Source organism: Carcharodon carcharias, chromosome 1, assembly GCF_017639515.1.
Source record: "Carcharodon carcharias isolate sCarCar2 chromosome 1, sCarCar2.pri, whole genome shotgun sequence".
NCBI classification, from domain to species: domain Eukaryota; kingdom Metazoa; phylum Chordata; class Chondrichthyes; order Lamniformes; family Lamnidae; genus Carcharodon; species Carcharodon carcharias.
This window is the reverse complement of record NC_054467.1, coordinates 105,473,882-106,050,597: the sequence shown is the minus strand read 5'-3', so window position 1 is coordinate 106,050,597 and position 576,716 is coordinate 105,473,882. Positions and strand designations below refer to the sequence as shown.

Sequence of the window (576,716 nt, the reverse complement as noted above, 5' to 3'; positions counted from 1 at the left end):
TGCTGCAATAGCAGGTAGACCAGATGCACGCTTGATGCACCCTTCCAATGCTTACAAGGTTGGAGCATTCTGCTTTCTGGATTTCAGTAGGTTATGGGCTCAAGTCCCACTCCAGAGAGTTCAGCATGTGGGCTTGCATTCCAAGTGCTGCACTTTCTGTAGTGCCAATGTTCAAGTGAGATGTTAATCTGAGACCAAGTCGACCCTCTCAGATAGATGAGGGAGATCCAACATTGCTGCCTATGGGAGCTTGCTATGTGCAAATTGGCTGGCTGCCACATTCTCCACATTATAGCAGTGACTCCATTTCAAAAGCAGTGAGGCAGTTTGGGATGTCCTGGAGTCATGAAATGTGTATTCATTATTTTTTCTTTTTTCACTGATACAAGTAGATGAAGAGAACTTTCTCGCCAACTCTTTTATCCCCTCCCCCTAGCCACAGCTGCCACAAAGTTTAATTGGATCAGTGGCAGATGCTGGGCATGACCTGTAGATTTTCAAGGCATATTTCAGAGCTACAATATACAAATACATTGAGTCAGTGAAGGTTTTAGTCAGGATCAGTTCATAGCTGAAAAACCGCAGTATTAAAACCAAATTTGTTTCCATGTTGTGGGACCTCTCTGTTTTTCCACAGGAAGTTTAATTAAAATTACCAGAATCCTGGGAGATATCATTGGACCCTGATTTGTTCCACTCCCACTCGCACTGTCAGGCCAACCAAAAGACGCGTTTCACTCTGGATGAGCTTTAATTGGCCACCAGCGTGAAAGCACGCTGAGAACATGATCTCGCCTGGGAGCAGATTCTACACCCACTCCGGGTCCACCAACTTTGTGTGTACGCCAAGTGTGAAATTCAGGCCATTACCTTTGGTACCCCCGCAAACTCCATTTCCTAGCTACCAATTCCACCCCTCTACCTGTATCTGAGGTTGAACCAGGCTGTTCTTAGCCTTGGTGTCATATTGACCCTCAGATGAGCTTCTGACCACATACTGGCCATCACCTCCAAAACATTGCCTGACTCCACCCCCTGCCTTAGCTCATCTATTGCTGAAACTTTCACCAATGTTTTTGTTATCTCTGTGCTGGATGATTCCAATGCATACCTGGCTGCCGTCCCATGTTCTACTCTCCATAAACTTAAATTCATCCAAAACTTTGCTGCCTGTGTCCTATCTCGCACTAAATCCTCTTCAACCATCACACCTGACCTTGCTGTCCTACATTAAGTTCCGGGTTAAGTCATGCCTTGATTTTAAAATTCTCACTGTTGTTCTCAAATCCTTCCATGGCCTACTCTTTCTTATCTCTGTAATCTCCTCCAAGCCTACCATGAGATATCTATGCTCCAATTATAGCCTCGTGTGCACATTCAATTTTAGCTATTCCACAACGAATGGGCATACCTTCAGCAGGCAAGACCCTAGCTCTGGACCCTGCTCTAAACTATCCACATTGCTTCCTCTTCTCTCTCGTTTAAGATGTTCCTTAAAACATACCTCTTTAACCAACCTTTTGGTTGTCTGCCCGAATATCTCCTAAAATCAAATTTTGCGATGTTAAAGACTCTATATGAATATAACTTGTAAATTTTGAAATAATTTTGATCAGCTTGCAGTCCTCTCTCGCTGCTAGTGTTCCCTAATGAACCTGCGACCAGCCTACTGGTTTTACTGGTTTTGCAGCTTTAGCTACAGGCTGGATCATGGCCAGTGATTCATCCTTCTGGACCGAAATACATTTCTCCACCCTCGCCATTGTTTTCTGCTGCCACAACCAACTCTGCACACCTCTTGATTTTCATTCCCACAAAATACCTCCATCAGGACATCATCTGAAAGATATTCTACGCTTTAACTAGCTACTGGACATCACTCCGACTGGACATCCTGTCAACTTTATTCTTCTCCGCCGATGCTGCCAGACCTGCTGAGTTTTTCCAGGTAATTCTGTTTTTTGTACCGGACATCACTCACTTGCCACAGCTGTGTCTGAACTTGGACAACAGCTTGTTTCTTTTCTTCTTTTTTAAGAACACAGAACAGTTTATTTTAAACAGTTTTGTATTTAGTCGAAGAGACCAAAGCCCATGTCATCATCTGATTCTTCAGATTCTTCTTTTTTCTTTTCTTCAACAGCAGTGGCTGTAGCTGGAGTAACACCACCTGTAGCACCAGCAGCTGCAACACCTCCAGCAGGGACAGGAGCAAACTTGGCATTGCCTGCAGTGATGACATCATCCACATTCTTGCCTTTCAACTCACTGATGACCTTATTCAGTCGCTCATCATTAGCTTCAATACCAACGCTGTCAAGAATCTTCTTGATGTGCTTTGAAGATGGGCTTCATTGTCGCTGTAGTGATTGTTGCTTTAAGGAATGTGGTGACTCTAGCTTTAAGACTTATTGTGTTGTATAGTATCAAATGATTTTGTGAACGAATCAGCTCTAAGTGTGGGGAAACTTAGAGCGGGAGTTCTCCTTCTATTTGTAGAGCTTGATGTAAGCAAGCAAGTGCTGCTGCAGCCTGTAAATAAAGTTCGATGTTTCTAATGAGAAACCTGTCTGGAAAATCAAGTCCATAACAAACTGGTGGGGAGGATAAATCGGATCCAGCGTTGTCCCTCGCACAGCGACCGTGAGTATCATGTTTAAATAGAAGAAAAGGAAGACATACTCACCAGATATGCCACATTTTGGCAGGATTGACCCCTTAAAACCATCTACAGAGAATTGGTGTCAATATGTAGAACACCTTAGGTTCTATTTCCAGGCAAATCAAATAATGGGGGAGGAAAAGAGGAGAGCAATTTAATAATTTAATCCGAAGTTTGACAGCCCCGAATGCACCTGGTTCAAAGACCTTCGGTGAATTGGTAGACCTCATTAAGGGACACTTTCAACCCAAACCCTCAGTCACCATTGCAGAGGTTCGGTTTAATTTGAGAGTTAGGACCCCAGGGGAGACCATTGCTACATAAGTGGCAAAATTGAAACAACTGACTGAACACTCTGATTTCGGGGAGCCCCTAAACGATGTGCTCAGATTTCATTTGGTCTGCAGGTTGATGCCATGCAACAACGATTATTGGCTGAAGCAGACCTTGCTTTAAAAAGCACTGGAAATAGCGCATGCGACAGAAAGCATGCAGGCTATATGAATCACAGAATCACACAGTGCAGAAGAGGCCCTTTGGCCCATCGAGTCTGCACCGACACATGAGAAACACCTGACCTACCTACCTAATCCCATTTACCAGCACTTAGCCCATAGCCTTGAATGTTATGAGGTGCCAAGTGCTCATCCAAGTACTTTTTAAAGGATGTGAGGCAACCCGCCTCCACCAGCCTCCCAGGTAGTGCATTCCAGACCATCACCACCCTCTGGTTAAAAAAGTTTTTCCTCACATCCCCCCTAAACCTCCTACCCCTCACTTGAACTTATGTCCCCTTGTGACTGACCCTTCAACAAAGGGGAACAGCTGCTCACTATCCACCCTATCCATGCCCCTCATTATCTTGTACACCTTGATCAGGTCACCCCTCAGTCTTCTCTGCTCCAACGAAAACAACCCAAGTCTTCAGAACTTAAATGTTTCATCCCAGGCAACATTTTGGTGAATCTCCATTTGCACCCCCTCCACTGCAATCACATCCTTCCTATAATGTAGCAACCAGAACTGCACACATGAGGTGCACAAAATGGTGTCGTTTTCCAGTTGGGGCAGGAACGGACAGCTGCGTATGACACGAAAAGCCAGGACTGTGCCACGAAGCGGGAGGCAGACCCTGCTACCAGAAAATCTAAAATAAATACAGCTCAACAGCAAATCTGAAAATGAATTGTTACCAATGTGGAAGCAATCATACTCCTGAAACTTGCTGTTTTAAAGAGGTGGAGTGTTATTTTTGCCATAAAGGGGGGCATCAGCCTGAAGCATTGTAAAGCAAGATTGAAACAGACTCCCAGGCAGCAAACTAAGCTAATTGAAGTACATAATGTGGAAGAACCAGAAACCACCAATTCTGATATTTACTCCCTATCTAATATAAAAGTAGGGAAGAAAGAGCCAGTCACTGTTACTCTGCAGGTAAATGATGTTAATGACGGAAGTGGACACTGATGCTTCAACCACTGTAGTGGGAGAGCACACCTTCAGATATTTAAACAAAGATACTCAACAATTGAATTTGGAGCAGACTTCAGCCAAACTGGAAACTTATACTGGCGAAGCTATCTAAGTGAAGGGTATTACCACTGTACCTGTTTATTATAAGCACCAAACAGCCCAACTCCCAGTGATGGTAGTAGGAGGTGAAGGACCAAACCTTCTAGGTCATGACTGGATGAAAGAAATTAAACTAAATTGGTCTGACATTTTTCAGCTCAGAGTAGGAGGACTGCCAGAGCTGCTAAAAAAATATGACAAGGTTTTTTGAGATGAGCTAGAGAGAATCAAAGGCGTACAGGCTGAGATCTACGTTGATTCGGAAACAACTCCTTGTTTCTTTAAAGCAAGGCCGGTGCCATATGTTCTGAGGGAAAAGGTTGATACTGAATTGTACCATTTAGAGAGGCTGGGGGGTCATACAGCTGGTTCAGTTCTCAGAGTGGGCAGCATCTGTAGCCCCTGTCTTAAAACTGGATCAGACCATGTGGGGACTATAAGCTAACAGTCAACAAAGCTGCCAAGTTGGACAAGTACCCCATCCCCAAGATTGAGGATCTCTATGCTAAATTAGCAGGAGGGTCAACTTATACTAAACTAGATATGAGCCAGATGTATCAGCAGTTGGAACTGGGTGATACTTCCAGAGCGTTTATGACCACAAACACCCACAAAGGGTGATATCAATATACGCACCTGCCCTTCGGTATTTCCTCAGCCTGCATGATTTTCCAGAGGCCAATGGAGAGCTTGCTACATGGACGACCTCAAGTCATGGGTTACCCAGATGACGTCCTAATAACGGGGTTCACGGAAGCTGAACACTTGGCTAATTCGGAGGAAGTCCTGAAACAATTTTTGGAAGCAGGGATGCACTTATAAAGAGAAAAGTGTACCTATCAGGCAAGCAAAGTCATTTATTTGGGCCAGCAGGTGGAAGAAAAATTTAAAGCTATTAAGGAGGCACCTTCACCTAAAAATGCCTCTGAACTCAAGTCATTCTTAGGAATGGTTAATTATTATGGTCGATTTCTATCGAACTTATCAATGGTCTTAGCCCCTCTATACTCATTATTAAAGAAAAACCAGCTTTGGGTTTGGAAGGCACCCAGGAAGAAGCCTTCACGAAAGTTAAACAACTCTTGCACTCTTCAAACTTATTAGTACTCTACAACCTGACAAAGGAACTGGTACTAACCTGCAACGTGTCCCCCTGTGGTGTGGGAGTGGTACTAACACACAAGTTGGACGCAGTTCAGAAAGTCTGATAGGCTACGTGTCCAGACCCTTTTCATGGCTGAAAAAGGGTATTCGCAAACTGAGAAAGGATTACCAATTATTTTCGGATTTAAAAAATTCCTTCAAAAGTACATGGCTGACACTTTACAATTGTGTCTGGTCACAAACCATTCTTGGGTCTACTCAGTGAAGAAAAAGCTATCCCTCCCATAGCTTCTGCGTGAATTCAAAGATGGGTTCTAATTTTATCAGCATATGAATACACTTTTGTGCACTTACTAGGGATGTATATAGCCAATACTGATGCCCTAAGCCACCTTCCTTTGCAGGAAAGCAATGAACATGCCCCAATTCCCCAAGAGATCATATTAGCGATGAATTTCCTGGATTCCTCGCCAGTCTGCACAAGGCAGATAAGAAACTGGATGAATCATGATCCAGACCTGTCTAGAGTGAGAAACCAAGCGTTAAAAGGATGGTCCTAGGAACCTGTCCCTGACAAATCGAAGCCATTGTTCATTTGAAGGAATGAATTGAGCAGTCAAGTTAGTATCCTGTTATGAGTTGTGCGAGTAGTTGTTCCTTCACAAGGAAGGGAACCGCTCTTAGCAGAGTTGCACAGCACACATCCAGGAATCTCAAGAAATGAAGATGATCGCACAAAGTTACATTTAGTGGCTGGACATGGGCGGTGATATTGAGAAGGCAGTTAAACACAGTATACAATGCCAACAACTACAGAAGTTACCTGTTGCGGCCCCACTACACTCTTGAGAATGGCCTGGTAGGCCCTGGGTGACACTGCACATGGATTACGTCGGTCCTTCTCTAGCACCATGTTCCTACTAATAATTAATGCACATTCCAAATGGCTAGACGTTTACAAGGCTAGGTTACCAACATCAGGTGAGACTATAGAAAAGTTACACCAAAGCTTTTCTATACATGGGTTGTCAGAAGTAATCATCTCAGACATTGGTATTGCATTTACTAGCGTTGAATTTCAAAGATTTGTGAGCCTAAATGGTATAAAACACATAAAGACGGCACCATATCATCTGTCGTCTAACGGATTAGCTGAGAGAGCAGTACAGACCTTTAAAGCTGCGATGAAACAGGAGGATCATTGGAGACTAAACTTTCACGTTTCCTGTTTCACTATTGAATAGCCCCCCAGACTACTACAGGTTCAAAACCTTCAGAGTTAATTATGAAGTGATGCCTTTGAACGAGATTAAACCTGATACTTCCTAATTTAAAGGGGAAGGTGGAGAAAAGTCAAGGGAATCAAAAAGCAACTCAGGATTTCCATAGTTATGAGCGAGATTTACTGTTGGTGAAGCAGTATAAGTACAAAATTTCAGTGGGGAGACGAGTTGGTTACCCGGTGTAAAACTTTCTGTGACTGGACCCTTGTCATAACATGTAGAAGTGGAGGGCCAAATCACCCACAAATACCTGGATCACCTGAGAAGAAGGAAGATACCCCAACAAAATAATGTTCCACCTGTAACCATCGAAGTGCTGGTGGTCCCTCTTGAAATTGTTAGCCAAGGATAGACATACCAGATGTTTCTGTCGGAGTAGATAACACTGAACTGCCTGTGCCTAAAGTTGTGGTTCCAGATAATGTGGATCCTGTAAGAGATTCAAAAGTCGTGGAGCTATGATGTTCCACCTGGATCAGGAAACCACCTGAGAGACTGAACTTATAATTCCATGACAAAAATAAAAATACCTGGAAAAACTCAGCAGGTCTGGCAGCATCTGCAGAGAGGAACACAGTTAACGTTTCAAGTCCGTATGACTCTTCAACAGAACTTCTGACCTGCTGAGTTTTTCCAGGTATTTTTATTTTTGTTTTGGATTTCCAGCATCCGCAGTTTTTTGCTTTTATCTTATAATTCAGTGATCCGTGTATATATTTGTAATGCCATGAAAGTAGATGTTTTTGTAAATAAAAATTGTACAAAAATTTTAAAGGCAAGGGGGGGAATGTAGTAATTGTAGCTTTAAGGAATGTAGTAACTGTAGCTTTAAGACTTATTGTGCTGTATACTATCACGTGACAGTGTGAATGAATCATCTCTAAGCATGGGGAACCTTAGATTGGGGGTTCTTCTTCCGGTTGTGGAGCTTGATAAAAGCTAGTAACTGGATCACCTGAGAAGAAGGAAGATACCCCAACAAAATGATGTTCCACCTGTAACCACTGAAGTGCTGGTGGTCCCTCTTGAAATTGTTCAACTAAGGATAGACATACCAGATGTTTCTGTCGGAGTTTATAACTTTATAAATAAAGTTTGATATTTCTAATGAGCAACCAGTCTGGAAAATCAAGTCCATAACAACCACCCAACATGGCGAGGAGGTAAGCTGTGACTTAACACATTTTGGGAAGCAAGGCAAGCTTGGTTCTACCATTTCCTCATGCACTCACCCGAAGCAGAAAAAAGTAAGAAGGTGTGAAGCTTCTTTTGAGCTGAATTTGAATCAGCGACCTAAGGGTGCCAGTTTTATAGTCACCTGCTCTACCAGCTGAGCTGTTGATGCTCTATGCCAACTCCGTCCTACCTATGTCAATGTTATCTCACCATGGAATCTCTGATTTTAACTCCGGATGTCTTCTTATGTCTGCTTTCTCTTCTCTGTTTACTATCAGGATATATATCTTAATAATTGCTACATGAACAGACCAACCTGACTTGAGTTTTCCCTGTGTCCAATCGTGTGCACTTTTTGGCTGCTGCTCTGAATTCGAGCCCATCACTTCTATTTCCACAAATTTTTTTCCCCCAATTTTACTTTTCTCTTTACCTCTCCTAGATCCCTCTCTCCTGTAATCATGCCCCTTTTATTTCTCCCCTGTGGAGTACTCTACCCTCCCAAATCCATATGCCAACTCTAAAGCACACCTCAACCTTCCTTCTCTCCTGCCACCTGTCCAGGGCTTGATTGCCTCTTTGATAAGAGTGGGGTCAAAATCGTCCAGATTTGCACTAAGTGCAGTTGCGGGTGTGAAAAAAGATGTTTTACCCGCTGGTCGGAATGATGGGTTTTGATGCCATATTGTCCCCTTCCCACCTCATTAATTATGCAGCCGCAGGAAACATGCCATCTCGCTGGCAGGCGGCCTTCAATTCACCCACCATGCCATTACCTCGTCGCTTCCTCATATTTTAACTGCAGCCACACACAGAGTTCTCAATGCTTGCACCCAGAACAGCTCTGGTGAAGACAAGGCCTGAAAAGCCAAGAAGAGTGCAGCCCCCTGATTCAGTGACGCATCCCTGGGTTGCCTTCTGGACACTGTGGAGGCCCGCCTTGATGTCCTCTACCCCTGCTCTGGCTGCATGAAGTCCATCAGTCACACCACTCTGGCTTAGGAGGCAATGGCAGAGATGACCAGTGCCAACGCTGCACACAGGAGGTCGGCCATCCAGTGCAGAAAACGTGCCGCCAACCATCTCATCACTGTAAACTCGCACACTCACAAGCCCATCAGACATTCAATGGCATCTCACTCACTGCCAGCTCAAGGGACATCACCACTCACTCTCTCACACATACCCTCATATCCCCATCTGACCTCATATCCTCTGGAGACTGCGGGAGACGCGGCCAGCCATTGATGGGTGGAGCAGACGATCGGAAAATGGCTTAATGACGGCATAAAACCAATTTTTGGCCTTCTCACCTTATTATCCGCTCATGCCTGCCGCCAACGCGACTGGATGATTCCGCCCCAGGGGTAGGATTTCCCGGCATTGCTCACCACTGGGATCGTCCAGTCCCGCTGAAAATCAATGGACTTTTGACTGGGCTGCCAAATCTCCCGCGGTGGGTCCCACCATGATGGGGCCAGGAAATCCCAGCCTTCAGCTTCCCTCTCTGCCTCCCTTGGCATTCTCCATCGGGTCCATTGAAGCATTCATTGCTGCCTCCCCATCAGCAACTCAAAGTGCCCCATCTTGCTTTCTCACTGACATTCCAGCCAAGTGCACCCACTGGGGGCTAATCTTGCCAATCACCATACTGTCTAACTCACCCCTCCCAGCGATGGCCCTGTGGATTCTGCGAGCTGATCAGCTTCCATTGCACCTCTTCAGATCACCCTCCAGAATGTCTGTTCATTTGTGACCGAGGTCCTTGTCATTCATAAGTTAATTGGGCATAATTGTATTGACATCCTGGCCTTGGTGGAAGCCTGGCTGAGGGATGATCACACCTTTGCCCTAAATGAAACCCCCCTGCCTGGCGGTACCTTCCACCACATGCATTGCTCAGATTGCCACAGTGGTGACGTGGCTCTTGTCATCAAATCACACCTAGTTCTGTCCTCATATTCTTCTGGCACTTACTCCTCCTTTGAAGATCTCACCTTCCTCCATCCCCTTGCTGCCCATTTAAAATTCTCATTCTCTTATCGCCCATCCAGGTAGCATAAAGATTTTCTCATTGAAATATCTTCACTGCCTTCCTCTTTCAGCCATTGTGCCAATAACTTCTCACCCTTGGTGATTTCAACTTGAATCTCAATTCATCATGCCCTCTTTCCTCTGCGGCTTTGATGTCAAGGGCAGTCACTCTCAACTCACCTCGGGGGTTCAGCTCTTTTGTTCATTTTTGAACCAAGGCTGTAATAAGGTCAGGAGCTGAGTGGCCCTGGCGGAACCCAAACTGGTCGTCAGTGAGCAGACTATTGCAAAGGAAGTGCCACTTGATAGCACTGTTGATGAACCTTTCCATTTCTTTATTGATAATTGAGAAAAGACTGATGGGGTGGTAATTGGCCGGATTGGATTTATACTGCTTTTTGTGTACCAGACTTACCAGGGCAGTTTTCCACATAGCTGGGTAGATGCCAATGTTGTAACTGTACTGGAACAGCTTGGTTAGGGGTGTGGCAAGTTCCGAAGCACATGTCTTCAGTAGCGTTGCTGGAATATTGTCAGGGCCCATAGCCTTTGCACTCTCCAATACTTCAGCTGTTTTTTGATATCATGTGGAATGAATCAAATTAGCATCTGTGATGCTAGGGAGCTTGGGTGGAGGTTGAGATGGATCATCCACTCCGCAATTCTGGCTGAAGATTGTAGCAAATGCTTCAGCCTTATCTTTTGCACTGATGTGCTGAGCTCCCCCATCATTGAGGATGGGGATAGTTGTGGATCCTCCTCCTCCAGTGAGTTGTTTAATTGTCCACCACCATTCATGACTGGATATGGCAAGACTGCAGAGCTTAGCTTTGATCCGTTGGTTGTGGGATCGCTTAGCTCTGTCTATTGCTTGCTGCTTCTGCTATCTGGCACTCAAGTTGTCCTGTGCTCTCGTTTCATCAGTTTGACACCTAATTTTGAGGTATACCTGATGCTGCTCCTGGCATATGTTCCTGCACTCTTCATTGAACCAGGGTTGATCCCCTGGCTTGATGGTAATGGTAGAGCGGGGGATATGCCAGGCAATGAGGTTACACATTGTGTTTTAGTACAATTCCACTGCTGCTAATGGCCCACAGCACCCCATGGCTGCCCTGTCTTGAGTTGCTGTTGGAAATCTATCCCATTTAGCACAGTAGTGGTGCCACACAACATTGAGGGTATCCTCAATGTGAAGACGGGACTATGTCCCCACAACAACTCTGCGGTGGTCACTCCTATCGATACTGTCATGAAAAGATGCATCTGCAGCAGGCAGGTTGGTGAGGTCAAGTATGTTCTTCCCTGACCACTTGCCGCAGACCCAGTCTAGCAGTTAAGTCCTTTAGGACTCAGCCAGCTCAGCCAATAGCATTGCTACCAAGCCACTCTTGGTGATGGATATTGAAGTCCCCCACCCAGGGTACATCCTGCACCCTTGCCACCTCTGTGCTTCCTCCAAGTGGTGTTCAACATGGAGGAGCACTGATTCATAAGCTGAGGAAGGGTGGTACACCCATGTTTGACCTGATGCCATTAGACTTCATGGGGTCCGGAATCGATGTGGAGGCATCCCAGGGCAACTCCCTCCAGACTGTATACCACTGTAACACCACCTCTGCTGGGTCTGTCCTGCCCAGGGATGGTGATGGTGGTGTCTGGGACATTGTAAGATATGATTCCATGAGTCCGGCTGTTGCTTGAGTAGTCTGTGAGACAGCTGTTCCATTTTTGGCACTAGTCCCCAGTTGTTAGTAAGGGGGACTTTGCAGGGTCGACAGGGCTGAGTTTGCCATTGTCATTTCCAGTGCTTAGGTCGATGCCGGGTGGTCCGTCCAGCTTAATTCCTTTTTTGAGGCTTTGTAGTGTTTTGATACAACTGAGTGGCTTGCTTGACCATTTCAGAGGGCATTTAACCATTTTACCATAACACACATAACAACATTGCTGTGGGTCTGGAGTTACATATAGGCCAGACAGGTTAAGGATGGCAAATTTCCTTCCCCTCAAGGATATTAGTGAACCAGATGAGTTTTTGCAACAATTGACAATGGTTTAATGGACATCATTAGACTTTTAATTCCAGATTTTTATTGAATTCAAATTCCATCATCTGCTCTGGCAGGATTTGAACCTGTCTCCCCAGAGTATTAGCCTGGGTCTCTCGATTACTAGTCCAGCAACAATACCATAACACCATCACCTTCCCCCACGATTGACTCCTTTCCTGTCAGTCAAATGAGGTTATCTGAAGGATCATTTCCTTGTATCACTGTCCAACCACAACACCCTTCGCCCTCCCAACCCTACTTCCTCCTGTGTCCATCCCTAGAAAATTTTCTCCCCATTTACTTAAAACTGCACTTTCAAAATCCCAACTGTCCAGCTTTTGGCTCTCCACTCACCATGATGTTTCTGCAGCAACCGACTTGCTCAGCCACGCCCTCAGCTTTACTTTTGATGCTGCATTCCCCATTAAAGCCATTACTTTTTCCCACCCTAATTGTTCCTCCAGAACAGCCTTCAGCTTCGCTTCCTGACGTCCAAGGGCCACATACTTTTGGCATCCAAATAATTTGCTCTGAAGAGGCAAGTCCTGAGATTATAATATTTAAATAATACAACAACATGCCAGAGCCAGTGGAGAGCACAGCAGCTGGTGAGTGAATGAGAGCCAGGGCGTGCAGCGGTGGCCAGTCCCAGGCACAGAGGTTACAACAAAGGCAGGGCAGACCCTTCACCCCCTTTCAATCCATAGACCCCTCACTTGAAATGCAATTAGATTAATACCAATCTCACGCTATAACTGCATCCTAATATTCTAATACCTAAAAAATCAGCAAAAAGTAATGCAAGCAGAAACAATTATGCCAATTTGGTGACAAGCTTTTCACTCTTTTGATTACACAACTATTGAGTGTTTATGCCATTGTCATTGCATGACCTGCTCCTTGCAACTGCCCTGCCCCCAGATTCCTGCCATTGGTTGCCCAACTTGTCAATCATCTCAGAGCCCCACCTTCCCAAGGCTTTTTAATGTGACCTGGTCTTGACTTTAGAAAATCTAGTCACCCTAGCTTTCCTTGTCCTACCATTGGCATCCAGTCTTAATTCAATAGGCTACATGCTCTGAAACTCCATCCCTAAACCTCTCTGCATCCCCAACTTCTTCTCTTTTAAGATCCTCTTCAAAAATCACCCCTCACCCAAATTTTTGGTCACCATTCCTAAAAAATTCTTCATTTTTTTCCTTACACTTCTGTAAAGTGCCTTGGGCCATTTTGGTACAGGAAAAGCACTGTATAAATGCAAATTTATGTTATTATTTTATGAGAAGGGCAATATTAATTAACTTGCTACCATTTTCAGGAATTTCCAGGCAGGACGCCCAGAAAAGCTGCAGTCATTCTGAACTGTTGCTGATCCTTGACTATACAGTTAGGTAGGAGCTGGGAATATTCATGGAATGGGAATTCCTTGTCCTTATCTTTTCCTCTTTTGAACTTACACTCAAACCTGCCCCTGCATAAGTTGCCTGCTGCCAATCCTCTGGTGTTTCTAGGTCCAGCCTAAATTTGTGTGCTCACAGATCTACTGCACATGACTTATGGTTGTCCAGGGATATTTTGGCACCTTAACTCTTTACCAGATACTTGGTGCAAAAAAAGAGTGGAGAAGAATTCCTTTCCCCAGCACTGAAACACTTACCTATATAAGCACAAAGCAAAAATATTATAATTCATTTCTTGCTGTGCCATAGACTAGTGTGATGCCAAATTTGATTTCCTTCACTCTGCTGAGTACTTGACCTTACCTCCAATAAATTGGTGCTAATAGGAAGCAAAACATCTCATTGGAGCCGTAAGGAAGATTGGAATATTCTAGGGTCCAACGCTTACATACTCTCTGATAGGCAACGAAGAGTTACACTTGCAGGCTGCTCATTGAGCCCCTTTGATTGCTGCATATGTGTGATCAGGAGAAGAAGCTTGAGTGGTAAATAATTACATTACAACAAAGGAGTCCAAGGTTATCGGGGTGGGCAGAATGTGGAATTGAGGCCACAATCAGATCAGTCATGAGCCTGAGGGGCCGAATGGCCTTCTCCTGCTCCTAATTCGCATGTTCATATGTTCATATTAAAAGGGCTTTATGGGAAGTAACATTCCTTAAAATAATTGAAAAGAAGAGTCTAAAAGTATTGACACCTTACGCTGTATTTATAAATATTACTGCATCAGACTTAACACTGATAACTATTTTAGGAAATTGATGTATGTTGGGTGAAAGATTATATACTATTTTTTTAGAATTATAGGCTATTGAAGCCCATTAAAGGTGAAGATAGCCCTCTTTTATTGCTTGTTATTAAATAGATGTATGTTTTCTGTAGCATCCATTGCTTACAATGGATTTTCTGCCATTCATTAAGTAAGTTAAATGGCAGAGAATCAGAATCACGCACTCAGATCATCAAAATTATATTTTTCAAAGCAAAATATTTAAAAGCCGAAAAAATCTATCCTACCGCTTGTCAGGTTGTTCCTACCAGTAATGATTTTAATATAAGAAAACATGGAACAATAAAGTTAACTTGGCTCCTTCAGACCAATTCCTTCCACAAGGCACGTATATCATAACCCATGCCATTTAATCTCCCTGGGAGAGGTCTGCAAAATTTCCCTGTGGCCTCCAAAAGGTAAACTGAGCAAAACCCCAGAATTGATCTAACTTCACAGCTTCAGAGCAGCTGCTTTCTTTGGCACAATATTCTTCCGTTCTCGCAGTAGTTTTTCTCAGGGTTCTGATGCTGGGATTTCTAGAATAGTCCTGGCAGTCATGAAAATCATTACAGCAGCTGTTACAGAGACGTTTTTATTCTCAGTATTGGAGTTAAACATACAATACAAGCAATTGATCTACAGTCAGTTTTTGCTCATTCCAGGCCTATTTGTGCTCCCCAGCCCTCTTCACATATTGCTGCTGATGTCAAGTCCATGTGGGTCACAGTCATGTACCTAACCAACAGTGAAGGAACTTTCCATTAGTGGTAGATGTAAATAACAGCTTTTAACACTGGTTTGAGCAGCACCTTAACATTACAATGTTTGACAAGAGAAAACAAACTCTCATATTATGGAACAAAAACAAAAACAAAAATAGCTGGAAAAACTCAGCAGGTCTGACAGCATCTGTGGAGAGGAAGACAGAATTAACATTTCGAGTCCATATGACTCTTCATCAGAACTCAAATGGTTCTGATGAAGAGTCGTACGGACTCGAAACGTTAACTCTGTCTTCCTCTCCACAGATGCTGTCAGACCTGCTGGGTTTTCCCAGCTATTTTTGTTTTTGTTTCAGATTTCCAGCATCCACAGTGTTTTGCTTTTATCTTAGTGTTTAATTGACTGCCACTTCTCTTCCAGAAATGCCTACCTTGAAGAAGTGCTGCTCTTCTCTCCGACAGGATTTCCACTTGTCTCTTTTGCCCTGTTCACCTTCATTGCTTTCCATTTCTCTCCTGGTGTTTGACAAGGTGTTTACTAAAACTCACTTTCACAGCCATATTTCCTTCCTCAGTGACTGTCTCCGTCTCCGACTTACCCCACGTGGATTCCAACTGAAGTTCCATCCCTCATGTTTTGAACCCACCCAGGATTATAGGTATCTCTGGGACATACCACACTCCTCGGACTGCTGTTCTCATCGCATCCTGAGATCCACACTCAGTGCTATGCACCGCCATATGAACACACTCGACCTCTCCCTCCAGCAGCACCGACTCACCCTATCTCTAAGCTATCTCTAAGCTGTCGTTGCCCCCAGTTTCATTTTATTCTTCGTCTCATCCAACAGAGTTCTGATGAAGAGTCATACGGACTTGAAACATTAACTCTGTTCTCCTCTCTGCAGATGCCGTCAGACCTGCTGAGTTGTTCCAGCTATTTTTGTTTTTGTTTTAGTTTCAGATTTCCAGCATCTGCAGTGTTTTGCTTATCTCTCATATTATGGCAAGGGTTTGCTTGTGATGTTTGAAAGACCACTGAAAGGATGGGTTTTTACACTTCTGATAAATTTCACATACATCCAACTGAAAAAATCAGAAATTTACATGCAACATATTGCAGTTTGGTACACCAGGCACTGTCTATTAGTTTTCACTCACTGGGAACAATATAACATATAAAGCAAGAGTTCCCAATTCCATTTGGCTAAGATTCTCTTATCTCATTCAGTAATGCTACTAGGGTCCAGATTGAATACAACCTCAATCCTTGTTTTTATAGGGATCATTAGAAGCATCTCTCTCTGACACTCTCCCTCTTTAATGATTTTTAAATTGGGTTTAGTGGCTCACTCGTGCATGGATGTTCATGATGGCTGGCCTTAATGAATCTGAGAGATTTACTTTGAGATTTCTGTTGGCTGCATGAGACTTGGGTATCAGGGGTCAACACATTTGAACTCCACTAAATACAATATAAAAAAACTATGCTGTCTGCACGTTCTCACTCTTACCTACACCCTGGTGCTCAAATTCTAGAGTTTTATTTTGCCAATTTTAATACAAATGAGGATAAGGCAGATGAGAACTTTCAAACCATCCCAGTCTCTATTGCTCTCCTTTTCTCCCTCTGTCATTCTTAGCTTGGGGATTCTATGATTGATTTATCTCTAGGAAATTGAGTGAACATCAGTCAGGGTTCCAGTTCCTGCTCATTATCCTGTGATCTCTGTTAGAAAGTATATTTGTGTGGAGCTCTGATGCAGATGTGATTGAATTGGGTGTGATGAATGCCATAATAGAATAAATGGCAACGCTCACTGTGTTGATTCACGCAGGAAGAATACACCTCTGAGTAAAATGCTACAAAGAATCAGGTCCCCATGAAATTAAAACCCATCAGAAAGCTCCACATTTGGAAGGGGAGAAAACCAGTCAAAAATAGGGAAAAAAATCAAGACTTTATTTTCTCCTTTTTGCTGCAAAGATAATTCAGTTAATCTTTTAAAAGATATTTACATTCTGGAGCAATAACATGAGCTCATGAGAGATTGCAGCTCATTTCCAATTAGTACTGCACTGTATCTGGGACTCTTCCATGGTGTGGGTGTATGACAAATCAAACTGGTTTGACCAGGAACCTGTTTCATTCATAATGTAATTATCATCAGCCGTTCTAAAGAGAAAATGTTGCCATCCTTTTGCCTGGCCTCAATTCACACATACTTCCCAGAGGTGAAGTGATTATATTTCAAGATTTGATACCAGCTAGTCCCTATTTAACTCACATTGTGAGGCCAATGTGTTGTGAAAGGGCATTGCCACCTGAATTGCATATCTTACATGTTCAGCTTCTTGGACAATCCACTTGTAAACTCACCACCGAGAGCTCCCACCAACACACATTCTCTTCCTAATGCAGAGAAAACTTTAATTTTAGCACCAAGGATCATAAAATAGTATAATTTGTAAGCTCCTCTTTTTATAATATGCTCTGAAGGAAAGCTCACAATGGTGATCACTTCCCCAGTACTCAATGGATGCTGTTAAAATAACAAAGGAGAAAGGATAGGATATCATTTCTGATGGTGATCTCTTGTCAGAACTAGTTTCCTCAGCATCTCAAGGATAAGGAGTGAACTATCTGTCAGGGTTTTCATTCCTAATCACTGTCCAGTGACTGTATGAATGTACCCTTGTGCATGGAGATTGAATGGGATAGGATTAAGCTCAGTGTGAGGTTTCTCCAAACCCCGTACATTAAAAAGTCTGATGTCAAAGTAGGGTTCCTTTTTTTGGAGTGGAGTAGGAGTTAGGACTGATTTGATGTGCAGGATGAGTCTTCCAGCAGAATTTCTGTCCTCAGGAGGAAAGGGCGGGAAAGGTGATGAGGTGGTACTGCTACGGGGATCCCTGCTGCAGCATCTGAAGAGGAAGAACTTTCACCGGCACTGAAGCTCTTAAAGAAAGTCTACAGCTGCTGAGTTTAAGGGAGAAAAAGCCTATTTCATACTTTCTCCATTTACAAAATTTGGGGCCCTACTGCCACTATCTCAGACTACCATCACTTTAAGGGGACAGAGAGGAGATGGGCAGATGGCAAGGAATCCCACTGGGAGGTTAAGTCACACGTCTTAACAACAGGCACATGCTGTAGGTGGCCAGCAGCAGGGACACATGGGAAGGTGATAAAGAGCTTAGGGTGAGGAGGCACCAGTAGGGCTGATTTTACCCTATTGTCTGTTGCTTTTACAACCACTGCTAGGCAGGATTCCAGAGGAAAATCCAGTTTATTGTCCAGGCCAGCAGATAATGAATGGTCACTTGGATAATGAACAGGTAATGAACAGCTGGTATTACCCATGGAACCACAGCCCAGCACAATTCATTGGTGTGATGAATGGAATGGATAAAACTAAGAAGGGGAGAGAAGTCAAAAGTGTAGTGTAACATTAATTCTAAATGCGTGTCATGCTAAAGAGACATAGTATACATCCTCACAGGATGTGATGCAATGTCTCATGATCTCTCTCTCTCGTAGATTTCATGGAAAGATGTAGACACAGTAAGAGATGTTCCAATAAAGTTAGTGTTTTCCTCACCTCAGTAGATTCTGTAAGTATTCTATATTAGTACAATGATATGAAGAATATTATAATAAGTACTTTGCTTTATGTTTGAAAATTGATCTGAGATAAGAACAGAAAATGCTGGAAAACACTGAAGAGGTCAGGTGGCATCTGAACAGAGAGAAAGAGAGTTAACCTTTCATCTCAAGGACCTTTCATCATTGGGTTCTGATGAAAGGCCATTTACCTGAAACATTAACTGTATTTGTCCTTCCATAGATATTGCCAGACTTGCTGATTATTTCCAGCATTTCCTGTTTTTATTTAACATTTCCAGTGGGGGCAATATTTTGCTTTTAGATTTTTATTTGACTGCTTTTATCTATATCAATCAAGAAAACAAATTCTAAAGGATTGATGTGCCAGGCCTGTATCTCAGAGACACTGAACAGAAGCATGTAACAGGTGTGTACATCAATCTGGCCTCTAATTAAAGAAATGCCATAATGTTTCTGCTCCCCCTCCCCCACCCCATTTCCCAAAAGAAACCCTGAGCACCTCTTTCCACTTATTGATAGATCAAGTATTTTGTACACAAGAGATTTGCAGTTAAATAATTTTGGATGTGTTTTTAGGAAGAGCTGTTAGGCAAAATCATGCTTGATTTTAGAAGCTTTATATTTCCTGCTTATCATCTCCGTTGCATGCCTGTAGGCATTTAATAACATTAATAACTAATTAAGACAATGGCGTTCACTACATTATGATTCTTATTCTGTGGTAAACAAGTTAATAGGTCCTGATGGACTTAAAAGAAGTAAAGGATGGCATGAACCTTCAATAATACTTGGGTCCACTTGATATTCTTTTTTAGATGGGATAACCTACTCTTTCATTATGTTTGCTGAACTGTGAAATGTACAACATTTAGAATTATTGTGTCCTAAAAAGTTGCAATGTTCCCTGTAAAAGGTTTTGCTTTGTGCAGCCAGTTTTTTCAATGCATGGTATCTTTAATATTATTGCATGATTGCACAGGCATGGCATTTAACATGGAACAAGGATGGCACCTTCCAAGACACTGCAAAGCCATGTACACATGCAGTTTAGCAAAAACATTAGTGTAGGACATGTTTCATGTATAGAAGAAACTGGATAAAACCATATGAATATCTATTTTTGTATTTTTTTATTCATCTTCGGGATGTGGGCAAGGCCTGAATTCATTAACCATCATTAATTAGTGATCTGCCTTTTTGAATACATCTCAGTGGCTTACTAGGTCATATAAGGGGGCAATTAAGAGTCAGTTGCATTTATGCAGATTGGAAGATTTTCTTCCTTAAAGGGCATCAAAAAACCAGATGTTTTTTTGTAACAATCCAATAATTTCATGGCCTCCATTACTGTTACTAGCCTTTAATTCCAAGTTTATTTAATTAAGTTTTTAAAATTTATTCTTTCATGGGATGTGGACATTGCTAGCTAGGTCAGTATTTATTGCCCATACCTAATTGCCCTTGAGAAGGTGATGGTGAGCCATCTTCTTGAACCGCTGCAGTCCATGTGTTGTAGGTACACCCACAGTGCTATTAGGGAGGGAGTTCCAGGATATTGACCCAGTGACAGTGAAGGGATGATTATACAGTTCCAAGTCAGGATAGTTTGTGACCTGGAGGGGAATTCGTGGCGTTCCATGCACCTGCTGCCCTTCTAGGTCATGTGTTTAGAAGGTGCTGTTGAAAGAGCCTTGGTGAGTTGCTGAAGTGCAACTCATAGGTGAACACAGTGCTGCCACTGTGCTTCAGTGGTGCAGGGAGTGAATGTTTAAAGCGGTGGATGGGGTGCCAGTCAAGTGAGCTGTGTTGTCCTGGATGGTGTTGAGCTTCTTGAGTGTTATTGGAGCTGCACTCATCCAGGTAAGTGGAGAATATTCCATCACAATCCTGACTTGTGCCTTGTAGGTGGTGGACAGGCTTGGGGGAGTCAGGAGGTGAATTACTCTCTGCAGAGCTCCCAGCCTCTGATCTGCCCTTGTAGCCACAGTATTTATATGGTTATCCTGTTCAGTTCCTGGTCAATGGTAACCCCCAGGATGTTGATAGTGGGGGATTCACCAATGGCAATGTCATTGAATGTCAAGGGGAGATGTTTAGATTCTCTATTGCTTGAGATGATCATTGCCTTGTAGTTGTGTGGTATGAATGTTACTTGCCACTTAGCAGCCCAAGCCTGAATATTGTCCAGGTCTTGCTGTATATGGACATGGATTGCTTTAGTACCTGAGGAGTTGTGAATGATGCTGAACATTGTGCAATCATCAGTGAACATCCCACTTCTGACCTTATGACGGAGGGAAGGTTATTGATGGAGAAGCTGAAGATGTTTGGGCCTCGGACTATACCCTGGGGAACTCCTGCAGCAAAATACTGGGACCCAGATGATAGACCTCCAACAACCACAACCATCTTTTTTTGTGCTAGGCATGACTCCAACCAGCGGAGAGTTTTCCTCCGATTCCCATTGATTTCAGTTGTGCTAGAGCTCCTTGATACCACACTCGGTCACATGTGAAAAGTGAATTTAAATTAACAGCTGCCATGGTAGAGCTTGAGCCATTTTCCTTTAGGGTTGGGTAGTGTTTCCACATCATAATAATGTAAGAAATAAGAAATAGGAGCAGGAGTAGAATTTAGGGCCCTGCAAGCCTGCTCCACTATTCAATATGATGACTTATCTTCTGCCTCAACTCCATTTTCCCAACTGCTCCTCTTAGCCTTCGATTCCCTGAGAGGCGAAGCATTTTATTTAATTCATTGGATGTGGGCATCACTGGCTAGGCCAGCATTTATTGCCCATTCCTAATTGTCCTTGTTCAGAGGGAATTTAAGAGTCAACCACATTGATGTCGGTCTAGAGTCACATGTCGGCCAGACCAGGTAAGGACAGCAGATTTCCTTCCCTAAAGGGCATTAGCGAACCAGATGGGTTTTTACAACAATCGATATTGGTTTCATGGTCACCATTAGACTTTTAAATCCAGATTCTTATTGAATTCAAATCCCACCAATTGCCATGGCGGGATTCAAACCCGGGTCCCCAAAACATTAAGCTGGGTCTCTGGATCGCTAGCCCAGCAACAATACCACTATCCCATCACCTCCCATGAGGCTAGCTATCTGTCATCCATCCAGCCATCTATCCATCCATCTGTCTATCTATCCATCCGTCTATCTGTCAATCTACCTATCTGCCTATTTGTCGACCTATCTGTCAATTTATCTATCTGTCGATCTATCAATCGATCTATCGATCTATCACCTATCTCAGCCTTAAATATATTCAATGATGGAGCAGCCACACCTCTCCAGGGTACAGAATTCCAAAAATTCACAACCCTTTGAGTGAAGAAATTCCTCAACTCAGCCCTAACTGATCAGCCCCTTGTCTTGAGACTGTGCCCCATTGTTTCAGATCCCCCAGCCAGGGGAAACAACTTTTCAATGCCTACCCTGTTTAAGCCTCTTCAGAATCTTGTGTGTTTCGATGAGATCACCTCTCATTCCTCCAAACTCCAGAGATTTAGTCTCAATTTACTCAGCATAGGACAACCCTCTCATCACAGGAACCAATCTAGTGAATCTTTGCTACGCTGCTTCCAACGCATGTGTTTCCCTAGATATGAAGACCAAAGTTGCACTATAGTGATGGTGCGGGTTAATTACTGCTGATAAAAGACCCTTTAATGGTTTTTATAATTCAGATGGCCTGATCTGCTAATGAAGAAAGGCTCTAGAAAAAAGACTGGAATTGGTGCCCAATGGAACTAAATAACCAGAAAAAAGATGCAATATTAACTGGCATGATTAATTTCTCAGATTCACCATTGACATTTTCTCATTCATTGTTTGGATCTCAGAATCCACCAGTAATTACTTCACAACCAAGTGAATTATGGGATATATTACCTAAAACAATGGTAGCTGGTTTTTATGTCCTTGTGCAAAGCTCATCAACATGGTCATGTTCTTCAAGGCTAGCGTGTCAGCATCCTTCCATCTACATGAGATGATAAACATGCATAAAATCCATTGGCAATGGGATAGTTCCACATTTTTGCTGATGGCTAAAGAGACTAACCATGAGAGGCAGGTTTAGCTACAAGTGCCACATAGGAAATGGTTATCAGGTGTCATTTTTTCGAGGTGCTGTTTTCGAAGTTAGTGCCTGTTGTCAAGCTGCTGTACCCACTGATTATCATAGTGGTACATACCATCCAACAGGTAATGTCGCCATTGCCCTCTAGTGTTGGCTACTGTCTACCATGTGCGAAAGTCAATGTTTGGGGCCTTTAAGTCATGCCTTCAAGCATTTTTGAAGCAGAGCTTTGAATGCCTTACTGGTGTTCTGCCTCCAGCTACCTCCTCTTACAGAATATCCTTGCGTCTGCCTTCCTTCCTGCGAACCTGCCTGAGCCAATGGAATCACCCCTGCTTGATAAATGTTAACATGGGAGATTTGCCTTTAAGAAGACTGTGGTGTTTGTGATTTTGACCTTCCATGAGATGAGAATGGGCTGCAAACACTGAAGATGAAAATTGTTGAGCTTCTTTTCTTGACAGCTGTAAGTCATCCATACTTCACACAACAAGCCGTACAAGATACTGAGAACACAGGCTTCCAAAACAGAAAACTGACTCGTAGGAACAAGATGCTGTTTTATGAACTAAGTCGCCAAAGGTCGTTTCCCTCTGCGTGTGTCAAGTTTTGCATCAAGAGTCAGATTGTCTGTCACCATGAACCCAAGGTAGCAGAATTGCTAACCACGTCCACAAGAGTTTATTTAATGTGATCGAGGGCGGAGATGCAACACCCTGTCCCATAACCACAGTTTTCTTGACACTTATGGTAGGGGAGAATGGGTTACAGGCATGGGAGAGACTATGAGTGGGTGAATTTCTGCATGGGCAACTAGCACAGCATCATCAGTGTAGAGGAGTTCTCTGATCAAGGCGTACTAACAGTGCAATTGAACACAATAGTTCATGGCCAATCGGCCAGATGGCCTTTACATTTTTCATGAAGCCTCATCCAAGAGTGGGTTGCAATCTTCGTTAGGAAATAAAATTAAAATAAATATCTGGGGGCAGCGTTTCTATGAGGTATGCTTTCAGGTGCTTGATTGCGCTGCCAGGACATTTTTTTCTGCTTTTTCTGCTTTGTTTTATTATTTGCAGTTCTTCAGCTTCCTGAGGCAGCTGTCTACCTTCAGGGCGCTCTCCTGCAGCGCTTGCCCACATCCATGGTGACATTGTCACCCGCCCTCTTCCTGCCCCCACCCCAGCAGCGCTGAACTTTTCGGCGCACGTTTCACGCTGGCTGGCCATTAATTGGCCAGCCAACATATCACGGCCAGGGGCCCATTTCACGACTGCTCCTAGGTCTGCCGATCGCGGACGCCCAACGAGGGAAAATTTCAGGCCACTGTATATTTGTTTTCACTTTCAGTCTGGACAACTTGCTATTTGGTCTAGTGTGCAGATAAATTCCTTCCAAATCTGCAGGGAAGGCAAAGGTCAGGAAAATGGAGGAGAAAACACCAACAAAATGGAGGCTAGGACACAGCCCAGTTTCACCCCATTCTTTACTTTGAAATTGTTGGAAGTGATGCTATCAAACTGTACAATGCAGTGCATGTTGTCTTGGAAGGAGCAGATGAGACTAAAGAGCTTTCATGGGCAGCCAATTTTCCCCAAAATCTTGTGTAGCCCTGCTCTGCTGATGGTGTTGAATGCTGCTTTTGTGAGATCTTTGAAAGCAAGGTAGGGAAATATGTTCTGTTCCCTACAGTTCTCTTATAGCTGGTGTATGGGGAAGATCATGTCCACTGTAGATTCAGATGCCACAGTTCTGCTTCTGGCTCTCTGCTATGTCAGCTGGCTATTCAACCATAGAAGGCATCACAACCAAGCCTTATGCTGCCTTTATCCTTTATCCACATGCTCAATTTATATTAATGATTGTACTCAGGAATAAGAACCTCAGGTGACATTTCTCTTTCCAATCCAAGGGCAACAAGACCAATTTCAGAAGCTCCATGTCACTTTGGCTGAAACTAGCTGAGGTTAGACCAGGGATCAAATCAATGATCATTCAGGTCTTTATGGCTCAGCTACTAGTGGATAAACTTCCAATGTGAAACTTTTGATATGCATCACTCCTGTCTCTTGACAAACAGACAAGAGATTTCCCATTGGAAGCTTTGTAGTCACATTAAATAATTTGGTTGGTCTCTGGGGTATAGTTCAAGTACATTCCCAATGTATTTTCAGTCTTAAGTTTAAAACATTCATGGCTCCAGGAAACTACTTCCAGAACTTAATTTTGTCAATTTTATACAACTCTCAGACGATTCCTTTCTGCAGACTAAATTTACTTCTGTATTGTCTGACACTTGGCAAATGGATAGGACTGTTGTGTGGAAGCCTTTAACTAAAATTTGTCACTTTGACAAGAGCTTTAACTTGACCTTGGTTTTGTTCCACTGGATGCTGTGCTGGATTAAAAAATTTAGAGTGGTCTCACTATGTAAAATGATGGATGCACCTGCTGGTTTGAGCATTTCAAATATCTGGACCTTCAAAAAACATAAATAATTCCAGAAGGCAGCTGTTGTTCAGACAAATTACTGATTAATAGTTAGATTTTGTTGATTCATTGGGTGAAGCCTGTGTTTGCTACAATAGGAAAATGGACAGGGTGAAGTGGTTTGGGGATGTTCTGCTAAGACTATTTCTGTGCAATATTCCAATCTCATTCCAGAGCACAATGTTTCACTCCCCGTCTAATTTTCTCCCTCTGATAGGTGGTTACTCTTATCGGGTAGAATGTTATAGTTCAATTTGATCACCAAGTCAGAAATATGTAAAACTTGGAACCAGGTATCTCATTTTAAAAGGGATGAATGTAATGAAATAAGGGAACTAAAGCAAATAGATCGGGGGAGTTTGTTCAGCAACACTTCAGTAGAAAACATGCAGAATACTGTTAAAAATCTGTTGTTGAAATGACTAAATATATACTGAAAAACAGAAAGCTCAGACTAAACAAACATAACCTAAAATGGAATGCAAGCAAACTAAAAGTTATACTAAGTGGAGCAATGATCTCAACAAATCCTGCAGACAAATACCCAAACATACAAAAATGCCAGACTTAGAAAGACAATTTGCTCTAACAAGCCTGGCCCTCTGAGTTTTAATGCCTGAAGTTTCGCGATTAAACACCCCCTAACCATCAGCAGACATGTCGTCCTGGGAAAGGCTAAACACAGATAAAAACCCAAGACGAATTCAGGGGAAGAAAACCTAGAAAATCCTTCTCTGTCCTGAATTAGGCAGTCAACATGTTAGGCACAAGACCACATTGACTATGCTTATACGACCTGGTATTTCACCTGTGTGGTCTCTACCTCAGCCAGGAATTGGCCCCACTCTCTTTTGAAGGTTACCAGCAAGTCAGCACTCATACATGAACTAGTAACTTGTTCCATAGGTCTACCTGCCTCTGGGAAAAGAAGAACCACCTGACAGCAAACCTAGCCATACCCTTGTGTAACTTATATGTATGATACTGGTCTTCCCCAAACCTTGATAATCTTTCAATAGGAGGGCAAGCTTGTCTTTTAACTATTTTGTATATCTCTAACAAATTACCCTGAAATCTATACATCTCAAAAATGAATAGACCCTATAGTTTAAATCTTTGAGTAACATGTTTTAAGCTGCAAATAACTCTTGTGGGCTTCCTCTGAACTTTCCTCGTAACTTCTGTATCACCCATTATCTGAAGGGATCAAAACTGGAGGCAATATTTTAAAAGCAGTCTAACAAAGGTCTTGTACAAGGACAAAGTGGTGAACTTTGTTCTGGATTGACTAGTCCTATTATTACAACCCAAAATCCTGTTAACTTTGGCTATGAGTTATTGACATTTGCCATGAATCTTTAGAGAATTATGAACTATAACACCAAGATACTTTCCTTTCTCAACTTATTTCAGTTCTGTTCCATGTTTATAATGAGTTAATATATTTGCTGTTGCTCCTGCCCGAATGCATAACATTGCATTTGATTAAATATCATTAGTCAGAATTTGACCTCATCATTTACTGTGTCTAAATCTGCTTGCAGAAAATTGTTCTTTACCACAATCCTAACAGCTTTCCAAATGTTTGTATCATCCACAAACTTGTGGATTACTTACAAAAATAGTTAAAATCAGGAGCCCTATCAACCATACTTTCATTATACCTCTGGTAACAGGCACCCAAGCAGGATAAATTTTATGAGGTGAGGCTTCTAATCCAGATGCTCACTTGATACTAGTGTGGATCAGAAAACCAAGCATAAAAGTTAACCCACCCATTGTGTGGTGCTCTGGATTTACCAGTGACTAATATTACAACGTACCCTACTATTTAGTCCTAAGCATAATGGCTTGAGATTAGCTAAATTGTTACTATCTCCATAGAGACAAATAACTTGTAAAAATAAAATTGAACTTCCAGTTAGTAGTTAAAAGAATGACATGACAAGATGTCATAGTTTAAGACTTTTACTGTAACAAAAGACAGAAACATTGTTGACCAAACATTATCTTTATGGGCAACTTATATTGCACTTTAAACCACAAAACAGAACATTTCCCTTTTTGTTTTAGTGCAAAACTATGCTTCAAAGATATAAGTTACATTGTCCTTTACGTAAGTATTCAATTCTCCCAGAAACAGTCCAAAGTGATTCTTAGCACCCATGGCTCTACTTCTGTTCCCATTCTTTCTGTGCCTGGGAACTTTAAACTGTCTTTCACTGTGAGTTTTTACACCCCGCAACCCCCCCCCCCCCCAAGAGATTCTTCCCCTAATGCAAGCTAGAAGAAGCTTCCAGCCATGTTTTAGCTCCTCATGAGTCTTTTCAATTTGAGTGCAAACTCCCATCGCATTCCTGCAATTTTTGCTTATAGCTGCTCTTCACCTCCTGAATCCTGGAAGGCCAACCTTGTCTGTGAGTTTTCATGGATATCTTAAACCCTTCACCTCTCAAAGCCCATCCACATGACAAAATGAACCACACGGGCAGCATTTCCAGGTAGAAATGCTTTTAACTGCCCTTGAGACCCCAACTCTTTCATCTTGGAACTAAATGGACAGTTTAAGGCACAACTGTTTACAACTTGACATTCTCAACACTTTACTGGGGATTTGGAGACTCACAATATATCCACTGTTAGCATACAGGCTGCTACCATTGTCTCCAAGTGTAAACACTGTGTAACTTCTCCACATTAAAACAACCTGGGCACCTTTTAACAATCAAATAACCCAAGCTTGCTGTTAGGAAGACTTCAGAACAGACCACATGACTCCTTTCATTTTACCTTAAATTAAAAAATAGTCCCAAAACATAACAACGTTATAGATCTCATATTTGTAACAAAACTAACAGTCAGCATGGAGCTTTTTTTCATGGCATGTGAGCATCACTGGCTAACATCCCTAATTGTCCTTGAGAAGGCTTGCTAGCCACTTTAGAGAGCAGAAGAGCCAATCGCTTTGTTGTGGGTCTGGAGTCACATGTAGGGCAGGCCGGTTAAGGACCAGCAGACTTCCTTTCCTAAAGCACATCAGTGAACCAGATGGCTTTTCATTACAATCTGGTAGTTTCATTACTGATCCTAACTTTTTAAAGCTCCAGCTTTATGAATTAGGATAGTAATTAGTCATAGTCTTTGAAGGACCATAGGCATTTATCTCCATAAGAGAGGAATAATTGGTTATATATTGAGCAGCACCATTCCACATCAAGTGTGGGGCAAGGAGGCAGACCCCCATGAACCTCCACAGTTAGTACAGGAGTTGAACCAATATTGTTGGCATCATTCTGCACCACATACTAGCCATCTAAGCTAACCAATCCCCTAGATTTATGAATTAATTGAATTTAAATTCCACCAGTTTCCATGCTGAGATTTTAGCTCATATTTCCAGAGCATTAGTCCAGATCTCTGAATTAGGGGCATTACCATTATGCTACCATTCCCCATAAACCATTCCTCTTAAACTTCCTGATAGTTATGGTTCATGTTCGTACTAGACAGTGCCTTTCAACAGCTGGACCACTGGGATGATTTTGTGTAATCCTCTGAGGTGTGTGTGTGTGAGTGCGTGTTTGTGTGTGTGTGTTTGTGTTTGTGTGTGCGTGTTTGTGTGTGCGTGTTTGTGTGTGCGTGTTTGTGTGTGCGTGTTTGTGTGTGTGTGTGTGTGTGTGTGTGCTTGCTTTGTTGCGATTTGTGTTACAGGGATTGCTCAAATATTAGAATTGTTGAAGTAAGTCTTCAATAAATGTAATTCAGTACATTTCAAATGCAGTATTATGGTTCTATTTATACAAAAGCTTTCTTATCGAGGTATATATTCCTTTTGTTTAGCTGTTGGATGACATTTTGTTTCTGTAGAACACATCAGATGAGAAATGGGAAGGTGTGGTCTTACAGATGGAGGTCATAATATTCAACAATTGTGGTTGCAACATCTGTATTTGTACACATACATTTAAATTTTACAGAGGAAATTCTCTAGAGCTAAATGGAGCTATAGAATGAGAGTTATTTTGGTAAAAGGATGAAAACAGGCCAATTGGGTGCTGAGTTAATAAGACCATTTGAAAGTCCAGTTTTAGCCCACAATTTTGAGGCTTATTGATGATTATCATAATGTAAACATGCCTGGAGGCATTACAACAGAGAACTGCATGCTTGGCACTCAAACACTGTTTAGAAGCATTTTTTCTGGAGCAGCAATGTAGTTTACACTTCCAGTTACCATGGATACTCTTCCACTGAATGTGTGGAGTGCACTGCCTGACACACAATGGAGTGTTTCAGGGTAGGTACCAAGTGTAAGGGTGCACAGGTTCTCAGGCATAACACTGGACATCTTGGTGCAAGAGGTCCAGAAGAGGAGGGAGGTCATGTGTCTCCAGGGAGAGAAAGGTTAGGCTGTCCTGTCCCTGTTTCCTGCAGCAGCTGGTGCTGCTCTGCCGGGCCTCATGTCCTTCCATTCCTCCTCCACACTAAAGGGGACCCCTAGCAAAAGGCCTGTGACTGAGCTCTGCCTTTCTCCTGGTGACTCCCAGATCTTGTATTATTTAATGAGGCATAGAGTTAATTACCAATATCTGGAGAAAATGTGATCATAATACAATTTAATTCCAAGCTAAGTTGGAGAGTGACATACTCAAATCCTAACCTTAAACAAAGCAATTACATAAGTTTGAGGGGACAGCTGGTTAAGATTCATTGTGTAAATAGGCTAAGAGGTATGCCGGTAAACAAACAGTGAGAACATTTAAAGGAATGATTCAAAATATTCTACAAAAATACACTCCACAAAAAAAACTCAGCAAGAAAGTTACCTCGGGAAATTAAGGATAGTATTAAATTAAAAGAAGAGGCTTATAATATTTTAAAGAATAATTGTAAACCTGAGGATTGGGATAGTTTTGGCAAGGGGCATCTAAAAAGTTGATAAAGGGAAAAAATAGAATATGAGAGTAAATCAACTGGGAACATAAAAACGGTTGTAAGAGTTTTTACAAGTATATAAAGAGGAGGAGAGCAACTGAAGTAAACGTTGGTCCATAAAATGCAGAGAAAGGAGAAATTATTATGGGGAGTGAGGGAATGGCAAAGGCTTTGAACAGATACTGTCAGTGGGATTTTCTGGTTCTGCCCACTGGTGGGATTTACCGGTGCCACTGAAGTCAATGGACTTTTGGCTGGCTGGCTGCATCCGCCATGGTGGGGCTGGAAAATCCCGGCCTGTGTGGCTGCCTTCACAGTAAAAGACATAATAGCAGAAATAGTGGGTAACCAAAGGACTAATACAAGTGAAGAACTTAAAGTAGGTAATTCAAACCAGCAAAGAAAAAGTATTAGAAAAACTGAAGGGACTAAAAACCAACGAATCCCCAGGATCTGATGGTCTACATTCTAGAGTTCTAAAAGAGATTGCTGCAGAAATAGCATGTGCACTGGTTATGATTTTCCAAAATTCTCTCAATTCTAGAACCGTCCCAACAGATTGGAGATTAACAAACGTAACACCATTATTCAAGAAAGATGGAGGAGAGAATACAGGGAACTACAGACCAGTTAAAACTGACCATCAGTCATTGGGAAAATGCTGGAATCTATTATGAACATGCATACGAATAAGGAGTAGGAGTAGGCCATTTGGCCCCTCGAGCCTGCTCTGCCATTTAATAAGATCATGGCTGTTCTGATTGTAACCTCAAATCCGCATCCCACCTACCCCTGATAACCTATCACGCCCTTGCTTAACAAGAGTTTATCCACCTCTGCTTTAAAAATATTCAGACTCTGCTCCCACCACCTTTTCAGGAAGAGTGTTCCAAAGACTCACAAGGAAAAATTTCGCCTCATCCCTGTTTTAAATGGGCAACCCCTTATTTTCAAACAGTGACCCCTAGTTCTGGATTCTCCCACAAGAGGAAACAGCCTCCTCACCTCCACGCTTGTCAAGACCCCTTGGGATCTTATGGCCTGGATTTTTCGTATGGTGGGCGGGCGGGCTGGGCTGGAGCTGGGGGGGAAGGCATGGAGCCAATCACCACCCGCGATTGGCTGCATGCTGCCATTTTACGCGGGCGGGCCAATTAATGTTCGCCCAATGTAATACATGTTCTGTAGCACTCAGTACTACCTGTGCAGGTGGGAGGAGGAGGGAGAGTCGGGGCCAGCTCTCTTTCATGCATGTGCTTGAAAGAGCGCAGCAATCTCCCTGAGGCACGGAGACTCAGGGAGATTGAATGGATATGAAAATAATTAAAGAATCGGTTTAAAAATTTATTCAAACTTGTCCCCTTATGTGACTGTGTCACATGAGTTAGAACATATTTGTAAAGGTGGGAAAATTAATTTATTTATTCTATTAAAGCTTCAGGAAAACTCATCCCACCCGTGAATGAGGTTTCCTGAAAAACGCGAAGGCCGCTTGGGCTTTTCGTTGGCCCGCCAACCTTAAGATTGGACGGGTAATGTTCTTAACTACATTAATTAATTTCTCAATGGCCTTAATAAGCCCTTGACATTTTGGTGGGTGAGCAGCCAACTCCGGCGTGTGCCCGCCGAATTAAATATCATGGCAGCGCATGATGACGTCAAGACGCACACCCAATGTCATTGTGCATCATTTTACATGTCGGCGTGTTGGGCCCACCCCCCGCATGCCGACCGGAAGATTCTGCCCAAAACTGTTTCAATCATGTGGCCTCTTACTCTTCTAAAGTCCAGCAGATACAAGCCTAGCCTTTGTAACCTTGGCTCATAAAACAACTCGCCCATTCCTGGTATTAATCTGGTAAACCTTCTCTGAACTACTTCCAACACCTTTACATCTATTGTTAAGGAAGCCTTAACAATGCAATTAGAAAAATTAGAAAATTATACAGTGTGATCAGACAAAGTGAACAGTTTTGCAGAAAGGAAATCATGATTGACAAATTTATTTATAGTGTTTAAGATGCAGCTTGTAGGGTAGATAAAGGGGAGTTGACAGATGTAACAGGCTTAGATTTTCAAAAGACATTTGATAAGGTGCCACACAAAAGGTTAATACGCAAGGGCTCAACAAGTCAAGTATAATATATTAGCATGAATAGAGGATTGGTTCATGACAGGAAGAAAAGAGTAAGGATAAATGAGGCAGTTTCAGGTTGGCAGGCTGTAACTAGTGGAGTGCCACAAAGATCAGTGCTAGAGCCTCAGCTATTTACAATCTGTATTAATGATTTAGATGAAAGAAACCAAGAGTAATGTATCCAACTTTGCCAACATTACATAGTTAGTTGGAAATGTAATCTATGAGGAGGTCAAAAAAAGTAGAATTTAACGCCTTCCCCTGAGGTGAGTTGGGAGGTGGAGGGATTTGGTGGGGGGTTGGGGATTTAATCAGGTGGTATTGTGCCAGGTGGGGACTGTTTCTACATGCATTTACGTTTCAGGTTCTTATTAGTTTAGCTTTCTATGATGTGAAAGAAGCATAGGATCACAAGACAGTTACAGATTAATAAGGCCATTTGGTCTATTTTAATCCATAGGACAGGATTTTTATCTCGTTGGGCGGGCGTGGTGTGCGGACCCAGGAGCGGCTGTGAAACTGACGGCAGTCTGCGGTCAGGTCCCGCCCGCGATTTCACGCTGGTCAGTCAACAGCCAGACAGCATGAATCGCGCACTGAAACGCTCAGCGTTGCCTGGGTGGGGAGGCCAGGGAGGACAACGGGTGCGGAAGTCAGCGCATGCACGGGCTTGCGCTCAGTGAAAGCTCCCTGAAGGCACAGAGCTGCCTCAGGAGGCCAAAGATTTTTACATTACAAACAAAGAATGGAAAAATAAGGACAACATGTCCCCTCACTTGACTCTGTCAAACGAGCACGAACATGTTAAAAATAAATTTTATAAGTTTTTATTTTTTTAAAATCACTGGTTGAAACCTCATCCCGCCTACGGATGAGGTTTCGCAAAACATTCAAAGGCCGCTTGGCCAATTCACCTGCCCATCAACCATAAGGTTGGATGGGCAGAGAAATATTCAATTTAATTAATTACTCAATGGGCCTAACAGCCCTCTTAACTCTCGGCAGGCGTGCTGACGATTCCCGCGTGCGCCCACCGACCGAAATATCACACGAGTGCACAATCACTTCAGGATGCTTGCCCGATGTCATCGCGCACTATTTTTCTCCCATTTCGTTCCGGCACGCGCCCATCCGATGGGAGAAAAATTCTGCACATAAAGTATAAATGTGAAAATCACCACAAAGCCCAATTTTCCAGTATTATCACCTACATTTATCATAGGTATACCATTTTTCAGCAAGTTAACCCACTCCATGCCAGCCACCTATGTTTAGGAGGGGTGGTGTGCTCTACCCACTGGCACTTTGATGCACTTTGCAAGTGGAAATTTAACTGACTACCTCCCTCTAATAATTGAGGTTTATGACTGGATTTGTTTTCCTCCCTTTTCTAGTTAAGAGTGCTAAGGTTTATCCTCGAGGGGAAACCAAGACTATGGTTGTTACTCTGTTAAAACACATTTACCACGATCCTTGATTTACGTTGTCATCTCATTGTAAACTTGGTGACATCCTGGGCCTTGGGGTTATGGTGTCATGCTAAACTTGAACACAGGTCTGAGAAGATAGTGCTGGAAGTGGCAAATGTTTCCTTCATCAGTATTACTTAATGGCAAATCAACGTATTAGCCTGAATGTCGCCACTAAGTCCTGTGTTGTTGCCGAAGGAATGAGAGAAACTGGAAATTGAATTGAACCAAGCTGTCTCTGTGCATCTACTCGCTTGTGTCATAATGCAAAATAGTACAAAACTGGCTCTGTGTTGGAGCAGACAAGAAGAACAATAGTTTGAAAGCAGATCACAAGCCTCATTAAAATCTGGGCAATCTGCACTCTTGGTGTCAGACTGTTTTTCTCATCTGCGGCTGCCAGGTCCTGCTCCATATAGCCAGATTTTTCTCATTTCCATTTCAGATCAGCCTTATGCTCCACTGCCTCAGTTATTCACACATTTTCCATGTCTCTTCAGCATCTTTAATTTATTTTATAATGCATCTTTCTTCCTATCGTACCATGTTAAGTTTTCTTCAACTGTTTACCCATCTTGTTTTCCTTTTAAACACTTTGCTGGTCATTCTATTCTATTGTATGTCTATGTTTTTGAATTTATTCCTTTCACTGTTCCTTTTTAAGTGTCATTCATCTATAAATGTTTCCAGTTCTGATAAATATCTACACGCAAAAGATTGGGTTGGATCTTGTGTCTCATGCCGTACATCTAATGACTTCCTTCTGCACTCCTTAGCTTGATAAAAATCTTTACGCTGTGTCTTACTGGAAATGTAATGCTGCGGCAAGGGAAAAACATTAGTGAAATGCTGGACCAATGGGGTACCCCCTTAAGCCAACGAAATTTAAGGATTTAGAAACATACAGAGGAGTGACAGAGAAGGAGGGTGAGTTGCAATCGGTGAATTAGAGTTACATCAGATACAGAAAGAGAAATAAAGAGAGGGAAAGAAAGATTGGATTAAGACAGACAAAAAAAGAGACAAAAGGAGGTAAGAAATTTCAAAATAAAAAAACTCTAAGACTATTTCATTACTTGAGGGAATTGAGGCTGGAACCTTGTCATGACAGTTGGACAAAGTCTGTGCCATTGAGATTGAATATAATCTCATGTAGTGAAAGCTTAGTTTGCATTATTTTTTGACAAGAGCACCTGGACTGTTTCTGTTTAGGGAACAAATCGCCTTCTACAAGAGGTATGTGCCTTACGACATAAATCAGCAACAATATGGCCTCCTGGACTAGTTTTGATCACTTACTGGGGTCAGAGAGTAATTTTCCAGATTGTTCGACCCAATGAGTCTTTATCTATTTTTTCCAAGCTGATTTCATGGCTCATAGTGGATAGAGATTGTCTATATAGTGATGCATGAGGCATGGGATCAGCTACATGGGGCAGAATTGTCCTAGATTTGCACTAGGTGCAGTAGTGAGTGGATAAAACAATGTTTTACCCGCGGCCACAATGGCGGCTTTTCTCGCCATATTGTTCCAAACGTGCCGCATTAATTATGGATTCCTGGGAAACACACGGTTTCCATGGTGGGCAGGGTCTCATTCGCCAGCCACGCCATCACCTTGACGCTTCATCACGCCAGGTTCCACATTTAAAGCCCAGCCACCTGCACACCTCACAGAGCTTCCAGCCCATGACGGCTGTAAAGACGATATGGCCCTGAAAGGCAAAAAAACCGCAGCCCCACCTCCCCGCCCCGGTTCAATGATGCGTCCCTCAAGTGCTTTATGGACTCAGAGGAAGCTCGCTGTATGGTCCTCTATCCCCACTCTGGATGCAGGGTGGGCAGCAACATCACTAATCTGGCTTGGGAGGTGGTGGCAGTAGTGGTCAGTGGCAATACCCTGCAAAAGAGGACAGCCACCCAGTGCCTCAAGAGGATGAATGTCTCATCTGTTCCGCCAGGATAGGTCACTCTTTTCATCACTCGCAACTCACACAAGCCCATCACACATCCACAGGGATCTCACATCTCAAGGGACAACGCCACTAACTCGCACACACACCCTCACATCTCCATCAGGCTCATATTCCCTGGAGCTCACGTCCTTATCCCATCCATGTCTCCGCTCACCCCACAAACATTCCACACAGTGCCATGCGTCCTGCTCACACTCTCTCCATCTGCTTTCATGCAGGAAAAGCTTGCTCACAACAGTAGGGAGAGGTTCCAGACCAGGGATGGAGTGGCTGACATTAGGCTCCTCACTCATTTGGAGGAGTGTGCCATCACGCTGACTGGTGAGAACTTGGACCGAGCCTGTGGTGACAGTGACATCGGCGGTGAACGCCCTCATAAGGATCCTGGATCACATCATCCCTCTCTCAAGGCAACTATGAGTGCTCTCCCTCCTGCTTTTGACTCTGCTGCCATGTGCTAATTATCTCTACTTTGGTTCACATGGAGATCTGCCAAGCAACCGACTGACACCCTCAGCCAGCCATTCCCTTGGCTCCATCCAGGTCCTTACCTCCAGCCAAGAGGCCACCTCCTCCATTGAAGAGCTGGAAATAAGGCAGTCATGGACACATCAAGCCCCTCCTTTGCATGTTCCTGACCCCCTCCCCCCAGAACCCCTTCCCCCCTGGAACCTCCTCCCCAGCATGCTTTCCCCACCCTGGACCCCTTCCCTTTGGATCCTGTTCCCCCCTCTGGATCCCTTCCCTCTCCTTAGCCCTCTCATCCCCTGGAATGTGCCCCCCCCGCTTAGTCCCTCCCCCTTCCTGACCCCCTCAGATACCCTTACTTCTTCCGACGCCCTTAGTCCTTCCCCCCTCCCAACTCCATCCTCCAGCCTTACCTCTTCCTCCAGTCTCACTTCTTCTTCCAGCCTTACTCCTCCCCCCTTTCCGACTCCTTCCTCCACCCTTATTCCCTTCCCTCTCTGCACTCCTTCCTCCCCCTGGACTCCTTCCCTACTCTGCACTCTTTCCTCCCCCTGGACTCCTTCCCCTCTTCACGCACCTTCCCCACTCCAAATCCCTTCTCTTACACCTACCTCCCCAGTTGCCTTCTTCTCCCCATTACCCTGTCCTCCCCCTGTACTCCATCCTCCCTCCCAACTTCAACCCCCTGACACCTTCATTCCCCCCCTCCCAACCTCACCCCCGAGACCTTCATTCCCCCCTCCCAACCTCACCGTCCTGAGACCTTCAATCCCCTAAGCCCAGTCTCACTCCCCTGACACCTTTTCCTCTCCCAGTCAATCCTAGTCCACCCCCTTAACCATCTTCCATTGTGAGCATAAACGGTGACTTTCCAACTTCCACGAGCTGCTTGGCATCAAAGCCATGTCTGTGAGAATCCACCCAGGCAGTTCCTCCAAGATCCCGTTGCTATTGGGCACCAGCATCTTCTGCTCCTCGGATGTCTGCAATGTAAGCAAGGCCCTGACGGTAAATCTGAACTGCACGTCACACTTGTTCTGCACCAGTGCGTTTTTCCACTGATGTGGGCGGATGATCCATCAAGGAGGGCGGTGGGTGGAGTGAGTCTGGCGGGCTGGCCTTGTAATGATATGCTGATGTATTACAATGAGGTTCCTGATGTCTGATGGCTGGGAATGCAGCCCTCCATCATTGGGTGGAGCAGACATCACAAATTGGTTTCAAGACGTCGTGAAACTGATTTTAGGCCTTCTCGCCATATTGCCTGCTCACGCCACCAAACAGACCCGACACCAGAGGGCACGGAAAATCCCGGGCATGGTCTTTCTTTATTCACCATTTGCAGACATCATTATGTTTGCTTGTATGCTTTAAGTGAAATGAGCTTCAGAAAACTTAATTAATTTTTTTGTGGATGTGAATCTGCAGAACCTGGATTTTGACAGCCTTCCCGCCACAATAACTCTTTTGTTTCATAGTGCAAGTTATATTGTTTACCTTAGCCCTTTTGATATGCATCATAATAGGCAGATTTGTACACAAGCTTAGACTACAGAAACTAGATTTAATTTTCTGACAGAATTTGGTTATAGCAGAGACATCAAACATAGAAACATAGAAACTAGGAGCAGGAGTAGGCCATTTGGCCCTTCGAGCCCACTCCGCTATTCATTATGATCATGGCTGATCATCCAACTTAATAGCCTGCTCCCGCTTTCTCCCCATACCCTTTGATCCCTTTCGCCCCCCAGAGCTATATCCAACTCCTTCATGAAAACATACAATATTTTGGCCTCAACTACTTTCTGTGGCAGTGAATTCCACAGGCTCACCACTCTCTGGGTGAAGAAATTTCTCCTCATCTCAGTCCTAAATGGTCTACCCTGTATCCTCATTCTGTGACCCCTGGTTCTGATCTCTCCCACCATCGCAAACATCCTTCCTGCATCTACCCTGTCTAGTCCTGTTAGAATTTTATAGGTTTCTATGAGATCCCCCCTCATTCTTCTGAACTCCAGCAAATATAATCCTAACCAACTCAATCTCTCCTCATATGTCAGTCCCGCCATCCCAGGAATCAGTCTGGTAAACCTTCGCTGCACTCCCTCTATAGCAAGAACATCCTTCCTCAGATAAGGAGACCAAAACTGCACACAATATTCCAGGTCTGGTCTCACCAAGGCCCTGCATAATTGCAGCAAGACGTCCCTGCTCCTGTACTTGAATCCTCTGGCTATGAAGGCCAACATACCATTTACCTTCTTTACCGCCAGCTGCACCTGCATGCTTACCTTCAGCGACTGGTATATGAGGACACCCAGGTCTCTTAATTTCTAGCCATTCATATAATAATCTACCTTCCTGTTTTTGCTACCAAAATAGATAACCTCACATCTATCCACATTATACTGCATCTGCCATGCATTTGCCCACTCACTCAGCTTGTCCAAATCACACTGAAGCATCTCTGCATCCTCCTCACAGCTCACCCTCCCACCCAGCTTTGTGTCATCTGCAAATTTGGAGATATTACATTTAGTTCCCTCATCTAAATCATTAATATATATTGTGAATAGCTGGGGTCCCGGCACCGATCCCTGCAGTACCCCATTAGTCACTGCCTGCCATTCGGAAAAAGACCTGTTTATTCCTACTCTTTGTTTCCTGACTGCCAACCAGTTTTCTATTCATTTTAATACATTACCCTCAATCCCATGCGCTTTAATTTTACATGCTAATCTCTTATGTGGGACTTTATTGAAAGCCTTCTGAAAGTCCAAATAAGCCACATCCCCCTCATCAACTCTACTAGTTACATTCTCTAAAAAATCCTGCAGATTTGTCAAGCATGATTTCCCTTTCTTAAATCCATGCTGACTCTGTCCGATTCTGCCACTATTTTCCAAGTGCTCAGCTATTAAATCTTTTATAATGGACTCTAGAATTTTCCCCACTACTGACGTTAGACTAACTGGTCTATAATTCCCTATTTTCTCTCTGCCTTCCTTTTTAAATAGTGGTTACATTAGCTACCCTCCAATCTGTAGGAACTGTTCCAGAGTCTATAGAATCTTGGAAGATGACCACCAATGCATCCACTATTTCTAGGGCCACTTCCTTAAGTGCTCTGGAATGTAGATTATCAGGCCCTGGGGATTTATCGGCCTTCAATCCCATCAATTTCCCCAACACCATTTCCCTACTAATACTGATTTCTTTCAGTTCCTCCGTCTCACTAAACCCTATGTTCCCCAACATTTCTGATATGTTATTTGTGTCCTCCTTTGTGAAGACAGAACCAAAGTATATATTTAGTTGGTCAGCCATTTCTTTGCTCCCCATTATAAATTCCCCTGTTTCTGACTGTAAGGAACCTACATTTATCTTCACTGATCTTTTTCTCTTCACATACCTTTAGAAACTTTTACAGTCAATTTTTATGCTCCCCACAAGCTTACTCTCATACTCTATTTTCCCCTTCTTAATCAATCCCTTGGTTCTCCTTTGCTGAATTCTAAACTGCTCCTAACCCTCAAGTCTGTTGTTTTTTCTGGCCAATTTGTATGCCTCTTCCTTGGATCTAATACTATCTCTAATTTCCCTTGTAAGCCATGGTTTGGCCACCCTTCCTGCTTTACTTTTGCACCAGACAGGAATAAACAATTGTTGCAGTTCACCCATGCACTCTTTGAATGTTTGCCATTGCCTATCCACCATCATCCCTTCAGGTAACCTTTCCCAATCCATCATAGTCAACTCGCACCTCATACCATTGTAGTTTCCTTTATTAAGATTCAGGACCCTAGCCTCAGAATCAACTATGTCACTCTCCATCTTGATGAAGAATTCTATCATATTATGGTCGCTCATCCCCAAGGAGCCTTGCACAACTAGATGGAGAATTATTCCTTTCCCATTATACAATACCCAGTCTAGGATGGCCTGTTCTCCAGTTGGTTCCTCAATGTATTGGTCCAGAAAACTATCCCGTATACATTCCAGGAATTTATCCTCTATGGTATTGTTACTAATTTGATTTGCCCAATCTATATGCAGATTAAAGTCACCCATAATTACAGATGTTCCTTTATTGCATATGTCTCTAATTTCCTGTTTAATGCCATTCTCAACATTACCACTACAGTTTGGGAGTCTATATACAACCCCGACTAATTTTTTTCCCCCTTAGTGTTTCTCAGCTCTATCCATACAGATTCCACATCGTCGGAGCTAATATATTTTCTCACTATTGCTTTAATTTCCTCTTTAACCAGAATACAACTCCATAGCCTTTTCCTTTTTGTCTGTCCTTCCTAAATTCTGGATACCCCTGGATGTTCAGTTCCCACCCCTGGTCATTCTGCAGCCATGTCTCCGTAATCCCGACTATATCATGCCTGTTTACCTCTATTTGCGCGGTTAATTCATCCAATTTATTGCAAATGCTCCTCACATTAAGGCACAAAGCCTAAAGGCTTGTCTTTTTAACATTACTTGTCCCGTTCCCCTATTTTTCACTAAGGCCCTGTTTGATTCTTGCCCTTGATTTCCCTGCCTATCACTTTTCTTATTCCTGTCTCTGTCTTTTGTTCTTGCCTTTGATTCCCCTTCCTCTGATTCCTTGCATAGGTTCCCACCCCCCTGCCATTTTAGTTTAAACCTTCCCCAACTACTCTAACAAATATTCTCCCTAGGACATCAGTCTCAGTCCTGTCCAGGTGTAACCCATCCAGTTTTTACTGGTCCCACCTCCCCCAGATCCTATCCCAATGTCCCAGGAATCTGAAACCCTCCTCCTCACACCATCTCTTCAGCCACATATTCATCTGATATATCCTGCTATTTCTACTCTGACTAGCATGTGGCACTGGTAGTAATCCCGAGGTCACTACCTTTGAGGTCCTACTTTTCAACTTACTTCCTAACTCTCTATATTTTAGGACCTCATCCCTTTTTTTACCTATGTCGTTTGTACCAATGTGTACCACGACCATTGGCTGTTCACCCTCCCCCTTCAGAAAGTGCTGTAGCTGCTCTCAGATATCCTTGACCCTAGCACCAGGGAAGCAACTTACCATCCTGGAGTCTCATTTGTGGCCACAGAAATGCCTATCTATTCCCCTTACAATTGAATCCCCTATAACTATTGCATTCCCACACTTTTTACTCCTCCCTGTGCAGCAGACCCAACCGTGGTGCAATGAATTTGGCTGTTGCTGCTTTCCCCTGAGAGGCCATTCCCCTCAACAGTATCCAAAGCGGTATATCGGTTTTTGCAAAGGAATAGCCACAGGAGATTCCTGCATTGCCTGCCTAGTCCTCTTGCTCTGCCTGGTGGTCGCCCATTCCCTTCCTGCCGTTGGGCTCGTAGCCTGCGGTGTGACTACTCCTCTATATGTGCTATCCACAATACTTTCCATCTCGCGGATGCTCCACATGTCCCCAGCCAGCTCTCCAGCTCTGAAACCTGGGTTTTCAGGAGCTGTAGCTGAAGACACTTCCCACACACATGCCAGCCCCGGGCATTGGAAATGTTCCCAGCTTCCCACATAGAACAGGAGTAGCACACCAAGGCTTTGAGCTCTCCTGCCATGACTTGCCCCTTTAAATTAAATTAAACCTTTTGGAAGATACTTAATATTAAATAATATCAATTACTCTAGGGCCCTTTATCCTTGCTCCTCTTTGTTACAGAATATAGCCCTTAAAAAAGATGGACCACAAAATAAGACCTTAAAAACTATGTAATAAAAGTAGTAAATACTTACCCTACTGTACTCATGGTACTCAAAGGATCACCTTGTTCCCTCCTCACCAATCTCCCAAAGCAGCACTCCAGTGCAGACTGTGATGCTGACTGCAGGACACTCTTCCCAGGCTGCTTCACAGCGATGCTGACAGCATGACACTCTTCCCAGACTGCTTCACAGCAATGCTGACTGCAGGACACTCTTCCTAGACTCAACATTTTTATTTTTATTTTTATTATTAATAACAAAATGAAACTAGATGTAATCCCTGAAACATTTCAGAAAACTGAAGGGTTTAACCGGACATGGCAAGGATATGGGAATCCAGAGGTAAATATTAAAAAGGATAAAATTAGATGAACAGAGAATTGAGAGAGATAGATAGCTCTAGAGTAGGAAACAATAAGGTGGAGTCAGAGCAAGAGATACTATGATCAGAATGATATTTTATTTGTCATGACCAATTCTCGGATAAGGTCAACCAATTGGTTAAATTCCCGAATGGGGCCACAATTTTGTTATGATCCCAAGTGAGGATGAATGAGCTGGTTCCCCTCTTTTTTCAACCTCCTCAGTTGGTCGCAGCGAGGCTAGTTTAAAAATCCTTTCCCCATGGATATTTTTTCCCAGTCCAAATGAATTTACTTTTTAGAAGGAGCCAATTTAATCAGGATTTCCCGAGTCAAAGAATGAGTAAATTTATTAGTTACTAAAACTGGAGAAAAATAATAAAACGCGACACATATACACACAGCTCGGAAATGAGAAATTAAGAGTCCAAATAAAAGTTTAAAAATATGCAAATCAATTCCTGGCTTGTCCGTAAGGTGCAAATGGTGGTACATTGCGGCCGTTAGATTGGTTGATTCCTGTAGAGCTGACTTTGGCAGATTCACAGTCAGTTGGAGACACTTGGTCCTGAAAGGTGGCTGAAGAGGCTGTTCTTTTTCTTTTGATTGTGGCTTCTGCTGAGCCTTGCCTCCAGCAACAGGGAGAGAGAGAAAGAGATACCTTGTCTGCTTCTGCAGGGGTGACTGGTTTTTCTTCTTGTTGCTGTCACTCAAAAAGTACATCCTGTACTGCTCTGCAGCTTTTAACCCATTTTTCTCCATATATTTCTGTATGAGAAAAGAAAATGTCTTGTGCCCACAGTCTGTTTTCTTTCATCTCAGACCATTTACGCAATCTCAGATATAAATCAACAGGAGATGGATTTTAGATGACTGCTGAGATGTGATTATCAGCCTTTTGCCTCCACAACCACAGGAGATTAAAGTTCAGTCCTTTGCATCCTTCCTATCTCCGTTTCAAGTGTCTCTTACTTGAAGAAGGCCATGACACCTTTCAGGTGCAACTTCGCATATCCTCTCAGGACCAGTCGGTCAACTATAATCCACATAGGTATTTTCCAAACTGTGGTCGCTGTACATTATCAGCCGTCTTTTGCTCAGTGTCTTTGCTTGTACTTCTTTAAAAACACGCAGGTCATCCTTAAAAAGTTCAATACGTCCTTAAGTAATTCATGGCTGTAATCTGCTTTTCATGACACTTACCCCGCGCCACGAATGAAATGAGATTAATTCTCATTTCATTACAAAAGGGAAAAAAGTGAAACAAACACACTCTCACCCATTCTCTCTACAGTTCTAACAAGGCATCTTTAAATTCTGGACAGGGTGTCTGCAACCGCATTTGATTTCCCAGCCATGTGGGTGATTTTTAGGTGGTACGTTTGGAGAAACAAACTCCAATGGAATAACCTGGCATTCTGTGTTTCAAACTTGTCCACGAAGGTCACATTCATTCACAGGTTAGCTTGGTATCAAGGTTTCAAAGTTTCTCCGATCAGTAACCCTAACATACAAACAAGGAGCAGGAGTAGGCCATTCAGCCCCTTGAGCCTGCTCTGCCATTTAATAAGATAATTGCTGATCTGATAGTAACCTCAAATCTGCATCCTGCCTACCCCCGATAACCTATCACCCGCTTGCTTACCAAGAATCTATCTACCTCTGCCTTAAAAATATTCAAATACTCTGCTTTCACTGCCTTTTCAGGAAGAGAGTTCTCAGAGAAAAAAATTTGCCTCATCTTCTCAGTTTTAAATAAGTGGCCCTTTATTTTGAAATCTGGTTCTAGATTCCCCCACAAGAGGGAACATCCTCTCCACATCCACCCTGTCAAGACTCCTCAGGATCTTAAAGGTTTCGATTAAGTCACCTCTTACTCTTCTAAACTCCAGAGGATACAAGCCTAGTCTGTCCAACCTTTTCTTGTAAGACAACCCACCCATTCCTGGTATTAGTCTGGTAAACCTTCTCTGAACTGCTTCCAATGCATTTACATCCTTCCTTAAATAAAGAGACCAATACTGTGCACATTGCGTCAGCCAAATTGAGTAATTTGTTTTGTCAGTTAAAGGGCTGCAAGGTCCAACTCCAGGGTATTGGGGGAGGTGAGCTGCAGCTGCTCTGGGGCTCGGCTATATTAGGGTTCAGTTTGTGCTGGCTTCCTGCTTGACCTGGGCTGGCTGGTAGGGCTATTGATTTACTGCTGGGGGTTCTCTCACATTCATGTCATGGACTGCTAGTGGGGTACCCTCCCGCGGATCCCTCTGAATTTCTTTAAATATTCCGAGAAGGGCGGCCACATTCTCCCACTGCTCTACGGTCAGGGTTTTTGACTGAGCATTGGAGATTTCAGGCTCTGCCCACCTGACAGCCGGGGGTTCAACTGGGCGATCTTCCTGTCCCTCCTGGCTACCCTCCAAGGTATCCATCCCCTGGTAGACAATCACTGGTTGACTGGGCTCTGGGTTCAATTTGGTTCTAACTGCACTTGAACTCCCCAGTGTGATAGTCCTAAGGGTGGTGGAGTTTTGGGGTTACTTTCCTTCCCTGACCTGTTACCTTGGGGAGGAGTTGGTTCCCAAACTGCCCCATTTTGTCCACTCCTCCTTCACTGCCCTGCAGCTCATCAACTCGGTAAGGCGTTTCCCTCACCAACTGCATGTATGTTTGGGGCCTTCCCTGTTCTCCCTCTAAAGTTGGAGAAATGGTGTGGGCTAGCCAGACCCCCGGCTCGTCCGGCAGGGGTGCAGGGTTCTTTCTTTTTAAAACATTCTGCCTGGATTGGGACCTTGTTGCGTCCCTGTTCTGTCCTCTATCTTTGTGGATATTTTTGTTCACAGGGGTTGGGCTAGCTTTGGCTGCTGTGCCCTGTGGTTCTTCAGCTAAGTGAGGCATCACCCACACTCTTCCCTGGCCTACTTGGGAATTTTCCTGTTCCCAATTTAAATTTGCCATGAAGCTAAAGATCAAAAATAACATTGGTTCGTAAGCACTTTCTTGGGAATTTGCGTTCCCCTAGCCTGTTCCACGTCTCTTGCCTCCAAGTGGACATTCAGCCCTTGCCCTGCTCCCTTTTGACTCTTCAATCAGTGAGGCATCTCCCTGACAATCTGCTTTTCTGTTTGTGAACTCCCTTCATCTCCATCTAAATCTGCCATGAAGCTGTTTGACAGAAAGATCATTGGTCTATTTCTATCCTCTTTTTTAACCTTTACAGGTCAATCATGGACCTCTTCTATTACTGCTGGTCTAGGTTCGATCCTTTTAACTTGCTCAGGTTCTACAGCTAGCTCTGCAGCTAGCTTTTTAACCCATTTTTCCCTGTGTATTCTGTAAGAGGAAAAAGACCATGGCCAGAATTTTACGTTGGTGTACGAGAGCGTGCCCGATATGCCCGAGCATAATATAACGTCAGGCATGTGTCCTGTGCCGGAGTCGGCTGCGCGCCCAACGATAATTGCAAGGTCTATTAAAGCCATTAACAAGCTAATTAAAATCAAATTAACGCTGCCTGTCCAACCTTATAGTTGGTGGGCAGGTGAAAAAGCCAAGCGGCCTTTACATTTTTTAGGAAACCTCATCCACAAGTTGGATGAGGTTTCCTAAAGAAAATAAACATTAAATAAAAACTTTATTTTTTAATTAAAAACGTATCCCAGCTCATGTGACAGAGTCACATGAGGGAACGTTTATTTTTAAATTTTTACTGTCTTTAATAATTATTTTAAAAAGCGCCTCAATCTTCCTGAGGCCGCTCCATGCCTCAGGGAGATTGAAGGGCTCTTTTGCGCGCATGCACAAACTGCACACCAGGCCCGCACTCCCTTCTCCCCCCACCCACACAGGTAGCGCTGAGCACTGCTGCTCACGATCCACGTTGGGCGGGCCTTAATTGGCCCGCTCGCATGAAATCGCGGAGCGGAGTCAATTGTGGGCGGCAGTTGGCTTCCCAACTGCCCCTGCCGAGTCTGCCTGACAAGGGAAAAATTCTGGTCCATGTCTTGCGCCCAGAGTCTGTTTTCTTTCATCTCAGACCATTTCCACATTCTGAGATATAAATCAACAGGAGATGGATTTTAGATGACTTCTGAGACATAGTAAAAATTCAGTCCTTTGCACCTTTCCTATCTTTTCCTTTCTCCCTTTCAAGTGTCTCCTACTTGAAGGAGGCCATGACATCTTTCAGGTGCAACATTGCATGTTCTCTCAGAACCAGTTGGTCAACTATAATCCAGACAAGGTATTTTCCAAAACGTGATCACTTTACATTATCAGTTGTCTTTTGCTTAGTGTCTTTCCTTGTATTTATTTAAAAAACACATAGGTCTTCCTTAAAAAGTTCAGTATGCCCTAAGTAACTCGTGGCTGTAATCTGCTTTTCATGACATATTCAAGAAACACGTTCGCAGCTCAAAGGCTGAATTGCAGTGTGGCTTACATCAAAATCATATATAAGCTAAATAATCAAGTTAAAAAATGGATACTTGACAATCATGTAGTATCAAAAAAAGACAAGCAAATTCAGCAATTAAGAGCGAAGTGGTGGACAGAATTTTAAAAAGAATATTGAATTAAAATTACAAACCAATACACCATTCCTACATTACAAGCACTGAAGTACATATAGCTTTAATAATTTAAGTGCTTAACTGAGAATCTGAACCATGTAAGGATTAGGCTACATCGATAACTTTCCACCCTCCATCATACAGAGATGAATTTCGCCGAACCTCTGAGTTGCTCTGGGTGAGGTGGTGGTAAAAATTGGTTCTGAAATTGGGCAGATTGCATAAGATATTTTCTGAATGTAGTACAAATATTAGCTCTCTTTGTTTGTAGAGTTTTGAGCTTTGTGCTATGAAAGATGTTGTTGTATGACTGGTAGTGTGGGCCTGAGATCAATCCCAGCGCATGCTTCTGTTTTCTTTTGATCTGAGCAGTTTTCATGTGTGTGAGGCCACAGTGCCACTCAGGCACAGTATATGCGACCAAGGGAGGATGTAGCAGTGTCGATCAACAACAGATAGTGGTCAGGGAGTCTGAAAAGGACGAGCGATCTGGGAATGAACATCAGTTTATTTGTTTTCTTTAGATTCAAGAGTAAAATTAATTCATTGGGGCAGGGCCAACTTCAATGGGTTGAGAATGGACCTGGCCCAAGCAAATTGGAATCAACAATTCCAAACTCCAATGGGATAATGGGCTGCCTTCAAAGAGATATAGTCCCACAAGGGGGAAAGGGCAAACAAAGCCAGAGCTCTCTGGATGCCAAGAGAGATAGGGAGTAAGATGAAGCGGAAAATGTATGGATACGACAGAGGTATGGTGGATCCTATCATTGAAAACAGGCTGAATATAGAGGACCAAAACAAAAATAGCTGGAAAAACTCAGCAGGTCTGAGACCATCCGCGGAGAGGAACACAGTAAACGTTTCGAGTCCGTACGACTCTTCATCAGAACTAAAGAAATATAGAAATGAGGTGAAATATAAGCTGGTTGAGGGGGTTGGGACAGGTAGAGCTGGATAGAGGGCCAGTGATAGGTGGAGGCAAAGAAGAGATTGCCAAAGATGTCATAGACAAAAGGACAAAGGGATGGTGAAATTAGCTAAGGAATGTGCTAATGGTGACCCTAAGGGTAGAAAGCAGGATGAGCAAGTGACTGAATATTGAGGATTCAGGAGGGAAGTGAAAAAATAGACAAGAGAAGCAAACAGATAATATGAGAAGAGTTTGACATATAAAAGGGAATCCAAAATTTTTCTACAGGCATATAAATAGTAAAAGGTGGTAAAAGGAGTAGGACTGATTAGGAACCTAAAAGGGGATATGTACATAGAAGCAGGGGTAATAAAGATACTAAATGAGTACTGTTACAGACAGGAGGGGGATTAATTTGAACAGCTTTGATTTCTCCTCTCACTACCTGTCCGTAAACAGGAAAGCGTTTTTGATTTTTGATTTCCCCCTTTATAAGTGGTGGCATATTTTCCCCAACCCTTCCATTTTGGAGTTATCCAATCCTCTATTAATAACCCCACAGCAAACTTGAGATAAGGTCAAATAAGGGTTGTAGTTTATTTTACACACACAAAACACGGGAATGGGTTTCACAACATCCACCCCCTTTTGCACTCATACGATAAAAGAGGGATAATGGGAAGGAAGGGGTGCAAGGCAAGACCATGATAAAAATAAGAGTTTAGCTTTCACATGAGTCGAGAGTCCAGAATCAAAAGTTCAATGGCATCTTCCTTCAGAGGTTAGCAGACTGAAACTGTTCCAGGGCGATCTGACTTTCCAGCAGTGAGAGCTTCCATGATGGGAGAAGGCACATAGAGATGAATTAGTCTTGAAGGCAGATACAGAAGTGCCAATGTTCCAATAGTTCAAGGTGTAGATGAGGGCCAGGCACTTTACCTGGACAGAGCTTTCTGCTGCTACATGTTAGGCGATAACAAACTGCCTGGATTCAGTTCCACCTGGCAATATTACAGATTCTAGCAGCTTGGGGAAGGTCATGTGACTTACCACCCAGAGGACTAGTCACTGGATTAGTATTCCAGATACCCAGGATAATTCTCTGGGCACCCCGGTTCAAATCCCACCACAGCAGATGGTGGAATTTGAGTTCAATAAAAATCTGGAATTAAAAAGTCTAATGATGACCATGAAACAATTGTTGTAAAAACCCATCTGGTTCACTAATGCCCTTTAGGGAAGGAAATCTGCTGTCCTTACCTGGTCTAGCCTACATGTGACTCCAGACCCACAGCAATGTGGTTGACTCTTAAATGCCCTCCGAACAAGGGCTGGGCAATAAATGCTGGCTTAGCAGCAACACCCACATCCCATGAATGAATAAGGAAATTCTTCTGGTGTTAGTTAGGGTTCATTTTGGCCCAGCCTTAGTTCATTTATGAAAAAAAATCAAATAATTTAATAAAGTAGCCAAATTGATGTAGGTATATATATATTTTCCTTCCTGTCTTCTGGCTGTGACAGTACTTTGCATCTGTCTTTACCAATGAAGATGCTGTCCAAATCATAATGAAGAAGGAGGAAGTTGAGATACTGGGTGGGCTAAAGATCAATAAAGAGCTATAAGATGTACTTAAGAGTTTATAAATCACCAGGTTTGGATGAGATGTATCGAAGGTGACGGAGAGAAGTAAGGATGGGAATTGCACAGGCACTGGTCATAATCTTCCAATGCTCCATAGATGCCCGATTGGAACCAGAGGACTACAGAGTTGTGAATGTTACATCTTGTTCACAAAAGTGTGCAAGTAAGAAACCAGCAACTATAGGACAATCAATTTAAAAACAATAGTGGGAAAGCTTTTAGAAACAATAATTCAGGATAAAGTTAATAGTCAATTGGACAAATTGTGGATTAATAAATCTGTGCTGGCTTTCCTTAATTAAAGGCAAATCATGTTTGACTAACTTGATTTGAGTTTTTTGATAAGGTAACATTATCTGAAGGACATCATTGTATCGCAGCTTTCTTCGCTTTTCTTCTTGTTTACTCCTATTAATATTTATTGAAATGATCCTAGTGATACTTTTTTCAAAAAAAAGTGAAATTGCTAATGATCTGAAGAATTTTTAAGTGAGATTGATTATTAAAATACTCAAATATCGCAATCAGAAAAGCTCACATTTTGAACTTCAAATTGAGAAGTGCACTTTCAAAAAATGACCACAAGATGGAAGTATTTTCCAAATTATAGAATTTTTAAACAATTGTGGGAGTTGGCAATCTAAAATGAAAACGGAAAATATTGGACTTACACAATAGGAAAATAAAAATGACAGGCTAAACTTGAGGATCCAGAAAACTAGTCGGACCTGGAAACAAGAACATATAAATGCTCTCAAATGTGGCAGAATAAAGCTACAGGGCCATTTGGTTCCTGATGTCATTACAGCCTTGGGCCAGACATGGACAGAAGAGCTGAACTCAAGAGGTGAGGTAAGAATAACTGCATTTGACATCACAGCAGCATTTGTCCAAGTTTGGCATCAAGAAAAACTAGCAAAACTGGAGTCATTGGGAATCAGTGAGAAAACTCTCCGCTGGTCAGAGTTATACCTAGCACAAAGGAAGATGGTTGTGGTTGTTGGAGGTCAATCATCCTAGTCCCAGGATGTCACTGCAGGAGTTCATCAGGGTGTCCTAGGCCCAACCACCTTCAACTGTTTCATGAATTGACCTTCTTTCCATCATAAGGTCAGAAGTAGGGATGTTCGCTGATGATTACACGATGTTCAGCACCATTCACAACTCCTCAGATACTGAAGCAGTCCATGCCCAAATGCAGGAAGACCTGGACAACATTTAGGCTTGGGCTGACTAGTGGCAAGTAACATTCGCATCACACAAGTGTCAGGCAATGACCATCTCCAATAAGAGAGAATCTAACTATCTCCCCTTGACATTCAATGGCATTACCATCGCTGAATCACCTGCTATCAACATCCTGGGGGTTCCCATTGACCAGAAACTGAACTGGATCAGCCACATAAATACTATGGCTCCAAGAGCAGATCAGAGGCTGGGAAATGTGCAGTAAGTAACTCACTTCCTGACTCCCCCAAAGTCTGTCCACCATCTACAAGGCAAGGTCAGGGGTGTGGTGGAATACCCTCCACTTGCCTGGATGAGTGCAGCTCCAACAACACTCAAGAAGGTTGACACCATCCAGGACAAAGCAGCCCACTTAATTGGCACCCCACCCACCTTAAACATTCACTCCCTCCAAGTATGGTGACAACAGTGTGTACCATCTACAAGATGCACTGCAGCAACTCACCAAGATTCCTTTGACAGCATCTTCCGAGCCTGCGATCTGTACCACTTAGAAGGACAAAGTCAGCAGTTGCATGGGAACACAACCACCTGCAAATACACCTCCAAGCCAATGCCATCCTGATTCGGAAATTTATCAGTGTTCTTTCACTGTCACTTTGTCAAAATCGTGGCAATCCCTTCCTAACAGCACTGTGGGTTTACCTGTACCACATAGTTGCAGCAGTTCAAGATGGCGGCTCGCCAGCACCTACTAAAGGGCAATTAAGGATGGGCAGCAAATGCTGGCCTTGCCAGTGAGCCTCCATGAAAGAAAATAAGAGGTTCGGAATCCTGGGACAGGATTTGGTTTGTAGTGAAATGAAAACTAGGAGTCACAAATCAGTAAGGCAGAGCACCGTCAAGGATTTAGAGTTGAGCAAGTAGCCAGCAAACCAACAGTTTGAAAAGCTGGAGAGGGGTGAGACTAGTGATTGATATGCATGATCAGCAGTGAGTCAGGCTTTGAAAGGTATGAAAATAGCTGAATAAAGAGAACTTTATACACAAAAGTTGTTTCTAGATTAGCAACGTATCATCAAGGCCTTTAACAGCATTGGGATGGATTTTGCTGTAAATATAGTGATGAACAAATTTCACTGGAAATCAGGCAGCCACTTCCAACAACCGCGCATGATCAGTTAACTGTTGAAATCGGGAAATTGTTCAAGATGCTCTGCTCCCTTTGCCTTTGTACCATGGCATCTTTGGTATTTAATCTCCCAGCCCACTAACCTAGATCAGCAAAGCTTGCTCACTTACAGACTTCTTTTCTGCTATTCTACCTTTGCCCATGAAGCTCGTGATGTGTTTTAAAATGGATTTTGACATGAATTTTCACATAAAATCTTGAGAGCCATCTTAAAATTGGAGAAATTTAGATTCAAATTAAGAATGCAAGAAAGAGGAATGAAGCAAAACAGAACAGAGTGAACCATGGGGTTGGACCCTTCCCCCTTTTTCAACAGCATAAAACCTATCACGTTTCTGCCTCTCTTCAGTTCCGAAGAAGTCATATTGGGCTCAAAACGTTAACACTGTTTCTCTCTCCACAGATGCTGCCATACCCGCTGAGTTTTTCCAGAACTGTTTTTATTTCTGATCTCCAACATCTGCACTATGTTGCTTTTAAGAAATAACACAGATGCACTAGGTGACGAGACAAATAATTGCACTGTAAAGTGTGGTACTGAATCATACAGGCTAATGAGATTGCATCTTGTGTTGCTGTTGCTGTGTTAACTGATCTCAACTGATGGGGAACTTGGGCTAAGTATGGTGGCAAACAGCTTCACCAGTTCTGATCACTGTCCAGTGAGCTCTGATGGAAAGATGTTACTTCTTCAAAAAACTCCAATAAAATTGGTTAAACATGATTTTCCTTTCACAAAACCATGCTGACCCTTCCCTATTGCCTTGAGCTTGTCTAAGTGCCCAACTATAACCTCCTTAATGATCAATTCTGATTCCTCACAACAGATGTCAAGCTAACAGGCCTATAGTTTCCTGTTTCCCTCCCTTCTTGAATAGAGGGGTTATATTTGTTACTTTCCAATCTGATGGAACCTTTCCAGAATTAGCAAATTTTGGAAAATTAACACCAGCACGTCAACACCTTATTAGCCACCTCTTTTAAGACCCTAGGATGTAGTCCATTGGGGCCCAGAGACTTGCCAGCCTGCAGGTCAGTACCATTTCCCTAGTGATTTCAATTTCACCAAGTTCATTCTTCCCGATCGCCTCCTGATTTGCAGCTATTTCTGGAATGTTTTTTGTATCCTCTATAGTGAACACAGAAGCAAAATATATATTCATTTCTTCTGCCATTTCCTTATTATCTACTATTAACCGTCATTCTCTAGAGGACCAACACTCAGTTAACTTACTCTTTTCCTTTTTAAACACCTGTAGAAACACTTGCTATCTGTTTTTACATTTTTAGCTAGTGTCCTCTCATACTCTTAATTTCTTTCCCCTATTAATCTTTCAGTCATTCTCTGCTGTTCTTTATATTCTGTCCAATCATCTGTCCTGCCACTCATCTTTGCAGAGTTGTATGCTTTTTCCTTAAGTTTGATGCTTTTCTTAACAGCTTTAGTTAACCACGGATGGTGGGTCCTCCCCTTAGAATTTTTCTTTATAGTAGGAATGTACTTATTCTGAATACTCTGAAATATCACCTTCAATGTCTGCCACTGCTTCTCTATTGATTTATCCTCTAGCCTAGTTTCCCAGTTCACTTCAGTTAGCTTAGCTTTCATCCCCACGTAGTTGCCCTTATTTAAGTTTAAAATACTAGTCTTAGACCCTTCTCCCTTCCAAACTGGATGTAAAAATCAATCATATTATGGTCTCTGTTACCTAGGGGTGCCTTTTCTCTGAGGTAATTAATTAATCCTGTCACATTACACAATACCAAGTTTAATGTAACCTGCTCTCTGGTTGGTTCCAGGACATGCTGCTCTAAGAATCTCTCTCAAAAGCATTCTAAGAACTCCTTATCCAGGCTACTACTGCCAATCTGTCTTTTCCAGTTTACGTGTAAACTAAAATTAACCATGAATATTGCTGTCCCTTTATCACAAGCACACAATATTTTTTCTTGAATACTTTGTCCTACACTGTGGCTACTGTTAGGGAGCCTGTAGACCACTCCTACTAATGACTTATTTCCCGTACTATTCCTCATCTCCACCCAAACCGATTCTACATCCTATCTCCTGAACCAAGGTCATCTCTAACTATCGCACCAATGTCCTCTTTGATTAACAGTGCTACCCCTCCATCTTTACCTGGCTTCCTATTCTTGTTAAATGTCATGTACCCTTCAATATTAAGGACCCAATCTTTGTCGTCCTGCAGCCGCGTCTTCGTAATTGCTATCAGGTCATATTTATTTACTTCAATGTGGGCCATCAATTTATTTACTTTGTTATGAATGCTGCGTGCATTCAGATAGAGGGCCTTTATTTTTGTCTTTTTGTTGCCTTTTTAACATTTAGTTTTGACTGTTGATATATTCTTAGGTTTTTCTCTCTGTCCCTTCCTGCCATTCTCTGACCTTCATTTTTCATATTACTATTTTGCTCTCCTGTCTTGAATCTACATCTTGAATTGCTACCTCTACCCAAACTTGATCCCTTACCCTCTTGTTTAGTTTAAAGCCCTCTCTACTTCTCTTGTGATTTGTGAGGACACTCGTCCCAGCACGGTTCAGGTGTAAACCGTTCCAACGGTACAGACCCCACTTTTCCCAGCACTGATGCCAGTGCCCCACAAACCTGAACCCACTTCTCCCACACCAGTCTCTGAGCCATGCAAAGGGGAAAAGATCTGGTATGCAATACAGAATTTTAAAATTTGGTCTCCTTTTTATAGATTAGTTTTTCACTAGGTGAACTCAATGTTAAAAAGAACCATAGCGCATTTCAATCCTGTGCTAAATAAAGATAATCCAGTCTCATGATCTCAAATAAAAGGACAATGAAGTACCTCGAATAAAACAGATATACAGGATTAGCTAAGAACCATGGATACAAGCTGGGGGAAGCAATACAGGACATTGCACACATCTGCTGGCTGCAGGAATGGAAGAACTTACAGTTGACATGCAGCACTATCTGTAACCTGGCACACACCGGCACTGTCCGTATCCTGGCACACACCGGTACTGTCCATAACCTGGCACACACTGGCACTGTCCATAACATGGCACAATGCAGTGTTGTCTGTAAACTACCACAATCCAGCACTACCTTGACCTTCTCCGCTCTAACACAAGCAATCCCAGCATCCCAGTCTCTCCACATAACTGAAGTCCCTCATCCCTATTACCATTCTAGTAAATTTTCTCTTCATCCTCTCTAAGACCTTAACATTCTTTTTAAAGACAGGTGGCCCAGAATTGAACATGATACTCCAGCTGAGGCCTGAATGGCATTTTATGAACTTTTAGAATAATTTCTTTGATTTTTTATTCTATGCATCAATTTGCTTTAAAAGGCTTCTCAACTTCTCCTGCCACCTTCAAACATTGGTGTACATACACCTCCAGCTCTCTGTCCCTGCACCACCATTAAAATTGAATCATTTAGTTTATATTGCCTCTCCTCACGCTACATGAGATTCCCAATTTGGTGCCAATTAGCACCATTTTGTACTGTGGAGTCACAGAATGCTTAAGGCTCAGAAGGAGGCCATTCAGCTCAACATGTCTGTGCTGGCTCTCTACAAGAGCAACTCAAGCCAGTCCCATTCCCCTCTTTTTTCCATTTCCCTGCAAAAGTTCTCCTCAGATATTGACCCAATTTTCTTTTGAAAGCCTCGATTGAACCTGCCTCCACCACACACTCGGGCAGTGCACTCCAGATCCTAAACACTCGCTGCTTAAAGAGGTTTTTCCTCACATCACCATTGGTTCTTTTACTAACCACCTTAAATTAGCGACCTCTGGTTCTCGTTCCTTTCACCAATGAGAACAGTTTCTCCTTATCTACTTTGCCCAGACCCCTTGTGATTTTGAAAAGCTCTATCCAATTATCTGTTAATCTTCTCTTCAGGAGAACAACTGCAACTTGTCCACTCTATCCACGTAACTGAAGTCCCTGGAACCATTCTAGTAAATCTTTTCTGCACCCTCTCTAACGCCTTCACATCCTTCCTAAAGTGTGGTGCATATAACTGAGTCAGCTGTGTACTGTTTGGGACAAAAACAGAAAATGCTGGAAAAACTCAGCAGGTCTAGCAGCATCTGTGGAGAGAGAAACAGAGTTAACGTTTCGAATCCGTATGACCCTTCTTCAGAGCTGTTGGTATTATTAGTACTCTTTGGAATTTGTCCATATTTATTTTACCTGGATTTCTCACAAATACCAGGAGGGATTTTCTACCTGGTCTGCAATCAAGCTCAAGCTGCAGCTCCATTGTCTAATCGAGATAAACCCTCTCCCCACACACCTCCCAAACTTTCTCCCCCACCCCCTCTCACTTTCCCCCTTATGCGTATTAATTGTAACTGTTCAGCAAGCAGGGGGTGGGGCTCAGAGAATTTCAAGTCTCCCTGCTCATAAAAAAGGAACATTAAAGAAAGCCTATTTCTGGACAGCAAATCATGCTGGTAAATGAGTTACAAATAATGATGTTGCTATATTAGGCATGGGTTATTCATACAGGAAATAAAACATACAAACAACTGCCGACACACACCATTTTTATTGCCTGCAGCAGTTAAGTGGTTTACAAGCTTCAATGTCATGATTTCTGTCTGAGAACACAACTCACCAAAACATTTGACTGTGAGAAGTACAGCAAACTCCTTTTTATTTATTTCACATACCATACAACTGGCTGATTTGTGAGAAGCCATGCAGTGTGTTCCACATCACTGTCTGGACAAAGACTCAGAATGGCTATGGGAAACATATTGAATAAGTCCAGCTATGACCATAGCCATGTCGTGATTGATCTCTGAAAAGTCATCACCTTCTGAATAAAAAAAAGTTGGTGTTACAATCAAGAATGAGCAATTATCCAATACAGCAACATATCGTCAGATGCAGCAACAAAGCTTAAAAAACTAAAACCCAGATCTGACAAAGGCTGAGGAATGAATACTCTAAACACATCTGCTATGCCAGCAACTACGGTTCAGGAAGTTAGTATTATGTACAATGGTTTACAAGCATCCCAGTATACTGATAAATCAGAATATGAAAAATGAATATTTTAAAAGGAAAGAATAAAAGACAGCATTAGAAATCAGTTATTATTAATTGAATCAATGCATTAGCAAACCCACAAAAATAGAGCTCCATGGGTGGAGCTGTGCACATCCGCACTGTAAACTGCATTTCCAATACTACAATTAACATCACATTAAGCACACAGGAATGGGAACACTCTTGAAACAGGTGAGCTTGCATTATGTGGTGTACTTATTTTAATATCCTTCATCCACGGAGAATACTTCTGTGACAAATACGTTCTAGTTTTTCCACAGACCTCGGTCATCTCGAGTTGTATTTTCAACTGAGTCCAACTGGATTATAAATATTGGGCCCACTGAAGGACTCTTGCCTTCCTGCAATGGTCACCCATGTTAAATAGTCTTCAGTGGCCATTAAGGTCTACTAGCTGTAAGAAGGGTGATTACCCACTGACTGTGTGGGGTGTCATGTCTAACATGTAATTGCCAAATATTAGGACAAAATGCATATATATAAATTTAAGTTTATAAACATCACTTTCAGAAGAGAATAACTGACAGTTTGAACTGGATTTCATGATGTGAAAATTGAGCGTCGCCCAAAGTTACTTTGAAACAATCAGTCGATCGTCAACGTGTACCATTCTGAACTGTTCCTCCAAACTGCAACTTTTCTCAGTTTGTGGCGGTCCCAAGTCCTTCATTATTAATAAAAAAAAGAACAAAACCTCTGAAGATTGCAATCACTTTTTGTGACTATAGGGTTGCTTCCTTTCCTCCAAAAGTTATTTTCTTACAAAATTAGATTTTTTTCCCTACGCAATAAAGTAGAACCATAAACAGTTAGCATATGTACAGAAACTTACATTTCAAAATTATAAATAGTAGTAATTCTCTGATGTTATTGGGAAAGCTACAAAATGTTTTCTCTTTGTTTTTAAAATACATTACAAGCAGAGACTTTTTATTGTGCTGTTCTCCTTGGTAGGGGTTTTAAAAAGTATCTTTAACATCACTTTTGAAAAGATGCTTGAGATGCCTCACAGGCATTTTCAAGTTTTGTGCTGTTGCAGACTTGCCTGGAATAAGTTCCCATGAGAAGCATCATCTGCCTAAACAATGCTGGCCAATGTTTCTTTAAAACATAGATTTTGATAGCAATTTAAATATGCAGTCTTCTTCATCCAGAATCCCTCCTCGTTCTTGTTCGCTGAGTGATTTACTATTAAAACCTGATAAAAATCCTTAAATTTTCCTTTTAAAGTGAAGAGGTAAATTTTGTTTGCGAGGTGGCAGGCTCTGGGTGGCTGGCAGGTGAGTGAGCCGTCCTTTTTGATACAAAGTCAGCAGGTAGGCTCTCCAACAAACACTTGAGCTGCTCCTCACCCAGCTTGATCTTGTCATCCAGCTCTCGATGCTCCATCAGCAAAGCTGCCTTCATCTTCACAAAGTGCTGGTAGTCTTGAAATTGCTCCTCTGTCAAGTAGTTCTCCAGAATATCCAGAACCACACGTGATCTGCGATCCAGATTGTCTTTCAGTTCCTTTGCGTCCTCATGCTGACTAGTCAGAAGTCTTCGCTTCTCATTTAATAGATTCTGAAACATCAGATGCACAGCTTTAGTTTTAACTCCGGGATACTTAAAGTGAAAACTTTTCAGGAGAAGAAATTAGAAAGCAATTAGTTCCAAAAAGCCCATCCGCTTTTCTCCTTTTGTCCAATTTACTGCCCTCTCCCTCCCTTGTTGGGATACAGATCCTTGGCTCACTTACTTGGCCTTGAGTAGCTTATCAATGTGGCCACTGTTCTGATGCCAGTGACTAGAAGCCAATCGCAATATTATGCTCAACCAATAGTCACATACTTCTAATAGGGTGTGATACCGAATAGTCAGTTTGGTTACCTTTCTCCTTCCTAACCTAGGGACATTGAAACTGGCTCTATTATATATTACGTTGTCCCAGCTGAGATAAGCTAACTCAGGAATCTAACTTGCAACTTTTCTGGTCTGTGTGTCTCAGTTACTCTTCCTCTCACCATATTCTTTAATCCTTTTCTCTCACAAAAATTGCCCCTGATATTAACACTACTTTGACTCATTTTTGGGTTTAGAGAAGCAACATCCTCTTTTTGGTTCATTCATCCAAATGAAGATGAGTGCACTGGTTCCTTGTTTCTCACAGATTTCATAGGTTTAAGCTACTATTTCATCCATATGCAGTTGTGTATCTAGGGTTGCTAATTCCAAGCTGGACTGACAGGTGATATTTCTCAATAAACAAGAAAACTGACTGGTCCACCATCTCATCTCACCTTTTTTGTCAGCCGCATTGAAGCATCAGTATCGGAAGCTGTAGACTCCAGCTACAACTACCATGCTGGAGGTGACTGAAATGGTTTGCTTTGAGTTAACAAATATCGTATGTTCATGGGAGTAGTTTTGACATTTGCACATCACGATGTCTTTAATTGAAAAACAAAATAATTGTTGAATTTATTAATGTGCTGTGCCAGTCATTGGGATGTGTGTGCGGGGTGGGGGTGTGGGGGGTGGTGGCAGTTGTGGGTGGGGAAGGAGTGGTGGTTGGGACTGTCCTACAAACAGGCTCACCAAGGGAAGCGGGAGGAAATAAAGCTAGTCCAGGGTCCGACAGCAAGTCAAATTCTAGTGAATGATGCAGAAACAGGCTGAGAACAGGATTATATTTGGTATTGTTACATTTTCCCCCTCCATGGTTCAAAGTATGCTTTCACTTATGATTCAGTTATGGCGAAAGGTTACATCAGTAATATGGGGCTATCATTTCAGTGCTTTTGAAATGGTACCCCACAATGAGTTGTGGTAACTTGTAGTCTATATGATCCAGTGTTGCATTACATACTGCATTTATCACCAGCTCATGAGGGAGACATACCTTCCCCTTTATTAATGACTACCACAATCATTTTATCATCTACCCTGAGACAGAAATATCTATCGTTTTAGTGCTTTTACACTTTACAGTTTCTAAATGATAGGAACCAAAATCCTCCCTCTGTTGATTGTATATGGTGATAATCTTAATCAATCCAAAAGACAACACAAGTTAAAAACAACAGATTACATACACGCTCCTCAGCGCTTGCAGTTTCATCGAGAGTCTTCAAGACATTTTCCACTCGAGCCAAACGACCAGAAAGGGAAAGCAGCAAGTTTACGACCTTATCCAAATCCCCAATGAACATCTTGTACTTTTCAAACTCGTTGGACTTGCACAGGCCTTTAATCATGTCCTCTACTTCCTCACCCAGAGCACTGTTCAGTTTAATGTCAGTTACTAGGCTGTTCTTGGCTTCACGCAAGGTCTGAAGTTTGCATGTTATGCTTTCAATTAGCTCAGACTACAAAGAAAAAAAGAGAACAGAACTAAATTAGTGAAAAATATCTCAGAAGCCACAATCGAGACTTGGAAGCCTTTTGTTAAAAACGTTCAAAAATGTAACTAATTCCAACCATCTTACTCATTCACCACACGTTTTGGTTTAATGTTCACCACTCCACACAGTATATGACTACTTTAAGTTACAGTGCTATCACTGATGACTTCAGGAAGAGTGCTGCAAAGCAAATGACGGGGTGGCATTACTTGCAGAGGTACAGGGAACACTGAGGAAATGCTTTCCCTCCATTTCTCTGGCAGCAAACAATCATCCACCATTTGTTTTGGCCAAGAAAAGGCTTTACTGCAGAGCCTGTCTTGACAGGCCAGTGAACTGGTCATCCCTGACTTCAACACACTTTCCTCAGCTTTCAGAAAAATCAGACACGCAGAAACCAAGAAACAATTCACGCCTTTCAAACAGTTGTTGGTCTGTTGCTGCTGGTTCTATGGAAAAGCCCCTGCAATGTAAAGTGGGTCACATTACACAGCGCTGGCATCTCCAGTACGAGTCACTTCTACTTGACTTACTTCTGTAATGTAAAGGGGGTGGGGGATGATCAGATTACTTTCTGTGGCTGCACTGAAAATCGTACCAAAAGATTTGTAACAGTGAATGATGTTGAAAGGATGCGACAATTTGGCAGTGGTCTGTGGAAAGTCCAGGACACAAGTTCTTCAGCCACTGCAAACTAATATCGACACACGTTTGTCATATAATATTAATATACAGCAAACTGATGACGGTGATCGAAATTCAACTGAATAAAATTTATTTTTTTTTAAACAAGAAACTATCCTGCACTGTAAAGGGACAGAAAGACACTTCAAAAGGGGGAATATAATAGTTACAACGCAACTGACATATTTACTATTCTGCAAATTAGAAACACTAGTATTTGGCTATCCTTCCTGGGGGTTCTGACATTCTTCATGTTACAGCCTACATATGGAGTCATACAGACTATCCGACTGCAGGAAATGAGGCTGTGAGGCTCGATATTCTTCCCGGCAGGGACAGAGGCACTGAGGCTAACTGTAGGTTCCTACCCACCATGGTGCTGGAGATCAGCTAACCAAGGGCAAATCAGGAATCAAACTGGTCCCTGTAGTTTAATTTTATATTGGATTAGCACTTTTAGTAACCGAGGGATTAGGAGAAGTGAACCAGCCAGGTTTTGCTTTCAGTGAAGAAGGTCTAAAAAGGCAGTACTTTTTTCTCGTTGATGTCTGGTTCTTCTTCCTCCTCATCTTCAGCAGAATTTCTTTGCAGGTCCTTTACTTTATTCATCAGCTCAGCTTTGACGGCAGACGTGCTATAATAAGTGGGACAATGAGCTGAAGCTGCTCCCGTCTCTTTTTCTTCTTTCCTAAGTACAAAGAAAGAAACTCAAAGATTTAAGTTGCTATTTACAAACATGTAAGCTTTCCAAAGAATAAAAAATGGTAGTAGCTTTAAACAGGAAGGGTTAGAGGCATTCTACTTCACAAAATAAATTATGAGTTACCTGGATATCTCCATCACTGAAAAACTTATGAATTTTTTTCTTTAAAAATAGCTCTTCCCCTCCACCCCAAACACTGGTAAAGTTCCAAGCTTGTGTCAAGGTATGGGATCGCTATTGCCTTGCCCAAGTACTTGGAGCCAACACTGGCTCGATGAGCCAAATGGCCTCCTTCTGTTTGATTTTATGATTATATGAAGTTACCATCCTTTCGGAGTCTGAATGTAGAAGACAACAATCATCGGTTGGTTACTTGACCTTGGGGATTTTCATGTCTCGGCCCGATATCGACCTCATTCAATGCCCAGATATTAGTATTTTCCAGCAGGTCATCAAGGGCAGGAATTTTACCTCCTCTCTAACTCAGGGACTTCAAGCCCAATTAAAACAGCTACAGCTAAGATCAATGAACACAACACAAACTGGCAATAATCCTAGCATCAGTCTATTCTTTAAGGCTCAGAAACATGCTGGGCTTTCTGACTTTACATTTAATGATTGACATTTTTATACTTATATTTATGGATAAAGGGAGTGATGACATTGATGGTTTTGTAAAGTTTATTATGCAAGAAATAACGGATGAAAATCAGATTTTAATTGTCCATACATATTACTATTAGGAAATAAGCCAGTAGGACTTTGCTTTAATGGGGAGGTTTTGAAAAGCTCGTACTCTCCCTTCTTGAGCCGCTGACTCTTCCACATCACTCACTGGCACTCACTTGTTTTGCAACATTATAGACAACCGATTGGGTTATTTTTTGCCGTATGACTGATTGTCAGTCCAGATTCTCCACTTCCATTTTCCTGAAGTCTCAGCAGATTATAGACAGCGAGGCTAAAACAAACTAAATACTAACTAACGGCTAGGTGGAAATGCAGCGAAGCACAAATTAAATAAGAAGTAATTCTTAAAATTAGTATAATTTGTGCTTCTGAAATCTTGCACTTGGCTCCCTTTCTTACAATGCCGAATAACTCTAAACTGTGGCACTGTACATTGCAGCCACTTCTCTCGAAGAACACACTTGCCCCCAATGTCTACGTTTGTTAAATGACCTGACAATAAAACAAAGCCAGCATTCTCATCTGCAACATGAACTTGAACTGAAGCACAGGAGGGAATGATCAAACCTCACAATAATCTAGTCTCCAAGAAACACGAGAGACATTTAAGCGCTGGGGGCAGTGTAGAGAAGAACCATGAGATTAATCCTTGGTGTGGGAGTCCAGCTTGGGCTTATTATCCTGGTAAAGATGCACCCAAGAGATGACCTTATGGAGGGAGATTAGATTATGAAAGGGACAGAAGACCTTCACCTGAAATATTACTTTAAGTTAAACTCCAGGAGCAGAAGAAAAAGTCACAAATTCCAACAAGAGATGGTACTTTTACAATAGATATCGGGAAATTTTTCTTCTCACACAATGATCACTGTGTGGATAGTAGTAGTGGAGGCAAAAACCTTAGAATTGTTCAAGAAACAATTGGCTGATATAGTGCAGGATGTTAAGATATCTTCAGGTAAAGATTCAAGATAGCCTCCCACATCCGTGATTATCTTGTGAACCCACCATTCACTTCAATAATACAGGACAATGGTACCTAGCAATTTTAATGGGCACATGCAAACTTTGCATTTTTCATGAAATAATAAATCGGCCTCATCAGCCATCTTCAGACTCAATCATCCTCACTAGCGAAGGATAGTCAATAATTATAATAAGTCTATACTCACAAAAACGCAAACATATACATATATGCACACATTGTATGTACTAGGTATGTGGGGTAGTCTTTCCCCCATGATGAAACCTATTGTACTACCTGTTGTGTGTATATATATTTTTAAAAACGTGTACTTCTCTAAGAAAAGTGCAATATCCATTTTCCCCATAGCAAATAATATCAGCTACTTAACGTCAAGAACATTGCACCAGTAAAAAAACAGGACATTCACACAGTTCTCATTAATAATAGCTATCTCTCTGCTCATTCCCTAGGTTTTGAGGTGGACAGATTCTGCACTAATATTCTTTGCTGGCACTAGTGGGAGAGGGCAAAAGTACAATATATACTTTGTACAAACACCAACAACACAATCATAGTGCTAACATTATATAATGGCCGTCCTACTGTAAAGAGAATACATTTTTTCCAATATTACTGAGTGATACTCTGAAGCAGGCGTGGGGGCTGTGTGTATGTTGAGTATGTGTGACTAATATAATTAAACTGAAAACAGTCAGACTACAAGGTTTAAATCAAAGGGGTTAGGTGTAGAAGCAGGCATTTTGAAATGGAGAAGAATGAGCTAACATGAGATCCCAGTAGATACAGTATGAATGAGAATTTGCATTAGCTGTTGAATTTCAAAGAGGCATAGTAGGAAGTTTTACAACTGGCAAAGATCATAAATAAATAAGGCAAAATTATTAAGTTATTTTTCCCGAATGTGCTGGTCATAATGACAACATGAAAGATTTTTATATCCTAGGAAAGGTATCTTCCACAGAAAGTTTAGAACAATGGGTTTAGAGATAAATGGGAAGAAACTATATATAAGGGAAGGTCGAAAGCTGTAAGAGGTGTGTGGCCATGTGAGATCTTGAAAGGGATGGGCTGTGCAAAGACAGACCTGTGAAAAGCAGCTTCTAGCCACCCCAGAGATGTGCTTGTTTGTCCCAGAAAGCAAGGTTTTGTTCTGTTTGGACGGGCTCCATTTGAATCATGCTGGGACCAGTGTCCTGACAAATCGCGTAACTAGTGTTGTAGATAGGGCTTTAAACTAAATAGTGGGGGGGAGGGTTCAGTTACATGGAGATCTAAAAAAAATCAAAGTTTAAGGAGAGGGTAAGAGTGCAGGTTAGTGACAAGGTTGATTGTTACCAAAAAGTGAAAGGAAGGGACAGGGTGTGTGAACGCCATATTGCACCAAAGAATCATATAAGAGTAGGGAAAATTGACAATAGGGCAAACTTAAAGGCTTTGTATCTGAATACGCATAGCATTCAAAATAAAACAAATGAGTTAACAGCGCAAATAGAGATAAGTAGGTATGATTTGCTGGCGATTACTGAGACATGGTTACAGGGAGAACAGGTTTGGGAGTTGAATATCCAAGGGAACTCAGTGTTTTGGAAGAATAGGCAGGAAGGAAAAGGAGGTGGTGTAGCTTTATTATTAAAGGAAGAGATCAGTGCTATAGTGAGGAATGGTATAGGCACTGGAGAGCAAGATGTAGGGTCAGTCTGGGTAGAAATAAGAAATAGCAAGGGAAAGAAGTCCCTGCTGGGAGTAAGCTACATCCCCAAGCAGTAGTTCAGCAATAGGGCACAGTATAAACCAGGAAATACTGAGAGCATGTGAGAAAGGCACGGCAATAATCATGGGTGATTTTAATATGCATATAGACTGGACTAATCTAATTGGCAAGGGTAGCCTCGAGGGTAGAGTGTATTAGAGATTGTTTCTTGAAGCAGTATATTGTGGAACCAACCAGGGAGCAGGCTATTCTGGATTTGGTTTTATGCAATGAGATGGGATTTATTAAGATCTCATAGTAAAGGATCCTTCAGGGAAGAGTGATCATAGCATGCTAGAATTTCAAGTTCAGTTTGAGAGTGAGGAACCTGAATCCCACACCATTGTTCTGGAGTTAAACAAAGGTAACTACATAGTCATGAGGGCAGATTTGGTCCTAGTGGACTAGGCAGGAAGCCTACAAGGTAGGAGAGTTGATGAACAGTGGCAAATATTTAAGGAAATATTCAATTCCTTCCAAGTAAAATATATTCCAAAGAGAAAGAAAGGTGGTAAGTTGGGAAAAAAAAAGCATCTATGGCTAAGCAAGGAAGTTAAAGATAACATAGAGGCAAAAACAAAGGCATACCAAATTGCAAAGGTCAGTGGCAGGCTGGAAGATTGGGAAATTTTTAAAGATCAACAAAGGGTTGCTAAAAAAAATAATAAAAAGAGCAAAGGTAAATTATGAATGAAAACTAGCGCAAAATGTAAAAACTGATAGTAAAAGCTTCTATAAGTATATAAAAGGAAAGAGAGTAGCTAAAGTGAATTTTGGTCCCTTGGAGGATGAGACTGGGGAATTAATAGTGGGGAATGCAGAAATGACAGAGATGCTTAATCAATATTTTGCCTCAGTTTTCACGGTGGAGGACACTAGTACCACCGTAATAGTAACAGGTAGTGCAGAGGGTATAGAGAAGGAGGAACTTAGAGCAATCACCATCACTAGAGAAAAAGTACTGAGTAAACTATTGGGATTAAAGGGTGACAAGTCCCCAGGACCTGATGGCCTACATCCCAGGGTTCTTAAAGAAAGTGGCAGCAGAGATAGTGGATGCATTGGCTATAATATTCCAAAATTCCCTGGATTCTGGGAAGGTTCCAGTGGATTGGAAAAATGCTAATATAATGCCCGAAAAAAAAGGGAGGATGGGATTGGGGGGTGGGGGGTGGGGGAGGAGAGAGAGAGGGAGAGAAAGAGAGAGAGGCATAAAGTATGAAACTATGGACCAGTTAGTTTAACGTCTGTCATTGGGAAATTGTTGGGATCCATTATTAAGGAAGTAGTAATGGGGCATTTGGAAAGTCAAAATGCAATCCATCAGAGCCAGCATGGCTTTATGAAGAGTAAATCGTGCTTGACTATTTTGCTCGAGTTCTTTGAAGATGTGACAAGCAAAGTGGATAATGGGGATCCTGTAGCTGTAGTATATCTGGACTTCCAGAAGGCCTTTGATAAGGTGCCGCACAAAAGATTAATACACAAGATAAGATCACACAGAGCTAGGGGTAATATATTAGCTTGGATAGAGGATTGGCTAACCAACAGAAAGCAGAGAGTTGGGATAAATGGGTCTTTTTCTGGATGGCAAGCTGTAACTAATGGGGTGCCACAGGGTTCGGTCATTGGGCCCCAACTATTTACAATCTATGTTAATGACTTGGATTCAGGGATAGAAGGTACTATAGCTAAATTTGCAGATGACACCAAAATAGGTGGGAAAGTAAGTTTCAATGAAGAAATAAGAAATTTACAAATAGATATGGACAGGTTAGGTGAGTGGGCCAAAATTTGGCAGATGGAGTTTAACGTGGATAAGTGTGAGGTTATCCATTTTGGTCGGAAGAATAAAAAGGCGACTTAATATTTAAATGGAGAGAAACTTCAGAATGCTTCAGTGCAGAGGGATCTGGATGTCCTCGTGCATGAATTGCTGAAAGCTAGTATGCAGTACAGCAGGTAATAAGAGAGGCAAATGGAATTTTGGCATTTATTGCTAAAGGAATAGAGTATAAAAATAGGGAAGTGTTGTTGCAACTGTACAAGGAACTGGTGAGACCGCACCTGGAATACTGTGCACAGTTTTGGTCCCCTTACTTGAGGAAGGATGTAGTTGATTGGAGGTGGTTCAGAGGAGGTGCACTAGATTGATTCCAGAGATGCGGACTTGTCTTATGAGGAGAGATTGAGCAGTTTAGGCCTATACTCGCTAGAGTTTAGAAAGATGAGAGGAGATTATAAAAGATTCCAAAGGGGATAGACAAAGTAGTTGTGGAGCGGATGTTTCCCCTTGTGGGACATTCTAGAACGAGAGGCCATAGTTTTAGGCTAAGGGGTGGTAGATTTAAATCAGAGATGAGGAGGAATTACTTTTCTCAAAGGGTTGTGAATCTGTGGAATTCACTACCTCAGAGTGCAGTGGATGCTGCGACGTTGAATAAATTTAAGGAGGAGATAGACAGATTTTTGGTTGAAAGCTTATAAAGAGAGGGCGGGAAATTGGAGTGGAGGCCGAATGCCATGATCGTATCGAATGGCGGGGCAGGCTCGAGGTGCTGAATTGCCTACTCCTGCTCCTAGTTCTTATGTTCTTATGTTACAAGCCTTGGATTTGCATTGTCGAGTGAGAGGGAGAGGGAAGCCCTGTGAAATAAAACCCTTATAGCAACAGTGGGCGCCTTGCAGTAATTTTACTGGATGGTTTAACGAATAAAAATCTATTTGGACTGTTGCCTGGAAAATGGTGTTTATTTGGCTAAGTAGGAATCTTTTGGGAAATGTTGTAAAACTAAATTTAAATGTGTAACTGTAACCTTGTGTGTTTAAGTTTTCTTTTCTTTTGTTAATAATGTTTCAATTTGATATTTAGAAGCTTCAAAAGTGATAGTGGAATCTTTACTTCTGACTTCAGTGTACATGCCTTCTCATAATAAAAATACAAATTACAAATCGTTGTGATAGCTTAGCCAAGTTTTCCATTGGTGATTTGGCACTTACCACCTGCCACATCATAATGCCACTAATATAAGAACCACCCTTTACAAAGCTTTAGGACTTACTTAACTTCTTCAGAAACGGGTTTGTTGATCACCTTTTGTAACCTCGGCCTTCTGTGTTGTGCCTCCTGCCTTACCGTGCTGCTTCTGGGGAAAATACCTTCCATTAGGTCCATGGTCGTCTTCATATTTGAATCTGGATCTAAAATCTCTGCCAGAGACTTATCTTTGCCAACAATCTCCTTGGCAAGTTCTTCTGACTTGAGGTCCTCAGGAGACTTCTTATTTACTTCCAGTGGCACAGAGGAATGTTTGCAGTCTAGGTTTTCTTGGCTTGTGGCTACCTTTTGGGCTTTAACACATGATGCATCCCAGCTCTGGTTTCTGCGCTGTGCAATTTGGGTAGTGAGAGTTTGCTCTGGGGCTGTAGGAAGGTTAATTGTTGCACTTTCTGGCCCACAGTTCACTGCAGAAATGTTGCAGTTGCAGGGTGGGTTTGTTTGGCCATTTTTCTCCTTGCTGGTCACCGCAGATACATTGTCCTTTGCAGCATCATTGTCTGGAAACCTTTAAGAGCAGAAAAGTGCTGTTAAACAATAGAGCAGCCCACATTCAAACTTGATTATCACAACAGCTGGTAAACATTATTTTGATGAAAAAAAAAGTAAACCAGATTGGAGACTAAAGATGAATATGATCTCTGGTAAGTTTGTCAATAGTAACTGATAAACAAAAATTTGTCATGAACAACTGATTATCGCCACAAATTACTTACAGGCATATTGAACTTTACAAGGAAGATGTGTGTGTTTTTAAAGAAATACAAGCAAGGACACTGAGCAAAAGATGGTTGATTGTGTAAAGTGACCACTTTCTGGAAAATTTCTATGTGGATTATACTGACAGCCTGTCCTGAGAGAACATGGAATGTCGCGCCTGAAAAGCTGTCATGGCCTTCTTCAACCAGAGATACTTGAAAGAAGATAGGAAAGATGCAAAAGACTGAAATTTAATCTCCTGTGGTTGCTGTGACAAAAGACTGATTTGCATGTCTCAGCAGTCACCCAAAAAGCCATCTCCTGTTGATTTATATCTCAACGTGTAAATAATTCTGATATGAATGCAAAAATTCCTCTCCTGGAATTCACAGGGGAAAAAATAGATTAAAAAGCTAGCTGCAGAGCAGCGCAGCGTAGTGTGTGCTGTGAAAGTGACAGCACAAGACCATTAATTAGTCACCCCTGCAGTTGCAGGCAAAAGCTCTCTCTCTCTCTGTTGCTGGTGGTAAGGCTCATCAGAAACCACAATCAAAAAGGAAATAGGACAGCTTCTTCAGCTACCCTTCAGAACTAAGTATCTCCAAGCCAACTACAAAACTGCCAAAGTCAGTACCAGAATCACCCAACTTAATGGTCACAATGTTCCACCATCCACACCTCACAGGCAAGCCAAAGACTGATTCGTATTTTTAAAAGACTTTTATTTGGACTTTTAACTTCTCATTTCTGATGTGTGTGTACGTATGTTGCATTTTATTGTTTTTCTCGGGTTTTAGTAACTAATAAACTTACTCTTCCTTTGACTTAAGAAAGCCTGGTTAAATTGGTTCCTTCTAGAGACATAAATACATTTGGTCTGGGGAAAGGTGTCCATCGGGGTGGGGGGAGGATCCCTTTTAAATCAACATTGTTGTGACCAACCGAGGGGGGTTGAATAAAGAAGGTGAGCCAGCTCATTCCTCCTCACAAAATTGGGGTCCTGTTTGGGAAGTTGACAAATTGGGGGACCTTACCCGATGGCTGGTCATAAATTAAATTGCTACAATATCTGTATTTACTATGTTTCATGTTTTCATTCTCATTTTAGAGGTCAGTCTAGCTTTTGTTTGTCATTCCTCAAAGACCTGACATTTTATAGGTGCTGTATTAAAAACTATTCCATTCAATTTAATAGTGTAACTGAATGATGTGCACTGAAACTATTAACAATGTATTTAGAAATTAAAATAGAAAATCAATTAAATACAGCATCTACCTTTCATTGTATCACATCTCAGAAATACTTCAAACCATTTCACATATAATTATCTACTTCAGAATATGTCAATTACAATGAATACATTGTTGTCAAGCTCAGGGTCTGTCAGACTGATTGCAAGTATTCTAATACCTTGCGTTTTTATTTAAATTATTTTTGCCTTATTTCCTTTAAGACACTTCTGGTTTACAAATCTGCACGCAGCAAGATCGGAGGACTGAGTGTCAAACACCATGGGCAGAATTTTTCCCTTGATGGGCGGGCGGGCCTCACCGGCTTGGCGGTGGTCGGGCAGCCAATCCCTGCCACCATTTTAAGTGGGCAGGCCAATTAAGGTCCACCCAGAGGGCTGCCCGATGGGAAGCGCTATGAGCTTCCTGTGCGGGGTGGAGAGGGTTCCCCCAACTGTCAAAGTGCGCTCTTTCATACGAAAGAGCACACATCTACCTGAGAATAAGTGCTGTCTCAGGGAGATCACTGACAGTGTTATAAATATCAAAAATAGAATAAAAAAATTATTAACATGTCCCCCTCATGTGACAATGTCACATGTTAATAAATACGACTAAAACTTTATTAAACTTTTGGACAGCTGATCGCGCTGTCCGCCCGCCTTCCTGAATATTTAAATAGGGTGGGATGACGTCAGGGGTTCCTCCCGATGTCATCCCGCATCATTTTCGCGTCGGCGAGCGGGCCCCACCCCCAACTCGGGCCTGAATTTTTCTGTCGGCATGTCACGATGTAATTAGCCAGCAGGGAGTCAGCGAAAGGAGAGATTATTTTCCTCCCTATCCAGAGGTTTATTAATTTAGGACTTGACTTGCTTAAATCTTGGACATTACTGCTACTTGGAGTGGTCCTTGCTGTGAAAATTCACCTCATGAGCCACCATTACTGGCTACTGAGATTTTTGTTTGAAAACTGATTTTATTTTAAAAAACTACAAAAAAAAAATCAGTGCAGCCACTGTAATCAATGTAATTACATCCCAGCCATTACATAATTGAGTATTCAAACCTGGCCAGGAGTAATATGTAATGATAAGAACAAGAGATTTTATGCTACCTCCTCCTTAACAGAAGTTATATTGAACAAAAATATTTTCTTGCTCCTGAATGTTACTTGTGATTTAAGGAAGAAACATTCTTTTGTAATAACATAAAAGCAAAAACATTCTTGTTGTGTTTGTTTACATGTAATGTAAATTGCACCATTCTGAACTGCAGTTAAATATAAAACTTCGACACAACACTCAATACACTAGTTTGTAAAGTGTGCTGTAGCACAAAGGCTATTTTGCCTGAAGATTTGCTGGTATTGCCAGCTGACTGAAGCATGTGTGCGCTATTCTCAATAACTGGGCCAACTATCACCAGATTATCATTTACAATAATGGAGAGGCACCATAACTCATTAAATGAAAAACTTCATAGAAAAAATTCCCCATACTATTATAATTCAACACAACATGCTTTGTATGGAAGTTGACAGAATAAACAGCATTTAGCAAAATATGTGAAAAGAGATTTTAATACTGTATTTGTAAGAGTATTTTTAATATGGGCATCTTCTTACCATTTCCTCCTTCTCTCAATAACTTAATCTGTACTTTATTGAAATTTTCAGCCTAGCAAGTACAAAATATATAAAAGGCACACTTAAAGGAAATTAATTTTGTCTTTAACAGAAAAACTGCTCTGCTCTCACTTTTTCAAGATGATATGTTCTACATTCTCATAACTTGCAAATTTAATTAATTGAGGGGGGAGGGAGAAGATTCTCTTTCATGATTTTTACATGAATTTCTTCTCTTTTTATGGACCTTCTAGTGCCACTTGTCATAGAATTGCACAGAATTTACAGCAGAGAAACAGGTTAATTGGTGTAATTGGTCTATACTGTTGTTAATTCTCCACAAGAGCCTCCTCACATTCTACTTCCTCTAATCCTACCAATGCCATTACGGAGAATACACCTAGCAACCTGCTCCCAGTCCTTCCCCAATACTGCTCTCAATGACTGAAGGTAAATGTGAAAAAACAGGGATTGTGGGAAATGGTGCTTCTGCTTTTAATTCCTCCAGGTGCCTGCCTACTTTAGCACAGCTGAAATCTCAAACTGAGTATGGAAAAGGGTTATGCGAGGAAACCTGTGTACCATCATTCTGTAGAACCATGTGGAGCATTATGTCAAATGCTTCAAAGGACTATACTAATCACATTAATTACTTACATTCAATTTTGCCCCTTATCAGGTGTTCTCTGGATGAATTTGCTGAGCCAAGCATTTAATAAAGAAGCCCTTCTTTAGATTTGGAAAAAATGATTGCAATTCCTACATTGACCACCAAGTGGTGCTGAATCTCCACTCTTTGGAGTTGTGGGTGTTTTTGAGCTGCAGCAATGTCATTCATTCCATTCAGAATACGTGAGCTTTCTTAGGACTGTGGCACAAATTTGGAGCACCAATTATTGTAGGGAATACTTCCTTATTTGGGGTCTCAAACAGGATTCTATGTATACAGTTCCATCAAAAGATGTATGACCTAATGCCGAGTTCAGTTCATTTGGCTGAAAGAAGTGAAATTATTTCTGAGGCAGAAACATCTCAAAAATCTGTATATCTGATTCTGAACTCAAATTTTGTTACCGCCCAATTGTGGGTTCTCTTTTCTTACATCCCAATTTGTTCTCGTCTTGAAGGTTCTGTCTCTTACTAGGGTATGACTTTTTAAAAAATTCATTCAAGGGATTTGGCTTTCCTGGTTAGGCCAGCATTTATTGCCCATCCCTAACTGCCCTTGAGAAGGTGGTGGTGAGCTGCCTTCTTGCATAGCTGCAGTCCATGTGGTGTAGCTGTTAGGGAGGGAGGTCCAGGATTTTGGCCCAGCGACAGTGAAGGAATGGCGATATATTTCCAAATCAGGATGGTGAGTGGCTTGGAGGAGAACTTCTAGGTGGTGGTGTTCCCATGTACCTGTTGCCCTTATCCTTCTAGATGGTACTGGTCATGGGTTTGGAAGGTGCTGTCTAAGGAGGCTTGGTGAATTCCTGCAGTGCATCTTGTAGATGGTACACACTGCTGCTACTACTGTGTGTTGGTGGTGGAGGGAGTGAATGTTTGTGGATGGGGTGCCAATCAAGCGGGCTGCTTTGACCTGGATGGTGTCAAGCTTCTCGAGTGTTGTGGGAGCTGCACTCATCCAGTCAAGTGGAGAGTGCTCCATCATGCCTGTGCCCGGTGGACAGGCTTTGGGGAGTCAGGAGGTGAGTTACATGCTGCATGATTCCTAGCCTCAGCCTCCTCTTGTAGCCACAATATTTGTATGGCTGGTGTAGTTCAGTTTCTGGTCAATGGTAACCCCCAGGATGTTGATAGTGGGGGATTCAGCGATGGGAATGCCATTGAATGTCAATGGGAGATGGTTAGATTCTCTCTTGTTGGAGATGGTCATTGCCTGGTACTTGTATGGTACGAATGTTACTTGCCACTTTTCAGCCCAAGCCTGCACAATACCACACTGAAATATCTTTCCTTTATGGGTGAAAGTCTAGACAGCGAGTGACAGCAGGATAACAATGACGAAGCACCAGAATCTGTCTAAAAGTCTGACTCTATTACTGAAAACTTGGATCTTTCCTAGAGGGCAAAGTGGAGGGCAACAGAAAGAGAAGTTGACCTAGGCTTAATTGTACGATGGATGTCAAAGAGCGATTGCAGCTGAGTGAATGTGTGAGGATGGTGCAAAGCATATAAGTGTGACACACCAGGACAGCAGATGATCTGGTACGAGTAGCTCCAAGCAGCAACAGCATTTACTCTGTATAATCAGGTATAAATGTCTGATGCATACTCAGACTAACTGGGTATAAATGCTAAGATAAAAGCAAAAAATTGCAGATGCTGGAAATCCAAAACAAAAATAAAAATACCTGGAAAAACTCAGCAGGTCTGGCAGCATCTGCGGAGAGGAACACAGTTAATGTTTCGAGTCCGTATGACTCTTCAACAGAACTAAGGAAAAATAGAAAAGAGGTGAAATATAAGCTGGTTTAAGAGGGGGGGGGGGTGGTACAAGTAGAGCTAGATAGAGGGCCGGTGATAGGTGGAGATAGCCAAAAGATGTCATAGACAAAAGGACAAAGAGGTGTTGAAGGTGATGATATTATCTAAGGACTGTGCTAATTAAGGGTAGAAAGCAGGACAAGCAAGGTACAGATAGCCCTAGTGGAGGCTGGGTGAAGGGAAGGGATCGAAATAGGCTAAATATCTCCATCTTTTAGCCTATTTTGTCCTTTTGTCTATGACATCTTTTGGCAATCTCCACCTATCACTGGCCCTCTATCCAGACCCCCCCCCCACACAGCCAGCTTATATTTCGCCTCTTCTATTTTCCTTAGTTCTGTTGAAGAGTCATACGGACTTGAAACGTTAATTGTGTTCCTCTCCGGAGATGCTGCCAGACCTGCTGAGTTTTTCCAGGTATTTTTATTTTTGTTTTGGGTATAAATGCTACTCGGCTTCACTAGACATAAGTTAATGATAGGTAAGTACAAGCAGTGTAACCAAGTAGAAATGCCCCACCTCCCCCATCACACCAAATGCCTGAGTACAGAAGTTTTGTTTGGGGTCCCCATGCTGGTTAACACTGTCCTCAGATACTGTCACCCCACTCTTTCAAAATCACTATAACCTCCTTATCCCCAAAACAAGCTCTCAATCCCTTCTGTTGTTGCAAACTACTGCCCCATCCTTAACTTGCCCCCATCTCTCCACTTCCTTGATTGTGCTCCCATATCCCAGATCTAGGCATATCTTTCCTACAGCTTGCTTTTCAATCCCTATAGTCAGGTTTCTGCCTCTTCCATATAACTAAGACAGCCCTCAGCACAGTCATGAATGACCTTCTCTGTGACTTTAGCCAGGGTGTATTATCTTATCCCATCATCTATATGGCCTTGACCACATCATTCTCCTCCAATGCCTCATTGGGGCTTAGCTCCACTTCTAACTGCTGATCACAGCCAGCCTGTCTCCAGCGACGGCTTCCCTTCCCATCCCCTCACTCTCGTGAACACCCAAGGATCTAACCTTGAGTCTTTCCTCTTCACTTACATGGGAACATCCTGTGTATTTTATGGACCACTCAATGGAGTATTTCAAGTGTTTTCAAGGAATTAGATATAGCTCTTGGGGCAAAAGGGGTCAAAGGGTATGGGGAGAAAGCGGGAGCAGACTATTGAATTGGATAATCAGCCTTGATCATAATGAATGGCAGAGCAGGCTCGAAGGGCCGAATGGCCTACTCCTGCTCCTAGTTTCTATGTATTAAGGGAGTGCTGTATTTTTGAATTTCTGGTGAGACATTAAACAAAAGTTCCAAATGCCTGTTCAGCTGGATATAAAATTTGCCATGGCACTTTTCAGAACAGGCGAGTTCTCCTGGTGACCAGGCCACTATATATCTCTCAACAGATTAACTGGTCATTTATTTAATGGTTGATGGACCTTACTTTATGTAGATTGCCTGCTGCATTTACCAACTTAACAACAGTGATTGCATTTGAAAAGCATTTCAAAAATTGCTGTGAAGCACTTTTGGCACCTCAGAATGTGTAAGGGGCTATGTAAATACAAGTTATTTCTTCCTTCCATATTCTGAAGACATCCAGCTTTATCTGTCTATCCCCACTCTACTGTCAGGCTTCTTGTCCAACACAAAGTCCTGGATGAGCTGTAATTCCCTCCAACTAACCATGGGAAGGCTGAAGTTGTTTTAGTTCCTCCAGCAATGACTCCATCTCCCTCAACAGCTATAGTCTCAGATGGACTCCAGCTTCAGCATTCCATTTGACATAAGCAGAGTTTCCCAACCCATATCTTCTCTAGCACAAAGATTGAACACTTACAACTCTATATCATCATCTGCATCCACTCCAGACCCAGCTAGTTTAATGTTCTGGTCAGCCTCCAATCCTCCACTCTCTGTAAATTGCACTCTGTCCAAAGCTGGGCTATCTGCATCCTATACCATCTCAGTCTTGGCTCAGTGGTCACACACTCACCGCTGACTCAAAAGGCTTGAGCATAAATCTAGGCGGGCACTCAGCTCAGTACTGAGGGAGTGCTGCACTGTTGGAAGTGCCAACGCTTGGATGAGGCATTAAATTAAGGCCCTGTTTGCTCACTCAGGTATACATAAAAGATGCCCGTAGCAGTATTGCAAACAAAAGGATAGTTATTTCTGTGCCCTGACCAATCTTTATCACTAAAACAGGTAATTTATGACATTGCTGTTTGTGGGAGCTTGCTGTGCACAACCTGGCTCCCGCATTTCCTACATTACAACAGTGAATACAATCAAAAGTATCTCATTGGCTGTAAAACTCTTTTGGATGCCCCATGTCATGCAAGGTGCTGTATAGATGCAAGTTCTTTCTTTCTCTTTTATTCCCTGAGTTCCACTTATCCATCACCCTTGGCCCCCATCCTCAAAAGTTAAAATTCTCATCCTTATGTTTGAATCTTTTCATGGCCTTACCTCTCCACCAGCCTTGTAGCCTTCCCCCTCACACTCCCAAAATCTCATAGGAAGGGGACACCATACCCACAGCCCATCAATTATAGCACTGTGGCCATGTCATGCTCTTTCCAACCAACCAAAATAATATATAAAATAATTAAATATAAATGTGTGTTAAGAGGGTGATTGAAAGGGAAACCATTAACTAGCTTTTCACAGCACTGAGGCAACGGGGATGGAGATGGAGATTGCGGGGTTGGGGGGGGGTGGCGCATCCGGGTGGCTCCCTGACACCTTTTCTTCTCCAGGAGACTTTCCCAGGGGTGGACTGGGCACTGGGTCGCTACCTGCTCCATGGAGGTGGGCAGCCAATTAGTTCAATAAGGCCCCACTGAGGGGCCATTGTGCACCATCGCTGCGGATTGCCCCACACCAGGCATGGAAGCTGCCAGCTCAATTGAGGTGGCCTCCTGATGGCAGGCCCAAGGGCCATCGGGCCATCCTCATGACAGGGCTGCAGGCCTGAAGGCCAAAGCTCCGTCCATGGGTAGTCCTGAGGAGGGGCTTCCCCTCCAACCCAATGGCTGTACTGGCTTCAGACCCTTTAATTTATAACTTCAGTGCCTCCATGTTGAGATGCCCTTGCACTCGCCTGCCTGCCTCGGAGATGCCCATCTTTCTGGGTAGACGCCCCTGCAGGCTCTCTGATTGGGCCTCCAAGCTCGGGAACCCACTTGAGGACAGTGAGTGTGGAGTCGTGAAATTAGAAAGCTGCCTCCCAGAAGGTGGCACTGGAAGGTGTGCTGATAACATGGGCAGGCTCAGGACACCCATCTGGCTGTGACGTTGGGATCCTGACACCCGTCGTAAAATCCCATCCAGAGTTTTCAGATGCAGATGACTTCTCTCCTTTAAAAAAAAGTACTGATCTGCATGATGTACACCAGTGAATCTTGTGACAACTCTAATGGAATTTAATGTACACTTAGTTACCTGGCCAGAGCTTCCTCATCATTCCTGTTAAATAATTCCTCTGCTTGTTCATCCTCAAAACTAATTGGGGGTGGTGGTGGTGGGAAGTCTAGGTCTCTGATCCCTGAGACAGCTCTGGGGTCCTGTGGAGGTGGAGGTGGAGGTGGAAGTGGAAGTGGCTTGTATCCACTGCTAAGGGCCTGCTGATCTAGATCTTGGATAAACACATCGTCCTCCTCTGGAAAAGACGATGATGATTGGAGGCGCAATGGAGAAGAGGACAAGTGCACTGTACTCTGAGGCGAAGGGGGCCGAGCGGGTGGCATCTCAGGCTCCCAACTGATGCTACTTCCTGTGAAATAATCTGGTTCCCTTTCAGATGGATTGAGATTGAACCCAGCCGTGTTGGAAAACGGGCTCCGTTTTGCCAAATCATCATTAATTGAATTGACCCATTTCAGTTTAGGAGCTGGAGGCCTCTGAGGTGGTGTTGCCTTCTTCTTCAATGCTGCTTCAGCACCAATTCCTTCTGGGTGGGAGTTTACAAATGACTCTGGCCCTCCCACTGTAGGTTTGCGTCTCATACTTTCTTGAACATTTGAAATGGATTTGCTGTATTGTTCTGAAGTTGCTTTTCCTAGTGCTGTGTTCTCGGATGTACTGCGATGGTTGTGTTGGCCAACGTTGGTCAGCTGGCCAATGCTGGAAGTGCTTCTGGGCCTGTAGCCTTCAAGTGGTTTGTGTTTCTCATTTTGATTGGAAGATTTGTTTCCCGCCAGGAGGTTTGGTTCATTCTCATAACTGGTTGGAAGATGTGCCCCTGTAGGCTTGTTTCTGCCATCTTTTCCTTCATTGTTAAAAGACCTTTAAACACAAAAAATAATTTAGTCAAGTGACACCGATTCTGCGAGGCCAGATTTTATTGCAAATAAAAACAGGAAATGCTGGGAATACTCAGCAGGTTAGGCGGCTTTTGTGGAGAGAGAAGCAGGTGTTAATGTTTCAAGTCGATGATCTTTCGTCAGAAAAGTTAAGGATTTAACAGGTTTTATGCAAGTTCAGAGACAGGTGATGGGGAAAGGTTGGGGGTTGGTGGGGGGGGGTGGCTAACAACAAAAAGGCAGGTCCATGACAGGTAGAAGGCAGGAGATTAAATGACAAAAGATTGCTGCAGTTCATAAGTGATTTGTTTTTTTCAACCCCAGCCCTAACTTTCCATTCTTATTTTCTCATCTCCTTGACCTGTGCCAGGATACAACTCTCCAAGCTCTCAGCCTTTGGTAGCTCAATCAAACAGCACCTTCTTGTGTGACACCTGACCATGAGTGCAATAGGCTATTCCATCATGGCAGGCATCACAGGCGAACCCAATCTGGCAATCCCCACCCCAGGATGCCCCTGCCACCATTCTGGCCAAGATTAACAGGGACTAGAGACCATTGCACCAGAACAGAAGGAAGCCATTTCATTCATCACATCTGTGCTGGCTCTTTGCTAGAGGAGTCGGAAACTAATCTCACCCCTTGCTCTCTACCCAGAGCCTTACGTCTTCAAACTTCATCTGCTCTGCCCTTTCTAGCTCAATTACTCCACACTCAAACAATTTCTTCTAACTTCACCTCAACTTCACCTCACAGTCTCTTGATGAGTTTGAAATGAAAGATTGAGTCACTAATTCCCCTCCAAGCAGGGGAAACAGTCTTTCCCTGTTCACTGAACCAAACGTCTTCATCATTTTAAATTTCCTCTAAATCTCTGCTCCAGTGGAAATAGTCCCAGCATCTTGAGGCTCTTCTCACAACAGCAGTTTCCCATCCCTGAGGAAATCTATGCTGTACACTCTCTATAATTATAATACCCTTTCAATAATGTCCATAGTATGGAATTATCATAACCTCTTTCCCTCTTTGCTCTTTGTCCAGTCTATTATTTTAAAAACCTGAATATCACTGGCCCTTTTTATGACTTTTGCTACTTGTAGCCTCACCTTCAAAAAATTATGTATTTATACTCACAATTCTCTATCTTCCTCCACACCCTTCAGGACCTTTCCATTTTGTTTATACTCTTCAGTACTCATTTTTCCTCCCAAAATGTATGACTTTAATCCAATGCACATGCCCATTTCTGCGTACGTCCTTGTGAGGCTTTTATTTTTTAAAACACTCCTCCTCACTGGAAGGTCATTGACCCGTAACTTTAACTCTGTTTCTCTTTCTATGGATGCTGCCAGACACAAATATTTTCAGCATTTTCTGTTTTCACTAAAACTCAGCGTTAATGTCTGGACCGCATTCGGTTAGCCAATTTCAGGGTGATACAAGGGATGCTACAATTGATCTTTACAAGTGGATTGGACAAGAGAACAATCAGTCTAAGCTCCCACTTTGGTTTAATATCCAGTGACATTTTACTAGAAAATGCATGGCTGAGAACAGAACCAGACTGGACCGTAACATTGCCTGGGCTCCGACATGAAAAATGGTGACTTGGGTGAGGAACTGATTGACAAGTGGAATGCACGGAACTTTACTCCGATCTGAGTCAATAGATTTAGGAGAGAGTGAAGAAGAGGAGGAGAGAGAATTGGAATAAAGAGAAATAAAAAGTAAACACAACTCTGAATCATGACAAGGCGCAAAACTTAAAAATTTTGCAACGTCTGTTGCTGTTTCTCCATACCAGTCTTGTGATGCTGCCCTCACTAGCTGCCGGCTACAGTCAGAACGCTGTGCTCTGGACACTTGTATCCTTGAACCGGGTGCTGATAGTACACTGTGAATAAGACAATACACGTTTTAGCACTGCATCAATTCAGTTTGTCCTGTTTACTCAACCCTTTAGGGGAACTCCTGGAGCGGAACATTGTGAGGAAACAGCACCCAAAAGGTTGGAAGAAACGTGTGGCGTTATTTCGGCAGAACACATTCTTTAATCCAAGTCACATCAAAGTGGGTGCACTGGAGCACAGAGGAACCCTGCACCGAGCTCTAGGTAAATGGAATGCATCCCCTGCAAAGTGGATGTAAAAGAGCTTTGCGGTCTGTGAAGTGGACTGAATCACTTTGGTCCCATTTCATTAAAATTGCTCATATATTACCTGGCTGCTGGGAGCAAACCAGAAGACCTTATAAAAGCTCATAGATCTGATTGTGACAGTGAGAGTCGCAAGTTAAAACAATTTATAATTTTAAAAAGAGGGCTGGCTTTGTGTGGCAAAGCTTCTTCTAATTTTCTACAACCACACTGTGCAATGCCTTGTGTATCTGAGTAGGTCACCAGCCTTCATGTGCCGGCTCATAGGTGGGGAATGCTGTTTGGACATGTTATCAGAGGGATGCTGGCACCCACAGCACAGTAGCTTGGCCTTCACAAGAGGTGGTAGTTAAGTTGAGGGGAAACAGCACATAGCATTATACTGATTCAATACAATGCAACATCTTGGAACAGCTCCAGCAACATTTCTACCTTTCATGTACATAGTGCGATCTGTTGCCCAATTATCAACATTTAATTGGGAAAAGTACAGAATGGAAGTAAAATGGCTCCTGAGCCCTAACTGCTTGCTTGTCACAAGAAGTCAATTTCACAAATGGAAACTGGACATATGATGACCACCTTATCAATCAAATTTGATGCCATTTAACATAAATGTTACACTACAATTCTTCCTTCCTCTACACTCTCACTGTCATGAAGCTTTTAATTTATATAAAGTTTTCGAAAAATATTTTTCTTTTAAAATAGAGGTTTAGTCTGTGGGTGTGTCTTAACTGGATTAAAGCCAGCTAGTCTGGGTGTTTTGATGTGTACTAGTTTTGATATGAGAGATAGCGTGCATTTGCATTTTTTGAATAGAGCATTCAAGAAGTGGAGTGAAAACTACTGCCTAGCTAGCAGGTACTAAGCAATATGTTTATATTGCTAATAAAATTGGTACTATGAAAGGGGTTTCATTGTTAAAATGTGGAGTTCAAAGCGGCTGGTGATACAATGGCAATTTATATTCAATGAGCTGTGCTAGGTATAACTTCAGCAGTTGTATGTGTTTAGGGAGGAGGCAATGTGAGATCAAAAGCAGCTGTAAGCCTCCAGCTGATTCCACAGGAACCAAAGTGAAAAGAACCTCATTTTGAATTTGTAAGGTGAAAATGCTTTGTCTGGTGTCTGGTTAAGTCTATGGGTTGCTGTTGTCTTAATGGAGATTAGATGGGAATTTGTTAAAAGTTATGATCATACTAACTTGTAGCTGTGTGTATATATTTAACTTGTGTAAATTAATAAAATGTTTCATTTAGCTTAATATAAAACCTTTCGAGAACTGGTGGTATGATTCCTGAATTTAGAGTTACATCTCAAGCATAGCACTTAAAATGATAGGTTTTGACGGCAGTTTAAAGATTCTCTCTGGGATTTTTAAATAATTCAGCTTGACCAACTGCTCGGCCATAACAACCACCCACATCAAAATTAATTGACAAAAGACTTTTTCATTTATATAGCACATTTCGGAAACTGTGTTCAAATTGTAACATCAGAATGGGTTAAAACACATGATTGACATGAGGAGGTGAAGCAGAGTAGGATGGTAAACACAGCTCCAGTTTTACAATATCTAATACCACGCTCAGGAACGTACACAGGAAAACATAACCATCCAATGTTTCTTGAAATGGTTTGGCTCACAGGGTAAACAGATGCTTAACTAGTTTGTCAAATAAATCAGAATCCCTTCCATTATGCTTTGCTATACTGAAAAACTATTTTTAAGAATTTTTCCCCTCCATCTATGTAAGACTCACAAAATCCATAATATATCTCAGAGGCAGAAATACAGGAAGTACAGAACTGAGCATCAAAAGAACAGAATCAGAACTATGCAATGTGAAGTTATGCCAAATTTTAATTGATTGGATTTGGTAATTCACAGTGTGAAACAAACAATGGGAGGCAACATAAGCAAAGCGAGTACTGTTGAACAAAAGGCACCAGCCTCCTCCAGCCGTATCCACCCCGGGATCTCTGCATTCCTCCAATTCTGGCCGCTTGAGCATCCCCAGTTTTAATCGCTCCACCACCGACAGCTGTGCCTTCAGTTGCCTCAGTCGTGAACTCTCGAATTCCCACCCTAATTCCCTCTGCCTCTCTTCTCTCTCCTTTAAGATGCTCCTTAAAACCTCTCTGACCTGCCCCTGTCCTAACATGTAGCTAATTTGGTAATTGTTCCTCTGAAGTGCCTTGGGATGCCTAATTATGTTAAAGGCGCTATGTAATTGCAAGTTGCTATTGAAGACAGACATCACAGTCCCAAGCCCTAACTCACCATAAGGAATGAAGCAAAATAGAAAGTGCAAAATTCTTTTTGAAGGAATAGAGTTAAATAGCGCAAAGAATTTAAATTAATGTTCATCACTATGTTACATGATTTTCTGGATACAGTTCTTCTGTTGGCTGATGTTAGCAATAAGGCTGATGTTAGTATATTGCGGGTAAGCCTGCTTCATGCCCAGATTAGCTCACTAATAGTAGTGAATGAAGGAAGACTCTCTCTTTCCAGATCCACAGATTATTAGGAAGGGTTAGTATTTGTGGGTGGCATTGTGGCAGCGAGCATCAGCTTCCTAAAACCAGGATTGAACGCACCACCATTCGGCCCCTAATCTGAGCAGCACTAAGCAGAGAGGCACCAGGTGGAGGCTGAGGAATCTCCTCCTGTGCCAGCTACTAGGAATAATAATGGCGGTGTGGAGCAGGCTGCCCAAGCATCTGCAAATCCACCAGATCAGGAGGTAAAAAAATATCAGCGAGAGAGGGGAATGTCAGACCAAGAGTTAGTCACAGCACAAAAGCGAGCACAAACAGACTTGCACAAGAAAGACAAAACTGGAAGAAAAATGAGCTTTAATTAATGCCGAGTCAGTCACTCTGAACCTCTGTGAAGAATCAGCAGTGGTTTAATCTGGACGCAATTGTAATTTTCGCTGCTCAGACAGGGTATAGTTTATAGCAGATGCTTTAAATACAGTGGAATCGTTTGTTGCTTTAACCATAACACAGCACAATACAACTGGCCTACAGACATATTCAGTCCTTTATGTTGTGCAATAGAATCATCTAGGGCAGTAGATGCATTTTTCTAGGATGAATTGGAGAATTGATGGCAGGTACTAACTCTGTTGCGCAAACTCCTTGCATTTGAGTAAACTTATTTAGCAGCTGCATTTGTTTTTTATTCATTCATGGGATGTGGGCTTCACTGGCTGGGCCAGCATTTATTGCCCATCCCAAATTGCCCTTGAGCAGGTGGTGGCGAGCTGCCTTCTTGACCTGCTGCAGTCCATGTGGTGTAGGCACATCCACAGTGCTGTTAGGAAGGGAGCTCCAGGATTTTGACCCAGCGACAGTGAAGGAACGGTGATATATTTCTAAGTCAGGATGGTGAGTGGTTTGAAGGGGAACTTCCAGGTGGTGGTGTTCCCATGTGTCTGTTGCCCTTGTCCTTCTAGATGGTAGTGGTCATGGGTTTGGAAGGCGCTATCTAAGGAGACTTGGTGAGTTTTTGCAGTGCATCTTGTAGATGATACACATTGCTGCCACTGTTCGTCAGTGATGGAGGGAGTGAATGTTTGTGGATGGGGTACCAATCAAGTGGGCTGCTTTTCCTGGATAGTGTCAAGCTCTTGGAGTGTTGTTGGGGCTGCTTTTCCTGGATAGTGTCAAGCTCTTGGAGTGTTGTTGGAGCTGCACTCATCCAGGCAAGTGGAGAGTATTCCATCACACTCCTGACTCGTGCCTTATAGATGGTGGACAGGTGGATAATGGGAGGGGGTTCAGTAATGGTAATGCCATTGAATATCATGGGGCGTTGGTTAGATTCTCTCTTGTCAGAGATGGTCATGGCCTGGCACTTGTGTGGTGCAAATGTTACTTGCCACTTGTCAGCCCAAGCCTGGATATTGTCCAGGTCTTGCTGCATTTGGACATGGACTGCTCTAGAATCTGAGGAGTTGTGAATGGTGCTGAACATTGTGCAATCATCAGTGAACATCCCCATTTCTGACCTTATGCTGGAAGGAGGTCACTGACGAAGCAGCTGAAGATGGTTGGGCTGAGGACACTGAGGAACTTCTGCAGTAATGTCCTGGAACTGAGATAAATGAGCAACAACTACAACCATCTTCCTTTTTGCTGGGTATGACTCCAACCAGCTGAGAATTTCCCCGATTCCCATTGACTCCAGTTTTGCTGGGGCCCCTTGATGGCACACTCGGTCAAATGCTGTCTTGATGTCAAGGGCAGTCACTCTCACCTCATCTCTGAAATCCAGCTCTTTTGCCCATGTTTGAACCAAGGCTGTAATGAGGTCAGGAGCTGAGTGGCCCTGGAGGAACCCAAACAGAGCATCAGTGAGCAGATTATTGTTAAGCAAGTGCCACTTGATAGCACTTGGATGACCCCTTCCATTACTTTACTGATGACAGAAGTAGGCTGATGGGGTGGTAATTGAGTTGGGTTTCCTCGGCTTTTTGTAGACAGGACATCCCCAGGCAATTTTCCATGTTGCTGGGTAGATGCCAGTGTTGTAGCTGTACTGGAACAGCTTGGCTAGGGGCACAGCAAATTCTGGAGCACAAGTGCTCAGCGCTATTGCCGGAATGTTGCCAGGGCCCATAGCCTTTACAGTATCCAGTGCCTTCAGCTGTTTCTTGATATCATGGGGAGTGAATTGAATTGGCTGAAGACTGGCATCTGTGATATTGGGGACCTCCAGAGGAGACTGAGATGGATCATCCACTTGGCATTTCTGGCTGATGATTGTTGTGAATTCTTCAGCCTTTTCTTTTGCACTTATGTGCTGGACTCTTCCATCATTGAGGATGGGATTATTTGTGGAGCCTCCTCCTCCCCCAAGTTGTTTAACTGCCCACCACCATTCAAGAGTGGATGAGGCAGCACTGCAGATCTTAGATCTGACCCGTTGGTTGTGGAATCGCTTAGCTCTGTCTATCACTTCCTGCTTATGCTATTTGGCAGCTTCACCAGGCTGACACCTCATTTTCAGGTATGCCTGGTGTTGCTCCTGACATGCCCTCCTGCACTCATCATTGAACCAGGGTTGATTCCCTGGCTTGGTGGTAATTGTAGAGTGGGGGATACGCCGGGCCATGAGGTTATAGGTTGTTGCTGAATGCAATTCTGCTTCTGCTGATGGCCCACAGCACCTCATGGTTGCCCAGTCTTGGTGTGCTGGGTCTGTTCAAAATTGATCCCATTTAGCACAGCAGTAGTGCCACACAACACGATGGAGGGTATCCTCAATGTGAAGGCGGGACTTCGTCTCCATAAGGACTGAGCGGTGGTCACTCCTACCAATACTGTCATGGACAGATGCATCTGCAGCAGACAGGTTGGTGAGGATGAGGTCAAGTATGTTTTTCCCTCTTCTTGGTTCCCTCACCACCTGCCGCAGGCCCAGTCTAGCATCTGTGTCCTTTAGGATTTGGCCGGCTAGATTGGTAGTGATGCTACTGAACCACTCTTGGTGATGGACATAAAGTCCCCGGCCCAGAGTACATGCTGTGCCCTTGTCACGCTCAGTGCTCAGTGGTGTTCAACATGGAGGAGTACTGATTCATCAACTGAACGGAGAGGGGAGGGGTGCGGTATGTGGTAATCAGCAAGAGGTTTCCCTTGCTCATGTTTGACCTGATGCCTTGAGACATGGTGGGGTCTGGAGTCAATGTCAAGGATTCCAGGGCAACTTCCTCCTGACTGTATTCCACTGTACTGCCACCTCTGCCGGTGGGACAGGACATATCCAGGGATGATGATGGTGGTGTCTGAGACATGATCTGTTAGGTACGATTCTGTTAGTATGACTATTTCAGGCTGTTGCTTGACTAGTCTGTGAGACAGCTCTCCCAGATGTTATTAAGGAGGACTTTGCAGGGTCGACAAGACTGAGATTGAAGTCGTCATTTCCAGTGCCTAGATTGATGGTGACAGTCCATCCGGTTCCATTTTTAGTGGATTAGTGCAACCGGGTGGATGGCTAGGCCATTCAGAGAGCATTTACGAGGTGGATCTGGAGCAGGCAAAGTTGTCAGATTTCCTTTTCTAAAGTACATTAGTGAACCAGATGGGTTTTTATGGCAATTGACAATGGTTTCATGGTCATCATTCCACTTTTAATTGTAGATATTTACTGAATTCAAATTTCACAATCTGCCACGATGGGATTCGAACTCCAGAGCATTAAACTGGGTCTCTGGATTACGAGTCCAACGATAATACCACTACGCCACCACCTCACCCAAGAAGTCATTGGATAAAATCCATTGCAGCAATAATCACAATCTTACATACCCATGAATGCTGCCCAAACAGTCAGTGCCCATCAACTTAGATGAAAAAGAAATTGGATCCTTTCCAGAGAGGCCGAATGGTCTGTTCATGGCACAGAGAACATCCTAGAAAGAAAACAAAGGGCATTTACAATCTAACCCAGTCAACATAATGTAGGAACTGGATGTCCTGACTAAATATCAAAAAAGTGTATAAAATATATTCAGAACAATGAGCTTCTAAGATATCACTGACCTATGCAGGTGGGCCAGAAACAGTTGTTTTTTCTAAATCTTCTTCCCTCCTCTGAAGCCATAAACTCGTGCAGTGAATGTGAAGAAGATATTTGACTGTGGAAACCTTCACAAATCCCAATCCTCCCTTCCTCCCTCAGCTGATAGCCACACCACTACTTTTTCCACCAGGAGTTACTTAATAATGCATAAAACCAGGAATCCCAGCTGATTCATTCCGCCCCTAATCCAGAGACATCATCACTGGATGCAACACCTAAACTGCTGCTCCGACAGGGATCTATTGGTTTGAATGGAATCCGGAATATTCTTGGAAGCTAAATCTGCCTGACAATGCCTTTATTCACTGAGCTATTGCACAAGTTATTAATTTCTTTCTGATAGATGTATATGTGAATGTTGACTACGCTGCCTTAACATTAATGGGGTGAGGAGTGATGTATCAATTTTAGTCACTCTCCAACAAAATACACATTAGAATGCTGCATGTTAACCACATGTCTGAAGAATCTGACAGTAAGTGACTTTTACATCCTTCCAGCTCCCAATAATTGAATGTTTCCTTTGTCTCCAGCTGGCAGATGCAATACCAGTGTTTCTAATCTTAGCAAACTGAATCTGTTGGAACGCCTTAGTCCCAGTTCCTCAATGGCATGGATTTTAGTTTTCGTTATTGGGCAGAAAACTGGTGGTAGACTGGTGGCTGCTCAGCACATACCCCATCCAATTTTTCTTTCCACTCAAGGCGTTGGCCTAATTGACTATAAAATTGATATTTACAACTAACTTAATTATGATGTCACTGCCATCCACAAATGTGCTTTCCAGCTGGGATCAAGGGGAGATGGTGGTGCAGTGATAATGTCACTAGACCATTAATCCAGGACATGGGTTCACACCCCACCACAGCAGCTGGTGGAATTTAAATTCAATTGATAAATCTGGAATATGACGCTAGTCTGAGTAATGGTGATCATGGCAACTATCATCGATTGTTGAAAAAAATCCAGCTACCCTGCCTGAGATCAGATACTTTGGTGGAGACCGGTTACCAGTAACTTTCAGGTCTGTGTGGCTCAGCTCCCAATTGGGCAGTACGCAGTCCAAAATGAGTCACTGAGAGAAGCTTTGAGGAGATTACATTTGATGGATTATTTTGACAGATGTGAACCAATTATTTAGATCGATGCCTGGTAGAAGGCCACATATTATAGTAGGTCTGGAGACAGATGAATTTAGATCAATGGAGCGCAAAGAAGCACCATAGGACTTACTGGCACGAAATAATAACAAGTTGCTTTGCCTGTCGAGGCCCTGATTTTCTCTCACCACTTATTGTGAGGTTAAAAAGCTCCCACTCTAAGCTTATTCAGAAAAAATGCACAGGCCAAGACTGTACATGCCAAATGGAAAAAAAAAGCCTTCTAATCTCCAAAAAATGCACAAACTCAGCCTGCAGACTGCTGTTATAACATTAATTAAAGAATAAATTAGCTACTAAATAAAAGCACACAGGGAAAATAATGAAACAATTTGCATTTCCTGACCAAGACAAACAGCAGCAAGTGTGTATACTTAGCCCTGCTTCTGTTTAAATAAAAATAAAGCCTCCACTGCATTGTTGTTTTGATTTAATCTGATGATCCAGATAGAGACATTATCAATCGTACTTGTTGAGAGGTTATCAGAGTCTGGTTATGATTTTATGCTGTTTATACTTTATCGATTAGATATAATACATTATTTGTGTTGATGCCGACTGCGTCAACTCCCGACAGCTCAGGAGTGAGAACGGCAAGATCATAGTCCAGCAACTGTTGGGAGAGAACCTTAAAGAAATCATTTCACTCCACCTCAGCTTTCTACCGACTGAAAGGTAACTGCAATTGCTTTTAACACTTGAAAATCTCCCAGGCAGTTAATTGTATTGCCAGGGCCATTTTAAAATGTAGTTTTTAATCTTTTCAGTGCTGGAGTACTCGCCAGATTTATGCTAACATTAAACTTAACCAGCGTTTGAACCCAACTGAGCATAGTTCTGTCCAACCATGTGAACCAACAATTATTATTCTGAGGCACCGTTGTGAGCGGCCAGTAAACCGGTACCCCGAGCATAATTGTGTCATGAGAGTCACTGCAACATGATGACTGACATTAAAGACTGATAAATACCTGTGCTATTCATCAACACAGACAGATAAAACCTTTGATGAGAGGATGCAATTAATGGCTAGTGTAGGATTACAAAGGATTTCCGGAAAGCTGATAGTCTGGTATTCTAACTGTAGAAATTTAGCCAAGTCCTGGCAAATTCTCTTTTGATTATTTTAGAACTTGTCAAGCACAGGATAGTTCCCATGACCTGAAACAAAAATCATTACTTTTTTAAAAAATATCTTGAAGCAATCTTAGATGACAATTGGTGACTCTACGCACATGCCTCATTAAATTGCTCCATAGCAGATTCTGTATTAATCAATATTAATATATTTTTATCTCTGCTTTTTATCTCTACCTTTTAGCCTTTTTCGAATCCTTCACCCCACCCCACCCCCACTAGGGCTATCTGTACCTTGCTCTTCCTGCTTTCTACCCTTAATTAGCACATTCCATTAGATAATATCACCACCTTCAACACCTCTTTGTCCTTTTGTTTGTGACATCTTTTGGTTATCTCCATCTATCACTGGCCCTCTATCCAGCTCTACTTGTCCCAACCCTCCCCCCTTAAACCAACTTATATTTCACCCCTTTTCTATTTTTCCTTAGTTCTGTTGAAGAGTCATGCGGACTCGAAACGTTAACTGTGCTCCTCTCTGCAGATGCTGCCAGATCTGCTGAGTTTTTCCAGGTATTTTTGTTTTTGTTTTGGATTTCCAGCATCCGCAATTTTTTGCTTTTATCTGTAATAAACAATGTTGATTTCTCATTCTTGGAGTACAATTTTGAGGTTTGTAGATGATACAAACCTTGGCAACCTAATAAATAGTGAGCACGGTAATAGAAGGCTTTGGGAGGATATAGACAAACTGGTAAAATGGGCAGACACATGGCAGATGCAACTTAATCCAGTGTGAAGTGAAATACTTTTTAGGAGAAGCAAAATGGAGAGGCAGTATAATCTAAATGGTGTCATTTGAAGAAAATGAGAGACCTGCGGCAGAGTTTTCAGGACGGTGGGTGGCTGCGATCGGCGGGCCCGGGAGTGGCCAGGGAACGGACCGCTGACCACGATTGGTCCCCGACTGTGATTTCAACTCTGGCTGGCCAATTGACGGCCAGCCAGCGTGAAAGGCGCACTGAAAGGTTCAGTGCTGCTGGGGTGGGGGTGGGAAGAGGGCGAGTCAGCGCGGGTGCGGGGAGAGCGCGGAAGGAAAGCTCCCTGATGGCAGAGAGCTGCCTCAGGGAACTGACAAATTTAAAATCAATAAAGACAGAATTTAAAATCTAGAAAAAATATCCACGCATCAGAATGAGGCACCTTTGTGTGGTCATTACAAAAATTCTGTGCATAGAATTTATTTTTTAAATTTAATTACGGAAACCTCATCCCACCCTTGGATAAGGTTTCCTGAAAAACGCAAAGGCCACCTGGCCGATTTGCCCACCCGCCAACCGTAAGGTTGGATGGGCAGCAAAAAAATCCCTGTTAATTGAAACATTAATGGCCTTAATAGGCCTCCTCTTAATTGTCAACAGGCACATTGCCGACTCTCGCGCGCGCCCATCAAAATATCTCATGAGTGCACGATGACGTCGGGACACTTGCCTGACGTCATCACGTGCTATTTCACGCTCCAGTATGTCGGATGCGCCTGGCGATACATCTTCAAGGCTGCAGGGCAAGTTGGGAAGGTGGTTAAGTAAACATATGGATATTTGGCTTTGTAAATAAAACTAATAAAATAAAATAAATTAAATACAAAAATTGGGAAGTCATGATAAACTTTTACAAATTTCTGGTTAGGCATCAGCTTGAACAGTGTGTGGAATTTTGGGTACCCCACTTAGGAGGGATATCAAGGCCTAGGCGAGGGTACAAAGTTGCGGGGAGGGGGGGCAGGGGTGGTTACTAAGACGTTATTGTGGTGTGGGAGTTGGGTTACGTGGAGAAAATGGCGAAGTTGGGACTGTTCTCCACAGAACAGAGAAGGTTACAGGGAGACCTAAGAGATATTCAAAATTGAGCAGTTTCAGCAGAGCAAGCAGGGGAAACTGTTTTCTATGGCAACTGGGTCAGTATTCAGAAATTATAAATTTAAAATAATTGGCAGAAGATCTAGAGGGGAAATGAGGAGGAATTTCTTCACACCAAGGTTGCTAAAGATCTGGAAAACACTTCCTGAAAGGGTGATGCTATTAGATTCTATAGGAACTTTCAAAGTACAATTGGACATTACTTGAAGAGGACTAGTTTGTAAGGTTATGGGGAAAAAGCTGGGGGTTGAGACTAAATTTGTCAGCACCTTCAACGAGCCGGCACAGGCATATCAGGCAGAAAGGCCTCTTCTGCACTATAAGATTTCATGATCCAAACTGACTGAATAATTCCAATTTTGATGCCATCCGGGGATTTATAATTTCCTCTTACCTTACCAGGCATATTATTTGGAAACGACGACAAATGTAGAGCATAGAAAATATTCTACCAAGGTAAACTTTCTGTGGTGTTAACTTACACCTCAGTTCTCAGTATTTTACAAAAATATCACACCCCACTGCAAAACCATCAGTCTACCTTTTACATACAGCACACTAAACACTAATTTCTCAGCTATATGGCAGCTTTTGCTATAAGAGCTATTTATTCAATTCCCAGTTTTCTCCTCTCTTCTGAAGGTGAAGACTCATGCACAGCTATGGTTCCCATCCCTACGGTACATTGTCAATGTGTGATCTTTGACAGTGAATACTGGTGGCTTCATTGTCTGTGAAAGGCCTCATGGCTAAGCTAAACCGAAGTAGATGTTCACTCAACACCCATAGATGCACATTTCCTGCATGGTCATTGGATTATGGTCAGGTGAGGAAGACCCTGGCTAAAGTTTACATTCCTTAGCCCAGGAACTTTGAGGGCAATAATAGCACCTGCCCCAATCCCTTCAGCTGAAACAAAAGCAGAAAATGCTGGAAACACTCGGCAGGTCAGGCAGCATTTGCGGAGAGAGAAACAGTTAATTTTTAAGCACTGTGACCTTTTATCAGAGTTCTGATGAAAGGCCATCGACTTGAAACATCAATTCTGTTTCTCTCTCCACAGATGACTGGCTGAGTGCTTCCAGCATTTTCTGTTTTTATTTCGGATTTCCAACATCCGCAGAATGTTGTTTTTGTCTCTTCAGCTGAGGTCATCCAGACTCTCGGGAAGAAAGTCGGGAGCTTCCTCGTCTTTATAGTCCAGCACCACAGCAGCTGCTGCCTCTACTACTACTGGGCTGATGGAAGAGCCAAAATGATCATTTCCATCATCGGCTGGTCGGATGAATTGAATGTGAGATACTGGCATTGTAAATGCTCTTCTTCATGGCCAATGTTGCCCCTTCAACTCAATTGTCCATAAACATTGCACCTACCTCCGAGATCATCTCAGTTGACGGCGATGACCTTGACCGAACGTGGACAGCTACTGGGTTTTCCGGTCTTTCGAGTAGGTTGTCAGCAGATGCAAACTTTCCAGAATTCCTTGCAGACGAGTGCCTATCAAACACTGGCTGTTGCTGATGAGGGTATTGATTTTTACGGGGCTGATTGTAAGCTCGGACTGGATCCTGAGGAGCTATTTTATTCAGTATTAACTCTGAGCCATACGTGCGCTCCATTTTCATTCTGTGCTGGTTCAGTGAGGCGCCGCTGCCAGCCTGATGTGCATCGCCATACAAATCAAAGCTGCCCGATAGTCCAGGGGGGAGTGTCAAGGAAACATGAGCTGTTTCGGGCAATCTTTCAACAGGCTGGCGGCCATAGATGCTCTGATCAAGCAGTGAGCTCATACTCGAACAGGAGGAAAGGCTCTGATCATCAGATCTGCTTAGCTGAAGGTAAACACTTTGCGATCGTTCCTGAACAACTCCAGTTTCTTGCACGATAGGTCTTTTGCCTGTTTTCCGATGAATGTAATCAGCCAGTGCATTCTGCTGGATCTGTTTCAGTTCAGGCTTAGAAAGGTTCACTGTTGACAAGGTCCTGCCATCTCTTTCGAAAAGCCTCCGCCTGTCTGCTACGGATCTCAGTTCCGTGGGCTCTGGGAAAGTAAAAGTCCGATCTTTTTTATGCTGACCGGCAAATGAGGTTTCATTGTCAGATACTCCCAGCTCATTTATTTTCTCAGGCTCCGAGTATGATCGTTTCTTCTGCTCGGCTGTCAAGCGCTTCCTGTTTCCAATGCGTGCTACATGATGACTGCTTTGAAGCTCTTTGCTGCTGAAATCTGGTGTAGGATTCCTCACTTCTGTTGGCGTGACACAATGCCTTTCCTTTGGTATGTGTAAGAGCTTCACCTGAGACACTGACCCAACATGGGCCGAGGCTGGCCTATCAGGAGCCTTTTGTTTGTTCGCATATGGAGAGGTTAAATCCAGATCTTTACGCCGGAAAGAAGTGGCCCTCAGCACCTTGCTTTGAGCATCCTTCAGACTGTTTCTGTAAGCTCGGTTAAATGCATTATCAGGGGGAGAGCCTGAAAGATCATCTTCCCAGAGGGTGTCTTTTTCACCTTTATCCATCAGCTGGATAGAACTCTTGCTCTTGCTGAGCTGGGCTCCCTTGTTTGCAATGGGAACTGAAGCACGGTTGCACCTTTGTGCAGATTTAGCAGGAAACTGCAGCTCTCCATCCTGACGCCTCAGTTCCTCTAATTTGTTACCTGCATCTCTGCTCTCGCACGTCAAATGATGCAAGATAGGGGTCTTGTCTGCAGTTATTAAGTTGTTCATCGAAGCTGATGGCTGCCTTGCTGGTTGGCCTTCTGTGATACTGCATCTGTTCCTAAGATCATCCATGCAGTTAATTGAACTTCTCGCACTGGAAGACTGGCTTAACCTAACAGAGTCTGAACCATAGTGAAATCCTCGGGTATTTGGAACTCTCTCACTGTCGTGCTCGCGTTGTTCAATCTTATTGACAGTCTCGAGCACAGAGGAGCGTTTTGCCATTTCAGGTTTTCCAAACTGGCCACTCTGGGAGCTTTGGGTGCTACTGGTACTATACCGTGACCTGCTGAAATCAAATTTGTTTTGCTGCTCTTGACACTGGTTCTGCTCCTCATATTGTGGTTGCACAAATGGAGACTGAGCTGTGTTGATTATGTCACTGTAGCGTTTAGGACACAATTGCCTTTCATAGTTACTCCAGTGATCAGAGACCTGCTCTTTACAGTCCGGACTCCATTTTTGAGATAATCGGCTCTCATTGTAACTTTCCCACTGCTGTAATGTTTTTGCATCCAAACTTTGTTGCCTACGGTGGACCATTTTACTTTCTTGGTGGTTCTGCCACAGAGGAGAGCTTTGTTTGTTTCGGTTCTCATCCTGCATCCGAGATGGATGATTTTCTTGTTCAGTCTTCCTCTGATAGGACTCTCCATCTGCCTGACCTTTGCCTTGCCAGCTCTCAGCTCGCTGTCTGGATGGGACTTTCTCACTGCTTTTTCTTCTTTGCTGTGCTTGTGGAGGTTCGATATTTCTACAACGATACTGTGCATCACTTGTGCTGCTGCTGGCACTGGCTGGAGAACTGTGACAAGACAGTGGGCCAATATCAGGAGACACTGGAGCAGTGTCAGGAGAACATTTTGAATCAGAGAAGGCATGCACCTTGTAGTGACCATATTGTCCCTCTGGGTGATCTGACATCTTCTCATATTCATTGTTAGAATCAAGGTGTGCAGCATTGGGTTGATAAAGGGCAGACTTATTGATGATGCTTTGGTTTTTGCTTTCCTCTACATTGCACGGAGTACATTTAGTCCTTTCAGTTGAATTTTGAGTGCCATGTGTATTTTCTCTACTTAGAGCAGGGTAGAGTAACCCGTTATTAGTGTTTTGATGCAAACAGTTAGTGTTGTTGGTTGGTGCCTGGGCATACCTTGGTTCAGGCTGAGGCACTGGATAAATTCCAGTTGGTAGCATTGCTTGACCTGGTTGTGGTGCTTGAGTGTAACTGTGCCTAGGCTGAACAGCTGGGCTACTTTCCGGGCTCTTCTCCAACACCGTGTTGAGTTGTCCTTCTATAAATACAGGCTTCAGTAGATGGGTTTGCCCACAAGAACCCGTGTTGATATGGTGAGGCCACGCTCCCTTTGGCTGAGGTCGAACAGGCTTGGCCTGTCCATCCAAACTTGACCAGGAGGTAGGTTTCTCATGACTTCTGATTGCCATGAAACTGTCACTGCGAGTTGGAGGAAGAGGTGGTGCTTTATTATCTGTCTCAAAAGAGCTTCTACTTGGGTTATTCCACACTGGTCCAATACTGTGTCTGTTGCCACTGTAGGGCTTGTAATAGCTCCTGGGATCAGTTTGGGCTCGGCTACTAGAGCTCTTAATCGTCGAAGGGCAGCTAACTTCATGCTCCTCAGATATTCCTCTCTGGGAGTCATAGACCGTTTTTACATACTTTATGTCAGCTTGTCTGATTCCTTCATGTAGACTATTCCTGGAAGGCATGTTTTCCATGGAATAAGAACGTTCAGTGCGGAAAGTTGGAGCTGGGTATTCAGGGATGCTGGAGCTTGTAGAGAAGGAGCTGTAGGCAGAGTCCCTTTTGCTATGATGGTGGGAAAGCTGATCTATGCTGTTAGTGGATTTGGCAGACGAGAGGTTGCAGGAGTGGTAAGGAGGGTTGGTATGGTCCAGGCTTTCCATGCTGCCCCTCGAGCTGTACTGATCAGGACTCCTTCTTAGATACCCGTGATCATAGCCAGAGAGGTCACTGGTCGAAGAACTGGTGAGGTAAAAGAAAAGTATTGTATCAAAGATTCGCACTGATAAATAGGTAAATTCAAACAAGAAGGAAAACTTGTTAAGATCCAGAATCGATCCTGTTCTGTGCAGTAATTCAATACATAAAATAAAAACTTAAATTAGACAGAAATAAAACAAATTCATTGCAAGAGGACTTTAGTACAAGAGCAAGGATGTCTTACTGCAGCTGTACAGGGCCTTGGTGAGATCACACTTGGAGTATTGTGCGCAGTTTTGGTCTCCTTGCCTAAGAAAGGATATACTTACCATAGAGGGAGGGCAGCAAAGATTCACCAGATGGATTCATGGGATGGCAGAATTGTTGTATGAGGAGAGATTCAGTCGACTAGGCCTGTATTCACTGGAATTTAGAAGAATGGGAGGGGATCTCATTGAAACGTACAAAATTCTGAATAAGGCTGGACAGACTAGATGCAGGGATTATGCTTCCTCTGGCTGGGGGGGGGTCTGGAACAAGGGGTCACAATCTCAGGATACTGGGTAGGCCATTTAGCACTGAGAAGAGGAGAAACTTCTTCACTCAGAGGGTGGTGAACCTGTGGAATTCTCTACCACAGAAGGCTGTGGAGGCCAAGTCACTGAATATATTTAAGAAGGAAATAGATAGATTTCTACACTCTAAAGGCATCAAGGGGTATAGGGAGAGAGCTGGAGGTATGGTGTTGAGATAGAGGATCAGCCATGATCCTATTGAATGGCAGAGCAGGCTCGAAGGGCTGAAAGACCTTCTCCTGCTTCTGTTTTCTGTTTCTATATTTACTATGTTGCCAAATGGATGCTACAATATTTATGTCACATCAACTACAAACATCAATGTTATAGTGATTAGTTAGATCAGGGTTTTAAACACCAATATTAACTTTCAGGGGACTATAAAAAAAAGTGTTCCTTATTTATGTGTTAACTTCAAATTACCGTTTGGTTTGCTGTTAACAAGTTGTCACAGTTGTAAGTTCAGTAATCAGATTATACCAGCTGATTGGCTGGGCTATGTGGCAGAATGATTTTGGGGATCTCATATTCCAGTAATGGGGGGGTGGGGGAGGAGAGATGTGAGGGGGGCACCAAAACCCACCATATCCTCCTTGATATCAAACAGAATTTGGAGCTAGGTTCCAGCCTCCATTAGCCAGGATTGGCTAGGACAAAGCTTAAACCTTACACATATTGACCCAGGGGCAAGGATGGAACCTAGAGCATATTAAAAGTTTTGGTAATAACGCACACTTCCTATAAATGCCAGACCAAATTCCTTGGAGACCTTCCCTGTCACACTCGATAGTCTTATGAAAAAGCACATTCTTCATTCATGGTAAGTAATGACCAGATGGATCTGCTTGTCTTTAAAGATAAGTTAAAAAGAAATGAAGGATTATGAAAAGTGAAAAAGAAATGAAAGAGATCCCTGTAGTTCTTTAGGTACCAGAGACCATTGTTATCATAGCTGCTAAGACGACAGTGTCACATACTAAAGAAACTGATGCAACATCAAACAGACCGCTTTCATTGTTGAAAGCATTTGAATACTGAGGTTTCTGTGTTCAGAAACCAGAGATTCCCACCAGTAGATGCCATCTCAACAGAGCACCATATTAAGACAAAATATGTACTGACCTTTTATTCGTTGTCATTTAAATAAATGGAGTTTTTGGTTTAAAGAATTTTTTTTAAGCCAGCGATGGGTGTCCCTAATTGCAAATGGCTCCGACAATCAAAACACAGAGTGACACTCATATCTGCTTTTTAAATTTATGTACGTGTATCATATCTTGGATGCCGCATACTTCATTCCAACTTCTTCCAGTATAAATTCTTATGATGATATTTATAGTGGGCACTGCCAAATAAAACCTGTCAGGTTGTCATTACACCCTCCAACCAGTGGAGGTGCTGCAGTATCATAACTACATGCTCTGCCAGTGACAATGTGACAAATTTACATCAGCAGCTTACATTATAAGTGTGTGCCTAAAAATTTATAATGGAAATAAAAATCTATGACTTTAAAGTGAGGATTGAATTGCACTTGTGCCTCCCGGTCCATTATTCCTGCCCTCTAGCTTTCCTTTACCTGTGACAATATTTCGTCTTGTACAATATCAACATATATAGCAAATCTGCTACCATCCTTGATTCCCTTCATTCACCTTCTTCCCTCTTCAAACAATTAGCATTCAATTCGGCTTCCCCTTCCCCATTCAGTGCCAACTTGCATTTGTTTCTCATTTCCAAAGCATTTGATTTAAAATCCCTCCACTACCTCAATCCATTCTACCCTTGTAACCTCTCTAGCTTTATAACGCCTCCTATAACATTCAATCCTTTGACTTTTGTGCTCCTCTCTCTCGGTAATGACAAAGTCTTTTGTTGCCCCAGTCTGACTCTCTGGAATTCACTCCGGAAATCTCTTCCGCACCTCCAACCATTATAAAAAACCTACCCATCTTTTTGATCATGCTTTTGGTCATCTGTTCTTTTTTTTTAATTTCCCACCCCAGCAAAGTACCACAGGCCATCTTCTATATTGTTGTCATTCTGAACAGATGTTGTTTCTTTCATTACCATTTCTGCAGTTTCATCTTCACGTGACTTGCAAGACATAATGGAACATATATAGCAAACTTAAATCAACTTAAACCTGGAATAGATTCAACAGACACTGAACATGGTCCTATCTACACACTTCAGAAAAGGACGTCAATGACAAGAGCAAATTACTAGGACTAAATTGCCTCTTGTTGTTCCTACACAAACTACAAAGGTCTACATAAATACTCCAATGTTACAAAGTCTCCATGCAGTGTGGAATAAAAAGCTCACTTCTTTTAACTCCACAGTGAATGAAGAGGTGGAAGGATTCCAGGCATAGCACTGTGCAATTAGAAACCTAATGTTACCCAGGATCACTTTTCTGTGTAGGCTGGATGTGCCCAGGCAACAAAAGATGTCCCTGTGGTTACTCAACGTAATGTCAACTCATAACCTCCTTGGCTGTGTTACAAAACATTGTACTTTTGGGATCCGACATTGGAGCAAGACCCCAGGTGAAGCAACTGAAATTTAACCTTGAATTTCATGTTATTCGGTGATAGATAAATTAGATAACTGAGGGCATTTGCAAGGAATTGATAATTTTAGGAAAGTGCATTAAAATCAGGTTTTGGTTCAACAACAACTATTTGCATTGATGTAGCACCTTTAGCACCTCCCTATCCTTTGATACTCTTACCTAGCAAAACTCAACCTATCCTGGTGGTAATAGCTTTAATTGACCCAGGCTCCACAGCTTTTTTGTGGGGGGTTGAGGGGGGTGGGGAGAAAGAGTTCCAGATTTCTACTGCTCTCCTGAATGGGATGGAATCTAATTTCCCTGGTTCTTGATACTCGTGACAGAGAAAAAAAGTTTCTCCACATCTACTCTCTCTGACCCTTTTAACATTTTAAAATTGCAGATAATGACAGCAGTGCAGCTCTATAAAACGATTCGGCCATGATTCAATGACTGCAGTGCACGGACGCTTATTACTACTCCCACACTTCCCACTTCCAAAGCAATGATTCAAGTCACAGCCTCACAGGCTGCATTAACCACCTGCTACCTTGCCCAAAGGGTAATGTGTGAGCCCCAACCATTTATTGACCCATGTGAAACATTCCAACAAAACCCAACCATGTCTTCACTGAAAACTCAGGCAAGCTTTCAAAAAAAAAGCCATTGGAGAGTGATCAGGGGCAGGACCCAGGAATGATTTCTGTTCTGCCTAACCCAGAGAAGCTCAGGGCAAAAGGATGCCAGCAGCTAATGCAGAGAGGTATCCTATACTTTCCAAAACAGGATTTAATTTTGCTTCAATAAAATATTAAACTGAAAGTCAACAGAGAGTAGTGTCATTTAAGAACGAACTTGCATATAAATTTCACAAGAAAAGGGCTTTGTTTTTAAAATGCTTGTTTGCTCATTGTTTTCGTTTTCGAGTGTTCATTTGCCACTCAGAAAATGAAAGAGATCCTAACACCTCCCTTTATTTCTTGGTCTTCCACCCAGGTATCCAGGTAATATTTGATTGTTCCCATTATTATGCAATTACGTTGCACCTGTGATTGCCATGAATTAAACAAACTCACCAGGACAACAAGGCAACATTATAACACAACGCAAATAGGAACTTGGCAAGTACATACGGGTGTAAATGTTAGTCAAAATATGCCATAGAACAATAGTGACAATGTTAAGTATTTATCTAATCTATTAAAAATATGTGGAGCCAAACCCAAGGGAATGTTTGGCAGGAATCTCAGGCGGAATTTTACTGCCCTGTCACGGCAAGGACAAGGCTATAAAATGTGGCGAGCCATTCAAAAGCCAGTGGTAGTGGGACCATAAAATTCCACCCCTCTTTTCAACATAACAGCAAAGACATTTATTTTCTGTACGAAAAGTCAAACAGAAATGCAACCCTCATGGCAGTGACACCTCACTAACCCGAAGGCAAGGGTCATCTATCACATCCTCACTTAGTTCCCAAACAACATTTCTCAACTGTAAGTGCAAGATAGCAATGTCACCAATCACTGTCTACTGCATGGTTCCCGATTATGTCAAATAGAGGTTTATTACCAAATTGACAAGAAATCTCCCATTTCAATGCCGTCTCTAAGATGTATTTCTGTCTATTCTGAATATAAAGTATGTAATAACATAACTCAGTTGAAGAAGAATCATACAGACTCAAAATGTTAACTCTGTTTCTCTCTCCAAAGATGCTGCCAGGCCTGCTGAGTTTTTCCAGCATTTTCTGTTTTTATTCCAGATTTCCAGCATCCGCAGTATTTTGCTTTTAACTCAAATTGAACTCACTTGTAAAGATTAAGAATATTTCAGACACTTAAAACACAACTTGTCTCTCTGCAATGTACCAACTTAACAAAAAATAAAATAGATTTGCAGCATGTGCATCCAACAAGAGTCCAAAATTCAGTTAGTTCCCCCATTTAAAATAAGCATACTTAATTTCCTATTATGGCTGCTACAATAAGTTAACCTTAAGGCTAATGATGAAAAACTTACAGGAAGGAGGAAATTAGGAGGTGGCGTGAAAATCAGAGGGAGACATCTGATTGAAAAACAAAATGGTTCTTTCAAAAACTTCGGGGAAAGGAGTTCACATTGTTCATAATACTTTTTTTTCAATTTTACTGGCAAAAAAGAAATTAAGACATACATGTACAAATTAGACGCATTAGTGCAATTAGATTTAGCAAATCAGTGTAACTGAACAAATTCCACTGCAACGATTTAGCAGCAAGGGTAGGCTGTGCTGCCCAACTGACTTAACCCTAGTTATGTGAAGCCAAGGCAGTATCTATACCAATTAAAGTATATGTACCTAATTTATAGATAAGGAGTTTTAAATCTCTTTGCTGATTATTAACAGTTATTTTTATGATCCAACCCAAGAATAAGCATATCTGGGGTAGAGAGAAGATGAAAGTGATGCATCTAAATAGAAAACATGTTGCTTGCACAACACTTGCACAAAAAGGGTGCAATTACATCACTCGGCGTAGTCTATAGACCGCCAAATAGTGAAAAGGGCATACAAGAACATATCTGCAGGGAAATCACAGAAAGATGCATGCATTATAGACTTGTTATAATGGGGGGCTTTAATTACCCAAATATAGACTGGGACAGTGGTAGTTTAAAGGGTGGAGGGGGGCAAAAGTTTCTAGATTGTATTCAGGAGAATTTTCTACAGCAGTCCAATCCACAAGAAAAGACGTACTGTTGGACTTGGTTCTTGGAAATGAGGCATGCCAAGTAGATTGAGTGTCAGTGATGCAACATTTAGGAGACAGTGATCATTGTATTGTATTTTTGAGGATGATGATAGAAAAAGGATGATAGGCAATCCAGAGTAAGAATGATTAACTGGACAAGAGCCGACTTCAGTGGGGCAAGAACAGAGCTGGGCCAGATAGTCTGGAACGAAAGATTGGAAGGAGAAACTGTATCTGAACAATGGGCTACCTTCCAAAAAGAATTGGTTTGGACACAGTCAAGGTATATTCCATCGAAAGGGAAAGGTAGGGCAAACAAATCAAGAGATCCCTGGACGGAAAAGGAGATTGAAATTAAGATAAGGAAGAAAAAATGCACTTATGACAGGTGCCAGGTAGAAAATATAACTGAGAGCCAAGAGGAATACAGAAAGTTCAGAGGGGAGGTAAAAGAGCATATTAGAGAAGCGAAGAGGGATTATGAGAAAAGACTGGTAGCCAACAAAAAGGGTTCCCAAGGAATCCCAAGTCTTCTATAGACATATAAATAGTAAAAGGGTGGTAAAAGGAGGAGTAGGACCAATTAGGGACCTAAAAGGGAATTTACACATGGACGAAGGGGCCATGGCCGAGGTATTAAATGATTAATTTGTATCTGTCTTTACCAAGGAGGTAGATGCTACCCAGGCCATAGTGACAGACAAATAAACTCTGCCACTAGAAGGGTTCAAAATTGACAAGAAGGAAGTGTTGAATAAACTGTCGGTACTTAAAGTTGACAAGGCACCGGGAGCAGATGAGATACACCCAACGATATTGAAGGAAGTGAAAGTAGAAATTGCAGGGGCACTGGCAATAATCTTTCAGTCTTCCATAGACTCAGGGGTGGTGCCAGAGGATTGGAGAATTGCAAATGTTACACCCTTGTTCAAAAAAGGTTGTAAGGGTAAGCCCAGCAATTACAGGCCAGTCATTTTAACTTCAGTGGTGGGCAAGATTCTAGAAACAATTATTCAGGATAGAATTAATAGTCACATGAAGAATATGGGTTGATAAGGAAGAGCCAGCATGGATTTCTAAAGGGGAAACCCTGTTTAACTAATTTGCTGGAGTATGTTTGAAGAGATAACAGAACAAGGTCGATCAGGGTAATGCTGTTGATGTGGTGTACATGGACTTTCAAAAGGCATTTGATACAGTGCCACACAACCAACTTGTGAGAAAAGTTATAGCTCATAGAATAAAAGAGACAGTAGCAAAGCAGAAACAAAATTGGCAAAAAAATAGGGAGCAGAGGGTAACGGTCAATGGATATTTTTCGGGCTGGAGGAAGGTGGAGTTCCCCAGGGGTCGGTATTGGGACCCTTGCTTTCCCTGATATATATTAATGATCTAGATCTTGTTGTGCAGAAGACAATTTCAAAGTTTGTGGGCGATACGAAGCTTGGGAGTGTTGGGAACTGTGAGGAGGCCAGTGTGGAACTTCAAAAGGACACAGAGAAATTGGTGGAGTGGGCATATAGGTGGCAGATGAAGTTCAATGCGGAGAAATGTGAGGTGATGCATTTTGGTAGGAAGAACATGGACAGACAATATAAAATAAGGAGTGAAATTCTGAAGGGGATGAGGGAGCAGAAAGGCTTAGGTGTATATGTACATAGATGACTGAAAGTGGCAGGACAGGTGGAAAGAGCAGTTAATAAAGCATAAAGTATCCTGGGCTTTATCAATAGCGGCATAGAGTACAAGAGCAGGGAGGTATTGCTGAATTTATATAAGGCACTTATTAGGCCTCAGCTGGAGTATTGTGTACAGTTCTGGGCATCACATTATAGGAAGGATGTGAACACATTGGAGAGTGTGCAGAAGAGGTTTACAAGAATGGTTCCAGGGATGAGAAACTTCAGCTATGAGGATAGATTGGAGAGGTTGGGACTGTACTCCTTTGAGGGAAGAAGGCTGACAGGAGATTTGATGTTCAAAATCATGAGGGGGCTGGACAGAGTAGATAGGGAGAAGCTGCTCCCACTCGTAAAAGGATCAAGAATGAGAGGGCACAGATTTAAGGTGATTTGCAAAAGAAGAAAATGGGACGTGAGAAAAACTTTTTCACACGAGTGGTTTGGATCTGGAATGCACTGGCTGGAAGTGTGATAGAGGCAGCTTCAATTGAGGCATTCAAGAGGGCATTAGGTGATTATTTGAATAGAAACAATATGCAACAGTACAGGGAAATAGCACAAGGTCATAATGCTCCTTTGGAGAACCAGTGCAGACTCAATGGGCCGAATGGCCTTCTTCTGTGCCACTAAAATTCTGAGATTCTGTAAGATCCACTTTTATGCTAACAATGGGGACTAGGCATTAAATGTAATATATATTTATTTGTTTTTACATAGATTTTACATTGAGGATTCTCTAAATCTTCAACTTGAAAACATTAACGAAAATTAACAGTGGATATCTGTAAGTGGCTGAAGCAACAGCAATAACTAACAATATTTTTAGCCAGTGGTGGAAGCAAAGGTTGTAAAACATCTGCTGTTAAATCTGCCATTCCATTACTGCATGTGAAACAGGATTAAATCCCCTGCTTTGAAGGCAATTCTTTTTTTGGTTCAAATGGTTTCACAGTACAGAAGAAAATAGCAGATTCCTTTGTTGCCATAGCAATAAACTAGACCCCTACTAACCTAGAATGGTAGGTTTGGTGCCAAGGAGTGCTGATCGTGCCCTGAGATATTTGCATCATGCTTGAATCTGGTTGGTTTTCCACTAATTTTGTAGAATGCCAGGAGTGAGGTCGGGCTGTGTGTTCAGTCCGCCTGTGGACAGAGTCAAAACAAAATATAGATTTAGCAACAGAGTAGGCAATAGTAATAAATAAAGGGCAACACAGTTTTATTTGTTTCTTTATTCTGCCCAGTGAATAATTTCCATGTTCACTTTCATTCTATATCTGTTGACACACAAAATAAAATGAGCTCTTCTCATTTTCCTGTATTTTTTGCTCTTCTGAAAAATAAGCATCATTTTCAGTGCACAGAGACATTGAAAACAGTCTGTGGAGAAATACAAGAAATAAAGATTGCAGGATTTTGAAATAATCATTTAGATCGCCAAGGGGAATCAATGTTTTACAATAGACCCGGTCACTTCCTCTCAGATTCTATACTTCCTTTCAGCTAAGTTAGAGTAAGAAGCCCATCTCCAGTGTGCGCTTTTAAAAAAAATCTGTTCGCTTCCATTAAAAAGGGTGCTTGATTTTATGTTCTCTTCCACTTCCAGTCATCGTCTACTCTCATGACAAGAACAGGATAGAAAACAGCACTGAGAAAAGCAACAATTCAGAGACGGGATATGATGCCTGATCCTGCAAGCGAAATGTGTTTGAAACTATCCTGGCACTTTACAGCCACGTTAAATATGTTGGAACCACCTCTTTGATAACTTCTAACCGTCAAAATAATGACAACTCCGAAGATAGTGTTGCTAAAATGGCCAGATCTATCAGCAAAAACCACTAGGTTACAAGAAGTTCTGCCAAACAAGGGGTAGAGTTACTGTCAGGCAGTTAAAAGTGGAAACCAGTCTATAATTCCCCAGGTGTGTGTGTGTTTCTAATCTTGGTTTTGTTACCAGATGGTGATACAAAGCAAAGGCCAATCAACTGAGGGAAATATTGCAGTTATATCAACTGTTCCTGCAGCATATGCTTGCATGTCTTTAAAACAAGAATGTTGATTATGGTGAACACCACTTGTAATGCAAGTAAAACCCAAGGGGATTGAAACATTCTCAGGACGGTCCCTTGCTTGATCAATCACATCGAAGTGCACTTTGGGGCTTCAAAGGGTACCTAATGGTTAGTAAACTAGTGCAATAAATACCACATCAGCAACCAGGTTTCTCTCCCAATAGATTATTTTTGGAAGAACAGCAGCAGTCTGGATTAAACCAATACAGAAAATGAAAAAGCTAATACACAAACAATATCAAAGTAAAATAAATCCTCATTTACAGCTTTCGCCTTAAGAGTTTCTAAAGAAAATTTAATTTGGCAATGACAGCTTCTTGATTCTTCCTTCAAATGTGTTAAAAGCGAAAAATAGAATGATTGAACTTTGAGGTTCAGTTGCTAGGCTGAGCAAAGTATTCTGAAGCAATAATTTAAATTTATTGCTTGATAATTCAGATAGGCAATTGTGATAAAGTGGAAATCCTTTTGATCTCCTACAGAATTTAACTTTTAGGTGAGATGGAAGCCAGGAGCACTGAGTTACAGCCATATTTAAAAGCTGGAATTGGTTTCCCTTTTCCCTGATTTCCCCCCAATTTTCTTTGCCTTTTTATTTTCAAAGTGCTGATTCATTCTGAGCCAAATTTCAGTAGTGCCAGCGTAACTTCAGTGCCTCAACAAAGTGGCCATCCAAGACACAGGAATAGAAAACAGACAGTATTGCTTTGGTCACCTGTTACGAGGCTAATGGAGCCGAATATCGGGCTGCTGATGAGCTAATGCCCGATTTGCACTGACATCCAAGGTGGATTTCTACCCCAGAATGACTGAAGGTTATTTGTTAGTCATGGGCATTGTAGCCACATTTGATCTTCTCTCCATCCAATCTCAGCATAGATACATCTTTCTAGCAAGTGTCACCGGACAACAATCAGCAGGAGGAGGCCTGACTGATTTCTCCTCTCCCTAACCCAGTACTCTGAACATTAATAACTAAAAACAAATCACTTAAAGAAAAACACCAAGAAGAGTTAAAACATGGCCTGGTTTCCAAAGAGGGTGTTGCTGCTGTAGTACAATTTGTGCTTCATTGCATTTGCACCAAAGCAAAATCTACCTACCTCAAAGAAGGCTTCAGTTTAGAGATTTGCTAAATGATTCTTAAAATAGTTTTCATACAATTTGCACCAAAACGCTGGACCTCCAAGAATAAAAGATGGTAGAGGCCTTTGGGAAATAGAACTTCAAAAAGCATGCAACATAAATCTTTCTCCTCTTTGTAATTCCTTTGTGTGCCAGTATTTATATTTTATGCCCGTGATGGACATATTTTGAAGTTGTACTGCTGAGGCAATCGCGGATTCTTGAGGCATACATTTGCCACTTACTTCTGAATTTGATGTGGGTTTTGGGCTGTTGGAAACAGGTACCTCCATGCGAACGAGTCGTCGAAACAGCAGTTGGGGTACAAATAATTGTAGCAGTGAAACACTCCAGTTCTAGGGTAAACATGCAAAGCTCTGCTTGTGACTATTAAACTGCTTCCTCCATGTATTTTAATAAGCTCTTTACATTTAGGTAGCTCATGCAACCCCTTGGCAAACTTAGCTTGATACCACACTGGAATAGTCTATGCATTGTTAAACCCAAGCAGTCCGAAACTGCTTCCTTTGCACAATCGCTCAATTCTCCTACAAAGACAGAACCAGACTTGAGAGCTACACTGTCATTGTTGCATTGCTGTGAAATGGAAACTCTTTCCAGAAATTTCATTAATTGGGCATTTAAACTTTCCTCATACATCTGTTACACAGGCTATACAAATGCAAGTTGATGCTGAAATTTTAAAATATTTTGCAAAATGTCTCACATCTTTAGATTAAAAATATGAAGCTTTACAAACTTTGCAGGGAATAAGTAGTTCCTTAAGGTACAATTTATCTATCTTCTTTCACAGAATCAAAAGCAGAAAGGAAGAACACAAAAACACATTGCTGAAATTCTATTAATTTCAGAAAGATCCATTACACCATCTCCTAGTATTTCTCAAAATAGTGGAACTTCTACAATATGCTGTTTTTCAAAAAGGCAATCTTGGTGTCATTAAACCACGACTTCTTTATTTACATCCTCTTCCAACAATGTTTATATAACATTTCATGCAAATAAAATGTGCCTTGGTACTTCATAAATAGGTATAAGGGATATTGTTACTGAGCCAAGGAGGGAGATGTTTCAAGTTGGGACTAAAAGCATCGTCAAAGAAACTGGTTTTGAAGGTAGTAAGATAGTTGAAGAAGTGGAAAGCTTTACACAGTGAAATCCAGAGAGTCCCAGCTCCTCATTTTGCCCTTCACCCAGGTGAATAAATAATCAAGTAATTTCCAAACTCCTGTTATTGTTTGACACTCAAATGCAAATATAATTCGACCTTTCAGGAGATCTATTTATGTCACTGGCACAATTAATAGAACTTTATTGGAAATACAGACAGGAAATAATTACATTAAAAAAGCTTTATAGACATATTGTCTTTGATAGGTTAAATTGCTAGAACCAGGTATCAACAACCAGTTGGGGAAATACCCTTTAAAACTGACATGTTGACCTGTGGACAATGAGTGCAAATAGTAACTGACATTATTTGTAAATGCAGTTATAGAACTGTGCATGGACCTCCATTCACCAAAATAATGAAGGGTTCCTCAGGGAACTTTCCCATTTCATCCCTTTATCCATCCCAGGTTTTATTAACCCATCACCACCAGGTAAAGTAACCCATCATATTCATAATGGATGAAATTCAGCTATTATAATACCTTAATTACAATTATAGTTCTTTCTGTAGTGAGTACAGCATTATAACAATAGAAGTTCTCCTCATAATCAACATCCTGTATTGGGTCAGTTATGGTACAAAGAAATGGAGGAACATCCTGAAGGAGTATTTTCCATTAAATCACCATTTTGCATACATAGTTTTCTAGGAAACTAGTAAAAGCTGAACACTAGTTAAAAGAAAGCTGACACAATCCCCCCCTCCCCCCACCCCCCCAAAGAACTGACATGTAAAATGAAAGTAGTGAGGTGGGTTTAGCACGTTAAGCCCTGCATGTATCCAACATTCTTTTACTTGTATTGGAGAGGAAAAAACACAAAAGATTGAAGGAAAAATCCAAATGGTGAAGCCAAAAAATTGGTGGATGTCTGGGGATATAGTCCCTCATGAAATGTTCAATTTACACATTGGCGTGTTACATTCTGGTTTATTATAAGCATACAAACCTTCACAATCAATTGATTAATCTAAAAACAAAGGAAGACAAAATAATACTTGGATTTTCAACAGACCAACCAGACCACTATTTACGGATTGTTACTTCGATAGTCAATTCTATATCCAATTGCCATTGCTCCAGGAATCCATTTACTGACTTTGACCTAGTTTATTCTGACACTTCCTCCCCAATTCAAGTTGTTGGTGTTGTCACAAAACTATCATATTTTTCTCAATATTATTGGGGAATGTTGTAAAGTAGGCTTATGTTTGTGTGTGTGTGGATGGTTCTGTGTGGCTGATTTAGTTAAATTAGAGATGGATAGACTGCAAGGCTGAAATTATCAAAAGAATCAGTTGTAAAAGGAGCATTTGAAATACTAATAAGTGAGCTAGGGTAAAGTCAGCAGATAGAGTGTGAATGAAATTTGCATTTTAAGATAAGTGGAGAGGGGCTTGTTTTTCAAAGCAATGGTAGGATGTTTACAACTAAAAAGATAAATAAGGCAGGTTATTACATTGATTTTCCCAAATGTGCTGACCATAATGACAACATAAACAATTTTTACATTATGGGAAAAGTAAATTCCAAAGGCATGTGAGAACAATGGGATTTATAAATGAAATGAGGAAAAATATGTTTAAAGAAGGATGGAAGACTGTATGAGGTGTGGCCATGTAATATCTGAAAGGTACACTGTGTGAAACAGACTTGGGGGGGAAACCTCTAGTCACCTTGAAGAAGTTTCCTGTTCCAGTAACTAAAGTTGTGTTAAAAGCCTTTGGAATTCCACTTTCAAGTGGGTGCTTGTGATGATCTTGCTGGATTGTTGCTATACATTTAAAACCTATTTTGGACTGTTGCATTAAAAGCAGGTGTGTAGTTGGGAGATTGATTAATTAGGAATTTTGGGAATTTTTATATTATTAAGTAACTGTGTAATTGTAATCTTATATGTTTTATTCATTTTTGTTAAAAAGTGTTTTAGTTTAATTTGTAAAATCTCTAAAGGTGTTAGTGGACTCATTATTTCTGAATTCAGTGCACAAATCTTCTCATAATAAATACAAATTGCAAAACTGTTGTAATAGCATGGCCAAGTTTCCCTTCTGGATTTGGTCAGCCTGGCAAATGCCACCTGCCATATCATAACAGCATTCCTGTCCAGTTCACTCACCAATCTCTTCAACCATCCCATTAATTTCACCGATCCTTAGATTCTGCTTCTTGGTCATCTCCGTGTTTCTCTGTAGAACATCTGTTCACGTAAAAACAAGGCCCTAGCCTTCATAACCTTGATCATACTGATGTTCTGTCTTTGATTGCAACTTGGCTTAAAACAGGCATCACTGACCCTTAGCGAAGCTTTCTCACTTGGATATACTTACCATCACCTGCTCCACCCAAACTGCTGTGGTGATGCTGTGGCCCTCATCAACAAATCTCACCTTGGTCTCTCTGGCATCCTTTCCTCCTTGAAGAATGTCAACCTGGTCCGATCCTCTCACCTCTCCTTTAAAATCCTGGTAATCTACCATTGCCAAGGCCTCCCTAAGAAACCCCTTGTAGTTTGAGACCATGTGATCCTCCCAAGAGCATGTGATTGTAGATTTACATGTTGTACCTATAGTTAATTTGACATCACTTAAAACATTGCTGAACATGTGACTATGATAGCTGCAGCGACAGAAGTCATCCTGTTTAGTTGCAGTACCAGTTTTGAGATGCCCTCATCTGTGAAGATGTAATGTTTAAGAAAGTGGGAAATTGGACAGTCAGCAAAGTATAGCAACTGTGCATCCCTGATTGCTCAGTTGATAATGATTATGTAATGCTGATTCAATGTGCGGCCCATGCAATACGATTCTTCAAGAAATAACCTAAAATCAGAACTTACTACAAAAAATTAGAATTACAGAATGTTTTCCAATAGACAGTTAAATATAGGCTGAAGCTTGCATGATGCCTAAAATAGCAGTATGCACAAACAGTACCAAAAAGATAGAAAGTGACATGAACTACACCTATGAACTAAAGGCTTTTGGAATTCAACATGTCATAGCAGTGATAATTTGTCTGGGGAGTAGGGTGAAAAGATCACATAGAGATTAACTCAGAGTCTGAGTGTATTCAATTACAAGCAGAATGTGACAAGTCAAAGGCAAGCCTAAACAAGGATTTTATGAAAGAAAAGGAATAAAAAAAAGGGTACATATATGCAGTAACAAATGTCAATGCTCTGCAACTAAGGTCAAATAATTTTGGCCAGAGTGGTTTTCAAACTTCTTAGCACCACATTTGACAGCGTACTTGTTGAAAAGACAGGATAATTTTGACTTTTTACTTCCATTGACTCTAATAGAAAGAAAAATTCTGCCAATTTGTTATCACTGTTCTATATTATCTCACAAAGCCAAATATTGCCACAAAACTGACTGACAATGCATTTCCTTATTTAGCCAGTAGGTTTAGTAAAACTAAATTACATCATCAAAAGTGAACAGGCACTGTGAGCTAAGTGTTTCCAAGGGCTGCAATAATAACAAATCACTTGGGGATCAGTTTGCAAAACAAAACAGCACCTTAATATTTGAAATTATGTCATTGACTCTGCTCCATATTAGGAGATTGAGTTCATCAATGGTAAAATGAATTGGCCATCGTCTATATTTTTTAGTATCCTCTTGTAGACAGTTGGAGGTACATTTCTCTGCTTTGATAGAATCATCTTCAGACTTCCTTTTATGCCACAGTTCAAAAACAGATTATCTTCACTTGTTTTTATAATCATGAATAGTCATTAATTTACTCCATTGAGAGAGGGTAGTTTGCTTTTACATTTAAGCAATAAATTAATATTTCAGTTTTCATTAAACAGCAGTTATTAGTGAGGTTAAATCTTGGCTATCATCCATAATTAATTCCATGCTTTTTGCATTGAGATTCACATTGCCCCACACACGTCTTAATTACATCGACTGTATGCAGCTTTCAATCAATTCCAACTCCCTAGCCAACCAAGTACTTCATATTTGCATAACATTCCACAACCAATTTAAGGTGGATCATTTGGCCAAGGTAAATTTATTAGCAGTAGGTACAATCTGCTTTGCAAAAATGCATGACACGATTTTGAACAATCTTCTGTGGCATTACTCTTAAGGAGACTGGAGCACCATTGTAATGTTTAGCTGCTAGTCTGGCCTGTCCTTTTAAGTCTAAGCAGGCAAATATTGGAAATGCATTTAGAAGGGTTAATTACCATTACCTCTGCCCATCTTCAGTGGCAATGTTTTTGTCTCTGGCTGGGATTTTCCGGCCCTGTCGCGGACAGGACCTGCCGCAGGTGAGGCGGCGCCCCAGCCAGAGGTCTACTGACTTGCAGCGGGACTGAAAGATCATGGCAAATGGGCGGGTGCAGAAAATCCCACCCTCTGTTAATCTATTTGGCTGTTTGAAACAATATATCTCAAAAACAAATGGGCGAATTTCAACAAAACTTTGTGCACTGGTATGTTATGACCCAAGGAAGAACTGAATAGTTTTGGCCAAGATGCAGATCTGGATCCTGGAATTTTTAAAGGATCTATTAACATTGAGAGATAGGGCAGATTGACTGTGTATTTTTTAAGAATGCTGCTGCTTGTTTTAGGATGTTGTGGACTGTCTCAGCTGCTGTGGAGGAATTTGTCACAGCTGTCAAAATGTGAGCAGAGTTTTCACAGCAGTTTATTGGATATAGCTTGGCCTGAAGCCTCCTCAGTGAAATGGAAGCTCTTAATAAAAAATTTTCTTTTTCAGCTTTGTAGTTACAGAGCATCAACCAAGCAGGTTAAAGCCTCAAGGGAAAGCTGCGTATTTGTAGCAACATTGAGTTAACATAGTGTGGCGGAGGTATATGCTCTACTGAGTGCCCCCTTCACTTGTTCAAATCTGTGCTCATACCGGGGAGCCAAACTCAAGAGTACAGGCCCAAGGAAGGGGTGCAGTGGAAAACCCTTAACCCCTCTCTCCTTGGAGCATGGGTGTGAAATTGGTGAATTCGCTGAAAAAGTTGGTAAGTCAACAATTTGTAACTGCTTATAAATTTGAGGCTCCAGGTCAATAACTGGCTCTCCTTCCATTTTTTTTGCATCAGTAACAAAGTATGACAGCTGCACAGTAGATATCGACTTTGAGTCCTGGGAGAAGCACACCCTGGTTCACAGCACCTGGTACAACCAAATAAAAATGGAGTGTCCTCCTTTGAAAGCAAGCGCATATCAGAGGCAAAGGCAGAGAGAAAATGGAAGGAGAGGAAATCCCGAGCCAGTAACTCATCCAAAACTCAATCGACTGCGGTATCCTTTCCTATTTGCAGCAGAATCTTCCGTGTGCCTTAGCAGTCACCTATGCACCCACCAGAGCCCAATGCAACACCCCAGATGAAGAACATGATCATTTTCACCTCAAAAGATGAACAAGAAAAAAAAGCAAGAGATGCTAAATAAAATTATGTCTTGCATCTATAGATTTGCCCAATGACTTGGCATCTTTAGCAAATATAATTTATTCCTTTAGAAATTTGTTATCTTCTTTTGTTGAAAATGCCTCTTCTCCTGAAAGGATAGTTTTGAAGACTGGTGATAAAATGTGCAGCAATGCTAACATTTGAGAAGGTAAGCCACTGGCAATCATTAATGATTTTATACGCACATAGGTATAGGGGCCACTTATTTGTCAGGAATGGGAACATGACATAAATAAAATATTTGAAAAAAAATTCCTAATTAATGACTTGCTGCAATAACTAATGGTCCAGAAAACAAATAGACTGCACAATCCTAACAAGAAGGACAAAAAGAGACAAATAGTGGGTCATTTTCCCTGATTAATGACCTGCATTTCAGTCCATATGGTTGCGTTCAAGAAGATTCATAGCTTTGACCTTTATGTCTGATGAAGCAGAGCTCCTTGTTTTTTTTAAATCTCACTTTTTGAGATGGACACTGGCAGTTAAATGACAGGTGTGTAGTAACACTCATGTGACAACTGATGGTTTCTCAAAAATTTTATTCAGGCTGTATTTATATGGCACACTTGGGAATTCAAACAAATGCAATATACCTTCTAGAGCAGGTTTTGCACCACAAGGTTTAGCTTCAGGTTATATCACTTTTGCATTGAAAATCCATTTTGTCTCAAAGCTGAAGTGGCAATATAAATGCAGTCTTAGGCAGTCTGATCTTTGATTGCTTATCCAACTGATCATCTTAGATTGTATGCAGGACATGGTATGTGCAAAGCTGGCAAAAAAAAGGGATTTTTATTTAACACAAATTTTAATTGGCTAATTATATTCAAAATAAAATGTCCTGAGTTTGTGTTCTTAAAATAATGATTTAATATATTTTGTCATGCTAAACTGACAGGAACTCCTGCTGGGTAAGTGCCATGTTGGGAATGAGAAAGCATCGTGATCCATTACTACAGTCAGGAGTTGGAAGGGAAATAGAAAAATGCAACTTTGGCTGGAAACATCTCTTCTGAAGCCTAGTCACCCTCAAAATACTGCATGAGGTATCCTAGCTACTGTCTTGTGGATTTAAATTTTAAAGGTCCACCATATTCTCTAATGCAGAAAACATCCATTCAACACAAATACTTAGCAAACTAATGTTAAACTGGGAAACAGTGTAATAACAATAACAATGAAGGCATAACAAAAGGATGGAATCACAACAAATCCAAAATCCATGCATTGGCTAGAGCCTCACTGAACATAAACAGTAAGGATGCTGAAGACAATAAGGTGATTATTAAAGTTAGGCTTAACCAAGGTTTAGGCTAGTGTATTATACAGGAAAGGATAAAATCATTTTTGTCTCCTGGGGGAAAGCTCCCCAGTTTAAAAACCTTTCAACAATATTCCCCAATTGGGTAATGCAGACAAATATTGATATTTGGTTAAGTGTTTTGGCACGAAACTGAGAGTCCCAATAGAAAACTTTGTTTTTACAAGACACGTTAGTGCCATGCAAAAGTTGTGGAAAACCATCAAGTTCCTAAGTGTGGCTGATGTAACAGGATAGGCACTGATCAGAGGCCAAATAGTTCCTTACAAGATAGCTGTTCAATGCAAAAATAAAAACAAAAAACTGCGGATGCTGGAAATCCAAAACAAAAACAGAATTACCTGGAAAAACTCAGCAGGTCTGGCAGCATCGGCGGAGAAGAAGAGTTGACGTTTCGAGTCCTCATGACCCTTCAACAGAACTAGGTGAATCCATTGTTGATGTGACGTAAGGTGTCAGAGGAATCACGGATGTAGGTGGGAAGGGACTGGACAAGGGGAGAGAGAAGGGAGTCAAGATAACGAGAAATGAGTTCTGTGGGGCAGGAGCAAGCTGAGACGGTCAGAGTATTGTCTCACAGAGACCACCCGTAGAGATGTCACAAGACCCAAGACGGAGGACGGAGAGGCAGCACGAGATGGGTATTGTATATCTCCAGGGTGGGAGGCCTAACGCCTGATCCCCGGTGGGCGGGTAAGGTGGAGTATTTGTGACACTAGCATCTAGCCAACAATGTACAAAATGCCCATATATATGTCATCCACTGAGAACAGGAACCTTAACATAATTGTAACCAACATTAAGTAACACTACCAAATAGTTAAACAGAGTAGAATAACTAATCAAAATGCCAGACAACTTAGGTTCACTTAACCCCTATTTACAAATACTCCACCTTACCCGCCCACCGGGGATCAGGCGTTAGGCCTCCCACCCTGGAGATATACAATACCCATCTCGTGCTGCCTCTCCGTCCTCCGTCTTGGGTCTTGTGACATCTCTACGGGTGGTCTCTGTGAGACAATACTCTGACCGTCTCAGCTTGCTCCTGCCCCACAGAACTCATTTCTCGTTATCTTGACTCCCTTCTCTCTCCCCTTGTCCAGTCCCTTCCCACCTACATCCGTGATTCCTCTGACACCTTACGTCACATCAACAATTACCAGTTCCCTGGCCCCAACCGCTTCCTCTTCACCATGGACGTCCAATCCCTCTACACCTCCATCCCCCACCAGGATGGTCTGAGGGCCCTTAGCTTCTTCCTCGAACAGAGGCCCGAACAATCCCCATCCACCACTACTCTCCTCCGTCTGGGTGAACTTGTTCTCACGCTGAACAATTTCTCCTTCAACTCCTCTCACTTCCTCCAAATAAAATGTGTGGCTATGGGTACCCGCATGGGCCCCAGCTATGCCTGTCTCTTTATGGGGTATGTGGAACATTTCTTGTTGCAGTCCTACTCCGGACCCCTTCCACAACTCTTTCTCCGGTACATCGATGATTACTTCGGTGCTGCTTCATGCTCTCGTCGGGACTTGGAAAAATTTATTAATTTTGCTTCCAATCTCCACCCCTCCATCATTTTCACGTGGTTCATCTCTGACACTTCCCTTCCCTTCCTTGACCTCTCTGTCTCAATTTCTGGTGATAGACTGTCCACCAATATCCATTACAAACCCACCGACTCCCACAGCTATCTCGACTACAGCTCCTCACACCCCGCTTCCTGTAAGGACTCCATCCCATTCTCTCAGTTCCTTCGCCTCCGTTGCATCTGTTCCGATGATGCTACCTTCAAAAACAGTTCCTCTGACATGTCCTCCTTCTTCCTTAACCGAGGTTTTCCACCCACGGTCGTTGACAGGGCCCTCAACCGTGTCCGGCCCATCTCCCGTGCATCCGCCCTCACGCCTTCTCCTCCCTCCCAGAAACATGATAGGGTCCCCCTTGTCCTCACTTATCACCCCACCAGCCTCCGCATTCAAAGGATCATCCTCCGCCATTTCCGCCAACTCCAGCATGATGCCACCACCAAACACATCTTCCCTTCACCCCCCTTATCGGCATTCCGTAGGGATCGCTCCCTCCGGGACACCCTGGTCCACTCCTCCATCACCCCCTACTCCTCAACCCCCTCCTATGGCACCACCCCATGCCCACGCAAAAGATGCAACACCTGCCCCTTCACTTCCTCTCTCCTCACCGTCCAAGGACCCAAACACTCCTTTCAAGTGAAGCAGCATTTCACTTGCATTTCCCCCAACTTAATCTACTGCATTCGTTGCTCCCAATGTGGTCTTCTCTACATTGGAGAGACCAAACGTAAACTGGGCGACCGCTTTGCAGAACACCTGCGGTCTGTCCGCAAGAATGACCCAAACCTCCCTGTCGCTTGCCATTTTAACACTCCACCCTGCTCTCTTGCCCACATGTCTGTCCTTGGCTTGCTGCATTGTTCCAGTGAAGCCCAACGCAAACTGGAGGAACAACACCTCACCTTCCGACTAGGGACTTTACAGCCTTCCGGACTGAATATTGAATTCAACAACTTTAGGTCATGAGCTCCCTCCCCCATCCCCACCCCCTTTCTGTTTCCCCCTTCCTTTTTTTTCCAATAAATTATAAAGATTTTCCTTTTCCCACCTATTTCCATTATATAAAAAAAAACCCCACTAGAGCTATACCTTGAGTGCCCTACCATCCATTCTTAATTAGCACATTCGTTTAGATAATATCACCAACTTTAAATTTAACACCTATGTGTTCTATTGTACTATTGTCGTTGACATCTTTTGATGATCTGCTTCTATCACTGCTTGTTTGTCCCTACAACCACACCAACCCCCTCCACCTCTTTGTCTCTCTATCTCTCCGCCCCCCACACACACACCTTAAACCAGCTTATATTTCAACTCTTTCTTGGACTCGAACTCAAGTTCTGTCGAAGGGCCATGAGGACTCGAAACGTCAACTCTTTTCTTCTCCGCCGATGCTGCCAGACCTGCTGAGTTTTTCCAGGTAATTCTGTTTTTGTTTTGGATTTCCAGCATCCGCAGTTTTTTTGTTTTTGTTTTTAAATCTAGCATAGCCAATTTCCTGCCCTATAATCAGCATAATTATGGGAGAGGTTATCAATATCGTCCGAAAGAGACACTAACTCACCAATTCATCAATGCTCTTTTTGGAAGGACCACTCAGCCACAGACCTCAGAGTCTACCTTCAGCCATGGACACAAGGATTGATTGCCAAAGGAGAGGGGAGAGTAACTATCCTCAACATCAAAGTAGTTTTCCACCAGTATGGCACCAAGAGGCAGGTAACGTTCACACCATGTAAATGCCAGGCAATGATTACCTCTAACAATACGCCCAAGACCATTTTCCCTCTTGACCTTCAATGGCACCACCACCGGCAACAACTTGGGTGATCTGCATGGTCCTTTCTATAGGTTTGTTTCCTTCAATTCCTAATGTGCATCATATGTAGATTGCACTTAACGTGGGTTTTGTCATTAAGTCTATCCCAGCCAAAATGTCTTCTTCAAAATGATTACTGACTGATCTTCCAGTCATATAGTCATATACACTGAATTACCATGAGTTGGAAACTAGGGGGAGAATTTTCTCCCTGTTGGGCGGGCTGGGCACGCAGCTGATCGCCACCTGCAATCAGCTGCACACTGCCATTTTGTGTGGGTGGGCCAATTAAGGCCTGCCCAACGTGATACGCACCCAGAGCGCTGAGCACTCCCTGTGCGGGGGTGGGCGGGGGAGAAGGGGGGAGACTCGGGGCCAGCATTTTTTCACCTATGGGCGCGAAAGAACGCAGAAATCTCCTTGAGGCATGAAGCTGCCTCAGGGAGATTACTTCAATTTTTCATAAGCAATGTAAAGGAAAAAAAAAATATTCAGACATGTCCTCTCATGTGACAGTGTCAGATGAGCTGGGACATGTCAATGAATTTAAAAAATTTTGATAACATTTATAAAGCCTTCAGGAAACCTCATCCCGCTCGTGGATGAGGTTCCATGATAAAATCGAAGGCCGCCTGGGCTCTTTGCCTGCCCACCAACCTTAAGGTTGGACAGGCAGCCCTGTTAATTATTTCAATTGTTACTTGAATGACCTTAATTGGCCTCTGACAGTTCGGGAGGCGCGCAGCCAACTCAAGTGTGCACCCACCGAACTGAAGATTGGAATGACGGGCAGTGATGTCGGGACACACGCCCGATGTCACCACATGATATCTTACATGTCGGTGAGGTGGGCCCACCCCTGCACGCCGACCAAAAGATTCAGGCCTAGGGATTGTATGTTAGACCACCAATATGGATATGATCAATATGTGATGTACCCAACAAAATATATCTTAATGACTAAACAACATGATCAGAACAGTGCTGAGAGCTTTACTCTGCATCTAAACTATGTTATAGCTAATTTGAGAGTGAATGGGGCACACAGTAGATACATAAAACCAGGAACTACCCAAGTAAAAGAAAGAATGAATTAATGTGCATTTACATGCAACCATACACATTCTCAGGACGCCCACGGCAAGTGCTTCACAGCCAATTAATTACTTCTGAAGTATAATCACTGTTATGTCGGCAAACACAGAAGCCAACTTGCACATGGCAAGGTTTGCTAAACTGACCTGAGATAAGTGATCCGGTAGATTGTTTTTGATGGTGTAGGTCAGAAGGATAAATGTTGATCAAGACTTTAGAAAAGCTCGCTTGCTAATCCTTGAATAGAGCCATAGAATTGTTAGGTCCATCCAAGTAGGCAGAAAGGGCCTCGGTTTAAAGTCTCACCTGAAATGCATCATTTTCGACAACGAAGCACCCTCAGCAATGTACTAAAGTACCATCCTGAAACCCATGACCTTCTGTCTCGGACAGGAGACTCCCCAACCACCCACCCCCCCACCGCCACCACTCCCAACAGAATCGGAGAGGCTCCCCCGACTGACAGAATCAGACCCTTACAAACAGAATCAAGTCTGCCATTCACCTTGATGAACAAATAAAATTGAAGTACAACTTCATCATAACACAAACTGAAAGCAATACAATGTCGATAGGACATGATAAGATCAGAGTCTATTGGGACTCCACACTCCATGATGCCTATAATAGATGTCGATAAACGAGTGGTGAGAAAGCTGCTGGGTGTTTGCTTAAACTTGTAAGCAAATGTCACAATTACTAATGTAAGGTCAACTCCCTTAGTTTTTCTTTCTTCTTTAGTTTTAAAGGTTGACATATTTAAAGCTTGACGACACCTCACTCGGGTGATGCCCTGCACTATTGGACACATTCCTTTTATTAGTGCAGTACACCACATAACAAGCTATTATCAGAAACAGAATGACTGAGCGCTAAGACAAGCATCAGCTGATCAAAGTGAGTCAGCATGGATTTGTCAAGGGTGGGTTATGTCTGTCAAACCTAGATGAATCTTTTGAGAAGATGGTCACTTTCATGGTGGAGAGGGGAGTGTTTATGGATTTTGTCTATGTGGACTTTCAGAAGAATCAACACAAGAGATTTTTTGGCAAATTACCTAAAAGTGCATGAAACTCGAGCTAACAGCATGGTGGGTTGGTAATTGATTCCGAGGTAGGAGATAGAGAACTAAATTTTTATCCCCACGCTGATTGTCAGGATGTGACAAGTGGCGTTCCCCAAAGATCTGAACTGGGGCCCCAGCTTTTCACTACGTATTAATGACTTGAAGGGATAGAGTTGTATATCCAGTTTTGCATCTTACACCAAGTTAACTAACAGCAAATTGTGAGAATTGGAGTAGGAAACTGTAAAGATATATGGACAGCCGATGTGAATGGGCAAATCTATAGCAGATGGTGTTCAATGTGGGGAACTGTGAGGTTTGGATCAAAGTCAAAACGATATATTTTCTTAATGGTGAGAGACTAAGAGCTGTGGAGGAGCAAAGGGACAAGTATGTCCAGGTGCACACACATTAAAAAGTAATAACAAGGCCAATGGAATGCCCTTAATTTCAAAGGCGTTGAAATACAAAGTGAGTAACTTATGCTTTAGTTGCATGGAGTTTTGGACAGAGTATTAGATCCGTTTTTGGGCATGAGTCTCAGGAAAAACATATTGGCAGGATGAATCTTGGGTTTAAAGGATTAAGTTATGAAGGCAGATGACATACACTTGGTTTGTGTCCTCTATATTTAAAATAATAATTAAGGAATTCAACAGGAGAGATATGGGGCAGAATTTTCTGCCCGTCAGGGGGCTTGTGTGGGCGCATTTGCAGGCGGGTTCCTGATCAGCACCCCCATTTTACGTGGGTGGGCCAATTAACGCCTGCCCAGCGTGACGTCCACCCTGAAGCGCTGTGCTGAACGAAGAGGAAAAAAATTATTGACATGTCCCAGCTCATGTGACACTGTCACGAGCTGTGACATGTCAATTACTTGAATGTTAAAACTTAATAAATATTTTAAAACGCTCATGAAATCTCATCCCGCCTGTGGATGAGGTTACACGTTTTCTCGGAAGCCTGACTGGGCTCCCGGCCTGCCCGCCAACCTTAAGTTTGGACAGGCAGCCCTGACAACAACCTCAATTAGTTAATTAACAGGCCTTTGACAATTCAGTGGGTGCGCAGCTGCGTCCGCCGAAATGAAAATCTAAATGACTCGGGGTGTCGTCGGGCCTGGGGTGACGTTGGGACGCAGGCCCGACGACACCCACATCATTTTACATGTTGGCGTGCGGGTCCCACCCCCGCACGCTGACTGGGAAATTCTGCCCTTGGATAAACTATTTCCTGTGGTAAGGGAATCCAGAAAAAAGGGGCATAATCTTAAAATTGTGCAAGGTCATTTTTTTCCAAAGAAAGGCTAGTGGAAATCTAGAACTCACTCTCATAAGGCTGTGCACATGTTGGATCAACCAAAATTTTCAAGAATTAGATTTAATGGTCTTTGTTAGGATGGGGTTTGATGGGAATGTGGAGAAAATGGAATTCATGTCCAGAATAGTCATTATCTAATTGAATGGTGGAATAGGCTTGAGGAGCTGAATGGTCTACTCCTGTTCCCATCCTCCTACAAGTGGAATTTTCCAAGCAGCTTGCTCCAGTAACTTGAACTCAACAGTAAAGTGACAATATCACTTCTAATTTAGAAAAATCCAATCTGGCAGGTATAAAATAATATATGCATCAACTATAGAACTGTGAACAAATTGAACTGAAAATGGATCACAAAAAACTGCTAAGCAATCTGCATATTATGCTGCAACAGGTTGCATGAAAATGCAGATATTGGCAGAGGCAAATTTATTTGTACAGGTACAAGCTAAAATGTCCTTCAGATTTTGGCAAAACAAAGAACTGGGGACATTTACCAATAAATGCAGACTGACGGTATGATAATGGGTTCATGAAGCTAGACAGGTCTGTAGCATAGCTTTCATAGTTCACATGCCTCGACCTCCAGCATGGTAATAAAGTGCACTTTGAATCTTAGCTGAAGGGCTAAAGTGACAAAACTAAAGATACTGGTTAGTGTGGAATTGAAATGGAATGCAGGAATGAAAAGGCTGTGTGAAATCAATGCTTGTAATTCTTAACCATTTCATGGTCCTGTTGCATCTGCCTCAAAAGCTCTCTTCTGGCACCAAGTCCTGACTTCAGCAGATTTTTTTTTTGAAACTTGCTTTTATTTATTATACTATTTGAATCTTTTTAATGTTGAAAAGAGCTGTATTAAACTGAACACATTGCCTTTTCGTGTTCTGCTCATAGATCATCCTATGGAGCAAAATTAGGAAGAATAAAGAAGGTCCCTACAGCAGGTTTACTTTGTCTTAGAAACATTTTGTTCAAATCAACACAATGATTCTATAAATAGTGGCTAGTCTTTCCAGAAGAAAACACAGGGGGGGGGGCGAAAACAGTAACACGAATCCCAGGCCAGGTTTAGAGAGTTCCGCTCTAAAATCTGCCAGGATGGGTACTTCTCCCAGTAAAAAGACTGGAACTACTTGCACCCAACCCCACCTCATTTACAAAACAAATGGGTTTTGATATTTCACAAACATGACTCCTCCTCTTCAGCAGTCTAGGTCTCAACCCCGGTGGGCTTCATTTGCCCTGGAGTCAAGGCTGTTGATGCTACACCAGGCTCAGCCAGTGTTTTGAATGTTGATCGCCTTGTAGAGATGACTCCTATTAAGCTAACACAGAATCGCCAGCTCAAGTCTGAGCCTCTGTCAAATTTGTAGCCATTCTGACAGACTCCTGTCACACCTATGGCTGGAGTCCACCAATGACTTCAGGTTTTCAAAACCTTCCATGACTTGAAAAGCCAAAATGGTTTATACTCCTGGAAGTCCATTCTCCTAGCTACTGACTCCATCCCTCTCCCTGACAACAGTCTGGGATTAAGCCAGACTGTTTACAACCTTGGTGTCACATTTGACCCCGAGATGAACTTCTGACTTCATTTCCATGTCATCAGTAAAACTGTCTATTTCCACCTCCATAACTTCACCCAACTTTGTTCTTGCCTCAGCTCATCTGCTGATGAAACCCTCATTCAAGCCTTTGTTACATCTAGACTTTACTGTTCTAATATATCCTGGCTGGTCTCCCACAATCTATCCTCTGTAACCTTGAGGTCATCCATTGTTCGTGTCTTAACTCACAACAAGTCCCCTTCCCCTATCACTCCTGTGCTCGCTGACCTACTATGGTTCCCGGTCAGAGAGACTGTCTTGATTTTAAAATTCTCATATATGTTTTCAAATCCCTCCATGGCTGCAATCCTCCCTATCTCTGTAATCTCCTCCAGCCCCATAGCCCTCAGAAATCTGCTCAGCTATAATTCTGATATCTAGAACATCCCTGATTTTAATTGCTCCACCATCTGGTGGCCGTGCCTTCAGCTGCCTGTTTCCCAAGCTCTAGAATATCCTCCCTACACCTCTCCCCCTTTCTACCTCGCTTTCCTCCCTCAAAACCTATTTTTTTGACCAGCTCTTGGTCATCTGACCCAATATCTTCTTCTGTGGCTCATAGTCATATTTTGTTTTATAATGCTCCTGTGAGGCACCCAGTGACATTTTATTATATTTATACAGTGCCTTTGATGTAAATTGTTGTTGTTTTAAAATAGGAACATTTTAAGTCATTAATGTAATGGAGTAGTCCATATGAATTTCTGAGCATTGCAGTGGTGATATTGTCGTCACTGTGAAGTGAATGAAAAGGAAGCCTTCAATTTTTTTTGACTCCTCTCTCCTAGAATTCACTGCTCGTGAAAATGTCAAAGGTTCCCCTGCTTCAGCTTGAGCTAGGTGAATGGAGATGGATATATCCCCTTGAATACAAACAGATTAAATGGTGACACAATTTTGCATAGTATTCTTATATTTTGTTACTTCACTTGATTACAATAGTTTGCGCTCCATCCATGTATATCTCTCCATGCTGTACAAAGCTCCAGAAATGGGGTTAGGGTGGGGAACAAGGGTAGCAATAACTTTTTGTTAGGCCTCTATTAATGCCACCCCAAAATAGCCTTTTAGGAGGTGTTCGTCACAGTGGCATTAATGGACACACACTTTAATTTTTGGTCTTTCATTCAATAGAAGGTGACTCTCCTTCAGCTGATTATACCAACCAAGGAACTCATGCTTTGAAGGAAGTGGCAAGGAAGAAATCCAAATCTGACTCTGTGGTGCATTAACTCAGAGTCACAAGACTGTTATAGCTAAACTACTATGAACAAACTATAACCGCAATTTAACAAAACATACAGAGCATAAAACAATAGACAGCAGAAATCTTTGATAAAAGTTCTATTATCTACCTAATGACTGATTTCAGAGGGAGAAAGGGTGCATCTCAAAACAAAATACAAAATTAATAAAAAATAAACCTGGATATATTACCTGTGATATATTTTTAACTTGCAATTACATTTTTGTACAGATTGTCAGGGATATCCCTGTATATAGAAAAAGTGATTATTTCTCCACATATTTATTTCACCCGAACAGAATACATGATAAAAATTTGAATTAGATTCTGTACTTCAGATTTTGCACTGCGTTTTTAAACCAGCTATCCAAGACCTACAGTAAATTTAATGTCTTTTAAACTCACATTCTGTCATGGGGTGCTGCATTTTCAATCATTTAACTCAACTTTCTGATCTTCCTGCATAATTCGGTGTTTCTAAGAACTACGTGTCTTAGGAGAGTCAAAGTAGACAATAGAGACAAATAAACAAATGGATATACATCATCAAACTTACAGCCTGCTTCCTTTCAGCTAAAGCCAGGTTACTTATTACTTGTGCCAACCAACAACCTTCTCTTTGTCCTGTTTTTCTTTTAGTCGTAGTCTAGCTCTTCCCTGGCATGCTGCTCTCCTCTTCAGAGGCACTGAAAACTGAACTGGGAAAGGGAGAAGCTGTGAGCTCAGCCTTGCCCTTGTCTGGGCATGCGTCCCTGTCAAAACAAATAGGATGCAAAGATTTGCAGAGAAGCAGCATTCCACAGCATTGTTAAGGTTGAATATATTAGAAACAGAAAATTGCAAGAGAAAAAGATTCAAGTTCAAAGGTCAGGTATCAAAGTGCATTGTTGAACTGCCATTGTTTGACAAGCAGCAACTGATCAAACAGGAGGCTGTGATCATGCATTCAGTGAGTAAAGAAATTAAGCAAAATGATGACACCACAGAAAACAGAGCCAGGAACTAAGATACTCCCTCACCATGTAAAGTGAGAGACATTTTCAACAGAGTTGGCAATAAAAAAGCAATATGATGTAAACTATGTGGCACAGAACCTTGTATAGTATTGTACAATACAGGCATGCACATTTCCCCCCAAAACCCCTCCCCCACCCAATTCACAGAATTCCCTTCTCTAGAAAGGCAATGGTGGCCTCTGCTCAGTGGTGGTGGGGGAGAAAGAATCTTCTGCTGGCTGCTTTCACACAGCTCAGGATGGCCAACTAGAGAATGATCTAGCTTTCAAGTTCTTCTATAATATTGATTCACCCCATTTGCAGAATCTTCCAGTCACATGTCTCTGCCTACATCCCTTGCGACTCCTTTACTCTGGATTACTGCTGGTTCTCCAATCCCTCTCTTCCATCATTGGAGGCTGACCTCTGAATCACTGCCCTCCAGCATTTCTTCTAAAAACATCTTACTGTGCTCATGCTTCTCCTGTTTTCAGATGCCATTTGGAAACTTACCCCTATCTAAATTCCTTCATTTTCTTTTTGGTGAGGAGTGTGAAATATTAGATACAATAAGCATAATGAGAGAGGAGGTACTGGAGGAACTGACATCCTTGAAGGTGGATAAATCACCAGGGCTGGATGGATTGTATCCCAGGCTATTAAAGGAAGCCAGGGAGTAATAGTGGATGCTCGGAGGATCATTTTCCAATGCTCACTAGATACTGGTAAAGTAACAGAGGATTGGAGGTCTGCAAATGTTGTACCATTATTTAAAAAGGGTGCAAGGGATAGACCAAATAATTATAGGCTGGTCAGTTTGACTTCTGTGGTGGGCAGGTTATTAGAATCTATTCTCATAAACAGAATAAACTGTCACTTAGAAAGGAATGAATTAATCAGGGATAGTCAGCATGGTTTTGATAGGGGAAGGTCGCGTCTTGCTAATTTAATCAAATTTTTTGAGGAAGTAAGAGGGAGGATTGATGAGGGTAGTGCAATGGATGTTGTCTACATGGATTTTAGTAAGGCATTTGACAAGGTCCCACAAGGCAAGCTGGTAAAAAAGTGAAAGCCCATGGGAAACAGGAGAATATGACAAGTTGGATTCAAAATTGGCTCAGCAACAGGAAACAAAGGGTAATGGTTGATGGATGTTTCTGAAATGGAAAATGGTTTCCAGTGGCATTCCACAGGGCTGAGTATTAGGTCCCTTGCTGTTTGTTATATATATTAATGATTTGGACTTAAACGTGGGAGGCATGATTGGGAAATTAGCAGATGACAAAAAATTGGCCGTGTAGGTGATGGTGAGGAGGATAGCTGTTGTCTCCAGAATTATATCAATGATTTGGTTGAGTGGGCGGAAAAGTGGCAAATGGAATTCATTCCAGAGAAGGGTGAGTTAATGCATTTTGGGGGGGGTGGGGGGCAAACAAAGCAAGGGAATATTCAATAAATGGGAGGATATTGGAGGGGTACAGGAAGTGAGACACCTTGGTGTGCACGTCCACAGGTCCCTGAGGGTGGCAGGGCAGGTGAATAAGGGAATAAGGTGGTAAAGAAAGCATATGGAATGTTTTCCTTTATTGGAAAAGGTATAGAATAAAAAAGCAGGGATGTGATTTTAGAACTGTATAAAACGCTGGTTAGGCCACAGCTGGAATTTTATGCACAGTTCTGGTCGCCACATTACAGGAAGGACATAATTGCTCTGGAGACAGTAGAGGAGATTTACAACGATGTTGCCAGGGCTTGCAAAATTGCAGTTATGAGGAAAAATTGGATAGGCTGGGGTTGTTTTCCTCAGAACGGAGGAGGCTGAGGGGGTAATCTGATTGAGGCGTAAAAGATTATGAGGGGCCTAGATAGAGTAGACAGGAATGTCCTGTTGTCCAAGCAAAGGTCAATTACCAGGAGGCATAGATTTAAGGTGATTGGTAGGAGGATCAGAGGGGACATGAGGAAAAACTTCTTCACCCAGAGGATGGTGGGTATTTGGAATTCACTGCCTGGTTTGGTGGTGGACACAGAAGCACCTGGATCTGCACCTAAAGTGCTGTAACCTGCAAGGCTACAGATCAGGTGCTGGAAGGTGGGATTAAAATTGGCAGCTATTTTTGTTTATTTTTCAGACATACAGTCACGATGGGCTGAATGGCATATTTCTATGCTGTAACTGTTCTATGGTGTCCATCTTTCTCAAAGACATGGCTCTTTGTGAAGATCACTATATAAATACAAGTTGATATTACTGTTGGATCCACCCTAAACTTGATCACAGGGGCAAAAAGGAAAAATAGGAACAATTTCAAAACAAACAAACAAACATTCTGTCCTGAAGACGAAGGCAATCGTTTTGTAACCTTGAGCTTATTTTGTTAAATATTGAATTATTAATTATCTATTTAATTTTTGTCACATCTAAGTGCCTAAAGAAAACTTGTCTCAATTTTCAAACTATTTGAAAATGACAGGATTTTGCAGCAATACGAATTATAAAATTACACTTTAGCTGAAGCTTTAAAAGTTCAGCTGGCTGAGCTTGTGCATTTAGGGAAACATCAAAGTGTGTATTGATATAGCAGAAAGTTACATTCTTGCTTCTTGTAAATACCTCCAAGATTGATACAGTTTTAAAGAACTTGTCACCAAAATGCTGAAAAGGCTGAATAATTAGTAACAGAGAGCTACCGTAGTAACTGATAATTAGCAGCACTTTACAGTGCACGTATTTTTATTGTAAGATTATTTATTGTTTTAACCAGCCCTCAAGAAACCAATCACTTAAGGCAGCAATATTTCAAATAACTGAGATTCCATTAATGTTGAAGAATGTATGTGGAGATGAATCTGCTCCCCAAAATGCCAGCCTGTGGTAATCTATTCTAATGCAAATAGTCAATCACTTTATTTGTGCATGTGGGGAGATGAATATTTGTTAAGTTCTCAGCACTGACACCTTGTACTAAAACCTCGTATCAGAAGCGAGCACTCCGAAACCCTTGCTGCAAGGATGTATGACCTTTTGGTACTGGCGGTCAGATACACATTTGTAGCTAAAGCAGAAAGTGGGCTGCATATGATTACACAATAATATGAGTTGACCCCATCCCCCTCCACACACACACACACACACACACACACACACACACACACACACACACACACACAAAATGCAAGACTCCTGTGCCCACTAAAAGCAAGACAACAATGATGACGACAGCAGTTTGCACTTAATTGGTGAAAATTGGTGCAAAAACGTCCCAAGGCACTTCACAGAGGTGTAGGAAAAAGAAATGTCAAGGCAAAGAAGCAGAGATTAGACTGGTTAACCTTGGCTGAAAAGGTGGGACTTAAGGGATGACAGTGAGGCAGCGAGATGGAGGGCTTTCAAGGGACACTTTCAGTTAGTCCAGTCTCTAAACTACTTTGCCTCAAGACTGCATTTCGTCTTGCCTCAGAATGTGCTAACATAGAAGCCTAACCAGTAATATATTAAAAAGCTATAAAAACAAAAACAAAACTGCGGATGCTGGAAAACCAAAATAAAAAATAAAAAAATGCCTGGAAAAACTCAGCAGGTCTGGCAGCATCGGCGGAGGAGAAGAGTACAGTTGACGTTTCGAGTCTCATGACCCTTCAACAGAACTAAGTAAAATTCGGAAAGGGGTGAAATTTTACTTAGTTCTGTTGAAGGGTCATGAGGACTCGAAATGTCAACTGTACTCTTCTCCGCCGATGCTGCCAGATCTGCTGAGTTTTTCCAGGTATTTTTTATTTTTTATATATTAAAAAGCTTACATCTGTGAGCACTTCATGTCAACTTTCATGACATCCAAAATTAGAATCAAAAATGCAAATTTAACAAATTGTAACTACAATTCTTATCAGTAGGATGCAATGCAGTGTTAATTTAAAAGGATGCAGTGAACGGTTATAAAGGAATGTAATATAACCCCATTTTAAATAACAGATCCTATATATTAATTGTGCAATTAATATCTCCAAAACATACTGAAGCAGCTGTTTTAATGTAGTTTTAATGATTTTTTTTGCAAAACATCCTTCAGTGTCATTTGGTTTTCGTGTTGCATTCTCCAGAAAGAAGACAGTTTTTTAAAATAGGATTGACTGATTGATTGAAAGGAGAACAGCTTTATTAAATTGAATGATTAATTTGTCCCAATTAATTGATTGTTTTTCTTTGTCATCCAATTTCGACTCTTTATGGCAGACGCCTTTTATTCCCCCTGATAAAAATCACAATGGGCAACATTCTGCCCCCCCCCACCCCCCCCCAGGTTGGGGCAGGGGGGATGTGCGGGAGTGGGCACGGGGGACAGGTTCCCGATCGGCAGCCCTGGTTGGGTACGTGCCATTTGATGTGGGCGGGTCAATTAAGGCCCACCCAGCGTGATGTCCGCCAGAAAGTGCTACGCACTCCCTGTGCGGGTGGTGAGGGGGAATTCTCTGAGCTGGGAGTGTGCTCCTCCCCTCAGAGAGATCAGCTCAAATGTGAAAAGCAGTTTAAACAATAGAAAAAATTTCACTGTCATGTTCCCTCATGGGACACTGTCACATGAGCTGGGACATGTCCATAACTTTTATTTCAAAATATTCTGAAATTTTTAAATCCCTCATGAAGCCTCATCCCGCCGGTGGATGAGGTTTCATGTTTTTTCAGAAGCCCACCAGGGCTCCTGGCCTGCCTGCCAACTTTAAGGTTGGATGGGCAGGTCCATTAATGATTTTTTTATGGCCTTAATCTGCCATTGACAGGTCAGGGGGCCGTGCAGCTGACTCGGCTGTGTGCCCGCCGTCCTGAAACTATAAATGACACGGGGTGATGTCGGGATGCCCGCCTGATGTCACCCCGTGTCGGCCCCCCCACCCCCGCTCGCCAACCAGAAGATGCAACCCACTGTAACTGCAAACAATAAATAATCCTTCATCTTTTAAAGAGCATTTATTCAACAAAAACAAAGCCCAGGTCCTATAGGAAGGAATGAATGACTGGCAGAGAAAGGTGTTGAACACAAGATTGGGAAGAGAGAGTTCTCTCATGTGTAAAGACACTGTGCAGAGCAAGATGGGTGTCAGTGGCACAGAAAGCAGAAATGGGTATTTTTATTCATTTTGGGACATCGGTGTAAAATTGTACACATCGTGCAGGAAAATTGTGAGATAACAGATAAAGCCAAAAGATTATCACAGGATGTTATTTTGTAACAAACAATTTTCTCTAATGATAGAGTAAACTGTATACAATCTGTGTAGCGAACAGGCTTGATGAGCAGATTTTTTATGCCCTTAAATGTGCCACATTCAGGCACTTCATAGTGGTAACAGACTCATGGGGCCAGGTGTCAGGACAATTTTTGCTTCCATATGGCATGCAACCATGGATCAATTTTATTTTAATATTGATATATTATTACTATTACCATTGCTTTCACTCAACAGTATTCTAAAAGATTTAGGGGCCCGGATGATGTGATGATAATGATGGTGAAAATGTCAGCATTTGCCATTCTGGAGTCCACACACATGGAGAATAACTTGGAAATTCACATGTTGCTGATGAGCACTGATTCTTTGCTGCTGAAGCACCACCAGAATGCAATCAATGGAAATCAATGGAAAACTGAATTAATGAGAACATGCACTCATAGGGCTGAATTTTGATGTTGGCGAGCAGGGTGCAGCCGACGGGTAAGATGACACGGGATGCCGTTGGAGGGAACCCCCGACGTCATCCTGCCCCATTTAAATCTTCAGGAAGGTGGGGCCACAGCAAAATCAGCTGTGGGCCCGCCAACCTGTCAATGGCCAATTGAGGCCATTGACAGGATCATTAAAACAATTAAAGGACCTGCCCGTCCAACCTTAAGGTTGGCGGTCAGGCCAGGAGCCCCGGTGGAGAGTAGAAAAAACATGAGACCTCATCCACCGGCGACATGAGATTTCATGCAGGGTTTTAAAAAGTTCAATAAAGTTTTAGTGAAATTTATCAACATGTTCCATCTCATGAGGGGGACATGTTAAGGATTTTTTTTTCTATTTTTAATGTTTTCACAACTGTCAGCGATCTCCCTGAGGCAGCACTTAGCCTCAGGGAGATGTGAGCTCTTTCATGCGCATGCGCAAAAGAGCGCACTCTCGCATTTGGGGAATCCACCCCTGCCTGCATAGGAAGCGCATAGCGTTTCCCAGCAGACATCACGCTGAGCGGGCCTTAATTGGCCCGCCCATTTAAAATGGCGGCAGGGCCAGCTTCTCTGGCTGGGATTGGTTCCCCGTCTGCCGGAGATTGGGTAGGGCCTGCCCACCCGGTAGGCAGAAAATTCTGCCCATAGGCTATTAATCTTGCTGTAAAAAAAACCTTGGCAAACTTGCATCTTGTTGGAAGAGGCATAACTGGGTTTTTAAAATGGTAAGTAACTTCCCAATTACTTCTGAACAGCCTCTCTGGCTGTGAAAAGCTGATTTTACATTTGGGGAATGTCAATTTTCTCCATTAAATTAAAAGTAATGGGATTCAGTGCTTTTATCTACCTGGTTTCCTGTCTGAGAATTCTTCTCTATGACTGGTTGCTTATCCCGCTTGCTGATATCACTGCAGCTGGATGCCTGGAGAGCACCTCAACTTGGCACCAACTTTGAACTGATCTCGAGAACGGGGGAAATAACACCACAGTGATCACTCGATTTTAGTGGGCAGCTTTCTTCAAGGTCTGCAGCGAGCACTTTGTCACTGACTACAAAACCCAGGCCATTATTTAATCCATGTTTAGGTGCTTATTAAGGTACTGAGCAGTTATTCCTCAAGACGAGTTCAAGTGATGTAACAGAAAGCACTGAGGTACATTCTTTATTCTCCTAATAATCTTCATTTTATGTGGGAGGGAAGTGGGTTCACTCAGTTTATGGCATTCTTGAGAAAGGTGATTTCAGGAGTTTGGAAGCTCTTTCTCATGAGTTTCAAGCCCTTTAAGTTGGTCAAGAAGTTGCAGGCTCCAAAGGCCCCCACTGGGTATTTATGCTGCATTACTGTGGAAAATGTTGGAGCAAGTGATTTACACAGGAATAATTTAACAGACGAGCTCATACAAGTCACAAACTTGGCAGCATTCAGTGGTTTGGTTCTCTATAATCCACCCTTCCAATCTGTTTATTTTATCTGCATTTATTGCAGGGCTTTGAACTTTGTGGTTATAAAATAAAATTAATTTGGTTCAAAGTAATTAGTTGCTCTGGATCAAAAAAAGGTTAGTGTAGAGAAGGAAAGGAGTGATCCCATGTAGGGTTAAGTGCTTGTAAAACAGTGCTCATCTCATTAGGCCTCAAAAAGGTTTGAGAGTTTGAGCTCCACCCTGAGTGCATAATTTGGCATATTAGTGGAATATCGAGAGAGTGCTACAAGATGGGAGCTGCCATTTTTCACTTGGGACATTAAACTGAAGTCTCATCTGCTGGTTCAGATATATATTAAAGATCTTGTTCCAGTGGAAAAGCAGCCAGTACTTCGGACTTTCTAGTCAGCATTCCTGCCTCAACCAACAGCACCAAAAACAAAACAAAAACAGAATTACCTGGAAAAACTCAGCAGGTCTGGCAGCATCGGCGGAGAAGAAGAGTTGACATTTCAAGACCAAAAACAAACCTAGGTAAAATGCTTATTCGTCTTGTGATTTGTTTGGTGTTGTTGAAGCAGAATGTGCAAGAAATAATTTATTGTTGAAATGCTTTGAGACATCGACATGTTAAAGTGCATTTAAATTGAAGTATTACTTTCAATTGTTGGCGCATATTAGGAACCAAGTAGAACAATTGGGACAGAAGGATAGGGTAAAAGCTCGAGGGAAATGGTGACATGGAGATCAGTCTGATACGCTAGGAAAATGAAAGGGTTGGTTTCAGGACGAGAGAAGGAGGAGGAATTTATGGACAGGCTGTTAGCAAAAGCAATAAGAGGGAGAAGAATGTCAAGTTGCTCAGGTGAGTTAGGGGTGTCAAGTGGAAATATGTCAATAGTGTGGGAAAGGAAGCAGGAATTGCTGGATACACAAAGACAGAGGTTGGTGTTCTAGGAGGTGATTAGAGACTGCACTGCTAATTGTGGGAGCCTCACACCAGAACATTCAAAACAATCCATCCAACAATGGGAACAGTCTCCCAAATATATCTTGTGTGGAATTTTGTGGCCCCGTCCTGGCAGGGGCTGGGCTGGAAAATGTGGCGAGTCGTTCAAAAGTCCACTAGCTTCAGTGGCACTGGAAAATCCTGCTGGTGAGAGGGGCCCTTGTTCACAAAAAGCAGGACAAATCTAACCAGGCCAATTACTGCCCCATTAGCCTATTCCCAATCATCAAAGAATGAATGGAAGGGGCCAGGAACAGTATTATCAAATGGAACTTACTCACCAATGATCTGTTCGCTTATGCTCACTTTGAATTCTGCCAGGACCACTCAGCTGCAGACTTCTTTACAGCCTTGGTCAAAACATGGGCACAGGAGCTGAATTCTAGAGGTGAGGTGAGAGTGACTGCCCTTGACAGCAAGTGATAGATTGATCTGCCTGACTGGCACCAATGGCTTAAAAATCAAGGCAACATTTGACAGTATGGCATCAAGGAGGCCCATTAAAGCTGAAATCAATGGGGATTGGGGGGAAATTTCTCATGGCTGATGTTATACCTGGCACAATGGATGGGGCTGAATTTAATGTGGCACTATGATCCCACCCATCCCCCAAACCTGGCTAAAAAGTCAGTGGGCAGCCCACCCAGAGGAAGAATGGCTGCCTTATTGTCATTTAACAGTCAACTGGCCGTTGATAGGCTGAGGGATTTCCGCCCCTCAGGGACAGGAGGTTCTGCCTTAGAGAGCTGTCGGCCAATTGGATGTCTAGCAGCTTTGTGGTCCTAGCAGCGACAGGCAGGAGCAGTGGCCACTGCTGGGACTAAGGCAGTTCCCAACGGAGACTGTCACTGGATGCCAAGGTAAGTGAGGGGGATTTCGCTCGGGTCACACTGGCGGGTCCCAGCAAGGGGACTGGGGGGGGGGGGGGGGGGGGGGGGGGGGGGGGGGGGGTGGGGGGGTGCGGTGTGGGTGCGCTGGGTTTGAGGGCCTGGGGTGGAGAGGGTAGAGGGGCTTTGGGGGGGGGGGGTGTAATTTTTTGGGGGTGGGGGGATGGGGCACCTCCGATGGACACAAGGGGCCCACAAAAGAGGACCCCCCCCCACCCATAAGACATAGGAGCAGAAATTAGGCCATTCGGCCCATCGAGTCTGCTCTGCCATTCAATCATGGCTGATAAGTTTCTCAACTCCATTCTCAACCCTCCACTTACCTGACACCAGACCGCGTAGCTAAAGCTGCCAGGCTTCCCACATTGTATGGGCCTCTCCCTGTCCATTTAAGGACCTCAACAGGCCCAAGGGTGGGTGGGCTACGCAATACCTCCACTGCTCCCCCTAAACCTTCATACAGGTTGGGGAGAGGGGGGCAGGAGTTAGACAGGAGGAAGGCTGTGCTGGATTTTACAAGCCCCCTTGCCTACAAACTGGCTGGCAGGGGAGCGCAAGAAAGCTACATATATTCACACAGGACTCTGTCCTTTGCAAATAAAACAAACATGTCCTCACATTGCGCCTCTTTCAGCAAAACAAAAAGCTTGGGGGACAGCCATTCCCTGGGTTATTCCCCATGGCAATGCCTTGACCAATCAAAGGCGAACTGTTTAGCCTGAATTTAAAACAAAAGCTTGGCTGTTAACTATTCCCTGGTGCATTCTCCATGGCAATGCCTCTACCAATCAAAGTCCACTTGCCAACCAATGCAGCATAAATTGTTGTTCTCTTTGAGATTTGGTATTCTTGCGTCTGTCCTGATGAGTGCAAGATGAAATGCTTTGACAGCACATCCATTTTTCAACAATGCTCAAGTTCTGTACTGCCAAATGACTAAATCCAAGGTCATCAATAAAACAAAAGGAAAGGTTTGAAGATTTTTTAGTAGAATTGTTAGTACCCAAGACAACCCATTAAAAGTCTTCAAAAGAGAGATGGATAAATGTTTGAAAAATAAAAATTTAGATGTATATGGGAATGGGACCAAGTCGAAGGCTCATTCAGAGAGCTGACAGTCATGATGAGCAGAATGGCGTCCTTCAACACCACGATTCAGTGATTCATGAAGTGATTCAGAAGAATGGTGTAATGGTGATGTTATTGCACTAATAATCCAGGAAATGCAAGCTCTTCAGTTTGAGAATTTGAAATCGGCTTTAAAAATCTGGAACTAAAAAGCTCGTAAGGCAGAGTGGTCATGAAGCTGTTGGACTTGTAAAAAGCCAAATGGTTCACTTTCTTACGGAAGGAAACTAGTTGTACTTATTTGGTCAGACTTAAATGTGACTACTATCCAACACCCATGTGTTTCACTTTTAACTACCCTCTGAAGTGATCTAGCTACTCAGTTGTATCAAACGGTGCCATCAGTTGTGAAGGGAAAATAGAGATGGGCAATAAATGTCAGCAACATCCACAAAAAACGTCCAGCTGCCAAAAACACCTCTTTCTATATTTGATGTTCCTAGTGACTGGGCTTAATGAATTTTACAAAGAATTACAGTAACATATACAGCATTCTGCCCCCAAGTAGTCTATGCCAGCATTAGTGTTCTGTGCAAACCTCCTCCCACCTCTCTTCATCTAACCCTATAAGCATATCTTTCTCCTATAAGTTTCTCCTGTTGGATTTATTAGTGATTATCTTATACATTGAGTCCTTGCCCCACTTAACTTTGTTTCGTTTTATTCTTTAAGGCCTATTTTTCCAAGTTGCGTCACCATTTTCGTTTTTACATGCGTCATTGGCAGCTGACTTGCGTGTTGTCATCACCATCGACACAGCAATGAAACAGTGCCATCAGGAAGTTTGCCTGAAACGTCAGGGGTTGGTTTGGGCGATTTCCAGATCAGCCCTGCTCACCGCCTCGCTTCTGATCCACTTGTTGCACCACTCACTGGCTTGCTAGCCGCCTCACTCCAAATGGCCAGAAATATGATCAATTCGCTCTTTCCACATCCAGGTAAGAAATTGGGGAGAAACTCGCTGGGGAACTTAACTCCAGTTCATACATGAATTCTTATGGGAAATCTGATTTGCTTAACGTTGTTTTGTTTAAAGTTGCACTTTTAAAGAAAGCAACTAGGACATTAAGTGAGGAATTACTGTATTTATGGATCCTCGTTTTGGCCTCACCCACAGTGGAAGCATCTTATTCACCTCTAACCTATTAAACCCCTCTATAATTTTAAAATCTTTCACTCCTCAGCTGTTCCAGCATGTTCAGCCTTTCCTGATAAGTATAGCTCTTAAGTTCTGGCATTATCCTCCTGAATTTATTTTGCACCATCTTCAGTGTTCAGCAAACTGGCAGTGGAATTTGCTGCAGCTGCGAGATTCCTGCTTTGGCAGCTGGTGGGGCTAACATATCCCTAAGGCCAGTATGAAAGTAGCTCCAACTTAACATTGTCACAACAGCATTCATGTAACCCGATTTTAAGTCGAGACGATTGAAGGCCAATTGTTTTTATTGAACATCACGGAACAAAAATGCAGATGGTTTAAAGGTTGCACAAAAGCTTTTGTGCTGCAGAATACACATTGCTGCTTTTCCACCTTTAAACCATGATTCATGTTGTGTATACATGGCAGACCTGTGGAGGTCGCATTCCATGCACGGAGTTGTCATTCCCCACAGGAAAACAACAGGGGATTCACATCAGGTGTTTATATATCCATGTAACATGACCGTCCTGTTTCTCAGGTCAGTGCGTGCACAATCACACAGTAACTAACCTCCAATGGTTCATATGCAAATATTTACTTGATATCACTTGCAAACATAACACAAACATAAGTTGGTAGCCACGGTGTATATTGGCTTTTGTGACGAGCAGGGTGGCACACTGAGTTAGCATATTGCCCTTCACCTCTGGGACTGACACCTGGCTTGAATCCAACACTGATGGATGGGATGAATCTCTTTTAAGGGCTAGCTGCAAGGTCTGCCATGAAATTTATTCAGTTTCTCAAATCTGTCTGTACTGGGTTAAAAGCCCACAGGGCTAAACTGGTCCTAGTGTTACATTACTTCTGACACGTTTGAGGGAAATCTTACGCGAGGAAGCCTGCAGGATGGTTTGGAAAAGACAAAGAAAAATATTGGTCAGTACAGGGTTTTGTGGGCGAGTAGTTTTTTTGGGACAGATTACTCGGCAGTTGTAGGGTGTGCCATAACTGCTATGGGAATGCCCATACTGAGTGACAAGAGTGAAAGAAATATTCCACGACCCAGCCATACATTCTTCACTTTGACAAGGATGAAATTCACTCTTCTCCCCAAAAGGAGTTCTCCCTCAGGTACACAAAACACTTTTGAAAATGCATCTTTCATCCAGTAACAACTTGTATTTAGATTGAGCCTTTTAACATAGTAGAATATCTCAGGGTGTGTTTCCTATTCAGTGTGCATGTGGTGAGGAGAATTGCCTTGGGCGCTAAGTGAACTGACACCATGAATATATTCAAAAGAAGAATATCAATTGTGGCCAAAGAATTGATAGCTGGACCGTGCTGGGCAATGATGCTCAGAAGTTTAATAGCTCGCCAGCACTCATTCAGTAGCTCACACAGTGGTAATGGTGAACTGGGAAAAAGAAATGCAATCATTTTCAGAGTAAAACCCAAGCTGACTGTGCTTTGTCTGAATTGTCTCTGTGAAGTCTGGAAATTATCTAACACATCCTGTTGCCTCTGGGAAGAAAAGAGACACCTTGTTGTTACCCACCTGCAGAGACCCTCCTTACCCTGTCACACCAATTAGGGCAATTTCCTTTACAAAAGACTCTCACTGAATCCCCATTTCCACATCCAGCACTAAATCACATATAGACAGAAGATATGGGAAGCAGGGTGGAAAGTGGAGTTGAAGCCAAAGTTCAGCCATGATTGTATTAAATGGTGCTGTATGGTCTACTCCTGTTCTTATATTCTTTTGTAGATATTACAATTCTCCTGGAGAGAAGTGTGGATGAGAAATGAACGCTATGCACAAGGCAGAGAATCAACATCAGCTTGACCTGTTTCAGAAGTACGTGGGTTCAAGTCTCACTCCAGGATGAAGCGTATCATTTAGGTTAATGGCAGTGCAGTATGAAGGAGTGCTACAATGCCGGAGGTGCTGTTTTTCAGATGAGACATTAATTCAGGTGGATGTAAAAGATCACATGGTACTATTCAAGGATGAATTTGGGGACTTTGCCTGGTGTCCTAGCCATTATTTATCTCTTAAGTAACACCACTAAAAATGATTACTTGATTTAAAAAAAAATCTCATTACTGATTTGTGGGACCTTTTGTGCACAGACTGGTGACTGCAATTCGCTACATAACATGGCTCACTACTTCAAAAGCTGTGAAGGGCTTTGGGACACAGGTTGTGAAAGGCACCATATAAATAATTTCTCTTTTTCTCATGGTGCCTAGCTATGAGGAGGGGTGGGGGGTTGGGGGAGGGGGGGTGGTTGAGGGTGAAAAAGTAGGGAAGGAAGAGGGGGAGCCATTGGCAATAATCAGGGAACGGTTTCTCCTTACAACAGCGTGGTTGCAAAGGCCAAATGAATCCAAAGGATTGAGGGGTGACGTACCAAGTAAATATTGAGCAACCAAAATGAAAACTGTGCCGCTTTCAGGTGCCCAATTTTATAAAGGATTAATTGGAGGATAATTTTCTGATTATCTCCTTAGTCTGCCCTTTGCTAAATAGAGTGTGGCACGAGGATTGTTTTAATTAGAAAGGGGAAAAATAAGTTTAAAATCAGTCTGCTGAATGAAGGACAACATTAAGAAGTAAGGTTACACTACAGTCTCACCTTCTCTCCTCTACCTGCATTTGACTGTGACTGCTTAAGGAATGAAACAAATCAGCCCAGATATATTACAAAAAGCAAAAAAAAAATCTGCAAGCACACATGAAAAGCTGCCCTTCTCATGAGAGCCAAATCCTATTAGGGCAGGCATCAACATCCAGATCAACTCCTAACAAATCAGTTACAAGTGCCTCAATAAAGCCCGTCAGACAAAGCAGGGACATGGTGTGCTGTGGCCAAGCTGATCTGGAAAAAATCTCGACACATTAATCACTACCCTGTCCAACAAATGCTGGAAGAGAATCCAAAGCAGGCACACTAACCCTTAAGATGCAGAAGAAGCTAAATCTCCGTGCAGGTATCACATGGAATACTCCCAACAGAGCATTCATGGTTAATTCAAAATCACCACAGCTCTCATTTTAGCTAATGTCTGAGAGCACATTCTAAACTACTTTAAGTATGTCACACACAACAAACTGTAAAGAAACACAGCTTCAGACAATATGATCCATTTGGTTTGAGAAAACACAAAAAACTCTTGATAGGGCACACAAAATTACACACAAATCCTGCATGCATTTTCAATCACACATCTCCACCCCACAGTGCCTCACTGATCAGCAACAAAGACACACGTACCTCATTTAATAAATTCTACATATCTGCTGTAATATCAGTGTGAAACTATGCATTCTAACAATATGAAATGCTGCTGCTGCTGTCATTTTGACTGCTGCTTATGTTACTTTAATTCCGAATGGGAAGGAGTCTACAAGCTCACTTATTGTGACTGAGTTCTCATGTCATCTACACATTTTGTAACCATGATGATGTTTTCACAACGTGACTGATATTATTACGAGCTATAATCAAGGGGGGGAAAAGGTTGTGCCCACTGTTCAGAGGTTCACAATGGCCCCCTTTCCTCACAAATTTCTGCCATCCAGTCACCCTTGCTGTAACAGCTCCATAATCATTGTCAGCTCCAAAGTATGTCCCTTTAGCTTTACTCCTTACATCAAGTGTTCAAAATAAAATCACAGGTACCAAATTTTAGGGTGTATTACTGATGCAAACAGAAGTATCCAAATAAAATATTTCACCAAATTTTTTTGATAGTATTACAGACAAAATCAAGTGACAGGTAAAGGTGGAGGCCGTTTGGTGCGCCTCCCACTCAACCTTCACAACAAAGTTACACACAAGACAAAAAAGAACATTTCACTTTTGCAAACTGCTGTATTCTTCATTTGTAGAAATACCAGGAGAGCTTGCAATTCATGGTTGTACAGTGCTGTGATTCAGCACTCAAACCTATGATTCAGATGACATCATGAACCTCTAAGACTAAATACCTCCTTTTTGGTAACAGCGGAAGCTGAAGTGACATATGAGTGAATTCCACTTGTTGATGTAAACAACATGTTTTCAAAACAACTCCATTTAAACAGAACCTGCTTTGTGCCCACCCGGTACACTACTGAACAATACAACGTCCCAGGTTCAATTCCTGGTCTGTGGTGAGTTAACTGATCTTAGAGTGGTGAAGCAACACTGCAATTGGCCTCAACGTCTTTCAACTAGGGAAAGGAAAATCCTCCAGTATTCTTGCCCTCTTTCCAGGGAGCCATGTTGGAAATTGTTTGTGTGCAGACACAAGGTGAGGACAGGATAGAGTTTGCCAGTGATGCCTGTGCAGATCAAATAAAAATCTGACACTCTGTGTCAACACTCATAAGGGTGAGGTAGATGAGAGAAGCTGGCACCCACACTCCAGCATGAAACAACATGTGAAGAGGAAATAAATGGGGCAGAAAGTAGGGAACTACCAGCATCTCTCTTCTAAATGACTTTGCAGAGACTGATGTATAGAGAAGAAAGCTTGACCATTCTTTCTCATCACTGATTGTGGAAGCAAAGGCAAAGAACATGGGGCTTGATATTTACAGGATTGCCTGAGGGGTGGGGAGAGGCTGAAAAGGGATGAGGGGACCAGGCAAAGCTGGACTTACCAGCAGGACCTAACTATCATTTTCTTTTGGTTCCGTTTCCTACCCGACAGTTGACCAAATTGACAGGCTGTCTGGCAACTGGGAGGCCCCAAACAGGGTCCTTGGGGATGATCTTCTACAACTGTTTGGCAAGGGTGGGGTTTTGGCCATCGCAGCTTGCAAGGTTGGGAAGGGTTAATATTGACAATGCCTAAAAGTATGGCCAGTACTGCCAGCTCACCTACTTCTGATCTACCTCAGGACCTCATTACGCTTTCTCCATAGGTATCGAAAGGGATTTTGAGCCTCTGCACCTGTATTTTAGCATGAAACTGGCCAAGTAGAAACCAGCATCTGCAAACGTTCTGCAAAATTGAATTCTTTTAAACCGTATTTTGCCCAATTTAGACTAAAATTGGTAATATAAACTGATACTAGACTGAAGTGGGGATTTTATTAACTGCTTCTTTAAAAAAGCCAGCAGCATTAAGAATAAACTAACAGTTTGACAATTGCATGCTGTGATTAAAATTACAGAAATGTTCTAATGAAGAGTCATATGGACTTGAAATGTTAACCTTGTCTTCCTCTCCACAGATGCTGTCAGACCTGCTGAGTTTTTCCAGCTATTTTTGTTTTTGTTTCAGATTTCCAGCATCCGCAGTTTTTTGCTTTTATTACAGAAATGTTATTGGGTTTTGACAATGACTCTCAATTCCACACAACTCAAACTAAGTTATAAACATAGGTGGTTGGTGGTGGCTAGAGTAGCCATGTTAAGACCGGGGTATAAGTTGGGGATGAGGGGATATGAGAAGAGGCTCTAACTGAATGCTGGAGTGCTTCTATGTTCAAATCACAGAATCATGACAATCATCCTGATCTGCAGCCATGTTATCAAATCAATGAAAGGAAGAGAAGGGAAGGTAACAAGTAAGTTTGGACCACATATCCTTGTCTCATTCTTAATATGTAGCATAGCTGGAGTGGGAGGCAGAATGCCCGATAACAGCCAGGCTTTTCTCCCTGCTATTGGTGAAACTGCCCAGCCCTGCCATAGAAACAGATCAATAACATGAGCAGGAAGGAGAAACGGTGAATAAATTTTAGTGGTAGCTTAAGAGCAGGTTGTTGTTAGGGTTTTTTGATCATCATAAATTCAGCGGAAACGAAAACTGATGCTTCAAATCTTTGGCTATTATTTGGAATCAGGATAGTGGCTCACAGGAGAAGGGGACTGCATTTAGAAAGAACAACATTGGGTACAGGAGGGACTGAGTAAGAGCCGAGCCAGGAAAGTGGGAATGGGGCCAGTACAACAAACTCAAAAAGTGAGTCCTCAGCGGTGAACCCCAGCAGAGGCAACAGAGACTCCAGCTCCTCAAGTTTTTAAAACTTTGCTATATGTATACACACTTTATATAACATTCAAAAATTGTCTGATATTTCCACACTCAATATTCTGTCCAACTCAAAAATAGTTCATTTTTAAGTTCAGTTTTAAATTAAGTCCTTCTTAGAACCAAAATTTTAAACCTCAATGATATTTTAACTCAGGCAAAGGATTTACTAATTTCCGTCTGCCTGAAATTCAAACTCTTAAATGAGCTCCAGGGGTGTTCATCTACCGTGTACTGTTTTACACTGCAGTTTTGGTAATAAAACATTTTCCAGTCACTTGACAGCAACAGCCTGAAGCGTATGCATACCCAAACCTTTCATGTGCTTACGTGACAGACCAGCACATGAAAGACACTATTTAAAAAATATATATATATATAAATATACAATGTGTTTGATGATTAATGTCACCATTTTCTAAACTTACCTTTCTATTGTAGAAAAGCGAACAGATTTTAGACCCCAGGCTAGGCCATAATATTAAAAGAGATGCATTCCAGATGTGCGTCCAGCAGACCAAGGTACAGCTTTACAAGAACTTCAGTGCTGGAGGCTGCTCATCTGAGTGACAGGAGCAACCTGCTGGTGGGCACCTCAAAGAATATCTCCAACAATTGATCACTCCAACCTTCAACTTAAGGCCCAGAAGGCAGCACTAGAAGCCACAGCAAGCAGATATGTCTCATTCAAATGCCTTTCAAAAAAAGGGGGGGGGGGTGTGGGGGGAGGGGGGAAACCCCTATCATTTACCTGAGAAAGCTGTAGGGGGAAAAAAATCTTCTTAATTAAAACGAACAGCTTCGGAGAATGTTTGACCTGCAACATGAGACTTCTCTTCAGCCGACTGACTAACAGCTCCTTCCTCCTGTGTCAGGTAATCATAAAGTCAAATGTATCTGATTGGCTGTGAATTCCCTGGCTATATTTGCATTACAATTAACTTCATGCTCTCTGAAGCCTGAAAAACACGTTCAAGTATCCAGCAGTGAGGGACTGTATTCCTGAAATAAAGCACCATGGATACGCTGTTTACTTAATAACTTATCAAAATGCTTCTTGAAGTCGATTAGGACTCGTTAGATTTTAAGGGCTGCAGTGAAGATATTTATCAGACAAATAATCACAAAATTAATAATCTCTCATACTGCAAAGGATAAAGACAAATTAGACTGATTTTTGTCAGCCCTACTCCTGAAGAATGGCTGGAATTCAGAGGGATTTTTCCCCTGAACAGCACTGAACCCAAACTTCCTCTATCGCCTTTGTGGTATCAACACCTGACCAGGGAGCAGCAGTGCTAATTTAATACAAATCAATTATCAGGGATCTTTGCAACATACTTCCTCCAATAATCAGCTGCAATACAAGGGAAACTTTCCCCCACAAATTCCTGGAATTACGAAAGCATGGTAGAAACTACAATAGGACATTCAGCATTTCTAGCCTGTTCTGCCATTCACTTAGTTCCATCTGCATTTTAGTTCCATCTAGCCGCCTTGGCTCCATGCACTTCATGCCAAACAAAATCAATCTCAGTCTTGACATTTCCAATTGACCCAAGGCTCAACAGCATTTAGGATTGAAGAAGTTTTTCATTTCCTGAGAGATAAATCTGCTCCCAATCCCCTATTTGAGCATAACATTTTTACAACATGGAAACAAGCTACTGGGTCCAATAGTCCACATCATCATTTACCCTCCACACAAGCAAATAGCAGCCAGTCAGAGCAGCAGCGGAAGCACAGTGGAGTGAACCTAGGGGGTGAATGGCACCAGCAGAGCTGCTCAATAAAAGCCTGAGGGTCAAAGCCCAGATCGAGCCAGTCAGAGCAGCAGCTAACCCCAACAGGAACACTGCCAGAATTCGAAAAGGCTGACGAAAGTGACATCAGCGCAAAACAGAGAGCTGATTGGTAAGTAGTGGGAAAGTTGTTTTTCTCCACTTTAAAGCTACATTAAGGAAAAATAAGAGTTCTAGCTTTTTTTAAAAAATAAAAAGAAACTTAAATAATTTTCTACTTGGCTTAAATTTAGGGCAAGGATATTTTAACTAAAGGTATGGCAAAGGAGCTCAGCCCCATGTGTTGCACAGCCTGCAGACGTGGGAAGTCTTAGACACTCCCTAGCAGCCTGAATGACCACACCTGCAGGAAGTGCCACTGGTTTGACCAGCTTGTGTGCTGGGTTTTGGAGCTTGAGCATTGGCTGGAGGCACAGCAGCGCATCTGCAAGGCTGAGAGTTACGTGGATAGCACACCCCACAGCTTAGCGAAGTGCAATCAAGGAAGGAATGGGTGACCACCAGTCAGAAGAAGGGAGGCAGGCAGGGAGGCAGGAAAGCCCCAGAGCGCATCTCACTCAAGAACAGTTTTTCTGTGTTGGAAAAGGGCGAGAGTGACAGTTCCTTTGGGGAGTGCAGCCACAGGCCAGTTACATAAGAGGGGAGGAGAAAGAGAGGAAGAGCAATAGTGGTAGGAGATTCAATACTGAGAGGTACAGACAGGCGTTTCTGCGGCCGCAGACGTGACTCCAGGATGGTATGTTGCCTCCCTGGGGCCAGGATCAAGGATGTCACTGAACAGCTGCAGAGCATTCTGAAGGGGGAGAGTGAACAGTCAGACATTGTGGTTCACATTGGTACCAAGGACACAGGTAGAAAGAGGGATGAGGTCCTGCAACAAGAATTTAGGGAGCTAGGTAGCAGATTGAAAAGCAGGACCTCAAAGATAATAATCTCTGGATTATTCCCGGTGCCACATGCTAGTGAGTGTAGGAATGAGTGGATAGAGCAGATGAATGCGTGGCTGAACAGTTGATGCAGGAGGGAGGGCTTTAGAATCCTAGATCACTGGGCCCATTTCTGGGTAAGGTGGGACCTGTACAAGTCCGACGGGTTGCACCTGAACCAGAATGGGACCGACATCCTTGTAGGGGGGTTTCCAGGGGATGGGATACGGAGCGGAGGTATAGTAGGGGGTGATATACAGACAAGTATAGAAGAAAATCCAAATCAGTCTGGAAGGCACAAGGGAGCATGGCAAGGCTGGATGGCATTTATTTCAATGCAAGGAATCTTGCGAGTAAGGCAGATGAGTTGAGGGTGTTTATTAACACATGGGGATATGATGTCATTGCTATTATGGAGACATGGTTGCGGGAGGGGCAGGTTGGTAGCTCAATATTCTATGGTACTGAATCTTCAGGCGAGATGGTTGGGGGGGGGGGTGGGGGGGTTGGCGGTGTAAAATGGGAGGTGCTGTCGCAATATTGATCAAGGAATCAATTACTGCCGTAAGAGGGACGGTACCTTAGAAGGTTCCTCAAATGAGGCCAAATCGGTATAACTTAAAAACAAAAAGGGGGCAATCACATTGCTGGGAGTGTACTATAGGCCAACAAACAAACAAAAAGAGATAGATGGGCAGATATGTAGGCAAATCTCAGAGAAGTGTAAAAATAATAGGGTAATAATAGTAGGGATTTCAACTTCCCCAATATTAATTGGGATAGACAACATGTGAAAGGCTTTTTTGGGGAGGCAGGGGGGGTGCTGGATCTAGTTTTAGGTAATGAAGCCAGGCAATTGTCGGGGAGGGTGCACTTTGGGAATAGTGACCCATTACTCAGTAAGATTTAAGGTAGTTATAGCAAAGGACAAAGAGGGACTGGAAATAAAAGGTTCTGAATTGGGGGAAGGCCAATTTTAGTATGATAATGCAAGACCTGGCCAAAGTGGACTGGGAGCAGCTACCTGTAGGAAAATCTACATCAGAGCAGTGGGAGTCATTGAAAACATTAATAGTGAGAGTACAGGGCCAACATGTTCCCATAAAGTTGAAGGGTGGGACCAAGAAGTCCAGAGAACCCTGGATGTGGAGGAATGTACAAGGTTGGATAAGGAAAAAAAAAGGAAAGCTTATGGTAGATACCAAGGGCTTAAAACAGCGAAAGCCCAAGTGGAATATGGATAGTATAGGGGGTTACTTAAAAAAGAAATTAGGAGAGCGTAGAGGGGGCAAGAAGAAACACTGGCGGATAAAATAAAAGAAAATCCAAAGGCGTTTTACAAGTATATTAGGGGCAAGAGGATAACCAGGGAAAAAGAGTAGGGCCCATTAAGGATCAAAGTGGCAATGTGTGTGAAGAGCCGGAAGACGGAGGTGAGGTTTTAAATGAGTACTTTGTATCTGTATTCACTATAGAGAAGGACAATGTAGGTATAGAAATCAGGGAGGGGGACTGTGATATACTTGAACAATTTAGCATTGAGAGGGAGGAGGTATTAGCGGTTTCAGCAGGCTTAGAAGTGGATAAATCCCCAGGACCAGATGTATCTCAGGCTGCTGTGGGAGGCAAGGGAGGAGATTGCAGGGGCCCTAACATAAATTTTCAAATCCTCTCTGGCCACAGGGGAGGTGGCAGAGGACTGGGGGACACTAATGTGGTACCATTATTCAAGAAGGGTGGTAGGAATAAACTAAGGAACTACAGGCCAGTGAGTCTAACATCAGTGATAGGGAAACTTTTGGAAAAAATTCTGAGGAACAGAATTAATCTCCACCTGGAGAGGCAAGGATTAATCAAGGACAGTCAGCATGGCTTTGTCAGGGGAAGAGCATGTCTAGCAAATTTTATTGAATTTTTCGAGGAGCAGACTAGGTGTGTAAATGAGGGTAGTGCAGTTAATGTAATCTACATGGACTACATGGACAAAGTCTCGCATGGGAGACTGGTCAGGAGGTAGCAGCCCATGGGATCCAGGGCAATTTGGCAAATTGGATCCAAAATTGGCTTAGTGGAAGAGGGAGAGGGTGAGGGTTGAAGATTGTTTTTGTGACTGGAAGCCTGTGTCCAATGGCATACCGCAGGGTTCAGTGCTGGATCCATTGCTGTTTGTAGTGTACATTAATGGTCTAGACATGAATGTAGGAGGTATGGTCAGTAAGTTTGCAGATGACACGAAAATTGGTGGTGTGGTAAATAGCATGGACGAAAGCCTTAGACTACAGGACAACATAGAATGGCTGATCAGATAGGCAGAACAGTGGCAAATGGAATTTAATGCTGAAAAGTGAGGTGATGAATTTTGGGAGGGCGAACAAGACAAGGCAGCGCACGATGAATGGTAGGACCCTCGGAAGTACAAAGGATGAGAGGGGCCTTGGTGTGCATGTCCACAGATCCTTGAAAGTAGGACAGATAGTTAAGGTGGTTAAGAAGGCATGTGGGATACTTGCCTTTATTAGTCGAGGCACTGAATACAGGAGCAGGGAGGCTTTGATGGAGCTGTACAAAATGTTAGTTAGGCCAAATCTGGTGTACTGTGTACAGTTCTGGTTGCCACACTATAGGAAGGATGTGATTGCACTGGAGACTGTGCAGAGGAGATTCACCAGGATACTGCCTAGGATGGAGCGTTTCAGCTATGAAGAGAGACTAGATAGCCTGGGTTGTTTTCCTTAGAGCAGAGAAGGCTGAGGGAGGACCTGGTTGAGGTGTACAAAACTATGAGAGGCATAGATAGGATAGATAGGAAGGAACTTGTTGAAGGGGTCAATAACCAGGGGGCAGAGATTTAAGGTAAGGAGCAGGTTTAGAGGGGATTTGAGGAAAGATTTTTCACCCAGAGGATGGGGGATATCTAGAACTCACTGCCTGAAAGGGTGGTAGAGGCGGGAACCCTCACAACATTTAAGGAGTATTTAGATAAACGCTTGAAACACCATAGCACACAAGGCTACGGGCCAAGTGCTGGAAAATGGGATTAGAGTAGATAGGAGCTTGGCGACTGGCACGGACACGATGGGCCAAAGGGCCTCTTTCCAGGCTGTAAAGCTCTATGATTCTATGATTTAGAGACAAGAGTTCCAGATTTCCATTATCTTTTGTGTAAAGAAGTGCTTCCTGACATCACCTCTGAACAGCCTGGGCTCAAATTTTAAAAGTTGGGTCTATATCCGATGGTGCAAATCCATCTGGATGGAGTAAATCCATCTGGATGGAGTTGACCATTGGTTCAATATTCCCACCTTTGGGACAGAAGGGTTGGGTTTGGGCCCCACTCCAGAGAGCCCTGGGGAATGGAGAATGGAGCCCCAACTCCAAAACCTAGTCTGGGTTCTTGACCCTGATGGATGCAGGTGACCCAGTCCGTTGGAAAGGATATGTGAGGTTGATTAGCCTATGCTGCAGACCACTGTGGAGAAGATACTCCAAAGATATAAAACTTGAGGAAGACAACCAAAAACCACCTTGAGTGACTTTTCCCTATTAAGAGTTTCAAGAATCTCATGTGTGAAGCTTGAGTTGGGGTCTATCCAAGAGCAGAACAAACAGATGAACACTGATGAACAATGGTAGCAGGTGGAACATCAGTTTGTTGGGGTATCTCCCTTCTCCTTAAATGATCTACGTGTTTTCGTGTGGTTTGGTCCTCCACTTCTACCTGGTACGACAGTGGTCTGGTCACAGAAACTGTTACACCAGGTAACCAACATGATCCACCGCCGAAGTTTTGTACAAATACTGTTTCACCAACAGTAAATTCTTGCTCTCAACTAAGCAAATCATGAGTCACTTTTTAATTCCCTTGATGTTCTTTACCTTCCCCACAAAATTAAGTACCAAGCTTAAACTCATATGAAGGTGTCGCTTCATAAGTAACTCCGAAGGTGTTGAGCCTGTAGTAGTGTGGGGGGTCGATCGTTGTCTTTTCTGAACCATCTTGTCGTCTTCTGTCTGCCAGAGTTTAGTCTCGCCTTCATTTTGACTTTACAATCAGCCAGACTTCTCAGGCAAAATCTCAACTTGGTTCAATTGAGGGGTTGAGCTACCCATGGCTTCTTCACCCACTTGCATTTTGGAAAATTCCGCGACTTTTCCTTCTAATGCTTCTTTTGTTTCACTCAGCTGAATCTTCAGCTCTTCTGTCTCCTTCTTGTATCTTTTGGCTCTCTCCTGGAACCTTGAACATTGCTGCATCTTCTCTGCCAACTGATTCTTCAGTTTGTTCAGAGGGACATTAAATTCATTCTGCTTCTCTTTGTATTTTTCCAGAGGTGCAAATTTTGACCTGAGGGATCCTTGGAATGTGTGAAAGTCTTTCAACAGGTTTTTTCCTTTTCTTTGCAAAGCTCACCCCCTTCATCTTGAATTCTGTCATTCAGCTGTTTCTTCTGCTGCTCAAGACAGTCTTCATTTCTTTAGGTTGTTGAATTTCTGAAGTACCTTGCCTCGTTCCTTTTCCAACTCTGGAACTCTTCCAGCTTCCTTTTGAATTCTCACTGGCCAATCAAGGCTAGTTTCCCTCAACCAGTTACAACCTAGAAGGCTTGGTCCTTCACCTTCTACTACAATCACAGGGAGCTGTGCTGTCTGATACTTGTAATAGACAGGTACAGTGCTAATACTTTTCACTTGTTTGACTTCACCAGTATACGTTTTCAATTTGGCTAAAGTCTGCTCCATAGTCAATTGTTGAGTACCCTTGTTTAAATATTTGAATGTGTGCTCCCCCACTACAGTGGCTGATGTACCGGTCTCCACTTCCATAATCAAAGGTTTTCATTGACCTGCAGAGATTGGCTCTATTTTCCCTACCTACGCATTAAATGGATAATAAACATTGGAATTTGTGGTTTCTGGTTCTAACACATTATGCACTTCAATCAGTTTAGTTTGCTGCCAGGAAGTCTGTCTCAATCTTGCTTTACATTGCTTCAGTATGTGCCCTCTTTTATGACAATAATGGCACTCCACCTCTTTAATACAAGTTTCAGGGATATGGTTACTTCCACATCGGTAACAATTCATTTTCAGATTTGCTGCTAAGCTGTCTCCAGTATATTGTTTTTAATTTTTGGATAGCAAGGACCATCTCCTGCTTTGCGGCTGACTCCTTGGTTTTTGCGCCATGCCTGGCAGTTTGCTGCTGCTCCAACTAGAAAATGGCAGCATTTTGTACACCCTGTAAGGCCTATGAATCCCGTTCGGTGCTTTCCATTGCAAGCACTATTTCCAATGCTTTTAAAATCAATATTCTCTTCTGCTAATAACTGTCATTGAATGGCATCATCATGCATACCGCAGCCCAAATGACCCCTTAACATATCACTTAGTTTCTCCCCGAGGTCACAATGTTCAGTTAGCTGTTTCAGCCTCGCTAGGTATGTTGCTATGGTCTGCCACCTCTGCATGATTACAGAAAAATGACCCTTTACGAGGTCTATCAATTTGCTGAAGGTCTTTGGATTGGGAGCATTCGGGGCCATCAAACTATGGATTAAATTATAAGTTTTACTCCCACAGACACTTAGGCGAATTGCTTTCCTTTTTTCCTGCCCTGTTATTTTGTTTGCTTAGAAAAAGAAACAGAGGCGTTCTATATATTAACTCCAATCCACTGCGGATGTGTCGAAGGGGTCGATCCTACCAAGAAGTGGCATACCTGGTGAGTATATTTTCCCTTTCTTCTGTTTAAAGTAAGATACCCACATTCACTGGGTGAGGGACAGCTCCAGAATCAATTCATCCTCATTGTCAGTTGTCATGGACTTGATTTTCCAAACAGATTTCTCATAAGAAACAGTGAACTTTGTTTACAGGGCTTTAGCAGCAGTTACAGGCTTCCATCAAGATCCACAACTAGACAAAAAACTCCACCCCTAGGGTTCCCCGTGCTTCAGGCTGATTCGTTCACACTGTCACATAATACTACACAGTACAATAATTCATAGAGCTACAGTCACTACATTTGTAGTAACTGTAGATTTAAGGATATCTGAAAACAAAATTCCTATAAGAAATGTGAAAAGTACAGAATATTTAAACCCTTTTGAAATTCTGAGCCATTTTTGCTCAGTGTCCTTCACAATCACAGGCACAAAGATGGGAAAACTCAGATATACACTGGGCTAGAGAGGGTGGGGTCACAGGCGTATAGCTGGGCTCTAGTGGATTTGTTCCTGGATGAACTTGCCATGTGTGAAGCCATGCACATACAATAACAGAATCTGCATTTCACTCCTACATAGTATACACATTCATGCAAATCCACATTAGCCAAATGTATAACACAGCAGAAAAGCTAACTCAGTACAAGGCAAAATATTGCAGAGACATTATGCATAGTTAAAGGTTGTTTTCTCACTTTGTTCCTGTATCTAGCATATGCTCCCTCTGTCCCAATGTATAAAAGGTAGTTCTCTTTTGCCCTGATCCATATAAATGACTGAGACAATATTGCAACAGGTAGCCAACAAGGATTGAGAATCTCATGCAATGAGTAAAACACATCACAATTAGTTACTGAACAAGGAATTTTAAATTAAACAGGGGAATGGGTCTGGTTCTCATTCTTTTGCAGAACTGATGAACATACACTTTTTTTGAATAAAAAAAGTGAAAACATGAGTGGCTCACTCCTGCAATGCTGATTCTGAGTGCTCAAGGGCTGTGCTTCCTTGTTTTCTTCCTCTTCCTTATTCACATGTTTCCCCTCAGTGACATAATCACCAGATTTCCATATATATGTACACGGCAGCTCCACCTCTCTAGCACTCTGTAGACCTGAAGACTACAGTGTCACACTGCCTTTCCAACATCAAGAATTGGAGATCAAGATTTCCTCCAATAGAAAACTCTTCTCTTGCTACATCATTGGCAGCCATTTTGTCATTCGTCTATTCCCTATTCACTGGTATTCCTTCCCGAAAGGTTTCTCTGTCAAACTCTTTTTGTACGAGCCTTTGCCCACCCAGCAAGCTCAGAGTCCACTTATCTGTATTTTTTTTTCTATTTTTCTATAAAGAAGTTAACTACAGATCATTTGTTGTCACACTTAATCACCGGCAACTAATCTGAAAAGAATTTTGACCAACAATGCTATTTCTATACAGTTTTTGAAAAGTTGCATGAGGAAGGTATCAGAATGCCCTTTTACTTTAAGCTCCTCAAAACACAAATGCTTTTTTAACAGTTCAACTCCATAAAAGCCTGCTTTAAAAAAAAACTTGCATTTATCGCACACATTTTTCCACCATTGGAATGTTTCAAAGTGACTTACAGCTAATGAAGTACTTAATGAGGTGCAGTCACTGTTGTAATGTAGGAAAGACAGCAGCTGATTTGTGCTCAGCAAACTCCCACAAACAGCAATGTGGTGATGACTAGATGATCTATTTTCTGTGATGTTGATTGTAGGAAAAATATTGGACAAGAAATCGAAATAACCTTCCTGCTCTTCTTCGAAATAGTGTCGTAGGGTCTTGTACATCCACCCAAATACTTTACTCTGGAAAGGCAAAGTATCTGAAAAATCTGAACAGGTTAAGCAAGTTGTTTCCCAATTAAGCTACCACGCAGTGGTAAACAAATGGTATTTTCCACTAATAGGATGCTGCTGTCAGTCCAAAAAGATGTTCTGCCTACCACACAATTGAGCAATGTCGTGTATGAATTTCAGTGCCAGTATGATGTCAGGTGTAGGGTACAGGCCGTACGTCCCAGTGATTTCCTGAATGAATCAAACAGTATGTTCCTTAGGCTGTTTGTAATAGGCAGATTATAGACTGTACTCCACCAGCCCACATTTGCAAAACCCAAAACAAAACATCTACTATTAGGTGTGACTCTGTGATCGGGCAGAACAATCCCGAGTGTGCTAATAGCTACACTAGCAACCAATTTAAGATAATCAGTCTAGCTTGTAACTTGGCTCATTTATATTTTCTAGAAGTGACATACCTTCATATGCAGGGACCTGTTCTCTGAAAACAAAAGGAATATGTTCAAGCCTTGCATCTTTTTTGAATTACCCAGGAGCTTGGGAAGCCTATAGTTCCCCATTGCTTTTTCCATGATGATGCCTCGACCAGGGTCAACTTGCCAACCAATCGGCACACTTTTCTCCTGTAGTATAAACTGTTATGATCATTTGAAATTTGGTATTCTTCTATTTGTCCTGATGAGTGCAAGACAAAAAGCTTTGGCAACATGTCTTTCTTTTCAGTAATATTAATTTGGGTCTTTCCTAAGCTGTTGTTTTCAACCGCCAGGTTGCATGAATAATCTGACACTGCAGTGCATATTTCACAGACTTAAAATTTTCATATTACCAACCAATAGATTATGCCCAAACTGCAATGATATCAATAAAGGCTGGATTGCAGCTATATGATGGGAAAATCATGGATGTTAAGACTCAGAACCATGAGGTGTTTCTGCAATCTCCCAACATAAAAACCAGATCTCATAGAATCACATCAAATCTCCAGCACAGAAACAGTTCATTTGCTCTTTTGGTCTATACCTGTGTTTATATTGCACACGAGCCTCCTCTCACTAATTACCATCCACTCTTCCCACCCTTCCCCAATATCCCTCTATTTCTTTCTCCTTCAGATGTGCATTCAGTCTCCCCTTACATGCATCAATGAGATCTGCTTCAACCACTGCACACAGCAATGGATTCCATGTGCTCACCAATCTCCGTGCAAAGAAATTTATCCTAACTCCATTATTCGATCTGTTTCTGGCTATCTTATATTTATGTTCTCTTATTCTGGACTCACCCACAAGCAGTCCACATCCATTCTATCAAATCACTTCATAATTTTAAAGGCCTATATCAGGTGTCCACTTTGAGAGAAGGGTTCAGTCTGCTTTCCTTATAGTTGAAATCTTCACATTCTGTAATATCAAATCAACTGTTCAAGTTGATTTGATATTGCATACCGATATGCATTTTTTCCTGTGCTTTCTACAAGAAAGAAATAGAATTTATCCAACCCAATGACGCAGTGGGATAAAATACTGTTTCTCAGCCATAAAGACCAAAAAGTCCATGCTTAAGTTTTAGTCTATGCTTATTTAGTTGATCTCAACCGTGGCAGCAGTTAGAGCATACTAACTGACCTCAGAGTTACTGGGCAAGTTAGGGGAAAAACAATCAACCAAGAAGATCTTTATTATTAGTGGCCCTGTCTTGCAAATGCACACTTGGGGTCTAAAGTGTAAATACAGAGCTCAACTGTGATGCTCTCCATCCAGTCAATTGTTCGCCCCTAAATTATGACCACATGGAAACTGTGGAACTACAAACCAACAAGAGCCAGTGTATTCTTGAAGAGGGCAGAAAATTGAAAAAAAAATTTCTCAGGTGTCAAAACTTTCACTGTTTTTAAGTAGCTGCTCCAAGATTGGTTCATTCCTACATATTCACTACATCATATCTATTTCTAGGAGAAAATGCCTAGCAGTCTACAATAATAAACTGAAGTCTTCTACAGGTCCACTTGCAACTCATTGCCACCTACAGGATAAAGGATATAAATAAAGTATTTTGTCATAATTGGTTGCAAGGATTCTACAGTCTTAGTGGGGAGATGGAAGTCTTCTGTAACTGAGATTCAGAGTCAGAAATGGCACTTTACCTCCCAGGGTGCCATGGAATACAGAAAGTTTCTGAAATGGGACAACCAACCAACCAGACGTCGTGGTTCATGTGGGAACCAATGGCATAGTCAGGAGTAGCTTTGAAGTTCTACAAAAGGATATCTGAAATTGGATGGGGCTCATCTGCTCTAAATCCAGAACTTGATCAACTTCCCACAATTGAGTAGGCCATGCATAGAGTTCCAGTGACATGTGCAAGCCCATCAATGGCACAGGTATGCTCCATCACAATCGCACTAACTGGAGATAAGTGTGGCTTTCAAATTTATTGCATTTTTTCCAATTACCAATATTATTTTATAATATATTATTTTCTGTTCACGTCACTGTCTCAACCTGACAGGCATTTCTCTGACGCAGCAACAAATGGCATGTTGTATCCTGGCGGTTCCCAGCCAATTTTTATCCCCATCAAAAATCCTGACAAACTTCCAAATTCTGCAAAAATGCCCCCGTTGTTGTGCAACTTCAAAAAAAAACACTTGATGGTTTGTTTGCTCTGAGCATTTTTGTCATCAACCGTTCTTGGGAAAATTCATGCACAATCAACATAAATGCTTGAAACTTCCAACAGCCAGCCAGCCACACCCTGTGAAACTAAACACTACAGAGATGAAAGTGAGATTTACCAGCATTTAAACAAGATGGACAATTTCTGTGCGGACATGGAAAGCAAACAGATAATTGGCATAACAATCTAGTTCTGCGCCTTAAAGCCTCGGCTATTACACTGATATTGAAAGAGCAATCGTATCATACTAACCTGGTGTAGTTTAAATGACGTGCGTTTCATTTCAAAGCATATGTACAACACAACCTTGCATTTATATAGCAGCTTTAATGCAAAAAAGTATCTCAAGATACTTTATAGAGAAAATTGGCAGACAAAATCTTCACAGAAGTGTTAGGAGGGATAATCAAAAACATGGATAAAGTGATATATTTTGAGAAAGTTTCTAAATGTAGGGAGGGGAGGGTGAGAGGTGGAGGAGTTTGGGGATGGAGATCCAAAAAATAGCATTTAAAGCTGCTCAACAATTATGAGTCAACAAGGTGTTTAATAAGTCAGGACAATTTTGTACAATACATTTAGTCACTAGCCAGGTACATCTGGCTATTTGGGAATCCAGATGCAGTTAATTGCAAGTAAATAAAAAATGAACAATGGATATTGTCATTGGGGATGTGATCTCAATACTCATTCTGCAAGGTGCATGCAAGTGAACGTTAACCTTTTTTGTGTGTTTGTTGCTAAAATAATAAGACTAAATGCAGAGTTTAGAAGTGTCTTTTGATCATTGCTTAACTTCCTTGGTTACTGAATGGTGTTAGATGTTTGTTAAACAAAGTGGGGAGATGGTGGCACAATTGTATTGTCACTGAACTAGTAATCCAGACACCCAGGGTAATGCTCTGGGGATCTGGGTTCAAATCCCATCATGACAGATGGTGGAATTTGAATTCAATAAAAATCTGGACTTAAAAGTCTAATGATGACTATTTTCCATTGTCGTAAAGACCATCTGCTCACTAATGCCTACAGGAAATCTGCTGGCCTACATGTGACTCCAGACCCACAGCAATGTGGTTGACTCTTAAATGCCCCCTTAACAAGGGCAATTAGGCAATAAATGCTGGCCTAGCCAGTGACACCCACATCCCATGAATAAAAAATACACATGAAGTAAATTTTCCTGTGTGTGTGTATAAGGTGCATTTGACCAAATTTAGTGCACCTAGCCAAAATATAGTCACTGCTTTCTCTGAGGCTCAGTAGTGTGGCATGTAAGTCAGAAAGCCAAAGCTGATAATTAAAGCTAGTAAAATCCCAAATTTGATCCTGTGTCAATTGTCTGCAGAGAGGAGAGGAAGCAAATTAGCTAGTCAGTGTCCGTTCTGGAAGTGGGATAGGGTTATTTCTGCTCTTAGGTACCCTTCAGGAAAAATGAAAAATTGAGGAAAAATTAATTCAAAATGAAAACAATCAAGTCACTTCAGGTTTCATTCACAGTCTGAAAGGCCACAGAATAGCTATTGTAGAAAAATGATACAAAAAGTCACATAGTACAGTGCAGTTGCTAGTTCCAATCTGTCTTTGACCATGTCAGGAGTTCCCTAAGCTTACTATTATAATCAGACTGAAAAGTGAGGCCCAACGCAAACTGGAGGAACAGCACCTCATCTTCCGACTAGGCACTTTACAGCCTTCCGGACTGAATATTGAATTCAACAACTTTAGATCTCCAACTCCCTCCTCCATCCCCATCCCCTTTCCATTTCTTCCCCCTTCCTTTTGTTTTTTCCAATAATTTATATAGATTTTTCTTGCCTCTGTGTTCTTTTGTCTGTGACATCTTTTGATTATCTGCTCCTATCACTGCTTGCTTGTCCCTACAACCACACCAACCCCCCACTTCTCTCCCCCCACGCCCCTCCCCCCATCTTAAACCAGCTTATATTTCACCCCTCTCCTAATATTCACTCAGTTCTTTTGAAGGGTCATGGGGACTCGAAACGTCAACTCTTTTCTTCTCCACCAATGCTGCCAGACCTGCTGAGTTTTTCCAGGTAATTCTGTTTTTGTTTTGGATTTCCAGCATTCGCAGTTTTTCGTTTTTATCAGAATGAAAAGTGTTTCATTCCCCAGCACAGGCATCCCTTATGTTGACGAGCACAAAAAGGCAATTTAAAAAAACCCCAATTGGAATGTTACAGACTGATGAGAAAAATGGAGATTGACGTCAGTAGTGTAACTGTCCCATTTTGTGACAAACAACAAAGCTGCATTCTCAAATAATACTTGTTTTATTGCTTTTACATTCAGCTTCTGCCAAGATGAGACCAACAATCGCTTTTAAGTATTGTAATTATGAGGCACTGCTGGCTTTAAAGGCTGGCTTACTCTTCCTATTGTGCTGCATTCAGCTGTTAAGTTAATAGTCTCTTGTTACAGACATACCTACCCAATGCCTTTTGTCTGAAAATTCTTCTGCCACACAGTTTGAACGGGCATTAAGTTTTCCTTCAAAACAAATGCCAACATTTCAAATGTTAATCATTCTTCAAAGCACTGAAAATTTCAAAGTCTCCACCAACATTAGCAATTAAAAAAAAATCAAAACTAGATTTACCCTAATTAATTTTACCAGGTCCCAAATACATTAATGTCCCCTTTGTACTAGTGGGACATCTTTGATCGCAATATTCAAGTTATTGCTGTAGTATAAATAACCTGATACTTAGCAAACTCTCCTTGAACAGTAGTTTGACTCCTTGCCTCTGGCAACAAGGGTTGGTGATGAACAAGCTCAAAAAAGTTCCTACTGATAGCTTCTGCCGCCGGATCATTTTAATTTGGCCACAGAAGCAGGCCAGGAACGTGCCATTAACACTGCTGTCCGTTACGGATCTTCCTCAACTTTGGAGGAAAATCCTGGCCAGATACAGAAAGTCACAAACAAGATATACCTCAATAGTGTTTTCTGAGCAGCAACAGCAACCAATATCTAAAACCAATAAGGGATGCAAGGGACTGATTTAGGTTAAGTCACGTTATCTTGTGGAACCCTTTCTCTAGAAGGTTCCATAAGTGTGTTAAAGCTACTTTTATACAACAGCCCAGTCTTTAAAAAGCAAGCTAAAATAGCTCACTTACATTCACCTTCTGATGTGCAGCCAGTCTTCCTGTAAAGAGGCCTGCCAGTTCACGCATGGGCTTGCTGTGACATTTTGGCTAATGCACATGCTTGGAGCAGTGATATCTTGATGTTAAATCATGACAATATCACTGAGCTCTGCTGCCACTGGACAGCGAGTTTACTGGCCCCAGAAAGACTGCTAGCAGTCTGGAAGACCCCTTAAAAATAGATACTCCTGGTCATTGGTGTAAAAGAATATGGCAGGTTTATTTTTATATGGTCACTGTCTGTGTGAGGCACGAGAGATGGCAATCAAACATGAATATAAGAGCAGCTTTCCAGCAACTGGTATTCTGGAATGTACCAGTTTACGAGGGGTAGATTCCAGAACACTGGGCCAACATCATGCAGTTGTTCCATTGTTTGCCTTTCAGATGTTCACTCAACATTGGGAAAATGTCACAGCCAGAAAATTAACATCACAATAGTGGCTACAAATGAAATGCTGGCTGAGGTGAATGGAATTCTGTCTTTAGGACATAAATTTGTTTTTCAAACATTAGTAGAAATGACTAGAGATGAATTTGCTACGAACGAATATTGTCTTGCACATTTCACTTCACAACATACATGGCAGAAGCTGAAGAGTATGTGAACTTTTAAGATGATAATGGCTTTCCTGCTGCTCCGTGCAATACTCTTGAGATACCTCTCACATATCAGCACTGTTTAGAGGAAGAGAATTGTATCATGGGTTAAAAAAAAACTTGCACTTTTATAGCATCTTTCAAAACCACTGGATGTCTCAAAGGACTTTACTGCCAACAAAATACTTTGGAAGTGTACTTTCTGTTGTAATGCAATAAATGTGGCAGCCAGAGAATCTGTTTTTGTGATGTTCAGTGATGTTAGTCAGGACAGGAATAGCTCATTTGCTCCTCTTCAAAATAGTGCCAAGGGATCTTTTACATGTATAATATGTAGGAGCTAGTTTTCTTCTGTATTACACATATGGTTAATGGGGATTTGTGGGAACATGTATAATGTGTAGGAGTTAAATGCATATTCTGTGAAGTAAAATTTCTATATTGTGTGTGCATGTCTTCACACATGACAAGTTCATCCAGGAACAAACCCACTTAAAATTAGGGGTCGCCCTTATAGGACAGAGATGAGGAGATTTTTTTTCTCTTAGAGGGCTGTGAGACTTTTGAAACTCTCTGCCTCAGATGGCGGTGGAGGCGGGGATCACTGAGTATTTTTAAGGCAGAGGTAGATAGATTCTTGTTAGGCAAGCAAATCAAAGGTTATCAGAGGTAGATCCGATTAAATGGCAGAGCAGGCTGCAGGGGCTGAGTGGCCTACTCCTGCTCCGATTTCATATGTTCATATGTACATCCACCTGAGGGAGCTGTTGGGGCCTCGGTTTAAGATTGCATCCGAAAGATGGCACATCTGAAATGCTGAACTACTCCAGTATTGCACCGGACGGCCAGCCTTGATTTTAGTGCTTATGACCTGGAGTGGGACTTGAACTCACAACCTTCTGACTCAGAGGTGAGAGTACTACCAGAGCCATGGCTGACACACAATAAATGATACTGTCAATGTTATACGTCACATATATGCTTACTTCCACCTCAACCGACCAACCATCCCCCCTACCCACCCACACACCTCCAACCCTCCTCTATCATGGAAGCAGTGCTTTTTGTAGATAAAGGAAGCAGAGGGAGGGAAAGATAATGTAATTGCTGTGTATTTTTTGAGTAAGACTAACACATGCTCAACTGCAGGTAGCCAGTACTGAACAACTTTATTTACACACTCCCAGAGAGAGCAGCAAAGAGGTCAGCATAACAAAACGTTTGGCTATTACAACATATTACACTCCCTTCCCACTTATAAAGCAACATAAATTAAAATGTAAAAGGGTACATGCACATAATTTCCCAGAATACAATATGGCTAAATCAACAATGCCTGAAGTTTAACAGGTTGGGTTGCAATTTGTTTTTACTGTAATCACAACCAAAACATATATAACCGATGCTGCCAGAGTAATTTACATGTAAAAAAATTTTGTTCCCTTAATAGCAGTATATGTTTAACAAAAACATCATTTGACAAGTAATGAAAATAATAACTTATTCCTTCTTCCTTCCTCCATCCTCTCAATTAACCTATCTGGCTTCTTCCTTCCTCCATCCTTTCAATTAACCTATCTGGCTTCTTTCTCTTTGTTTGGATATCATCTTCCATTTCCATTAGCTTGACTCTGCTCTCTCAATGTCTGGCTGTGTCAAACCTGAAACTGGACTTTGGCCACCAACTCCATTTAACGGTTGGAAATACAACATTGATTGATTTGTCTTAATCAAAGACCCTGATTCTCTTTGTTCTGCTGGTGGATTTCGTAATGCCAGCAAACTTGCAGTTTCTTTGTGACTTTCAATTTGGATTGTAGAAAGAATTTGGATCTTACAGAGTCTCTCTCCAATCTTCACTAGATATGTGAATGTACCTAATCTCTTTCTGATAACTCCATCACATATTTCTCCTTATCACCTCAGTGGTTTTTCACCATGACCTTCTGACCAGCACTGGACTCATGCTTCATGTATCATGACCCATTTTCATTTTGTCTTGCTTTTCTCTTACTTTGCTATTTACGTCAGGCTTTGGGTAAACTAAACCTTATCTTAGGAGCATGTTTAAACACTAACTCGTAAGATGAGCAACCTGTTATAGATTATGTGGTTATTCTGTAAGAGGGCAGAAAATTGCCTAACCTGTGTCAAAGAAAAACATGGAAATTACAGCCTAGCTTGTCACATAGCAAATACTTCTGCAAACACCTCTTCACAATCTATACACTTCTTTCTGCAGCACCATTCGATGCTGAGTGATATGCTGGTATTAGTGTAGTGCTTGACTCCATTCTTACTCAGCAATATTTTTAATTCTTCTGATGTAAACTGCGTACTGATGATTAATTTTATCATTTTGGTCCTCCTCGCTCAAAGACAACTTTGTGCTCTCTTAGCACTTCTTCAATGTCAGACATACTTTTACTGATCCCAACTGTAAATAACTTGGCCCAATTTAACCGTATCTCTTAAGTCAATTCTTCCCATCAGGGAAATTTTGTTCCCTCCTACTACGACTACTACCAATTACAAGTAACAGCATGCATCATTGTATTCCACACAACAGTAATTTGACCTAACACTGGAATACTGTTATTGGAATAACTAGTCAACTTCATACTAGCTTTATGTAAGGGAATGTGACTTAGGGATTTCTTGTACTCTCCTTCTGAGATAACAGATACTGCTATATCAACAATGAAAGCTAGTTGTGAATCTCCAACTTTCATTTCTACCGTGGATGCTGGAATTTTATCATCAGCCCTATTACTCTCACCTCCTTTGTGCTGTTTTTCTTGCTCCCTGACTAAATACAACTCTTGATCTTCCTGCTCGACGGCATCAATTTCTGCTTCCATTGATCATATGCACACTTGAGGATTTCTGAACTCCTGAACTAGCTTCAGATCTATCATGATCTCAACCTGGTGCCTTACCATGACATGGAATATTTCTATTTCCTCTAGTCCTGCATGCTGTCTGCATATAACCAACTTTCCCACAGGCATAGCACTTTGACTGGTAAAGAGGGCATTTGGATGGTTGATGGCACCATGGCAATGGTAGCATCTAAATCTCTGACTCTGATACTTGGTTGCCGTGCCTGGATCCCACTGAAATCCAGTGGACTTTCCCTGCCGCCTCAGGAAAAGAAGAATGCAATCTGCAAATCTCTTTCTGCCATTTCCATGGCTGTGGCCTCATCACAGAGCTCCTTCCATGTCAACTTATTGCTTTGGTCAAAAGCTTGGCCTGGATTTTATTGTACTTATATCCCAGCAGGAAAATTTCAATTAATTAATCTGGAATTAAAGCTAGTCTCAGTATTTTTTTTTATTCATTCATAGGATGTGGGCATCGCTGGCTAGGCCAGCATTTATTGCCCATGCCTAATTGCCCTTAAGAGTCAACCGCATTGCTGTGGGTCTGGAGTCACATGTAGGCCAGACCAGGTAAGATTTCCTTCCCTAAAGGACATTAGTGAACCAGATGGGTCTTTATGACAATCGGCAATGGTTTCGTGGTCATCATCAGATGAGTGGCAAGTAACATTCATTCCACACAGGTGCCAGGCAATGACCCTCTCTGACAAGGAAAAATCTAACCAGCTCCCCCTGACATTCAATGGCATTACCACCACTGAATCCCCCACTAACATCATCCTGGGGGTTATCGTTGACCAGAAACTGAACTGGATCAGATGAGCTAATAAATTCTGCAGCTACAAGAGGCAGGTCTAAGGCTGGGAATTCTGCAGCAAAAAACTCACCTCCTGACTCTCCAAAGTCTGTCCACCATCTACAAGGCACAAGTCAGAAGTGTGATGGAATACTCTCCACTTGCTTGGGTGAGTGCAGCTCCAACAACACTCCAGAAGCTCGACACCATCCAGGACAAAGCAGTCTTCTTGATTGGATCCCCATCCACCACCTTAAACATTCACTCCCTCCGACAATGATGCAAAGTAGCACCAGCGTGTACCATCTCCAAGATGCACCACAGCAACTCACCAAGGCTCCTTTGACAGCACTTTCCAATTCCATGATCTCTACCACCCAGAAGGATAAGGGAACGGATATGTGGGAACATTGCCACCTGCAAGTTCCCCTCCAAGCCGCACACCATCCTGACTTGAAACTATATTGCTGTTTCTTCACTGTCACTGGGTCAAAATCCTGGAACTCCCCTCCTAACAGCACAGTGGGTGTATCTACGCGGATGGACTGCAGTGGTTCAAGAAGGCTGCTCACCACCAAGGGCAATTAAGGGTGGGCAATAAATGCTGATCTTGCCAGCAATGTCCATATCCCATGAAAGAATAAATTTAAAATTTCACCTGAACATATCCAAAAACTTTACCATTCATAAAATAAAATCAGAAACACTCACCAACTACTTTTAACTGTCTTCCATCAATTGTGCATGTATTCCTGTTAAGTATATAAATAGATTTTCTGCCATTGTCACACACTTAACAAGTATGTTATTCTTAATGGGAGTAAGTGCAAAGCATATATTAATACAAAATGATTCGAAATAGCATTGTAAAAATTACATGACATGTTGAGCGTTTCTGGAATGTTTGCAGAAATGGAAAGCAACATGTAGCCTACTAGACTTGAGCATTAGATGAATAATAACACATTATCTAAATAACAAGTTCAATTTATTAAAATGAAAATACAATAGCAAGATCAGAGCTATGGCCTGTAAAACTCTGCATTAAATAAACTCAATGCACTTGAATAGGCTATGCTATAGAAAGGACTATTTCAGCTCTTGGCAAAGGCACTGCTAGTTTTGTGACCCCAAAAAATACAGATTCCCTTTTAGTGCCAGGATAGCAAAGTGTACTGCAGCATGTATAAATGCTGTGGAAACTACATTTTCAGTTGGCATGTAACACCTGGATGACATGTCCAAGATCTGTACTAAAGTTTTGACTTAAAATACCCTATTTTACTTGCCATTTTTAAATTAAGAGTGCAAGAATACTTTATATGGTGGCAAATCACTGGGTCTTCATCAGCCAATAAAATTCTTTGTACATGCCAATAAATTTCAAAATTGATTTTGCCAAAAAAAATGGAACAATGGTACATAGAATGCCATTATATAAAAAATGTTGGTTGAATTAATGTGAAATTTGTTTCCTTATTTTCTGGGAGGTGGATTGGGTTGCATTATCACAAAACATAATCTCTACCAGAGGTTGGGTACGCTGATGAATGGCTCACCTCCTGCACCTGTAAACTGAACCAATACCTAAAGGTTGAAGTCAGGAGTGCAATAGAAAATCCACCACTTTCCTGGATGGGTACCATTGTGGTAAGACTCAAGGAGCTTGACACCATCCAGGGCATTCGATTGCCAGTAGTTTCAGTCATCTCCATCACAACTGCACTGCAGTATGTACCATTCCCAGGGTGGCCTGCAACTCACCAAGCCTATTTCAACAGAGCTCCCTTCCCTGTGACTTCTATCACTAAGGAGCAGGGCAGGAACATGGAGGATCATCACCTGCCAGTCACCTGAAAGTTCCAACCAATGCTTTTGTAAAGTATACAATTTACTTTTAATTCAAGTTGCTCAATTCAATTTATCTGATAATTCAATTTTATGCCATTCACATTGCATAGTTCAGACTTTTGGATAATTCAGAAATTTTTGAGAAAAATCTTCAAGCCAATGGACTGTAATTGAAATATTTGAAGTAGCGGTGAACATTGTACCTGCTAAAATCACAAAACACATACAAAGCTCCTCAATTAAATTGCTTCCTATCTGACAATCACAAGTAAAACTTTAAGTGAACAACATGCATCTTGTAAAACACAGATTTCTGACAAGTTTCCTTAATACGACAAAGATTTCTGCACAGCATTTTCCAGAGCTATTTATTCATGTAGTTAGTTATTGTGTAGTTTATGTGCAACGATTTTAAGAAAAAAAGCCATTTTACAGGAAATCTAGAACAGAAACTTGAAGCTGAGATATATTTTCAATATTTCATCAACAATGGAAAAGTGGAAAATGACATTACATTTCAGGAGTGAACCCTTTGTCAGAACTGTTCCAACAATAGCCAAAATGATCAAATTCAGCATCTAAAATAAGATATGTTAACAGTTTGGTTAGACAAAATTTATCATCAACAATTCTAACAATGGTTCTATTGAAATGTTAAGCTCCCTTTCTTCTTTTCAGTTGATGAAGGATCTATAGTGCATTTCCAACATTTATTTTTTCATTTATTTTAAAGATACTCTGGTTAGCAACAAGCCCAATAAAAGGTAAGTGGCTAAACATGTGTCTAATAGAATAAGAGACAACACTGCTACAATTCAAATTACTATGCAACCACTGTTGTGAAAACAATCTTTAACTTCTTTGTTCCCAAAGATAGAAAGGCGATCACATTCATGTGCAATAAAAATTCCAAAAATTTGAGAAAATGGCCCAAAGGTTGAATGTTAAGGCTATAAATAACTTAGGAGATCCAACATTACATCAGTTAATCTTTGATTTATGACATTAAAACACACTCAGTCATGTTTGTAATCCTTCGGTTAATAGTTTACAGCTTTACACCCCAAATGCAGTCAGCAAGTGTATTTCATGTTTTTTTTAAAAAATGAGGTTTTTCTTGCCTGCATGATGTGTTAACATTTAACTTTTGGACACTTCTGTCCAAGTACTTGGAACCTCTTCATGTGGTATAATCCCAGGATCGTAATCTGAAAACTGCTGAAAAAAATCAAGGGGAAATCCTGGAAATCAGGAAGAATCTGCGGGTAAATGAACGTTTGAGTTCCTGAAAAGATAAAATGGACCAGCTGTTCATGGTATCCACAAGAGTGGCCAAGATGTGCGGCATCAATCCAGCCAGGTTCAAGAACCACCTAGGTTTCACCCAGACTAATAATTCAACAAAAGAGCTGATATCAAAAAGAACCACTCACTCAAATGCCCAATGACGAAGACAGGCCATTAAAACAGCAAACAGATCAAATACTTTTTCCTGTCAATCAAGGGATTAACTGAAAATTTTCAGGAATGTAATTAAGTACAAACTTGGATTCCTAACCCAGCATTTTAATTTTAGTATGGATAATGAAGTTCCAAGATCACTGATCACAACCACCTGAAAGAACTAAGCCACAACAAAGACTGGCTGCATTTTTCTGGCATTTTCACAAAATACACACATACACTTTTCTATTACAACAGATGTTCAGTAAGGTGATGCAAAATGGCAAGAATGTGTGCCGTTCCTTCTTCCTATAATCCTTAGTCTCTTAAAACCCAAATCATCATTTCCTGATTTATTTCCTCTTTTCTTTTACTCGTGATCACGGTGATGTGCTGGACCATGGATTTTGGCGTTTCACCTACGTATATCAACCATATATAAAAAAAAAGACCTGGAGTTGTGATCACAATAAATTGGAAGAGCAAAACAAAACTGACAGATCTCCTTCCCACCAATCAGATTCGGTCGCTCTTTTTTTCTACCCTCCTAAAGTTCCACTGACAGCAGTCACCTAAAAGATTCACATCCAGCTGCAGAGAACATGATTCTGTCTGCACCCACCATTCCTGCGCACACAATTCCAGTAGGATTCGCTGAAAAGCAACCAGAAGCAGGAACCACATTAACTCTCTGCTGTGGCCAACTGTAATGCTTCACTCTGTCCAGATGCATAACAGCCCACTCAGACCAGGAATCAAACCTGCTCTAACTCCTCTTTGGATCATCACAGCCAGGGTCCGATAGTTTATGACAGAGCCTTGTACTGTACTGCCCATTCATTCAAAGGAAATCTGAACTTAACCAATGCCTTATTCCATATAGCCATGGGGATGGCATGCTGTGTGATACGTGTAGCAAAAATTATAAACTTGCTTTTTTTTTTAAATGTAGGGAGAAATTTTTTCCCCTGGCAATTCCATTCTCTTTTCCACTTCTTCTGGCATGTACTTGATGGGCCAAATAGCCTCCTTTTGTGCTGTAATGCTGCTATTACTCTGCTCTTCTTCATCTTCATCAATTCCCCCTTACCCCTGCTGGTCACACCACCCACTCTGTTTCCCAGCTGATTCAACTTGAGCCAAGAATCAACAAAGCCCCTCATCAGCACGGGAGGCAGGTAAAAGGTCACCATTACCTATCTTGATATTGTCACGAACTTTATAAAATGGTTATGTTTTGAAATGTATCTTTAACTCAAAGTAAAACAAAAAGAGAATCTCAGATAAACGCCTCAGTGCAGTGACATGCCCATGTGATCCAGTTGCTATCAGGAGAGAAACTCAAACAATCCACTGAGACAGGGTGGCAGTTCGAACACCTTTTCATGGTATCTCACAGAAAAAGGGCAGCTGCTGTTTGAGATGTGGAAACAAAGGAGCTACTGCTGTGAGAAAGCAGGGTGAACCATTTTTGTGTTACCAACCAATCAGGATGCTGATGAGTGCTCAGTTCCTGTTCAACAGAAAGGGAACAGGAGAGACAGAGATCTGGAAGATTTAAAGAACGGAGTCACCAAGATGTGCCTTGTTGATGCTAATCGTATCTATGAAAATGAGTACAACGATTGTCAAAGGACACTGGAAGTTGCAACCTGGCACGATGGAGAGAAGTGAACCTCCGTGGGAGAGTGATTTTGGGACTGTTCTTGTAATGCTATGTATCTGCCAGAAGCACAACACACAATGAAAGGGTTTCGTGAGACATATTTCACTTGAGTTAGTTGGCTAATCCGAACGTACCCTTTCTTTAATTTGATGTATTAGTTGCCTGTTAATTAATGTTTGATCTATGTTGATTTTAGTTTGGTTGTTATAGTAGAAATATTAAAATATGGAATCTTGTCCTTCAGTTCTGTCAGTGGCTGATCTCTTTAGAAGTTATCTGCCTCTATGGGGATTATGTTTTGATGGTACAGCACTGCTCTCCGCTCATCATCATTCCAATGCTCCCCCGTCCCCCATTGGAAAGCATGGAAAAGGGAGAGTAGTGTTGAAATCCCAGCAAACGATAACAGTAGCTGTGCAGCTGCAGCCTGGGATGTAAAAGCTTTAGAAGGTTCCTATTTATGTTTGAAGGGTTGATAACTACTAAAGGGACCTTTCCAGCTTGCCTCTATGGTTACTGCTATCCTATAAGTTTCTATTCTCAGGCTGCAAATGATTCTCTTTTTCATCAATTTCAGGTCATATTACTTTTGACACTAGAGGCTGAAAGGAAAAGCATTAAAATTATTACTTGTTTGAAACCCACACTGGAACAAAATGATTCAACACAATACAACAGAGAAATGTCTTTGCATCAGTTGGATCCCAGTCTGAATCCTACCCAAACGCAAGAAGATCCACGCATGTTCAACGCTATTAACGGTCAGAAGTGAAACACTTTCGACAGTCTCCGTTCTGCCCCACAGCAGAATGTGGTTTCGAATCTTGCTAATTCACTGAAGTCACTAGGGTAGAAAGTACAACACCCAAAGGAAATTGCACTGCTACGTTAGGGAGTATACTTTTTACAATGAGTTGGAACTGTTCTGTATTGTTTGGTGCGATGAGGTATTGCTAAAGCACATTCTGCCTGACTTCAAATGTCTGAAGCTTTTAGAGCCTACAAAAGCTAAAGGAAGGTAAGTACATTGTTTCAAAAACAGTTCTTTCATCATGCAGTTCAACGTAAACACACACACACACACACACACACACACACACACACACACACACACACACACACACACACACACACACACACACACACACACACTTTTGGAATTGCAATTCCATGGAGTACTAAAGGCTACCATGCCTCCCAGCTTTTTAATGAAATCATCGTGTTTACTCAAGGAATGGTCAATGGTTTTTGCTAACTCTTCCTATTAAAGCAAAGATTTGATGAACTGAAAGAAAATGTTCCACATATGTGGTACTAACTCTTGTGAAAGTCTTATTGCCCAGCACATGCCTTAAAATGACCATATGAAATGGATTCATTGGAAAATGGGAGCTCGTACTACACCCACAGTTTGAAAGACGCCTCACCAGATTGCAAAGTGTCTATTACCTGGATCACTCATTGCCCTCCAGACCTCAAAACACATAAATCATTGCCTGAAACCATATTTTAGTTTTACTTTATTTTAAACACTTCAGATATTTTTGTATCCAGTCACAATTCACTGCATTTTGAATGCAACCACCAAGTGGAGATGTAATTAAAAACTTGTCCTTGATGTGAATGATTGCTGCATCAATACTAACAGGTAGCTTTGCTGGCTTACCTCACTGAACCTGTCAATGAAAATGTTTGGACATCAGTACAATGCTATTAGACCATGGTTATGTTAACCTAATAATCCTACTTACAGGCATGGGAACACAAGATGACTCCACCCCCACCCCCAAATGATTATTGTTGCAAAATATTCCTTTAAACCCAGTTACAGTGGTAACATTTTGCAGTATTTCTATTCATACACTCTACTTTCTCTACTTGCATTATCAGAGTTTTTGGTAATGTACCCACTTAGACATCAAAGTGAAGGTTGCCAGTGCCATTCTATCCTATGTCAGTCACTGACAGTGATTTCATCACTATCTTAGATGTATAATAATCTTCCCAGCCTAAGGCAGTATTTCTGTAACAAAGCAAAATCACTAGATGATTTATTGTGTGTGTGTGTGTGTGTGTGTGTGTGTGTGTGTGTGTGTGTGTGTTCCACATTATCCTAAAAATTCTAACAATTCTAACATAGTTTATATTTTTCCCTTAAATTTCTCTTTCCCATCTCCTGAGCATATTGCATCATGCTGGGGTCTACTTCCTTAGGCTCCAGGAGCCTCCAGGATCTTGCCCAAGTGGCAAAAGACACTATTTGACTGCTGTGGCATCACAGCAGGATCCAATCATGATCTCATCTGACATTCCCACTTGTGGACTCTCTAGTAGAGGGTATTAATCAGCAGTGGGAAGCTTAGCTGCTTTTGCTCCTGTCCCTCACCCTCAGTTGTAACTGTCTTAGCCCTAATGCTGCCTGGGAGTGGTCCTGGAATCTCCCTGGTTTGAATGACTCAGTATCAGAATGGGTGATGCAATTACCTGTCAATCCACCTGACATACTGTTAACTGGAGGATAAATGTTTGGAGCGTGGTACATGTCCAAAATTAACATCTAACATGTTAAAAATCAATTAAGCTGTAGCCCAATATCTTGGAATTAATTGATCCATGATAAACACATCAGCATCCAACTAGATATTGAGAAGTAAATGATAGTGATTGCCACACCCCAGACTATGATACCAGTTGTGTCCTCACCACCAGTAGGCTATTCATTAGTGGAGAGCCAAGCAGTAAAGTGATGTAGGATGTGCCCATGGCCATACACCCATTATGACATCCATGATCAATCTGCCTGTCAATGTCAACAAGCGATAAAGGCAGCAGGGCTTAGCAGCACAGCCATGTGATCTCAGTAGACAGGGGAACGAGGAAACTAACCACAAGATAAAAGTGAAGGAAGATGCTTCAAAGTCATCACCTTTTATTCATGAGCAATGCCATAAGGCATCACCATTTATTTAGTGTTTGTATCAAACACAGGTTCATGGAGCTTATCCATCAAGCTCATATCTCCCCAAATCGCCACCAATGCTGCCAATTTTGCAGCTCACTGCTACAATTGGCAAGTGTTTTTTCAAACCAAATGTGACACCAACAGGGTTGTGAAGCATCTTGCAAACAAGGCAAAAAGATTTAAATAAAAAACAACATTCTTTTCAAGGCAAGTAGAGGGGGTTTTAAACTAAATAGTGGGAGCATGGGATCAAATTTGGGAAGATGTGGTAAATCAAAGAGCAGAGGCAAGACAAAAGGAAAAGGTATTACTACGGAAATGAGAAAACACCATGACAGGAAGGGATAGACAGTACAAATCTAACAGTAAATCAGGAGAAGAAACTAGCGGTTAAAACTAAAACTAGAGAATAAAACTAAAAGCTCTGTATCTGAATGCATGTAGCATTCGAAACAAAACAGATGAACTGAAAGCACATATATAAATAAATAATTACGATCTGATAGCCATTACGGAGACATGGCTGCAGGAGGACATGGACTGGGACCTGAATATTGAAGGGTACAGGATATTTAAGAAGGACAGGAAGCGAGGAAGTGTGGAAACGATTTGGGTAGAGATGAGAAATGTTAAAGTCAAGAAGTCACTTATGGGAATTGTATACAGGCCCCCTAACAGTAACCACATGGTAGGATTGAGCATAAAGGAAAAAATAACTGGAGTTTGTCAGAAAGGCATGACAATAATCACGGGAGATTTTAATTTACATATAGACTGGAAAAGTCAGATGGGCAAAGATAGCCTAGATGGGGAGTACATTGAATGTTTTTGGGATAGTTTCTTAGACCAGCATGTTTTGGAGCCAACCAGAGAGCGGGCTATACTAGACCTGGTATTGTGCAATGCAATGGGAATAATTAATCATCTCAGTGTGAAGGTGCCTCTAGGTAGCAGCGATCATAATAAGATTGAATTTTACATTCAGTTTGAGGGAGAGAGGAGTGGGTCTGAGAATAAGTTTTTAAACTTAAATAAAAGGCAATTATGAGGGCATGAAAGCGGAGCTGGCTAAAGTGAGTTGGAAAATTATGTTAAGGGATAGGTCATTAGAGATGAAGTGGCTAATATTTAAGGGAATATTTCAGAATGCACAGAATAGAGACATTCTAACGAGTAAGAAAAGTCCCAAAGGACGACAACACCATCCATGGTTAACTAGAAAGGTTAAAAATAGTATCAAATTTAAAGAAAAAGCATATAATTGCGCAAAGACAGGTGGCAAGTCAGAAGATTGGACAGAATATAAGGATCAGCAAAGAATGACTGAAAGACTATTAAGAAGGGAAAAATTACAGCATGAGAGAAAGCTAGCCAGAAATATAAAAACATAGTAAGGATTTTTATAAATATTTAAAGAAAAGTTAACAAAAAGTGAACGTTAGTCCTATAGTAAGTGAGCTTGGAGAATTGACAGTGGAAAACAAGGAGATGGCAGATTAATTGAACATGTACTTTGCATCAATTTTCACATTAGAGGATGCAAGTAAAATCCCAGAAGCTGCTATAAACCAGGAAATGGAAGTGGGGAATGAAGTCAGGAAAATTACAGTCACCAGAGAAGTGGTATTGAGTACATTTCTGGAGCTGTGGGCTGACAAGAGCCTGGATCCTGATGGACTTCATCCTAGGGTCGTAAAAGAAGTGTCTAGTGAGATAGTTGATGCATTAGTTTTAATTTTCCAAAACTTGCCTACTTTGGGAAGGTCCCATTAGATTGGAAGATAGCAAATGTAACTCCATTATTCAAAAAGGGGGAAAATACAGGCCAGTTAGATTGACATCTGTCATAGGGAAAATGTTAGAAGCTATTATTAAAGAAGTTATAGCAGGGCACTTAGATAAGCTCAAGGTCAACAGGCAAAGTGAACATGGTGTTGTGAAAGGGAAATTGTGTTTAACCAACTTATTGGAGTTCTTTGAGGAAGTAACATGCTGTGGGTAAAGGGTAGAAATAATCCGGTGGGTGTACTGTACTTAGATTTCCAGAAGGCATTTGATAAAGTGCCACATCAAAGGTTGTTGCAGAAAATAAAGGCTCATGGTATAGGGGGTAACATACTGGATAGATGATTGGCTGGCTAACAGGAAGCAAAGAATGGGCATAAATGGGTCTTTTTCAGGTTGGCAAGATCTAACAAGTGGTGTGCCACAGGGATCAGTGCTGGGACCTCAGCTGTTTACAATTTATATAAATGACTTGGATGAAGGGATGGTTGCCAAATTTGCTGATGACACAAAGATAGGTAGCAAAGTAAAGATGACATAAGAAGGCAATAAAAAAAGATATAGATAGATTAAGTGAGTGGACAAAGATCTGGCAAATGGAGTATAATGTGGGACAATGTAAAATTGTCCATTTTGGCAGGAAGAATAAAAGTGAAGCATATCATCTAAATGGGTGAGAGATTGCAGAGCTCTGAGGTGCAGAGGGATCTGAATGTCCTAGTGCATGAATCACAAAAGGCTAGTATGCAAGTAATTAGGGGAGCTAATATAATGTTATCATTTATTGCGAGGGGAGTTTAATAAGAAAAGGGGGGTTATGCTTCAGTTGCACAGGGCACTAGTGAGACCACATTTGGAGTACTGTGTACAGTACTGGCCACCTTATTTAAGGAAGGATGTAAATGAGCTGGAAGCAGTTCAGAGAAAGTTTACCAGACTAATACCTGGAATGGGTGGGCTTTCTTATGAGGAACAATTGGACAGGCTAGGCTTATATCCACTGGAGTTTAGAAGAGTAAGAGGCAACTTGACTGAAATGTAAAAGATCCTGAGGGGTCTTGACCCCATCCTGAGAGAATGTTTCCTCTTGTGGAAGAATCTAGAACTAGGGGTCACTGTTCAAAAAAAGGGGTTACCCATCTAACACAGAGATGAGGCAAAATTCTTTCAGAGGATTGGGAGTCTTTGGAACTCCTCCTGAATAGGTGGTGGAAGCAGAGCCTTGAATATTTTTATGGCAGAGATGGATAGATTCTTGGTAAGCAAGGGGGAGATAGGTTATCGGGGGTAGGTAGGATGCAGATTTCAGATTACTATCAGATCAGCCATGATCTTATTAAATAGCGGAACAGGCTCAAGGGGCTGAATGGCCTACTCCTTGTTCATACATTCATAAGTATGGACTATTATAGCATTTGGATTCACTTTGAGCCCCGTCATATTAGAATTTGTACTAAACATTTAATGTTGATGTAAGATCTGATGTGTCACATCAACACAAAAGATGAGACAATCTAGGCAAATAGTTTTCATAAAAACTTTCATATTTTAAATTTTTTATTTAAATTATCCCATTTTTCTTCATTCCTGCAGAAAGGGCCATCCTGCAATCTGCACCAAATTTTCAGATTATGCTAATTTAAGAAACATGTTTCACATGTCTGTATGTGGATAGCAGCACAAAGTTACAATAGGAAACAGGTGAACTGAGTGGGCACAGCACATGTGAGGCTAGATTTTACATGCCCCCCGCCAGACGTGATTTCGATGGGTGGGGGAACTGGTGCAAGAAAAATACATCGCATGGCTATGCCACTATCTTCCCACCCACCCCTGACCTGGCCCCCATAATACGCTAGGTGAGCAGGTGCCAAAATTGGCAGCACGCCTGCCCTATTTAAATGGATAATTAAAGGTCAATTAGACTTGTTAGCAAGCGTATTGAGCTAAATAATACACTGCCCATGCCAAAATATGGTTGATGCGGGGAGTCAGACAGGAGTGGGCAGGCTGTTTTCTTTTTTTTAAGGCCTTCAAAGAGAAAAGGTGGGAAGAAGGGGTGGGTTACGTCATTCAGTGGGGCCCTCAGATGTCACCCCCACCCCTCCTTCCACACCACCTGGCCTACAGAACCCGGCATCCCACTGAGCTCTGGCATCCCTCCCCACCCTAGAACCCTGGATTTACCCATCCTGGGCAGCCATGATCCTCTTCAGGCTTCTTCTTGCAGTCTCAGCAGCACCCACTGCTAATCACGTTGGCTAGAAGCTCCTGAGGGCGGGACCTCATCTCACTGAAGGGCAGGAGTCCAACTGTTAAACAAATTAGCCTGCCCGCAATGAGTTATGGCAGTAGGGCAGGGTTCTTTGGCACGTGTCAGCTCCGGGTGACTTTCCACCACTCCCCGTCTGTTGTAAAATACAGCCCATGGAGTTCAGTGTGGGGAGGTTTGAGGTCACAGACTTCTGATTGAAATAGGCAAATTGCAATATTTTATTAAATGTGAGAGACTAGGAGCTGTGGAAGAGTAAAGCGGCTTAGGTATATCTGTACATAAATCATGAAAACCAAAAAAAAAATGAAAGCTAGACAGACAGAAAAGGTAATCAAAAAGGTTAATGGAATGTTGGCCTTTATCTAAAGGGGTCAGAATTCAAGTGACAAAATAATGGAGGAATTTTCCCAGACCCATGGATGTGGGGATAGAGGCTGCGGAGGGAGCAAAAATCAGTGAAAATTGTGTTGTGATGTGCTCCCGCCTCCTCCCTCTTTTCCTGGAGGCAGCTTCTGTGCCATATTGCCAGCCCGTCCCAACAGTGACAGGAAGCCAATGAAGCTTGTTAAATGGGTAATTAGCAGTACATTTCCAAGGACAATGCAATTTTGATAGGGACGCACATGCTGTGTCAGAATGTCGTTACTCAGGGACATCGGGGTGGCATGGAAAAAGATGCAATCTGACCACTTAATGGTGCAAACAGCAAACCTGAGGGCATCTGCAGGAAGAGGCTTGCTATTGCAAGGAGGCTGCTCTCATAGGTTATGTTCAGGGTGCAGAGATGGCTTCCAGTTCCCTCAGCCTTCTTTTCTCACAGCCATTATGTTCCATCCTCCTTTGAGGCTTTCAACTGAGCAGCACATTGACACTCAAGGCTACCAGTGGGCTGATTGGCTCTCCCTCCTCCTTAACAGACCTACTGTCTCTAATTGGGCAACAAACCCAGAGACGGCCCACTAATTGGCCGTCTGCCAGAAAATCAACCTGGAAGGCGCACTGCCCTGATGGCCGGGTTACAGATCTCATAACTGGCCCCAAAGGCCGAAAATATTCCAAGGTCCAGAAAATTCAGCCAGACGTGTCAGTTGAATAGAACTTTGGTCAGAACCCATTGAACTTAAGAGGGGGTACAACACAGATTCACAAGATATCAGGCAGTAAAGGGTTAAATTATGAGGATGTTGCACAAATTTGCCTTATATTTCCTTAAGTTTGGAAGGTTGAAGGGAGGTCTTTAAAATGACAAAGGGATTTGTATAGGGTAGACAGAAAAACTACTTCCTTTAGTGGAAAAAAGCAGAACAAGGGGGCATAATCTTAAAATTAGAGATAAGCCATTCAGGAGTAAAATCAGGTAGTACTTTCTCATACAAATGGTGGCTGAAATCTGGAACACACTCCCAAAAAAAGCTGAGGATGCTGGGTCAATTGAAATTTAAGACAGATTGACAGACTCTTGTTAGGTAAAGGTGTCAAGGAACATGGAATACTGGTGGGTAAATGGAATTAAAGGTACAAGGCAACCATGATCTACTGGAATAAAAAGCTTGCATTTATATGCTGTCTTTCATGAGCACAGGGTGTCCCAAGCCTCTTTGCAGCCAATGAAATTCTTGTGAAGTGTAGTCACTGTTGTTATGTTGGAAACGAGGCAGCCAATTTGCGCACAAGTGCCCAATAACAGCAATGTGTTACTGACCAGATAAATCTGTTTTTGTGATGTTGATTGAGGAGAACAATATTGGACTGGACACTGAGCCATGGCATCTTTTGCACTCACCTGACAGGGCAGGTGGGATGTCAGATTAACATCCCATCTGAAAGATGGGATGATGGAACAGGCTCAAGGGGCTGAATGGCCAATTCCGGTTTCCATATTACAATAAAAGTTCCCAGGTTTGATGGCTGTATGAGGCACTGCAATTGACATCTGCATAGTGGCACTGTGGAGGTGGAGAGGAAAGGGTGGGTTGGGGAAGAATGAGAAATCATCCAGAGTTCCCATATTCAATTGTTACCCCGATGAATAAAGTGAACATGATGCTTGTGAGAAGGCTATGATTTCATAATGGTTGATTGACCTGCCAACGCTCCTCATTATGGTTCACAAACAATGGCTATGATGAGTGGGATGCACATCAGCTATCAGCACCTATGAGACCATGCTAAAGGAAGAGTTGTATCTTCAGAGAAGAAAAGGGACAAAATTAGCATTTTAACTTTAATTTTAAAAAAATGTCCTCCCACTGAGATACAATTATAGGTGCAATAGCTCATCTTAGAATAATCTCACTTTTGTTTACTGAACTGATGTGTGTAATGTTTCACATTGATCACACAGTCCATTTACAGTAGCAGTTCCTTATTTAACTTCACCTACATCCTCAGGCAAGGATATTTAAATAAGAGTTTATTGCAAACAAATGACAAGCTGAACTTGTTAACACAACTCCTAGACAGTTCCACTGTGTGCCTCTTAGACACTTATGATCATAACCATGTCAGCAACACAATGTTGGACATTTGCAGCCAACACGTTGAGCACAATTTGCAGGTAGTCATTTTGGGTTTTTTTTTTTAAAAAGGCCTTTTTCTTAAAAGTAAGCTGGGAGTAATATATCATGTTTTCAACTAAATTAAACAACCCATTGGAATAGCCCACCAGACAATAACGTGCCTCATCACAGTGATAAGATGGTGATTTCAAGAAGACATCACCCATTAAACAATCTTATCTGGGCCACCCTGGTAGGGAAGAAGAGTAAAGAATAGATTGAGATTCAGCAGTTCCACCTTGAGGAGGAAAAGAGAAAAAAAATCCACAATGATACAACTTGTACCAGTCTCTACCAGCCTATTACAGTGCAGCAGAGGCTGAGAGCTAGGATCAGGTGGGTGCTGCCTCCCCATTGATGTCTGTTAAATCAGGGAGTCAAAAGGGGTAAAGAAATATAATGTTAGGAGTAGAGGAAGCAAGAAGCACAATAATGGTTTTTCAATTTTTCTGAATCACTAGTTGATCACTGATGGCATTGCAAAGGCTAAAATCATTGAATCTGGTCACTCTTACACGTCAGAAGTTTTCACGTTGCTGTTTCTCTCTGTCTCTCCACTTTTACTTCTGCCTCTCATTTTATTCTCCTCTTCTCTCCCCTTAACTCCTTTTGCTTTATCCTTTGTCTTCTTTTGCTTCTCTCACAGGTTTTCTTTTTGGGTGAAAGCTGCTGGGTTGTATGGCCGGAAACATAGAAACTAGGATCAGGAGTAGGCCATTCGGTCCTTCAAACCTGCTCCACCATTCAATATGATCATGGCTGATCCTTGATCTCAACGCCACATTCCCACCTTCTTTCCATACCCCCTGATGCCCCTAATATCCAAAAATGTATCAATTTCTTTCTTGAATATACTCAGTGACCCAGCCTCCAAACCCTTCTATGGTAGAGAATTCCACAGGTTGACCACTCTCGGAGTGAAGAAATTTTTCCTCATCTCAGTCCTAAATGGCGTGCCCCATATCCTGAGACTGTGGTCCCTGGTTCTAGACTCCCCAGCCAGGGGAAACATCCTCCCTCTATCTAGTCTGTCTAGCCCGGTTAGAATTTTATACATTTCAATCAGATCCCCTCTCATTCTTCTAAACTCTCGTGAATACAGGCCCAGTCGAACCAACCTCTCCTCATACGACAGTCCTGCCATCCCCGGTATCAGCCTAGTGAAACTTGCCTGCACTCCCTCTACGGCAAGTGTATCCTTTCTTAGGTAGGGAGACCAAAACTGCAAACAATACTCCATGTGTGGTCTCACCAAGACCCTGTATAATTGCAGTAAGACATCCCTACTTCTGAACTCAAATCCTCTTGCAATGAAGGCCAACATACCACTTGCCTTCTTAATTGTTTGCTGCACCTGCCTGTTTACTTTCATTGACTGGTATACAAGGACACCCAGATCCCTTTGTACATCCGCATTTCCCAATATATCACTATTTAAATAATACTCTGCCTTTCTGTTTATCACAGTGAAGCATATAACTTCACATTTATCCACGTTATACTGCATCTGCCACGTGTTTCCCCACACACACAACTTATCTAAATCACCCTGAAGCCTGCTTGTATCTTCCTCACAATCCCACCTAGTTTTGTGTCATCAGCAAACTTGGAAATATTGCATTTGGTTTCCTCATCCAAGTCATTTATAAATATCATGAATAGCTGGGGTCCATGTACTTGATCCCTGCGGTACACCACTAGTCACCACCTGCCAGCTGGAAAAAAACCCATTTATTCCCACTCTCTGTTTCCGGTCTGTCAACCAATTCTCAATCTATGCCAGTATATTAGCCCCAAGCCCATGTGCTTTAATTTTTCCCACTAGCCTCCTTATGTCGGACCTTATCAAAAGCCTTCTTGAAATTGAAATACATCACATCCACTGGTTCTCCCTTATCTATTCTACAAGTTACATCCTCAAAAAACTCCAGTAAATTAGTTAAGCATAACTTCCCTTTCATAAACCCATGCTGACTTTGTCTAATCCTGTTAATGCTTTCCAAGTATTCTGTTACCACGTCTTTTATAACAGATTCTAGCATTTTCCCCACTACTGATGTTAGGCTAACTGGTCTATAATTCTCTCCCTCCTTTTTTAAATAGTGGGGTTACATTCGCCACCCTCCAATCTGTAGGAACTGCTCCAGAGTCTACAGAATTTTGGAAGATGACCACCAATGCATCTAATATTTCCAGGGCCACTTCCTTTAGTACTCTGGGATGTAGATTATTAGGCCCTGGGGATTTTTCAGCCTTTAACCCCATTAATTTCTCTAGCACCAGTTTTTTATTAACACTGATTTTCTTCAATTCCTCCCTCTCACTAGACCCTTGGGTCCCTAACATTTCTGGGAAATTGTGTCCTCTTTTGTGAAGACAGAACTAAACAGGTGTTCAATTCTTCTGCCATTTCTTTGTTTCCGATTATAATTTCTCCCATTTCTGACTGTAAGGGACCTACATTTGTCTTTGTTAAGCTTTTTCACTTCACATATTTATAAAAGCTTTTACAGTCAGTTTTTATGTTTCCTGCAAGTTTACTCTCATACTTCATTTTCCCCTTCTTGATCAATCTTTTGTCCACTTTTGCTGAATTCTAAACTGCTCCCAATCCTCAGGCTTGCTGCTTTTTCTGGCAACTTTATATGTCACCTCTTTGGATGTAATACTATCCCTGATTTCTTTTGTAATCCATGGTTGAGCCACCTTTCCTCCTTGCCTTGTCCTTACTCTCACTGCTATTGCTCAACTTTTCCCCTTCAAACTAACCACTCTAGCTCTGTATCCTCCTTCCTGTTCTTTTCTCTTTATTGAAATTTTCTAAATATAATACACACTTGGACTTCCATGAATGAAAAGTCAAATTTGCCTTAACACCATGTATAATCACTTCTAGATAAATCTTTAGGAAAAATATGTATTATATTCAGAAATTTAGAAAACCTCACTCTTAACACTTCACCCACCCTCCACAATAGTTTGGTGAAAGACCAGAAGCTTCCCACATTCTCAACTCATTTCCCTACTACTCTCTCTCTTCTGAGCTGCTCTCTCAACAGGTGGTGCCTGACATGCAGAGTATTTCCAGCTATGTTCAATTATGTGAGCAGAAAAATGTTAATTCAGACTGATCAAGTTGCCTGATGCAAATGCAGATTTTTGATGATGGAAGCAAGATGTGCTGTCAGATCTGGTGGAAGAGTGTGATATGAAACTTTCCTGAATAACCTTCCAGTCTGAATTAGCATTATAAATTTACAAACTTACAGCTGAGGAGAGAGCTAACCTTTTCAAGATTGCTTTTCCCACTCCAACTCTAATATCAATGGTTTTGGCAATTAACTCTGGATCAACAGCATTTTGTTCAATTATTATGACTTGACACAAAGCTTGTCCCCTCTCAATCTGTTGGATCTTCTTTTTCCAGTCCCCATGGCAACCCTCCATCACCCTCAAGAAGTTTGCCTTCAGATTTTCTCCAGTGCTGTGCCATCCCTTCAATCCTCAGTCTTTTTTCTTCCTTGTTGGATTTTTTTTTTTGCATTCACCCTATCTCATAGCCTTCTATCTACTATCCTATTGCCTTTACATCAATACTTTGAATGGTATGAAAGCTGTCGCCTTGAAAGTTCTGGTCTAATCCATGATTAACATTATGGTTGTCAGTCTGGTCTCTCCTTTGGATATCTCATTGCCTAGATTATGTACTTTGAAACTCTGCTTTTTACACCTTTAAATGATCTGTCATTATCTTGACTATCTCCTTAGCTTTTGATGCAGACTGCCATCTAATACAATTTAACAAATTACCACCATGTGGCCTCCAACCAAAAGGTACGAGATGATTGATGTTCAATTACATCTCAAATTGTTCGACCTATGAAGGATTTAATGATTTTGCCCATTGTCTCAAGAGTACCGCATTATTTGGCCTGTTTCTCCGCTGTTCCCACCACAGATCAATGACCTCCCTCCACTTGTCAGTTAATTCCATATATTCTTTTACAAATTATTCCATCTGACATTCCTCAACATCCTTCACAGAAGATGGCACAAGTGTTCACAAATTGCTTCGTACAGTAGATGAAACTTCATATCTTGATCTCCTTCATGTCTTTAAACAGGACAACAAAACCTCAATTTGTCCAATTTTTGAAATATCTATCTTCTTTATTTCTCTTGTATGTGTGAAGCGCTCCATCCTTATTCTTCCTCCATCAACTGAATGTCTTCAGCTAACCAGCTCCTCTGGTATGAATGGTGCTTCCCCATCCCTTTGTAAAACTATTTCAAAAAGTTACACAATTTCCATTTTTTGTATCAAATGCTATTATCTCCTTGAACCCCTTGACAACATAAATCCTTAATATAAAAACAAAAAAACTGCGGATGCTGGAAATCCAAAACAAAAACAGAATTACCTGGAAAAACTCAGCAGGTCTGGCAGCATCGGCGGAGAAGAAAAGAGTTGACGTTTCGAGTCCTCATGACCCTTCAACAGAACTTGAGTTCGAGTCCAAGAAAGAGTTGAAATATAAGCTGGTTTAAGGTGTTTGGTGGGGGGGCGGGGAGATAGAGAGAGAGAGAGAGAGAGAGAGTCTCTCTCTCTCTCTCTACCACCCCCCCCCCCCAACACCTTAAACCAGCTTATATTTCAACTCTTTCTTGGACTCGAACTCAAGTTCTGTCGAAGGGTCATGAGGACTCGAAACGTCAACTCTTTTCTTCTCCGCCGATGCTGCCAGACTTGCTGAGTTTTTCCAGGTAATTCTGTTTTTGTTTTAAATCCTTAATATGCTCAATATTTGGAGACTTCCTTCACTTCTGGACAGGCTGTCTAACTTGCACTCTTGGACAGGGATCAAGACAAAGCAGCTTATCCAAAAGGCAAATGCATCTCACCTCTGACCAATCTCTTTTCCTATCATAATTCTTGGCTATTTCAATACACTGTTCTTTTCTGAAGTTTCAAGAATTGTTCCTTCTTAGTTCCAAACATGCCCTCTCCATGCTCTTTCTCCTCTGTAAGGAATTTCCTTGGAGCTGTTCCTGTTTACGTGCAAACTGGATTCCCAGAGCATCTTTTATGAATGTACAGGAGCAGAGCTGAAGCAGCTCAGAAAATTCCTGGACCAAAATTCATCACACAGTCTGATAACCTAAACTTATTTCTTCCTTAAAACGTTTGACCCCTTAAGTTTTTAGCCTTTCCTTCTCCCATAAGGTTCAGGTTTTAAAAATCCAGTTTGGAAACCCATGATCATTATCGTTTGATTTAACTTGCTTTTAACGCTGTTCAGCCTCAGTGATGTCCTTCAGTAGGGCCTTGGTGTTCCTCTTAGTTTCTCAATAATCATTAAACAAGGCACCCTTTTCAGTATGAGGCAATAGAAAGCACATTACACAAACTATCTGCACAAGTTTCCTGAACCTAAAAATATTTTTTACTCCTTCACCAATTACTTCATTTTCGGTTGGAAGACAAATCCCATGTATATAGTGGAGAGCAAAAAGTCTACAATGCCTTACTTGCAGAGATGACTGTCAAAATGCTAGGCCTGCTGGTCCATGAATTCCGAATCTGGGGTCAGGACAGATGCCAGCAAATCACTTACCTATAGCTTGAATTTGGGTTAGAATGTGCTGCCACTAGCATTCCACCCAGTTCATGGGGCAGTGCAGTGGGGCTGAGGTGTAGGCAACCTTTAGTCTAGACAACCTTTAGTCTAGACATCTGCCACCACCCCCACCCCCCTCCCCTCCCCTCCCACAAAAAACAAGGCTGCCTGTTTGAATCAGTTGTCTGGCCACCCTGGGAAGTTTGCCCAATGTGCCCTTATAAGACCTGAATGAAAATCTTGCCAATTGAGAGCTGGTGTGATTATTGTTCAGGCCCTTGGAAAAATCCCAAACCTTCAGTGGGCAAAGAGAGATTGATTATCTTGACCAGTGGATTCACTGGGAGCTGAACAGAGTTTTTTTTAAAAAAAAACTTTAATATTTGGCTCTTCACAAGCCTTTGTTTCTACCTTTGGAGCAGTGTGGTGCCACTTTGACGTGGGGGGGGGGGGGGGGATAGTGTCTGATATCTCCTTGCAGGTTCTCGCCTGTCCATGCAGCTATGTCTGTCCCTGGGATTTAGATTTAGGTCCACCTCGTAGTATTTACTCGGTGCACTTCGATCAACTAGAATTTCAACCTTATCTTTAATTACAACTGATTATGAATAATTGGGACAAGAAAGATATTGATTAGTGAAGATTGATCACATCAGAAAATACCGCTGGACTTTATTCCTTGAAATTAACATTTTGCGTTAGCTCAGATGCAGCCAGTAACCCTGGTGTTTTAACACACGTATTAGATTCCACTCATTTACACAATCACTGTCCACGTGCAAACATCCACAAGTATCAAGGAGAAAGGGCAAGCTTGGATTCCGTGCCATTCAAATTTAATTACAAATACTGCAGAAAGTTATTTCAAAATAACAATGTCCATCTTAATTCTGATTTCTAACCGTAAAATCTAACGTGAAATGTACAAAGGTCTGACCGTGACACCGTAACCAGGCAGTCAGCATGACAAAGCTCATCTGACTTATCTGATTGGCTAGTTTTAAGTATTTGAATATTCAGTCAGCCTCAGGACCAATGTCAGCAGACCTTGCACACTACCCAGGTGAGGCAGCATGAATGACTGACTCCCTGACAACCGCACAAAACCATTTAAATTAACAAAATAGCATAGCAACGTTTTAAAGTCAGGTTGAACCAAGATTCTAAATCATAAAAAGGTTGTGTATCTCTGTCGCATCCTGTACCTGTATGCAAAAACGATGCATCAGTACCTGAAGCTTTTGAAACATGTCGTTATTTTCTAAGTGGTTCGATGATTCAGATCAGCGAGCATGCAGAACTGCATCCAGAGGAATGACACTAGACACCAGGTCCGAAACCTGTCTTTTGTTCACGTTTGTGGCTTTGAGACCACTTAATCTTGTCCGAGCAAATACATTACTGCCAATGTACTTTACCAATGGTTACACTTTAGTTTTAATTTAAAAAATCTTACCCACTCAGAAGGCCTGTTAACGTCGGACAATCGTTTCAATCCTTTCTTAATCCACTTGTTAATTTACATTTGTAACAGAAGCATTTTACTGTTCAACATGGCTCTCTCCCTCAGAGCCAAACAACTCTGGCACAAACTAATCACAAGTCCGTCCTGCTCCAGACAGGAATGTGCCACATTGCAAAAGGGAGGTGAGGAGGAGGTGGGGTCTAAAAATGAACTCTACCAAGCGCTGAAAAACCCACAAAGGCGTCCACTGATTTTATTCCTACAGAAATCAACAGGCGATCTTAGCCTCAGCAGCTTTTAAGTAAGAGGTTGCCTGAAGACGGGGAGTAATTAAATAATTTCCTCACTTCACCCCCCCCCCTCTATTTCTAATCATTGACTGAATAACGCACTTTGTCACTCAGGGCTTTCCAAAAATGAAGTGTTGGAGGTAGGAATATGTTCAACTCAAGTTGAAAATCGTGACTTGAAAAGATGGATCCGAGATAAAGTGCGCCCCCAGACCATCAGTTAGGGCTTAAATTTACTCTCATAGTCTGGAATTTCAAAATTACTGCCAGAAAAATATAACATTTACTGATTTAATATAATGGTGACAAACACAATTAGAACATTTATGTAACACCTTATCACAGCTCCTGGAAATGTTTCCAAGTGTTTCACATATAATGAATTACTTGCGAAAGTGGTAATTGTTGTGTTACAGGTAAACTCAATAACCATTTTGTATATAGTGAACTACTACTTATTGGAAAAAATGGAATAAAAACAGAAAATGTTGGAAATACTCAACAGTTCTGATGAAAGATCATCAACCTGAAACGTTTACTCTGTTACTCTCTCCACAGATGCTGCCTGACTTGCTGAGTATTTTTACGATTTTCCGTCTTTATTTCAGATTTCTGTAGTATCTTGCTTAGGGGGATGATTAATCTGGTTTGGAATTTGTCAGTTGGGTGCACAGTGCGAAGCAGTTGTGAAGCTAAATGAATTGAAGTATTTGAAATAAAGCCTTAATTAGAGTTCAGACCCATCATTATAAAAATACCTAAGTTCCATTGTATGGTTTATTTTCCTCAATTTTCCATCAATTTTTCAAGTTACCCATATTAAGGAGCAAGCAGTACAGATTGCAAAAGCCTTAGATTTGATTTCAGCTCAGCTCACAGTTTGCTGATCAGAGCTGGGGAGTGTCACAGGCACCATATTATTGGCCTTCATGAGAAGGAGAAATTTTAAAAAGCAGCCACAATTCCTACTCCTGATCATTATGCTATGTCCCCAGTTGGAAAGTACATGTTTAGATATTTGATGGGGAAGGCCCAGCTCTGATGTCTCTATGGTTGATAATAAACTTTTAAAATAGGATTATTTAATCTAATTCTTATAAGTAGTCCCATTGAGTTTTATTTTCTCTTCCTCCACCCATGTACCTGGACTCTATTTGGAAACAGTCAACAGTGAAATAAATAAAATCAGGGAATCACTACAGATTCACATCCCAATGTTCAGTGTGTAGAATCCCTGGCAGTTCCCCTCTAACAAGAGATCATTTAGGATTGTGGTTCTTGCTAAAAATATATATATAATGCTGGCTTAGACCTGCATATGAGGATGTCCACTCAGATTAAATACAAGAATCATTGAGGCCAGCCATAGTCCTCCTGCTGCTGCTGTTGCTACCATGGCTGAGAGGACTTCACTCAGCACAGCTCAGTTTGGTTTTAATCAACATCTGTTCTCACTTATTGGGGCCACAGACATTGTTGACTGCTTAATTCATGTACTTTTGTTGTTCATTAAAACCAGAAATGCATTACTTTGTAGAATAAAACACCAGTCACAATGTGCTTAACAAGGAGGTGCTGAAAAGACAAGAATGGCTCATGGATTGACTTCCATTGTGATTTATTGCTGTTAGTTAACAGTAACAATAATGTGCAAGTTCTGGTTGGCTGGTGACAGAATTGGATTGTGACACAAAGAATACTAAAATAAAGTTAGCTTCCTCTATAGTCAGTTACTAAAGTCAATATATGCCAAACCGCTAAGAATACTAAAAAACAACCTGAGAGGCTGAACACCCTTTAGAATAAACACATCCGCAGTCACATTATACATAGGAAACTATTTAGCAAAACATCAAATATTGACCATCGAAGTATATTAAAATCAAGAGTTCCATTTTCAGTTTGCCGGTGTACAGGACTCAAACACAATGCTTAATGTGCAAAATCTAAATGTAACATACATAAACGACATCATGTCACCAATCATGATTTTTGTTATTGTGAGACTGATTGCTTCATTGATATTTGGTGGTTGAATTTTTGTGGGGTGGTTTTCCTGATGGTGTGCTGTAACCTCAGCAGAAGATCCAGAGAAACAACATAAATGTCGTTAATGTAATTTCTTTGGAACTTCCATAGATCTGCACTAAAGTTACAGCAGACAATCGGGGGGGAAAAAAACCCAGGGAAATTCAACTCCTGAATTTTTGTTGCACTCTTTAATAAGCATTATTGGCACTTGCAAAGAAGTTTGCCTCATCTTTCAGAATATGATTTGGTGCACACACTCTATGCAATACGAGAATGAAGCTAATAAATAACTGTGAATTTGTTACAGAAGTGTAACACAGCTGAAAGATTCTGGTGATCTGACAAACCACAAGAACAGTTTATGTGTAGAGCCCTGAGACTATCACACAACTACTTATTGTTCAAATACTAGTCAATCTTCTGTGGGAGGGAGTCAAAATCAAGTTACTTCAGGTGAAGTAAGGTTCGATGCCAAGAATAACTAAACCAAGGTGCATGGGTGTCAGTCTTCACTTTACAGTCATAGATCCTGTCCTTATTGTATTCTAAATTCCTATGCCCACCTGCATCTTTGACCAAGCTTTTGGTCACTTGTTCTAATGTCCCTTTATATGGCTTGGTGTCAAATTTTGTTTCATAATACTTCTGTGAAGCATCTTGGGGTGTTTTGCTATACTAAAGGCACCATATAAATGCAAGTTGTTATTTATAATTGAAACTCCCTGTGCAAAAATGTCACATTGTAACTACAACTTCCCCATCAGCAATGGCACTGCAGCACCTCCACTGAGGAGCGCATAATTGCAGCAACACAAGATTACATAGGCATGAGAACATAGCAACTTGGAATGAAAAATTGGCTACAGGAAATGTACATAAACATATGGTTTTAATCGATTAGATGGAACGATATTCACAAGGTAGCGAGTCATTTTTAAATTAAATTACGTTTTCCTGCTCTACAGTCCACGATTACTGCTGTAGGTTTGATTGACTTTGCACACTGGATTTGGAAGTTAACAAATGAGTGCTTTCCTGTATTGTTGCAACATCATTTGTAAAATTAAAGGTATTTTACTGAAGTATACATGTGTATTAACTTGTGCATATTGTAAGAAAAATATACTTTGGTGCAGGGTTTCCACAGTAACCTCACAAGAGTAAATAATAGTAGTATTGTGCTTTCTGCAAATTTAAGCACCTTATGTGTTGACATACAGAAAATCTGTGTAAAGAATGGGCATCTCATAAGGCAATGCTAAATATTACAGCAGCTTATGTTGCTAAGACTGTTATATTTCCCATGTTTAGTGCTGGGGGGTGGGGGTTGGCGAGTTGGCTCAGTTGGCTGGATGGCCAGTGTGGATCAGATTGTTGCCAACAACACAGGGTTTGATTCCCATTCTGACTGGAGTGCTTTCCGACCTAAAGAAAAAGTAAGTGTTAGGATGATAACATCAGAAGCTGCTCATTTATCTACTTATTATTTTGAAATCCAAACCACAATTTTGTATTTGGAAATTTAAATTTAGTGAGAATCAGAAACCTTGATTAAGTGCAGTATACCACAGGCAGAAGGTGGACTTGCAGTTGACATAACGACTTCAAGGTATAAAAAGAAAGACTGTATTTACAAAGCACCTTTTACTACCTCAGGATGCCCAAAGAGCATCTATGTTATAACAATGACTTTGTTTCAAAAGCACTTCATCGATTGTAGAAACAAAGTCATTGTTATAACATAGATGGTGCGGCAGTCAATTTGTGCACAGAAAGGTCCCATAAATTAAATCATCTGTTTCAATGGTGTTAGCTGAGGGATAAATATCTGCCAGGGCTTACAAAGGTTAAAGCACTGATACACCATGGCAAAATCAACTATATTTTGTCTTAAACGCTAAATTATAAAAATCAACCATACCTAAAAAATGTAAACAGATCTTTTAGCAATCACATTTTCTACACTATTTATTGTTACCATCTTCTCCTGGAAAACGATTCTACTCTGACTCAATCACATTATTGAGTGTGCGCACTGCACTTGCTGTCAACAGACAACACGTATAAAACCCACTGTGCTTCTAAATATGTAATTAGATACAGCAGACAAATCAGGTTTAATCAGATCTAAAGAGGCTTCATCTGTTATGTCCTGATGCCATGTAACAATTCATAACTCAAAATTCCAATGCTAATAATTTCTCGGTTTTCTTTTTGGGTTGAGTTGATTTTATAATAATTTATTGAGAATAAAACATATTTCATTTTCACACAGAGATAAAAACAAAAAAACTGCAGATGCTGGAAATTCAAAACAAAAACAGAAACAGAAATACCTGGAAAAACTCAGCAGGTCTGGCAGCATCGGCGGAGAAGAGTACTGTTGATGTTTCGAGTCCTCATGACCCTTCAACAGAAGGGGGGAGGGGAGGGGAGGGGGGTGCGCAGGAAGCTACAACCCTGCCCTTCCTGTCAACACCACAGTTACTCCCCCAACCCAGGCTGCTGCCCCAGGAACTCCACCCGTCCCACTTACCTGACTCCAGAGGATCCATCACCGATCTCCTGTGTAATACTGGCAGTGGCCAACACTCCCGGTGACCCTGCCAGTACAGCAGAACTACCAGCCTCTAAGCAGCTCTCAGGCAGGACTTCTACCCTACTAGGCCTTAATACAATGGAAGGCCCAGGGCTGTCCAGGTAAATTTCTGATTACCTTGGGATTGCCTCAGGCCTTCGGTGGAAACGGGGCTTCCAGTAGTTCTCTAATCAGTGGACAGGACCCATGTCGCCAGCACTAAATTCCACCCCAGGAAGGAGAGAATAAACCAAAAAAAAACTCAAGGCAGAGGGAAAAATGAACAGAATCTACTTCCAGGTTGCTAAATTTTCTTGTTATCACAGACACAGGATGTCCAAGACATCTCACAATCATTAAATGACATTTGAAGTGCAGTCACGAATGTTACATCTGCAAATCTGGCACCCAATTTGGGTAGAACAAGGTTCCACAAAGAAATGAATGAAATGAAAGAACAGGAAACCTGATTTCTCCCAGTGGAATAACCTACCTCATAGTTGTTTTGTGTCTACATACTTTCCATTGGAGAGTAAAGCCATAGAATGGTTACAGCAAAGGAGGAGGCCATTTGGCCTGCCAAACCCGTGCTTGTTCTCTCCAAGAGTAATTAACTAGTCCTGCCGCCCCTCCCTTTCCTCATAGCCCTGCAAATCTTTCCCCTTCAGGTGCTCTCTAATTCTATTTTGAAAGACACAAATGAGTCTGCTTCCATCTTATTCTCAGGCAGTGCAAACAGTTTCTCCTCATGTCACCACTGGTTCCTTTGTGAATCCCTTTAAATCTGTGTCCTTTGGTTCCTGACCCTTCCGCTACTGGGAACGATAGTACGAAATAGTGGAAGGATTTGCAGACCAATCAACAAGTCTGACAGGCCACGATGTGAATGTTTCTTCCATTTTTATACCAGCTGATAGTCTTATATGGCATGAGGGTTTCATGGGCTTCTACAACTTACAGGATGAGGAGAGCCACCCACAACAACAAGGTGTGAGTATTCCACTAGATGTCAACTCCTGTTTCTGCTTGACAGGACTAACTGTAGTGGGGTTCAAATAAAACATCTGACTCATAGTTAGGAATGCCATCACTAAGGCAAAGACTCTCTCTCATGTCTCTGGTAAAACTCTACATCCTATTCCCTCTGAACTTTTATGATAAAGCATACACTCTTGTGCTGAGGTGGGGTTGGACAGCTCAGTTGGTTAGATGGCTAGTGTGTGGTGCAGAATGATGCCAAACAGCACGGGTTCAATCCCTGTACCAGCTGGGGTAGTTCACGGAGGCTGGCCTCCTTACCTCGCCTCATGCTTGATGTGGAGTGGTGCCCCTCAAGCTATATAACCACTCGTTTATCTCTAATGGAGAGAGAGACCTATGGTCTTTTTTGGACTACAGCTAATTATCTATGTTACTCAATGTTCCATTTGCATCTGTAACCTCCAGCAGCTCCAACTTTCCAAAGCCCATACAGTTGAGAATAATAGGTTTTCATATAAAATTACAAATTGTGATTGCAAAGTAATTTTCAGGGATCTTTGAAAATTTAGACTCGGTGTCCCACATAAGACTTTTCATTTGCATGCAATATGAAAAAAATAAGCTACTTTATGTTGATAAACACTATGTTTCAGCTACTGTGTATATTCGCTTACACTTGAGTTTTTAAAAAAATTCATTTTCTTGCCTTTTTCAGGCTCTGTTATCCCATTTGTTAATCCTCAGCCAAGAAGGGGCAGCAGACAATTTGCTCCCACTGCTGACCTGGGAAGGTTTACCCGCCAGTTATCTTTTCCTTTGCTCCCAGTTTGGGAAATGCCTGGGTTCTGTTCATCATGGACTAGACGATGTCATAGCCAGGATTGCACACACGCCATGTGGTAGAAATGCAAGCTTCTTGCTGCTCTGTGGTATATCACATGCTGTGTGTGATCCAAATACAATTACTATACCTCGCCTGCTGCAGTGGTCACATTCGATGACTGCGACTTAGTTCCAAAGGCCCTTCCAACTCCAGCTCACTGAAAGCTGCCAGAAAATTCAGCATTTCATCTCCCAGGAAACAATGAAACTCTCCAAGAATGAAAGAGTGCGAGCAAACTTAGTGCAGGGTGAGCCAGAGAGCAATACTATACAATCCTCTACACACAAAGTCTCTGTGTCACAAAAACAGGCCAAGATTGAGCTTACTGCTGAGGAGGGCAAAGGGTGCAGGACTGGAAAGAACAGGAGACAAAGCTCAGCTCTATTTATCTGTTGGATTTAAAACTGTATTTATTTTTTACGGACTTCACAATGTACACAAAGTCGCTGAATACTTAAGCACTTACTTGCACCTAAAAGAAATGCAGCACTCATACAAAGAAGAACATTCAATCCCCCTTCCATCACAACAATGCACATTAAAGGAGTCAACCTGTAAATGTTTTAAAATTAGAATGTTTATCCACTTTATATGCAACATCATCACCATGGGCAAGTGTTCAGGGAAAGGACTATAGGTTTTCTTTCAATTAAAGCCCGATAAGTAACCTGACAAACTGCCTGAGTTCATTAAACATTTTCACCCAGCATGATACTCTAATCTTATAAATTTGTTCTGGCAGCTGCCTGATACAGAATATTCCAGGCAAATCCTTTTTAGGAATTATTTAAATTTCACGATAATTAAGTTGTCTGGAAAACATGGTGACTGAATGTGCGCACCTAATCTGTAGTTAATGGAATTAATTGAAATTAAAGGTGGCACCCAAAATTAATTTTGTGCATAAGTGCTGTCTACCGTTTTTTGAGGTTTCTACTTCACAACAATGCAAAGGTAACAATATGGCCTTAATATAGTTTTAATCCCATCATGATGGGCAGGACAGGGTCAGAAGGCTAAAACTGTTAAAGTGCAGAACACGTCCCCATGCTGCCATGTATACGTCCATTGACATTTTTACGCAACGGGTTTAGAGGTGGAACACTTCATTAACATATTTTAAACAGGCTCCCACGATGCAATTGGAGCCTGATTTGAATTTAAAAGTTGCCGGTGAGGTTCTCAAGGGCTCGGGAAACCTGATTGCAAAAGGGAAATTGTGTTGCTGGTTCAAGAAGAAAAGTACCTTTTAAAGAACTCCTTCTGGGTCAGAAGGAGCAGTAGTCATCCAACAACATCCACAAGAAAACCTTTGGCCTCCCTCCATCAATGGTAACTTCTTGCGACCCCCTCCGTGAGCAGTGACATTCCATGGTCCAGTCCCGATTTCTGCCTCCCTCTCAATTACCAGGCACCATCCAGAAGGGTCACTGGGTATGGCTTCCCAATGGCTGGCCAGCCTGTCTTGACCAGCTGTCTTGCAGGAAATGACCTTGTTGAATTGTTCCTTGCTGCTGTGTCTGTCCCCTCACCCTTCCCACCTTTCTGCAGCAATCAGGGCCTACAGAACTCTGGAATCAAACCCTTATTTACACTATGGTTTTAATACCAAGGGAATCTTAGATTGGGGTACTCTACAAGCTTCAACTCTTACTGGCTATCCGCTGAAAATATTTAGAATTTACTGTTCCAAAGCGAAGCTCTGGCCACATGTATGAGCAGTCATGTGCAGAGCTCTCTTCCTTGATCCAAGCAATTTAAGTAAACTATCCCAGGCTGACATATATCCTGTAGCTTTTGTAAACCCAACTGTGAGTTACATTATGTTCTTGATTTACCAACGCTGACATTTTTTTTAAAGTAGTAAAATAATTTTGTTAATGAACAAGTATTTCTGACTAGTTTTCAGAATTGAAACTGTACTGTAGTATTTCTAGGTATTATTTTTCTCTTGAACACTAAGGGATAAAATGAGCACTTTAATCACATCCAATGGTTTCCTCTTGTGGTCAAATCACCTACTAAGGATTACCATGAAGTCACATGTGGAAGGTAGTGACAAAAACCTGCCGCCCACATCCCACAAGTAGCCAGGAGAAGAGAAAATTTCAAATAGATTCTTACTAAAAAAATTAGTTCCTCATTGCAATTTTTTTGATGGACCTCACAAATACATTTTCTTAAACCGGTTTTTTCTACTTGTGACATTTGTTAAATTTGCTCATGAGTTATACAAAAAACTTACTTTTGTTCTCAAGCAGGACTCCACAAGAAATGTTCATCATTTTACTTCTTCAGACTATGACTATTGCATTGTACATTTCCAGGATGCTTGTAAAAGTTGTTTCTGCTCTTTCCAGCCTTGTTACATCTCATAATAGTTTTCAGGTGTACAACAAAGGATAGGTCACAAAATCAGCACTCCAGAGAAATATGGGGGAATTAAGGATGAATGTTATCAGTTTGTACAGGTCAGTAGTTTATTAACCATCATGATTGCTGAAATGGGAGAGTGAAAATATTGTTTTTGAGCAGTGGCAATTTACTCTAAAATAATTAATGTCAGAAAACAAATGGTAACTTTTGCCCTAGCATTCAACACTCCCCAGCAGAATTTTCTCCCCGCTGATATTGCTGGTCATCACTCAAGCTCGGTATTGGAAGCACTTCATTTTCTTACACTCTAACTGTACTGGGTTCAGGGGCATATACCCTGATACTAAAATTATTTGAGGTTTGTGCTACAACTAAACCTGATCTCAGGTGATGGCATAACATCTGCTCCAGTGCCAGGACTAAAAAGTTATTCATGCTGAGTCTGCATCGTGGCAGCAAAGAACAACAAGCTGCTCACAGGGAGCATTTGTAAACACGTTGTACCTCAGAAAACATTGCTGTGGTTTTGGCATAGTCTAATGAAGCTTGTTGTAGAAGTCACAGCGTTATTGCTGTAGGACAGGAGAACAAAAAAAAATTCTTCATCGGGTGGTGAAATCACAGCAGTCTTCACGTGAGGGGCCAGCTTGTAACTCATCTGTGGCTGAGCATATTTGGTGCTTTATAGGCACATTTTACAGAGCAACAGGGAAATTGCCTAAGAAAAATCTTTCTTGGGTTAGGAATTCAATTGACCACATACAAATTATTTGATAACTGAAGAATCAGAACTTTGATGAATTCATGCCAACTTTGCAGTGAAACCAAGCAACAGAGTTATTCCCTAGAAGGCTAAATCTATTTGCACATTCTGCATTTTCTAGAAATGGCAGCCGGTATTATTTGCTGCTTGTTGCCTTGAATGATGATGATCTTGTGTTGATTAACTTTCCCACAGAATTAGTTTCTAATAACACATGCTTCAATTCTACAATCCGTGTGTATAAATAATGTCAGAAAACTGATGAATCAGATGCAAGCCCAAGATTAGTTGACACATTTACATAAAAAGACCTCCTAATTGCTGGATGTTTAGTTGACAGAAAGATTATTAAGCAAACGCTAATTCCACTTCTGTTGACCAGAAGCATTCCAGTCGATATTAATGGATTCATGTGTAAACTACCAACATATATGAAAACCACACAGTCCTTAAACTGAAATTCCTTTCAAAAGCCTTGCTAAAAAAAATTCTCCAGCATTTTATAACAATATGGTCCGTCAATTAAACCACACAAACAACATGATGATAAAATTATGGCAGGAAAATTTTACCGCTCACCAATATCACCTAAAAGGTCAGTGTGATAGGTTACGTTGCTTACCCCTTGCTGGGATATTTCTGATAAAAGAAATTCAACCGCACATGCCAAAAGAAACACAAAGCAGGTGCCTGTACACTTTATGATAACATTGTTCCATTCTGCTCAGATTTTTAATATGTAAGCAAAGCAAAATTCTTTTCATTTTATAAATTCCTGTGGAGCTAGCTACAGATGCCAAGATTTATCCACTGGGAAAATGTTGTCAAATTTGACAAAGTTTACCATTGGCCAACAACAACTAATCTCAAGATTTGCACTCTGTTGCCACCAAAATAAATCTTTCTGCAAGTTTTCCCAGTTCACCGTGTAATGTTTTGAAATGAATGTGATGGGAGGTCGATTGAGAGAGACTCGAACACAATGGAGGGAAATGGCATCTTAGAGGAACATTGACACCAAAGAGTTTCTACTGTGCAAGGCAGATACTCCTGCATTTAAGCAGGGCTCAATTGCAGTGGAACTGAAAATAGATACAGTTGGGCAAGGGTGGCATATTGTCACATTGGTAACCTCCATTTGAACAGTTCGAGGATGGAGGAATATTTCCTTTCCAGAGAATATGTTGAATCTATCCATTTTTCAGATCATTAAAAAAGCTAAAGATCTACGAGGAAATATAAGCCAATTCTAAACTAATAATTCTGAGCTACTTGTTGCAGTGTATCCAGTCACTGGCCTCCTCTTTTAGGCATGCTGCTGAAATGGCAAAGTCCCACCAACAGCAATGAGTTAAATGATCTACAGGCAGTGGTTGAGGAATAAATGTTGACTAGGAGAAATCCTGCTCTTCTTCAAATTACACAATGGTATCATTTATGGCCTCCTGAATGGATTTATTGTTCCATCCAAAACATGGGCTTTCCAACAATGGAACACCCCATCTGAACAGAAGTTTCAACTTGGCTTATGTGCTTTTGTCCTGGAATAGGAATTAACCAATAATTTTTTGACTGAGAGGTAAACTGCTACAACTGAATTGAGTTTTTCAAGTTGCATACAGACTCCACGGGTAGGAGTTTCCCCCTGTCGGGGCGAAGTTGAATGGCAGTTGCTCACAGATGTGCCTCCAATTGGCTCCCCCAATTGGGGGTGCGGCGCCATTTTACATGCGCACGAAAGAGCGCATTCATCTCCCTGAGGCTAAGTGCTGCCTCAGGGAGATAGGCTGTTCTGTGACAAATATTAAAAATAGAGAAAAAAAAAATTCCTGGCATGTCCCCTCATGTGACACTGTCCGTAATTTTTACAAAAACTTTAATAACAGTTTTTAAAACCTACATGAAACCTCATCCCGTCCGTGGGTGAGGTTTCATGCTTTTTCTAATTCCCGCCGGGGCTCCTGGCCTGTCCGCCAACCTTAAGGTTATACGGGCAGGTCCATTAATTAGCTAAAATGACTCTGTCAATGGCCTCAATTGGCCGTTGACAGGTCAGCCGGCACACAGCTGATTTTGCTGCGCCCTTGCCTACCAGAAAATTTAAATGGGGTGCAGTGATGTCGGGAATTCTGCCCGACGTCACCGCGCGTCAATTTATGCATCGGCAAGCGGGTCCCGCCCCTCCGCTCACCGACGGGAAAGTCCTGCCCCACATATGCAATACACACACACTTACTTTAATTCTTATGGCCACCTCCTTAACATTGAGATACAGCATGATGAAATCATGACTCTGAATAAAGGCACAAAAGTGGGGTTGATTGCTTTTCCCTTTGAACTTTCTCTGCCGTCCCCCCTACCCAGGAATAATAGTGACAGTTGGCAATCATGCAAAGTATAAACGGAGCCAATCTTTTCTTGCAAATTCAACCATTTGCTGGGTATGGAACATTCTATACTCGCTGCCTTCTCCATCTTTCCAAACATACAGCATTGCAATTTGATATAGCACTCTTACTGGTAAGGAAAAAGGCACAAGGAAACCAAGTTTTATTGCACAAAACTTTTCAGAGGCTTTTAATCAAAACTTACATTATAATTTACAATGACACAAAAATCGGCGGGGCGGTAAATAGTAAGGAAGATAGCCTTAGATTACAGGAGGATATAGACGGGCTGGTCAGATGGGCTGATCAGTGGCAAATGGAATTTAATCCAGATAAATGTGAGGTGATGCACTTGGGCAGGACAAACAAGGCACGGGAATTCATGATGAATGGTAGGACCCTGGGAAGTACCAAGGATTAGAGGGACCTTGGTGTATATGTCCACTGGTCCCTTAAGGTAGCGGGACAGGTAGATAAGGTGGTTAAGAAGGCATATACGATACTTACCTTCATTAGCTGAGGCATAGAATATAAGAGCAGGGAGGTTATGCTGGAACTGTATAAAACACTGGTTAGGCCACAGCTAGAGTATTGTGTGCAGTTCTAGAATCCGCATTATACAAAGGAAGTGATTGCACTGGGGAGAGTGCAGAGGAGATTTACCAGGATGTTGCCTGGACTGGAGAGTTTTAATTATGAGGAGAGATTGGATAGACTGGGGTTATTTTCCCTGGAGCAGAGGAGATTGAGGGGGGACATTGAGGGGGACAAGAGGTGTATAACATTATGAGGGGCACAGATAGGGTAGACAGGAAGGAACTTTTCCCCTTGGTGGAGGGATCAATAACTAGGGGGCATAGATTTAAGGTAAGCGGCAGGAAGTTTAGAGGTGATGTGAGGAAGGATTTTTTCAGCCAGAAGGTGGTGGGAATCTGAAATTCACTGCCTGAAAGAGTGGTAGAGGCAGAAACCCTCATAACATTTAAGAAGTATTTGGATGTGCACTTGCAATGCCGAGGCATACAAGGCTATGGGCCTAGTGCTAGAAAATGGGATTAGAATAGTAAGGTATTTGTTTGACTGGTGCAGACTCGATGGGACAAAGGGCCTTTTTCTGTGCTGTAGACCTCTATGACTCTGTAAAGAGGAATGAGCAGAGAAACCATTCTACTTCAGCGCTGTCACCTGAGTCAACACGTGGTGGGTTCAAGCCCAACTCCAAAGACTTCAACACATAACCTAGGCTGACATTTCAGTACATTACTCAATTCCTCACTGGTGGAGGTACAATGAGAGGGAAGAGAGCTTAAATCAAGGTCACTCTCTCAAGGGGACAGTGTAAGTCCCCTGGCACATTTCAAGAAGACTAGGAAAGTTATCCTGATGTCCTGGCCAATATTTACACCTCATTCCATGTCACTAAAAAACAGATTATCTTGTCACATTACTGTTTGTGATACCTTGCTATTCCTAAAATTGGCTGCCATATTGCCTTACATTCCAAGGAAAAGCGCTTTAGAATGTCCTGAGGTCATGGGCAGCAACATATGAATTTAAGTCCTTTCACTGAATCTTACATCACTGAATCTTACAACATAGAAGGAGCCCATTTGGCCCATCATGTCTATCCCAGCTCTTTGAGAGAGATGTCCAATTAGCCCCATTTCCCCACTTTTTCTCCAAAGTCATGCAATTTTTTCCTTTTCAAGTATATATCTGATTCCCTTGTGAAAATTGCAATTGAATCTTCCACCATCATTTCAGGCAGTGCATTCCTTTCAAGCATTTACTTATTTTGGCATGTTGTGTAAATCCGAACTTGTTGGAGCTACAGAATAATTCTTATTAGTGCAGCCCTTCTATTACGCTAAGAAATTACTCACCTCATGTGCTAATAGCCTCCTTGCACATATGGACCTGAATTTTCAGCTCGGCGGGCGGGCGCGATCAGCAGGCTTGGGATTGGTCGGGAAACAGACAAACCGTGATTTCAGACTGGCTGGCCAGCCAGTTATTGGCCAGCCAGCGTAAAACGCATGCTGAGAAGCTCAGCGCTGCTGGGGTGGGAGCAGGTAGAGGGCAGGCAATGATGTTACTGCAGGCGCGGGCCAGCACTGTCAGAAAGCTCCCTGAAGGCAGAGAGCTGCCTCTGGAAGCTGAAGACCTGAAACAGCAAAAATAAAGTTTTCAGAAGCTGAAAATATGTGTCCATGCATCATAATCAGTCACATGAAAATTCAGCTAATGAAAATGCTGTCCACAAAAATGTATTTATATTTCATTTCATCACAGAAATCTCATCCCACCCGTGGATGAGGTTTGATGAAAAATGCAAAGGCCACCTGGCCGTTTTGCCCGTCTGTAAGGTTGGACGGGCTACATAAAATGACAGACAATTGTGTCATTAATGGCCTGAATTGCCCTCTTAATTGTCGGTGGGCACGCACAGAAGTCGAAATATATGACCGAAATGTCACTGTAGAGTGGGATGACATCAGGACTCTCACTTGACGTCATCTCGCGCAATTTCATGCCTGATCGGGTCAGGCGTCAGTCCACCCAATCAGCATAAAATTCAGCCCCATGGTGTAGGCAACAAGCCTAAAGCAAAATCTCAGCTTTGCCCAAAACCAACATTGCTGCTAATTTAAGAGAAAAAATGATTAATAAATCAAGGGCATTCAAGCAGCAGTGCCTATTTCCTAGTAACAAAAAACACAACACAAGCATTTAGATCCAGTTATTTGAATACTTAACACCAGTCCAACTAAACTGACCCAAACCTGGCAAGGTACACCACATTTATTTCCAATGGCCAGCTTCAATCCAATTGAAAATGTACAATTTTAAGGAATTTACATTAACATAGTAGTAATTTAAAAAAAACAACAAAGTGCTAGTACTCAATGGGCTGGAGGAAACTTCATTTTCTATTGATAAAACCTTGACTGTTGTTCTTTGCATGAAGCACACAAATCTGAACACATTTTTCTACTTCAAATGCAGTAACAATGACACGGCTGGTCACGGTCTTTGTCATTACACTCTATTTGAAATAATTGGAAAAGAATTTCTTTTACCCCAGGAATTCATATTAGGCTGTGCACTGAAGCCTGCACATTATTTAGAAGTCAGTGCCCCCTCGCCATAGAGATTACTGGCAGCACATCAAAACTAATTATGAAAGAAGTCTTGAAGCTTAGAATTTGCCATTGAAGAATTACCAAAAAATTGGACAAGGCAGGGTTATGCACAGAAATTGCACCAGTGACCAATCACAAAGATATTTGACTGTAGCGAGCAATAATAAATTCAGCAAAAAAGATTCTGCATTTGTAAGCCGATTTTGCATAGTTTAGGGGTTTAGGCTAGTTATTGCAGATGATACTTGTTCGTGGGGTGTGGGGTGGGGGGAAGATGGTGTTGGAATGAAAGTAGAGCCTGACAATTTTATGGTGATCTTGTAGTAGTGAGGTGTCAAGCAATAGGGCAAGCAATATATCATTTTTATTAGAGGTGTGAGTTCAAAATAGTCTCCTGAGAGGAGTGTTTATCTACTTCAAAGGGCAGCGATGACACTTACCTTTACAGTTCTGCCATTAACTTGTCTGAATGTTAATTATTGAGTGCACCATAACTGAACCAAAATTTACTAGTCAGTTTAATTTACCTTCAGCCACTTTCAAGAGGAGCACTTGCTGTTTAGAATAAAGGCACTTTTACTCTTAGCACGCCTCTAGTTTGGATATGGGACAGTAATGATCATGTGCCGTCTCCCCATATTTTTGCAGGCAAAATTCAATGGTCAGGTTAAGAGGGCTGGATTTAGCAAAGGAAATGCAGTGGGCCAATGTACAGATACCACTTTCCCACAAACCAAACTAGAGGCGGAATCGCATGTATTGCCTCTTATACCCTGCCCGACATCTATTGAAATAAGCAGGGTGTAGCCAATACAGTACTGCTCAAGACCAATTTATATCTGTAAAAGTATAGCACCTTAAAAATTACAAAACGGATACAGTGTACAAAAATGGACTCTGTGACTGTGGTTGTTGGAGGTCAATCATGTCAGTTCCAGGATATCACTGCAGGAATTCCTCAGGGTAGTGTTCTAGGCCCAACCATCTTCAGCTGCTTCATCAATGACCATCATAAGGTCAGAGTGGGGATGTTCATTGATGACTGCACAATGTTCAGCACCATTCCCAACTCCTCAGATACTGAGGCAGTCCATGTCCAAATCAGCAAGACCTGGACAAAATACAGACTTGGGCTGACAAGTGGCAAATAGCATTCATGCTACACAAGTGCCAGGCAATGGCCATTCCCAACAAGAGAGAATCTAACCATCGCCCCTTGACTTTCATTGGCATTACTATCACTGAATCCCCCACTATCAACATCCTGGGGGTTACCATTGACCAGAAACTGAACTGGACTAGCCATACAAATACTGTGCCTACAAGAGCAGGTCTGAGGCCAGGAATCCTGTGACAATTAACTCACCTCCTGACTCCCCAAAGCCTATCCACCATCTACAAGGCACAAGTCAGGAATGTAATGGAAAAATCTCCACTTGCCTGGATGAGTGCAGCTCCAATAACACTCAAACAGCTTGACACCATCCAGGACAAAGCGGCCCGCTTGATTGGCACCCCTTCCACAAACATTCACTCCCTCCACCACCGACGAACAGTGGCAGTAATGTGTACCATCTATTAGATGCACTGCAGAAACTCACCAAATCTCCTTAGGCAGCACCTTCCAAACCCATGACCAGTACCATTTAGAAGGACAAGGGCAGCTGATGGATGGGAACATCACCACCTGGAAGTTCCCCTCCAAGTCATTCACCATCCTGACTTGAAAATATATCACCGTTCCTTCATTGTCACTGGGTCAAAATCATGGAACTCCCTCCCAAACAGCACTATGGGTGCACCTACACCACAGAGGCTGCAGCGGTTCAAGAAGGCAGCTCACCACCACCATCTCAAGGGCAGTTAGGGATGGGCAATAAATGCTGGCCTAGCCAGCGATGCCCACGTCTTGTAAATGAATAAAGAAACTCTCTAGCCAAGAGAATGGATGGTCGAAAACTATATTGTCTTGTCCAGGTGCCTCCATTGTCTAGGTAAGACTGAGAATTCAGGATGGGGAATTGAGACAATCACTTGAAACTGGAATGGACTGCCTATAACTTGCTCCAAAATTTGTTTATTAATTGTAATTACAGAACTGCTTGCATCTTCTGTCGAAGGTGCAGACTTTTAAGAAACACACCACTGTCTCCCCAGTGGCTCAGATGATTAAGTGCATTGCTGAACTAAACAGGCCAGGCAAGTTACAAGTACAATCCAAGAGGTATGGTGAGGTAATTGATTGCAACCGAGGTAGTAGTAAGCATGATCCTATTAGCCTTATCACCCTAGATGGGTAGAGAAATCAGCAAAAGCTCGTGAATGTGGCTCAGGTGAAGATAAGGTCAGGATTGGCTGTAGGTAGTTCATAAAATGCTGCTGGTACAACATGAAATACAGTTGCTATTGCTTTCATTTAAACACTGTTTTTCCATGCCTAAATTTTGTCAGCTTCTCAATTGGTCAGGAATGTCCACAAAATGTCTCAAGGGCCACTTCCTACCTGTAAACCCTAGCAATCTGACTCACAAAGCCAAGGCAAATCAGACATTATGAATCTACTTCAAGTTTGCTAGATTGCCTTTTTTGAACTATGTGGGCCGTGATGTTCAGAAAACAGCAACCTCATTGATGGATAAATCCCAAATCAGAAGACCAAAATCTGATTGTATCAGCATTTTGACATACATGCAAACTAATTGCAGATGGTGATCTTATAAAGTTTAATTCCAAAAGTGCTCAGTAGGCACTATGAAATCCATGGAGATATAAACTGTAGGCACCCTGATGTTTCACCATCTATCCTCTTCAACAGGCATCCCAAAGGTCTCCAGTGACAACTCAGACCTGTATGATAAAATGCTGAACTGAGTACCTGCCTGCTCAGTAGATATGTTTTTTTTGCCACAACTGAGGAAGGAACAGGGAGCTCTTCTAATGTAGTAAATATTATTCTGCCCTCAACCAACACCTCCATAAACAGACTAACTGTTGATTCATCGCATTGCTGATTGTGGGATCTTACTGTGTGCAAAATGGCTTCCAAATTCCCATTATAACAATAGTCACTGTATTTTAAAGTAATTCATTCTAAATGTTTTTATTTCTTTAAATTGAGCATCATTGCTGTTTTGATGAGAAGGAAAAAAAATGCTAGAGATCAGTGTGATTTGCATCCCTAAAATATCATGCACAATTGCCATGACAACATTTTGTTGTGCTATGATGTTTGCCTAGTACAAATGCATAATCACTGAGTCATGTGCCACAAATAGAGAAAATGCACCCTGAGGGCAACCTTATATGACCAAAATGTGTTTTTTCTTTAAAAAGTATTAAAACTACATTTTGTAAAGGACTTGTACTACCAGGAGTTTTGAAGATCAACAGCCTTTTTTCTGGAAAATGTATTAGAACAGAACCACTAACACAAATATTTTTTAAACCTGCTGGAAAGGTCCACAGTACTCGGGCCTCAACTGAGAAAGTTCATTTCTATTTTTTTCATTAACACAATGAATACATTGCTATTATCAAGTGAGAAACAAACTATTGCGTGCACTTTTCTAATCCTAATTTAGAAAGTGTAAATGACACCTTTTCCCTGCACATTGTGAAACACTCACCCCAGGCGGGTAACCATGCGGACACCACAGTTCCCAGAAAGCTGATATGGGAATCATTTGTGAGATGACAGTCTCAAAGAGCAAGCCTGGAAGATAACATACCCTGTGAAGAACAAGACATCTTCACAGCTGCAAAATGCTCTGATCAGCTTACACTGATATTTTTCTTTTCAACGAGCTTTGAAAGATCAAACTGACAATTTAGATTAATGGTGACTACAACTGTGCCTACAGCATGCTAATGTAATTTTACAGGGTTTTCAAGGACATTGTGAAGAAGAGCGGCTTCTACAAAGTAAATAGATTCCCATCAATGCAGTTTACTGTTAGGTAAGGAGGTGAAGTATTTTCCTTGCACACAAACTCATGAGGCTTGAAAAGAAACCTGGATTGTGCTAGTCTCTAGTTATAGTTAAATCTTTGCATTGCTGCCTAATTCTTATAGGCTTCTGTCACCCTTTTGTATTTTCCCTTTTCTCCCTATCTGCCCCTGGACCTGGCATTAGGAGGCACACAAGAACAACTCGAGGTGAATGGTCTGGCAATTCTTCCATCTTTGACTGGGCAGGGGGAAGGGAAGGAAAGAGTGTTTAGTCCTCTCTTCACTTCCAATGGTCCTATGGCAGAAAAATGTAAAAACAGGGAGGGTGTTATATAGCAGATTTCACCAAATTATTTTTCATGAAAGATGAGAAGATTGTTTTTGTTATTTCAAACCCATGATACAACAATAGGAATGGATTATTAAAGATTAATGTTGCCGCCTGTTCCGCCATCAAAATGGGTAAGATACTTTCCATATTTTTATGCACTTCAGGAAATTTATGAATGCTTTATTTAGTGTGGGTAGAATGAGAATTTAGCAGCTCTGCCGGGCAGTGTTCTTTTCCCTCCTGCTACAAGAGTTGTACTGAGGGCAGCTACTTGGATATGCAAATCTTTATGTGAATGTATCCTTTGCACAGCAAATCTTTCAAAGGTTCATTTGATATTAAAATTGTAACTTAATGAACTCTTCTCTTACCCAGTTCAATGAAAAAAATGTTGATGTCCATCGTTACCAAGCAAACATCTTTTACAAAACCCTTGTGTACTTAGTAGGAAAGATTAATGAGAATATAGCACCTCTCAACTCCAACTATTTTTGTTATGTATGCCCTCTACTCTCCTCAAGCCAAACAATGAAAATATGAATAAAATTCCATGTATTGAGGGTAGACAGTGGAATCCAAACAACAGCTTCACAGTAAAGTTACTTCTCTCCATTAACATGTCTGCTTCCAATTGTTGTAATGTACTCTAAATTAATGCTCCCTCTGGTATAGTTACCTTCTGTAGTACAAACATGCATTACAGTCCCCTTGGTTTTCCTATCCAGTTTGGAATTGAAGGTGAGGTCTCAAATTCTGCACATTGTGAATGGGAGTTTATTGCACAATGTGCCCATTTTTGAACTTTCGGAATTACCATCTCAACAAGAGCTATAGTTTAATTCTTTTATTTGTAAATCCACATAAAAAATAAGATTTTGCACCAATCTCTTGCTGTGATATGCAAAATTATATTCTTCTGCTCGCTTACACTGAAAATTATCTTCATGCACTTTCCTCTCGCTTAAGCACCTGTCAGCATTCACATTTTCTTTTCTTGTCTAATTGTGGATAATTTTAACTTTGTGTGGTCTTATCCCCTTATAGTTAAATTAAAATAATTTTGTTGATTCCAGGAGCAGAATTTTACGCTCAGTGTGTGTGTGCGTGCCTGACACACCCGAGCGTAAAATGACATGCGGTGACATTGGGCGTGTGTCCTAACATCATCACACACTTGCGCAATATTTCGTTCAGCCGGTGCACGCCGGAGTCGGCTGCACACCCGCCAATAATTGAACAGCCTATTAAAGCCTTTACAGGCTAATTAAAATCAAATTTACGTTGCCTGTCTAACCTGAGCGGGATGAGGTTTCCTGAAGCAAATAAACATGACATAAGAACTTTATTTTGGAATTAAAAACATGTCCCAGCTCATGTGACACAGTCACATGAGGGGACATGTTTCATTAAATTTTTATTGTCTTTATTAATTGTTTTAAAAAGCGCCTCAATCTCTCTGAGGCAGCTATGTGCCTCAGGGGACTGACAGGCTCTTTTGCGCGCATGCATAAACTGCACGCCAGGCCCGCTCTCCCTCCTCCCCCCACCCACACAGCTAGTGCTGAGCCCTGCTGCTCACGATCCATGCAGGGCTGACCTTAATTGGCCCGCTTGCATGAAATTGCTGTGTGGAGCCGATCGCGGGTGGCGGTTGGCTTCCTGACTGCCCCCGTCCGCTCAAAACGAGGGAAAAATTTTGGCCCAAGTCTACATTCATGGGGACTCCACTTTGGAACATTTCATTTGTATAAATTTGATTTCCATATCTGCTTTTCTTAATTCGTCTCCCAATAAGTTGCAATGGGGACAGGGCCGTAAAATGCGGCGAGCCATTCTAAACTCCATTAACTTCGGTGGGACCATAAAATCCTGTTGGCGTAAAATTACACCCATGGTTTTAATAAAGATTCATTGACACTAGGGCACAGCAATGCAAATTTATTTTAGTCATGTGCTAAAAGGCACTTCACTGGCAGACAAGCCACTGGAGTTTCTCTTGCATGCTTCATTGACTTTTGCCGATGCTGACCTTCAACTATTATGCCTTGCCTCAGCACCCCGCAATAGGAGGGGGTGGGGCGAAATGGTGGAGGAAGAAGGATCAGCAACTTTATCCCCTGATTGCCATCCAGTGATCTGCTGATGGGGAGCATGTATGTGAGTGTGTATGTTCATACGCATGTTTTAATAAAATGGCCTGATTCAACTGTTCTCAAACTGGTTCCTGCTGGTCTGTTGCATCAGGCTCAGCCTCTCAAGTTCTTCTATGGCAAGGTAGCTAGAAAGATAGCTCTTTTTCACTTCTGTTTCTTAACATCAGCAGAAAATTGTCTTTAACAACGGAAAACGTAATCAGACAAAAATTATCACCAAATTAAAGAAGAGAATATTGAGAGAGGTGACTAAAAGCTTAATCAAAGGAGGGGCTTAAAGATCCCAAGTTTTCCAGAATTTGGGATCAGAATAACTGAAGGCACAGCCACCAATGGTGCAGTAAAGGGAATGGCTAATGTATAAATGGCCAGAGCTGGGGAGGTACAGAGCTTTTACAGGGATGCAGAGCTAGAGGAGGTTACAGTGATAAGAAAGGTCATGGCCATTAAGAGCTTTGAACATGAGGACAATAAGTTTAACTTTGAGTTGGAGGTGGACCAGAAGCCCATTTAGGTCAGTAGACATTGGGGTGATAGGTGGGTGGAATTTGTTACAGGTTGGAATTCAGCGCAATTTTTGATAAGCTTAAGTTTATTGAGAGTGGAAGATGGAATGCTGGCCATAGTTGTAGTTCAGTATGGACCTAACAAAAGCATGGATTAGAGTTTGAGCAGCAGGTAGGTTGAAGATTGGGATGGAGATGACAATGGTTGGAAGTAGGCAGAGTCTGTGCTCTCTTGCTGTCCCACATTTTCATCTCCCTCAATTTCACCTCTCTTCCTTTTTTATCTTTTTACTTATGTTGCTCCCCTCCCTCACTTCACTTACTTCACTCTCCTGTTATTTTTCAATTGTCCTTTCTCTTACCATATTGCCACTATTACAGATTTCTTTTCCTTCTACGTCCCACAATGTTGCAAATGCTGCATGTGGAGATGATGGCGAGCAATACAGAAAAACAGAAGGAGTCAGACAAGTCTCTCAATTAGACACGGCTGAAGTAAAAATTGACAAACCCAAACATGGTAAAAGTAGGACAGGCCCTTCCCTGCCCACCCATCCTGGCAATGGTTGCATCAATGGATGCCAGGTGAGAATGGGCTCCACAAGTGCTTCCACCTCCTCCCAGTCAAAGAACATTCTATCAACACTTGTTGGCCAGGTATGCATATGAAGATAGGTAAAGATATTGAAGCTTGTCTGTGAAACCCGTGCAAGGAGTCAATGGTTTTAGCAAAGAGGGGTAGAAAATTGACAGTAAACAGGTTGTGGAAATGCCAGGGTGACAGCACTACTCAAGTCTGTGCTTACCAGTTATAAATACTATGCCTTGTTCCCATCACACACACTGACAGAAGGGACATTTACAAGCGTCAAAACATCCCAAAGATTTAAAACTGTGCAACTTGCATGAAATACTGCACAAAATGTTAGCTTCTACCGCAATGTGGTAACCAGATCATGATTCAGCCATACATGCAATAAACCCTGTTAATTCAGGGTACAGTGTCAGTGCGTGTGGTTTCTGTTTTTGGTCTTTTGTCAATTATTTGGTTGGTAATACTTGATTCATGATGGTTCCCTGGTGGCTGATGTTTCAATTAGAAAATTTAAAGGGATACAATATCTATATAGCAGACTTGTTGCCACGCACATCAATCATCACTGAAAACAGAATTTCATGTTGTTTCTTGGAAAACTCCAACTGCCAATCCTGACACCTGGATATCATCAAGGAGTCTAGGGAAGATTTCGCAGCAACAAGGTGCACTTTATTTATGCTTTGGGCCATGGTTACAAATAGATATAAGCAATTAAAACTTTGTATCTCTTTGTCACTGTGACCAATCTGTCGATACAAATTGTGGTGCCAGATGACTTGGTGAATTTATTAAACATTTGATAATATTTGTATAATATTCTCTGAATTCCAAGTAGACTATTAAGTGAGGTTTAGGTTTGCACACTATTCAGAAATGCTGGGCCGTACTCCTTTTGTTTCACTCTCCAATTCCCACACATGAGTTAAAACATGACAACTGGAAATCTTTTTCTCTCATCCTTCTGTGCCATAAATGACTACGCTTCCATTCATTTAAAATTCCATCTGCCATCCCTTCCCACAACACTTAAACTGTTGCAAATTTATTTTTTCAAGGCAGACTGGAGAAACATTGTCCCTGTATAAAATACACACTGTTGAAAAACAAAATAATTTTTTTAAATGCAGACATGTGTGAAGCGATGCATTTTGGTAGGAAGAACATCGATAGACAATATAAAATAAGGCATGAAATTTTGAATAGGGTGCAGGAGCAAAAAGACCTGGGTATATCTGTGCGTAGGTCATTGAAGGTCGAAGGACAAGTGGAGACAGCAGTTAACAAAGCATATAGTATCCTGGGGCTTTATTAAGAGGGGCATAGAGTACAAGAGCAGGGAGGTTATACTGAATTTATATAAGACACTCGTTAGACCTCAGCTGGAGTATTGTGTACAGTTCAGGGCACCACACTTTAGGAAGGATGTGAACACATTGTAGACAGTGCAAAAGAGGATAGATTGGAGAGCTTTATTTCACCACACTTCCTTTTAATTGATCAAATGATTGATAATGGATGTTATCATTGTATATGCATTCCTAACATAGGTCAAAAAATTGTTCGGGTTCACCAGTACTTTGTAGAAGAAATACCCTAGTGTTTACAATAGCTACTAATGTCACTTTTGACTGAATTGGGTCACTAATGTCACTTTTAGCATGTCAAGTTCCAAAAGCATCTCAAATCAAAAATCCGCTTGCACTCAAAAAAATTTGAGAAGGCCACTAACATGGTGGATATGGAGCACATATGGATGTTGTCTACGTGGGCTTCCAAAAGGTTCCACATAAAAGATTATTGGTAAGTTCGTGAAAATAGAAGTGTATGGGGAAACAGAATTTGGCCCGTCGTGTCTGCACCAGCTCTCCAAATGAGCATTATGATCTAATGCCATTGCTCTGCCTTTTCCCTGCAACCCTGCACATTGTTTCTATTCAAATAATCATCTAATGCCCTCTTGAATGCCTCAATTGAACCTGCCTCCACTACACTTCCAGGCAGTGCATTCCAGAGCCAAACCACTTGTTGTGTGAAAAAGTTTTTTCTCACGTCACATTTGATTTTTATGCAAATCACTTTAAAACAGTGTCCTCTTGTTTTTGATCATTTTATGAGCAGGAACAGCTTCTCCTTATCTACTCTGTCCTGCCCCATCATGATTTTGAACATCTCTATCAAATCTCTTCTTAGCCTTCTTCTCTCCAAGTACAGTCCCAACCTTTCCAATCTATCCTCATAGCTGCAGTCTCTCATCCCTGGGACCATTCTTGTAAACTTCTTCTGCACTCTCTCCAATGTGTTCACATCCTTCCTATAGTGTGGCGCCCTGAACTGTACACAATACTCCAGATGAGGTTTAACAAGTGTCCTATATAAATTCAGCATAACCTCCCTGCTCTTGTACTCTATTCCACTACTAATAAAGCTGGGGATACTATATGCTTTATTAACTGCTCCCTTCGCCTGTCCTGCCACCTTCAATGATTAATGCACATATATACCTAGGTCTTTATGCTCCTGCACCCCCTTCAAAGTTTCATCCCTTATTTTATATTGTCTATCCATGTTCTTCCTACCAAAATGCATCACCTCACGCTTTCCTAAAACAATATGTTGTGGATCCAATCGGGGATCAGGCTATTTTGGATCTGGTAATGTGTAATGAGGCAGCTTTAATAAATGATCTCAGAGTAAAAGATCCCATGGGAAACAGTTACCATAACATGTAGAATTTAGCATTCAGTTTGAGAGTGAAAAACTTGAGTCGGAAACAACTGTGCTAAACTTATATAAGGATAAATACAAAGGAATGAGGGCAGAGTTAGTTGGAGGGGACTGGGAAAGGAGTTCAGCAGAAAAGACAGTTGATAAACAATGGCAGACGTTTAAGAAAATAGTTCATGACTCACAACAAAGATATAGTCCAGTGAGAAAGAAGGATTCTAGGAAGGGGATATATCAACCATGGTTAACCAAGGAAGTTAAGGATAGTATCAAATTGAACGAAAACATGCAACGTGGCAAAGATTAGTGGTAAGCCAGATGATTAGGAAAGTTTTAAAAACCAACAGAAGATGACCAAAAAAATAATAAAGAGGGAGAAAATAAACTTTGAGGGTAAACTAGCAAGTAATATAAAAATGGACAGTAAGAGCTTCTTAATTTATTTTTAAAAATTCATTCATGGGCTGTGGGCATTGCTGGCTAGACCAGCGTTTATTGCCCAGCACTAATTGCCCTTGTTCAGGGTCAGCCACATTACTGTGGGGCTGGAGTCACATGTAGGCCAGACCAGGCAAGGACAGCAGATTTCCTTCCCTAAAGTACATTAGTGAACCAGATGGGTTTTGACAATGGTTTCATGGTCATCATTAGACCTTTAGTCCCAGATTTTTATTGAATTCAAATTTGACTATCTGCTGTGGTGGGAATTGAACATAGGTCCCCAGAGCATTACCCTGGATCTATGGATCATTAGTCCAGCAGCAATACCACTATGCCATCGCCTCCCCTTTAAATATATAAAAAGGAAGAGAATGGCCAAAGTTAACATAGGCCCCTTAGAGAATGTGGTTGGGGAAATAAAAATGGGGAACCAGGAAATGGCAGAGGAGTTGAATAAATACTTTGCATCAGTCTTCACAGTAGAAGACATTAATAGCATTCCAAAAATACTAAAGAATCATGGGGCAAAAGTGGGGGTGGGGGGGGTGGTGGGGGGGATGTTTCTCCTGCCCCAACTGTCTAAAACATGCATGTATAGTGGGTAGAGTTATAGTCCATGCTATTTTCCTTCAATATCTTCTTGTCATTGATAACTATTACTAGGGAAAAAGTACTAGGGAAATTAATGGGTCTAAAGGCTGATAAGTCCCCTGGACCTGATGGGTTACATCCTAGGATATCAAAGGAAGTAGCTACACAAATAGTGGATGCACTGGTAGTAATCTTCCAAGTATCCTTAGATTCTGGAAAAGTCCCAGAAGATTCAAAAATGCCAATCAACGATTGCCAATGTAACGCCCTTATTCAAGAGGGGAGGGAGACAAAGAACAGGTAACTATAGGCCAGTTAACTTAACATTCGTCATTGGGAAAATGTTAGAGTTCATTATAAAGGGTGTAACAGCAGACCATTTAGAAATGCATAATATAGTCAAGCAGAGTCAGCATGGCTTCATGAAGTGGAAGTGGAAAGCCTGACAAACTGATTAGAATTCTTTGAGGAGGTAACAAGTAGGATAGAAAAAAGGGAACCAGTAGATGTAATATATTTAGATTTCTAAAAGGTGTTTGATAAGATACTGCACATAAAGCTCTTAATAAGATAAGAGCCCACGGTGTTGGGGGTAGTATGTTAACATGGATAGAGGATTGGCTAACTAATAGAAGACAGAAGAGCTTCCTCCAGCTCGAAAAATATCCATTGACCATTACTCTCTGCTTTCTATTTTTTTAGCCAATTTTGTATCCATGTGCTATTGTCCCTTTTATTCCATGGGCAATAACTTTTCTCACAAGTCTGTTGTGTAGCACCATATCAAATGCCTTTTGAAAGTCCATGTCCACCACATCGACAGCATTATTCTCATCGACCTTTTCAGTTACCTCTTCAAAAGCCTCCTGAAAATTAGTTAAACAGGATTTCCCCTTTAGAAATTCATGCTGGCTCTTCCTTATCAACCCATATTCTTCCATGTGCCTACTAATTCTATCCCGAATAATTGTTTCTAGAATCTTGCCCACCACTGAAGTTAAAATGGCTGGCCTGTAATTGCTGGGCTTATCTTTAAAACCTTTTTTGAACAAGGGCGTAATGTTTTCAATTCTTCAGCCTTCTGGCACCACCCCTGAGTCTTGGGAAGACTGAAAGATTATGGCCAGGGCCCCTGCAATTTCTACTCTCACTTCCTTCAATATCCTTGGGTGCATCTCATCTGGTCCCTTACCAACTTTAAGTACCAACAGTCTATTCAACACTTCCTCTTTATCAATTTTGAACCCTTCTAGTGACAGAGTTTCCTTGTCTGTCACCATGGCCCGGATAGCATCTACCTCCTTGGTAAAGACAGATGCAAAGTATTCATTTAGTACCTCAGCCATCCTCACACTGATTTTTAATTTGCTACAGATTTGCCCACTCACTTAGACTACGTATCTTTGTAAATTCATTCACATACTGTACTGTGCCTCCTAGCTTAGTGTCAACTAAAAACTTAGATATATAACTCTCTATTCCATCATCCAGATCATTATGGTTATGGTGAAGGCCCCATTAGAGATTCCTGGGTAACACCATTTGACAGATCCTGCCAATCAGAGAGCAAACTGTTTATCCCTGCATTCTTTCTCTTCTACCTGCTAACCAATTGTGACAAGGCTACAAGAAATGGTTTGGGACCAGTGAAGTTATATTCCATCGAAAGGGAAGGGTAGGGCAAACAAATCTAGAGCTACCTGGATGAAAAAGGAGATTGAAATTAAGATAAAGAAGAAAAAGTGCACTTGTGACAGATGTCAGGTGGAAAAGACAATTGAGAATCAAGAGGAATACAGAAGATTTAGAGGGGAGGTGAAAAAGCAGATTAGAGAAGCAAAGAGGGATTATGAGAAAAGTTTGGCAGCCAATACAATGTTAAAGTTAAAGCTAGCCAACTTAGGACTTAAATAAGGAAGCCCCTTTTCACACAAAGGGTAGTAGAAATCTGGAACCAATTATCTAAAAGGTAAGGATTTCAATGGATATGAAACTAAGTTGGGTAAATAGATTTGAGGTACAGATCAGCCATAGTCTAACTGAATATCAGAAGGGACTCAAAGGACTGAATAGCCCCATCTTGTTCCTATGGAGTGTTCCAAAAGCATCATTAACCACAGTTAAAATGTTGTAAGATATCTTGTAACACAAGTCAGCATGGGAGAGGGTATACCCAAGTAATAATAAAACATCTGTAAGTAAAACATCTGACTGCTATGGATACGAGAATGTGCTATTTAATTTCTGGCTTTAAACGGGCACACCTCACTAATCGGAGCAGGTTGATCAGAAATTACTCAAGTTAATTGACCATATCCTAAATTAATGGGTGTTAATACTAACTGGACAGTTCTATTCTGCACAAATCTCCATTGAATATTAAGGTTGTTAAATTAAAATGAGAGATTCATGAGGTGTAACTGCATTAAAATCAAATCCTAAGATGTTATAGCACAGAAGCAAGGTATTTGGCCCATGGCATCTGTCATGGAAATTTTCTCCACAGGGCTGTCTACTCTAATCCCATTATCCTGCTTGCTTCCTCTACTTTTTTTTAAAGTAAATACAATGTTCTTCTTATTTCGTATTTCATATTTGTATTTCATATTTGATTTCTGCAGGCATAGAGAAGATGAGATACAAATTTCCTAATTTGTTGTGAATTTATCATTATTTGGCATCTAATATTACGGGAAAATGTACCTTTGATTTAAGCAAGAAAGACAGAAAGAAAGACAAACTTACATTTATACAGCATCTTTCACAGTTTCAGGATGGACCAAAGCTCTTTATAGCCAATGAATTAGTTTTGGAGTGTTATCACTGTTGTACTGGAAGAAACACGGCAAGTCCCCACAAACAGCAACGTGATAATGGCCAGATAATATGTTTTAGTCGTGTTGATTGATGGCTAAATATTATCTAAGATACAGGAGAAAATTTCCCTGCTCTTCATTGAAACATTGCCACAAGATCTTTCATGTGCACATGAGAGAGACAGAGTTTCAGTTTAATGTCCCACCTGAAAGACAGCACCTCTGACAGTGCAGCTCAGTACTGTACTGGAATGTCAGTCCAGAGAAAAGAATAGTTTGGCAGGTAGTGCTCAGTAGATCGCAGAGGTACGGCATGCATGTGTTACAAGTAGATATATATACCAGTATAATATTATATATATAAAAAATATATACATAATATGCATTTCCATCAACATAATCAACTCTTTAACTCTCATCTTCCAGCATAACATGGGCCCATTATTACATTTGATTAGTTTCATTATGCAGGGCTTCCTTCTCTCGAAAACACAATGGCCAGGATTTTATGGCCTGCCGCAGCGTCTCCTCCTGGCGGATACGTCGAACCATTTAAATCAGTTCGGTGGAATATCCCACCGGGCAGGAGGGGCGGTAAAATCCTGGCCAATGAGTACTTCAAAAGGATCTTTTAATACTAGCGACTGGAGAGCTTTTAATTCAAATATCTATTCCCTAAATCTGCTTTTGTGGCATTACATCTGATCTATTTAAAAACATATATGGCAACTTCCACATTATTAAAGGACTACTTTTGTCTGACAAGACAATTTATCAAATCTAGTGAGAAATGATTATGAACCTTTACAAAGTAAAGGAGATGAAAAGCCTTCTCTGTGACAGATCACACACATGCAGACATGTGAATTCACAGAAGAGGCCAACATACAGCATAGCATGGGACAGTTTCAGCGTATCTTATTTCAGGGACTGAGCCTGCTTCAAAATTCTCCAATAAGCTGACGCTGACTCTCATTTAGCTGTTCTTGGACAGGGCAGTGGTAGAGGTATGACAACTGGCCTGTGTTCCTGGGCTTGGGAGAAGGAAAAAGAAGGAATGCCAGTCAGGGCCCTCAATTTTAATTGTTATTCACAGAATCAAGGAATCCTGCAGCTCAGACTGAGGCCATCCGGCCCATTGTGCCAGTGCCAGCTCTTTGAAAGAGCTACTCCCACTTTCCTGCCTTTTCTACAAATCCCTGCAAATAACGTACATGAGTTGTGCTAGATAAGGACAAGATTGGATTCTCCTGTGATGGTCAAATAGGCTGAAAAAGCTCACCATCTCACATGTAGAAAGATAAGGTACCAGCAGCCAGCACACACAAAATTCTGTGCACTCCAGTGTGTGTTCAGGACGGGTGTGCAGAATATGGGGGAAAATACAGGCAATGTTGCACTTGTTCACCTTTCAGAATACATTAAATTGCAGTCACCCTCTTTTCAAAGCATTACAGTGATGCTGAATACTCCAGTCATCTGCTCTCTGTTGTAAATAACTTCTCTCAAAATGAAATCATTCCGGAGAGGCTGTTGCCATGAAGCGCCATGGATCACAACAGATGGTAGCGAGCTTTGTTCAGGGGGATCTGCTCTGAAGCCCTCCACTCGAGCATGCCACTAACATTCTTCACATGCCTCAGGTCCAAGTTTCACTGCTGTGCGCCTTGTTTCCAAGACAATCTACCCATATTGAGCTACACTTTGGCCTTTTATTAAGGTACGATACAATTCTCTGGATGACACTTTATAGAAATTCCTTCTACAAGAATTTGAACTTTGCTGTCTCCACTCCCCAGCGAAATGAAAAGCTTCACAAAGAATAATACACAGTAATACAATACATAAAGTGGCATTTTCAAATACCTATTTTCATCATTAGAACTTGCTGATTTATTTCATGAGAAAGGATGTTTCTTGGCTACAGACAGCAACATTCAGAATTGGGACATCGGAACTGGTTTTATCAAGTGTAGATGAAGGAATGCATTTAATGGCATTCTATTTTTGACCTGAGAGTTGGTATGGCTACAGGCACATCCGAACAGGCCAGATTTATGTGTAAATGATGCATGCAGTTATTAATATGCAAATCAGCCAGCAACTTCTGACGAGGCGAGATATCCCATGAAATTTGAATTACCACAAGTTATTGGCCAATTTGCACCGCTCCACTATTATTTTTGTGAAAATAGCATCTCACTTAGTTTCCCCATGAGTTTCTTGAAGTTCTGCACTTGCACATCAAGTGCCCATTAAACTCACCATAGAAAGTTAAGTCACGTAATTAATAACATAGTAAACACCCTTTTGATGGCATGATAATTGTTAATGACTGCTAATTAACCTTTCTTGCCTAAAAGCAAATAATTATAAGTGTGAAATCTTATTCCTTTAGGATGTGAATTATTTTAGGAGATTTTAAAAATGACAAATATCAATTTTTAAAATTTTTTCTTACTTATTCTTTTTGTCTCTTATTTTCTCTCTCTTAATCCAATCTTTCTTTCCTTCTTTATTTTGTTTTCTGTGCCTGATTTGACATTGAACTCATCCACTCTAATTCACCCTCCTTCTCAACCCTTCCTGTTTATTTGGGAAATAAATGAATCCTCATTGATTCATGAGATACATTGTTATTCCTGATGTTCTGGTTATTACTGGGTAAATAAGGTTGGAGAGGTTTTGGGAGAGAATGATGTGGTCAACCATGCCAAAAGCTGCAAGCAGGTTGAGAATGATGAAAAGGGATAGTTTACCTTTTCCAGGATCAATGGGATCATGGGATGCCATTTGGGGTTTTGATAAGAAGGCTAATGGAATACTATCCTTTATTACGAGAGGAATTGAACATAAAAGTAAGGATGTTATACTTCAGTTATACATGGCATTGGTGAGACCGCATCTCAAATGCTTTATGCAGTATTGATCTCCTTATTTAAGGAAGGATATAAATGAGTTGGAGGCAGTTCAGATGAGGCTTACTAGATTGATAGCTGGACTAAATGGGTTGTCTTATGAGGAAAGGTTGGACAGATTGGGCTTCTTTCCACTGGAGTTCAGAAGAGTGAGGTGTGACTTGATTGAAGTATATAAGATCCTGAATGGTCTTGACAAGGTGGATGTCGAAAGGATGGTTCCCCTTGTGGGTGAGTCCAGACTAGGGGGCATTGTTTTAAAATTAAGGAGGGCGCCCTTTTAGGACAGAGATTAGGAGATTTTTTTCTCTCAGAAGATTGTGCAACTTTGGAACTCTTTGTCTCAGAAGGCGGTGGATGTGGGGGTCACTGAATATTTTTAAGGTGGAGGTGGATAGATTCTTGTTAGGCAAGGGAATTAAAGGCTATTGTGGGTAGTTGGGAATGTGGAATCCGAAACACAAGCAAACCATGATCAAACTGGCATAGGGTAAATAAAGTCAAGGAGTTAAATGTGTGACTCAAAGATTGGTGTAGGAGGAATGGGTTTTAGTTCATGGGGCACTGGCACCAGTACTGGTGTGGAAAGGAGCTGTTCCGGTGGGATGGGTTTCACTCGAGCCATGCTGGGACTAGTGTCCTGGCGAATCGAATAGCTGGGGCTGTAGAGAGGGCTTTAAACTAAACAGAGGGGGAGGGTTCTGGAGAGGGGATAAGCAGACTTACAAAGCAAAAGAATATGGCAGCATTGCAGGGCAGCTACTTAGGTAATGTTACCCAGCGTGTGACAGGAAGGGACAGAGTGTACAAACATTAAAAGAAAGCAGCAAATAGGGTCAAAGGGGGAAAAAAATAGTAAAAAGGCAAAAATTAATGGCTCTTTACTTAAATGCATATAGTATTTGGAACAAAATAAATGAATTAATGGCACAAATAGAGATTAATGGGTATGATCTTATAACTATTATGGAGACATGGTTACAAGGAGATCAAAGCTGGGAACTAAATATTCAGGGATATGTGACTTTTCGAAAGGACAGGCAGGAAGGAAAGGGTGGTGGAGTAGCTTTGTTAGTACGAGATGGAATAGGTACGATAGCAAGAAATGACCTTGGATCGGAAGATATGGAATCCATACGGGTGAAGGTAAGAAATAACAAGAGGAAGAAGACATTGGAGAGAGTAGTCTATGGGTCCCCTAACAGTAGCTATGCTGTCGGATAGAGAATAAATCAGGAAATAATGAGGGCATGTAAAAAAGGCAGTATATTAATCTTGGGTGACTTTAATCTCCACATAGATTGGGAAAATCAAATTGGCAGAGGTAGCCACGAGCAAGAATTCATAGCGTGTATTCAGGACAGTTTCCTAGAATAATATATTGTGGATCTAACCAGGGATCAGGCTATTTTGGATCTAATAATGTGTAATGAGGCAGCTTTAATAAATGATCTCAGAGTAGAAGATCCCCTAGGAAACAGTGACCATAACATGGTGGAATTTAACGTTCAGTTTGAGAATGAGAACCTTAGTCCGGAAACATCTGTGCTAAACTTAAATAAGGGTAATTACAAAGGAATGAGGGCAGAGTTGGCTGGAATGGACTGGGAAAGGTGTTTAGCAGGAAAGATGTTTGATGAACAATGGCAGATGTTTAAGAAAATAGTTCATGACTCACAACAAAGATACATCCCAGTGAGGAAGAAGGATTATAGGAAGGGGATAAACCAAGGAAGTGAAGGATAGTGTCAAAGTGAAAGACAAAAACATACAATGTGGCAAAGATTAGCGGTAAGACAGAGGATTTGGAAAGTTTTAAAAACCAACAGAAGCTGACCAAAAAAAAAATAAAGAGGGAGAAAATAAACTTTCAGGGTAAACTAGCAAGTAATACAAAACACACAGTAAGAGCTTCTTTAAATGTATAAAAAGGAAAAGAGAGGCCAAAGTCAATATAGGCCCCTTAGAGGCTGGGGAAATAATAATGGGGAACCAGGAAATGGCAGAGGAGTTGAATAAAACTTTGCAACAGTCTTCACTGTAGAAGACACTAATAGCATACCAAAAAGCACTAAGTAATCATGGGGTAAAAATAGCAGAGGAAATAAATACAATAACTATCACTAGAGAAGAAGTACTAGGGAAACTAATGGGGCTAAAGGCTGATAATTCACCTGGACCTGATGGGTTACATCCTAGAATATTATAGGAAATAGCTGCCGAGATAGTGGCTGCACTGGTAGTAATCTTCCAAGAGTCCTTAGATTCTGGAAAAGTCCCAGAGGATTGGAAAACTACCAATGCAACACCCTAATTCAAAAAGGGAGGGAGACAAAAAACAGGTAAATGTAGGCCAGTTAGCTTAACATCCATCATTGGGAAAATGTTGAGGTCTATCATAAAGAGTGTAATAGCAAAGCATTTAGAAATGCATAATATAATCAAGCAGAGTCAGCATGGCTACATGAAGGGGAAATCATGCCTGACAAATTTATTAGGATTCTTTGAGGAGGTGACAAGCAGGATAGATAACAGGTAACCAGTAGCTGTAATATTTGGATTTACAAAAGGTGTTCTATAAGGTACCACACATAAGCTACTTAATGGGCTGAACTTTCCCCCTTTGGGGGGAGTTGTGTGGGGGTGGACGGGAGCTAGCGTGAACCTGATTGGTGCCCCCAACTGGGTTTGCGCCACCATTTTATGTGGGCAGGCCAATTAAGGCTTACCCTGAAGCGCTGAGCAGAGATGCCTCAGGGAGATCAGCTTAAGGTTTTAAAATTTAAATAAAGGAAAAAAAACTTTCAAAACACGTCCTCGCATGTGACAGTGTCACATGAGCTGGGACATGTCAATGAATTTTTAAAATAATTTTTATTGAATTTTAAAACACTTAATGAAACTTCACCCCGCCCGTGGATGAGGTTTCATGAAAAATGCGAAGGCCGCCTCGGCTCTTCACCTGCCCTACAGCCTTAAGGTTGGATAGGCAGCTCCGTTAAGTGTTCTAATTCATTTTTAACAGGCCTTTGACAGTTCGGTGGGCACACCACCAAGTTGGCTGTGCGCCTGCTGAACTGAAAATCTAAATGACGCACGGTGATGTCAGGACGCCCACCCGACATCACCGCGCATCATTTTACGCATCGCCCCCGCTCACCAATCGGAAAATTCTTCCCAATAAGATAAGAGCCCATGATGTTGGGGGTAGTATATTAGCATGGATAGAGGACTGGCTAACTAATAGAAGACAGGGAGTTGGGATAAGGGGAGGCATTTTCAGGATGGCAACCTGCAACTAGTGGAGTGCCACAGGGATCAGTGCTGGGGCCACAATTATTTACAGTATATATTAATGACTTAGGTAAGGGAAGTGGATGTACTATTGCCAAGTTTACAGATGACACAAATATAGATGGGAAGACAAGTGGTGAGGATGACGCAAAGAGTCTACAGAGGGATATAGGCAGGTTAAGTGAGTGGGCAAAAATGTGGCAGATGGAATATAATGTGGAAACGTGTGAGATATGAATCCCAGAAAGCTAACATACAAGTTTAGCAGGTAATAGGGAAGGGAAATGGAATGTTGACCTTTATTTCAAAGGAAATGGAGTATAAAAATAGGCAAGTCTTGCTAAAACTATACAAGGCACTAGTTAGACCACACCTAGAATACTGTGAACAGTTATGATCCCCTTATCTAAGGAAATGTATACTGGCATTGGAGGCAGTCCAGAGAAGATTCAATAGGTTGATCCTGGGGATGGAGGGATTATCTTATGAGGAGAGGTTGAGTAGGTTGGGCATGTACTCGTTGGAGTTTAGAAGAATGAGAGGCGACCTTATTGAAACATATGATTCTTAGGGGCTTGACAGGGTAGATACTGAGAGGTTATTCCCCATTGTGGAAGAGTCTAGGACCAGAAGCCATAATCTCAGAGTAAGGGGGTGCCCACTTAAAACAGAGGTGGGGAGGAATTTCTTCTCTCAGAGGGTAGTCAATCTGTGGAATTCTTTACCGCATTGGGCTGTAAAGGCTGGGTCATTAAGTATATTCAAGGCTGAGATAGACAGATTTTTAATCAGCAATGGAATCAAGGGTTATGGGGAAAAGGCAGGAAAGTGGAGTTGAGGATTATCAGGTCAGCCATGATCTCATTGAATGGCAGAGCAGACTCGATGGGCCGAATGGCCTACTTCTGCTCCTACATCTTATGGTCTTATCTTACTAAATGGTGGAGCAGGCTCGAGGAGCCGAATGGTCTCCTCCACTCCTATTTCTAATGTTCTTATGGAAACCTGATTGGAAAGATTCAAACGTGGAGCTCTGGAGACTATGGGCAGAGATTTGGGAGGCAACACCATGTTCAAGGCCTTTATAGAGAAAAGGAATTGGAAATGGGGCTATAGTTTGGAAGAACAGAGGGATCAAGGGTTTTTTTTGAGGAAAGGGGTGATGATGGCAGATTTGAAAGAGAGAGGGATGACACCTGAAGACAGAGGACTGTTAACAATATCAAGTAACACAAGGAAAGGAAGAAAATTGGGTTGCAATGTTCCTTGTAAAATTTTGTTGTGCGCACCCGGATTTTTCAATGCATGGTACCTTTAAGTTCTTTCGCATCCCTGCTCATGACCTGCATTTAACATGGAACAAGGCCTACATGGTAGCTTCCAGGATCAACACAGCCACACACTCATACATACACTGAATGGATGGTCTGCAGTATTAGGTTCAAGAAAATAGGATCTGGGTCTCATGGGCAAGTTGAGCTCAGGGAGGACATAGAAGGAGATAAGAAAGAAATGAAGCAAGATCTAAGTCCAGGGTTAGGTCATGGGGAATCCTTGGAGGAGGTCTGGCCCATTGGGATAGGGGAAGGGAAGGTATTGGCAGAGGTAGCTGATTGGATGGTCTCAGTTTAGTAATAAAGAAATCCATGACCTCCTTGCACTTGTTGGAGGTGAGGGTGGAGGAGACAGGGGAGAGCAGTTGAAGAAAATGGGTTGCAGTAAAGAAAAGACACTGGGGCTTACTTTTGCAGTCCAGGGTGATCCGAGAATACTGAGCAGATTTGGCAGATGCCAGCAGGATCTGACTGTGTTTTGTGTGGTTCTGACAGTGGATGACTAAACCAGTTGACCATCATGTTCATTCAAGTCGGTATCCATTCGATTTAATACAGCAGTGATGATGGCCATATCAGAGGAACAGCTAGGGTGAGAGAAAATAATGGTTTTATTAGGGATTGGGGATCATGGGTTTAGGTAAGAGGACGGTTGAGCAAATCAGTAGCTGCAGATATGTTGTAGTGAATGAGGGCCAAAGGTTAGATAGTTGTGATTTCAAAAGTATATTGAGTGAATTGGGAGAAGGGCTTTTTTTTCCCAGGGGCAAACACAGAAGGTGGGAAGGTGGAGAATGATACAAGGAAGTGATCAGAGATGACTTTATCGGTGACTGACACAATGGGAATAGCAAGACCACATGCGTTGTCAAGGTAAATGGCTTGGCTGAGAATATGGGTAGAAGGGATTATATGAAGAGAGGTTAAGGGAGAGTAGGAGGGCAGTAAACTCAGAGGAGAGTGAGCATGATGGGTTGAAATTACCAAAGATATCCTCTGGGGAATAGTGAGGCATGGCTGTTTCAGCTGGTGCAATTCTTTTTTAAATCACCAGACTCTTTCCCCTATTTTACGAAACACAGGCCTCTTTTACATTGTCGTTAGTTGTTCCAGGGTAAAAAAATGTTCAAATGGAGACAAATAACCTCCGCGGGACAGTCTCGGATTTACCTCTACTGTTGTTATCACTCCTAAGTAATGTGCAATGTAGGCTTCAGGACGATGATTCCAACAGGTAAAATTACTTCTCTTTATTTTTGCTTTCTGAACTTTCTTTTCCTCTCGCAATCCAATTTTTCTTTCCCTCACTTTACTTATATTTCTGTATCTGATTTGGTATTAAATTCACCACTTTAACTTACACTTTCTTGTTCAAAGCTTGTGCTGTTCATTTCACAACCCTTTAATCTGACTGATTAAGGAGATACTTGCCCTGTTTGATCAGATCCCAGGTGCACTGTACAGGGTATGTGCCACTTCCATCCTGTATTTTCTGCAATTTGTTGCGCAAAAATGGGCAAAGACAAGTCTAACTAACAGCAGGCACTTTGTGTTGGCTGCCACAAGAGCAACTCCACAAGAATTGTATCTGCTGATGAACCGAAGCTGTTTTAATATCTGGCGCTTTATTTGTATCGTAGACCATCCTTTAAGACAAAGTTGAATTCATACTTCTAGCTGCAAATTCCCAACACTAGTGAACCTGCAGTTGTTTTAGTCATTGAAATTGTGTTGTAGTTCTGTGGCTCCATTTTTGGCTATGAAAAATTTAATTAGCTAAGAAATTGCTACTTGAATGGAGAATAGAGGGCACAGCATTGATTACATGGCAGTGAATAAATACAGGGTTACAGATGACATCAAACAAAGAGAAAACCCTTGGATGATTTCAGTATCATAATGACATTCCTAAAATTACTCATTTATTTGTACTGCTTATAGTTTTAATTTTAAACACAGTCTTATAGTATTCTCATTTTGTTTCCGTGGATATAAATTCTGACAATGTAGGCCTGGAAAAAGTCTCAAGAAAGGGTAACAACCCATTTCACCCAATGGAATCGATTATATTGAACATTAGATTATAGTATAAAATAAATGTCTATTAATTTAAGTCACAGCCAAACACTTCCATGCCAAGTGATTGATACTTTATTTTGCTGCATTAAAATGGCTCATCAGCCCAATAGTTAAACAGATCACAGATTTTCTTTTGGGGGAAATGGGGAGCAAATCGTAAAACTATATTAATCTTAAGGGAAGACTTTTGCTAAACCTTTAGTCTAAGTGTCCAATTTTAGACATCACACTTTCAGGAAGGATAGCAAGGCCTTGAAGGGGTGCAGAGGACTTTTACTAGAATGGTACCAAGGATGAGAGACTTCAATTTGTTTTGAGACCAGAAAAGTTGATAGGGAGAAACGGTTTCCACTGGCAGAACTGACAGAACGGTCAATAACCAAAGGATACAGATTTAAAGTAACTGGCAAAAGAACTGCAGTTGGTTGGACAGGTTGGACGGGGCGGGGGTGGGGGGGGTAAGGAGGAGATGGGAAAAATTATTTTACACAGTGAGGTGTTATGATCTGGAAAGCACTGAGAGAGCGGTGGAAGCAGATTCAATAATAACTTTCGAAAAGGAACTGGATATTTACCTGGAGACAAGAAAATAGTAAATAGGAACTGGAGTTGACCATTCCATCCTTCAAGGCTGCTCCACCATTCAACAAGATCATGGCTGATCTTCTACTTCAACTCCACCCTCCCAAACTATTCCCTTATTCCTTGAATCTCTTGGTACCCAAAAATCTATCGGTCTCCATCTTAAATATATTCAACGATTGAGCATTCACAGCTCTCTGTTGTAGAGAATGCCAAAGATTTCCAACCCTTTGAATGAAGAAATTTCTCCTCATCTCAGTCCTGAATTGCTGATCCCTCATTCTGAGAATATGGGCTAGATTTTCACTGCAGGTTCCTAATCCCAAAGCAGGGGTGAATTCCAAATTAGGAACCTGAAACTGTCAGCGGGGGATGCTAGAAGTGATTTTTGAGGAGGCAGCCAATAATGGATAAACCCTCCAGCACTGGAAGATCAGGAACCCCAAACGTTGGGGCTGGGGTCTGCCAATATAAATAACGCAGTTCAAGAGAGTGGGGGGGATTAAAAGTGGCAGGTGGATCGCTAGCCCCAGTCTGCTAGCAGGAGGCCGCCTCCATCTATCAGTCAGGATTCAATCTCAGCAGGGGTGCCGAGGTGAGGGGTGGTGTGCCCCGATTGCTGACTGGGAAGTTGGTGTCAGCACAGTGGCCTTAACAGGCCCTTTATGGTGCATTTTTGTCTACTCACCACTTGCAGGTAGGTATCATCTCCACCAGGAAACTGGCATGCTGGGTAGCAGTGCGATATTGTGGACCCACCCGCCTTCGTTCTTGCCTCCATAGCCCATCCAAAATCCAGCCCAATGATCTCATGTTCTAGATTCCCCAGTCAGGGGAAACAGCATCTACCCTGTAAAGCTCCTTAAGAATTTTATAGGTTTCAATTAGATCACCTCCAATCTTTCTAAACTCCAGAGAATAAAGGTCTACTCAAATAGGACAATTGTCTCATGTCCAGAACCAGGCTAATGAACCTTTGTTGCGCTCCCTTAAGAGCAAGTATGTCCTTCCTTAGGTAAAGAAACCAAAACTGTGTGCACAATTCCAGCTGTGGCCTTACCAATACCCTGCATAATTGCAGTAAGACTTCCTTACCCTTATACTCCAATTGTTTTGAAACAAAAGCTAACATACTTGCCTTCCTAATGATTGCTGTACCTACATGTTCACTTTCTGTGCTTCATGTAGAAGCACACCCAGGTCCCCTTGAATGTAAACATTTCCCAGTCTCTCACCATTCAAAAGTATTCTAATTTTTTACCTACTGAAGTGGATAGCTTCACGCTTTGCCACACTGTATTCCACCTGCCATGTTCTTGCCCGCTCATCCAAACTGTCAGTATCCCTCTGAAGCCTCTTTGTTCCTCCTCAACTCTTACCTTCCCACCTAAAAGGAAAACATTTGCATGGCTTTGGAGAAAAATCAAGAGGCTGGGACTAATTTGTTTGGCCTTTCAAAGAGCCAGTGCAGGTACCATGGTCCGAGTGACCTCCTTCTTTACTGTATAATTTGATGACTAAGTAGAAAAAAATGTGCAGCTTCACAACCACCATCATAAGGGTTTCAAATCATAACCTGCCATGATGTGTAAACAGAATTTTTTTTGCTGTCATTGTGGCAAGAAGAATTGGTCTGCTACTTTCTGACTTACTTGAATGAGGTAAATTCAAAGCTCGATTTAGGATAGTATGAAACATCCAAGGAGTCACTCGTGTATCTATTAACTGAATGCCCAAAGTGCTTTCGGCAGAGGCCTGTAAGTGATTACCTGCGCTTTCCTTCCATCTGCAAATGGTGAGTGAGTGACAAGGGGAAAAAAAAACTTATAATAAAAAAAGTGGTTGTTCTTTCAGAGAGCTCAAATAGATGTCTTGTGTATTAGATTGCCCACAAGAAAGCAATTTATAGAAACGTATGATGAAGCTGCAGGATACTTGGAAGATAAAACAGTGGATTTAATTAAATCCATCAAGCTAGATATATATTTCTAAACAGAGAACTGCTCAGCCCTGATCTTTGCATCAAAAGATCAACCAGAATGGGCTCAGTAATCCTAACAAGTTGCTGCAGAAAACAAAAAAGCACAGTTGAGTACATACCTCAGGCATGGTACATGTCAGTGAGTAAATGCAGAGAGATATACCACTTCCATATCAATCAGTACCACAGGCTTCCCAGCAATAATTCAGCAACAAAACAGTTTAAGAGCCTGCAGTAAGACTCTGTTTCAGCACAGGAAAGGCTTCCTTAAAACAAACAAGGCACAAGCGATCTCAATAAGGGCACCTTGTAGCAAGGAAGTGTCGACCAGACAAATAGAAACGTGGCTCAAATTACTTTCCTCCTCCAAACCAATCACAACCAACTTAACCTGAAACTATGAAGTCACAAAGTATTCTCGTACACTGATTGCCAGTTTCTGTGTGAAAGAAAATAACACCTGATACCCAGGAAATTTTGCAAACTACCCGCACATTGCCAAAAGAAATGAATTACAATAGTGGTCTCAGGCTGTTTAAGGAAAAGAATTAATTTAAATGACTGCTTTAGACTTATTAAAGATACCAGATTTAAAGCATTTTTAAGTACTGCTTTAAAACTCCTCTTCTTCCCACATATGAATTTATAAGTAATACATGTTCCTTTCATTGCTGACATATGTAACTAAGGGTGGTTCAGTGGGAGCAATTTAGTGGTCACCACAGATGAGCACAATGTTCAGCAATTAATACCGCCATTACAGAGGAAAGTTTCGGAAGCCTAAACCAGCAATCGTATCTCATGACCAACAGTCACTTGACTGCTCAAATAATTTATTTTCAGTCGTTGTTGTTCCCTAGTAGAAAGAAATTCACACATAACTGCCATACAAGCTATACTTCAGGTTCCATAAACAATACTTCAAATATTATGATCAGGAATGCACCATTGGAAAGGGTGGTAGAAACAGATTTAATATTAATTTAGAAAAGGGAATTGGATATATACTTGAAAGGGATAGATTTATAGAGCTATGGGGAAATAGCACAGGGGTAAGACTAAACTGGATAGCTCTTTCAAAGTGCCAGCACAGTCACGAAGGGCCAAATGGCCTTGTCCTGTGTGGTACCATTCTATTCTAATAGCCAGGCAGCACCTTATATTCTCCAATATCACTGGGGGGTGGAAAAGCAAAGCATGTGGTGAGATAAATTTTAATTGTTTTGTTAAATAAAAATTTGGACAGCTAAGGCTGAAGCCGCTATAATTAGTGGCAGTATCCCAGGCTAGCAAGAGTAAAAAGCAGCCTCTGGTCCCTCTCCTGAATGCTATTCAGTGACCCATGCCCAAGGTGCATGTGTGGGGAGATTGGGCAGGGGCAAGACTAGGCATGGCTACAATACTCCTTAGAGTCGAAGATTCTCATGAGATGAACTGCCGAGCCCCACAGATGATGAATGACTATTTGAGCAGAGGACAAGAAGATGCTAATGCCTGTGAAACTGCATGCTTGCTTCGTCCACCACTTTCAGGAGGAAAGAGTCAAAAAAAGGAGACATTCTTCCCTGCCCAGAGAAAATTAAACTTCATTAATCTACTAGAACAGCCAGCACTTAAATTGCAAAAACTGCAGCACTGGGGTTTGACTTTAGTATAGCCAATCCACAAGCCTCTGCATAAAATACCATTTGCTGATTAATCAGCCATGTGAAATCTTCACTCACTCTTACAGTGAATGTCTAGTCTCTGAGCTGTTGGCCTATAGGAACTTTGCACAGCTTCACAAGAACTCTGCAAAAACTGAGAAAATAGGACTGGATGGAAAGGTCATATTGCTACCAATGTTAGGAAGTAAGTACAATTTAAACTGGGATCCCTACAGTTTAAATCATCCAAACAAAATCCAAATTGCTGCTTTACTGTTGGTAGAGATGATGAATGGGCTTCAGGCAGGAACTCTGCAGATGTAATTATTTCGACTAAAAGTCTCTCAAAAATAAATCACTGGGCTCTACTGAGGAATCACCCACACTAATCACCTCCAAAGATACTACTCCCTGAAGAGTGAGAGACCCTTTTGCTCAAACAAATAACATGAAAGTTATAGAAACTTGTTTGTTCTTATTTTAAGAACCTTCACGTAAATATTCTTTCTTGAGAGATCCCTTGATACAAGTAAAACTAAATCTTTTGAAAATCCTACACATTGATGTAGGCAAGGGGGTTTTAAAACACATTCTCATCAATGGGATGTACAAAGGGCAGTAAAGCAATCCAACAGAATAATGTTCGCAAACACATTCAAACACCAGCCATTTAAAAGTTGATGAAAAATTACCCCATGTTACCCATTTACTGGGAATGTTAACTTTGTATAAAAATTGTGTCCTCTATATAAATAATACAATATTTGCACAAGTATTAAAATAGGATATCATCAAAAGCAATTATTGCAAAAGACAGTCTTTTGGGATATGAGTGAACCCTAATGCTGCCTTTAAAAGACAGTGTACAATGTACACAAAACATGGGCATTCCACAGGGTATAATATACCAGGTGGAAATTTTCAGAACAAACAAACAATTTCATTCAAAGAAATCAAATGAGGGATAAACCCTTAGCTACTGATTACACAACTCCACCTTCAATCCACCCTTAAGTCGTGGCTGAAGCAAGATGTTCACACTTTAATATCACCACACTGATGGTGTGAAAACCACAAAAATGACATATTCATACTTCTGGATATCTGCCTGCAACCATGAAGGGGGAAATCAAGCTTGTATGTCAAGTTCTATAAAATGCATTTCACTTGGCAGAGTAACTTAATTCATGTTTTGATTGACATTACATAAGGATGGACATGTATATTTCACTATTCATTAAGTTATATAGTTAGTGGATAAATAATTAATTGTGAGCATTTTGGACCACTATTTAATCATGGACTCAACTAAATCCTTTACTTTGAATGCATGAACATACCGGAAGTTAGTTTTCACTCTATATTTTAAAGCAAAAAGACATTAGGCACAATTCTTTGGTTACTGGACTAAGCAAAATTTTCTGCTGGACAGGCAAGCCACGATATCACAATGAGCACAAAAACATTTTCTTTTTCCCCTCCTCTTCTCAGTAACACTCCCATTTGTAAACTCAGCAGCAGATTTCATTGTCAGCAACAATCTGAGTACAAGTACTTCAGGGCTTCCTGGGACAATTCATCTATTCATTTCTACCTGGGCCCTTTGAGAAAGCACCTCTGCTTTCATCAGGTGTTTCCTGTTGTTGAATGGGATTCCTGTGTCAAAATTTGCTTCTTGATCTGGGACTGAAATTGAAGAACACCTTCTCCCCTCAGAGTCTGTCAGCTTTACTTCCATCAAAGGACACAACTAGAATAATACTGGGGATAAATAGCAGGTACAGAAGGATGCAGTAATTGCACAGGTTATTATATAGATTTTATCTTTCAAATGAATCTTAAAAGAAGGACCAGGTGTGAGCAAGGCTTCATGCTGTAGATATAAAGTCCACTCATAGGCCATCTATTCTATAATACACCATAAAGAAATGAGAAAATGATATAGTATATAAGCAAAATACTCCAGATACTGGATATCTGAAATGAAATTTAAAAAATGCTAGAAATTCGACCAGCATTTCAAAGTGCATACAATGGGCATGAAACTGGCCCATGGCTTTGAGACCCTGTGTTCCAAGTGTTCGCCGCCCTTGCCTAGTTCCATGTCAGATCAGAGACCTTCACTGAGCAACACAGCTTTGTCGGTTTAAAAAAAGGTTTGTGCAAAAAGTTTCTGGATAAGCATGAAATATTGCCTATTTACAAACATGCAATCACAATATGATTGGACAGAGTGAATACAGTTTAAAGATAGGGAAATCGAGTTTGATAAATCTATCAGCTTTTTGAGGATGCAACTAATAAGGTAGATAAGGGGAAATTCGTGGATGTAGGCTATTTGGATTTTCAGAACACATTCTATAAAGTACCAAGTAAAGGTTGTTTCACAAAATTAAGGCTCATGGGATAGGGGTAAAAAGTAGCACGGATTGAGGATTGGTTAAACAGAAAACAAAGAATTGGAATAAACAGGTCATTTTCGGGATGGCAGTGTGTAACCAGTGAGGAACTGCAAGAATCACTACTTGGGCTTCAGTCATTTACAATCTATATCAATGATGTAGATGAGGGGATGGAGTGTAATGTATCTATACTAGTTGATGATAAAAGTTAGGTGGGAAAGTAAGCTGTGGGGTGGATGCAAAGAGGCTGAAAAAAGAAATGAACTGGCTAAGTGATTGATTAAGTGAGGTGGAAGATGGAGTATAATGGAGCATAGGAAGAGTGGAAAAGCAGAATATTTTTTCAAAGGGTGAGGCACACTAGAAAATGTTGGCATGCAGAGGAATTTGAAGATCCTTGTACACCAATTGCAGAAAGTAAACATGCAGGTATGCAAGCCACAAGGAAGGTAAACAGTATATCAACATTTGCTGCAAGGGTGTTGGAGAATAAGGGTAAGGAAGCCTTGCTGAAAGTAGATAGAGCTTTGGTGAGACTAAACTTGGACTACTGGATATAGATTTGGCCTCCTTACTGAAGGTTCAATATACTGAGGGCGGAATTGTCCCAGATTTGTACTAAGTGACGTAATGGGCATGTAAAAAGACGTATTACCCATTGGCCACAATGGCGGGTTTTCACTTCCTGCCTCCTTAGTTATGCAGCCACAGGAAACATGCTGCCTTACTGGCGGGCAGCCTCCAATTTGCCTGCCACGCCGCTTCCTCACACTGGGCGCCATATTTAAACTACAGTCATGTGCACACTTCTCAATGCATATAGCCAAGAACTGTTCCAGTAAAGACATGGCCCCAAAAGCCAAGAAGAGTACAGCCCCCTGATTCAGTGATGCAACCCTGGGACACTTTTTGGACACCGTGGAGGCCCACTGCGATGTCCTTTACCCCCGCGTTGGCTGCAGGAGGCCCATCAGTCTCACCACTCCGGCTTGGGAGGCATTGGTAGGGACGGTCAGTCCCAACACTGCACACAAGAGGTTGGCCATCCAGTGCAGAAAGAGGATGAATGATCTCATCCGTGCTGCCAGGGTAAGACAAACATCTCATCATTCTAAACTCACACACTCACAAGCCCATCTCACTCACTGCCAGCTCAAGGGACATCACCACTCACACTCTCACACGCACCCTCACATCTCCATCTGAACTCATCTCCTCTGGAGACTTCCTCCTCAGCCCTCACCATCTTGAGGCTACTTGCACAGATCAGCATGTGCACCCCCCACACACATCCTGGAATCCCCTCCTTCCCCAGTTAAGCCCTCACCATGCTGCCTCTTCTCTTCCCTGAGGCTGCTTCTCCCCCTTCCCCAAGCAAGCCCTAGCCCTGCAGCTGATGAAAAGCCACCCCCACAATACAGCTGGTCTGGTAGGTAGAGACCTGCCTATAGGCCTCCCTCCCCAAAGGTGATGTGGTGCTGCTTGCAAAGCAAGGTAGACAAATAAACCTTGCAGTTCTGAACAAAGTGCAGCATACCATGTGAAACATGTCGGCGTGCAATCACATTAATGTGTTCGGATGATCAAGTGTGGGGGGATTCCAGGCTGACACTTCAGTGCAGTACTGAGGGAGTGCTGCGCTGGCGGCGATCCTGTCTTTTGGATGAGACATTAAATCAAGACCCATCTGCCCTCTCAAGCAGGAGTAAAGTTTTGATGGCACAAGTCTGAAGAAGAGCAGAAGAGTTATCTCCAGTGTCCTGGCCAATATCTATCCCTCAATCAACATTACAAAAACAGTTTAGCTGGTCACACATTGCTATTTGTGGGAGTTTGCTGTTTGCAAATTGGCTGCTGCATTTCCTATACTTCCTGCATCACTGCAGTGACTACACTTCAAGAAGTACTTCATTGATTATAAAGCACTTTAGGACTTGAGGGCAAGAAAGTTGTTACATTAACTCAAGTCTTTTTTTAAGAAAATACATACTTTAAAAAAATTCTTCCAATAATTCTCAATAAAGACAACGTGGCTGATGAATTTCAGGATACTAAATGTACCTTTTAGCCCTCCATTTTGTCAAAGTATATAGTTTCAAAGCATTCACTTAAAAGAGGAGCAAGAATTTGGCAACATACATTCACCTCCCACATAGACAATCCTCCCCCTTGATCTTGGCAAGGATCTTTATCATTTCAGATCCTAAAGTTATTCTTTAATTTTCTAACCACATATCATCACCCAACTATGTCCTGCTTCAGCTCATCTGCCACTGAAACCCTCAATCATGCCTTTGTTAATTCTAGACTTGACTAGTCCAACGCACTCCTGGCTGGCCTCCTACATTCTACCCTCCATAAACTTGAGGTTACCCAGAACTTTGTTACCCATGTCCTAAATCGCAACAAATCCTGTTCACCCCTCATCCTGTGCTTGCTGACCTACATTGGCTCCTGGTCAAGCAATGTTGTGATTTTAAAATTCTCATTCATGTTCCTCCATAGCATCACTCCTCCCTATCTCTGTAATCTCCTCCAGTCCCATGACTGTATCAGCGCTCATCTATTTCTGGTATCCTAAGCATCGCTGATTTTAATCACTCCACCATTGTTGGCCGAGCCTTCAGCTGCCTAAGCTCCAAAGACTGGAATACCCTCCCTATACCTCACCAACTCTCGACAACTCTTTCCTTCTTTAAGATACTCCTTAAAACCTAACTCTTTGACCAAGCTTTTAGTCAGCTGTCCTATCTCCCTATGTGGCTTGGTGTCATATTTTGTCTTATAATGTATCGGTGAAGCACCTTGGAACATTTTATTACATTAAAGACACTATATAAATGTAAGTTGTTGTTGTCGTATGCTGCAATGTCGAAACTCAGATATGTCGGCTAGTAGGAGGCGGTGAGTCCAAGTGCTCCACCAGGGATAGAGATAGAGAGACAGGGAGAGGGAAAGAGTACATCTGAGGTGGGGGGCGGGGAGTGGGCATGTGGGGGGGGGGGGGGGGGGGGGGGGGGGGGTTGGGGTGGTGTGAGAGAGAACAGCATGCATGGAAGGCATAACATCTTTTAGTGGACTTTCTACTGGTTACCACAACAGCTGCTTTGGTAGAGACTTGGCAGAGGTGTGTGGCCTGCCTTTACTACTGGATATGGTGCATGGTGAGCCAGGACAGAGAAACTGGGGAAAACATAAAAAAAAAACCCAAAAAGATGTTATTATATGTAAGTAAAGACACATGTATGTATAATAAGACTGCTACATTTGATGAATTGAAAGGATTTTACAGTTCAGAAACTTTTTTTATAGTTTTGTTACTCTGGAATGCAGTGACAATGGGTCTGATGTACTTTATTTCTTTGACATTGCTAAAGATCATTGCACTTTGCCTAGCAATCGAGAACAGAATTTTCAGGTTGGCGGGTGGGTGCGATCGGTTGGTCCGGGAGCAGCTGGGGAACGGACTGCCAGCCAGGGAACTGACCACCAAGTGTGATCAGCCTACGACCGCGATTTCACGCTGGCTGGCCAATTAACAGCCAGCCAGCGTGAAGTGCGCGCTGAGAAGCTTAGCGCTGCTGGGATGGGGGCGGGAGGAACATGGGCGCTGACGTAAGCCCAGGCGAGCGCGGAATGAAAGCTCTCTGAAGACAGAGAGCTGCCTCAGGGAGCTGAAGACTTCAAAAGTATTAAAGATTTTAAAATCAGAACAAAAATGTCCAACCATAACAAACAGTCCCCTGAACATATAAAGATGCTGTCCATAGATTTTTATTTTTTAAAATTTAATAAAAGAAACCTCATCCCGCCCTTGGATAAGGTTTCATGAAAAGGCCGCCTGGCCGATTAGCCCGTCCGCCAACTGTGAGGTTGGACAGATCACAAAAAATCAGGGACAATTAAAACTTTAATGGGCTTAATCGCCCTCTTTATTGTCGGCGGGCCCGCTTCCGACTTTTGCGCACGCTCGCCGACCGAAATATCGCGCAAGTGTGGGATGATGTTGGGACACTCGCCCAGCATCATCCCGTGCTATTTTATGCTTGAGTGGTTTGGGCGTGTGCCCACAAGCCTGAACTGAAAATTCTGCCCCTGGATTCGATGATATACCCTATTAACACAAAGATCTATATAAAAGGCAGAAACAACGCTGTACCTACGTGGGACATGCAAGGCAGTTATCATTAGGTTTCCTGAAAGCTGAGCAGGATAGAAGATTGCAGTTTATCAGAGCTTTTATTTACATAAATGTGACAAGCTACTTTCCTCAGCGTCACATCAGGTAATATAATACATGAGCGTCTTCCTAATTATTGAATTTGGTATGCAGTTCTATCAAGAAAAATTGAGTTCTCAACTTTCAAAGCTTGACACATAAAATAAACAAGACGGAGATTTGTCTTAAATTTCATTAGAGTAATCATTTTGTACAATAACAATATAATTTCACGAGAGTGAAAATTTCATCGAATTTCATGGGAAATCCTTGCACTTGCAGATCACTAAAACAATGCCCGAACACTGACTGACTGGGTATAAACAGAACAGCCTTTTCCCACATGAGGATGAAATAAAGCAGAGGGAATTTTGTGGAAATCATGCCAAACCTTTCAAGTCTTAGAAGTAACACTGAATGGCAATGGGTGTAATTTCATGGCAATCGTGAAATTTAAGTTCCGCCATTTTCCTGATGCCGAATATTATTCCATCTAGGATGTAATTTCTCCTTCTGCCACATACCTGTGACCTGTTTCGTTACTGAACTGCCCACCCTTCCCCATCCCCAACTCGCTACACACATCTTTCTCAGATTCCTGGAAGTAACCTTCTTGTGGTTAAAATGAGAACAAGGAAAAAAATATAAAAAATTTGCTGAAAACACGAAGAACATAGTTAAACAAAGGACCTGTTAACCTGGCTATCTAGAGGGTTATGTCTTTCCAACGTTCTCGGTTTGTTTCCCCATAACTGTGCATGTGCACCACCAATCTGCTCTCCTGTTGTACTTTCCTCTGCAATAATAGCTAAGAGTCTGCAATTGGTACCTTACGAACAAGCAGAGGTTGCTTTAAGTAATTTATGCCTAATTTAAGAAAGGATTTTTTTCCCCCACATTTTCTCCTCATTTCTTCTGGAATTGTTAATTACTGTTGGGGTGTGATCCCTACACATTAGATCTCCTTCAGTACTTTGCCAAAGTGACCAGTCTTCTTGTTACTACAGCTAGACAGTGTCAAACAGGCCCAGGGAGATAGACCTCAGCCTTATATTCATCAAAAATCCATGCATGAAGACCTTCTATGCAGGGAAGTCACTTAATTGAAATCAAAAGCATTTGATCTGGCTAATTCTACCCATTCTTAGCCAAAGAGCACTGAGGCCAACTATGGTGCTTTCACCACAATCACGGCTAGAATGAGCTAACCAGATAGCTCACTGCCAGAAAGGACACTAGAGTTACTTTATATGCGTACAATGTGACTTGCAGACGCTTCACACTGGTTTGAAATGTAAATTTTCACAATCAAAAATGTATTGAAAATTGCCACAACTCTTCTGAAACCTTAAGGAAAATTGCAGACATTATATCAGATTGCTTGCATAATAAATATCCCCTTGTGGTTCTTTTGCTGTAGAGAAAGTTTTTTTATTGAGTCAAGTGGGCATAACTGTTAAATACCCTGAAGAAGTGCAGCTTTTGGTGTCATGGGCTTGGCAAGAATTCTGCACGCAGCTCCTCTAGCTTTAATTAAGTTAATAGTACTATGTCACAGGTTGGGCCAGGATACATGGTAAGGATGGTCTATTTCCATTTGTACTGGCAAATGAATCCTTAACAATTGCCATAAGGACAGAACCATATTAGAATTAAATGAGTACAGAACACAGTATGTATATGCTTATGCTGAAGGTGACAGATTGCTCCTGTTATAGAACCAAGGACTCCTTCCTGCGCCAGATGACTAACATGGGGTTATAGATTGTTTTCAGATAGAAAGTTAATATTCTAAGTCAGGGGTTTTCCTGTTAACATGTGGACTCTGATTGTTCTTCTGATTGCTTTTCAAACATTTTTTTTAACCCTCATTTCAATATAGGACAGTAGGCACAATGGTCTTAGTCATAATAAAAGAGAAAGTGCTGAAAAAAATCTCAGCAGGTTTGGCAGATCAGTGGAGAGAGAGACAGAGTTAACATTTTGAGTTGAATGACTCTTCTTCAGAACTCTCATTTGACTCGAAACATTAACTCTGTTTCTCTCTCCACAGATGCTGCCAGGCCTGCTGAGGTTTTCCTGCATTTTCTGCTTTTATTTCAGATTTCCAGCATCCACAGTATTTTGCTTTTATTACAATGGTCTGCATGTTTGTTCAAGCCTTAGCATGGAAATGTCAGGGTTGTGTGTTCCAGCCAATATTTCTTGTGTCTCACTGCTACCCTGTTTGAAGTTAGCTGTGGTAGTTTGGAACAGTTTGGTCTCAGCACAGCTCATTCACGATTTATCCAGATCATGCTGAGGACAGATAATTCTAAATTAGAATATCACAGGGTAATAATAGATGAGGAAAATCATTTGGCTCATAGATTCATCCATCTAGAAAAATGCTCTGGTTCCTCCCATTGCAGCAGTAAATTGTTTTTTAAAATGCTGCCCAATTGTTTGCCTCCACTGCTTTGGCTGAAAGTCTATTCCAAATGACAATCACTCTTCTAAGTATTAACCTTAGTTCAGTGGTATCACTTTCACTTCCAAGCTGGTAGAATGTGGCTTCAAGCCCTACTCCAGATACTCCAATACATAATTGTGAGTGAATTCTAAAAGAAAATTTTAAAAACTAATTTCCTAAATGAATATATTCTGTTAGCAAACACCAATAAGGGCAGTAAATTATTCAGTAAACAATGAATGTGAAATCACTGCTTCATTCTAAATGTCACCAAAGACAAACTTCTCCATCTTTAATCAAATTTGGTGTTCCTGGAAACCATCCTAATCGGTGACAGAGCCCACTCACTCAAAGCACGAGTGTAATGAAACCGTGGCTGAAATCCAGCTACGTCAAGCTAGGCAGTAGCATCTACTTACTGTAATATGGATGGACAGTTTCCTTTTGCCAATTCACCAGGATATTGACAGGATGATGCAGGCATTAGATTATCTTCAGGAATTCCTGCACTCAATTAAAATCACTAAATCATATATGCGACACAAATGCTGCATTGTTATCTCTGACACAAAGGGAAGCTTTCCTAACCTTTGGTAGCCAAAATATAGCTTCAGTTTTCAACTATATTTTTGTTCATGTAATTTCATTACACAGAATATGACTGATAACTGATTGCCATACTGCAAGTGCCTAGTGACATGGAAAACTCGAGAGCAAGTCTTGTATACTATGTATTAGACAGTAACAGAGAAGCACTGGGACAGGGCTGGCAACCACATGCCAGGCCAGCTGTCACCACTGGGAAGATTTTAAGGGGTTTCCAAGAATCTGGAGATAGTGAAGAAAACACTGATATAAATGTATGAGCACATGATCTCGTAAAATCTTGTCATAAACATATTGATACTTCTCTGTTTAAGATGCTTAGGAAATGCTACTGTTGTATTCAAACAGGTAAAGTAGTAATGCCAGTTCTTCCTTCAGCATCCAATATTACCCAACTGCCTTTCTAAAAATAGGCATTCCATTGATAATCACTTTCTTTACATTTCAATGTTATGTACAGGTGGATTTTTCCCATCACAACAAATCTTAATAATTTAGTCTTTTTTCTAAATGACTGAAAAATGCAGTGGAAATTTCCCTGGCCGGTGGAGACAGGCTTGAGGCATGCAGGGCGGGGAAACTGTAGAAAACAACATTTGCTTGGGATCTCAATGTGGTCCTGCCCCATTCTAGCTTTCTGAACGGCGGATTGAGAGTGTAGTGGGGACCCCCCATGGCTGAAGTGGGAAACCAATGAAAGTACTAAAGAAGCCAATCACGAGCAATTTTGTGCATGGATTCCTTCAGGATTACAGTCGCATGCTGTGTCTGCAACCCAGCAGGTTGAAGAAGGTGAGTGCACAGCAGAAAGAACTTCCTCATCAAAACTGACAAGCTGCGAGGTTATTGCTCGGTTAAACTGAAGAGCTGCAGACATGGCCAGTTGAGACGCTGATGTTCACAGCACTCCTTCTGTCAAGCAGTGCTATTGCTGCTTGGCAGGCTAAATGTTGGAAGGCACTTCACCCTCCCTCAGCTGCACTTCTCTGCTGCCAGCCTTCACCATGGCATTGAAGCAGCTAATGCAACTCCACCATTCACCTCTGCTAAGAGTCAAGAGCAGGGGACTCATTACCGCCAACTGCTCCAGCGGCGGGAAGAGCAACACCAGTTGCGTTCTTCTCAGCCTCATGCTGTTCCACACATGGGATGAATACAGAGATCCAACTGGAAGGAGGTGACACCTCTAACACGGATCAACAGGCAGAGGATCAGCTCTCCCGACATGCCTGAACGCCTGTGTCTCAGGAGGCTTAGGCTCACACAACGGGCCACTGTGAATATTTGCAGCCTCCTGGAACAAGACTCCCTTCCCAGTGGACCAGATGGGCACACATTCCCTGTCGTCAACAAGGTTTCTGTCACTGGAGGCCTGGATTCCCCCTACCGCCCGCCCCATCCAGTTTCTCTGCCTTCACCAAGTTATGCGATCTCTACTCCTGTAAGAAAAAAAGCAAGGAGTTGGGGGGGGGGGGGGGGGGTGTGTGTGTGTGTGTATGTGTGTGTGTGTGTGTGTATGTGTGTGTGTGTGGGTGTGTGTGTGTGAGAGAGAGTGCTGGCAATAGTTTGCGTACAGAGGACGGAAGGGCACCACCTGTCAGGGGGCATTGTGAGACATAGCTGTGAGAGGACAAAAGGATAAGGATGTGTCTGAGTGTTTATTCGTCAGACGAGGATGTAAGGTGCCTGGAGAGACAGGAATGAGTGGAGCTGCAGGGAGCGTTGTTCCGAGGAGTGCTGTGCAGGAGAATGCTGGGAAAGTCAGTGTGTGTGGATTGACACCTGAAAGTGTGCCACTCACCTTTCCTGCCCTCCTGAGGTTCTGAATTCTCTTGGTGAACAATCTCTAAGTTGAAGGGACCAGATCTCTGCTCCTGACTCCCTTACTCCCATCCATGCCTAATTGGTTGGAGAGTTTTTCCTCTTCCTCCCATCCTTGGTGGAGCTCACCTTACTGCGGACCCTCAGATCTCACAGCAGGACCACCCGATAAGAGTGAGACCAAGGGGAAGCAGCTTTCCCAAGTCTCCTTTCCATTGCTGTGGTATCTGCAGGCGGAAAAATCCAAGTGCTGGTGAGTTTTCCTGAAACATGCAGTGGTCCCTTTCTTTCATAGAATGGCTGTGACATTCCGCCTGCTTTCTCTGATTGGTCATGGAGCCTGGAGACAAGCTCTTAATGGGTTTGCTTTGGTAAAGAGGAACCAGAAGGCCCACTAATCCGGTCAGGTTCATAACCTGAAAATGGCCCCACTGTTGTGCCAGAGACTAAGGCAATAACGTTCCGTCCACAGTGTCTAACACAGTATTTTATATTTATTTAGCATGAAAAGACTATTTAACAAAAACATTTATTTATGATGTTTTATTTTGGTTATCTCCCTTTTCACTGCCCTTGATTCTCCTTGTGCAGCACTGTGCACTTTTGTCTCTCTATAGGATAGGCTATAGACAAGTTAAAAGCCTCTTTTGAAAATTGGTTTATATTCCCTTGGGTTTAGAATGTTCAGGGGTTGATCTAGTCAAAGCGTTTAAAATTTTGAAGGATCACCGTCGATACGGAGGAACTATTTTCTCTTGTGGGGGAATCTGGAACAAAGGAACATCATTTTAAAATGAGAGCTCGGGCGTTTTGGGAATGAGATCAGGAAACACTTTTCCACACAGGACTTTAGGAATCTAGAATTCTTTCCCCAAATGACTGTTGATGCTGGATCAATTGAAGACTGAACTTAGGGGAGAATTTTTTCCCTGTCGTGTGGTGGGTGGTGGGGGGGTGCGGTTGGGTAGGAGTGAGCGCGGGTGGACACGCAGCCAATCACCACCCATGATTGGCTGGGTGCTGCCATTTTATGTGGCTGGGCCAATTAAGGTACTCCCAGAAGGGGGGCGGGGGGGGGGGGGGTAGGCGGGTTGCCTGAGTCACATGCATGTGAAAGACCACAGAAATGTCCCTAATGCACACAGCTGCCTCAGGGAGATTAGTTTAAGTTCTGAAAATTTTAATAAAGTAAAAAAAATTTAAGACATGTCCCCTCATGTGGAAGTGTCACATGAGCTGGGACATGTCTATGAATGTTATTAAAAATTTTTATAAAACTTTAAAAACCTTCATGAAACCTCATCCTGCCCATGGATGAGGTTCCATGACAAATGCAAAGGCCGCCTGGGCTCTTCACCTGCCCGACAACCTTATGGTTGGAGGGGCAGCTCAGTTTATTGTTTTAAATGATATTTAAATGGCCTTAATAGGCCTTTGACACTTCAGCGGGCACGCAGTCGAATCGGCTGTGCACCCGCCGAACTGAAAATCTGAATGATGTGTGGTAACATCGGCACGCACGCCCGATTTCACTACGCGTCGGCGAGCGGGTCCTGTCCCCGTTAGCCAACCCAAAAATTCTGGCCTTGAAAGTTTTTTGTGGGTAAGGTAATGGATTACTGGCAGATAAATAGAATAGAGGCACAATTCATCCACAATCTAATCAAGTAGCAGAACAGGATCAAGGTGGGGTTAATTGGCCAACTCCTGCTCCTATGTATTTCAACGATGGCCAAGAGTTGGCATAGACAACTGGCCTTCCAATTTTAATTCACTTAGTGTAAGGCTATATAATCTTCTCTCAGAAGCTCCTTGTTGTAGACAGTTAAGACAGTTAGGAATTTGACACGTGCAGAAACATAGGCCAGGATTTTTCAGTTGGGCGGGCCCGACATGCCAGTGCATAAAATGATGCGCGATGATGTCGGGCGTGCATGCTGATGTCATCGTGCTGTCTTGCGAAGTTTCATTCGGCGAGTGCGAGCTGGAGTCAGCTGTGCACCCGCCAATAATTCATAGGCCTATTAAGGCCGTTAATGGAGTAATTACTGTCAAGTTTACGCTGCCCATCTAACTTTATGCTTGGCGGGCAAGCAAAAAGACCAAGTGGCCTTTATGATTTTTAGGAAACCTCATCCACTAGCAGGATGAGGTTTCCTAAAGCTTTTACTAGTTAAATAAAAAGCTTATATGAAAAATAAAAACAGTCAGATGAGGGGACATGTTTCATTAAATGTTTAATGTCTGTAAAGTTTTTTTTAAAAACCACTTCAATCTCTCTGAGATTGGGGTGGTGGTGGTGGGGGGTGGGGTGGGGTGGTGTGTGTGGTGGTGGGGGTGGTGTGTGTGGTGGTGGTGGTGGTGGTGGGAGGGGAGGTGGTTGCTTTAGAGGGAAGGAATTTCTGAGTTGGGTGTCCCAGGGCTCAGTGTTGGGAGCAAAACTGTTTCTCATTTAGAAGAAAGATTTATATTCAGAATCTCAAATTTGTTGATACTTAACTGGGAGGTGTAGTGGAATCAGATCAGTTCAAAATTACAGTGAGTTGCTCAACATTAGTATGTAGGCAGATCAAAGCCAGGTGAAGTTTAATGCAGGTAAGTGCAAAGTACTGCACATAGGAAGGAAAAATAAGTGACACACACACTTTGGCCCAGATTTTCAGCATGATGGACAGGCTCGCGTTGTGGGGAAAATCCTGGGAATGGGTGACATTTCTAAGTCCCACCTCCAAACCCGGTATTTCCCATCTTCACGGGGGGTGTGACTGGAGTCAGGCTGGGGTTCATACATGCGCGATTTGCGGAGGCAGCTGGCCATTTAAATCTATCTTGATCAACTCTTGGTTGCCAACCCTCCATAGTGAAGAGCCAAGCTTTTGCTAGTCTTCCTTTGTAGTTCAGAACTCTTACCCTAGATATCAGTCTCCTGGCTGTTCTCCAGCACTGGACTTCTCCCTCTTGTCTCAGTGGTTAAAACTGATCACAGGACTCATTTGTGATCTGTCTAGAGGACTATGTGGTTTGATTAAACCTTCTTCTGATTTATGGTCAACTGTCCTGTCTAAACATTTCAACATTTTATTGTTTTTTTTAAATTGCTGCTCTGCTCTGTATTGCTTCAAATGACTTCCAATTTTTGAGCCCTAGCTATGTGCATTCCAGAGAGTGCAGAGCAGATCAGTAAGTGAAGGTGTGAACTTGGCGGATTCTTTGGATAGGTAGGTAACCCTTTGGATAAGGTCCTGGGGCACCTTAGGGAGAGGCAAGGCACCCTTTGGGACTGCTAGAATTAAATATGATTATGTACGTTTTACGCACAAACTCACTGGAACTGTCAAGCTATCCAGGAAGTGTCCAGCTGTCAAGGAACTGTCAAGCTGTCAAAGAAGTGTCAAAGGATACTAGGTGAGTTGACATGGAAGGGGGTAAGGTTAAAGGGTGGTGGGTGGGGGATATGGGGTGGCATGAGTTGGCACTGAGTTGGCATAGAGGTCATAAGGGACCCTGGGGGGGTAGCATGAATTGGCACGCAGTTGACATAGGGGACATGGGGACTGGTTAGTGGGTATGGATTGGCATAGATAAGATATAGGGAGCGCGTGGCAGTAGGAGCTGGAGGGATTTCTTTTGTTTTATTATTTTTTATTTATTTAAACACAGTGCCAGAGCACAGAGATAGATCTTGCACCCAGCCTGCCTCTGCACCCAACAGCTTCCGCACTCATTCCAGGGTTGCCTACCTGACTTCTATTTAAACCCACTGCCCCTGACTGAAACTCTGACCTGTGCGTGGCCATTTCTAAAGGTCGGGTTCACCAAGCCAGGAAATCTCTCGACTCTGCGAACCTGAGCCAGGGACAAAAATCTGGGCCTTTGTGAATGTCAAGGAAGTAGGCAAGGGTGAAGTTGAAAGAAAGCTAGCAATCTCAGAAGACTTGATGGGCAACATTTCGCACTAATGCAGAGCAGCAACTTAAAGAAACAATAGAATGTTGATATGTTTAGACAGGACAGTTGACCATGAATCAGAAGAAGGTTTAATCAAACCACATAGTCCTCTAGTCAGATCACAACCTGAGCCTTGTGATCAGTTTTAATCACTGAGACAAGAGGGAGAAGTCCAGTGCTGGAGATGGTGAGAACAGCCAGGAGACTGATATCTAGGGTAAGAGTTCTGAACTACAAAGGAAGACTAGTGAAAGCTTGGCTCTTCACTATGGAGGGTTGGCATCCAAGAGTTGATCAAAATAGTTAAATGTATGAAAAGGTAAATTATGAATATTATTTCAATGTAAACTGCGAGATCAGAGCAAAGTTAAAAGGCAAATTAAAGATTGATATCAGGAAATGTTTCATCAAACAAAAGCCAATCAACATTCGGCATAGACTCCTGAGTATATTAGCGAAGACGAAAACCCAGAATCATTCAATGCTAAAATTGTAGGACTTCAGATACTATGGGATCGAAGAGTTAAGATGGTCTGAATAGCCTACATATTCCTCAATTATCTTGTGACTTTGTAAAGTAACAGACCTCTATCATTTTTGTGTGGAATTTTGCTTTTTCCTGTATTAATATGCACCTGGGAGTTTCTTTGTTTCTTCCAAGTTGAGAATCTCACGATCATATTCAAGAGCATGGAAATGATCATCTGAAATCCTATTTCCGACAGTTGCTATTTAATGACTGTTTCCTCCACTCCCACCCTCTGAAAACAGTAGCTCAGTTGATGATATGATTGTACAGGCGCCATCATACAGTGCCTTGCCCAAGTGGCTGTACTTCATTAAAAGGAGTTCAGTAATAAGAGAACCAAATCTGTCAAGTGAAGAAAAATTCTTGCACATAGTGAATATTACAAATCTTCATGCAACCATGATTTAGGGGTTACAACCAATAACTTGGAAAATATTTAAGCACATGATGATCTATGAAATAAATGATATAATAAAATCATTGACCTTATAATGTTTTTGTAAGCCAGTTCACAACTGACGTCCTCAACTGTTATTAAACTGTATCACAGTGAACCGACAGCGGGATTTATCTCACACCTTTGCAACTGTCTGTGAAATAAAATAATTTATTTGTTTTAAACTTGAAAAAGCTATTTCAAAGCGCAGGTATTTTCAGAGAACATGCTGCAACAATAACTACATAGAAGAACTCATTAATAAACAATAAACCTGTATAACTCACTAACCTTACTAAGTTACATAACCAATTCGGTGGTATATTTTTCAGTAAAGCAAGTAGTTCTATTATATGTATTCTATACTTGTACACGTAGATTCCATTAAACTCTTAAGGTATATTTTCTGTTTTAGATACTTGGAGCAAGGCCTTGCGAATATTTAAAAATTTTATTTTTATCTTAGCTGTCATCTTTCAAATGATCAGAAAGTGTAGGTCACTATTGTTAGTATTTTATTTTGGGCAGCTCACCTCTGATTCCTCCCGTTAATGTTGTGGTTAGTGTCCATATTAACCAAATTCACTTCCCCGTTACGGCTTCCATTGTTTTAGAATCCTCACCTGAGAGCTTACTGGAGACTTTCCACATAGTAAATGATCCAACAATAAACTGAAATGTACTTTGACCATCATTAAAACATTCACATCCTGTTTGGCTCCTTTGTAGAGTAGAATGATTATACTGCACACTAGACAGATGATAGGTCTTAACTGAATAAAACAGACTTGGTCATGCTATCTGGGAGGAAGGTTAAATCTTTTCATAGAACACGGTGATTTCATGAGTTCAGCAATGAAGCTGGTTCAAAAAACTCTTTAAAAAAGAAATATTTGCCAGAGTGTGGGAAAGTGGTATTGTGGCAGTCACTCCCCAATTCAATTCATTCAGTTTAGTTAAAAAGGTGTGTCCTAATATTAGTGTTCCTATTCTGAATGTTTACTCCTTGCAAACTCATTTCAGTGCAGTGGTAACTTGAGAGGTCAAGCCACATCATGAAGACCTTCTCAACTCCCCATGCTACAATTTTGGTTTGCTTTTACATCAAAAAATAATGACATTTATAAAATGTGCTCTGATTAACTATTGCATTTAAAAATGTTTAAAAAACAATTTTACACAATTTTGATGATATTTGGGGCACATTATCTAGACCAAATTACCTAGGTCAGTGTGGTCAACCCATAAGAGATTGTATTTCTTTGGAAACCTGATCCTACTCACCTGCCTAATGATTACTTTACAACTTTCTCCTTACCAATTTAATGGTTATTTATTAAAAGGAATTAAGTTGACCTGAAAGGACATAGCCTATGGTCTATTCACAGGGTTGCTCAGTTCTTTGTCAATACAGGTCCCCACCTTTACATTCCGAGACTTAATGTAAAGCAATTCTCCGAATTGGACAGTCTGGCCTGGCAGGAATATGATCCCACAGCATTTTAAATTGCTGGAGTTAACATCCTGGAAACAGTAATTTATTCAATGCTAATTTAATCTGCTTCATTAAACTGGTGACAAATAGAAAAGAAACATGCAATACAACAATGTCAGAATAATGATAATAGTTTTGAAAAAAAAGCAGTTCTGCACAATAAGAATAATCAAACACTAAACTGGTTATTATTTTTAGAAGTGATTCAAAAAATACAGGCCCAAATCTTCCGATCTCCAGATCATCGGAGTCTGGATTTATGACCCAAGATGCACGTCGAGACCCTGTGGAAGTTCTGATGTGCTGACCTCTGATGTTTGAATTTCCAACGGGCAGTTCCCCTGTTTCTCGGGACCCTCCGCAAAAGTCACCAAATCTGAGCTGGTGTCGGAGAGTTCGGACAGTTCTGTAGGACTTACCTGAATAGTAACCCAAGAAATGTCAGGCAGTACAAACCTTATCTAATGCCTTCGTAACTACAGAACTGACCCCCATTCACTCACACCAACCCCAACTACTCTCCTGACCCTCCCCGACTATGCCCCAAGCCCAACTCCACCCTGACCACTCCCCACGACCCTACAGCCAACTACCCACTGACTCCCAGGCCTGACCACCCCCGACCTACCTACCACCCTACCCACCTGCCACCTCACCCACCGGCCGCCTCATCTACCTGTCCCCTTACCCACCTGTCGCCCTACCCACCTGCCAGCTCACCCACCTACCACCCTAACCCCATACTTCACCTGACCCACCCACTTACCTGACCCACCTACCCACCCTACACATTTACTCATTCAACCATTCACCCATTCATTAACATTCACACTGGACGTTTAAACTTACCATATGGCAGTTAGTTAAAAAGGGGCATGTCTTGTCTTCCCCCTCGTCAACCCTTCAGCACTGCGATGGAGTTATCCAGGGGATGCTGCGCTCTGCATTTCTGGAGAGGCCAGGCTTGGAAGACACGACAAGAAATGAGGAGGAGCATTAAGGCTTGGAAATGTTGAAGCAAAGCAGCAGTCTGAGAATGACTGCTGCTCCCTGGAAGATCTGGGCCATGGTGTATGTTATATAAAGGTGGAGACAAATGTTGTCTGTGACAGTCTCAACAATTGGGAGGGTTGTTACTTTTACAAGTAAGTGTCGGCTGTAGTTCAGTAGGTAATGCTCTTGCTTCTGAATCGAAGGTTGTGGGTTCATGTTCAACTCCAGAGACCTTAGCACAAAAATTTGGCTGACACTCAGTGCAATACCTCAAAACTTTCTTTTGAATGAGACGCTAAAATCTGAAGTCCCATCTACTCTCTCAACGGTATGTAAAAGATCCCATAGCGCTATTTCAAAGGACAGAATTTATTAATAAGGGCATAAAGGAGAAGAGCAAAGAGGTTATGTTGAATTTGTAAAAGTCACTAGTTTGGTCTCAGCTAGAGTATCTGGATGCCACCTCAGAGTTCCTGGATGCTGCAATTTAGGAAGGATGTGAAGTCATTAGAGAGGGTGCAGAAAAAGTTAATGAGAAATGGTTCCAGAGATGAGGAACTTCAGTTATGAAGAGAGATTGGAGAAGACTGTTTTCCTTTGAAAAGTGAAGACTGAGAGGAGGTTTAATATAGATATTCAAAATCATGAGGGTTCTGGACAGAGTAGTTAGGAAAAAACTGTTCCCACTCATGAAAGGATAGAGAATGAGAGGGCACAGATGTAAAACAATTATTAAAGGAAAGAGAAGTAATATGAGGAGAAACTTTTTTACGCAGCAAGTGGTTATGGTTTCGAATGGAAAAGAGTTGACGTTTCGAGTCCTCATGACCCTTCGACAGAACTCATGAGGACTCGAAACGTCAACTCTTTTCTTCTCCGCCGATGCTGCCAGACCTGCTGAGTTTTTCCAGGTAATTCTGTTTTTGTTTTGGATTTCCAGCATCCGCAGTTTTTTTGTTTTTATCTATGGTTTGGAATGCCCTGCCTGAGAGCCTGAAGGAGGCAGGTTCAACTTAGCATTCAGAAGGGAATTAGACTGTTATCTGAAAAGGAAGAATGTGCAGGGTTACAGGGAGAAGGCAGGGGAATGGTACTAGGTGAGTTATTCATTCGAAGAGCTGGTGCAGACATGATGGGCCAATTGGCCTTCTTCTGCACTGTAACAATTCTATGATTCTGTGAAATTAGATAAATTATGTATATGTAGCTTGAGAATTATCCATCAATCAACATCGCAAAAAGCAGATTATCTGGCCACTATCACATTATTGTTAAAAACAAAAAAACTGCGGATGCTGGAAATCCAAAACATAAACAAAAACAGAATTACCTGGAAAAACTCAGCAGGTCTGGCAGCATCGGCGGAGAAGAAAAGAGTTGACGTTTCGAGTCGTCATGACCCTTCGACAGAACTTGAGTTCGAGTCCAAGAAAGAGTTGAAATATAAGCTGGTTTAAGGTGTGTGTGTGTGGGAGGCGGAGAGAGAGAGAGAGAGAGAGAGGTGGAGTGGGGGTGTGGTTGTAGGGACAAACAAGCAGTGATAGAAGCAGATCATCAAAAGATGTCAACAACAATAATACAAAAGAACACATAGGTGTTAAAGTTAAAGTTGGTGATATTATCTAAACGAATGTGCTAATTAAGAATGGATGGTAGGGCACTCAAGGTATAGCTCTAGTGGGGGTGGGGAGAGCATAAAAGATGTAAAAAAAATATATAAAATAAAGATAAATAATTTTTTTTTTCTTTTGCTCTTTTTATAATGGAAATAGGTGGGAAAAGGAAAATCTATATAATTTATTGGAAAAAAAAGAAAAGGAAGGGGGAAACAGAAAGGGGGTGGGGTTGGGGGAGGGAGCTCACGACCTAAAGTTGTCGAATTCTATATTCAGTCCGGATGGCTGTAAAGTGCCTAGTCGGAAGATGAGGTGTTGTTCCTCCAGTTTGCGTTGGGCTTCACTGGAACAATGCAGCAAGCCAAGGACAGACATGTGGGCAAGAGAGCAGGGTGGAGTGTTAAAATGGCAAGCGACAGGGAGGTTTGGGTCATTCTTGTGGACAGACCGCAGGTGTTCTGCAAAGCGGTCGCCCAGTTTACGTTTGGTCTCTCCAACGTAGAGGAGACCACATTGGGAGCAACGAATGCAGTAGACTAAGTTGGGGGAAATGCAAGTGAAATGCTGCTTCACTTGAAAGGAGTGTTTGGGTCCTTGGACGGTGAGGAGAGAGGAAGTGAAGGGGCAGGTATTGCATCTTTTGCGTGGGCATGGGGTGGTGCCATAGGAGGGGGTTGAGGAGTAGGGGGTGATGGAGGAGTGGACCAGGGTGTCCCGGAGGGAGCGATCCCTACGGAATGCCGATAGGGGAGGTGAAGGGAAGATGTGTTTGGTGGTGGCATCATGCTGGAGTTGGCGGAAATGGCGGAGGATGATCCTTTGAATGCGGAGGCTGGTGGGGTGATAAGTGAGGACAAGGGGGACCCTATCATGTTTCTGGGAGGGAGGAGAAGGCGTGAGGGCGGATGCGCGGGAGATGGGCTGGACACGGTTGGGGGCCCTGTCAACGACCGTGGGTGGAAAACCTCGGTTAAGGAAGAAGGAGGACATGTCAGAGGAACTGTTTTTGAAGGTAGCATCATCAGAACAGATGCGACGGAGGCGAAGGAACTGAGAAAATGGGATGGAGCCCTTACAGGAAGCGGGGTGTGAGGAGCTGTAGTCGAGATAGCTGTGGGAGTCGGTGGGTTTGTAATGGATATTGGTGGACAGTCTATCACCAGAGATTGAGACAGAGAGGTCAAGGAAGGGAAGGGAAGTGTCAGAGATGGACCACGTGAAAATGATGGAGGGGTGGAGATTGGAAGCAAAATTAATAAATTTTTCCAAGTCCCGACGAGAGCATGAAGCGGCACCGAAGTAATCATCGATGTACCGGAGAAAGAGTTGTGGAAGGGGGCCGGAGTAGGACTGCAACAAGGAATGTTCCACATTCCCCATAAAGAGACAGGCATAGCTGGGGCCCATGCGGATACCCATAGCCACACCTTTTATTTGGAGGAAGTGAGAGGAGTTGAAGGAGAAATTGTTCAGCGTGAGAACAAGTTCAGCCAGACGGAGGACAGTAGTGGTGGATGGGGATTGTTCGGGCCTCTGTTCGAGGAAGAAGCTAAGGGCCCTCAGACCATCCTGGTGGGGGATGGAGGTGTAGAGGGATTGGACGTCCATGGTGAAGAGGAAGCGGTTGGGGCCAGGGAACTGGAAATTGTTGATGTGACATAAGGTGTCAGAGGAATCACGGATGTAGGTGGGAAGGGACTGGACAAGGGGAGAGAGAAGGGAGTCAAGATAACGAGAAATGAGTTCTGTGGGGCAGGAGCAAGCTGAGACGATCGGTCTACCGGGGCAGTTCTGTTTGTGGATTTTGGGTAGGAGATAGAAGCGGGCCGTCCGAGGTTGGGCGACTATCAGGTTGGAAGCTATGGGAGGGAGATCCCCAGAGGAGATGAGGTCAGTGACAGTCTTGGAAACAATGGCTTGATGTTCAGTGGTGGGGTCATGGTCCAGGGAGAGGTAGGAGGAAGTGTCTGCGAGTTGACGCTCAGCCTCCGCGAGGTAGAGGTCAGTGCGCCAGACAACAACAGCACCACCCTTGTCAGTGGGTTTGATGACAATGTCAGGGTTGGACCTGAGAGAATGGAGTGCAGTAAGTTCAGAGAGAGACAGGTTAGAATGGGTGAGAGGAGCAGAGAAATTGAGACGACTAATGTCGCGCCGACAGTTCTCAATGAAAAGATCAAGAGAAGGTAAGAATCCAGAGGGAGGGGTCCAGGTGGAGGGAGAATATTGGAGATGGGTAAAAGGATCCATTGAACTGGGAGAGGAGTCCTGCCCAAAGAAGTGAGCCCGGAGACGAAGACGGCGGAAGAAGAGTTCAGCATCATGCCGAGCCCGAAATTCATTGAGGTGAGGGCGTAAGGGTATGAAACTAAGTCCTTTGCTGAGCACTGAACGTTCAGCATCGGAGAGGGGAAGGTCAGGAGGTATAGTGAATACACGGCTGGGGTTGGGATTGGAAGATGGGGTGGGGACGGAGGGACAGGCCGGGGTGGAGGGTCCTAGATGGGTGTTGGTGTCGATGAATTGTTGGAGCTTGCGTTCCTTAGCACTTGAGAGAAAGAGAAAAAGTTTCTTGTTGAGGCGTCGGATGAGCCGAAGGATAAAATGAAACTGGAGGCACGCGCAGCTTTGAAAAAGGGTACTGCGGTGCTGCTGGAGGTAGAGGTCGAGTGTGTTCATATGGCGGTGCATGGCACTGAGTGTGGATTTCAGAATGTGACGGGAACAGCAGTCCGAGAAACGTTTTATGTCCCGGAGATACCTGTAATCCTGGGTGGGTTCGAAACATGAGGGGTGGAATTTCAGTTGAAATCCACGTGGGGTAAGTCGGAGATGGAGACAGTCACTGAGAAAGGAGATGTGGCTGTGAAAGCGGGTTTTAGTAAACACCTTGTCAAACACCAGGAGGGAAATGGAAAGCAAGGAAGGTGAGCAGGGCAAAAGAGAGATACGGAAATCTTGTCGCAGAGAGGAACAGAACTTCTTCAAGGAGGTAGGCATTTCTTGAAGAGCAGTGGCAGTCAATTAAACACAGAGATAAAAACAAAAAAACTGTGGATGCTGGAAATCCAAAACAAAAACAAAAACAGAATTACCTGGAAAAACTCAGCAGGTCTGGCAGCATCGGCGGAGAAGAAAAGAGTTGACGTTTCGAGTCCTCATGACCCTTCGACAGAACTTGAGTTCGAGTCCAAGAAAGAGTTGAAATATAAGCTGAGTAATGAGTAATGAGTAATATGAGTAATTAATGAAAATGACCATTAAAAAGTACCAAGCAGCAGAGCTAACCAATAAAGCCTTTTTGCCCTTTTGCTTAAGAAGCAGAGCTAGAGAGAGACAGATTTGGCCCCAAGTCCTGGTCACAAGCGAATTGGCAGGGGATCGGGGCTGAGCTAAGGAGTGGAGTTAACTAACACTGACCTTGCCTTTGCCTCTGGTGTCGCATACTCTGAGCCGGCCTTGGTAGAATTCATATGGAAGTGGAGGTCAGAAGCAGGTTACCTTTCAGCCTGGGGTTTCGTCCTGTCCCCGCCCCATGTAATCTTAGGCTTTTGGGGAGAGAGGAGGAGAGGGAGGGTCTGAGTCCCCATACCGAGGTGTGTGTGTATCTTTGTGTTTGTGTGTGTTTGTTTCCGGTTCATTCCCAGTCTCAGGGTTCTCTCTCACTCTTTCACATTCACTCACACTATCACAAGTTGAAGTTGTGTATATCTTTGATTTTTAGAAGTGCTAACTCTTAACTCTTTAACTCTTTTCTTCTCCGCCGATTCTGCCACACCTGCTGAGTTTTTCCAGGTAATTCTGTTTTTGTTTTTGTATCACATTATTGTTTGTGGGAACTTTAATAGAACTAATTTACTCTTGATTATATTGTGGCAAATGCTATGCTAGTGCTGTTGGCTCCCAATATACATACAAATATCACAATGTCAGTGGCACCACCAAAACAAACATGCCAGATCTGCTCAGCCCAGCAGCAGGGAATCTAGTATTTTATAAAGTTTACAACTTTACAAATCCAGAATTTAGCAAAATTCAGTAAGTTTACTTTGATATTGTGACACAACAAAGTTTTGTTTGTCATGTCTTTGTTTTGAGTGTGGGTTGCAAATTCCAATCACACTGCTGTAATGCAAACAAGTTTGCCTCAGTATTTGCAAATGGGAGGAAATTCACATGAAACATAAGTGGCATGTTATTAGCACTTCTAAAAATCAAAGATATACACAACTTCAACTTGTGATAGTGTGAGTGAATGTGAAAGAGTGAGAGAGAACCCTGAGACTGGGAATGAACCGGAAACAAACACACACAAACACAAAGATACACACACACCTTGGTATGGGGACTCAGACCCTCCCTCTCCTCCTCTCTCCCCAAAAGCCTAAGATTACATGGGGCGGGGACAGGACGAAACCCCAGGCTGAAAGGTAACTGCTCTGACCTCCACTTCCATATGAATTCTACCAAGGCCGGCTCAGAGTATGCGACACCAGAGGCAAAGGCAAGGTCAGTGTTAGTTAACTCCACTCCTTAGCTCAGCCCCGATCCCCTGCCAATTCGCTTGTGACCAGGACTTGGGGCCAAATCTGTCTCTCTCTAGCTCTGCTTCTTAAGCAAAAGGGCAAAAAGGCTTTATTGGTTAGCTCTGCTGCTTGGTACTTTTTAATGGTCATTTTCATTAATTACTCATTTTTTAAATTATCAATTTATGGCTTTGATATTGATTTTTTTTTGATTCAGCAAGTTGCATACGTTAACTTTTTAAAAAAATTCATGCTTAATGTTGTGCTAAACCAGAAAGGAAGGAAAGGCTCACAAGAAATCGCATTGCTTTTTAGAAGGCTGGAAAAAAGTGTTATTTTTGCTCCAATAGAATTGCGAAGTGTTGGAAATGCTCAGCACATCTGGCAGCATCTGTGCAGAGAGAAACAGAGGTCAGTGACCCTTCATCAAAACTCATGCAGATTATGGACCTGAAGTGTTGATTCTGTTTCTCTCTCCATAGATGCTGCCTCACCTGCTGAGTCGTGAATGGTGGTGGACAATTAAACAACTCACCGGAGGAGGTGGCTCCACAAATATCCCGATCCTCAATGATGGAGGAACCCAGCACAACAGTGCAAAAGATAAGGCTGAAGCGTTTGCTACAATCTTCAGCCAGAAGTGCCAAGTGGATGATCCATCTTGGCTTCCTCTGGAGGTCCCCAGCATCACAGATGCCAGTCCTCAGCCAATTCGATTCACTGCACGTCATATCAAGAAACGGTTGACGGCACTGGATACTGCAAAGGCTCTGGGCCCTGACAACATTTCAGCAATAGTACTGAAGACTTGTGCTCCAGAACTTGCCACGCCCCTCGCCAAGCTGTTCCAGTACGGCTAAAACATTGGCATCTACCCGGCTATGTGGAAAATTGCCCAGGTATGTCCTGTACACAAAAAGCAGGACAAATCCAACCTGGCCAATTACCGCCCCATCAGTCTACTCTCCATCATCATTAAAGTGATGGAAGGGGTCATCAATAGTGCTATCAAGCGGCACTTGCTTAGCAATAACCTGCTCACTGATGCCCAGTTTGGGTTCCGCCAGGGCCACTCAAATCCTGACCTCGCTACAGCCTTGACTCAAACATGGACAAACGAGCTGAACTCCCAAGTTGAGGTGAGAGTGACTGCTCTTGACATCAAGGCAGCATTTGACCGAGTGTGGCATCAAGGAGCCCAAGCAAAACTGGAGTCAATGGGAATCATGGGGAAAACTCTCCGCTGGTTGGAGTCATACCAGCACAAAGGAAGATGGATGTGATTGTTGGAGGTCAGTCATCTCAGTTCCAGGACAACACTGAAGGAGTTCCTCAGGGTAGTGTCCTCGGCCCAACCATCTTCAGCTGCTTCATCAATGACCTTCCTTCCATCATAAGGTCAGAAGTGAGGATGTTCGCTGATGATTGCACAATGTTCAGCACCATTTGTGACTCCTCAGATACTGAAGCAGTCCATGTCCAAATGCAGCAAGACCTGGACAATATCCAAGCTTGGGCTGACAAGTAGCAAATAACATTTGTGCCACACAAGTGCCAGGCAATGACCATCTCCAACAAGAGAGAATCCAACCATTGGCCCTTGTTGTTCAATGGCATTACCATCACTGAATTCCCCACTATCAACATCCTGGGGGTTACCATGGACCAGAAACTGAACTGGACTAGCCATATAAATACTGTGGCGACAAGAGCAGGTTAGAGGCTAGGAATCGTGCAATGAGTAACTTGCCTCCTGATTCCCTAAAACCTGTCCGCCATCTACAAGGCACAAGTCAGAAGTGTGATGGAATACTCCCCACTTGCCTGGATGAGTGCAGCTCCCACAACACTGAAGAAGCTGGATATCATCCAGGACAAAGCAGCCTGCTTGATTGGCATCACGTCCACAAACATTCACTCCCTCCACCACTGATGCACCGTAGCAGCAGTGTGTACCATCTACAAGATGCACTGCAGGAATTCACCAAGGCTCCTTAGACAGCACCTTCCAAACCCACGACCACTATCACCTAGAAAGACAAGGACAGCAGATAGATGGGAACACCACCACCTGGAAGTTCCCCTCCAAGTCACTCATCATCCTGGCTTGGAAATATATTGCCGTTCCTTCACTGTCGCTGGGTCAAAATCCTGGAATTCCCTTTGTAACAGCACTGTGGGTGTACCTACACCACATGGACTGCAGTGGTTCAAGAAGGCAGCTCACCACCACCTTCTCAAGGGCAACTAGCGATGGGCAATAAATGCTGGCCCAGCCAGTGAAGCTCACATCTCGTGAATGAATAAAAAAAACAAGTATTCCCAGCTTTTTCTGTTTATATTTCGATTTTCCAGCATCAACAATACTGTTCTCTCCTATTATACACTCCATATTATATTATATGCCTTTCTAAGTGTGGTTAGTTTCAATTTAAAATGAGAAAATATTTAGTACTCAATGCAAAGTGTAATTTTTATGTTAACAAAGTCCATTTGTGTGGATAGAAATAGCATCTTATTGTAGGTGAATTGGTTAGTGCTAATTTACTGAAAAGTTTTGCTATTTTTAAACTTGGACTCGAAGCCAGGAGTCACATGCCAATAGTTACTGTTAGTCACTGTTAAATCAAGATATTCTCATTTACACATAGGATTGTTGTTTGCGAGGTTCAAGTCTTTTGGATGTTGCTGTTTGGATATTGCATGAGGCCAAGTTCAGAGAAGTGGAGCTGGTTGCACAATATGAACAATCAAGTTGTGTGTAAAAGTCTAACAAAGCCATGGCTGTAAAACATATCATACTGAAACCTAAGCTTTCAGTGGGCTTTATAAATAGAGGCATTGAGCCCAAAAGCCAAGAAGTTTTGTTAAACCCATATAAAACAGTACAAACCCGCTGTGACTATGGTTCCCAATTCTGGGCACCTGAAGGATGTGAGGGGGAAGGTTAAGGAGGGAGGGTGATAAGGGGCCCAGAAATAGGAGAAACACCAGGGCCCATGATTTCTCTCCCTGGCCCTGGGTTTTGCCACAAGGTGATGGTTTGTGTCAAGTGCAGTTACATGATCCATTGCTTCTGGCTAGTTTATAGCAAAGAGGGAGCTGATTGCGTAAGTCTCTCCTGCCTGTACATAACCTCTGCACCACCAAAACTCCCTGTATTGCCTCCTCTTGGTGACACACAGCAACTAGGAAACCTGTGGCCCTAGGCTGAACTGCAGGGGATCGCGGAGGAACCTTGGCCCCAGAGATCGATAAAGAGGTCCACTGGTGTGTGGACACTCCCCGGTATCCATCAACCAGGTTCCAGCCATGGATCAAATAGTACCCACTGCCTTGTTATACAGCTTGGGACTCAAAGGTACTGGTGTGGAGTCCTATAGGCAGCTGGTGATCCCTTTGAGCAAGTACCTGGTGACAACTCCTGCAATTGAGTGGGCTCCAGATGTAGAGGCTCCTGCTCTTCCTCTGCATTCAGTCTATAAGGTCGAGAGGGAAATGCAGACACTGGGCAAGTCTATTTCTCCAGTCCAGGCTATGCAGCCAAAAACCAAATGGAGAGGAGACTTATCTTTACCTTTACCAACGAGGGGACCAAAATGGGAGGTGGCAGTTTATGGGTTATAATCCCAGTTTGCCTGGCAAAAGTGAAGGGTGCCCTGAGTTGCCTCCAAAGGTAGGAAGGATCATTGCATTCTATTGATCAGTCATTTCCTGCCTCAAGCTGTGCAGCCCCTAGCCAACATCCCCCTTCTCTAAGGGTGCGTGAGGATTAGGGATCCTATCCTGACAAAACAGATGGAAATGGGTACCAAAGAAACAAAAGAAACCTTCTTCCAGGGCAGACACTGGCACAAGATGTCATGGTACCATTTGCCACTGGCACCCTCTTGACCTAATAATCACCAGAAGATGGGATCTGTCCAACATTCTTTGCACCCACAATTATCACAGTGCAAATTACAATACTGATAATTTGTTTGGCACTAGCAGGGTGAAGGTGCAACCACAGAAAATACACAAGTCTAAATACAATGGTGCCAAGCATCAATATTCCATGACGGGGTGACGACAAATGTCAGAATTTCTCAGAAGCTCTCAGGCAGCCCCTTCCACCTGAGGGCTCACCAGATAACACTGATGAAGTATGGAAGTCTCTGCCATCAATCACCTATGAAGCTCCAGTTAACCACCTTGGCCAAGGAAGAAACGGGAACAAAGATTAGTTTGAGACCCACTTTGCAGAAATGACTCCAGTCATTGAAGCAAAGAGCACCACTCACCTGGCTTATAACCGTCTCCTAACCCTAATGCAGGTGACAATCTCCTGCTAGCCAAGGCATTTGAGCAGTAGGCAGCAAGGTACTGTGCCAGCAAATACTGGATCAACCCATGTGAAGAAATACAAACTGCTAGTGACAATGGTAACCTTTGTGCTATGTATGATACTGTCAAAAGAGCACTTGGGCCCCACCATCACCAAAGTTGCTCCTTTGAAATCTGCAGATGGCGAAGTACTCACTTACAGGCATGAGCAAATGGATAGAGCACTACTCTAGCTGTACTCGTGTGAGATGGATATCTCTCTGCCTGTGCTTGATGATCTTCTATTGCTACCTGTCATGTATGAGCTTGATGCAGAACCCTCATCACTTGAGCTTTAAAAGGCCAATGACTCCCTAGCAGCACACAAAGCACCTGGAAAGGATGGAATACCAGCTGAGCTACTCAAGTAGGGAAAGCCCCACTTGCTGCCCATGACCCCCTCCTCCCCTGCGGGAGAGAAGGATCTGCCTACAAGTTATACAAATGTCATCACGTCACACAAGAATAAAGACGATCAAATGGATTGCAACAACTGCCAGAGCATCTCACTCATCAGTGTCACTGGGAAAGCCTTTGCCAGAATAATTCTAATGAGGCTCCATTGCCTATTTAACAGAATATACCTGGAGACACAATGTGGCTTCAGAGCACACGGATCCATGGCAGACACGATCTTCTTCCTAAGTCAGCTTCATAAGAAGTGCAGGGAGCAGCAAATGCCACCCTACCCCTGCTTTTGCGGATTTCACAAAAGCATTTGACACTGTGAGCAGGGTGAGTCTCTGTTGGATACTTGGGGAAATCGGCCATCCTCCCAAGCTTTACAGTCTCATGCAGTCCTTCCATGATAACATGATGGCATCATTTGGTGGCTCCCCCTTTCACAGTTTTGAGGTTAAGAATGGAGTGAAACAGGGCTGTGTCCTACTCTGTCCTCCTGACCTATGCTTTCCCTGCCGACATGGAAAGAACTTACCTCCACATACAATCAGATGGGAAACTCCTCAACCTATCAAGACTGAAAGCCAAGACAAAAGTGCAGCATGTCCTGATCAGAGAACTTCTGTTTGCTGATGATGCTGCACTAGTTGCCCAGACAGTAGATCAGTTCCAATGGCTCATGGATCACCTGTCCCATGCCTGCTTTATGTTTTCTCTCACCATCAGTGTCAAGAGAACTGTTGTAATGGGACAGGGTGTTGTGTCTCCACCTGTGATCAAACTCAACGACACACCACTGGGAGCAATCAGCAAATTCTGCCAACTTGGATCGGCGGTGACAGACAATCTGTGTCATGAGGAAGAGCTTGGCACACACATTGGAAAAGCAACCACCAACTCAGGCCGACTAACAAAACAGCAAACTGACCTGTAGGATTAAGATGCTCGTCTACAAAGCCTGTATCCTCAGAACATAGCTGAATCGCAGAAAAGCCTAGACAACTTACACCTACCAAGAGAAAAGGCTCGAAACTTTAAACTCCAGTGTCTGTGATGCATCCTTGGCATCACACGCAACACGCTAGAACTCAAGTATTAGGAGCAGGAATAGGCCATTCCCCTTGAACTGCTCCACCATTTGATAAGATCATGGCTAATCTGATTGTGGCCTCGAGTCCAAAGAAAGACAAAGTCACAAATTAAGGGGTCTCTTCTAGGGAAACATGCCAAGCCTGCTAGTGCTATTCAAGCAAAGAAGGGTTGGGCATGTGCACACAGGACGGAAGATGGCCGCAACCCCAAGGATATGCTATATGGGGAAGTAGCCCGTGCCAAGAGACCAGCAGGGCACCCAGAGTTCTGATTCAAAGATGCTGTCAAGAGAGACATGAAAGTTCTCAACATCAATCCAGACAAGTGGGGAAACTCTAGCTGACGATTGATGTAAATGGTGACACCAGCTGTGGGTAGAATTTGCCACCATGATGACATGTGGTTTCAGAGGCTCCTAAGCAGATGCCAGTCCTGAAAAGAAGACATCAGCAGTGATCATCCCACACCATTGTCAAGGGCGAACTTCAAGTGATGATAGAATTTGCCTTTCCAGAATTGGCTTGTTCAGCCATCAAAAGAAGTGCAGTGGATAATCTCATCTAACCTCCCCAAAGTTCTGAGGCTGCATTCTCATCATCTCTCTTAATGGAGGAATGCCTGGTGGCCCTGCCTTCAGTTTCCTAGGCCCTAAACTTTGGAATTCCTTCCCTAAATCTCTCCACCTCCCTACCTTGCTTTTCTCCTTTAAGATCCTCCTTAAAATATAATTTTTTGACCAACCTTTTCATCATCTGCCACAATACCTCTTTATGTGGCTCAGTCTCAATTTACTTTTGATATTGCTCCTGTGAAGCATTTTGGGAAATTTATCAAGTTAAAATTGGTATTTGGATAAAAGTTGTGTTGTTGTTAGGTAGGACAATGTGAGGCAATGAGAAATTTGAAGAAAAGATGAAGATTTTAAATTCAACGTGGTAGGTTTCAAACTTATCGCCTGCTGCTACTGGTTGGCTGCCTGTTGTAGAATTGTAGCCCAATCTTAATTTCTGTTGATGCAAGAAAATCATCGGTTTCTCTAATGTGCAGCTGATACCTAATGTTAATCTTGCTCCTGTGCAGCAAACTGAAAATGTACGTCGAAACATTTACATTCTTATGATCATTTATAAAAATGTCTGGGTAATAAATGGTATATGCATGATGGAGATGAAATCCAAAATCAAACGAACGGAATTTGTGGAACAGGCTGGGAAGTGAGGGGAAAGATGGAAGTGAGACAAAGATGTTAGCTGGAGAGCAGAAGAAAATACATAAAATAAACATTCCCCACAAGAAATTTCTAAGTTTAGATTAATTTGCTCCTTGTCAACAGTGACTGCAATTCAGAAGTACAACTTTGAGGTCCAAATACAAGCGAAAACTTGTATTCCAGAACTTGCTGCACCCCTAGACAAGCTGTTCCAGTACAGCTAAAACACTGGCATCTACCCAGCAATGTGGAAAATTGCCCAGGTATGTCCTGTACACAGAAAGCAGGACAAATCCAACCTGGCCAATTATTGCCCCATCATCAGTAAAGTAATGGAAGAGGTCATCAACAGTGCTATCAAGTGGCACTTGCTCAGCAATAACCTGCTCACTGACGCCCAGTTTGGGTTCCGTCAGGGCCATTCAGCTCCTGATCTCATTAGAGAGTTGGTTCAAATAATGTTAAAAGAGCTGAACTCCCGAGTTGTGGTGAGATTGACTGTCCTTGACATCAAGGCCACATTCGACCGGATGTGGCATCAAGGAGCCCGAGCAAAACTGGAGTCAATTGGAATCAGGTGGAAAATGCTCCACTGGTTGGAGTCATACCTAGCACAAAAGAAGCTAGTTGTGGTTGCCAAAGGTCAGTCATCTCAGCTCCAGGACATCACTGCAGGAGTTCCTCAGGTTAGTATCCTCGACCCAACCATCTTCAGCTGCTTCATCAATGACCTTCCTTCCATCACTAGGTCAGAAGTGGGGATGTTCGCTGATGATTGCACAATGTTCAGAATTTGTGACTCCTCAGATACTGAAGCAGCCCATGTCCAAATGCAGCAAGACCTGGACAATATCCAAGCTTGGGCTGACAAGTGGCAAGTAACATTCGTGCCACATAAGTGCCAAGCAACGCCTATCTCCAACAACAGAGAATCTAACCATTGTCCCTTGGTGTTCAATGGCATTGCCATCACTGAATCCCTCACTATCAACATCCTGGGGGTCAGCATTGACCAGAAACTGAACTGGACTAGCCATATAAATACGGTGGCAACAAGAGCATGTCAGAGGCTAGAAATCCTGCGATGAGTAACTCACCTCCTGATTCCCCAAAGCCTGTCCACCATCTACATGGCACAAGTCAGGAGTGTGATGGAATATGTCCCATTTGCCTGGTTGAGTGCAGGTCCCACAACATTCAAGAAGCTTGACACCGTCCAGGACAAAGCAGCTCCCTTGATTAGCATCACATCCATAAACATTCACTCCTTCCACCATTGACACAGAGTACCAGTAGTGCGTACCATCTACAAGATGCACTGCAGGAACTCACCAAGGCTCCTTAGACAGCACCTTCCAAACTCATGACCACTACCATCTAGAAGGGCAAGGGCAGCAGATAGATGGGAACCCTCCGCCTGGAAGTTCCCTTTCAAGTCACTCACCATCCTGACTTGGAAATATATCACTGTTCCTTCAATGCTGTTGGATCAAAATCCTGGAACTCCCTCCTAACAGCACTGTGAGTGTACCTACACCACATGGACTACAGCAGTTCAAGAAGGCAGCTCACCACCACCTTCTCAAGGGCAACTATGGATGGGCAATAAATGCTGGCCCAGCCAGTGAAGCCCACATGCTATGAATGAATTAAAAAATATATAAATTCTTTCACATAGTTCTCTTCATTTATTATGCTCAAGCAGATGACATTGGTGACTGGGGTTTTCTGCTTGTGCACTCATCTGGAAGAAATTGTCCTGTCCATTAAAATGAATTGGGTGGCGGGGGAAATTGCAAGCTTGTTAATGCGCAAGCAGAAAACCTGATGGCGGCCTTGTGTAACTGCTCTGAAGTAGAAATAACTTTGCAGCACATTACTTGTACATCACAAAGCACAATAAAATGCATTTCAGCACAGTAATATGTGAACAAACAGTAAAACATACCTGAATGAAGACCTGTACTGAAGAATATTGAATAAGTTAGAATTTCTTTCCATCAACTGAATTATAAGATGCATGAAACCATGTACATAAATGTGTGACTTTTGCAGTCATGGATCGAAACATTTTTGAAAGGGGAAATGTGCTCTAGTGGGTCTAATGTTTTTTTTAAAGTGATTCTGAGGCTATGCTTCCCCTGACCAATTTATTCACTTTGTTGTTACATTGTCCAACATTTTAAAAAGTACTGTGATTCTTTCCGTTGTCTACCTTTGCTGTTATGCAATACTGGCAATAAACTGGAAAAATTAATTTAAGAAAAACCCTGTATTTTTAAATGCAAATGCTACAGACGGTGGAATTTTATGCCCTGCCAAGAAATGGCTGGAGGTGAGGAGGCTAGGGACGTGACGTGGTAAAACTGGGTGGTATGGTGGGGGTATCGTGCCCATCACCTAACCGCCTCCAGTGGCAGGGAGGCGTATGTGGCCTCCCAACCTTATGGCGATCTGGGACCCTTAGCAGTGAGGGGGGGCATGCCCTGTTACGAGGCTGCCAGATGAACCCTGAGAGCCTTGTTGTGGGCTGGTGGACTCCCTCCTGTTCGTGCATCCTGTGCCCAACGGAGGTCCTGCCTCACAATGATTCTGGCCCCCATGTGATCCCCCCTACCCTCCCAATGCTTGACCCCCATGTTTCCCTCATTGTGGCCTGCCAGCCTAGACCACCCCTCACCACCCCTCCACCCCACCTCCCCCAACATCCCCAACACTCCCCCCCCCATTCACCTTCTAATCTGGCTCCAGCGCTGATCTCCACTGGGGACTAGATGCAGTCCCAGCAGTGGCCGTCACTCCTGGTGGCACTGTCGGGACTGGAGAGCTGTCAGTAATTGGACTGGCTAGCATCACTTGGAGGCAGGACTTCTTCCCATAAGGGGTGGAAGTCTTGTTCTGAGCCAACTAACAGCCCGACAGCCATAAAATTGGCTTCCTGGCAATGCTGAGACTGGCTCATCCTCAACTTTTAAGCCGGGTGGGGTGGGAAGAGGGGTCAAGTCCACCATGTCTGCATAATGTTGCCCCCAGAGATGCAGTCCGATCCCCCTGCAGTACTAGCAATGCCAGGTCATGACAGAAGTTGATTCTGTCCAAAGTTCATGCTCCTCCCAGTTAAGACTTATTCACCTGTGTCCAGAAATACCTCTGCCATAGCCATTGTCCTTTATACAGCTCGAGTCAAGTTGAAGCCAGGCACGGTCCATCCCCGCAGATAAATGAGTGTTTATGTTTTACCACATATATTAATATCCATAAATAGCGGAATTGTTTTCTCCTTGGCTTAAGTCTTTCCTTGAAGGTTCTAATTCCCCCCCCCACCGCAACTTGAGAAGTTTAAAGTATCCTGTGTAATAATTTTAACAATTTAAAAAAATTAACTTATTTGTAAATAAACAAGTTGTTCTCACAACATTTTTAAAAATGAGTCAATGTAAAAAAACTGCAGGAATGTGGGACTCAGTACCACAAGGAGTAGTTGAGGCAAATAACATGTAGGTATTTAATAACATGGAGGTATTTAATAACATGGAGGTATTTAATAACATGGAGGTATTTAATGGCATGGAGGTTTTTAATAACATGGAGGTATTTAATAACATGGAGGTATTTAATAACATGGAGGTATTTATAACATGGAGGTATTTGATAACATAGAAGTATTTAATAATATGAAGGTATTTAAGGGGAAGCTAAATAAACACATGAAGGGAAAGAATTAGAAGGATATGTTGATAGGATTGGATGAAGAGGGGTTGGATGAAGTTCATGTGGAGATAAACACCAGAATGGACCATTTGGGCTGAATGCGGCTTCTGTGCTGTACTTTCTATGTAACATTCAACTTAAATTCCAACTGCTGCAGTCTATTTGTAGTGTAAATGCACCCCATGTGTTGCTGAGAATTGCATCGAATTTCAGCATGGAAAGAGGTCATACGATCCAAGTGGTCCATGCCGATGTTTATGTTCCACATGAGCTTCCTTCTTCCCACAGATTTATCTAATCCAATATCCTTTTATTCCTTCCCCTAACATGCTTATCTAGCTTTACCTTAAATGTATCCATGCTATTCACCTTAGCTACTCATGACAATAAGTTCCACATTCTTACCACTCTTTGAGTAAAGAAATTTTGCTTGAATTCCCTGTTAGATTTATTGGTAGCGAGGATCAGTATCACAGTTTGTGGAATGGGCTGCACAAAAATCCCATGTTTAAACAATATAGGTCAATATAGTTAAAAAAATTAAAACTGGTATGTTTATTTTGTTGCAATTTATGAAGCTAATGCTAAGCAATGGGCTCTATTGTTAGGGTGATAACCAGAAAGTTAATTGCACTAAAACCCATCACCTACAGTTCTCCCACAGTGCCGACAGGTTGGCAGCACTGAGATTTTTCCCAAGTCCAATTCATATTTCCTTTCACTGGATGACATATTTATTGATAAATCATTAAAGTGCAGTGAGCTGTCACTGTTTCATTCCTGCTTCTCCTTGGGAATGAACACTCAAATTCCTGGAGCTCACAGCATGAACTCAGTCACTGTGTTCCCAGATGCAGTCCATATGTAGGGAATACTTAGCCATGCACAAAACAGCAATGAACCCAGGAGACACAGGCTCAATGCAAACGCACCATAATGTCTTGCATGTTATCTCTTCTGTATCATTTGTGTAGACGCCTGAAGAAAAACTTGAATTTCTTGTGCTTCTCATGAGCTTAGGCTGTCCCAAGATGAAAAATGTGAAGGCTGCCTGGGCTCTTCGCCTGCCCGCCAACCTTAAGGATTATTAAAATGCCAGTACGCGGACCCCGTCCGAGCGCAGAACGAAGTGAGCTCCGCCCACACCAGACGGTGGTCCGTGCACGGAACCTGCTGTATAGAAGCAGCCGGAACGCAGGACACGTACGCCTTCGAAACGTAAAGGCGGTCGAGTCTGGATGCTCCGACTCCAGGTGACACAAAGGTGAACACGCTGGAGTCAGGATGGAGATTTCACCAGACATCCACTAAGTCGAAGGACCTGACCAGGTCCCGCAACTTACTCACACCTCGCGTGCAGTGCGGGGTACCGTGACGGTCCCGGACCCCGAGGGTGCAATTGAAATCCCCCCCGAGGACGATGCACTCGCCAGCGTCGATGGAGCCGAGATGAGTGGACACTTCAAAGTTACATTGTTTCATAGTTTGCCATTGTGAGATTTGAACTCTTGATCTTGGGGTACCAAACCCAGTACCATAACCACTTGGCTATTTAGGCCAAGCCTCCGCCAACCTTAAGGATGGAGGGGCAACTCAGCTAATTGCTTTATTGGCTTTTTAAATAGCCTTAATAAGTCTTTGACAATTTGGCAGGTGCGCAGCCTCAGCTGTGTGCCCGCTGAACTGTCAAAGGCCTATTAAGGCCATTTAAATATCAATTAAACTAATAAACTGAGTTGCCCGTCCATCCTTAAGGTTGTTGGGCAGGCGAAGAGCCCAGACTGCCTTCACATTTTTCATAAAACTTCATCCACAGGTGGGATGAGGTTTCATGAATGTTTTTAAAGTTTTTAATAAAATTAATGGACATGTCCCACCAATTTCACATGAGAGGACATGTCCTTAAAATTTTTGTTTACCTTTAATCAATGTATCATAAGTGGAAGTAATCTCCCTGAGGCGCCAAAAGAGTGCAACTCCCCGACTCAGGCAACCCTACACCCCCACCTGCACAGGGAGCGCACATGGTTGAAGTCTTAAAGCTGCAAGGGATTTGTGGATATGTTAGAGTTAGGTTGACTAAATTAAAATCTCAAAGGACATTATGGGCCAAGACACCAAGCTCAAAGAACCAAGAGAAGATCCCAGAAGTCCCAGGATCCATGGAAAGACACACTAACACATATCGAACTAGTGCGTCATGCTATGTTTCAACTAGTGAAAAGTTAAGTATTAAATTTTGGGGCTGAATTTCCCCCCCATCAGAGGGATTGTGTGGGGGTGGGCGGAGGTGGGCGTGAATCTGATCGGCGCCCCCGATTGGTGATGCGCCGCTGCTTTATGTGGGCGGGCTAATTAAGGCCCGCCCAGCGTGGCGCTTGCCCAGAAGCGCTGAGTGCTGCCTGTGCAGGCCAGGGCTGGGGGGGGGGTTCCCTGAGTCGGGACCTGTGCTCTTTCGCGCATGCTCCCGCTCACCAACCGGAGAATTCTGCCCTTAATGTCTAATGAACCTTGTTAGCTTGCATTCTAAATTAGTGATTCTCCTTTTTGACAACAAGGTTATTCCTTGACAAGAATTGTCTTACTCTGGGGTTTGGTATAGAGATCCAAATCCCTAACAGTTGTTTGTATATCAATCTAATGGCCCCTCCTATTTCTCATCTACGTGCTGTCCCTCGCCATATCATCCAAAGCAACATCAGGTTCCACATGTATGCTGATAACACCTAGCTCAACCTACCACTGCTTCTGATTCGCCACGCTGCTTGTCTAACATTGGCTGAGCAGAAAGAACCACCAAATATTGGGCAGACAGAAACTATTGTCTTTGATCCCCATTACAAACTTTATTCCCAAGCCACCTACTCCATCCCTTACCCTGGCTCGTGTCTGAGGCTGAACCAGACCATTTGTAACCTTAGTGTCCTTTTTGGCCCTAATATAAGCTTTCCCTACCCAATATCCTCTTCATCAACAAGACCACCTACTTCCAACTCCATAACATTCCTCATCTCTGCCCCTGCTGCTGAAATCTTCATCCACATCTATGTTATCTCTAGTCTCCATTATCTCAATGTTCTCCTGGCTGGCTTCCCACCTTCCACTCCCACATAAGTGTGAGTTCATCCAAAACTCTGTCGCCCATATCCTAACACACACCAAGGGCAGGATTTTGCCCTTGGCAAAGGTGCTCAGTGGGGGCGGGCAGGGGTGGTCGGGAAGCTGACTGCCGCCCTCCATCAGCTCTGCACTGCAATTTCACGCTGGTGGGTGGATCATGAGTGGCAGTGCTCAGCGCTGCCTGTGCGGGTGGGAGGAGGATGGAGAGCTGGGCCTAGCGCGCAGTTCACACATGCACGAGAAAGAGTGCTTCAAGCTCTCTGAGGCACGGAGCTGCCTCTGGGAGATTGAAGCACTGTGTAAAAAAATAATGAAGAGAATAAAAATTTAATAAAACATGTCCCCTCATGTGACTGTTACATGTTTAATTCAAAAATAAAGTTTTAATTTAATCTTTATTTGCTCATGCCGCTTGTAGATGTGGTTTCCTAAAAAATGTAAAGGCTGCTTGGCCTTTTCACCTGCCCACCAACCGTAAGGTTCGACAGGCACCGTAAATTTGAATTTAATTAGATTGTTAATGGCTTTAATAGACCTTTTAATTATTGGCGGGTGTGCAGCTGACTTTGGCACATGCCTGCTGAACGAAATATCACGAGACTGCGTGATGATGCCTGACCTCATCGCATGTCATTTTATGCTGGGCGTGTCAGGCACGCGCCTGCACGCTGAGCGTAATATTCTGCCCCAAGTCTTGCTGATGCATTGTCTCTTTGCTCATTGACCTACATTGCTCCTGGTCCCGGCAATACCTCAATCTTCAAATTTTCACCTTTGTTATTAAAACCCTCATTGGGCTCATCCCTTCGCCTTTCCGTAATCTCTTTCAGGCCAACAGCCTACCAAGATCTTTCTATTCCTGCAACTGCACCAACATTGCAGGCTGTGTCTTCAGCTACCTGGGCCCAAAGCTCTGGAATTCCTTGCCACACCTCTCAGCCTCTCTCTCTTTTCCCTTAAGTCATTATTTAAAACCTATCTCTTTGACTGAGTTTTCTGGACACCTGTCCCAATACCTTCTTACATAGCTCAGTGTCAATGTTTGTCTCCAATATGAAGCATCTTCAGACGAATTATGAAGATAAAGGCATTAAATAAATGCAAGTTATTGTTTTACAGTCAGGGGTGGGCATCCTGTTCTGAAACTTGTAACTTTAATATTCTACACTTTGCAGTTTACTGGATTTTAAAATGGTATCAGGCCACAGTTATCCTCTGGGAGTTGGAGACTGCAATGTGGAACTGTCAGTTTGTCATCATGACGAACCATCTGAACAGACAACTCAAATCCAATTCCTGCTCTGCTGCTGCTTTTCTCTTGGCCCCATCCTAATGCTGTTCTTTAGCTCTTCCTCCAAGACTGATTCTTAACCAAGCTCTTATTTTTGATCTCATTCATTAAAAGAATGAACCCAGAGAATAACTGATTGGCCCATGATCCTACTCATAGAAGTGTAATTCTCATTTGTTAATCCACTAGCAAAATTTTTTTTGTTGTTGTTTCAAGGATGTTGAGATTGTAAATTATACAGACAATTCGAAGATAAATTGTATCTAATGTTGAAAACCGTGCTTGAAATAAGGAAGCAGATGAGACACATTCAGATGAGCTCTACCGATTTCAATAAGCAAGAGCTTTTACTGGAATAGAAATTTTAAAATGCTGAAAACATGAAGCAAGCCAGGTAACATCTGTAAAGAAATGAAAACTGTTATTCCAGGGTTCTGATATAGGGGTATTTCTGAACCATCAACATTTTCCCTTCCTGAGTTTTTCCAGTATATTTGCTTTTATTTCAGGTCTTATGCATCCCAACACTTTTTTATTTTAACTGTCTTTATTAGATTCAGAGAGTATCTTCAGATGACCAGATTGCATCTCGTACCTGCGAATGAGCAGCTTCAGGGTCTTGTAGGAGCCTTTCACCAGTGTGATGGCCTCTTGTCTGTAGCCGCTCAGCTCCACGTCATTTATATTGACCACTTCATCCCCCACCTGCAGTTTGCTTGTTAGCAAGTCTGCTTTTCCTCCTTCCTCAATCTACAAAAGAAGAAAAAAATAGGCTAAATTAGAGGAAAACATCTTAAGCTTAGGACCTTTCAATCATGGTTGCAGTTGACCTCCTGCAGGGCTTTAAGTTACTTTGCTAATTAAACTGTGCCACCACACTTTTTAACCTTGACCCTCAGTAATGAGGAAAGCCACGATCCTGTAGTATTCCAGGCAACACCTGCACAGAATTAGTGATTCACAAAACCTTCTGAAAAAAAACCTTGTTCTTCTTTGCAATCAATGGCTTGTATGAGCACAGCTACTTTAGCTTTAAATTTTGAGCACAATCAGTCACCTGATTTTAAAGATTTGTACAGCACGCCTTGTTTAACAATGTGCAAAAAATATTTCTGTCTCAATGCCTAATGTGCTGGGGAATTAGAGATAAAAAAAGCAGTACTGATCCATTTGCAGTGCATTTTTTAATCAGCAAATTATCTCTTTTCTTTACATTCTTAGCACAAAAATATTTCTGACTTCAATTTCTTGTGAAGGCGGTGCCTATTTTTCCAAGAATCTTAACTGCGTATTTCTGAAATTATTAAAACAATGTAGTATCTTTTTTTTCTATGATAAACTTGAAATTTCCTTATCTAGTCACTGAATGAAAACCCTTTCAAATAGTTATTAGTGTTTAGACTGATCGAGCATGGCCATCAGAAAATTGATTTTAAATGATTCATATTTCAAAATTGATTCCAAAAACTCAGGGATCAACAATCCTGTCTGGCTAATAGGTGTCAAATCTACAAAAAAAACAATTGTTTAAAAAGTTAATGTTAATTCAGCAATCAGTAATAGTACAAAAGAACACAAATTAATCCCAATTTCCAGACAGACATATTGAGGATAAATGTTGCTCATTTACCTTTAAAATGATTGATTAATGATCTCTCAGAATTAGGATAAAAATACCAATTTGGCATATGTTTAACTATGAATGAGTTATTTGCAGATGTGAGATGAGCCGTGTTGTCGAGATAATCCTAAAAAAAAATTAGAAAAAATCCAGTACCAGATTCCCTAAAAGCTCCTATAACCTTTGGCCCCTCTCCACAGACTAACCAATATCCCACTGAGGAAATCCAGACAATGATCTCCTAATCCTACGAAAAGCACCCCCGCCATACAATGCTGAATAACAAAGGAATTCTTAAATCAGTGGAAAAAATGGTCCCACTGAGAAATCTGAGACTGCATCATACACTGCACCTTTTAAGAGGGCTGGATAGCATTGGTCTTCCGAAGAATTAAGTAAACACAAAAGCTTCGAATCCTAGAAGATTTAAAGTTTCCTAAATAACCAACTTCAATAGCCTAAAAATTGTATAACTTGCTAAAAATTCTCAAGTCAAATTAACTATACTTATGGGGTCAGGAATGCTTTGTAGAGAATAGCACAAAAGAAATTCTTTTTTCAATCCTCACCACGTAGTTGGAGGGACTTCGGAAATTAAAAGCAGAAATGTAACAAAGAACAATTAAATAAATGTCTAGTAATAATTAAAGTACCTTAGCCCAGATTGATGCTATTCTATTACTGATCTGATGAGCCATGAACACAGCTCATTTCAAATTAAGCCAAACATTTTAATAGATCTGACATAAACTGGCCTGAAAACTTCAAATAAGTTTGCTGCATCAACATCATGAGGTAAAGGATTAATTCAGCAAAATACTGCATGAATGACCCAATTTGGAATCAGGATACAGATGTAAATCAAGAACAGGTAAGAAATTTCCAACAGAAAAGGTCAAAATAGAGGAACTTGATTGACCTCGGGAATCTGGGTTTAAACCTAGTCGAAATAGATGAGATGGAAATCTTCCTTCTCTATTAGCTGCCGTGCTTCTATGCAAAATGAGTTAGCGCAGATTTAAACAAATGATAATGAGTATGGGTCTTCAAGATAAAATTTGGTACTAAACTTACACCATTTCCTGTTGTGCAGAATAGAAACATTGCACTTGTGGGTTGGCATTAGGGAATGTTATTAAGGTGAATAAAGGGAGATATTTTTTCACTCTTTACTCTGTATCCCATTCATATTACGTGACACTGGAGTGCTTGAAGTTGATCCTGATTATCCAAATACAAATGGACTCCATTCCCAGCACGAACATCCCTCACTGTGATGAGCACAAAATTCCTCATCAAGAATGATAGAATTCTATTTCACAGCATTATGTTAAATCCAACAGCACTGATTAAAATAATAGAACATACAATATTATGCAAAAAAATTCTGATATTGATAACAAATCAAATCAAACTTCAGTTTGTGGTAGCTAATTAGTCGCTCAATGCAATAATTCACTAAATATGTGGCCTTCCACTAAATCTGACACAAGGGGCAGAATTTTCCAGTTGGCGATTGGGGGCCGGGCCTGACATGCCAACGTGTAAAATGATGTGCGATGACGTCAGGCGTGTGTCCTGATGTCATCACGTGCCATCGAGATATTTCGTTCGGCAGGCGCTTGCTGGAGTCAGCTGCGCACCTGCCAAAATGTCAAATACCTATTAAGGCTATTAAGCAGTTAAGAATGCTGCATGTCCAACCTTAAGATTGGTGGGCAGGCAAAGAGCCCAAGCGGCCTTCGCATTTTTCAGGAAACCTCATCTACGAGCGGGATGAGGTTTCCTGAAACTTTTATTAAATAAATAAATAAATTGTCATAAGTTTACAAACATCTCCCCACTCATGTGACTGTGTCACATGAGGGGACATGTTTAAATACATTTTTAAATCATTTCTGTCATGATTTCATTATACATTCAATCTCCCTGAGGCAGCTCAGCGCTGGCCCCAACTCTCCCTCCTCCCCCCACCTGCACAGGTAGCGCTGAGCTTTACCGGCTGGGTATTGCGCTGTGCGGGCCTTAATTGGCCCGCCCACGTAAAATGGCGGTGCAGAGCCGATCGTGGATGGCGATCAGCTCTGCTCCCACCCCCGCTCACTCCCATCCAGCCCGCCCGTCATAGGAAAATCCTGACCAAGGTGTTTCTAATCTTTAAATTGTTGACCTAATTTGTCTCTGCTGCAGCAGGCGAGTTCTCAAAGGATTCTTATTTAAGGTCTTATTGAAACGTATAAGATCCTGAGGGGACTTGATAATGTGGATGCTGAAAGACTATTTCCCCATGTGGGATAGACTAGAGCTAGGGGACACAGTTTAAAAAGAAGGGGTCTCCCATTTAAGACGGAAATGAGAAGGAACTTTTTCTCTCAGAGGGTTGTGAGTTTTGGAACTCTTCCCTGAAAAGCGGTGGAGTCAGGGTTATTGAATATTTTTAAGGCAGGAATAGATATGTTCTTGACTAACAAGGGAGTCAAAGGCTATCGGGGGTAGGTGGAACGTGGAGTTGTGGCCACAATCAGATCAGTCATGATCTCATTGAATGACGGAGCAGGCTCGAAGGGCTAAATGGCCTACTCCTGCTCCTAAATCGTATGTACTGTGACTTGAAATGTGTACAAACCAAATGTTTGCTCCAATTGTTGAAAGGAAATTGAACATTGTAACATCATTCACCAGAAAATAGATGGGGTGATTTAATTGGGTAAACAAAATATGTGGATAGCCACAATTCCATCGTTGCTATTGACAATTTGATACATTTTAGCACTGAGTAAACCTAATCAACATTCTTTTATCTACCATATGTGACTGCAATCCCCCTCCAACTCACTTCCTACCATGAATTCTTGCTGTTTTTCTATCGATCAAAAGTGCCAAACATGTATATTCACTTGGAAAGTCAAATGGGGGATGTGATAGCCAATTTCCTTTTGTCAAAGTCCATAGGCCTGATTTTCTTTTGGGATTGGGAAACTGACTTTGGGATCATCCTGGGTTCCGTCTGGGGGTGATGCAGTCACAGCACCCAATTTCATGGGGTGGGCTGCTGACTGGCTGGGCAGTGGGTGTGGTGACCAATTAGAGGCCACAGAGCCATGAATGGAGGTGGGACAGAGTGAATATGGGCCCGATTTAAACAGACCATGGCAACGATTACTATGGTTGCCATTTAACTTCAAGGTTGCAAGCACCTGGGATCTCAGAAGAGAAATAGAGGCTTGCCTGAGGGCAGGGCTGTTCCATGGAGGTCCTCCTTGAGGCATTGAGGGAGAGAAGCGAGGTCCTCTTTCCAGAAGGTGGTAGGAGAGGGCCACCTCTCAAACAAAGCAGACCTGGATAGGGGTGGCTGAGAACCTGAACAGATGGTGTGGTCAGGAGGAAATGGATGCAGTGCCAGAGATGGTTCAATTACCTTCTTCACTCTGGTAAAATAATGAGTCCTCCTCAGAAGATGGAGGACAGACACAGTCCTGCTTAATTGGGCACAGATGCGGGGCCCCAGAAATCACAGAAATGGAGATTCTACATAGACCAGCAGCAACAGATGTGTTCCACATCAAAGTTCCCTGAGGCAGCGCAAAGTCATAGGCTGAGAATGGGGGAGTCCATTCTCATGTATGCCACCATGGGTCAGGGCTTTGAATGCATGAGCTCCTCCACTGAGAGAGTGGCCAACATTGTGAAGCCATATACGGCAGCGCTCGGAGTGCATGCAGGAACTGTGCACTGATGTTCACAGGTTGCATGCCACACTCTGTAGCTTGGACTGGCAGTGGCGCTAGTGACCCAGAGAAGTTTGGAGGGGATGCCAGTTGTGCCCCAGCTGGAGGTTCCCTCCAGCCGTCCAGAACACCAGCCAAATGCTGAGATGTCATTGAGACAGTTGAGGATTTCACCCCTCACAAGGCAAGTTCATCATCATCATCGACCTTCTTGACCCCTCTGACTGAGGGGTCATCTGTGCAGTCGGGCTCAGTGACAGACAGTACCCTTGCAATGATGCTGCTGCAGCAGCCCTCTGGAGGTCCCCACACTGGCACATACATCTCAGCCACAAGCAGAGACAGTGAGCAGGCTGCCTGCAGCTCATCTGAGGTCACAAGAGGAGCACTGCGTGGAAGTGGATGAGAGTGGAGCCAACCATGTCAGGCAGAGCACTGAGTGGCTCAATGGGGTTTCCCTCACCTGTGCATGTGTAATCTTTGAACAGACTGTTAATATTGACGTGATGCCAGATGTGTGAGCTTTCATTCTCATTTTTGAGAAAAAGATAAGAGTATTGGTGAAACAAATGCGCAAATCTCACCATTCAAAGTGACTGGCAGCTGATCTTCAGCATACACCACAATGGCTTGGAGAATGCATCACAGTGAAGTTCATCTTGATAGCACAAGAAATATTTATATTGCACCAAGGCTACATTTATAAAATAATGTAGGTTTAATTAGTTAATAATAATTCCTGGATTATTCACGGGAAAACAGAAACCCACCCAGCAGGCCAGTGACTGTGCTGTTTTTGCATCCTTTATAGATAACAAGGCTCACAGATTAATACTAGGATGGTATTTGAAACAAATACAAGGCCCTGCTTTATTTCAAAAGACTGGTCATGTACAATACTTATCACCTGCCTAATGGTTTCTCTGTTGTACAGAGGTCTTGACTAATTAGCGTTGGAGGCAAAATGTCAAGGGTTCAAAAAAAACTCTCTCAGGCATGAAGAGATGGGTATGTGAAGGATTCATGCCAGCTAATGTTGACAGAAATTCTGGGGCTAAGGGTACTGGACCAAATTGGAATCCGCTGTGCAAATTCACTGTTGAGGTATACTTCTGAGACAGACGGTGCACTACGTGCCAAGCAGTATCCAGTGGTCAGCTGTACACTTCCTACCTGCTATTCTCATATATTTCCAATTTCAGCTGCATCATTGGAGAGGAAGAGGAAATCCAAGAATGACAAACCCAGCACATTCTTGTATCTGGTACAGAGTTGCACTGTCAGGGGTTTGGACAGAGATTACTGACCCATCCTCTCATTTATGGAAGTTGTGCAGTATAGATGAAGCCATAAGAGAAAAAAGAGGAAATTAAAACTGGCTGAACTAAACACAAACACTAACCAACTTCATCCTCTCTTCTCTGAGGCAGTCCCTCGGGTTCAAGGACGACTTGCTTCCATTCCAGTTCAATGGGTTCTAAGATGGTTGATCAGTCCAATGTGTAATTTGCAGACTTTGCCACATGCGAAGCAGATGGTGCCTGGAGGGTTGGGTAGATGAGTTGTTTGGAGGTTTGTGCTCTCTCTCTGATGCCTTGACTTTGCTTCTGCACATTCTCGATGAAGTCTCTTGATGTGTTTGGTGCCTTCCCAGATAAGCCTTTTGGTCAGTCACAAACCAGGGACTCCAATGAGTTGTCATCTGAAAAGGAAGAATGTTCAGGATTACATGGAGGAGGGAAGAATGGCGCTAGGGAAGTTACTCATGTGGAGAGCTGGTGCAGACAAAATGGGCCTAATTGCCTCCTCCTGAGCTGTAACATTTCTGTGATTCTGTGGGATGTTGACCTCTTCAGTGATGCTTTGAGGACATTTCCAGTGTCCTCCTGGCAGTCTCCTGCCACGACTGAATTCCAAGTAGAGCAGATGCTTCGAGAATCTGGTGTCAGGCATATGAATGACATGTCCCATCCAGCGGAGGTGGCTTTAAGCGACTAGTGCTGCAATGCTGGGCAAGTTAGCTTGGGAGAGGACACTGCCTCTCTTGCCACCAGATTTGGAGGATCCTGTGAAGGCACTGTTGGTGGTACTTCTCCAGTGCTTTGAGGTGCCTGTTTCCGAAGCATATAGGAGCATGGGGATCACAGTTGCCTGGTAAACCATGACCTTAGTCTTGAGTTTGAGATCCTGGTCCTCAGATATTCTATTTCTCAGTCAGCCGACTGCTAAGCTCACACACTGGAGGCGATCATGAATTTCGTTATCTATGTCTGCCTTCGTCAAGAGGAGGCTGCCATTATATAGAAAATGGTCCACATGTTCCAGGAAAGCGCTGTTGATCTTAATCAATTGGGGTGGGGGTTGGTGGAGGTAATGTGCTGTGGGAGCTGGTTGGAAGAGGACCTTAGTTTTCCAGGGCCAGGATTTTACAGTCGGCATGTGGGGGGTGAGCCTGACATGCTGGCACGTAAAATGACGCATGATGACGTAGGGCAGTCTCGCGATATTTTGTTCGGCGGGCACATACCAGAGTTGGACAACTTGCTTACATTTCAGTTGCTATTAAGGCCATTAACGAAGTAATTAATTTCAAGTTTACGCTGCCCATCCAACCTTACGGTTGGCGGGCAGGCGAAAAGGCCACGCGGCCTTTACATTTTTTAGGAAACCTCATCCACGAGCGGGGTGAGGTTTCCTAAAGCTTTTACGAATAAAATAAAAATATTTCTGAAAAATAAAAACATGTCCCCTCTCATGTGATACAGTCACATGAGGGGATGTGTTTCATTAAATTTTTATGGCATTTATTTTTTTTTCAAAAGCGCTTCAATCTCCCTGAGGCAGCTCCTTGCTGCCTCAGGGAGATTAAGGCGCTCTTTCGCGCGCATGTGGACAAAATCAAGGGTGGCAGTCAGCTCCGCAGCCGCCCCCCGCCTGCTCCTGCCAAGCCCGCCTGACATGAGAAAACTTCAGGCCCAGGTATTTAGTGAAATGCCCACTTTCTCATATGCTCCAAAGCAGGAGTCGACAACAATCTGGAACTCAGTTTCAGAGTGAGTGCGCACACAAGCTTCACCTGCATAGTGAAGCTCAATGACTGAGGCTGGAGTGGTTTTGGATTGAAGATGACGACGGTTGAACAGTTTCCGTTTGTTTTGTAGATTATCTTTATGCCTGTGGGTAACTTGCTGGAGGTGAGGTGCAGTATTGCAGTGAGGAAAATAAAGAGTTGTTGTAATTGTTTGACCCACTCTTCACTGAGATAGTGTTTGTGGTGGTTCCGTCGGTGAGGATCACAGCTTGCATCGTGGAGTTGGCGGACGGCAGCCAAATTTGAGGAGGATGTTCGATAAGCCTTTGCAGTTGACAGAGTCAAAGGCTTTCACAAGGTTGAAAAAGACCAGCTTCAACACCAGATTACCATATGCTGATGAAGAATTTGGGGAGGGTGATTGCAGCCATGTTGTTAGAAGCTGAGGGGCATTTTAATTTCACTTTCCACTCTTCATGGAAGAAAGTTACTTCTGCTTCTGTCACTGCTCCTTAAACTTGAGTGGAAACAAGCTGCCACAATGCAAAATTTAACAACATATTGGTATTCTGGAAGGAGACTCAATGTTTAGATATAAAACAAGATTGATATGCATTAAACAGATATAGTACGATGCTGTCACAATTGGCATGGGTAATATTTTGGGTTAAAATAACCTCAACAAATACTCTGTATACTGGGCATGTTAATAGTATTTGTATTATAGCAGCTTGTTTTTGCTTGAATTTAAGGGCAGGCCCAGAAGCAGTAGCATCTCTGTTTCTACAAAGGCCTGACTGGAAAGTGACACTAACATGCTCCTCAACTTCAGACAATTGCAATCACACTTTTGGAATTCTTCACTGATGTATTACAATATGGGATATTTGTATTGAACTGGTCATCTATCTCAGTCCATTGGCCCAATCCCTTGAAGGAAACAGACTTGAAAGATCTAAGACCGTTTTAAGCAGAATTATTTGGGAACTTTTTCCTCAATCATTTTCTTAATTGGCTAGGTGGATCGCTTGTCTGATAATTCTAATTTATTTTATAAGATTACAAGCAGAGCCCATTGTTCAACATTTTCAACTTTATTCACCTCTTTCATACCTCCTCCTTCACTATTTGAATACACTACATTTACCATGTGGGCAAAGTCTCCAAAGTTACACATGCCACCACCAACACCAGGGAAAGACATAGCTGCTTTAATCACTTAAACCCTTCAATGTATCTTTTCTGATTAAAAAGCAGGTTTGTTCTCAGTCCTGTTTGACCTTGCTGGTGCTGCACAGTATTTGCTATCTATTCCAGTGTAATGCACTTGTAAGAAGCTCTAATCCTGTGCTATTAGCATGGTCAGAGGTTTAAATGTCCTTTTGTATTTCTAACATATGGCCACTTCCCTCACACCTGCACAATCTAACCACAGATATTCATCTGGGTGGTAACCATTGTCTGCTTTCAATCCTGGATCAAACGCACTTACTGACGCAGTGAACATTTGCTTTAATATCATATCTTTCTTTTGTTGAGAAACGCTGAATTGGGTTGTTCATCCATTTTCTTTGGGAAATGTGACAGAATTTTAAACACTTCTCTTAAAAGACTAAGATGTAACAGCTGAAAGTTGCTTTTTAAGTCACTGTGATGCCCTAGCTTGTTTTTTCAGATTTTCCAAAGTTTACAGAGAATAATGTATATTGAATGTTCACTATATATGTGCATGGCCACAGCTGGATATTTGAGGCTTCCTATAAATTGTTAAAGGTGCAAAAGTAACTGCTGAAGTGTAATTCTAGTTGTAGTCTGTGGCGTGGTGCAACACCATGTTTCCCTAGAGCTATATCGGACAGCAAAGGTTCTATAACAGACCAACAAAGACAAGTGAATATTACTTACAAAATGATTATGCAGGGAAAAATTGATCTAAGTAACTATAAATAGCCCATAGATCTTATTTCTGTTCATGCAACTCTCTTTCTCTCAGCTTAATTGTCTAGCTATGTGACAAAAATTATGTATTCTTGCTGAGTTTTAAGTTTGTGAAAGTCCCTTTAAAACTCAATCGCTAGCTCTGTCAGCAGGTTAACAAGAAGCTAGACTCTGGATTTTGCCCCAGTCCGGCCCCATATGGAGTTGTGAGGTTTGTAGAAGTCTCTTAGTAGTTTGAGAGGGAGTCCAGCACACAGCTTTTAAACTGTGAGACCATGATTAACTCAATTTGGATTTTACTCATCGATCCCTTTTGAATTTGAGAAGGCAGATATTCAACACCCAGGATGTTCTGGTAAAATCAGACAGTTCTGTTTGAATAAGTGAAGCTGGAAACTTCGGGCAGAGTTTTGCATTTGATGGGCAGGCGGGCCCGACCGACTCGGCAGTGAGCGGGGAGCCGATCGCCGCCGCCAAAATGGGCCCCGCCACCATTTTAAGTGGGCGGGCCAATTAAAGCCTGCCTAGAGGGCTGCCTGACGGGAAATGCTATCCCTGTGCAGGCTGGGTGGGGGGGGGGGGGGGGGGGGGGGGGCGGTGGTGGTGATTCCCCAACTGCCAGAGTGCACTTTTTCACACGTGTGCCAAAGAGCGCACTGCTCCCTGAGACAAAGTGCTGCCTCAGGGAGATCGCTGAAACTCTGAAACTCTAAAAATAGAAAAATTTAAAAATCATTAACATGTCCCCCTCATGTGAAAATGTCACATGAGATGGGACATGTTAGTGAAAAACACAAACACTTTATTAAAAGTTTTTAAACCCGATATCAAACCTCACCCCGCCACTGGATGAAGTTTGTAAACCCGGAGTTTGCACGGGCCCCTCAAAATCCTGGTCAATTGGAGAGTTAATGGCCTTAACAATGCCTTTAATTAATGCTGGGTGCGGGTCCCGCTGCCTAGCGTGCCCGCTGACCAAAATATCGCGATGCCACGTGCTGACATCGGGACGCTCACACGCAACATTTAAAGCGCTGGCATGCAGACTCCGCTACCCACATGCCAGCCAGAAGATTCTGCCCCTCATGTGAGCAGCTATTTGGAAAAGCTCAAGCGATTGGTTTGTATTTTTAAAGGTCGGTAATTAAAAGATTCATTTAATTCTTAACATTGTAATGTTTTTACTCAATGAATTGAATAAAGGACTGTCTACTGAAACTTCATATAACTATTATATCATTGAGATTATTTATAATAATTACTCATAGTTTGCTTAATTATATTTTTTCATACTTTAAACATTAGCGATCTGGTTAAAACCCATTAAACTGTGTTCCCCTGGTACTGTCCTCATCTTTGCTACCTAAGTCCAAAGGATGCCAGCTTAAAACTGGAATGCTGGACAACTGGTTCAACCATTCATCATTAGATAAAGCGCGATTGGAACCTGCTCTTTCAGCTAAAACTGCTCACCATTCTGGAATCATGGATAATTTTTTCCACTGCAAAACATCTTCTTGCACCCTCCTCCCCTGCCTCCTTGAAGTTCGGCTGTAATAATTATGTTGAGCTCATGAACCTCTTTCTTATTAAGACTGAGACCATCCGTTTAGCTGCCTCTGCCTCTTCCCTCCCACTAGCCCAACTTTCTCCAAGATTCCTTCCTTACCCCAGTCCTGAACTCAAATCTTTCTCTACTTCCTCTCCTATCTTTCCTCATGCTCCATCCAAGCTCAGCTTGTCCATGTGATCCACTTCCTGATTCCTCAACCCTATCCGCATTAAACTACTGATCACCTAACTTCCTCCCCTGGCCCCCATATTAGTTGATCTTGTTAATGGTTGTTTCTATTCAGGTGTTGATCGTCTCTGCTTCAAATGTGCCATCATCACGCCCTCCTCAAAAAAAACTTGATCTGCCCATCCTTGCAAACTGCTGACGCATCTCAAGACTCCTTTTCCTCTTGAAAATCCTTCAGCTCCAAATCAGTGCCCAACTTTGCTGGAACTCCAGGTTCAAATCCCTCAAATCAGATTCCTCACCCACCCTACCATAGAACCAAAACGGCTCTTACAAAAGTCACAAATGACATCCTATGTGACAGCGTCCATGGTAAACAATCCCTCCTTGTCCTTCTTGACCTGTCTGCAGCCTTTGGCACAGTTGACCACACAATTCTCCCCCAACACCTTTTCTCCATTGTCCAGCTGGTGGGGACTGCTCTCACCTAGTTCCATTTTTATCTATTCAGTCATAGGAAGAGAGTCATCTGCAATGTCTTCTCTTCCCACTCTTGCATCACTATCTTTGGTGCCTCCCAAGAGTCTATCCTCCTCCAATTTCTGATCTACATGCTGCCCTTCAGTAATATTATCCAAAAAAAGTGTCAGTTTCCACATGTATGCTGATGACATGCTACCCTCACTCACCACCAACACCTCTCTTGACTTCTCCACTGTCTCTAAGTTGTCAGACTTTTCATCTGACATCCAGAACTGGATGAGCAAAAAGTTCCTTGAATTAAATATTGGGAAGATTGAAGATTGTCTTTGGTCCACCATATGCTCCATTCCCTAATTGTCAACTCTGTCCACCTCATGGCAATTGCCTGAGGCTGCCCTAGACACTTCACAACTTTGGTGTCAAGAGTTCGATGTGATCTGACCAAAATGTTGAGGGTCTTTTCATGCCACTTAGTACAATCTAAGGCTGTTCACCAGATTTTACCTGTTCTTAATCTTGCTGCCAGGCTGTTTAACCACCACTGATTACCATTCATGTTATTATAATGATATCATACCTTGGGCCTATATTCTGCACAAGACACAATTGCTCATAAGGGACCGGGTAAACACGTTATGAGTTCATTTATTTAGGCTAGGCACATGAGAACAGTTATACATAGGTATAAAGCTTGAAGTCATCAGAGCTTTGTGTGTGCTCTGCTCAAAGCAAAAGTGAAACTAAGATTAGATCACATGACACATTTCCCTTCTAGTGATGTCATTTGCTGATATCCCTTAAAGGCATATTACAACAACCCCGAGGTAAGCTTCCAACCTTACATCCAAACCATCCCTAAGGCTGCTCATTTCTACCTCTATAACATCTGTTCTAAAATCTCCTTATGGACCTCGGTGTCAAATTTGGTTTGATAAGTCTCTGTGAAGTGCCTTGGGAGATTGGCCTAATTAATTCTGCAGTTGGGAGTTTCCTGATGTTTTGCTGGGCTGGATGGCTCGTGCCCCGCCATCATATTCGGGCGCCATATTTGAAAGGCCCCTGAACATCAACTGACGCACCATTGTAGATAGAAGTTGGACCTCCTGCAAGATCCTGAAGATAGAAAATCCACTTCCTGAAATCTGCTGCAGCTCAAAGATCCACCTGGTAGACGCTCTACCCACCCACTGCTGCACATGGTGTTCCAGGGTCTGTGGTTGATGGAGGCCTCCATCTTCCATCTCAATCTCCACAGGCTGCCCCAGGCCTTCGTCAGGCAAGTCCTGACATCGCTATGCCACATTGGTCCAGACGGACAATCAGATAGAGGGGGGTGATTCCGGTCAGGTCTTCATCTGCATTCCATTAACGGGTGCAAAATGGTCTCACGCCGGTCTCTAGCGGGAATTTTGACCCACCCATGGCGGATGGGAGCGCAAGTTCCCGCCACCGTTTTTCGCTAGCGGGAAACCGATTTTTCAGCTACCGCCACATTGTCCCCCACCACCCGCCATTAAACCCACTGCTGTGGCAGGGAGGGGGCTCTGGAAAATTCCGTCCTGCATTTCAAAAGCACATAATTACATAATTGGCTGTGAAGTGTTTTGATATGCTGTGAACAGTGCTACTTAAGTGCACTGAAAGGATCCCAAGGCTGAATTTTTAGGCCCATGGGGGTTGGTGATCATGTAAATTCATGCTGCTGCCTGGTGTGCTGGTTTACCGGCTCCAATCCACCGCTGCTGTTATTTTCCCAGAGGGAGGGTGGGGTGCTGAGGACAGAGCTACCTGCCTGAAATTACTGGGTAACCAACTGACCTCATTAAAAGCTTTTTATTGTCAGAAGCTGACTGGGATTTTTCAGTCATCCCAGGTCCCCGGGGGCATTGAGGGACAGTGTAGTTACATGGGACGGGGGGGTGGTGATGGTGGTCAGAGCTTCAGGCAGGCTTAGAGGCCCTCCCTGCCTGCCTTTAGCTGCAACCGCTGGCTGTACAAAGTGGAGGGGTTCATCTTCAACAACACTGGCCAGGCGGCTGAGACCAAAGCTGGAGAGAGAGAGAGAGGGCACCTCCACCTTGGGACACCTTCTCTGTCACTTAACTGAAAAGATGGACTGCTGCAGGGGGCTCCTTTCTGGTTCTCGAGCTTTGGCAGCCCACCCACCTTCCTCAATTAGACAGTGAGCCGGCTTCTGGTCAATAATTGGCTCCTTTGTGGAAAATAACAACCATGCCTGTTTGCCACACAGTGCAGGCTTCTGTCCCCATTTGAAGACAATGGCAGGTCCAAAATCCCACGGGGAGAATCCTGCCACCTGTCTCCGTCATCTCCTCCTGCCCTACAACCCCCAGGCATCTGCACTCCTCCAATTCTGGGCTCTTGAACATCCTCAATTTTTATTGGCTTCACCATTGGCAGGCATTTCTTCAGCTGCCAAAGCTTGAAGCTCTTGCATTCCTTCTCCCAACCTCTCCAACTCTCTTTCTTGTTTTAAAATGTTCCTTTAATCCTAGCTCTTTGACCAAAATTTTGGTCACCTGCCCTTGCAACTCAATAGGTTTCCTTCAACAACACCTTTCAAACCCACAAACCCTACCATTTAGAAGGACAAACACACCAGATGCATGGGAACTCCACCGCCTGCAAGTTCCCCTCAAAGTCACACACCACCCTACCTTGGAACAATCTCGCTGTTCTTTCCTTGTCATTGGAACTCCCTTCCTCACAGCACTGTGGATGTACCAATGCGACATGGACTTTAGGGGTTCAAGATAGAGAGTCACCATCTCCTTCGAGGGCAATTAGAAATGGGCAACAAATGCTGGCCTGGCCAGAAACGCTCACATCCCATGAACGAATAACAAAGAAAAAAATTCCTTATGAGATTCAATGTCAAATTTTTGTTTGGTAACACTTCTGTGAAGTGCTTTGGGATGTTTCACTACGTTAATGGTGCCTTACAAATACAAATTGCTGTTGCTCTTTCTTTCTTTAACCGGAACTGATTTTATTACATATTTATTACAAGTCATTGTTCAAATATTTATCATAGCAGAACCAGCTTGGTATTCTTTAAGATGCATCAACAAATACAATTAAAGTAGCATATTAATATCTTAACACATAGATTTCATGTTTTATTATGATTCATACAATTCAGATATCAACGCCAGATATCAACATGATGTGCAATAAAAGCAGCAAAAAAACTTCATTCTAATTCACTATGGATTCCTCTTGAATTATTTATTCCCTTTGACCCAAAGCTTGCCATCTCAGCCTTGATCTTTTTTCCATGGCATGATTCTGTTTCCTTTAGTTATCATCTTAGATTATTATCTTACTTCAACTACCATTTGCCATTTTAAATAAAAATAGCAGGAAAACAAACCATGGAAACAAATCCTCAAATCCATTTTCAGAACGGAGTATTGTCCTGAGCAGAAATGTCAAATTTCAGTGTATGGAGGACAGTTTTGTGTACAATGGGAAACGCACCAAAATCATTTTTCATTTTGCTCAGGGTGGCTACATTTTTTAAGAATACAGCATCTTATCATTATCTCAGAGACAAACTGAGTGCCTCTTGTACAGTGCCTCCAAACGGAAATGCTTATTCAAAAGTGTGCATGGACCCAATTCAGAAATGTTTAAATACAGAAAGTGGAAAATATTTATTGTACATAATTTTATTGTGCCTGAAAGCAATGTTAAAAGCTTGAAACTGTCAAACCTTTCCTAACAATTACAGTACAGGCTTTATCTACCAACAAGGTAAAACCTTTTAATCTACTATGCATTCTCTCAACTTACTCAGAATGCATAGTTATGAGTAATCACACATCTCCCAACTTGATTCTTTTATATTACTAAAGCAATACAAGTCAGTTTGCTCTAAAAGAAAGTATAGTGAGTCCTGGTGAGGTTAAAATATCTGCTTTTGTTAATTTACTTTCATCAGTTAAGTTAAATAACTTGCACAAGTTGGAAAAGGTGCCTGGATACTTTGAACATGCCATAATGATGTTTATTGGAACTGACAGGTTTTGCTGAACACCCACTCAATCAAATTGCAAGAGAGTGCTTTCTGGCACAAAAATGTTAGAAACCTTCGTGAAGATACAGTCAATCTATAATCCACCATTGCATAAATGATCATTGTGAAGCACATCCACAGATCTCAGTTAGCAACACAAAGTAAATTACTATCCTACGGTTAATGAATTTAAGATCAAAGTTAAGAAGTTACTTGAGTTTTAGAGTCAAAGTACACATGCTTGTCGTAAATTACATGTATTCTACATAAATGAAAAAGAGCCTGTGTTTTCACCCCCTAGGTGATTTTAACAAATGCCATGTGCTATCATATCATGTTGGAATGATAATCTAATGTATAAATCTGAAAACCTTGTTATATCCACATTCTGCTTTCAGAGCGTGATTCCAGGATGAACTTGAAAATTTCATTCTTTAACTCTAATCCATGATCTCAATTTGATTTATTCATAAATCTACTTCACTTAAGAACATTGTTGCAATGAAAGAAGTTTGCTCGTTTCTCATGAGTGATATACATAGAGCTTGTCCTTCATATCTCATACAGTTATGGAGTCCAATAAAATTTAGATGATGCTCATGTGCTTTTTCTTAGCTGTTCAAAATGATCTTGGGCTAGATTTACAGGGCAGCGTGTTCCCCACCACCGGACTAAAAGGTCGATCGGAAGCCCATCCATGAAAAAGCCAGCTGTCCCACAGCCATTTTACACATGGGGGGCATTAATTGGCTCAGGGCAAGACTTCCACCATCTTTTGGGCAGTAAGTCCTGCCTTAGCGAACTGACGGTCAACCCAATTGGCTGGCAGCTCTGTAGTCCCAGCAGAACCAGGTTCGAGTACTTTGACTCTAAAACTTAAGTAACTTCATAATTTTGATCTTAAATTCATTAACCACAGGACAGTAACTTATTTTTTGTTGCTAACTAAGATCTATGGATATGCTTCATAAACAATGGTCATTTATGCAATGGTGGATTATAGATTGTAGCTTCAAGGAGGTTTCTCCTATTTTTGTGCCTGAAAGGACTCTTTTGCAATTTAATTGAGTGAGAGTTCAGCAAAATCTGTCAGTTCCAATAAACAACATCATGAAGCAGAGGACATTTTGGAAGCCAGACTGTAGGTAAGTCTGGGACCTGGCTGTCAGGCCCCAGAGAAAGATGTAAGGGAGGTTGAGGGGGTCAGGTTTGAGAGGTAGGGAAGGTGGATTAAAGTTGGGTATGACCTTGGTGGGTGAGGTGTCTCTGATTAGCACAAGGAAGTCCATCCCTTTCTTGCCTGACACCAGCTTGCCCAGTAAAAGCTGCTGGGCTACCCACTTGGCCTGGGCCAAGCCCTGCCATGGGTAAAATAGCGGGAGGGCAGGATGAGGCACTTATAAGTGGCCATTAATTTGCCTCTTAAGGGCCTCAATCAGCCCAAGGGTGAGTGGGCTGTCCAACACCTCTACCAATCCCACGTAAAATAGAAGACAGATTGGGACAGGCAGGGCAGGAAGGTGATGACTGGCCATGCCCTGTATCTTACAATACCCCACCCCAACCTTCAAACACACCGGTGTATTCCAGCCCCTTCCCAATCTTTTACCACAGCCTGATTGATCAAATCACCCACATTTTGCCTTGTGCACAGTCACTTTTGTTTCAAGGAGCAACTAAAATGGAGCAAAGGACTGAGAGAAAGTCATTTCTTCTGGGTCTTTAGACAAGATGTCTTTAACCTGACTTTACCATGGTTTTACCTTTAAGTAATCAATCAAGTGATGTATTCTTTGTTACTACAAAATTTAGATTATGAGAACAAAATAGCTAAAAAATTCAAGGTGATATTATGTTTGTTATATTTCACATTTTGCTATGTATGTAGGGGATACAGTGGCCACAAAACAAAGCTGGGAATGAAACTTGAAATTCAAAATATACACATATTGCTACAAATTCGGAACCTGTCTTTGAAAAACAAATCTTGTGACTCAGTAGTGTAAACCTTACCAAGCAAAAACAAATATGGCGTTGTTCACCCATTAGAAAATGATCCAACAATTAATTCTTGTGGTGAAACCTTACATTCCCGTTGTCAATAACCTAATCCTCAAACATTAAAAACAGGCTAATGTAAAGCCCAGATCACATGGTGGGAGCAATGACTCATCATTTACAATCAAATTAGCCTTGTCATTTCCTAAAGTTTGGATTTCTAGCTCTTCTCAAGCCTTTGAGGGTTTTTCTTCAGAAATTACTTCTTATCACTAACCCTGCCTGTCACTCAATTAAAATACGTGCATTTCTGCTTAGCATTGTTCAGTTGGCGTTTGGGCTAGAAACACGTGAATGATAATGAGGTAGGGGCTTTGATGAGTGGTCACAGAGCTGAAATGTTTGCCATTTCTCCCCCCATCGAAGCTGCCTGACCTGCTGAGCATCTCCAGCATTTTCTGTTTGTATTTCAGATTTCACTTGTGTAGTCAATGGGGCTGTCCATTTAAGTGGTAAGTGGTTACGAATTCAAATATCTTTGTTGCAACTCCCTGCCCCATTCACCCCTCATGCCATCTGAATAAAGGCAAGAGTTCTGCCCAATTACGAACAAAAGTATTAAAGCCAGGGAATGCTCTTGAAATGGGCTAAAGAAACACAATACAATATGGGGAGAAAGTAGAAAACTGTGTGCAGTTTTCATCACGTCGTTTGTTTTCAGACACTCCTATCTATTAGGTCATGAAATTAGAGATTGACACCACACCACACCCAAATACATGTGTCCAGAGGCAATTTTCTTCATAATCAGGAAACAATAACTTATTCCGCAAAAATAATTTGATGCTGCAATAATATTAACCTGTCTCTAGCCTCATCTCCACTGACATTTTTTTTTATGCCAAAGCATGCTTCACAAATTGTATGTTTTCACATGAGGTTGCTGAGATACAGACATGGAAATGATATAATGTATTATACTGTAGGCAAAGGGCATTTTGAGGTGAGTGGATATCTAAACAACAGAGAATGAGGAAGATAAAGTTAAAAATAATCAATAGCAATAGCATGAGCAATGTACCATGACCAGACAAAGGGAGTGTCTTAAGTACTTAAAGCAATTCAAGGAAAGAAAAAAAAACCATGAAAACAAAATGTGCAGTGACAAAATGCCTGAGGAATTAAAGCATTTAGGGGATTTTTAATGAGATCAAAAATACCATTAGAGGTTCAGTTAACAATTTAATATATGGGAGGAGAGGAAAATGAAAAGATTGCAATCTGAAGGAAATAATTGATATTAATTCAGTGTTTGTAAGATGCATTCTCATTCATTTGACAACTGCCATATGAGTCTGGATCATGTAAATCCATCAAGACTTATTAAAATCTACAGGGCTCGACGCTTGTCTGAAACCAATCCCATTTTAAGCCAATAAAAGGTTCCTTGACCTCAGTGAGATAACCAATGCCCAGTTCCACTAGAGCTGGGGTGCAATAAGATACACGACTCTTGGTCTGCCTGAAACGGGGATTTACAAAAATTACCTCAAGGCACTCTATCTCTCCTCCCAAAAAATAGAATCAACACAGTCTTATAAACTTTGAGTTTGTAATAATCTGTATTTCAACCTTAGTTTGGTTCAATGATAAGACTCTCACCTCTGAGTCAGAAGGTCATAGGGTCAAGTCGAAGTAGAAAGACAGAGAGGCCCAGGGAGTGAATTCCAGAGCTTTGAGCCCAGAAAGGTATGGTCACCAATGATGGTGTGATAAAAATCAGGGCTTCAGAGTTGGAGGAGTGTAGATGTCTTGTAAGGTTTTAGGACTGGAGGCAGTTACATAAGTAGCAAGTTAGGTTTAAAAGATCCCATGGTACCCTCTTGGCTTTAAGAGATTGATGTAAAATGAATTTAGATAGTGTCAATCCAGCTCCTGATAAAACATGCATCAATAGCATAAAACTTCCTTGAATGATAGCAGGCACGGTCACGTGGCAAGTTGATGATTTATACCTGGTTTCATCTCAATAAAGTGTCAATCAGTCTACTTGTTGGAAGATCAGAGATCATGTTAAGGATTACAATTTGTTTTTGTATTACAACCTTGCAACACCCCATCCTATATTGGGCAGGAGAAACTTAAACCAAAAAACGGTAAGCCCGAAATTTGTAACACAGGATTTTTAGCAATTGCCGATCTACAATCATTAAAATGATTCATTGATTCTCAAAGCCTGGGTTTCTTATGAATCTCACTAACTTTCTTGGGAAAAAAAGACTTAATAAATGATTTTTTTAAATAGTGCAGTGCTTCTTGACACAGTGAGCAGGATTTCTGCGTGGCCTTCAGGTCTCTGATGTTGGGACCAAATGTGAGTCCCGAGCCCACACTTGACGGGAACCAGGCCACCACAGCGATTTCACCAGAGGCAGCCTCGTATTGGCCGTCTCTGGGTTCACAGTCCGTGGGTTTCCAATACTGCCAGCCCAATCGAGGTCTGGCTGCGCCAAAGTCTCGTCAGCCCCACTGGAAGAGGTGTGCACTGCTGAAGCAGGTTGGGAACCAGAGGAGCACTTCAACATGGAGGCACCCTCAGAGAGTTAAGTAAAAACTTAGAAACCAGAAAGGCCAAGCTGGCAGGCCGCTCGGATGGCGCACTGGGGCTGAGTGGACAGCCTTCCCTCCGCATGACACCTTCTTTGGGACATCAAGCCTCTGGCTCCGATGGGCCCCTGCCACATGCCAGGGACATTGCTCTTAATATGGCCTTTAATTATTTAAATTGGCTGCCCATTTCCGTTTGGCATGCAGCTGATCTGCATCCGGTCCCACCTCTGGAAAACCTCCCTGGTATTGGGACTGACTCAGGGAGCCATCCCCACACAGCTCCCCGCTATTTTCCCAGCCATCACTATCCCAGCCACCATCACCAATCTTCCAGCCTGCCACACCCAGAGCCGGGAATATCCTGACCACTGAGTTTCTCCAGTCAGTTGCTGAACATTATAGACCAGGAAGATTCAGCTTTAGTCATCATTCTGGGTCAAATTTAGCCAGTGTAGAAATTGAGATCAATGCCTCTATGTTAGGGAGGGGTTGTTAGAAGAGAGTGCGAGAGGAGGACCCTGGGAGAGGAAGTCAGCAGCACCTAGAGGATCTAGCCTATCTTGAGGTTCTAGCATTTAGTCTATTCTCAAGTAGGAGAAATGGTAAAATAAAAGCAAAGGTCCATAATCTATTTAGTTAAGATATGTCTGGGGAGCTCAGTCCCGTGATTTGCACATTCTGCGCTATGTGGGGAATCCTAGGCGCTCCTGGCAGTCTGGTTAACCATGTATGCATGAGGTGCCTCTGACAGGAGCAACTTGAGTTCTGGGTTTTGCAGCTTGAGCGGCAGCTGGGGGCACTATGGTGCATTCACGAGGCTGAGGTTCATGGATAGCACATTTCAGGATGTGTTCACCCTGCAATGTAAGGAAGTGCAAGCAGAGAGGGAATGGGTAACCGCCAGATAGAAGAAGGGGACCAGGCAGGCAGTGAGGGAATCCCCCGGGTGCATCTCACTCGTAAACCATTTTTAGGCTTTGGAAAAGAGAGTGAGGGTTCCTCTGTGGAGGCCAACCAGAGCCAAGGCCATGGCACTGTGGATGGTCCGGCTGCTCAGGCGGGGGAGGAAGAGGTGTGGAAGGGCAATAGTGGTAGGGGATTCATTAGTGAGGGGAGTAGACAGGTGCTCTGCGGCCGTAGCTGTGACTCCAGGATGGTATGTTGCCTCCGGGTGCCAGGGTTAAGGGTGTCACGGAACAGCTGTGGGGCATTCTGAAGGGGGAGGGGGAACAGCCAGAGGTCCTGGTCCATGTTGGGATCAGTGACATAGGAAGAAAGAGAAATGAGGTCCTGCAAGCAGACTTTAGGGGGTTAGGTAAGAAATTGAAAAGCAGGACTTCAAAGGTAGTAACCTCCGGATTACTCCCAGTGCCACACAGTAGTGAGTATAGGAACAAAAGAACAGAGCAGATGAGTGCATGGCTGGAGAGATGGTGCAGGAGGGAGGGTTTTAGATTCCTGGGGCATTGGGACCACTTCTGGGGGAGGGACCTGTACAAGTTGGACAGGTTACACCTGAACAGGAACAAGAACAACATCCTCATGGGGAGGTTTGCTAATGCTGTTGGGGTGGATTTAAACTAAATTGGCAGGGGGATAGGATCCGGAAAAGTAGTTCAGAGGGGAGAGAAGCTGAGATGGAATTAGGAATTAAAATGCTAGTAAGTGAGACTGGAAGGCAGAGGAAACATAGGTTCAATAAGAAAGAAGTGAGTTTAGCAAGGCTAAATGGAATATATTTTAATGCAAGGAGCCTTAGGAATAAGACAGAAGAGCTGAGGGCACAGATAGGCATGTGGGAATATGATATCATAGCTATGACCGAGACTTGGCTAAAAGGGCAGGATTGGCAGCTCAACATTCCTGGATTTAGGATATTCAGACAAGATAGAGGGGGGATTGGAGAAGAGGAGGAGGTTGCAATATTGATCGAAGAATCAGTTATAGCAGTGAGGGGGGATGATATCTCAAAGGATCATCAAATGAGGTCATAAGGGTAGAAATAAAAAACACAAAAGGGGCAAACACAGTGTTGGGTGTGTACTATAGGCCCCCAAAAGGTCGGGGAGAGATAGAAGATCAAATATGTAATCAAATTTCAGAGAAATGTAAGAGTAATAAGGCAGTAAAAGTAGGGGATTTTAACTACCCAAATATTAACTTGGATAATTTTAGTGTGCAATTTAGGGAGGGAGCAAAATTCTTAAGTTGCATCCAGGAGAACATTTTTAGCCAGTATGTAGAAAGCTCGACAAGGGAGGGGGCAGCTCTGGACTTAATATTCGGAAATGAGCCCGGGCAGGTGAAAGACGTAACAGTAGGTGAGTATTTTGGAGATAGTGACCATAATTCAGTTAGATTTAGGATGGTTATTGGAAAGGATAAGGTTGGGTCGGGAATAAAAGTTCTAAACTGGGGAAAGGCTAATTTTTACTAAGATGAGATGCGATTTGGCCCAAGTGGATTGGGAGCAGCTACTTGCAGATAAAACTGTTTCAGAGCAGTGGGAGGCATTCAAGGAGGAAATAGCAAGAGTACAGGGTAAATATGTTTCTGCAAAGACAACGGGAGGGACCAAGTCCGGAGAACCCTGGATGTCAAGGGACATAAAAGTTAGGATCAGAAAAAAAAGAGAAGCTTGTGGCAGATACTGAAAGCTCAATACGGCAGAGTCCCTAGTTGAGTATAAAAAGTTCAGGGGCAACTTAAAAAGCAAGTTGGGAAAACTAAGAGACTGGATGAGAAAGCACTGGTGGGTAGAATAAAGGAAAACCCAAAGGGTTTTTTAAAAATGTATAAAGAGCAAGAGATAACTAGGGAAAGGGCCAATCAGCAAACATAGAGGTAATATGTGTGTGGACCCAGAAGATGTGGATACTGTCCCTCAATGAATACTTTGTGTCGGTCTTCACAATGGAAAAGGGCAAAGCAGATACAGGCATCGGGGCGGAGGACTGTGAAATATTAGGGAAAATTAACATAGAGAGAGAGGAAGTACTGGCGGGTTTAGTGGCCTTAAAAGTGGATAAACCCACAGGCCCGAATCAGATGCATCCCAGGCTGTTGAGGGAGGCAAGGGAAGAGATATCAGGGGCCCTGGCAGTAATTTTCAAATCCTCTCTGGCCACAGGTGAGGTGCCAGAGGATTGGAGGACAGCTAACGTTGTCCCATTATTAAAGAAGGGAGGAAGGGATAGACCAGGAAATTACAGGCCAGTCAGTCTAACCTCAGTGGTGGAGAAGTTACTAGAAAGAATTCTGAGGGACAGAATACATCTGCACTTGGAGAGACGCAGATTAATCAGGGATAGTCAGCATGGATTTGTTAAAGGAAGGTTACGTTTGACAAATTTGAACGAATTTTTTGAGGAGGTAACCAGGAGTGTTGATGAGGGTAATGCATTTGATGTGGTCTACATGGACTTTAGCAAAGCTTTTGATAAGGTCCCTCATGGCAGACTGGTCAAGAAAGTAAGACCCCATGGGATCCAAGGCAAAGTGGCACATTGGATCCAAAATTGGCTGAGAGACAGGGAGCAGAGGGTGATGATAGAAGGATGTTTCTGTGACTGGAAGTCTGTTTCCAGTGGGGTTCCGCAGGGCTCGGTGCTGGGACCCTTGCTGTTTGTGGTGTACATAAATGATTTGGATTTAAATGTAGGGGCATGATCAAGAAGTTCGTGGGTGACACGAAAATTGGTAGGGTGGTAAATAATTATAGCCGTAAACTGCAGGAAGATATCAATGGACTGGTCAGATGGACAGAGCAGTGGCAAATGGAATTCAATCCAGAAAAATGTGAGTTAATGCACTTGGAGAGGCCTAACAAGGCAAGGGATTACACTATGAATGGTAGGACCCTGGAAAGTACTGAAGATCAGAGGGGCCTTGGTGTGCACATCCACTGATCCTTGAGGGTAGCAGGGCAGGAAGATAAAGTGGTTAAGAAGTCATATGGGATACTTGCCTTTATTAACCGAAGCATAGAACAAAAGAGCAGGGAGGTTATGCTGGAACTGTATAAAACGTTGGTTAGGCTACAACTGGAGTACTGCGTGCAGTTCTGGTCACCACATTATAAGAAGGATATGATTGCACTGGAAAGGCTGCAGAGGAGATTTACCAGGATGCCACCTGGGCTGGAGGGTCTGAGTTTTGAGGAAAGATTGGATAGACTGGGGTTATTTTCCTTGGAGCAACGAAGGTTGAGAGGGGACCTGATAGAGGTGTATAAGATTGAGGGGCATAGATAGGGTGGATAGGAAGGCACTTTTTCCATTTGTAGAGAGGGCAATAACCAGAGGGCATAGATTTAAGTTAAGAGGTAGAAGGCTAAGAGGGAAGTTGAGGAGAATTTTTTTCACCCAGGGATGGGAGCCTGGCACTCACTGCCTGAAAGGGTGGTTGAGTCAGAAACTCTCGTAACATTTAAGAAGTATTTATATATTCACTTGTGTTGCCACAGCCTCCAGAGCTATGGGTCAAGCGTTAGAAAATGGGATTAGTGTAGTCAGATCTTTGTTGACCGGCACAGACACGATGGGCCAAATGGCCTCCTTCTGTGCTGCAAACATCTATGAGTCTATGGATGGAGGGGAAAAAGACAGCTACCATCATTCACATCATTATTCAGTGGACCTTACTGGAAGAACACATGGAATCAAGTAAAAACAACACGAGCTCAGCTGTGATGCTAGCACAGTGAAATAGATCGCTGACAATCAATATCTAATCGCACATATGAATAATGAAACCCGGGCGAGAAACCAGAGAGAAATCAGCATCTGTAGAACCAAATCCGGCTAGGAGTGAATATCTCCAGAAAGGATGGGAGGAAAGGAGAAAATTATCGAGGGAAAAGAAAATCAGCTTGCTTTTAAGTTATTTTGAGTTTATGGTGAATTAAGAAGTATCTTATGGGAAGACACACCTTTAATCATAATCTTGATATATAATAAAATTATTTGTATCTAGAACAAACCGCAGAGCAGCCAGTACAGAGTACATTGCAAACAGAGTGAGAATTTGGTGCAAGTGGGAGTTTAGTGCATAGGGAGAAGGAGATGCTGCTTTTTCTTTCCAATATGGTTCATGTTATAGTTAGATATTTAACTTAATCTACCTGTAATTTAAGGTAGATCAAGTAATTTGTTAAAAGGCTAAAAACTATAAGCCAAGCTAATTAAATACATAGACTAATGAATTAAATAAATAAAATAAAGTTATATAGGGATGGCAATGCAGGTGGTGAGCCGTAGCTGCTATACGTGGCACTTTGTGGAGAGCATTGTAAACCTTGGCAACCACATCTGCAATAAGTGTCTGCATCTCGAGGAATATCAGTTCAGAGTTAGTTGCTGGAATCCAGGATGCAGACATTGCAGGCCTTCAGGTAGGGGGAAGAGTTACCTGGACACTTTGTTCCAGGAGACAGTCACATTCCTTCCATTAGAAAGTGGCACAGGTCTGGTTAGTGGTCAGGGACAGGAGAGTATGCCTGTGAATCAAGCAGGTAAGGGGATCTGAGATGTAGTGCTGGAGGAGCCTCGGCCAAAGTCCATATCCAACAGGCACAATTTTTGGCTGCCTGTCTGGATGACAGTGAAGTCTGCAGTGTGGATGAGCAAACTGATCATAGTACCACAGTGCAGGAGGTCACTCAAGGGAGAAGAGTGAAGAGGAGTGTGGTAGTGATTTTTTTTATTCATTCAAGGCATGTGGGCTTTGCTGGCTGGGCCAGCATTTATTGCCCATCCCTAGTTTCCCTTGAGAAGGCGCTGGTGAGCTGCCTTCTTGGAGTGATTGAAGACAGTACAGACAGGTGTTAGATACTGTCCTCTGCACATTCAGAGTTCTGTAGGTTGTGTTGTCTGCCCAGTGCCAGGCTCAAAGACTTCTTCTCATGGATGGAAGAGAACCCAGTGTGGGAGGGGGCGGATTCAGTTGTTGTGGTCTATGTAGGAACCAACAACATAGGTAGAATGAGGAATGTGGTTCTGCTTGACGAGCAAGGGTCCAAACTAAAACACAGAACCGCAAAGGTAATAATCTCTAGTTTACTATCTCAGACGCACACAGATTGGCAGCCAACAAACAGGTCAGAAGGTTGAGCGAATGGCTCAAAGAATGGTGTGGGAGACAGTGGTTTTGATTCATGGGGTACTGGTGCCAGTACCCAGTACTGGGGAAAGACGGAGCTGTTCCTTTGAGATGGGCTCCACTTAAACCAGATTGGGACCAGTGTCCTCGTGAATCATATAACTAGGGCTGTCGATAGGGCTTTAAACTAAAAACATGAGGGGAAAGAAATGCAGAAAGGGAGCTTCAATTGATGGGAATTTCTAACAAGGAAAAAGTCAAGGCCACAAAGCAGTGTAGTTATTTGGGTAAAATTAAGCAGGGTGCAAAGGAAAGGGACAACAAGTTTAACAGTAATAGTACATCACTGAGTAAAATCATATCAGGGAAAATTGTAAAAAGTTAAATTTAGAGGTGCTTTATCTGAATGCAAAAAGCATTTGTAACAAGACAGATAAATTAATGGTGCAAATAGAGATTAATGGGTTTGCCCAATAGCCAATACAGAGATGTGGTTGCATCTTGACCACAGTTGGGAACAAAATATCCCACAGCACCTGACATTTTGATGAGACAGACAAAATGGAAAAGGTGAAGAAGTCATTTCAGGCTCAAAATGTTAATTCTGTTCCTCTCTCCACAGATGCTGCCAGACTTGCTGAGTTTTTCCAGCAGTTTCTGTTTTTTATTTTAAATGGAAAAAGTGAGTGCAGCCCTGACCAATAGTAGTGAAGGAGAATCTTGGCTTGGAAGAACAGCTATTAGGTTGTACAGGTGTAGATAAGTGATAACTAGGGTTAGAAAATGCTGACGATTGTTGTTTATGGGTCCTCTAATAGTAGCTATACTGCTGGATAAAGTATTTATTAATCAACAAATAACAGGCACTTGTAACAAGCATGGAAGACATTAATCTTCAATTGGAGTGGACAAATCATATCAACAAAAGTAGGCTGGAGCACAAGATCACAGAATGCAACAGAGACAGTTTTCTAGAACTGTACACCATGGAAGCTACCAGCAAAGAGACTATTTTAGACCTTGCTTTGTGAAATGACAAAAGGCTAATTAGAAATCTCATAATAAAGGAATCCCTGGGAAAGAATCATCATCCTGGGGGTTACCATTGACCAGAAACAGAACTGGACCAGCCATATAAACACTGTGACTATAAGAGCTGGACAGAGGCTGGGAATTACATACATACGAATTAGGAGCAGCAGTAGGCCACTCGACCCATCGAGCCTGCTCCGCCATGAAATAAGATCATGGCTGATCTGTTTGTAACCTCAGTTCCACATTCCCATCTACCTCCAATCACCTTTTACTCCTTTGCTTATCAAGAATCTATATACCTCTGCCTTAAAAATATTCAAAGACTCTGCTTGCACCACCTTTTGAGGAGTTCCAAAGACTCATGAGCCTCAGAGAAAAATTTCGCCTCATCTCTGTCTTAAATGGGCGCCCTCTTATTTTTAAACAGCGAACCCTAGATCTACATTCTACCACAAGAGAAAACAACTTCTCCACATCAACCCTGTCAAGACCCCTCAGGATCTTATATGTTTCAACCAAGTTGCTTCTTACTCTTCTAAATTCCAGTGGATACATTCCTAGTCTGTCCAACCTTTCCTCCTAAGACAACGCACCCAATCCTGGTATTAGTCTAGTAAACCTTCTCTGAACTGCTTCCAATGCATTTACATCCTTCCTTAAATAAGAAGACCAATACTGTACACAGTACTCCAGATATGGCCTCACCAGTCCTCTGAATAACTGAAGCATAACCTCGCTACTTTCATATTCAATTCCTCTCACAATAAATGGTAATATTTTATTAGCTTTCCTAATCATTTGCTGTACATGCATAATAATCTTCTGTGATTTTCTCACATTATACTCCATTTGCCAGATCTTTGGCCACTTAGTTAACCTATCTATATTCCTTTGTAGCCTCCTTATGTCCTCTTCACAATTTACTTTCCTACCTATCTTTGTGTCATCAGCAAATTTAGCAACCATGCCTTCGGTCCCTTCATCCCGTCATTTATTTATTGTAAAAAGTTGAGGCCCCAGCACTGATCCCTGTGGCACACCACTCATTACATCCTGCTGACCAGAGAAAGACCCATTTATGCCTATCCTCTGTTTCTTGTTAGCCAGCCAATCTTTTATCCATGCCAATATGTTACCCCCTACACCTTGAGCTTTTATTTTCCGCAATAAACTTCGATGTGGCACCTTATTAAAAGCCTTCTGGATAGCTAAGTACAGTACATCCACCTTTTCCCCTTTATCCACAGAACATGCTTCTCCTTAAAAGAATTCCAATAAATTGGTTAAACATGATTTCCCTCCCACAAATCTATGTTGACTCTACTTGATTACCCTGAAATTTTCCAAGTACCCTGCTATAATGTCTTCCATAATAGGATTTAACATTTTCCCTATGACAGATGTTAAGCTAACTGGCCTGTGGTTTCCTGCTTTCTGTCGCCCTCCCTTTTTGAATAAAGGAGTTACATTTGCTATTTTTCAATCTAATGGCACCTTCTCTGAATCCAGGGAATTTTTGAAAATTAAAACCAACATGTCAACTATTTCACTAGCCACTTCTTTTAAGACCCTAGGATGAAGTCCATCAGGACCCAGGAACTTGTTACCCCCCCCAGCTCCAACAATTTGATCAGTACCACTTCCCTGGTGATTGTGAATTTTCTTCAGTTCCTCCCTCCCTTCCATTTCCTGATTTACAACTCTTCATGGGATGTTACTTGCATCCATTCTAGTGAAGACTGATACAAACTGCCTGTTCAATTCATCTGCACTGAGAGGTGATGAGTGACAGAGTTTTAAGGGTTAATTTCTACCTAAAATCTAGTTTTTTCTATAATTTAGCAAATAACTAAAAATGCTTATGAAGTTAAGAGAAGTTAAGTTTTCCAGCCTTAAAACAGTGATATACAAGTCTCTGAGGGCAGCTTCAGCTAGTTAATTAGGTATCTTCAATCAGAAGTTTTTCAGGGAGCATAAAAAGAGGCCTTCTTCAGTGCTGTTTTGCAATTAGACCAGTACTGCTTTGGGTGCACAGAGCAGAATGGACCTTTCTTTTTCTACCTTTTCTTCAACCTCCAGTAGCTAGCTCTTATTTTGGTACAGGGGAATAAGCCGATTGATGGGTAGCTGGTAATTTATTCTACTTACTCTAATTAATAGTTTTTAAAATTAGAGTACGGCAGGTCAGCTTGGCTGAGTTGAATGCCCATCCTGTGGTAGGTGGGAGGTCATGGGTGCACCATGGGTCACCAGGAAGTGTCACCGGCTGCAGAAGCTTGAGCTCCAGGTTTTGGAACTCAAGTGGTGGCTGGAGACACTGTTCTGTAGCTGCAAGGCAGAGATCTATGTGGATGGCATCTTTAAGGAGGTAGTTACACCACAATTAAGGAGCATACAGGCAGAGACGGAATGGGTGACTACCAGGCAGTTGAAGGGAACCAGGCAGATAGTGCAGGGGTCCCCTGAGTCTTTTTTAAAATTCATTCATGGGATGTGGGTGTCACTGGCTGGGGCAGCATTTGTTACCCATCCCTAATTGACCTTGAGAAGGTGGTGGTGAGCTGCCTTCTTGAACCACTGTAGTTCGTGTGGTGTCTGTCTTCACTGAGGAAGATACAAGAAATCACCCAGAATTAGAGATCCAAGGGACTAAGGAGAATGAAGAATTAAAGGAAATTGGTATTCATAAGAAGGTTGTATTGGAGAATTAATGGGACTGAAAGTTGTCAAGTCTCTGGGACCTGATATTCGGCATCCCAGAGTGTTGACAGAGGTTGCTATAGAGATAGTGGATGCATTGGTGATCATTTTCCAAAATTCTATAGATTCTAGAATGGTTCCTGCAGATTGGAAGGTAGCAAATGTCATCCCACTATTTAAGTTGGGAGGGAGAGAGAAAACAGAGAACTACAGACCTGTTAGCCTTACATCAGTTGTAGGGGAACTGCTAAAATGTATTGTAAAGAATGTCATAACTGCATACTTGGTAGTGATGATCTGACTGGGCAGAGCCAACATGGATTTATGAATGGAAAATCATGTTTGACGAACCTGTTTTTGAGGATGTTACTAACAGAATTGACGTTGACGTAGTATATTTGGATTTTCAGAAGGCTTTTGATAAAGTCCCCCACAGGAGTTGGTTAGCAAAATTAAAGCACATGGGATAGGCGGTAATATACTGGCAAGGATTAAGGATTGGCTAACAGGCAGAAAACAGTAGGAATAAATGGGTCATTCTCGCATTGGCAGGCTATGACTAGTGGGGTACTGCAAGGATCAGTAGTTGGACCCCAGCTGTTTACAATATATGTCAATGATTTGGATGTGGGGACAAATGTAATATTTCCAAATTCACGGATGACACAAAGCTAAGTGGGAATGTGTTGTGAAGAAGATGCACAGCGGCTTCAAGAGAATTTGGACAGACTTAGTGAGTGGGCAAGAAAATGGCAGATGGAATATAAGGTGGAAAATTGTGAGGTTATCCACTTTGACAGGAGGAACAGATGTGCAGAGTATTTCTTAAGTGGTAAGAAATTAGAAAGTGTAGATGCACAAAGGGACCTGGCGTCCTTGTCAATAAGTCACTGAAAGCTAACATGCAGGCAATTAGGAGGCTAATTGTATGCTGGTCTTTATCACAAGAGGATTTGAGTACAGGAGTAGTGAAGTCTTGCTTCAATAAATCTTGGTTAGACCTCATCTGGGGCACTGTGTACAGTTTACCTTCGGAAGAGTACTATTGCCATAGAGGGAGCGCAACAAAGGTTCACCAGACTTGTTCCAAGGATGGCGGGACTGTCCTATGAAAAGAGATTGGGGAAACTGGGCCTGTATACCTTATGGTTGGCAGGTAGGCGAAAAGGCCAAGCGGCGTCTGCATTTTTTAGGCAACCTCACCCACGGGCGGGATGAGGTTTCCAACAGCAATTAAAAATAAAATAAAAATTTTAACTTTTCATTAATAACATGTCCCTGCTCATGTGACAGAGTCGCAGGGAGGGCACATATTTTGTAATATTTAAAAATTGTTTCTTTTATTTTCAGAAATCTTCATCTCCTTGAGGTAACTCTGTGCTCACCCTCCTCCCACACCTCTCCCCCCCACCCCCCCAACACAGGCAGCACTGAGCGCTGCAGCACATGTTTCACGCAGGGCGGGCCTTAATTAGCTCACCAGCGTGAAATTGCGTTCGCAGCCCGATCACAGACTTCCAGACCGCACCCACCCCCCCACCCCTGTTGAGCCTGCTGACAAGAGCAAAATCCTGAGCTATCCATAAATTATAGCTCTACCTTTTTTGACAAGTTCCCATTTTTTTTCCTAATACCCATCCTATGGTGTGGTTACTGTTACCACCCCGACAAGTGACTTTTTGCCTTTATCATTTCTTGTTTCTACCCAAACCACTTCTACATCTTGGGTTTCCCTCTATCGTGCTAGTACCATCGTTAATTAACAGAGCCACCCCACCACCTTTTCCGAGTTTCCTATCCTTCCTAAATGTCATGTACTCGTCAATATTCAGGTCCCAATTTGTAGCCATCGGCAGAATCTTTGGCTCAACGAGCAGAGGCGAGGCCCACTTGCCGAGACATAAAATGACACATGCTGACGTCGGGCATGCGTCCCAATGTCACCACGCAAAATTTAGACTTTGGACCTGATTTTAATTCTGTGTAAACGAATGGGTATTGAGCGAGTTAAAATTGCACCCTTTCATTTCCGCTCCAGCTCTTGTGAAATTTCATATGAGGGGATATGTGTTAAATTTTTTTTTCCCTCTATTAAATTTTTTTGAACTTAAACTAATCTCCCTGAGCCAACTCTGTGCCTCGGGGAGATTTCTGTGTTCTTTTCGCACATGCACAAAAGAACATAGGACCTGACTCAGGCAACGTCCCCCCCCCACCCCCCTCCCCCCCCCCCCGGCTTGCATAGGGACCACTCAGCGTTTCTGGGCGCGCGTCACACTGGGTGGGCCTTAATTGTCCCGCCCACGTAAAATGACGGTGCCCAGCCAATCACGGGCGGCGATCAGCTGCGCGCATGCCCGCTCCTGCTCGACCCCACCGACGGGGAGAAAATTCTCTCCTATATTGCTGTTCCTTCACTGTCACTGGGTCAAAACCCTGGAACTCCCTACCTAATACACTAAAAGTGTACCTACAGTACAGGATGGCAATGGTTCAAGGAGTCGGCTCATTACCATGTCCTGAAAGCAATTAGGGATGGGAAATAAATATTGTTCTTGTCAGCCATGTTCACATTCCATGAATGAAAAATAAAAAAGGGTCCGGAGATAAGGGGCATAATCTCAGGATAATGGGAACAGCCATTTTGGACTGAGATGAGGAGACATTCCTTCAGTTGGGACTGTGAATCTTTGGAATTCTCAACTCCAGTGGGCTGTGGATGCTCAAGATGTTGAGCATATTCATGGCTGAGATAGCTAAATATTTGGACTCTCGGAGAACAAGAATATGGAAATTGGGCAGAAAAGTGGAGTTGAAGTTAAGGATCAGCCATGATCATATTGAATGGCAGAGCAGGCTCATGAGCCAAATGGTCTACTCCTGCTCCTATTTCTTATGTTCTTATGACACATCCAAAGGGCACAGAAAAATAATCATGGTACTCAGTGTGCAAAGCATGCTGACTCAAATTACATATTCACTAAAAGTCTACCCATCAAAAATTACACTCAAAGCCTCACCACCTCAAAAATTCCAAACAAGGAAACAAATCTGATCCAAATTATATATTTTTTCTTGAAATCCTGGTTCCACAACTTCCATATTTCATATTCCTAAACATAGCCATTTGTAATATACTAAACCACACAACAACCTCTGATAAAAATACTGAAGTTTGATCTTGTCGGCCATGACTGAATAATAAAAAAGGGGTCTGGAGATAAGGGGCATAGCCTCAGGAATTTACAGCCATAAATTTACCTGCATCCTTTTCCAAGACCCTCAACCACTGATATACAGGCTTCCTTTCTCTCTGATGTTAGCAGAGATCCCCCACCATGTGTTCTGGACCGCATATTTCTCTTCCTGTCTCTGTGGCTTCTACCTGATTCCAGCCCATTCTCCCCCTCCCCCCGCCCCATCCCAACACCCGCACCACTTCCCACAATGCTACCAAACTGCAGCCAATCCCCAGACATCCAGCATGCATCAAGTTAGGTCCAAATGCCAGGCTCCAGACACCCTATTCCTCTCCTGCTACTTTAACCCATTCCATCCCATATGCCAAATTCAGGACCTAGCCCTATCCCATCACTGCACCCTTCCTGCCTCACCTCCTAGCCCACTTTCTCTCGTCGCCTGTGAAGAAACAAGGCAGAAAGAAAAGCATGGAAAGATGGAAAAGGGCAACAAGATGGCAGAAAGGAAAAAAAATGGAGAGAGACTGATTACAACAAGAAGAAATTTATGAAATCATTTTCAAAAACGTGTGATCTTTATACAGAGATTGCACTTTGACACTGAAGTATTTTAGCTCAGCAACAGGAGTTACTTGGAATGCCCTTAGGCATAATCGGAAGAATACCACATTACATCAAAGATTGAGCTGTGAATGTTTTCACAGATGTGGAATTTTCAAAACCTCAATATTTTAATTAATTAGAGAGCAGGACAGTTTGCTCCTTAGCAGGTCAGAGAACAATAACTTCCTTAAAATTTCCCATGATGCTTCACTGGAGCATTAACAAACAAAATCTGACAGAACCACACCGAGAGGTATTAGGGCAGTGATTAAAAGCTTGGTAAAAGAGGTAGGCCTCAAGGCACAGAGCTTAAAGCTCAGGCAGCTGAAGGCATGGCTGCCAGTGGGTGAAGTAATGACAATCTGGGATGTACAAGAGCACAAAATTGGAAGAGGGCAAAGATCTTGAAGGATTGTAGGGCAAGGGGAGGTTGCGGAGATAGGGAGGGGCAAAGCCATGGAGGAATTTGAAAACAAGGATGAGAGTTTAAAGTCAAGGTGTTGCCAGACTGGTAACCAATGTAGGTCAGCAAGTGCACGGGTGATAATTTTCCTTGTAGACCGCTACAACCTCCAGGAAGTATTACATTAAAATTTCTGTTCCAAGAAAACCATTAAGATATAGACTGCCTATAAGATTGGAAACAAATGCAAAAGAAAACTACAGATAAAAAGCCCTCGGCATCTTCCAGAGGAAGGCAGGGAGGGCTCATTCCTCCAGCTTCACCTGTTCAATAATTTGTCCAAAGTTCAGTAAAACTAGAAAGTTGCATATTTTGTTTTTGCAAGGTAAACTTTGAACTCATGGGTCGAATTACAGGTTTGTTTATTCAGTGAACAAGCCTGCAGTGAGACTATAGGTGGGAAAGCAGGTGCCCATAGTCATAGTCAGAGACTCCTCGAGATAGTCCATATCTTCAGGACAGCCCATAATTTCAAGATGCAAGCTCCTTTTCCTCTTCATGTGCTTTCTTTGGGTTTGCTGCTTTACTGTCCTGAGCAGCACCATTCAACGACATATATGCATCAAAATTGCATTTGAGAAGATGCTCAATTGCCACTGCTTGGGTTAGATCCAAACTCGGGACTTGCATCCATCTGCCTGTCAACTCAGTATTTTTTTTGAATGCTTAAGCCTTGTTTATTTATTGCGCTAGATAGAAAACTATTACATAAGATGTACATACATTGACGCTAATCTATGTGTAAACTGATAACCTTGTGGGATTCCTCAGTTCATTATCTTCTTCCCCAATTCTTTCCTTCTGACTCATCACATTAAGTCTCTAACATCTGCACAAATCTAACAATTTGCTTATTCATTTTTAAAACTTGGATCATGTCCTCCCTCGTGTACTGTTGTTCTTTTCAAATGTATGAGCGTTATGATGGATTAAGATTAGAGTAATTGCTTTCCTCCTTTGGTCATTGCAATAATTCACTCTAAATAATGCCATTAATGGTATATTCTAAATCAAATGGCAAGGCCACAGTTTATTATACTATATTATAATATGGCATTCACTTTCCAGAAGGCACCGATGTGTGTGGGCATACAGCTCTGAGTGCCAGTTGTCCCCTGTTTGCTGCCTATACAGAACCAGTCTGCTGTGGCAAATCACAGTTGACCCTGATCCTGGCTTCACCCAGCACATTTTCCAACATGCGTCACTGAGCAAGTCAGAAATGAGCACTCTGACCTGTTCTTTTCCTCTAAGCCCACTAAATATTGCCCCTATTGTTGTCTCAGCAAAGAGAAGCTAAATGAAGACCTCTAATAAAAGCAAGGTCCAGTATTTATTGAAGTCTTGCATGTCGATGCAAGAATTTTCTGATTATTGAAGGAATAGGCAACTGATTATTAATGCAATTAGATCCTAATTATTAGTATAATAGAATCCTAATTATTCATGTAATTAGATCCTGATTATTAATGCAATAGCGAGCTGATTATTTATGCAATAAGATCCTGATTGTTGATGCAATAGGCACCATATTTAAGGAATGGTGTTCTGATGGACAACGTAATAGGACTCTGAGCGTTGATGTAATAGGATCCTTATTATTGATCAATAGGATTCCGATTATTAATATAATAGAATCATGATTATTAATGCATCATGATCCTGATTATTGATGCAAGATGATCCTGATTAATGAAGAATTGGGCTTTCGATAAAAATCTTTTCACAGGCTTTTTTGCAGCAGCAGTTAGGCCTCAGCAGTCCATACATTAGGCCACACCCAGCAATAGAAAAAAGCGAGGATTTAAAGGTGCCTCGCAGCTGTCAGCAATCAGTCTGAACCCCAAGGCAACCATTGCACCCTCGGACCCCAGAGTTTTGTTTTACAACCCCCGCCCACAGTCTGGGATGCCCTGATCTGTGTTACTGAACTCTAGCTAGTCTACTGGAAATCATCCATTCTCGTATCAATCTCGTATGGAATCCAAGTTCCTCCCTGAACCTTCTTCCATGCGCACACACCCCCATCAAGCTTAAATTGTTTAGATTTATTCAATGTTGTTCCTTCGTCTCATGGTTCTCAAAAAATGGCATCATTATTGTGGTACCAGTTCGCCTACTTTTATTTTAATTCTCTATTTTCCAAGAGCAAATAGTTTGGGTTTGACAGTCTCTTTAAAGCTTTTATTAATATTCGGGCATCAAGGGCACAAAAGGGAAGTTAGTCTTCATTAAGATGTCTGTTTAAACAAAATGTTTGAGCTGGAGACGGGTTTGGCAACTATGGTGCAAAGGAACAACAAAAACATAGGATTTTTGGGGCACTGTCATTCTGCCTATCTTGGTGAAAAAGTTGGTGGGGCTTCCGCCCAGGGGAAGAACAGCTGCCCCGCTGTCATTTTATGGTCAATTGGCTGTTAATAGGAGGAAGGAAATCCCACCTCAGAGGGCTGCCGGCCAATTGGATGGCTAGCAGCTCTGTGGTCCCAGCTGCACCAGGAGGGAAAGGTGGCCACCGATGGGCCTACAGGCAGTCCTCAGTTTAGGTATCACTCGGAGAGGGGTGGGGGGGGTGGGCGGTGATATTTCATTGTGGTCTATCTGGCAGGCCCCGGTGAGAGGGGTAAGGAGTGGCTGGGTTTGAGAGGCAGTCCCTTCTCCAAACCTGCCAGAGGGGGAGTGAACTAAAAACCACAGTATTTCAGGAGTACCCTGCAAGATTCTCCATATGGATGGTGTATTATTCCATTATTACAATGTCATTCAACTCATTTTGTGGTATGATTTATGAACAGACACAAAAACCACAATTGTGATGCACAATGAACACGTGCGTGCAAATTTATTTGCATTTTCTGTTTAATGTAACAACATAATGGAATAACATACAGTGCAACAAGCACTATTGAAACTACTTTATAAGATATATCATTTCAGATTTCAACCCAAGAACGTCTTTTGCTTCTAACAAACTTTAAAATTAGCTTAGCAAAAAAACCCAAAATCTAATTAAGGCTAGCATCCAATTCAGCCTCAATTTTGAGACGAGTCCCGAGATCATTGCAACTCCCATCTGGAGTGAATATACGTGACCTGGACCTTGGGAGGCAGGCATGTACAATTCCAATGAGGTCAGTAATTGTCCAGCCAGGACAGTCCAAAGGCCATGATTATCACATCATTGTTGTTTTCTTGGAATAGTCAGAGTTTAACATAAGACTGAGGAAGAACAGCATCTGTATACAAACTGGAGGAACAACACCTCATCTTCCGACTAGGCACTCTACAGCTTTCCAGACTGAATATTGAATTCAACAACTTTAGGTCTTGAGCTCCTTCCTCCATCCCCACCCCCTTTCAGTTTCTTCCCCCTTCTTTTTGTTTTTTCCAATAACTTATATAGATTTTTCTTTTCCCACCTATTTCCATTATTTTTAAATATTTTTAAATCTTTTATGCTCCCCCCACCCCCACTAGAGCTATACCTTGAGTGCCCTACCATCCATTCTTAATTAGCACATTCGTTTAGATAATATCACCAACTTCAACACCTGTGTTCTTTTGTTCTGTTGTCTGTGACATCTTTTGATGATCTGCTTCTATCACTGCTTGTTTGTCGCTACAACCACACCATCCCCCACCACTTCTCTCCCCCCACCCAAACCCCACCCCCCCCACCACACACCTTAAACCAGCTTATATTTCACCCCTTCCTTGGATTCACCTAGTTCTGTTGAAGGGTCATGAGGACTCGAAACGTCAACTCTTTTCTTCTCCGCCGATGCTGCCAGACCTGCTGAGTTTTTCCAGGTAATTCTGTTTTTGTTTTGGATTTCCAGCACCCGCAGTTTTTTTCTTTTTATCTCTGTGTACAAACTGCCTTACTCAAATGGGTAGAATTTTCTGCTCGGCATGTGGGTGCGTGCCCAACCTGCTTCAGCGTGAAATAGCACGTGATGATGTCGGGCGAGCATCCCGATGTCATTGTGCACTCGCATAATATTTCGGTCGGTGGGCGCTTGTGAGAGTTGGCAGCACACCCGCCGACAATTAAGAGGCCTATTAAGGCCATTAAAGCAGCAACTGACGTCGATTTCTCGCTGCCCGTCCAACACTGCAGTTGGCGGGCGGGTGAGTCGGCCAGGCAGTCTTTGCATTCTTGAAGAAACCTCATCCAAAAGTGGAATGAGGTTTCCGTGATTAATTTTTAAAAAATGATTAAAATGTTTTGAAAAAAGCTTCATCATACGTATGTTGAGGTGTCTCATTCTGACGGGTGCACATTTTTTCTGGGTTTTAAATTCTGTTTTTATTTGATTTTAAATTCGTCAATTCCCTGAGGCAGCTCTCTGCCTTCAGGGAGCTATCATTCCGCCTTCCCCCATGCGCGCGCTGACTTCAGCTCTCGCCCTCCTCCCACCCCTATCCTGTAGCATGCAATTCACACTGGCTGGCTGTTAACTGGCCAGCCAGTGTGAAATCGCGGTCAGGGGCTGATCACGGTTAGCAGTCCGTCCATCGGGCGCTCCCAGGCCCTCTGATTGCAGCCGCCCATTGACCTGAAAATTCTGCCCAATATCTTACCCCCGGCAATCGACACAGCGACACAAACTGTGAATTTGTTCAGTTCTTTTTTTAAATACCCAAAAAATTAAAGGAACTTTCCACATAAGACATAAGTAACTGTTTACTGTTCAATGTATTTTTTTTATTCATGCACGGGCTTTGGTGGGCTTTGCTGGCTGGGCCAGCATTTATTGCCCATCCCTAGTTGCCCTTTAGAAGGTGGTGGTGAGCTGCTTTCTTGAACTGCTGCAGTCCAAGAGGTGTAGGTACACCCACAGTGCTGTTAGGAAGGGAGTTCCAGGACTCTGACCCAGTGACAGTGAAGGAATGGTGATATATTTCCAAGTCAGGATGGTGAGTGACTTGGAGGGGAACTTCCAGGTGATGATGTTCCCATCTATCTGCTGCTCTTGTTCTTCTAGATGGTAGTGGTCGTGGGTTTGGAATGTGCTGTCGAAGGAGCCTTGGTCTAAAGAAAACCTATCTAAATTAGGCAATTATTTGATAAAATGGTGCCAGTCATCCTCTTTCTTTGAGTGATGTGCAGATGAAGCAAAGGTTAACACAGGCTGAGATTAACAGTCAAAAGTGGCACTTGTTACTCTGCCATTTTTTATGATATTTTTGTAATCAACGATAACATTAATGCTGCCATTAATTGTAATAATAAAAGCCTGATTCTGGCTTTGGAAAAAAAATGTTTTTCTACCTGGTTTCTCAAAATAAAAAAGCATTCCAAGGAAATGAATGAAGATTGCAAAATGTTCAGCCAATTTAGATTTATCAGTACTCGGGCTGCATCTGAATACCAGCTGACAAAACTAATTACAGTAGCCTTCCATAAAGGCAGCACTGGTGTAGGAGTAGGCTTTGATCTCAATGACAAGGGAAATCATCCCCTTTGGCAAGCAGTTCCTAGTAATTCTGGATTCTGGATTAGTGATGCATTCCTCACATTTCTGTAGCAGATTGTCTAATCAGAGGAAACCACGAAGGAAAAATTATAATTAGCTTAGTGGCTGGTATCCAATTCAGCCTCAATATTGAGGCGTGTCCTGAGATCATTGCAACTCCTATCTGGAGTGAATATACGTGACCTGGACCTTGGGAGGCAGGCATGTACAATTCCAATGAGGTCAGTAATTGTCCAGCCAGAACAGTCCAAAGGCTATGATGGTCACAATATTGTTATTTTCTTGGAATAGTCAGATTTTGGGATAATCCTGAGAAAGAACAGCATCTATATACAAACTGCTTTACTCAATATCTTACACCTGACAATCTACACAGTGACACAAACAGCGAAATTTGTCCAGTTTTATGTTTTTAAACACACAAAAAATACTAACTGCATCTTTCAAGATGTGTTCAGTTTGTCTTTGTTCCAAGCAGAAGATTAACCAGCTCGGTTGAAGTGTTAACTGTAAATAAAAATCCAGCGTTTTGCATGTGTCTAATGGGATGTGATTTTTCAGTTGATTACAGCCTTTCAATTTAGAATCAACAACAACAAACAGTATTTATAAAGCATCTTTAATTTAATGAAACATCCCAAAGTGCTTCACGGGAGCATCATAAAACAAAATTTGACACCGAGATATGTAAAGAGATATAAGAGCCAACGACTAAAACCTTGGTCAAAGTGGTAGTTTTTAAGAAGTGTCTTAAAGGAGAAGGGTCCAACAACAATGTCTTCTCTCAAGTCAGCAGGCGCAGCATTGAGGTACTAATCACTCAAAGTAACTCCGCAGGGAAGGACATGTAGTTTGTAAGCCTGACACCAGACTCTCAAAGCAACTGTTCTACTCGGAACTCAGCTGTGGCAGGAGACTCCCAGGAGGACAGCGGAAATGCTTTAGGGATGTCCTCAAAGCATTGTTGCCAACTCATGGGGGTCCCTGGCTTGTGACCAAACAAAACAGAGAAAGTTCATTCAGGAAGGCACCAAGCACACCAAAAGACTTTGTTGGAAATTTGCAGAGGTGAAGTCAAGGCATTGGCCAAAAGCATACAAACCTCCTAACACCTCAGCTGCCTGACCTTTCAAGCACCACCTGCCCCACGTGCGGCAGAGTCTGCAGATCACACGTTGGACTGATCAGCCTTCTCAGAAACCAATGAACCAGAGTGGAAGCAAGTCATCCTCAATCCTGAAGGACGGCCTAAAAAGAAGAAAGGAGAAAAAAGAGGAGGGGAAGTTTAGGGAGGGAATTCTAAAGCTTCAGGCCCAGGTAACTGAAGGCATCGTTACCAATGGTGGAAAGATTAGAACTGGTGTTCAAATGGCAAGATTTATAGGAGCACAGGGATCTCAGAGAATTATAAGACTGGAGAAGATTACAGAGATATGGAGGCGCGAGGTCATGAAAGGATTTGAAAACAAGGGATGGAATTTTAAAATTGAGGCATTGTTTAACCAGGAGATGGATGTAAGGGATTTGGTATAAGTTAGAAAACGTAAGCAGAGTTTATGGAAGGTGGAATATGGGAGGTCAGCCAGGATGACATTTGAATACTCAGGTATAGAGGTAACAAAGGCTTTGAGAGTTTTAGCAGCAAATGAGTTGAGGCAGGATGGAGTTGGGTGATGTTATGGAGGTAGCTCATTTTTAAGTCAAAATTGTCACAAAGTTTGTGAACAATATGGCTCAGCCTTAGACAGTTGCCAGGGAGAGGGATGCAGTTCAGAGGATAGGGAGTGGCGTTTCTGGAAACTCAAACTGTGTTTTTGAATGAAGTCATCAAGGGGCAGCATGTAGATGAGAAATAGGGGTGGGGGGGGGTGTCTTTGGGGGATCCAGTGGTAACCAGGCAGGAGTGGGAAGAGAAGCCATTGTAAGTGATAATCTGGCTGTGACTGGATAGGTAAGAATGGAATCCGGTGAGTGCAGTTCTACCCATAGGAATTTCATCAATGCAAAACATCACACTCAAATACCTTATTAATGTGACAAATTGGTTGGGGGCAAAAGCATGCTGACTAACTTTTAGATCTGCCCTAGACTGAGAATTAACAAGAATCTCATTTTGCAGTAATAGGAAAATCGAAGATTCATGCTGGTCTATTGGGTTGGTCCCAGTGCCTTGTCAACTTTAAGTATCGACAGTTTATTCAACACTTCCTCCTTATCAATTTTGAACCATTCTAGTGACAGTTTCCTGGGTAGCATCCAACTCCTTGGTAAACACTGATGCGAAGTATTCATTTAATGCCTCAGCCATGGCCCTTTCGTTCATGTGTAAATTCCCTTTTACGTCCCTAATCGGACCTGCTCTTCCTTTTACCACCCTTTTATTATTTATATGTCTATAGAAGACTTTGTCATTCCCCTTTATGTTGGCTACCAGTCTTTTCTCATAATCCCTCTTCGCTTCTCTAATATGCATTTTCACATCCCCACCCCCCTCCCCGCCCCCTGAACCTTCTGTATTCCTCTTGGTTCTCAATTGTATCTTCTACCTGGCACCTGTCATAAGCGTACTTTTTCTTCTTCATCTTAATTTCAATCTCCTTTTTCATCCAGGGAGCTCTGTTTGTCCTACCTTTCCCTTTCGATGGAAAATACCTGGATTGTGCCCAAACCAATTCTTTTTTAAAGACAGCCCATTGTTCAGCTACAGTTTTTCCTGCCAATCTTTCGTTTCAGTCTTTCTGGCCCAGCTCTGTTCTTGCCCCATCGAACTCGGCTCTTATCCAGCTCATTATCCTTACTCTGGATTGCCTATCACCCTTTTCTATCATCATCCTCAAAAGTACAATACAATGATCACTGTCTCCTAAATGTTCCACCACTGACACTTGATCTACTTGGCCCACCTCATTTCCAAGATTTTCCAAGATTTCCAGATCCAACAGTTTGTCTTTTCTTACAGTTGGCGGGCAGGCGAAAAGGCCAAGCAGCCTTTGCACTTTTTAGGAAACCTCATCCACGTGCAGGATGAGGTTCCCAACAGCAATTAAAAATAAATTATAAATTTTAACATTTCATTAAGAACATGCCCCTGCTCAGAGTCACATGAGAGGACATTTTGTTTAACGATTTAAAATTGTTTATTGTTAATTCTTAAACTCTTCATCTCCCTGAGGCAGCTCTGTGCCTCAGGGAGCTTTCCTAGCGTGCACCCATGCGCATGCATGAAATTGCACACTCATTCTCCACCCCCACCCCAAACACAGGCAGCGCTGAGCGTGTTTCATGCTGGGTGGGCCTTAATTGGTCCACTAGAGTGAAATCGTGATCCGACCCCGATCGTGGGCGGCAGTCGTCTTCCCAACTGCTCCCGCCCATCTCCGCTGAGCCCATCCAACGAGGGAAAAATCCTGACTATTGTTTAGTTTGAGATATTAAAATATTATTATTCTAAGTTTAAAACAACATTTGTTCAAACACTGTCCCAAAAAGTCTAAGCATTACTTATTCCCGTGTATGTTTGCTTGGTAATGTCCTTAAAATGCATCTATTTTTCTTCTTTATAGAAATAAAATTGATAAAAAAAACCAGGTTATACCTACTGTCATCCAACCTACAAGACATTCTGGCCAGATTTTTCGGGCTGGCGAGCGGGGGCGGGGCCCACTTGCCGACGTGTAAAATGATGTGCGGTGATGTCGGGTGTGTATCCCATCACCGCGCATCATTCAGGTTTTCAGTTCAGCAGGCGCGCACCTGAGTCGGCTACGCGCCCACCGAACTGTTAAAGGCCTATTAAGGCCTTTTAAATATCAATTAAAACACTTAACGGAGCTGCCAATACAACCTTAAGGTTGGCGGCAGGTGAAGAGCCCAGGCGGCCTTCGCATTCATCATGGAACCTCATCCACAGGCGGGATGAGGTTTCATAAAGGTATTTAAAGTTTTATGAAAATTTTTAATAACATTCATAGACATGTCCCAGCTCAAGTGACACTTTCTTAATTTTTTTTTCTTTATTAAAATTTTCAGAACTTCAACTAATCTTCCTGAGGCAGCTCTTTGCCTCAGGGAGTTTTCTGCGCTCTTTCACACACATGCACGAAAGAGCGCACTCCCTGACTCAGGCAACCGCCCCACCCTCCCAACTTGCACAGGGAGCGCTCAATGCTTCCGGGCATGCGTCACGCTGGGTGGGCCTTAATTGGCCTGCCCAGATAAAATGGCTGTGCCCAGCCGATTGGGGGCACCGATCTGCTGCATGCCTGCCCATGCCCACTCCCGCCCAAGCCCCCCGACGGGGAGAAAATTCTCCCCTCTGTAACTGTTTAGCCTAAAATATTTGGCTTTGTATTTCACTTGAAACTCCCTAAACAATACAGACTGAGGTAGCAGTTGACCAGGGGTATGAAGAGTATAGATTATTCATATTCACCATGTTCTAAAGTCTCCCGTTCCTTGAGACAATTCTAATTGCTGGAGAAAGGGACTGATAAAGTCTTTGAGCAACTATACATTATCAATCTATTTTATTTTCTACTCTCACATTAATCCAATTCTGTATTTTGCAATATCTGATTTCAGAAATAAAATTGATTAGCTCCTTTGCCCTGTCAAACTTCTAATATGCAAATGATATTTCTGTCTAAGAAGTGAAGCATAAGATTCCATTTTTTTTCTAGTACCAGTATTACAAATAAGATCATTGCCAATTCCTAGGTCCACGCATTGTAGTAGGGCACAGAATAAAGATGCAAATTTCGAATTACAAGGGATATGGTGGTGGTGGTGGATGGGACGGACTGGGGGTGGATACAGAAATTTTCCAGGCTGTGAACCAAGCTGTGACGATAGCTAGCAGACAAAAATGTGGTAGAGCACCTCATTCATCAAACTGACAACCATTCCCTTTCCATTATAGGTGCATTTTTATTCAATTCTAAACATCATCTTGAAAAGACTGTATGGCATTCTGTTCGGGATGGAGATTATTATTGTTCTAGATTCCTAAAAAATTGTAGCCAGGAAATAGGATAATAAATATTGGCCTGGATTTTGCAATTGCCATTATTGTGAAACTGACAGCAATATCTGGCGTTCACACACACAAAGTTATTTACATGGGTCAGAATCTTTGGGTCAGCGAGCGAGGGCGGGTCTCACTCACCGACACGAAAAATGACGTGAGGTGACGTCGTGCATGCGTCCCGGCATCACTGCGCGTCATTCTGATCCTCAGTTTGGTGGACACGCTCCGGAGTCGGCTGCACGCCTGCCGAACTGTCAAAGGCTTATTAAGGCCATTTAAAAACTAATTAAAGTAATTAATTGAGCTGCCCGTCCAACCTTAAGGTTGGCGGGGAGGTGAAGAGCCCAGGCAGCCTTTGCATTTATCATGAAACCTCATCCACGAGTGGGATGAGTACGATATTAAAAGGCAAACAACCTTTCAGGTCATTCCACTGAGAAGGCATTAAAATGCAACAAACCAGTCCTATTAATTACTGGTTTCCACTGTCCAAATATATGCAGAAGATAGTTCACAATGGACTTACAGACTTCTTGGCTTCAGAACAGAATTCCACTGAGTGGACATGAGTGAAACCCATTTTATTACAAAGAGATGCAAATGGGTGAAATTCAAACACTATTGTGTGTCAATGCCCAAGTCGCCGTGGCTGTCTGTGTGTACAATGGAAAATGAATACTATGGTCACACGGCAGAAACCAGGTTTTGATAAGGAAAATTTATTAAGATACATTTTGGAAGCAGCCACAGAAAGATGGAGAGAGGGAGAGAATGGGAGCAGGTCCAGACCAGCAAAGGAAGGACCCTGCCTAGGATCCGTCAGCAGGCAGAGAACTGGGGATAGCCTTTCTCAACCGATTTGAAGAACAAGACCAGATTTTCATTTTAGGGGTTTAACTGCACCTAAACTGGAATGAAGTCAGGAGCCTGCTGCTGCAAGCAGTAAGTCACTGCGAATCTTCTGTCAAAACCTCCAACCTTCATTTCTTCAGTGAACCAAAAGGGAATCACATGCCTGCAAGGTTTCAAGACTGCATCTCAAGGGAATCAAGGGTGATAGTGAACTTTTGGATTCTTAAAAGCTAAGTGCACGCTACCTCTTTTGTAATCGCATTTTTCCATCTGTGTGTTTGTGTCTGTGTGCATGTGTGAGTGGGTGCTGTTGCGAATACTTTCGGGAGTTGCAAAATAAGCATTCACCCTTTTTTTAACCATACGAGAAAACCTTTTGTCCTTGAGAGTTACAGCACTCAAGGGGTTAAAACACTTTCTTTAAAACATATCCGCCTCTGGTCAGTCAAGAGGAGGAAAAAGGGATAACTATCCAACCATCTTTCCCCTGTCCATAACAATAATAAAACCTGCTTGTTACTTCCTGGGTTTCTGTCTGTGACAATTCTTGATCTGTGATTGGCTGTTAATGGATGCCAGGGAGCAAAAGTGAAATCCATGCCATAAAGCTCACTGACTCTTTGCAGGCAATTTTCTTCAAGTTCAACGACAAAAGCCATTATCACTGCTGAATGTAAAATCTGGCCATTACACTAGATATATTGCATATACAGAAATCCTTGAAGGTGGCAGGGCAAGTTGATAATGCAGTTAAGAAAGTGTATGGGACACTTGGATTTATCAATAGGTATACAAAAATTAGGAATTCAAACTAAATCTTCGCAAAGTTGGTCCTTCACTGGAATATTGCATTCAGTTCTAGCCAGCATACTTTAGATAGGATGTCATGGCCTTACAGAAGAGATATGCCATGATGGTACTATGGATGAAAGTCTGCAGCTTTGTGGAAAAATTGCAGAAGCTGGGATTGTTCTCCTGAGATTGGAAAAGGTCCTAATCGTGGTATTTCAAAGTACTTACATCACAGAAACAGGAGACAGAATCATCCAGTCAGCGTGCACGTGCGGGCCCAACACGCTGATGCGTAAAATGATGCGCGATGATGGCGGGTGTGTGTCTCAACGTCATCGTGCGTCATTGCGCGCGGGCATGCAGCCAACACTGGCGCACGTCAGCCGAAACATCAATGGCCTATTAAGGCCATCAAGGAATTAATTAAAGCACTTAAGAACACTGCCTGTCCAACCTTAAGGTTAGCGGGCAGGCAAAAAGCACAAGTGGCCTTCGTGTTTTTCAGGGAACCTCATCCACGGTCACATGGGGGGGACATGTTTAAATAAGTTTTTAACTCATTTCTGTCATGATTTCAGGCAGCTCCATGCCTCAGGGAGATTGTTGTGATCTTTCGCGCACATGCATGAAAGAGAGCAGACTCCGACTCTCTCTCCTCCTTCCTCCTGCACAGGAGCGCTACCAGCCGGGCATTACCCTGGGCAGGCCTTAATTGGCTCACCCATGTACAATGGTGGCGTGGAGTCGATTGCAAGCAGCGATCGGCTTCGCACCCGCTCCTGCCCAGCCTGCCCGCCATAGGAAAAATTCTGGCCAGAGCATTCAACCCAACAGATCAATGCTGGTGGGCGGGATTTTCCAGCTCCACCTGCCACCGGGATCGTCTGGTTCCACCGAAAGTTAATGAACTTTTGGCTGGGCTGCTGAATCTCCCACGGAGGGTCTGCCATGACGGGGCTAGAAAATCCCAGCCAGTGTTTATGCTCCACACAAGTCTCTCCCCACCCTTCTTCATCTAACCCCAACATGTCCTTCTATTCCTTTTTCCCTCATGTACTGATCGAGCTTTCCCTTAAATGCATCTATTCCATTGCCTCAACTACATTTGTGTTAGCGAGCTGCACATTACAACTACTCTCTGGGTAAAGATTATGGTTATTTTTTATATCCCCGAGTTCTGGCCTTGCATGCTAGTGGAAATAGCTTCCCTATGTCTAGGTGTTCAAAACTATGAGGGATGAATAAAGCAAGCTGAGTGAAACTGTTTCAGCTGGGAAGGAACCACAGATTTAAAATAATTGGCAAAAAGAACAAAAGCGAAAATAAGCAAAATTATTTCACACCATGAGTTGCGATATGTGGAACCCCTTAGCTGACAGGGTGGTGGATTCTACAGGAACCTTTGAAAGGACGTGTACACGAAAAGAACTAATTTTCATGGTTATGGCGAAATAACTGGAGTGTGGGATTGAATTGTACAGCTCTTTCAATGAGCCTGCATAAGCACAACAGGCTGAATTGCCACCTTCTGTGCTGTAAGAGTCCATGATTCCAGATGTGAATCATTCTTACCATTGCAATCTTTTTCTCCTAATAATTCTGCACATATAACCCAAATCCAGTAAGTTTCTGGAAATCGTATTTTGACTTTTAAAAAAAAAATTGTTAAGGTAATGTGAGTACTGCTGGCAAGGTCAGCATTTATTGCCCACCCCTAATTGTCCTTGAGAAGTGAGCCATCTTCTTAAATTGCTGCAGGTACACCCACAGTGCTGTCAGGCAGTAGGTTCCAGGAGTTTGACCCAGCAAATGAAGGATCAGCGATATAGTTCCAAGTCAGGTTGTTTGGAGGGAAACTCACAGGTGATAACGTTCCTTTGCATCTGCTGCCATCGTCTTTCGAGGCTGTAGCATTCTTTATATGAAATATCTTCAAATCTTGCTCCACATGTTTAGTCGTAATATTAAATTGATAACCCTCATCACTAACTCTTCAACTCGACAAACAAGTCTTTCCCTATTGAGTCTTTATTATTTAGCTGTCACAGGAACATTGACGTTGTTAAGACTGTCTTCTGAGTTTTTTTCTATTTCAATGGGAATAATTTCAGTGTTTCAAGTTTCTGCTTGTAATTATAGTTCCACATTCCTGAAAAATTGACCCTGTAAACTTTCACGTCCTTTATAATAGGGCACAGAACTGTACCCATCCAATGCTCTAACTGTGGTCTAAACATTGCTTTGCACAAAGTAACATAATCGCTTTTCACTTGTACTCAATGTTCCTTTTTATAAAATCCAAGCTATTGATGCTTTTTTGTCAGAAACAGGAATTATTGCTTATTTGGCTTGGTAGGGATTTTGGTTTAAATTATATAGGCAGGATTCAGTTTGTGCAACAGGGATCTGTTTCACCTTATATCCCCTTGCGACCCCCTGCCCCCACCCCAAACCACCAGTTGCAGAATTGGTGGGAGCCTTGTATCGCTTCTATAAGGAAGGCCCGCTGCTATTCAAGTGCAATCAGGCACTTACCTGGGCAGTGTCGGACCTCCCATCGATTAAGGACCCAATAGGGTGGAAATCCTAACCTGAGAACTGCCAGCCAATCAGAGGTCAGCAGCACCACTGGAAGCAGTGGCGGCTACCAAGAAAGCATTGAGACCTTCACCAGGGATCGTGGCTGGATTCCTGGAGAGAGGTAAGTGGAATGGGATGGGGGTCACAGGGAGGGCATTGCTGGTAAGGAGGACAGTGGGATTTTATGAGTATTTCCTCTTTCATTGCAGCAGCACCTTCTTTGTAATTACACCCTGGTGGGATTTAAAAAAAAGGTACAGGCGTTCAGCTCATTTGCGGATGCTATTATAGATCAAAATATTTGCAATGGTAAAATTGAATCCCCATAATGCTGGATTATACAGAAAGCACCATACATGGACACCACCCCAATAAAACCAGTAATGCAAGAAAACATGTCAAGTTTAAATTTTAATATTAAAATGACATATAAACTTGCAGGTACTGGCAGTAATTGAATACTCTCTCACCACACCTATCCTAATGACAAGATGGTTGTGCTTTTAATTAAAACAGTTTTTTTTTAGAAATAACTGTCCCATATATGTCCAGAGGCACTTGTTTTGCTACTCTTTAAATTGCTATTGTCATTTTTTTTAAGTGATATTCACATGCAACTTTGTCTACATAATAACATTCACTCTGCTGCAATGCTATTCATCATGCAGAACGCTGGGGTGTTTCTGAATGATGTAACAATGCACAAGTCTAAAACACCAGGTCTCTCTTTCACAGCCAAACTTCAAATGTCCACATTTGGAAAATGAATCAACATCACTTTAGTTCAGGTTCAAAACATAGTTTGAAAACCCAATTAATATTCATCAAAAATGCATTTTCCCCTCTTTGGATACGGAGCTTTGAAACTTCTTGCATGTGAGCTATGATGTAAAAATGCAAATTTCTGTGTTTACATTTGGACCTTTTAAAGTTGTACTGTGTGCACTTGTCATCCATTAGAAATAATTCAAATTGGCATTGATAGTGTTAACTATAGCATTCGTATAAAGTTTGAAAGCTGCTCCCTGTAAGTAAGTTGATATTTTAATGCTTGTTCAATGTTGCTTTCGTGTATTGAAGGTGCATGAAATTATTCATTAACACAGATTCACACTGTCCCTTTAAGTACTATTTATAATATTGCAATTGATCTTTGGTGTCAATACATTGACATGTGCTACCCTTATTTTAAAAAGATGGTAATTTCCAACAGAATAATTTATTTCTCCCATTTTTAAAAAACGGATTTCAAGATGAGCTGGTAAAGAAACACCTACATTTTTGCACACAAATAAGATTCTTCCTCGTGTGGTGGTTAATTAGCAGCCCACTCCCAAGTGCCATGCCCAGGAGAAGATGGCAATTCACTATCATCTGCCCTTGGTACTACAAGATTAATGACCTGACCCAAAGACACCACAGAAAAAGTAAACCCAAAGCATCTGCATCTGTCCTTTCCCCTCTGTTGCCATCTTGTTCTGGAAGTATGCAAAAGACATACCCACTGTCAGCATAAAAAACATCAAAGCTAATTTACAATATGGCTTAGATGGAGAGCAAATCTGCTTCTGTTCTGCTCCAACATGCCACAAAACTCAACCTCCAAAAAGAATATCCCAATTTAAGGTGGGACCTCAATACTCACACACCATTTTTGTCAGTTAAGCAGCAAATTTCAGATTTGTAAACACTCTGAATTTTTGGTCACTAGGAGCTGGGTGGAAACTGCCCAAATTCATCTCACAGAGAGGGCCAATGATAAAGAAGGCAGAATCATAGAACAGTGCAGCACAGAAACAGTCTATTCAGCCAATCAAATTTGCATTGGCTTTTCTCTACAGGTCACCAAGTTTAATCTATCCCCCTGTCCTTAAACCATGCCTTTTAATCATTCTCATTTTCAATGTTACTGAAAACTTCTTGAACATTAGAAGAATTTATGAACTTGACTTCAATGATGGTTTGTGGCACAGGACTCACATTTCAATAATCCTCTGTGGAAACAGACTTCCCCAATTTCCACTGAATGCTTTTGGTGATTATCTTACATCTGTGCCCTCTCACTGGCAGTAGAAACAATATATCACTACTTTCCTTACTGTAAGCTGTTCATAATCTTGAGGAGCTCCACCAAGTCACCCCTCAACCTTCTCAGCTCTAGTGAGAAAATAACTGTAATGTTTTTCAACATGTTCAGCCTTTCTTCAGACTATACCCCACCCCCCCACCCCTACACACTCGCCGCCCACTCCCCCACCCCTACACACTCGCCGCCCATTCCCCCACCCCTACACACTCGCCGCCCACCCCCCCACCCCAAAGCACTCGCCGCCCATCCCCCCACCCCAACGCACTCCCCGCCCACTCCCCCGACCTCAACGCACTCGCCGCCCACCCCCCCGACCCCAACGCACTCGCCGCCCACCCCCCCGACCCCAACGCACTCGCCGCCCACCCCCCCGACCCCAACGCACTCGCCGCCCACCCCTCCCGACCCTAACGCACTTGCCGCCCACCCCCCCGACCCCAACACACTCTCTGCCAACCCCCCCACTCCAACGCACTGACCACCCACCCCACCACCCCAACACACTCACCCACCCCAACACACTCACCATCCCCCCAACCCTAACACACTCACCGCCCAACACCCCCACCCCAACGCACTCAACACCCCAACACACCATCCCCTCACCCCAACACACTCACCACCCCAACACACTCACCACCCCCCACCCCAACACACTCACCGCCCAACACCCCCACCCCAACACACTCACCGCCCAACCCCCCCACCCCAACACACTCACCGCCGCCCCCCCTACCCCAACACACTCACCGCCTCCCCCACCCCAACACACTCACCGCCCTCCCCACCCCCCACCATTCCTAGAAAAATGCTCATAAATCCTCACTGCGCATATTTCATCATCTTCCATCCCTTCAACTATGTGAATTTGAATCTAAGTTTCTTGGGTAAAGCAATAGGACTTTATGCCACTCCACTACATAATCCACTTTCTTTTATTGCTTGGACAAGCTACTGGGTGAGTTGTGCCAAAGCAAACAGGGCTAAACGAGGGGCAAAGGAAAATACTGACAGTCAGACTATTTGGCCCTGTAACAGCATGTTTGGCTCCTTGACACACCTGGGTAAAATCAACCTCCAGTTGCTCAAGTTATGGAGGATTATTACACAATGCTGCAGTCTTATTTTAAAATAGAAGCAAACTAGAGTAACAGTAATTAAGCACTGAAAACCTTAAATTCTTTGGTGAAATTGATATCCTTATTTCAATAGAACAAATAATCTTTTTTTTAATAATTGAGGAGCAAGCATGGAATTTTAATGGATTTAAAATCCTTCTCTTTTAATCGTCACTTTTCAGTCAGTTTCATTGCCTGAAACTTTCGAAAACAAGGATCCCATATTTGGTTTTCTCTGCCAACCAGGAAATTTATTTGCTGCTCAGATATTCCAAAGTTCAATGCCATTTTTGTAGCAATCTACAAAACAAGATTCCAGCCATTCCACAGTGCAGCCCACTACCAGGTAACATAACCAAAGAATAATGAATGATACATTACCTCATTTCAGTGCACCCATTAATCTAAAGGCTGTTAGCCAAACATCTTATTCTGTGCACTACCTGTCATTTCAATGACAAAATACATAGCAACTTCCATTGCATGCTGAGTAATTACTGAGTAGATGGTACGGTTATCAGATGTTAATGTTTGCTTTCCATCTGAAGGATTAATAAAAAAATCAAGCCTAAATCTCGATGCTGCAATAAGCAGATGTTTGTTCTGCTGTGACTGCAACTGTGAAGTGATTGAAGGTAAACCAACAAAAGCTGAGTGGGCTGTTGATTGCAGAGCTGCTTTTGAACATTGCATGGTTTGCTTTTAAGTGGCACAAAGATGTATAGTATTTGAATGACATTATAGCAAATAATCAATGCGTTTCAGTGTCCGAGTTGTTTTAGGGAATAGGGTTTTCATGTGGCCACGTTAATCATATAATTACAGATGAATGTCCAACTATCAACTTGAACTCGGGTTTAGATTAATGATTGGCAAGTTAAGTTTCTTGCAATACACAAATACACATATCAACAGCTCATTTTTATGAAAAAAAACTTCAAGTAATTTCAGATGTAAGAACAAAGTATGACCTGAGTTGAAGCAGTGAATGAACCTTGTGATTATTTAAAGAGCACAGAATCATATAAGCCAACCTGGTAAATGAGAAAATAAGAAAAGCTGGCCAACAACATCAAAAAAGGTTGATAATCTAAACATACCCCTGAATATGTGCCTATGCCACAGAGGAACATGGGCTTGTCACACTTTAAAAGGTTGATACATGCAACATTTTATCAGTGTTTACTGGAAGATAACAGCAAAAAATATGATAACATGGCCCAATCTTTTGGCAAATTTCAGGCTGTTATGGATATATGATGATAAATCTGTTGCTGAATCTGTTGTTAAATAGCTTTTAAAATATTTTTTATGATTGGTGCAATGACATGGTGAAAATTATTTATATGATTGCAGTGACAAGAGGTATTGTTCTCACTCCTCCCCCAAATACTCTTCTTTCTTCTTGTTTGTTGAGGTCAGTGTGACACTTCTCTTTCAGCCTCTCACTCTCAATTCAAACTTAAGTGCTTTCCAAACTTTTTTCCAGTGTGACTCCATTTTAATAGCTCAAACTTCATGTGACCCTGGACTGAAAATTTGGGGGAGGGAGTACGAGAGTTGTTCAACTGGTTTGGGGGGTGGTGGTGGTGGTGCAGAAGCTTCAGCTGTACTAGCATACATATTATTGATACATTTGGTCATTGTTTAATGAAAATAGTGTACAGATTATTAATACATTTGGCTCTGATTACTAATCTTATAGGATCGTGAATATTGACACAATTGGCAAATGACTTTAAAGTAATAGGATGCAATTGTACTCTGATTATGAATTGAAATAAATTTTACACTGCCTGTCCAACCTTACGGTTGGTGGACAGGCGAAAAGGCCAAACAGTCTTTGCACTTTTTAGGAAACCTCATCCACGGCAGGATGAGGTTTCCTGAAGGAAATGAAAATAAAATAAACATTTAAAAATTTTATTAATAACATGTCCCTGCTCATGTGACATTATTCATTTTTTCTTTGAAAATGCTTCATCTCCCTGAGGCAGTCCCCCAGCACTCCCCCCCCCCCGCACAGGCTGCGCTGAGCACTGTCACCCATGTTTCACGCTGGGTGGGCCTTAATTGGCTCACCAGCGTGAAATGGCCCTGATTGCGGATGGCAGTTGACTTTACAACCCATCGACTTGCCCGTCCCCACCGAGCCCACCCAGCAAGGGCAAGATTCTGCCCAAAGTGTCACATTGAAAGAGTGGTAATGGTGTGACTTGAGATTGTAATTTCTGTTATCACCATAGTCTACTCTTATTATTTTGTAGCTGCTGAATTCAAATTATTTGTTATTTTGAACAGGAATCATTCAAAGTATCATTCAAAACCCAATGGGGTCACGAGACAAAATTTTGGGGTAATGAGCTGCAAGGGAGTAATGGCTGCCATGGAGCTCAGAGTGATTTCTGACAGCTGTGAAGTGCCTTTAATGCTGGTGGTCTTTTATTGGTGGGTGTGGCCTAATGGACAGCTCTCTGAAGCCCAATTGCTGCTGCAAAAAAGCCTGTGAAAAGATAGGTATTTTTTTGTAGAAGTCTATCTTTTCAATAATCAGGATCATCTTGCATCAATAATCAGGATCATGATGCATTAATAATCAGGATTCTATTACATTAATAATCGGAATGCTGTCAATTAATATTCGAGGTCCTAATACATTGACGCTCAGAGTCCAATTACATTAATAATTAGGTTCCTCGTGCTTTAAGATTTAGGATACTACCACATTAATAATCAGAACACCATTCCCTAAATATTCTGGTGCCTATTGCATCAATAATCAGGATCTAATTGCATAAATAATCAGCTCGCTATTAAATTAATAATCAGGAACTAATTACATTACATGGTTCCTATTTCATTAATAATCAGCTGCCTATTGCTTCAATAATCAGGAAATTACTACATCAATAATCAGGACACTAATATTACATGAATAATCAAACTTATTTCAATTCATAATCAGAGTACAATTGCATCCTATTACTTTAAAATCATTTGCCAATTGTGTCAATATTCACAATCCTATAAGATTAATAATCAGGATGCTATTCCATTAATAATCAGAGTCAAATGTATTAATAATCTGTTTTATGAAAATTGCTCCACTTATGCTATTAGATAATTCAAATTTTTGAGCTGTAAAATGATTTTGAATTTAGACTCAGTGCTGTACACAGTACTTCTCTTACCAATGCAGCAGCAAGAGTTTCATTACATCAGGGGTAAAAGTGTAGTCAAATACTACAATGGTGAATGTAAATGCTTAAATGGTGCAGCCTGACCTTTACTGCATCAACATGACTGTTCACCATGTTGCTTTGTGTTTGAACCTTCACCATATAGTTTTGCTCAAGTATAAAGACCACAGCACAACTCTGGTTGATGCAAAATGCTTTGCATTACATGTCTCCTGAAGGCTCTTACACAAACATTCAGTTTTTAATTAATAGAAAAGACTGTATATTCTCTCAGATCTTTTTGATCAATAGAAAGCAAACCAAGAAGCTGATAAATATCACTTTGTTCATGAGATTGAGTATGGTTGCTTGGAGCTCTGAAATCACTTCACCCAGAATGGATGAGCTACCGATATACTTAGATATTGTCCACTTACATCACTACAGACATGATATCATAACTGCTTCAGCACCAATGAACCAGCATAATGCACATCAGGTGTGACTGAAACAAATAAAATTATGGATCTGCCTGAAACCAGTTTGTCTCTGTACCACTAACTCATCATCATGTTCCCTCCACTTGTCCAGATGTCACTCATCTACATTTGTAAATTTTCTGATTCCCTTTTGACCCTGGGCAGTTATGGGCTCATCCCCTCTACACATATATCTTGTTTTTCTACACTTCCATCCATCACCAAAACAGTGATTGATCCTAAGCTTATTCTTAAAAAACTAATTACTCCCATCTCCGCTGCTTGGCTGAACATACCTCACCCTGAACAACAACTTTTAACTTCACTCAATTCCTCCAGAGCCCACAGGGCTTCCAACTATGGTTTTGTTTTAGGATGTTTGAAACACCCCACCTTTCAGTCCTCTTTAGGCCCATTCCTTGGTCTATTCTATAGCAGTTGGCACTGCTTCATAGTCTTGTTCTGATCAGTTCATTGACAATCTATCTCATCCCTTCCCACCACTCACTTTTACAGGTTACATTTTTGACACAGTTTCTGTATTGTATGAGCTCGGTTGATTCCACATTCCTCACTTGAACTCCTTCATAGGTCCTTTGGTGAAGCTTTCCCTTACTTATGATTGGAAAGGACTGATTATGGCTGCCTCATCGGCTGTGCAACCACTCTAACCTCCTGCAACAGGCTCAGTCGCGCTCCATCTTTCATTCTTTAGTATCCAGCACATTATCTGCAATTTACAATCCAATCCAACCCTACTCCCCTCTGTTTTCCGGAGGAATGACTGCTTCTGTGACACCTCTCATTCAATCCTCCATCATTCCATTTCTGCCTATTTATTCGCCAGAGGTTTTTCATGTGAGACAAAGCTTTACATGTACCATATATACTCATATCAAAGTTGAAATTCTCTTAGGCCAAAAGTCATGGGGTCGATCTTTACGTGGGCAATATTTTTGAGGAATCGTCATGAGTGCTTGATTTGGGCCAAAGCAATGGAATAAAGTTAAAACCAATGTTATAAATGCCTAGTTCATGGTTGATATTCAAATTTAGAGGTAAATTTTAGTTCTGGGAAGATTAATGTTTAACTCTAGAAAATGGGATAAATGCAACTAAAGCAGTTTGAAGATTATTACACTTAAAAGGTTGAGCCATGTTGACTTAAGGGATTAACAGCTAGAAAGGTAAGATCATAAAACAACAGGTGGGTTTCCTTAGCTGGAGAATTGGACAGTAGGGTTGGGATTTTCCGTGCCCGCCAATGTCAGGCATATTCGGTGGTGTGAACAGATAATATGGCGCGATAGGTTTCACAACAGCATGAAACCAGTTTGCGATCGTCTGCTCAGCCTGTTGATGGTGGGCCGCAATTCCCACCATCGGACGACAGGGACCTCATTGTAATGCATCAGCACATCATTATAAGGCCAGCCCGCCGGACTCATCCCCCAGCTGGATCGTCCACCTACGTCAGTGGGAAAACACGCCGATCTGTTTCGCATTAGCGCCGTGCACCTAGCAGGCTGCAATTCATTCGGGACTTTAAGGTTCATTTGTCTACCTTGCTTCAGTCAGCACTCGCAGTCATCAATACCAGGCTTCACAGACAGCACCACATCATTTTTAGGGGGGCTTATGGGTAAGTCCCTCCCTACGAGATCAGCCATATGTGGGTGGCTGCAGGGCAAGGTCTTGCTTGGGGAAGGGGGAGAAGTAGCCTCAGGAATGGAAAGAGGCTGCAGGACGAGACCTGTATCAGGGAAGGAGGGTAACCCAGGGTGTGTGTGGGGGCACATGTTGATCTTTGCAAATGGCCTCAAGATGATGAGGGCTGAGGAGGCAGCCTCCAGAGGAAATGAGGCCAGATGGACACGTGAGTGTGTGTGTGTGTGAGAATGAATGGTGATGAGCCATGAGCTGGCAGTGAGTGAGATGCCAGTGAACGCGTGATGGTCTTGAGTGTGAGTTTAGAGTGAAAAGATGTTTGCCATACCCTGGCTGCACGGATGAGATCATTCGTCCTCTATCTGCATTGGATGGCCGACCTCTTCTGCGCAGAATTCACCCTGACCACCGCTGCCACCACCTGCATTGCTGGATTGGTGATGCCGCTGCCCGTCCTGCAGCCAGAGCGAGGGTACAGGACATTATGGCAGCCTCCACAGTGTCCAAATGGCATTCCAGTGACGCGTCATTTATCCTGGGGGCTGCAGTCTTTTTGCCTTTTGCGGACATCTTCTCTGCAGTAGTCCTGGGTTGGAAGCACTGAGATATGTGTGCATGGCTGGACTTTAAACATGGTGCCCGGCATGCGAAGCGGTGAGGTGATGGTGTGGCGGACGAATGAAAGCCTGCCTGCCATGGAAACGGCGTGTTTCCTGGGAATGCATAAATAATGCAGCGGGTTTGGGACAATACGGCGTGAAAAACCGCCATTGTGGCCAGTGGGTAAAATATCATTTTACCCGCCCACTATCACACTTAGTGCAAATCTGGGATGATTCTGTCCTTTGTTTTAGACAGCTCTATAGAGATGTGTTTTCCTTATTCCCAATCTGATGGAGGATCTCCACCCAAAACAGGAACCCATTTTTTCACTCTCAGATACTGCCGGATAAATTCTACATTCATAGCATTCTGCTTTGGGACTGATGTTGATGTGGTGTACATGGACTCCCAAAAGGTCGCACAACAGGCTTGTGAGAAAAGCTACAGCTCATATGGTGCTGGGGGGGGGGCGGCAGAGTTCAGGAGCAGGTGCATGCAGGCACGCCTCCGATCGGTGCACCTGATTGGGGAAGCACCGCTATTTTATGGGGGCGGGCCAATTAAGGCCGCCCATCATGACATCTGCCTGGAGGTGCTATGCGTTCCCTGTGGCTCCAAATTCAAAAACGTGAAATATAGAAAAATAAGATTTCCCTGACATGTCCCCTCAGTGACACTGGCACATAAGTTGAATAGTGTCCGTCACTTTTAATTAAACTTTTATTACATTTTTAAAAGCCCACTTGAAACCTCATCCCACCCGTGGATGAGGTATCATGTTTTGTCAGAAGCCCGACTGGGCTCCCCGGCCTGTCCGCTAACCTTAAGGTTGGATGGGAAGGTCCTTTAAGTACTTCAATTAATTTTTAAATGGCCTCAATTGGCCGTTGACAGGTCGGCGGGTGCACAGCTAATACGGCTGAGCCGCCACCGACCTGAAAACTGAAATGAGGCGGGGTGACATCGGGAGTTCCGCCTGACGTCATCCAGCCTCGGAGAGTGGGCCCCGCCCCTCCCAGCTGAGGTCCAACTAGTGTTTCCCCCCAACCCCGGCTCGCCGAACTCAATATCCTGCCCATGGGACAGTAGCAACATGGATACAAAATTGGCTGAGTAATGGGAAACAGCGAGTAATGGATATTTTTGGAGCTGGAGGAAGGTTTGTAGTGGAGTTCCCCAGGGGTCAGTATTGGGACCATTGCTTTTCCTGATATATATAAATGATCTAGATCTTGGTGTGCAATTTCAAAATTTGTGGATAATACAAAACTTGGAAGCATTGTAAACTGTGAGGACAGTATAGAACTTCAAAAGGACATAGACGAGTTGGAGGAGTGGGCAGATAGGTGGCAGATGAAGTTCAATGCAGAGAAGTGTGAGGTGATGCATTTTGGTAGGAAGAACATGGACAGACAATATAAACTAAGGGATACAACTCTAAAAGGATGTGCAGGAGCAGAGGGACCTGGGTGTATATGTACATAGGTCATTAAAGGTGGCCAGATAGGTGGATAATAAAGCATATAGTATCCTTGGCTTTATTAGTAGGGTCATAGAGTACAAGAGCAAGGAGGTTATGCAGAACTTGTATAAGACACTTGTTAGACCTCAGCTGGAATATTGTGTACAGTTCTGGGCGCCACATTTTAGGAAGGATGTGAACGCGTTGGAGAGAGTGCAGAAGAGGTTTACAAGAATAGTGTCAAGGAAGAGAAACTTCAGTTATGAAGATAGAATGGAGAAATTGGGTTGTTTTCCTTGGAGAGGAGAAGGCTAAGAGGAAATTTCATAGAAGTGTACAAAATCATGAGGGGCCTGGACAGAGTAGATAGGGAGAAACTGTTCATGCTCGTAAAAGGATGGAGAATGAGGGGGCACAGATTTAAAGTGATTTGCAAAAGCCAATGCGATGTGAGAAAAAACTTTTTCACACTGCGAGTGGTTCGGGTCTGGAATGCACTGCCTGGAAGTGTGTTGGAGGCAGGTTCAGTCGAGGAATTCCTGGGGGCATTAGATGATTATTGAAATAGAAACAATGTGCAGGGTTACGGGGAAAAGACAGGAGAATGGCACTGAGTCATAATGCTCATTTGGAGAGCTGGTGCAGACACAATGGGCCGATTGGCCTCTTTCTGCACAATTCTGTGGTTCTGTGATAAGGGTAGCTTCAATCTGTATCAAGCCCATGGCAATCCCTGATTGGCTCATGCAAAATATTAACAGCTGATGAAATAGCAGAAAAACACTGCATTCCTCAGCACTGATATCCCTTACACTAATGAGCAAAAATATTCCTATATAAAAGAAACCAAGACATAAACTAGTCTCTCATACACACTCTATATGAGACATATAGGGAAGCAGTTTCTGTGTAACAAATTCTAATTCCTATGTGCCTAAAGAATGAATGAGAAAGTGAAGATATCAATCGTGGTTTTTCCCACAGAAATGGATTTTCCACTTTTGGAGTCGTCTGTTACTGAGGCACCGCTGTTGCCACTTCCCCCACCCCTACTCACATCCTTGAAAAATAATTATCCAAACCATAAAACCAATTAATCACTATGGATGTAACCCTAGAGACTTCAGCATGTTTGCCAATTATCAGATGCATTGCTGTCGGACCAGGTCATGTGCTTTAAATGGTGAATGAGATGATTAGCAAAAGAATGTACCACAAGGAAAGAGGAAAGGAAAACACAGCCATTTCACCAATGGACCAAGGACATGATTTATCTTCTTTGATTAAAAATAGTTAAAATGCTGGAAATACACAGCAGGACAATTAGTATTTGAATATGAAATGCAGAGCAGATGCATGATTATACATTGAAAGCTAATCTCTTTCCAATGTCGACTGAGCTTTTGTGTATTTCCAGCATTTTCTTTTTTTTTTGTTTTAGGTTTTCTGCACCTGTAGCCCTTTATTAAAGCCTTTATTACTGTTTCATTATTTTTTCATGGGCATGTTTTCAGGTGGAGGGGGAAAGACAATTAAGAGGGGTGGCAGGCCCACCACCTTCTTGCCCACCTCTGAACTGTCCCCCATAATACAGGGGATGGGGGGCACTGAAATCAGCAGCCTATCCACCATATGTAAATAAATGATTAAGGGTCAATTCAGTTTGTTAACAAGTCAACTGACCCCGACAATACGCTGCCCACACCACAAAACTTGGCAACTTAGCAAATAGTGAGTAAAGCAGTAGCAGACTTTAAGGAGGAAACAGACTGGCATAGGGCAGTTAAGTGTCAACCAAATTGCTGTGGGTATGGAGACACATGTAGGCCAGACCAGGTAAGGATGGTTCACAGTGATACTTGGCAGAGACTAGCTTTATATTCCAGATTTATTAATTGAATTTAAATTCCACAAGCTACCATGGTGGGATTTAAACCCATGCCCCCAGGGCATTGGCATGGGCCTCTAGATTACTAGTCCAGTGACATTACCATTACACACCATCTCCCCTTATGGGGAGATTTAATGCTGTGATGCACTTTGGTAAGAACAACATGAAAAGGCTGTATAATCTAACTGGTACTATTTTGGTGGGTGGGAGGGCATTGGCAACAACAGATAGACTTGGAGGTGCTTATTCACAAACTTTTGAGGGTTGGCAGGATGATTCAGAAGGTGCATGGGATACTTGTCTTTGTAAATAGGGGCATTGAATACAAAAACTTGGAAGCCTTGCCAAATCTTTACAAATCACTGGTTAGGCCTCAGCTGAAGCACTGTATACAATGCTGGGCATCATACTTCAGGAAAGATGCCAAGGCCTTGATGAAGTTTATCAGGATGATACCAGGGATGAGCAACTTCAGCTCTCTGGAGAGATTGGAGGAGCTGGGATTATTCTCGTTAGAACAGAGAAGTTTAAAGAGAGACCTAATAGAGGCATTCAAAATTATGAAGAGCTTTTTTGAGCCAGTAGGGAGAAACTGTTTCCTCTGACCAATCCGTTGGTACCAGAGTTCATAGTTTTAAAATAAATGGTAAAAGAACTAGAAGAAGAATAAAGAGTTGTTTTCATCTAATGGATTGATACAGAACGCATTATCTGAAAAGATGGGATGATTAAATAGGAATTTTCAAAAGGAAACTGGACATTACAGTCCCTCAGCTTCATTATCCAAAAGGACAGCATGGGTTTTAGCTGATGACACCCAGCTCTACATGACCATTATCTTTCTCTGTTGTTGAATTATTAGGCTACTTATCTGGTACTGGACAAGCAGAAGTTTCCTCCCATTTAACATTGGGAAGATTGAAGCCATTGTTTTCAGTCCCCACTCCAAACTCCAATGCCTAGATACGGACTCAATCTCTATGCCTGCCAATAGTCTGATTAAACCAGTCTGTTCAGAGCTTTGGTGTCCAGTTTGACACCGAGAGAAGATTCCAACCACATATTCACATCATCACTAAAATCGTCAATCTCAACATTTCCCAACATTACCCATGTCTCAGCTCATCTGCTGTGTAACCCTCATTCATCCCTTTGCTACCTCTGAACTTAACTATTCCAATTCACTCCCACATTCTATCCTCCGTAAACTTGAGGTCATCCAAAGCTCTGCAGCCTGCCCTGACTCGCACCAAGTCTTGTTTACCTATCATCCCTGTTCTCAGTAACCCACATTGACTCTTGGTCAAGCAAATATCTTGATTTTAAAAGTTTTATTGTTTTCAAATCCCTCCATAACCTTATCCCTCCGTTTCTCCAACCAGCCCCACAACCCTCCAAGATATCTGCGCTCATTAAATTCTGGTCTTTTGAGCATCCCCAATTTTAATCACTCCACCATTGGCAGTGGTGCCTTAAGCTGCCTTGGGCCTAAGCTCTGGAATTCCCTCCCTACACCTGTCTGCAACACTATCTCGCTTTTGTCCTTTAAGACACTCCTTAAAACCCACCTCTTTAACCAAGCTTTTAGTCATCTGACCTAATATCTCCTAATGTGGATCAGTACCATATTTCATTTTAAAATGCTCCTGTGAAGCACCCTGGGATGTTTTATTATGTTAAAGGCACCAAATAAATATAAGTTTGTTGATTTGTTTGTGACTAATTTTCTGGGTTATGGGGGAAAAGCTGTTGAGTGGCATTAAATTGGACAGCTCTTTCTAAGGCCCAGCACAAGCATGACGGTCAAATGGTGTCCTCCTGTGTTGCAAGGTTCTTTCTGCCACTTTTTGATTGCAAATGGTGTTGACCTCTAACCTAGGCAACTCATTCCTGGATCTGTGATTGGCAGTAACAGCTGGTGGACCAGTTGCAAACATGAAGCAGCATTCACGATCCCCATCTTCCAGAAAATATGAAAAGCTCATTAATGCAACAATATTCGAATTCATTTTATATAGGTCACATAGTTAAATTATGAATTTTAAATGAAAATCAAACAAAATAAACTCATACATGAAATCGTGAAAAAGCACAAAACACCTATCAAGATGTAAAGAGGAAAAATATAGGTGACCATTTTGTGTCATTGATAAGGGGTTTCAATCTAGAATGTTAACCTGCCTTTCCTCCGCAAAAGATGTTGACTGGCCTGCAGCATAGTTCCAGAATTTTCTTTTTTAATGTCAGATTACCAGGAAGTTCTTTTCACCCCATTTATCTCTGCTAATACAATTATGTTTATTAAGACATTTTCTAGGGGCATTTTGCAACTGAATACCATTAATTTGGTTACAGGTCAAGTTACAATGACTAGTACATGGCCTACAGGCAGCCTGTAACTTTGTTCCAAAAACTTTGTTCTGGAATGATGTTTTGCAGGAATATCTGACAAGGCAAATCAAGAGAATTTAGATGACCAAATATCAGAAGGATGATGTTCAATCAGACTCATGAACTTGGAGATCATTACAGCCTCAAGATTCATTCCATATGCAGCAATTGCAACTATCATTGTAAAGTTCAATGGAAATCTCAAATCCACTGTGGCTAGCAGTGTTAGAAAATGGTGTTGGTTACTTTGCCACGATAAGATAAAGGTGTGACTCTAAAAGACAAAACATAGGTAAAATTATTGTACAGGATTGAAAGGCAGCATTACATAAGATTCTGCTTTCCAGAATCATCGCAGCAAGGATCTTAATATAACAGGCCGGTTATGAGTCAAATGAGAGCCAAAGGCGTACATTTTGTACGTTCGATTTTCCAATTACATTGCAATTAAATTCTTACCTGGCATTTGTATAACCCAAATATGTTGGCAGTGGATGAATCATTCTAATTATTTGTTTCATTATAGGTATGTGTTACATCAACTTATTTCCAAAATTAGGAGTCCATTCTTTTTTGTAAAAGGATGAACAATCCTGTCAACAACAACAAAAAATACTTCGCTTCAAGCGGCTTCCTATGCAGAATTGAAGGTCAGTGAAGCTTTATTTTTGGAAGGCTTAGTGGAGTTGCACAGATTGCTTAATATCACAACATACAGCTGCACAAAAATAGTGTTTGCTGATCAGTTTTAATTGAAAATCGTAACACTCTAAAGTTCTCGCAGATATGAAGTTTTTGCTCAATTTAGGAAATAAAATTTGTTGTAGCAATTAATTGCTCAAACATCAATGGATGTTCTCAGCACTCAATCTCCAATGGTGTTAATCTCAGTCATTTTATTCTTGTCAGGAGAGACGAAAACTTCAGGAAAGAAACAAGGAAAGATTTATGGCACAAGAGGAGGGCATACAGCCCATCTTGTCTGTGCCGACTGAAAAAGAACTATCCAACTTAATCCTACTTTCCAGCTCTTGGTCTGAAGCCCTGTAGGTTACAGCACCTCAAGCGCATATCCAAGTTTTTTTTTAATGTGATGAGGGTTTCTGTCTTTAATCATGCTTTCAGACAGTGAATTCTAGGTGAAAAAATTATTCCTCAACTCACTGCTAATCTTTTACCAATTACTTTAAATCTATGCCCCCTGTTGATGAATTTTCTGCTAAGGGAGATAGGTCCTTCCTATCCACATTATCTAGGCCCCTCATAATTTTACACACTTCAATTAAATCTCCTGTCGGCCTCCTCCATTCTAAAGAAAATAGTTCTGGCCTATCCATCTTTCTTTATAGATGAAATTCTCCATTGCTGGAAACATCCTTGTAAATCTCCTCTGTGCTCTCCCTCGAGTGTGATCACATTCCTCCAGTATTGCGATCATCAGAACCATATGCAATACTCTAGCTGCAGTCTAACTAGTGTGTTTTATACAGTTCTAGCATAACCTCCCTGCTCTTATACTCTAGGCCTCAGTCAATAAGTAAGCTAACCTATATGCCTTTGCAACCACCTTTTCTATCTGTTCTGCTACTCTCATGGATCTGTGGATGTGCACTCCAAGGTCTTATGGCTCTTCAAAATTGCTAAGATTTGTACTCTGATATCCTTTTGGAGATGGAACTGAGTTATACCATTTCTCAATCTATTTTTATAAAGGTACTTCCTCTTTCCCTTTGGGCCTGCAAGCCCTTGATTTCTGAGAGCAGTCGCAGGATCCAACCTAAGGTCTCTACCAATATTATTAATGAGATGGATATAATGAACTAAGTGCGCAAATCAGAGGGGACGAGACTGATTCATCTTCCACTTAAAATCAATTGGTCTTGATATTAACCTTCACTCCAGGAGCCTCCCATTGACCAGAGGGTAGTTGGGGGAGAGTTAAAAAGTGAAACCTGTGTAACATGACCCCAACACACTCCAAACACTCTCTCTCACTCACACACACAGCGGAATCGTCCCAGATTTGCACTAAGTGTGGCAGTGGGTGGGTAAAACCTGCTGGCTGCGATGGCGGGTTTTCACGCCATATCATCCCAAATCCGCCACATTGTTTATGCATTCGCGGGAAACACGCCGTTTCCATGGCAGGCAGGCTCCGATTCGCCTGCCACGTTGTCACCTCGCTGCTTCATCACGCCGGGCACCACATTTAAAGTACAGCCACACTCAGTGCTTCCAGCCCAGGACTGCAGCAAAGAAGGTATAGTCCCGAAAGGCAATAAGATTGCAGTCCTCAAGCGCACTTGGGACACCGTAGAGGCCCGTTGTGATGTCCTCTACCCTCACTCTGACTGCAGGAGGGGCAGCAACATTACCACTCCGGCTTGGTAGGCAATGACAGCAGTGATCAGTGCCAATGCTGCAAAGAAGAGGTTGCCCATCCAATGCACATACAGGATGAATGATCTTATTCGTGCAACCAGAGTGTAGCAACCATCTCATCAATCTAAACACACACTCAAACCCATCATACATTCACTGACATCTCACTCACTGCCAGCTCAAGGGACATCACCACTCACTCTCTCACTCATATCCTCACATCTCCATCTGGCCTCATCTCCTCTGGAGACTACCTCCTCAGTCCTCACCATCTTGAGGCCACTTGCACAGATCAACATGTGCCCCCACATACACCTGGGTTACCCTCCTTCCCCAGTACAGCCCTCATCCTGTAGCCTCTTCCCTTGCCTGAGGCCTCTTCTCCCCCTTCCCCAAGCAAGCCCCAGCCTTGCAGCCGTTGAAAAGCCACCCATATATGGCTTATCTGATAAGTAGAGACCTGCCCTGAGCCCCCATTAAAGTGATGTGGTGCTGTCTGTGAAGCCTGGCACTGATGACTGTGAGTGCTGCCTGAGGCAAGGTAGACAAACAAACTTTGAAGTCCCGAGTGAAGTGCAGTCTGCCAGGTGCATGTCGCTTATGTGCTGTAGTGAAACACGCCAACCTGGATGGATGGTTCTGGTGGGCAGGCCTAATAATGATATGCTGATGTATTACAGTGAGGTTCCCAACATCCGATTGCGGAGAAAGCGGCCCACCATCGGTGGGCTGAGCAAACAATCACAAATTGGTTTCACATCCTTGTGAAATTAATTGCGCCATTGTGTCAGTTCACACCACCAAACATGCTCGATGCCGATGGGCACGGAAAATCCCAGTCCCACACACATGTATGCATGCACACAGACACATGCGCGCGTGCACACACACACACACACACACACACACACACATATGACAGCTAGCTGATGAAGGAGGAGACCAGGAGTTAATCTTTACATAGTTTTAGATTTGTTCACAGAGTGAAACATTACAAGTGCATAGCCCCTAACTCTGCAACCTACCACCCGTGTCAATAAATGTGTCTTTATATGTGCTCAAGTAATCAACCAATCAATGCCCTCCACCTGTATATACTTAATTAATGCAATTAACATACAGTCACTTGGTAGTATAGAAATTGAATATTGATGAAAAGAGACACGTTGCCAAAACTTTTCATCTTACACCCATCAAGACAAACACAAGAATGCCAAATTTCAAATGATCACAACAATTTATACTACAGAAGTTCTGCCAAATCACAGAAAATGTCTACTATTACATGTGGTTCTGCAACTGGGCAGAATCTGCTGAAAAAAAATAGCTACACTAACAACCAATTTAAGATAATCAGTTAAGCTTGTAATGTAGCTCATTTACACTTGCTAGAAGTGACATACATTTATACACAGGCACCCATTCTCTGCAAAGGAAAGGAATATGTTCAAGCCTTGTGTCTTTTTTGAACTATCCGGGAGCTTAGGGTGCCGATAGTTCCCTATTGCTTTCTCCATGACAACACCTCGGCCAATCAGATGACTTGCCAACCAATCAGCACTATTTTCCCTGTAGTATAAATTGTGATCATTTGAAATTTGGCATTCTTGTGTTCATCCTGATGAGTGCAAGGCAAAAAGCTTCAGTAACATGTCTCTCTTTACAGCAAAGATTAACAAACTGCTGATGCGAAAGTTTGCTGGGGTCTGGGGTTTGGAAAACTCAGCAGTGAAAGGGAAGGGCAAGTGCCAGCTCTCCATGGTAAGTGTCTATTTCAACTCTCCTTGTGGACAAGGAAGAGCAGGACTGCTTCCCTCAAGTCCCCTCAAGGAAGCAATCTCCCCCAGCAGCCCCATCCCCAACCCTTTCCCCCTGCCTTCTCCTCGTGGGGTCACCCATTTAGGACAGAGACAAAAGGAATTTCTTTTCTCTCAGAGGATTGAAAGTCTTTGGAACTCTCTTCCTCAAAAGGCAATGGAAGCTGAGTCTTTGAATATTTTTAAGGCAGAGCTAGATAGATTCTTGATAAGCAAGGGGGGTGAAAGGTTATCGGGGGTAGGTGGGAATGTGGATTTGAGGTTACAATCAGATCAGCCATGATCTCATTGAATAGCAGAGCAGGTTTGAAGGGCCGAGTGGCCTACTCCTGCTCCTAATTCACATGTTTGTATGTTCGTATCTTTCCCCCAACCCCAACAGTTTGTTGCAGATCATGCCAAAGGATCACTGGTTGTGGATCACTGTCATTGTTGGTCTGTACTGCCCACCAGCAGGCCAACTGCTGAGAGTCCTACAAGTTGTTGTCATGCCATTAAAGACAGGTCCTTTGGCAGTTCTTGATCTCATCCACACTCTTCCCTGCCTGCCATCGTTTCCCTTCCATATTGTACACCACTGTCTCAGTTGTAATGCAAGGTGGATTCCAGAGTACTGGTGGCAACATCCATGCAAACTCTATGTTGCTGCAAAAGCTCTACTGCTGCCATTCATAGCACAGGGATAACTTGCCTTGGGGTGGTGCTCAGTGCCATCACCAGTGACTCACTTAACCTTCCAGTGAATGAGGTGGCTCAAATGAGATTGAGAGCCAGCCATTTCGGGGTCACATGATTGAATCCACTTTTCAGCCTTCATTGGCGTTCTAACCTTCAACACTTCTAAAAATCCATCATTCAGAGGTTCAAATGACAGTAAGTTGGAAAAGGTTTAGTTTATTTATGAAAGCTGTTTCTTACTATTGATTGCTTTACTAATGTTCTTATTTTCATGAAATATTATGTTTTATTCTATTATGCAATTTAACATCACTCCCCTCTTTTAGGTTTTTCAGGTTCTTATATTTACAAATGCCTAAGCTCCAAGTCCTGGAATTCCCTCCCCAAACCTCTCTACCTCTTTACCTCACTCTTACTTTAAGACACTCCTTAAAACCTACCTCTTTGACCAAGTGTTTCGACACCTATCCTATAATCTCCTTATGTGACCCAAATTTTTTTTTGTTTTCCACTTATTCTTTCACAGGATGTGGGCATCACTGGCTAGGCCAACAGTTAGTACCCACCCCTAATAGCCCTTGAGAAGGTGGTGGTGAGCTGCCTCCTTGAACTGCTGCAGTCCATGTGGTGTAGGTAGGGATGGGCAATAAATTCTGGCCTTGACAGCAATGCCCACATCCCAGGAACAAATAAATTTACAAAAAGACAGCATGTAGTCAACTGAAAAATATTCAGGCAATTACACAAACATATACAAATGTTCACCAAGGAGCAGGTCTATTACAGTTAATTTTATTCTTTGGAATACCTGACTCAAATTCTGTTCCTGTTAAAAGCAAAACATTTTTTCTTTAACCCACATGAAGTTTTCAGAGTGATCTTACCAACTCCTGAAGTATGCAACTCCTTGTTGTTTTGCTTTCTGATTATAAACATCATGCAACATTGATCTTCTTAAAGCAACAAATGGTTTAAGATTAACAAGAAAATACAATGCTTTAGCTCAATAATAAGTGCTGACAAGATTTCTGTCGAAAAACTTATTTTGTTTTAGGGGCATAATACAAAATGCGCCATATTTTCTTTATGTCCTAAAGTTGTCAGCTGGAGCAAGATGTAACTGCTAGGCGGTTATTGGAATTCCTACTCATTTCAAATTACTTACGTTAAACTGCCGCTCTGTCATTTCTTCCTTGACAAGCTGACGTGTCTGCTATGATTCTCATTTTCAATGGAGGTGATGAATCCACTCCTGAAGCTGGCCGATCTGTTTTACTGCTACTACTTTCTCCTATTTCTCTTTTTGTTACCACTGCTTAGCTCGAGCAACTGCTCTCTAGATGTTCAATTAAACCAACTTCTGAGAACATTACAGCTGGATGGCTTTCCCATGTTTTACTTGCAGGCACATGACATAAAAAGTTTCTTTGCACAAAATGGATTCTGATTGGCTGACAATTTGTTTTCCAGCCTTCAGCGTGTTGTTCAAATGTAAATATTTAAGTATATTTTTTAACAAGCTAAAATGGTCTTGGGGCTCCGAATCAAATCAGGCAGGGCCGTGATTCAGTCAGTTGGGTTGTCATGGTGCTCAAGTATGAATTACGGGAATGGCCTGCCACACACTGCATGGGATCAAGGAATAATGAGAAGGATGTGAACTGGGAGAGAAGCAGCTGGTATGTGGAATGTGGACTCAGGCTGTTGTGGCTGCTGCGCAGTGGTGTTAACAAGGTAGTTCTTACTGGATTATATTTTGAGTATTCTCAAGAAATTTTAGTTCATTCATATTTTAAATATGTAATTGAAGTGGAATGCACCTGAAATCATAAAACATAGGAGCAGAAGTAGGCCAATCGGCCCAACAAGTCTGCTCTGCCATGCAATGAGATCATGGCTGATTTAATAATCCTCAACTCCACTTTCCTGCCTTTTCCCCATAACCCTTGATTCCCTTACTGATTAAAAACCTGTCCATCTCAGCCTTGAATATACTTAACAAGCCACTCTCTACAGCCCTCTGCGGTAAAGAATTCCACAGATTCACCACCCTCTAAGAGAGGAAATTCCTCCTCGTCTCCGTTTTAAATGGGTGCCCCCTTGCTCTGAGATTATGCCCTCTGATCCTAGACACTCTCACAAGGGGAAACAACCTCTCAGTATCTACTCTGTCAAGTCCCCTAAAAATCTTACATGTTTCAATAAGGTCGCCTCTCATTCTTCTAAACTCCAAAGCCCAACCTACTTAACCTCTCCTCATAAGAAAATCCCTCCATCCCCAGGATCAACCTAGTGAACCTTCTCCGGACTGCCTCTAATGCCAGTATGTCTTTCCTTAGATAATGGGACCAAAACTGTTCACAGTATTCTAGGTGTGGTCTAACTAGTGCCTTGTATAGTTTTAGCAAGACTTCCCCATTTTAATACTCCATTCCCTTTGAAATAAAGACCAACATTCCATTTGCCTTACCTCTTACCTGCTGAACTTGTATATTAGCTTTTTGGGATTCATGCATGAGGACCCCCAAATCTCTGCGCTGCAGCTTTCTTCAGTTTTTCTCCATTTAAATAATATTCAGCTCCTCTATTCTTCCTGCCAAAGTGCATAACCTCACATTTTCCCACATTATGTTCCATTTGCCATATTTCTGCCCACTCACTTAACCTGTCTATATCCCTCTGTAGATATACTCTTTGTGTCATACTCATCATTTGCCTTCCCACCTACTCTGTGTCATCTGTAAACTTGGCAATAGTACATTCACTTCCCTCATCCAAGTCATTAATATATATTGTAAATAATTGCGGCCCCAGCACTGATCCCTAGTTACTAGCACTCCACTAGTTACAGGTTACCATCCTGAAAATGGCCCCTGTATCTCAACTCTGTCTTCTATCAATTAGCCAGTCCTCTATCCTGCCCCCAACACCATGGGCTCTTATCTTATTAAGTAGCCTTATGTGTGGTATCTTATCGAATGCCTTTTGGAAATCCAAACATATTACATCTACTGATTCCCCTTTATTATCCTGCTTGTCACCTCTTCAAAGAATTCTAATAAATTTGTCAGGTATGATTTAGACCATAAGACCATAAGACATAGGAGCAGAAATTAGGACATTCGGCCCATCGAGTCTGCTCCACTATTCAATCATATAAGTTTCTCAACCCCATTCTCCCGCCTTCTCCCCGTAACTTTTGATCCCCTTACCAATCAAGAACCTATCTATCTCAGTCTTAAATACACTCAATGACCTGGCCTCCACAGCCTTCTGTGGCAATGCATTCCATAGATTCACCACTCTCTGGCTAAAAAAGTTTCCCCTTCATGAGGCCATGCTGACTCTGCTGAATTATATTATGTATTTCTAAACACTCTGCCATTACATCCTTTATAACAGACTCTGACATTTTCCCAGTGATAGATGTTCAGTTAACTGGCTGATAGTTACCTACTTTTTATCACCCTCTCTTTTTGAATAAGGGTGTTATATTGGCAGTTTTCCAATCCTCTGGGACTTTTCCAGAATCTAAGGATTCTTGGAAGATTACTACCAGTGCATCCGTTATCTTAGCAACTATTTCCTTTAATATCCTAGGACGCTACCCATCAGGTCCAGGTGACTTATCGGCCTTTAGCCCCATTAGTTTCCCTAGTACTTTTTCTCTAGTGATAGTTATTGTATTTATTTCCTCCCCCTTGTTTTGCCCCGTGGGGCAGGATTTTCCCCCCCCGTTGGGGGCGAAGTTGAAAGGCTGGCGTACACAGGCGTGCTTCCGATCGGCGCCCCCGATTAGGGGCGCGGCGCCATTTTACGTGGGCGGGCGAATTAAGGCCCGCCCAGCGTGGCATCTGCATGGAAGCGCTATGCGCTCCCTGTGCGGGCAGGGGGCAGGACCCCAAAATCAAGAGCGCGCTCTTCGCGCATGTACAAGAAAGAGTGCACACTTCCCTGAAGCTAAGTGCTGCCTCAGGGAGATCGGCTGTTCTGTGACAAATATTAAAAATAGAGAATAAAATAATTCCTGATGTGAACCTTCATGTGACACTGACACATGAGTTTGGACATGTCCATAATTTTTACAAAAAAAAATTTAAAACCTACATGAAACCTCATCCCGCCCGTGGATGAGGTTTCATGCTTTTTCTAATTCCCGCCAGGGCTCCTGGCCTGTCCGCCAACCTTAAGGTTGGACAGCTAGGTCCATTAATTAGCTAAATGACTCTGTCGATGGCCTCAATTGGTCACTGACAGGTCGGCAGGCGCGCAGCTAATTTTGCTGCGCCCCACCTACTGGAAAATTTAAATGGGGCGCAGTGACATTGGGAGTTGTGCCCGACGTCACCGCTTGTCATTTTATGCGTCGGTGAGTGGGCCCTGCCCCGCTCACCAATGGGAAAATCCTGCCCATGATTATTTAGTATTTCTGGTATGGTATTAGTGTCTTCTACCTTAAAGACTGATGCAAAGTATTTATTCAACTTCTCTGCCATTTCCTGGTTCCCCATTTTTATTTCCCCAGCCTCATTCTCTAAGGGGCCTATATTCACTTTGGCCTCTCTCTTCCTTTTAATATATTTAAAGAAGCTCTTACTGTCCGTTTTTATATTACTTGCTAGTTTACCCTCAAAGTCTATTTTCTCCCTCTTTATTTTTTTTGATCATCTTCTGTTGATTTTTAAAACTCTTCCAATCCTCTGGCTTACCACTAATCTTTGCCACATTGTATGTTTTTTCTTTCACTGTGATACTATCCTTAACTTCCTTGGTTAACCGTGGTTGGTTTATCCCTTTCCTACAATCCTTCTTCTTCACTGAAATATATCTTTGTTGTGGGTCATGAACTATTTTCTTAAACATCCGCCATTGTTCATCAGCCATCTTTTCTGCTAAACTCCTTTCCCAGTCCACTCCAGCCAACTCTGCCCTCATTCCTTTGTAATTACCCTTATTAAAGTTTAGCACAGTTGTTTCTGAACTAAGTTTCTCACTCTCAAACTGAATGCTAAATGTTATGGTCACTGTTTCCTAGGGGATCTTTTACTCTGGGATCATTTATTAAACCTGCCTTATTACACATTGCCAGATCCAAAATAACCTGATCCCTGGTTGGATCCACAACATATTGTTCCAGGAAACTGTCCTGAATACACTCCATGAATTTTTGCTCGTGGCTACTTCTGCCAGTTTGATTTTCTCAATCTACATGGGAGATTAAAATCATCCATGATTGATATACTGCCTTTTTTACATACCCTCATTATTTCATGACTTATTCTCTGTCCAATAGCATAGCTACTGTTAGGGGGCCTATAGATTACTTCCACCAGTGTATCCCTCCCCTTGTTATTTCTTGCCCCTCCCACACATATGGATTTAAGATCTTCCAATCTAAGATCATTTCTTGCTGTCGTACTTATTCGATCATGTACTAACAAAGGTACCCCACCACTCTTTCCTTCTTGCCTGTCCTTTTGAAAAGTCAAATACCTCTGAATATTTAGTACCCAGCTTTGATCTCCTTGTAACCATGTCTTTGTAATGGCTATAAGATCATACCCATTAACCTCTATTTGTGCCATTAATTCATTTATTTTGTTCCTAATCCTACATACATTTAAGTAAAGAGCCATTAAATTTGCCTTTTTACCATTTTTTCCCCCTTTGACCCTATTTGCTGCTTGTTTTTATGTTTGTACACTCTGTCCCTTCCTGTCACTTCCTTCCCATGCAGTATAAATTGCTGTTCTCTTTGAGATTTGGTATTCTTGCATCTACTCTGAGTACAAGATGAAAAGCTAAAACAGCAAGGGCAGAATTTTCTGCCCATCAGGCAGGCAGGCCCGACCCAATCTCCAGTGGGCGGGGAGCTGATCCCTACCGGAGAAGCGGGCCCTTCCGCCATTTTATGTGAGCGGGCCATTAAGGCCCACCCAGCATGACGTATGGCGGGAAATGGCACGAAAGAGCGCAGATCTCCCTGAGGCTAAGTGCTGCCTCAGGGAAATCGCTAACACTTTTAAAAAATATGAAAAATAGAAAAAAAATTCCCTAACGTGTCCCCCTCATGTCACATGAGATGGGACATGTTCATAATTTACATAATAAGTTTATTAAACTTTTTAAAACCCTACATGAAACCTCATCCCGCCGGTGGATGAGGTTTCATGTTTTTTCTATTGCCCACCGGGGCTCCTGGCCTCTCGCCAACCTTAAGGTTGGACAGGCAGGTCCTTTAATTGTATAACTGATTCTGTCAATGGCCTCAATTGGCCATTGACAGGTCGGCGGGCCCGCAGCTAATTTTGCTACGGACCTGCCTTCCTGAAAATTTAAATGGGCCGGGATGATGTCGGGGGTTCCGCCCAAAGTCATCCCACGTCATTTTACATGTCGGCAAGACCCCTGCTTGCCGACGGCAAAATTCTGCCCCAAGTCTCCATTTTCAGCAATACTCAAGTTCTGTACTACCAAGCAATTAATTGGAGTATCGTGTCTAGTTCTGGGGCAACACTTTCCTGTCACACTCTGGGTATCATTACCTAAGTGGTTGCCCTGCAATGCTGCCATATTCTTTTGCTTTGTAAGCCTACTTATCCCCCCTCCAAAACACTCCCCCCTTCTGAGCTAACTGAATGAGGACTTGGGAGTTTGGTGAGAGGGGAGTTCGGTGAATGGATCTTTTGGGGGGGGGGGGGTGCAGAGATGTGTTTGTTTCCCTTCTGTCTTTCTCTTCCCATAGAAATTGGTTCTTGCTCTAATACAGGGAATGGAGCTAGCTGTTTGGTGAGTATCTGGAAGTGGTTAAGTTCTAATCTATCCCTAAGGTTTAAAATTGTACACAAATTGGTGGTAAAGTTAATAAAATATATAAGAAAACAACAAATAGGTGATTAATATAATTAAGCAATTATTTAAAACACAAGGATGGCAGGACAGGTGATGTGTCAAGGCTGCAGCATGTGGGAGCTCCTTGGTAACATTGTGATCCAGGGAAAACACGTTTGCAGTAAGTGTTTGCGGCTTGAGGAACAGCAGCTCAGAGTCATTGAGATGGAGGCTGAGCTGCAGAATCTGCAACACATCAGGGAGAGGGAAAGTTACCTGGATGCTTTATACCAGGAAGCAGTCACACCGCATAGGATAGGGTCTTCTGATTTGGTCAGTGGCCAGGGACAGGAAGATGTGACTGCGAGTGAGACAGGTAAGAGGACCCAGAGGGCAGGAATGCAGGAGTGTGAGCCTCTGCAATTGTCCAATAGGTTTGAGATTCTCTCAGCTTGTTTGGATGAGAGCAGGGTGGATCAGCAAACTGACCATGGCACTGTAGTACAGGAAGCCATTAAATTGGGTTGGAGGGCGGGGGGTAAAAATGAGTGTAGTGGTATTAGGGGACAATATAGTGACGGAGATTGATACTGTTCTCTGTAACAAAGAACGAGAGTCCAGACGGCTTTGTTGCCTGCCTGGTGCCAAGGTTTGGGACATCTGCTCAGGGCTGGAGAGGAACTTGCAGTCGGAGGGTGAGGACCCAGTGGTCATGGTCAATGTAGGTACAAGCAACATAGGAAGGATGAGGAAGGAGACTCTGCATAGTCAGTATGAGGAACTAGGCACCAAATTAAGAAGCAGAACCTCAAAGGTAATAATTTCTGGATTATTACCTGAGCCACATGCAAATTGGCATAGGACAAATAAGATTAGAGAATGCGTAGCTCAAAGACTGGTGTGGGAGAAATGGGTTCTGGTTCGTGGGGCACTACACCAGTATTGGGGAAAGTGGGATCTGTACCATTGGGACGATCTATACCTGAACCGTGCTGGGGCTGGTGTCCTCGTGGGCTGCATAACTAGCGAAGTAGAGAGGGTATTTATCTGAATGGTGGGGGCAAGGGATCAAATTTAGGAAAATATGGTAAACCAAAGTATACAGACAAGGCAAAAGAGAAACGTATTAATGTGGGAAATGATAAACAGACTGAGACAGGAAGGGACAGAGAGTACAAATCTAAGAGTAAATCAACAAATAAGGCTAGACACTACAAAAATAATTTAAGGACAAAACTAAAGGCTCTAAATCTAAAGCATTCGAAACAAAACAGGTGGACTGATAGTGTAAATAGAAGTAAATAAGTACAATCTGATAGCCATTACAGCAACATGGCTACAGGATAACATAGAGTGGGACCTGACTATTGAAGGCTATGTGACATTTAGGAAGGACAGGAAGTTAGGAAAAGGTGGAGGGGTGGCTCTGTTAATTAATGATGGTATTAGCACATTAGAGAGGGTTGACCTAAGTTCAAGAAACCAGGATGTAGAAATGGTTTGGGTTGAGATGAGGAATGATAAAGGCAAGAAGTCACTTGTGGGAGTGATGTACAGGCCCCCTAATTGTAACTACACTGTAGGACAGTATAAGAGAAAATGGGAGCCTGTCAGAGAGGTACAACAACAATCATGGGGGATTGTAATCTACAAACAGACTGGAAAATCAGATTGGCAAAGATAGCGTAGATGAGGAGTTCATAGAATGTTTACAGGATAGTTTCTTAGAACAGCATGCTCTGGAGCCAATCAGAGAGCGGGCTATACTAGACTAGAGCTGGTATTGGGCAACGAGATAGGATTAATTGATAATCTCATAGCGAAGGCACCCCTAGGTGGCAGTGATCATAATATGATTGAATTTTACATTCATTTTGAGGGAGAAACGAGTATGTCCAAAACTAGTAGTTTAAACTTAAATAAGGGCAATTATGAGGGCATGAAAGGAAAAGCAGGACAAAGCAGCCTGCTTGATTGACACCACATCCACAAACATTCACTCCCTCCATGACTAACGCATAGTAGCAGCAGTGTGCACCATTTACAAGATGCACTGCAGGAATTCACCAAGGCTCCTTAGACAGCACCTTCCAAACCCATGACCACTACCACCTAGAAGGGCAAGGGCAGCAGATAGATGGGAACACCACTACCTGGAAGTTCCCCTCCAAGTCACTCACCATCCTGACTTGGAAACATATCACTGTTCCTTCACTGTCACTGGGTCAAAATCCTAGAACTCCCTTCTTAACAGCACTGTGGGTGTACCTTCACCACACAAACTGCAGCGGTTCAAGAAGGCAGCTCATCACCAACTTCTCAAGGGCAACTAGGGATGGGCAATAAATGCCAGCCCAGCCAGCAAAGCCCACATCCTATCAATTTTTTTTTTAAATGAAAGCGGAGCTAGCTAAAGTGATCTGGCAAATGAGGTTAAGGGGTGGGTCAACAGAGGCTCAGTGGCAGGCATTTAAAGGGATATTTCATAACACACAGAATATATACATTCCAATGAAGTAGAAAACTTCCAAGGGGAGTGCCCACCATCTGTGGTTAACTAAAAAAATTAAAATTAAAGACAGTATCAAACTGAAAAGAAAAGCATATAATTACGCAAAGTTGGGCGCAGGTCAGAAGATTGGAAAGAATATAAAGAACAGCAAAGAATGACAAAAAGATTAACAAGGAGGGAAAAATTAGAGTGTGAGAGAAAGATAGTTAGTAATATAAAGGCGGATATTAAGAGTTTCTATAGATATTTAAATAAGTGTTAACAAAGTGAGCATTGGTCCTATAGAAAGTGTGTCTGGGGAACTGATAATGGAAAATAGGGAGTTGGTGGATAAATTAAACAGATATTTTGCTTCGGTCTTCACTATAGTGGACACAAATAACATCCTGGAAATAGCTGTAAATCAGGAAATAGAAGGGAGGGAGGAACTCAGGAAGATTACAATCACCAGGGAAATGATATTAAGCAAATTGTTGGGCCTGCGTGTTAACAAATCCCCAGGTCCGGATGGACTTCACCCTAAGGTCTTGAATGAAGTGGCTAGTGAGATAGTTGATGCATTGGTTTTAATTTTCCAAAATTCCCTAGATTTGGGGAAGGCGTCTTCCATTAGATTGTAAAATAGCAAATGTGACTTCTTTATCCAAAAAGGAAGAGAGACAGAAAGCAGGAAACTACAGGTCAGTTAGCCTAACATGTGTCATAGGGAAAATGTTAGAAGCTATTATTAAAGATGTTATAGGGCACTTAGAAAAATTCAAGGCAATCAGGCAGAGTCAGTATGGTTTTGTAGAAGGGAAATCATGTTTAACCAATTTATTGGAGTTCTTTGAAGGAGTCACATCTACTGTGGATAAAGGAGAACCGATGGTGTACTGTACTTAGATTTCCAGAAGGTTTTTGGTAAAGTACCACATCAAAGGCTATTGCAGAAAATAAAATCTCATGGTGTAGGGGGTAACATTTTGGTATGGATAGAAGATTGGCTAGCTAGGAGGAAGCAGAGAGTTGGAATAAATGGGTCTTTTTCTGGTTGGCAGGATGTGATGAATGGTGTGCCACAGGAATCAGTGCCGGGGCCTCAACTTTTTACAATTTATATAAATGACTTGGATGAAGGGACCAAATGAATGGTTGCTAAATTAGCTGATGACACAAAGATAGGTAGGCAGATTTCCTTCCCGAAAGGACGTTAGTGAACCACTTGGGTTTTTATAGCAATCGCTTCACAGTCATTATTAGACTTTTAATTCCAGATTTTTATTGGATTCATTTCCACCATCTGCTGTGGCAGGATTCAAACCCAGGTCCCCAGAGTTTTACCCTGGGTCTCTGGATTACTAGTTCAGCAACAATACCACTACACCACTGCCTTCTGTTGCAATAGTATAAATGAAGGTGTGAGGAATGAACACACTTAGAGAGATAGTGCATTAAAAATATTAGGCTAGAACCTCCTTAACCACATGTGTGGTCGAGGGTGGGAGGGGGAAAGGGAAGAGATAGAGAGGGAAAGAGAGAGAGAGAGAGAGGAGAAGGGAGAATGTCCTGTGCGCTGACACTTTTTGTTGGTCCAATCCAAAATTATTAATAGCATCCATTTTTTTCAGAATAGGCTAAATTAACAAGGTCTCTCAAATGTTACTCGTTAATGCTGAATGTACACCATTGAGCCTTTATGGCAGTGTCTCAAGGTTACCCTTCCCTGGAAAATGTTGCACACCTTTTCCACACACTTGTATTTGTTTTTTATAAAAATATTGCACCCACATGATCCAAATTTATGGTATGAGGCAACACATGTATACAAACATACTTCAAACAGTGCAAACTTAACAAATCCAGGTGATAGTTTTATTTCCAAAAGTGACTAAAAACTGTGGTTCTTCTCCATTTATTTTTAAGAAAACATATATCATGCTGAATCTACTTGTAATCTATTTTGGACCTCTCTAGTCCTGTGGAAATTGCCCAATTATCTCCAGCATTTCCTCATAACAGGAGATTCTCATTCCCAGTATCATCCTGCCGAATCTCAATTAGACGTCAGTGCCTTTTAAGTTCTTCATATAATGAGTTACCCAAAACTATACACAGTACTCCAATTATTGCTTTGTAAAAAAAATTATGATCTCTTTGCCTTTACAATCTTGTGCTATTAGTTTTTCATATATTATTGACCTAACTTATAATTTCAGGGAATTATGTGTTTGAATCCCAGGTCTCTGTTCATTCACACCTTCAAGTTTCCTTCCTCTGAGCAAAGGGTTAGCAGACACAATGAGCCAAATGGCTATACCTTCTGCTCTGTAAACTGCTTTGACTTCATATTTATTTACATGTTACAGATTAAATGATGCCAATGTGCCCTATATCTGTAAACTATTCCCAAAAAACACAGAGTTGGGGACTTTAAGTGTCTAATGTGCCAACGTATCCATATCCATCCAGTATAACTCCCCTTGTGTTTCTGTACTTTCCCCAAGTGCCTTCAGACTCCAGTTATCCGAACTTCCTATTGTCACACTCCGCTATAGGTATCTCAGAATGATGGACATTGCAAAATATCAAAACTCTTATTTGCAGCCTCTGGATTTTAAGTCAGTCTGACAGGGTGCTTACACCCGGTATAGTTATAGTTCAGCAATGCCACACAGCAACCCCTGCTGGTACATCTGAGATATTACAGCAATACTGCATTGACCACTTGGGCATCATTCCACTTGGGAACAAACTGTCTAATATCATGCTTATGATCTTGGGATTTGCTCAGAATGCATGTTTGGTCATTTCATTTGATGCATACTTTCATAATAAAAATGATTTATATATATATATATATATATGTGCGTAAGTGGTGTGTGCTTTGGCTCAACACATATTGGGAGTAAAAATGAAGGTGTTGCAATAAACTTCAGCATTCTCCTATTAGCAGTCCATCATTCATTCTATGATGATGAGTGTACTGCACTTAGCTCATACTGATCCACAGAACATAATTTTGAAAGAACGTTATTTCCTATTTATAGTTGCAAGAACTAAATTGCACTGCTTGAGTTTCCGGTGTTTACATTTACTAGACCAATAAATTCAGTGAGGAACGGATTCAAAAGTGAACTCCAACCGAGAAAAATGTAAAAAATTTCAGTGTAAAATCACAGAGAAGAAAACACCAACTTAAAATGTTTGGGTCAGAATGTCCCTGCAATTTTCCCAGAATAATCAAACGCAAGAAGTACGGAAACAATTAAGCTGCTTTATTTCGGTAAATAGTAAAACAACACAATAGTAACAATTGATTGAGAACAGAGTAGCTCATTAGCTCACAAGTGGCACTTTCACAATGGGGCCCCAAGCATTGAAAACTGCTTTGTTTGGTGATGGCTGGTTATATCCACATGGGGATGCAGGTATCCTCCTGGTCTTCCTCTCACATCCTGTGGAGGTCATTTTAAAATCACTATAGCGTGTCAACAGCACACCAGGATAGGTCTCTCACCACTGGGAATAATTTTCTGTAAAATGGAGAAGTTCCCAAAGATATGGGAAACCAAATCTTATTACTTAGCGGGATTATACTTTAACGTTTGACATGATGAAATAAAGTCCCTGATCCACTGCTTCTCTTGAGATTATTTCCATATGAATTGTCTTAATTATAGTATCACAGAATTGTTAGAAAGAGGCTATTTGGCCCATCATGTCTACACTGGCTCTCCAAATGAGCAATTCCCTTACTGCCAATCTCTCACCTTCTCCCCGTAGCCCTGCACATTCTTCCTTTTCAGATTACAGCATAATTCCCTCCTGAATGCTTCAATTGAACCTGCTTCCACCTTACTCTCAAGCAACACATTCCAGACCTTAACCGCTTGCTGCATGAGAAAGCTCTTCTCATTTCACTTTTGCTCCTTTTGCCAATCATTTTAAATCTGCACCCTCGTTCTCAATCCTTTCATGAGTGGGAACAGTTTTTCCCCTATCTACTCTGTCCAGAACACTCATGATTTTGAACATTTCTATCAAATCTCCTCTCAGCTTTCTTTTCCCCAAGGAACACAATCCCAATTTCTCCAATCTGTCTTCATACCTGATGTCCCTCATCCTTGGACTATTCTAGTGAACCTGCACTCTTTCCAATGCCTTCACATCTTTCTTAAAGAGCGGTGTCCAGAGTTAGACACAATACTCCAGTTGAGGCTGAACTCGTGTCTTATACAAGTTCAACATAACCCTGTTCAACATGCTCTTGTACTCTATGCCCCTATTAATAAAGTCCAAGATACTGTATGTTTTATTAACCACTCTCTCAACCTGTCCTGTCAACTTCAATGATTTACGCAAATATAAACCAGGTCCCTATGCTCCTGCACCCCCTTTAGAGCTGTGCCCTTTATTTTCTCTTGTCTGTTCCAAGATTTTGACCCAGGACAGTGAAGAAACGGCGATATATAAGTCAGGTTGGTGTGTTGCTTGGAGGGGAACTTGAAAATGATGGTGTTCCCATGCACCTACTATCCTTGTCCTTCAGAGCTCACAGGTTTGAAAGGTGCTGTTGAAGGAGTCTTGATGATTTGGTGTAGTGCATCTGGTAGATGGTACCCACTGCTGCCGCTGTGTGTCGATGGTGTAGGGAGTGAATGTTTCAGTTGGTGGATGGGGTCCCAATCAAGTGGGCTGATTTGTCTTGGATGGTTTCGAGCTTCTTGAGTTGTTGGAACGGCACTCATCAAGGCAAGTGGAGAGTATTCCAACACCCTCCTGACTTGTGCCTTGTAGATGGCGGAGAGGCATTGGGGAATCAGAAAGTGAATTACAAAAGTCCCAGCCTCTGACCTGCCCTTGTAGCCACAGTATTTATATGGCTGGTCCAGTTCAGTTTCTCATCAGTGGTAACCCCTGGATGTTGATAGCAGGAGATTCAATGGTGGTAATGCCATTGAGTGTCAAGGGGAGATGGTTAGATTCTCTCTTCTTGAAAATGGTCATTACCTCGCACATCCCACATCAGCCCAAGTTCAAATGTTGTCCAGGTCTTGCAGTCTATGGACACGGTCTTTTTCAGTATCTGAGGAGTCACGAATGGTACTGAACATCATGAGTGAACATCCCCACTTCTGACTTTATGATGGAGGAAAGGTCATTGATGAAGCAGGTGAAGATGATTGGGCTGAGGACACTACCCTGAATGCCTGCAGTGATGTCCTAGAACTGAGGTGATTGACCTGCAAATACCACAACCATCGTTCTTTGTGCTAGGTATGACTCCAACCAGTGGGGAGTTTTCCCTCTGATTCCCATTGCTAGGGCTGCTTGACGCCACACTCAGTCAAATGCTGCCTTGATGTCAAGGGCAGTCACTCTCACCTCATCTCTTGAGTTTGGTATGTCCATGTTTGGACCAAGGCTGTAATGAGCCAGGAGCTGAGTGGCCCTGAAAGAGTCCAAACTGAGCATCAGTGAGTAGGTTATTGCTGAGTAAGTGCCACTTGATAACATTGTTGTTGACACCTTCCATCCCTTTGCTGATCCTCTTCCATCAGCAGAGTAGACTGATGGGGCAGTAATTGACTGGGTTGGATTTGTCCTGCTTTTTGCGGATAGGGTATACCTGAGCAATTTTCCACATTGTTGGGTAGATGCCAGTGTTGTATCAGTACTGGAACAACTTAGCTAAGGGCACAGCTAGTTTTGAAGCACAAGCCTTCAGTACTAGTGCCAGAATGTTGTCAGGGCCCATAGCCTTTGCACTATCTGGTGCCTTCAGCTGTTTCTTGATATGACGTGGAGTGAATTGAATTGGCTGAAGACTGGCATCTGTGATGCTGGGGGCCTCTGGAGGAGGCAGAGATGCCCCTGCTATTTGCTGTGCCTACTGCAGAAAAACTCACTATAAAGATAGTGACGCATCAGAAAGAGGGGCCTTGATCTTTTATGGGAAAGTTGGTTAGGCTTCCTGTTCTATTCCTAGCTTCCTAATCATTGATGCATATTCCTTGATATTTCTGTCCTTCATAATGAACAATTTGGCTGGATCAATTTTGTCAATTCTCTTGTGATGTGATGAGTGCATGCGTAATATTAATTTTTAATTTAATCAGCTGCTCAAAAATGCATATTGAATTTGTTTAAAGGGACTTGTAATGCAAGCAAAGACACTGACTTAAGATGGCTGCCACAGGTCACCTGACACATCTGCAATTACAAGTTGCTCAAGTTTGGAGGTTTTCAATGTGGATTACAATTAGGACGTCCCAAGGCAACTTCCTATGGAATTTCCCACCTGGGAATGTCAAGAATTACTTCAAAGGCGAACTGAAGCTTGTAACTGGCTCTCACAATTTGCATCGCTATTTAGCTACATTTGAAGCCACTAGGAAGAGACAGAAAGACTACAGGGACAATGGCTATATAGAAGGCATTGTTATGTTCTTCCTCGTTCATCACAGGGAAGAATGGTTCAGAAGTGAAGGCTGGGACAGTTAAAAAAGCTAAGCACCTAGGCCATAATGATACCCTTATCGATAGAGCTAATCAATTATCTTCTGTGGAATACTTAAATCATTATGGAGAGAGAGGCCATGTGACCAGGATCACCATTTTTGAAATGTCTTTTTTATAACACCCTGGTTGCTTTTGGCAGTCTGAAGAAAGAAGTCAGCAAATGGACAAGTAACACCATCTCTCTCCCTGCTATCTCACGTTTGGAGTCCTATCTCTGTTACATTTTGGAATCCACCACAGAGATAAAGAATCTGAGTAGAAAGGAACCCCAGGTGCAACAGGTTCACTGTTGAAGAGGATGGATTACAGTTTATAAGAGACTGTCTCCAGAAATGGCAATTTACATCTGCTGCAATCCCACTGGAATTTCAAGACCACCATTAAAAAAAAACTGCCTAAGCCACAAACAACAGCAAAGGACTCGTAAACAGTGAACTCTCTATTTTTTGCCATTTATCATCCAATCTTAATTTGGCCAAAAGTTAAACTCCTCTACTGTATAATATAACTTTGCGTGTGTGTGAGTATGTGAGTTGCGAAGGTCGAAATGTGTGCTTTCCTTTTTTTTACCTGGGTGGGTCTTTAGCTCAATAAAAACAAACCCCTTTGTATTTAAACTCAAGAAAGCCTGTTGGACTAAGTTCTTTGCAATCAGCATGCAAATGGTTAAGTACAGACACTAAATTGACACCTTCAGCCTTTATAAATTAAAAAAAACTATTATGATCAATCAAAGAGTGGGAAGGAAAGGACAAGTCCTGGCATCTGTCCTCACCATGTTGCAATGCTCTTCATAATGATCTTTACGTCAAAGTTTCCTCTTTTCCAAAACACAAACAAACCCAACTTCCTTAACCTTTTGCTGTGACTTGTATCAAAATCATCTTTATTGCTGACCACTATAATATTGCTGATTGGTAATAATATCATTGAGAAAGATGTGATGAGAACTACATGCTCCAGCTGAGGTCTGAACAACACATCAACAATTCTTCAGATTTATCTTCCAGTACAGCTGGGTGCTTTATTTGCCTTTTAAAAACTGTACCATGGTACTATGCTCATTGTTTTTTTTGGAATTATTAATCATACTTGTTAAAATAAAAATAAAATTATGAACTTTACATAGATGCAAGAATCTTTTATCATTACCATTTTCCCATCCCTTTCCTTATCGTCCAGAGTGAGAAATAGAAGCTACGTACAAATTATATTAATGCAGACCATTTCCTTCTGCAGTCTATCTGGAATTGATTTATTTAAATGACCATTTTAATATTTACATGACAGGACAAAGATCTATAATATCATGCTGACACATGTGTATATTTCTAGTTAATCATCACTCATTAAACCAGTGTCGGATCATGTGTCTAGCATGACACAATTTACCACATATCTGAACTATTACCCAGATCACTTACTTGTAATTCCCCAATACTGCCCATCTGTCCAAATCTCACCCAACCAATGTGGAGACCCTTGATTCACATTGTTTTTTTTTAAACTCTATTTTTGACTTCAGCTCCATCTTTGCCTGGTAACCTGGTCCCACCCAATATAAACCTCATGTTTAAAACACATTGAGGGGTGACATGATCAAGCTGCTTTAGAGTTTAAAGGGTTTAATAGGGTAAATACAGACACATTGCTTCATCTGGTGGAGAAATCAAGAACAAGGGGAGACTTCAATGATACAAATATAGACCCAAAAAATAAAAGTGTAAAGGGGACAGATGAGAAAGAATTCCTAAAATGTGTACGAGAGAATTTTCCTGATCAATGTGCTTTCAGTCCAACAAGGGAGGAAGCAGTGCTGGGTCTAGTTTTGGTGAACAATGTGGGGCAAATTATTCATGTTTAGTGGGGGAGCATTTGGCAAACAGTGAGCAAAGTCTCACTATATTTAGAGTAGTTATGGAACAGGGCAAGAAGTAATCAAACAAGAAAGTACCCGATTGGAAGAGAACTAACTCCATTGCGTTGAAAATGGATCTGGCCCAGGCAGGATCAAAGATTGGTAAGTAAAACAGCAACTGGGTGAAGCTTCAAAGAGAAAATAATTCTGGTAAATAATGAAGTACATTCCAATGAGGGGAAAAGACATCCAAAGCCAGAGCTCCCTGAATGACTAAACATACAGAGAACAACATGAAACAGAAAAAAAAGGTTATGATAAATGTCAGGTTCATAATCAGTAGAGGACCAAGCTGAATACAAAAAGTACTGCAAAAAAAGAGGGGTAAGGGGAGTGTATGAGAATAGATTAGCAGGTAACATGAGAGGGAACACAAAAGTCTTATGTAAACATTTAAATAGTAAAATGATTAAAATGAGGAATGGTAGGCACGACTCAGGAAGGAAAAGGAAATCTTATGGAGCAGAGGGTATGGCTGAGGGACTAAATGAGTATTTGCAACTGTCTTCATGAAAGATGACGACGCTGCCAATGTCACAGTAAAGGGGGACGTAGTAGAGAAATTGGATAGGATAAAAATAAGAGGCAGTACCTAAAAGGTATCTCATAGTAGAAAAGACACCCAATCCAGGTGGGTTGCATCATAGGTTGCCTAGGGAAGTTCGGGTAGAAATTGTGGCAGCTTTGGCCAAAATCTTGCAATGGTTCTTAGATATGGAAGTGATGCCTGAGGGCTGAAGGAACACAAGCGTTACATACCTGTTCAAAACAGGGGAGAGGGATAAACTACAAAACCAGTCAGCCTAGCATAAATGGTGGGAAAACTTTACAAGACTTTTTAAATTTTTTCACAAGGTGTGGGTATTGCTGGCTAGGCCAGCACTTATTCCCCATCCCTAATTGCCCTCGAGAAGGTGTAATGTACACCCACAGTGCTGTCAGGGAGGGAGTTCTAGGATTTTGACCCAGTGACAGTGAAGGAACGACGCTACATTTCCAAGTCAGGGTGGTAAGCAGTTTGGAGGGGAACTTGCAGGTGGTGGTGTTCCCAGGTATCTGCTGCCCTTGTCCTTCTAGATGGTGGAGGTCGCGGGTTTGGAAGGTGCTGTTGTAGGAGCTGTTGAAGGAGCTTTGGTGAGTTCCTGCAGTGCATCTTGTAGCTGGTGCACACTGCTGCCACTGTGCATCGGTGGTGGATGGGGTGGATGTTGGAGGTGGTGGATGGATTGCCAATCAAGTGGGCTGCTTTGTCCTGGACTTACAAAAAGGCATTTGATAAAGTATCAAGCACAACAGATTTGTTAGCAATAAAGGGGGTGTGGATGTGTAGATACAGAATTAGCTAAGGGAGAGAAAGCAGAGTAATGGTGAATGGTTGTTTTTCAGACTAAGGTGTAGAATAGTGATGTCCTGGAATTCACATTGTTGAGATCAATTCACTTTTTGATATATATATATATATATATAAATGATTTGGACTAGGGTAAATGGTACATCATTTCAAAGTTTGCACATGACACAAAAGTCAGAATAGTGAGGAGGTTGTAACAGGCTTTGGGGGGAACGTAGACATGCAGACACATGGCAATGAAATTTAACACAGAGAAATGTGAAGTAATATGTTTTGGTAGGGAGAATGGGGAGAGACAATGCAAACTATATGGCAACATGCCAATGGGAGTACACATTCAATTCTTTAGAAGGTGGCAGGATAAGTTGACAAACTCTATAAAAGGCCTGTTAGGCCCCAGCTGGAATATTATGTTCAAATCTGAGTGCCAAACTTTAGGGAAGATGTCAAGGCCTTAGATAAGGAGCAGAGGCGATTTACTCTAGTACCGGTGATGAAAGACTTCAGTAATGTACTAAGATCAGAGAAATTGGGGTTGTTCTCCTTAGAACAGAGAATGTTAAGCAGAGATTTGATAGAGGCATTCAAAATCATGAAGGGCTTTGGTAGAGTAAATAAGGGGCAACTGTTTCTAGTGGTAGAAGGGTCTGTACCAAAGGTCACGGATTTAAGGAAATTGGCAAAAGAGTCAGAGGTGACATCAGGAAAAAATATTAATGAGGTTTTGGCCAAAATCTTGCAATCCTTCTTTGAAATGGGAGTGATCTGGCAGCTAGTTGTGTTAATCTGAAAGGGTGATAGACGTAGATTCGACAATAACTTCGAAAAGAAATTGGATCAATAGTTGAAATAGAAAATTTTCAGGTCTGTGGGAAAGAGCAAGGGAATGGGGGTAGTTGAATAGCCCTTTCATAGAACTGGTACAGACACAATGTGCAAAATGGCCTCCTTTTGTGTTGCACTATTCTATGATTCTAAGGGGATATAATTTTAATATTAGAGCCAGACCATTCTGGAGAAAGGTCAGGAAGCATCTTTTCAACACAAAATAGTAGAAATTAGTAACATTCTCCCCTAAAGGGCTGCAGATACTGGGTAACTGAAGCTTGAGATGGATAGATTTTGTTAGGTAAAGATATCAAGGGATATGGAGCAAAGACAAAAAATAAAGTTGAGATGTAGGTCAGGTATGATCTAACTAAATGGCAGAGCAGGATTGAGGGGCTAAATAGTCTTCTCCTGTTCTTATGTTCCTTTTACCACCACACCACCCACCCAAAGGGAGAAAAGAAAAAGAGAAGAGGGAAGATGGGTGACAGTGAGAACAGAAGCTCGGCAGCCAGGAAAGATTAGTTACATTATAAATCTTACATTAGCATTAATTTCCTGGCAATTTTTCTGATTATAAATTCCTCTGTACAGCACTGGCATAAGGTTCAAATTCCAACTTGACATTTTTTCATAAACATCTTCCATTACAAATGTAGACACAGAAATCTAAAACAGAAAAATACAAATAAGGATAAAATATGATTTTAAAATAGGAATTTAAAATTGAGGCCATTGACAGAGCAATTAAAATAATTAGAGGTCCTGCCTGTCGAACCTTAAGGTTGGTGGGCAGGCCAGGAGCCCTGGTGGTAACTAGAAAAAACATGAAATCTCATCCACGGGCAGGATGAGGTTTCATGCAGGGTTTTAAAAATTTTAATAAAGTTGTTTTGGAAATTATGAACATGCCCCAATTCATGTGACAGTGTCACATGAGGGGACATGTAAGGGAATTTGTTTTTCTATTCTTAATATTTTTGAATGTAGAGGTGATCTCCCTGAGGCAGCACTTAGCCTCAGGGAGATGAGTGCGCTCTTTCATGTGCATGCACGAAAGAGTGCACTCTTGATTTTAGGCATTCCCCCTGCCCGCACAGGGAGCGCATAGCGCTTCCCTGCGGACATCATGCTGGGCAGGCCTTAATTGGCCCACCCAAGTAAAATGGTGCCGTGCCCACCCGCCCATCAACTTCCCCCCCAACAGGGTGAAAATTCAGCCCATAGTGTGCAAAATCTCCCCAGTTGGGAAACTGGCTCACTTATGTTAAATATCGTCTATATGCATACATTTCCTATCCCAAAAAAGTATAGTTATGGTCCAAACAAATCGATTTCCATTTGTCAAAAGTTTTGTGTAAAGCGTTTATGTTAAAATTAAATGTTAACATTTATAATGTAATTTGCTATTTCCCTGCCACGTCAATGGTGTGGTACACTAGACATGTCCATGGCAACATAGTTTAGGCCTTAGGAACTAATTTTAGTGAAAAAACGCCATAGACATTATACAGGTACATGTGTATAATTAATTAACAACAATTTACCACCAATTAATGTGAAACTTTGTAACTTTCTCTTTCACCAAAGTTTGTAAATCTTCCATAGATGGTATTTATAAGGCACAGTGCACCTTGGTGCAGCTTCTAGTTTCTGTCCAGCAGTTGCGAGCAATATTTTAATTCTCAGAACAATTCTGAAAATGCTGACTCATGAGGCTTACCAGATCCACTTTCCATCCAGAACGCAATTGGATGCTGCTCGTCCTTTCCCATGATGTGACCTGGTGGAGCTGCTTGTTATTGACTGTGTTTACTTTCTCCTACTGGCCTGGAGAGGTTATTCTGATTATTTGAGCTGGCCACAATGTCTCAATATAATGTGCTGATATTCCTATGGTGCTGAGGTTTGGCACACAACATTTTAGCAGTACCCAATAAACAGCAACCAAGGAAGCAAAGCATACACAATGATCAAAAAACATTTGAACCCAATGCATTTTGTCCTAGCATTTTTCCAACGAACACACAAAAAGGCTAAAGTGCGCATGATCTGTTGCCGAGTGAGTTGAGTTTTTTGCCTAAGGTTGCCTACTATTAAATACAGACTTATCAAACATGCAATTAGCCACAACTGGATACCCAATTATCCATGCATAGCCCAGGGCTAATGCAATACACAACACTGGAGTGTTACAAATTAAAAGCAGAAAATAATGGAAATGTTCAGCAGATCTGGCAGCACCTGTTGGAAGGGTAGCAGAGTTGATGTTTCAAGCCTATGACCTTTTATCAGGTCATCAATCCGAATCATTAGTTCTGTTTTTCTCTCTCCACAGAATGCTGCCAGACCTGCTAAGCATTTCCACCATTTTCTGCTTTTATCTCAGGTTTCCAGTATCCGCAATATTTTGCTTATATACTTGTCTATCACACTTTGACCTTCTAGTGGCTAGGTGGCACTGTATGGACTCACCTCCCACCTACCTTTCACTGTATTATTCTATCACTTTCCTGCTGCAACCTTTTCAACAAATCACCATTTATGTACATTAGTTAAGTCCTCTTTTTCGCACTTCTGTAACTTTTATTCCAAACTTGCTGTTTTAACCCTATCCACGGACCTTGCATCTATGCTCAAGTGGTCAGATTTTCAAACTGCATTCAGGAACACGACACCCAGGTGAATTCTGGGTCCCTACCTTGCACTTGAACTATGTCACACTTGCACCACAATCTTTACATTCAAATGGCCTAATTAGCCATGATGCTAGGTACATAGGCCATCTGTCCCATTGAATGGCAGATCAAATCAAACAGCATGTTCCTTTGGTTGTTCGCAATAGGCAGAGTACTGACCATACTCAACCAGCCTATGCTTGCAAAATTCCGAACGTAATGTCAAACATTAGGGTGTGATTCTGTGATTGGACAGCACTTGCTGAACAACCCTAAGTGTGCTAAGAATTACTTTATTAACCAATTTAAGGTTATCAGTCAGGCTCACTTATGCTTGCTAGAAGCTACAATATTCATATGCAGTGACCCATGTTCTACATTGCGCCTTTTTTGAATTAAACAAATGTATGGAGGCCAATAACTCCCTGGTGCATTCTCCATGGCAATGCCTCAACCAATCAGCCCCCTTTTCTCATGCAGTATAAATTGTTGCTCCCTTTGAAATTTGGCATTCCTGCAACTATCCTGATGAGTGCAAGACAGGAAGCTTTGACCGCATGTCCCTTTTTTCAGCAGTACTTAAGTTCTATACTATCAAACAAATGGTTGTGAAATACAATATCATAATATAGGAAACACATCATTCAATTTAGCTACAGCATGTCAAGATAATTTGTTTTATACATTTCCAAAGGGAGCTGTTAATATTTTAAATGTGAGAATTGTCTTCCATGAAGCTCAGAGATTAATCTCCAATTTATTTCCTTCTTTTGGAAAATGCAAAGAGCTTCACAAATCCTCACAAAATGGTTTTATCTCCTCTTCATTTCAAATCATAAATTTAGCAATGCGTATTGAAAATTCTGCAAACTGAAGATGCTCAGAAAAACATAGTGGTTGGAAAGCCTTTTCTAGGGCTAAACTATCCAGCTGAAGCCCTGCGTTTTGAGAAAGGCTGTGGAGATTTGAGGAAAATATTATTATGGAAGACAACTTAATGTACAGACTTAATCATGTTATTGTAAAATATGTAGTTTATTATATTTTAAAGAATCCTATTTTGGACATTACAAATTGAGGTTACTGTGTGAAGATTTGTGATTTTCTTTTCCCTCCCAAAAATGTCTTGGATTGGCATGTTCCAATTGTTTTGATCTTCTTGCGTTTGTATGCCCTTCTCCTTCAGGATTGGTCATCCTTAATAGGTATGAGAAGTTTCTCATTTGCAGCTTGTAACCATTTATATTACTTTTGATTCAAACTATGTTTGAATTGGAGCCATTTGACAAATATTGTTTAGATACGATTTTCTAACTATAAAATGTTGACAAAGTGTGACTCAAAAGTTGACACAGCAACTAAGGTTCATGTGGAAGGAAGTTGTTTAATACATTATCACTATCTTTGAGTTTCTGTGAATATAATTCCTATTTATTACATCAGTAATCTATGACTACTACATGGACCATTAAGATTTGAGAACTACATTTCACAACAAATTTAAAAGGTAGTCATTACAGTTCCATAGCAAAATCTGAAAATGTAAGTGAGTTGAAACAATTCTAGCAATTCATGATTTGTGATTGATAGTTTGAGTTAACTGTAATTATTTAAAATATTTAATTCTAATCGAAAGTTCACTAACAAATGGTCAAGACTAGCAAAGATCTGCATCTGATTAAAAAGCAGCTCCACTTAATTCTATTGTAGGGTGTTGGGTACAGTTCAATTGGTCTGAAGAAGCCTTTGTAGTCATACACAGGTTAGCTGTAAGTCTTTATTGAATTTTAGAACAGTTTACAAATATTCAGTAAAGGATGCAAACTAGGAGCTGTCTCTATGCTTCCTATCTAATAACACAGAGCAATCACACAGCTCTGTCCAACACTTGATCGACTCTGGGTGCGGGTCATGTGCCTCTTACATCACATCAACCCTATATACTACACCTCCCCCAAGTCCTTACCGATGCATTTTAAGTTTACCTTATGTCTTACATTGTTGTTACTTTCATTTATTTACAATGTCATTACTACATTATCACTACCCCCATTTTCCTCTTCAAGTCCTTGAATTCACAGGTTCAGGCTGTCTGGAGGCCTTATAGCCCTTCCATATCTCATTCGCATTACTGTAGGAGGACATTCTTCTCATGAATGGATATTATATTTGTAAGGAGTGAGAAATATAAACTGCTGCAACCAAGTTAGTTCCAATGGGTTTGAACACAAGACCACAAGAAATAGGAGCAGAAATAGGCTATATGGCCCACTGAGCCTGCCCTGCCATTCGATACAATCATGGCTAATCTTGGGCTTCAACTCCGTTTTCCTGCCCACTCCCCATATCCCTTAATTCCAATTTGGACTAAAAATCTGTCCATCCCAGCCTTAAATGTATTAAACAATGGAGCATCCACAACCCCCTGGGGCAGCGAATTCCAAAGATTCACAACGCTTTGAGTGAAGTAATTTCTTCTCATTTTAGTCCTAAGTGATTGGCCCCTTATTCTGAGGCTCTGTTCCTGTGTTTTAGACTCCCTAACCGGTGGAAACCTATCAAACCCCCTCAGAATTTTGTAGGTTTCAATGAGATCGCCTCTCATTGCTCTGAACTCCAGAGAATATAAGCCCAATTTACTTACCCTTTCATCTAAGGACAACCCCCTCATTCCAGGCACCAATCTAGTGAATATTTAAAAAATTTACTGAGAAACTAACAATTTGTGCAATCATCTATCACATCAACAGCCAGCAGATATGAAGCAGATACCCAGTGTGGATGTAATGAAGGATTAATGAAAAAAAAACCTTCATTACAGCCATATTGGAATGTCTAGAACATTTTCTGAAGAATTACCAACACCCGGGTTCAACAAGTCCAACTAGATCAGTGCTACCATAGAAACTTCATGTGTAGGATGTGTTCCTTGTGCAGAAGCATGAAATTTTTATAAAGAACATTCCAAAATCTACTTTACTCTTGAACTGAACCTGACACAAATATTTAACATGAGTACATTAAAATTCTGAAGTTGAAAATCACATCATCATGACTTCCTGACATTTCCCATCCAACTAATTTTGAAACAGTGGTTTTGAACAAGGTGCCTGGTTTTAAATTCTGTGCTACATGATATGGAAGCATTAGTTATTCAGGTTTCTAATTAAACTTCATCAGCAGTAACGCAAATCCCAAAACTCAATACATAATCCTGCCCCTGCCATTCCACTCTCCCACCCTTTTTTATTAATTTTGGTGTTGGAAAAAGGTAGCAATTCTGGTCCTTTCATTTTACAAACCTGATGAAGTAGCTCCTGTAGGATACTCTGTTTCAACAGGAAAAAGTAGTTACTCATCATTGCCCCTAATGTACTAAGGAGTCAAAGTATTTTCCGGCTACAGACAGATAGCCAAAAATAGCCTGACGTAGTTTATGAGCTATGCAAGCATCCGAATACATTACAATACAATCAAGAAGGCTGCTTTTGATTAGGTTCAATAATTCAGGGCAGAATGAAGATTACTGTACAAGGTCATTACTGGGTTAATTTTGATAACGTGAGCTGTTTATGAGTAGGAGCTCTGACCAGTTAGTTTTTGTTTTGCTGTATTTCATTTTTCAGCCTCTGGGACTAGAGTTCTTGGCTCACCCTGTAACCTTGCTTTGAATGACTTGGGGCTGGGTTTCCAGAAGTGATTTTGATAAGATGCTGCCATCAAATGTCTGGCTAGCAGTCTGTGCTATTAAACCAACATTTAGTGCAAACATGAAGTTCAAGGAGCTTAATAATTCTACATCATCATAACTCACTTGCGTCATTACAGTGGAGATATCTCCACAAAAGCTAAAGGCCATATTAGCCTTTGAAAAACAAAATGTAGTATGCTCAATTGGTGTTGCACAACACTGCTTTATTTATACAACTGCAAGCAAAATTCCTCTATTTCTGCCCAGTTTCTCTTGTCTGACCCTGAAAAGCTACATACTTCTGCTAACAAGTGCATTAACTGCTCCCAGTTCATCACCAATGTTGCTCTGAATCATTAGTTAGGAAGCTTACATGATCTCTTAAGTTAGTGCCTCCTCACAAAAGCATAGCTGTTGTCTGGAACTCAATGATATCTAGGATGTAGAAATGATGCCTTCTTCCCTCCAGTGCCATGGCACCGTGTACTGCACATTCAACTTGAGGAGGATAGGACATTATTATGAGAATTGTTCTTGTGCTAACTCTTGTTATGATTATGAAAGCTAACCAATTAATGTGGGAAGCCATGAACACTGCACATACCTGGGTGAAGGTCAACCACACTCTCAGCCACTATTGGTGTATGAATTGAGGAAACTTAGACAAAAAAACACTGGTTAAAAAAAAATTAACAGCTTATCCTAAAAAAGTTATGATTCACCAAGGCTCCTTAGACAACATCTTCCAAACCCATAACCCGCTACCATCTAGAAGGACAAGGGCAGCAGATAGATGGGAACACCACCACCTGGACGATTCCCTCCAAGCCACTCACCATCCTGACTTGGAAATATATCGTCGTTCCTTCACTGTCGCTGGGTCAAAATCCTGTGGGTGTACTTACACCACGTCGACTGCAGCGGTTCAAGAAGACAGCTCACCACCACTTTCTCAGGGGCAATTAGGGATGGACAATAAGTGCTGGCCTAGCCAGCAATGCCCACATCCCATAAATGAATAAAAGAAAAATCAACAAAATGTGACCATTATGATGGTAGTATATGCATTTACACAAAATATTTTAGAGTTCCTAAAAAATATATAAGGTATATCACCTGGTTACTTGAGATCTTAAAACCATCAGAGAAGTTTTTAATACTTCATCAGTTTAGTTACTCCAGAATGACTGAACTGAAGTCTTACTCCTTCTATGTCACAGTCATACATACTGCTCCTCATGGTTATTACAGCAGATCAACACTCCTTTGCCCCTAGAAATCTGTCTGAATATCCCTCCAGCAAACAATTAATCATCAACCAAAACATATCCATGAGCATGCCCAATCTGGGACTGTCAAACTAGTCAATCAAATCAGGCCTATAAAACATACAAGAGAGAAGCTGGGGGTCATACACATGATGACTACTGTGAAAGTGGGACTAGAATCGGTACATCTGTTAAATTCAGTTTTTGTCCTGCCATTTGTTGAATTTCACCACTTGAGAAGACTCCCAAGATGAATTTCACCATGCTTTTCCTCTATTTTTTGAGAAACCTCCAAAAGTTGTTTTTGTCCAGGAAATGCATAATTTCAGTATTGTGCCTTACCAAGTTCCTCTTAGGACTAAGAACACAACTTTCTTTATTAAATATGCTAAAATAATTATAAGGATCATGTTAAAACAGCAGAGCATTTTTGAAATGTCCAGAATTCTTTCTGTGAATTGTTTATTTTCGTGATTTCCCATTTGCACCCAGGAGGTTTAGCCCAATTGATTCCTGTTGTGCTAGATTGGAATACATAATGATGCATTTTACAGGGAAGCTAGTTAAGCATATGATGGAGAATGGAATAGAGGATATGTAGATGAAGAGGGGTTCTAGAAGGTTCACATGGAACATGTGAACAGTTCCAGTACAGCTACAACACTGGTATCGACCCGGCTATGTGGAAAATTGCCCACGTATGTCCTGTCCACTAAAGCAGGACAAATCCAACCGGGTCAATTATCACCCCATCAGTCTACTCTCCATCAGCAGTAAAGTGATGGAAGGGGTCACCAACAGTGCTATCAAGCAGCACTTGCTTAGAAATAACCTGTTCACTGATGCTCAGTTTGGGTTCTGCCAGGATTACTCAGCTCCTGACCTCTTTACATCCTTGATTCAAACATGGACAAAAGAGCTGAACTCCAGAGGTGAGGTGAGAGTAACTGCCCTTGACATCAAGATAGCATTTGACCGAGTGTGGCACCAAGGATCCCTAGCAAAACTGGAGTCAATGGGAATCAGCGGGAAAGCTCTCCACTGGTTGGAGTCATACCTAACACAAACTAACATGGCTGTGGTTGTTGGAGGTCAGTCATCCCAGTTCCAGGACAGCAGGAGTTCCTCAGCGTATTGTCCAAGGCCCAACCAGCTTCAACCACAGCCACATGCTGCTGGCATAGCCAGAGTACGGAGAAGTCTGGGAGGGAGCAAGTTTTCTACCTGCACTCTTCACTGCGGAATGATATATTACAAGTGAAAGGGACTATGCCCTTTCTAAATTGTGCACTACCTCAGTCAGCCTCGTTTTAAATATAGTTTTCAGGTGTCATTTGTTCGAGTGAAGCAACAAATTAGAAAATTAATGACAAAAGGTAATAATTTTACTGAGTACACTCTGCCCCAAATCAATGCTAAATGGGTTCAGGGATCAAGGTTCAATCCTTGGACTGGGCGGAGTTAGCTCATCTCAACCAAGGTGTCGGCCTGAGTTCTATATATGCCATCAGGGCTCTTTGGCTCAAAAGAATTAAAAAAAATACAGCTAGGGATCTTATTCTTGATCACTAACCAGTTACCCATGTTGGAAATTTTGCAACATGGATGTTGGATGAGGCCTGGCTGAGACACACTAACGATGCCCCCATAGAGCAATACCCTGCTAACACTATCTCAGCTCAGAAAGGAAGGCTAGTCGCTTGGAGTGAGATAGCACAAGAGATTTCTGCATTCATTAACCCAGCATCTTCAGGGCCAGTATTTTCCAGTCATCGGGCAGACTTGGCGAGGGTGAACGGGAGCGGGAGCAGCTGCGAAACGGACTATCGCCCGTGATCAGGCCCCGACCACAATTTCACGCTGGCTGGCCAATTAATGGCCAGCCAGTGTGAATAGTGCTGCAGCGCTCAGGGCTACCGAGGGGATGGGGGTAGAGGACGAGCAGGGAATTTCGCACATGTGTGCAAGGAGCACACGCAGTAAAAGCTCCCTGAGGCACTGAGCTGCCTCAGGGAGCTGAAGATTTTTAAAATAAAAAATAAAGAATTTAAAAATGTTAAAAACACGTCCCCTCATGGGACTGTCACATGAGCAGGGACATGTTGGAAATTAGTTGGAAAAATGTTTATGTTTTTGTTAATCATCCCGCCCGTGGATGAAGTTTTGCAAAAATTCCAAAGGCTGCCTGGCCGATTCGCCTGCCCACCAACCATAAGTTTGGCCAAGGAGCAAAAACGTTCTTTTAGTTATGACTTTAATGGCCTTAATAGGCCACTTAATTGTCGGCGGGCGCTGCCAAATCCTGTGTGCGCCTTCTGACCAAAAAATTGTGCGATGCGCGATGACATCAGGATGCTCGCCCAACGTCATCACGCATCGTTTTACACTTGTTCAAGTCGGGCACACGCCTGCCTAACGAGCAAATTATTCTGCCCCAGGGGCACAGGAAATTTTTTTAAAAGACACAGTACCCCAACCTGAATTCCAGTGCATCTGAAATGAAACTTTAAATTATTCCTTAATCATAGGGAATCTTGTAACTCATTACCTTCAATCATTTATAATTGCAACCCCCTTCCTGTTTCTGCCTTTAGTGATGAACCAACTCTGGTAACAATAAATAGAGCTCTGTAATCACAGGTTACTTGGCTAATCTCCATTGCCAGAATATTAAAATTGATTTTATTTTAAATTGGTAGCATTTGCTTTCTATTAGATCAATCCCAGAGTCATTCACCTCGAGCAGATTTAGTCTCCAGTTACTTTAGGATTGTCTGTTAAAATTGCATTTAATAATCACACCAATAAAAATGTTTTCAATATTTCTGCTTCTCCCTCTCTCTCTCCATTCCCCCATACCCACCCTCCAAAACTCCTGATCTCTTAAAAAAATCCTTTCAAATCCTCTTCTACTTTAAACAATATAATTCTCCTAATTAATTTCACCTACAAATACATTGTGAATGCAGTAAGTAACATTTTTTGCACTATGATTTATTTCAATTTTTTTTCTCTTAAGATAATTCATAAATTTTGTCAAGTTTTCCTGAAATTCCTTTGACTGACAGATGGGCTGGAGATCTTCTTGGGTCTTCAGCTAATGTTGCTCTACTAATGGCCACTAGGAGGCACATAAAAGCAGCTAACCAGCTGAACATTTGATTTTTGCCCTCCTTCCTAAAGGGAAGAAGCTTATCTCTGATCAGTAGCTTCCCAGTATGATCAACACTCAGATATCATTGTTCATGGAAAGTAAGGATGGATCCCATTTCAGATCACATCATATTATACATTTTTATCTTTCTACAAGGATTTTGGTCAGACCCAGTTGCGCCGAGATTTAAAATGTATTTGTTATTGCTCCCTCTAGAGGGCTCAGGGCGGAATCGTTCGGTCCCATTAATGGCAAGCGTCATGGTGGGTGCGGGAGGGGGGTAGAATTCACTGTGAAAGGCAGAAAGCATTTACACGCCAGAGTGAAATCACAGCAGGATCATCCGATGGTGTCTGCTATGGCGGAACATGAATCCCACTGAAAGCCGGCATGAACATGATATGCATCCCGCTAATGGGGTGCTAAGTAAGGCCTGGCTGGAATCGTCCCCCCACGCCTGATTTACCATGATGCCGATGGGAAAACATGCCAGCCCAGAACACGTCTGGACAAGCGTGATGTACAGAAGTCGGGACTTATCATTAGGGCCTTGCTCGTTTTGCGGATGTCCAAGGAGAAGATGCTGGAGCCCTTCAGATACTGGACCCTGGAGGAACACGTGCATCGCGTGCTGGGTGGATACTCATGCACATGGCTCCACCACGAAGCAGCTTTCAGAGGTCTGTGTTGATGCTTCGGGCCTATCTCAGAACATCACGGTCTTAGCCATGGGCTACTAACGGAAGATTGGCGAAATGGGGTGGGGGGACGGAGAAGGAGGTCTAGGTGTGAGTGGGAGAGGAAGGTGTGCCAGTGGGGGATGGGGAAGGAAGGTCTTGGTGTGAGTGGGAGAGGAAAATGTACTGGGGGCTGTGAGGTTGGGACTGGGGGAACAAAGGTGTCAGGGGTGTGAGCTTGGGAGGGAAAGGAGGGTGTCCAGGGGCAGGAGGGAGGAGGGTGTAACAGGGGAGAATGCTGCAAGTGGGAAGGTAGGTGTAAGGAGGGGAGGAAGATGTAAGGAAAGGAATTCGGATAGGTCAAGGTGTCTGGCGGGAGAAGGGAGTAAGGAGTAAGGATGGAGAAGGGAGTTCAGAGAGGGAAGATGTCTGGGGGCAGAAGGGAGTAAGAGTGAAGGAGGTAGTAAGAGTGGAGGAGAGCGTTCGGAGGGTGGAAGGTGTAACGTTGGAGCAGGGAGTAAAGATGAAGGAAGGAACTTGGAGAGCGGGGAGGGTAAGGTATCTTGGAGAAGGAGCAAGTAAGATTGGAGGAGGGAGTAAGGGTGGAGGAGATGTCCAGGTGAACGTGCAAGGGAGCGGTCTGTGGAGTCAATGACTGCTTCCTGGGGAGTGGGCGTGGTAGGAGGGAATGGTGAGTATAAGAGGGGGCAGAGTGAGCCAGTAGGGTGGGAGGATGTGGGTGCATCAGTAATGGTAGAAGGAGCAGCGGGGATGGTTGGTGGGAACTCAAAGGCAGACACGGACTCAGGGGGTTGGAAGGAGGAGGTCGGGGGGGGTGGGTCAATGTGGATAGGGGTGGGATTCTCAAGACTTCAGGATTTCACCTGGGTTCAGGTTGGTAGGCGACAGTGGAGAGGTGGAAGGTGATACCGGGGGGTGGACTGTGATGGGAGAGAGGGAGCTGATCAGAAACTTCATAACTGCTGTGTTTGTCAAATTGAAAGTGAGCGGAGCCTCATGTTGGATGGGCACAAGTGCTGCATGGGAGTGTGATCTGTGAGTGGGCAGAGCTGCAGGTCAGCTCAGATGGACAACTGAAAGAGAACCCCAGTGCGCGCGCGGAACTGCTGATGGGTTGGGGAGGTGGTGGTTGGGTTGTGTTGGGGGCGGGGGGGGGCTGCAGGAGGTGGACAAGCAAAATCTGTCAATGAAGCTGAAAGACACCATTACACATTATTCAGTGCAAGTGAACATATTTTCAGATTATAAAGTGACAAAATGCATTCACCCTGTGCAATCACTTGTGATCAGAAGTTCTTAACTTTTCTAGGCCGACCACTTCTTCTAGGTAATGCCCTGACATCCGCAGCAGGGATGGAGACAGCCTGTGCAATGGTTGGTGCTGTTGCCTCTGATGACATCAGCATGGGCCCCAGTTTGCTTTGGCTGTCCTCCTGTGGACTAGCTGCTCCCTGTGCGGTGACAGGGGATGAGGTTGAGGGAGTCACAGCCAAAGGAGACTTTCAGGGAGTGGACAGATCCCTGAGTGAATGACCCAGGGGTGTCCGGCTGCCACTCCTCCTCCCTTCGGGTGTCCGGGGGCCCCAGGCTGACTTCTTGAGGGGAACGAGCACCTGGAGGGTCATCGAGGCTCCCCATTTCCCTCTCACATTGCCACTGCAGGAACTCAACCATGGCTCCCGCGATGGAGTGCAGGTCTGTGTGAATCTCCGCATTCTGCTGGACCAGGATCCCCATGATGTACACCATCCTTCCCGTAGAGACCTCCATTCGCACACATGTGGGCACCACTTCATCAAAGGGCAGGCAGATGCACTCCTCTGACTCACATGCCACTCTGTTGAGGGCTTCCAACAGCTCTGTATGATGCTCCCTTTGCCTTCTGCTGATTCTCCACAAGGAGTTGGAAGGCCAAATCCAGAGGCTCGTCATCTGACTCGGACTTCACAGATGCCTCTTCCCCAACAGTCCTCCGAGTGACGGGAACCTTGGCTGAACCTGCTTCCTCCTGCTGCAGACATGTTTCCGTGCTGTGACCACCAGTTCTGAACCCGAGCCTGCTCTAGGCCTTAGTCCCACCGAGGTCTGTGTTTCTGCACTGGTGGAGGGTGTGGGGAAGCGCTGTGATGGGTCTTCCAGGCTGCCATGGACGGGCTGAGGACGTGAGCTCCAGAGGGTATGAGCCTGATGGAGGTGTGAGGGTGTGTGTGAGAGTTAGTGGTGTTGTCCCTTGAGGTGTGAGATCCCTGTGGATGTGCAATGGGTTTGTGAGTATGTGAGTTGAGAGCGATGAGGTGGTTGAGTTCCCCTGGTGAAACAGATGACAGCATTTATCCTCTTCCTGCACTGGATGGCTGACCTCCTCTGTGCTCTGGTGGTGCTGACCTGTTGCTGCCACCGGCTCCCAGGCTGGATTGGTGACTCTGGAGGACCTCCTGCAACCAGAGCTGGGGTACAGGACATCACAGTGGCCTTCCACTGCATCCAGCAGGCGCCCCAGAGAGGCATCACTAAATTTGGGGGCTGCTGACACCTTTGCTTTCAGGGCCATTTGTCACCTGGAGCAGTCCTGGTCTAAAGACATGAAGCAGGCTGCACTCTGGTGCGCTTTAAATATGGTGCCCGGAGCAAGGAAGCTCTGATGTCACGGTGTGGCGGGCAAATCTGAGCCGTCTCACCAGCGATCCGGCATCTTTCCTATCAATGCATTATTAATGAAGCAGGACACACCGGGACAGGGACGGGGACGGGGATGCTGCAAAAACCAGCCACTGTGGCCAGTAGGTAAAACTTCACACTTCAGGCCTGCTACTGCGCTTAGTGCAATCTGGCACCATTCCGCCCTCGGTCTATCTTTGTACATGGAAGAAAAACACACATCACAGGGGTGGGCCGTTAAAAGTTACTCATTGGACTTAGCTGCCAACATCCTCTAACTGTAACCTTCTCTTCCAAACAGAGGAGAAGTACACCTGCCAAAAATCACCAGAGTCTGACTTTACACATGCAAATGGTTCAGACATCATCAGGACCTGACGGCTATTTTAAACATGGGCCTGAGTGAGAAAGTGATTGCGGCTTTCCAGAAGGGCAGCCTAGCAGGTCAAAATCCAAAGTCTGTTAAACACTGTGTGGCCATTTAGCCACTGCTGTGCCATTAAAGATGGCTGTGAAGATCGCACTACACATGTACAGTGGTTCACGCATGACAGTGGAGACTGAAGGAGCCCAGGCACCTCCCCTACTTGACCACAAAGCCCTCCTGAAAACCCCACCCCACCCCACAATTTCGCTTGGCCGGAATCTTGTGGAGGTGACCGGAGTCTCAGCCGCTGGCTGCAGACTGGCAAGACCCCTGCATTGCCTCTTTCCAGGAAGTCGCGCCACATCTTATATCAATCAAACACTTAACATGCCAGTGATGGGCCTTCCCAGGATCAAGTGGTGTGTTTCGCGGCTGGGGGGTATTTAATCAGACAAGAAAGTGGCGGGTGGGGACCCCGCTGCCTTCCTGCTTCCATCCCGATTAAATCTGTGGCGGGAAGGCCCATGGATGGCCTTCCTGCTCCACCGCCAATCGAGGTCCTCTTAAAGGCCTCATTCCGCAACAGCAGGTGGGGTGCTTGTTATAAAGTGAGCACGACAAGCAAATCCATACAGGGTTGCTTGCAGGCTCCCGCCCAAGGCGGGATGGGGTGATGTCCCTCGTTCAAAGGCATTCAGTGCCTGATTGAGGGACCTGGCACCGGGAAGGGGGGCCCACAGAGAACAATCTCCACCTTCCACCTTGCTGATGAAACGCCCCCACTGTGATCTCCACTCCATAATCTCCCTCCTGCTATCACTCACCTGTGGCCTGGGATCCAGTGAAGATACCCAGTTTCAGGTGGGTGTTGTACCAGCAGTAGCCACCTCTTACCCTGTTCAATAGAGCTCAGTTTCTGATGGGCTGGCAACTATCGGCAGGCAGGAGCTCCACCCCAAGGTCCTTGAACAAGGCTTGCCTCCAGTTAAGTGTCTAAGTGGCACATAATGTGGCAGGGCCTTCCCTAAAAGAGGCGATGCGGGGTCCCACTGGCTCTCCAGCTGGCAAGTGTGACTGCCATTGCTTCCATTAAATACAGCCCTATGTTCCTGCTCGCCAGTCAGCTGCCACATCCCAGTGAGAAACTGCTCAGGGTATGCCGACAAGGTCCTCAATTTAAAAGACCATTTTCTCATGTGGCTGAGGTCAGGGAGTATTGGCTGCCCACCTCCTGCCTGCTCAAGTTTAAAATTGGAGCTCTTACTGTCCAGAGTGGGACTGTGGTAACCTTTGATCCATGGCTATTTAATAGTGGAACTTCTCTGATCATTCTAATTTCACTGGGAAAAGGTGCATAACACAGAACAATGTTAGACGGACATTTTCCCGTCTTATTGCTAAGGATGATTAGGAAATACTTTTTCAATTATTCATTTAAAAAGAAGGTATTTTGGGGCATCTGTCAGATTTTAAATCTGTGGATTAAAAACCAAGAGAAAATTGACAGGAAAGAACTTGACCACCAAAAGGTTGAGTGAATTCACAGAAAACCAGTTCCTATTTAGAACAGGACTAAAATTCAAAAGAACAGTCAGGGTTTAAAAGAAGGCACAGTTAAGCTAAATGACAACTATGAGCGGAGTCGTCCCAGATTTGCACTAAGTGCGGTAGCGGGTAGATAAAACAACATTTTACGTGTCGGCTGCAATGGCGGCTTTTCACGCTGTATCATCCCAAACCCGCCACATTAATTATGCATTCCCGGGATACATGCCATTTCCATGGCAGGCAGGCTCCGGTTTGCCTGCCACGCTGTCACCTCGCTGCTTCATCACGCCAGGCACCACATTAAAGTACAGCCACGCTCAGTGCTTCCAGCCTCGGACTGTAGCAAAGAAGACATGGCCCCAAAAGGCAAGAAGACTGCAGCCCTCGAGTGCCTTTTGGGCGTAATGGAGGCCGGGTGTGATGTCCTCACCATCTTGAGGCCACATGTGCCCCTATACACACCCTAGGATACCCCGCCCTTCCCCATTACAGCCCTCGTCCTGCAGCCTCTTCCCTTGCCTGAGGCCACTTCTCCCCCTTCCCCAAGTAAGCCCAAGCCCTGCAGCCATTGAAAAGCGACTGCGAGTGCTGACTGAAGTATGGTAGGTAAACAAACCTTGAAGTCCCAAGCGAAGTGCAGCCCATCAAGTGCACGCCTTATAGATGCTGTTGTGAAACACGTTGGCGGGAAAACATGCTGACATGGACGGACAATCCAGCAGGGGGTGGGGATGAGTCCAGCAGGCTGACCTGATAACGATATGTTGATGTATTACAATGAGGTTCCTGATGTCCAATGTTGGGAAACACGTCCAGCCATCGGCAGGCAGAGCGGACGATTGCAAACTGGTATCATGACATCGTGAAACCAATTATTGGCCTTCTCGCAATATTGTCCCCGCACGCCACCGAACACGCCCAACGCCGGCAGGCACAGAAAATCCCGGCCCATCAATTAAACACAGGAACATGAGAACATAAGAAATAGGATCAGGAGTAGGCCATCTGGCCCCCTGAGCCTGCTCCACCATTCAATAAGATCATGGTTGATCTGATTGTGGCCTCAACTCCATTTTTCTGCTTGCCCCCCACCAGCACCCCCACACCCTAACCTTTGACTCCCTTGTTGATCAAAAATCTGTCTAATTAACTATTTAGAAATCTCACAGACACACTTCTCTGAAACTCAGTGGCAGTTTGAAAAGCTCTGGATGGTTTAGTATGTACTTACACCACATGGACTGCAGCAGTTCAGGAAGGCAGCTCATCACCATCTTCTCAAGGGCAACTAGGGGTGGGCAATAAATGCTGGGCCAGCCAGTGAAGCCCACATCCCGTGAATGAATTTTTAAAAAAAGTCATTTGAGCCACAGAACTAACTGAGCTTGTCTTCTGTTATCTGTTAAACACTTCTTAATTGTTCTGCATATTCTGGGGGTTTTATATTGTGGGAATTGTATTGTTTGCTTGAAAATATACGTTTCAATGCCTCTGTTTGCACAGTATTTTGTTCAAATGGCTGCAGAAATTAAGAAATGTCAGGTTTTTACACCATAAGTTTTCAAACAGTAAAAATTTTCTGTTCTAAAAAACACAGTATAAATTTGGATTTTACAAAACAAGCACAATCTACAAAGAATTCAAATGTACAGTATCTGTTAAATGAGCTATTCAACTTGCCCCTCTATTAATTCAAATCCAACAGTAACCTCTTCCTTTCTACTTCAGAAACTCCGATTTCATCACAGGATTTTACTGATCTAGAAACCTGAAAAAGCATCTGGAAATTTATGAAGCAGATTAGGGAAAACAAACTTTAATGATCATTATTTATTGTCTACAAGATGACGCTAGAATCCTGCTGTTTGCAGGATATACGTACTTTATTTGGCAAATCAAAGAGCTATCTCCTCGGCTAATCTGTTTGTCTCAAGTCATTAGATATGAAAAACACTGACAAGGTGCGAGCTCATAATCAGTTTAACTGATGTCATGACAGAGTGCCATTATGACTGGCTTTGATTGACAATCATATGCTTGGCCAAGCTTATCTGGTACCTTTGATTGATAATGTTGGTAATTGTAAAGGATATCTTCTAAATCTTACTTTGAACCAGCTTGGCTGTAAAGAAGAGATTTATAACTAGGCTGTTGCATCATATTCTTCAGGTTCCTATTTCACTGTACAGGTAGGGGGCTTGGTGAGGAAGTCAGTGACATTCATGCAGAGCTTTTCATTATAGATTCTGCCTTACAGTTACATGGCCTGGAAATATGATGCTTCTTTTGAGCAACAACTTGCATTTATAGAATAGTTTGATAGAGAAACATCCCAAGGCACTTCATGTGGGAATATGGAAATATTATTCGGGGTGATCAAGAGCTTGATCCCAGAGATGGGCTTTAAGAAGCTCTTAGAAGAGAGGGAGATCTGGGGTTTTAGGGAGAGAATTGGTGAACATGAAGGTCGAGGGAGCTGAAGTCACGGTCACCAATGGTGAGGTGAAGTGAAAAAGTTACAGAGACATGGAGGGGCAAAGCTATGATAAGGTTTAAACATAAGTGAGAATTTTAAATTTGAGCAGTTAGGAAAATGGGGGCCCGGGGGATTGGGGGGTAGTGGTGGTGGTGGTGGTGGGGGGCCGGGGTGGGGGGGGGGGGGAGGGGGGGGTGCCTGGTTTGTGGACAAGAATAACAGGTTTTTAGATGAGGTGAAGTTTATGCAGAGTGGAGGATGGCAGACTGATCAGGGGAACACTGGAGTAGTTAGATCCGGATGTGGCAAAGTCAAGGTTTTTCAGCAGCCGATGAAATGCGAGTGTCATTAGCAAGGCCAGCACTTATTGCCCATCTCTAATTGCCCTCAGGAAGGTGATGGTGAGTTACCTTCTTGATGACTGCAGTCCATATGATGTAAGTACACCCATCCTGCTGTTAGGGAGGCTTTTGTCATCGCGACAGTAAAGCAACGGCAATATATTTCCAAGGCAGGATGTTAAGCGGCTTGAAGAGGAACTTGTAGGTGGTGCTGTTCCCATGCACTTGCTGCCCTTGTCCCCCTAGGTGGTAGAGGTCACAGGTTTGGAAGGTGCTGTCGAAGAATTCTTGCATTGCATCTTGTAGATGGTACACACTGCTGCTACTGTGCATCGGTGGTGGAGGGAGTGAATGTTTAAGTGGTGGATGGAATGTCGATCAAGCAGACTGCTTTGTCCTGGATGGTGTCGAGCTTCTTGAGTGTTGTGGGAGCTGCACTCATCCAGGCAAGTGGAGAGTATTCAGCACACTCCTGTCTTGTGCCTCATAGATGGTGGACAAGTGGGGAGTCAGGAGTTGAGTTACTTGCTGCAGATTTCCCAGCCTCTGACCTGCTCTTGTAGCCACAGTATTTATATGACTAGTCCAGTTCAGTTTCTGGTCAATGGTAACACCCAGGATGTTGATAATGTGGGATTCAGTGATGATAATGTCATTGAATGTCAAGGGGCAATGGTTAGATTCTCTCTTGTTGAAAAATGCCATTGACTGGCACTTGTGTGGCATGAATGTTACCTATCAGCCCAAGCCTGAATATTGGCTCGGTCTTGCATATGGACAGGGACTACTTCGGTATCTGAAGAGTTGTGAATGATACCAAATACTATGCAATCATCTACCACTTCTGACTTTATCTTGCAGGGAAGGTTGCTGATGAAGCAGCCACGGTGATTGGGCCTAGGACACTACTCTGAGGAACTCCTGCAACTGAGATCTTTGGCCTCCAACAACCACAACCATCTCCCTTTGTGCTCAGTTTGACTCTGACCGTTAGAGTGTTATCCCCCTGTTTCTCATTGCTTCAATTTTACTGTGGCTCCTTGATGTCACACACAGTTAAAAGCTGCCTTAATGTCAAGGGCAGTCACTCTCACCTCAGCTCTGGAACTCAGCTCCATTGTCCATGTTTGGGCCAAGGCTGTAACAGGGTCTGGAGCCTAGCCGCCCTGGCACAAGCCAAACTGAATATCGGTGAGCAGATTATTGCTGAGTAAGTTCTGCACCATAGCACTGTTGATGATGCCTTGCATCACTTTACTGATGAGAAGGCCGATGGGGTGGCAATCGGTTAGATTGCATTTGACCTGCTTTTTTGTAGACAGGGCATACCTGGGCAATTTTCCACTTAGATGTCAGCATTTCTGCTATCCTGGAACAGCTTGGCCAGGAGCTTGGGTAGTTCTGGGGCACAGATCTTCCACATCCCAACCGGGATGTTGTCAGGGCCCATAGCCTTTGTTATATTCAGTGACTCAGCTATTCCATGATATCATTTGGAGTAAAACTAATTGGCTCAAGTCTGGCATTTGTGATGGGCTCCACCAGCATTGTGGATGGGGATATTCATGGAGTCTCCTCCTCCCATTAGTTGTTTAACTGTTCACCACAACTTAATTGTGATAAATACAATTGTGTTGCTGTTTGTGGATGTCCAGTTTTGATCTGCTAAATCTCTTTTGAACCTATTCCATTTAGCACAGAGGTAGTGCCACACAACACAAAGGAGATGTCCTCAGTATGAAGATGGGATTTTGTCTTCAGCAGAACTGTGCAGTGATCACGCCTACCAATACTGTCATAGGCAGATGATCTGCGATAGGTAGACTGGTGAGGATGAGGTCAAGTAGATTTTTCCCTCATATTGGTTCTCTTACCTCCTGCTGTAAGCTCAGTTTGACAGATATGTCCTTCAGGACTTGACCAGCTCAGTCAGTAGTGGTGCTCTCAAGCCACTCAATGATGGACATTGAAGTCACCCACCCAGAGTACATTCTCTGCCTTTTCTACCCTCTGTGCTTCCTCTAAGTGGTTTTAACGTGGAACAACACTGATTCATCAGCTGAGGGAGGGCATAGGTGGCAATGAGATGGAGGTTTTCTTGCTCATATTTGATCTGAGACATCACTGGCTCCAGAGCCAACATTAAGGACAGTTTGGTCAGGAGCTGTAAGGCCATACAGCTCCTGAAGCCTGCTCTGTCATTCAATAAGATCAATACTTCAACTTTTTCATCCTATCTCCATAGTCCTTTATTACTTTAATGGGAATGAGAAAGGGCAGTTTCAGTGACTGGAGAATGAAGGATGTGTTAGAGGATATGGCATCGCCTGTGTCAAAGACTGAAGAGACATTATGGAGAGATAATGCTGCACATTATGAATGTCATTTGTGACTTGGGTTAGGGTTGTTTCAGTGCTGTGAGAGGATAGAAACCTGATTGAAGAGATTCAAATAGGGAGTTGTGGGTGCGATGAACATGGATCTGGAAGGTGACAAGGTGTCCAAGGACCCTGAAGTGGAAATGGAGTTTGGAAATGGTGTGGTAGCAGTCAAGAGTTGGTTTATCTTGCTTGGGGGGTAAGGAGATGTGGGAGAGGTTGCTGTTGACTTTGGAAGGGAGTTTGACAATGTCTGAGGAGAGTAAATCATTTACAATGCCAGTTAGCATGAGGGCCAGGAAGGCTTTCCAGTTGTCCAGCAGCTTAGCGGGATTGGGATCGAAAGAGCAGGAGATTGGTCTCATGAAGGATATGAACTCAGAGACGTCAGTGGGGGAGCGGGACGAAAACTTAAAAGAGATGGGCATTCAGGATAAGACTACAGATAACCTGGGGAAGACATTTTGTCCAGTGGGCAGGTAAAGAGGGGAGCAGCAGGGGCAGCACACAAGGTAATGTCAATCTTGGTCAGTTCTGGAGTACAGGTATACCAAGGGTGGGAAAACCACAGCCTGCAGGCCTCAAGCTGTCTCTAGAGACTTATCAGACCAACCAGAGGATCCAGGAAATATTCTGAGAAGCAGGAATCAGGGACTCAGAGAGGAAGTAACTCAGATTAGCTGTTTTATCTGTGTCATGAATGACAACAAGAAGTGATCCAAGTTAAGCCAAGGAATGGTGGCTGGAGACGGGTATTTTGCAAGATGGGAACAGAGTGCAGCTGCCATGCGAGGAGAGGAAGTGCACAAAGGCATTATTGAAATATTTCAAGTTTGAATGTAGCACTTTCATATCATGAGTATTATATAGTGTTACAATTTAGATGGGGGTGGCCCGTGATAGCTAATCGAATGTAATTAATTAGCTAACCTAAGGATTCTTCATAGAATGAATGCCATAACAAGTTTTAATGGTAGCTGTTGTTAACAGAATTCATTTTATTCTGATGGCCCTCAACATCTCACCAAAACTTCAGTTCCCTTCCAGCCCAAATACTTGCCCGCCCCCTGGTGTATACCATATTATTTCCATTGCGTACTCCACTGTACAAGGATTCCTTGTTCCTTCTGCAGCAATTCTCTCTCAAATATTTGATAAGGTCAATTTTTAGTTTACAGGAAGCATGGGCTTGCTTTTGGAAGCTGACTTTTGCGGAAAGCACAAAATACAGCATTGTCTACCGAACTGTAATAGGAGCCAAGGATATAAATCTACATGAGGTCATGGTGGCAAGAATAGAAAGATTTTTCAAATTAATTTATGGGATGTGGGAATCACTGGCTCAGCCAGCGTTTATTGATCATCCCTAGTTGCCCTTGAGAAGGTGGTGGCGAGCTACCTTCTTGAACTGCTGCAGTCCACATGGTTTAGGTACATCCACAGTGCTCCAAAATATGCTCTTGAAACACCAATAAGTGGATATTTCTATTAAAATGGAAAATGTATTCTACAGAATTGTCACATAATGTTGCAAGGGAAGATATTCTTCTACTTATCAGAGACTGAGGCCTTACAACATTACAATGTTTAATACTTTAAAATGACCAATTACAGGCAGCCTGGGGACAGAGTTCATTTAAAGAACTTCTCTTATGTAACTTGGAGATGACAGCTGTCCCCCATTCACGACAGCACAGAATTTGCTATCATCACACACGAGAAGTTCCACATAAAATGTACATTTCCAAGTGATTGTCATTCACAGCTTTTGTTTGTACCTGATTTAACTAAACATTCACTCCATATAAAATAGGAGTTAAAATCTGAAATCTGCCACCAATTCCAACTTATTGAATTGACCTAATGGTGCTTTAAGCATCAATTGAACATAATCTGTACAATGGAATCAGTTGCCAGGTGTCTATCATATGGGGAAAGTCATGTCAAGATTATATCATTTTTTTCCTCACAATGAGCTGTAAGCACAAGTCAAACTGCCAACTGAGTTATGAAAACCACCATTCAACCTGTCCTCAAATATTCAGGGCTTGCTCAGATGTTTGGAGGTGTCAGGAAGATATAATAATTTTCTAGTAATATTGGAATTTATTGTAGAGTAATGGTGGGGTCTGTGTGTGTGGCGGTGGGCTTAATTGAATTAAAGGCAGATTGTCTGAAGGCTTTGATGTATCAGAAGATCAGCTGGTTTGAAATGTTAAGTAGGTAAACATGGGTGAAGTTTTAGAAAGTGAGGTGTAAAGGGAACATTTGCATTTTTAAATAAGCCAGACTAGCTTGAATTCAAAAGGGGGGTGAAATATTTCATCTAGCCAGGAGAAGTTAAGAAACAGTGTGTTTATTTTTCCCAAAGATTACTGGTATTAGAGAGGTAGAGTCCAAAGCCACAGTGAAACAATGGGAATCTGCATTCTAAAGGGAAAATATGTACAAAGAAGATGAGGTTGTATGTAGGAAAGAAGGAATTCTAAGATCTAACAAGTGTGCAAAGCCTCCAGCATCTAAGCCTCAAGTTGCTGACTAAAAGGAACCGAAGCTGAGAAAACTCACTTTGAATTTGACTATCCAGGGTGTGTCCTTTGCCTGGGTCTGTTTAAATTTATGTCGTTTTACTGTTGCCTTAACGGAGGTGCAACTGGGAGTTAGATTAATTATGAAAGCCAAGAGCTATCATAGTAGTAATTTGTGAACTTGTGTATGTGCTTAAAATCATTTTTAAAAAATTAATAAAGGTTTAATATGGTTTTGTAAGAAACCTATAAGACTCAGTGGTCTTATTACTACTGAATTCAAGGCACACATCTCGAAATATATACAAATTGTAAAATAGTTGTAACAGTTGTTTTAAGTTTCCCTTTGGGATTTGAGCTGCTCAGCATTTACCATTGGCTGTGCCATAACAGAGGACAAAAGCTGAAACATTTTGTTTTATAAGGAGCATTTTGTGCTCCTTATAAAAAGAATTATTTAATGAAGTAATGTTCAAAAGGTCACAGCACACAAACTGTGTTTCTGGACAGTGACGCACAAGGAAAGGAACAAAAAAATAAGGATTAAAAAGTCTTGAAAATAAAAATAAAAATTAAGTATTTTAACAGTATTAAATCCTGTTGATATGCAGAGGTTTGATGCTGTAACTCACTATCATATACAGCTTGCATGTAGAGTTGCTGCCCTGGTTGCAAATATAATGAGCTCTTGATTTCAGCCATGCCAACAGAAAGATACACTAAGAGACTGAGGCATATACAGATAAAGTTTAAGATAAAGGTTGAAGAAAAAATGTCTTTTTCAGTCCCCCTCCCAATACACAGACACCATTTACCTCCTGATGGCTGGACTTGGAATAACATTCACAGAAGGCGATGGAAGCAAACAGCTACCTTCTGCCTTATCGGGTGAACAGCAGGTTGTGTGGGGGGGTGGGGGGGGGACAGAAAATATATGGTAGCTTCTCAAAAAAAAAAGGTTACATTTAGTTAAACATTTTAAACAAATTACTATGTATTATTTGTGCGCTTTTTCTGCTTTGTTTTCTATTGACAAAGTGAACAAACCAACATGACATATCTTGACTGGAACTGAGCTCTGATCAGGGGAGGATTAAATTCTCAACTCACTCAATCAGGAAATTCTTAACAACCATGTCCTTCCCATAGTTCAGTGGAATCAGCTGGTTGCATTAAAGGCTGGATAAAGAGGAAATTATGCAAATTATCATTTGCTTTTATGCAGCTAAACAATTCTGTACTGAGCAGTTATATTGGTTGGAAATCTTTGTGCTGACAGTCCTTCCTGTAGACACTCAGCAGGAATCTCATTAAACTAACAGATCTCAAGTGTATGGTCTTACTTTAAGAAGCACAATCATCACAAAAAAGTGTTAGACAATTTTTTTTACACTTAGGAGGAATCAAAAAGCAGGACAGCATTTTTGGCACAAAAGTAATGGAATAAAGTGTACTAAAATTATTACATCAGCATTTGTTGCTTCATTGCTATCTCCAATAAAACCCAATACAAGAGATTAAAAATGTAAAAGAAAAGATTAGATAAATCAGGAAGTGGTGACTCCATGACACTAAGTTTATATTTAAAAACCTTAAGTTTGTAGGATGAAGGAAAGGCTGAGGGAGTTGTGAAGTCTTAAGAAAGAATAAATTAGAAGTAGGCTGTAGAGTTAGTCTACATTTGAACACAATAGGAATCCAGGGAAGAGGAAAAAATGGGTAAGGTTGCACATTTGCAATTTTTGACAAAGTGGAGAAAAAGTTCCAAGGAGCACTGATTTTGATGCAATCGTTGAACTAAAAGACAAAACAAGAGTGTGATAAAGGCTGAAGGCTGGAATGAGAGGAATTACATTATCAGATGACAGGCTTTGCTTGTATACTGTCCAGGAATATGAGAGAGGTGGTAAGAGCCTCCTCAGACATGAGGGCAGTTTTCAAGTCTTGGTTACACAGCTGGATTTTTTTGAAAATTAAAACCTGCTGCAGTGCTTAGCACAAAAGAGGGACTTGAGATGCATGAAGGCTGCATTAACAATAAATGACATGTGGGACTTCCATTTCTGATCAAATAAGAGAGGTGGCCTAAACTTGTCTGCTATTAAACATGGTTAGAAAAGTGGCATTAATAGCATCCACAGAGAGAGCTGCGACCAAAACTTGCACACTCTGACAATCAAGGGGCCAAATGACATAAGAAAATGTAAAACAGAATTACCATCAATTTGGAGGTGATCATATTATTGTTCGAGCTCCAGATTCTCTTCCAATGAGGATAACGATCCTGAGAGAACCAATGGTTCTGTGCACCCCTCAAGTATTGTGCAAGCTGGTAGATACATAGAATTGATGCATTCAAAGTAACTTGTATGTTCAATACCCGTAATTTATAGTTTTTGTTCAAATCAGTGCACCAGAAATATGCATTGATGATAATATCCTTCTGTCCTCAAAAAACTTGGAAGGTTATAACAAGCAGAATTGATAAAGTCATAGAGGTCTACAGCACAGAAAAAGGCCTTTCGGCCCATCGAGTCTGTGCCGGTTAATCAAATACCTAACTATGCTAATCCCACTTTCCAGCACTAGGCCCATAGCCTTGTATGCCATGGCATCGCAAGTGCACATCCAAATACTTTTTAAATGTTATGAGGGTTTTTGCCTCTACCACCCTTTCAGGCAGCGAGTTCCAGATTCCCACCACCCTCTGGGTGAAAAAATTCTTCCTCATATCCCCTCTAAACCTCCTGCTCCTTACCTTAAATCTAAGCCCCCTGGTTACTGATCCCTCCACCAAGGGGAAAAGTTCCTTCCTGTCTACCCTATCTATGCCCCTCATAATTTTATATACGTCAGTCATGTCCCCCCACAATCTCCTCTGCTGCAGGGAAAATAACCCCAGTCTATCCAATCTCTCCTCATAACTAAAACTCTCCAACCCAGGCAACATCCTGGTAAATCTCCTCTGCACTCTCTCCAGTGCAATCACATCCATCCTATAACGCGGATTCCAGAACTGCACACAATACTTTAGCTGTGGTCTAACTAGCGTTTTATACAGTTCCAGCATAACCTCCCTGCCCTTATATTCTATGCCTCAGCTAATGAAGGCAAGTATCGTATATGCCTTCTTAACCACCTTATCTACCTGTCCCGCTACCTTAAGGGACCAGTGGACATGTACACCAAGGTCCCTTTGATCCTCGGTACTTCCCAGGGACCTACCATTCTTCGTCTATTCCTATGCCTTGTGGTTTTTCCTGTCCAAGTGCATCACCTCACACTTATCCAGATTAAATTCCATTTGCCACTGATCAGCCCATCTGACCAGCCCGTCTATATCCTCCTGTAATCTAAGGCTATCCTCCTCACTATTTACCATCCCACCAATTTTCGTGGCATCCGCGAGCTTACTGATCAACCCTCCGACATTCAAGTCTAAATCCTTTATATATACCACAAAGAGCAAGGGACCCAACACCGATCCCTGTGGAACCCCACTGGACACAGGCATCCAGTCACAAAAACACCCCTTGACCATCACCCACTGCTTCCTGCCACTCAGCCAATTCTAGATCCAATTTGCCAAATTGCCTTGGATCCCATGATAAAGGGGAACCGGTAGATTTAGGGCAGAATTTTACATACATTGTGCAGGCGCGTGCCTGACACGCCGGAATGTAAAATGGCGCACAACAGAGTCGAGCATGCGTCCCAATGTCATCGCAAAGTTGTGCAATATTTCATTCGGTGGGCGTGCACCGTTAACTAGGTAATTAACCTGAATTTTACCCTGCTCGTCCAACCTTACAGCTGGCAGGCATGGCAAAAAAGCCAAGCGGCCTTTACTTTTTTAAGAAACCTCATCCACGAGTGGGATGAGGTTTCCGGAAGCTATTACAAATTAATAAAAAGTTCCATTTGAACTTAAAAATATGTCCTATCTCAGGGTGACATGTTTCATTGAATTTTTATGCTCTTCGTTAATTTTTTCATAAAGCGCTTCAGTCTCCCTGAGGCACGAAGCTACCTCAGGGAGATTGAAGCGCTCTTTCGCGCATGCACAAACTGTGCACTAGTCCCGACTCTCCCTCCTTCCCCTGCCCGCTTAGGCAGCACTGCCGCTCACGATCCACGCAGGGCAGGCCTTAGTTGGCCCGCCCACGTGAAATTGCGGTGTGGAGCAGATCGTGGGCAGCAGTTGGTTCTGCAAACATCCATGCCCGCTCCTGCTGAGCCTGCCCTACGAATGTAAAATCCTGGCCATAGTGTACTTAGATTTCCAGAAGGCATTCGATAAAGTGCCACATATAAGGATACAGCACAAGATTGGCGCTCATGGTATTGGGAGTAATGTATTAGCATGGATTGTGGATTGGTTAGTACACAGAAGACAGAGAGTTGGGATTAATGGATCTTTTTCAGGTTGGAATGACGTAACTAGTGGAGTGCCACAAGGATCAGTCCTAAGGCCTTAATTATTTACTATCTATATTAATGACTTGGAGGAGGGGCAGTGTGCAATGTATCCAAATTTTCTGACGATACAAAAGTAGCTGGGAGGGCACGTTGTGACGAGGGCACAAGGAATCTGCAAAGGGATATAGACAGGTTTGGTGATGGGTAAAAACTTGACATATGGAGTTTAATGTAGGGAAGTGTGAGGTCATGCACTTTGGTAGGAAGAATCAAAAGGCAGACTATTATTTAAATGGAAAGACTCTCCAAAAAAGTGCAGCACAGAGGGATCTGAGTGTTCTTGTGCATGAAACACAAAAAGTTAGCATGCAGGTGCAGCAAGTAATTAAGAAAGCAAATGGAATTTTGGCCTGTATTGCTGGGGGTTGAAGTTTAAAAATAGGGAAGTCTTGTTACAACAGTACAGGGTGTTGGTGAGACCACACCTGGAGTACTGTGTATAGTTTTGGTCCGAGTATTTAAGAAAGGATATGCTGGCATTGGAGGCAGTTCAAAAGAGATTCACTAGGCTGATTCCTGGGATGAAGGGGTTGACTTGTCACAAACAGCTAAACAGGTTAGGCTTTTATTTATTAGAGTTTAGAAGAATGAGGGGTGATCTTATTGAAATGTAAAAGATTCTGAGGGGGCTTGACAGGCTAGATGTTGAGAAGATGTTTCCACTAGTGGGAGTATCTCGAACTAGGGGACATAGTTACAGAATAAGAGCACACATTTAAAACTGAGATGCGAAGGAATTTCTTCCCCCAGAGGGTAGTGAATGTCAGGAATTCTGTACCCCAGAGACTTGTGGAGGCTGAAAGAATTTAAAGAGGAGGTGGATAGATTTCTGAAATATCGGGGGGTTGAGGACTATGTGGAACTGGCATGAAAGAGGAGTTGAGGCCTGGGGCAAATCAGCCATGATCTTATTGAATGGCGGGGCAGGCTTGAGGGGCCGGAGGGTCTACTCCTGCTCCTATTTCTTATGTTCTTTAAACCCACAGCCACTAGCATCTAGAAGGATAAGGGCAGCAGATAGATGGGAGCCTGGAAGCTCCCCCCCAAGCCACTCACCATCCTGACCTGGAATTACGTCACCATTCCTTCACTGTCGCTGGGTCAAAATCCTGGAACTCCCTTCCTAACAGCACTGTGGATGTACCTACACCACATGGACTGCAACGGTTCAAGAAGGCAGCTCATCACCACCTTCTCAAGGTCAACCAGGGATGGGCATTAAATGCCAACAATAAAAGCCAGTGAAGCCCACATCCCAAGAATGAATTAAAAAAAAACCTATGATTCATAGTGTTGTACTATAAGCATAAAAGTTGTAATATTACATTTGCTTACAAAAAGAGAGAAAGCAGATTTTTTGATCTTCAGGAGGGAGTGAGGGGTCTTACAAACTTTTGGGAGAGTAGAAGAAGAATAGCATTATGAAACTACTTATAGGCCAGAATCTTCGGGTCAGCGTGCAGGGGCCGGCCCTGTTCACTGACGTGTAAAATGACACGTGGTGATGTTGGCTGTGTGTCCCAACGTCACTGCGCGTCATTCTGAGCCTCAGTTCGGTGGGAGTGCAGTAGAGTCGGCTGTATGCCCACCGAACTGTCAAAGGCCTATTAAGGCCATTTAAAAATGAATTAAAGTGGCTAACTGAGCTGCCCGTCCAACCTTAAGGTGGGCGGGCAGGTGAAGGACCCAGGCAGCCTTCGCATGTATCATGAAACCTCATCCACAGGCAGGATGAGGTTTCATGAAGTGCTTATAAATTGAATGAAAATTTTTATTAAAGTTCATTGACATGTCCCAGCTCATGTGACATGAGGAAACCTGTCTTAAAAAATGTTTTTCTTTATTGAAACTTTTAAAAATCAAACTAAAAAAATTGCACATGTACGAATGAGCGCAGGCCCTGACTCAGCCTAATCCCCCCACCCACACAGGGAGCACTCAGCAATTCTGGGTGCATGTCACGCTGGGTGGGCCTTAATTGGCTGGCCTACGTAAAATGGCGGCACGCAGCCAATCACGGGCAGCGATTGGCTGGCGCCCACCCGCACCCGTTCCTGCCCAACACCCACTGAGGGGGAGAAAATTCTCCCCATAAAGTAAGTTGTCTATGGTTAAGAAATACACAAAAGCTAGATTGCTTACATGGGACATAAACAATCATACAAATGTTTTGAAACAGAGCTGCAGTGCTTAAATACATTTACCATATATTAAGATTACAGTTTTCCCAATGTCTACAAACATTTTGATTTTTCCACTTAAGTCAACCAAAAAAAATTATACCAGAAATATTTAAATAAGTTTTATATAAAGCATATTCTATGAATGCGGACACAAGTGTATTTTACGAAAATGGAACAAACAGTTCTTTGATTGGATCAATTTATAATACTTGGTTACATGCACTTCACCTTCTTAGATGGTGAGCTAGATGATAAAAGTCATTATATTCATTAAACAGAAACACTATATATATATATATATATATATATATATATATATATGCCATTTATTTCAAACTAAGCAAAGAACCAGCTTCCTACTGTGTTGTGCCTCATCAGCATCTCAAACATTTCAAAGCACTTGACATACAATTACTTGGAATTTATTTATTTTTAGAATTGTAGATAGGGGCCAATAGAAAACTCAGAATAATAGATACTGCAGCTTTAAATCCTTCCGCTATAATGTAAATGTAGGGATTAGATATTAGCATGCTGAAGGGCATACGCACGCACACAAAGAACTTGCTGAAGTAGGAACCTGAAAGCAAACTGGTTTTACAATGATGAAATAAAAGAGGAGGTTTCATATTACTCAGCGGCTATCCACTGAATCAACGACGTGGTTCATGATTTTATTCTGCCTGCACTCTGTGTTTCATAAAAGGCACATTAATACAAGTAATTAATTTGATAAATGTTATTTTACTGGATACCAAAACATCCAAAGAATAACATAAGGATAATGACAAATGTTCAACTTGCAGAATATAACTGATAAATTCTTCCTGGTTTCCCAACATGTCATTGCCCTGGACACAACCTGCACTTGTGATCCTCAATTTTTGGACTACTGTGCAAGTTCTCAGGGCCCTTAGATTCAGGTGCCAAAATTCAGCTCAGCAAATTTTGCACAGCGCTCGTCAACACACTTGGTATTATCGGAACAGGGCTAGTCTGTTTATACTCAATAGTTAAGCCTGCTAACTGGCTTCCTGACATCACTGTACAGCGACTATGTGGGTTCTCCTCATTGATGAATCTTAAGGTTGGACTTAAATATCGAGAATATACATAGGACATAAAAAATAAGGGTAGTTTCAAAACTATCTATACCAAATAAATTTGCAGTTGATCAGTGTGCTGATAACTTGACCCAACCTTATTTATGTTACAAAGTCACCATCATGACAGGAAATCAGCTGCTTTATCCCTGCACAGAATAAAGTTTGTTGCTGCATCAATACTGATCAGTTTGTAAATTCCCATTTGATCACTTTGTCTACAGAGTGTCACTGTGATCTTGCTCAGTTCAGGACACAATTATTTCCTTGGCAGGTCCTGTCTGGGTAGCTTTTCAAGTGGTTGGACTCTCAGTGCCAGGAGGAGTCAACATCCTCCACTGGCCTTGTCCACATGTCACACTTCAATACAAGTGGAACTATAGACATAATGTACATTGGGATCAAAGCCATCTGGCTGAACAGGTAGCATGAGTCTTATAATTGAATTAATCGTTAGCTACATCATGTCACCTCTCTGTAAATTGTGTGTGGCATTGCTGGCAATTTACAGTGCAATATACATTGAATGAACTGTTTTAGTTAAGAAATAACAGTCACTATAATTGGTTTTCTTTCTAGCTGTGCAATTGGGTGGGGAATTTCTCTCACCTAAATATATAATGATCAGGATAACTAGTGTTTAAAGCTTCATTAACACTCCAAACCTTCTTGTTCAGAAACGATTTTATGATTTGGAAGGTAGGATGGAATGGGAGAAAACTTCCTAGATAATTAGATAGAGATATATATTTTAAAAGGTCTATTTTATATATATATACACACACACACACACACACACACACACAAACACACACACATGATAAAAAATCATCAACTGTGTCAGCATTATCAGCATGTGCGCAGAAAATTTGTGTTCTGTGTGGGCTGGAAAAAAAATCTCAACACTTTCAAAGTCAGAACATTTTTTCTCCTCTTAAAATGATTTTCAGCAGTTCTGATCTGTTAACATGCTGCCCACTGTTTTGGCCATTCCAGCAGAGCATAAAAGGTTGACTCATGCGACAGCTGCTCCTTAACGTGCTGCCTGTTTGCAGCATAAGACCACTGTATACTTCCATTTCAAAAATAATTACATTTTTACCATTTGATAGCCCACTTATATTACCAGTTTTGGGATTTTGCTTTTTATGATTCATAATAACATAATGCCAACATTATTTCACAAGTGTGAAGTCGTTGAACAGAGAGCACTTTGCACTTTGGCAAACATTGTGTGGCTATCTCAAAAAACAGTCTAGTTACTTTGGTTGCATATAGGCTGCAATGGAAACACTTTAAAGCTGGATGTTTAACTCATAATTGCCTGATCCCACTTTTAAGTTGGTACAAAGCTCATTATCAAAAAACTTAAAATTTGCAAATGTTCAGGCTGAACGTTGATATAGCTCTATGACTGCATTTATGATTATGTTTCATGAATAGAGAATGGACTTTCTAAAAGCTGGAACTTATGCACCCAAATTAATTGCTTAATTAAACTGAAATAATATCAGCATCAAAATCCAAACTACTTGGGAAGAAAATATATCTATTCTAAGCTACACTGGATCATTAATGGACAGTAATTCATAGCTGGTGAAACTCACTTCTCAAACACACATTAACAGTTTGACCCTGTCAGTCACTACTGTTGGAATAGGCTTGCACAATTTATGACTAGTCAACTAACTGCATCACCTCAGAATGGCGCCAGGTTTAGCATTAAGCTTAAATTCAAACTGCAGCAAAGTTGCTCGTATATTTGCAGCTTCGCATTCACATCTATTGAATTTCAAATGTTTCATTTGATAAACAATTTCAGTACAATCCATCTGTTGCAAAATCAAGAGAGAATCTAGGTGCTAAACATAAGTTACGGTTTTTAGTTCAGGTTGTGTACCAGGGTTCTATAAGGACAAGTGATTCACCCTGCCTGATTACCACTCGGACAACGATCGTGAAAATCAATTCCAACAGCTTCATATTAATTATAAAAGCAAAAAACTGAGAATGCTGGAAATCCAAAACAAAAACAAAAATACCTGGAAAAACTCAACAGGTCTGGCAGCATCTTTGGAGAGGAACACAGTTAACATTTCGAGCCCGAATGACCCTTCAATAGAACTAAGTAAAAATAGAAAAGAGGTGAAATATAAGCTGGTTTAAGTAGGGGGAGGGGTTGGGCAGAGGAGAGCTGAATAGAGGGCCAGTGATAGGTGGAGATAACCAAAAGATAACCAAAAGGACAAAGAGGTGTTGAAGGTGGTGATATTATCTGAGGAAGGTGCTAATTAAGGGTAGAAAGCAGGACAACCAAGGTACAAATAGCCCTAGTGGGGGTGGGGTGAGGTGAAGGAATCAAAAAAGGCTAAAAGGTAGAGATAAAACAATGGATGGAAATACATTTAAAAATAATGGAAATAGGTGGGAAAAGAAAAATCTATATCAATTATTGGAAAAAAGGGGGGGTGCAATCGGAAAGGGGGTGGGGATGGAGGAGAGAGTTTATGATCTAAAATTGTTGAACTCAAAATTCAGTCCAGAAGGCTGTAAAGCGCCTAGTCGGAAGATGAGGTGCTGTTCCTCCAGTTTGCGTTGAGCTTCACTGGAACAATGCAGCAAGCCAAGGATGGACATGTGGGCATGAGAGCAGGGTGGAGTGTTGAATGGCAAGCGACAGGGAGGTCTGGGTAATGCTTGCGGACAGACCGAAGGTGTTCTGCAAAGCGGTCACCCAGTCTGCGTTTGGTCTCTCCAATGTAGAGGAAATCGCATTGGGAGCAACGAATGCAGTAGACTAAATTGAGGGAAGTGCAAGTGAAATGCTGCTTCACTTGAAAGGAGTCTTTGGGCCCTTGGACAGTGAGGAGAGGGGAAGTGAAGGGGCAGGTGTTGCACCTTCTGCAGTTGCATGGGAAGGTGCCGTGGGAGGGGGTTGAGGTGTAGCGGGTGATGGAGGATTGGACCAGGGTGTCCCAGAGGGAACGATCCCTGCAGAATGCCACCAGGGGATGTGAAGGGAAGATGCGTTTGATGGTGGCATCATGCTGGAGTAGGCGGAAATGGCGGAGGACGATCCTTTGAATGCGGAGGCAGTGGGGTGATAATTGAAGACAAGGGGGTCCCTATCATGTTTCTGGGAGGGAGAAGAAGGTGTGAAGGCAGATGCCCCCACCACTGAACATCAAGCCATTGTTTCCAGGACTGTTACTAACCTCATCTCCTCTGGAGATCTTCCTTCCGCAGCTTCCAACCTGATAGTCTCCCAACCTCGGATGGTCCGCTTCTACCTCCTACCCAAAATCCACAAACAGAACTGTCCCGGCAGACCAATCATGTCAGCCTGTTCCTGCCCCACAGAACTCATTTCTTGCTATCTTGACTCCATTCTCTCTCCCCTTGTCCAGTCCCTTCCCACCTACATATCAACAATTTCCAGTTTCCTGGCCCCAACCGCCTCCTCTTCGCCATGGACATCCAATCCCTGTACACCTCCATCCCCCACTGGGATGGTCTGATGGCTCTCCGCTTCTTCCTCGAACAGAGGCCCGAACAATCCCCATCCACCACTACTCTCCTCCGTCTGGCTGAACGTTCTCACACTGAACTCCTTAAACTCCTCTCACTCCCTCCAAATAAGAGGTGTGGCTATGGGTACCCGCATGGGCCCCAGCTATGCCTGTCTCTTTATGGGGTATGTGGAACATTCCTTGTTCCAGGCCTACTCCTGTCCCCTTCCACAACTCTTTCTCCGATACATCGATGATTACTTCGATGCTGCTTCATGCTCTCGTCTGGACCTGGAAAAATTTATTAATTTTGCTTCCAATTTCCACCCCTCCATCACTTTCACGTGGTCCATCTCTGACACTTCCCTTCCCTTACTTGACCCCCCATCTCAATTTCTGGTGATAGACTGTCCACCAATATCCATTACAAGCCTACCGACTCCCACGGCTACCTCGACTACAGCTCCTCACACCTCGCTTCCTGTAAGGACTCCATCACATTATCAGTTCCTTCCCCTCCGTCGCATCTGTTCTGATGATGCCACTTCCAAAAACAGTTCCTCTGACATGTCTTCCTTCTTCCTTGACCGAGGTTTTCCACCCACGGTGGTTGACAGGGCCCTTAACCGTGTCCGGCCCATCTCCCACGCATCCACCCTCATACCTTCTTCTCCCTCCCAGAAACATGATAGGGTCCCCCTTGTCCTCATTTATCATCCCACCAGCCTCCGCATTCAAAGGATCATCCTCCGCCATTTCCGCCTACTCCAGCATGATGCCACCATCAAACACATCTTCCCTTCACATCCCCTGGTGGCATTCTGCAGGGATCGTTCCCTCTGGGACACCCTGGTCCAATCCTCCATCACCCCCTACACCTCAACCCCCTCCCACGGCACCTTCCCATACAACTGCAGAAGGTGCAGCACCTGCCCCTTCACTTCCCCTCTCCTCACCATCCAAGAACCCAAACACTTCTTTCAAGTGAAGCAGCATTTCACTTGCACTTCCCTCAATTTAGTCCACTGCTTTCGTTGCTCCCAATGCGGTTTCCTCTACATTGGAGAGACCAAACGCAGACTGGGTAACCGCTTTGCAGAACATCTTCAGTCTGTCCACAAGCATTACCCAGACCTCCCTGTCGCTTGCCATTTCAACACTGCACCCTGCTCTCATGCCCACATGTCCATCCTTGGCTTGTTGCATTGTTCCAGTGAAGCTCAACACAAACTGGAGGACCCGCACCTCATCTTCCGACTAGGCGCTTTACAGCCTTCCGGACTGAATAATGAGTTCAACAATTTTAGATCATGAACTCTCTCCTCCATCCCCACCCGCTTTCCGATTTCCGCCCCCCCCCCCACCTTTTTTCCAATAATTGATATAGATTTTTCTTTTCCCACCTATTTCCATTATTTTTAAATGTATTTCCATCCATTGTTTTATCTCTACCTTTTAGCCTTTTTTGATTCCTTCACCCCACACCCACTAGGGCTATCTGTACCTTGCTTGTCCTGCTTTCTACCCTTAATTAGCACATTCCTTTAGATAATATCACCACCTTCAACACCTCTTTGTCCTTTTGTCTGTGACATCTTTTGGTTATCTCCACCTATCACTGGCCCTCTATCCAGCTCTTCCCTGCCAACCACCCCACTCCCTTAAACCAGCTTAAATTTCACTTCTTTTCTATTTTTACTTAGTTCTGTTGAAGGGTCATTCGGGCTCGAAACGTTAACTGTGCTCCTCTCCGCAAATGCTGCCAGACCTGCTGAGTTTTTCCAGGTATTTTTGTTTTAGCTTCACCATAAACCCTGGTGCAAAACACACTTTCTAAATTGAAACAAGTGTTTGCTACCACTGACGTGCTCAGCATTCCATGTTTAATTACAAAACACATTTCAAAAAGAAGTTATTTGTTTCATGGCTAAAAATTGACAATATAATTCTTTTTGAGGAATTTTGAATTTTTCTTCTTCAAGTGAAGTACTTCGGTGCATATAAACACATTTGTTTAACATTTGGCATTCAGCACCAATGTCAAACACTTGGCACAAAAGCCCTTAGTCCCCATGTGTAACTATTTTCACTCCTATACTAGTAATACTCACTGCCTCTGTGAGATATTAATGATTTAATGTTTATTGTGCCTACATTTGGTCAGTTATGCCTAAAATAACTGGGTTGAGACAAATTTCATATAATAGCTTTATAGGTACTAGAGCCAAGAGATTTTCAATCCATCAACCCGGGCTGATTTTGAGCTCATATTCCAAAAGGTGAATGTCCAGCTTGCTACACCACTGCACCACCCGATCCCCTGTATCATGGCCCACTATAATTGGATCTCCTTTTCCCCCACAGGCTGTGAAAGCTACAGAATATTCAATTAGTTGATGCATGACTCAAAGAAAACTCACTATGTGCTAACATTGCATCGCTGGGGAACACATATACAGTAACATCCAAGAGCATTCATTTTATCTTACCAAAGAACACTGTCAGCCTTGATTCAATGGTAGCACTGTCAACTGAGTTCGAGGTAATGGGTTCAAGTCCTGCTCTAAAGATCTGAGCACATGATTCAGGTTGGTAATTCAATTCTGTGCTCCAGAAGTGCTGCACTATAAGACCATAAAACCATAAGACATAGGAACAGAAATTAGGCCATTCGGCCCATCAAGTCTGCTCTGCCATTCAATCATGGCTGATAAGTTTCTCAACCCCATTCTCCTGCCTTCTCCCCGTAACCTTTGATCCCCTTACCAATCAAGAACCTAGCTATCTCAGTCTTAAATACACTCAATGACCTGGCCTCCACAGTCTTCTGTGGCAATGAATTCCATAGATTCACCACTCTCTGGCTAAAGAATTTTCTCCTCATCTCTGTTCAAAAAGGTCTTCCCTTTACTCTGACGCGGTGTCCTCGGGTCCCAGTCTCTCCTACTAATGGAAACATCTTCCCCACATCCACTCTATCCAGGCCTTTCAGTATTCTGTAAGTTTCAATCAGATCCCCCCTCATCCTTCTAAACTCTATCGAGCATAGACCCAGAGTCTTCAAACGTAATTCATATGTTAAGCGTTTCATTCCTGGGATCATTCTCGTGACCTTCCTCTGGACTCTCTCCAGGGCCAGAACATCCTTCCTGAGATACGGGGCCCAAAATTGCTCATAATATTCTAAATGTGGTCTGACCAGAACCTTATAAAGCCCCAGTAGCACATCCCTGCTTTTATATTCTAGTCCTCTCGAAATAAATGCCAACATTGCATTTGCCTTCCTAACCACTGACTCAACCTGCAAGTTAACCTTAAGAGAATCCTAGTCTAGGACTCCCACATCCCTTTGCACTCCAGATTTCTGAATTCTCTCCCCATTTAGAAAATAGTCTATACTTCTATTCTTCCTACCAAGTGCATGACCTCACACTTCCCCATGTTGTATTCCATCTGCCACTTCTTTGCCCATTCTCCTAACCTATCCAAATCCTTCTGCAGCTTCCCCGCCTCCTCAATACTACCTGTCCCTCCACCTATCTTTGTATCATCTGCAAACTTAGCCAGGATGACCTCAGTTCCTTCCTCTAGATCATTAATGTATAAAGTGAAAAGTTGTGGTCCCAACACTGACCCCTGCAGAACTCCACTAGTCACCGGCCACCATCCTGAGAAGGACCCCCTTATCCCCTCTCTCTACCTCCTGCCAGCCAGCCAATCTTCTTTCCATGCTAGTACCTTGCCTCTAACACCATGGGCTCTTATCTTACTGAGCAGCCTCCTGTGTGGCACCTTGTTAAAGGCCTTCTGGAAGTTCAAGTAGATAACATCCGTTGGCTCTCCTTTGTCTAACCTACTCGTCACCTCCTCAAAGAATTCTAACAGATTTGTCAGGCATGACCTTCCCTTGATGAAACCATGCTGACTTTGTTTGATTTTACCATGCACTTCCAAGTATTCTGAAATTTCATCCTTAATAATGGACTCTAAAATCTTACCAACGATCGAGGTCAGGCTAATCGGCCTGTAATTTCCCGTCTTTTGCCTCACTCCCTTCTTAAACAGGGGGGTTACATTAGCAATTTTCCAGTCCTCTGGGACCCTCCCTGTCTCCAGTGATTCCTGAAAGATCACCACTAATGCCTCCACTATCTCTTCAGCTATCAGAGATCCATCTTTGAGATAAGATATTAAGCTGAGGCTCATCTTCACTCTCAGGTGCAAAAGGCCCATAAGGCACTACTCAAAAAAGAGGTGAATCCTCCTAGTGTCTTGAACAACATTTAGCCCTTAACTAAAATTTATAAAACAGACTATCCAGTCATTTATCTCTGCTGTTGGTAGGAATCCTGCTGTGCACAAATTGGCTGCTGCATTTTTCTAATTACAACAGTGACGACACCTAAAAACTACTTAATTGGTTGTAAAGCGCTTTGGAACATCCTGAAGTTGTGAAAGGTGCGATATAAAAACGTAATTTCTTTCCTTCTTTAAAATTGATTCTGATAATGTTAAAGAAACATTGTTTCTTGCTGGGGAGTTAACTATGCACTTAGTTTCTGGCTTAGCATGTTCCAAAGCTCCATTTAAAAGTTTCCATATTTAACCACTATACAAAGTTTCCTTTGAATGTTTACATCTGGATCAGTATAACTTAAATGTTGTTTTCAGTGCAATTGTTTCATCAATCACAATCTGAACCATGTAAATTCGTAAAATCAGAGTCATCAGTGATGCAATGATGCCTCCCTATTACAGATTAATCTTCCTATTTTCCCATCAAGTTATTGGGTTGCTTCTATCAAGGTGATAAAGTAGTTCAAAAGGCACTCTACCACCATACTAGATTCCAACTCATGGTGCTCTTATATTTTGAAAATGTGATGGCTTCCCCCACTTACCAAATTTCTCTGCCAATTATCTTCTCTTCTTTCCCCTATAGTATGTTCATTCCTTGCTGGGTTGCAGTTCACTGGGAACTGGGGATCCTTTGTTGCCAATTTGGTCAGTTTTCATGTTGGCCTTAATAGTGATCACTAGTGGTCTATGTTACCATGGAGGCATTACAATCAACCCCAAAACCAATACAGTTCTGATTACCGTCCAGCAAGCTCTACTAGGTGTGGTAATCCTGGTTAACTTTCCTCTCCAATTCTCAGGAGTTCTTACATCCACTGCTGCACTTCCATAGCCAACTCAGTGGAGATCAACTTTCTTGGTACGGATTGGGAACGAACCTCGGATTTCAATCCTGATCTTGAAGCTGGTTCCCTCAACCTATTCACTTCTGTTTAGGATTAGACTTCAAGAATTCAGGACTGTGAAGAGAAAGGCCCCACTTTTTAGACAAAGCTCCAGAAAACAAACAACTAAAAGCACTACTCTTCTGCTTGCCTCCTGAAGCAAAATAAATCCAGTCAGAGTTAATTTGTTATTGGCAACCCAACTCAAGTAATGGCAATTTATTTGGTGAATCAATTAAACTACAAATTCAGCCTTTACACTGAAGAAAACAACAGCTGAATAATCGATGCATTTAAGGGGAAAGCAGATAAAAAGTGGGAGAAAGGAATAGAAGTTTATGCTTATCGCCTTACATGGTGAGGAGTGGGAAAAGGCTTACGTGCAGCATAAACACTGTCACAGACCAAACAGTCTGTTCTCTACAGTACAATTTATGTAATTTACAGCAAACATATTCACTCATAATTCGCATCCATTAAAACAGGCCAACCAGGTTCACATTCACAGGTTACAAGACTGACTTTTTTTTTCATTTCTTAAATGAATGGAGTACTGGCCATGTGGTATGCCTTTTATAGCTATGAGACGAGACGCAGACAAGGCCGAGAGTGGAATCCAATCAGCTACTTGCCAAACACAGGCTCGCAACCCTAATGGCCGTGTGGTTGATTGGATAATCCAAATCCCTGGATGACCAGTTCCAGCTGTGAGACCATGAACTTGCTGAAACAAACGCATACCAGCTACAGCAACTATTTTAATGAACTGACAGGGAGGAGAAAATAGAAAGGAATTAAATGCTGGAGTAATGCATTCATTGCATGTAAAAAAACTGACTGTCCGCTTAGATGCGTCACTGAAATGCTGCTTCACAATTTGGAGTAACTATTTTGCTGATATATCTGTGTGCTGTGTATAAGATGAACAAAATAAACCATAAAGTTGATTGTAAAATGCATTTTATACAGTTTAAAAGGCAAGCCCATGGCTCAAATTGTTCATACACTCAATACATTTCAAGATCAGCTTCGTGCAGAATGTAACTATTGAGTACTAATCAATATCTTTTCTGTACATGAAAATTATACAGGAAAGATAATCTGCATCAGGACACACAGACTTGATTCTACTTTCAACCTGTTATTAGCTCCTCAACATATAACAGAAAATGGAATGAGAGCTCAACAATGTGGATCAGAGCAGGGGGGTAAATAGTATCAGCAGGTTATAAATATCAGGTTTGGATAATATTCTAACAATTTGTACATCACAAAATGTGATGTTTCCACCGAATTACTTTTGGAGAGAAGTAAAATGACAAAAGGGGCGTTCTTGCAGGGATCTGAATAATTCACGCTTAAGGAGGAACAAGAGTGTATTTGGCGTATTGAGAACTGTATACTTTTCCTTATGAACACTGAATACAATTATTGGCCCAGATCTTCCAGTGAGTAGCAGAATGGGAGCACATGCTGTTGACCCTGTTTAAAAGTGCACCTTCACCTTTTTACGCCACAGGCTTTGGACCTTCCTGCCCCAGCTCCAGCTTCAATCCATTGATGAGATGAGCTGGGAGGCCTAGTGGCAAACCGCAATGGTGGTGAAGCTACACCTCCACTGTTGACATGACCTGAAGACATGCTGGTCATCAGTTCACTGATGCAGAGATTTTAAATGTGCCTTTCATTGTGAGGTCCCCCATTTCTGACACGCTTCAGCTTCCCCCTTAACTCAGCTCATCCTCGCCCCACCGCCCCCGACCATGCCCAATGCTCACACACCCCAGACACTGCCAAACCCCCAACACTGCCTAGCCCCCACACACCTGACACTGCCCAACCTGCACACCCCGATACTGCCCAACCCCCACACACCCGACACTGCCTAACCCACACACCCCGATACTGCTCAACCCCCACACCCCCGACACTGCTCAACCCCCACACCCCCAACATTGCTCAACCTCACACCCCCGACACTGCTCAATCCCCACAACCATGACACTGCTCAATCCCCACACACCCGATACTGCTCAACCCCCACACCCCCGACACTGCTCAATCCCCACACACCCGACACTGCTCAACCCCCACACCCCCGACACTGCTCAACCCCCACACCCCCATGCTCAACCCCAACACCCCCGACACTGCTCATTCTCCACACCCCTGACAATGTTCAATCCCCACAACCCCGACACTGCTCAATCCCCACACCTCCGACACTGCTCAATCCCCACACCCCCGACACTGCTCAAACCCCACACCCCCGACACTGCTCAAACCCCACACCCCCGACACTGCTCATTCCCCACACCCCTGACAATGTTCAATCCCCACACCCTCGACACTGCTCAATCCCCACACCCCCGACACTGCTCAATCCCCACACCCCCGACACTGCTCAACACCCAAACCCCTGACACTGCTCAATCCCCACACCCCCGACACTGCTCAATCCCCACACCCCCGACACTGCTCAATCCCCACACCCCCGACACTGCTCAATCCCCAAACCCCTGACACTGCTCAACGCCCACACCCCCGACACTGATCAATCCCCACATCCCCGACACTGCTCAATCCCCACACCCCCGACACTGCTCAATCCCCACACCCCCGACACAGCTCAACCCCCACACCCTGACACCGCTCAACTCCCACACACCCGACACTGCCCAAACCGCACACCCTGACACTGCTCAACCCCTACAGCCCCAACACCCAGACCCCTGACCCCCACACCTTCTAACACTGCTCAACCCTCACACCTCCGACCCACACACCTCTGACACAGCTGAACCCCCACACCACCGACACTGCTCAACTCCCAAACTCCCGAATCCCACACCCCCAACCCCCACACCCTCCGACACTGCTCAACCCCCACACCCTCAACACTACTCAACCCCCACACACCCGACACTGCTCAGCGCCCACACCCCGACACTGCTCAGCGCCCACACCCCGACACTGCTCAGCGCCCACACCCCGACACTGCTCAACTCCCACACCCCAGACCCCCACAACTCGAACACTGCTTAACTCGCACACCCACAACACTGCTCAACCCCTACACTCTCTGACACTGCTCAACCCACACGTGCCCGAACCCCACACCCCCTACACAGCTCAACCCCCAAACCCCCTGACACTGCTCAACCCCCAAACCCCCTGACACTGCTCAACCCCCACACCCTCTGACACTGCTCAACTCCCCACACCCCTGACACTACCCAGCCCCCCACACCCCCAACACTACTCAACCCTCCATACCCCCGACACTACTCAACCCCCCACACCCCCGACACTGCTCAACCCCCCACACCCCCGACACTGCTCAACCCCCCACACCCCAACATTGCTCAACCCCCAAACCCCCAACACCCCTCATTTCCCACACTTCTGACCCCCGCACCCCCGAACCCCTGCACCCCTGATACTGCTCAACCCTCCACACCCTCTGACACTGCTCAACGCCCCACACCCCCAACACTGCTCAACCCCCCACACCCGTGACACTGCTTAACCCCCCACACCCCCAAGTCCCACACCCCCAACACTGATCAGCACCAACACCTTCCGACACTGCTCAACCCCCACACCCTCAACACTGCTCAACCCACCACACCCCCGACACTGCTCAGCCCCCACACTCCCAACACTGCTCAGCCCCCACGCTCCCAACACTGCTCAGCCCCCACACTCCCGACACTGCTCAACTCCCACACACCCGACACTGCTCAACCCCCACGATCCCGACACTGCTCAGCCCCCACGCTCCTGACACTGCTCAACCCCCACGCTCCCGACACTGCTCAGCCCCCACGCTCCTGACACTGCTCAACCCCCACACTCCCGACGCTGCTCAACCCCCACACTCCCGACACTGCTCAACCCCCACAGTCCCGACACTGCTCAGCCCCCACACTCCCGACACTGCTCAGCCCCCACACTCCCGACACTGCCCAACCCGCACACCCCCGACCCACACACCTCTGACACAGCTCAACCCACACACCACCGACACAGCTCAACACCCACACCCCCAACCCCCTCACTCCCGAGTGCTCAGCCCCCACACCTCTGACCCCCACACCCCAGACACTACTCAAGCCCACACCCCTGAAACAGCTCAACTCCCACACACCCGACACCCACACCCACGACAATGTTCAACTCCCACACCCTCTGACACTGCTCAACCCCCACACCTCCAACCCCCAGCATCCCGACCCCCACACCCATGACACTGCTCAACACCCACACCCCCGACCCCCTCACCCTCGACACTACTCAACCCCCACACACCCGACACTGCTCAGCCCCCCACACCCCCGAAACTGCTCAACCCCCACACCCCGACACTGCTCAACCCCCACAACCCCAAGCCCACACCCCCAACACTGCTCAGCCCCAACACCTTCTGACACTGCTCAACCCCCACACCCCTGACCCACACATCCCCGACACTGCTCTATCCCCCCACACCGCGACACTGCTCAACCCCTTCACCCCCAACCCACACATCCCCGACACTGCTCAACCCCCCCACACTCCTGACACAGCTCAACCCCTACACACCTGAGCCTCACACCCCCAACAATGCTCATCTCCCACACCCCCAACCCCCTCACCCCGCCACTGCTCAACCCCCAAACCCCAACACTGCTCAACCCCCACACCCTCTGACACTGCTTAACTCCCCACACCCCCGACACAACTCAACCCCCCCATACCCCCAACACTACTTAACACACCACATCCCAACACTGCTCAACCCCCCACAACCCCGACACTACTCAACCCCCACAACCCCGAACCCCACATCCCCAACACTACTCAACCCCCACACCCCCGACACAACTCAACCCCCCCATACCCCCAACACTACTCAACACACCACATCCCAACACTGCTCAATCCCCCACACCCCCGACACTGCTCAACCCCCCACACCCCCGACACTGCTCAACCCCCCACACCCCCAACACTACTCAACCCCCCACACCCCCGACACTACTCAACCCCCCACACCCCCGAACCCCACATCCCCAACACTACTCAACCCCCACACCCCCAACACTACTCAACCCCCACACCCCCTGACACTGCTCAACCCCCACACCCCCGACACTGCTCAACCCCCAGACCCGCAACATTGCTCAACCCCCACACCCCCAACACCCTTCATTTCCCGCAACACACTTCTGATGCCTGCACCCCCGAACCACTGTACTCCCGCACCCCCAATACTGCTCAACCCCTCACACCCTCTGACACTGCTCAACCCCCACGCCCCCAACACTGCTCAACCTCCACACCCTCGACACTGCTCAACCCCACACACCCCCGACACTGCTCAACCCCCCCACACCAACTCCCACACCCCCAACACTGCTCAGCCCCAACACCTTCTGACAGTGCTCAACTCCCACACCCCCAACACTGCTCAACTCCCCACACCCCCAAACCCACACCCCCAACACTGCTCAGACCCGACGCCTTCTGACACTACTCAACCCCCACACCCCCAACCCCACACCCCCAACACTGCTCAACTCCCAAACCCCCTGACACTGCTCAACCCCCACACCCCCGACACTGCTCAACCCCCACACCCCCGACACTGCTCAACCCCCCACATTCACGACACTGCTCAACCCCCCAACACCTTCTGACACTGCTCAACCCCCACAGCCCCTGACCCACACATCCTCGACACTGCTCAAACCCCCCACACCCGAACCCCACACCCCAACACCGCTCATTTCCCACACCCCCCACCCCCACACCCCCAAAACTGCTCAACCCCCACACCTCTGAAACTGCTCAACCCCCCACACCTTCTAACACTGCTCAACCCCCCACACCTTCTAACACTGCTCAACCCCCACATCCTATGACACTGTTTGACCCCCACACCCCCAGCCCCAACGCCCCTGACAGTACTCAACCCTCACACCCCTGACCCCCACAACCCAGACCCCCACACCCCCGATACTGCTCAACCCCCACACCCCCGACCCCCACACTCCCGACACTGCTCAAAGCCCACACCCCCGAAACTGCTCAACCACACACCCCTGACCCACACATTTCCGACACTGCTCAACCCCCCCACACCCCTGACACTGCTCAACCCCTACACACCCGAACCCCACACCCCCAACACTGCACATCTCCCACACCCCCGACCCCCTCACCCCCGACACTGCTCAACCCCCCACACCCTGACACTGCTCAACCCGTACACCCCTGACCCACACATCCCCGACACTGCTCAACTCCCACACACCCGACCCACACATGTGTGGGTCAGGGGTGTGGGCGTTGAGAGTGTCGGGGATGTGTGGGTCGGGGGTGTAGGGGTTGAGCAGTGTCGTGGTGTGGGGGGGGTTGACCAGTGTCAGGGATGTGTGGGTCAGGGGTGTGGGCTTTGAGCAGTGTCGGGAGTGTGGGGGTCGGGGGTGTGGGGGTCGAGCAGCGTCGGGGTTGTGGCGGTTCGGGGTGTGGGGTCAGGGGTGTGAGGATTGAGTAGTGTCGGGGGCGTTGGGGCTGGGGGTGTTGGTGTCGAACAGTGTCAAGGATGCTCAACCCCTACACCCCAAAACCTCACACCCCCAACATTGCTCAGCCCCCACACTTCCGAACACTGCTCAGCCCCCACACCCCCGACACTGCTCAATCCCCACAGTCCCGACACTGCTCAACCCCCACACCCCTGACTGCTCAACCCCCACACCCCAAAACCCCACACCCCCAACATTGCTCAACCCCCACACCTTCTGACACTGCTCAACGCCCACACCCTCAACTGGTCAACCCCCACACCCCCGACCCTCTCATTCCCCAACACTGCTCAACTCCCACACCCTCAAACCCCACACCCCCGACACTGCTCAACCCCCACACCACCGACACTGCTCAGCCCCCACACCACCGACACTGCTCAGCCCCCACACCACCAACACTGCTCAGCCCCCACACCACCAACACTGCTCAGCCCCCACACCTTCTGACACTGGTCAACACCCCACACCCCCAACACTGCTCAACTCCCACACCCTCGAAACTGCTCAGCTCCCACACCCCCGACACTGCTCAACTCCCAAAACCCCTGAATCCCACACCCCCAACCCCCACACCCTCCGACCACCTCACCCTCGACACTACTCAACCCCCACACACCCGATACTGCTCAGCCCCCACACCCCCGACACTGCTCAACTCCCACACCCCAGACCCCAACACCTCGAACACTGCTTAACTCGCACAACCCCAACACTGCTCAACCCCCACACTCTCTGACACTGCTTAACTCCCACACCCCCGAACCCCACACCCCCAACACTGCTCAAGCCCCAAACCCCCTGACACTGCTCAACTCCCACACCCTCGACACTGCTCAGCTCCCACACCCCCGACACTGCTCAACTCCCAAAACCCCTGAATCCCACACCCCCAACCCCCACACCCTCCGACCACCTCACCCTCGACACTACTCAACCCCCACACACCTGATACTGCTCAGCCCCCACACCCCCGACACTGCTCAACTCCCACACCCCAGACCCCAACACCTCGAACACTGCTTAACTCGCACAACCCCAACACTGCTCAACCCCCACACTCTCTGACACTGCTTAACTCCCACACCCCTGAACCCCACACCCCCAACACTGCTCAAGCCCCAAACCCCTTGACACTGCTCAACCCCCACATCCTCGGACACTGCTCAAACCCCCATACCCCCGACACTGCTCAACCCCCACCCCCCCGACACTTCTCAACCCCCCACACCCCCAACCCCCACCACTGCTCAGCCCCAACACCTTCTGACACTGCTCAACACCCACACACACGACCTACACATCCCTGACACACCCCTAACACTGCTCAACCCCTACACCCCCGAACCCCACACCCCCAACACCGCTCATCTTCCACACCCCTGACCCCCACACCCCCGAAACTGCTCAACCCCCGCACCTCTGAAACTGCTCAACCCCGCACCCCCGACACTGCTCAACCCCCCACACCTTCTGACACTGCTCAACCCCCCACACCCTCTGACACTGTTCGACCCCCACACCCCCAGCCCCAACGCCCCCGACACTGCTCAACCCTCACACCCCTGACCCCCACACCCCTGACCCCCACACCCCCGACACTGCTCAACCCCCACACCCCCGACACCCACACTCCCGACACTGCTCAATGCCCACACCCCCGAAACTGCTCAACACCCACACCCCCGAAGCTGCTCAACCTCCACAACACCGACCCCAACACCCCCGACACTGATCAAACCCCACACCCTCTGACACTCCTCAACCCCCACACACCCAACGTTGCTCAACTCCCACACCTCTGACAATTCCCAGCCCCCCACACCCCTCAACAATGCTCACCCCCTTCAATCCTTGACAATGCTCACCATCCCCCTGCATCCCTGGCACTGCTCATCTCCCCAACACCCACACCCCACCACACCAACAATGCTGACTCTGTTCTGACATCGGCTGGACTGAGGAGCCACGGAATTTGGATGGTGAGCATCATTTAATAGAGGAAGGGGGGTGGGGCTGCAGGGGTGGGGATGCGGAACATCATCAAAGGTTGTGGAGAGTGAGCATTGTCAGGGAGGTGCAGGGGCACTGAGCTTTGTCAGGGGGTGAGCTGTGAAGGGAAGCAGCTGAACTGTGCCATGGGAGATGGGTGAGCTATGCCAGTGGGGTGGGTGAGCTGTGCCGAGAGGGAGGTGAGCTGTGCCAGGGGCAGGGGGGTGGGTGAGCAGTGTCAGGGTTGCTGTGGGTACTGGGGTAATTTCATGTTTCACCAGCTTTACTTCATGGTGCGCTCCTGAGCAGGCTTTACATCAGCTAGGAACAACTCTCAGGAAATCAGTTTCAAAAGCAGGGGAATATAGGGCAAACTGCCCAAGTTTACTTGTTTACAGGTAGGGACCATCAACAAGGGCTCCCACAAAGCCCTTCTGGGGGTACCGGTAGCTCCTGTTTCCAGTGTAAATTGACTCCCCGGAACTTCCAGTGTCTTTGTGATGTTCAATAGCAGCAAACCTCTCAGAGTTTGTTGCTAGTTGGATCAGTAGATCTGGGTCATCATTTTTTGAGTTACATGGCATTCAAAATGTCGCCATGTCACCTGTGTTTGTTTCAGAGAATTATATCACAAGTGCCTTAAGTTATGCCTCAATTGAACCCAGCGTTAAACTATATATAGTGACTATTATGTTACCTTGGTCATAAGCTGGTTAAAGTGCTGATAAATTAATGCATTGCTTAAAATTAAAATTTGCAGGAAACTAAAATTGTACCACTACATAACAGATTCACATGAACCTTGAAGTGCCAAGGTTCTCTTTGCTGTGCAAATGTTCTAGTGAAGAGAATGAAGTACTGATTTAATAAGAAAATAAGGGAGTAGAGAATTCCAAAGATTCACAGCTACAGGCAACAACAGTAATGGCTCAATCAGTAGCTTGCACCATAGACTAGTTAGATCAAAAGATGTTTTTGTACTGTACATCGTATGTAATCTATTTAAAACTTCTCTTCATTCACAAGTATTTGGCAATTGTCTAGCACTTTTTTGGATTCTTTTTAGTTGACCAGCCAAAATCCATAGTGCAGGGCATCACCAGGATTGAAAACAACAGGAAAGAAAATGAGTTAAGGGCTGAGATGATGCTAAACTGGGATTTAAAAGGTTGTAGATTTTTAGGAGAGGATGACTGAAGGAGGCAAGGTAATGTGAAGGAAAAATATTTCATGTATTGTGGTAAGGGCCTCCTTAACAACAACTTCTATTTTGTTAAAGGCACTGTCACGTTGCATGAAACACAAGATGACTGGAGCAAATCAAGAAGCACTTTAGAGGTATCCTTACTACAAAATACTCGCCAGCGACAGATATAAATTTGATGTAAACAGAAAGAACAGTTAGAAACACACAAAGAAAATGATGGTATGCAGCAACTCATTTCTGTTATCTTTGCTTGTGAGATGAAAACATTTTCAAACTCATTTTCACTAATGGTCGTATAAATGAGACGCCTTCCTGTTTACACGACAAGCAAGCTCATCAGACTAATCACATTCTGGGGATTTCAAGTAATGGCACGACTGCTGTGTCCCACGATGTGTCCTTCAGCTTAACACAAATGGCACACCTTAAATAATGAAAAGAAAGCAGCACCCACTTCAGCACTCTGATATGGAGAACACAGCTTTCTATGGGAAAATGGCCATTTCTCAGTGAAGCACACTAAATATGGAAGGGATCAGAGGGTCAGGTGTAATCAGCTAATCCATAACCTCTCAAGAATGTTAGCTAACAAATAGCCCAGTCTAAACAGGGGTTGTCATGATGCATGAGACCATGGGAATTAATTACCCAATATTTAAAATACCCAACTCCAAATTAGAAGAGGAAATTAGAGGTGGGAGTGGGAGCAGCAGATTGAGAATTTCATTTGAATTACAATATCACGTGTCTCTTGCAACCTCAGTGTAGTACACAGCATGTCAGAATAGCGGTAAAATATTACAGTTCTTTTTGCTGCATAGAAAAGCCATCTCTTGCTTCTTGATTCAGCACAAACTTCATGAACACAACTTGAATGCCAAGTCCACCATCTCACACTGAAGGTACATGGCAGGGCTCTGAATGTTCTAAAGGATTATGGTTAAAGAATCATAAAGAACTGTTTGTGTTTAAAAGCACGTACCACCTGTATAGATATAAGAAAGTTTTGGATAAACTCCCCTTCCTCCCCCATCTCTTTTTTATGTATTCTTTTACGGGATGTGGGCATTGCTGGCTAGGCCCTTGAAAAGGGAGGTGAACCACTGCAGTCCATGTGGTATAAGTATACACAGTGCTGATAAGAAGAGAGTTACTTTGTAGTGGTTTGACACAACTGAGTGACTCACTAAGCAATTTAAGTGTCACCAGATCGGGTAAGGATGTCAAATTTCCTTCCCTAAAGGACATTAGTGAACAAGGTGGGTTTTTACACCATTACTGAGAGTGGCTTTTAATTCTAGATTTATTTATTGAATTTAAATTCCACCAAGCATTGTGGTGGGATTTGAACCCATACCCCCAGAGCATTTGGCCTCTGGATTACTAGTGCAGTGACATAACCACTAGACCACCAACTCCCCTGCTTTTTCTTGTTTCCTTATTTCACTTTATTTCTTTCAATAATATAAAATCTGTAACTGCAAAGTGTGCCAAAACAAATCATGATCATAAATATGAAATGTCAAACCGAAAACATTTCATGCTTCTCCTTTTCTATACAAATAGGAGAATTTGGCAAAACCTTTTCATGAGATCAATTCCTTTTCAGCCAGGGGGCGGAATTGTCCCAAATTTGCACCAAGTGCGGTAGCAGGTGAGAAAAAGGATGTTTTACCCGCCAGTCATAATGGCGGCTTTTCATGCTGTGTCGTCTGTTTTCCACTTCATTAATTATGCAGCCATAGGAAACAGGCCGTCTCGCTGGCGGGCAGCCTCTGAATCACCCACCACGCCGTTACCTCAGCATTTCCTCACTCCGGGGGCCATATCTAAACTGCAGCTGCGCACACATTTCTCAATGCTTACAGCCCAGGACTGCTCCAGTGAAGACCTGGCCCCAAAAGCCAAGGAGAGTCCAGTGATCTGTGACTGGAATGCCTTTTGGATGCCTGCCTTGATAGCCCCAACCCCACTCTGGCTGCAGGAGGTCCTGAAATCTCACCACTCAGCTTGAGAAGCAGTGGCAGCGGTGGTCAGTGCCAATGCTGTACAGAAAAGGTTGGCCATCCAGCGCAGAAAGAGGATGAATGATCTCATCTATGCTGCCAGGGTAAGGCAACCAATTTATTGCTCTAAAGTCACACTCACAAGGCCATCACACATTCACTGGCATCTCACTCATTGCCAGCTCAAGGGACATCACCACTCACTCTCTCACACGCACCCTCACATTTCCATCTGGCCTCATCACCTCTGCAGGCTGCCTCCTCAGCCCTCACCCTCTTGAGACCAACTGCACAGGTCAACATCACTGGGATATCCCCCTTCCCCACTACAGCCCTCACCCTGCAGCCTCTTCCCTTGCCTGAGGCCTCTTATCCCCCTTCCCTGAACAAGCCCCAGACCTGCAGCTGTTGAAAAACCACCCTCGCCTTATGGCTGGTCTGGTAGGTGAGTCCCCCTGCCTACGAGCCCCCTTAAAAGTGATGTGGTACTGCCTGTGAAGCCCGGCACTGATGACTGTGAGTGCTGCCCGAAGCAAGGTAGGTAAACAAACCTCAAAGTCCCAAGCTAATTGTAGCTCGCAAGATGCATACGCTATGTACAGTTGTGAAACACGTCGTCATGATTGCCCAGATGATCCAGCATGGGGGGACGATTCCGTCGGGCAGGGATTATAGTTATATGCAGATTAAAATGACGTTCCTGACGTCTGGCAGCAAGAAACACTGCCTGGCATTGACTTGTGGAGCGGACGAACACAAACTGGTTTCACGACGTCACTAGTTGATTTTTGGCCTTCCTGCCATATTGTCCACTTACACCCGCCATGATGCCCGGCGCCAACAGGGACGGAAAATTCCAGCTAGAGTTTCATGTTTATAGGAGGATCACAAGAGCTGTTACTAATTGTGACAATATATCATGTCTATCCATAAACCTGCAAAGAATAGTTCCCCTTGTGCTCCATTTTTCTGTCCATTGAACTCTCTCCCAAGCAATGCCACTGACTTTTTACATACAGAATTATTAACCACTTGCTGAATTACAATTCCTGGAGCTTGTGATTGTTGATCTCTTGCTGTCTTATTTTTGCAGGTGCCGGTACAATGCCCAGCATAATTTCTGCAGGTGTTTCAGTGCTTCCAGAAGCTACCAGGGTCAATTTAAATGAAATGCATATTCATAAAATAAAAACAGGAAATGCAAGAAAAGCCCAGCAGGTCTGACAACATCTGTGGAGAGAGAAACAGAGTTAACGTTTCAAGTCCATATGGCCCTTCTTCAGCGCCCCGCCCCTAAAAGTGATGTGGTGCTGCCTGTGAAGCTTGGCGCTGCTGGCCTTGAGTGCTGGCTCATGCAGACTCAAAACGTTAACTCTGTTTCTCTCTCCACAGATGCTGCCAGACATGCTGAGTTTTTCCAGCATTTTCTGTTTTTATTTCATAAATTCCAGCATCCGCAGTACTTTGCTTTTATTTAAATGTTTGTTCATGATACAGTTGCTTTCTACATGCTTCGGCAATGTAACCCAACATACAAAGACAAAACCATCATAACAATGAGATCCTACGTCAACAATGCCCGTCACAGGAAAGGTTGAGGTTATGAAAAAAAATCTGCAGCTCCCCCAGAGGGCGTGCAGGAAAGCCAGACAACTTAACCTCCCGCTGATGTGAGCCAAGTCACCAGAATTTCACCCACATGGGACAATCATCAAGTGATTGGGGGACAGGGATAGGTGGGGGGGGGTGCTGGGGTCAAGGTGGTGGGAAAGAAAAGGGGATGGATTTTATGGGTAGACATATCCCCCCCGGACCAAACAGCTAGTCGTTAGGTCTCCGACTCAGAAGCGATATTCTGCTGGGAGCAGCCTTATTGAGTCAGAGTGGAACATCCATCCTCATCTGATTGGCCGGCAGCTCTGCAGTCTAAGCAGCGCCAAGATCAAGCGGTGGCCACAGCTGGGACTACAGCCAGTCCCTGAGGAAGAACTGTCATGCAGCCCAGGCTCAGGTAGACAGGCCTGGTGGAAAGCCCTAGCGAGGGGTTTTGGGGTGGGGGCAAGTTAGAGAGGTCGGTGGGAGTGGCATGGGGAGGGTTAAATTTGGGGAGGGGTGGAATCTGATCTTGGTGGGGGGATGCCTCTGATGGGCACAAGGGAGCCCCTAAAAAGTGGTACCTCCACTGCTTGTCAGTACCTGACAAAGTAGCACTCTCTTAACAATGTCCATATAGGTTAATCTAGATTATATGCTTCACGATCCTGCGCTGGGACTTGAACCTATGACTACTAACAATTGGACCAAACTGTCCCTTCTCTGGTCAAAGATTGATCCTCTTTGAACCTCCTGAATGGATGCAAGCTATTACTTATATGAAGCCATATATCAGCATAGGTGAAGGAAGATTGGAGTGACAGAAATTTACAGAAAAAGAGGAAGAAATACCCTTTTATCAATGTTTGCAAGGCATTAATAGACCTTTTGTGAAAATAACCACATGTCAGCAAAGTAATATCAACTATCACCATGCATTAAAAAGAGACAGTTTTACAACTCCCAACAAAATAATGGTTCATAGTCAGTGACAAATGATAAACTATGACTGTGACTTGTCCCAATCATGCCCACCAACATGGAACTCAAAGAAGCTGGAAAGAAAAACAGCCCCTTCACCCTTTTCATCTAACCCCCATCAACATCTACTGTTCCTTTCTTCTGCATGTCTTTATCTAGCTTTCCCTTAAATGCCTCATTGCTAATCATCTCAACTACTTCTTGTGGAAGCGAGTTCCACATTCTAGTAAGTCCCTGGGTAAAGAGGTTTCTCCTAAATATCCTTTTGGATTCATTTGTATTGACCTTATATTTATGGGTCTTTGTTCCAGGGTCCCCTGCAAGTCAGAATACCTTTATTTTTTATTTATTCTTTGGGATGTGAGCATCACTGACAAAATCAGCATGTGTTGCTGAACTCTAATTACCTTTCAGCAAATGGAGATGAGCTGCCCTTTTGAACCACTGCTGTCCCATGTGGTACAGGTACATGCACAGCGCTGTGTGAAAGAGAACTTCAGGTTTTTGACCCAGCGATATTGAAGGAATGGCGATATAGTGCCAATTCAGGATGGTTTGTGGCTTAGGGGAGAATTTGCAGGTGGTGGTGTTCCCATGCATCTGCTGCACATGTCCTTTTATGTGGTAGAGGTCACGGATTTGGAAGGTGCTGTCAAAGGAGGCTTGGCGAGTTTCTGCAGTGCACTTTGTTCCGGTATGCACTATTGCCACTGTGTGCCATCACCTTCTCTACATCTAACCTATCAAACATTTTCAAAATCTTGAATACCTCTTCTTGATCTTGATCACCATTCAGCCTTCTGTTTTCTAGAGAAAAGAGCTCCATCCTCATAAGTTAAACTCTTAGCTCTGGTATTCTGGTAAATTTTATTTCCACTTACTCCAGGGCCTCTATGTTCACAGTTCACTAATTGTGACCTAAGCAAGGTTCAATACAAGTTTAATACAATTTCTCCGCTTTTCATTTCTATCCCTATAAAAGAATCCTAGCACTATGTATGTTTTTTTATGGCCTTATTAATCTGTGCCACTATGTTTAGTGATTTGTGTACCTGTGCCCCAGATACCCCATTTTGACACATATTTTCCAAGGAATATGTGACCTCCTTATTCTTCCTACCAACATTTATTACCTGACATTTATGAATGCCCATTCTGCAAGTTTCTAAAGTATTCCTATATTTTGACTACACTGGCAAATTTGGTGTTGTATGCAAAATTTGAAATTGTATATACAGCTCCTGAATCCAAAGTAATCCCAGCACTGATCCTTGTGGAACACCACTTCCTACCCATTGATATAAATATTGAAAGTGGAGTTGGTTCAATGAAAGGTGTGAAAACTGGTAAAAAAGTAACAACAGAAACAGCACGGTGCAAGACTAGATAATCATGGCTTACTGCACAGCTCAGTAGATCCTAGTGTGGTAAAGCCAACAACGGAAAAGAAAGAACCAGATTTTCTGTAGGAGGCAGTCTTACAGAATAAGCAAAAGGAAATTCACAGACATTTTCAAATGGTCTCTGTATCTAATTAATACTAAAATGATGAGAGTCACGAGCAAAACAGAGGTGCAAACATGATCACAATTTTTATTTCCAAATAAGGTAAAAAGCAGCAAGTCATCATTTGTGATCATGTGCAGTCACAACAGATGGTCTCAAGTCAAAGTAATTTGTTTCTAAAAAAGTGAATCTCAGTCTGGATTTACAGCATATCTTGCTCAATATGTTAGTTGCATGCTTTTCCGAAATGCACATTGGAGCAAAAAGTGTTGCTTTAAATCACCACCCACAAATGTACTCTGCACATAACACACCACATGGTTTAGAGATCCAAAAAGCAATGGAAAAGGATGCACAACTATTGAAATGCGGGCGCCCAGTTGAAATTTTGGTAGGAGCACGTTCACATTATTTTAAAAATGCTGGGCAGGGGAGTCAGGCAACATTCGCATACATACAATTGACATTCTTAAGAGGTTAATAGGAAACCAAATTGAGGCACTTAACATTTGAAACATTTGGCAGTTTTCTCATTTTAAGTTCTGTTACAGTGATGGATATCATTTGCACCACACTGACAGTTTTCTATTTTTGGACACAGGTTTTTTAACTTTGTGTTGATGGAATATTTGATACTTATCAGGACCATCGTAAATTATATTAATTTGACCAGAACACTGTGGATAAACAAAGCAGTCAGATGGGCAACAATTTAAGCTTCTCAACTCCAATGAAAAGTGAGACTCCAATTATGTTTTTGTCTCAAGGTGGTTTGAGTTATATACAGGATCTCTTTAGCCTTCATTGTAACTGCTAAAAATTGGTTGTCTCTTTTTAAAATTTTGCTCTTCAATTTTCTCCCTAGCCTCCTTACAGCATTGATTCTTGTACTGTGATATGCTCCAGTGACGGAAGTAATTCACCATTAACCTTATTAGGGTGTGTCAGCAAACTATCTAACCACAGAGGACATCACAGTCTGAACTCCAGGAGGGTGCACATAACCAGAATTGGGAGTTCTCTTCAATTTTTCCTTTCCTAATTCAGGTGTAACAGTGCCAATTATTGCTGTCCAGTTAGAATCAGTTTGCTCAGACCACGAATTGATCTTTCAGTCTTCCTCATCTGTAGCCCCCACAGATTATATTTTTCCCTCAGAAAACCAGGGTTTCTAGGCTTTGCCCTATGGATTTGGCAAATTTTAATCCTTCCTGATCTTGTGGTGAGTATATGTGCATGTTCCATGGCAGTGAGGTAGTGTGTCCACCTTCCAGTATCAATACGTCCTGTTAGATATTTGGAAACCAGCCACAATGCTATCCTTACATCAGCTTCCTGTGCATGTAGAAAAAGGGCACACCTTTGCTTTTGAACAGAAAAGATATCTATTAACAAAAGCTCTTTAAACTATAGATTTGTCAAATGCAATAGCCTAATGACTGGCTAAATACAACATGAAATGTTTCTATAATTAATTTAACAAAAATAAAACTTTTAAAGAGGAAAGCAAGAGCATATCTCCTGCTTGTGGTCTAAGCTCTATTCAATCAATTCAAAGCCTACAGAGCTATAGGTATGGGTACTTTATTTTCAAACCTTGTGGCCTGACCCATCTCTAGAACTACTAAAAACCCAGGAAGCTTGAGGAGCATTGCCCTATCCAATGATATGTTTTTATTAAATACAGCTTAAAATCTCACATTTGAAAATTGATATTCCTATATGATATTAAAAAATACATATTTGCTTTTGCTACTGACCCTATTGCTTAACTAGAATTTGCTAGAATTACTCCTATGTCCTCGAATTCAAATTGGGTGGCAATTTCAGCAAGAGATAAAAGGCTAGTATTACAGTGTGGGAAACTATGTCTCACGGGACCAGAGGCATGTACAATATCTTATCCATTAACTGTGCATGGATCCACGCCAGTCAGATAAGTGGCTTCCTAAATCAGGACTACACCCCATTTACAAAGTATAATTTCAAAGAAAAACAAGACATCATGCCATAAAATCCAGACATTTCTTCCTTTCAGTTCATTCAACTGATAAGTTCGTTTTGCATTATTCAGATTTAGCAGAGTTCAATTTTCAGCATTTCATACATTACTGAAGCTCAGACGAGGTCATGTGGAAGTAAATCTGTACAACCATGTGATAAGAAGTGATGAAATACTTTCTTACACAGCAGGAAATGTAACACCTGATGAAAAATTGGTGTCAAGAGTGGATAAGAACCATTCAGCTGCCTTAACCACAGGAAAACCAAGGATTTACTCATTTGACCTAATTCGACAAGTCTCCTTCAATTTCAGAAAATGTGTTACTGTTAATTAAACCATGTCTTGCTGAGCTCTCTGATGGCTCAGTGGATAATGACATTGTGTGGCATGGTACTGATCCATACAGATCAGCTAGGTCCCAGGTTCAATCCTTCGTCTGTACAGACTTAGCTGATTTCAATTTGGGGTAACAGAGGGAAAACAATCAGCCAAAATCCTTGGGCTGCCAAAGGAAATGATCATGCTTGGGCAGTGGAGCAGGCAGGATTAGGCTCAGCTGCCATTCCCTAATCAAACACCCATCATGGTCAAATAAAACTCACTGTGTGGGCCCAGCCATGAAGGGTGGTCACAAGGGCACTTGTGGAGCTTCAACCCAGTACGAGACACAGGTTCATCTAAGGGGTGGAAAAATTACCTTCTGCACATTTATACCTGGTAGTGATTAGCACCTACTCTAAACCTGAGCAGTCACTTGCAAAGAAGGGAGTCGTGCCCAGAATGTGTACTTTCAGAAGGTGGAGCGGGGGGGCGGGGAAGTGGTGGTGTTGATGCTCAGCATTACTGAATAGCTAGTTGTACATTGCAAAGCTAGGGTACGGGAAGGACGCTGTAAAGAAATACTCAATCTGAACAGTAAATGCCCCTAAATCATAAATTTTTTAGCAGAATGTTTAATTTACATCTTATTACTACTGGAATTCAGGGTAGTGTTTGATTTTCATTACTACAAGTGTTTCATGTTACAACAATTATCTCAGAGCAAGGAACCTCTATTTATTTTGTCTGCTTCTGAACATGCAAAATAAAACATAAGAATTTAAATTGCATTTTCAACAATGACCTCCTGTGTATTCTCTGTATTCCAATCTAAAGCACTAAAGATTGAAATGAAATTAAGGTAATAAATTCTCAAAAAGTAAGGAAATTAAAACTGAACTTTCTTAAACATTGGACAATTTGACACGATCCTTTCTCAACTTGCTATGTAGATAACACATTGCAATGAGTCATGAGGAGCCATTACATTGTTAATCCATGGATTGACGCACAATTCTATTAAAGCACAGCAAGTTGTGCTATTCAAAAATTGCATGTTTGCGTTCAAAGCAGTTTATAAATAACGTTTTCCAAAATAGGATATTACCTAGATTTGCAACTACCAACACAGTATGATAAATTGTACAGTGCTTAAGAGGGTCCACAAAAAGGGCTAGAACTGCATTTCTTTTTATTGTTTGTTTGTGCCACTCAGGCAGTGTTCATGTTCTTGCCTCACATCCTGGAAACTGCTAGCTTATCAGATAAAATTGAACTGGCATTTCACATGACTGATTAAATATGTAGCTCAGTCAAAGAGGATTCTAATACTTTTTTTTAACTCCTTTTGTTATTTAACCCTTCCTTGCCGCACCCTATCACAGACCTCCCCTTTTGTTCTTTCTTCCCACCCCTCACCCCATCCCGGCCAGCTTCTAAACATGCTTAAAACCTGCTACATCGCTAACTTATTCCAGTCCTGATGAAAGGTATTTGACTTCAAACATTATCTCAATTTCTCTCTCTCTCCAGATGCTGCCTGACCTCCTGAGTTTTTTCAGCATTTTCCTTTGTTAATCCAGATTTTTCAGCATCCACTCGCTGTACATTCATTTTTCCAATACATTTTTTGTTGCCATCGCATTTTTATTTCAAATTGTTGGGAGGAGCTTTGCACAGCATTAACAATAAGAAGTAATTCAAATAAGCTGTGGGCAGAGCATATTTTCTGTACATACAAAAAGATGACCATCAGGCCTCACCATACTTAACCTATTCATTAGATGGTATAACTGCTTCTACCGACTCACCCCATCCTACCCCAAAACTGCTGCCAATGCTTACTCTTAGAAAGGCCAATAATAGTTCCTGCAGCCAATTTCAGGAAAAATTTCAGAAATATATCCACAACTCCTAATACATTCAAACAAGTTCCAAAATGCATAACTAACTTACATGATCTCCCTGTATGTCCCAATTTCGTTTGGTACATAGTAGTGCAAGAACACAGCACAGTACCATACCTTCTTCCTATCTCAGGTCCTGCCTGAACTCCCTTCACATCCTTTTCCATTCACTTTTAATGAGCCCTTACCCCATCTAAATTACTCTCCAGCTCACTTTTTCCCCCTCCTCTCATTGCTTCAGCTTCAGTCCTTTTTGATAACAGCCTACTTCTGCTCCAGCCCTGGTATTTTTCATCACACCCACCACAGCCCCTGTTGCTGGCTTTCCCAGATATCAATGTCACCCCATCCCCTAATGTTTTGGGAGAGCTGTAATCTGTGTTATCAACTCTACTGCCATTTCACCTTCCACCATCTTACTCCCAAGCCCCACCAGTGTGACATCAACTGCTGGACTCCTCTGCATCACTCTTCAGAATGTTTACTTCCATGTCATCCAAATTCATGTGAATATATCGTCTGAGTGCTGACAGAAACCTAGCCAATGGGCTATGATGCATTCCCCTTCATCAAGCCCTGCCCAGCAGGCTACAATTTTCATCATGTGCTTTGTCCAAATCATTCCAGTTACAGAATGGCCCTTATTACCTAATCCCACCTTAGTCGCTCCCCTCATTTCTTAAACACCATATCCTGATGCATCCCATGCTACTCTTCCCACATTTCATTCCAAATCCTGCTCACCTACTGCACTCATGTCCCATGACATCTACTCTGCCAATATATCCTCTCTCAACAATAGTAATGAGATTTATATAATGCCTCTAACACAGTTAAAGGTCCCAATGTTGTTCACCGGAACAACATCAAACAAAAATTTGACATTGGACAACCAAATAGGTGATTAGGGCTGTTGAATAGAAGTCTTTGGACAAGTTCTTTTTTCAAAAAAAAATCTGTTGAAAATACAGACAATAGTTGGTAAAGTTGGCAGGCAAGATGGGGAAACAAAATCCAAAGGGGGCATTCAAAATGCAACTGAATGAGTGTGTTCAAGGTACTTCGAGGAGTGAGCTTTTGATGGGTCAAATAGCCCTTTTCTTAACCCATCCTGCAGAAAGTACGCACTTCATCGTTATCACTCAAAAACGCTCATCAAAAACAGGTAGGTTTTAAAAGAGGAGAGAGATAGATAAAGAAAGTGAAAAGAAAGAATTTCAGAGCTTATGGCCTAAGAAGCTGAAGGTACAGCCACCAATGGTGAAACAATTAAAATTGGCCAAGGACATGAGGCCAGAACTGGGGAAATGCAGAGATCTCAGGAGTTTGTAGGACTGGAGGAGATTACAGAGATATGGAGAGGCGAGGCCATGGAGAGATCTGAAAACAAGAATGGAAAATTTAAAATCAAGGTGCTGCTCAACCAGGAGCCAATAGCTCAATGAACACAGGGGTGATGAATGAATGGGGCTTAGTGGGAGTAAGGATAGGGCCAGTAGAGTTTTGGATGATGTAAAATTTATGCAGGATGCAAGGTTTGAGGCTGGCCTAGACAGCATTGGAATGGTCACATCTAGAGGTAAAAAAGCATAGATGAGCAGATGAGCTGAGGCAGAGACAGAGTCAGGTGATGTTATGAAGGTGTACACAAGTAGTCTTGGTGATGGACCAGATGAACATACAAACATAAGAAATAGGAGCAGAAGTAGGCCATTTGGCCTCTCAAGCCTGCTCCACCATTCAGTACAATCATGGCTGATTTGACTTTGGCCCCAACTCCACATTCCCCCGTACTCCTGACAACCTTTGACTCTTTTGTTAGTCAAGAATCTATCTCCCTCTGCCTTAAAAAATATTCAATAACCCTGCCTCCACCAATCTCCAAGAAAGAGAATCCAAAAGGCTCATCACCCTTTGAGGGAAAAAAGTTTCTCCTCATCTCTGTCTTAAGTGGGAGACCCCTTATTTTTAAACTGTGTCCCCTAGCTCTAGTCTCTCCCATAAAGGAAAACATTCCTTCAGCATCCACACTTGTCAAGTTCCTTCACGATCTTATATGTTTCAATAAGATCCCCTCATATTCTTCTAAACTTCAATAGATACAGGCCCAGTCTGTCCAACCTTTATTCATAAGATAACCCCCCCCCACTCCCCCAAATCCCAGGAGTCAGTCAAGTGAGCCTTTTCTGAACTGCTTCTAATGCATTTATATCCTGTACACAGTACTGCAGATGTGGTCTCACCAACTGTAGCAAAATATCCCTACTTTTAAATTCCATTCCCCTCACAATAAATGTCAATATTCCATTTGCCTTCCTACTCACTTACTAAATTTGCTGATGACACAAAGATAGGTAAAAAAAAATAAGATGTGAAGAGGACATAAGGAGACAACAATGGGACACAGATGGGTTAAGTGAGTGGGCAAAGACATAGCAAATGGAGTATAATGTGGAAAAATGTGAAATTGTCCATTTTAGCAGGAAGAATAGAAGAGAAGCATATTATCTAAATGGTGAGAGACTGCAGGGCCCTGAGATGCAGAGAGATCTGGGTGTCTAGTGCATGAATTGCAAAAGCTTAGTATGCAGGCACAGCAAGAAATTAGGAAAGCTGATAGAACGCTATTGTTTATAAAAGAAAAATATTGCAAATGCTGGAAATCAGAAACAAAAATAAAATAGCTGGAAAAATTCAGCAGGTCCAACAGCATCTGCGGAGAGGAATACAGTTAACGTTTCGAGTCCGTATGACTCTTCATCAGAACAGGGAATTATTGCACGGGGAATACAAAAGTAGGCAGAAAGTAAAATACTGCAGATGCTGGAAATCTGAAATATAAACAGAAATGCTGGAAAAGCTCAGCAGGTCTGGCAGCATCTGTGCAGAGGGGAATAGAGTTAACAATAGAGTTTGAGCACGAGTCGGGAGGTTATGCTTCAGCTGTACAGGGCACTAGTGAAACTACATCTGCAGTACTGTGTATAGTATTAGTGTCCTTATTCAAGGAAGGATGTAAATGCTATGGAAGCAGTTGAGAGAAGATATACTAGATTAATATCTGGAATGGGAGGGCTGTCTTATGAGGAAAGGTTGGACAGACTAGGCTTGCATCCACTGGAGTTTAGAAGAGTAAGAGGTGAATTGATTGAAACATATAAGATCCTGAGGGGTCTTGACATGGTGGATGTGGAAAGGATGTTTTCTCTTGTGGGAGAATCTAGAACTAGGAGTCATGGTTTCAAAATAAGGGATCACCCATTTAAAACAGATGAGAAGAAATGTTTTCTTCAGAGGGTCATGAGTCTTTGGAACTCTCTTCCTCAAAAGGTGAGTGGAAGCAGAGTCTTTGAATACTTTTCAAGCAGAGCTAGATGGATTCTTGATAAGCAAGGGGGTTGAAGGCTATTGTAGGTAGCTGAGAAAGTGGAGCTGAAGTTACAAGCAGATCAGCCATGATCTGAGTGAATGGCAGATCAGGCTCAAGGGATAAAGTGGCCTGCTCCAGCTCCTAATTTGTATGCTCATATGTTCTTTGGGATCGGGTGCAAGAATTTACCAAACTGTAACAGGGGAACAACAATTTATACTGCATGAGAATAGAGCGTTGATTGGTTGGCAAGTGGAGTTTGATTGGTGGAGGTGTTGCCAGGAAGAATGCAGCACGTAGCAGTTAGCTGCCTGGCTTCGTTCAAATTCAAACTAGGTATATTTCGCCTCTTTTCTATTTTTAATTAGTTCTGTTGAAGGGTCATTCAGACTCGAAACGTTAACTGTGCTCCTCTCCACAGATGCTGAGATTTTCCAGGTATTTTTGTTTTTGTTTTGGATTTCTAGCATCCGCAGTTTATTGCATTTATCAAACTAGGCATGTTGACTTTGATTAGTCAAGGCATTGCCCTGGGGAATGAACCAGGGAATGACTGTTCCCTAAGCTTATTTTTAGGTGAATAAAGTGCAAAGTATGCACGTTTCTTTTATCTGCAAAGGACAGGGCCCTGTGTGTGAATATATGCGGCTTCTAGCATGCATGAGTGATCCATACTGTGAGCCCGATTGACAATTTTAAGTTGATTTTCAGTGTAATTCTCAGCACAATCAGGGTTGTTTAGCAGGTGATGTCCAATCGTAGGATCAAATCTAATGTTGGATACCATATTTTGAGTTTGGCAAGCACAGGTTGATTGGGTACGGTCAGTTATTTGCCTGTTGCAAACAGCTGAAGGAACATGCTGTTACAATTCGATCTGCCAATCATATGGCCTATATACCTGGCATCACCCTGGCACTGAAATTCATACATTACAGTGCAATTTATTTGAGAGACAGAACATCTTTTTGGCTTGATGGCAGTATCCCGTTAGTGGCAAACATCACTCATGTTAATACTGCATAGTAACAGTGTACAATGGCTTACTTCACCTGTCGCTCAAATTTTGAGTTACAGACGCGAAAGATTGGCCTTATCGGCAACCTCGTAAATAGGCTCATGCTATTTGCTCACTATGCAAGCTTAATGCTGAAATAGGGCGCATCAAAGCCACCCTGAGGGATAATGGAAAGCTTATTGCTCGCTGTATATCATGCAAACATATGAATGGGCCAAGGCTGCCACTTTCAGTCCTGAAAAAAGTGTCCAGGTGACCTCAGATTACCCTGTGAGGATAAGGTGTCTCAATAATTTGAGCAACAGGTGTAGCTAGCCATTTCACACTGTTAATCCAGAGGCATGGGCTAATGGCCCGAAGGCATGGATTCAAATCCCACCATAGTGACTGTGCGATTTAAATTCAGTTAGATAAAATCTGGAATAAAAAGCTAATACTAGCAACGGTCCCCACCTGGTTCACAAAAATCCTATGGGAAGGAAATCTGCCTTCCTCACCTACACTGCGCCACAGATGACTTCAGACCCATAGAAAGCGTGGTTAACTCTAATATGGTCCGGGGCCCCGGGTTCAAATCCCGTCACGGCAGGTGGTGGAATTTGAATTCAATGAAAATCTAGAATTAAAAGTCTGCTCTGCCATTTAATGAGAGACCATGGCTGATCTGATAATCCTCAACTCCACTTTCCTGCCTTTTCCCATAACCCTTGATTCTCTGATTAAACATCTGTCTATCTCAGCTTTGAATATTCTTAGTGACCCAACCTCTACAGCCCTCTGTGGTAAAGAATTCCACAGATTCACTACTGTCAGAAAAGAAATTCCTCTTCACCTCTGTCTTAAATGGGCGACACCTTACTCTGAGATTTTGCCCTCTGGCCGTAGACTCTACCACAAGAGGAAATAACCTCTCAGCATCTACCCTGTCAAGCCCCCTAAGAATCTTATACATTTCAATAATATGTTTCACCTCTCATTCTTCTAAACTCCAATGAGTACAGGCCCAACCTACTCAACCTCTCCTCATAAGAAAATCCCTCCATCCCCGGATCAACCTAGTGAACCTCTTCTGGGCTGCCTCTAATGCCAGTATATCTTTCCTTAGATAAGGGGACCAAAACAGTTCACAGTATCCTAAGTGTGGTCTACCTAGTGCCTTGTATAGTTTTAGCAAGACTTCCCTATTTTTATACTTCAGTTTGAGATTGATTTTAGTTAAATTCTATAACGATGTACTGCTCTCAGTTCAAGTTAAATAAACTGCTTGCACCTACATAATAAAACCTTTTGTCATTTTAAAAATCTAAATCCTATCTCTCAATCTTTTCTCTAATAAAAAGAATTTCAGTTAGTGAATCTCTTCATAAGTTAGATCTCCAAATACTGATACCATTCTTATTGCTGTCTTTAAACTAAAATGAATGCATTGATGTCTTTTTGAAGGCAGGGTATACACACAGTATCACAAGTATGGCCTTGTCAGCAATGTATCTAAGTTTAAATGATATATACTCAGCCATAAAGTGCGAAGTGTTGCTTCAGCATTTTTAGAGTTTTGTGTCAATCTCTCCTTTTGTAAATCTTGCTTCATGCTGTAATTTAAATACTTGAGTTTTAAGATGCCATGAAGGGATAACATTTTACATGGAATAATGAGGTATTTGTTGATGTGAAGCTGTCTATTGTTGAGTAGCTCACACATTCTTTGTGCAGTCATGTGGATTACAATCTCAAATATTTTCAGGACATCACATCTGAACCTCATTAGCACACTCACGCACAGATTGCTGATCTCCCAGGCCACCTTGTAAAGCAAATGCATTTTTCAGCATGTGCACTGTGTGATTGTGCCACAAGGGAAAAGAACTTGAACCTGCACAAAAGGATTTTAGGATGTGGTTTTTGCTATTAGCAAGAGATTCTTTAACTAACTCTAGAATGAAGCAGAGTTGTTGAGATTAGCCCATAGATAAAACATCGTATTCTTTGATAAAAATTGGCTGGAGCAAAATGTGTAACTAATTTTAGAAATTTCGTTCAAGGTACTTCGGTAAAAAATACCTACTGTTCAACTGCATGTATAAGTTTAAAATGCATCCTTTTAAAAATATATATACTTCAAAAAGTTTTTGATTTAAAAAGAACAAATAGCTTAAATACTACCCATGCATTTTTATGGGTCAATGAACAAATGCACAGCATTGCTTTCTGCATGAAAATAATTATTGCATTTGATGGTATACCAGCATGTGTTTCTTTGGTTTAAAGGCTAACTGAACTTATTTTCTAATACCAACAGGAAAATGCAAATCAATGATTGTTGTCTGGAATAGACTAAGAGCTTGCAAATTGAAAATAATATTTAAAAAGGTTTTAAAACAACATTTTGGAAGATGGCGATCTGGGTTTGTTTCACCTTTTCATAAATTGTACCTTGGGTACCGAGACTAACAAGGATTTTTATGTGTAACATTTTATTCAAATTACTTTGCAAATGCGTATCTTGAACTGCGATACAGTTTGGTTGGGGGAGGGGGGAGGTGCACAGGAAGGTGGGACAGCTGAGAAGGTCTATTTTTTTTCAGCATTGTGCTTTGCTAGCCTATTTTTGAAGTTGGCCAGAAAGTGATCGTGGAAACTTCAACATAATACAAATGGCTCTCTTGTATAAAGAAACGTAAATTTGCAGAGCACGTTCCACACATGAAGTTTCAAGAGATCTTTTGAAGAGTGAATGATATGAGCAGAAGTGAAGGAATTGCAGTTAACAGGCAAAAAATTGAGACTTTTGATGGCAAAAAGTATAATTTTTTGGAGAGAATTTCAGAAGCCAAATGCATAAAGCTGTAAGATTGCTTTAACTAAGAGGTGGGGAACAAGCAGTACTAAGCCAAAGAAATGGATCGAAGGCTACAGGAACTAGCTCAAACTGTGGTCAGTGGTAGCAGTCTCACCTCTGAGGCAAAAGGCTGTGGGCTCAAGCATCACTCCAGAGGCTTGGATTTATATTGTTAACATATGTGTGTGTCACTACAGCACCATCAGAGGTGCCACCTTTTGAGATGTGTAACTGAGGCTCAATCTACCCTCTCAGGTGGACTTAAAAGATCCAGCAGTACTATTTGAAGAAGAGCAAGGTTTTTTCCCCAGCAGCTTGACCAACATTTATGCCTCAAACAACGCCACTAAAGAACAGATACCCTGATATACGTCGGACCTTGCTGGGTGCAAATTAGCTACCTCATATTGTACGTTACAACTTACATTTATGTAGTGCCTTTAACATGGTACAATGTCCCAAGGCACTGCACAGCGGCACTATCAAACAAAATGTGACACCAAGCCGTATTACAGCATGTTAGGAGAAATGACCTAAAAATGGTTAAAGAGGTAGGTTTTAAGGAACATCTTCTTGGAGCAGAGAGAGGCAGAGAGGTTGGTGAGAAAATTCCACAGTTTAGGGATGATGGCATGGGCATCAACAGCGGAGTGCTTCAAATGGCAAACCACCAGAATTGGAGGAGTGCAGAGATCTCAAAGGATTATGAGGCTGGAGGAGATTACAGAGGTGGGGCGGTGTGAGGCAATGGAGGGTTTTGAAGACAGGGATGAGAATTTTAAAGTTGAGGTATTGCTTGATTGGGAACCAGTATAAATCAGTGAGCACAGGGGTGATAAGTGAATGTGACTTGGTGCAAGTTCTGATATGGGCAGCAGAGTTTTGGATGAGATTAAGTTTATGTAGAATGGGAGATGGGAAGCCAGCCAGCAGAGCATTGGAATGGTCAGGTTTAAGGGCAACAATGGCAAGTGGCAAAATCAGGCAATGTTACAGAGGGAGAAGTAGGCTGTCTTAGAGATGGAGCAAATTTGCAATCGGGAGATCATATCAGGGTCAAATACGACACCAGGGTTATTAATGATTTACAACATCAAGGTTTCAAAATGTCTGTTTTAGTTGCCAAATAGAGGGATGGAGTCAGTAGCTAGTTAAAAAATTATTTCACAGGTGTGGGTCTTGCTGGCTAGGCCAAAATTTATTGGCCATTCCGACAAGCCCTAGAGAAGGTGGTGGATGTAGTTTGCGTTGAGGGCTGAAAACAATAGCTTTGGTCTTCCTAATATTTAACTAGAGCAAATATCTGCTACAACAGCTACTACACTTTAAAAATACTTAATTGGCTGCAAAGCACTTTGGGACCTGAGGTCAATGTAATTGCAAATCTTTCTTCCTGATAGGATTGGACACATGGCTTGAGAGGTTTACTCAAGTAAACTGGGTGTGGGAATGAGGGATTTAAAACTGTTGCAAAAACATAGGAAGCCAGCAGATTCAACCTGAGCATTCAGCCAAAGAGGTTGATTGGTGTAAAATGTTCATATATTATGTTAATAAGATAAGATGTCAGAGCATGCACAGTACTCAATGACAAAATAAACACATACGTGAACTGGCTTTCTCTGTGTCAGTCATAACGTGTGACATCCAATATGTAACAACATCGGTGACAAGAATGGGACTCACGGGCTGAAAGTCCACTAATATCACCCCAGTCTCTGATGCCGAACAGGATCAGCTGACTCCTGATGACCTTGTCACTTGGATGATGGAGATTCCTATCAGATTGCGCGGAACCTCATCATTTCCACCATCGCACAGTCCCACTTCCACAAGGTGGCTTGGAGCAGACTAGGCTCAGTCACTGATCTCCTGGAACTGGGTTTCCTTGATATTTTTAATCACCAACTAGACTGGTTTTGGGTGAGTTCGTTTTGCTTAAACTGACTTGAGATGTTTTTTGAACACTTGTGTTCAATCTCATCTGCCTCACCTACAATATGCGTGCAGGAGACTCTGTATCATTGTCATGGCCAGCCACAGTGATGTGCTTACTATGTCATTGTTGAATTTGGAAACAGGACAATATGACTAAATTAACCATTCAGTTCATATATTTAAAGAATAGACATGTATTTCAGCACTAATAGCATTTTGAAGTTGAAAGCGAAAGTAAAGAAGCCAAGTATCAGAATACGACAACTCATGAGCACTTGAGTGCAAGAAAGTAATTTTACAAATGGAAATTGGCCCAGAAGTGTATGGTACACTAACAAATCTTCTCACTCCCAACTAAGCAAAAGATGTGCTATTCAAAACAAACATCACCAAGTTGGAAAAACATTTCACTCTGAGCCACTAGAGATAGCCGAAAACTACAAATTTGGAACCAGAAATCTGAAAAGTAGTGAAACAGTCAATGAGTATGCTGTGGCACTGAAGAATTTATCACTACATTGCAACTTTAGCACATTCTTAGACCACATGCATTATGTGACAGATTTGTGTGTTGATTGGTGGATGAAAGAATCCAATTAAAGTAACTGAACATACAGAATCTTACATTTGAGGAAATGCATAACATTGCTCTTTCCGTGGAGATGGCAAAGAATACTTGGAAATTTTGTCCTACACGAGTGACTTCTGCCCACAGTCAGGAAGCTTCCACCACATTGGAAGTGGGGAGCTCTTGTTGGTGATAGCGGCTTAATGACTTGTTATTGCTGTAATGGCAAGCACATGGCATGTCAGTACAGAAATGCCAAATGCTTTAATTACCAAAAGAAAGACCATATTGTGACTGCTAGCTGAGCGAAGGCATAAGCAGGAAGGAGAATTCATTCCAGTGCTAACAGCAACGTAACAAGGGTAGAACTCAGAATTTTGAACTGAAGCCAGAGTACCAAAGTGAATCCAGAGTACTGAAGTGAATCCAGAGTATTGAAGTGAACCTAGAGTGGTGACGTGAATCCAGAGTACTGAAGTGAATCCAGAGTACCGAAGTGAATCCAGAGTACCGAAGTGAATCCAGAGTACCGAAGTGAATCCAGAATACAAAAGCGAATCCAGAATACCAAAGCGAATTCAGAATACCAAAGTGAAGAGGAGCTAGGCTGTACAGCATTTATGCTATTAGCAATCACGCAAGTAACAGAGACTTTTGAACAAAGGAGTTGGTAAAGCAACAGCACATCAAAATGCACATTAGTATAGCTGCAGATTGCTCCATTATGAGCAGAGGCACATACAACAGCAAATTCAGTGAAGTACCTCTAACAGAGAGCACAGTTCAAATGGAAACAGAGTCTAGTGAGGTGTCAGAAACATGTGGGCAAATGAAATGTAATGACCAACATAATGGCAAGTCCCTAAGTTGCCCATTGTTGTAGTGAGATATGTTAACAAACCAACATTAATGGGAAAAGACTGGAAGCATGTTTTTGAAGTTCAGACACTAAGAAATGTGATCAGCCACTGAATAGCTACAACATTTTCGAGAACAGTTATGAAGGCATAAACGGTGTCGGAGTGCACATGTGAACCAAGCCTGATGCAAGGCTAGTCTGCTTCCTTATGCTCTCAAAACCAGGTTGAAGAGGGGCCAAAAAAGCTTGAGAGGAACGCTGTGCCAGTGAAAACCATCATAGCATTTGGGCAAACCTAACTGTAGTAATGTCCAAGGAAGATAAAACCATAAGACTATGTAGCGTCTAGAAAGTCACAATTAATCAGGTGATTAAAGATGAGCGGTATCGATTACCAATCGCCCAAGATTTATATGTGGAGTTAGCAGCATCCAAACTATTCATTATATTGTTGTATTTGTCCCATGCTTATATGCTCAGCTGAATTGAGAGAGTCAGCAGTATCTCATGATAAAGGCACACGTAGGGTTATACTCTTACATGAAGCTTCCCTATGGTGCACTGGATGGATCAGCTGGAATCAACCTAAGCATCAGAAATGACAACAGCAAACCCAAGCCCGGTCGACCCTGTAAAGTCTTTCTTACTAACATCTGGGGCCTTGTGCCAAAATTGGGAGTGCTGTCCCACAGACTAGACAAGCAACAGCCTGACATAGTCATACTCATGGAATTGTACCTTACGGCCAATGTCCCAGACAACAAAATCGTTATCCTTGGGTATGTCCTGTCCCACTGGCAAGTCAGACCCACCAGAGGCGGTGGCACGGTGGTGTACAGTTGGTGGGGAATTGCTCTAGGAGTTCTCAACATCAACTCTCAACCCCATGAAGTCTCATGGCATCAAGTCAAACATAGACAAGGAAACCTCTTGCTGGCTACCCACTGCCCCTCAGCTGATGAATCCATACTCCTCCATGTGGAACGCCACTTGGACAAAGCACCGAAAGTAGCCAGAGCACAGAATGTACTCTGGGTGGGGAGCTTCAATGTCCATCGCCAAGGTGCTCAGTAGCATGACTACAGACTATATGACTACAGACCAAGCAAGCCGAGTCCTAAAGAACATAGTTGCTAGACTGGGCCTGCAACAGGTGGTGAGGAAACCAACAAGAAGGAAAAATATACTTGACCTCATTCTCACATTTATTGCCCATCCCTAGTTGCATTTGAGAAGGTGGTGGTGAACTGCCTTCTTGAACCACTGCAGCCCATGTCATAGATGCATCTGTCCATGACAGTGCTGGTAGAAGTAACTACCACAGAGTCCTTGTGGAGATGAAGTCCCACCTTCACATTGAGGATACCCTCCATCGTGTTGTGTGGCACTACCAACATGCTAAATGGGACAGATTTCAAATAAATCTAGCAGCTCAAAACTGGGTATCCATGAGGTGTTGTGTGTTTTTCACAATAAGTGCTTGTCAGGGAGAATGAGTCCAAAACTAGTCTTTTACCTAAAACTGCTTTATTCTCAAGGCAACTCTCAGTACAACAGACTTTCCCAGTCACTTCCACACCAGAGTGTTACAGCTGTACCCACTTATACTATTTTGATGGGTGAATCAATGCACATCGCCTGTTTTAACAAGCAGTTGTCTTTAACAAATGCAATTGCTATACAATATAATTGCCAGTCAATAAGAAGATTATCAAGGTCCAATAACAATGTAATTACTTTCCTCTGTTCCATCTCCCTATAAAAAAAAAATTAAAAAAAAAACAATGTAATTACTGATACATTGTCACTGTGGGCCATCAGCAGCAACAGAACTGTATTCAACCACAATCCTGTAATGGCATATCCCCCACTCTACCATTAATATCACCGGTGGATCAAACCTGGTTCAATGAAGAGTGCAGGAGGGCATGCCAGGAGCAGCACCAGGCATACCTAAAAATGAGGCATCAACCTGGTGAAACGAAAATACAGGATCACTTGCATGCCAAACAGCATAAGCAGCAAGTTATAGACAGAGCTAAGCGATTCCATGACCAACAGATCAGATCTAAGCTGTGCAGTTCTGCCACATCCAGTCGTGAATGGTGGTGGACAATTAAAACAATTCACTGGAGGAGGAGGCTCCACAAATATCCCCATCCTCAATGATGGGGTAGCCCAGCACATCAGTGCAAAAGACAAGGCTGAAGCACTTGGAACAATCTGCAGCCAGAAGTGCTGAGTGGATAATCCATCTCAGCCTCCTCCTGAGGTCTGCAGCATCCCAGGTGCCAGTCTTCAGCCAATTCGATTTGCTCCACGTGATATTAAGAAATGGCTGAAGGCACTGGATACTGCAAAGGCTATGGGTCCTGAAAATATTCCGACAATAGTCCTGGAGACTTATGCTCCAGAACTAGCTCCACCCCTAGCCAAGCTATTCCAGTACAGCTACAACACTGGCATCTACTAAGCTATGTGGAAAATTGCCCAGGTTTGTCCTGTCCATAATAAGCAGGTCAAATCCAACCCAGCCAATTACTGCCCCATCAGTCTACTCTCCATCATCAGCAATGACCTGTTCGCTGATGTTCAGTCTGGGTTCCGCCAGGGCCACTCAGTTCCTGATATTATTACAGCCTTAGCCCAGACATGGACGAAAGAGCTGAACGCCTGAGGTGAGGTGAGTGTGACTGCCCGTCAAGGCTGCACTTGAGCAAGTGTGGCATCAAGGAGTCCAAGCAAAACTGGAGTCAATGGGAAACAGGGAAAGCTCTCCGCTTGCTGGAGTCATACCTAGCCCAAAGGAAGATGGTTGTGGTGGCTGGAGGTCAGTCATCTAAGTCCCAGCAGATCACTACGTAAGTTCCTCAGGGTAGTGTCCTAGTCCCAACCATCTTCAGCTACTTCATCAATGACCTTCCCTCCATCCTAAGGTCAGAAATGGGGACATTTATTGATGAGTTCACAATGTTCAGCACCATTTGTTACTCCTCAGATACTGAAGCAGTCTGTGTCCATATGCAGCAAGACCTGGACAACATTCAGGCTTGAATTAATAAATGGCAAGTAACATTCACGGCACAAACTGCCAGGCAATAACCATCTTCAACAAGCGAGAATCCAACCACCTTCCCTTAACATTCAATGGCATTACCATCATTGAATCTCACACTATTTCCCACTGGGGGTTACCATTGACTAGAAACTGAACTGAACCAGCTATATAAAGACTGTGGCTACAAGAGCAGATCAGAGGCTGTGAATCCTGTGGAAAGTAACTCACCTCCTGATTCCCCAAAGCCTGTCCACAATCTACAGGGCACAAGTCAGGAGTGTGATGGAATACTCTCCACTTGCCTGGATGAGTGCAACTCCAAAAACACTCAAGAAGCTTGACACCTTCCTGGACAAGGCGGCCCGCTTGATTTGCATCCCATCCACAAACATCCATTCCCTCCGCAACCAACGTACAGTAGCAGCAGTGTGTACCATCTACAAGATGCACTGTAGCAAATCATTAAGGCCCCTTCAACAGCACCTTTCAAACCTGTGACCTCTGTCACCTAGAAGGACAAAGGCAGCAGCTGCATGTGAACACTACCAAGTGCAAGTTCCCACCATGCCGTACACCATCCTTGACTTGGAACCATATCGCCATTACTTTACTGTTGGTGGGTCAAAATCCTAGAACTCCCTCCCTAACAGCACTGTGGGTTTACCTACACCACATGGACTGCAGCAGTTCATGAAGGCAGCTCACCACCACTTTCTCAAGGACAATTAGGGATGGGGAATAAATGCTGGTCTAGCCAGCCACACCTGCATCCTATGATATAATAATAATAATAATAATAATAATAATAATAATAATGTCTTCACCATCTAAGCCACAATGGATAAGATTTCACCAGGAGTGCCTCATTGCTTTTGCAATCAAGTTGATGTACTAATTGCAACTGCAAAGAAGAAGAGAATCTTCAGATGTTGGCTGGAATCTTAGGTTCAATGATCACAATGTGAAGTTAAAGAGGAGCAAGTGTGATTTTATACAATCTGAGGCTGCGTACCTTGGCCTAAAAATCAATGAAAAGGGGTGATAGCAAGTGAAAAAGGAGGAGAAGATAGAGGCAATAGTCAATGCCAGAAAGGCCAAAGCATCCTGACTTTATATCATTTTTAGGTATGGCCAGCACCGCTCATAATTTCTGCCTGAGCTTGCAATGCTGTTAGCTCTACTACACGAGTTGTTGAAGAAAGAGGTGAAATGGGATAGATACGTATAGTGCATGTAAGAGAAGTTTGACCAATGATGCATTACTCATTCATTATGACTGTTATGGACAGGGAGAGGTGATAGGATAACTTTCCCCCTTTTTTCTCACCTCTTGGCTGAATGCAACAAGTTATTATTTTGAGACCTTTTGACTGTTGTGACTTTGAAGAATAGACACAAACAAGCTTTCTGCTAAGTTTAAATCAAAAGAAAGGATAAAAACTTATTTACACAACATCCAAAATGTAAAGACAGCAAAACACCTATTCCCTCAAACACCAAGACACATAAACAGGCAAGAAAAGAAGAGTTCTCGAAATGAAACTTGCAAGTCAGTCTGAGACCAGCTGCACAGAGGGATCACTCCCAACTTAGACTCCTAACAGAATAACAAGGAACAAGTGACACATTGTTAATCATTCCTTTATGATGAAAAGCCTTACAGACCTGAAGGATTCTCTCTCTTGATTCTTTGAAGAAAAATAGAGGTTGAAAGATTCTGGGTTTTTTCTACAAAACTGTGGCCAGGCCTCTGTAGAGAAAAAATATAATGTTGCAGGTAAAAACAAATTAGCCCTTTTCACTGCCCGAGATGACTGTCGTTAGGAAGCAGGGTTCTTTTCTTCTTTGCTGGGAGTGATCCCACAGTGCTGATGGTCTCAGACTGCCTTGCTGGGTTCCCTTGTGGAGTAATAAGATGTCAAATCCCCCTCCAGCTAGTCTTGGTCATGTGATGGCAGTTTCGATGTATCCCATTGTCCAGATGATAGGTTGGAGCCGAGATGATTGATACACAATGGGGAAATGATTAATATCCCAACAACATACCAGTCATGATTTGCTCCCTGAAATACTTTATTTGCTATTCCATCTTCATCGGGCCAACAGGTCTGGAAGCTATCATCTTTTAAATCTCTTCTATTGAAATGGTGAGAGGCAGTCAATCTGAGTCTAGAAAACCCATTTGCATTTTTCAGTAACTTCCCAGACATATTGGCCGGGATTTTCCGCTCCTATTGCAGGAGGGACCTGCCGCGGGCAAGGCAGCACCCCTGCCAGAAGTCCATTGACTTACAGTGGGACCAGAAGATCGCGGCGGCAGGTGGGTGCGGAAAATCCCGCCAATTGTTTTTGTCTGTCCAGAAACCACAAACAGAAGTCACCTGATTTTCCAGCATCCAGGCATTTTGAGAGGCCACTGTGTCCATTATTCCAATTACTTTCCTTTCATTTCAAAAAAGTACGGCGTCTGCTGCCCAGTTATCTTTACAGGCATGATGTGACTGTCACAAGATACAAATCATGATCTAAAGCTAGCATGAGAGACTTCAAACTATAGCACTGGAGCAGTGATCAGTCATGTCATGCATGACAGTCAAGAGAAACCCACAGCACTCATGTCGCCTATGCTGACCAAGAGTGAACAAAACTACTTGTAGAAAGGGAAGCACTTGGAATCATCTTCAGAATCAAAAAGTTGTAATCAAAAAGTCAAATAAATATTTTAAGAGGAGGCTGGGAACACGTTTTTCACCCACTGTTTTGGTCGTAGTTTCTGCCTGTGAGCCCACAGTAAAAGGAAGAAAAAATGGAATTTATCTACCCTCCAAACAAAATCACTGAGTAGAGTGTCTTTGAATGACAAATTTGTCAATAAACACCAATCCAAAGGCTTTTTGTAATGACTTTGCACAGTTGAAAATACAGACAGTTTTGCCTTCCTATAATATACTAATATAATATCTTATAAAAAAATAGTATGATTGTTAATCCTACACAAAGAATGCGTGGAACATTTCATGTGTTGCATCCAGCAAATAGTAACGCTATGTTAGTACAGAACTTGAGTATTGCTGACAAAAAGAGACATTCTTTCAAAGCTTTTCATCTTGCACTCATCAGGACAGATGCAAAAATATCACATTTCAAAGAGAACAACAACTGCATGAAAAAGGGGTGCTGATTGGTTGGAAAGCGGATTCTGATTGGTCGAGGCATTGCCAAGGAAAACTCACTAGAGGGAACAGATATCCCCAAGCTTTTGTTTAAATTCAGAAAAGGCAAGTCTACTCTGGTTGCTCAAGGCATTGCCAAGGGGAATGCACCAGGGAACAGCTGCCCCCCCAAGTTTTTGTTCAATTAAAAAAGTTATAATGCTTGAACATGTTCTTTCTGTTTGCAGAGGACAGGGACCTACGTATGAATATATGTAGCTTCTAGCAAGCATAAGTGAGCCACACTGTGAGCATGACCGATAATCTTAAATTGGTTGTTAGTATAAAAATTCTTAGCACACTCGAAATTGTTCAGTAAGTGCTGCCCAATTGCAGAAACCGATCTAATGTTGCAGACTATGTTTTAAGCTTTGCAAGCATGGGTTGGTTGGATGGAATCAGTACCCTGTTGCGAACAGATGAAGGGATGTGCTATTTGATATGATCATCAGTTGTTGGGACATACAGCCTACATACCTGGTATCACACAGGCACTGAAATTCATATACCACATTACTCATTTGTGTGATAGGCAGAACATCTTTTTGGCTTGATGGCAGCATTCTGTTAGTGAAGAATACCACTTGAGCAACAGGTGAAGCTAGCTGTCTTACGCTGCTACTATGCAGTACCAACGCGAGTGGCCACTCAGTCCAAGGGCAATTGGGAATGAGCAATAAATGCTGGCCTTGCCAGCGATACCCAAATCCCATGAAAGAAGAAAAAGAAGGTGCACAATTTTGAAATCAGAGCTCTGGTCATCAACCTGGAACACTAAATTTGTTTCCCTTTCGATAAATGCTGCCTGATTCAGAGACTATTTCCAGCATTTCCTGTTTTTATTCGGAACTATGAGCTCAATAAATCTCATTTTATGCAAATTGTGGCATTTGCAGATATATTTCAAGACTGCTGTAATGATTAAGCACTTGTTAGCCTGTTAATACGGCTTGGTAACAAGAATTGGATAAGACTACCTTTTTTTGAAACATAAATTACGTTGGTTGAAAATTCAAAATTAATGAAGAGCTAAAGGTCAATGGCTTTCAGCAAAAAAATAGTATGATTGTTAATCCTACACAAAGAATGCGTGGAACATTTCATGTGTTGCATCCAGCAAATTGTAACGTTATGGCCAACCAAAATACTTAAACAATTAATTTTTTGTTGTTCTTTTGCAAGTAAACAGAAAATTCAGTATTCTAGCAAACTAACATGGCAGAATTAGGTTTACTGGTATTGACTATGCAATTAACAAAAACACTGCACAAGTTGCAATGAACTGACTAATGAAACTTAGGCTTTTAATTATGAAGCTAATTTTAAGAATATCTTTACACTATGTACTGTATTAGGGTATCCTAATTTGGCCTGTGGGCCAAATATATAGGTCACAAGGTCACACAAGGAATCCTTGTACTTCCTCACCCCATACACACAAAGCTACTTACATTGCCGGGGCCTGTTTCCTTGAGAGCCTGGCAGCATGTTGCTGCCACACAATTTACTGCTCTACCGCGCTGTCCATTACATCATTCCTGCTGAGCTTGAGCAGGAGTCCAAGTTGCAAAAAATTAAATTAGCATCAGGAGCTTAACTGTTCAAGGGTCTTGCTGGTGCACCTGTGATTGCTTGTTGCTCACTTTGTGCCCCACATTGCACTCTGGCACAAAGTTAATTTTGGAGCTTATAAATTTGGACTATGAGGCTCGATTGCAAGCATCTAAACAGCGCTTAAAGAGAAAAAGTTGGGACAATCATTCACTGTGCCAGCTCAACCTCAGGTAAATTACATACTCATATTTTCAAGAATGACGATATCAGAATCAACACTAAACTCTAAAGTCCATCGTGCAGTGGTTCTCCCCATGCTTCTCTATGGTGTTGAAGCTTGGACAACTTATAGATGGCATATCAAGGCCCTAGAACAACATCAGCACCGTCTCAGAAGGAAATTGCGAATCAAGCAGGGGGCCAAAAAAACAAGCATAGCATCCTCCAAGACGCAGACTTGCCAAGCACAGAGGCTACGATAATCTCACCATCAGCTGAGATGGATGGAACATGTTGTCAGAATGCCCAACTCAAGATTGCCAAACAGGTGCTCTACTTGGAGCTACAACAGGGACCCACTAGGGGGCCAAAAGAAACATTTCAAAGACTATTTCAAAGACTAACATCAACACATAGGAGGCAGATGCCCAATTGAGACCACAAAGGCAACTCATCGTCAAAAATGGTGTCAAGATCCACTGAAAAAGAATGGCGAGAGAAATGAAAGAGGGGGCATCAATCTGCCACCACCTCTACCAGCTAACAACCAATGTCCTCAATGTGAGAGAGTCTGTAAGGCTAAGATAGGGGTCATAAACCACCTCGTATGCACAGCTAACACTGACATCTCATTTAAACATAGCCATCCACAAGGAAGAATCATCCTCGACATGAGAGATTGCCGATGATGATGATGATAAAGATAAAGGAATTTATTCCACTTTAATATATCAGCGAATAAAGTAACACTATGACACTGTGTGGAAGCCATGCTCCATGTAAAAGCTGCAGTATGCTGATGAGTAGCTTGTTGTTTTCTTAAAATCTCTCTCCCTATTTACAAAAAAAAACATAGAAGCAGAAGATGAGTCACATCTCTTCCAACAGCAAAATAAGGGTAATTATCATGTCATTATGGCTATACATAGAGTAATGAATACTTACACATAGGACCATGCAAGGATCTAATGCAAGTTAAGGGGCTCTGATGCTATGTGACCAACCGTACAATCTTCAACCTGTTAATTTACGTAACAGATATGTTTCCTGTTTCTGAGCATTAGGAGTTACGGAGTGTGATTGTTGCCGTTTTGGATAGTTTCCAATGTGAAATATTGCATGCTGTGGCATCTACAAGGTTGTTCAATCTCTTTCCTGACATTTATACTGCAGCATTAACAGGGAATTATTCAGTGGATTATAGAAATCCTGTAAAGAGCATATTCACTGTGTTACTCACACCTCATTAGGTACCATATGGAAAGAAGTTCCCAGTGCATATAAACATACATTAGGCCAATTATTAAAATGATTTTCACTGGCACATGATTGAAATCTTCATGTAAACAGAATTTTTATTTTTTTGTTATTCAATCTAAGGAGGTAGGGATAAATGTCACTGGCAAAGCCAGCAGTTAGTACCCATCTCTGGATGCCCTGAGGTTTGATGTAACTGAGTGGCTTTCTAGGTATCTTCAGGGGTCACTTCATCATCAGGACTGTCTATTTCTACCCTCCATCATCCTCACCCATCTGCACTAATGTCTCATCTCATCTGCTGCTGATAACCTCAGCCATGCCTTTGTTAACTCGGATATTCCAATGCTCTCCTGGCCAGCCTCCCAACTTCCACCCTCCATAAACTTGAGCTCTTCCAAAACTCTGCTGCCCAAATCCTAACCTGCACCATATCCTGTTCTCCCATCACCTCTGTGTTCCATGGCCTACAGTGGCTCCTGGTCTGGCAATACCTCAATTTTAAAACAAACTCGCTTCACGGCAAAGCCCATTCCCAAGCCTGTATCCCCCCTCCATGGCCCTACAACCCTCAGATATCTCCAGTTCAAGTTTCTTGCACATCCTTAATTTTAATCACTCCACCACTGCAGCCATGCATTTAGCTCCCTCGGTCCGAAGCTCTGGAATTCTGTCCCTAAACCCCTCCACCTCTCTCTCCTATATACTCCTTAAAACATACATCATTCACTGAGCTTTTAGTCACCTGTCCCAATATCTCCTTATGTGGCTTGATCAGGTGTCATGTTTTCTTTGATAACGATCCTGAAAATCACTGTACCACATTAAAAGGTAATATGTAAATGTAAGTTATTTATTGTTGTCAGTCAATCACATTGGTACAGGGCTGGAGTCACATATATCCTCAACTGGATAAGGACAGCAGGTTTTCTGCCTTAATGAGTTAGTGAACCAGCTAGGTTTTTGTGACAATCCAGAAGATTTACTGACGACAGACTTTTTATTTTAAACTGAATTCAAGTTCTCAAATTACCACCTCCAAGTGCAATTGTCTGGAAGGTAAATCATTTTCTCTGCAATGTTAGTCCAGGCCTCTGAAATACTAGTCCAGTGACATAACCACTGCATTATTGTATCCACATGTAGAAAATAATGACAAAAATGTTGCCTACAATTGGATGTCAGTGCAATGTATGTAGCACTAGGTACACAAGGCATTAAAGTATATGGTCAAAAATGTTGTTATAATTTATTTGAATGCATTTACTCATTTTTTAAAAATATATTCAGGCCAGTGTTTGTTGCCCATCCCTAATTGCCCTTGAGAAGGTGATGGTGAGCTGCCTTCTTGAATCACTGCAGTCTGTGATGAACCCAAAGGAAAAAGAGAGAAAAAAACTTCAACTTACCTTTTAGGAGAGGTGGTGACATAGTGGTATTTTCACTGGACTAGTAATCCAAAGACCCAGGGTAATGCTCTGGAGACCTAGATTCAAATCCCACCATGGCAGATGGTGGAATTTGAATTCAATAAAAAATCTGGAATTAAAAGTCCAATGATGACCATGAAACCATTGTCAATTGTTGTAAAAATCCATCTGGTTCACTAATGTCCTTTAGGGAAGGAAATCTGACATCCTTACCTGGTCTGGCCTACATGACCTCCAGACCCACAGCAATGCGGTTGACTCTTAAATGCCCTCTGAAATGGCCTAGCAAGCTACTCAGTTCTCAAGGGCAATTAGGGATGGGTAACAACTGCTGGCCGAGCCAGCGATGCCCCCATCCCATAAAAAAATATGGAGATTGGGGCTGGTAGCCTCTGCAAAGGCGCAGATTGTTTCTCATTATGACCTTCAGTTTCTGCGCGTGTGCTGGCCAGAGAACAGCCACACATGTGCAGCTGGTGCATTTTCTCAGTTACAAGCTGGTAAATGGCTCTGCGCACATGCGTAGTCATTTTTTAAAAATATCTTCAGCTGGAAAACGTTGCTGCACACCTGCGCAGGAGGGAAAGACAATCCAAAAGTGAAACAGCACAAAAAGGTCAGGTGACCTTCTGCATCTCCACATAAAAGGAGGGTGTCAAGCTTCTTGAGCGCTGTTGGAGCTGCACTCATCCAGACAAGTGGAGAATATTCCATCACACTCCTGACTTGTGCCTTGTAAATAGTAGACAGGCTTTGGAGATTCGGGAGGTGAGTTACTCACCTCAGAATTCCTAGCCTCTGACCTGCCCTTGTAGCCACAGTATTTATATGGCTAGTCCAGTTCAGTTTTTGGTCAATGATAACCCCCAGAATATTGATATTGCGGCTTCCGTGATGGTGATGCCAATGATTGTCATGGGGAGATGGTTAGATTCTCTCTTGTTGTAGATGGTCATTACTTGGCACTTGTGAATGTTACTTGCTACTTGTCAGCCCAAGTCTGGATATTGCCCAGGTCTTGCCGCATTTGGCCATGGACTGCTTCAGTATCTGAGGAGTTGTGAATGGTGCTGAACATTGTGCAATTATCAGCAAACATCCCCATTTCTGACCTTTTGATGGAGAGAAGGTTATCGGTGAGGCAGCTGAAGATGGTTGGGCCGAGGGCACTACCCTGAGGAACTCCTGCAACAATGTCCCATGAATTAGATGATTGACCTCCATTAACCACGACCATCTTCCTTTATACTTAGGTATGACTCCAAGTAATGGTGTATTCCCCCTGATTCCCATTGACTTCAGTTTGCAAGGGCTACTTGATGCCACACTCAGTCAAACGCTGCCTTGATGTCAAGGGCAGCCAGTCTCACCTCACCTAATTAATTCCAGTTTCTCATATTGCGCAATCATTTCAAAATGTCAACTCTAATCTCAATAAAGTGACTATCTCTGTCAATTGTACACAATGTATTTCTTTTAAAAAATTAATATAAGAGAACCCAAATCCCAATAGTGTGACTGATAACATGCTTCTAGCACAATGCAGCCCTGCTTGCATCATTACTCTTTAGGCACCACAGCCCCAGTGGCACAATGAACTGATCTTGCCTGCTTATACAGGTTCATATAAATATTTTTGTCCCACTCTCTATGCATAACACAACATCTTGAGAGCAGCACAGTGCTCAGGGCTGCAGTGTTGGGTGGGAGCAGTACAGGGCTCAGGGCTGCAGTGTTGGGTGGGAGCAGCACAGGGCTCAGAGCTGCAGTGTTGGTTGGGAGCAGCACAGGGCTGTGTTGCAGTGCTGAGTGCCAACAGCTATCATGGGACCACTGGCTGTGTTATTTATTGCACTGCACAATTGCTTGGGGCACAACAACTTCCTTCAAGGAAAGGCAGGTGCATCAAGGGAGTGTGGCCTCATTAAGAAAGGCCTACATGAAGTGTTGGGGAGGTTGGAAAAATATAAGTCCCTCCAAATGTTAATTTGACACACATATGTTTCCTTCAGAAAGAACAAATTTGCATTTATAATGCATCTTTCATAACCTCAAAGTTCAAAGTGCTTCAAAGCCAATGAATTACTTCTGAAGTGTGACCACTGTTCTTTTGTAGGCAAATAAAGCATTGTGCAATAAGGCTTTGTTCTGCAAAAATCCAGAAGGCAAATGCCGAATAATGATAAAATTATTGCTCCATAATTGCTTCTGATCTTGGGCTCAACAGCTGGGAAAAAAAAACATCCTTCACTATTTAAATCCAAGCTTTAATCAATTCAGTGTCAAAAAATGACCCATGAAAATGTTTGCTTTACACTCTCTCAAGCCAGTTTTTAAAAAAAAAAATACATTCCTCCACCCGACCAAATAAAAATCCCCAAGTTGTTTGCAGCATCTATTGTTATTTTCACAGAACATGTTTGCTATAAAAAATGTATATCAGCAAAATATTTTAAAAAAAGACTTATACTTTAAAAACTTTAGTTGATTTGTAAGCTTTGCCTACTCTTCTTTAGAATGTACTTATTAAACAGCTGAAGTATTACATACTAAGCAGCTGTAAACCCAGATTTCCATCAGCAACACAGCTGTCCTGAATCAAAATCTATAGATTTTTATGCTCGATTTCCTTACCATAATGTCAGTTTGGAATGAAAATTCCCCCATCCCCCACCACTACATATATACGAATGCTATTTTAAAAAGATATTTAAATTATCTCCTGAGACACTCTGGATGGATAATGGCAACATAATTAACCATCCAGACCTTCCAACTTGCTCTGTCGTTGAGGATAACATCCTTATTATTTAACAACCCCTTAATGTCTTAATAACTTAGATCATCACTTAGACTGCACCTTTTTAAGATTACCCTTTTTTGAATTAACATGAACAGAATAACTGAAATGTTTGCGACAATCTAAGGCAGTGCCCAAATGCCATCCCAATTTGGCTAAAGTTTACATGTTTGACACTTGGCTAAGTCTTCATCCATATAAAATGTCCCTCAGTTTTCAAGTCCAATCATGTATCACTAAATGGGGAGATGATAGCACAGGGGTAATCCCACTGGATTAGTGATCCAGGCTAACGCTCTGGGGACATGGAGTTCAAATCCCACCACGGCAGCTGGTGGAATTTAAATTCAATTAATAAATCTGGAATTGAAAACTGGTCTCAGTAATGGTGACAATGAAACCATCATTGATTGTCATAAAAATCCATCTGATTCACTAATGTCTTTTTGGGAAGGAAATCTACAGCTGGTCTGGCCCAAATGTGATTCCAGAACCACAGCAATGTACTGTACTTCTGGCTTCTCAGTGACTAACCTGCAGAATATACAGCTCCCTCTATTTCATCCTGCATTAAACCCCATTCAGCCATTACTTCCACATTCATTCCCTGTTTCTCAAGGTATTAAACTGATCTTCAAATCCCTCTCTTGCACATTCCACCCTATTTCTGCAACCTCCTCCAGCATTGTATTTTCCCACTTACTCAAAACCTTCAGTCCTGTAACTCCAGCTTTTTTTTCAAAAAGATAATATAACCTTCAGCTACCTCACTATTAACCTCGTTAACACCTTTTCTAAATCTCTTCATCTATGAACCTATCTCTCTTGTTAAAAGCTGTCTCAAAACTCATCTTTTCAACTAAACTATCTGCCACTTCTCCTAATTTCTCCTTTCATGGTTTGGTTTTCTATTTCTTTTATGTTAAAGAAACTGCATAAGTGCAAGTTATTGTTGTTTTAAATCTTTGAAATGTCACGCTAATGTCCAAAAATGAAAACATTTTAAATTGGAAGAGACAGTTTAATTAGAATGAAAATAAGATTAGATATCAAAGTAGCCTTGTTACAGGATGTTGAAAATTGAACTTCTTTTAAAAAAATATTTGAAGCTCACTTTTCACCATCCAAAAACAACTTCCTTTAAACTGATATATAATGTCATTAAATTCAACTGCAGTATGCACAGACTGTGAGATTTTGCTGATTTCAAATACTAATTATTAATGACCTACTAGAAAACAGTGCATTGATTTATTAAAAGCCAACACATGGACACAGAAAAATCAATCAATACTTCCAAAGAAAAAACAATTCTTGAAATTAAATAACGGCAGAAATTCAAACAGAATGAACTCCTGTGAGGCAAGTTTAGGTTACTTGATAGTAAAGCTGTAAGTATGGAATTAGCCACATACCATGTTTGCCCACAACCCTTCTCTCGAGAGCAAGACTCTTTCCGTATATAACCCTTCACTTGAGTCATATTCAAATCTCCATGACCCATCAGTGAATAATGAAAAATTAACTGATAATCAAGATTCCCAAAATGTTGGTCTTATATACACAGTATAATACCCAAGATACATGAATGAAGAATCATTACATTTTAGAACACAGGTGGAGGCCATTATTGATCCACTGCATCTATGCTGTTCTCAAGGAGCTAACCATTTAGCACCATTCCCCTGCCATTGCCGTATCCCAAAACAAGTACAAGAGAAAAAGAAAGAATTGCTTTTATATAGGAACTTTCACAACCATAGGACATCCCAAAGTCCTTGACAGCCAATTAGTTATTTTTTGTAATATAGGAAGCGCAAAACCAATGTGGACACACAAACTCCCACAAAGAGTAAAGTGATAATGACCAGGCAATTGGTTTTTGTTATGTTGATTGAGGAACAAATATTGTCCAAGAAAACTCCTCTGTTGATGCGATTATTTACACCAACATTTTATTGGAAAGAGGGCACTTGCAACAGTGCAGCACTCGCTGAATGCTACACTGGAGTGTCAGCCTTGACTTTTGTGATCAAGTCCTGGAGTGGGGTTTGAACCCACAACCTTCTAACTCAGCAGTGAGAGTGCTACCAACTGAGCTGCAGCTGATGCAATGCAGGTAACAACTTAAATGCTATCTTTCTTGGGCTGTAAGGCTGATTGTTGACAAACAGACCCTCTTAATGATGTTTATGGCCTTCCATCATTCCTTTCTATCAATGTCAATCAAACATACTGGTCTGTCATCTCAGAGTTGTTTACGGGTCATGAGTATCACAAAATGGCTGCCTCGCTTGCCTATGTAACAATCACTGCACTCCTAAAGTAAACTAATTGTGAATAGCACTAATTGAATTAATAATGTAAATCACTAGGTGTTTTGGCATCAATTGTACAATATTAATGCAATCCTGTCAATTCCTAGAACTAAATTGCTAGACTTACCTCAATTCCCCAGGGACAGGTAGTATGGTCACATAGCTAAAAGCAGCACTATGAGAACAAATTTTTCCATTTCTCCCCCATAACATCAAGTGGGAGTCAGTTGTTTTGCAGAAAAGGAACATTTAGGCAAGAGGACAAACAAGTTACATGCGTGCTTCTTTGAACATCGAAATCAAGGGCAGCACTGGCAAGGCCTTGGTGATTGTCGCTTCTTGGTCTGTTGGTGTGTGGCCTGGTGGTAACTGAAGAAGAGAGGAAATGGAACAATTATTTTGTAAGTCGTTAGTAGGACTTGGTGTGCAGTATTGCTCTGCATTATTGGAGCTGTTATGGGCTTGATGCTGATGAAAGGATATTTGGTGGTTGCACTGGTTAATGATAAGATCCAGAGCAGCCAAGTGCTATTTGTGACTTCACCCAAAACCACCAAAAATTTGTCCTTCTAAGAAAAAGCAAACTGCTCATCAAACATGTTTTCATGTTAACTGTGGTTTAAGAAACTAAGCAAGTAAATAACTTATTCAAAAGAGAGGTGACTGAGTTTGAATATAAAATGCAGATTCAGCCATCTTTACAGCAACCCTTCTTGCAAAATGCTGAACATGAGCCAATTAGAAAGCTATTATATTAATATTGCAAGTAGATAGTCCAGTGAAAAAGCTTAACTGAATTTGCACAAAATGAAATTAAAATGTAGTTGATAACTAGTTCGATATCCCTACAGAATACACATTGGGCAACATTTTCCTCCTGTGCGGGAGCAGGCGAGGGTGAGGGGGATGTGCAGGAGCAGGCGAGGGCGAGCAAAATTTGTGGAAGTGTGGAAACAAAATTCCTGACATGTCCTCTCATGTGACAGTGTCTCATGAGCTGAGACATGTCAATTTCTTTTATTTCAACTTTTCATAAACATTTTGAAGCCCTCATGAAACCTCATCCAGCCCATGGACGAGGTTTCATGTTATTTCTAAAGGCAGCCTGGCCTCCTCACCTGCCCGCCAACCTTAAGGTTGGACGGGTAGGTCCTTTAATTAGCTTAATTAAGTTTTTAAAGGCCTTAAGTGGCTGTTGACAGTTTGGCGGGCATGCATCAAGTCGGCTGCGCACCTGCCAAACTGAAAATCTAAATGATGCGGGGTGACGTCAGGACGCATGCCGTATGTCATCTGCGTCATTTTACGCATCAGTGAGCAGTTAAAATCTTTCGGATCTTTCAAAAGGGTCCTGAATCCAGACTGTGGTTCAAAACTCCTCTCAGTGGCTGTGAACCACAAGTCATGCAGAAGTTGGCCTGACTGCATGAAAACTGTGAGGGGCTAAGAGATACCCATCCCCGCAATGGAGCCGACTGGGTCAGGAGCGTTGGATACAGGCTTGCTATCTACACCTTATCGTGCACCAGCAAAAATGGCAGGTGCCAGGGATCCCAGAATCGGGTCCCACCCGCCATTTTTAAATGGCTCCAGAGTTGTCTCAACTCCGCAAAAATCCGGTCCACAGTGTCTGGGCTTTTAATAGACCTTTGCCTCCTTTAATCACTCCTTTTACATCAATAACACCCTATTCCTTTCAATCACTCTTTCAACAGATCCAAAAAAATGAAAGCTGAACACATTTGGATGTTGCTGCACCACCCCAGCTTGTCAAAACTGCACATTTCAACTTTCATTGGCAGCTGGGCAGCACTCTTCATCATCAACACACATCAAATTTGTGAGAAATACCAACTACCAGCTGAACAAAACCAGATGCTTCAATTAGTATACCTGTGTCACTAGGTTCCCCAAGAAAATTGAGAGCAATCAGACCACTGTCCTTCTGAAGGCCAGCCCAGCTTCACAGCACTTAACGGAGTGGTCCCGGAGATCCAAATGTATGGTCAGAGGCACTGAGAGAGAACAGGCACAGAGAAGGTAACAAATGATGGACTATTTTTCTTACCTAGGTCACTAGAAATCTGAGAACTGAACTATATTCTAATAAATATAGTCACAGTGCGGCCGATATGCAACTCCTGTCTAACAGCAACGTAGATGATTCTTCATTCTTCCTTGCTCAATTCGGAACAGACAATAACTGGTGGTCTAGTGAGTGAAAGCCATACTCATACCCACCAGTGCATGTTTAACACAATTACTCTAAAACAACCAGCATAATTTGCCACATGTGGTGAGCGGCAAGCATATTGGACAATATTGTTGTAGATGGTGCATACCACTGCATCAGTGGTGCACGGTGTGGGTGTTTAAGGTAGTGGGCAGGGTGTCAATTGAGCTGATTGCTTTGTCTTGGATGGTGTCGAGCTTCTTGAGTGTTGTTGGAGCTGAACTCATCCAGGCAACTGGAGGGTATTCCATCACACTCCTGACTTGTGCCTTGGACAGGATTTAGAGAGTCAGGAGGTCAGCTACTTGCCACAGAATTCCCAGCCTCTGGACCGTTCTTGTAGTCATAGTATTTATATGACTGGCTCATGATCATATTTGCTCTTGTTAATCATTACCTGCCACTGTGTGGCACGAATGTTACTTGCCATTCATCAACCCAAACCTGAATAATATCCATGCCTTGCTGCACGTAGGCACAGACTGCTGCTTCATTAACTAAGGAATTGAGAATAAAACTGAACACTGCAATCATCAGTAAGCATCCACACTTCTGCTTTATGAAGGAGGGAAGCTCATTGCTGAAGCAGCTGATGATGGTTGGGCCCAGGACGCTGACCTGAGGAACTCTTGCATTGAAGTTCCTGGGGCTGAGATGATTGGTCTTCAACACCTACAACCATCAACCTTAGCTGCTGATAATGTTTCTTTCTCTGGCTAACATATATGCTAATTACACACAACTGGAAGGGAAGTTTGTCTAATTCTGCCAAGATTCAAACTTAAAACCATAGAATTAAATTTTCTCTGTAATACTCAAGAGACTGCACCGCAGAAGGATGAGAAGCAGATGCTCCCACATAATCTCCAAAATACTAAGATTGCTTGTGAGATGCCTAATTTTAAACCAATGAACAGAGAGAAAAGAAATCAAAGCACAAATTAACCCATGCTATTCTAATGCACCATTAGCGCAGACCTGGGAATTGATAAATAGGTGGCAGCCTGGGGTTGCTAGAGAGAGGGGTGCAAATTTACAGCAGAATTTCTTTAAATGAAAGTTTTTGAACATATACTTAGGAATGCAAACTGTCTAAAATTACATTTTATTCCAACAAAAATCCAATAAAAATTATGTTATGATAACATAATGCCCACATCACAAGCCTTAAGTAACTACATTGGTATAAGCAATGTGGATAAAATATAATGATCCATTTGCCCTCAAGAATTTCCTCAAAGGATCAATCTTGAGATTTTCTATACAGCCATTCAAGAAACTAAATTTATTGCAACCAAATGCTGTATCTGTTCAAACAAGCTGCTTTTTTGACCAGGATTTTGTGATCAGCAGTGAAGAAGCAATGGTGCTCACTGCTGATCTTTAAAGAAAGGGCCCACTAAGATCTAGTGAGCTCTGTGGTGTAGTAGTTTTCCCCTTTCCGAACAGCAGTTTAAACCTGACACCAAATCAAGGGCATGTCTTGGCATGCAGCAGCAACGATGTCAGCAAGCAGATAAGCAGCCAATCACATTGCCATATTCACAGGAAACGAGGAGGTTAGAAGCTTAATATTCTTCACTTTTAATTTAAATTTTCAGATAGCAAATAAATGATTATGATTAGATTAAGGTAGAAGTTAGAATAAAGGTAAACAAACTTTAAAAAATTCACAATGTGGTAGTTATCAATATGGAGAAATTTGGGCTTTGCACAAATATAAAATTAGCTTTTCAGGGCCATTGAAGGTGCTCAACAGTAACTATTAAGTTGTTTTATGAAGTTTGTACACCATTAAAAACCCAGATACACCGCATTCAACAAAAGGTAACTTTATTTCAAGGGCTTTTTAAATAGCGAAGCCAGCAGCGTAAGAGTGGAAGTTCTCATCAACTTGCAGGATTTCCCACTGATTGCCGTCAAAGGCAACCTCAACATTGCACTCTAGAGAAACACAGAATCACTGACAGATTCCTTCCTTATGCTGAGCACATGTGGACTCCAGATATTACCGTCAGTTTCAATGGAGTAATAATGATGAACGCCAACAGTTGCCCTGTCATTACCACCGCAAAATCCAGGCTTATATTTCCCTTCTAATTGAACCAATTAATCCGTCTATCCAACCTTGTTGATTGCAATTCTCAAGACCTGCACTCTAGGAGATGCTAAAAAATTGAAGTAGCATATTTATAATATGTAACATCAAAATGATCCTTGGCACCTTGCCTCAGTTTTGACAGTGTAGTATCAGGACACTCATACATGTTTGAGAACCTGAAAGCCTCAATTTAACAATTTGGTAGCATTAAAGGAAAACAGAGCATTATACATGAAGCACAAACACAGGCACAAGCTCCTATAAGTACACAATTTCTAGCTGGTGAGAAATAATTTCAAGTTTGAAAATTTCTAAATCAATCCTAAAATTGTTATTTTAATAAATTACGTGTTTACGCTAAAGTCTCTTCAAAAGTGTCTCACCTCAGCATCGGAAATTGATTTTTTTTTGCACCAGTTGTTGGCAGTACCATTTGTGTCTGAAGTTAAGAATATTTCATCAGTTCATTATCTTCTCACAGCAGAAAATAACTGATCAGTCATAAGCCATTAAAAAAACTTCCCTTTCAATTCTTGATCTAAATGATAGGACTCAATGTTGAGTCAGGAAGATTGCAAAGTGCCTTCCAGACTCAGTAACAATTTCAGATCAAAGCCTTTGCCCTGATATTTTTCAGATGGCAGCTTTTGTTGCTGATTCTGCTACTTCCCATTTACACCTCCTCTAGATATATCCTTTGTTTTACCACTTGCCAAATTGACATCATCTTTTGTCTTGCACAATTATCTCCTTGGCCATCTAATTTCTTCTGTTCTCCACTCTATCAGACATTCCCTTTTGTTTTTCCCCTTCTCCCTAACTCCATATTTGCTTAAAACTTCTTACATCTCTGACGTTTTCCAGTTCTGATGAAAGGCCACCAACGTGAAATATTTCTCTCTCCACAGATGTTCAGTGAACTACTGAATATTTCCAGCATTTTCTGTTTTTAAATGATCACAACGGTTATGAAGTTTAGTCACGGACATGATTTTGAATATAACTAGTCTTATAAACTGCTAATGTAAAGTTACTGAATTAAGGGAATACCAACAAAAGAAAACTAAACAAAAATGTTTGTGACATGTAAACTTGCATATCTCAGAACACAGAGAAAATAGAGATAAACTATAAACTATACACTATGTAAGGGCTTGATCTCCATTTAAGTACGAAAAGTCGATAGTTCAACCATGATTTGTAAAAAGATTGGAGCAGGGAAAGCTGATCTTATCTGAAAGTTCTTAATGCAGGTTTAGAATAAACATAATCCATTCCTCTGGAATGTGGAGGATCAGATAATAGCTAGATGAATGGGATGCATCGTCCTGCTGTTACCAGCCAGTTCATGTATACCTCAACAACCACCATGAATGGTGGGCTCAGAAATAGTCCAGTGAGGTCAACTGGACTGTTACATTTGTAATCTTTTTACAGTGAGTATACTGTCCGTCTAGAAATCAGATAATTTAACTAAGTCTGATAAAGGTGGTTTTGCCCATTCCAACACTCAACCAGAACCTGCAGACACATGCGCAGTTAATTTAAATCACCTCAAAATGAGATAATACTTACGATATTATCTTACCCAAAGAAAAGAGTTTCTAAAAAAATCTTTTGTGCAAAAGGTGATCTTCAAATGAAACACAAGTCTTACAAAATTTCCCTGAAAATTTTGCACTGGAATTTACCCTTCTAAAAATAAACCTTTAACTAAAGTCTGGCATTTCATTTACATTTATGTTGTAAATTTATTTAACACTAGTTTATGTTGTATTCTCATAATTGCAAAAGTCTCAAATGCTGGTTTTCGGATAGTCAATTCTCCCAGGGCTGATCTGGTACTTTAATGCTGTTCTGTGCAGATTAGATTTCTCATTTGAAATACTATCTATGTAGGCTGGTGAAACAGATACTTTGTATTCATCTTTTGATTTTATTCTATTTTTCCCACAGTCATTAAATGTCATTCTCCATGCTGCACGCGTTAATGCCAGTCATGACTCCCAAGGGTAACTAAGCCACTTAACAGAATTATGAGCCTTGGACTATATTAGCTATCTGTACAAAACTCATTCCAGAGGGATACCAAAGAGTTTATCATTTGTATAATTTCTAAACATTGCATAATAGAAAAGGAAATTAGATTAACATCAAAAAGTGCAGTTTATCTCTATGAATGATTTTCCTACATCATTCAGTGCCATTAATTCCTCTAATGAGTCTAACTACTGCAGTGTATTGCATTTCATGTGCAGAATGGACATCCTAGGAATTATAAGTTGTCTCAAATAAGTATCAAAACTAATAGATAGGCTTTGAGCATGGCATAACACAGTGAGGGGCACGTTAATGGTATGTTAATTATATGTTAAGAGATACAGGTGCAGGGTATTGTTTAATTAAGCAAAATCAGCACTTACTTAAAGTTCTGGTTGCATTCCTAAATATCACGACTTTAAATGAAACAACGGTTCCCATAGGAATCAACATTAAAACTGTGGTTAGGTTCTGTAAGACCTTACTGATCAGATAAGAACACAAATGCTAAAACATTATTCCCTCAAAGTTGAAATATTTTACACTGTTAAATTCCTACATTGGTAAATAAAATAACTTGTAAAATAAGCTTAAAAATATGATAGAAAATGTAACTTCCAGTGAGGCCAGAGTATTTAAAATAAAACATGGATTGTAGCAGCCCATGCTTGGCACTTCTGCACCATCGGGACTCGCACTTCCGCAACAGTGGAGCTCCGGCTTTGGATCCGATTTGAATCTTCAATGGGAATGCAAGATTAGGCAAGGGAAGTAGCATGAGAGTGTGAGCCAAGGAGTGGGAAGTTCGGTGAGAGAGTAGGTTGGGGGGAGTCCACAACTTGGAGGTCTGGGGGGGAAGGGGCCGCAATCCAAAGGGTCAGAAAGGAGGAGAGGCCACAACTCAGAGGTTGGGGAGCAGAGTAGGGGTAGGCCAAAACTCAGAAGTTGGGGAGGCTGCTCCAAAATGGCGCCAATTAGGTCATGTGGCAAACTACGTTAAAACAAATTTCATGATGCTCAACGAGATTATAGACCCCATTAGCTTACCAACGTTAAAGTGAAACAACTTTAAACAGGGCAATGTTAAACAAGGCCTTACTGTACTTCAAGCACATAAAAAGAGATACTTCTAGGACACAGGGATAATAGGTAGGAAGCAGACATGTAGAGCTGTATTCGGTAAATAAACTTATAATCAAGAAAAGTTTTAGTGTTCATTTTCAAATTTCACGAACTGGCTTGGAATTGAATTAACAATGCAGAGAAGTATCTTGAGATGACCTGCTACCCTTTCGTGCAATGGTTACAATCTTTACTGCGTGGCTATCACAATGGATTCAGTGGATTCAGCTATCCCAGAAGCGGTCTGAACATCTTACTTTTATAATAGTTAACCAAAATCTATCCCTCTCCCTGGCAATTGTCCAAGGTTGAGCCAGACAGTTCACATGCAACTTTGGTGTCTTTCTTGACCTGGAGACCTGCTTCAAATCACACATATGGGTCATCACCAAGAATTCCTATTTACACCTCCATAACATTGCCTGATTCCAAACCAGCCTCAGTTCAGCCACTGCTGAAGCCCTCATCTGTACCTTTATGACCTTCACACTTGGCCATTCCAACGCTTTCTGGCCTGCCTCCCATCCTCCACCATACATAAACTTCACCTCACTCTGCTGCCTGTATCTTAATTTGCTTTAAGTTTTGTTCACCCATCACCCCTGTGGTCACTAACTCACATTGGCTCCCATTGTGATAGTGCCACAATTTAAAAATTATCATTCATGTCGTGCCACAAGATTATTGCTATTAACAGGTTCTCTCCACTTTCCAGCGCAAAGCTTACAGTGACCTTCGTTGAATTTAGAGCTTTACAGGCAGATTTCTTCATCCTCAACTATACTTTTGCTGCAGGTTAAAGACTTTTAGAATATTGTACAGATATCTTACGATAACTATGACAATTGAATTCTATTCTCTGAATGATGAGATGATGAGGCTCAGCAAGACAAATATTGCAGCAACAAACATAGCCGGAGAGATTGTATTAGTTCTTTAAGACTGCTACGGCCTGGAGGTATGGCAAAGATGGTTCCCCAGCTGGTGAAAACACAACAAAAACAAAAATTGCTGGAAAAACTCAGCAGGTCTGACAGCATCTGTGGAGAGAAAGACAGAGTTAACATTTCGAGTCCATATGACTCTTCTTAAGAACTAAAGACAAGTAGAAATGTGGGGAAATATATACTGTTTAAGGGGGTGGGACAGGTGAAGCTGGATAGAAGGCCAGTGTTGGGGGGGCAAAGGAGAGATTGTAAAAGATGTCATAAACAAAAGTTCAAAGGGATGTTGATGGAGGTGATACTGGCTAAAGGAGGTGCTAATGGCAACATTAAGAGTAGAAAGCAGGATGAACAAGTGACAGATGGCCCTAGTGGGGGAGGGGAGAGGGAGGAGGGGACGGTGTGGGGAAAAAAGATCGAAACAGGCTAAAAGATGGGGATAAAATAATGAATGGAAATAATTTTTTAAATAATAATAGAAATAGATGGGAAAAATATATATAAAAATTAAAACATAAATACTAACAAAAGGGGATCAAAAAGGGGTAAGGATGGAGGAGAGAGTTCATGATCTGAAGCTGTTGAACTCAATGTTAAGTCCAGAAAGCTGTAAAGTGCCTAATCGGAAAATGAGGTGCTGTTCCTCCAGTTTGCATTGCGCTTCACTGGAACATTGCAGCAGGCCAAGGACAGACATGTGGGCATGAGAGCAGGGTGGTGTGTTGAAATGGCAAGCGACAGGAAGGTGAAAAGACAACTTTTCCAAGCCTGGGCACTTGAAACAGCTTTGCACTCAAATACAAAGGAGCTGCTGAAGAACCTCATGGGTCATAGTTGACCCACAGGCTGGTTGTTGGACATCACTGTCACAGATTGTTGTCAAATATTCTGTTCTGGAAAACAAAGTGTCTCTATTATCTATTTTAGCTAAGCATAGGTCAAAAGAACAACAAGCATCTTCTTCAGCATCTTTGTCTCGCATACGCTTGCACAGATTAAGAAAACACATCATTGTTACGCTTTTACATATTATATCACAATAATATTTTGATTAATAGAGATGTGCAAATTACAGTACTCCCGTGATGTTGGAAATATTTTTTCTCAAATTTGTAGACTTGATGGGGAATGCCATTTTCTTGTTCTCTGATCCTGGAAGCTTGTTTCCTCAGCCTTCCTCTCCAAGATTCCATGATCTCTGGCTTGATACCAGCAGCCTGATGGCAGTTTCAAATTTCTTCCACCCATTATTGAAGTTGGGGAATGCCCTTTCCAATACAAGCAGATCACTTCATTTTATTTTGCACAGGTCTTATCTGTGGCTTTGCTAGCTCGCCCAAAAGCTGAACTCTGCAATGCAAGGTTTCTCAATCGTGTAAAAACTGGTTAACTCGAACCCTGCAACACTTGACCAAATACTCCACTGTGGAAGCCAGCAATGTCATAGCTGGGCCAGTGAACAAAGTGCAAAGGCTTTCCTAGCTGAAGCAGAAGAAAAGATTCCCAACTCAGGGAAAAGGCAAGAAAGTTAGAGCTATAAATAGGGATAATACAAACAGCTGTTAGGCAAACAAAGTAGTAAGGGGCAAGTGCCCACAGCAGCAACAAAGTTAAAAACTGTGCTTATATCTTTTCCATTTTGATTTGAGAGTTTCTAATTTCCCTGATTGTGCAAATGTGTAATAAGGATTTCAATCAGGATGATCTGTTACAATACTACATTAAAATATCTCAATGTAAACTAGGCAGGATTTTTCAGTCGGAGTGCGGGGGTGGGCCCAACACAACAACGTGTAAAATGACGCGCGATGACGTCGGGCTTATGTCCCAACATCATCGCACTGTCTCGCGATGTTTCGTTCGGAGGGTGCGCGCCGGAGTCAGCTGCGCATCTGACAGTATTTAAACAACTTATTAAGGCTATTAAGGAAATGATTAATGTAATTGTTAACACTGCCCGTCTAACCTTAAGGTTGGCGGACAGGCGAAGAGCCCAAGCAGCCTTCACGATTTTTAGGAAACGTCATCCACGAGCAGATAAGGTTTCCTAAAGCTTTTATTAAATAAATTTTTAAAAATTTCTTAACTATAAAAACATGTCCCATTCATGTGACACAGTCACATGAGGGGACAAGTTTAAATAGATTTTTAATTCATGTATTTAATGATTTTAATAGTAATTCAATCTCCATGAGGCAGCTCCATGGGGAGATGTCACACATGCACGAAAGAGCGCTGGCCCCGACTCTCCCTCCTCCCCCTGCCCGCACAGGTAGCGCTGAGCGCTACGGCTTGCGTCTTAGGCTGGGTGGGGCCTTAATTGGCCTGCCCGCATAAAATGGCAACACGGAGCCAATCACAGGTGACAATCAGCTTGCTCTTACAGAGTCTGCCTGCCGCCTGAAAAATTCAGGCCACTGTGTTTTTTGGAATACATTTTCTGCAAGTGTGTTAAACATAATTACATCTTTTACACTAACTTGTTAAGTATTAGAATTTACCCTTCAAAATCCACACAAAACTGCTTTCAAAATATTACTCAGGGTGCAAATAAATGAGAATAACTTCAATTTCTCACTTACACAACTGAGTAGAATATTGCTGTTTGGAATGCCAATTTACAGTGAAACTCTGAGTCATCATTTTTGCTGTTTAGCTCAAAGAAAAATGAAATGATCTTGGCAGGAAATAGAAACTCATGTCACCTGCTGCAAAAAAGAAAATAAATTGCACTATGACCAACTTTTTCCACATCTCGTGAGGACACTGATTTCCTCCCAGGATACGGTTGTTTGCAACATGGCTCAGCTGTGTATCCCGTTATCATGGCCAAGTTTTACAACTTAAAAATCTCTTGAAAAGAAGACCAGGACGGAATCATCCCCGATTTGCACTAAGTGCTGTAACGGCTGGGTAAAACGATGTTTTACCCACTGGCCCCAGTGGCGGCTTTTCACGACGTATCATTCCAAACCTGCCACATTAGTTATGCATTCCTGGGAAACATACCATTTCCATGGTGGGTGAGCTGTCATTCGCCCTCCATGTTGCTTCATCATGTCAGGCATCATGTTTAAAGTCCAGACATGTGCACACATCTCAGTGTTTCCAGCCTACAACTACTGCAGAAAACATGTCCACGAAAGGCAAGAAGACTGCAGCCTCCAGGTTCACTGACGTGTCACTGGAATGCTTTTTGGATGCCCTGGAGGCCGGCCACAGTGTCCTCTAGCCCCGCTCTGGCTACAGGAAGGAGCAGCAGCATCACCGATCCAGCATGGCAGGCGATAGCAAAGGTGGTCAGTGCCAATGCCCCACAAAAGAGGACAGCCACCCAGCGCTGCTACAGGATGAATGCTCTCATCGGTTCCACCAGGGTAACTCACTCTTCTCATCACTCTCAACTCACACACTCACAAACCCATCACACATCCACAGGGATCTCACAACTCAAGGGACATCACTAATTCTTACACACACCCTCACATCTCCATCAGGCTCATATCCTCTTAAGCTCGTGTCCTCATCCTGTCCATGGCTCCGCTCACCACACAAACATTCCACACAGTGCCATGTGTCCTGCTCACACTCTCTCCATCTGTTTTCATGCCGGAGAAGCCTGCTCATAGCAGCAGAAAGAGGTCCCAGATAATGGGCGGAGTGGCCCACATTAGGCCCTTCACTCACTTTGAGGAGTGTGTCATCGCACTGCCTGAAGAGGACATGAACTGTGCCTGTGGCATCAGTGAGGTCCGTGGCGAACACCCTCGTGAGGGTCCTCCCTCAACACAACTGTGAGTGCTCTCTCTCCTGCTTTTGACTCTGCTGCCATGCACTACTTATCTCTACTTTGGTTCACAGGGAGCTCTGCCAAGCGACCAACACCCTCAGCCAGCCAGTCCCTCAGCTCCATCTAGGTCCTCATCTGCAGCCAAGGGGGCACATCCTCCAGTGAAGAAATGGAAATAAACAGCCTGGAATGCCTGTCACAACGTTTATCCACACCCTGCACTTGTGCAGAGACACACATCTCGGTGGGATCTAGATCTGTAGCAGGCTCGGTTTCACAAGCTGGTGGTCACCACACAGTCACATGTCCGCAGCAGGAGGTCATGAGCTCCCTCGCACTCGGAGGACTGCTGGGGAGAAGACATCTGTGAAGTCCGAGTCAGATGATGAACATCTGGATTTTGCCTTCCAACTCATTGGGTTTGGTGGCATGAGCAGACAATAAGGAGAGGTGGTCAAAAATTCGTGAAACCAGTTTACAATAGTTCGCTCAACCTGTTGATGGCGGGTCGTGTTCCCTGCCATCGGACGTCAGGAACCTCACTGTAATACATCAGCCTGTCATTATAAGGCCAATCCCCCATCTCCCCCTACCCGCTGGATCGCCTGCCAACGTCGGTGGGAAAACACGCCAATGTGTTTCAAAACAGCATATATAAGGCATGCACTTGGCAGGCTGCAATTCACTCAGGACTTCAAGGTTTGTTTGCCTATCTCGCTTCAGTCATCACTTGCAGTCATCAGCACCAGGCTTCACACACAGCACCACATCACTTTTAGGGGGGCTCACGGTAGGTCTCTCCCTACCAGATCAGCCATAAGTGGGTGGCTTTTCAATAGCTGCAAGGCTAGGGCTTACTTGGGGAAGGGGAAGAAGTGGCCTCAGGCAAGGAAAGGGGCTGCAGGACAAGGGCTGTACTGGGGAAGGACAGTATCCCAGGGTGTGTGTGGGGGCACAAGTTGATCTGTGCAAGTGGCCTCAAGGTGGTGAGGGCTGAGGAGGCAGTCTCCAGAGGAGATGAAACCAGATGGAGATGTGAGGGTGTGTGTGAGTGAATGGGTGGCCCTTGAGCTGGCAGTGAGTGAGATGCTAGTGAATGTATGATGGGCTTGACTGTGTGAGTTTAGATTGATGAGACAGTCGCCATATCCTGGCTGCATGGATGATATCATTCATCCTTTATCTGTATTGGATGGCCAACTTCTGTGCAGCATTAGCACTGATCACTACTGCCATCGACTACCAAGCCAGAGTAATGTAGTTGCCCCTCCTGTGGCCAGAGCAAGGGTAGAGGACATCACAGTGGGCCTCCACAGCATTCAAAAGGCACTCGAGGGCTACAGTCTTCTTGCCTTTCAGGGCCATGTCTTCTTTGCTGCAGTCCTGAGCTGGAAGCACTGAGCACGTCTGTATTTTAATGTGGTGCCTGGTGTGATGAAGCAGCGAGGTGACAGCATGGCAGGTGAACCGGAGCCCGCTCGCCATGGAAACGGCGTGTATCCTAGGAATGCATAATTAACTTGGCGGGTTTGAGGCCATACAGTGGGAAAACCCGCCAATGCAGCCAGCAGGTAAAACATCGTTTTTCCTGCCCGCTACCGCACTTAGTGCCAATCTGGGACGATTCCGCCCTCTCTCTCTACCTTAAATCCCTGGTAAGGAATCTGAGATCCAAACATTGCTCACCACATAAAGCAGAGAATTTTATAACCAGATACGCAGCAGCAGTTACACTGATCTAAGATGAGGCTACTTATTTTGGATGACTGTGAGGATATCGAATCATATCATACAGAATAACTTCTGTACAAGAAAGACGCAGCTATCAAACTGTACTGTTTATCAGAGTTGCTGTACTCTTTTTTCAAACCTGCTGTTACTCTGAACGAGATCACTTGCTCCTGCTGGAAACTGTCTAGACTGGTCCATAATGTCACATGACCAGAAAACTGAAGCCAAAAGACAATTAAACTATACAAAAGGAATTCCTTCCACTATGTGACATACAAAAGGACCCAATTATACAATAATTGGGAAGGCTTTATTGTGGCACAGAACAGTATAGCATTAGGGGGAATAATGTGAATATCATTTCCCTTCCTCCCCACCCTATGTCAGCAAGTACCATTAAATTAATTACAAAACAAAAGCAGAATTACCTGGAAAAACTCAGCAGGTCTGGCAGCATCGGCGGAGGAGAAAAGAGTTGACATTTCGAGTCCTCATGACCCTTCAACAGAACTGAGTGAATATTAGGAGAGGGGTGAAACATAAGCTGGTTTAAAGGTGGGGGGGGGGTAGTTGGGGGGAGATGGTGTGGTTGTAGGGACAAGCAAGCAGTGATAGGCGCAGATAATCAAAAGATGTCACAGACAAAGGAACAAAGAGGTGTTGAAGGTGGTGATATTAAATTAATTATGTGTTTTTGAACGCATCAGGGCTGTAGAATTTGTTAACATTAATAGCTGAATTGTTACCTTCTGTAGTTTACAGTGTTTTTGTAACCTCCAAATGTGAGAATTTTTACAATATGTTACATTAATTTGGTCAGGGATTTGGCCTTTGCTCCATTGCTGACATCAAGATTTACCTTACTGATCACTTTACAGCACAGTTTTTATAAACAGCTATATCAACGAAGCCAATGTGCTTTGTTAAGTTACACAACTACTTTATTTTGAACAATAACTCCAGGTTTCTTGGAGAGGCAATTCCACAATGCTTTGAGGCATCTGTTACTCTAAAGTTCGGCTTATTACATCCACATTGCAGGATGGATTTCTGAGCACTAGTGCCAGCAAATAAAGAATTGCACATATGCAGTTATTTAAGAGCCATGGATCTTCTTCGGGTTTAGGGAGGATCCGTGAAACCCAGCAATACAGAAACATAGGTGGCTGCAGCACATGAGCAGGCAGCATGAGGCACTCTGTCCACTTCTGCCAGCAGCAGCATTCGGCTGCGTGCTGCCTCATCTATGTTACAGAGATGCTCTAAAAATTATGGCCGTCATTTGTAACATGGATGTAGCGTAAAGAGGGCAGTAAAGAAGCTGATTTTGTGCTATTTAAAAACTTAGCTTTCGACCTCAAGCTTTCACACCTCAAGTCAACCTGAATTTTGTTAATCAGAAATATGTTCATATTCAAGCGCTATGATAATTCAAAACTATTTTTCCAAAAATATCAATAACAGTTTATAAATAGGAATAACTAATTCCAACGTGGACACTATCATCAGCATTTCACCTTACTTTGGTGTGCATAAGTTTTTAATTGTCCTTGGTTCAATGCATGCTCTCTCTTGGAGCCCTAATGGTGTCGGTTCACTCCAGAGAATTCGGCACATAATCTAGGCTGACACGTCAGCACAGTACTGAAGGAGAGCTACAGTGTCAGAGGTGCCGTTTTTCAAATAAGATGTGAAGAAATTCTATATAGAGTTCATAAAAGATCCTATGGCACTACTCAAAGAGCAATAGGGAATTCTCCCTGTGGACGTCACAAACAGATTACCTGGTCATTAATCTATTTTGGGACTTTAATCTGCACAAATTGGCTGCTGCCTTTTCCTAAACTACAACAGTGCCTATACTTCAAAAGCGTTCCAATTGGGCTCAGCAGAAGCTTGAGGAACAGCACTTCATCCTTTGATTAGGCACTTTGTAGCTTTCTAGACTCCACACCGAGTACAAAAATTTCAGGTCATAATCACCGCTCCCAATTTTTTTCCACACAGCAGCTATTGGTAGTGATTCTGCTATTGCCATTTATATCCCCTTTAAACCCATCTTGCATTTCTTTAGGTTGCTGCATTACCATCTCCTTTTGCCTTGCACCATCATTCATTTCGTCATTTAATCTCTCCTCTCTTTTATCTAATCCCAAAGCTTCCCTTTGGTTCTACAAAGGTAACTATCCCTCCTCATTTTTCTTGATCTGCCTGCAGCTTTTGACATAGTTGACCACACCATCCTCCTCCAGCACCTTTTCACTGTCATCCAGCTGGGTGAGACTGCTCTCACCTTGTTCCATTCTCATCTGTCTAACCGCAGCCAGAGAATCGCTTACAATGGCTTCCCTGTCTTCTTCCACACCGTTAACTCTCGGGGCTTCCAAGGATCACTCCTTGGCTGCCTCCAATTCCTTATCCAAATGCAGCCCCCTTGGTGACATCATCTGAAGGCAGGGCATTAATTTTCACATGCACGCTGACGACACCCAACTCTACCTCACCAACATCTCTCTCGACTCCTCCACTGTTGCTAAATTATCAGATTGCTTATCTGACATATGGTTCTGGATGAGCAGAAATTTCCTCTAATTAAATACTGGGAAAACTGAAGCGATTTCTGGGCTTTCAACCAAGCCTTATTAATATATTCTTTGATGTGAGCCCAGACATCCATTAGAGTAATGAAACAGCTGAGCCCCAGGGAAAACATTATTTGATTGACAGCTCTCCAACCCTGCACAATGAAAATCCAATTTTACCTGGCACTTTCTCCTGAGGCAGGCAGGTTGAGCTGGGAATTTTCCCGACTCCCGCTATCCGCTTCAAAGACAAAAATCCAACCCATAGACAGTGGACTGGTTGACTAGTAAACTTGCAGGATCTCTTCGTTCTATTGAAGGGTCATGAGGACTCGAAACGTCAACTCTTTTCTTCTCCGCCGATGCTGCCAGACCTGCTGAGTTTTTCCAGGTAATTCTGTTTTAGCTCTGCTTCTCTGGTTTTTTCTGTCAATTGCACAATTTTTATTTACACAAAATAAAGAAGTTTCAAGTGCTTGAAGTTTCAGCTATTGATGCTTTAAAGGGTCTGGATAATTGACATTTTTTATTGGCCTGTGGTAAAAAGGAGTTATTTTTTAGGAAAGTTATCAATGAATGACTGGGTTTTTTAGAAAGGTTTTTTTTTTACACATCCTATTGTCACATTAGGGTTCATTGGTTCTATACAGTGTATACTGGGTGAATGGACATGGAAGTTCCATAGTTTGGCATGGGAGCATGAAGGGCCATGGGGGGGGGGGGGGGGTGGCGGCGAGGGTGTATAAATGGTGAGGGCTAAAGGGCCTTACTAATTTTATTGTAACTGGAATGAAGTCCCATGGCACTGAGGCTGGCCTTTTAAACGGCCCACCTCCACACCAACAGCCCATGGCTACCTCAAAACTCCTTCCCGGGTCAGGTGGCCTGACTGCCACCCGCACCTGCCAACCCTGCACAATGAAAATCCAATTTTACCTGGCACTTTCTCCTGAGGCAGGCAGGTTGAGCTGGGAATTTTCCCGACTCCTGCTATTCGCTTCAAAGACAAAAATCCAACCCATAAACAGTGGATTGGGTTGACTAGTAAACTTGCAGGATCTCTAACCAGAGCAGTGCCAAGTTAAATGATGCCAGATTCTTCAGCATGAATGTAGAAATAACCCAGTCACATTTTTAAGTTGTTTACGTGGTTAAGTACTAAATGTCATTGCTTTCCATCATATTGAGGTATATATATATATTCATACTCAAAAATAGTGAACATATATAGAAAACTCACTAAGCCTAAAAAAAACATATCTTTCACCCACATCTTATTTAAAACAAAATATATAAAAGTGGCTGTCTAAGCTATCTTTAGCTGGGCTTGCTGGAAATTTATCTACCCTGCCACTTGCTGGTACTCAACATATGGCTTAGAAAGATAGCTTCCCTTGAAACTTCCTATAAGCAATGCAAAAGGGGGAAGCCAAAAACAGTGGAGAAGGTATTCCAATTACTAATTACATTCATGCATTGTGGAATACTCAGCTGAGAAATATCAATTTTGAAACACTTCAGACTAATGAAGGCCAAGATGCCCTATTCTGAGCTTCTTCAAGGGCTGTGGATTTGTTGTTTCTGGCCACCCTTGTGGTGAGGATATTCTTACCTAAAGAGGGGAAAATATTGACAGTGTGTCTACCTCACCCTATGTCTGCCTGCCACCTGCTGGAATAATTCTAAATGCAAGGTGACAGTGTGGTAGAATGTTTTCAGTTTTTTAAAAATGTAAACAACACGGAGAGCAAGCAACAGTGGAAGGCAGGAAGAGATGATGATGTACTTGCCTGTAACTATAATCCCCATTAAAAACGTAATTACTTTCTCTTTATTTAAGTACTGTGCATTGCAAAACTGTTTGTGACGCCTCTGTTAAGAAAACTCTGCTCACTTGGCCAAAGGAACTTCATCTATCTCTGATATAACAAGATACATTTTTTGGCAGACACGGAGCTAATAATGGGTGGTAGAGAGGAGCTGTAAAAGTCCAGAGAGAACACAGATAAAGGAAAAATTAGAGGGACAGTAAAAGCTACTGAATTGTGTCTTTAAATTAAGCCAGCAACTAGCTGACCACTCAGCTTTGGTTTTTCACACAAACATACTCTCGAACCTCAAGTTTTAAGTGAGATATTTGGCCACTAATCCATTTGGCCATTGAGTCTAAATTGAAGGATGGATAAGAAAATATGATTTAGGAACAGGAGTAGGCCACTTGGCCCCTGGAGCCTGCTCTGCCATTCAATAAGATCATGGCTGATCTGATTGTAACCTCAATCCCACATTCCCACCCACCCCGATAACCTTTCACCTCCTTGCTTTTCTAGGATCTATCTACCCCGTCTTAAAAATATTCAAAGGCTCTGTTTCAACTGTTTTTTGAGGTAGAGAGTTCCAAAGACCCTCAACCCTCAGAGAAAAAAATTCTCCTCATCTCTGCCCTCAGTGGGCAACCCCTTGTTTTTACCAGTGGCCCTGACCTCTAGATTCTCTCACAAGAGAAAATATCCTTTCCATGACGACCCTATCAAGACTCCTCAGGACCTTACATGTTTCAGTCAAGTTGCCTTACTCTTCTAAACTCCAGCGGCTACAAACCTAGTCTGTCCAGCCTTCCTTTCCTCATAAGACAACCCGTCAAATCCAGTTATTATTTTAGTAACCTTCTCTGAACTGCTTCCAAGACATTTACATCCTTCCTTAAATAAGAAGACCAATATTGGACAAAGTACTCCAGATGTAGTCTCACCCTGTATAACTGAAGCATAACATCCCTATTTTTGTATTCAATTCCCCTGACAATAAATGATAACATTCTATTAGCTTTCCTAGTTACTTGCTGTACATGCATACTAGCCTTTTGTGGTTCCTGCACTAGGACACCCAGATCCCTATGCATCTCAGAGCTCTGCAATCTCTCACCATTTTGATAATATGCTTCTTTTTTATTCTTCCCACCAAAATGGACAATTTCACACTTTCCCACATTATACTCCATTTGCTAGGTCTTTGTCCACTCACTTCACCTTCTACATTCCTATGTAGCCTTCTTGTGTCCTCTCCACATCTTAGTATCCAACCTATCTTTGTGTCATCAGCAAATTTAGTAACCATACCTGTGATCCCTTCATCCAAGTCATTTATATAAAAATTGTAAAATGTTGAGGTCCCAGCACTGACCCCTGTGGCACACTACTCGTTACATTTTGCCAACCAGGAGAAGGCCCATTTATATCTACCCTCTGTTTCTTTCTTGTTAGCTAGCTAATCTTCTATTCATGCCAAATATGTTACCCCCTTACATCATGAGCTTCTAGTTTATTTGCAATAACTTTTGGTGTGGCACCTTATCAAATGCCTTCTGGAAATCTAAGTGCAGTACATCCAGTTCCCCTTTATCCACAGCACATGTGACTCCTTCAAAGAACTCCAATAAATTGGTTAAACATGATTTCCTTTTCAGAAAGCCATGTTGACTCTGCCTGGTTGCCTTAAGCTTTTCTAAGTGCCCTGCTATAATGCCTCTAATAATCGCTTCTAACATTTTCACTATGACATATGTTAGGCTAACTGGCCTGTAGTTTCCTACTTTCTGTCTCTCTCCCTTTTTGAATAAAGGAGTTACATTTGCTATTTTATAATCTAATGGAACCTTCCCCAAATCTAGGAAATTTTGGAAAATTAAAATCAACGCTTCAACTATTTCACTAATCACTTCTTTTAAGACCCTAGGATGAAATCCATCAGGACCCGGGAACTTGTCAGCCCGAAGTTCCAACAACTTTCTCAATACCATTTCCCTGATGATTGTAATTTTCCCAAGTTCATCCCTCCCTTCCATTTCCTAATTTAGTTAGTTCTGGGATGTTATTTGTATACTCTATAGGTTCAGTTCATCTGCCATCTCCTTATTTTCCATTATTAATTCCCCAGAATCACTTTCTATAGGACCAATGCTCATTTTGTTAACTCTTTTCTTATTTAAATATCTATAGAAACTCTTACTGTCTGAATTCATATTTCTAGCTAGCTTTCTCTCATACTCTAATCTCTTGATCATTCTTGATTGTTCTTCTTCTGTCCAATCTTCTGATCTGCCTCCCATCTTTGCGCAATTTTATTACTTTTCTTTAATTTGATACAATCTTTAATTTTTTTTAGTTAACCATGGATGATGGGTCTTTCCCTTGGAATTTTTCTTTCTCACTGGAGTGCATTTATTCTGTGTATTCTGAAATATCCCCTTAAATGTCCACCACTGCTCTTCATTGACCTATTCCTCAACCTAATTTGCCAGTTCTCTTTAGCTAGCTGTGCTTTCGTGCTCTCATAATGGCCCTCATTTTAGTTTAAAATACTAGTCTGGGACCCACTCATCTTTCCCACAAACTGAATGTTCTATATTATCCATATATTTACAGCAATACATTAAAACCTCAATGACCCCATGGCTTTACACTCTTCTAAACTAGGGGACATCGTTTAAGAATAAGAGGTTCACCTTTTAAGACAGAGATGAGGAGAAATTTTTTTTCTCTCAGAGTCATTAGGCTGTGGAATTCTCTTCATCAGAAAGTAGTGGAGGCTGGGTCTTTAAATTTATTCAAGGTTGAGTCAACTAGATTTTTAATAGGCATGGGAGTCAAGGGTTATGAGGGCAGACAGGAAGGCGGAGCTGAGACCACAACCAGATTAGCCATGATCATAGTGGATGATGGAGAAGGCTCGAAGGGCCAAATGGCCGACTCCTGCTCATATGTTCCTAAATCTTGTGCAACATTGATTCTACTACCATCACTGCTTTTCACACAAGTACCAAGATGAGAATAAAATAACGAAACAGGCACTGAGGTAGTGCCTTTCAGAATGCTCCAAAGTGCTTTCCAGACAATAAAGTACTTTTGAGGTGTAGTCACTGTTGTATTGATGGAAATGCTGCAGCAAGATTCCACAGAGAGTAACAAGCTTAAAGATCAGATAATCTATTATATGAGAGTGAAATACTGGCCATCAAATTGGGAAAAAATCCCCAGCTTTTTGAATGGTATCCTTTTATGTCCACCTGAGAGGGCAGACAGTGTTTCAATTTAACTTCCTCATTGAAGAGTCGGCTGAAATCATGTGCTTGAATCTAGAACCATAAACTCAAGAGATTTTTTTATTCATTCATGGGATGTGGGTACCATTGGCTAGGCCAGCATTTATTGCCCATCCCTAATTGCCCTTGTTCAGAGGGCATTTAAGAGTCAACCCACATTGCAGTTGGTCTGGAGTCATTACCTTCCCCATTGGGCATTAGTGAACCAGATGGGTTTTTACAACAATCAGTAATGGTTTCATGATCATTGGCAGACTTTTAAATTCCAGATTTTTATTGAATGCAAATTTCACCATCTGCCGTGGTGGGATTTGAACTCAGCTCCCAGAGAAATACCCTGGGTCTTCTGGAATATTAGTCCAGTGACAATACCACTATGCCACCACCTCCCCCCAGGGGGTACTACTACAGAACTAAGGCTGAAACTATTAATTCAACTCACATCAATAGTGGTGTCAGATTCTCCACCATAAAAACGGGGGGGTGGCAGAAATGCCCCATTTTGGCAAAGCTGGTGACTCTTCTTATTCCAATTCTTCGCCAATTTGTCCTTCATGGAAACTAGAAACACAAAAATTTCCAGCACAGAAGAAGGCCATTCAGTTTTCCTTATTTTACTATTTCTAAGATGTTTACACTTTTTCTGAACACGGCCTGTGATGACCCTTGTGCTTTGGGAAAATGCATGATTTTTCTTTCAGGAATGTGCCTTTAATTTCAAAGTGAAACTGGGGAGTATCCCGAAATCGGTGTGCTTGGACTGCCGAGCAAGCATTTTAGTTCCTTGTGGCCTGAGGTTGCTAAGGAGATGAAAGCTAAAAAGGAAAGACTAAATAGAAAGCTAATTGGAGATCAAATTACAGCTGGTCTCAGAACGTACTGTTCAGAACACAGGGCAGCATTTTTCAGATGACAGGCTTTCCCGCCTCACTACCCAAAGAGTCAGCAAGGAAAACATCCCCGCTGATCACAGCAGCCCCACAGTTATTTAGCACTCCGAGGAGTGTTAATTGGTTGAAGGCGGGTCTTCCAGTCCTCACTCAGGTGAAAGTCCTGCCTCCGAGAGCTGCCAGCCAATCTGATTGGCCAGCATCTCTATAGTCTCAGCCAGTGGCAGCAGTGGCCACGTCTGGGACAACAAGCAGTCCCCAGACTCCAAATCCCGAGTCCTGCACCAGCTAAGTGTGGGAGAGGGGAGGTGAGGCCCAGGGGTCAGGAGGAGGTGGTAGGTGTTTTGATGGAGAAGCTAGGGGAAGGAAAGGACCACCTGCAAGAGGCATTGTGGTGGGTGCCCATTGTGGAAAGGGGGCCCTTGAGGGAGGTGCCACCCCCCGCCACATCCCGCCTGAGGCCCAAACAAGGTTACCTGCTGGGCTTGCCTCCTGCCCCTGAACTCCACTCACTAACCTCAAAACCATCCTGGTGGGAAGCAGCCCTTAAGTAACCAACAATTGTCCACTTAAGGGCCTCAATCAAGGCAACGGTAGGTGGGATGCCCTAGGCCTCACACACCCCAATTTGCAAACAGGGCAGATGTGGGTGATGGGGCTAAGGGCATCTGGTGAATTTTGCGGGTCCCCCCACCTGAAGACCTGCTTACAGGGGACTATAAAATCCTGCCCATTGAATTCTTGTGAGGGGAAGCAAGCAAAGCTCTCTACAGATAGATAAGTTTTCTTTTTGGAAGTAAGATCTGGGATCTGGAATGGATTGCCTGAGAGTGTAGCGGAGGCAGGTTCATTCAAGACACTGGATTATCGTCTGAAAAGGAGGCACGTAAAGAGTACGGGGAGAGTGTGGGGGGAATGGTACTGAGTGAAGTGCTACCTCAGAAATACAGCATAGTCACGATGGGCCGAATGGCCTCCTTCTGTGCCATAACCATTGCATGAAGATACAACTCCAGTCTCACTTGGTGAAGTAGTGTGAGCGAGCTTAAAGGGACTGAACCCTGGGTGAACAGCTCAAGCATGCTAAAGAGCGGAATGTTTGAATCAAAAGACGGGAGCGTAAACCAGGTGTGTGAGTTGGTCAGTTAATAAGGAACTCTGGAAAGCTAAACTATCAAGACTGTGATGAACTGAGTGAGAGAGAGTGTTCGTAGATGTGTGTCTGGTCAGGGTTAACTGTATTCAGGGACCTCAGATGGAATACAGCTGTCAATGAAAGCGACTCGAGAACCAAACCCATTGAGTGAAAGGGAGGTATCCTACATACCGGAGGCCGAGTTGAAAAGACTATGGGCAGAATCATCCCAGATTTGCACTAAGTGCAGTGATGGGCAAGAAAAAAGTCATTTTGCCCACCAGTCACAATGGCGAATTTTCACACCATATTGTCCAATTCCTGGCGCATCCCACCTCATTAATAATGCATTCCTGGGAAACTTGCAGATTGCTGGCAGGTCAGCCTCTGATTCACGGGCCCTGCCGTCACCTAAGGCCTTCAGTAATCTGGGTGCCACATTTAAAGGATGCACCTGCACAGAGCTCACACTCTCTAATGGATCAGGAGCTGCTGGGAAGTCATGGCTGCCAAAGGGAGGGAACATGCTGCCCCCAGATTTAATGATGCCTCACTCAGGTGGCTACTGGATTCAGTGGAGGCCTGCTGTGAAGACCTCTAGCCCCACTCTGGGTGAAGACCAGTAAAGTCACCAATCCAGCATGGGAGGCGGTGGCAGTGATGGTCAGCGCCAAAGCCCTCCAAAAAAGGACAGCCACCCAGTGCCAAAAGAGGATGAATGATCTCCTCCGTTCTGCCAGGGTAAGTCACCCTTCTCATCACTCTCAACTCACACACTCACAAACCCATCACACATTCACAGGATTCACACTCACTGCCAGCTCAAGGGACATCATTCTCTCAAACACACCTTCATCTGCTCTGCGAATCGTGTTCTCACCCTGTCCATGGCACCATTCACTACCAACATATGCCAGGCATCCTCCTCATCTGACCTTGCTGGTGTCCTGTTTGCACTCCCCAAATGTATTCATGTAGGACACAACAAAAGGGAGAGGTTGCAGACTGGTGGAGAAATGCCCGATATCAAGGTCCTCACAGGCTGTGAGGATAGTGTCATCCAGCTGGCCCACGATGATCTGGACCATTCCTGTGCTGACAGTGAGGTCGGCAATGCTCAACCAAGTGAGGATCCAGCAGTGCAACACCCATCAGACAGCCATGCTGTGAGTCAGTTCCCCTGTTCCACAGTCCACTGCCATGCATGAATTATCTCTCCTTGCTTTCGCAGGCACATCTGGGAAGCAGCTGATGGGGTCCGCAAGCCAGGTCCTCAACTCAAGCCCCGAAGACACCTCTGAAGAAGAATCTGATGACACCTTAATTGAAGACCCAGCACAGAACTCATCCACACCCTCCACCAGTGCAGAGACACACACCTTGGTGGGACCTAGTTATAGAGTAGCCTCAGGGTCACAATCTGGTGAACAAATTGCACTGTCTGATCCACAGCAGGTGGCAGCAGGGACTTCCCAGGTTTCCAGCAGTTGGAGAACTGCTGGAGGCCAGAAATCTGCTGAGTCCGAGTCAGATGACGAGCCACTGGACTTGGTCATACCTCAGTTGCTGGAGCACTGCAAAGACAAGATGGGAACATCAGGAAGGGATGTCCGCTGCACTCCTCAGATTGCAAGGCACAATGGAGGAGTTCGCCTGCCTTCAGTCTGAGGTGATAGCACTGGCATGCCAACGCACCGAGGTCAACACTGGTAGGATGGCAGCTGCCTGGAGACCTTGGTCCAGGGCATCGGTCCTGCACTGCTGCGTGGGCTGAACTTCATCACTGACACCATAGTTGGCCTCCAACAGTGTCAATGCAAGAGGGATATGGGGCAGCTCGATCTCACTCCAGCTATCCCTTTCTCCTCAAGGAGTCAGCCAGGGGCCCTTGGTCACCCATAGGAGGAGGATCAGCCAGTGCATATCCCAGAGCCATCCACCCAGGTGACTCCTGGGGTGTCCAGCCCATCTGAATCCTCTCTTCCTGTGATTTCAGCAGCTCCAGCTTCACAGGCCGAGGAGGGTGCAACTACCACACAGCAGGACACTGAAAGCAGACCAGGGCCCTCCAGGTCTCGGCCCGCCAGAGGACGCTCACCAAGATCATCACAGATAGGGCGTCGCAATCAGCAGGCTGCCTCCACCTCTGCTGTGGATGTCGGGGAAGCACCAATATGGAGCGGCAGGGTTAGGAAGGTTACAAAGATATAGTTGCACAGACTGGGCACAGATGTTAATCACTTGTACATAATGTTCACTATTCTAAATAAACTCCCAAGATTGTCTCCCTGCATATGGCTGCTTGTTCTGATCAGCAGTGTTCATGTCACTCAGATGTGAAACCTTGGTTCCTGCACAAGATAAAGGCAGGTGTCTCAGTCCAGGGCTTCTTCCCTGTGCAGTCTGTAACCTTCAGACCAAAGTGATGGTCCAACTTCGCACCCACTGGATCCATTAGTGATGTCTGCACCTCGATGGTGCTTGTCATTGCTGCCAGAATGTCATGGGCAGGCATCACAGAGTTCCGTCATTCTCTCTATGTGCTCTCAGCACCTTTGAGGTGGGGCTGGCCCCCATCTCTTCAGCATCTGTGACCGGTGACTCTGTGCTCCTGAAGGGCTCAGGTGCTGAAAGCTGACAAAGGATCAGGTGCATTTAAAGTTTCACGGCTACATCTTCATGATATGACCCTGATCACTGAGCGCAAGCGAGTTGCCCTCAGCCAGACAGGAGTCAAACATTCACTGAGGCAATGTGAAGATCTAGGGAGTATCCTCACTGCATGTCGTCACCATCATCCTCCTGGAATCTAGCGACCATTATGGCCTCCGCTGCATCTCCATGACATGAGCCTGAGCACTGAGGTTATGTGCGCTGCCACCAATCATACAGGAGTCAAACATTCACAGGTGCAAAGTGAGGATGTCAGGACTGTCCTCACTGCGTCTCATCATCATCTTCCACGAATCTTGCGGTTATGAGGGCCTCCTGAGTGCATCTGTCTTGCCTGGCCAGTGCAATGGCCTCATCCCCAGCATCCACACCTACGAAGACCCTACCATCATCATCCCCTTCGACGTCCTCCTCATCGGAGGAGTCGTGCAGCTCTTCCATCTCCTTCTCAGCCAGGTCCTCCCCACTTTGCATCACCAGGTTGTGTAGCACGCAGCATGTGACGATGATGTGCGACACCCTCTGGGGACTGTATTACCGTGCTTCACCAGACCTGTCAAGGCATCAAAACCTCATTTTCAAAATGCCTATCACTTGCTCCACCAAAGTCTGAGCCGAGGCCTGAGCCTCATTATACTGTCACTCTGCTGCAGTCTGAGGCTGCCAGAGAGGCGTCATCAGCCACGTCCTCTGTGGGTAGCCCTTGTCCCCAAGCAGCCAACCCTGCAGCCTCAATGGACCCTAGAAGATGTCAGGGATCTGAGACCTGCTAAGGATGTAGGGGCAGTGGACACTCCCTGGGAATTGTGTGCAGACCTGTAGGATGTGTTTGTGGTTGTGGCACACCAGCTGAACATTTAGCGAGTGGAGGCCCTTGCAGTTGACTGCTTGATGCCACGGAGATCTAAGTGCTAGGTGAGTGCAGTCGGTGGTACCCTGCACTTGTGGAAAACTAGAGAACTGAACAAATCTCAGCTTCCTGGCTTTCCTGATCCCAGGTGAAATGCATGAATTTCTGTGCCTTCACGAAGATGGCGTCCGTGACCCCCTGGATACACTTGGGTGTGGAGGCTTGCGAGATCCTCCACAGGTCACCTGTGGAGCCCTCAAAGGAGCGACTGATGTAAAAATTGAACACAGCGGTCACTTTCTTGGCCAGTGGTAGTGGATGCCCTCCATTTCCCTGTGGCGCCAACTCCTGCAGCAGGTGGCACATGTGACCGACCAGTTCCCTAGATGCACAGCTTTTAGCGACACTGATTCTCAGTCATCTGAAGGAATGACAGGTGCCGTCTATAGCCCTGGGTCTAGCAAGGGGTCTATGAGCGACGGCTCACTGTGAATCTTCAGTTGCGTGCGCAGCAGGCCCTGCTACCCCTTCATCTTGAGGGAGGTACTCCTCTCTTTGTTGAACCAGACATCTCCGCTACTTTCTTCTTCTCCTTCTCTGCACCCTGTAAGACATGAGGCAAACCGCTAAATCACCAGGCTCCATAATCCTGATGTTCTCCTCCTGCAGGATCAGCAAGAGAGATGCATGGGTTAGCATATGTGCCCTAAGAACCTCTCCTGGTTAGTCTGAAGTCTCTTTCATGCTGGAGAGTGCTGGCCACCACTTGGATGGCCAGCGTGTAGAGTGCCTTATGGCTGTCCGAAACCCCAACCATCTCTGCCCCACTCCACTTGGCCATTTGCTGGCAGCTTCGGCCACTGGACTACATGCTGTGCTCTCAGCTCAGGCATTCTCCTAACCTGTACTACAAGGCTCCACTGTTGGCTTGAACTGTGATGGATACTGGTCCAAACCTTAATAAAGACATTGCAAGGGGCTGTGAGCGCCTCCACCAGTAACTGCACCATGGCCACCTTGCACAAGGGGATTGTACAACTTGCCCAGTCGGCCAATTGCTCTGCTGCCCCCTAAAATGCACATTAATTTACAGTCTGTGTCTGAGGGGTGAAAAGCTCTGGAACATTTGGTGTCACTTTCATGCCTTTATATTGCTTGAGTGGGCAAAAAAGCTTCAGATACCCGACTCCAAGCATGTCAACGGAGCTGCTGCTGAACAGTCTCAGCTGCGGAAGAATGATCACTTTAGACAAGCTTTTCCAAGTGTGTGGCTGCTTCTGTCAATCCCCTCCCTCAACGCCCACCCCCGGCATGTGCTTGAGTGCTTCTTTCAGTTTGTTTTGCTTTGCCCAACCCCCCAGCCAGACCCGCATTGGAGCTCTTGCCCCGGCACTGCACTAAAAGCCAGGCAGGAAAAAGCGACTTGCCTGTGCCCACCACCCACCACCCCCCCACTTCCCCCCGATGAATGCACAGTGCCTCTTCCTTGTTGTCCTAAGGGTGATGGTTGTGAACGCTGCGCAAGGTTGTGTGTGCTCACCTCCGAGTTCAGGCAGTAGGTGCACGCCTTTTAAAGGAAGCACGCCATTCTGAAATCACGCCGACGTGGGTGGTACATTTGACATGGGGGAATGATTCCGGCAAGCAGGGCTTATAACGTGATGCCAAATTATTGAAATTAGATTCCCGATGTGGTAGGAGACGCCATTGACGGGTAGAGTGGACGATCACAAACTGGTTTCACGATGGCGTGAAACTAAGTTTTGACCTTCTCGCCATATTATGTCCCCCTGCCCACCCTGATGCCCAATGCCAATCGGGCCGGAAAGTTCCAGCCTGTGAGATTACACATGGTGCCACATTTGTCCAGGAAGTGATGCGAGTGCTTGTTACTAGGCTAGGCATATATTTATTGTATCAACTATTTCATCTTTATTATTTCTTTTTTTAAATGTTATTTGCCTGTTAATTGATGTTTTAATTTTGCTGATTTTAGTTGGTTTGTTGCAGTAAAAATTTTAAAAGGTGAGATCTTGTCAATTGGTTTTCTTTCCATTGGCATTGTGGAGATTCCTTCCTTTTACAAAGTTATCCTATCAGGATTGTAACACATCTTTCACCTTTATACAGAAGATTAGCTTAGTTGTGATCAAAGATTTTTTAATTCACCTGTAGCCACATAAAACTCTGGACTGCATATTTAACACTATGTTACAATTATTGAACAGAGATTCACAGGGAACATGATATGAACCAAAAGTGCTTATTAAAATAGTAAGACACTCAGCATCATTTCTTAAATTATAGTATTCCTGAGGATTCCAATTTTCTGTCTTTCCCCCATAGCAAAGTAACTACAGCACCAAGTTTCTAAAAGACAAAAGGGAGAGAGGTGGCAAAACTTGTCTTCAAGCCTTTTAACTAATAGAATCAGGATTCAGAGTGCTTCAAATTTTCTTCGACTCTCTGGGAGGTAAGTTCCTGAGGAAATAAGCTGACTAATACAAGCTTAGCTTAGCACAGCACAGAACTAATGCCACACTGCTAATCAATTGGCACAGGTAATCTGGTGTACCATTCAACATTTGGCAAAGAAAAATGAATATATTAGCAAATAGTTCTTCAAGTTCCAAATTTTTGTCTCCTCCTTCATCCACATTTACATCATCCGACTGTTTTATGTACAGGAACTAGCTTAATTGTTATCCCCTTTAGATGATAATGCACAAAGCCATTCTATGGTACACAATAAACCTTCTGAATACATGCACAGTAATTCGATGCAGCACCCTACGTATCTAGTAAGAGGCATAGAACCAAAATGTTAAGTCTGTTTCACTCTCCACAGATGCTGCCAGACCTTCTGAGTATTTCCAGCATTTCCTGTTTTTATTTCAGGTTTTCAGCATTCATAGTATGTATCATATATTGCACAGTTATCCTATGTCTCCACCTTGGCTGCCATTTTATTCTCCTAATGCCCCAATCACAAAAATCTGATAAAATGACTGTAGTGCTCCTTGAGCCAACATAAATTACAAAGAAAACAGTTAAAACCGATCATTCCCTGTCCGTATTTTGTTTTGTTTCTGTCATTTGGGAGCCTGAGCACAGGGACGTTGCCAGCAAAGCATAAAGATTAGTCAGCTGGTAGTATTCATGATTAGCTCACAGGACCGTCCAAAGTGCAAAGTTGCATTCCCTTTAGAATGAAAGGGCCTACTATGTGTTGCAAGCAGTTTTACCTCAAGCTGGTGGCACACAATTGTCCATCCTTCACCTTTACACAAGACAATCTAGTATCTAGTCACACAGTGACTTTTAGGCTGGAATTTTCCACTCCTGTTGGTAGCGGGCATGTTTGGTAGCATGGACAATATGGCGAGAAGGCCAAGAATCAGTTTTATGCCATTGTGAAACCAGTTACAATTGTTCACTCCGCCCATCAATGGCGGGCCACATTTCCCACTGCCACACATTAGGAACCTAATTTCAATACTTTAGCATCTCACTATAAGCCCTGCTTACCAGAATCTTGCCCCCCCCACCCCATGCAGGATCATCTGGGCATGTTGTTGTGATTGTACGCTGACATGTTTCACAACTGTACGTAAGTGACGTGCACCTGGCGAGCTGTACGTCACTCATGACTTCGAGGTTTGTTTGCCTGCCTTGCTTCGGGTAGCACTTGCAGTCATCAACTCCAGGCTTCACAGGCAGCACCACATCACTTTTAGAGAGGCTCACAGGCAGGTCTCTACCTGTTCGACCAGCTGTAAGGCAAGGTTGGCTTTTCAACAGCTGCAGGGCTTGGGCTTGTTTGGGGAAGGGGGAGAAGTAGCCTCAGGCAAGGGAAGAGGCTACAGGGTGAGGGGTGTACTGGGGAAGGATGGTATCCCGGGGTGTGTGTGGGGGAACATGTTGATCTGTGCAAGTGGCCTCAAGATGATGAGGGCTGAGGAGACAGTCTACAGAGGTGAGGAGGTCAGATGAAGATGTGAGGGTGTGTGAGAGAGAGAGTGATGATGTCCCTTGAGCTGACAGTGAGTGAGATGCCAGTGAATGTGTGAGTTTAGAGTGATGAGATGGTTTTCATACCCTGCTGGCACAGGTGAATTCATTCATCCTCTTTTTGCACTGGATGCCCAACCTCTTCTGTGTAGCATTGGCACTGACCACCACTGCCACCGTCTCCTGAGCTGGTGTGGTGAGATTGCTGGATCTCCTGCGGTCGGAGGACATCACGGCGGGCCTCCAAAAGGCATTCCAGTTGTTGGGTCACTGAACTCTTCTTGGCTTTCAGGGCTATGTCTTCACTGGAGCGGTCCTGGGCTGCAAACATTGAGAAATGTGTGCACGGTTGCAGTTTAGATATGGCACCCAGAGAGAGGAAACAGTGAGGTAATGGTGTGGCAGGTGATTCAGAGGCCACCTGCCAGCAAGACAGTATGTTTCCTGTGGTTGCATAATTGATGAGGTGGGAAGCAGATGAAATGCTGGGGAATCCCACCCTTGTGGTTGGCAGGTAAAACATAGTTTTTCATGCCTGCTACTGCACATAATGCAATTCTGGGACAATTCTGCCCTTAGTCTCATTGCAGCTACTTTAAAACCCTGGAATGCACATTAGCTTCTGCAATGTGACAACATTACAGAAATGTAATGGTACAGTTAATATAGTACATAGGACAACAGGAACAGGAGTAAACCATTCAGCTTGTCAAGCCTGATTCACCATGCAATGAGATCATGGCTAATCTGTATCTTAACTCATCCACCTACTTGACTCAATGTCTTTTTATACCCTTGATCACAAAATTTCCCCCATAATCTTCAATATTCCAGGGAATATGTTAGTTTATGTAATCTGTCTGAGTAACCTAACCCTTGGAGTCCTAGCAACATTCTAGTGAATCCGTGCTGCTCTCCTACTAAGACCAATATATATTTCCTAATGTGTGGTGCTCAGAACTAAATAGAGTTCCATATGTGGAACTTTGTTACTCCATATGTAACCAGGGCTTTTTATTGATACAGCTAAATTTCCTCTCCTTTATATTCTTGCCCTCTAGTTATAAATGCTAACATTCTATTAGTCTTATTGATTTTTTTTGCACCTGCATTTGAGCATATGGACTACTAAATCCCCTTGGACCTCCATTTTTCCTAACTTTTCACCATTTAAATAATTTTTCGATCCATCCTTTCATGGCCCTAAATGAATGACTCCACACTTGCTTACGTTGAAATCCATCTGCCAGTTTTACCCTACGCTATCAATTTAATCAATTTTATGCTCCTTTTACACTACTTATTATGCCACAAATCTTTGCGTCATCAGCAAACTTAGATATAAGGCTCTCTATTGTGTTATTTAAGTTACTAATAAATATTATGAACAACTGATGTCCCAGCACAGATCCTTGTACAACACCACTAGTTACTTCCTTCCATTTCAAGTACGTACACATTATCCCAACTTATCTCTTCTACCACCTAACCAATCTTCTAACAGGATCAAAATTTGCCTTCAATCCCATGAGTTTCTATTTTCGCTAACAATTTCTTAAGTGCAAGTCCATATGAATTACATTTATAGACATTCCTCTGTCTACTAAATTTGCTACTTATTCAAAACGTTCAACTAGGTTCGTTAGACATTACATACCCTTTACAAATCCATGTTAGCTCTCTCTAATGAGCTCAAATTTCTCTAAGTGCTCAGTCACATTGTCCTTAATTCTAGATTCCAATAACTTTCCCACAACAGATATTAGGCAGACAAGCTTATAATTCTGTTTTTTCTCTCTCAACTTCCTAAATAAAGGGGTTACATTTGTAATTTTCTAATCTAAAAGTGACAATTCCTGAACCGAAAGAATGCTTTGGAAGATTATTGCTAAAACAGCTGCAATTTTCTTCCTTTAAAATCCTGGGGTGGAAACCATAAGATCCTGAGGATTTGTCTGTCTTCAGCACCATTATTTTTGCTCCTGTTTCTGTTTTCCTGCTCATGTTAACTTGAATGAGTTCCAGTCCTTGATTCATTAGTAGTTTCCCTAGAATGTCAGGTATTTTATCCTCATCCTCTACTGTGAAGGCCAACAGAGTAATTATTCAAGTCTGCCATTTCCATATTTTCATTTGCAACATTACCATCATCTATTTTGTAGGCCCACATTATCCCTGACTAATCTTTTTCTTCCGATATAATTGTAAAAACTGTTGTCAACCTTGATATCACGGGCAGAATTTTCTGCCTGTCAGGCAGGTGGGCAGAGCTGGAGCAGGTGGGCACGGACCTGATTGGCACCCACGATCGGGTCCACTCCACCGCTTTACATGGGTGGGCCAATGAAGGCCCGCCCAGCATATTTGCCGACTCCCTGGATAGCAGGAGTGTGCGGGCAGCGGCGGGCATGCACAGACTACCTGGTCCAATAGTGACCCGGCAGTCTGTTGAAAGAAAGGCCTGGCAGCCTCCTGTAGGCTGGTGACAATGGCCACTTCCAGGTCACACCGCAGGGGGTCAGCTGAGCAGGGCACACTGGAGGGAAGGGCAGAGGAGCAGGCCAGGCTGCAGAGTCTGTCACAGGAGCAGGGCAGGCTGCAGGGTAGGCCAGCGGTGGGGGGGGCAATGCCTTTTCAGATGAATGCCTTGCTGCCCTCGAGGAGGTGGCAGCATGGCGGGAGGTGTTGGTCTCCCAGGATGGGAGGAGGAGGCCCGCCCACATCACCAAATGTACCTGGGAGGAGGTGGTGAGCTCCCGGGACGTGGTGCGGCGCACCTAGATCCAGTGTCGTAAGCGCTTCTATGATTTGTTGCGCTCTGGCAGAGTGAGTACCATGTTGGCAATGCGCATTTAATCCAGCAGGTTGGCTTAGTCTTTGAAGCCTCCCCACCAACTCTTACTGTATTTTAGCTCTGCTGGGTGGGCAAGCAGATAGCGCCCATGCTTAGATCAGCCTGAGAGGTTCATGAGGAGATAGTTCTCCCCCGCATCATGTGTTGGTCTTAATCGCACATGACTAGCCTGGGGGCAACCTGCAGGAGATGCAGCTAGGTGCATACTCAGAACTCCAGCACATGTCCTGTTCACGGTGATGAGATTGTGGAAGGGGAGCCTCAAGGTCTCGTGGCCAAGAACCATCTGCTGCCTTCGACGCTGCACATAATTGCACATCCTTGCTATGGGAGCAAAGACTGTATGTTTCCTAAAGTGATGGACGCAGCATGTCTCCAAGGTGGCTGCTGGAGGGGTTGGGAGCAGGCGCACTACCTTTGTGTGAATGATCAGCAGTTGCAGGGAGAGGAGGCACTGGAGGCCTGATACGGCCCACAGTGGTTGTGGTGTGACATGCGTATGCAGAGTCCATGTGCAATTTGCCATAATGAATGGTGTTCTCTCTTTCTCAGGAGAAGAATGCTGACAATGCCTCTGAGTGTTCGCGGACTGGAGGCGGCCAGGCCCAGCTCATGATGTTAAGCCGCTTCGAGCAGGAGGCCCTTGAGTTGGAGAGGCGCCATGCATCCAGGTCCACTGGTGTCGGTGAGGCTGGGGTGGAACAGCCAGGTATTTGAGGCCAACAGTGAGATTCACAATGTCCTCCCAACATCCATAGCACTGATATTTGTTAAATTTATTATTGTTGCAACATTGCTCGATCATAGAGTCAGAGGTGTAGAGCACAGAAATACGCCCTTCAGCCCTTTGAGGATGCGCGGGTCAAACCCGTTCCTGAGTCTAGTAATCCCATTTCCCAGCGCTATGCCCATGGCCTTGTATGCCACGGCATCGCAACTGCACATCCAAATACTTATTACATGTTAGGAGGGTTTCTGCATCCACCACACTTTCAGGCAGTGCGTTGCACATTCCCAACACACTCTGTGTGCAAAAGTTGTTCATCACATCCCCTGTAAACCTCCTGCCCCTTACCTTAAATCTGTGCCCCCTGGTTACTGATCCCTCCGCTAAGGGGAAAAGTTCCTTCCTGTCTACCCTATCTAAGCCCCTCATAAGTTTAAATACCTCAGTAATGTCACCTCTCAATCTCCTCTGTTCCGGGAGAAATAACCCCACTCTACGCTATGTCTCCTCATAACTCAAAGTCTCCAGCCCAGCCAGCATCCTGGTCAATGACCTCTGCACTCTCTCCACTCCAATCACATCCCTCCCGTGAAGCGCATTTCAGAACTGCACGCAGAACTTTAGCTGTGGCCTAGACAGCATTTTCTGCATTTGGAACATTACCTCCCGCTCCTTTTTCTATGCTAATAAAGTCAAGTATGGCTTTTGCCTTCTTAACCACCTTATATACCTGTCCCGCTACCTTAAGGGACCTGTCGACATGCATAGCAAGGTCCCTCTGATCCTCCTTACTTTCCACGGTCCTACCATTCGTCATGTATTCCCGTACCTTGTCTGTCCTGCCCAAATGCATCATCTCACACTTATCCACATTACATTCCATTTGGCATTCATCAGCCCATCTGACCAGCCCGTCAGTATACGCCTGTAATGTAAGGCTATCCTCCTCACTATTTGCCACCCCATCAATGCTTGTGTTCATTGGTTCTGGAAGGATGAGCGCATAAGGAGCCAAGGGGAAAGGGATGAAGTTTCTCACTGTGTGCACGCTAACTAATCCACTGTCCTTGTTGTTCATTTCAGCATCATCAGAGCATGGTCGGCAGGAGGAGCTGCAGATGCCCCTCTCACACCTGAGGGCCCTCGAGTCTCACCTGCATCACACCACTTCTGTGAGACAGGCACCAACGCAGATACTAGCACCTCAGTGGGCATTGGAACATCGGCTACTGTCCTGGGACACAGTGGATAGGGCTCTTCACATTCGCTGGAGGAGCTGGCAGAGACAGAGAGTGCCCATGGCGCCAGCAGTCGGAGGACTGCAGGCGACCAGGCACATGCTCTGTCGGTGCCTGATGATGTGCCTCTGGAGTCGTCCGCAATGCAGCAGCTGCAGGTAATGTGGCCAGGTGTGCGGGAGCATCTGGGTGTGATGCATGAGGCTGCATTTTGCTCGGTGTGTGTGGTGGATGAATCCATGTGGAGCATCACTGATGCAATGAGCCTCATGGCTGAGCATCGTGCTTCCTCCATGGAGAGAGTGGCGACTCTCGTGGAGAGGCTCCTCCAGGAGAACAGTCAGGTCATCCTGGGGTTACGCTCGGACCTGCAAGCCTTCACAGTGCCTGTGGCCACAGCTGGTCAGTGCCAATGTGGGAGATGGTGTGGGCTTCAAGCTTCCCTGCACGTTGCACATCCGTCTACGGTGAGCAGGGAGGTCCGAGGTGACCTCACGTCGGCGCAGCAGCTTCCTATCGTATCTGTGGGCTCCTCTCACGGCGCTCCGGATGAGAGCACCAGCTGCTCCACCCCACTCTCAGTGAGGCTACGACAACTGGGAAGATTCCAGCTGTGCAACTGGCAGCTCCCTCCCAGACAGGCCAAGCACAGGCTCCACGGGCCAGAGGACGACCACCAAGGTCATCGAAGCCAACAGGACAGCAGAATCAGCAGGCTGTCTTAGATGCTAATCCAAGCAATGGGGCAGCACCAATACGTAACACCCGTAAACGAAAAGCATAAGGCACCTTAGGCACATCACGGGTTTCTTACTGATGCTTTTGTGTTGGCCCGAGATTAGGTACTTGTAATTTTTTTCTGCTTGCTTAATGTTTTGTTTTGGATTTGTGAGAGCATCTGGGGCAGAATTTTGCCCTTGATGAGTGGGTGGGCCCCACCGGCTCAGTGGAGGGTGGGCAGCCGATCACCACCGCTGAAATGGGCCCCGCCGCCATTTTTGAGTGGGCGGGCCAATTAAGGCCCGCCCAGCATGTCACCTGACGGGAAGTCTTATGTGCTTCCTGTGCAGGGGGTTGGGGGGGGGAGGGATTTCCCAACTGTCAAAGTGCACTCTTTAACGCATGTGCACGAAAGAGCGCACATCTCCCTGAGACTAAGTGCTGCCTCAAGGAGAGCACTGAAAGTTTTATAAACTTAATAAATAGAAAAATTAAAAAATTATTAACATGTTGCCCTCATGTGACAATGTCACACGAGATGGGACATGTTAATAAATATCACATAAAGTTTATTAAAGTTTTTTAAAACAGACATGAAACCTCATCACGCCGGTGGATGAGGTTTCATGTTTTTTCAGAAGCGCAATCAGCTGTCCGCCCACCTTCCTGAAAATTTAAATGGACCAGGAAGACGTCAGGGGTTCCCCCTGACATCATCCCGTGTCAATTTCACGTTGGCGAGCAGGCACCACCCCCAGCTCGCCGACGAAAAATTCTGGCCCTGATGTTTAAAATAAAAATCAGCTGTGTGACCATGGCTGAGGGCGGCTCCTTTGTTCTGCATTTGTACGCTTAAGATAAATGTCATGAGTGTTTGTTTGGACATTCAAGTTCATGTCCAAAACCCTTAGTTCCAGCTGATGACCTGGCAGATTTAGCACTTAGGTGTTGAGTATGGATGCGCCAGGCAAGGCTGGTCCTCCTGATCCATCTGTGGTGTGCTAGCTAAAGGTTCATTGGATTAAAGCCTCCCGGGTGTCCCTGCCTCCTTGGTGCAGTCCTGGGTCAGCGTTCAGCCCCTCATCATTCCCCTGTACTTCCTCATCCTCAGAATCAGTGCTGGACTCATCATGCGCAGCCGCATCCACTGCATCAACGTCTTCATCGTCCACTGCGTCCCCCCTTTCCAGCACAAGATTGTGCAGAGTGCAGCATGCAACCCTATCACTTAGACACGATCTGGGGGGTATTGGAGTGCACCCCCTGAGCAGTCCAGGCATCAGAAGCGCATCTTGAGAAGACCGATGGTTCTCTTGACCACAGCCCTTGTGGAGGTGTGGCTCCTATTGCACCGCTGCTTAGCTTCTGATACTGGATGGTGGAGAGGCGTCATGAGCCACCTTCTGAGCGGATAGCCCTTGTCACCCAGCAGCCATCCATCCAGCCGAGCTGGAGCACTGAAGAGCCCCAGCCCCTGGGAGTGTCTGAGGATGTAAGCATTGTGGGAGCTGCCTGGGTACCTTGCGCAGACTTGTAGAATCAGCATCCTGTGGTCACACACTATTTGAACGTTCATGGAGTGGAAGCTCTTCCTGTTGACGAAGGCACCGGGCTCACCTGCAGGCCACATGTGTGCAGTCTATAGCACCCTGGATGTGGGGGAAGCCAGCAATGGCCGTGAAGCCTCTGACTCGCCGTGTCTGACTTGCCTGGTCGCAGCGGAATGGATGAAGGTCAATGCCCATCTGAACAGAGCGTCTGTAACCTGCTTGACACAAGTGTGGACAGCTGATTGAGAGACACCACAGAGATCGCCCACCGAGCCCTGGAAGGAGCCAGAGGCATAGAAGTTGAGGGCAGCTGTGACCTTCAGCGCCACTGGCATGGGGTGTCCGCCCACACAGTTAGGAGAGATATCTCAGGGCCAATCATCTGACAGATTGTGGTTGACTGTCTCCCTTGACAGTTGGAGCCTCCTTCGGCACAGCACCTCAGTCAAATTGAGGGAGCTGCTTCATCGCCTGTAAACCCTGGCAGCAGGATAGTAGCATCTTCTGTGGCTCTTTCCACCTTGGACAACCTCTTGGCCCTGCGCCCCTTCTGCCTAAGCCTGTACTCCCAAAGGTGGCTCCCCTGAAGGCTGAATGTGCACTCCTGGCCTGCTCCTCATTCCTCCCTTCCCTTTCTCCTCAGAGGAGCTGCCTCCAGTGGACATGTTAGAACCCATACCCAGGCTAAGGGGAGGCCTCCAGAAAGTTGCAGGCCTGATAAAAATTACTGACTGCAGAGAGCTGACCTGGAGGTTCAAAATACACAGAAAGCTGCTGGAATTCATTCTGAACTGCTGCAGATCACACCGGCAAGTTTAAAATTCTTTCTCCAATAAATACTCCACAAAGCAGATTGATGACGCCACAGCCCTCTGATCCTGCCCGTGGATGAGGTTCAAAAAAAAGTCTCTTACCCGCCTGCCCAGCGTGCCCATGTGCCGACCTGAAGATCACACAGGTGCCTGAAAATTGCTGTCGATTGACGACTAAAGGGCCTTAACTAGCCCATTAATTAATGGTGGGTGCGCGTCAAACTTCATCGTGCACCCGCCCAGCGAAATATTGCGATGGCGCGCGGTGACGTCGGGACACTCTCCCAACATCATCATGCATCACTTTATGCACCGACATCGGGGCCCACCCCTCCACACGTCAAACTTAAAATCCTGCCCCACATGTTTCTTTTCGTATTCCTTTTTTCAGCAATTACCATCTTTGTTTGTATTTCTTTGCTATTCTTTATATGAAGATGTACAGTTCCTTCCCTTAGGAAATATTAGTCCCGTTTTAAGCTAAATGCATTTTGTGATCTTCCCACTGTTAATTTGTAGTTTTATCCGATAACAGTTTTGACTAGTTTGCTGCCATCAGTCTCTATCTCATCCCATTGAAGTTAGCCTTACCAAAATCTAGAATTTTAATCTATGTTAAGTTTCCCCTTTTAAACCTAACGTCAAATTTGAAACATTATGATTAATGTTAGTTAGTATTGTAACAGTAAAGGAATATTTATCTAAGTCTGGCTCAGTACTAAATCTGGCATGGTCTGTCCTTTTGTTGGTTCTTGAATATGTTGCTTCAGAAAACTAAACTGAGTTTACTCAAGAAATTCACTGCTTTTCTGACTTAAACTGCTTTACTCTTCCCAATCCACTTGAAAATCAAAGTCTCCCAACTTTGCAAGTTGGGGTCATATTAGGAGGAAGAGGGTGTGAGGGGAGCTGAAGGCAGTATGTATTATTTAACCACTTTTATTAATTTTCTGGGGAGAAAAAGAGCTTACCCAGCACTGAGTTGGAAAGCTTTGTGTTGTTTAAAACTCTAATAGGGGTAATTATGTTATTAACTGCACCCAGTAGAGAAGACATGCTCACAAGGATCACCGGTCAAAGGATGAGTTACAACATTGTAGCCCCAATTTAAACTTGTACTGGCAGCAGACCTTCATAAGCACTGCTTGTTGTTTAAAAAGGAAAAAAAACTTGCATTTTTATCACACCTTACCTGACCACAAGTCATCCCAAAGTACTTTGCAATTTAGGAAACGCAGCAGCTAATTTGTGCACAGGAAGGTCACACAAATAGTAATGTGATAACAACCAGACAATCTGTTTTTATGATGTGAAGGGATAGTGGCCAGCACACTGGTGACAAACTCTCATCTAATGCCATGGGAAGTTTTACATCTCCCTGCGGCCTCTGTTAACGCCCAAAGAAGGCACCCCCCACCACAGTGCAGCACTCCTTCAGAACTTTTGTGTGGGACTTAAAACCCACAACCTTCTCACTCAGAGGCAAATGAACCACAGTTGACCCGCTATAAATATTAGGAGGCATCCACAGCTCAAGCATGGGAATCCTCTGCAATTCAAAGTCGTGTTCCCTGACAATGACCAAGAACTTGCTTTAAGTTGTAAACATCTTCTATATGCTTCCACTAGGTTAGTTAAAAATGCAAAAAAGTACAGAAAGAACTTAAAGGTTATTCTTTATCATGAGTTGTGGCAGAACAAAGGAAATGGGAAAGAGACAGGGAGGTTTGAAAACCATTTCAAGGAATGGGGAGGGTGGACATTTGGTCACTTTCAGCTTTAAACAGCGGGAGACACAGAAGGCAACAAGTGGAACTGTCAGCTGCAAGCCTAAATTTTATAGGCTTGAGGCCCTGAAGATAGAGCTGGGAGGGCTCACTAAAGAGCAACCTTCACATATAGCTTAGTTTTTAAGTGTAAAGGGAAAAAATGATGGAAAGTTAGATGAAGTTAATTGACATCTTCATGAATTCTGACCCTGGAAGTACACATAATACACAAAGCCTTTAATATATCATGAATAAATTATTAAACCTTCTTTAGATAAGTAACAAAAGGTATCAGGTGGGATATTTGAGTGTAAAAGCTAACTCTTCCATGCCATGATTGATATTTCTGACAGAAATAAGCTGAAAATTAACTCATTTCAAGTTGCATCTCGCTATTGTATAAGAAAGGCTCTCTAACAGGCAGGGATCACATCACATCACATCTCTTTCCTGCCCTTTTGGTGAGGCAGCAAACTGAATGACAATGAAAAGCAAACAAAGAATATCTCCCTCAATTATGAACTACTTGAATAACTAGGCATATGATTAAGTACATCAACATTTTTTTCAATTATATTCTCGTCATGAAGTGCAGCAAGTAATGACTATGTCAATACAGATCCACCAATTTGCTCCAGGGAAAATAGCATGCACAGTTCCTCAGCCTGAGTTGGTATCTTTTTAAGTAAATAACTTACTATATAAGTAAACCTAAATTTAACACATACGAGAGGATGCAACAAGGATATGTGGTGACAAAAATGCATTTACAAATAAGGAAGGCTATTTTAGAAAATGGTACAACCAATTGAACATGCCATTGATAAACAGTGTTATGACAATGCTTTCTTTATGTAGAGGTATTCTTGAATACATTAACTAAACAATGTAAAATAGATAATCTATTTTGGAATTATATTCAGTGTAAAGAGGGCAATCAGAGATTGGGATGGCCTAAACCTATATATAACATAACAATTATTCAATTTCTGGGCCCTGGAAATCTTCTATCAAGGCAGGAAATTGATTCGGGGTAAATAATATTTAAATGAAAGTTCAATACATTTTCTGGAATTTTGCTCCATTTAATATGTGGAAGAGAGGCACATTTTACAGAACATTTATTCAGGAGATAAAATGGGATAGAGTTCAAAGTACCATAGATTATAATATTGTGTTAAGGAGGAAAAACCTTGGAAAACAAATGGAGTATTTTTCATTGTGGTGGGGGGGGGGGGGGGCGCTGGCTCGGCGGGAGCAGGCGGTTGGGAACCCGTCCGCCACCTGTGATTGGGTGCGCACTACGATTTTATACGGGTGGGCCAATTAAAGTCCACCCAGCGTAATTCATAGCTCCCGAGATTAGCGGGAAGGAATGAGTGAGGGCAGAAGGCTAATGTCCACTGGGTCCAATGGCGACCTGGCAGCTGATTCAAAAACAGTGCAAGCAGTCATCCTAAGCCTGCCATTGAGTTTGGAGAGCAGGCTAGGCGGGACAGCAGGTCGGCGGGGCAGTCGAGGAGGTGGCAGCACGCCGGGATATCCCTTGTCCCAAGGGACGGGAGGAGGAGGTCCCCCCCACCTAATCAAACATGCCTGGGAGGAGGTGGCATCACAGGTCAGCTCCCACAATGTGGTGAGACATACATGGGTGCAGTGCCGCAAGTGGTTTAATGACCTCCTGCAATCGGAAAGGGTGAGTACTATGTTGGCATGGGTCACTTAACACTGCAGTTAGGTTGACCCCCAACCCCTCAACCCTCAGAATTTTGTTTTTTTTATTCACTCATTTACAGCATGGAGGTTTCGCTGGCTGGGCCAGCATTTATTGCCCATCCCTAATTGCCCGTGAGAAGGTGGGGGTGAGCTGCCTTCTTGAACCGCTGCAGTCCATGTGGTGTAGGTACACCCACAGTGCTGTTGGGAATGGAGTTCCAGGATTTTGACCCAGTGGCAGTGAAGGAACAGCAATATATTTCCAAGTCAGGATGGTGAGTGACTTGCAGGGGACCTCCAGGTGATGGTGTTCTCAACTATTTGCTGCCCTTGTCCTTCTAGGTGGTAGTGGTTGTGGGTTTGGAAGGTCTTAGAGTGTCAGTGGCAAATGTCATGGGGGCAGCATCTGGGCAAGGGGTTGAGCCCTGGCTACTTGGAATGAGTATTTGCGGCTCTAGGGTCACGAATCGGATGAACCCTGCAAGGTTTTCCTCAGGTGGGGGTGGGAAGGCTACAATGGTAATGCAGGTACAGGGTGGACTAATCAATGCTCCTCTCTCGATAGAACCATAGAAAAGTTACAGCACAGAAGGAGGCCATTCAGCCCATCTTGTCCAAGGACATCCAGGTGCCCTTTCTAATCCCACCTTCCTGCACCCGCCCCATAGCCCTGCAGCTTACAGCACTTAAGGTGCAGATCCAGGTATTTTTAAAAGAGTTTAGAGTTTCTGCCTCTACCACCAAATTGGGCAGTGAATTCCAGATACCCACTACCCTCTGCATAGAAAAGTTCTTCGTCATGTCCCCCCTACACCTTCTGCCACTTATCTTGAATCTATGTCCCCTGGTTCTAGAATTCTCCATCAAGGGAAACAATTTTATCCTGTCCACTCTATCTATTCCCCTCATAATTTTGTGCACCTCAATCAAGTCACCTCTCAGCCTTCTTTGTTCATAGGAAAATAACCCCAACCTATCCAATCTCTCCTCATAGCTACACTTTTCTAACCCTGGCAACGTTCTTGTAAACCTCCTCTGCACTCTCTCCAGAGCTATTACGTCCTTCCTGTAATGTGGTGACCAGAACTGCACACAATACTCCAGTTGTGGCCTCACCAGTGTTTTATACAATTTCAACATTCTATCCTTACTTTTATATTCTACACCTCTGCCAATGAAGGACAGCATTCCATATGCCTTCTTTACAATCTTGTCTACTTGAACCGCTGCCTTCAGGGACCTGTGTACTTGTACGCCAAGATCTCTCACTTCATCTACCCCTCTTAGTATATTCCCATTTATTGTGTAATCCCTGTAACTGTTTGACCTCTCTAAATGTATGACCTCATACTTCTCTATGTTAAAATCCATCTGCCACTTTACTGCCCACTCCACCAACCCATCTATATCGTTTTAGAGATTATGGCTATCCTCTATACTATCCACTACTCTTTGTGTCATCTGCAAATTTCCCAATCACGGCCCCAACATTCACGTCCAAATCGTTAATATATAACACCAACATCCTGTGGAACACCACTTGAGACAACTTTCCATTCGCAAGGGCATCCATCGACCATTACTCTTTGTTTCCTGTTACAAAGCCAACCTTTTGTCCAGTTTGCCTCATTACCCTGAATCCCACGGGCTTTCACTTTCCTGACCAATCTGCCATGTGGGACCTCTCAAATGCCTTGCTAAAATCCATGTACACAACATCCACTACACTACCTTCATCAACCCTCTTGTCACTTCCTCAAAGAATTCAATCAAATTTGTGAGGCAAGACCTTCCTTTAACAAATCCTGCTGACCATCCGTGACTAGTGCATGCCTTTGCCACATGACAGTTAATCCTATCTCTCAGGATTGATTCTACTAATTGGCTCACCACCGATGTAAGACTAACTGGCCTATAATTGTTGGGCATTTCCTTTGATTTCTTTTCAAACAATGGAACTACGTTTGCATTTCTCCAGTCCTCTGGTACTTCCCCTGTATCTAGTGTAGATTGGAAAATCATCTTCAGAGCATCTGCTATCTCCTCCCTGACTTCCTTCAGCAGCCTCGGAAACAATCCATCTGGCCCTGGTGAGTTATCAACTTTCAAGGATTTCAACCCTTCGAGTACTTCCTCTCTCTTTATGACTATCCTGCCCAATATCTCACAGTGTTCCTCCTGGACTACTATATCTACATCCTCCCTTTCCTTTGTAAACATGGAGACAAAATATTCATTCAAAACCCTTCCCAAAACCTCTGCATCTACACACATGTTTTCATCTTCATCTCTGATAGGTCCCACTTTTTCCTTAACTAACTTTTTAGCATTAACATATTGGTAAAACATCTTTGGGTTATCTTTAACTTTACTTGCTAATCTTTTTGCATGCCCTCTCTTTGATTTCCTTATTTACTTCGTCCCTGCACTTCCTATATTTGTCTAGGCTATCTGCAGTGCTTAGTTCTTTGTGCCTATCATACGCTTTCTTTTTCTGTTTGATCTTCCCCCGTATTCCTCAACAACCAGGGAGGTCTAGATTTGGCAGTACCATTCTTATTTTTGTAGGGAACATGTTTACTTTGTACAATTAGGATCTCGCTTTTTTGTGCTTCCCACTGGTTTTCCACTGTTTTATCCTCCAGCAGTGCTGTCCAGTCCACCTCAGCCAAGTCCCTTCTCATTTCTGCAAAATTTCAGGAGAAGACAGCACACAAGAATGTTGAGAGGCTGCGGACTGGCGGAGGGCAGCCCCGTCTTTGGTCCTCACCAGATACAAGCAGGAGGCACTGGAGCTGGAGAGGCGCCTTGCGCCTATATCAACCAGTCGCAGTGAGGTTGAGGTGCCACAAGGAGGTAAGAGTGTCATGCACTGAAGTCACAATGTCTGTCATTGCAACCATTCCACTGTTGACTGTATATTGATTTCAGCCTCCAACATGGAATCCCTACTGATGACAGAAAGACAAGGGCATCCTGATCCGGGTGCCAGGCATACATAATAACAGCGTAACTACTTCAACTAATCAAACATACTTGTTCTTCCTTTCAGGCTCACTAGGGCATGCCCGGACTCAGGAGCCTGAGGGACTGCCACTGACCCCTGAGGGCACAGATGATATGAATGCACCAGCGTCACACCCTCTCAGCCAGGCAGGCACCAGCACAGACACCAGCACCTCAGTGGAAATAAGATCGTCACAAGATGCAGGGACCAAGCTCCAGAGGGAACTTTAAATAAATGTACACCCGGGTCTTATGTCCTTAACCATCGCCCTCAGCCTTCATGGGGAGGGAAGAATCAGGCCTTGCCGACTGGGCCTCTATGAATACGGACTTAATGCAATCACCCTGCACCAAGGCCTAGGTCAAGTGCTGCAAGGTAGCCGTCAATGTGATATTTTCCAATGGCACAGCCCTTCCCTTTTTCCCCTTCCCCTGCCCCCAGGCAGCATTGAAACTGCAGGCCCAGCCGATGCCCGCCACTTCTTCTCCAGGGATATAGGGGGTGGGGAGGCTCTCAATTAAAAACGCAGAGGGAGAGAAAATAAATGGCTGGTGTGGGCACCACTTCCCCAATTGCCTTCTGGATTTGAGAGCCATAATAGGTGTGCCAGGCGGGTGTGTTCTAGTTGAAAGTAATCTCCTCAAAAACATTACCTGTGTAAATTCGACATTTTGCCTATAAACATTGGTCCTAAAAATTTGACATTTACACAAGTATATGTGGTAATAGTACCATTCTAACTATTTTCTGTGTAAAACATTTGCATAAGGTAACAAATCTCAACTTCACAAGCCTGTAAATTGAATGTGCCACTATTGTGCAGATACTGAAATGAAGCTGCGTAGTCCAAAGCAGTAGAATATTTTTTATCCTGAGTACCATAGCATGATCGCAGATTAAACAAATGATACACATACGGCATTGCCATTGACCAGCAACAGAAATGGATGAGCCATATAAATATTGTGGCTACAAGAGCAGGTCAGAGGCTAGGAATCCTGCAGCGTGTAACTCATCTCCCAACTCCCCAAAACCTGTCTACCATCTACAAGGCACAAGTCAGGAGTGTGATGGAATACTCCCCACTTATCTGAATGAGTGCAGCTCCGACAACACTCAAGAAGCTTGACACCGTCCAGGACAAAACAGTCCACTTGATTGTTTGTAGATGTGGTGCCATTCACTCCCTCCACCACTGACGCACAGTGGCAGCAATGTGTACCATCTACAAGATGCACTGCAGGAATTCACCAAGGATCCTTAGACAGCACCTTCCAAACCCATGACCGCTACTATCTAGAAGGACAAGGGCAGCAGACAGATGGGAACACCACCTGGGAGCTCCCTCCAAGCCGCTTACCATCCTGACTTGGAAACATATCACTGTTCCTTCACTGTCGCTAGGTCAAAATCCTGGAACTCCCTTCCTAACAGCACTGTGGGTGTACCTACACCACATGACTGCAGCGGTTCAAGAAGGCGGCTCACCACCACCTTCTCAAGGGCAACTAAGGATGGACAATAAATGCTGGCCTAGCCAACTAAGCCCACATCCTGTGACATAGTGGTATTGTCACTGGACAGGTATTGCTAAGACCCAGGGTAATGCTCTGGGGTTCAAATCCCACCATGGCAGATGGTGAAATTTGCATTCAATAGAAAAAATCTGGAATTAAAGGTCTGATGATGACCATGAAACCATTGTCAATTGGCATAAAAACCCATCAGGGTTTCACTAATGTCCTTTAGGGAAGGAAATCTGCCGTGCTCCCTCAGTGGGGTCCTCATCTGGCCTGCATGTGACTCCAGACCCACAGCAATGTGGTTGATTCTTAAATGCCCTCTGAACAAGGGCAATTAGGGGTGGGCAATAAATGCTGACTGAGCTAGTGACACTCACACCCCATGAACGAATAAAATGTTAAAAAAATAATGGCCTAAATTCCAGCCAAGATCCACATTCAACATTGGCACATTCAGGCTCATCCAGCCAATCCTAGCTAATCTCACTATTTGGCAAAGGGAGAAGCACAAGCCAGAATTCCCTTCCTTCCTTTCTTTTTGTAGTTTAAACATGGCGGCTGGCATGGATACCTGCCTTTCAGATATTTGTATTGCAGCTCACTCAAAAGCAAACACAGTGGGCAAGGGAGATAAGATAGGAGAAAAAAATTAAAAACAAAATACATGTTGTGTTGCAACTATCATTTTGGTATTCCTAGATCAGAATCAGGCTTTTCCTATACACTCCAAAGCTTTCCTCTGTATTTTTCTTGCAGCTCCTTCATTTTCCTGTGTATTTCCTGTAAACGCCCATAAATGAAAGCACACCAAGGAGTCCGGAAACTCAGAAATTGCTTTGCTCTTTGTTTCCCTCATCTATTTCTTTACTGTGGAGCAATCAGGCTGAGGAGATATTATTTCAGCAGCACAAACCGCTCACAGAATAATATAAAAGTTTGGAAATACAAGTGCACTATTTTGAAGTCACTGGAAAAAAACATTTAATAATTATTGAAATGTAACAAAACTGAAGGAAAGAAATTGATTGGAGGAGAGGATAATATGTTCCTGGCTGCCAATCAATGATCAGGGGATTCAAAAGTAACTGTTTGGAAAACACTAAAGGGAAGCAGAAGAGGAAAAGGATCTAGCCAGCAATGCGTCCTGCAGAAATTATGACATTTCAAAAAAAGCTAGTCAAAGAAAAAAGCAAGGAGCTAAAGAAATTACATGACATGTAGGATTTAAGCAGGTCATATAGCAAGGGCTGACTTGCCATTTGGAACTCTCCATCTTACTTAAGGGATGGGTGACATTGAAGGGCAACTGAAGAAAGCTGAAGCAGCGTTATTAATGCCAGTCATTTCCACAGATGAGGACAAATTGTTGGCTGATTTAAAAGAAATAATGTTCTTTGTCTTGTACTGTAAAGACATCCACTATAATGTTCAGAAGAGTTGACTAAGGTTTGAAGAGATGGAAATACAGTTTCAGAATGACAAAATCACCAATCTGAAAATCAAGCCTCAGGCCATAGGAAATTATTAAAATACAAATAGTTATAAAAACATGAACAATAACAGTGCAACTGGTTTGCTGCAGAAATTTAAAAAAAGATTTGACCATATGTGGAGATCCATCTATACTTAAATCACACGGAAAATATAGAAGAATAGCTGGGCTGGAATCATCCCAGATTTGCACTAAGTGCAGTAGCCGGTGGGTTAAACGATGTTTTACCCTCCGGCTGCAAAGGCGGCTTTTCACACTGTATCATCGCAAACCCACCACATTAATTACACATTCCCGGGAAACACATCATTTCCAGGGTGGGCGGGCTCTAATTTTCCCGCCACGCCATCACCTCGCTGTTTCATCACACCAGGCCCATATTTAAAGTCCAGCTGTGCACACACATCTCAATGCTTCCAGCCCACTAATGCTGCACAGAAGACATGGCCCCAAAAGGCAAGAAGACTGCAGCCCCCAGATTTAGTTACGCACCCCTTGAGCGCCTTTTGAACGCTTTGGAGGCTCATCATGATGTCCACTACGCCTGCTCTGGCCACAGGATGGGCAGCTGCATCACCGATCCAGCATGGCAGGCAGTGGCAGTGGTGGTCAGCTCCAATGCCTTGCAGAAGAGGACAGCCACCCAGTGACACTACAGGACTCATCCGTTCTGCCAGGGTAACTCACTCATCTCATCACTCTCAACTCACACACTCACAACCCCATCACACATCCACAGGGACCTCACACCACTAACTCTCACACACGCCCTCACATCATACCCTCTCAAGCTCGTGTCCTCATCCTGTCCATGGCTCCGCTCACCACACAAACATTCCAGGCAGTGCCATGTGTCCTGCTCACACTCTCTCCATCTGTTTTCAGGCAGGGGAAGCCTGCTCACATCATTAGGGAGGGGTCCCAGACCTGGGGTGGAGTGGCCCAGATTAGGCTCCTCACTCACTTTGAGGAGTGTGCCATCACACTGACTAGTGAGAACATGGATTGTGCCTGCAGTGACGGTGGGATCGGCGGCAAATACCCATGTAAGGATCCTGCACCACATCGTCCCTCTCTCAATGCGACTGAGTGTTCTCTCTCCTGTTTTTGACTCTGCTGCCATGCACTAATTATCTCTATGTTGATTCACAGGGAGCTCTGCCAAGTGACCGACACTCCCAGCCAGCCAGTTCCTCAGATCCATCCATGTCCTCACCTCCAGGACATTGAAGAGCTAGAAATAAGCAGCCTGGATGACCGGTCACATCGTTTACCCACACCATCCACTTGGGCATGGACACACACCTTGGTGGGACCTAGATCTAGAGCAGGCTCAGGTTCACAATCTGGTAGTCACTGCATGGACACACATCCACAGCAGAAGGAGGCAGGCTCAGCCGAGCTTCCCAGCACTCAGAGGATGGCTGGGGAAGAGGCATCTATGAGGTCTGAGTCAGATGACGAACCTCTGGATTTGGCCTCCCAACTAATCATGGAGAGTCAGCAGAAGACAGGGGAGCATCATGCAGAGCTGTTGGAAGCCCTTAAAAGAGTGGCTCGTGAGTCAGAGGAGTGCATCTGCCTGTTCTCTGATGAAGTGGTGACCACATGTGCACTTATGGAGGTCTCATGGGGAGGATGGTGGACGCCATGGAGACCCTGGTCCAGTAAACGTGGAGATGTGCACAGACCTGCACTCCATCGCGGGAGGCATGGGTGAGTTCCTCCAGTGGCAACGTGAAGGGGAAATGGGACACCTCAACATCCCTCCAGGTGCTCCTTCCCCTCAACTGGTCAGGCCGGGGTGCTTGAGCACCCGTAGGGAGGAGGAGTGGCAGCTTGACATCCCTGGGTCATCCGCTTGGGAATCTCAGATGCTGTCCATTCCCTCCAATGTCCCTTTGCTTGTGAGCCCCTCACCCTCGTCCTCTGTCACCACAGAGGGAGAAGCTGGCCCACGAGTGATTCTGGAGGGAGAAGCATGTGAGTGGCAGGGCCTTTCAGAGCCTCTTGCAAGCACTCACCCATGTACGTGGATCCTATCCGTATTGCACTCATCTCAGTGTCCTGAGCATTTTCAATGCTGCCTACTGGGGTTCTCTTTCAGTTGTCCATCTGAGCTGACCTGCATCTCCACCCACCCATTGTTCTCACTCCCATGCAGCACCTTATCTTGCCCATCACAACTCTCATTTCACTTTTAATTTGGACAGCATGGTGCTAATTTGGTTTTACTTTTGCTCCCCCATCCTTTACCCCCCCCCCACCCCCCCAAGTCACCCATTTCCTTTCTCCCATCACAGTTGACCCCCCCGGCATCACCTTTCACCTCCCCTCCATGACCTAAGAGCCACAACTCTTTTCCATCAGGGATGTCTTGGTGAACACACATGTTCCCTTCCTTCCCAAAAATCCCACCCCCATCCAAATTCACCTCCTTAATGTCCTCCTTCCCACCCCAGGGTCCGTGGCTGGCTCAGAGACCCCACCAAGCACCCTCACCATCCCTTCTATCGTTACCGTCAAACCCTCACCCTCCCACGCTACTGCCCCACTCTGCCCTCAGTCATTCTCACCATTCCCTCATTCCACGCCCATCCTCAGTTTGCTCCCTAGGAGGCAGTCATGGACTCATCAAACCCCTCCCTTGCATGTTCACCTGGACATCCCCCGCATCAGGATGCCTTTGCCCCCGGATCCCTTTCCTCCCTCCAAACCTCTTCCCCCACCCCACTCAATACTCTCACCAACCCCACCCCCCACTTAGTCCCTCACTGACACCCTCAAACACGCTTACTCCTTCCCCCTTCCTGACTCCCTCAGATGCCCTTACTTCTTCCTCCAGCTTTACTCCTTCCTCCCCTCTCCGCACTCTTTCCTCCCCCTGGACTCCATCTCCCTGGACTCCCCTCCCCCGGACTCTCTCCCCTCTCTGCACTCCTTCCCCCCTCTGAACTCCTTCCCTTACACCTTCCTCTCCACATACTTCCTTCCCCCCACCCCCCCCAAGACTGCTCCCCCAACACCTTCATGCCCCCCTCCTAACCTCACATCCCCCCCGGCACCTTCATTCCCCTCTTCCCAACCTCACCCCACCGACAACTCTTCCTCTTCCACTCCCTTGACCATCATCCATTGTGAGCATCAACGGTGACTTTCCAACTTCTGTGAGCTGCTTCGTAGCAGGGCCATGTCCATGAGAATCCACCCAGCATGCCATGGGCGTTCCTCCAATGTTCTGTTGCTGTCGGGCTCCAGCATCTTCTGCTTCTCGAACGTCCACAATGTGAGCAAGGCCCTGGCGGTAAGTCCCAACTTCTGCATGTCACACTTGTCAAGACGTGTTCTGCTCCCGCCAATTTTTTTTATTATTCATTAATGGGATATGGGCTTCGCTAGCTGGGCCAGCATTTATTGCCCATCCCTAGTTGGCCTTGAGAAGGTGATGGTGAGCTGCCTTCTTGAGCTGCTGCAGTCCATGTGGTGTAGATACACCCACAGTGCTGTTAGGAAGAGAATTCCAGAATTTTGACCCAGCGACAGGGAAGGAATGGTGATATATTTCCAAGTCAGGATAGTGAGTGACTTGGAGGGGAACCTCCAGGTGGTGGTGTTCCCATCTATCTGCTGCCCTTGTCCTTCTAGATGGTAGCAGTCGTGGGTTTGGAATGTGCTGTCTAAGAAGCCTTGGTGAATTCCTGCAGTGCATCTTGTAGATGGTACACACTGCTGCTACTGTGTATCAGTGGTGGAGGGAGTGAATGTTTGTGGATGTGGTGCCAATCAAATGGGCTGCTTTGTCCTGGATGGTGTCGAACTTCTTGATTATTGGTGGAGCTGCACTCATCCAGGCAAGTGGGGAGTGTTCCATCACACTCCTGACCTCTGCCTTGTAGATGGTGGACAGGCTTTGGGGAGTCAGGAGGGGAGTTACTCGTCACACTATTCCTAGCCTCTGACTGCTCTTGTAGCCACAGTATTTATATGGCTAGTCCAGTTCAGTTTCTGGTCAATGGTAACCCCCCCAGGATGTTGATTGTGGGGGATTCAGTGATGGTAATGCCATTGAACGCCAAGGGGCAATAGTTAGATTCTCTCTTGTTGTAGATGGTCATTGCCTGACACTTGTGTGATGCAAATGTTACTTGCCACTTGTCAACCCAAGCCTGGATGTGGGCAGACAATCTGGGGGGGGAAAGCACGGAATGAGCCTGGCAGGCTAGTTTTATAACGATATGGTGACGTAATTACAATGAGGTTCCCGACATCCGATGGCTGGAAATGCAACCTGCCATCGACAGGCTGAGCCGACGACCGCAAACTGGTTTTACAACGTTGTGAAACCGATTTTTGGCCTTCTCACCATATTGTTCACTCACACCACCAAACATGCTAGATGCCAGTGGGCATGGAAAATTTCACCTTTGATTGGTCCCTCAACATTTCTCCAAAATACTTCAAGGAGAGAAGAATATGATAGTTCTCCTGCTGAATATGGATTACTTACACCACCAAGCCCTCGTCAAGAAGGGGCGATTCCTTACTTAATGTGTGACAGTCCATCCAAATTAATTAAAGTGTGCATTGCAGAATGCAAAGTGTGAGGATTGCTCCATTTACCTTGCAAAATAAAGCACAGCATATTCTCTGACTCTTGCTTTCTCACTGGATGGGGGAAAATTCTCAATCGGCTGCAGCAGCATTTGTCAGACGCTCATGTGCCAGACTCGGCTTCTCCAGGTACATTCAGGTATCGCATTTTGCGCCTAGGCCCCAGTCAGAAAATAATCATTTACACTCAGGCCCAGATTTTTGCTACAACAGAAAGTCTCTCCATCATGGTGAAAATGGCAGAAGCTGCCAAAATTTGTAAGTCCTGCACTCAAACACGGCAATTCCCATTGTCATGCCCTTTCACACGTGTTTTCTGGAGGCAGCTAGCCATTTAAATCATCAGCTGCCTCCGCTCAAGTGTGGTTTTGGTAGCCGAGGAGTGTGGAACCTGAAGTGTGCAGAGTAGACCTGCTAAGAGCAGGTCTGAACTTGGTATTTTTGTTTGGAGAGTCAGGGGACCCCTCTGGAGACTAGGGTACTCCTGTTGAATTTGATTTTTAACTTTTATTCATTGGCCCAGAAGTGGCACAAAATCAACTCCAACTGCCTTCCCTTAACCCCAAGGAGCAGGAGGGTGGGGGCAGCTGGTCTTCTGGGGCAATTTTTTTCCCCGACTGACTAGTGCACCCAGGCGCCAGGAAGGGCGCTTAGGAAGATGTAAAATGGGCCTGGCATCCTCGCACATACAAGTCAGTCACTGCGAGCAGCCGGAGGTCAGAGAAGGGGCAGGAGGTGGGTGGAAGAGACTGCTGGACACGTACCAGGAAGGAGGAAAAGGAGAGGCATGACAGTCATGTAACTCCACTTAAAACAAAATACCACAAATACTGGAAATCTGAAATAAAAACAAAAAATGCTGGAAAATCTCAGCAGGTCTGGCAGCATCTGTGGAGAGAGAAAGAGAGTTAATGTTTTGCGTCTGTATGATTCTGCTTCAGAGCTCTGAAACTCAAGACGTTAACTCTGTTTCTCTCTCCGTAGATGCTGTCAGACTTGCTGAGTTTTTCCAGCATTTTCTGTTTTTATTTCAACCAGGTACTACCCTGTGGGAAGGATATACAACCTAGGACATCATACCCTAAATATAATAGAGAACAAGTGTCGCAAGCGATGGTGGCTAAGCTGTGAGGTGGTGACAGACATAGAAACATAGGATGGATTCGTCAACTCTTTTCTTCTCCGCCGATGCTGCCAGACCTGCTGAGTTTTTCCAGGTAATTCTGTTTTTGTTATAGAAACATAGAAAATAGGAGTAGGTCATTCAACCCTTCAAGCCTGCTTCGCCAATTAATATGATCATGACTGATCCTCTATCTCAGCACCATACTCCTGCTCTCTCCCCATACCCCTTGATGCCTTTAGAGTCTAGAAATCTATTTCCTTCTTAATTATATTCAGTGACTTGGCCTCCACAGTCTTCTGTGGTAGAGAATTCCACAGGTTCACCATCCTCTGAGTGAAGAAGTTCTTCCTCATCTCAGTCCTAAATAGTCTATCCCATATCCTGAGACTGTGACTCCTTGTTCCACATGCCCCCCCACCCCCCAACCAAACCCATATCCCACTCCCACCACCACCACCACCACCACCACACACACACCACAACCCCCCCCCCCCCCCCCCCCCCCCCCCCAGCCAGGGGAAACACTATCCCTGCATTCAATCTGTCCAGCCGTGTCAGAATTTTATGCGTTTCAATGAGATCCCCTCCCATTCTTCGAAACTCCAGTGAATACAGGCCTAGTCAACCCAATCTCTCCTCATGTGACAATCCTGCCATCCCAGGAATCCATCTGGTAAACCTTTGCTGCACTCCTTCTATGGCAAGTATATCCTTTCTTAGGTGGGAAGATGAAAACTGCACACAATACTCTAGATGTGGCCTCTTCAAGGCCTTGTACAGCTGCAATAAGGAATCCTTGCTCCTGTACTCAAGTCATCTCGCAATAATGGTCAACATACCATTTTCCTTCTTAACTGCTTGCTGCACCTGCATGCTTGCTTTCAGTGACTGGTGTACAAGGATACCCACAGCTCGAGCCATAATCCATTGACCACCAGACCCTGCTGGTGGCTGTAAAGGTAACCATTCCTCTCAACTTTATGCCTCAGGATCTTTCCAGGGATCATCAGGAGACCTGCCTGGTATATCCCAGTCAGCAGCACACATTACAGCATTAAGGCTGTAACTATTGCCCTGTACATGTGGCATCTCAGACACAAAGGGCCATGGACTTTGCCCAATTAGAAAGCTTCCCTCAGGTGCAGGGTGTTATTGGTTGCATCCATGTTGCCATGAAGGCCCCAACTCAACATGAGGACACCTTTGTCAATCGGAAGTCCTTCCACTCAATCAATGTATAGGTGATTTGGGACCACAGCGCGTACAAGTTTTCCTTGCAGCTGCCATGACTCCTTCATGCTAAAGGAGTTCCCTACCTCCTCAACCATTTCAGCCAAGAATACAGATCAGTGGTTGACTTCCAGGGAACCAGGGTTACTCCTGAAGAACATGGATAATGACCCCCCTTTAGGAGCCCACAAACACAGCGCAATGACAACATGTCGTCACCAGAAGTACCATCGAGCAGGCAACTGGCATTTTAAAGATGTGCTTCAAGTGCCATGATTGCTCAGGTGGTACAATGCAATATGCCCCAGCAAGGGTATCAAGAACTGTGATGGTGTGCTGCATGCTGCACAACATTACCCAGTGGAGGGGCCTACAAATCGATGATGATGATCTGAGGAGGAAGAGAATGAGGAAGGCAATGAGAAGGAGGAAGCCCCTGTCCAGTCCGGAAATTCTGAGATGGTGAGGATGAGGCCGCCAATGGCACAGCAGCTGGGAGGCATGGCCATGTAGCCAGAGCTGACTCTGTGCAGGAGGGATCATCATCAGATGGGTCCTGGTGCAAAATTGATTCTCATAAGGTCCTCCCATATCACAAATGCCAGTCAGTCAGTCCCTGGTAACATACTTCCACCTAAAGAACCTTGTACATTGACTCCACAATTACTCAAGGGACTGTTCATCCCCCACAAGGGAGAGACACATCATCAATGAGTTTGACCCAGTCACATTCCTATGGCTGAAACCCTCACCATCATAACTATGGGCTCAGCATATTGCAAACACACATGATAATAAGTCCTTCACAACCTGGCACCCCCCTCATTAACATGAGTGACTGTGAATGAGGGGCTCATGCCGCCAAATCGTCTATAATTAAACCATGCCCACAATGCTGAGAGTGAAAATGACATAAGACTTAAAACCCTACAAATGCTGACTCTTCCCTTGGAGCTCTGTGTGGATGAGCCAAGCTACTCACATTGCTGGAACACAGGTCATTGAATCTTTTCCAGCACTGAATCCATGAGCGCTATTGGTCTCCTGTTGTGCTTACCACAACTGCAATTTGCATTCAGACCTTCTAGGTTATTGCAGGGGCATTACGGTGGCCAGCAGGCTAGAGACTGGTCTCCTCTTCTGGACCTCTTCCACCAAAATGTGAAGGCCCTGGTCAGAAAAGTGTGGGACAACTGGACCCATCCCTTCCCCCATGTCTCCTCTGTGTGACAGTCTATGAATAAAAATGTAAGGCAAAAAAGGATCATGAGCCATAAAGATTTAAAGCTCTCATTTACTTTTGAGTGGTTACATGCAATAACCATTTTCAACATATCACCAAGGAATAACGTTAGGGTGTGGTGCAAAAACTGGCTCTGCACAAATGCTTGGTGCCATGAATGTTGCGGCTGTGACACCAAGGTAGCATGCTTGATAGATGGGTGTCCAGAAGGCAAGTGGATGGGATAATGAGCATGGCACTGTTCATTATTCATCCACCCACTGAGTCTTGGCAGCTAACTAAAAGACTGCATAATAACTGTCCCAGGTAGTAGTGGCAAGACAATTCCATCTCCATGGCTGTGTCTCAAGAATTCACTCCATACTTACATTGCTTGAGTACATTTAGAATAGGTAGCAACAAACTCAATTCTACCATAGGGAAAGCTCATGATAGGCCATCCGTTACAGGATCAGCTAACAGCTGGACAATATTTACAGCTTTGACCCTCACCTGACAGGCAATGACATTTCCTCAAGGGTCAGGAAGTTTATCAGACAACCTTCCTCTCAAATGGGCCTTTCTGAAGACCCACTTTTTATCTGTGCCAGAGTCACCCACCCCGCACCAGACCTACCTCCGACCCCTCAGTACTTCCAGGGTTGTGTGCCCCTACTCTAATTACAGCCTGCACTACCCCACCACCCCCCGCCAAACTGGACCAAAAATTGGAAGGTCATGCAGGCGTTTTTGGAAATCAGGCTCACTGAGCCAGGAATTCTCCTGACCCTGTGCACGCGACTCACGCAAGAAAATCCAGGCCTCAGTTAGGTTAACTGATCATCATGACAAGGATTTCCTCTAGCAGCAGTTTACCTTGTCTTAGCACTGAAACAGGCAATTGGGACCCTGGGTGAGGGCAAGTGGGCTCCCGAATTTAAAAGGTTTCCAGAGCAGAAAGCACAAGCAGGAGATTATCTTATATCACAATGGTGATTATCTTTATACTTCCCCTTTCGGTGTTGGCACCTGTTGCCAAGCTATTGTAGCCACTGATCGTCATGATGGCCCTTGCCAGTCCATAGGTGATGTCATCATTTTCCTCTATCATCAGCTAGTGTCTCTCAGATGCAATAATCAATGTTTAGGGCTATCGTGTCATGCCTGCAAGTATCCTTGAAACTGAGCTTTAGGTTTCCTACCAGTTGTCTGGCTCCGCTACCTCACCCCAGAGAAATTCCTTTGGTATTCAACCATCTTCAGCCCTGAAAACGTGCCTGAGCCAGTGAAGTCACCTCTGCTTGATAAGTGCCAACATACTTGGGAGCTTTGTCTTTGAGAGGACTGCCACAAACAGTGAAGATTAAAGTAGTTGAGTTCCCTTTCTTTATAGCTGTAAGTTGTCCATGTTTCACAGCCACACAAGATGCTGAGAACAATGGCCTCATAACCCAGCATCGTGGTCCTAAGTGTCAGCTTGATGTTATTCCAGGTGCATTTTGAGAGCCAGCCAAAGGTGGTAGCTGCTTTCCCTACATGTATATCAAGTTCTGCGCCAAAAGACAGATTGTCTTTGACCATGGACTCAAATTAGTAGAATTTGCTAACCATTTCAGTGGGATGTTACCTATAGTAAGGGAGAACAAATTACAGATATGCAAGAGACAATCCACGAGTGACTAGTGTGGCATCATCAGCATAAAGAAGTTTTCTGATCAAGGCAGGCTATATTTTTGTCTTCGCTTTCAGTCTAGAAAAATTGTAGAGCTTGTCATCTGACTTTGCATGTAGGTAAACTTCTTTCATATCTGCATGGAAAGCAAAGGTCAGGAACATGGAGAAGAAGATATCAAACAACATAAGGACTAGGACACAGATCTGTTTCACGCTATTCTTCATTCTGAAATTGTCGGAAGTGGTGCTGTTAAACTCTACAGTACAGTTGTTAAGAGCATGTGCTTTTTTTTTAAAGATACAATTTCTAATTTTCTTTTTCTGGCTAGATTTTTTTAAAAACTGAACCCTTTAAAGATAATGGAGACTGCCCAGGTGGCTACAATATACAGTTTGCATTCCACCAGGTGGGATGGGGAAAAAAAACATTCAATCCCCAGGGAAGCGCAAAAGATCCCATTTCCTGTTGACTTTACACTATCCTAAAACTTTGCAAATGTTTCAGAAATGAGACATCAAAATGCAATTACCTATTCTAAAACAATGACCGCAGTAGACATGGACTAATAGAATTTCTCTGGAATATACAGCCAGCAGGATACTTTAAGGGACGGTTTACCAAGCAGCAGAGAATCAAGACAATGCTGTAATGAAACAGGCTGCTGAAGCTGTTTGATCTCTTTCTCTTGGAAGTACTGTGCCTGGATTTGCAAAGTAACCAGCATGAGAAGAGAAATCTACTGCAAACTGAGATCTTTTGGGAGCAAAACATGGAAATCTGCTCCATACAACTACACCCTGAAAAACAACTGAACAAAACCACAACATGGAATCACTACATCGAGACCAGCCATAGAACAACTGGCCGTTTCCTTTGTTTTATTTTTTTCATGAACTGCAAAAAATCCTTATGCCTGTCCTCTTTTTCTGCCATCTATGTTGCGGTATGTGTGAGCTAAGGTGAATGTGTGTGACATATGAATGGTGGTTGCAATTTACCTTTTTTTTAAATTCAAGAAATAGTTTCAATAAACTTGTTCTTTGTTCTGTCTGAGAAAATCTGTCTGACCAATTCTTTACAATCTGAAAGTGTAAATAGTGGGACTCCTGCAGCATTGGCAAAGCACATCCTCTTTAAATTCACAAGAAAACCCAGTCAAAGTCAGACCTGGAGAGGGAGAATAGGGACCCTCGTCGTGTGGTCGTAACATAGTGCATGTTGTCATGAAAGGAGTGGATGTGACTGAGGAGCTTTGGTGGACAGCCAATCCTCCCCCAAATCTTGTGGTCGTAACACAGTGCATGTTGTCATGAAAGGAGTGGATGTGACTGAGGAGCTTTGGTGGACAGCCAATCCTCCCCCAAATCTTGTGGTCGTAACACAGTGCATGTTGTCATGAAAGGAGTGGATGTGACTGAGGAGCTTTGGTGGACAGCCAATCCTCCCCCAAATCTTGTGACCCCTGCCTTGCTAACAGTGTCAAATGCTTTAGTGAGATGTACAAAAGCACAGTTATCCAACAGGCACAAAAATCAATCACACACTGCATTCTTTGGTCAATGTTAATCTTAATCCATTTGTACATTCAAGATGATCCAACCTAATAGTAGCAGCTGACAGGATCTCTCAAATCAGAACAGAAATGATCAAATGAATGTTATGGAATGCCCAAAGTACATCTTTGGGATTGTAATGCTGGGATACCAGGATAAAAGATTTGAAATAATTAAGAGGAAATTCATAAAATTATTTGGTATTGAAAGCGAACCAGAATTAGTAGTTGTTAACTCAAGAACATGGGTCTGGTACAATGCTGCCAGTGTAAAACTTAGTTTTCAAACTGAAGTGCATGGCACTGTCATCAGGATTCCCAGTGAAGAGGTGAAGGGAATATAGTAGAACATGGAGGGGATGCCTTTGGAAGACTTAAAGCTGAGGGTCATTGTCCTGAGATCATTAACACCAAAATGAGAGTAAGATCACTAATATCATAATGAAATAGAAAGAGGGCACAAGAGCTATGCACAGTTGACTGGTTTCTTCCCCACGCAAGAGTGCAATACTATTTTATCCATCTCGGAAGCAAAAAAAGGGAAGTTAAATGCTGCTGAAGTTAATAAACAATTGGTGAAAATACTTTAAAGTACATCTTGCACAGATAAAGAATATTTTGTAGAAGGAGCCTTTTCCAATCTCAATTAGCATAGGGAAGATTGATGTTTCCATCAATTCTGAAGTGTACGAAAAGATAGAAGAAAAGTTACAGAGTTAGGTGCAGTAATATTATTGCTGCAGACTTTATTCAAACAAACAAATACCAAGATGTAGCAATTATATTTTGATGGGAATGTTGTTGCTTCTGTGCACCTCTATACCCTTCTATCCAAGAACAGATGTCAAAGTGTTTGAGAGGAAGAATGCAAGAGTAGATAAACATTTTGTGGATGTTTATCAGGGCAATAGCCCATCTGTATACATATCAGAAAAAGACTTTGGAAACCAGAGAATGGATTTCACAGGGGTTCTCCCACTCTTCTGCTGTAACAGCAGTGCAGAAGCTAGGAAAATTTTGGCTCTTCTGCCAAAATTAGAGCTTTTTAGAAGGTGAGATATGGAGAATGCTCAGAGTGTGTATGTGGCACCATTTTCCAACTTAATATGTTTTAAAATCACTAAAAGGAATTATAAAACGCTGTGGCAAATAAACGTTGGGCGCGTCAGATATGGGAGACATCCTACTACACACATTTTGGACTAAAGTTCAGATTCCAAATTCCAAAAGTTCAGCCTTTCTGGGGCCAATTTATAGTGTCATAGAGAGGAACTTCTAATCAGGTCTTAACAGTGTTAAAGTCTGCTACCTACAGTTACCATTGATGATTCAGTTGCTCAAATGCTCCTTACAGACGAAGGACCCAGATTCAACTCCCCAGCTTGAGTTAACTGGTCTTAGCTACAGCAACATTAGCAGTACTGGATCAGCATCACTGGACGAGGAAAAAGAAAATGCCGATCAGTCAACATTCCCATTCCTAACTCTTACCTGCAACTGCTCATGAACCTCAGCGTGAACCTCAGCTGAGTATAGGGCTGGCTTAGCTATGTCACTCTTGAAAATGAAAGCTTTTTAATATTTATTAGGGAAATTACCCATAGATGAGATGTTATTTTTCAATAACCATGCTCAATTCTCCCATAACAAGTCTGCAAAATGCAAGAATCCATAAGCAAGTAATGATGTTGTATTGAAAACATTTAGTTATTTATGCTTTATTTTTACCATTTCAAAATCTGGGGATTTAAGAAGCCACCTCAATGATTTGAAATAGTAATGAAAGGAACTCTGTTACTTTTTGTAATGCTGGGAAACCTACTATAGAGGATTGTCTGTAATTGGAGGAACAGCTGTGAACAATTTATCTTCATGCTTTGCATTCACACCCTGGGTTCTTAGAGAGGGTTAAATATGAATCTGGAACACATCAAATTGTAGACCAAAAAAAAACAAGACTATTGTAAGTAGCAGTGCCATTGATTAAATACACCAGTTTTGTGGATAATGTTTCACTTATGTAATTTACGATCCAAGATACAGAAGAATTGTGTGAACGTTTTTTCCTTTTTAAAAAAAAATTCTCCATCAGATGTGGGTATGAGATTTTCCGTAAAATGTCTGAGGTTGGCCCACAAATTGAATGGTTTCCATTCTGGTTTTTCACACTAAAAATTTTTTCAAAATTGTACATAGGTTGAAGCATTGCACATGTACAAGATTGAAGCCACTGAAACCAATCATCCAAATGCCACACCGCACTGTCCGCAGCTTAAGGAAGTGCAAGCAGAGAGGGAATGGGTGACCGCCAGACAGAAGAAGGGGACCAGGCAGGTAGTGAAGGAATTTCCCGAGTGCATCTCGCTTGCAAACCGTTTTTCGGTCTTGGAAAACGGTAGGAGTGACAGTTCCTCTGTGGAGGCCAACCAGAGCCAAGGCCATGGCACTGTGGGTGGTCCGGCTGCTCAAGGGGGAGGGGGTAGGAGGAAGAAGTGTGGAAGGGCAATAGTGGTAGGGGATTCGTTAGTGAGGGGAGTAGACAGGCACTTCTGCAGCCGTAGACATGAGGTATGGTATGGTATCAGGATGGTATGTTGCCTCCCGGGTGCCAGGGTCAAGGATGTTATGGAATGGCTGCAGGACATTCTGAAGGGAGAGGGTGAACAACCAGAGATTGTGGTCTATGTTGGGACCAATTACAAAGGAAGAAAGAGAAATGAGGTTCTGCAAGCAGACTTTAAAGAGTTAGGTAGGAAATTGAAAAGCAGGACTTCAAAGGTAGTAATCTCCAGATTACTCCCAGTGCCATGCAGTAATGAGTATAGGAACAGAAGAATACAGCAGATGAATGTGTGGCTGGAGAGATAGTGCAGGAGGGAGGGCTTTAGATTCCTGGGGCATTGTGGCCGTTTCTGGGGGAGGTGGGACCTGCACAAGTTGGACAGGTTACATCTGAACAGGAACGGGACCAACATCCTCGTGGAGAGGTTTGCCAATGCTGTTGGGGCGGATTTAAACTAAATTGGCAGGGGTATGGGATCCTAAAAAGTAGTTCAGAGGGGAGAGAAGTTGAGATGGAATTAGAAGTTAAAATGCTAGTGAGTCTGGAAGGCTGAGGAAACATAGGCTAGATAAGAAAGAACTGAGTTTAACAAGGTTAAATGGAATATATTTTATTGCAAGTAGCCTGAGGAATAAAACAGACATGCTGAGGGCACAAATAGGCACATGGGAATATGATATCATAGATATGACCAAGACTTGGCTAAAAAGGCCAGGATTGGCAGCTCTACTTTCCTGGTTATAGGGTATTCAGATGAGATAGACAGGGGGATAGAAGAGGAGGGAGGGGTTGTAATAATGATCATGGAATCAGTTATATCAGTGAGGAGGGATGATATCTTGAAAGGATCATCAAATGAAGCCATATGGATAGAAGTAAAGAACACAACAAGGGCAAACACACTGTTGGGTGTGTACTATAGCCCCCCAAACAGTCAGGGGCCATCACACCAATACATAAAATGACACGTGATGACAACAGATGTGTGTCTTTTAAGGCCATTAAAAAAGTAATTAAACTTAAGAACGCTGCCCAACCTTAAGGTTGGCGGGCAGGCGAAGAGCCCAAGCAGCCTTAGCATTTTTCAGGAAACCTCATCCACGGGCAGGATGAGGTTTCCTGAAGCTTTTAAAAAATAAATAAATAATTTTTCCTAACTTCACAAACATGTCCCAGCTCATGTGACACTGTCACATGAGGGGGCATGTTTAAATAAATTTTTACCTTATTTATTAAAATGTTCTCTAATCCATTCAATCTCTCTGAGGCAGCTCTGTGCCTCAGGGAGATTTCTGCACGAAAGAGCGCAGGCCCCAACTCTCCAGCCTCCCCCCACCCGCACAGGTAGCGCTGAGCATGACTGGCGTGTATTATGCTGGACGGGCCTTAATTGGCCCACCACGTAAAATGGCGTCACGCAGCCAATCACAGCTGGCGATTGATTCCATGCCTGCCCCCGCCCAGCCCACCTGCCATAGAAAAAATTCTCCTCTAGGGGAAGAGTAGGGCCAGTTAGGGGCCATAGAGGTAATGCATTTGTGGACCCGGAAGACGTGGGAGCAGTCCTCAATTAATACTTCGCATTGATCTTCACAATGGCAAAGGACGATGCATATATAGACATCAGGGTTGAGGACTGTGAAATATTAGAGGAAATTAACATAGAGGGAGGAAGTAATAGCAGGTTTAGCAGGATAAGGCCACAGGCCCAGATGATATGCATCCCAGGCTGTTGTGGGAGACAAGGGGAAAGATATTAGGGGCCCTGGCAGTAATTTTCAAATCCTCTCTGGCCACAGGTGAGGTGCCAGAGGGCTGGAGAACTGCTAACGTTGTCCCATTATTAAAAAAGGGAGGAAGGGATAGACCAGGAAATTACAGGTCAGTCAATCTAACCTTGGTGGTGGGGAAGTTACTAGAAAGAATTCTGAGGGACAGAATATATCTGCACTTGGAGAGACATGGATTAATCAGCGATGGTCAGCATGGATTTGTTAAGGGAAGGTCATGTTTGACAAATTTGATCAAATTTTTTGAGGAGGTAACCAGGAGTGTTGATGAGGGTAATGCATTTGATGTGGTCTGCAAGGACTGTAGCAAGGCCTTTGATAAGGTCCCTCATGGCAGACTGGTCAAGAAAGTAAAAGCCCATGGGATCCAAGGCAAAGTGGCATGTTGGATCCAAAACTGGCTGAGAGGCATGAAGCAGTGGGTGATGATAGAGGGATGTTTCTGTGACTGGAAGTCTGTTTCCAGTGAGGTTCTGCAGGGCTCGGTGCTGGGGCCCTTGCTGTTTGTGCTGTACATAAATGATTTGGATTTAAATGTAGGGGGTATGGTCAAGAAGTTCGCAGATGACATAAAAATTGGTAAGGTGGTAAATAGTGAGGAGGAAAGCCATAAACTGCAGGAGAATATCAACGGACTAGTCAGGTGTGCAGAGCAGTGGCAAATAGAATTCAACCCAGAAAAGCTAATGCACTTGGGAGGCCTAACAAGGCAAGGGATTACACCATGAATGGCAGGACCCTGGAAAGTACTGAAGATCAGACAGACCTTGGTGTACACATCCACAGATCCCTGAAGGTGGCAGGGCAAGTAGATAAGGTGGTTAAGAAGGCAAATGGGATACTTGCCTTTGTTAACCAAGGCATAGAATACAAGTGCAGGGAGGTTATGCTGGAACTGTCTAAAAAGCTGGTTAGGCTTAGTACTAGAGTACTGCATGCAGTTCTGGTCACCACATTATAGGAAGGATGTGATTGCACTGGAGAGGGTGCAGAGGAGATTTACCAGAATGCTGCCTGGGCTGGAGGGTCTGAACTATGAGGAAAGATTGGATAGGCTGGGTTGTTTTCCACGCAGCAACGAAGATTGAGAGGGGACCTGATAGAGGTATATAAGATTATGAGGGGCATAAATGGGGTGGATAGGGAGGCACTTTTTTCCATGAGTAGAGGGGTCAATAACCAGGGGGCATAGATTTAAGGTAAGAGGTAGAAGGCTAAGAGAAGAGTTGAGGAGAAATGTTTTCACCCAGAGGGTGGTGGGAGTCTAGAACTCACTGCCTGAAAAGGTGGTTGAGTCAGAAACTCTTGTAACATTTAAGAAGTATTTAGATATTCACTTGCATTGCCATAGCCTCAGGGCTATGGGCCATGCGCTGGAAAATGGGATTAGTGTAGTCAGGTCTTTGTTGACTGGTGTGGACATGATGGGCCAAATGGCCTCCTTCTGTGCTGTAGATGTCTATGAGTCTGCTATCCACTTAGAGATTTCCCCACATCTAACTTCTTTAATAACATGTTGAATCTAATGACCAAAAGCATTTTTGGAGTTTCAGCAAGCTAAACAATATAATGGTGCTATTTGCAGTCATCAGGTATGGGCATATGTTGTTAATTAGTTTCAATGAATTATGCACTCATGATTTTGACACCCAATGACATTATGTCTGTTTTCATACCTGTAGGTTTTACACCAACACTAAATAATGTTCAAAATCATGAAGCCTTTGGATAGAATAACTAAGAAGTAACTGTTTCCTATGAAAGGTGGTCAGTAAACAGAGGACACAGTTTAGGTGATTGGCATCATTGTCATTGATGAACTGAGGAGAATTTTTTTGTGATAATCTGAAATGAACTATCTGAAAGGTTGGTGGAAGCAGATTCAATAATAAGTTGCAAAAGGGAATTGGATAAATACTTGAAGGGGAGGGCTATGGGGAAAGGTCAGAAGAGTCTTTTCAGCAGTCATATACGATTCAAAATGTTAACTCTGTTTCTCTCTCCACAGATATTGCCATGCCTGCTGAGTATTTCCAACACTTATTTTTAAGATTTCCAGCATCCGTAGTATATTGCTTTTATTGGAGTGCTAACTTAACTGGCACATTCAGTCCATCAACTTTCTAAGAGATTCATGCATATGATCTCCCTGACAAACAACAGGTCTATCTGAAAACTGAAGATAAATCTTGTGCTTGCAACCCCATGCAATACAAGTCCTTTCAGTAATGTTAAAATACAGTAGTTGTCCACCTTCATATGAAGTTTGAAATGATTTGACTGAAACTGGCTGAAGACAGATCGAGAGAGCAGTTAATAAAGCATACAGTATCCTGGGTACTATTAATAGGGGCATAGAGTACAAGAGCAAGGAGGTTATGTTGCATGTGCATAAGTCATTAGTTCAGCCTCAGCTGGAGTATTGCGTCCAGTTCTGGGTGCCACACTTTAGGATGGTTGTGAGGACATTAGAGAGGGTACAGAACAGATTCACGGGAATGGTTCCAGGATGAGGAACTTTAGTTAGGGAGATAGCTTAGAGAAATTAGGACTGTCTTCTTTATAGAAAAGCAGGTTTGAGAGGAGATTTGATAGAGATATTCAAAATCATGAGAGGTCTGGACAGAGTAGATAGGAAAAACTGTTCCCACTTGTGAAAGGATCATAAACGAGAGGGCACAGATTTAAAGTAATTAGTAAAAGCAAAAGTAATATAAGGAGAAGCATTTTTACACACAAGAGTGATCAGGGTTTGGAATGCACTGCCTTAGAGTGTGATGGAGGCAGGTTCTATTGAAGCATTCAAAAGGGAATTAGACAGAAATGGGAGAATGAGCAGGGTTACAGGGGAGGATACAGGGGAATGGTACACAGTGAGTTGTTCATTTGCAGAGCTGATGCAGACACAGTGGGCCAAATGGCCTCCTTCTGCACCGTTACATTCCTGTGATTCTGTGAAAGATCACACAGGCTTGTGTTAATTCCATTCAGGCATATTTCAACTGGGGCCATTTAAGGAAAAAAAACATTGGTTCCCTTACACATTCTCTTGCCCCTTCCATGTCATGACACTAATGTCACTGCCAACATTCCCAATACTTTCCTTAATTCTGCCTGACATCTTTGTCCCTTCTAAGTCACTGTCTCCCATTCTACTGTTTTCCTTAAAATATTCATATCTCTGTGCCCTCTGATCATCCACAATGAAATCTTTGTATTATTCCAGTATCATCCTGAAACTTAAGGACAATGAGATCCTCTTCCAGATAAGCAATCGCCCTTGCAGACATCCAATTCAAGCCCCTCCATGCTCACCTTCACACCAAGCGCAAGCAACATAAGGACATATTTTCCTGATGAGTTATGACTGTCCCTGCAGCTACCATCTACAATCCATTTGCCCCATGTCCTGCACCCACCTTCCTGCCCTTCCCACTACCAATTTTGACCTTATATTGCATTACATTTGTCCTCTGCAGACCTGACCAGGTTTATTTTCTCTCTAAAGCCCATCTTTTGCACCTTTAATACCCTCCACACCCAAATGCTGAATATTTGACTACTTCCCTTGACAAATGCTTACCAACATCACTAATGGCTTCCCTTGCACTGATCCATTTTTTTCACTTCAAAATCACCATTAAGCAGTAAAAATCATCCCTAACCCCGCTTTCTTTTTTTTAAATCCCCTGCCATCAGCAAATACTTGAACAATTGTGCTGTCCAAATGCATCCCTCCCAAAATTCTCCCTTCAAATCCTTGTAATCTAGTACTGCCTGCACAAGGTTGCTACTGACAATTCTATTTTTTCCACATTATATGGAGAACTTGGCCCAGTTTTTATATGTATGCTTGCTATTTCAGCCCGTTGTCTCCACCACCACCACCTTGTTGTTGGATCTGCATCTGATCTCAAATCATAAGGTCCAGATCAGTCTCCAACTGAACACTGGGAAAGCCAAAGCTATTTTATTAGGCTCCTGATAGACTTTCCATATACTTGCCCCTTCCTTGCTGTTCTATGCACTTACTCAGTGTCCTGTCCAACGCAGAAAAGACGTTTAAATCTCGTACATAATCATCACAAAGACTGCTTATTTCAACTTTGCAACATGCCCTCATTCCTATCTCTATCTTCATTGAAGCCACAATCCACACAAGACTTGACTTCTCAAACTACCGTCCAAAATGATCTCTGACAATTTATCCAAAACAGTCACCCACATCCTGTCCCACACTAAGTCCTGTTCATCCACAATCCTGCCATCTCTTACCTTGCTGCCTCCCAATGCAGCAAATTCAAAATTCTTGACTTCAACTACAAACATCTCCATAGCCTCGCCTCAGCCTACTTTTGCAACACGCCCTATTCATTGTTTCTAGATTACAAGGCTTTGCTGCTTTTCCTTCTGTCAGCAAACTGAGGGATTTTCCTACTGCAGTTTGTAAATCCTTTGTACCAAGGGAGATTACTATACTATTCAACTTTAATACTGAGCTTCAAGCATGGACTCAATTGACCATGGAAGGAGTGCAACACTGATTCACCAGAACCTTATCATGCCTCTAGGGATCGATTGCATAACTTTAAGCTTGTATTCACTGCAGCATAGAAGGATAAGGAGTGATTTGACTGAGCTTTGTAGGGTTTTTTTAAGAGGGAATTGATAGGGTAAATAAAAATTTTTCCACTGTTGGAAGAGTCTAGGACAAGGGGGCATATCCCTAAAAATCAGAGCCAAACAATTAAGGAGATAAATTAGGAAATTGTTCTTCACACAAAGGGTAGTAGAAGTGTAGAACTCACTCCCACAAAATGCAGTAAATGCTAGCTCAATTAATAATTTTAGATCTGGGATTGATGGATTTTCACTAGCCAAGGTATAAAAGGATATGGAGCCAAGGCAGGTGGATGGAGTTAGGATACAGATGGCTATGATCTCATTGAATGGTGGAACAGGCTCAACGGGCTAGATATCTACTCCCATTCCAATATTCTTCTAAAGGCAAATTCGGAAGATCATCTGTGCTGTTCCAGGGTGAACCTTCCTAAGGAACACTGGACAGTCACAATCCAATTCCTCAATGAGGACCTGCTCACAGGACTAAATGGACCACCGACTGGCATCAACAGACAATCTCATCCAGATAGGTGTTAAATATAGTTGTTATAAATAGAAACTTTACTATGTTTCAATATAGATATTCTTTTGAAGATAGGGACTGCTAAAGGTAGTTGACACATGATGAGGATCTGTGGATTTTCATTTATATTTCATAAATTAACTGGCCAGATAACTCTTAAGCAACTAAATAACACTTAAAAAGAAATGGCGGAAATCTGATGCAGCGTCCCACCCAGCACACAAGCCTGTCTCTTTGAAATACAAATGTTTTGCACTTCCAGCATTTTAATTTTATTTTGCCAAATTAAAATTAGATACGGCATAAATGAGTTTAAGTACAGTTCCTTTGGTGAAATAAAACATTTTGCCATCAATTGGGAACTTTTACTGAGCTTCCAATATTGTAACGCCACATTTCCGTAATGCAAGAAATTATTCATTAAAATGAAATATTCTCTTTCATTTTGATGAAATTAAGTCAGTTATCAGCAGTAATATCAACAAGATACAATTTCTAGCCCATTTGATCTTCATAATATAGTCAAGTTACACAGATTAAATTATTTAGATTTGCATATACATTTTAAATATGCACTACATTGACATAGATTGTAAAAGGATTCTTACAGTATCATGAGTAAATGCCATCCCCATGCTGTTTTCCATTATGAAATTATTTCTGTAAAACAGAGAGGGTGTCAATGTATTTGATACTTTGCATCTGGCATGTTGCATGTTTGATGTAAAGAGTGAAATAATAGTTAATTCAGAATACTGACAATTCAGATCTTGCTAAACGTGAAAACCCACCTAAAATGTTTATGATAAAAATTAAATTATTGTGCACAGTAGTGGCCATGATTCAGACAGCAAGCTTTGCACCACTGAATTCAATGTCTTCAGATTAATGATTGTGAGCTACTGCAATGTTAAAGTTATTTGATAAGAGAACATCTGGTAAACAAAATGATCCAATTACACATAGTCATTTAGAAATCAGTATGAAAAATATAAAGATTAAATTATAGGGTCTGCTGCTACATTGCACTTTATCCCACATTTCCCATCTGGAAGTTTTAATGCCACTTACCAGGAAAAACAAATGTTATTTTACTATTTGTACAATGCCAATATGAACTTTAAAAGTGCGAACCCTCTGCCAAGCCAGCCACAATACAGCCATTAATACAAACCTGAAATACAAGGCAAAGTCTCTTAATCTTACTATTACTTGACAAATGGGTTAACGCACCACTTCCTTTTTGATTTCCCATACTGAAAACTAACTAATTGAGTATAATTTTTTCTAATAAATGATTTTTAAATAAAAGGACTTACTGTATAACAGGCAGACTGGGAAGTCTGGAACAGTTCTTTAAAAATGATGCCCCTTTTACAGTTTAAATAAACCAGGCTGACAAAGCTGCACATGTTTTTGGCATTCCTTTGCCAATCCTGGAACACAGTCAAAGTTTCAGCTACATTCCACATGTTCACTTCCCAGCTTCTATGAGACTGCTTCTTAAACATGGACCTTGATATCAGTTTGGATGGAAGCCTCTTGTTCTCTCTTTTTTCTCAGTTTAAGAAAAGTTTTTCACTGAGCAAATAAAAAATGAGCTCATTGGCTTGGACAACTGACTTCAGACAATATCCAAAAGTTGTAAATTTGTACGTTATTATGAAAAAGACTGCTTTAAGGTCACATTTCACAAGCTCACAAAAAGAAGACAGACTCTTTTTGGCTCAGTATTGTTCATCACAGAGCTTTTCAGGTCTAACCTATGTATGTAGAATCCACCATGTCGGTCTGCACCAGGCTCTAAACACAAATGTAGTGCTTTGTTCCCTGTACTCAAAATGAACAAATATCAGTTTTCAAATGCTGACTTCAAACAGAATTTTAGAAATCAAATATGAAATGAAATACAATTCTCGGTTCACTAATTTGAAACAGTCCTTTTTAAAAAACGAAAGTAATCTCAAAGCATAAATTCCAGGCTCAACTGGAAAACAATTTGTTTAAAATTCTTGAAAGGCAAAAGTGTTGCATGGTAAAGAGATGCAAATGCAGTGTATATTCCACAATGCAGCTCAAAGGATCAGGAACCAAGGTTGCAACTGGAAATCTTATAGGAGGTAGGATAATCCAATGTACTAATTTGTGCTTCTCCTTCTCCCCCAACCCATGCGGCAGTAACATTTCATAACTGTTTTGTTTCCCGCTAACTTAATAGCAAAAGCAATTATAATACCATTAAAATAACACCATGCACCTTAAGATTCTACATGACTATCTTTGTTACTTCTTCATTGATCTGCTCGGAACATTGCTTACATAAAAAGTCAAATCTTTGTTCTATTGTTATTTTAAGTAAATCAACCAGTTTAATGAAGCAGTTAAACGCCAAGGTTCTGATGACATCCATTAAGTACTTAAACTTGCTTTCATGGTTTATAACATCATAAATGCTCAAACAAATCAGGGAAATAAGAGTAAGGAGCAGAAATAAGCAAGAAAGTGAAATTTCCCAAGAATTAAAAGGCAATTTACTTTTTTCTTCTCATCGGCTTGCTCCCCTTCCTGCCTCTCCATGTCCACCTTGTCAAGCCCCATCAGAATCTTGTATGTTTCAATGAATTCACCTTCCATCCTTCTAAACTCCAGAGATTATAGGCCCAGTTTACTCAGCCACTCATCATTGGGCACCCCTCTCACCCAAATGACCAATCTAGTGGACATTCACTATGCTGCCTCCAATGCAAGTATATGCTTGCATATGTTATACATAGAACTCCACGTGTAAGACCTCCACAGCTAAACTGAACACAGATAGGGGATTGAACTGGTGACTTTCTTGGAGTTTTCAGTTATAAATAGGTGCTTATATTGAAAGAAAATAATCAGGAGAGGATGTTAATAAAGAACAGAAAATGATGCAAGCATTAAAATAAGACTTTTTAAGGTAGTGGGACTGAGTATAATAGGTTTTGAAATTCCACATTTTAATTTGCAGCAATTCCCATGAATTTGAACACCCGCAAATATTACAGTACACCAATGCCCAATTGACAGATTTGAAATATACAGTTCTATTCCCAGAATTCAAAGTCTTTTTTGCCAAAATAGGTACTTCACCAGGCACTATCTTTTTTGTTTTAATCCCTTTCAGTTATTTTCCTCCACCCTTTAGGTTCCACCTAAGTTTATGACATTCCATAATTGAGCACCACTGCACTTTTCAGCACGTAGAAACACAATGAAGTGTCTTAGAAGATAAAGATCCAAAAGGTAGAAAACTGCTGACAAAGGGCCAACAGGTTGTTCAGTTAAAATAACTGCAACAGTAATATGGAAACATAATCTGATAATTAAATTGACACAGGCCTCCATCTTACACAATTTCTTGGCTGTCAGTTATAGTGTATATTAACCATTCTTCTGCTATTTTCCCCTTCTCAGACTTTGAGTTGAATTGTTCAGTTCTGTAATTGTCATAAGCAAGTGAGGTTTGATGCAGCAAGGAGGCTGCACTATTAATCTTTTATAGCTGAGCAGCTATAGGTGCTGTCATGGCCAGTCAGCTGGTAAGCCAGAGTTTTCCAATGCTGCAAATAGAAAACACTAATACTTTGTAAAAGTTTGAAACGATTACTGAACAAGGCCATGATATTATTCAGAATTTATTGTCCATTCAGTGCTGGGGTACAATGATCTCCATGCACCAGCAACATCTCAGTCTAGTAGGTCTCCTAAAGCAAGCTACCACAATGTAATTAACTCAACGCCACACTGAGAAACAATAGACGAGTATAAGGGCGGCACAACCTTCTTGTGCGCTGAGTGATTAGTCTTTGTTTTCCTATGAGTAGTAGTGCCAAAATCTATATTTTAAAAAACTACCATTGCACTAAAACTAAACAGCAGATAGAAACAACAGACTCAACAAGTGAACCTCCAACTTCAATTTCATGAGGGTGGTTATCCATGAGTACCAGCAGTATTCACTCATTATCCAAATTCTGTTAAAAATGTCTTTCCGCCACTCTGCTCTCCTAAAGCTGCTAGTTCACAGTGACAAAGAATTCATGGGCTACCTCTGTTACTGAACTGGGTGTACCTTAGGTATTGTCTAGACAATGAGTATTAAGGGGCTGTTTAATCTGGGGTGGGGGGGGGTGGAGAGATGGGGGAGTGATGCGGGGAAAGAAGGGGCTTACAAACATAGTTTGGTAACAAGAAATTTTTTAGGAGTTGTCAATGGAGAGAAACATCAAGGTGATTTCTCCCCCCACCCCCAACCAACCATTCCAGAAATGAGGAGGCTATTTGCACTGCAGTTATAGCCAGATCTCCTAAGGAGATTAAAAATTGTTTTAAAGTTGATTGTCCAATTCATACAAAAAATTCTTAGTCACATCACAATATGTGACAGCAAAATAGTAATCTTAGTTTTACTGATACACACTATATAGACACACAAAATTAATACAACTTATAGCTAAATCACTGTGTGTCACAAACAGGTTACTGCCTGCCATATAATCTCCATCACAATGCGGAAAACTCTTGCTACAATGAGTAATTAGTTTGCACTGCTCTGACCAATCCTCTCTGGACCTTCAGGATCATGCAGGAAGGACTGGCGCTCTAAATATTGTTCCCTCCCAATCAGGAAGCATCTAAACTTCATTGTTCTGGCCAAATTGAAACTTGAAGCCACGGTCGAAATCATGAATGTGTTCCACTCCTCCATTCACTGTCGCAATAGATTAATGTATCGATTAGCTTGAAGGAGAAACATATCTGTTGACAATTACTGTCCAGTGTTCAACGCTCTATACAAATGGGTCGGCTAAACATCTAATAATAGTGTTATTTAAATCATGGTGTTATTTCTGTAATTCCATGATCTGACCTGTAAAGTGGCCCAAGCAGAGGTCCGTAAGTCGCGATGCGCTGGTATGTGAATACGTCCAAGTGATGCAGCTCCCAGTGGTATCGCGCACACACTCACGGCATGTTTGTCATTAAGGGAGTGGGTTGTTGTGGAAACCGGATCCCTTGTACTTATTATTTCAGTACAAAACTTCCATCTCCCTTTATTCCCCAGGAAAGACGCGCTCTAGCGAGGACAAACCTTCCTCCAGCCATCTGACTTGTTCAGTGCTCTCTCACCAAAGATATCATGGTGAAAGGGAACAGTAATGTGTGATATTCCCCGTCAAATTTTACACCGATTTCAAATTAAATTCAACACTGAAAATTAACATGTTAAAATCAATTTCCTTCCAATTTAGAACAAACCAAGGACGACCTTTGATGAACAGCTTCCAACGTTGGATCCACGCAGCCGATGTTGCATAAAAGCGAATGCACTGTTTTGCGTTCTTCCCGGTGTGTGTGTATGTGTGAGCGACCCTTACCTTGGAGATGATCAGCGGCTCCCCATGTTCAAGACCACCTTTCAGCGTGAATCCCCAGGGAGCGCCTCCCTGGAGAAACACTTCCACAGTCACTGAGTTGTGTCTCCCTTTCTGTTTCTCGGCTCTTGCTCTGTACACGCTCGGCTGCATAATTCCCCCTCTTTCTACACTCAGATAAAACACTCCGATAAATAAGCTCCGAAATGCAAAATTTTTTTTAAAATGAAACCTGCCCGAGAGCAAAAACAAAATCTAGATCGCCGCCCGGCCGATCTGTTTCTCTGCAGAACCAGCGTTTGGACTGGTGCACTTCACTCAACACCATTCCTTCAAGCACTTCAGCATCATCTCAATGGCAGACTCCAAGATGCTCGCAGGCATTTCCACAATGTGTTCCTCTCCCTCTTTAATTTGGCAAAATAAAAGCACCGAAGACTCCTTTAAAATGCCACGAGGGTTTTAAAAAATCCACAGAATTATGACAAACTTGGAAAAGCAGCGGCTGGCCCGCAGCAACTTTTTCACTTGATTATTTTCTCTCCATTCGATTCACATTTACCATTACAATGGGGCTTCTGGAGAGAGAAGCCGCTTTCCAGCCACCGCTCCCGGCTTCTGACGCTCTCCAGTTTTTCTGTCAAAAAAGTGGGGGGGGGGGGGGTGTATTCCAGTCACCTGAGGCTTTTTTTTGTTCTTTCACCAACCCCGTCCCTTCCCCAGCAGGTATCACTGGTTAGAACACGGCACAGGGAGTTGGGTGGGGGTGCAGCTTTTGGCAGGTCGCTGGAAGTTAGATTTGTGGAGCAAGAGGAGCGGGCACTGGACGTACATGCTGGAGTCAGTGTGCCCCTGTCTCTGGCCGGCTGATGGGGGACAGCCTGTGCTCACTCAGCTGGATCGCCTCCCACTGCCACTTTTTCCCGCAGCTGCCAACAGCGCCTCCTCCCACTTTGCTCTCCTCTCCCACTATCTGCTCTGTGGGCTTTCTCTGCTGCTGCTGCTACTGCAGCAGCGCCTCTCCCGCTCTCTTCCCCTCCGCCCCGTGCCCGGCTCGCGCGCCCAACCACACTGACCAGGAAGTTTGGACCCACACCACCCGCATGCGCTCTTGCAGCCTGGGTCTGTGCTGCATGGCCTCAGGGGGCGCTGTCAGTCAAAGGCACCACCCCAGAAGGAGAGCCGAGGCAATGAATGCTGCTGCATGTGATTGCATCCAAGCCTTCACCACTGAACAGTAACGATTTTACATCGTTCAACAAAGGGAACTCATCGTGTCTCTTAAAATGCCTGCAGAATGTTAATACAACACCTTCTAATGTTCGATTTCAATGTGAAGTCTCAGGCGTGAGGGGAGCGAGGGTACAGCCCTGCTCCCAGTAATATCCCCTGAATCGGTCTCACACCAAGATCAGGAATATGTGGGTGACACCCGAAAGCATAGTGATCTGTGAGGAGGTTAATGCTAAAACTTCAAAGGGAAAAAATGGGATGAGGAACTTTAATTAACTGGATTGATTGAAGAAATTAGGACTGTTTTCATAGGAGAATGTTGAGACGAGGTTTGACAGAGGTATTCAAAATCATGAGGGGCCTGGACAGAGCTGTTAGGGAAAAACTTCCCGCTGTTGGCAGGATCGAGAACAAGAGGGCACATATTTAAAGTACAGGTAATTGGAAAAAGAAACAATTGAGACAGAATTGTTGCAGCGCAGCAGCGAGCTATTGAGATCCGGAATATGTTGCCTGAGAGTGTAGTGGAGGTAGGTTCAATCAAGGCATACAAGAGGTAATTAGATTATCATCCAAAAAGGAAGAATGTGCAGGCTTACGGGGGACAAGGTGGGGAAATGGCACTAGGTGAGTTGCTCATTCTGAGAGCCAGTACAGCCACAATGGGTCAAATGGCTTCCTTCTGTGCTGTAACAATTCTGTGATTCTGTGACATGGACAGGTTGGTGAAATGGGCAAACAAGTGGCAGATAAAATTTAATGCAGGAAAGTCTGAAGTAATTCATTTTGGTGGGAAGAATGAGGGGAGGCAGTATAAAATAAAGATTACAATTCGAAAGGGGGTGCAGAAAAAGATGATCCTGGGGGTATATGTGCATAAATCATTGAAGATTGCAGGGCAGGTTCAGAAAGTGGTTCATAAAGTATACAGGACCCTGAGCCTTAAAAGTAGAGGCATAGGGTGAAAAAGCAAGGAAGTTATGATAAACCTGTATAAAACATTGGTTTGGCCTCAACTGGAGTATTGTGTGCAGTTCTGGGAATCACACTTCAGGAAGGATGTGAAGACATTAGAGAGGGTGCAGAAAAGATTCACAAGAATGGTTCCAGGGATGAGGGCTTTCAGTTACGTGGATAGATTGGAGAAGTGGAGCTGTTCTCCTTGGAAAAGAGAAGGTTGAGAGGAAGTTTAATAGAGGTATTCAAAATTATGATGGGTCTGGATGGAGTAGATAAGGAGAAAATGTTTCCATTGGCAGAAAGATCCGGAACCAGAAGGCACCGCTTTAAGGTGAAGGTGTTTGGCATAAGAATCAACAGTGGCATTAGGGGAAACTTTTTTTACACAGTGAGCAGTTAGGATCTGGAATGCACTGCCTGGGAGTTGATGGAGACAGATTCAATCAAAGCCTCCAAAAGAGAATTAGATAATTAACTGAAGAGGAAAATTTTCAGGGCTATGGGGTAAAGGCGGGACAATGGGACCTGGCACGGACATAAAGGGATGAATGACTTCCTTCTGTGCAGTAACGGTTCTATGATTCTATATGTAGAAATATTGGACAGCAAAGGACTAGGCCAAAGCATGCTATTAGGTAGTGCATTTCCCAACAGGGACGCTCACTTGTAAGCACTGCATCTGCCTCATGCATAGGAGCTGCCACTGTATCTTTATGGGAACTCATGGGGTAGAGTTTCCACTTTGGGCACAATGGGGACCTGCATTCAAAATGTGTTTAAAAGTGCACCATTTGGGTTACACTAAAATTCGATTTAATCACAAATTTGGAATTTTCCATGAACCAGCACAATCCAGCAGCATAGTGGAATATGATTGCTCATTTTCATTAAAGATATATTTTTTGTAGTATTTAAGGGTAGTAACTTGGCACAGTTTTATTAATAATACAGCTGAAAATGGGTTTATCACCAAAAATAAGCACTTTTCATAAGGGTGCCTAGTCTTCCATTTGTAAGCATCCTGATTTAAAATCACTAAAAATTATAAAACTGTAAAGAATCATTTAAAAGTTTCAAAAGTGCATGCTAGTTATTTTATTAGTAAGAAATTGAGCTCAATTTGAAGAGCAATGAAATAGGCAGACTCCTGCAATTTTGACCTGGGGGTATCTCCTTTTCTGGGAGGGCCTAATGCAGGTAAAAAAAAAGATTGTGGAAAACATAAATGTAAGTGAGTTTGGCATCACTTATGTTTAAAATTCTTCAATCTTTTTTTCTGGTCCAGTTGATTCCACCTGAATTGCACTGATATTATTTGTGGAAATAAATGGAAAATCTATCCCCTCATGCTTTGTGCTTTTCTACCCATTATTGGACACAAAATCAGAGGCTGCATGAATAGAAAGCGTCCAGCTGTAAGTTTCTAATGCAAGGATAGCACTGGGAGTTTCTTCTGACTGCTAGCTCAGAACAACAGACTGGACTTAATATATCATGAAAAGATAAACAGGATAAGTGAAAATAGGAAAGTTACATTAATGGGGCATTTCAATCAGGCAAATATAAATTGGAAACACCCAAGAGGCCTAGAGTCAGAATTGGTAAATATAATGCCTCATAGCGTCATGACCTGGTAAGTCACAGGAGGAATCTTCCAGCCTTGCTTGACAATGACAACTGACTCTGACAGCCTGCAGAAAATGGAAAACTGTGGGCAAGAATAACATAATTTTAAGTTCAAAATTATTTAGAATTCAAGACAGCAAACACTCTGACATTCTAAAAAGACCAGCTATAAAGACATGTTAGAAGCTATATAAACAATTTGGTTGGGTGCAATTATTTGCTCATATCTCAGGGGAGCACCATCAAGAGGTAACTGAAGAAAATGTAGGACGAATACAATAGCAAGTGTAGGTACAAAAATATGACTCAAAGGACAAGCAGAAGTGAATGAAGAAGGACAATCAGTTCACAAAACCTAACAAAATGAGTTTCACAAAGTTTCACCCCTTCCTTGGATTCACCTAGTTCTGTTGAAGGGTCATGAGGACTTGAAACGTCAACTCTTTTCTTCTCCGCCGATGCTGCCAGACCTGCTGAGTTTTTCAAGGTAATTCTGTTTTTGTTTTGAGTTTCACAAAGCTGGCAGAAAGTAAGGAGAGGGTTCCATTAGAAAGAATAAAGAAAACTTCAGAAACGTGTTAAAAGGTGTTCAGAGAGATAAGAATAACTGGAAATAAACATAGCTACAGATACTACACAGATCAGTAAGAAATTCTTCCTGTAACAAGGCATCAGTATTAATTGGCTGCTGAATTTAACTAACTGATACTAACAATATAATTTATACGATGCAACAAAATAGACAAACATAATACTGCAAGGTTTTAAAATATAAAAAATTGTGTGTGGAATTTCATGAAGCACACAAAAATGGGAATCATGGCGGGGAGGCGGTGCTTAATCTTGTGGGAGGCTGAGCTTCGAAGTCCCGAAGTCTGGAGCAGCCAGAGAAATCATGCGGGAGGCGGGAAGGCAGTGAAGTGGCAAAGTCACATGCAAGCAATGTGAGACTAATTAAGGCAATTGAGAAGGCACTTATCTGTAATTAGCATATCCCTTAATGTGACTAACAATGCCTTCCAAATGTGACAAACAGGGATAAAAGCAAAAAACTGCAGATGCTGGAAATCCAAAACAAAAATAAAAATACCTGGAAAAACTCAGCAGGTCTGGCAGCATCTGCGGAGAGGAACACAGTTAACGTTTCGAGTCCGTATGACTCTTCAACAGAAAAGCTACCAGTTTTCAAGCGTGGTCACAATCGGTGACTGGAAAGTCAGCCATTTCCCAGCTGCAATCTGCTGGCAAGGAAAGAGAAGGTACGAGAACCACTGTAGGGAATGGAGGAAGGAGCTGCTCCAGAACCTGAGGGCCAGAGCATTGTAGGGGAGGGGCTGCTCCCAGAACTTGAAGGGCAGAGATTGCTAGGGGAGGGGCTGAACAGAGAGATAATGGCTCTGTGGCTGCACACTGCAACCAAAAGGAGCTGCCAGTGAAGGGGTTATCCTCAGAGAATGGAATCATACACCCAATATTACTTGAACCATGAACATTGGAAGGAAGTTGCAGAGGAAGGGAGGTCCAGACACCAAAAGCTGCATGACCAGGGCAATAGGACCACCAAGAAATGCAGTGCATGGCTGGGCAGAATCAACCAGGATGACATAGGGAGCCAATCCAGAAGAGAACAGAAGGAGGAGTGTCCCTTGTTCCAGGGTATTCAGAAATTGAACCAACTACCTGCAGCTGTCTGAACAAAAGTGCCAGAGAAGATTGCACCTGTCTGAGGAGTCAGTGACAGTCCTATGCATCTGCTGCAGGGTGAGCTGCATTTGGTAGGGTTGCGTGGACACCTGATGCCTGTCGCACTAAAGATCACTGCCACATTAAATTTTTATGCATCTGGATCTTTTCAAGTATTTATTGGAGACTTTTGGGGATATCACAGGAACCACACATTGCTGCATCGGGGATGTCACAAAAACTCTTTTTTAAAGGGCTGGAGAGTTCATGCAATTCCAAATGGACTAAGAAAGCCAGGCTGAGGGGTCTGTGGGCTTGGGGCCATTCCCACATGTACAAGGAGTCATAGATTGTACAAATATGGCCATCAAAGTTTCATCATTCCAGCCTGCAGCCTTCATCAATAGCAAAGGCTTCAATTCAGTTAACAGGTTGTTAGTATGTGGCCATAAGAAGCGCATTCTCCACATGTGTGCCCATTACCCTGGAAGCACTCCAGACACATAGATCCTCCAGCACTCTCAGCTGCCACAGCTGTTTGAAACTCTCGCATGACTAAATCGATGTATCCTCAGCAACAGGAGTTATCCTCTCAAACCACAGCTGTTAACACCTATTGTGAAAATGTCCAATTTCATGATTCATATGTTTTGGGAAATTAATTTTTAAATGTAAGATAAATGGGGAAAAAATCTGGGTTTGAGAAACTGGAAAAAACTATTCAAAGAGTGGTCCATGTTTACTTGAAGGGGTTAGAATTAGAGATGTAAAATCATAAACAATAGGTGGTCCTCTCTCAGTTTAGGAATGGAGTCAGCAAGTCTGGTAAGATTTCAGTTGTCTACCCTAAAGATATGAATTATTCATGTAATTTCTCAGGTCAAAGGAAGGTTGGAAAGCAACTGGTAAACAAGGGAAGGTCTTAAAGTATCCATATACTTTTCAGATCAAAGGGCAGGTTTTGGAAGTAACATTAATTAGCTTGGATCTTTATCTGGGACATCCCACTTTGTCATGGGGATAGTTTGCAGGGGAGCTAGGTACCCTTTTGTTTTGGGTTTTCTCGTAGGCACCAGCAGTTTCACATCTGGAGTTGGAACAGGTTGGCAACAGGCAGAGAAAAAAAGCTGCCAGGAGCGGTAAACCACTTAGCAAGAAGACAGTGAAGCCCATGCTCGAGCTAGGGTGTCCACAATCATGAGGTGCCTAAAGAGTGTTAGAGGATCACCTGGCTCAATGCTAGTGAAAGGACTCAAGAAAAGTTATACCTTGGATAATAGTAGGAGCACTGAGGAAAATCAGAGTGAATGCCTAAGATCTGTGGCACACCTTGATCCCAGGAGAAATGAAGGAACCATCAAGATCCTGTAACATATACAGGAGCTCTTGGTTGAAATTAAAAACAGAATGGGAAGTGGTCCATTAAAACTTTCAAGTTTAAAACCTAAGTGGTTATGAAATATATAGTGCTAAATTAGTAGCACTTGCTTTGTTTAATTCGTAAACCGTAAAAGTTTTGTTTAAAATATTAAACCTTGTGGCATGATTCTTTCAAATAATAACTGGGAGTTCAATTTTATTTTCAAAAGTTAATGGTCTCCCTTGAGATCATAACACACCATTGACAAATCCCAACAATGAGACAGAGGCATGATACAATGCCTGCCATAACTTTGCCCAGGTCACAACAGAGCAGACAATTGGTCTTCTGAAAATGAGTTTCTGGATCCAGGGGTGCTGTGCACCATGATCCAGCGAGGGTCTCCAGGATCATAGTGGTACCTTGCACAGCAAAACAGGGAGGCACAAGGGAGCTGGAGAATGTGTCATTCTCTAACAAGGAGGGTGTGGAGGAAGAGGCTGAGGAAACAGGACATCAACATCCGGCACCTGTACCTGAAGTCAGAGGACTGGAGCAGCGCAATAGGGAGGATTGTGAGAACCTCATTCAGGGTTGATTCTTCCATCTAGGAGGCTGATTGAAAGATCATACATTCACCTGCCTCTGGAGACTTCTCCCCTACATCCACAACCTTTCCCACAGCCTTTCCATGCCTGCTGGCCCAACAAGGAAGAAGGCCAAGCAACGGTCACCACCATACAACAACTTGGAGGGACAAGGCCTGCCATTTCCACTTAGAGGGCACATGAAGCTGAATAAATGAAGCAGAATAAAACTACCTTCATAATTTAATCATACACAGAAGCTACACAATACCATTGAAGGCATTTTCACCTGTGCCACCATGGTACAAATCAGTCATATTCTGAAAATGCTTATGATTTTTATGATGCAGTGTGGCCCTTGCACCCACAGCTGGACGTGGGACAGGCTGCTGGACGCGATACCATGTTGCCTGAGATGACCTTGGCAGCCGTCCTCTGAGTGTCCAAGACCTTGATGTACCCGACTTGCTAAAGGGCTCTCTAATCAGAACAGAGGCTTCCTTTGTGGCCTCTTACATTCGAGGTGCTGACAGAGTGGAAGAGCTACACCTTTTCAAGCTTGGAACATTACGAGAGAAGCCCTCAGATGTGATAGCCCGCATTTCCTTCTCCCTCATGGTGTGTGACTACACCTCCCCGGATACTGGAGTGGGGTAGTGACCTGGATGGGACACCAGATTCAATGTCCCCCTCGCCACTGCTGCACTGAGCTCATGGCCAAGGCGATGGTATACAAGTCTGAGCACATACCCAGCAGATACTAAGGGCAGAATCGTCCCAGATTTACACAAAGTGCGGTAATGGGTGGGAAAAAAGAACATTTTATCTTGCCAGCCGCAATGGCAGTTTTTCACCCAATCATCCCAATCCTGCCTCATTAATCATGCCTGGGAAATACGCCGTTTCAATGGCAGGCGGGCTTTCATTTGCCCGCCATGTTGCCATCTTACAGCTCCCTCATGCCGAGTGCCATGTTTAAAGTGCAGCCATGTGCACACCTCACAGTGCGTCCAGCCCAGGACTGCTGCGCAGAAGACATGGCCCGAAAGGCAAGAAGTCTGCATTCCCCCGATTCAGTGACATGTCCTTGGAAAGCCTTTTGGATGCCATGAAGGCCGGCCATGATGTTCTCTACCCCCGCTCTGGCAGCAGGAGGTCTAGCAATCTCACCAGTCAGGATTGGTAGGCAATGGCAGTGGTGATCAGTGCCAATGCTGCACAGAAGAGGTTGGTCAACCCATGCAGAAAGAGGATGAATAATCTCATCTGTGCTGCCAGGCTAAGGCAACCATCTCATCACTCTAAGCTCACACAATCAAGCCCATCGCACATTCACTGGCTTCTCACTCACTGCCAGCTCAAGGGACATCACCAATCACTCTCTCACACACACCCTCACATCTCCACCTGGCCTCATCCTCTCTGGATGCCACCTTAGCCCTCACCATCTTGGGGCCACTTGCACAAATCAACTTGTGCCCCCACACACACCTTGGGATAGCCCCCTTCCCCAACACACCCTCACCCTGCAGCCTCTTACCTTGCCTGAGGCCACTTCTCCCCCTTCCGTAAGCATGCCCTAGCCCTGCAGCGTTTGAAAAGTCATCCCCCGCCTTATGGCTAGTCTGGTAAGTAGAGACCTGCCCATGAGTCCCCCTACAAGTGATGTGGTGCCAGTTGTGAAGCCTGGTGCTGATGACTGTGAGTGCTGCCTGAAGCAAGGTAGGCAAACAAAATTTGAAGTCCCAAGTGAAGCGCAGCTCATCAGGTATACAGTTGTGAAACACGTCTACGTGCAAGCACACCGACGCACTTGGATGACCCAGTGTGGGGAGGATGATTCTGGCGAGCTGGGCTTATAATGATATGAATGTGTATTACAATGAAGTTCCCGATGTCCGACAGTAGGAAACACGGCTCTGCGGGCAAAGTGGACAATTGCAAACCGGTTTCACAACGTCATGAAACAAATTTTGGCCTTCCTACCATATTGTCTACTCACGCTGCCTAACATGGCCGCTGACAATGGGCAGGAAAAATTCCGCCCTGAGTTTTCTGCTGGATCTGGCTCTCCATGATGGTCACAAATCTCTCCATGGCGGAAGGCATATGCTCACACATCTGAGACATGGCAGAACTCATGGCCTGGATGGACTCCTCCATCATTAGCACATTACTGCACAATGCCTTTGGCAGTCTGCCAGATGGTCTGCTGTTCAAACAGAGGAACCTGCAAGTCCAGCAGGTTTAATGTGGCCAATACCAGAGGCCAGTCGTCAGCTTGGGGCTCAGCATCAGGCTGGCCTCCACCAATCCTCCGACTGTCCGGGCCCTTGGCTGTCAGAGCTTCTGTCAGAAGCTCCTGTGCGTCAGTAAGGTGCTCACCAGATTGTGAACGCAAGCCGTTTTGTGAATGCATACCCACCAAGGTAAATATATCTGTGCTGGTGGATGATGTGGGGAATGATATGATGCTGCACCGTCTGATGAATAGTCACACTTCATCCCACAGCTCAAATGCAAGGGTTACAGCTCTGGCTGCAATATGTCTTTTCTGGATCCTTAGGCCTGCATGGAGTAAGAAAGACAATTAGTTGCAGGTCCTTTGCAATCAATCGCCCCATTCATGCGTGCTGTGCACCTCCCTTGCGCCCACAGGTCGACATCACTTTCACTTGACACCGATCTCTCCATCCACAATGGCACTGCCTCCCTGCTCCCTGGCCAGTTCCAGAAGCTCCATTTCCATGATGTTAATGTCTTGAGGCCTGACACATCACCGGCTGTCTTTAACCTTTCCCTGGCATTATGGGCCCTTTTCTCCTGCAAGCAGAAAAACAAACCGGGTCTCAGAACAATTATAATTTCTCCCCTTCCTTACCTGGCATCCCTCAGGATCATGAAGGGCCCTCCAGCATATGTCTTGCACATGTCCACTCACAGCAGCCAAGATTCTGTCAACGAGAGGCAAAGGCCTGCAACACACATAATACCAATGCTCCAGAGGCCACAGCATCGTTTTCTTTCTCCTTCCCATATGATCCTAGCGCCATGAGATCCTGCTCATCTCAAACACATAGCACTCATTTTTTTATTCTTTCATGTGAATTGGGAGTTGCTGGCTGGGCCAGCATTTATTGCCCATCCCTAATTTATTTTGAGAAGGTGATGGTGAGCCACCTTCTCTAACCACTGCAGTCCATGGTAGGTACACCCACAGTGCTGTTAGGGAGGGAGTTCCAGGATTTTGACCCAGTGACAGTGAAGGAATGGCGATATATTTCCAAGTCAGGATGGTGAGTGATGAGGGTAACTTGCTGGTGGTGGTGTTCTCATCTATCTGCTGCCCTTGTTCTTTTAGGTGGTAGTGGTCGCGAGTTTGGAAGGTGCTGCCTATAGAGGCTTTGTGCATTGCTGCTGTGCATCTTATAGATGGTACACTCTGCTGACACTATGGTAGAGAGCGTGAATGTTTAAGGTGGATGGAGTGCCAATCAAGCGGGCTGCTTTGTCCTGGATGGTGTTGAGCTTCTTGAGTGTTGTGGGAGCTGCATTTATTCAGGCAAGTGGGGAGTGTTCCATCACACTCCTGACTTGTGCCTTGTAGATGGTGGACAGGTGGGGAGTCAGGAGGTGAGTTACTCGTCACAGAATTCCCAGCTTCTGACCTGCTCTTGTCGCCACAGTATTTATATGGCTAGTCCAGTTAATTTACTGATCAATGGAAACCCCCAGGAAGTTGATAGTGGGGAATTCAGTCATGGTAATGCCATTGAATGTCAAGAGGAGATGATTAAATTTTCTCTTGTTGGAGAAGGCCATTGCCTGGAACTTGTGTGGCGCAAATGTTACTTGCCTCTTATCAGCTCAAGCCTGAATATTGTCAGGGTCTTGCTGCATATAGAGACAGACTGCTTCAGTATCTGAGGAGTCGTGAAGAGTGCTGAACATTGTGCAATAATCAGCGAACATCCCTACTTCTGACCTAATGATGGAGGGAAGGTCATTGATGAAGTAGCTGAAGAAGGGCCTAGGACACTACCCTGAGGAACTCCTGCAGTGATATCCTGGGACTGAGATGATTATCCTCCAAAAACCACAACGATATTCCTTCGTGCTAGGTATGATTCCAACCAGTGGAGAGTTTTCCCCCTGGTTTCCGTTGATTTCAGTTTTGCTAGGGGTCCTTGATACTTCACTCAGTCAAGTGCTGCCTTGATATCGAGGGCAGTCACTTTCACCTTGCATCTTGAGTTCAGCTGTTTTGTCCATATTTGGACTAAGTCTCTAATGAGGTCAGGAGCTGAGAGTCTCTGGCAGAACCCAAACTGAGTGTTCATGAGCAGTTATTACTGAGTATGTGCTGCTTGATAGCACTGTCAACAACTCCTTCCATCATTTTGCTCATGATCAAGAGGAGGCTGATGGGGCAGTAAATTGTTGGATTGGATTTGTCCTGCTTTTTGTGGACAGGTCATATCGGGGCAATTTTCCATGTAGCTGGATGGATGCCAGTGTTGTAGCTGTACTGGAACAGCTTGGCTAGGGGTGCGGCTCATTCAGGAGCACAAGTCTTCAGTACTATTGCCAGAATGTTGTCAGGGCCAATAGCCTTTGTAGTATTCAGTGCCTTCAACTGTGTCTTAATATCACACTGAATTAATTGAATTGCCTGAAGACTGACAACTGTGATGCTGGGGACCTCAGGAGGAGGCTGAAATGGATCATCTACATGGCACTTCTGGCTGAAAATGGTTGCATATGCTTCAGGCTTATCTTTTGCTCTGATGTGCTGGGCTCCCCCATCATTGGGGAACATGAAATCACTCAAAAAGACTCACTCTTGCAATTTGCAAGAGGTCATTGGCCCATTTGTGATACTGGGCCCGGTCACACTGTTAGACCCCACAATTGCTGACCTCCACAGCAATCTCCATTCAGGCTTCCTTAGTTAATCATGATGGCCTTCCATTGCCTTCTGTAGGGAACAAAATCTCTCCTGGGTCGCCTGGAAGAGAACCTGCAGAGCATCACTGAACCAGGGGTCATTTTCTTGGAGATCTTTGCCTTTACCAAGCTTCCTCAATTTTCTCCCAGCTTCTTCTCATAAGACTTAAGTCACTGACTTCTCTGATTAATGTGGCACGCAATGGAGGAAGACCAACTTGCACTTCCAGACCTTTTAATATTCAGCTGAAGGTTGATACTTTTGCCTGCAGTAATGCTGTAGAAATGGTTATTATTGACAAGAAAGGCACACAGAAATTACTACAGGCCGGTCTGGCTGGCGTTTCAAAATGGCGTCATAACATGTGATGCCAGCAGCTGTGTCCAAGTTTTCCACCAATATGACAACACATGATTATGCAGGGCACACACATGCGGCTAGTTAATTGGCCGGCCACCATGTGATTGTTTGTAGCCGACTGCATCTGCTCTCAGTGGTATTACCACCCACTTCCCGCTCCGCTGTCAGAATCCATATTGCTCTCGTTAAATTCTGCTTGATATCGTTGTGGAATATTAACACCAATTACTTTGCACTCTGCTCAATGTTACTTTCTTAGGACATTTCGATGCCTTCATTCTGATGTTATCAGTTTCTCATGATTCTGCTTTTTATTAATATCTACACCTGTTAATTAATTTGCATTAGTAAATAATAGAGGATAAGTAATTCTGCTGTTATAAACTTGTCTCTTTACGGTATTTGTAATTATTAACTAAAAATGTTCAAAGCAAAGGAAAAAGATTCTTTGCATTTGTATTTTTACTAAATTAGTATGTTTAATGATGTTGAATCAGTGAACTAGCAGATTTTAATAGGATCTATATTCATCCTTTCAAATTGTTTGGTATTCTGCAAGGTTCACAATTCAGAAACACCAGGAAAAATCTTCCTTGAACAGTTCCATTGCATTGTTGTGGTAAACTGATTCATAACATTGGTGATTTAATATAAGAAATCTTTGTAAGATGTATTCCCTGAATAGCTTTGCTCACTTCTCTGGGGCCTGTGATTGGAATTCACTTTGAATCCACAACTGATCAGTTCACCTGAGAATTTTCAGCTCCTGTGAGCCAGGTCCATGATGCGGTAGAACGATGCATCATTAGAGTTGTTATCAATTTTTTTTATAGAATTACAATGTACAGAGTGCTCCATTGCAAACACATGCAATATGACAACCATGTGGATCCTTCAACTAGATCTGGGACTTGGAGCACTTGTGGACAAGTTCTGCCCATTTATGAGTGAGAAAATGCACATTGAGGACTGCAGTTTTTGTTTTCCTCCCATAAAATGACAATATCTCAAGTGGCAATCTGTGCTATGAGAATCAGGTAGAAAATTAAATAACAGGATGGCCTGGATTTTTGCTCCCAGGTCGGGAACACAGTGTCAGGACATTTCTTAGCTCTGTAAACCGAAGCCGGGAAAAAGTGCCTCAGAAGCTGGAATTTTCTGTCCAGGTTGTTGGGGTTCTCTAGGAGTTGGGCTGCGCAACCCAGGTTCAAGTGCGGAGGCTGCTGAGTGCAGAGACAGGCTGGACGGAAGGTCTGCCACTGTGCTTCAGCACTGTGTTAAAGTTTTAAATAAAAAACAGTAAAACATAAAACAGCCCTCCAGCCCTCACCCCTCACACCCACACACCCCTACCACACACTCCTCATCTATGCCAAACCATGCCCCCACCCACCCCCTATGGTCCCTTATGCCCTCAATGCCAACCTTTGCCTCTCTGCCCACCCCCATGGCCTCTTATACCAACTATGCCATACTATGCTCCTCTGCTCAACCCCCATGGCCCCTCATATCTTTCATGCCAACTCATGCCCTCTCCCCATCCCCATGGTTCCTCACACCTTCCATGCCTCTTCATGCCCCCACACACCCACCTGGCCCTTTATAGCCCCTATGCCAACCTAGTTCCAACTAATGTCAACCCATGCCCCCTACCCTCAACTCTTTTCCTTTATATGTACTATGCCAATTCACCCAGTATCCACATGGGCAGACTTCAAGAGCCATGCTGAGATGAAATAAAATAAAGTTTTAAGTGTCTATGTCAGACTTTTTAAAAGTACACTCATTCATTAATGAAATATTTATTACATTTACATTTCTTCAACCATATAATCCCATTTAAGAATAAACATTTCATCCAAGTGCATAATCCCTTATAAAAACAAGCATTGGAATTCATAGGCCCACTTCAAAGAGTCTATAACCACTTGGAACTGTCAATCCAACTATGACAATGGAAGATTGTGAAATCAGCCATGCAGCATTAATCCGGTAGTGATAGCCTAGAGGTTTTTGTCAACAGACAGAGTGAAATAGCAAGAATGATTTTTTAAAAACACACCAGACATGTTTCCAAGGATTGAAAAGGCAGGAGTTTTAAATGCCTTGACAGCTTGACAGTTGCTTTTGATAGTTACTTTCAACAGTTCACTTTGACACTTTTGACAATTGCCTTTGACAGTTTATTCTGACATTTTTGACAGTTCAAATGGGCTTGACAGTTAATGAATTTATGCACTTTTTACTCAGATTCATGCCTAATTTTAACAATCCCGAGGGGCACCTTACCTCCCACAAATGGCACCTGACCTCCCCCAAATGGCACCTGACCTTGCCCAAAGGTGTTCCAGGGCCATATCCAAAGGGGGTCCTTCCTCTCCAAAACGGTACCTCACCTCTCCAAAGGATTCCACAAAGTTCAGACCTGTTCCTACCAGGTCTAATCTGCACACACTGTGTATCACACACCTGTCACCAAAATTAGACATGAGTGGAGGCAGCTGCTGATTTATATGGGCAACAGTTCTGTGAAATGTGCATGTGGAAATCCTAACTTGGGCCCATTCTCGCCCCTGCGAAAACAGTGGGTGCAGTGTTCGGGGGCAGGATTTCCAGATTTCGGCCTCTTCTGCCATTTTCACAACAACAGACAGGCCCTCTGTCATTGTGAAAATCCAGGCCAATGAGTTTCCTACAAATCTTCAATAAAATGATTTAATTATTTCAGCATTTTCACAGTTTAGTGCCATAAATACAACCTCTTAACTTCAGATGTTGTTTGGAATGAAATTTTCCTTTTATGTTCTGAGGAGACTGATATTTATGCAGGATTGGAAAAAAGGATGTTTGTGGAGCAATTTGATACTGAGCTCAGACATAAGTCAGTCAGTCAGTCACAGTCAGCAAATCATGGCAAATGACCACCTGTTCAACATAATGGTCTTCTAAAACTCCTAAATCTGAAAATCCTTTCTGATGCATCAATGCTATTGGTAAATAATAGTTCTGGGAATATTATGCATAGAACATTATTTGGAGATGGTTCCCCAGTCTCTTCTAGAGAGGAAATTGGATGTAATACAAAAACAGAATTACCTGGAAAAACTCAGCAGGTCTGGCAGCATCGGCGGAGAAGAAAAGAGTTGATGTTTCGAGTCCTCATGACCCTTCGATAGACCTTGAGTTCGAGTCCAAGAAAGAGTTGAAATATAAGCTGGTTTAAGGTGTGTGTGTGGGGGTGGGGGGGGGGCGCGCGGAGAGAGAGAGAGAGAAGTGGAGGGTGTTGATGTGGTTGTAGGGACAAACAAGCAGTGATAGAAGCAGATAATCAAAATATGTCACCAACAATAGAACAAAAGAACACATAGGTGTTAAAGTTGGTGATATTATCTAAACGAATGTGCTAATTAAGAATGGATGGTAGGGCACTCAAGGTATAGCTCTAGTGGGGGTGGGGAGAGCATAAAAGATTTAAAAATATTTAAAAATAATGGAAATAGGTGGGAAAAGAAAAATCTATATAATTTATTGGAAAAAAACAAAAGGAAGGGGGAAACAGAAAGGGGGTGGAGTTGGAAGAGGGAGCTCAAGACCTAAAGTTGTTGAATTCAATATTCAGTCCGGAAGGCTGTAAAGTGTCTAGTCGGAAGATGAGGTGTTGTTCCTCCAGTTTGCGTTGGGCTTCACTGGAACAATGCAGCAAGCCAAGGACAGACATGTGGGCAAGAGAGCAGGGTGGAGTGTTAAAATGGCAAGCGACAGGGAGGTTTGGGTCATTCTTGCGGACAGACCGCAGGTGTTCTGCAAAGTGGTTGCCCAGTTTACGTTTGGTCTCTCCAAGGTAGAGGAGACCACATTGGGAGCAACGAATGCAGTAGACTAAGTTGGGGGAAATTCAAGTGAAATGCTGCTTCACGAGAAAGGAATGTTTGGACCCTTGGACGGTGAGGAGAGAGGAAGTGAAGGGGCATGTGTTGCATCTTTTGCGTGGGCATGGGGTGGTGCCATAGGAGGGGGTTGAGGAGCAGGGGGTGATGGAGGAGTGGACCAGGGTGTCCCGGAGGGAGCGATCCCTACGGAATGCCGATAGGGGAGGTGAAGGGAAGATGTGTTTGGTGGTGGCATCATGCTGGAGTTGGCGGAAATGGTGGAGGATGATCCTTTGAATGCGGAGGCTGGTGGGGTGATAAGTGAGGACAAGGGGGACCCTATCATGTTTCTGGGAGGGAGGAGAAGGCGTGAGGGCGGATGCGCGGGAGATGGGCCGGACACGGTTGAGGGCCCTGTCAACGACCGTGGGTGGAAAACCTTGGTTAAGGAAGAAGGAGGACATGTCAGAGGAACTGTTTTTGAAGGTAGCATCATCGGAACAGATGCGACGGAGGCGAAGGAACTGAGAGAATGGGATGGAGTCCTTACAGGAAGCGGGGTGTGAGGAGCTGTAGTCGAGGTAGCTGTGGGAGTCGGCGGGTTTGTAATGGATATTGGTGGACAGTCTATCACCAGAGATTGAGACAGAGAGGTCAAGGAAGGGAAGGGAAGTGTCAGAGATGGACCACGTGAAAATGATGGAGGGGTGGAGATTGGAAGCAAAATTAATAAATTTTTCCAAGTCCCGACGAGAGCATGAAGCAGCACCGAAATAATCATCGATGTACCGGAGAAAGAGTTGTGGAAGGGGGCCGGAGTAAGACTGGAACAAGGAATGTTCCACATACCCCATAAAGAGACAGGCATAGCTGGGGCCCATGCGGGTACCCATAGCCATACCTTTTATTTGGAGGAAGTGAGAGGAGTTGAAGGAGAAATTGTTCAGTGTGAGAACAAGTTCAGCCAGACGGAGGAGAGTAGTGGTGGATGGGGATTGTTCGGGCCTCTGTTTGAGGAAGAAGCTAAGGGCCCTCAGACCATCCTGGTGGGGGATGGAGGTGTAGAGCGATTGGACATCCATGGTGAAGAGGAAGCGGTTGGGGCCAGGGAACTCGAAATTGTTGATGTGACGTAAGGTGTCAGAGGAATCATGGATGTAGGTGGGAAGGGACTGGACAAGGGGAGAGAGAAGGGAGTCAAGATAACGAGACATGAGTTCTGTGGGGCAGGAGCAAGCTGAGACGATCGGTCTACCGGGGCAGTTCTGTTTGTGGATTTTGGGTAGGAGATAGAAGCGGGCCGTCCGAGTTTGGGCGACTATCAGGTTGGAAGCTGTGGGAGGAAGAGCCCCAGAGGAGATGAGGTCAGTGACAGTCTTGGAAACAATGGCTTGATATTCAGTGGTGGGGTCATGGTCCAGGGAGAGGTAGGAGGAAGTGTCTGTGAGTTGATGCTCAGCCTCCGCGAGGTAGAGGTCAGTGCGCCAGACAACAGCACCACCCTTGTCAGCGGGTTTGATGACAATGTCAGGGATGGACCTAGAGAGAATGGAGTGCAGTAAGTTCAGAGAGAGACAGGTTAGAATGGGTGAGAGGAGCAGAGAAATTGAGACGACTAATGTCGCGCCGACAGTCCTCAATGAAAAGATCAAGAGAAGGTAAGAATCCAGAGGGAGAGGTCCTTGGAACTTGTTTCGAACCCACCCAGAATTACAGGTATCTCCGGGACATAAAATGTTTCTCGGACTGCTGTTCCCATCACATTCTGAAATCCACACTCAGTGCCATGCGCCGCCATATGAACACACTCGACCTCTCCATCCAGCAGCACCGCTGTACCCTTTTTCAAAGCTGCGCGTGCCCCCAGTTTCATTTTATTCTTCGGCTCATCCGACGCCTCAACAAGCAACTTTTTCTCTTTCTCTCAAGTGCTAAGGAACGCAAGCTCCAACAACTCATCGACACCAACACCCATCTAGGACCCTCCACCCCTGCCTTCCCTCCATCCCCACCCCATCTTCCAATCCCAGCCCCAGCCGTGTATTCACTATACCCCCTGACCTTCCCCTCTCCGATGTTGAATGTTCAGTGCTCAGCAAAGGATTTAGTTTCATACCCTTACGCCCTCACCTCAATGAATTTCGGGCTCAGCATGATGCTGAACTCTTCTTCCGCCGCCTTCGTCTCCGGGCTCACTTCTTTGGGCAGGAGTCCTCTCCCCATTCAACGGATCCTTTCACCCACCTCCAATATTCTCCCTCCACCTGGACCTCTCCCTCTGGATTCTTACCTTCTCTTGATCTTTTCATTGAGAACTGTCGGCGCGACATTAGTCGTCTCAATTTCTCTGCTCCTCTCACCCATTCTAACCTGTCTCTCTCTGAACTTACTGCACTCCATTCTCGCTAGGTCCAACCCTGACATTGTCATCAAACCCGCTGACAAGGGTGGTGCTGTTGTTGTCTGGCGCACTGACCTCTACCTCGCGGAGGCTGAGCGTCAACTCACAGACACTTCCTCCTACCTCTCCCTGGATCATGACCCCACCACTGAACATCAAGCCATTGTTTCCAGGACTGTCACTGACCTCATCTCCTCTGGGGATCTTCCTCCCACAGCTTCCAACCTGATAGTCGCCCAACCTCGGACGGCCCGCTTCTATCTCCTACCCAAAATCCACAAACAGAACTGCCCCGGTAGACTGATCGTCTCAGCTTGCTCCTGCCCCACAGAACTCATTTCTCGTTATCTTGACTCCCTTCTCTCTCCCCTTGTCCAGTCCCTTCCCACCTACATCCGTGATTCCTCTGACACCTTACATCACATCAACAATTTCAAGTTCCCTGGCCCCAACCGCTTCCTCTTCACCATGGAAGTCCAATCCCTCTACACCTCCATCCCCCACCAGGATGGTCTGAGGGCCCTTAGCTTCTTCCTCGAACAGGAAGGCTGGCTGAACTTGTTCTCACACTGAACAATTTCTCCTTCAACTCCTCTCACTTCCTCCAAATAAAAGGTGTGGCTATGGGTACCCACATGGGCCCCAGCTATGCCTGTCTCTTTATGGGGTATGTGGAACATTCCTTGTTCCAGTCTTACTCCGGCCCCCTTCCACAACTCTTTCTCCGGTACATCGATGATTACTTCGGTGCTGCTTCATGCTCTCGTCGGGACTTGTAAAAATTTATTAATTTTGCTTCCAATCTCCACCCCTCCATCATTTTCACGTGGTCCATCTCTGACACTTCCCTTCCCTTCCTTGACCTCTCTGTCTCAATCTCTGGTGATAGACTGTCCACCAATATCCATTACAAACCCGCCGACTCCCACAGCTACCTCGACTACAGCTCCTCACATTCTGCTTCCTATAAGGACTCCATCCCATTCTCTCAGTTCCTTCGCCTCCGTCGCATCTGTTCCGATGATGCTACCTTCAAAAACAGTTCCTCTGACATGTCCTCCTTCTTCCTTAACCAAGGTTTTCCACCCACGGTCGTTGACAGGGCCCTCAACCGTGTCCGGCCCATCTCCCGCGCATCCGCCCTCACGCCTTCTCCTCCCTCCCAGAAACATGATAGGGTCCCCCTTGTCCTCACTTATCACCCCACCAGCCTCCGCATTCAAAGGATCATCCTCCACCATTTCCGCCAACTCCAGCATGATGCCACCACCAAACACATCTTCCCTTCACCTCCCCTATCGGCTCCCTCCGGGACACCCTGGTCCACTCCTCCATCACCCCCTGCTCCTCAACCCCCTCCTATGGCACCACCCCATGCCCACGCAAAAGATGCAACACATGCCCCTTCACTTCCTCTCTCCTCACCGTCCAAGGGTCCAAACATTCCTTTCTCGTGAAGCAGCATTTCACTTGAATTTCCCCCAACTTAGTCTACTGCATTCGTTGCTCCCAATGTGGTCTCCTCTACCTTGGAGAGACCAAACGTAAACTGGGCAACCACTTTGCAGAACACCTGCGGTCTGTCCGCAAGAATGACCCAAACCTCCCTGTCGCTTGCCATTTTAACACTCCACCCTGCTCTCTTGCCCACATGTCTGTCCTTGGCTTGCTGCATTGTTCCAGTGAAGCCCAACGCAAACTGGAGGAACAACACTTCATCTTCCGACTAGGCATTTTACGGCCTTCCGGACTGAATATTGAATGCAACAACTTTAGGTCTTGAGATCCCTCCTCCATTCCCACCCCCTTTCTGTTTCCCCCTTCCTTTTGTTCTTTTCCAATAAATTATATAGATTTTCCTTTTCCCACCTATTTCCATTATTTTTAAATATTTTTAAATCTTTTATGCTCTCCCCACCCCCACTAGAGCTATACCTTGAGTGCCCTACCATCCATTCTTAATTAGCACATTCGTTTAGATAATATCACCAACTTTAACACCTATGTGTTCTTTTGTTCTATTGTTGTTGACATCTTTTGATGATCTACTTCTATCACTGCTTGTTTGTCCCTACAACCACACCCCCACTCCACTTCTCCCTCTCTCTCTCTCCGCCCCCCACACACACCTTAAACCAGCTTATGTTTCAACTCTTTCTTGGACTCGAACTCAAGTTCTGTTGAAGGGTCATGAGGACTCGAAACGTCAACTCTTTTCTTCTCCGCCGATGCTGCCAGACCTGCTGAGTTTTTCCAGGTAATTCTGTTTTTGTTTTGGATTTCCAGCATTGGCAGTTTTTTTGTTTTTATAAATTGGATGTAATGTTTGAATTGATGAAATAGGAAAATAGGAAATCAGGCAGAGTGAGAGAAATCTTTCTTTTCTTAAGTTAGTAACAGCTAGTTTCCAGGATTGCCTATTGGTAACCTGAATCTAGCCTGAGGTAAGGTGTACTTTGCTATTTTTCCTTATGAGGAATGATATGAATTGTACTCTTGAGCTAAATTCTGTTTAGTCATGTATCCTACGTAAAATATATAAGTTCCTTGTTTTACAATTGGCCTCATCTCAGGACGGTATTAGTCTACTTGCCGGAAGATAAGAGAAACACAGATGGGTATATGTGCAACATTACTGTATCCAAGAAAGATCTTCATCCTAAGAGCCCCTGGATTATGCTATCATATAATTAGATATAGGGCAAGAAATGTAAACTTCTAATTAAGGAAGATCACAGTGGATGCAGGGTTCACTTAACGGAGTGCCGAGTGACACTGAACCCAAGAGGGTGACTTGAAATTAATGAGGTCCTTACAAACTACTCAACAGAGAAATTGGAGTTATATAGCAGCAGAGATGGAGAGGGGATGACAGGAGGGGAAGAAGAGAGAAAGAGTTGGAAAATTAGTGGAATTTGATGAGCATTGGGTTTAGAAGGAGAGGGGGAGATGACACATTGGGGAAGGAGGATAGATAGGTTGGAGAAGGAGGGATGGCTACTGAGGGAGAGATGAGGAGAGTAGGGGAGGAAAGGTAGAGTGAGTTGGGAGGATTGAGGGAGAGAAGGGTGACATGGAAAGGGATCCATTTTTAGTACAAACACAGAAGAACATACACAATGAAAAATGTCCAACTTTGTTTGAAAAAGATTATCCTGTCGAGGCTGTTGTACCATGTTGTGTGTGCCTGCATGTTACTGCAATGTAAAGGTGCTCGGCAGAGCAAAGGTTAATCTGAGACTGGAGAATAGCACCACCCACAGTATGATGTATAAAGTCACATGGTAATAGACTGCTATGACTGGTTCCAGGGCAAGATTCCCCCAATTTGTTATGATCCTGGATAAGGTACCCAAATTGTTATGCCCCCTGGTGAGGAAGTATGAACTGGCTCCCTTTCTTTATTCAACCCCCTCGGTTGGTCGCAACAAGGCTAATTTAAAAAGGATCCCTTCCCTTGTGGATATCTTTCCCAGTCCAAATGTATTTATGTTTTTAAAAAGAAGCCAATTTAACCAGGCTGCCCCGAGTCAAAGAAAAAGTGAGTTTGTTAATTACTAGAGGTGAGAAAAAATAATTAAAATGCGACACACATACACACAGATTAGAAATGAGAAATTGAGTCCAAAAATAAAAGTTAAAAAAATATATGAATCAGTCCTTTGGCTTGTCCGTGAGGAGTAGATGGTGAAGCGTTGCGGCTGTTAAGTTGAGATGATTCTGATAGCGCTGACTTTGGAAGCTGAGCAGTTGGTTTGGAGAATCTTGGTTCTGCATGTTAGCTGAAAGGAGTTGCCCTGTTTTCTTTTTGACTGTGGCTTTGCTGACTTGTGCCTTGCTTCCAGCAATCAGAAAGAAAGTTTTTTTTTTAACCTGCAAGCACAGGGATGCCCAGTTGGTGTCCTTTAGCTGTGTCCTTCACAGCACACACACAGAGTCACCAGCACAGAACACCAGATTAGCACAAAGAACTAGGGTTGCAGTTGGATTTTTTAAAATCTCTTTCCTTTGGAAGGGAAAAAACAAACATGTCTTGCACCCAGATCTGTTTTCTGTAAGGCCAAAAGATGTAGGAGCCGAAGCAGTCCATGTGGCCCATCGAGTCTGCTCCGCCATTCAATGAGATCATGACTGATCTGATAATCCTCAATTCCACTTTCCTGCCTTTTCCCCATATTGATTAAACAGCTGTCTATCTCAGCTTTGAATCTACTTAACAACCCAGCTTCTACAGCCCTCTGCAGTAAAGAATTCCACAGATTCACTATCCTCTAAGGGAAGAATTTCCTCTTCATCTCTGTCTTAAATGGCCGTCTCCTCACTCTGAGATTATACCCTCTGGTCCTAGACTCTCCCACAAGGGGAAACAACCACTCAGCATCTACCCTGTCAAGCCCCCTAAGGATCTTAAATGTTTCAATAAGGTCGCCTCTCATTCTTCTAAACTCCAATGAGTACAGGCCCAACCTACTCAATCTCTCCTCATAAGAAAATCCCCCCATACCCAGAATCAACTAGTGAACCTTCTCTGGACTGCCTCCAATGCCAGTATATCTTTCCTTAGATAAGGGGACCAAAACAGTTCACAGTATTCTAGGTGTGGTCTAACAGGTGCCTTGTATAGTTTTAGCAAGACTTCCCTATTTTATGCTCTATTCCCTTTGAAACAAAGGCCAACATTCCATTTGCCTTCACTATTACCTGCTGAACTTGTATGCTAGCTTTTTGTGATTCATGCATGAGGACCCCCAAACCCCTCTGTGCTGCAGCTTTCTGCCGTCTTTCTCCATTTAAATAATATTCAGCTCCTCTATTCTTCCTGCCAAAGTGCATAACCTCGCATTTTCCCACATTATATTCCATCTGCCAAGTTTTTGCCCACTCACTTAACCTGTCTATATCCCTCTGTAAACTCTTTGTGTCACCCTCACCACCTGCCTTCCCACCTATTTTTGTGTCATCCACAAACTTGGTGATAGCACATTTGCTTCCCTCATCCAAGTCATTAATATATATTGTAAATAATTGTAGCCCCAGGCACTCCACTACAGTTACAGGTTACCATCCAGATATTGACCGCCTTATCCCAACTCTCTGTCTTCTATTAGTTAGCCAATCCTCTAGCCATGTTAATATACTATCCCAACACCATGGGCTCTTATTAAGTAGCCTTAAGTGTGATACATTATCAAATGCTTTTGGAAATCCAAATATATTACATCTACTGGTCCCCCTTTACCTATCCTGCTTGTTACATCCTCAAAGAATTCTAATAAATTTGTCAGACATGATTTCCCCTTCATGAATTCATGCTGAGTCTGTTTGATTATATTATGCATTTCTAAATGTTCTGCTATTACATCCTTTATCATAAACTGAGACACCTGCCTTATATCTTGTGCAGAAAAGTTTTACATCTGAGTGACAAGAATACTGCTCATCAGAACAAGGAGCCATAGGTAGGGAGACATTCTTGTGAGTTTATTGACAATAATGAACAGTATGTACAAGTGATCAACACCCGTGCAACTACTTTTACCTAACTTTCCTAATCCTGCCACTACATCTTGGTGCTCCCTGGACATCCATAGCAGAGTTAGAGGCAGCCTGCTGACTGTGATGCCCTGTCTGTGATGACTTTGGCAGGCATCCTCTGGAGGACTGAGACTTGGAGGGCCCCGGCCTGCTTTTGGGGTCCTGCTGTGTGGCAGTGTCACCCTCCTTGGCCTGTGAAGCTGGAGCAGGAAGAGAGGATTTGGATAGGCCAGTCACTCCCAGAGTCACCTGGGTGGATGGACCTGGAGTGTGCACTTGCTCCCTATGGGTGCCTGAGGGCCTCTGCTGACTCCGTGAGCACAAGGGGTAGCTGGAGTGAGATCGAGATGCCCTCTCGCCTACTCACTGTTGGAGGCCAAATATGGCATCAGCAATGGAGTTAAGCCTGCGCAGCAGTGCAGGAGTCACGTCCTGGACCAAGGTCTCCATGGCAGCTGCCGTCCTGCCAGTGTTGATCTCGGTGCGTTGCAATGCAGGCGCTATCACCTCAGCCTGAAGAAGGACTGAGTCCTCCATCATGCCTTGCGATCTGAGGAGTGCAGCGGACGTCCCTTCCTGATGTTCCCTAGTTTGTCTTTGCAGCTCCAGCAACTGTGACATGACCGCATCCAGAGGCTCATCATCTGACTCGGACTCAGCAATGTTCTGGCCTCCAGCAGTCCACTGAGTGCCGGGGACCTGGGAATTCCCTGCCTCCGCCTGCTGTGGATCAGACAGTGTGATATGCTCACTAGATTGTGGTCCCAAGGCTACTCTAAAGCTAGGTCCCACCGAGGTGTGTGTCTTTGTGCTGATGGAGAATGTGGGTGAGCGCTGTGGTGGGACTTCAAGGAGATTGTCTTCAGGTTGCTCTTCAGAGGTTGTCTGGGGGCTTGATTGAAGGTGCTGGGTCATGGACTCTGTCAACTGTTTGGCAGATATGTCTGTGAAAGCAAGAGGAGATTATTAGTGCATGGCAGTGGCCTGTGAAAGAGGACACATCACTCACAGCATGATTGTCTGATGGATGTTGCGCTGCTGGATCCTCACTTGATAGAGCACTGCCGACCTCACCGTCAGCACAGGACCGGTCCCAGTCATCGCTGACCAGCTGGATGGCTCTGTTTTCGAATTCTGTCAGAACTTTGATCTCCGGTATCCCCCCACCTGTCTGCAACCTTTCCCTCCTGTGGTGAGCCTGTTTGTCCTGTATTGATAGAGATGGGGAGAGTGTGTCAGGATGCTTGCTGGGCCAGATGATAAGTGAAGCCCAATGCAAACTGGAGGAACAGCACCTCATCTTCCGACTAGGCACTTTACAGCCTTCCGGACTGAATATTGAATTCAACAACTTTAGATCTTGAACTCCCTCCTCCATCCCCACCCCCTTTCTGTTTCTTCCCCTTCCTTTTGTTTTTTCCAATAATTTATACAGATTTTTCTTTTCCCATCTATTTCCATTATTTTTAAATCTTTTATGCCCCCCCACCCCCACTAGAGCTGTACCTTGAGTGCCGTACCATCCATTCTTAATTAGCACATTTGTTTAGATAATAGCACCAACTTCAACACCTCTGTGTTCTTTTGATCTTTTGTCTGTGACATCTTTTGATTATCTGGTCCTATCACTGCTTGCTTGTCCCTACAACCACACCACCCCCCTCCGCTTCTCTCTCCCCACACAAACCCCCCCCTCCCCCCACCTAAAACCTTCACCCCTCTCCTTGGATTCACCCAGTTCTGTTGAAGGGTCATGAGGACTTGAAATGTCAACTCTTTTCTTCTCCACCGATGCTGCCAGACCTGCTGAGTTTTTCCAGGTAATTCTGTTTTTGTTTCAGATGATAAGTATACCTGACCTGTGTGGGTGGTGAGTGGTTCCATGGACGGGATGAGGACAATGATGGTGAGTCCCTTGCACGGACAGTGAGTGAGGGCCCTGTGGATTTGTGATGGGTTTGTGAGTGTGTGAGTTGGGAGTGATGAAAAAGGTGACTTACCCTGGTGGAACGGAGGATATGATTAATATTTTTGTGGCACAAGGTGGCTGTCCTCCTCTGCAAGGCTTTTGCGCTGGCCACTGCTGCCACCACCTCCCAAGCTGGATTGGTAACGTTGCTGCTGATCCTGTGGCCAGAGCTGGGGTAGAGCACATCCACGGCATCCAGCAGTTGCTCGAGGGACCCATTGTTGAAGTGGGGAGCTGCAGTCTTTTTTCCTTTGCTGGCCATGTCTCCCAGGCAGTGGTGGTGAGCTGGTGGCGATGAGCACTTTGCTGGCGGCTGCCTTTTAAAGATGGTGGCCAGCATGATGCAACAGTGGGGTGATGGCGGACAGATGAATGAGAGACAACCTGCCATGGAAGTGGCGTGTTTCGTGGGGTTGACTAAATAACGAGGCGGTCTTGGATGATATGCCCATGGAAACCCACCATCTTCGTCGGCGGGCAGGACTCAATTTTACTTGCCCGCTACCGTACTTAGTGCAATTCTGGGAAAATTCTGCCCTGTACCTTCCTCACAATATAAAAGCTTTCATGTTGTCACTATATATTGTCAGTAACCCTTGGGAAAAATAAACACATTCCTTATCCGTGCTTATCTGGCTATTTGTAAACAACCTAAATCCCTTTCATCTGTCTAAAAATGCAAATTCCCTTCACACCTTACATGCTAAGCCAGCATCCATGCTTACTCTTTAGCGCACCAAGCACCTAGCTTCTTTTGATGAGTCAAAGCCTGCAGTCTACCCGACTTCAAAAGTAATTAAATCATACACAGACAGACCCAACTACTTACCTCCATAAACCTACTTTACAATAAACCAGAAAAATATTATGAAAATTATTATACTTTCATGACAATTCCAGATCATAACAATTTTCTGCATAAACATTTTTTTCTTCATGTATCCTCTTCTTCATTTGTCAGTGAACCTTAAATCTGTAACCTCTGGCTACCAACCCCTCTGCCACTGGTAACAGTTTCACCTCATTTACTCAAACAAAACTGTTTATAATTTTGGAAACCTCTATTAAATCCCCCCTTAACTCAAAGGAGAACAACACCAGTTTCTCTACATAACTGAAGATTTTCATCCCTGGTGCCATTCTCATAAATCTCCTTTGCACCCTCTTTAAAGATTTAGCATGATTTCCATGATTATAGCTCCAGGCCTCTATGTATAAAGTCAAGGATCCCATATGCCTTTTTAACAATTTTTCAATTTGTCCTTGTACACTCCCAGGTCTCTCTGTTATTGCACCCACTTTAAAATTGTACCATTTAATTTATGTTGCCTCCCTCATTCTTCTATCAAAATTAATCGCTTCACTCTTCCCTGTGTTTAATTTCATTTTTAAAAATTCTTTCATGGGGCACTCCACTACAAACCTTCCTCCAGCCCGAAAAATATCAATTGACCATTACCCTATGTTTCCTATTACTTATTATCATCTTGAATCATTACAGTCCTTCTGATGTAGGTACACCCACAGTGCAGTTGGGAAGAGAGTTCCAGGTTTTTTGACCCAGTGACAGTAAAGGAACAACGATAAAGTTCCAAGTCAGGATGGTGTGTGGCTTTGAGGGGAACTTGCAAGTGGTGCTGTTCCCATGAGTCTGTTGCCCTTGTCCTTCTAGGTGGTAGAGTTTCCAGGTTTTTAAGGTGCTATTAAAGGAGGTTTGGCAACATGCTGCAGTGAACCTTGTATTTGATACACACTGCAGACACTGTGCACCAATGGTGGAGATGTGGCGCTGATCAATTGGGCTGTTGGATAGTGCCGAGCTTCTTGAGTGTTGTTGGAGTTGCACTCATCCAGACAAGTGGAGAGTATTCCATCTCACTCCTGACTTGTGCCTTATAGATGCTGGACAGACTTTGGGGAGTCAGGAGGTGAGTTACTCAGTGCAGAATTCCCAGCCTCTGACCTGCTCTTGTAGCCACAGTATTTATATGATTCATCTGTTCATTTTCTGGTCAAAGATAATGCTGTTGAATGTCAAGGGGAGATGGTTAGATTCTATCTTGTTGGAGATGATCATTATCTGGCACTTGTGTGGCACAAATGTTATTTGTCACTTATCCACCCAAATCTGATTGTTCTGCAGGTCATCCTGGATAGGAACATGGATTTCTTCATTATCTGAGGAGTCGCGAATGGGACTAAACATTGTGCCATTCATCAGTGAACATCCCCACTTCTGACCTCATGATGGAAAGAAGGTTATCGATGAAGCAGCTGAAGATGGTTAGGTTTAGGCACTACTCTGAGGAACTCCTGCAGTGATGTCCTGTGACTGAGGAGATTGTCCTCCAACAACCACAACCATCTTCTTTTGTGCTAGGTATGACTCCAACGAGTGGAGAGTTTTCCCACGATTCCCATTTGTCATATGTCTGTTCATTTATCAGTCAGTGTATATCCCCCTGAAGTCTGTTTTCATCTTCCTCATGTTTACTAATTTACTAAATTTTGTGTCATCTGCAAACTTTAAAATTATGCCATGTGTACTCAAGTCCAGCTCATTAATCTATATCAAAAAGAGTAGTGGTCCCAATACTGAATCCTGGGGGACATCCTCTCCCCTTTTTGAACAAAGGTGTCATTTTTGCGATCCTCCAATCCCCTGGCACCAGTCCCATCTCTAAGGAGAATTGGAAGGTTGTGGCCAGAGCATCTACAATTTCCACTCTTACTTTCTACAACAACCCTAGGATACATTTCATCAGGAGAGTGACTTTTCAACTTTGAGCACTGCCTAACTGTTTAGTACCCCTTCTTAATCTATTTTTATCCTGTTCAATTTCCATACTAGCTTCTGTTTTCACATTCTGCTTTTTAATTTTATATATATATACGTATATGTATATACTGTTACCTAGCTGTGAGCTGTCAGTGGAACCTGAGTCCAAGCAATCAATGTAGCTGTAGGATCAGGGAGGGGAAGCAGCCATGTGTATATGAACAGCAATGTGTGGATGAAATCTAGTCAGCAAATGCACAATCACTGACATGGCTAGTGGCTACATAATTTAGAGGAGCGGGACCGGACCTGGGGCCAAGTCCATTAACTGGAATGCTTGCCACAGTGAGGGCCTGGCAATCTTCCTGAAAGGAGCAACCTATCATTTAAGAGATCACACAAGACATGGAGGACATTCTTTTTCTTGAGTTCTCTGCCCAAAAGTCCTTAGCAATTATTCACCAAACCGTGGGTAAGTGCCCTGATTTTATTAGCATGGGTAGGGTGAGGACGCAGGTCCTCAGACTACCTCAGCTGGAATAGGGATGGAACTCCATGCTGTTGACATTAATCTGATCCACACGCTAGCTGTCCAGCCAACCGAGCTAACCAGCTCCCCACGCAGCACATTATTGGTGCATAAATACATGTTTAAAAAAGAAATCTTGACTGGGTCGAGGATTGTTCCTGAAGAGCTTAGAATGAGCCAAACAGCGTGGAAAGGGCTGATTTCTCATTTTCACAAAGGATGAGCAAGGCATGAGGCCTAAAGTCTCCAAAAAGAAAAAAAATGCAATAAATCTGTTAAGAAAAAGATTAAATTTAAACTTAGCCAAAGGAAAAAAAACAAGATGAGAGAAAGAGGGTCTAAAAATTTCCGGGGGTAGTCCAGAAATGGTCGCAGACTGGGCACCAAGCCCCCTGGTGTTCAGTTTATGCAATTACAGTGTGATGAGTTTGCAGAGAAAAGAACATTTTAAATTTGGGCATAGGAATTTATAATGGTAAAGAATAGAGACAAAAGGTGACAAAATCATGATAACATCAATTAAAGTGGTATAAATAGAAGTGCATATAATTATAAGAGTTTTAGAGAATTAGATAGATACATTTAAATTATGGAGTAAAACCTCTCAGTAGAATCAATAATATTTGCAACGATACCAGGAAAAAAGAATTTCTATTCATATAGTAACCTTCATGAACTCAGAACATCCTAAAGTACATTATAGTTAATGATGTACTTTTTGAACTATACTCACTGTTGTAACTGTAGGGAAACGCAGTGGACAATTTGGGGAAACCAAACACTGAGGTCAAACTAACAGCATGTTATCTGAAAAGTTATTGCAAGATGATTAACATGGGTTGATATAACGTAGTCAATAATGTAGCATCAGGCACTGAAAAACAATTGCTGGAAATGGTCAACAGGTCAGGCAGCATCTGTGGAGAGAAACAAAGTTAATGTTTTAGGTCAATGGCCTTTCATCAGAACAGGCCTATCAGCTTCTGATGAAATATCATCAATCTGAAACATTAACTTTGTTTCTCATCACAGATGCTGCCTGACCTGCTGGGCATTTCCAGCATCCTTTGTTTTTATTTCAGGTTTCCAGCATCTGTAGCATTTTGCTTTTGTATTACTGAAAAACAATTAAAAATGAGAAAATAAAGGTTAAACAATAGGTAGAGGGGAAAAGATGAATCCTGGTTATTCTTTTGAACTTGGACAATATGAACATATAAAATAGGAGCCCTGCCTTGCAGCCCTTCGAGCCTGCTCCTTCATTCAATGAGATCATGGCTGATCTGTTTGTGATTCGAGTTCCATATTCCTATCTACCCCCGATAACCTTTGGTTCCCTTGCCTAACAAGAATCTATCTACAATAATATAAAAGCAAAAAACTGCGGATGCTGGAAATCCAAAACAAAAACAAAAATACCTGGAAAAACTCAGCAGGTCTGGCAGCATCTGCGGAGAATACAGTTAACGTTTCGAGTACAAATGACCTTTCAACAGAACTAAGGAAAAATAGAAGAGAGGTGAAATATAAGCTGGTTTAAAGGTGGGGGGGAGGTGGGACAAGTAGAGCTGGATAGAGGGCCAGTGATAGGTGGGGATAGCCAAAAGATGTCACAGACAAAAGGACAAAGAGGTGTTGAAGGTGGTGATATTATCTAAGGAATGTGCTAATTAAGGGTAGAAAGCAGGACGAGCAAGGCACTAAAAGCCCTGGTGGGGGTGGGGTGGGGTAAAGGAATTGAAAAAGGTTAAAAGGTAGAGATAAAACAATGATGGAAATACATTTAAAAATAATGGAAATAGGTGGGAAAAGAAAAAATCTATATAAATTATTGGGAAAAAAAGGGGGGAAATGGAAAGGGGGTGGGGATGGAGGAGAGAGTTCATGATCTAAAATTGTTGAACTCAATATTCAGCCCGAAACGCTGTAAAGTGCCTAGTTGGAAGATGAGGTGCTGTTCCTCCAGTTTGTGTTGAGCTTCACTGGAACAATGCAGCAGGCCAAGGACGGACATGTGGGCATGAGAGCAGGGTAGAGTGTTGAAATGGCAAGTGACAGAGATGTCTGGGTAATGCTTGTGGACAGACCGAAGGTGTTCTGCAAAGCGGTCACCCAGTCTGCGTTTGGTCTCTCCAATGTAGAGGAAACTGCATTGGGAGCAACGAATGCAGTAGGCTAAATTGAGGGAAGTGCAAGTGAAATGCTGCTTCACTTGAAAGGAGTGTTTGGGCCCTTGGACAGTGAAGAGAAGGGAAGTAAAGGGGCAGGTGTTGCACCTTCTGTGGTTGCATGGGAAGGTGCCATGGGAGGGGGTTGAGGTGTAGGGGGTGATGGAGGAGTGGACCAGGGTGTCCCGGAGGGAACGATCCCTGTGGAATGCTGCCAGTGCGGGGGGAGGGGGTGAAGGGAAGATGTGTTTGGTGGTGGCATCATGCTGGAGTTGGTGGAAATGGCGGAGGATAATCCTTTGAATGCGGAGGCTGGTGGGGTGATAAGTGAGGACAAGGGGGACCCTATCATGGTTCTGGGAGGGAGAGGAAGGTGTGAGGGTGGATGCATGGGAGATGGGTTGAAGGCCCTGTCAACCACCGTGGGTGGAAAACCTCAGTTAAGGAAGAAGGAAGACATGTCTGAGGAACTGTTTTTGAAAGTGGCATCATCGGAACAGATGTGATGGAGGCAAAGGAACTGAGAGAATGGGATGGAGTCCTTACAGGAAGCGGGATGTGAGGAGCTGTAGTCGAGGTAGCTGTGGGAGTCGGTGGGCTTGTAATGGATATTGGTGGACAGTCTATCACCAGAAATTGAGACAGAGAGGTCAAGGAAAGGAAAGGAAGTGTCAGAGCTGGACCATGTGAAAATGATGGAGCGGTGGAAATTGGAAGCAAAATTAATATATTTTTCCAGGTCCAGACAAGAGCATGAAGCAGCACTGAAGTAATCATCGATGTACCAGAGAAAGAGTTGTGGGAGGGGGTCGGAGTAGGACTGGAGCAAGAAATGTTCCACATACCCCATAAAGAATCCATCTACCTCTGCCTTAAAAATATACAATGACCCCGCCTCCACCACCTTCCGAGGCAGAGAGTTCCAAAGTCGTACAACCCTCTGAGAGAAAAAATTTGCCTCATCTCCGACATAAAAGGGCCATCCTTAAATTTAAAACACTACCCCTTAGTTCTGGACTCACCTACAAGAGGAAACATCTGTTCCACGTCCACCTTGTCAAGACCGTTCAGGATCTTGTATACTTCAATCAAGTCGGCCTTCACTCTTCTATACTCCAGTGGAAACAAGCTCAGCCTGTCCAACCTACCCTTATAAGACAACCTGTTCATTCCAGGTATCAATCTAGTAAACCTCCTCTGAACCACCTCCAACATATTTACATCCTCCCTTAAATAAAGAGACCAAAACTGCACAAAGTATTCAAGATGTGGTCTGAGCAGTGTCCTGTATAACTGAAGCATAACATCTTTACTTTTATGTTCCATTCCTCTCGTAATAAAGGATATCATTCCATTAGCCTTCTTGATTATGTGCTATACCTGCATACTAACTTTCTGTGACTCTTGCTCTAGAACACCTAGATCCCTCTGCACCATGGAATTCTGCAGTCGTTCTCTACTTAAGTAATACTCTGCTTTTTTATTCTTACTGCCTGATTGAACAACTGCCCATTTTCCTACATTATACTCCATCTGCCAGATTTTTGCTCATTCACTCAACCGATCTATATCTGTCTGCAAACTCCTTATGTCTTCTTCACAACATACTTTCCTGCTTATCTTTGCGTCGTCTGCAAATTTAGCTACGATGTCTTCGCTCCCCTCATCTAAGTCATTGATGTAAATTGTGAAAGGTTGAGGCCCCAGTACAGACCCCTGTGGGACTCCACTCATCACATCCTGCCAATCAGACACTGACCCATTTATGGTAACATATTGGCATGGATAGAAGATTGGTTAGCCAACAGGAAGAGAGAATTGGCAGAATTACTTGGTAGGATGTAACGAGTGGTGCGCCACAGGTATCAGTGCTGGGACTTCAACATTTTACAACTTACATAAATGACTTGGATGAAGGGACCGAAGGAATGGTGGTTAAGTTTGCTGATGACACAAAGATAGGTAGGAAAGTAAATTGTGAATAGGATGTAAGGAGGCTACAAAGTGACACAGATAGGTAAGTGAATGGGTAAAGATCTGGCAAATGGAGTATGATGTGGGCAAATGTTAAATTGTTTATTCTTCAATCAAAGAATAAAAAGGAAGCTTATTACTTAAATGGTGAGAGATTGCAGAGCCCTGAGATTCAGAGGGATCTGGGTGTCCCAGTGCGTAAATCACAAAATGTTAGTATGCAGATACAGCAGGTAATTAGGAAAGCTAATAGAATGTTATCATTTATTATGAACGAAATTGATTACAAAAGTAGGGTGATTATACTTCAGTTGTACAGGGCATTGGTGAGACCACATCTGGAGTATTGTGTACAGTACAGGTCCCCTTATTTAAAGAGAGATGTAAATGCATTAGAAGCAGTTCAGAGAAGGTTTACTAGACTAATACCAGGAATGGACGAGTTGTCTTACGAGGAAAGACTGGACAGGTTAGACTTCTATCCACTGGAATTTAGAAGAGTAAGAGGCGACTTAATTGAAACCTTTAAGATCCTGAGGGGTCTTGACAGGGTGGATGTGGAGAGGATGTTTCCTCTTTTGGGAGAATCTAGAACTATGGGTCACTGTTTAAAAATAAAGGGTTGATCGTTTAAGACAGTGACGAGGAGAATTTTTTTCTCTCAGAGGGTAGTGGGTCTTTGGAACTTTCTTCCTGAAAAGGTAGTGGAAGCAGAGTTTTTGAATATTTTTAAGACAGAGCTGGATAGATTCTTGATTATCAAAGGGGTGAAAGGTTATTGGGGAAGGGCAGGAATGTGGGGTTGAGGTTACATTCAGATCAGCTATGATATTATTGAATGGCAGAGCAGGCTTGAGGGGCCGAGTGGCCTATTCCTGCTCCTAATTTGTTTGTTCATATGCATACTCTCTGTTTTCTGCCAGCCAGCTAACCTTCTATCCATGTTAATATGTTAACCCCTACACCATGAGCTTTTATTTTTCGCAATGATGAGGCACCTTGTCAAATGGCTTCTCGAAATCCAAGTACATTATGTCTACCGGCTCCCCTTTATCCACAGCACATGTTACTCCTTCAAATAGCTCTAATAAATTGGTTAACCGTGATTTCCCTTTCACAAAACCATGCTGACTCTTCCTGATTACCTTGAGTTTTTCTAAGTCCCCAGTTATAACCCTTTTAATGATCGATTTTAACACCTTCCCATGACAGACGTCAAGCTAACTGGCCAACAGTTCCTGTTTTCTGCCTCCCTCCCTTCTTGATTAGGGGTGTTATGTTTGCTATTTTTCAGTCTGATGGAATTTTTCCAGAATCTAGGGAATTTTGGAAAATTAATATCAACACATCTACTACCTTATTAGCCACCTCACTTAAGACCCTAGGATGAAGTCCATCAGGACCTGGAGACTTGTCAGCCCGCAGCTCCATCAGTTTGCTCAGTACCACTTCCCTAGTGATTGTAATTTTATGTACCCTATGCCAATTTGCACATGGCTCAGGTAATAATCCAGGGATTATAACCTTTGAGGTTCTGCTTCTTAATTTAGGGCGTAGCTCCTCATACTCTCTATGCATAATCTCTTAAACCTCTTTCCTAGTTCTACCTATGTCGTTGGTACCTAAATGGACCACGACAACTGGATGTTCCCCCTCCAACTGCATGTTCCTCTCCAGCCCTGAACAGATGTCTGGAACCCTGGCATCAGGCAGGCAATATAGTCATCTGGACTCTCGCTCTTTGCTGCAGAGAACAGTGTCAATCCCCCTCACTAAACTGTCCCCTACAACCATTACATTCCTTTTTGCTCCCTCCATTTGAATGGCTTCCTGTACCACGGTGCCATGATCAGTTTGCTCATCCACCATGTAGCCCTCATTCTCACCCAAACAAACTGAGAGAACGTTTAACCTATTGGACAATTGCAGAGACTGACACTTCGGCACTCCTGCCCTCTATGTCCCCTTACTGTCCTCAATCACAGTCACACCCTCCTGTCCCTGGTCACTGACCAAATCACAAGACCCTGACCGAAGGATGTGACTGCTTCCTGGTACAAAACATCCAGTTAACTTTCCCCCTCCCTGATGTCTCGCTGTGTCTGCAGCTCAGCCTCCAGTTCAGATGTGTTTGCCCTGGATCACAATAGTATCTAGGAGCTCCCACATGCTGCAGCCTTGCCACATCACCTGTCCTGCCATCCTTAATGTGATTTAATTAATTACTTAATTACTACAATGAACTGAATATGAATGAAAGAGAAATAAGATGCCTTTAGTACACATTGTAATTCAGCTCCTTAGATTTGAGGTAGTTATGGTTCAAGAGGTTATTCCACTTTATACAGAAGAATTCCCTCAAGAAAGAGTGACAAAAAGAAACTAAGCGTGAAATCCTCCCAGATTTCCACTAAGTGCGGTAACAGGTGGGTAAAATGAAGTATTACCTGCCGGCCGCAATGGTGGTTTTTCATGCCATTTCATCCCAAACCTGCCGTATTACTAATGCATTCCCAGGAAACATGCTTCCTGAGCTCTTGTTCACCCGCTACATCACCACCTCGCCACTTCATCATGCCGAGCGCCATATGTAAAGTCCAGCCGCCCGCACATCTCTCAGTGCTTCCAGCCCAGGACTGCTGCATTGAAGACATGGCCCTGAAAGGCAAAAAGATTGTAGCCCCTGGTTTAATGATGTGTCGCTCAAGTGTATTTTGGGTGCAGTGGAGGTTTGCCATGATGTCCCCTACTCCCCACTCTGGCTGCAGGATGGGCAGCAATCTCACTAATCCAGCTTGGGAGGTGGTGACAGCAGTGGACAATGCCAATGCCCTGCAAAAGAGGACAGCCACCCAGAGCCGCAAGAGGATGAATGATCTCCTCTGTTCCGCCAGGGTAAGTTACTCTTCTCATCACTCTCAACTCACACACTCACAAACTCATCACACACCCACAGGGTGCTCACTCACTGCTGGTTTAAGGGACATTACCATGCACTGTCTCACACATACGTTCATTGTTCTCATCCCTTCCATGGGAATACTCACCATGCCAGGCATACTTATCATCTGACCTGGCAGGCATCCGACTTACACTCTCTCCATCTCTATTCATGCAGGACAAGCTGGCACACAACAAGAAGGAGAGGTCGCAGACTGGTGGAGGAATGCCTGAAATCAAGGTCCTCACAGACTTTGAGAACAGAGCCATCCAGCTGGCTGGCGAGGATCTGGACCATTCCTGTGCTGACAGTGAGGTCGGCGGTGTTCTACCAAGTGAGGATCCAGCTGTGCAACCTCCATCAGACAACCATACTGTGACTGATGTGTTTCACAGGTCACTGCCATATGTTAATTATCTCCCCTTACTTCCACAGGCATATCCAGGAAACAGCTGACAGAGTCCACAACATAGGGCCTCCAATCAAGCCCCAAAGAAACCTCTGAAGAGGAATCTGGAGGCACCCGCTTTGAAGACCCATCACAGCGCTCACTCACACCCTCCACCAGCACTGAGACACACACCTCGGTGGGACCTAGCTTTACAGTAGCCTCGGGATCACAACCTGGTGAGCACATCGGCCTGTCTGATCCACAGCAGGCAGCGGCAGGGACTTCCCAAGTATACGGCACTCAGAGGACTGCTGGAGGCCAGAAATTTGCTGAGTCCGAGTCAGATGACGAAGGACACCCACCAAGGTCATCACAGACAGGGCGAAGCAGTCAGCAGGCTGCCTCCACCTCCGCTGCGGATGTCGGGGAGCACCAAAATGTAGAGACAGGATTAGGAAAGTTAAGAAGATATAGTTACACAGCCTGGGCTTGGGTGTTAATCACTTGTACATAATGTTCACTATTGTAAATAAACTCTCAAAAATGTCTCCTTGCCTGTGGCTCCTTCTTCTGATGAACAGCATTCATGTCACTCAAGTGTGAAGCCTTTCTGCACAAGATAAAGGCAGGTGTGTCTGTCCAGGGCTTCTTCCCTGCTTTGTGCAGCCTTCAGACCAAAGTGATGGTCTGACCTCACACTCCCTGGACATATTAGTGATGCCTGCACCTTAATGGTGCCTGTCATTGCTGCCAGAATGTCGTGGGCGGGTGTCACAGAGTTCCATCATTCTCTCAGTGTGCCCTCAGCACCTTTAAGATGGGGCTGGCCCCCATCTCTTCAGCACCTGTGACTAGTGACACTATGCTCCTGAAGGGCTCAGGTGCTGAAGGCAGACAAAGGATCAGGTGCTTTTAAAGTTTCATGGCTGAATCTCTATGGTATGATCCTGCTCATAGAGTACAAGTGAGCTGCCCGCAGCCAGACAGGGGTCAGGCATTCTCAGAGGCCATGTGAAGATCTATGGAGTGTCCTCACTGCACTTTGTCATCATCCTCCTGCATTCATGCGACCATTAGGGCCTTCACTGTGTCTCCATGATGGGAGCGTTATCAGAGAGGGCATGTGCACTCCCATAAGCCAGATTGGAGCCAATATAAATGCAATGTGAGGATCTATTGTCTCTCCTCACTGCATGTCGTCATCTCCTCCATAAATATAGTAGCTATGAGGTCCTCCTGAGCGCGCCTGCCTCATCGGTTCAGTGCAAGGGCCTCATCCCCGCCATTGTTGCCTTCGATGACCTCCTCACCCTCATCCCCATCGGCGTCCTCCTCATCAGAGGAGACCTCCGGCTCCTACATCTCCTCCTCAGCCAGCTCCTCTTCCTGTTGCAGCACCAGGTTATAAAAGGTGCAGCAGGCAACGACGATGTGTGACACCGTCTGCAGGGCTCCACCAGACCGGTCCAGGCACCAGAACCTCATTTTCAGTATCCCAATGGCCTACTCCACCAAGTTGTGAGTTGCAGCATGAGCCTCATTATAGTGTCGCTCTGCTGCATTCTGAGGCCACCACACGAGTGTCATCAGCCACGTCCTCTGTGAGGGCGCTCACAGAAGGCGCTGGCGAGAAGTGACTGAAGCATTCTGGGAGAAGTCATCGTAGCCACCGCGACTCAGGAGGGAATCGAGGAGGACCCACTGTCAAAGAATGGAATAGCCCCAAACATTACATTGCTGTAGTGTTTCCATCCCTCCCTCCTCCTCAAACCTAAAAAAAAGAGAGAGGAAGGGGCAGTGCCTTCAGGAGTGCACCAGACCTGTGAGGGACACTCTTCTGAAAGTGGATTTTAAAGAAAAAGCAGCAGGTTTGTGAGTAAATCCTGGGACCAGACTCGGAGGGAGGAGCACCGGAGTGGTGAGTATAAATCTAGCTTACCTCGGGGATTCGCGGCCTTGTCTCCAGGGAGCAGACTCGGAGGGAGGAGCACCAGGGTGGTGAGTATAAATCTAGCTTACTTCGGGGATTCGCGGCCTTGTCTCTAGGGAGCAGACTCGGAGGGAGGAGCACTGGAGCGGTGACCTCGGGGCACAGAGTAACGGAAGCCAAAACTGAAAAAGTGACGTCACAGGAAAGCTGTGTCCTGATTGGTTGGTAGGAAATCTGCACCAAATTTGAAAAAAAAACACTGCAAAGCTAATTAATAAATTAATTATCTAAGTCGAGATGGCTGGGCAGGTGTTGTGCTGTAGCTGTATGATGTGAGAGCTGGCAGAAACAATTGTGAGCCGCAGTGACCACATCTGCAGCAAGTGTTGGTTGCTGGAGGGACTCCAGCTCAGAATTGATGAGCTGGAGTCCGAGCTCCGGACGCTGCGGCACATCCGGGAGGGGGAGAGTTACCTGGATGCTTTGTTTCAGGAGGCGGTCACACCCGGTAGATTAAGTACCTCAAGTCCAGTCAGTGGTCAGGATCAGCAGGGTGTGACTGCAAGTGAGGCAGGTAGAGGGATCCTGTGTTCAGGAACAGAGGAGCCTCAGCTCTTGACCTTGTCCAACAGGTACGAGGTACTTGCTCCCTGTGTGGATGAGGAACAGGGCTGTAGGGAGGATGAGCCAGCTGACCACAGCACCGTGGCACTAGAGGCCATTCAAGAGGGAGAAGCAAAAAGACAAGTGGTAGTTGTAGGGGATTCTATAATTAGGGGAATTGATAGCTTCCTTTGTAAGCAGGATCGAGAATCCTGAAAGGTATGTTGCCTGCCCGGTGCCAGGGTAAGGGTCATCTCTGACCGGCTTGAAAGAATATTGGAGAGGGAGGGGGAGAATCCGGTTGTTGTGATCCACATTGGGACAAATAACATAGGTAAGAATAGGAAAGAGGACCTGTTTGGGGATTATCAGGAACTAGGAACTAAATTAAAGAATATGTCCTCAAGGGTTATAATCTCCAGATGCAATCCGGCATGCATGGGGAAGTGCATGGTAAAATCGGGCAAAGTCAGCATGGTTTCATCAAGCAGAGGTCATGCCTGACAAATCTGTTAGAATTCTTTGAGGAGGTAACGAGTAGGTTAGACAAAGGAGAGCCAATGGATGTTATCTACTTGGACTTCCAGAAGGCTTTTGACAAGGTGCCGCATAGGAGGCTGCTCAGTAAGATAAGAGCCCAAAGTGTTACAGGCAAGGTACTAGCATGAATAGATGATTGGCTATCTGGCAGGAGGCAGAGAGTGGGGATAAGGGGGTCCTTCTCAGGGTGGTGGCCGGTGACTAGTGGAGTTCCGCAGGGGTCAGTGTTGGGACCACAACTTTTCACTTTATACATTAATGATCTAGAGGAAGGAACTGAGGTCATCCTGGTTAAGTTTGCAGATGATACAAAGATAGGTGGAGGGACAGGTAGTATTGAGGAGGCAGGGAGGCTGCAGAAGGATTTGGATAGGTTAGGAGAATGGGCAAAGAAGTAGCAGATGGAATAAAACGTGGGGAAGTGTGAGGTCATGCACTTTAGTAGGAAGAATAGAGGCATAGACTATTTTTTAAATGGGGAGAGAATTCAGAAATCTGGAGTGCAAAGGGACTTGGGTGTTCTAGTCCAGGATTCTCTTAAGGTTATCTTGCAGGTTGAGTTGGTAGTTAGGAAGGCAAATGCAATGTTGGCATTTATTTCGAGAGGACTAGAATATAAAAGCAGGGATGTGCTGCTAAGTCTTTATAAGGCTCTGGTCAGACTACATTTAGAATATTGTGAGCAATTTTGGGCCATGTATCTCAGGAAGGATGTGCTGGCCCTGGAGAGGGTCCAGAGGAGGTTCACGAGAATGATCCCAGGAATTAAAGGCTTAACATATGAGGAACGTTTGAGGACTCTGGGTCCATATTCGATGGAGTTTAGAAGGATGAGGGGGGGATCTGATTGAAACTTACAGAATACTGAAAGGCCTGGATAGAGTGGATGTGGGGAAGATGTTTCCATTAGGAGGAGAGACTAGGACCCGAGGGCACAGCCTCAGAGTAAAGGGAAGACCTTTTAGAACAGAGATGAGGAGAAACTTCTTTAGCCAGAGAGTGGTGAATCTATCGAATTCATTGCCACAGAAGGCTGTGGAGGCCAGGTCATTGAGTGTATTTAAGACCGAGATTGATAGGTTCTTGATTGGTAAGGGGATCAAAGGTTACGGGGAGAAGGCGGGAGAATGAGGTTGAGAAACTTATCAGCCATGATTGATGGTGGAGCAGACTCAATGGGCCGAATGGCTTAATTTCTACTCCTATGTCTTATGGTCTTATGGTCTTATGGGTAGCTCTTGCCCCTGAGAAGCCATCCCTGCAGCCTCTGTGGACCCTGGAAGATGTCAGGGATCTGTGACCGCCTGAGAATGTAGGAGTCATGGACACGCACTGGAAACCATGCGCAGACCTGCAGGATGTGTTGTGATGGTCACACACCAACTGCACATTCAGCAAATGGAAGACCTTTGTGGTTGAAATAGTTGACTGTGTGTTGCAACAGAGATCTGAGCGCCACGTAAGTGCTGTCAATGGCACCCTGCATGTGTTGAAATCCCATGGTCTGGGCAAATCCAATCGCTTTTGCATCCTGGCTTTCCTGGTCCCAGGTGAAATACACAAAGTTGTGTGCCCTTGCGAAGATGGCATCTGTGACCTCATGGATGCATTTGTGGGCACAGGTTTGTGATATCCCACAGAGGTCACCCGTGTAGCCCTGAAAGGAGCCACTGGTGTAGAAATTGAGCACCACGGTAGCTTTCACAGCACGTGGTAGTGGATACCCTCCATGTCCTCATGATGCCAAATCCTGCAGTAGCTGGGAGATGTGACCGACCAGTTCCCTGGACAAGCCCAGTCTTCGGCGACACTGGTTCTCGGTCATTTGCAGGAATGAAATGTGGTGCCTATAGACCCTGGGGCTAGCTAGGTGCAATCTAGTGATGGCTCACTGTGACTCTGCAACATGTGCAGGAGCCCCAGCCACCCCTTCCTCCAGAGGGTGCTGCTCCTCCATCTGCACAGCCAGGAGCCTGAGTCGCTCTCTTCTCAGCTGTCTTTGCTCTCTGTATGTCATGAGGCATACAGCTAGTTCACCCAACTCCATGATCCTGATGAACTTCTCCTGCAGGATGAAAAAGAGAGATGTGTGGGTTAGCATGGGTGTACCAAGAACCTCTCTTGGTTAATTGAAGGCCCCTTAATGCATGCCAGAGAGTGATGGCCACCACTTGGATGGCTAGAGTTTAGTGCTCTGCATGGCTGCCCACAACCCCATCCACCTCCGCCCCACTCCACCTGCCCAATTGGTGGCAGCTTTGCCCATTGGACTGCATGCTGTGCTCTCAGCTCAGGTGCAGGCATTCCCCTAACCCCCACTGCAAAGCTGCACTGTTAGCTTGAACCATGGGGGAGACTGGTCCAAGCCAGATGATGACATTGCAAGGAGCTGTGAGTGCCTGCAGCAGTGACTGCTCCATGGCCAGCTTTCTCAAGGAGATTGGGCAATGTGTGCAGTCGTCCAACTGTTCTGCAGTCCACTATAATGCTCATTACTTTGCAGTCTGTGCCAGAGTGGTGAAAAACTCTGGAGCACTTGGTGGCACTTTGGTGCCTCTGCATTGCTTAATTGGGTAGATAAGCTGGAAGCCCAACTCTAATCATATCAATGTGACTGTACCTAAACTGTCTCAGCTGCAGAGGAATGGTCATTTCATATAAGGTGTCCCTAATGCATGGACGCTTCCCTTGCCCATCCCCCCCCCGCCATTCCGCATCTCCTTGTGCACTATCTTCAGCCGCAGGGCAGCCCTTGACACCGCCTGCCCCCCCCACACCCCAGCAACCTTGAAGTCCAACAGGTGACCCAGGCTAGCACTCCACAATGTTACTGTGCACTCACTCCTCAATTTCTCTCAAAGGGAAACCCATCAAGTGCACGCCTTTTATATGCTACTGTAAAACACGTCAGCATGGTGGGCAGATGGTGGTGGTGTTGGGGGGGGGGTGGGGGGGGGGGGGTGGTGCATGGACGATTCCGCCTTAAATCTTACGTGAAGAGGCAAAGGTGCAACAGTGGGGATGTGTACAACAACATCTTGCATTTATGTATTGCCTTTAACATAGTAAACCATCCATAGGTATGTCATAGGAGCGTCATCAAACATGAAACAGAGCCATATAAGGAGACATTGGAACATGTGGTCGAAGAGGCAGGTTTTAATGAGCATCTTAAAGGATGACAGAGAGGTAGAAAGGCAAAGAGGTTTTGGGCTGGTCTTCTAGAGCTGAGGGCCCGGGCAGCTGAAAGTATGGTTTCCAATGACAAAGGAATTAAAATTTGGGATGTACAAGAGGCCAGGATTGAATGAACACAGAGATTTTAGAGGATTGTGAGGCTGGAGGATGTCACGGATATAGGTAGGGGTGAGGACATGGAGGGATTTGAAAACCAGGGTGAAAATTTTAAAATCAAGCCATTGTTGGACTGGAAATCAACATAGGACTGTGAGCACAGAGGTGATGGTGAATGGAACTTAGTGTGAGTTGGCATACAGGCAGCAGAGATTTGGATGAATTCAAGATCCTGAGGGATGGAAGATGGGTGGCTGGACAGGAGAGTATTGAAATAGTTGTGTGCTTGCAGTATTCAATGATTGGCAAAACAAATGAGTACGAAACTAAAGATGTGTGGGCAGTCACAAAGAAAGGAGCTTTCTATTTTCAGCTGAGTACTGACTCATACGAATAACAATTGTTTGTGAAGAAGAAACGCAAGCTGTTACGGGTCGGTGCAGGAAAGGCCTGAAAAAGAGCATCATAACAAAAGCATGTTAAAGCAAAAAATTGTGAGAAGCAAGATGCTGGATTTTGCATTATTTGGTGAGGAGGGGGAGGTGGTTGGAAAGTCACTATCTGATCTCTCGCATCGAACCCCCCCCCCCCCCCCCCCCACCACAATCGCGTCAGATCGTCGATTCAAGCAGGGGTGGCCTGTCATGGCCATCCGGCTGGAAGGCTGCCAATCAGAGATGCAAAGGGAGGCTCCCCACCCAATCAAGAGTCAAGGCTGGGACGTCATGTGGCTGAGGGGTTGTACCACAAACAAGAAATCGGTCATGGTTACAAATTTAAAGGACCCCTACTATCTGAATCTGACTTTACTTTTTACTGAAGGCTCAAAAAAATTAACAGTGAACTCAAAAATCATACAGGTGCTGCCCCCTTCACCAGCAGAATCTGCTGCTACATTCAGCCATAGTCTCGGTGGTAGGTCTTTTCTTCAGCTCTTGTGCCACGTTGTTACACCTCACTATACGAGCTCAATAGCTTGTTAAATGGCGATTTAAAAATGGCAGGTGGACTCCTGATTTATGTGCTAGCTCACCTTGCGTAATATTTGAGACTGGCATGAGGATGTCATATTGCTGATCTGATGTCGGATCAATTTGCAGCCGTAAGATCCAGCCCAAGGTTATTTTAGGAATGATGTGAAACTCTTTTATATACTATTACTGATAATTTAATGTAAAGCAATTTGTTCTTTAAATGTCATAGAGTACATTGTTGGAAGGGGCAGCAGTGGGTGCAAAACAGTTGTCAGTGTTTCCAGTTGTTCCCGTCGCCAGTAATGAAGTCCGCCGTCCTTTTCCACGTATTTGTGTTATTAGTGTCACGAAGAGGATCTGTTGAGTTGCCCAATTCTCAATTTGGCAAAGGCAATGCGAAAAAGTCTGGAGTGTAGTATTTCCATCTAAGCTATATTTTCCATTAAAATGGCACCATTGATTGTTTATACAAGGGACGTTGAACATGTCGCTATTGCTTCACTGTAGATCTGTGCCATTTATACTCAATTTGTGGTGTAATTCCTGAAGCTAACGTTAAAAGAAATTCTCATCAGTTTTGTAGCAACTGACAAACTTTAACTTCCCACTCATTATTTTGCCAGTGGTCTTCCACTTTCATGTGTGCTGCATTGAAAGTCACATCTGAAAACACAATTTCCATTTCCGATCAAGGATGTCCTTTGATGTAACATCCATTGTTCTTTTTGGCAGGCATTTTTAAAAACAGAATTAGAATTGTTTTATGACCACATGAGCAACAAAAGTTATTTCAGAGACATCACAGAGTAGTGCATTATTGTTGATTATATTGCTACAACATTTTTAAAATCACTGCCTCAATAGAATTACAATCATTATGTGACATCAGGACGCATGCCCAACATCTTCTCGCGCTTCTTTACGCCCCATCGGGTCGGGCGCGCGCCCACGCACGAGGTGCAAAATTCTGCCCCATGTTTTTGGATGTACTGTCTTTAAATAGTAATTTCCCTCCGGGGGGGCATCAAATGTAAATGAATTTGTAATTGAGTCAAATTCCCTATTTTAATTTCCCTCTATTTAGAGACAGTACATCCAAAAACATGGGGCAGAATTTTGCTCCTCGTGCGTGGGCGCGCGCCCGACCCAATGGGGCGTAAAGAAGCGCGAGAAGATGTTGGGCATGTGTCCTGATGTCACCCAGCACTCGCTCAGCGGCGCACGCAGAAGTCGGAAGCGCGTCCACCGACAATTAAGAGGGCAATTAAGCCTACTAATGGTGCAATTGTCTCCAATTTTTCATGGTCTGTCCAATCCTATGGCCTTTGCATTTTTCATCAAACCTCATCCAAGGGCAGGATGAAATTTCCTTAATGCAAGAAAATAAAAATACATTTTTTGAACAGAATTATCAGCTATACTTTCTGTTGATAGCTTATGATGCGCAGACTTTTTTTCAGCTTTTAAAAACTTTATTTTAGCGTTTTCAGATCTCCAGCTCCCTGAGACAGCTGTCTGCCTTCAGGGAGCTCTTTCACAGCACTCACCCGGCCCAGGGAAATGTCATTGCCTGCCCTCTTCCCTCCCCCAGCCCAGCAGCGCTGAGCATTTCAGTGTGTGTTTCACAGTGGCTGGACGTTAATTGGCCCTCTCTTCTTCCTCACAGGAAATGCCACCAACAGAGACTGCAATCCCCATTACCAAGGTAACAGAAGGCTACCTGATACCTGGAAGGGTCCACATGGTCAAAATACTCCGGGGCCATTGGAGACACCAATGAGATCTGAAATGAAGCCTAGAAAGCTCAGAACTGAGATGAAGCCATCAAGTTCAAATAAGCAACCAGCGGCAAACTATCTTTAAACTCCTCACTACTCACAATGGCAATGCTGCTGATCCATTTTATCCCGCTCTTGGATGAGGTTTTGCAAAATGTAGGCTGCCTGCCTGTCTGTGTAGCCTGTGCGACGAGTGCGTAATTGCACGGGCAGTGTAAAATCAGGTTGAATTAGGTTCTTAATTGTCATAAGTGGCCTTTTAATTGATGGCGGGCACCTCTCCGAACCTTGCGCGTGTCCACTGACCTTACATACCTGAAGATTATGCATGTGCGGGATAACGTCGGGACGCTCGCCCGACATCTTCTCACAGGATTTTATGCCTGATCGGGCCAGATGCACTCCCGCCCACAAGGTGTAAAATTCTGCCCTATGTTTTTTGCTGTGCTCAAGATGATAAAATTTCTTCAAACTATCACAACAGAATTGATTCTGGAATTCAATGATTATTGATGCACCATATGTCTCAAAAGTAGTTTTGTTTTAAGAACCAACCATTAGTGACAGCTTTCAAGGGCATTTTTCCTGTGTGTCTTTTACTTCATTCAGCCATAAAGTTTACACAGCACAGAAGGAGGCCATTTGGCCTACTGAGTCCATGCCGGTTCTCTGTAGAGCAATCCAGTCAGTCCCATTCTCCCTTTCTATCCTCATAAACCTGCAATTTTATTTCCCTCAAGTGCTCATTCAATTTCCTTTTAAAATCATTGCTCACCTTTGTTTTCTCCACCCTCATAGTCAGCAAGTTTCAGGTCATTACCACTCATTGCTTAAAGGAGTTTTTCCTCACATACTCCATGTGCTTCTTGTCAAAAACCTGAAATCTGCGTCCCCTAGTCCTTGTACCATCAGCTAATTGGAAAAGCTTTTCTTTGTCTACTTTATCTAACCTGTCATAATCTTGTACATATATAGCAAATCTCCACCCAACCTCCTTTGCTCCAAAGCAAGCAACCTCAGCTTCTCCATCCTAATTGTTATGACCTACCCCCAGGTGAAGTTCCCCAAAGTTGTTGATTCAGATGAGGCCCTTCAATTTGTCACCATCTGGCTGGGAAATCCCCAAATTGTTATGATCCGGGTGAGGAGGGATGACCTGGCACCCCACATATATTCAGTCTCCAATTATGTCCCATTGCCTCTACCAGAGGGAGCAATTATTTTCTGGATGTCTTTAGAAGTACCTTGTCTGTCCACAGGGTGGGGTTCCATTACCCTTTAGGGAGTCATCCTGCAGCATTCCAGCCAGTGGCTTGTGTGCATTTTAAAACTCAAGTATTATTTTTAAAGTCCAATATTTCCAGACGCAATTTGGTGTTTCTTCCTTCATTATCATGACATAACCTTTTAGCTAAAATCCCTCATCCCTGGAACCAGTCTGATAAATCTCTTCTGTACTCTCTCACAGACAAGACCATCCTTCCTAAACTGTGCTGACCCCAGAACTGGACAAAATTCTCAAGTCTGGCCTAACCAGAGCTTTATAAAATTCAGAATAACTTTTCTGATTTTGTACTAAAAACCTTTTTTTTTCCAAATCCCATCTGCTTTGCTAACTACTCAATGCACCCTGCCACCTTCAAAGATCTATGCACATGAACCCCCAGGTCTCGCTGTCCCTGCACATTCTTTAGAACTGTGCCACTGAGTCAATACTGCCTCTCCCAATCTATCCATTCTGCCAAAATGCATTACTTCACATTTCTCTGTATTGAATTCCAACTGGCACTGGTCTGCACCTTCTGATAACCTATCTATGTCCTCTTACAGTCAATTTGTATTATCCTCACTGTTTGATAGATGTCCAAATTTTGTATAGTTGGCAAATTTTGAAACTTTACTCTGTATTACAATATCCAAGTTGTTTATACATAATATAAAAATTAGTGGTCCTAGTACTGACCCTTTGGGGAACACCACTGTCTACCATCTACAAGTCTGAAAAATAACCATTTACCACGATTTGCAGTTTTCTGTCCTTAAGCCAACATAAACAATCAGATGTCCCGCAGAAAAGCATTGAATGCTGTTCAAATTGATTTTTAAAAGATTAGAAAAGATAGATTTGCTTATACAGAATAGAAATAAAATCTACAAAGTAAAAACAGAAGCAGAGGAGAATGAGAAAGAAATAGATTTGGGGAGGGTGGTTGAGTTTGGGGGGGGGGGTGGCGGGGGTGTGGTGTGGGGTGCTTTGGTGATGTTGCTGGTGAAGTTTTTCCAAAACAAACAGGATGTCTCCCCTTTTCTATAATCAGTGACTTGATAACTAATTTACATTCTCAAGTTGAGAACATCTCAAATTTTTGTCGTTGTGTCATCAGGTTTTTAATTAATTAGGCTTATTATTCTCTGTAATTAATTACCAGCTGACATAATTACAGGAATTGGAAATATGCACATCCTGACAGTGAAAACTAATTATCAAGCTATTAATAAAAAGCAGCTCCATTATTTTACAAAAATAAGATTTTCACCCCTAAATGTTTGCATGTTTTCATATGATTATGCCCCCCTTGGCATTGCACATGGAGTGTCAAGGCAAGCGCAGTCTTTCATTGAAACAGGGTAAGAGGACAGGGCATAAGTGGACCAGTGAGCCCAGATCTAATTTGGTTGCCATTTTAAAGTCATATTCTGTTGTTATTTTATATCATATGTAATTAATCAGAAAAAGGTACAGTAATTTGGGAAGCTGAGAAGCTGGGAGATTCAAACTTGAGGTACTACAGCATCACCACTGGCAGGAGCATGTAATTACAACATGATAAATGCAGTTTAAAAGTGAGCCTAAAAATGATAATGGAAAAATGAAAAACTGAGTTATTTGGAGTGAGTTGTGAATTATCTAAATTTGTGTTGTTGGTGTGAAAAATTAATTGTTGATCTGATATATATTTGTTCACTTTTGTTTTATCTTATAAAACAATGGGATTCTGTTGTTACATAATCTTGACAGTGATTGACTGGACTTTAGCAGAAATGATAATTTTCCTCCAACATTCCATGAAAGGAGACCTATTACTGTAAATTAACTAAGAAAATTTCTCCTACCTATTTTACCAAGAACAAACTTCCTTTTATAAAGCGCCATGCACGTTCTCAGCACGTCCCAAAGCAATTCCAAACAAATGAATTACTTTTGAAGTATAGTTATTATAGTTAGGTTGGGAAATACTGCAACCATTTTCTGCATTTCTCTTCTTTGAATAATGTTATAGGATCTTTCACAATCCCCTGAACATGCAGCGAGGGCATTGTTTTGATGACCAAATCAACGCAATATTGATATTCCTCATCCCCCAGTGGGGCATTCACACCAAAATTCACTGGACAAACAATCAGAATATGCCTCAGTAAACAAAGCAGTGCAACGGTGTGAATAACAGATAATGATGAATTAATTTCAATTGTGGATTTCTGTGGGAATTTCAACCTTTACATCAAGAGCTGAAACTTTGGCTCGGTGAGCGAGGGCGGGGACCACTCACCGAGGTGTAAAATGACACCCGACGTCACTGCGCATCACTTAGATTTTCAGTTCAGCGGGCACACAGCAAGGCCGTTAATGAACCAATTAAGCTTAAAAAGCTGCCTGTACAATCCACGGGTGGGATGAGGTTTCATGAATGACTTAAACTTTTCAGAAAAATTTTTATTAAAATTAATGCGAATGTTCCAGCTCATATGACAGTTTCACATGAGGGGACATGTCATAAAATTGTTTACAACACTTTATTGAACTGTTAAAACTTAAAACTAATCTCCCTGAGGCACCTTTGGGTACAGCGCTTCTGGGCATGCGTCATGCTGGGCGGGCCTTAATTGGCCTGCCCATGTAAAATGGCGGTGCAGACCTGATCGGGGGCGCTGATTGGGTCCGTGCCTGCCCCCGCACAACCCCCCAGTGGGGGAAGAATTCTACCCCGTAAAATTAAATTCTCTGTGGGAATGCAATGCCAATTATAGTTTAAAATACAAACCTAATTAATCTCTAATCCCAGTAAATTGTTTGTTTTCAAATATTTATAAAAGTTGCATTTTATCTATATTGACTGTAGTCTGAACACAATCATTATGAAATCGTTAGAGAATTAATTAACTAACCACACTTTAGGAAGGAGATTTGGGCCTATTAGGTGCAGAGAAATTTACTAGAATGATAACAGGGATGAGGAGCTTTGGTTATATGGGGAGGCTGGGAATTTTATTCCGAGTGCAGAGAAATTTAGGGAGGATTTGAAAAAGACTTGCACTTTAATCCCTTTCACAACCTTAAGATGTCTCGAAGCACTTTACAGACAATGAAGTACTTCTGAAGTGCAGTCACTGTTGAGACATAGGAAATGTGGCATCTAATTTGCGTACAGCAAACTCTGACAAACATTAATGTGACAATGACCAGATACCCTGTTTTTGTAATATTGATTGAGGGGTAAATATTGGCCAGGACACCATGGATAACTTCTCTGCTCTTCATCGAATTAGTGTCATGGAATCTTTTATGTTCACTTGGAAAACAAATAGGGCTCATTTGAAAGACACTACAGCAGTCCCTCAGTTCTGCATTGGAAAGTCAATCTAGATTTTAATGCTCAAGTCTCTGGAGTGGGACCTGAACCCATAGTCTTTGACTCAGGGGTGAGAGTGCTCCCCATCCAGCCAAAGCAGACAAGCCATGTTCAAAATTACAAAAGGTTTTGTAACAGTAGATAGGGAAAAACTGTTCTCAATATCAGGAGAGTCAGTAACTAGAGGGCAGTACTGGATGAGCAGACATTTCCTCCAATTAAATACTGGGAAAGCTGAAGCTATTGTCTTTGGTCCATGTCAAGAACTCCATTCCTTAGCCAACAATTCTATCCCTCTCCCTAGTAATTGCCTGAGGCTGAATGAAACTGTTTGCAACCTTGCTGTCATACTTGACCCCGAGATAAGCTCCCACCCATGTATCCACACCATCACTATGACTGCCTATTTCCACCACAGTAACATTACTATCTCACCCTGTCTCTGCTCACCTGGTGTTGAAAACCTCACCTGTGCCTTTGTTATCTCTCTACTTGACTGTTCTAACCAACTTGCACCTGATGTCCCACATTATAAACTCCGTAGATGTGAGGTCATCCAAAACTCTGCTTTCCTTCTTCTTATTCACAACAAATCCCATTCACCCACCATCCGTGTGCTCGCTGACCCACATTGACTCTTAGTTAAGCAGCACCTCAATTTTAGTATTAGGAATTAAAGTTTTAACTCCAAAAAGTGGGAGCATCTAAATGAGAAACTGATAAGCAACTGTGGTGTAAATGAAGCTCAGACAACGCTGGGTTTATTACACTTAAAAGATAACTTTTGCTTATCTTGCAAGATCAGTGATAGAAGTGTAAAACTTAAATAATGAATTAGCCCAACTCGGAGTTTGTAAGTGTCACAAAACTATCATATTTTTCATAATATTATTGGTGCAAGTGTGAATGGTTCTGTCTGTGTCGCTGATTTAATTAGACTTGAGACACTTAGACTACAATATTGGAATTATCAAGAGTAGGTGTAAACCACACTTTTGAAATAAAGATGAATAAGCTAGGATGAGGGTTCCACAGATAGAGTGTGAAGGAAATTTGCATTTTTAGATAAGTGAAGGGGTGGTTTGATTTTCAAAGGGATGGTGCAATGTTTACAACTAACAAGATAAGTGAGGCAAAGCAATGCGCTTATTTTTCCCAAAAGAGCTGACCATAATGATGACATGAAAAATTTTTATATTATGGCATAAGTAAATCTCCAAAGACGTGTAGTACAATGGAATTTTATACAATAAAGAGAGAGAAACATATATAAAGAAGGATGGAAGGCCATGTGGGTGTGGCTGTGTAAAATCTTGAAAGGTACACAATGTGAAACAGCCTTGCGGAAAAACCTCTAGCCATTTTTGCAGAAGGAGTACTGTTCCAGTTACTAAAGTTGTGTTGAAAAGCCTTTGGAATTCCATTGTCAAGTGGGTGCTGTGGTAACCTTGCTGGATTGCCTATTTAACTTTAAAATCTCTTTTGGACTGTTGCCTTAAAAGGGGTGTGTGGTTAGGTGTCAGGTTAATTAGGAATTTTGGGATTTGTTACAGTATTAAGTAACTGTAATCCTAGGTATATATTTGAATTATTTTCTTTGTTAATAAATGTTTAAATTTCATTTTTAAAAATTCTAAAGCTGTTAGTGGGCTCATTACTTCTGAATTCAATGCACAAATTTTCTCATAATAAATACAAATTGCAAAACTGCTGTGATAGTACTGCTAAGTTTCCCTTGTGGATTTAGTCCGCCTGGCACATGTCATCTGCCACATCATAACATAAGGGAGCCTGACGGTCTATACTTGCTGCAATTAAAGATTTAAATTATTTATATAGCTCCCAGATCAAAAAAAGTAAGACCAGGTTATAAACAGGTTGTTAAGGAACAGGGCCTGCAATTCTGAAGAGAAGGCAATTACATCTATTAGCAATGTAACTTATTCATATGGGTTACAGAATCAAAGAGTTATGTTGAAGGTAAAATAACTTGTTTGGTTGAATCATCCCAAAACATGCCACATTGCCATAGTGATAGTGGTTTGGTGTGGAGCCTTGGTTGGAAAGTTCTTTTGTTTGATTTATCTGTATGTGTTTGCTGACAGAAGCAGGCTGTTCAGTTTAGATTTTGTGGGGGAGAGGCTGCTGGGAGATTTTCTCTGGCTTGGAGCTGGTGGAAGAAATCTATAGTGGTCCTCATGGAGCCTGTGGCAGAAAGCAGTCAGCAGAGTTAACTTAGAAAGCTGTGGGAAGCAGTTGGATATCTGCCAGCATCCTGAGTAAGGAGATGATGCATCCACAGCCACGAAGTTGGTAAAGGAAATGATGGAGGGTCATATAATAAAAATGCTAATAGAAGGACCCCCAAATCTTACCACAGAGTGATAGCTGGAATTTTAAGGCAAATTAAAGTAAATTCCAGAGGCCTGTGGCATACCTTTTGGGTTGATCCCAGGAAAAGCGAATGAACCTTCAAGGTTTTGTAAGATAAAGGAACTCTTGGGGGGAAGTAAACAGTAGAACTGAGTTTATGGAAACAGTCTTTCTAAGCTATAATGTTAAGGTGAGGTGAAAGTCACAGCCCTTGACCTCAAGGCAGCATTCGACCGGGTACAGCTTCAAGGAGCCCTAGCAAAACTGGAACCAATGGGAATCAGGGGGAATGCTCCCCACTAGTTGGAGTCATATATAGCATTGAGGGAGATAGTTGTGGTTGTTGGAGGCCAATCATCTCAGTTCCAGGACATCACTGCGAGACTTTCTCAGGTGCACAACATTAAGTCTTCAAAAATGTGGCATCTGCTTTGATCAATCTGATTCCTCTATGTTCACCCACAAGTGCCAATCTTCTATTGTTAATGGCATTCCCAGGAGGTTAAATCAGCAAACTTGATCTTGTCATGGATTATAATGGGGCAGAGTCATGAAAGTTAGATGTTCTACATGCCCAGAATTAACTGGAGTGTGACCTTTTCATTGTCCTTTTTTCCTCAATCTTCGGCTGGATATATTTTTTCACTGCAATTTGCTGGGTGTGTGAGTTGATAATGGGGCAGCTGGAACTTTGGTGAACAGCTGGACCAACAGTGCATAATCAATGGGAATAAAGGATCATTACTGAATCAGAGGAATGACAGAGAAGGAAACTGTGTATTAGAATAAAATCAAGTACAGAAAGAGAAAGAAAGGGAGGGGAAGAAAGATTAGATTGAGAGAGAACAAAGAGACAGAAAGGTAAAGCAAAAAAAAAAAAATTGAAAACCTCAAGGAACAATTTACTAACTGCAGGGACTTCCCATTTCAATTTTTTCTTTCTGGGCCAGAGAGGTTGACAGACATTACAAGAGCATAAATGTTGGAATTGTGCCGTTACCAGCCCTGACTTTCAGCAACAAGTTTGATTTGTCATGAATGTATAAATGCAGCAATTTCTTTAAACTCACAAGGAGGTTGATGTCAAGCCGTTGTTCCCACGCGGTTAAAAGCAGAACATTGCAAATCTTCCAGCAATCTTTGGTGATTCACAGCTCACACCATTTCTGCCAAAAACTGCTGCACAATTTACACGCTAATACTGATACATGCATTAAACTTGCCATTATTTTGCTAGAAAGTTATGGCCCAATAATGATTCAGCAAGGACATGTCAGGAAATTTCAGCAACAGCCATGGTGCAAATAATGTCTCAGTCACTGGCACTCCCCAACACCCTGGAAAGAGTACTGGGTCATCACAGTAGACAACCTGTCTCCTCTACATTTTGGCTTCTGGAATTTAAGATCATCATTAGTGCCCATGATTCACCAATGTTCAGAACATCAACATTTTAAAAAAATCATTTTACAGCATGTGGGCTTCACTGGCTGGGCCAGCATTTATTGCCCATCCCCAGTTGCCTTGAGGTGGTGGTGAGCTGCCTTCTTGAACCGTTGCAGTCTTTGTGGTGTAGGTATACCCACAGTGCTGTTAGGAAGGGAGTTCCAGGAATTTGACCCAGCGATAGTGAAGGAATGGTGTCATATTTCAAAGTCAATATAGTGAGTGACTTGGAGGGGAACTTCTAGGTGGTGATGTTCCCATCTATCTGCTGCCCATGTCCTTCTAGATGGTAGCAGTCATGGATTTGGAAGGTGCTGTAGAAGGAGCCTTGGTAAATTCCTGCAGTGCATCTTGTAGATGGTACACATTGCTGCTACTGTGCGACAGTGACAGAGGGAGTGAATGTTTGTGGATGTGCTGCCAATTAAGCGGGCTGCTTTGTCCTGGATTGTGTCGAGCTTCTTGAGTGGTGTGGGAACTGTACTCATCCAGGAAAGTGGGGAGTATTCCATCACACTCTTGACTTGTGCCTTTTAGATGGTGGACAGGCTTTGAGGAGATTGGAGGTGAATTACTCATCACAGGATTCCTAGCATCTGACCTGCTCTTGTTGCCACAGTATTTATATGGCTAGTCCAGTTCAGTTTCTGATCAATGGTAACCCCCAGGATGTTGATAGTGGGGGATTCAGCGCTGGTAATGCCAATGAACATCAAGGGGCAATGGTTAGATTCTGTCTTGTTGGAGATGATCATTGCCTGGCACTTGTGTGGCGTGAATGTTATTTGCCACTTGTCAGCCCAAGCCTGGATATTGTCCAAGTCTTGCTGCATTTGGTCATGGAGTGCTTCAGCATCTGAAGAGTTGTGAATAGTGCAATCATCAGCAAACATCCCCACTTTTGACCTTATGATGGAAGGAAGGGCAGGTTGGATTTGTCCTTTTTTTGTACAGGACATACCTGGGCAATTTTCCACATAGCCGGGTAGATGCCAGTATTGTAGTTATACTAGAACAACTTGGCTAGGGGTGCAGCAAGTTCTGGAGCACAAGTCTTCAGTACTATTGCTGGGATATTGTCAGGGAAAATAGCCTTTGCAGTATCCAGTGCCTTCAGCTGTTTCCTGATATCATGTGGAGTGAATTGAATTAGCTGAAGACTGGCATCAGTGAGACTGGGGACTTCTGGAGGAGGCCGAGATGGATCATGCACACAACACTTCTGGCTGAAGATTGTAGCAAATGCTTCAGCCTTATCTTTTGCACTGAGGTGCTGGACTCCTCCATCATTGAGCATGGGGATATTTTTGGAGCCTCCTCCTCCAGTGAATTGATTAATTGTCCACCACTGTTTACGACTGAATATGGCAGGACTGCAGAACTTAGATCTCATCCATTGGTTGTGGGATCGCCTAGCCCTGTCTATCACTTACTGTTCATGCTGTTTGGCATGCAAGTAGTCCTGTGTTATAGTTTCACCAGGTTGAAACCTCATTTTTAGGTATGCCTGGTGCTGCTCCTGGGTTGATGGGAATGGTAGATTGGGGATATGCTGGGCTGTGAGGTTAGATTGTGTTCGAGTACAATTCTGCTGCTGCTGATGGCCCACAGTGCCTCATGGATGCCCAGTCTTGAGTTGCTAGATCTGTTCGAAATTTATCCCATTTAGCACAGTGGTAGTGCCACACAAGCTGATGGAAGGTATCCACAGTGTGAAGGTGGGATTTTGTCTCCAGAAAGACTGTGCGGTGATCGCTCCTACCGACATTGTCACTGACAGATGCATCTGCGGCAGGCAGGTTGGTGAGCATGAGGTCAAGTACGTTTTGTTGGTTCCCTCACCAGCTGCTGCAGACCCAGTCTAGCAGCTATGTAATTTAGGACTTGGCCAGCTTGGTCAGTATGGACATTGAAGTAGTCCCTCACCAGAGTACATTCTGCATCCTTGCCCT

At 43.0% G+C, this 576,716-nt stretch overlaps 2 protein-coding genes and 1 pseudogene across 7 annotated transcripts; all 3 read right to left on the bottom strand.

Annotated features, from left to right (window-relative positions):
- Positions 1-2,072: 2,072 nt before the first annotated feature.
- Positions 2,073-7,805, bottom strand: LOC121276416 (annotated as a pseudogene).
- A 48,383-nt stretch (positions 7,806-56,188) lies between these two features.
- On the bottom strand, positions 56,189-226,816 carry shroom3 (shroom family member 3). 6 transcript variants are annotated; one of them, XM_041190643.1, is made up of 10 exons: positions 226,642-226,816; positions 104,514-104,645; positions 92,635-95,998; positions 86,829-86,932; positions 80,145-80,237; positions 77,484-78,326; positions 67,991-68,494; positions 61,329-61,485; positions 59,805-60,077; positions 56,189-58,293 (listed from the first exon to the last, which is right to left on the bottom strand). In XM_041190643.1, exons 2-10 carry the CDS (start codon positions 104,570-104,572, stop codon positions 57,955-57,957), a joined length of 5,736 nt encoding a protein of 1,911 aa, XP_041046577.1. In that variant the 5' UTR covers positions 104,573-104,645; positions 226,642-226,816; the 3' UTR covers positions 56,189-57,954. The 6 variants fall into 6 exon arrangements, with proteins under 6 accessions (XP_041046577.1, XP_041046605.1, XP_041046596.1 ...); XM_041190671.1 differs by lacking the exon at positions 226,642-226,816 and adding an exon at positions 184,786-184,843; XM_041190662.1 differs by lacking the exon at positions 226,642-226,816 and adding an exon at positions 163,883-163,925.
- Positions 226,817-268,939: 42,123 nt separating this feature from the next.
- On the bottom strand, positions 268,940-520,262 carry LOC121274395 (protein Shroom3-like). The gene is made up of 2 exons (XM_041181731.1): positions 519,886-520,262; positions 268,940-269,152 (listed from the first exon to the last, which is right to left on the bottom strand). The coding sequence occupies exons 1-2, from the start codon at positions 520,033-520,035 to the stop codon at positions 268,940-268,942; spliced, it is 363 nt and encodes a 120-aa protein (XP_041037665.1). The 5' UTR covers positions 520,036-520,262.
- Positions 520,263-576,716: the final 56,454 nt, after the last annotated feature.

Coding starts and splice junctions, on each gene's coding strand:
- shroom3 (XM_041190643.1), bottom strand. CDS start 104,572: ATGATGCAAATATCTCAGGGCACGATCAGCACTCCTTGGCACCAAACC. Junction 78,327..80,144: donor AGGGCAGCATCACAAGACTG/GTATGGAGAAAC, acceptor TTGTGTTTAAAG/GTCTTTTAACAATGAAGGAA. Junction 60,078..61,328: donor CAGACATCAACGAGAAAAAA/GTACTGCCTTTT, acceptor TTTTCTTTGTAG/TCTGAGCTAATTGAAAGCAT.
- LOC121274395 (XM_041181731.1), bottom strand. CDS start 520,035: ATGCAGCCGAGCGTGTACAGAGCAAGAGCCGAGAAACAGAAAGGGAGA. Junction 269,153..519,885: donor AGCCGCTGATCATCTCCAAG/GTAAGGGTCGCT, acceptor CTTCTTTTGTAG/ATTGAGGAAGGAGGAAAAGC.